At 37.7% G+C, this 576716-nt stretch overlaps 1 long non-coding RNA gene and 1 pseudogene across 1 annotated transcript; both read right to left on the reverse strand.

Moving 5' to 3' along the window:
- Window positions 1-71481: 71481 nt before the first annotated feature.
- Window positions 71482-74135, reverse strand: LOC149258608 (putative N-acetyltransferase HLS1-like pseudogene; annotated as a pseudogene).
- A 46380-nt stretch (window positions 74136-120515) lies between these two features.
- On the reverse strand, window positions 120516-122049 carry LOC149258609 (uncharacterized). Its single transcript, XR_016246200.1, has 3 exons — window positions 122015-122049; window positions 121129-121400; window positions 120516-120945 (listed from the first exon to the last, which is right to left on the reverse strand). It is a non-coding gene; the product is annotated as an uncharacterized LOC149258609 (long non-coding RNA).
- Window positions 122050-576716: the final 454667 nt, after the last annotated feature.

The raw sequence follows: 576716 nt of genomic DNA on the forward strand, positions 1-576716 counted from the left end.
CAATATTGCAGCAAGAATGTTGCAACTCTTGGGCTACCAACTTTTCTTTATCAACCCAAGGTTCGTACAAACTTGGAGGTGATAGTGATATATACACAAGTAAAAGTGATGGTTCTTCTTTTTGTCACTGTTCAACTGGCGAGAGACCACTAGTGGTTTGCAAGCAATAATTATATGGATTCATAAGAAGCTTGGTTCCTTGATGAAATAAATAAAATCTATTCTAACAGAGAGTTGATCTACTGCAATAATGAAGAGACTGAAATTCAATGCTAGGCTACACCATTTCCTAATTAACTGCTAAGAGCTATGCTTTGCAATGATGCTAAATTAACATGAACAAAATGCTACTATCCTAAGCTTGGAAGTTAAAAACATCAAACAAAAATATTATGCATGTAAAGGACTGTAAGAAATCTTCTTTGTCTTTTTATTCCTTTCATGAAAAATCAAGTGTGTAAACTGATCTCTTTTGGTGATGTGGTAGGTGGTTTAGGAATACTGGTGGATGGTGGGAAGGTTCGGCAGATGGTTGGAAGGTTTTGGGGCCCCTTGGGTGACCTCGGGAGGCTTCCTAGAGGTTTTCCCTCAATTCAGTCTCAAAACAGGCCACTACAGAAAAACCTAGAGGATGTACTAGAAACCTACAAGATTCCCGATATTTCTACAAGATACAGCCGTGAGCAAAACAATGGGTGTTGGAGGTGATGGAAAGATTAGGGAAGGTGGTTGATGGGTGGAATGGAGTGAGAAGAGGCCTAGGATCACTCAAAACCCAAAACCAAGTTTAGGAGATGGTTGGATTCGCTCAAAATGCTTGAGGAAATTTCTATGTAAAATGATGAAATTGGTGAAGGTTTTGATGAAAACAAGGAATGCCTATGGGTGGATGAAATTGGAAGGTGGTTGTTGGCTATGAGATTTCTTTCTATTTCTGAGGCACCTGCTCTGCATCAAACATGTGTAATTTCCAAAAAGTAATGTAAACAAGAAGAATTCTCATGAGCTAGAAAAACAGAATTTAATGAACTAATTGTCTACCTTATGCATGAAGAAATTGTTGAATAACATGGAATCATGGATGAGATATACTACAAGAATGGAGATAGAAGAGATGGAAATGAAATCCTACTTTGAAAAACTGATCAAATGCTAGTTTAAGTACAAAAAACTATAAATATCTTGAAAGAAATGGAACTTTGTCTTTTTGGGTTGCATAAGGGTATTTTCCTCAAATTATGATCCCATAAGGAATAAATGAGGCCAAGAAACCTACTCATAGATTTGTGGAGCCTTTTTTATCCCTTCTAAACTGCTACTGAAGTAAGGCAAAAATGGAAGCAAACTAATAAACAATTAATCAAATCTACATTACTTGCAATGAAATACTTCTAAAAACAGTTTAACCATGAATCTATGAAACTAAGCTAAGCATAAAGATACAGGAAGAGGAGCCTTTGCTACTAGGGTTGGGCCCTAATCCAAGAGCTTCAAAACTCTGAGTTAACTCAATACCGAATCAAGGACAAACTCATTTTTATTACCAAAACAAAAAATTACATCAAAAAGTCTTCCACAAGTATGGAGCTTGAAAATAGCTAGAGTTTTACAACAAAAATTTGAATCCTAATGAGGCTCTAGGCCTCTCTACTTATACAACTGAAGTTCCCAACGATTTCCTTAAATTTAGGGAGGCTCAGCTCCTAAACTCGAGATGAACTAACTCTTTGTTTATCACTTGCTTGGTTGCCTTTTAATATTCATGGCTTGGTTGCTTGCACTTTGAGCTAGTGGGATTAATGGAGGAATATTCAAATGGGGAAGGAGTAAAGGAGGAGGATTTACCTCCTACAATCTCTCTCCTTTGTCCCATTCGAGTTTCAAACCTTAGTCTTTGCCAAAATTCCTTGATTTTCTCTTCTAATCCTACATTCAATGCATATTAGTCCACTAGGCATAATATCTCACTATAACTCATCTCATTAAACAAAATATAATCAAAACATGTAATAAGTTGTGAGGAAATTTGGTTTTACTAAGCTAGGAGGTGAATTAAGGCCCATATAATTACCCAATGATCAGGCTTATCAATATCCTTGAGAAAGATCAGGCTAGCCTCAACTTCACTTTCCATAGACTCATCCTCCCCAACACACATGTTCTCAAAATCATCTTTTGATCATGTGGACCTAATGAAGACTCATGTTCCTGCTCATTATTTAGATTCTGAAGTTCCTCTCCAACCTCTTCACATTCATGGTCATTTTGATCATTCAATTTATCACATTCTACGGGGATTTGTGATTGACTATAATATTTTTTTAATGATAAGGTCAGTCAAAATGTTAAAAGCACAAGTTTGGCTAGAAAATTCAAAGAGATGACTAGGATCCTTCTCATAGGAACACATTATTATGTAGAGTTGTTTTTGTTTTTTCCCATGAAAACTGAGCATGAGTTCTTGATCTGAATTTTCCAACAAATATTGACAAATATCACCATATTGGTCCATTTATTTTTGTAGTTCTTATAGGTCCTGATCATTGAGTTTTTCAAATCGAAAGCCAAGGATAATTTCTTCTTGAAAATAATCAATTTTCAATGATTTTTCATATTAGGATTAAAAAGGAGTCACCATGGTGAATTAAAATGCCTTGATAGATGCTTGCTTCACCCTACATGCATGAAATTTGAAGTTTAATTAAGAACTATGGATTTATTATTCCAATGGAGTCACCAAATGATATATCAATAATTTCATATGGAGAAACATGACACATGTCTTGTGTCCTTAGCAACGACACCGAAAATGTCACCACTCAAACTAGCAGGGTTCCTAGGAGGGGATCGTAAAGGGGAATCACTGGGTCAATGGAAACAATGGAAAGATAGCCCACTTTCATCTCAGCTAAGGCTCCCTACTCTTTACGTACTTTCAATGATGTGAGGAGCCCTGGTATATGAGGAATTGTGAAAATATTTGGTCAATGATAAGATAAGGTAGTGATTCCTATGCCTATTCATAAGAGAGACTCAATTGTATGGCTTGCTTGCTTTGGAAGCAAGGTGATGGGTTCTCTAGGAAGGGTGAAGAAGATGCTTAGGGTTAGGCTTTGAGAGTATTCTTTTTCAAGATGGTTCCTATACCTAGAGATCTTTATGGAGACTTGTATTTTATGTGATATTTATGGAATTGGAGTTAACAAGTTGTGGGACCACAAACGGCCAAGTGGACCCAAAATTAGGTCGAGGATATGGAGATGATCAACCAAGGATGTTCTTAACCTAATTGGGGAAAGGAAGAGGATCAAATAGAGAATATTTCTTTGATCATTTAGTGTTGTGATCCCAATGATGTTACTAACCAATGATAAACCAAAGGCAAGAATTGATATTTGAGCTAAGGCTTGAAATATCTCAAGATATCACCATCAAAATCTAGTGAAATTTGGAGGGTTTCTTGAGGACGCACTAGTACAGTTGTGGGAAAGATATCAAATTATTTTGATGGATAAATTGTGAGAAAAGTGATGCCCTAGATGACCTATGGAGGCTAGACCTAGAAAAAGAGGGGAAGGTGAGAGGAATTCTCTTTGAAAATGATCAACTATGGAAGGATCAATGTCCAATCCTTTGGGGAAGATGGAGTAGGTTGGGTGTGTGTTATATTCCTTCTGCATCTAGTCACATGCACAGGGGGGTAAAAGGGGGGCGGTAGCCCCCCTGTATGGGGTCCGAGGCAAAGCCTCAAGAATTTGTTTTTTTGGACCCTACATTAGGTGGACGAACCTACCTATGGTTTTGTGCATGGGTTTTTCATATGGTTTTGGGCATGATGGTCTTATATCCATTGTATTTTTTAGATTCGGTCAAGGGAACTATGATTATGTTATAATCCAAGGTTAATCAATTGGGGTTTATGTATGCTTCAGAATTTATATATATGTATTGTAACATTGAAAGGAACATAATGAAAAATCAATCTGGTAGTCTCGGTTTTGGGATCCAGGGGAAATCTCTATGTATTTGTTTTATATTCTTGTCATTATTTATTTTATGTTTTTAGAATTCGTCTACAGGTAATTTATGTACAAGGTTAAAACCTACAAAGTCAAGATGAAATTTGTGATTTAGAGGAACTACACCCAATCAAAGAGCCTCCTAGACAACTTTGCATGGCAATAAGGGCATGAGAGCAGCTGCTAGAAGAGTTTATACTTCAATGTGCAATAATTGATGACTTATCAATATTTTTTCAATTGAAACAATATCTAGGAGCATTCGCACATTCACACATGATACATGAAATGACACAACTCTATAAAAGACTAATATTTTCACAATTTTTCACAAGAAAAGCAGTAAATTTCAAACCTACTATAGTGAAAATCCCAAGAAAGTTCATGCATTAAAGTAAATAACAAGAATATACATGAAAAAGTCACTTACATGTGTAAAATAGTATATTCAACCATCATATTATGCCAATAGTGAAGCTCCAAGACAAGAGATAGAAGATCCAAACATCAAAATTCACTCATATGATCCAAATTCATCCTCCAAAAGGAATAGCGAAAATCTCACAAGAGAGAGAGACCTAATCCAATTGATCATGATCGAAAGGAATAATCTCTCTTCTATTTATACACTCTCTAATGAATTCGATTTAGCTAAATTGGCCTAAATGAGCCCCTACAATAAAATAATGTGCATAATAACAATACTTTTGGTGAAAATCCCACCAAATAGCTCAATAACATAAAGATAAGCATCTTAAGAGGGTCAAATGATCAACAAAGTGAGTCATTGGGTCTTTGAGGAAGCCTAATGAAGTCCAAGGGGAGCCATAATTTAGAAATGGACTCTAAAAATAGTGGGCAAGGGGTTGGCCCCTTGTTTTCCAGACAAGAACCTATGGTGCTTCCAAGTAGTTGTGGGTGCATAAGGACGTCTTCATAGGTTTCCAAATGGATTGAATATGCCTATAGACCATCTGTAAGGGCTGGAGTAATGACATAATCCCTCCTTATGCAATGGGATACATCCTGGAACATCTTCCAACTCTATGGTGCAATTGTGGGGCCAACTAGGCATGGTGAACCAAGTGCATCATCCTCATCCCAAAGGTAGAACACGAGCAATCGATTAGTGCTGTTAAGGATGCATGAAGTAATATTTGCCATGATGGAGGCCCATGGTGCTCAACGCTCACCCTAAAAATGTCAATGTGGCCCTCTAGAGGGTTAGGACCCTATGTAGGGGCACCAAGCCCCAAATGGAGACCCACTTGCAATCCCGCATAAGATCCAATGCATCCCCTTTCCCTCAATATTACAAATCATGGGATAAATGGGACACTTCATGGTGGCATACCCTTCCATAATGGTCTTTGGCATGTAAAAGTGTCTCCAAGCTTAATAGGGGGTTAACCAAGGACCCTATTAGGTCGTTTTGACCTCTAAAGGGGGTGACATGTTCATGGTACATCCCTGAAGTGGTAGGTTACAAGTGATATAATAATGGAATGGATTGGGGACTAGGGGAATCATCCACACCACATGTCAAGGTGCAAGGGTAGCTATAATAAGGGAATCCCACACCTAGGTATATGTGTGTAAGAGGGAGTAAACCATGGTACATAAGTTACTCCAGCCTTTGTTTTTCCACCCTTATTCAATGCCTTTTTCCTTTTATTGATTTTTCTTCATAATTTCTTAGGGCTCCAGGTGATGAGAGCATGATGTGTCGTATATAACAGTCAATACCCCCTTTTAATTTGGGGCATTTCATTTCCCACTAGGGGTTGGGATAATCATTGGTTCCTTAATGTGGAGGGGGCTCATTTAGGGCTCATAGGAACCAGGGTGATGGCAATATATGAGGGGTAGAGCTTATGTTTGGATTTTTCCCACATGCTAATTTTGTATGTACAGGTCATCTTTCAGATTTTGTGATACATTTTCCTATTGATAGTGGCCAAATTATGTTTTTCTTTTATTTTTAGCGCGTCAACCTCTATAGCATCATTAGGGGAAGGGGAGGCTAAGCCTATGTGGATCCAATGGACACATGTGTAACCAGATGGGGAAAATGATGAATGGGGTAAAAACGAGCAGAAGGGGGCAATGTATATGGTGTCGAGAAGTGGGACCATGCAACCAAAATCAGGATTTCCCATGTAGTCCCAACCCTAAAGATAGTGGTCAGTAAAGGAGATCCCATAGGACTAGGATACAAGGCTAAGCACCAAATTGGGTGGAGGAGATAAGAACACATACCTAACCCACTCTTTTCGTCAAATGCCCCTGTCAATCCATGCCACAAAGCACCCATGAAAGTAAACAAAATTACTCAACCAAACAAATGAATAGTGATACCTTTGGGGTCAAGAGGACCACCTTCAAACATGCATTCATAACAGATGGGTGAGGGACCGAATGACTAGCTCAAGTGGCAGAGAAAATGACACATTGAGCTATCTAGTGGCTACAAGGGGTTGTTGGCTACCAACTAAGGACCAGCTAGGAGAAAAAATTTCTCCTATGCATACTACCTACAAGTGGTGGGTAACAAGACCTGAGGTTATACAATAGAAAGAGGAGACTATTGTGTTTTTTAACCTTTGACAAGGCGTTGCCATATTTAGATATCTTAAGCTGGTTGGTCAATGGAACTTTGTTTAACACCCTTGATTGAAGTTAGTTTTGACTAGGTAGTTATGGGAAAAACCTGTTAAGGTTTCTAAGTTTGCAACTATGCTGAATATGAAATTGGCTCAGGGGAGTACTAGCAGTGTCACCGGTTCTCATAGGTTAGGAGGAACATTCCTATTCTTGGAATTCTGTGGTTGACTAGAAGATTCAAATAAGTATTCAAGATATATTAGAGGAAATTTTAGCCTAAAAGTTCCCATTAAATTTTCATGTAATTTCCAAGTAATGATATGTAAACCAATCAAAATCCTTTAAATTTAAAAAGAGCTACATGTCCTAAATAATTTTAAACTATTTAATTTTGGGTACCCGTGAAATATTTTATTATTAATTTGGGTATTAGCGAAATATTTTAATATTAATTTGGGCATTCATGAAATACTTTATCAATGTTATTTACGTGCCTTACCCATATGAACTAGAATATCAAAAAAATTATTAATGCAATGTAAATTTTGATATTAGTGAAAAATATAAATTAAAAATGCAAGCTCATTTGACTTTAATAACCATGCCCAAAAAAACACCAAAAAAAAATAGTTAACTATAAAATATATATAGACAGTTAAATATAAAATTTAAATATAGACAGTTATAGTTAAATATAAAATAGATAAAAAACATATTTCAAAAAGGACAAATTATCAGATTATGGCAAAAAATATAAAGTATATAATTAAATATAAACTAGTTAAATATAATTAAATATAAAATAGTTAAATAGCTAAAAATAGTTAAATATAAAATAGTTAAATAGTTAAAAAACATATTCTAGAAAGGACAAATAACTCGATTTTAGGCAAAAAAATTTATTTGGGTGAAATTGTGGCTTCGGTAGACAATATCATTAAAAAACACACCAAAAAAATAGTTATATATATATATATATATAGAGAGAGAGAGAGAGAGAGAGAGAGAGAGAGAGAGAGAGAGAGACACACACACACAATTAAATATACAATATAAATATAGACAATTAAATTTAAATATAAAATATACATAAGCAATTATTTTAATAAAAGTGTCAAATTTGAGGGATTTCGATAAAAGTAAAAAAATAGAAATAATATATATATTTTTTATTAAATCTCGTGCTAATAAATATTATGGAACACAAACAAAAGTAAAATAATATTAAAAATTTGTCTACTTGGCATTGTTTATTAATTTATTGATTTTTCCATAGAAGATCACTTTTAGGTTGAAATTTGTCCTGATTTGTATTATTTTCTTAAAATCTTGAACTTTTCTGGAAAAAGAGAAAGTATGACTGTCACAGGGAATCGTGTTCGGGATTGTTTTTGTGTTCTAGTATGTAACTAAGAAATTATCAATAGGTAAGGATTTCTTTGTTTGTTTTTATTCAGATTTTTATTTTCATTTAATATATGTAATATCTAAAGAACAAAACTTTTCAAACTTGGGTAGCAATTGGAAAAATAATTGCAAGGAACCACATTCGGTAGTATTCAATGAGGGGTTTTATATTCCCAAGGAGTCATGAGTTAGACTTTGGGCTGAGCTAGGTGACCAACAGCCCAGGGTCGGTCGCGTAGAGCCCTAGTGTATAAGGGAACTATTATGCATATACAAATTGAACATAAATAAAATACAACCAAAATATGATATCACTACATGAATATATATGTCTAATTTAGCTAGGATAAATAAGCTAGAAAGCACAAGATTTGAAATAAGAAACATTTCGTGCAAAGAAATAATTAAAGAGAAGTACAAAGTGTAGAAATTTGAATAATATAACACTTATTCACAGAGATTATCCTGATTATACACTATTTTTGGAATGCATGCATAATACATAACCTCCTCTACCATTGATCATCAATTTGCGGAATTAAAAAACAATTGCATGCGCACATTGAAACATCAATCGCACATATCAACACATTATGTAATGGGGAAAGCATACAGCTGAAAACCCCAAACTATTTGTATATTATAATGATAGAGAACATGTAACAATACATAGTACAATACTCCTCACAAGTACTCAGTGCTATCTCCACATGCTACACACAAGCTAGCTCAGATCTGAACAAGTCACGGGTTCAAATCTCCTCCACTGTTTTCCTGCCTCTACTGTGCAATCCAAGTTGAGAATTGATCAGATCCAAGTTCGAATTCCCTTGGCTTGTACTGCGCAATCCTCATTGGCAATCTCAATCAATGATTGTGCAGATCTCATGCACAGCTATAGTCACAACTGATAGTAGTCTCACCCTTTCACCCACCTCTAACACTTGTCTCCATTGAACTGTCCATGCACTGAGTTAACTGATGTATTATTTAGTTGATTTATGAGTTAATAATTAGTGAATTAATTAATAATTAATTCACATCACTCATCACTAGTGTATTTGGTAGTTAGACTAAATACAACTAGTTCAACTAAGTCAAACTGAACACAACTCCAACTCCTTAATCAACTCCACCAAACTCAATCACTTGAGTTATAACTGAATTCCATCATGCAATAGCTCAACTAACCCATAGGAAAAGCGTATTTATTTCTGGCAGTTGCATGTGCCACATCCGTAGCTCGAACTGAAGTGCTGCAAGAGGATAAGATAATGTTTATAGTGCAAATATTATTAAGAGCTAATAATATTCAACTATTCTATTTTTTGACTAGCAGCCTAAAAATAGAATCCGCCCAGATGTCTAAAAATAGAGGTCCATCTATTTTTACCAACATGACCAATCATCCATAAATAGCATCCTGAAACTCATAGACCATGATCCATATGTCTAAAAATAGACATAGTCTAAAAATAGACTTTGCGCCAAAAATAGCCTGCGGGCCCACTTAGTGAAGGTGACTTCTTTTCACTAAGCTCCATCATCTTGTTGCATTTTCAACACTCCCTCTCAACAAGATATGGATTATCTGTAACCCCTATCCTGCCTCTATGGTATTTTAATTTGCTCCTGGTGAGCGCCTTCGTCAAGATATCAGCATCCTGATCCTCCATGGGAATGTATGAAAGTAACATGATTCTCCGCTGCACACAATCTCTGATATGATGGTACCTGATGTCGATGTGCTTGGATCGATCATGAAATACTGGATTAGCCTAGAGTTTAATGCAACTTTGGTTATCACAATAAATCACAGTAGGCTCTAAGTGTGACCCGAACAACCCGACCAAGATCTTCCTCATCCATATAGCCTCGCATGCAGCTAAACTTGCTGCCATATACTTAGCCTTTGCTGAACTGAGTGCCCTGGATCTCTGCTTCCTGCTGTACCAAGAAACTGCTGTCAACCCAATACTGAAGATCCCTCCAGATGTGCTCTTTCTGTCCGTTGGGCTCCCTGCCCAATCTGCATTCGTGAAGCCACATAGCTTCACCTCCTCCTCCTATCTATACCACAATCCATATCCCGATGTGCCTCTGAGATAACGCAATACATGCTTGCTTGCCTTCCAGAAGAACTTGGTTGGCTTAACCATAGCTTATGAAAGCTGGTTAACAGAATAACATATATCGGGTTGTGTATTGACTAGATATATAAGCGACCCCACCAATTGTCAATAAACAATGGCATCCACTACCTCCACTGAAGTAGAATCCTCCTTCCTCCAACCTCCAGGAAGATGAGTATCAACAGGCTTGCATCCATGCATGTTTAACTTCTCCAGTATCTCTCAGGCATACTTACCTAAGAAACAAATAGTCCATCACTGCGCTGCCAAATTTCCAATCCCAGGAAATAATGAAGGAGGCCCAAGTCCTTCATCTCAAACTCTCTAGCAAGATCCTTCTTGCATGAAAGTATCAACAGCTCATCTCCCATCAAAATCAAATCATCTACATAAAGTACAATGATCAACAACTTACCCTCCACCATAATCTGGTTGAGGTTAGGATCCACCTCACTCTTGGAGAATCCAAGTTCGGTGAAATAACTATCTATCTGTGTGTACCAAGCACGAGGTGCTTGTTTCAACCCATACAATGCTCTCTTGAGCCTGCACATGCGACTCACTACTGAAGATCTCAAAACCTTTGGGCTACTCTATGTACACCTCCTCTTCAATGACTCCATTGAGGAACGCAGTCTTCACATCCATCTGATGGATGTGCCACCCCATTTGTGCTGAGAGAGCAAGAATTGTCCGTATGGAAGAATACCTTGCGATAGGTGCAAAGGTCTCCTCATAATTGATCCCCTCTATCTGTGAGAAGCCTCGGGCAACAAATCTTGCATTGTACTTCTCCACACTCCCATCAGCTGCCTGCTTCACTTTGTAGATCCATCTCGAACCCACCATTGATTTCCCCTCCGGTCTTGGGACAAACTCCCATGCACTGTTTCTGACAATCGAATCATACTCTTCCACCATGGCATCTACCCATGCAGGATCCTCCACAGCTTCCTCGAAAGAGGATGGCTTAGTCACGACACATTTTCTCACAAGAGACATGTATCCAGTGTACTGATCAGGTGATTGTCTCTGTCTGCACTGTGTTGTAGGTGGTCCTACAACCTTCTCTGCATCTTGAGCCATTCGCTCAACTTCTGTAGTGCGCTTTCGCCCTCTGATGGTTGGCGATGCATGAGTGGTATCTTCCACTCCATGAACTTCATCTTGTGGCTGATCCACATCCTGAAGCTCATCCTTAGGAACTAATAGCTCCTCATCTGCATGCAAGTGTGGCTCCCTCTCAAGTGAACACTTCATGGATTTCTCCTCTTGAAATTTGATATCTCGTCATAAAACAGTGTTGTGACTGTCTGGAAAATACACACGATAGTTGTGGGGCATGTCAGTGTACCCCCAAATATCCCAACCTCTACAGTCAGCTCCAGCTTCTTCCTGGCATCCTTCATCACATGCATGTAAACAGGAGAACCAAAAATCCTCAAATGGGAAATATTAGGCCTCTTACCAGAATAAGCTTCCTCGGGTGTACTCATGCAAAGTATCTTGTGAGGACAACGGTTCTGCACATATACTGTAGTATTGCATGCCTCCGCTCACAAGTGAAGGAGTAGGCCTTGATCATGCAACATCGCCCGTGTAGCACCCACGATCGTTCTGTTCTTCCGCTCAGAAACCCCGTTCTGTTGTGGGTTATGGGGAGCTATGAGCTCTCTTCGAATCCTTTCTGTGCTGCTGAAGTCCTTGAATTCAACAGAGATGAATTCACCACCATTGTCGCTCTTAAGAGCCTTCACCTTCTTCCCCGATTCCTTCTCGACTAGTTCTTTGAACTCACAGAACTTTGAGTATGTCTCACTCTTCTTCTGCATGAAGAAGATCCAGCACTTTCGAGAGAAATCATCAACAAAGATCACATGGTACTTGTGCTTTGCTGTCGAAGCTATTGAGAAAGGTCCACACACGTCTGTGTGAATTCTCTCAAGGATCATTGTGGCGCGACTATCCTTCTCGCGAAAGGTGGCTTTCACAAATTTTCCCAAAGTACACCCCTTGCACTGATCTGACTGCACAAGAGTGCCTTTAGGAAGCCCGGTAGAAATCTGCTGCAGTATCTTCAAGGCTCCATGGTGAAGGTGGCCCAATCTCTGGTGCCATAGCTCACCATCATCCCGGCTCACCAATCCTTCTACCTTGCATGCCATTGTTGCGCAACCATCTACATGCAATTGATAAAGGTTCTTGACTCGAACCCCTATCTTCTGGGTTTCTCCAGTTGTCTTACTGTGCAGGAAAGCCTTTCCCTCACTGAAGACAACATCATATCTCTTGTCTTCTAACATCGCCACAGAGATAACATTGTTCTTCAATCTTGGGATATGCATCACTTCCTTCAATACGAAGGGTTTACCAAACTCCCTCTCAAAGGAAATGGTACCGATACCGGTCGCACTGTATCTACCATCATCGCCCATCTCGATGTGCATTCCAAGATCTTTCTCATCCAGATCAAAAAACAAATCTCGATCTCCTGTCATGTGAAAAGACGCACCACTGTCCAAAAACCATACCGATCCCATCACACTTGATACCAAGCATGCGATCAGTGAAAAATATACCTCAAACTACGAGGCTAAGGCCTCTCCTGCTGTAGATCCAGTAGCTTGCTTATTTTTCTTCTTCTGCGGACAATTTGTGGCATAATGTCCGTGTTGGTGACAGTGAAAGCACTTCACCTTGGACATGTCCTGCTTCTTGCCTTTCGCACCAGAATGAGAAGCTTTCTTGTTCTTCCCCTTCTTTTCTTTGGCATCCAAAGCGCAATTTTCTTCATCAGATGCCTTTGATGAAGATCCGTCCCTGGTATTCCACCTGATCTCCTCTTGCACAAGATCAGACCAATGTCTCTCCCATCCTGGCAATTTCTCCCGACCATTGACAGAGTCCTGATAGGAATGCCAACTCTTTAGAAGACCAAGGAGAGCCAAGCTCACCAAGTCCTCATCATCGACAGTCACCCCCAGACTTCCCAGCTCATCCTGGCATTGGGTGAACTTCGTGAGATACTTGGGAATACTGTCTCCTTTCTCACACTTAATGTTTCTGAGTTTATCCTTGAGCGCCAAATTCCTCTGGTTGCTCTTGCTTTGGAATAAATATGTCAACACTTTTCACATCAAATATGGAGAAGCCTTTCCATGCAGGCTGGATACAATGTGATCCTTCATGCCCTCCAACAGAATCCTTCGACACTTTGTTGTCTTCTTTTTCCAAGCCTCAACTTGAGCAGCATCAGTAGGCTTTGGGACCTCAGCCTCTATGAACTCCTTTAACCCATTGTCATCTAACACCGCCTCCATCCTGTCTTTCCATGCAATATAATTCAAGCTACCTTCAAGGGCATACTCCAATCGCAATCCGTTGAAAGACATTTCAACTTCGACACCAAGGAAACACTGCTGCAAATTCGAATTCCACCAGCTCAAAAATCAACCACTTCTGATCTAAAATTCGTGAGAAAAAAGTATTTCTCGTACAGAGATTGATTGTATGGGCATTTACTGGATATCTCACCTTCCAAAAGAAGGATGAATCTAGAGGCTACCTGGCCTGATTACAGACTCTGCTTGAAGAAATAAAAATGTAATCACTTTCTGAATAATAGATCTGATGATCAACTTCGCTCTAATACCATGTAGAAATTTGAATAATATAACAATTATTCATAGAGATTATCCTGATTATACACTATTTGCGTAATGCATGCATAATACATAACCTCGTCTACCATTGATCATCAGTTTTCGGAATTAAAAAACAATTTCATGCGCACATTGAAACATCAATCACACATATCAACACAATATGTGATGGGGAAAGCATACAGCTGAAAACCCCCAACTATCTGTATATTATAATGATAGAGAACATGTAACAATACATAGTACAATACTCCTCACAAGTACTCAATACTATCTCCACATGCTACACACAAACTAGCTCAGATCTGAACAAGTCACGGGTTCAAATCTCCTCCACTATTTTCCCACCTCTACTGCGCAATCCAAGTTGAGAATTGATCATATCCAAGTTCGAATTCCCTTGGCTTGTACTGCACAATCCTCATTGGCAATCTCAATCAATGGTTGTGCAAATCTCATGCACAACTATAGTCACAACTGATAGTAGTCTCACCCTTTCACCCACCTCTAACACTTGTCTCCACTGAACTGTCCATGCATTGAGTTAACTGATGTATTCTTTAGTTGATTTATGAGTTAATAATTAGTGAATTAATTAATAATTAATTCACTTCACTCATCACTAGTGTATTTGGCAGTTAGAATAAATACAACTAGTTCAACTAAGTCAAACTGAACACAACTCCATCAACTCTTCAATCAACTCCACCAAACTCAATCACTTGAGTTCTAACTGAATTCCATCATGCAATAGCTTAACTAACCCATAGGAAAAGCGTATTTCCTTTTGTCAGTTGCATGTACCACATCCGTAGCTCGAAATAAAGTGCTGCAAGAGGATAAGATAATGTTTATAGTCCAAATATTATTAAGAGCTAATACTATTTGACTGTTCTATTTTTTCACTGGCAGTATAAAAATAGATTCCGCCCACATGTCTAAAAATAGAGGTTCATCTATTTTTACCAACATGACCAATCATCCATAAATAGCATCCTGCAACTCATAGACCATGATCCATATATCTAAAAATAGACATAGTCTAAAAATAGACTTTGCGCCAAAAATAGCCTGCGGGTCCACTTAGTGAAGGCGACTTCTTTTCACTAAGCTCCATCATCTTGTTGCATTTTCAACACAAAGCCATAATCACTTAATATAAATTGAAATTCTATATACACAACATAAATTAATGAAATACCCTTCCAGATAGAATTACAGTTCGTGAGACCTTTCACATATAACAATGTAAATTGAAATTAACAAAAAACCGGTTGTGGAACACCTAGTAATATCAAATAGTGGAATCATGTGGTATTTCATGAGCTAATAAAAGTTTGTCCCAAGACCAAATGAAAGACTTTAAATCGGAAAATACCTCCACAAACACATCTAGTAATGTGGGGTTTACAAAACAAGAATGGTCGAGCCCTTTAATGGCAATTCAACACTCTTGTGCTAAAAACTTTAAAAATATACTAATAAGGGAAAAATCCTTAAGGGTTTCAGTCCATTATAAAAACCCCACAACAATTCTAACAAAAATAAAAATGGTGAGAACCTTATCAAGAATATATTCACACCTGGAACAAAATGAGCGACAAAAACCATCACCATTAGGAGTGAAGCCGTAAGGGAATATGGGAATAAACACCGTAGAACTAGGGTTCATACATGCAATAGAAAGTTAACCCAATTGTGAGAATACATGTACTATGCAGCCAACCGAGAACTGATAAGCCATAGATAAATTAAGAAAATTTGGAGAGAAACTACAGATTAAAAACCTAAAGAAGCTCAAAACTGAGGAATTTACTCTCAGTGAGAAGCGAACCCTAGACAAGTACTCATTGTTAGATAAATTTGAACAAATATGGCAGTGGGAGGAAATAAAGATGAAGGGTAGAGTCTTACCAGCAGGTAGAACTTGTTCAGAATTTCCATTGTTGTAGTAGTGCAAACCCCATTTACATCCTATACATACATATATATATATATATATATATATATATATGTATGTATGTATGTATATATATATATATATATATATATATATACATACATACATACATATATATCTATATATATATATATATATATATACATATATATATATATATATATATATATACATACATATATATATATATATACATACATAGATATATATATATACATACATATATATATATATATATATATATATATATATATATATATATATATATATATATATATATAATTGTAAAAAAAACCTAGACACACGGTGATTGATGGACCTCTAAATTAGACATAAATTAAGGCCCATGCCTCTAAATTAAATATAAACTAAGGCATATGACCATCCTTTAGCACATTAAACCTCTCTTTTTGCATTAGATAATGTATTTTTAACTTTAATATAGTCATTAGGAAGGTTTATGAATAATTGTATATTTGTGCCTAATATTATTTATTTTTGTGGAATATTATGAGAATATTTGGCAGATTATGAAGATTTTGAGGAGGAGATAATTTAGGGACTTGCTCCCTACTACAGGAGGATCACTATTAAATAATAAATCAACAAGATATTATGGAATTATGGCACAAATTGTGGAACTCAAATGATTGAGAAAATCTAGGAATGTGTTCCTTGCCATTTAATGCAGATTCCTAATATTGGGAACCAGATCCACTAATCAAGGAATTTTGGTGGGGAAAGCTTCCCCTGTTCATGGGGAATGATTCCTAATCATTTTTTATAAGTACCAAGTCGAATTTGCCTCTATTTAGAGATTTATATTAGTGCTCTTATGGAGAGAACTCGTATTTCTGTAGCTCCATTGTATTTTCTTGCAGGGATGTAATTGTATTGATGAAAATGATGAACGTTGGTGTCATGTTCAACTTCTTAATCTTGTTCTCCTCAATAGGTCTCTGCATTTCCTTGGGATTAGTCATCCTAGGAGCCTCAAAGCCCTTTTATATCATTTTCTTTCCTTTTTTTCACTTCTTATTCACATGCATCTTTTGTTTTTATTTCTTTCTATTTATGCATTTAGTATTAATGGTTTCTTGTTGTAGGAATGGGTTAAATGGTTGATAAGCTCTTTTTCATGATCACATGCATCATTTCATCCTTGGAAAATATTTGGAAGGTCATAGTAATCATTGAGCTACTTGGATTAGTCTTCTTATTCCCAAATCTAGATTTGTGGAACTCCTTTGTGGCAACTAGTAGTAAGTTTCTGCTATTTTTTAGAGCATGTTAACGCGCTTCAATCGAGTTGGTTCTACTTGCATTAGATCAAAAAAATATTCTATTTTATAAAAAATATTCTATTTTATAAAAAATATTACCCATTGCATTTGTATTTGATTAGGTTAGGCATTTTATAGATTTACTAGCTCACTAGTTTTCAACTTTCTAGATTTGCGACTAGTAATTTTCTGCTATTTTTTAGCGTGGGTTAGCGAAGGTATTTTTGGGTGATTCCACTTAGAATGGGGACCCAAGAAATCCTATTTGGATTTTATTTTCTTGGTCATTCGATGAACTATAATTTCGTATATTAAATTTGTAACATCCTGTAGTAAAATAGGGGATCCTATAGGAGAACTAGGGGATCCTGTAGGAGAACTAGCACATCCTATAGGAAATCCCGTAGCGGTTTGTTTTGAGACCAAATGAAGAAAAATCATCATTGAAGCTGGGATTAGGCCCTTAATTGACCTCCAAGCTATCAAAATCATTGTACCCCTCTTCCTCCACACCTGTCTCCCCTGCCAAAGATCAAGGAAAGATTAGCATTTGCATTTATAAAGAAAAAAGAATAAAAAAATGAGTTCTTTTAAATTTACACATACACACAACAGTTAGTACTCTCTAGATCATATTTCATGCTTAGATTAGTTAAAACATCACATGTGACAAATAGGGTTAAAATAGGGTTCTTTTGCAAGCAAAGTGTGTTAATAAGTAGATAGAGGATTTCATGTTACTTTACAAGCATTTTTAAATACAGTATTTCATTCCTGCAAACAGGAAACATTTTTTTCTCTCATGATAGCAAATGAAGGACACATTGTATGCTGCACATATAGTGTCGATACCTCTTAAGTTTGTACGAACCCCGGGTTGATAATTAAAGTCGGTAGCCTTGGGAGTTGCAGCATTCTTGTTGCAATACCAAGGTTCATCAGCGATACCTAGAGAAAAAGGGTAAGCTTTTGGTATTTGGAGGTTGGGCTGTCGACAAAGGTTAAAGGTAACCTTAGGTGTTGCAAACTCCTAGAATAGAGGTAGGGGATAGTCGTGCGACCCATCTGCAACTTCCGGAGGAGAAGAGAGATATTCATAAGGTCTAAACAAAAACAATGAACCATTGATAGCACCAGGGAGAGTGGTTAGTTACCTCTCAAGATGCCCCAACCTATCTCCATCGTTAATTCTAGGGCTTTTGAATATCCTAAAGAACCTAACAGCCACACTAGAAAACCTACCAATAGTCCAAGATTTTGCAGGTGTATTTCTTGATGAAATACTAGGATTACTGTTGAAAATGGAAACAATAAATGCTAAAAATAGAAATGCTAAAAATAGCATTGCTATAAATAGCATTTCAGGATATACTCCAACTCTGTTGGAAATAGCGAAAGATAGAAATGCTAAAAATAGCATTGCTATAAATAGCATTTCAAGATATATTCCAATTTTAATTAGTCTCTGAATTAAAATTGATAGTTAAAATTCGAATTTGTTCTTAGTAGCTATTTGAAAAATAATTAATTAATTCATCTTGAGTTAATTAGTTGGAGAAAATCAGACATGAAGTCTATGTGAAGACATGCAACAATTATCCCTTTGATTGAGGAAGTTATCCGTTAATTAAGGAGATAATGATGAGTTGTATCTGAGTTGTAATTAGTTAACTCAATTAATTGAGTTAAGTCCAGTTAAATTAGTTCCAAACAGTTTGAGGAACTAATTGTGAGTTCAGTCAGTTAATGCATGCATGCATGCAACTAGTGTTCTCCAGATAACTGAATATTCTCTCATAAATAACTGATGCATGTCAGTTCAGAGAAAGACCTAGTTGAGATTAAAGGAAGGGACAGTGTGCTATTAGTTGGAGGACTTTTCCTATATAGGAAACTCATCCATGCAGAAGGAATTATCTCCTTTAGAATTGCGTAGTTATTTCAAAGGTTAGTGTTGTGTGTGAGGTGAGAATCACACAGGAGGCAGCTGGAGGACCCAGGAGAAACTGCGCAAGGAAATAGGAGGCTTGGAGGACTAAAGGAATGCATATGTGTTGTTTATTTTGTCTATGAGCAGTATTGAGAGATTGTATTGAGAGCTGGATGGCTTGTGAGCTAAAGCTTTGTGTAAGCCTGAGATATTTCCAGTCGTATGATAATATAGAGATCGGGGTTTTTAGCTGAGGCTTTCCTCGGAGTATTCTTCTGTCTTTCATGTGTGATTGAATATTCTTCTCTGTTATATGTGTTTTGATTGATCTTGCTCAAATTGATTAAGCTTCCGTAAAGTTTGATAGTAGAAGTACATCAAGTATTTTACTTTAGTACATTGCATTATCAGGTGATCTACAAGTGATAATTTGTACATGGTATTAGAGGTAGCTGATTCATAGAGAAATTTCTACAATTACCATATAAAAGAGATATATATTTTACCATTTAATTAATCCCAGGAGCTACCTTGGTGTCTAGGGAACCTTATAAGATGAGTATCCCATAGTTAACCGAATTGAAAATTCAATTACAAGAATTATTGGAAAAGAACTATATACGTCCAAACGTATGACCATGGGGAGCCCCGATGCTTTTTTTTAGAAGAAGGATGACACTTTAAGGTTGTGTATATATTAATGACAGTTAAATATAATGATTGTTAAGAATAAATACCAATGACCTAGGATTGACAACTTGTTTGATCAAGTCAAGGGTGCTACCGTATTTTCGAAAATTAATTTACAGTCTGGGTATCATCAAATCAAAATAAAAGAAGAGGACATTTTTCAGACAACATTCAACACCCTCTATGGGCATTATGAAATCATAGTTCTTCCATTTGGAATGACTAATGCCCTAACTACATTCATGTGTCTTGTGAATGGGATATTCCATATTACCTTGACAAATTTGTACTAATTTTTATTAATGACATTGTCGTTTATTCTAAAAACATGTAGGAACATCATAAACACTCATAGATTGTGTTACAAACCCTGTGGGAGCATCAACTATATGCCACATATAATAAATGTGAATTTTACAATGAACATATATAATATCTGGAACATATTATCACACGAGAGGAAATAGCGGTAGATCCAAAGAAGATTAAAACTATAATGGAGTGGCATATCCCCAAAAAAGTTGCAGATATTCATTCTTTCCTAGGGTTAGCCAGTTATTGCTTCCTTTTTATAAAGGGATTTTCTTGAGTGGCCTACCCTCTAACATCCCTACAAAAGAAAGGGAAAATTTTTAATTGGAACACCTAATGTAAATAGAGCTTTGATCAGCTAAGACACTTTCTAATTACACACCAATTTTAAGAATAATAGACCCATACAAAGAATTTATGGTTTATACTTATGCATGTCAGGTAGGGGTGGGTAGTGTATTGATGCAAGAAGAACAAGTAGTGGCCTACAGGTCACAAAAGCTAAAAGAGCATGAACAACACTACTCTACTTATGATTTGGAACTTATAGCAGTAGTCCATTCCCTAAATTTTTGGCGACATTACTTACTATGAAAAAAGTTTACTTTAATGACAGATCACATTAGCTTAACCAATTTCTTTAAACAACCAAAATTAAATGCTCCCCAAGCATGATGGACCGCTTTTCTAAGAGAATTTGACTTTGACGTTAAGGATCTAAAAGGAAAACAGAACGGAGTGGCATATGCTCTCTATAGGAAGTTGAATTGTATTTATGAGATTACCTTTAGTCAAATAAAATTTTATTTTTCTAAGTGGATTAGAGAATTTACGCTAAAAGATCATGAATACCAATTCCTATGGAAACAAGCTAAATAGGAAAACAACCCTGAGAAGAGATTGGATTATGATATTCATAACGAAATTTTGCTAAGTTACATAATTCAAATCTATATACCTAATCAACAAGCTGTTAAGTGATTTTTCTTGATGAATATCATAGGAACCCTTATGTTGCACACCCTTGGTACAAAAAAATTATTACAACCTTAAGAAAATACCACTTCTGACCAGGTATGAAAAAAGAAGTGGCTCAGTACTTGTTACACAAAATATTGTCACCATGACTATTTGCAGTCAGTATGGGTCTATCATCATTCATACTGTCCTCCTTAGCAAGTCTCAAACCTCAGCTCTTCATTTCAAGCTTTGAAAATGAGAGAAAGTCCTTAAAAATCAATAAAGCTCTGGTTCTGCACTTTCTCTTACTGTTACCTACAGTCCCGCACCCCATGGTCATGTTACCTGCGGACCTGCCTGCTCTGTCTCTAAAGGAGTGGGTGCGGACCCCTGTGAAAGTAAAAAAGGCGCAAGTTTATTCTTAAAAACTCACTTTAGGTTAATTTTGGATGATTCTAGAAGGAATCTTGATGTGGATGGTTCGCTCCTAGGTGGTTCATGCATCCCAAAAGTAAAGGAGCTAATCCCTTGATGAGAGGAGCTTATCCCTTTGAAGGAGGGCTTTATCCCTTTGAAGGTGGACCTAGTAACTTCCCTCCATTGCACTATAAATTAAGGCATTGGGTTGGTTGCTAGGGAGGTTAGAAGCTGAACATTTTTGAGGGTAAATGCTGTTGGAATTGAGACTTCCTAGTTAAGCTTGAGAGGAGAGATTACATACCTTTTGGCTTCATTGGGAAGAGAGTGAAACTTGTCAAAGTAGAGGAGATTCTTGCTGGACCCTGGGAGGAGCTTGTACAACATCAAGGCACTAAGGTTGTAAAGTTCTTCTTTGATCAAAGTTAATACAATCAAATTTATTTTTCTCAACAAATTGTCTTATATGGTTTGTTTCATGAATTCCTTGATCATCATGATAAATATGCTTTATTATATTGGTTTTTCAGGTGCTATTTAATGTGTGTGCTTGTTTGTGTTTGCATATTCTTTACAAGGGAGCTCATTTGGATCAACGGAGCATGGATTCCACGAACTTGCATTGGACCCGAGGTAGGCCTAAAACACTTGTTTGCCTTTATTTATAAATTGCATATTTAGAGAAAGATAGAATTTGTTTGTTTTTCTTGTCGCTAGATATCATTAGATACTAGGGAGGCCGGTCTTGTCTGCAAGAACGACTTATCCGGCCGACAAAATGGTGACTCCACTGGGGACTTGAATTTTTGATTTTTTCCTTTGCTTTTACTTTGACTTGAGAAATTGTGTCTTTGTTTCTGTTTTTGGCTTGATGTGTGTAGGATTGGGTAGGTTTAGTAGATCTTGAATTATTTTTTGTTTTTCGTACTTTTGGGAGAGGACCGCACCCTCTGCTTGTAACACAGTGCGGACATACCTGCACTTTTGCTTTACACACAGAGCGATACCACACCTGGGTAAACTGGGGGCCTGCGAACCTTGTCAAAATTTTGAAAAACTTAAAATTTTCTCTTTCAGTCAGCTTAGGATTTGTTTATGTGTTTTTAGCCTCTGCCCAGATTTGCATGTGACTTGTCAGGAACTTTTCTTAGGTTAATTCCATTGGCATTAGGGTTTTAGGTGAAATTCCTAGAAGTTTTGTGTGCCGGGCTTGATTTTCATTTTGGTCTTGTAATAACTCAGAGCTTAGAAGCCTTAGAAACCTCAGATCACCTTGGTTTTTGCTTGCCTTCTTATGAGTCTAACTGTTTTGTAAAATCTGCCTTTGTTGAGGAATCCATCTTGTTTTTCTCTTTGCAAAACTTCAAAAGGACTTGTGTTGAAAGTTTTGGATTTCATTTTTAGAAAAGAAAAAAAAGTTGGTTGTTTTTTGATTGATTTATGATTCTAGACAAATTAGTCCTTGGTTTGCTCATAACTAAGTAAAACATCGTTGAAAAGAAATCTTGTAAGCTTTTACTTCAATTAGCTTTTTAGAATTTATAGATCTTAAGATTAGATTTTTCAATAGTTTTGAGTGTTTTATAAAAAATAAAAAAATCTCTTTTGAAAAAGTTTGTTTTTGTAGTATTTGAGTGTTTTAAAAGAAAGGGAAATTTTCGTGAGCATAACTAGTTGTCTTGTTTTTGAGTGTATTGAAAAAGACAAAAAAAAGGCTCTTCTTTTGATTTGATTGTTAAGGAAAGATTTGTTTTTACAAGCATTTTCATTCTCAACTCTTTCTCTAGCTAGAAAATCATTGAAGAAAAAGGATTGTTTTTCATCTTAAGTGCATTTTTAGTGATTTGGAGTAGAGTCTTCACACCATAAGTTTCATCTCCGCACCTTTTGACTTAAGAAAAAGCCAATAAAAATAACACTTAAAGTAAAATCTATCTAGTAATATTTTTATTTCTAGGGCTCTTTACCACCAACATAGCTTAGGCTAGTATCTTGGAGTAGGGAGTAATTAACTCTCCAAGATAGTAAAACAAACAAGTAGTTGTATCTTGCGGTAGGAGATAAATTCCAATTGTTACATTTATGCTCTGGGAAGCTCCTCTTATAGGAGTCAAGCACGAGATTGTGTCCAAACCAGTGGGGTAATCAATCCTTCCTCATTGGGAACGATACATGTATTAAAAACAGTAAACCTCGGATTAACCATTGTCGAGGAGCCTGGGGTCACTTGTTGGTAAACCTTGGATTATATCAAGGAGCCTTCAAGGGGATTGAGCTTGCTACTCTGCCCTTGCATGTGTATCGGATCACAGACTGTTCCCCCAGGTATATTTGTTTAAGTTGGTAACCATAGTGACCATATTCTATAGGATTCTTTCGTAAGGTGACGGTGGAGGGAAGATCCCACTGTATCTGGAGCATACGTTGGCTAGACTCACTTGGATTTTCTGGGGGGTTCTCTTCACTCGAGATGGTTTAGTGGAGAAACTTGTGCCAGTCTATTCATTAAGAAGGTTGTCAAGGTAATTGTTCCAACTGCCATTTCTGTATTGAATTCCGTAACGTTGGATTTCATCACCAACTAGTGTTTTCAGTACGGAAAGTTACTATTTGTGTGTGGTTTGACCTCCTAGATTCTTTAGGCGTGTGATTCAAAATTGTTTGGTTCTTTAGAGACTTTAGGTGGTTTTCATTGATATTTTTCTTTGTTTGCATGTGAAGTAGTTAAAATATTTAATCGTGGCTAAATTACCGAGGAAGTCTCGTAGACTTCGGGGCCAACCTCCTGAGTTTTCACCAAGCCAGCTTGAAGGGCTTCGAGCCCTTGTAACTCCTAGTGACAGTAGAGTTGGGTCACCTGAAGAAGGAGAGTCTTCTTTGGTTGTACATCCTGATTACCAAGTTCAAGCACCAGAGTATATTTTAGAACCTGTTTCTTTTTCCGAAGTTACTGGTAGTTTTTCTTCTACTAGTGATTTAGCTGAGGAACCTGAAATATCTGAACCTAAAACTGAACCTGCTGCTACTCCAACATCAGGATTTGCCTCTCCAACTTCCAGTGGTCCTGGTTCACCCAGGGTAGAAAGAGTCATTACCCAAAATCTTCCTTCTGGACTTATTGCTATTGAAGAACTTGTTACTCCGAAAGAAGGTATCCCTATCCCTGAAAATCAACCAGATATAGAACTTAGGGAGCGTGAATCGATCTTTTACAGTCCACCTAGGAGGGACGCTTGGTATCTTTCATTGACCAATTTTTTGGAAAACCCAGGACTAAGTTTTTCACCACCTCGCATTCCTTTTCATCCAACACCTAGGGGTTATTATCCTCCGTTAAATATGTCAAGACAGTTATCCATGTTTTCTCAATCTCCATAAACCTTTTTATATGGTGGTCCTTCTGTTCCCTCTGGATATCAGTCACTTACTGGTACATTTTCGGGAGCATCTCCTCAACCTATTGAACAAGGGTTATTAACTGGTAATAACGGAACTAAGCCGTTGAGTGTAGAAGATGTTCTTATGATGTCAGGTACCATTCCAAATCCGCAACCCCAAGGTGGCCAGTTACCGCCTGGGGGGCAACCTCAAGGTCCTCAATTATTGCCCGGGGGACAACCTCAAGGTACCCAATTAACGCCTGGGGGGCAACCTCAAGGACAGTACATACCTACATGACACTACATTCCTCAAGGTCAACCCCAGACTCAGTATGTACCTCAAGGTCAACCCCAGTATCAATATGTACCTCAAGGTAAACCCCAGTATCAGTACGTGCCTCAAGGTTATCAACCTCAAGGTCAGTACCCAACCCAAGGTTTCCAACCACCTTCTGGTCAATCATTTGTCCAAGGAGCTGGAAATGTACCTTTATATATCAACCCTACCCTCAACCCGGTTATGGTCCTCAATATTCTCAAACTGCCATGGGTCCATACCCCGAAATGAACTTAGTGTGGGATCCATCTCAATCTCAATAGATCTTGCAACTGAATGTGCAGTTATCATCTCAAACTGGACAACCTTTGGTTTCTGGTTCACCCCAGCAACCTGTCCAGTCTACTATTCAAACTTCTGCACCTTTTGTAGTTTCTCAGCCTGGGCCTAGTTTGCCTCGAACTCTGCCCCAAACGACTGCTGCAACTGCTGCAACATCCGTTCATTCTCCCCCACCTACTTCTGGAGTATCAACAGCTCTGGTTTCTACTATTCCTGTATCAACTCCTCAAACATATTTACCTCAGTCTGGATCCACAATTCATACTTCGGTTCAAATGCCTGTAGGACAACCTGGTCCAAGTACGGTTGTCACAAGTCAACCTCAATTTACTTATCAACCATACCAGGGACAATACCAATTTGGTCTTGCTGTGCAGTAGCCAGTCTATCAGTATCAACCGTACCCTGGATATACATATCAACAACCTCAACAACCCTAGTATGGTCCGGTTAATCCTGGTTTTCTGGGAGGATATAATATCCCAAATGCAATTCCAATTCCTAGTTATCCTAGATATCCTCCTCCTGGGGCTGGTCTCATGGCCCAGGGTTTCAAGGACCCTAATCGTCAGTTACAGTTCATTGTAGCTTTGGACTTTCCTGACTTGTCACGCCTTACAAACGATCCAATTAACTATCTTCCGTTTTGGCTGCCAATGCCGAATAAGTTGCCTAGTGATATTCCTAAGTTTGAAGGCAAATCAGGAGAGGACCCGTCGAACCATGTGATGACTTATCACCTCTGGTGTGCGTCTAACTCCATTTCAGATGATTCAATCTGTTTAAGGCTTTTTCAACGCACTCTAATTGGTCTTGCGGCCAAGTGGTACATTGAGTTACCGCGAGCCATTTTTTATAACTTTATTCAGTTAGCTACTTCGTTTTTAACTCATTTTCAGTTGTCAGTCAGATATGACAATGACACGGAATTATTAACTTCATTAAAACAGTCAAGGTCCAATTACATTTCAGATCACATTCATGAATGGAGATGTCGACAGTGTTTAGTGAAATTTTTTATCCCGGATCAAATCTTAGTTGAATGGTTTGTCAAATCTTTATTACCGAAAATCACTGAGGATGTAGCTAAGGTAGGAGTCATTACTGAAGAGCAAGTAATTGCTCAAGCTCAGTACCTTGACTTAGTTTATACGTAGTCAGGTACGTTACATGAGAAAATCCCCGACCTTCCTAAACAAAATCAAATAACTGTAGCTCCTTCAGGGTGTCATGCCACTGATCGTATGATTGGTATGGTTAATACCAAAAGTAAGAAGAAATCTTCCAAGAATTCTTCTCCTATCATAAATTTACTAGATTCCCCGACAAGAGATTCTTTTGTGGAAATTTCTGCCGATATTCATGTTGTAGAGTCATCTACATCCAAATCAAAATCCGATGGTAAAAAGAAAGTGAAGAAGAAAAATAAAATAGATAAAAATTTGAAAGAGAAACCAGAAAAAACGGAATCTACTAATGAGAAACGCAAACCTCGTTATCCTTGTCTCATTTGTGACGAAGAGCATTTTACAAGAGACTGCCCTCATTGCGCTGAGGTTGCGAAAATCGTCAAAGGTTCCCAAACGCCTGCTGTTTTGAAGGATCCTTTTTCTAGTCAAGATAGTAAGATGATAGGTTCTTCCTCAAATTCATCAGAAGAACCCACAATGATGATGTCCCATGTTAGGATTGTGACACGATCACAAGATTATGGAAGTAAAAGTCCTGTTGATGGTAAGGAAGCAGAATCTTCTAATTCGAACCCATCAACTTCAGCTCCTGGTTCCGATCCACTACAGATCAAGAAACCTAACCCAGACTTAGTAATCAAACTGCCCGCCAAGGGTATACTTCGAAAGTTAGCTTTCAATCCACATGCGAGAGCAGCTCAGAACTATAACATTGTTGAAGATTTGGCTATTTCACCTTCAGAAATGTCGGCTTTGGAGGTGCTGCAATCATGTCTAGAACAACGTAAATTGCTATTGTCAGCTATAGGAGCTGTTGACATTCAGGACTCGAACCTTATAATTTTCGATCTAGAAAATAGTACACCTCGCTTACCTCATCAAATTTCTTTCCAGATTCCAGTGTTAGTAAAAAACAGACCTTGTTATAGGACCGTGATTGATGAAGGAGCCTCAAGTATTACGTCGATTCGGTGTTGGAGATCGCTTGGTTCTCCTACACTTAATCAATCCCCGATGATTCTAAAGGCCTCTGATGGCCATGGGTTCCATCCTTTTGGCATTCTATAGGATTTACCTATAGGGGTTGAAGGAAAAACTTTTAATCTAGATGTGGAAGTGGTTGATGCCCCTCTAGATTACAACCTTCTCTTGGGTCGTAGTTGGTCTTACGCTATGACAACTATTGTTTCATTGGTCTTTTGGCTTATAAAGTTCCCTCATAATGGAAAGATCGTAACTATAGACCAGCTAACTTACTTTTCATCCGACCCAGCCTCTTCTGAAAGTATCCAACATGTCGGCAAAATAACTATCCCTTATAAGGATGTTGGAGTAGGACTAGTTAAAGATTCTGGTTTACTAGGAACTTCTCCCTTTCCTCCTCTCAACGCATCGTCTTTTACTACAACCATTCATATGATTTCGTCAGACACTATTGTTTATGATGATCCTTGGATCGTACCTTCCGAATATGAGATAGATTCATTTGGTGATGTTATGCCTTTGAGTCCATATGAAATTTCGTATCAGACCGTGCAATCGTTTTCTGACCCTTCTTCAACCGAAATTGACTTAATGAATGTGGTCTATGAAGATTCACTTTCAACATCAAACTTAGATTCAACAACGTTTTCCAAACTTGTTCACACTGATGAGCAAATTCGTGAAATCCTGTGTGTTGATGACTTACCATGGGAAGATCTTCATCATAGGTCTTCGTTTTTACCTAAGATTGATCGCTTTGAAAATGATTTTTCATCTATTTTTACGACTGATTATGTTAAGGAACCTCAAAATCCAATGAAAAATCCTGATTCTGAGTTAAATTTGGGAAACATTTCTCGAACTATTCCTATTGACATTTTGGTTAACCCTGGAATTTTTGAAACCATTCATATAGGTGCCTCTTGCACGGAAAATGAAATTCAAACATATAAGGCCCTATTTCAAGAATTCCGCAACGTGTTTGCCTGGTCATATGAGGAAATGCCAGGAATTGACCCAGTAATTGTTGTTCATGAAATCAAAACTTACCCGGATTCTAAACCCATCTGGCAACGTTTGCGTCAGATCCACCCGTGAAAAGCTGCTGCTATTAAGGCAGAAGTTGAAAAATTACTTAAAGCAGGTTTCATTTATCCAATTCCGTTAACGGATTGGGTGTCGAATATTGTTCTCGTTAACAAAAAGCAAGGAACAATAAGAATATGTATTGATTATAGGGATATTAATCGAGCCTGTCCAAAAGACAATTACCCAACTCCCTATATCGATCAAATCATTGATGATTGTGTCGGCAGAGAAATATTCTCCTTCATAGATGGTTTTTCCAGATAAAATCAAATAAATATTCTACCTGCTGATCAACTAAAAACGACTTTCATTTGTCCATGGGGGACATTTTCTTATTTCAAATTACCTTTTGGGCTCAAGAACGTCGGGGCAACTTTTCAAAGAGCCATGTCTTATGCATTTCATGACATCAAGCACATTGTGCAACCCTATCTTGATGATTTACCTGCTCATTCATTACATCGAGCTGATCATCTCATCCATTTACGAGCAATCTTTATGAGGTGTAGGCATTATCGAATTAGGTTGAATCCATAGAAGTGTGTTTTCTGCATAGAAATGAGTCAGTTACTGGGGTCTGTTGTTTCGAAAGCTGGCATTTGCATCGATACCTCGAAGGTTGAAGCTATTGTCAAATTGCCTCCTCCTCCGAATCTTCGCCAACTCCAAAGTTTGCAAGGGAAAGAAAACTTTTTATGTCGATTCATTCCTAACTACGCCGAGATCACAAAGGCTTTTACCCGGTTGTCGAAACAGAATACTCCACTCTTTTGGGATGAGATAGTTGACAAATATTTTGATGCACTAAAACACGCGTTGACCCATCCACCATTATTGCATCCTCCCAACTACAACCAGGACTACTTCTTATATCTCGCCGCCTCGCATTCCACCATCGGAATGGTGTTAGTTCAGGAAGATGAATTTGGTAGTGAACATGTGATATATTACCTTAGTCGAACCTTAAATCCAACTGAGCTAAAATATTCACATGTGGAGAGATTGGCATTGGCAGCTGTTCAAGCTGTCCAACGTTTTCGTCATTACACTTTACTACGCAAAACTACAGTAATTTCTGATTGCAACCCTATGATATATATTTTGACCAAACAATTGCTAGGGGGCAAGTACTCCAAATGGATTGTGATCCTGAACGACTTGGAATTTGAAAAGTCTAAGTCAAAGAAATCTTTAGTTTTTGCGGAGTTGATGTGTGACTTCCCGTGTGCTGACACGGAAACTGTGGCTGAGGAGCCCATTGCGGATGAATCCTTGTTTCTAATTAGCACTTTAGATCCATGGTATGGGATATCATAGTTTATCTCCAAAACCAATCCTTTCGGCCAGAAATTTCAAGATTAGAGCATCGTAAAATACGATTCCAGTCCCAATAGTTCAAAATTATTGGAGATACACTTTATCGTCGTGGGGCGGACTCTGTTTTTCGACGTTGTTTAACTCATGAGGAAGCTGAAAGGGTTCTAAATGACTGTCACTCTGGAGCGTGTGGTGGTCATATGTCTGGGTTTGCCACAGCCCAAAAGATATTGCGCACTGGCTATTTTTGGCCGTCTTTGTTTAAAGACTGTATTAACGCGGTCCGAAAATGCCACAATTGCCAAATTTTTGATCGAAAGATGCACGCTCCACCCGCTCCTCTCCACCGTATAATTACTGTTGGTCCTTTTGCGAAATGGGGTATCGATTTTATTACATGTAACCCTCACTCGACTGGGGGGCATGCGTATATCATCCTTACGGTAGATTATTTTACCAAGTGGGCCAAGGCGATGCCTACATTTGAGGCAGACAGCAAAATTGCTTGGATTTTCGTGTTCAATCATATAATTGCTAGGTTTGGTGTTCCACAAGCGATTATCACTGATCATGGGCATCATTTTTGAAATATTATGATGACTGAACTTACAGGTCAACTTGGCTTGCGTCATGATAGTTCAACTCCATATTATCCACATGCTAATGGTATAGTTGAAGTCATCAACAAATTTCTAGTCATCATGATCCGACGAATCATTGGGATTCATAGGTCGAATTGGCATAACATGCTATTTTCAACGCTTAGGGCGTATCGAACCTCAGTAAAAACGTCAACCGGTTTCACTCCTTTCCAACTAGTTTACAGTTTGGAAGCTGTGTTACCCATTGAATGCGAAATCCCGTCATTGCAAATGGCCATAGAATTACTTCCAGCAACTTCCGAAGAGGAAAAACGTTTGTTTTACTTGGTTCAGCTAGATGAGAATCGACGTGATGCTGCACTAGAAATCGAAGCTCATGCCAAACGTATTAAAGCTCAGTATGATCGAAATGTTACCCCTCGTAATTTTTCGGAAGGAGACCTAGTCTTATTGTACGATCAAGCAAATGATAAATTAGGCACTGGAAAATTCGTATCCATGTGGCATGGTCCTTATGTTGTTAAGCAAAAGCTGGCAAAAGGGGCCTATGAATTGGTAGACTTTGACGGGGTCTCTTTAGGTAAACCCAGAAATGGTCTTTACCTGAAGAGATATTATGCTTAAATCTGGGTGTGGAGATTTTTAGTTAGGTTAGTTTTCTTTCTAGCTGGTTTGTTTTAGATTAAAAAGTGTGCTTAGCTTAGAGAGTATTTTTTTTCATTATTCCTGCTTATCTTGATTTTACTCTTGATATTGCAGATGTCGACATCTCTCCAAACATACATTGGTTTTGCTGATGGTGTTTGTCATAATACACGGAACATTTCTTCCGCAGCTTGGATTATCTATTCGCCCTCTGATGAGTTGGTCTATGCATGGGGTAAGCCTCGGTCAAACAACGAACAACATTTCAGAGTATAGTGCAGTGATTGAGTTATTATTTGAATCCATCTCATTTGGGATTCGGAGTTTGATTGTGAGGTTAGATTCTGAACTCGTTGTATTACAACTTAATAGAGTGTATGCCATTAGAAATCCAGTGTTATTGAGATTGTTTATGAGAGTTCGTCTCTTGGAACGTGAATTTGACTATATTGAATATCAGCATATTCCAAGATATTTAAATACATTAGCAGATGCAATTGCTTCTCGAATGTTAAATAGACATTTGCAATAATCAAACAAGTAAATTTAGAAACATTCCATAACATGTTTTACAAGATAAGCGGGTAATAGTGATATAGTATAGCATAGAAGTGTGTCAAATATACATTGTCTTTGATCATAGGTTGAAAAACACCTTATGATCGGCAAAAATGATAGTACAAAAAGCAAAAATGTCATATGTGTCTACAATAGGCGATCATCCTATCACTGGTGATGATCACGATAAGAAACCACTGTACGGGCCACCCTACAAAGGAACCTCCTAAAAGGTCCTAGGACCCCAATCACATAGCGTTGTAGCCTAAGAGGAATGTCATCTATGCTGGTCTCCGGAATGTCTACTATCAAACGCTCTAGATGACTCTCCAATTCGGCCAAGGTCTCTGTATATTCGTCCTGTGGGGCTGGTGCTGCTGCAGCTGGTTGTTTCCTCTCATAGTGCAGGAGAGTGGCTGGTTGTCGTGGACCTACATCTGCATTTGAAACTTTTTACTATCAATTTTGGGATGAAATAAAAACAAAAAAAATTAAATTAGAAAATATTGAAAATGATTTTACCTGAGTCATCCCATTGCTCTCCTGGTGGAAGAGCCATGTCTGGGTCACCACGATAATCTACCCCAGCATAAGGAAAATCCTGAATAGCAAATACTTGCTTCTCCAACCAATGAAAATACTCAGGAGTAAATCAAACGACTTCTGTTCCCTCCTCAGGATGACGGGCCATAAATGCAACCCAACGCATCAGTTTGGGCTCTCGGGGAAGTCCAGCTCCAACGGTAAGATGCTGTGGGACCAGCATTGGGACCCTCTCTAGACTAAAGCTCACAACTAAAGCACCATATCCAAAGGTTTTCAGTTGTTTGTTCTTTTCTCTAGTCAGTTGGCCTTTCATATTAGCCAACACAGCCTCGCACCAGTTGAAGATGGTGCCTCGAAAGTAGTCTACTGCCATCCGCATTTGGGATCTAGTGGCTACATGTAGTGCTGCACTTCCGCAGAGCCTGGTAACAGCAAACAAAATCACTTTGAGCTCAAGACGGGATATGATTTTGATATCAATCCCTTTGTCTCTAGTTTGGTCGTTGCAAAACTCTAGCTGGAGGCTATCGACAGACTGGCCACCTGGCCTAGTCCCGAATAGAGTCAAATGTTCACCTCTCTTAGGCAAACCAGTCGAAAAGTAAATGTCTTCCGGCTCCATTTCGACTTGGTGGCCACCTATGAAGAAACAATAGTCCTGTATATTCCACCTGTCTACCAGCCACTGCAAAAAGTCCACTTGGGCCCTCATGCCAGGTATGGCCCAGAATTTGTATAAACCACATGCCTTCAATGCATCAATCGAAGGTTGATGATTAATCACGGCGAGATCCACATCCTCGTGCTCCCGTTCCCGCCAATCAAGCATGATGTATACCCTACATTCAATAAATAGGCAGATTAGAATATTTAAAATCAAACTTTTTGGGTGGAATTTGAAAAATTTAGGTTTGAAAACCTATGTTGCAGGGACTGAACCCTCTCTATTAGAGACAGTGCGTAGGTCCGCACTCTGCCTTCACAGCAGGTGGGGACCCCTGACTTTTTTCCTTTTACGAAAAAGTCGGGGTCTGCAGGTTTCCTATGCTATGCCTGCGGACCCCCGCGCGCAGGTTTTTAACCTAGAAATTTCCTAAAAAACAAAATAAAGCCCTAAAAACAATTTTCAAACGGATGAAATGAAAGAGTAAGATGATGTGGATTACCTGGAGGAGACGGCGTTTGATTCCAACAGACAGATTTTCCGCAATCTTCACGGGAAGTTTCTGACCAAAAGCTCTCTTTTCTCACTCTGAAGTCAAACGGTAAAAATGAATTTACAAAAGCCCTTTTTATAATTTTTTTTGAATAAATGAGTTTTTAATTTGTTTATTTTTCACTTTAAAGAGGTAACTTTTGAAGCATTTTTATCTATTTTAAATAGGTATGAGTAATGTTCGAGTTTTTGTGCAGGATAACGAATTTTTCAGGCAAAATTTGTCATTTTTGACAAAAAACATTAGAGTCACCTTTAAGCTCTTTTCTGACTCCTAAAATATGAAAAGATTGCCGAATTTTTCTTTTTAAGCTCGTTAAAACGAAAATAAAAAGGCAGTCCACTTATAGCCATTTTCTGACTGTAAAAACATGAAAAGATTGCCAGATTTTTGTCGTTTCAAATTTGATATTGGTTATAAAACTACGTGTCATTGATCGCTTTTTTACTTTTTCGGATCAGAGGCACTAATTATGAAAAGTACTCCTTGGTCGTAATGATCAAGCGGTTCTCTCAAGTATTATTTTATACTTTTTCGAGCTTGGGAGACACAAATTTACGAAAAAGGACAACCATGGAGTTTTCTTAAGTTTTTTAAGACTCTCTAAAATTGAAAAATGCTGAGTTTCTCCTATACCGGACTCGTTAAAATTTAACAGTAAGGACCTGTTCAATTACAAATAGGAACGGACCACTCCTTCTTAGGGTTTGAATTTAAACTAAGTTGGACTCATCCGAAGGATGAGCTTATAATCAAGCAAATGTTATCCTCCTCAAGCTTGTTAAAAATAAAGAGGTACTTGCCAGAAATGGTGGGGGAAAAGAGAGAAAAATGAGCCTGTTTTTCATACTTTGTGTCTCAGAAAAACATTTAACCACTCTTGAACATGACACTTTTATTCACCTGGGTTGGGAAATCCTTTGCCTAACAGTTGATCAAACCATATTGAAAGTCTTCAGCCGGTTTCTGGGTATTAACTTTGGGTCAATTGTCACCAAACCATCTGCTGTGTCATTATGTGTTTAAGAGGTCAGTGCAAATAAACCATTCTTCTGAAAAATATCTGTCATCCATCTTGACCATCCCTAAGTCAGTCCTTGCAACTATATTTCTTCAAACTTGATCTATGATTTTGTGTTGTGGGCTTGCCTACGACGGATCACTTTCTATCGACTTCAAATCATTATCTAGAAAGATGATCTAGAAATCGTCAGTACCTTGGGATCTACATGCCTCGATGGCAGGTTTCTTGCCTTCGACGATAGGTTGCATCATTGACCTTCGATCAAAGGATTCTGTGACATGTTCGACATCAACACATCTATTCACATCTCACGGATTGTACTGAGTACTTTGAGAGCCATTGAAATTACTGGTGGTTTCTCTCACACTTGTTAACAGTTTACATCATTGACTGGTAATCAAGTGGTTTCTACCATGTTCAACTTCGACACATTCATTCACATGGATAGAATTGTACTATTTTTGGAAGTAGAAATCAAGACCCTGGATCTAGTTTTCACCATCCAGGCTGCGAGGAATTTTGTATTCATTATACAGTAGACTATTCATAAGCAGATGGCTGCGTCCATACTATGTCTACATGTGTCTATACTTGTGATGTATTACAAGATCATTCCTATATCAGAGCAGTAGTTAGTTTTCTAGTCAGTTTTGATCTAAGTATGGGAATGCCTACCTCAGCGATGATATGATCTCATATATATATTTTGTATTGAATGTTTTTACAGGTTCCAACTGGGCTCTCCACAAGATGATCCTTGAAATGATAAAGTACTTCACTCTTCTTAGATGATAAATGAAATCCTCATCTACTACAGACTTCACACTTTAGGGGGCAATCTGTTACACAAAATATTGTCACCATGACTATTTGTAGTCAGTATGGGTCTATCATCATTCATACTGTTCTCCTTAGCAAGTCTCAAACCTCAGCTCTTCATGTCAAGCTTTGAAAATGAGAGAAATTCCTTAAAAATCAATAAAGCTCTGGTTCCGCACTTTCTCTTACTATTACCTACGGTCCCACACCCCATGGTCATGTTACCTGCGGACCTACCCGCTTTGTCTCTAAAGGAGTGGGTGCGGACCCCTGTGAAAGTAAAAAAGGCGCAAGTTTATTCTTAAAAACTCACTTTGGGTTAATTCTGGATGATTCTAGAAGGAATCTTGACGTGGATGGTTCGCTCCTAGGTAGTTCATGCATCCCAAAAGTAAAGGAGCTAATCCCTTGATGAGAGGAGCTTATCCCTTTGAAGGTGGACCTAGTAACTTCCCTCCATTGCACTATAAATTAAGGCATTGGGTTGGTTGCTAAGGAGGTTAGACGCTGGACATTTTTGAGGGTAAATGCTGTTGGAATTGAGACTTACTAGTTAAGCTTGAGAGGAGATATTACATACCTTTTGGCTTCATTGAGAAGAGAGTGAAACTTGTCAAAGTAGAGGAGATTCTTGCTGGACCCTGGGAGGAGCTTGTACAACATCAAGGCACTAAGGTTGTAAAGTTCTTCTTTGATCAAAGTTAATACAATCAGATTCTTTTTTCTCAACAAATTGTCTTATATGGTTTGTTTCATGAATTCCTTGATCATCATGATAAATATGCTTTATTATATTGGTTTTTTAGGTGCTATTTAATGTGTGTGCTTGTTGGTGTTTGCAGATTCTTTACAAGGGAGCTCATTTGGATCAACGGAGTGTGGCTTCCACAAACTTGCATTGGACCCGAGGTAGGCCTAAAACACTTGTTTGCCTTTATTTATAAATTGCATATTTAGAGAAAGATAGAATTTGTTTGGTTTGCTTGTTGCTAGATATCATTAGATACTAGGGAGGTTGGTCTTGTCCACAAGAACGACTTATTCGGCCAACAGTACTTGGTGTAATATTTATAATGATAACAAGTGAAGGTAGAACATCAACACCCAACCACCCTGATCCAACCCCTACCCATCCCTAAATGGAAATTGGAAATAATGACATTAGATTTTATTATAGGATTACCAAAGTCAAGAAAAAATAATAATTCAATAATAGTAATGGTGGAAAAATTAAGTAAAACTTCTCATTTCATTCCAGTCGATAACCCAAAAGGTTGTGCAAATTTATGGTATTTTTATGAAAGAAATCATCACACTACATGGAATACCCAAAATGGTAATTTCTAATATAGATGTAAAGTTTACTTCTGCCTTTTGGAAAGCCCTCTTCATTGGTTTGGGCACTCAAGTGAAATTCGGTACCGCTTACCATCCTTAGACGAACGGGCAGACAAAACATGTAAACTAGGTGTTGAAAGACATGCTTAGAATGTATGTAATGCAACAACCCACAAAGTGGGAAGAGTATCTCCACTTAGTGTCATTTGTGTATAACAAAAGTTATCACATTTCTCTAAAAATGAGCCCATTTGAGGTGTTATATGGGCGGAAGGGTATGACACCTGTTAATTGGAACAACCCTAAAGATAAGTTGATATCAGGGCCTAATACGCTAAAAGAAATGGAAACTATGACAAAAGTTCGATTCAACTTAAAAGTTGCTCAAGATTGTCATAAAAGTTATGCCGACCAACCAAGGTCTTACTGAGAATTCCAAGTAGGGGAACATGTTTATGTAAGGGTTAAACCCAAAAGAAGCACCATGAGGTGGAGTGGTTGCACTAAGTTAGCCCCTTGGTTTTGCGCCCCAATCTAGCCCCTTGCTCGGATTGGTCCAATAGCTGATGAATTGGCCTTACCTAGTCATATATGCATGCATAATGTGTTTCATGTATCTTTGTTTAAAATACATATACATGACCCTAGACATATTATACATTTGCAAGATGTGCAAGTAGCATGGTTAAATTCTTTTTGCTGAAATTGTTTTAATTAATGATATTGAAAGTAAATAACAAATGATGTATGATTTCAGGTTGAGCTAGATGTAGAATTCTTACTCGAACCCCTTTGTATTCTTAATGAGAGAGAAAAAGTGTTGCAAAAACAAGTTACCTCCTAGGTTAAAGTGAAATGGGGGAAATTTATCATGGAGGAGGCTTCCTAGGAGGATGAACAATTTATGTAGGAAGGGTATCCAAGCCTATTCCAGAGGCTAGAAAACTCTGAGGACAATATTTCCCTTGAGGGGGGGAGATTTAATACCCCTTAGTAAATAGGGTAGCTTTGGAATTACTTCATTTTACTGTAACTTGGCTGAAAACAAAGGACTTAATTGAATGAATTATGAATGTGAATGTAAATGTAAAATTACTTGCAAGTATTTTCTTTTAGAAAAAGGGTCAGTTAAAAGTTACAGGAAAGGAAGGGTTGAGGCGGTTTCATGCCCAATTTCTCTCTCTATTGAGACAAAAATTATGATAATGAAAAAGGAGGCCAATAAGGATGAGGGACCTAAGTCTATCTCAGAGAGAGATGAGACTGTTGTGTTTTGTAACCTCTAATAGGATGTTGCAGAGGGGGAATGACACTGTAGAGGGGGAGGGACACTGCCATATTTAGAGTTCTTGATATGGTTGGCCAGTTGAACTTTGTTTAGCACCCTTGACTAAAGCTAATTAGGACCATGTGGTCTTGGGAAAAACCTGTTAAGGTCTCTAAGTTTGCAATTCTACTAAATATGAAATTGGCTTAGGTGGAGTACCAATGGTTCTCATAGGTTGTGAGAGGAACATTCCTATTCTTGGAATTTTATGGATAAATAGAAGATTCACATAAGTATTCAAGATGACTTGTATTTTTTCTTAAAATCTTGAACTGTTCTAGAAAAGGAGAAAGTATGGTTGTCACAGGGAATCATATTAAGGTTTGTTGTTGTGATTTAGTATGTAACTAAGAAATTTTCATCAGGTAAGGGTTTATTTCTTTGTTTTTATTCAACTTTTTGTTTTCATTTAATAGATGTAATATGTAAAAAACAAAACTTTTGGAAATTTGGTAAAAATCGCAAAATAATTTGCAAACCATGTTTGATACTATTCACTGAGGGTTTTTTATTTCCAAGGAGTCATGAGTTAGACTATGGGCTGACCCAGGTGACCAGAAACCTAGGGTTAGTCCTATAGAGCCCTAGTTCATAAGGGAACTATTAACGATAGACAAACTGAACAGAAATAAAATACATCCAAAACATGATATCATTGCATGAATATATGTCTAATTTAGCTAGGATAAATAAGCCAGAAACTACGAGATTTTCTATAATAAACATTTCGCGCAAAGAACTAATTAAAGAGAAGTGTGAAGCCATAAACACTTGTATAAATTGAATTATTATATACACAACATAAATAAATGAAATACCCTTCCAGATAGGATTATAGTTCATGAAACCTTTCACATATAACTATGTAAACTCAAATTAACAGAAAACAAGTTGTGTAACACCTAATAATATCAAACAGTGGAATCATGGAGTATTGCAAGAGATAATAAACACTTTTCCCAACACAAAGTGAAAGACTTTAAATTGGAAAATACCTCCATAGACATGTCTAGTAATGTGGGGTTTATAAAACAACAATGGTCTAGCCCTTTAATGGAAATTCAACACTCTTGTGCTAAAAAATTTAAAAATATAATAATAAGGGAAAAACCCTTAAGGGTTTAAGTCTAGCATAAGAACTCCATAATAGTTCCAACATAAACAAATAGCTGATAACCTTATCCAAAATATATTCACACTTGGCAAAAGATGAGCAGCAAAAACCATCACCACCAGGAGTGAAATCGTAAGGGGAGATGGGAATACACACCATGGGACCAGGGTCCGTACCTATAGTATAAAATTAACCCAACCGTGAGAATAAGCGTACTTTGAAGCCAACAGAGAACTGATAAATCATAGATAAATTAAGAAATGGAAGGAAACTACAGATTGAAAACTTGAAGAAGCTCAAAACTGACGAATTCCTCTCAATAAGAAGTGAACCCTGGCCATGTACTCATTGTTATATAAATGTGAACAAATATGGTAGTGGGAGGAAATAAATATGAAGGTGTTGTAGCTGTTGTAACACCCTCCAAAATTTTGGCTTACACTCAATTTCAGAGCCTTCCTTGGTCTTTTACATTGTTTTCACAAACGCTGGAGCTCATTTCATGCACTTTCTTGTAGTGCTTTGGTCCCTTTTGCATGTTCCGTTAACTGTCATCTTTTGGCATGTTTGGCTGTTGTGCAATGTTTGCAAGCCTATTCTTATGGTTTTGAAGGCCTGTATTTGTGTATATGAGTTTTTCTAACTATGTAAACATTTGTCACACCCATACACAAAGTCTTGAGCACTGTCACACAAGTGTCGTCATCATCATCCTAAAGTCTATCAAGTGTCGCACTTATTTTTTCTTGTCGTAAGGTAGTCACAAACAAGGAAATGATTTTTTCATGTTTTCAGATGATCTATGTTTTCATGTCATCAAAGTATGATAAGTTTTTTTATCATAGCTAAGGTTCATCATAGTTCATCACCTATCCCACACTTAGCCATTTTTGAAAATATTCCTGACCGAACAACTTAACTTCACCAGACCCCAACTAAAATTCTCACTGCGCAGTCTCAACCCTCTAAGATGTGACCTTTTTTCTTGATACTGTGAAATGCCCAATCCCTTTCTCCCAGGGCTACTGAACTACGTATTTCTTGTGTTGGACTGTTGACCTTGACACCCAGAATTGTGTAGTTATGTCCCCCAACATGCCTTGACTTGCGCACATTGCATCTTCATGCCTCAAGCTCTTCCGCTAACTACTAGAACTATGAAATGCACAGAATCCCAACCTCCCTTAACATCCAAAACTACATAGTTGGCTTTCCCAGTGTGCATTCCCTCAACCAGACCCCAATGTCTCTAGAAACTGCACAAACTTTTCCTTCAGGCCTCCCTAAGCTGCGCACTGCATAGTCTCAGAGCTCAAGCTCTCCCACCTGACTGCTTTAATTGTGTACTACGAAATCACTGAGTCCCTCTTCCCAACCTGTCACTTTTCTCGGGCTCAGTTGACGGATCAAAATGCATCATCTTAGACGAGGGGGTTTTCGGATTGATGTCGTCTCATCATGAGTGAATTGTAAGAACATGTACACTATCATCTCATGGAAAGATGATGGAGAAAGAGAAGAAGGAGGGAAGCATGCCTAAAAACTCTCTTGTAGATGAACTCACAAGTTGATCAATTGAGAGAAAACAAAGGGACACAAGTTTGCGACCACCATCTAAGACAAAAGATCATTGAAGATTCTACATCCCCAAGATATGCAGAGGTGAAGAGAAAGCATATTTAAGAAGAAATCCAACACTTAGTAGCAATAGTGACTTGACATTGCCACATCATCAAGCAGTCCATGTCAGCAGTGTCATGTGATGTCATGTCATGAGTGGACATATGCCACATCACTATTGTGGACCATGTATATTGTATTCAAATGTATTGTAAAGTGGAAGTCCAAAGGACACATATGTAATGTAAAGAGTCATGTAAGTTGAAAAGTCATATGAAGTTAAATAGTCATGAGGGTAGTCAAAGAGTCACCCTTGGTTATATATACTCCCTCATTGTATGAGCATAGGAATTTTCACCTTGGCTCCTCCCGCAAGGCATTAGAGATATTAGCTAGTTCTTTGAGGAGTAAGGAGTGGTTCCAATGTCCCACTATTGGGGCTAGTGATGTACATTGTAAACATGTGTCTTGTAACTTTTACTTAATAATAGAAGCCTTTAAGACCAACACATTATTCATGCATGGATTATGAATGTTTGTAAGACTATTATGTGGATGTTAATTTCATGTTTTCTTTCACATGTGCTAAGATAGTTGAACTATTTTTGTTATTTTAGTACTTATCTTCTTAAGAATGTGTTGTAATAGTTGTTATTGTTGTACCGTCCTTGTGGACTATTCTGCGGGATATTATATAGACCTTTCTTTGTTTGTTGGTTATAACGACCGTCACATCTGCTATGGACTATTCTGTTGGGTGTTAGACGAACCCTTTGGTTCATGTGTGTCTATTATTGGGTGGTACTATTACGTCTCACTTAGAATCTCACTTCCCCTCTATACATTATAAGAACCTTGACACAGTTTCAACTGAACACTCACCAGACACACCCCCTTGCATTTCAAAGATACCTTTGGACCGCTCTCTTGCTGACAGCTAGAACCAAGGAAAATCTTTAAGAATTCAGAAACCAAGCCATAATTTGCGATGGGACTCCTACACCAAATGGCGTGAGGTTTAATTGGGGCTTCACATCAGGGAGATCCCCTAAATGTTGGTAGGTCTAGCACCGACAACATTTCTGACGTTAGAAGTAGGGCAACCAATATTTTATGGTTGATAAACCCACCAAACCCATCATCCCATATTTTGGTCAAGGAAACAATGTTCATTGCACCTCCCTTACTCGTGCTTCTGAAGTTGGTAACTCTTCTCAGCCCACACCTAAGTGTGAAATTCCATATGATCAGATCCGACCATCTGCCCTATCACCCGTTAATTTGATTTTTTTTATTTTTTTTTTATTGATCCCGAGAGTAATTAGTCTTCCATATTCTTCGAAGAAGAAAAAGACCACCCCACGCGGATATTATTTCTATTCCTGCCACTCTTGAAGAATTAGTAGACTCTATGGAAATCCAAGAAGTGCCTCCACTCTTTCACGGTGGTGAAAAAGAAAACATTCTACTCTCGGACACAACTTTTTGTGGGTTAGGCAAAGAAGAGGAAGATGACGAAGAGCCATCAGATTATGACGAGAATAGGATGACATAGAAGAAGAAGTTATTCCAGACCAGAATATAGATTGTATGACTCAATGCTTACTCGCACTTTCGGGTGTTCTACACAAGGTTCCAATGCATTCAGAGAAGATCTTAACGAAGTATGACCCTGATATAACAGTAAAGGATGAAGACCATCCGGGAAATTTTTATCTAAATTTGCAAACTATTGCGGTAAGTTATGATGATGTTTCATGTAGACTTTCTCCATGTACTGTTATAGACATTTTTGTTCCTTACAGCTCCAAGCATGAAATGTCCATAAACCAAGGGATCCTAAGTCCCTAAAAGTGTTGTTCCGACCCCTAAAGGAATGAGGTCAACAAATTACAGCTTCTCCCAGAAGTTCTCCACCAGAAAATGCTCAGAATCAGTCAAATCAGGATCAATTTAGCTGCTCCACTGTCTAGCTGCGTTGCATAGCACCCAAATACACTAGCTAGGTGCATTGCAACGCACCTAAATGCACTATCAGGGTGCTTTGAGCGGGAAATGACAAATGGCAGTGCCATTCCGCGAGGTGGAAAGACAATGGAAGCTTCCAGAATCTTCTCCAATGACACTTGCCTCACTGAATTCGACCAAGGATGAGTAAGAGGCTCTCAGTCTCCAAGTGGAAGCAAGAACTGACAGAGAGAAGACACTAGTCAAATCATAAGCTGACTCATCCTCCTTGCATACATCTATATATGGATCCCTCATCCCAGAGATCCAGAGGCTGGAATTTTGTACATTGCATAGAATTGTTGTTGGTTTTGAGATAGATATCAGAGTATTGGGTGATTTATGCTTTGTTGGAGGTGAAGAGGGGCTTCTTTGCTAGGAGGTTGATGCTAGATCAGGAATCATCAGTTGTAACTCCTCCTGTATCTTCTTGTTATATCAATAAAACTATTTGAGTTTCTCCTACATGCTTGTGTATCATTGATGCTTGTTACATTCGTATGTTTAGCTTAAATCTGATCCTAAGATTTTTATGAATATAGATCCATGTCTTTGTGTAGTTTTCTTCTTCTGTGATCTTACAGGAACTTGGTGAAGCTGAGCAAGTAAGGAAGCAGGTAGCTGGAAGCTGTCAAAGAAGAGAGGGATTGGATCAAAGGAATAGCGCAAGACACAGGTCAGTTCTTCCTATCCCCCCCTATCTTTAATTCATAAAGGAAATACAAAAGTAGTTTTCTCTGTTTCTTTCTAAGGTAATTGTCACACCTTAGTGGGATAGAGTCGTTCTAAATAGACACTTTTCTCGGTAACAAAATGGCGACTCCGCTGGGGAGCGTGTCTAGTTAGTTTGTTTGTGTTTCTCTTGTTGTTTATTTCATAAACTTAGAAGTAGCAATCGAACTGCATTTGCCATTAACAAATGCAAAGTAGACATCTGCTACTTCAATCCATTCACTGGATCTGTTTATGATTTGAACAGCTGATTCACAAATGATCTGATTGCCCTTTGTGATAGCTCTTAGACCTTCCTTAGATCTACCCTCTGATTGTGCATTACTGATTGCTTTTACTCGGCCAAAAACCAAAGACTAAACTGTAAACCGTGACCCAGAACCTGGATAGAATTCTCGTTTCTGCCCCAGTGCAGGTACTGTGAAGAGTTCCTGCATTTCAGCGTGGTTCTCGAGAGGGCAACCTGCACTGCAATCTAGTTTCTCTGTGTTATAGGTGCGCTGATCAGACTAGCCCTATGCAGCTGAGGTTCTTGTGCTTCATTCTTTCCAGTTTTGTCTCTAATTTTTGCAGCTTGTGATCAGTGTATGTGTCTATTTAAAAACCCCTTTTCCTTGCTATAATTCCACCTCCTTTGTACAAAAAGACTGTAGATGTTTTTGTGTGTTTGTGGCGTCGTTTACAGTTTTCCATTGCAAAAGTAGAATAGTCGTACTATCGTCCTTTGATTTAGATCTGTCGCAAGTGTCAATTTTGATCATAGGAGAAAGTTTATTTGTTGTTGATAGTCGATTATGCTTTTACTTTTTCCTTTGGTTTGAATTTGTGACTTTCTGGTGTCGAAACGAGTATTTATTTCAAAATCATGAAGTGTCGTAATCATCTCTACCTTTTGATTTCGAAAAGAAGCTTGTTTGTGTTTGTCACTTGAAAGCAAATTCAGATTTGTACATCAACTTTCTTTTTAGGCATCAATATTAAGAAAGTGAAAAACAAAATACATGCATGTGCATTTGCATATTGGCAGTCTGTTTGGCTTGATTTAGGAAAGTGCATTTACAGTGTGCTCTTTGCTCTTTGCGAAAAGATTGTGTCTTTGTTTTCCCCTAGTAGCTAGGATTTTCATTGCTGAAAAGAGATAAAAGTTTTCTTATCATCTTTAGATTGCATTTTAGGAATTACATCTACATCTCGTGGTGAACCCAAAAGGCAAACTTCATAAGAAAGATCAACTTAAAATAAATTCAATGAATCTAACAACGCTTTGGAACTTAACGCACAACATTTAGAGGTCTAGGCTAGAGACATATTCCGGCGTCGTAAAGCCTGGTAACTGTTGTCCTCACTGATGGTTGGGTGATTCCTCCACTTTGAGATGATAAGTGCCAGTACGGACTTGTTCTCCCACGTACCGTCGAGTATATATTGGGAGACCCCTATAGGCTTAAATCCTTTATCCATAGGAAGCCGTGTCTGCCGCCCTATCGATCGCAATGCACTGAACACAACATTCGGGAAGATTGACTGCCGTACCGTAAAAAGTGTTCTGCAGTTTTGCGATTGGTTTGGTACTCCCTCTACCTAGATCTCCAGAGTAGTCCCTTTCATTCCTTTTCAGACTCCTTAACGGAAAAGGTCCATCTGAGCACTTGTCACTTCAGGCTCATTAAAAATCGAAGGAGACTAGAGTCATCTTTTGTTTTTTCTCGACTCTTAAAAATTGAAAAAACAAGTTGTGTCAAAGCGTCTTAAAATTTATTTTAAACGGAATATTCATTACCCCTTTCCTACGTTGATCTTAGGTTGAGAAAATGGAGTCTACCAACCAAGGAATTCCCCTTGGTGGAAATCCTAGTCCCTTCTCCTCTTGGGGAGATGTTGGTGCACCCCATATGGCCACATTGTCGCTTCCAGGACTGACAATTGGCTTGCCGGTATGGCTCTTCTCAACCAATGTCGTTCAGAACACCACTATTCCTGAACAATCGAATCAGCAATTAGACGAGTCCAGAGTTGCCCACCAGCCTTCTACTTCCTCTAATTCTTCCTCTCCTCCTTCCTCTTCGCTTGATGGAGCTGGTAAAGCTAAAAGCCAAGTTCCTAAGGAGAAGAAGGAAAAGAAGAAGAAAGAGAAGAAGAAAAAGGAGCCAAAAGCGAATGGGGGAAAACGAGTGTTGTCTAACGAAAATCCACACACTGCACCGACCAGGCCTAAATCGCCATGTGTCATTTGCAAAGGAGACCACTTTCACAGAGATTGTCCTTGCATCCCCCGGATACTAAGGGACTGGTCTCCTCGTTTGCACAATCCGGTGTCGTCAACCTCTAATAATCATGTTGAAAGCACACCGTCGACTAGTGAAAGTGAAGCCCCAGGACAAAAAGGGAAATCTAGATTTCCTTGTAAACTGTGTGAAGGCAATCATGTCGTCCACCGTTGTCCCTTCTTAGACGAAGCTAAGAGATTTTTGGATGATCGTCCGGTTTCACCGTTACGACTTCCTCCTGGATATAAAAAACTCTTGCCGAGTCTGTCACTAGTTGAAAATCCAGCTGGCCCGCTCAAGTGGTCAGCTGAAGCGCCTATCATTGAAGATAAACCATCTGGATCCATACCAGACGAAAGTCAAAAGGTCGAGGTGGCAGTTGACCCGGTCTTGCCTTCAGAGGTTTCATCTTCAGATGATACACTCATTGAGGAGAACAAGGATGACACCGTTCAAATTCTCTTCATAAGCACAGACTCCAACGAACATGGGGGCAATATACCCATTCCTTTACCGCAGGAAGGAAGTTCGTCAGAGTCGTACCCAGCCGTCTATTCGGTCCCACCTCCAAGCAACCTAGTTGTCTCCTTCGACTGGAATCAACTAGGCAGACCCCGTTTACCAGCTAGCATACCATTCCGAATTATCGCCCAAATATATAGAATGGTTATGGCTGGTACCATCATAGATGAGGGGGCTTCTGTGAGTATCCTTTCCTCGACTGCTTGGAAAGCGCTTGGTTCACCATCGCTTTTGCCTGAGATGAGAAATCTGACAGGCTTTGATAAAGGAACCAGTCGACCTTTAGGGATCCTTCCCGATGTGCCCATAACATTGAGAAGGAAGACAGTTCGCATGAACGTAATGGTAGTTCAAGGACCCCTAGATTATAACCTACTCCTTGGACGAGACTATATTTAATGCATGGGAGCCATTGTCTCCTCACTCTTTAGAGTAATGTGTTTTTTGCACGAAGGAAGAGTGGTCAAGCTCGTGGACCAGCTTTCATTTCCCGGATCGCGCATAGCAAATAGTCATATACCGTCCCTAAATGGTCTCTTCACGCAAGAAATGTCTCAATCCCCAGTCCGTCCTCCCGATGAGCGCGAGTAATTCGAAGGGATATGACTGAAACCCAGGGGGCATTCATCCTGGTCTGCTTCGGCAGGAAAACTTCGGGTATAGAGTAGGTTTCCGCGGGAGAATATGCCTAGTTTGTACCCCCGTCCGTGATTGGAAGAGGGGGTTATTCTAGTACATGATTCTCTTGTCAAAGTTATGTGAGTTGGCGAGTGCCGCCACTCACCTTTGTTTATCTCGGTAGACATCGCCAGAGAAGTGTTTTGTTTACGCCGTAAATAAAACAATCTTTGGGTAACCTGTAAGAGGTAGTACCCTTCCTGATAAAACGAATGTTTTGTTAGCTCGAATAGAGGGTGAACTCGAAACTTTGTTTTATACCTGGGGGCATGCAAACCTTTTGGAGTGCAAGCGATGGGCGACTATTTATCTTTTAAATTTTTAGGACCTCTAACCCTTTAAACTCGTAGGATTAGTCGTCACCTAACTTGCATAAAGAAAGGATGTGGGGCAAAAATCTAAAAGTTGCCAAATTTTATATGAGACATTCTTATCATATGACTGGATTAATCGAGCAGTGTTACCGCAAGGTTCAAGCTCGTTAAAAAATAAACCCGCACCTAGCAAATGTTTCCACCCGCGTTTAAGCTCGTTAAAAAATGAACTATCCCCTGGTAAATAACCACCGTGAATGTAGTACTTCTGCCATTAAAGCCTTGGTCGTGTTTGCACCGTCACCTCCACTTTTCCATTGGCCGATCATTCACCTCCATTTGATTGTTTACCCATTTTGAGGAACAACTGCGAAGAGTGATTTCACTAGCCATCCTTGTGACACTGTCGTGATTGGAAAATTCCAAACCTTACCTGGAATCAGCTGCTACCCTTTTTTATCACTCGTTCCTCAAAAGACTAGTCTCCTTTAAGCTATTTTCAACTGACTCGTAAAATATGAAAAGATTGCCGAGCCATTGGCCTCTCCAGCTCGTTAAAGGGACAGGAAGTGCTATCCCTCCTCTAGATTTTAATCTTTTTGGACCTGAGGGATTATTACACAAAAAGATCGAGCGCTTGTTTTGTTCAGTTCGTTAAAACTATCGAAAATTCATCCCTTCTGTATTGTTTTATACATTTTCGGGCTTAAGGGATTAGATGACGAAAAAGGAATTTTGGAGTTACCTTTACGTACCTTTTCAGACTCTCTAAAAATGAAAAGGACCGAGTTATCTTTGTCGTTAAACTCGTTAAAAAGATTAATAGCGACAAACTTGTCTTTAGACGAGAACGAGTTTCACTATCGCTAGGCTCGTTAAAACATAGCGATGGGTTTGCCCGAAGGGAAAATTATAGAACAAGCATATGTTATCCTCCTCAAGCTTGACAAAAATAAAGAGGTACTGGTCAGCAATGACTGGGGAAAAATTGGGAAGAAAACTCAAAGAATCTTTATTGGTAGCAAGTCGCTCTTGAACATGACACTTCCACTCCGTGTCTGAGTCGGGTTGGGTTGTTTCATTCACCGGTCACATCACCATGGTCACGCCATACCATCCACATTTGGGGTAAATGCTACCAATCCATCACATAAGTGTCGCCGACATGTTCAAGAGAAGTCATCCAGAGAAGTCACCTGTGTCCCATCCACTACCATACATTATACTTCATTCCTTCATGACCGCCATCCTGAACCGTATATCATCAGATTGTTTTCACCTCCATCAAAATCATTTTCTTTGTTCCGTGTCATTGATGTGGGATTCATTAAGGCCCTCCTTTGATGGATCGCTTCTTGTCGACATCAGCTCATTATCCAAGAAGTTGATCTAGGAACACCCCTTTCAGTACTTTGAAGCTTGCATGCCTCAATGGCAAGTTTCTCACTTCCGGCGACAGGTATACATCAATGACCTTCGACCGAAAGATTTTGTGTGGTGTTCGACGCCAAGTCCTTTATTCACACCACGTGAATTGTACTGTAGTACCTTGAGGGTCATCATCATTATCGATGATTCCTCTCGCGCTTGTTAACAGTTTACATCATTGACTGGTAATCAAGCGATGTCTTTCCATGTTCGACTTCAGAACATTTCTCACATGGATCGACTTGTACTTCGAGTGAATATCGGACGAGATTGAAGACCCCGGATCTAGTTTCATCCATCCGGGCTGCGATATATATTCAGGAAAATAAAGACATTAAATGTACAGCATTGCAGCATAGATAATCATCCTACCAAAAGGATGATGGCTCTATCAGAATCATCAGTCTACACTCAGACGATTGTCTGTCCTATGTACATGAAAATGAATTTATAAAGCTGAGCATGGGAATGCCCGCCTCAGCTAGATCATGAAAAATAGTATGAAGATAATGTATTGTATTGTATCTTATTACAGGTCTCCTCCCAGCATTGAAAGAACTTCGCATCCTCATAATAAAGCATTTCACGCGATTAACGGCCTCATACTTTAGGGGGCAACTGTTATAGACATTTTTGTGCCTTACAACTCCAAGCATGAAATGTCCATATACCAAGGGATCCTAAGTCCCTAAAAGTGTTGTTCCGACCCCTAAAGGAACGAGGTCAACAAATTACAGCTTCTCCTAGAAGTTCTCCACCAGAAAATGCTCAGAATCAGTCAAATCAGGATCATTTCAGCTGCTCCACTAGCTAGCTGCGTTGCATAGCACCCAAATACACTAGCTAGGTGTGTTGCAACACACCTAAATGCACTATCAGGGTGCTTTGAGCGGGAAATGACAAATGGCAGTGCCATTCCGCGAGGTGGAAAGACAATGGAAGCTTCCAGAATCTTCTCCAATGACACTTGCCTCACTGAATTCGACCAAGGATGAGTAAGAGGCTCTCAGTCTCCAAGTGGAAGAAAGAATTGACAGAGAGAAGACACTAGTCAAATCATAAGCTGACTCATCTTCCTTGCATACATCTATATATGGATCCCTCATCCCAGAGATCCAGAGGCTGGAATTTTGTACATTGCAAAGAATTGCTGTTGGTTTTGAGATAGATATCAGAGTATTGGGTGATTTATGCTTTGTTGGAGGTGAAGAGGGGCTTCTTTGCTGGGAGGTTGATGCTGGATCAGGAATCATTGGTTGTAACTCCTCCTGGATCTTCTTGTTATATCAATAAAACTATTTGAGTTTCTCCTACATGCTTGTGTATCATTGATGCTTGTTACATTCGTATGTTTAGCTTAAATTTGATCCTAAGCTTTTTATGAATATAGATCCATGTCTTTGTGTAGTTTTCTTCTTCTGTGATCTTACAGGAACTTGGTGAAGCTGAGCAAGTAAGGAAGCAGGTAGCTGGAAGCTATCAAAGAAGAGAGGGATTGGATCAAAGGAATAGTGCAAGACATAGGTCGGTTCTTCCTATCCCCCTCTATCTTTAATTCATAAAGGAAATACAAAAGTAGTTTTCTCTGTTTGTTTCTAAGGTAACTGTCACACCTTAGTGGGATAGAGTCGTTCTAAATAGACACTTTTCCCGGTAACATGTACCTTGGATGGTATAGTAGTTCTATGGTAACAAAACCTTCCTCTAAACTCCATCCAGAATTTGAGATGGTTTAAGAATATCTTCCTTGAAAAATTTGTCGATGATAAGACCCAAACCATGTTATTGAACAAGCTGGGTAATCTTAAGATGGAGAAAAAGGAAAAGGTGAAAGATTTCAATCAGAGGTTCAACTACATCTTGAACAATTTTTTGGAAAAAGTGAAACCTCATGCCTTCATCACAACAGATTACTACACTTCTTCCTTGCTAGCAAGCATTGTGTAGTTTGTGAAGTGAACTGTGAAAAAAACATTAACAAAAAATTATGAAGAGGTTTTTGCTGTTGAGAAGGACTTGCACGCAATCAGAGTCATCTCAGATGATTAATCGACAAAAGACTCCAAGGACATGGGTAAGAGAGTTCATAGGCCTTTCTGAGTGGCGCCAAAGAAAAATAACCATCAAATCTTGAAAGCTTGACTTGTATCATCAAGTATCTATTTAATGGAATGGAAGGGCTCAAACAGAGGTCAACCGAGACCACCATAAGAAGAAATTCTCCTAGATTCAACCTATTCTAGTAGTAGTAGCAACCAACTGACAAAGTATGTATAGAGCTCCAACATTTTATTAAACATTGAAAAGTTGGGAACAAATCAATATTTTTCGTATCATCAAGAACAACATTCATAGAAAACGTCCCCACAATGGAAATAAGACATGAGCATGCTTGTTATGCATCTTGTTGATTCGGTAATGGATGAAGAGAAGACTGATCCTACAGAAGAAATGGAAGAAGCTAATGTAGCCAATGAAACTCCAAGTATCAGGCATGCATTAAGCATGTTTAACTGTATACTCATAGTCAAAAAGAGTACTACTGATAAGCAACCTTCAAGTGACAGCTCGTCCCAAAACTAAACCAACTAGTACAACCTAAGAAGTCAAGGGCTAGCCACTAAAATTGAGTTACCGAAGAAAAGATTTAAAGAAAATATGTTAAGGAAAATCAACTTACCGGTCAACTGAGTGCAGGATACTTAGAGAAAGTCTAGGAAAGTAGTCTCAATGAAAAGTGATTCTAGTAGCAGTAAGGACAGTATCATCACTCTAGAAGCCACAAACTAAGCTAAATCCCCAGAAACTTCTCTCATTCTTCCTACTGTGGTCTACAACATAGTTGATGACATGAAGAAGGTTCATGTGAACATTTCAATGTTTGAATTAACCAAGATCACGAGCCAATGAGACATCCTCTTATGGGCACTTAGTCAGAGCTCTACAAGTAATGCTACCTCTTCAGAAAAGGGATCTGGTAAGTCTCCTGGTTCTCTCAAATCCATACTTAATGCTCTAATGATGGATACAAATACACTATGCTCACCTTTATTGATAACTTTCGAAATCTTGAATTTCAATGTTCACAATTGCTTGGTTGATTTTGGTGCATCGGTGATTGTAATTCCATTATCTGTTGCCAAGAAAATGAATGCCAAATGGCACAAAACAAATGCATAGATAATTCTGCTAGACATGACTCATGTCCAGGTGATTGGTGAACTCATAGATGTCATCATTCGCTTATCATCCGATGGACGAGTCCACCAATGTATCAATATAGTATTTGTGGACATTCCAGAAACATACGGAATATTATTGAGCAGAGACTAGTCTAGCAAGCTACATGGGTACTTTGCCACAGACTGGTCACATCTATTGTTTCTGTATAATGAAAAGATTAATCAGATCTGGGTGGGATCAGATAGCTATTTGAATCACATTGTCACTCCCTTGGATGGACATAATGAACCAATGGCTTTTGCAGAACTACTTTTCATCAATTTCTTCCTTGAAACTCAACTGGGGGGTTATCTTGCACAACCATCCTGAGTTCCACAAGATACATAGTTGGATCTCCTTCCTTGTCCAACTGGTGATCAGGAAATTTGTACAATTAGTAGTAGTTGTAGCAGTACTAGTGTAGTTTCCAATCCCTATACATATGATATTTGGAATTTATACTCCGATGATTCCAAAATGTAAGAGGGCTCTTGAGCTGGCTTCATTTTAATAGACGTGTTGTAGAGAAATATTTTGATCTCTAGTCTCTTGGAATTTGAGTGAACAAGAAACACTGTAGAGTACGAAGCACCTCATCTTAGGCTTACAAAAAGCCATTGACCTCAATGTTGCCATCGTAAAAGCGGTAGGTGACTTAGAAATTGTGGTGCGAGAGGTATGTAATACTATATATTGTATGTCACCTCATATTAGAAGTTATTAACAAGAGGTATTACGTTAATTTCACATTTCCAAGCTTTCAATTTTATTTATATTCCAAGAATGTGTAACACAGTTGTGGATGCATTAGAAAATGTTCTTGCTAGGTTGTCACCATTGAGGGATGGTTTTTCTGTTGAAATTATTTATAAGCCTTCCATCCTTGGCAATATCACTAATTTATGCATTTTTTATGATGACCAACAAATACTGTGCTTCATGGCAAACACTGATGTATTTAAATATCCAGCGATTGATTAGGACGAGCATGAAAAGGCACTGCTGGATGCAACCAATGCAAGAAAAGGAAACTACATCCCTAGGTGTGTGGTATCATTGGAAAAGATGTATGACCTAAAGAATCGCTTATCAATGCTAAGACCCATAGTTCCACATTGTCGCATGAGCAGATTAACTTGGGAACAGAAAAAGATCCAAAGTATGTCAATCTCTATACTTGATGTACACCACATGAGCAACAGGCCTTTATCTACTTATTCAAGTTGTACAAAAATGTCTTCATGTGGAAATACGATGAGCTTAAGACTTATGACATGTGAATCATCCAACATGTGATACTGATAAAGGAAGGGGCCAATCCATTCCAACAAAAGTTAAGGAAAGTACATCCATCGCTTGAGCCTCTTATTCATAAATATTTGATAAAAATGATGGATGTTTGGATCATATATAGAGTGAGGCACTTAACGTGGGTGTCAAATTTGGCTTCGGTGAGGAAGAAGTATGGGGAAATCTTCTTGTGTGTAGATTTTTAAAATCTCAATCGCACCTCAGATAATGACAACTACCCCATGTCGTCCATGGAAAAAATATTGCAAACAATATTCGGGTCTGAAATGTTTTCTCTATATATGGTTATTCCAGATACAACCAAGTTCTGAACGAAGTGGGGCATGTTCACATTCAGACGGATTCTTTTTGGGCTAATCAACACTGGTGCAACATTTCAATATGCTATGGGCATCACTTTCCAGCAACTGATTGGGAAAATAGTAGTGGTATATCTTGACGATTTAAAAGTGTTCTCCAAACAAAGGTCAGACTACATAAACCACTTAAAGAGGATTTTTGAGCAATGTCGCAAGTACAAGATATCCTTAAATCCCAAGAAAAGTATTTTCACAGTGTTTGAGGGAATCTCTTGGGCCACATTATTTATAAGAGTGGGATTAAGGTAGACTCAGTCAGGGTCAACGTGATCATACATATTCCCTTCTCGGTGAATAAAAAGGCTATGCATTGTTTCTAGGGAAAAATAAATTTCCACCATGAGTTCATCTCCGACTATGCTTAAATTGTCAAGCCAATATAGGAGATGGTGAAGAAAGATGCAATTTATAAATGGGAGAAACAAGAAAAGTATGGATTTTCCTATATTAAGCAGGCTATAACAGAAGCACCTGCATTCTACAACCCGTATTTCAATAAATATTTCTTGCTCTACACCTTTTCCTCTGACACTTATCTCACTTTTGTACTCACTCAGAAGGATGAACTGAACAATGAGTGGCATATCTTCTTCATGGGCACAAGTCTGTAAAGACCAGAGCCTAACTATCCTATTGTGAACAAATAAGCTTATTTAGTATACAAGGTGGTAATGAATTTTCAACCCTATCTATTGAAAAACCATTGTGTTATCTTTGTCCTACTCCCAACAGTTAAATCATTGCTTGTTCACCAAGAGTTGCGTGAAAGGAGAATGAAATGGATGACTGGGTTACAAGATTACGATATAGAAATCAAGCCAATTCATACAATCAAGGGTCGTGGTATTTTTCGACTAGCAGAAGAAGTAGTAAATGTGAAGGGGTAAGAGGAAAATATTTCAATATGGGATTAGGATATTGATATGTACAAAATTGAGTGATCCTCCCCCACTACCAGCACAAAATCTTGTTACATGAATGTGCACCAATACCTTGAGCACGACATAGTTCCCTCCCACTTTTCTACATGGCAGAAGAGGGAAATCAGACTTAAAGCGTTATCTTATCAACTAGTGCATGAGGTGTTGCTTAGAAAGCACCACAATAGAGTACTGCTCAGGTGTTTGAAAGCACTATGTTCAGAAAAGGTATTGTGTGATCTCCATGATGGACTAACAGAGGGACACTTTGCAAGAAACACCACAATGCATAAGGTTATGTGGGTTAGGTTTTAATAGCCTACATTAATCAGAGATTCTCATTCTTACACTTGCAAGTGTCCAGTCTATCAAAGGTGTGCCAATAGAAACAAGAAGTTAGCCACCCCACTGTATCCCATTGAAGTGAAAGAACCTTTTCAATAGTGGGGCTTGGACATTATTGGGGAAATTTTCCTGCATTCATCAAAGTAGCATTGCTACATCCTAATTGCCACAAATCACTTCATGCAGTGGAAAAAGTCGTTCCTCTCAAATAGGTGAATGATCAAGAAGTCATTAGCTTTCTACGACAGAACATCATTTCTAGGTTCGAAATTCCTACTTCACTTGTTTTCAACAATGCAACATACTTCTCATCATTAAGACTCTATGATTTTGCATTGGAAAATGGTATCATATTAAAACACTCAGCTAATTATTATCCGCTGGGGAATGGTCTTGTTGAACCCATGAATAAGAACATAATCCACATTATCACGAAGACCATATTGTCTGAGCAACGAAACTAGCACTCTGCCTTGGTAAATGCCTTATAAGTTGACTGAGTCATGCCAAAAACTTCCCTGAACACCTCCCCTTACTTCCCTAGTGTACAGAAAAGAAGCCATCCTCCTGCCCAACATCTACTTACTTGCTCTCCAAATCTCACAAGAATCCAAAGGCAAGCCATGTTCGTTAGTTCAGCGTAGGATGGATACCCTTCATAAGCTATAGGAAGAAAGGTTGAAAGAAAAATAAAAAATTTCACACTTCACTAGAATCATATCAAGAGGTGGTTTGCCAAGATTTCCGCAGGGAAAAATAACTTTAGTGTGGGTGAATTAGTCTTAAAGTGGGATAAAGCCAAGGAGGAAAAAGTCATACACATTAAGTTTCAGTCCCTGGGGATTGGGCCATTCATAGTGCATGAAAATATTGGCCAAAAAACTTCTTGTCTTCAATCACTTGATGAGAAGATTGACTCTCTCCCTGTCAATGGCCAAGACTTGAAACAATATTTTCAATGAAAATCTGGTGTTGTGCCCTACACTGTGTATATAGTATTTTCTTTTGTTGTTCGTTTGTTGTTTGAATTTTGTTTTGGTTTCCGTTATGTGAATAAGTGTTGTGCATGAATGTGTTGTGTCTTCTAAATATGTGTGTGGCCGAACTATAAAGAATACTGTGACACTTCAACATTTGGCTAACCTTCTGTATAACTTACTTATGTTGGTTATATCTTTTGGTCGATGAAGTTCCAATAGAAAATATGATTTGTCCGTAAGGAGAGTTTTGGTCCTACCATGAACCCATGTCTACTCCTGAAACCTCATGCCTACACTTCGTCTTTATGTTTTGGTGTCTTCAACATTATCGAACTTGTAGAAATAGAGAAGGGGAAAAAATATAAATGAGCATACCTAAATCAAAGGTCCTTATATGCTTCTCTGAAGGAACAACCTCTTTTTCTCTCAATAATTCGGGATCCCTCTTCCACCCCAAAATAAATAAGTTCCAATGCAAAACTCTCTTTAAATAAATAAATAAGGGTGAAAGAAGAGAAAGGCTTCCTGCGTAGAGAGGTGAAGCAAGCAACTCCACAGAGGTACTCTCCAGGCTCGCTCGTAGTGGAGAAATGTTTGTGTTCATGGTTGACTTTATTGGGGTATTTTCCAAGCCTGGTGGTAACAGAGAAACAACAGAGATGAAAAATTATACTCTAAAAATCTTAAGCTCATGAACTACACTACCATTCCCAACTCAAAACATTGTGATTTTGTTGAATCTTATGTTGAGTTCAATCGATAAAGTATAGAGGGGACTGTGTTTATTGATGGGGTAAATGGGAAGGCCAAAGTAATCTACACGATGAATCAATACTCCTTGAAGAACCAAGGCCATGCACAGAAGAAATTAACCAAGACAGAGAATTTGGAGTTTGACTAGTCTGCCACCAAGTGTTGTAGATGCTGCAACACCCTCCAAAATTTTGGCTTACACTCACTTTTCATAGCCTTCCTTTGTCTTTTACATTGTTTTCACAAACACTGGAGCTCATTTCATGAGCTTTCTTGTAGTTCTTTAGCCCCTTTTTCATGTTAGGTTAACTATTGTATTTTGGCATGTTTGGCTTTCACGCAATGTTTGCAAGCATTATAATGGTTTTGAAGGTCTGTCTTTGTGTATATGAGTTGTTATAACAATGTAAACATCTATTGCACCCATACACAAAGTCTTTAGCATTGTTGCACAAGTGTCGTCACGGTCATCCTAAAGTCTATTTTAAGTGTTGCACTTGTTGTATCTTATCATAAGGAAATCACATAGAGGGAAATGCTTTGTTGATGTGTTCAGATGATCTATGTTGGTGTTTCATCAAAGTATGCTAAGTGAGTGATCAAAATCAAGGTTCATCACAATTCATCACCTATCCCACACTTAGCCATTTTATGAAAATCTTCCAAACCGAGAAACTTAGCTTCACTGGACCCCAACTAAACTATGCAATGCACCGTATCAACCCTCTAAGTTGTGACCTTGTGATAAGGTGCTCAGTGTTTAGCACAAAAATCAAAGTTATCAGAATGGCTCAAAACCTAAACGACCGTAACCATCTTGGAAAAATGATCCTAACGCAACTCGTTTCGATGAAAACCGAGTTTGTATGAAGAAGTTTTGTGTTTTGATTGTTTTGCTAAACAGGTGAAATTTGCAAAAAAAATGCCCAGTCATTGCACAGTTAGCAGTCCGTACTGCTGACGTGGCAAGTGACTAAAAGGGTTAATGGTGGTCAACAGTGAATCACAGTTGGACAGGTGGCATATTTTCATTGCATTTTAGATTGGTGTGTTGGAACAATTTGATTGGTTTGTTTTCAGACCAATGAAAGAATGCCACGTGGCAAGCCCAGAGGCTGCCATGTGGCACCTCCCAAAGGTTGGGCTCGATGCAAAGTAACAAAATTTTATGGAGGCATCGGGGCTCGACCCCATGACCTCCTCTAAGAAAGACCAGGCACATACCAACCATGCTACCATTGTGTTGCTTACCCCATTATTTCTCCACATTAATTTAAAGTTTAACATTGTTAGAATGGGCGGTTAGGAGGGCTAGCCCATAGGCCATCCCTCTGCATGTGAATAGGCCCCCGCTAACACCAAATGGTTAGCCACTTTCGATGGCTCCAACAAGACCATCATCCCGATGGTTAATGTGCTAGCTAAGCACAACATGTGAATGCACGTAATCCCAACAGTTTAGGTGATTGTTAGTTAACCCGACAATTAATGCGATGTTAACACCACATGTGACCCCGCTTTACCACCGACGATTATGGTTAGCCCAATCCGTGTGATTAGCCACTTTCGATGGCTCCAACAAGACCATCATCCCGATGGTTAATGTGCCAGCTAAGCACAACATGTGAATGCACGTAATCCCAACAGTTTAGGTGATTGTTAGTTAACCCGACAATTAATGCGATGTTAACACCACATGTGACCCCGCTTTACCACTGACGATTACGGTTAGCCCAATCCGTGTGATTAGTACTAAACCATTAGTTAAACTCAACTTAACGTTTAATTAACCTTGAGTTTAAATCAATGGAACTTTGGAGGTTCCAACAATTTTGGCACCATCCCCAAATTTAGTGGCCCTAACTGGAGTCATTCTAGTTTTGGAGGAGCTTTTCAAGGGAAAAACTATCAGACCGTGTGATCAGTGCTAAACCATCAGTTATACTAGACTTAAAGTTTAATTAACCCTGAGTTTAAATCAACAGAATTTTTGCGATTCTAACAATTTTGGCTCCATCCCCAAATTTAGTGGCCCTAACTGGAGTCATTCTAGTTTTGGAGGAGATTTTTAATGGAAAAACTGTCAGAGGCATAACTGGAGACGTTTTTTACCAAATTGAGCTCAGGAAAAGGTGTTACTAGCTAATTTCGACATTCTGAACACAATGGTGCAGGGATCAAGAGAAGTAGAGCTTTGTAAACAAAATTTTTGCCATATTGAGCTAATATAGAGGCCCAAGCCATGGAAGCTAGACCAAGGAGATGTAGCCCAGGAGGGGTGATCTCCTTCATCAAAACATTGTGTTAAAGTGTCTCTTTGATGCTATGTTGTACTTCGAATGTTTGTTGTTCAATACTTTTTTTGAAGTTATTTTTTTCATGTCTGTCACATTAAACTTGATGAAATTTACCTGTTTCAATCACCAAACAACCTAAGAAAACTTATGCACAAGAAGCAATGAAAAAGCACATGTTTATAAATCTATAACTGATATTAGCATAGCAAGTAATAACAATAAAAAATAGATCAAGTTGGTATCAGAGTAAGGTTGAATTTCTTGATTGTTTGAGTTTTTTTAATTAGGGTTTTAATGGTTGCAAAATTGTGATGCTTACAAGGTTAAAGTTGCAGAAAGGAAAAGGGAAGCTATTGGTAGGAACTCCTGAGGTAATGCCCAGAAGAAGGAGAGCCACAAGGCCAAAATATCTACCACCCCAAGTTCCAATTCAAGTTGCACTTTAAATTCCTCAAATTCTACCTTCAACTGAGATTGAAGAGGTACAAGTAGTACCGATTTCTAAGCCTAAATCCACGGCCATTATGTCTAGAAAAAGAGAGCATGAAGGTCCTTCTTCAGAAGAGGAAGAATTCAGGAAATCTTTCTTTACTTTAACTGAGATGGTTAAAGTCCTCTATGAAAAGAGGAACACTAGAATGGTTGGAGAGAGTTCTAAACCTCCACATGGAGAAGGAAGCTCAAAGGATAAAAATATGAGAAGAAGGATTCAAAAGGTAATGGTGGAAAGCCACCTCCATATCCACCATCCTCATCATCTTATTCATCATCTTCATCATCTCACACAACATCATCTTCCACTACCACCACTGAAACTGTCCATACTCATTCAAAAACCCCAAAAGGAAAGACTCCCTTACTTAAATTGGACATAAAATTTGAACTTCCCATGTACAATGGAGAGGCGAATGCAGAAAAGTTGGACAATTTGATTCAACAGTTGGAGGCATATTGTAGAATTTAGCACCTTCAAGAAGATGACATAAAAATCTAGTTGGCTTTACTGAGGCTAGGAGGAGCTACACTAGTTTGGTGGGAAGAAAATATTCAAGATGAAATGCGAATCCATGGTAAGATATTGATTTATTGGGTTGAATTTGTTTCTGCAATTAAAAGACAATTTTATCCTTTAGCCTATATGCAAAAATCCATTACGAGTTGGTAGAATTTTAGGTAACTTAAAGGCCAAACATTCCAAGATTATACACAGGAGTTTAGGAAAAGGGCTTTGTTGTTAGGAGTAAATTTGAATTACCAAGATACACTGTTGAAATATATTGAGGATTTAAATTCCTATTTGAAATATAATATTCTCATGTTCAATCCAAATAACTTAGATGAGGTATGTGTGCAAGCCACACACCTTGAATCTAGAGGAAAGAACATTCAGGAAGAGGGTAGTAAGAGGAAGCCATTCAAGAGCATGGATAAAGAGAAGGGTGAAAAATGGAAGGGAAAGAAGAATGCAAGTGTGAAGAAAGAAGGGGAGAAAACCATATGCCAACATTGTTCCAAAGCTGGTCATGATGAAGCCCACTACTAGAAATTTCATCTTGAATTAAGGCCTAAGAAACAAAACAATAAGGGAAAACAAAAGACGATCACTACCACACAACATGACCTTGGTTCAGACTCTGGTGATAAGACCAAGTTTTCAACCATGGTTACAAAAGGAAAAGAAATTGTTGCAAGCACTAGTTCATCACATAGTCAAAATAACATTCCAAATGAAGAATCAAGAATAGAGTTGTTTCATGTAAGAGTGATTTCAAATCATACAAAGACTGATGCATTATTCGATAGTGGGTCACAATCAAACTTGATTTCAGAAGACTTGGTAAAAAAACTAAATCTTGAAACTGTACCTCATCATAAGCCATATCCATTAGGTTTGATAGTTAATAATGCAAACTTACAGGTTACAAGGAATTGTTTATTCAAGTTCGCCATTACTGAAAAGTTCATTGATGAAGTTAAGTTAGATGTAGTTCCACTTGACATCTCAGGAATAATTTTGGGTAGTGCTTATTTGTATGATAGGAAAGAAATATTTTTTCTCCATGGCAACAAATACATATTGCTCAAGAATGGGGTGGAGTACATTGTGAGAGCCAATCGCAAAAAGCTAAACATTTCTTTGGTTAATGCAAGGCAAATGAAGAGACTAGTAAATGCAAGTAAAATTTTTGTGCTTCTCATGATCAAGAAAAATAATGATATTGATTATGAATATTTTGAAGGTTGTGATTATAAATTAAATCTGATTTGTTTGATGTGGTAAGAAAGCATGGTGAGATGTTTCAGGGACCAAAGTGTTTACCTCCCAAGAGGGGAATTCAGCATGAGATTCATTTACAACAGGATGTTCCACTTCCAAACATTGGCATGCATCACATGCCAATTATGGAGAGCATGGAAATCAAAATGAAAATTCAAGAATTGCTAAACAAAGGTATCATACACCCATCTACTTCGCCATGTGGTTCGTCCATTGTCTTGGTGCCAAAGAAGGATGGAACTTGGCTCATGTGTATGGATTTCCGTGCACTAAACAAAAACACGGTAAAGAATCATTATCCACTCCCAAGAATTTATGATTTTCTTGATTAGTTGAGGTATGCAAAGTATTTCACTAAGTTAGACTTACAAAGTGGTTATCATCAAGTTAGGATAGTTGAAGAAGAAATTTGAAAAACCGCATTTAAAACTAAACAAGGATTGTTTGAGTGGCTTGTTATGCCTTTTGGTCTTACAAATTCTCCAGCTACTTTCATGAGGGTAATGAATGATGTATTGTGACCATTTTTAGATGACTTTGACATTGTCTACTTAGATGATATTCTCATATTCAGCAAGTCAAGAGATAAACATGGCATGCATTTAAACAAAGTACTTGATGTCATGAGAAAAGAAAAATTGTTTTTAAAGATGTTGAAATGTGAATTTGGCAAGATTTATTTAGTGTATTTGGGACACATTGTTGGAGGAGGTGAGCTGAATATTGACCCCTCTAAATTTGAGGTAATCTTGAATTGGCCCAAGCCCAATACAGTTAAAGAGGTAAGAAGATTTTTAGGGGCAGCACAATATGGAGAAAGCTTATTGCTAATTTCTCCTCAATTTTAGCTCCATTACATGCATGGACAAGTGTTTAGAAAATATTCCATTGGGGAGATGTACAGTAGAAAGCATTCGATACTTTGAAGCAAAAGATTAGTTCAACACTGGTATTGGCACTTCCAGATCTTAGACAATCATTCGAGATTCAAACGGATGCAAGTGATTATGCCATGGGAGCAGTTCTATTTCAACATGGTAAGCCCATTTAATTTCATTATTAAATGTTTAATGGAGTTGTAACTAACTATCCCACTTATAACAAAGAACTTTATGCATTGGTACCAATTGTTAAGAAATTGAAACACTAATTGATGGGAAAAGAGACCATCAACCATTACAGTACTTACAATCACAGTCAAAGTTGCAGCAGTCATGACATTTTAGATGGATGGGTTTTCTACAACAATTTCATTTGGTTATCAGGTATAAAAAGGGAATCTGTTACACTCAAGCATAATTTTGTTTTGCATGAAAGTTACATTGAACAATATTGATATGATAGTGACTTTCAAGAACTATATGCAAGCTTGAGTCAAGTAAATCACCTTGAAGAGTTGGATTATCACGTACATAACAGTTTGTTGTATCACTTGGGCAAGTTGTGTATTCCACAGGGAGAAAGAAACAATATCATAAGGGAGGCACACACTTCATTGATTGCTGGACACTTTGGTGTAGGCAAGACAATAGTGAACCTTCAAAGGTATGGTTATTGCCCACACAAGTTGGATAATGTTTCTTGTTTCATAAGAGGATGTTATTTATGTGCTACAAGTAATCCTAGCAATAGGAAACTTGGTTTATACACTCCACTTTCGGTACCTTCACGTCCATGGGGGAGTATCTCAATGGATTTTTAGGAGGTCCTTCATTGTCAAGGAAAGGTCATGATTAATTGCATGTAGTTGTAGACAGGTTCAGCAAGATGTGTATATTAACACCATGTAAAAAGAAAATTGCAGCTGAACAAACAACTCATCTTTTCTTCCAAAAAATTTGGGTTCATTTTGGTCTTCCTACTTCTATTGTAAGTGATCAAGATTCTCGATTTGTTGGGAATTTTTGGTCAAATTTGTGGGACATGATGGACACAAAGTTGAAGAAGAGTACAACCTTTCATCCAAAAACAAATGGACAAACCAAGGTGGTAAACAAAACAGTTATTCATTTTCTTAGAGGATATTGTAGCAAATATCCCAAGTTGTGGGATGAACAGTTGCATTACGTACAACATGCATACAACAGGGCAAATAATTCTTCCACAAACACATCACCATTTGAGGCATGTTATGGTTACTTGCCAAGATCGCCATTAGTCTTCATTTTTGAGAAAGATGTTGCCATCAACGATCACAGTGACATCAATAAGGCAAGAAAGTTCATAGAGCAAATTCAGTTGATACATCATACAGTGCAAGAACAACTTGAGAAAATTCAAAGTAGCTACAAGGCAAGCCATGAAAAACTCCGGGTTGATAAAAAATTTCAAGTTGGAAATGGAATTTGGTTATATATTAGCAAAGAGAGACTTCAAGCGGGAGGTAAAAAGCTTAAGCCAATCTGTAATGGTCCTTTTAAAATTCTGGAAAAGATTGGTAATAATGATTTTAAGCTTGATTTGCCTCTTTATATGCAAAAATACTCTGTTGTTAATGTTGGGAATTTGAGATTGTTTGAGATCCCTTTGATTGATGATCAAGGAGAGCATGTTCAGCTACCATCAATACATGATTTCTCCCCAGAACACCTTGATGAAATTTAGCAGGATCTCATACTTGACAAAAGAACCAGGACTTTGAAAAGAGGGGATGTCGAATACCTTAGAGTGGGACTCAAGGGAAAAAAATCATTCTAAAGCCAAATGGTTGCAGATTGAGAAGGTGAGGGAGTTGTACCCTTAATTGTTGAACTATTGAAAGTATATTTTGGGGTCCAAAAGGCTTCTAGTGGGGAGGAATGATCACGCGCTTAGTATTTGGCTCAAAAATAAAAGTTCTCAAAATGGCTTGAAACATAAACGACTTCATCTATCTCGGAAAAACGATCCTAACACAACTTGTTTTGCCAAAAACCGAGTTCATATGGGGAAGTTATTGTGTTTTGATTGCTTTGCTAAAGGTGAAATTTGAAAAAAAATTGCCTAGTCACTACATAGTCAACAATCCATACTGTTGACATGGCAAGTGACTAGGTAGGGTCAATGGTGGTTAACATCGAATCACAGTTGGATAAGTGGCATATTTTCATTGGGTTTCAGATTGTGTATTGGCACAATTTGATTGGGTTGTTTTCGGACCAATGAAAGAATCCGACGTGGCAAGCCCAGAGGCCGCCACGTGGCACCTCCCAAAGGTCGAGCTTGGCGCAGAGTAACAAAATTTTATGGAGGCACTGGGGCTTAACCTCGTGACCTCCTATGAGCAAGACCAAGCACATCCCAACTCTACTACCACTGTGTTTCTTACCCCATTAATTCTCTGCATTTATTTAAAGTTTAACATTGATGTAATGGGTCGTTAGGAGGGTTAGCTTGTAGGCCAACCCTCCGTATATGAATAGGCCACTGCTAATACCAAACAATTGGCCATTTCCAATGACTCCAACAGGACCATCACCTCGACAGTTAATGCGACAGTTAAGTGCAACATGTGAACGTGTGTAATCCCGACAATTTAGGTTATGGTTAGTTAACTCGTCGGTTAATGCGATGTTAACACCACATGTGACCCTGTTTTACCACCGACGCTTACGGTTAGCCTAATCCATGTGATTAGCGCTAACGTTTAATTAAACCTAAGTTTAAATCGAAGGAATTTTGGTGGTTCTGACAATTTTAGCGCCATCCCCAAATTTGACAGCCCTAACTAGAGTCATTCTAGTTTTGGAGGAGCTTTTCAAGGGAAAAGCTGTGAGAGGCATAACTCGAGCAATTTTCAACAAAATTGAGCTCAGAAATGGTGTTCCTAGCTAATTTCAACATTCTGAACACGTTGGTGTAGGTATCAGGAGAAGTAGAACTTTGTAAACAACATTTTTTCCATATTGAGCTAATATAGAAGCCCAAGCCATGGAAGCTAGACCAAGGAGATGTAGCCCAGGAGGGGTGAATGCCTTCATCAAAACACTATGTTAAAGTGTCTCTTTGATGGTTTGCTGTGCTTTGAATGTCTGCTATTCGGTACTTGTTTTTGAAGCTATTTTGTTCATGTATGTCACATTAAACTTGATGAAGTTTACCTATTTCAATCACCAAACAACCTATGAAAACTTCTGCATAGGAAGCAATGAACAAACACATGTTTATAAATTTGTAATTAATATTAGAACAAAAAATACTAACAATGAAAAATAGATCACCTTGCTGCTTGATATTGCACAATGCATAGTCCCTATCTCCCAGGGCTGCTACATTGTGCAATTCATGTTCCTGACTCCCAACCTTGACCCCCAGAATTATGCTGTTATGTCCCCCAGCTTGCCTTGAACTACTCACTTTGCATCTTCAAGCCTCAAGCTATTCCCCTAGATACTGGAACTATGCAATGTGCAAAGTCCAATCTCCATTGACATCCAAAAATGCACAGTTGGCTTTCCTGGTGTGCATTCCCTTAGCTAGATCCCATTGTCTCTAAAAATTGCGCAGTCTTGTCCTTTAGGTCTCCCTGAGCTATGCACTAACGCAGTCTTAGAGCTCAAGATCTCCCCCCTAACTACTGGAAATACACACTATGTAGTCACTGAGCCCCCCTTCCTAGCTCGTCACTTGTCTCGGGCTCAGTTTATGGATCAAAACGCATCATCTTAGACTAGGGGGTTTTCAGATTGATGTCGTATCGTCATGAGTGAATTGCAGGAACAAGTACACTATAATGTCATGGAAATATGATGGAGAAGGAGAAGGAGGAGGGAAGCATACCTAAAGGCTCTCTTGTAGCTAAACTCACAAGTTGATCAATCAAGAGAAAGAAAAGGGACACAAGTTTGCGACCACCATCCAAGACAAAAGATCATTGAAGATTCCGCCTCACCAAGCCATGCAGAGGTGAAGAGAAAGCACATTTTAGAAGACATCCAACACTTAGAGACAACAGTGAATTAACATTGCCACATCATCAAGCAGTCCATGCCAATAGTGTCATGTCATGAGTGGTCATATGCCACATCGCTATTGTGGACCATGTAAATTGTATTCAAACGTATTGTAAAGTGGAAGTCCAAAGGACACCTATGGAATGTAAATATTCATGTAAGTTGAAAATTCATAAGAAGTTAAACAGTGATGAGGGTAGTCAAAGAGTCACCCTTCGTTATATATACTCCCTCATTGTATGAGCAAATGACTTTTCACCTTGGCTCCTCCTGCAAGGCATTAGAGAGATAAACTAGTTCTTTGAGGAGCAAGGAGTGGCTCCAATATCCTAGTATTGGGGCTAGTGATGTACATTGTAAACATGTGTCTTGGAAATTTTACTTAATAATAGAAGCCTTCAAGGTCAACACATTCTTCATGCATGGACTATGAATGTTTGTAAGACTATTATGCAGAATTTTGTATTTCATGTTTGCTTTCACATGTGCTAAGATATTTGAACTATTTCAGTTATTTTTGTACTTATCTTATTGATAATTTGTTGTAATGGTTGTTATTGTTGTCCCATCCTTGTGGACTATTCCACAGGATATTAGAGAGACCTTTATTTTTTGTTGGTTACAACAATCGTCACATCTGCTGTGAACTATTCCACTGGGTGTTATACGGACCCTTATGGTTCATGTGTGTCTCTTCTTGGGTGGTACTATTACCTCTCACTTAGAGGCTCACTTTTCTCCCCCCTCTGCAGTAGAAGAATTTTGACATAGTTGCAACTAAACACTCAACAGACACATCCCCTTGCTTTTCGAAAATACCTTTGCTAGCCCCTCTCTTGCTGACAGCTAGAGCCAAGGAAACTCTTTAAGAATTCAGCAATTGGGCCTTTATTCTGGATGGGACTCCTACACCAAACAGTGTGAGGTCTAATTGGGAATTCACATCGAGGAGATCCCATGAACATTGGCGAGTCCAACGCTGTCAACAAAAGGATAAAGTCTTGCCAATAGGTAGAACCTGTTTGGAACTTCAATTGTCATAGTAGTGCAAACCCCATTTACATATTGTGAAAAAGAAACGAATAAAATGGAAGAGAAATATATGTATAACTATAAAGAACAAGTTGTGCATGCCAAAGAAAGAAAGGAAAAAAAAAGAACCTAGATACCGGGCGATACCTGGAGAAAAAGGGTAGGCCTTTTGATATTTGGCAGTCGGGTCATTGACAAAAATGAAAGGTAACCTTAGGTGTTGAAATCTCCTAGCACAAAGGTAGGATATAGTCATGTGAACCATCTACAACTTCTGGAGGAGAAATCCGGTATTCGGAAGGTCAAAATAGAAACAATGAATGACAAACAATGTTAGTGAGAGCAGGTAGTTACCTCTTAAAATGCGCCAAACTCTCTCCACCGTTGATCCCAAATCCCTGAGGACTGCAGATCTATGCCGAATTCCAAGAATCAAATTTTCCAACTCACGGGTGATTATGTGGGGTTCTGGAGAGTTCAGAAGATGTATGCTTCCACCCATGTGTAATACATTATGAGAGATAGGTTCATAAAGTTAGGAATATGCCAATTAATATATGTCGAAACATTTATCCAAAGTTTAAATATTATAACATGGAGCCAATAAATGAATATACATGTAATGATTGCATTGAACTTAGACATGCATATTAACCTTGTTACTTTATAGTTGCTCATCATTTTGGTACGTTTAGACCATGACAAAATATCTAATCATAGCCCTTGAAATTTATATGTATGCTAAGGTTGCTATGCTTGTTTTAGGTATCTTTATATAGGCCATTAAATCAAGAAGTGGGCATAGATAATCCTGAAATGTGAATTAGTGTAGTAAATAGGTAATGTGAATAAGTTTATCTTTAAAAAAAAATTGACTTGAGGTATGTTATGTATGTTACATCTAGTTTTTGTTAAAAAAATTTATATCACATGGTTTGAAAATTGACGACACTCTCCAAAGATTTAATCAATCGAGCCATTTATTTTTCAACTGAAATAGCTATGTCCGGGATTGGATTGGACCACAAAACTTGTAAAAGCCAAAGTATCCCCACCTAACTATTAGACCACATTCTAAAAGATAAAAAGTCATATAGATACTTATGATAGTAGCTGCCAATTTATCCATCATTTATTCACATAAAGTTTTGGTTTTTTTTGGGGCTTGATCCACACAGATTGAGATTAATGACAACTTACAAAAATAATACAGTCCATTACAATGAGACGTTTAACCAGAGGAGAAATTATTTTGAGACGAAGAATCAAGAACTCTTCCCGAGAGAAAGGTGTGTTACAGAAACAAAATTGACTTTCATTAAAATTGAAACACGCGTTGTTAACAGAAATGCCCTAACATTATCTCCTTTTCGCTTCCCTTCGAAGTTCTAACTTCGAACGCCCGGTCGAGTTTTACAGTGGAGCTACTCCCTCGGTTTTTCAAAAAAAGAAAAGGGCATATAATCCAATATTCATAAATATTTTTTTGTCAGAATGAGAGTTCGTGAGGCACGCTCCCTCATGGAATCGGAAAGAAGGACATCGTTGTATCAGGTAACTGGTTAGATGGTCCACGTGCATTGCGATTTACAGCTACTCTTGTCTTTTATACTTTTTATACTGCGTATTTTACATCACAATTAGTCCAAAAGATATTTGTGTGCAGCAAATTGAAATTTTCGAATATTTTTAAATATTCTGAAACATTATATATATAAGATTAAGATTAAGAATAAGAGAGAATATTATACTAAATTTTAATATTGCTGGTTTATTATTTGGAAAATCAAACCCATGGTATTGGAATATGTTCATAACAACATTTGAAAAAATAATACCTGATAGCCCATAAAAAAAAATAGAGTTGAGTGATTCATATACTCAAAACAAATTAATTATAACCTTAGTCATCCAAAAGGAACAAGTGGACAACTTGAAGGCTGATGGCTTTAAGTCAAACTTGGAAGTGAGATGGACTAGATTTTGGAAGTGAGATGGACTAGATTTTGTTGAGCAGAACTTGACAATGTAGAATTGATGTCTTTAAGTTGCAACTTGATTTTTATCTAATTGTAGTAAGATTTCCTTCCTGGCCTTATCATAATCCATAAGCTGTCTTTCGACAACTATTTTGAGATGCCAATAAAAATCAAGAGTCTTCCAATATTTCATGTCTCAAGCTCTCTGAATCCATAAGTTTGGAATCTAGTTTCTTAATTTTGTATCAATATCCTAGTTTGGTGTGGTGCCACACTCTTGCCTAATTTCATTCTCCACACTTTCAATTTCGTCACAGATATGCAGATGAACTTTCTTCCAAAAGACATTAACCATTGTTGGGCAATTTATTGGGCTTAAATTGCTGCATTAAATTATCAACCAGGGAAACTCATAAGCTTGTGATGGTGCCAGCAATATATATGCAAGAGTAGGCAACTAACTCTATGGCTAGCGAAATTATTTAAGATTCAATATAATATGCAAGGGAAGAGGCTCCTAACTAAGGAGGTCCTGGTTGTCCTTCCCTACAGTATCATAGAGAAATCATTGATTACATGAAACTAAAAACTTGAAATGAAGACAAGAGAATGAACTTAATTATTGTTTAGATTCAAGTAGAGAGAGAGACTAACTTAGTCTCTTGATTGTCCTCTCATGTACTAATCCAAACTAAACTAAGATTCATTCATAAGCATGAGAAATGAAATGACTTGAAACATAAAAGCACAAAAGAATGAATTTCAATTACCATATAAATCAATGGAGAGAGAGCCTAACTTAGACTCTTGGTATCTCCTCATATGATACTTGAAACATAAAAGCAAAAGAATGAATTTTAATTATCATGCAAATCAAATGGAGAGAGAGCCTAACTTAGACCCTTGGTTGTTCACTCATATGCTGATAAGATTCTAATTTAAAACTCATTCATCAATCTCAAACAAATCCTCAAACATCAAACATCTCAGCAATTAAATGAAATAAGATCTAATATGAAATAACATGTTCCTTTGATCCTTCTAGAGTGAGCTCAATTCTCCTAAGAACAAAGTGACAAATTATTCCATTTACTACACTAAGGAAAATTAAATCTAAAACTACATAATGGAAATATATGTGTAATGAAGCTTTATTCTATTCCATCATAAGTTGGATACAATGCTCCAAGAGTCCTCTCCTTGGAATGGAGGAGGTACTCCTATTTATACAATAAGATGAGATAACAAACTCATAATGATGATCCACTAATCTCTCTTTTAGTTCCTTACATTTCTCAACCAATGGTGACACATAACCTTATCCTCCATGATCTTCTTCATGAGGTCCATGATCTTCTCCATGAGATCATGATCTTTTCCATGAGGCTTATCTTTATCAAATTCGAATTTGATCATTCAAGGCCACATAAAGATGCCCTGGAAGCTTCCTTTGTACCTACACATGTCAACAAACTCATTCTAATTGTTAGGTATAAGTATGAGCATATTATTTTCTAAAGTTTAGCCATAAATTCACTTAAAAATGTTAAGAATTAATAAACTTTGGAAAAGCATTGTTATAACCCAATAATGAGGTAAATGTAATGATATGGAGGTGGAATGGAGGTGACATGAAGGTAAAATGTGAAGATATTGGTGAATAATGGAGTGAAAATAGGGACCATTTTGAGGCCCAACATCTGCCCCAAACTGAAGGTATTGCATGTCCTCATGCAATCTATTACATTACTTTTTGGTACTTGAGCTTTGGCTTAAACTCTGCATGATATCATTTACATAACTTTTGCAAAGCGTTATTTTGATGAATTACAACTTGGTTGGTTCTTGTGTTTCAACCATATTTTGTTTGTTGCATTCAATGTATGATCTTTGCATATTGATAATGTGATTTTTGTTGCAGAGTATTTTTGTAGGAATGCATCATCATTGGTTCTTGTGTAACAACCATGATTGTATTGGCATCCAATTATCTTTTAAATACTTTTGTCAAAGCCATTTGTATGCTCATGTGATAGTGAATATATTTTGAAGGTAAGTGGGGTTAAGTGGGGTTGTGATATATGAATGTGAATATGAATGTGACAAAGCATGTATGTAAATGTATCTTTCCCCTTAAACAGATGGTTTGGATAGTTATGTGAAATGGGGAAAGAAAGGGGAAAGGAAGTGAAGTTTTTCCAAAAATTATTATTCTAACTTTTCAAGGAATTTAATGGTTAAAAGTTAGAAAATATCATACCTTAACTTACCCTTCCAAAAATGGATGAGAGTTGTGCACGTGTGGCGGCAAAGACTGTTGTTCATAGTCCTCTTTACTTGGTTGGGAAAATCATGGATGAATCATGCATGTTCAGCTGCCACAATTCTGCTCTGAAGCTTCTTCTTCAAGTTGTGGATGAAAGATGGATCTGTATTATCGTATCGGCTGTTAGATCCTCTGCTACTAGATGATGAATCTGAGGAGTCTGCTGAACATGGCTGAAAGTCGTATCTGCTGCTGGATGATGAATCTGATGAGTCTGCTAAATATGGCTGAAAATCTATAAGGCTTGGAAGTTATACAAAATATAGATGTTACATTTCCCTCCCAGCCTTATTGATTGACTTGTCCTCAAGTGATGACAAACTGAAAAACAATGAAAAGAAATTGGCTTCATCTGCTACAAAATATGGGTCTTCAAGTCTTCAACGCTTGATGGCACAAATCTTACTATGTGATTAAATGTGTTGATGTCGAACATAGCAAGAAGTTGTTGACTTAGTGGCCATTAATGAATGCCCCTAGCCAACACAAGAGCTCCCACCATTGATTCCAATGGGAGTCAGGATGCCTAACACATCTTTGTAGGTACGAATAAATTTGTCGTGGTCGAGTCACCTACAAGATCCAACGAACAAGGGATATTAATGTACTCCCATTGTTCATTGGCAAGAGTACTTGCCATTAAGGCATGCAAGCCTCTAGGTGTTTTTTCAATGATACTTAGACTCTAGGACTTTGACTCAAGCAGGGTTTTATTGGCGGAAATGAAGGGGAATGGTAATGACATGGAAAATGACAATATGCTTGTAAGGAATGGATGTAAGGAAATGCATGGTGTATGAAATAAGAACTCTTGCTGTGAAAAATGGATATGGAAGTGTCACGCCTTATGGATGTATGATTGGTGGAATTCAAAATCTTTTTCAGAAAGGGAGGTGGAAGGTAGTGGTTGTGGACATGGATTTTTCTTCAGAATTTTTCATGAATTTAGTCTTTGGAAGACTAATTGTCGTCACACTCAATCTCCTTAATGATCACTTTGTTATCCTGTAACCTGTAAAAAACTTGGCAGATAGAAAACATAAGTTTGTTCAAGAATAATTGCGCATTTTTTTCATGATTCTTACACAAAAATTTCATACCAAATAAAACAGCTTTAGGAAAAATCAAAGTGGTGAAAGTAACTCAATTCATGATATCAATTTCAATCCATTCCTAAACACAACCATGAAAAATAATACTCCCTGTTTGTGTCAGATAACTCATGAAATGTACTGGGCAAAAAGATAGACATTAGAATTGTCTGTTGTGTTCTGCATAGTAGTGCATCATAAAGCATACAACTGAAAGATGTGATGAGTTAATCCTCCAATGTTTGATAAAGCGATTTGTGAAATTTGTTTCCAAGTATTCCATTTTTTTTTTATTTTCAAAGCTATGTGAATTTTGTGAACTTTTTTTTTAATTATTTTTTTTTATTGTTTTTAATTATTTTTTTTTTGTATAATTTTTTTATTATATTTTTTTGTAAACAACAAATTTTAAAAAGAAAAATATTAAAATAAATGAAAACCTAATTTTTTTTATTTTTTATTTTTATGTTGATTTTATTTATTGCTTTAGAATTTTTTTAAATAACAAATTAAAAAAAAAAAAAACAATTTTTTTTTAAATTTATTATTTAAGTTGAAATGTTTTTTTTTTTTTTTTTTTTTTTTAAATTATAAAATCAACAAAATTTTATTACTAAAATGAGGTTAGTTGTTTTTTTTTTTAATTAAAAATAAAATAAAAATAAGAAAATTTTCTTTTTTTATTAAAAATTAAAAATTAAAATTATTTTGTGTTGTTTTGATTTTTATTTTTTATCCAAAATAATAAATCAACACAAAATATTTTTTACTTTTATTTAAATAACAAACAACACAATTTTTTTTTTATTTAAATAACAAATTAAAAACAAATATTTTTAATTTATTATTTATGTTGATTTTTTTATATTTTTTAGTTGTAAATAAAAAAAAAAAAAAAAAAACAACAAACGGTAAGCAAAAATCGCACCAAGCTCACCACTGCCCCAATGTCCGCGAGAAAGAATTCCCTGGTACCAAGCCTATGCCTGTAAAGGGCTTAGGCCTGTTCAACGTTGAGCTTCAAGATTTTAACGAGGGCGTTCGTTTGGAGTGGGCATGGACGGGGTGGACTAGAATGGCTGGTGTTCTGGACTTAAAAAAAAATTGCATTTCTCTGTAAAAAGCTTGATAGATGCATTATTATCCTTCTCAGTGGCCATGCATGCATACTCAACTCCATTTTCTTTCAACGATGCTTCAAGTGTTTGGACTAGCTTCAACCCAATTCCCAAACGCCTGTGCCTTGGCGAGACTCGAAGACCAAGAATGTAGGCTGCTTTTGTATATCTGGGATGCGAAGATTCTTTCAGCGCGTCTTCAGTCGGAACGTTTCTACCACACACAACAGTTTTGATGCAGCCTCTGATTAGTCCCACGATCTCTCTCTGCTGTCCAATCTCAGCAACCAGCATTATATAAGCCGGGCTATGATGGACCCTGCAGAATGGGTCGCCCATTAAATTCGTGAAAGGAGAAACTTCCCCACTCTGCCCCACTTCACACTGTAACTCTAGCTTCTCAACTTTCTCAACATCCTTCTTAGGATCAAATTCTCTGATCCTGACAGCCATTTTCTCAAACCCAAAACAGGCGGCCATTTTTTATTCCTCTGAGGAGCTTTTTCTTCTCTTAAGCCAGTGATTACTTTCACAAGGATTTGATTGAGGTCGGTCAACTTCGATACTTTATCATCTCCTCGCGTGGAAGAGGGATCATTTGCAGCTTTAGCTTCTTGTTGCTCACATCTCTTCCTCTCGCCCTTCTTATTGCTTGCCATCTTGTTCGCTTGCGAGGCCGGGCTCTTTCGCGAAGAATGGCTTCTACTCTTCAAGCCTCGACGACAGACTCTGCCGAAAAGCCTCTCGCCCTTTGCAAATTCTTCTTTCACTCCCCAGCCAAATCGCCCTTTGCAGATTCAATTGTTGCTCAACTAGCTCAAATTTTGGAATGGCTTCTACTCTTCAAGCCTCGACGACACACTGCCAAAAAGCCTCTTGCCCTCTGCAAATTCTAGTGTCACTCAACTGCGAAATAGCCTTTTGGAAATTTATTGCGGAAGTTGCAAGGTCACCCCTCCGAAGAAATAGAAGTCGAAAGCTATTACGGTCATTAATTTGTGTAGAATCCGTCACCGGCATGCAAATTGAATACAAGCAATTTTTCAGCAACTACTCCATGGATTTAGCCTGTATAGAAGGCCACCTCAACCGAATTCCTTAATGCCCACTCTGGATTGTCAACCAGCTTTTCTCCAGCAATTAAATGCTTTGAATCGGTTGCGGTTTATGGCAAGAAAGAGCGCCGGAGCGGTCGGATTTGATTCCTCACATTTTTAGAGTCGGATTTGGGTTTTTGGCTTGGAGTTTTAGTCGGCCATGGCAGATTTTTCGATGTGGATGCGGCGGTTTCTGTTGGGCAAAAGCAGGAAAGGTGTATACCTTAGGCAAGCCATCAATGACATTAGCGCTGAACCAAAGAAACTCATGGAGTATTGAGATGCACGGAACCGCGGCTAGAAAAAAAACAGAAAACCGTTACCACCACAAGAAGAACAATGACTAGACTGTCATTCTCTGAACTGTCAGTTTATTTCTCCAGAGGTGCATCATGGGGTATTTCAATCGCACTATTGAATTTTTGGAGAACAATACATCACTCTGCCTATCAATCTTCTCTTCTTCTATCTGATTTCTTGATTCAGAAGATCCTTCCACTTTCACAGGAACATATCTAATTTTTGGCTCTGATATGAAGGCAACAAAATCAGAATCCTCAAATTTAACTCCAATCTTCTGGCTTATTGTAACTGTTTCTCCGATCATTTCTCCATATCTTTGACTGAAGGACGAGGATGTAATAGAATTCTGAGTTGCAAAAATTCTAGGTGGCAACACATTTGCAATTGCATTGATGAACCCACCGACACCATCTGCATTGTCAGAAGAAATATTCTCCATCGTTGTAGATTGACATGACGCAAGTGTAGTCGCAGAAGCAGCTGAGAATCCAGTTCCATTGATCTTCGTGGGGCCTAGGCCTTTTATTCCTGGGACCTCAGTCAGTTAAGCCAATACGAATGCAGAAATAGGAGATAAGGCACGAATCGGAGATGAAATATTTGGATTCAGAAGGAGAAGACTATGATGCCACTTCTGCAACTTCGACCTCTTGCTCTGAGAATGTTGGAGACACCTGATTGCTTATAAATAAAAAGAGGCTACAACAGTTGGCTGAGGCTATCTATCTAACTTCAGAAATTTTGCAGGGCAGGGCTTCGTTCAAATAGTTTTTTTTTTGCTGCGGAAAAGGAATGTCGAGCCATGCAGGCTCGTTATCCTCGTCGGAGAAAGCAGAGATCAGCTAGTTGGGGGAGGTCTACGCCATTCCGTGCTCTAATACACATCTTGTTCCTGATCATTATCGCTTCCCGGGAATTGAACTCCGGCAACACGCTCTGTTTCTTCTTCTTATTGCGGCTCCGTGAAGAATACGAGGGCGATCAACCCAGGATAAAGAAAATGGTTAATTTTTTTTTGTTTTTTTTTAATAATAATAATATGTGTTATGATACATATATTATTATTATTTTGTGGAATTTTTTTAAATCTAAAATTTAAAACTAAAATTTTTTATTTTTTAAAAATCTAAAACTAAAAAAAACTAAATTTTTTTATTTTAGTTTTTTTTTTTTTTTTTTTTTTTTTTTAAATCTAAAATTAAAAAACTATATTTCATCTAAAAATTTAAAGATGTTTTTTTTTCATTCACAAAATTCTTTATTGTCTTTTTGCAATTAGTTCTCCAGCAAGAGTATGTTTATTCGAACAAAATAATAGACTTTCTGATCTTCCTGATCGCACGAAGCGCAGGAAGAGAGCATACTAATCATTTGATTCGTTTTTATTCATGCAGGGGGGTGTTTTTGAAAAGACAAAATTTAAAACTAGCTAAACACTAAAACATAAGAAAACTTAAACTTAAACTCCTTTGTGAAGATCCTGCTGTCACCAAGGTTCACAAATTATTTTGTCTAAAGAAAAATACTAGTACTGAATTAAATTCTAATGCCTAATCCCTTAGCACCATCCCCGGCAACGACGCCAAAATGTTGGGCAATTTATTGGGCTTAAATTGCTGCATTAAATTATCAACCAAGGAAACTTGTAAGCTTGTGATGGTGCCAGCAATATATATGCAAGAGTAGGCAACTAACTCTATGGCTAGCGAAATTATTTAAGATTCAATATAATATGCAAGGGAAGAGGCTCCTAACTAAGGAGGTCTTGGTTGTCCTTCCCTACAATATCATAGAGAAATCATTGATTACATGAAACTAAAAACTTGAAATGAAGACAAGAGAATGAACTTAATTATTGTTTAGATTCAAGTAGAGAGAGAGACTAACTTAGTCTCTTGATTGTCCTCTCATGTACTAATCAAAATTAAACTAAGATTCATTCATAAGCATGAGAAATGAAATGACTTGAAACATAAAAGCACAAAAGAATGAATTTTAATTACCATATAAATCAATGGAGAGAGAGCCTAACTTAGACTCTTGGTATCTCCTCATATGATACTTGAAACATAAAAGCAAAAGAATGAATTTTAATTATCATGCAAATCAAATGGAGAGAGAGCCTAACTTAGACCCTTGGTTGTTCTCTCATATGCTGATAAGATTCTAATTTAAAACTCATTCATCAATCTCAAACAAATCCTCAAACATCAAACATCTCAGCAATTAAATGAAATAAGATCTAATATGAAATAACATGTTCCTTTGATCCTTCTAGAGTGAGCTCAATTCTCCTAAGAACAAAGTGACAAATTATTCCATTTACTACACTAAGGAAAATTAAATCTAAAACTACATAATGGAAATATATGTAAAATGAAGCTTTATTCTATTCCATCATAAGTTGGATACAATGCTCCAAGAGTCCTCTCCTTGGAATGGAGGAGGTACTCCTATTTATACAATAAGATGAGATAACAAACTCATAATGATGATCCACTAATCTCTCTTTTAGTTCCATACATTTCTCAACCAATGGTGACACATAACCTTATCCTCCATGATCTTCTTCATGAGGTCCATGATCTTCTCCATGAGATCATGATCTTTTCCATGAGGCTTATCTTTATCAAATTCGAATTTGATCATTCAAGGCCACATAAAGATGCCCTGGAAGCTTCCTTTGTACCTACACATGTCAACAAACTCATTCTAATTGTTAGGTATAAGTATGAGCATATTATTTTCTAAAGTTTAGCCATAAATTCACTTAAAAATGTTAAGAATTAATAAACTTTGGAAAAGGATTGTTATAACCCAATAATGAGGTAAATGTAATGATATGGAGGTGGAATGGAGGTGACATGAAGGTAAAATGTGAAGATATTGGTGAATAATGGAGTGAAAATAGGGACCATTTTGAGGCCCAACAACCATCAAATGAGAAAGGAGCTAAATTTGAGAAGTGGAAGAACTCACCTGGGCTCCATGAGAACTAGCAAAGTCCAATTTGGCCCAACAACTATGATATGAAGCTTTGCTCCAAGGCATGGTAACATAAGTAAAGAGAGAACAAAACCACAACAAATACACCACAATCAAAATATAGAAAGGAGCTCGCACTATCAAAGCAAAGGGGATTCATGAGATTGTGTTCGGTCAACCCCTCTAAATGTAATACACTCTCACTATGATTAATAACCCATGCACTAGAATGAACCATTTAAAACATTCCTTCCTTGCTTTTTCATGAAAATCATAACCTGCATTGAGTTCCCACTCATCATTTCCATGCAAGTGAAGGATGGTGGGAACTAATATGGATATTTGATCCTATACTGGGATAATATTGTGGTGGATATGATAGTTTGTGGTTTATGTGAAGCCACTTAATGAAACTTGTCCTAAACCATAAATCATACCCAAATAAATAGGTTGCATGCAATAATAGGGATCCATCTATCATGTCATTAGTTCAACATGCAGGTCATGACAATGATGGTTTGCAGTTATATCCCAAAATGTATTGTGTCCCTTCTCACCCCATCTAAGGGTCTTTCATCTTCCTGAGCAATAATGGAACATTGGGAATATAAGGGGTAATAGCTGATTGAAGAACATCTATGATCTAAAGAATTGTCAATTAGAGACATGCCTTCATTTGCTAATTTATTTTCTATTTTGTTACCTATACATTGAATGCATGAGGGAAGGAGTACAAGACCTCAAGGAGGATATCTTGAATATGTTAAATTCCACTTTCTAGTCTCCAACTAGATGAGATTTTTCTCATGGTTGATCGATTTTGTAATCTTCTGAGCATGTGAATAACCAATTGAGAGCCTCCCTTTGCTATTAATCTAGAGAATCCTTCATGAATTTCAATGTGACGGCAAAACTAAAGGGTAGAGAGGTCTGCATAATTTTTCCTATCAGCGCCAAGGGAGTCAACATAAATCTAGATAATTTTTCCTCATTGGTTGTAGAAGACCACTCCATAAGCAATCACACTGTGATTTCCTTTGGATGCCTCATCAAAATTTAGTTTGATAAATTCAGAAGGAGAGGGATCCCATCTAGAAGGGGAAAGAGCATCAGACTTCTTTGGACATGGAAGAGGTGGGATATTATACAAAGCTTGAGTTCAAAGACTTACAAAATGGAATTTTCATTAATTGCACCTTGCTATTATTTCACAGATCAGGGGGATATTAAAACCATGTCCTTTATGCTTTTCCTCATTTTACTCCAAATGTGAGTTGGTTCCAAAGACAATTTTTTGAGGATGTGCCTCTCTTTTCAAGCTTCACATAGAAGAAATCTATAAAAGAGTTGCCACACTTGGTTCAAAACTAGATTGGTGAAAGTATTTTGTCTCCATTTGGATACAATTTCAAACACATTGGTTCATCTTGGTCAATATACCTGAAGGTTGATTCCCCTTGATCCTACAACATAGTCACAAATGGACATTGGTTGAGGAGGTATTCAACAATTTCCTTTGCCTTTGCCTTCTTGTAAAGGTGACATAAGGATGGCCACTGTAAGAATGGAAAAATCAAATTGTGCCAAGTGGGAGTTTTTCCATGTGCTACTAACTATATATAAAGTGAGACATTGAACCACAGATTTTGCTTCCAAATATTTTCATATTTTATTATGGGGAAGGTATATATAACCACTTTCCAATTTGTAGGCTTCACATAGATTGAAAGTTTCCCTTGGGAGATATCCCCATCTAAGCTTATCATTTCCTTCCTTATTGTTTATTTTGTGTGAAGTTATTTTTTTCCAAAGGTTTTCCCATCCAAAGCCTTCGTGAATAGGGAGGCCAAAATTCTCCAAAAGCCATGTACATTAAATATGATCTAGTTGTAATGGAGTGTATAAATCAAGACCTTGGTCTTCTTGTTATTTTCTTTCACTTCTTGTATTAATTGTTATTTTGGCTTCATTCACTTGCTATGCATTTGCTAGCAAGAGTCCTCCCAAAGTAGTTTTGTTTGTCATTTTTAAACCTCCCAAAAGATATGTTATTTGACTATGTGTGTATTTTTCCATGCCATATTCCATATTGATGAATTGTTGCATCCATTCAAATAAGATCTTTCTCATTGATGTTAACTCCATATTTTATCCACTGAAATTTGCCCCAAAACTCTTTACAGGTATGAAGCCAACACCACCGGGTTTTTCTCGAAGAGAAGCACTAAGAGTTTTTGATCTCTTAGTCCTAGTCTACTAGCTAATTTGGGAAGGAAAAGTTTATCCCAGGCTACAAAGTCCATTTTCTTTCTTTATGCTCACCCCCCAGAATAAGGAATCTTGAAGTTTCCTGATTGCATTAAGGGTAACTTATTATGGAGCTATAAGAGCCGATAAAATATAAAGGGGGCATAGCTTGAAGTATATATTTTAAGAGAACCAAGAAACCAATAAGATTTAGAGAATGAAAAATGTAGCTGGCCAATTCTGTTTCTAATATAGGAGGGAGGTTGTCCTGGGAAGCCCAGTGTAGAGTGTTTTCCACCAAGGGAGCACCCATGTCTTTGGAAACCTAAAATTCTAGAAATGTTGACTTTGTTAGCAAGAAAAGTGTTGAAGAAAAATATTTGTGAGTTACCTTGGTTTATAAAGATATCTGAAAACTTCATAGAATTTGACAACATTTTCATGAAATATTTGTCCTCCCTCGTAGTGGGAATTTCCTTTAGAACTATGTCATCCAAAAATCGCTAATGGGATGCAACTAAATCTTCCCCAATGATTCTTAAACCTTGAATCATGGAGGATTCCATGACTTCCTTGCGGGTACAATCAAGATCTTCTACCATCAAGATGAAGATGAAAATGAGAGAGGACCCCAGTATCGTATTCATTTATGATGCTCTCATAAATAATGTGACATGGAAGATGTTGGACCTTCTATTCAAAACAAAATCAATTGGTTGAATTGGGTATTCAAGAACAATTACAAATCATATGGTTCACTTGACAAGCACACAACAAGACTCATGGAAAAAGGATTTGCATATAAATAATGCATTGATTATGAGGAGACCTTCTCCCCCACAGTGAAATGGGATACCATTCACACTCTATTTTCCTTGACAAAATAAAATGAATGGAAAGTTAAACAAATGGACGTAAAAATTGTTTTCTTGAATGGAGACTTGAAAGGGAATTCCCTCATGTCTTAGCAAGAAGTTTCTGTTGTGAAAGGAAAATAACAAAATGTATGTAAACTCATTAGATCCTTATATGGCCTAACAAACAACATAAGACTAGTATAAAAAGATGATTGAGCATTTTATGAAATTGAATTTCATGCACATTGATCTTGATGATACAAGTCTATTTGTTAAGAGAGTTGGAAAAATTATATATCGTGTCGTGTATATAGATGATATTTTAATAATAGGGAACAATGAAAGCTATGTTGCATCCATAAAGAAATATATGAAGATAGGATTTGAAATTAAATATTTTGGAAATATTCACTACTACTTTGGCAATGAAGTGACTAAAAATCTAAAGTAAACTTTCATTTTCCAAAAGAAGTACACTGGATAATTGTTGAGAAATTTTGGCATGACTAAGTGTAAACCATCTCTATTCCAATGTAATAGAATATAAAGCTCACATTAAAAGAAGGGAATGAATTTTAGGATGAAACCAAGTACAAATATCTTTTGGAAAGTATTATATAATTTACTACCACAAGACCAAATATTTCATCTCTTGGACAAGTTTGGCATGACAAGTGTAACCGACTCTCTACTCCAATGAAATTTAATTTGAAGCCCCCATCAAAAGAAGGGAATGAATTTGAGGATGTAGCCAAGTACAAATAGCTTATGAAAGTTTTTATCTACCTTACCACCACTATACCAAATATTTCATTTGGTTTTAGGATTGTTTCTAGGTTTATACAAAAACCCTGTAAAGGACATTGGCTACTGCAAAAAGAGTTCTAAAATACCTTACATGAACTTAAGATTTTGGAGTCAAGTATTCTATGGTGGATGAATTCAACTTGATTATATATTTTGATACAAACTTTGATGGGAATAAAGAAAATGGAGTGTCAATTTTGGGTTATCTAATGAATCTTGAATCAATGGTTGTTTCTTGGAAGTCATACAAATAGTCATTTCTAGTAGATTGCATTATAGAGGAATACTCTGTGGTAGTAGTATAAGAAACAAAGGAGATTGTGCATCTCATGAAATTATTTGAATATTTGAGGGAGAAATTTCATGCTTCTACTTCTATTTTAGTCAACAATAATTATGCAATCAAGTTGGCTAAGAATTGTAGATTCCATTATTGAACCAAACACATAAACACAAAGTACCATATGATTCAATATCATGTGGAAACAAATACTATTCATTTGAGACATTGTTCCACATGTGAGAAAATTTTAATAATATAACCAAACCACTTGGAAGAAAAAAGTGTGAAAACTTTATAAATATGCTTGGATCAACAAACATCTATTTGGTTTAAGGGGTCAAATGTTAGATACCTAATCCCTAGGTATTTAAGTAAATCATAGATATTCTTGTAAATATAAATATCGAGAATTATGAAGAGTCATAGGTGGACAAGAAGAGTAATTTGGAGGTCTTGGAAGGTGAAACCAATAGTTCCTTTATGTATTTTATGAATGGATAACATTAATGAGAGGAATTTAAGTTATTCTTCAACATAACAAGAACTCACCATAAAACCCTAAGGAGGGTTCAACTTAATGAACCATTTAATGTGTTGGACTCCTAACAATATATTACAACTAGGTAATCCCTCTCATGATTCCATTTCCTAGAAATTGTTTTATTCGATGATCTAAAGAAATTGAGGTTTTCTTAGTAGAGAAGAATATATTTTTTCACTTGGTGTGAGGGTTAATTCTTTGTCATGTGGCTTTTTTGAAGAGTGTTTCTATGATAAAATGCTTATTAAGAGGGATATTGAATGCCATAATATCTTTCACATGTACAAATAGATGTTCTACTTCACTATTTGTTAATTATTGTGGTTATATTGGATTAAAATAAAAACACCATTTCCTTACTTACATGTCAAGAAATAAAATCCTCCATTTTAATGGTTCTTAGGGATGGGGGAATTTTTTCTTAATCTTCTTTAAAATTTTCCTTGTTTTCCTATGCTACAAGGATATTGACTTATAAACTTATAAAAAATGTACATAAGAAATTGTAGATTAGTGTGTAAGGGTTCTTTTCTTTTATTGTCATTGGTTACTCTAGGACATGGCCAATGTTCACTGATGTCCAAATTTCTTATTTCTTCCAACTTCTCTTTCCCTAAACTCTTTTGATTTTCAACCCTTGGTGATGGGGCCCCATGTGGAGAATTATTTTGGAGTAACACTTTGTGTAGGCATGAGTTCAAATGAGAATCACTTCAAGGCTTGTTAGGAGTCTTCTTTTGAATTCAAATGTTCATATTGAAGTTCTTATGAATCTGCTAGAGCCATAAGAGGTTATGGTGTCAGTTCTGGTGGATAAATTATCCTCGCTAAGGGTTGACTTGATGCATTCATTTATTTGATCGTTGAAGTCATTATGGGGGGTTTTGTAGTTATCCTAATAATTCCATTGCACTTATTCATGTTGTATTGTGTGAAGTTGTTATTCCTTCTCTTGGGAATTTTCTACTTCATTATCATGATAACATGTATTTTTGTATTTATCATAAACTTCTAAATATTATTTATTATATACATTTGGTGAAATGAGATCATTCTTATTCTTCTTTAACTAGGGAATTTTATTTCAATATCCACTTAAAAAAAAAAATCTATTTTGGCTAGACCAGGAATAGATTCTCTTCTAGAAATAAGAATGTTGATGTTTTACTTTCCACTTGATGATTTAGAGACTTTTTAGAAAAACATTTCTTTCTTTTGGGGTGTGGGGTAGTTGTTGACCTTAGTTTGGAGGGTTTTGTACTCATCTAAAGAATTCCATTGCACTTCTTCCTCTTATATTGTTTTAAGTTGTTCTTCCTTCTTTTAGAAATGTTGTTCTATTTCCTTATAAATCTAATATATATTATTTTATTTATCCTAAACTTATAAAGAATATTCATATACCATGGGCGCCATGAGATCTTATTCTAATTCAAACTATAGATTTTTATTTCAATATCTATATCTAAGACCAATTATATTTTGGCTAGGTCTAGGGATGGATTCACTTTTATAATGAAGAATATTGATGTTTTTAATTCCAACTAGAATGAAGAATTCATTTTAATTTCTCTGGGGTTGTGATATATGGATTTATTGAATTTTTTTTTAAATGTGCATATTCATAGAAGTTATTAAATTTAAATGAAAATTGTTCATAGTATAATTGTTTCACATGAATCAAGCTATACTTGGATCTCTATTTCTTTTGCTAGACTTACATTTTTATTAACTTGTACACATATCCGAACACATAAGAAGATACTTGATTTTGGGTTGTCTTTTTTCTAGAAATATAATCAACTTAATTTTGATTACCCCAGTGGTTTGGGTATTGTTAACAACATAAAATCATACACATGTTTGAAAAATCCAAAAGGCACTAAAATTTGTCCAACCGAATGCATAAAGTGAAGATTTTCCAACTGAAGACATTATGAAGTTCAAAAAAATTAATTTCTCCTAAGGTACAAATTTTATGGAGTTTTAAAAATTGATGTTTGTGCGGTTGTTTCTTCGATAGCCGCACAACGCGTGGTATTTAATTCAAAATATGCGTGGTTGAGAAGATGGTCGACTCAAAAAATTCGAGACCACTTCACACACTTGGAAGTGATTCCTTGACAGGATCTCTATATAGGATACTCGAATTCGAGTTTCCCTGAAGATATGAAACCCTCAATGGAATCGTATTGTCATACTCATAAGTCATTATCATGCATGAACCAAGAGAGGGAATATGGATTCAAAAATTCTATATAAACAGGCCATGAGAGAACCAAAATATGAGACAATGTTATGCTTGCTAAATTTCTATCAGAGCAACCCAACATTTCATTGTTGAAGAAAAGAAATTAAGAGCTCTAGCATGTTGGCCATATTGCTTCTAAGAAATCCATCATCTTAGTGAGAGGAGAAGAGTGCACAATTGAGAGAGTCTTCATACTTCTTTGAGAGAGAGGAGAAGCTTGCAAAGAGATTGATAAAAGGAAGCTCCTTGATGAGGATTTTTTAGCACCATATCTCAAAGAAATCTCTTCAGTGTTTAGTATTCATCTATTTTATTCAACATCTACTACCAGTAGTCAATAAAAGGAGATTTTTCCATTATTTGTTGACTTGTTTGCTCCATTTATCATTGTTTGTGTATTTATCTCTTTGTTTTAGTCCATGTTTGTATATGCATTGTTTTCGCTATTCGTAATTCTTTGTTTATCTAAGTTTGTTCACTAATAGAACCAACTATGTTTATATTCATTTGTAGACAACAAGCAAATTCTAAGTAGGTGTCTTTTGGTACATCATTGCTACAAAAGCACTACCACAGAAATGGCGACCATACTGTTGTCTTTTATTTAATCTAAAGGTTGTGTTTGCAGGACCTTTTCTCTGTATAATCGACTTACAATATATTCAATACCTCTCTAGAATTTTTTCAGGACCTTGTGGACCTATTGTTGGCCAAGAAACTAGTTAATTTATTGTTTCTTTTTTACTACACAACTTCTTCTCAGACATATGCACACTTCACAAGTTTTCCTCTTATAGATGTGTCACCATATTTGTGCATTGTGAAACCCACAAGGTTTTCCAGAAAGAAAGAAATGCCTTGTAATTTCACATTTTTCAAGTGATTGACAACCTTTAGTGAATTGCCTTCACCTCTACAATTTTTTCCAGTCATTTAATATTACTTAATATCTCTACTAATCATAATTAGATGGGTAATTAGACTATCTTTACTTTTATTGTCAATTGTCACATAGCTTAATTAGTAAAGGAGTAAGTGGCCCATCATCCACAAATATTGTTACTAACCAAAGCCTATTTCATTTTATAGGACTAGGAGCAAGTGTTATTACAGAAATTAAGTAACCTCTGATTCCCTTGTGTCTCTTAGACGAACTTGGGTTTGCATATGAAAATTTTCTTAAAGCATTTGAATTTCCATCTCCCTATTTTGAAATTCACATAACATAATAGGAAAAAGAGCAAGGAGCCCATCCGCATATCATTTCTTTTTCATGCAAGGAACAATTGAAATCTAGTGTAATTAGGGGAATATTGGAATGGATCACCGAATATCCACATCTTCTAACAATTTACATGCTCACTTCATCACTTGCACACAATTACACATCACATACTAAGCTTCTATAAAATTCATATTAGAAGCCATCTAGTTTCCGGAGCTTTTGATAAATAGTTTATTTTAGCTTACATATCACACCCTAAAGAAAAATAAGACCCTTAAAAGAAAACATTACTTGAACCAACTAGATTCCCCACAAGGGCCACCAAAGAATTTATAGTTCAGGTTAGGACCATTGGGGGTAGGCTCCCATAAGTCACCGTGGCCATGTTACATCTTTGAGACATAGCAGTTGACTTTTAGGGAGCTTAAAATCCTTTAATCATTCCATGGAAAAGAATACCCGAGCATGGTAGAGACTTGATTCAGATGGGGTTCAACTTGGTTCCAGTGCACGCAGTACTCTTAGAGGCTACCCAACCCATCTAGTTATCAGTACTGGTAACTGGCTACCAAGAAGCTAAAGACTTGAATTCTCACGTGGGACAAAGGTACTTTTGTGGCCAAAATCTAGGGCATCCTTTCCCTATAGGTGATGGTGTAGGCAACACTTGAACTTGATTTTCATTATCTTGGTTGATTCTTCGACTGTTGGAAGGCTTCGCCAGTTCTTTCGGGACATTACCTCAGGACCCATCAGAAGATATCTCTACAAGGCCCAATTACTTTGAGAGTGACAAGGACGAATAGGTCTTTTTAGGATATTTTTTCATACGCAAAAAATGAAAACCAGTTTTTGTTTGATTGATCTCATAGGCTAAAGTTAAAGGGAAAGTAATCTTTTTATTTTTTTCATTGTTTTATGTATGCGATTTATTTACTTTGAAGAATCATCTCCTTCCCTCACCATACACAAAGTAGCACACACTCTAATCGACACCATAGGGGAACCCACAACTCCCTGTCGATGTAGATGCTTCTTAAACCTCCCCCCATTATCGAGAGGTTTTCCAGGACTCCTTCCATTTACACGTAGAGTATGTCATGCAACCACCATTATAGGATCTTCCTTTGTCAGTGCATATTTTCTCGGGACCCCTCCCTGTCAAAGAACACTTTTCACAATCCCACACGGGTCCCCACACACTACCCCTTTAGGGAGCCCACACACCACTCCTTCGAATAGTCCACAAGACAACCACCAAGGTATTTATCCTGACAACTTCCCCATAGAGGACCCCTTTACATATAGCTATCTAAAATAGTTTTGCGATGGCAGACAACTCGGAGATCCTATTCTTAGCTTCTTTAAATCTATCAGATTTTAGTAAGTTAACCACTGACCTAATCACACATAGCTAGAATTGGCTAGCCATGCCCACCAAGCTCCATTCAAACATTCCAAAATTCAAAGGGAAATAGGGAGAAGTCGATCCAGGAAACCATGTCATGCCTTTTCACCTGTCGCGCTCATCTAATAGTATCATAGAGGATAATATTCAACTATGAGTATTTCAATGCACCCTTATGGGGCCAACAACGAAATGGTAGATTGACCAGCCTTATGCATCACATGGAACATTTAGCTCCCTATCTACAACATTCCTCACATTCTTCCATCTCTCGGTTCATCATGACTCGAGCCTAGAACTCATCAGCCACTTTAAACAAACACCTGATACACACATATCAGATCATATCCATGAATCGTGGAAACGTTGTAGCTTGTGTAAATCGCATTTTGAAGACAAATTCCTCCTCGACTTATTTTTTAGATCCCTCACATTGGAAAATTTAAAAGACGCAAAAAATTCATCCCCACGTAATTAGGAAGAATCCATTAGAAAAACCCAATAGTTAGAGCCTATATATACCAATTTTGGATATATTTATCATGTTCTTCCAAACACCCCATGCTTGTAGACTTATAAAGAGGCACCAAACACATCCAATGTTGCTAATGGATTTATAGGGTCCATAACCTGAAACCAACTTAGCAACACCTACTAGTACCCTGGATACTCCTTCAATGGCCAAGAATTTGATGCTCTGCAAAACACACCACCACTACAACATACAGGATACTACCTTGATCAACCCACGCTAATGCAGAATATGGTTAGTAGGGTTAACTAATATCAAACCCCACATGGAGGCCCATACCATTCCCCATAGGGAAACCAATACCCCTATAGGAATATAGACGCAATGTCATCTTCCCATAATCCATATACCAATCAGGTACACAGAAACAAATATTCTCCTTTCCCTGTACAACAACAAAATATGCCACCAGTGAAAAATAAGATAAGGGTTAACCTAGTGCAACCTTCTCTCTCTTAACAACAACAATCAGAGGAAAAACCAAGCTTATATAACCACCCAAATGTTGCTAAGAAAAAACCAAAGATAAAAACAAAGGGAGAGCTTGAAGATGGGGGCAGCAACAAACAACAACCTCATAAGCAGCGGCAAGGGGAAAACCTAGCTAGAATCAAAACCAGGGACTAACCAATAACAACCCATAGATGCAAAACAATAACACAATTATACATACTAATCATTCTTGTTCCATCTACGGGGAATATGGTCATTATACCCATCATTGTACTCAACTCCCAGAGATGGAAATGGTATAGGACAATAGGGGGAAGGGAGGGCAAAAAACTGTAGTATTGAAGGACCCTTTGCCCCATCAGGGAGTGGTTAACACTCAACAACAACCATCCCATTCACATCCTTCTAGATGGAACCCCCATAATAATTATAATCACTACATTTTTATGACTGGAGAAGATATTCTCCTGCAAACATGAAACAAAAGTTATAAAGCTCCCCTAAAACCCAACCTGTCCACCTCGACCACAACAACACCTACAACACTTTGACCATTCCTCGAATTCATCTAGAACCAATGCCAAATATGGTTAAAGGACCTTTATGTTGAGCATGACATAACTCAAAAGCTGCTCATAGCTATAGCATAGTCGACGAATTAACACAATCTCCCTCAGTTATGTCAGCATTAGAGGTCCTACAAACATGTCCAAACCAATGGAAAGCCCTAATTTTTTCTCTAGGCTTAATTGGCCTAACCGATTCTCACCTAATAGTCTTTGACTTGGATAAAGCTACCCATGCCTACCATTAGTCATTGCTTTCCAAATCCTAGTCTTAGTCCAAAACATCACCATCCATCATTGCATTATTGACGAAGGGGCATCCACATGTATAATGTCCAAATTTTTTTGGGAAAAAATAGGATCTCCAAACTCAAACCTTCTGACGTCACACTTAGAGCATATGATGGGCGTTGTTCAACCCTCGTAGGCCTATACCAAGGAGTTATAGTACAGCTGGCTGACAAAACCATCCTAATAGATATCGAAGTATTAAAAGCTCAGTTGGATTACAATATCCTGCTGGGTTGAAGTTACATGTACAAGATGTTAATAGTTTCCTCATCTGTATTCAGGGTAATGATGTTCCCCCATGATGGAAAAATCATTATAATAGATCAACCCTCCTGCGATAGAGGATATTTCTCCAACCATAGGAGCAATGGTGTGCATGATGACTTCATCAAACGCTCCCCAATGTCAAGAACTAGTTTTGGATGCCAACAAAAATGTTGTTACCAATCCTAATTTCTTACCATATGATCACTCAAACACTCTTCTTATTCCCCCACCTGGTTTTGTCTCACACAAAGTCATCATAGAACTCCCATTGCACCATATGGATATGACGATACAAGTTTGGTATCTAGCCCCTCAAACCACTTCAGCAAGCTCACATATCACTGCAACATGCATCAGTCCTATTACTCCTTAGGATAACATGCCACAACAAGTAGTGCCTACACCAGCACTAACCGATGCCAAAAAAGGGATAAGAAAAAAGGAAAAAAGGTGGAAGCTTCAAACGCTCCCTCCTCTAGGTTCCCTCAACCATGTGCTTTGTATGAAATAGTTGGGCACCCCACCAATATGTGCCTTGAGTTAGACAAGCTCAAAACTCTTCTACATGTGCCAAAAGCGCCAATGAACCCTCCTCCCCCTGTTGGATAAAAGAGCACACCTGTGTGTCATAAGGCATTGTGCACCAACCACACATGCACCATATGCATGGAATACAGGCACTACACTCATCATTTCCCTGAAATCCCTTGATATCGAGATGTGTTAGGTGCACTCACCCAAACAAATGCCCCATTACTCCCAATAGAGGATGGATCTAAAACCATTTTTTACGTCACGAATGAAGAAGATTCTTGATTCTATCCCTCTTCTAACCCATCAACCTCCTACCATGATCGGAGGCAACCTGGATTAGCGACACCCCTACATACACCAACGTGCGCTTTATGTGACGAAATGGATCATTTGATCAGCCAATGTCCTAAATTAAGGGAATTTAACTAATTGTATCCGGTTACCCACATTGCCCAAAGCACCAGACCCTGGTACAAACATCACACTTTCCAGTTCTGTGTAGGAAATCATCAATGAAAATTCTGATTTAGTGTGGTGAGATACCAAACCATTAGATCACACCACACCATAAGGGAATGAAGCATCTAGGTCCATTTTATGCACGGTTGAGGAGAAAAGGCCGCCAACAGTTCAACAAGGACCCCATCATTACATCTCCTCTCACCGTCATGAATCTAGATTAGTCAAAAAATGATCTAAGACCATTTAGCAAAAAATATCACCCCTCACATGCGCCCTATGTGATAAATCCAACCAATTGGTAAACCAATGTCGCAAATTGAGTAAGTTTAATGTTATATTTCTCTTATTGATCCAAATTCCACAAATCCATCTCTTCAATCAAGAGAAAATCACACATTGTTATTGTCGCATCTGCTCTCAATCACATCATATGAGGAATTTTTAGTACCTTCCATGTTTTCACACTGCGAGAGCAGTGTTGAGGCAAACCCACACTAGGAATTCATGTCATGCCAACACTAAGATCCAAAGATGGCTACCACCCTAATATGTCCCATCTCATGACATCAACCAAGCCTCATCATCTCATACTATGAGAAAAAACGCCACCCACATTATCTATTCGATCAGTACTAAATCAAAGTGGAGTATCTACACTAGACATGTCATATGTTACAAACATTCCGACAACTTAGGATTCAATGTCAAACTCCTACAGAGGAAGATACTTTATCCCTGTGTACACCAATAAGACTATGAGAACCTCCCCCCACTCGTTATCAACCCACCATAACTGAAATTCTACTACCACCTAATGCTAATGACACACAACACCATATATGATTCATTTCCTCATCCATAGGAACCATGATTCGTACTATCTTCTCATCATTTTTTGGTGCTAAGACTGCAAAATCTACCACACCACTGGTAAGACCGCCAATAGTGTAGACCCGTCCCATCTGCATGTTGTCAACCTCACTTGATTCTAGGACATCAACTAACGAATCATATTCTTGATTGTCGACCTGAACAACTAGGTTTGAACCCCAACCTCAAGGCCTGGAATAACCTAAGTCAACACTAGATAATAATTTTCACTCAGATGAAGATATTCTAGAGGCCATGATGCAACCGGATGTCCATGGGATGCCATGCACCATTGTTCATTTTTTTACTTGAAACAATGTGTGTGCCTACTAGCACACCAACCCACGATATCTGTGCCATAGAGTCAAAATATTTCCTACAACAAGGAAAGATTGATTGGTTCAAAAATCCCATCACAACACCCGATGCGTTTGAAGAAGGGAACATGTCAAATATTTCACCTGTCATCAAGGTAAATATTTCAAGGAAACCTGGAAAATTCAAAGGGAACATGTCAAATATTTCACCTACCATCAAGGTAAATATTTCAAACAAACCTGGAAAAATCGAAGAGATATCCCTAAGGGTAGCATGCTTTCTAGAGGAAATAACCGTATACACATCCTTGTTCCAAGAATATAAGGATATTTTTGCATGGGATTACTCTGAGATTGCAGACATGAGTCCCACCGTTGTTGAACACCATATTGACACGTTGCCTAATGCCCATCTTGTCAGGCAGAAACAACGTCAATTACGTCCTTCTAAGGCATAAGCAATCAAACAAGAAATTTATAAAATCCACAAAGTTGGGTTCATTTATATTATCACTTACACGTCTTCAATTTCCTACCCTATACCCATCATGAAAAAATAGGGCACCATCTACATTTGCACTGATTTTTGAGATCTGAACAAAGCTTGTCCCAAATAAATTTACCCTACACCATTCATCGACCAAGTCATCGATGCTTGTGCTAATCATGAGGCCCTATCCTTCATGGATGGGTTCTCCGGGTATAACCAAATCCATATTCGCTACATGGATCAATATAAACCATATTCACAACCCCTTAGGGTACATTTGCATATAAAGTTATTCCTTTTAGTTGTAAAAACGTTGGTGCCACCTTCCAATGGGCCATGAATTACATCTTCCATGATTTGGCTCATCTTATCCTTGCCTATTTGGATGACCTTACAATATGATCCAAGAAGTGTGTTAACCATTTGGAGGATCTTTGCGTGGTTTTTCAGAGATGTCGACAATATAACCTACACTTGAACCCTCTCAAGTGTGTATTATGTGTCAATGCCGAAAGACTATTGGGATTTATAGTTTCCCAACAAGGTATTAGAGTTGACCCTCTCAAATTCCAAGCCATTAAGGAAGTACCACCTCCAAGAACATTGAAACAATTACAAAGATTACAGGGTAAGGCCAATTTCTTATGATGTTTTGTTCCCAATTATGCTACATGCGCGCAAGGCTTTTTGTGCCTCCTTCATCAGGATATCGCCTTCCAATGGGATGATTAGGCTCAAAAATCATTTGAATCTTTAAAAGACGCATTATCTCAAGCTCCTTTGATTATCCCACCTAACCACAATAAAGACTATACCTTCCATATAATAGCATTAGATGTATCCATCAATGGGGTATTAGGCCAAGACAGACCAAATAACAAGGAGCACGTAATTTATTACATTAGAAAGAACCTATCTGGGCCTGCATTGAAGTATGAACTAGAACAAAAAACTACCTTAGCTCTAGTACATTTAGTATAGAAGCTTTGACATTATATCATCCTTCAGACCATTATCGTAATAACAACTATTAACCCCATGTGGTATCTCCTCACTCTCCGTATGATAAACCACAAATAAGCTTGATGGATTATTATTATGCAAGAATTTGTTCTACAATTTAATTATCCTAAAAGAAAAAAGGCACTCATCCTTGCCGAGTTCATCACAGATCTCCCAACATAGACCCAATGATCTCCTGTTAATGAGGCTCTTCCCGATGAATATCTATTTTTAGTATCAATAGACAACCCCTGGTACAATGATATCCTCCTCTTTTTACGAACTCAAAATTTCAAACCTTAGCATACCCATGGCAATCATAGGCGCATACACCACTAGACCCCTCGTTACCTTCTTCCGGGGTATGTCCTCTATCGATGGGGCATAGACACTATCCTTCATAGGTGCCTCACTCACGAACAAGTCGACGAAACCTTAAATGATGGCCACAGTGGGGCTTGCAGCGGCCACCTCTCTAGGATGACCACTACTTATAAAATCCTTCATGCCTGTTATTTTTGGCCCACCCTTTTCCATGATTGCATATAAACAGTCAAAAGATGTGAGCGATGCCAACAATACGCTCATAAGGCATGAGCACAACCCACTCCCCTACATCCAATCATCGTTGTTGTCCCCTTATGCAAATGGGGCATAAACTTCATAACTTCTAATCCCCCATCATTTAGAAACCATAAGTACATTGTGGTTTTTGTTGACTACTTCACCAAATGGGTAGAAGTGATGCCCACATATAATAACAACACAAAAACGATGCACAATTTTTCTTTAACCATGTCATAACAAGGTTTGGTGTCCCCAAGGAGTTGGTTTCTTACCATGGTAAACATTTCTAGAATGAAATCTTTCAAGAGTTATCCCAACACCTTGGTTTCTCTCACGAGTTTGCTTCCCCATACTACCCTCAGTCCAATGGTGAGATAGAAGCTATCAACAAAGTTCTCAACGCAATGTTGTAGCGTACGGTGAACAATCACAAAACCAATTGGCACCACATGGTGTTTTCAGCCTTGTCGGCATACCACACAACAATCAAAGCATCTACAGGGTTCACACCCTTCCAACTAGTATATGGGGATGTACTTCCCATTGAATGTGAGAACCCTACCTTACACTCATCCATCAAAATTCTCATTAACACCAAACCTTTGGAACAAAGGTTGGTAAAACTAGATCTTGTCAATGAAATTTGATGAGAATATCTCTAGAATAATGATGCACAAAAAAAGAGGGTCAAAAAATCATTTGACCACAACATCGCCCCTCACACATTTACCGAAGGAGAGTTAGTCATCCATTACGATGTTGCCCAAGAGGCAGTAGGACCTGGGAATTTGGAGACACTATGGAAGTGCTCATACATTATCAAACATTGCCTCCTCAATGGGGCATACATCTTATTAGAGCTTGATGGTACTTGCCTAAAAAATCTCATCAATGGTCTCTACCTTAAAACATTTCACCCATAAAAATGCTCAAGTAGCCCTAGAATATACATATATGCACCATCAATTAATTTTTTATGATGATCACCTCATCATGTACCCACTCTAAAATCACTCTCTAATCATGTGTCACAGATGGATCATCGACCAACCTATCCTCATGGATTTGCTGATGGTGCTTCTCAATGGTCGCAAAACCTAGTTGCCGAAACCTGGGCTATATACCCTCCTAACTAGACACCCCTTCTCTTTAATGGACTTTGTATCAGGTTGGCCACCAACAATCAAGATGAATACAACCTCATCATAGGTATCTCGACTGATGCCTCCCACTTAGGTATCCGCCACTTGCATGTATTCCTTGATTCCCAGCTGGTTGTATCAAAGTTGAACAAAACCTTTCAAGTTTGTGATTCACGCTTTTTTTGGAAGTATCTGCATGCACAAAATTTAGTTTGAAATTTTGATCATATCAAATTTACACATATATCAAGGGCTCAAAATCATACAGATGATTGCATAGCTAATGAAGTCCTAGAATAGCATGTATCACATATATATAACCATCAAGATACATAAACCATAAGTATAATGTCCATCTCAAGCAAATGCAGAAATACATCAAATGTATAGAAGCATAATACACATCATAAGAGCTACCAAAAAACCCCATCTCGTATACACATATCAAAAAATATATATGAGTACAAAAAATAATTGTACATCCATTGGCTCATGGCCATCTAGGGTTGGGCCCTCCTCTCCTCTCTTGAGGTCCAATCTCCACATTGAGTGCCAAAATCAGACTGGCGATGGCCATCACCATCGCGATGCATCGATGAAATGGTCATTGTGCCCAATTACGTGCCATTGCCGTCTCCACCATCACTTCCCACAATCCTTCCCATCCATCCTCGGGCATCCCCCTTGTCAAGGCCTCAACTTAGCCTCAGGAATCCTCGTAGTCTCGGAGTCGTGCCGCCAAAACTGCTGACTAAGTATCTACTACCTCATCATGCTCTCACATTCTCTTTGTCTCCTTGACAGTAGATGAGCTAGTCCCCTCCCTAAAGGGGTCACCAATCTCAATTCGTCAGTGTTGTGCTAACCGCTCAAGACCCTCCTCCCCCCGAACATCCCGTTGTTAGTGAAGTATAGTAGGATCACCAACCACCTTCATACACTATGGATCGTTGCCTACAAAGTAGTCAAACGGTCGTCCATGCGACCCCCATCTTCAAGAACAAAGACATGATATCAACATCATATAAAAAATGCATCATAAAGCATACATGTCAAAAAATTGAAAAGCAAAAATAAAACAAGTCACATACCTACTGGCCCCCAAGCGTCATGAGGAGGGAGCCCCATATCTGGATCACCAGTAGAGTTCACTCCATGATATGGGAAATAAATAATCATCTGAGGGTTGGATAGAAACAAACCCTCCACCTTAACGTTCTAATAATGCCTTGCTACACCTCCACTAGCCCACTGTCTCATCCTTGGATCCCTAGTAGGACTTGGGGCACTGTTATAAAAGGTCATAACATAACAACCCTCTCATATATGAAGCTACACAATATGCTAGCATAACAAAAAATCTGAACCAATCCTTGCAGCACCTTCGCCAACTGGGAGACCATTCCCCTATACACAAGATCGGCCTAGTCGAAAACATGCCCCACCTGTAGCCTCTATATCGCTACGATCACGAGCCTCGATACTTGGTGTGGGGCCACCAAAATTTCTAAGTGCATGATCATCAATAATGTTGCTCGTTCGACAAGATGCAGGGTAGATGGTGCCTTGATGCACCCATCCTCAATAGTGTTGGGCCTGCAATGTACCTATGCCAACCTCTAAATATCCACATGCCCAACTGGTAGGGGATATGGGAAAACCTCTCCTTGAGGTACCAAACCTGTCACAAAGTATACATCGATCGTTGCACTGATCGGCATATCAAACCCTTGAACAACAAAGATCTCTCAATCTATGTCCCACAACTAAACCAAAAATCGCAAGAACTCAATCTCAAGAATGGGTTATGAAGGAAATGCATTAACCCCCAACCAACTAATGTCTTGCTAAACACAAGATCCTTTGCGATCTCTACCCGTAATGGATGTCTATATCGCTCTCACTAGATCATGCCCATCCTGCCATCAAGGATATCAAAAAGAATAATGAAAAAATATCAGCCTCCTAGGTAGTAAAACCCCCCTTTTTTTTAATCACCGTGTGGTTATGGACATCAAAGGCATGCAGTACGTGCATCTGTTTCTCAAACAAACACATGATACTAGCATATTCCATACCATAACCCTCAGCAATGCCATAGTCAGTCCCGTGCATAGTCTCCCTGAATAGATGTGTCTTCCACGCATTTGTTATTGATACAGATGTGCTGACTGCGCGGCCTGGGGCAGACAAGGCACGACATCACCAAAACAATGATGTCGCAACTTCATACTGATCAGCCGCACTGATTATGTGTTTGTCAACCCCTTCCCTACAACATCTCTGCATGAGTGCCTTGGAAACACGTGAAGACCATGAGACTGTCATTTAGTCACCCACACAGTTTAAGTTTTTTGACCCTAAAAATGGTCATACACGGCACCCCTCTATGACCTACCTAGGCTAGTCTGCAAAATTGACAAAGCAAGGGTTTAGTGTTCTAACCTTACTATACCCACACACTACCCTAGTACACCAGTTGACTGCAATGGCAAGAAACAACTCCTGGATCAGCTCTGGGCTCCCAAAATAGAAAGTGCAAATGAGGTGGCATTAGGCCCACCTTTCCTTATATATCGCCCTTTTCGGAATCTTCTTGAACCTAATACAGGAGCTTAGGATATCTGTTTTCAAAACCGTCAGTGACATAAGGAGCATAACCACATCATCTTCATCATGGAACCCTCCATCCCATTTCAACTAAAAAATCATTTTTGGACCCGCTACATGCTTAGAGTACCACTTTAGGTGCACCTTCTCTTGTTTTTTAATTCATCTGGATCAATCACTTTCAAATTATTTATATGATAAAAAAAACATTTTCACTCGGGGTATTGGATTCTAAATTCCATGCACATCAACAAACTTCCGGCTAGGTTCAACACCCCAATGGTTAGAAACAAATTAGGTATCATTCATCACTCATCATGATAGGATTCCCACAAAGATTTGCATATCCAGACATAATTTCTCTTAAATTCACCATAGGGCCCATCATCTCGACCACATTTACCATCACCTCCCCTCACATATGGTAAACATCCACACCGGTCGATAAAGCCTCCCCACTCATGGATCACCTCATGATATACATCCCCACATACTATTGAGATCCATGACCATATACCTAGGCCAGGGAACCACTTCAGATTGAATGCCTTGAATATAAACCTCATTCCTCTTCACTCACTACTTGTCGACCCCATTTCTAGGCCACCCCTTGAATGTTGCAATGGATCAAGACGGATGCACCACCAGGTTCTACATTTGTCCTACCATTCACCCATATTATAGTATACCATTTGCGTCACTTCATTTGCCTCACCAACCCAACACAGAGACCAACCAATGGGGCCCTTGCCCTAAAAAAAAACCATATAGTTACCATTCTCATGGGGCACCCATCTTCATGTCTATACATCCAAACCACCTTCATATTCTTTTGGAAAGTGTATACAGGATTTTTTTAGGAAAAAGCTTCCCACCCATATTTTCATGCCTTTTTACCCAATGACGGTTTCTAGTCACCCTTGGTCAGATCTCGCATATAACCCACATTGATTTAGCCTTTTTTCTTTAGTCAGAACACTCTTACACCTACTTTGGAAATCCTACCGACTCTAGGGCCATCCATATCACACAGGTGTTTTGATTGTCGCCATTTACATAATAGCTCTAACCTCGGGAAAATTGAACATATCCATTCATATCATCAGTCTTCATTATCATGCCTTGTCTGACCCACACTATCACAATTTATTTTCACCTTATATTGATTCCCCAAATCATCATTTTAGGCAGTTGATGCTTCTTTCCTGTTGACTTCAACACTCATAGTCTAGGATCGAGGTAGTAATTTGGATACTCAGCCCTTGAAGGGATATCCTCGGGTGGCACAATTGGAATCACTATTTCCCACTTGTGTCATTGGTCCCCCTGACATTCGCCACCAACATAAATTTTCATTTCAAGGTGGTATTGTATGTAATGACCATTGCAATTCTTTCATTTAGTTGAAGACCCCCACATCACTAGGCACGTCATTCAACAGTTATTACATCATGATACGGGGTAGGTACCCAAATTCAAAGCCCATGCATACCTCAGCACCTCATTCAATAGTGCTTCACCCTTCTTATGCATGAGGGGACCAAATTAAGTCTATTGTCAAAGAAAATTCCCTTGAGGGCATTAGAAATTATCATCAGCCATCAGCATGTCAACCACTATAATGTTGTCTGGACATAACCACTTCCTGTCCAATTGTAATAATTCATCACGAATCATCATAACGAGCATGGGACATGCTCGCCTTGTATAGACACTTTTTACTTTTAAAAGTTTTCTTCAGAGTATGGTCATCCTTTATACTTAGTCAAGGGTTTTCCCTACTCATCTACGAAACAACTTATTCTCTCTCTCAATAAGTTGATTAGATTCTTTGCCAGAACAGAAAAACGTGATGTATTTTGGCTATACGTTTTCTCCTAACCTCATACATTGGGGGCAACTATTAACACTAGAAAACCGTACATACGTTTTCCCAATCCAAAAGACATTAAAAGTCATCCAACAGAATGCACAAAGTGAATATTTTCCAGCTGAAGACATTGTGAAGTTCAAAAATTTTAATTTCTTCTAAGGTCCAAAGTTTATGGAGTTTTAAAAATTGAAGTTTTCATAGTTGTTTCTTCGATAGTCGTGCACTGTGTGATATTTCCTTCAAAAGTTGCACGGTCGAGAAGATGGATGACTTAGCAAATTTGGGATCACTTCACACAATTAGAATTGATTCCTTGATAGGATCTCTATCCAGGACAACCAAATTAAAGTCGCCCAGAAGATATGCAACCCTCAATGGAATCATCTTTTGCCACTCATAAGTCATTATCATGCATGAGCCAAGAGAAGGAATATAGATCCAAAAATTCATATAAACAGACCATGAGAGAACAAAAATATGAGACAATGTTATGCTAGCCAAATTGCTATAAGAGCAAAACAACATTTCATTGTTGAAGCAAAGAAAGTAAGATCACTAGGATGTTGGCCATATTGCTTCTAAGCAATCCATCATCTTAGTGAGAGGAGAAGATTCCACAATTGAGAGAGTCTTCATACTTCTTTGAGAGAGAGGAGAAGCTTTCAAAGAGATTGAGGAAAGAAACCTCCTTGTTAAGGATTTTTTAGCACCATAGCTCAAAGAATTCTCTTCAAGTGTTTAGTATTCATCTACTATATTCAAATTCTACTACCATCAATCAATAAAGGGAGTTTTTTCGATTATTTTGTTGACTTGTTTCCTCCATTGAGAATTGTTTGTGTATTTATCTCTTTGTTTTAGTTCATTTTCATATAAGCATTGTTTTCACTATTTGTAATGTTTTGTTTATCTAAGTTTGTTCACTAACAACACCAACTTTGTTGGTATTCCTTTGTAGGGAACAACATGTTGGGCACAACCCAACTTGATCCAAGTTTTGGGTTAAAGACTCTGCATTTTGAGGAGTAGAGCATGTGGAGCCGACGAATTTATATTCATCATGTGGTGTTTTAGAGGCTTTAGGGCGGGTCAAAGCCCCTTATTTTGTAACTGGTATTGGGTTTTAGTCATTGTTTTGTCGAAACCATGGTATGTGGATCATGGTCTTGTGGTAGGGAAGTCTATATAAGAAGATGTAATAATTTTTTGAATAGATATAGAAGAAATAAACATAGATTATTCATATTCTCTGTCTTGAGTCTGTATTTCCGGGGAAGGCTCTGTAGCTGAGTGCACGGAGGCCCTGAAGAGTTTGCAACTGAGTGTGCAAACCACCTAAGTTGGGTGTGCAGGTCAGGGAAGAACATGTATTGAAGATCCTTATTAATAAAGAAGAATTTTTGGCAAAGTATTGTGTTCCTTTTTTTATTCATTCTCTATTATTATTGATATCATTATGCATATTGTTTATTGAATTATGCGAAAGAATACATGTTATACTATTTCTGTTATGTCTATGCATTAAGAATCATTCTGAAAGATTAATCATCAGTGTGAAGTTATTCATGGATGCAAAGTTGTAGGAAGATATAAGACATAAGAAAATAAATGGACGTGACAACACACATACCCCTTTGGGTGCAGAAAACTGTTTTTTCAATCTCCCATAACCACTTTGGGTGATACTGCAATCTACTTGTAGGTCGTTGCGGAAAGGGCTAGTGGTTTAGGGTTTTGTTGGTGCACAACTCACTCTAAACCTACGATAAGATCCCTTAAACCAACAAATGGTTTTGTTGCCAGGACCAGGATCTACTTAAGGGATATGTTTTGACATCCATCGAAGAAAGAAATCTAGGATTGGGTTGAAGAGAAAGAAAGAAAATTTGCGGAAAAAGAGAACATAAACCCTTGATTATTAGCTGAAGATTGGTTGTAGAAGTATATATTCGAAGAGCGATACAAAATCTTCTTTGGTTCATTCCATATTGAATTGTATGAGTGGGTATCTAATTTGAATGAGCATAAGACTTGTTTAAAGAATGATGAACCTAAGGAGTGGAATCCTAAATTGATATGACGACTTAAGAACATCAATAACATTATCTCAAGGGTTGTTGATTTCTGGATTAATAGCATTTTGGGAGAATTTGTCACTAAGTTCACAATAGATGAAATCATGAAGGAAGATTTTTCAAAGGACCATGAGGTAAGTTCTTAAGATCTTTTAATCTCTAGATTAAGATTTTATTGTGTGAAAATTAGATTCTGCGAATGTAGTCAAATTAATGTTTGGACAAAGAAAAAATAAGCCTAAACCAAGGTCTACGTGAAGTGGAAAATGATACAGAATAGATCTAAATAATTTTATTGAAACTGAACATAGCCCCTTGTTAGGAGGATCAGAGAGTGAAGAAGAAAGAAGTAACCCTACAACCCCATGACATTCCCCCGTTTGTCCTGAAGGCTCATCAAAGTTAGGAGTTGAGAAGAATCAGGGTGTCTTTGGGATTGCCCATCCATCCACCCCCCTTACACCCCATCCCCCTCCCCATAATTTGCTTATACCCCCACACCCTCCCCCTCCACCTATCTCCTCGAGAAGGAGAATGGTCGATGACATTAAGCTACCTATTTTTAAAGGACTGGGATTAGAAGATCCTGATCAGTTCTAATTTGTAGCTGTTATAGTATGGACAACAAGATAGATTAGTAGTGATGATGTAAAGAAGGCGCAACTCGTCACATCACAGCGAGAAAGATCATTAATTTGGTATATGAAGTACTCTGTGACCAACCCGACTGCTTTGTTAGATGAAATTAAGAAAGCATTGGTATCAGAAGTCAAGAAGCCGAAATCAAAATCATAGTGTATCATAGAGCTAAAAGAAATTAAAAAGATGGTGACTGAATTTGTGTGGGAGTTGGATTACTAATATTGATGGGTCAAGTAAGATTTAACACACCCTCAGAACAACATAAAGAGTGGCTCATAACCATGCTAATACCACATCTTAGGTTACCTTTTACACAATAGAAGATCGCGACTCAAGTTGAAGCATTGAAGATTGCGATGAAGATAGAAGCTTCGCTGATTGGGAATACTCATGCAAGAGTACAACAAATATAGAGTCACCTAGTCAATCTAACCATGGAATTGTAGGACCTCAAGAAAGGTAAAGAGACCAGATTAGAAGTATGGTGTACAAAATGCAATGCAAAGGGTCATTATAAGGATCAATGCCTTGTGTTCAGAGATTATTTAGAAAGTGGAGCACCTAATCCAGTAAACCCAGGTCTGTAGTGCGAGATTTGTAGAATGAGAGGCCAACATTGCTCTGAAGAATACTACCTATTACAGAAGTATGTACAGGCCCTGAAGCAACTATTTTGTAACTTTTGTAGATCAATGGGCCATGATGATAAAAATTGCCGAAGTTATGATTGAATGATGGAGCGCACTGCTGATGCTTACAAACTGCAAGTTGAGGGACATCCACATGAGGATCTAGGCCAACACATTAGTTGAGGATTATTTCAAGGAAGAGGAGGAGGAGCTAGTTGAGGACATGGCCATATTATCTATTACAACTGTGGACAAGACGAACACTTCACAAGGGACTGTCAAAACCCTAAAACAACCTACAGTTACCGTAAGTATTTTGATCATGTGATAGAAGAATGCCCTGTCCTTATTTCTAATATGCAGGAGAAAAGAACACAAGAGCCTGCAACAAATATCCAAATGATGACCACTGAGCCAAGGGAGGATCAACCGTGCATCGACATTGTAACAAGAAGCAGAGATGCGACTAGAAATGATAAAGCCAATGGGGAAAAGGAAGTTGAAGCTATGGGTAAGAAAAACTACTGAATAAGCTCATGCCTTTGATCTCCTTAAGGAAAAGCAAGTGTTCATGAAGGCGAAGTGATGCTTTATGGATGATGGGGCCTTGACCTCTATTGCATAACTGACTTAGAAGGATAACTATGAGATAGTACTGGTTGCGACAAAGGATGTGGATTTGAATATTTTGTAGTCTTTTCTAAATATTTGCATGAATTTGTTGAAAATCAGAAGGTCGTATAGGGATTGTAGGAATTGATAGACTCTTGTGCCCTTAAAGAGGTACCACATAGTGAGACATGCACAGTGAATAATCTACATAGACACAAAAGTATGACTAGAAAGAAAATGAGGCTTACAACACAGATTGGGGAATACGACATTGATCAAGTTATCTTGGTTCTAGGATCTGATGGCAATGTCTTGCCGAAGCAAACTTGGGAATTGCTGGGTAAGACGAAGTTTCAATGGTTAGATATCGAGTTGAAGATGGTGAATCAACAAAAGATTGTCCCTCTAGAAAGATTGTCAGGTATCATAGTAGACATTGATGGAGTGCACACTACCATTGACTTGAAAGTGATTGAGATTGTGGATGACAGTAATCCATACCCCACATTACTTGGATTGGATTGGGCATTTGATAATATGGCTATAATTAACTTGAAGAAAAGGCAAATGATATTTGAAAGAAATAATATGAGAGTTATTGTGCCATTAGATCCATCAGAGGGAGCAAGATATACTAAAAATCTGAGAGAAGAATACAGTGCATATGACATCGACAACATTTATGAGATAAAAGCAAAAGAAGATGAATGGATTAACCCTACTGCAGATGGAAAACTGACTTGGGAGCAAGATAGTTCCTGCACTTCAAATTTAGAATAGGAATTATAAAATTGGTAGAACAAGTTGCATGAAGTGTCTACAAGGCAATGTGCAAGGATCACTAAAGTAGTGCGCTATATGATAGCTGAGGTACGTGATTTACCTTTATATGATGGTTTGGGTGATGTAAATACTTTATTTAGATATTATGAAATATGGGTACTCAAACGTCAGAGATTGTTAGCTCTGGATCAAGAATTGAGTGATGCTCTTGCTAGATGGTGGGGTACTCATAAGAAGAATATAGGAGAATTGGCAAAAATATAGAAGGTTGATGTGGGTAAGATTTGATCAAGTAGAAACAGAGCTCGTAGACAAGTATGATGGCCAGAATGATACTAGAGACCACATACAACTCTATATGGAAGCTTGGGGAGAATTTTCACGAGAAGAATGGGTGCATGGCTTCATCCATACCTTAGAGACAATTCCTCAGAATTGGTATCTGGAAACCGAGCTTTGACATGGTACTACTAGATGGGAAAAAATAGTTGATGGATTTATAATGAAATTCATATTTGAAGATGACTGTCCACATATAGATGCATCCCTGAATATAGTTAAGAAGAAGATTTTTGAAAATAAAGTTCCAATTATCTGGCAACATGATTGGGTTGCGCAGATACGCAATGTAATGGAATGCTATAATCTCACTACCAAAGAGGATAAAGATCCTCACAATATTGACATCAGGGAATCAGAAGGTCAGCATGAAGTAAATGGACCTCAGATAGAGATGTTTGATATAATGAAGCCATTGAAGATGAGGAAGGTGAATATAGGGCCAGAGGCTAAACCAAAGTATGCAACAATAGGAGATTACTGGGACAAAGACACAGTCAGCAAGATAAAAAATCTCTTGCATGAATATCAAGAGTTGTTCCCTACTAAGTTTTCAGATATGAAGGGCATATTAGGAGATTTGGGAGTCATGAGGATTCCTCTAAAGCTGGATGCAAAGCCTATCAAGCAAAGACCTTATAGACTGAATCCAAAATACAAGGAGAAGGTGAAAGAAGAATTAGACAAAATGTTAACAACTGGGATAATTGAACCTGTCGAAGAGTCTGAATGGGTAAGTCCCATGGTGGTTCAGGAAAAGAAGGCAAAAGGGGAAATTAGAATTTGTGTTGACTTAAGGAAATTGAATGATGCATGCCTACATGACCCCTTCCCTACACCATTTACAGATGAAGTATTGGACAATGTAGGAGGACAAGAGGCCTATTCTTTCATAGATGGATTTTCAGGATACCATCAAATTAGAATTGCGCCAGAAGATAGACATAAAACAACTTTTGTGACAAAGTGGGGCTCTTATCAGTACACGGTGATGCATTTTGGATTAAATAATGTGCATGATATATTTTCGCATGCTCCGCATCCTCTCCCATTGGTCGAGAGTGCCCCTCATCCTCTCCTGTTAGTCGAGCGTGCTCCGCATCCTCTCCCGTTGGTCGAGCGTGCTCCGCATCCTCTCCCGTCCAGAGTTGTAATTGTGAACATAAAAGAATATCTACACAAGTTTCTGGAAGTATACTTGGATGATTAGATAGTATTTTGTCTATTAAAGAAACATGTGGAAAGCTTAAGGGTGATTTTGGATACCTATAGGCAGTACCAGATCTCATTGCACTTGAAGAAGTGCATATTTTGTGCACCATTTTATATACTATTGGTACATGTAGTTTTTAAGCACAGATTAATGGTGGATCCCATGAAGATTGCAGTTATTGTGAACCTACCAACACCAAAAACAATGAGACAATTGTGCATACCACTAGGACACATTGGCTACTACAAAAAAATTATAAAGAGATATGCGTAGATAACTGCGCCAATGGAGAAATTTCAGAAGAAAGATGTAACTTTTAAATGGAGCAAAGAATGCCAAAAGAGCCTAGATGTACTGAAAGAGAAGATGGTAAATGCACCTATTTTAGTTTTCCAGAACTAGAAGAAGTATTTACATGTACATGTTGATGAATCTTGCATAACATTGGGTGTAGTGCTAGCACAACCAAGAGCAAGGGAAATTGATCATCCCATAGCATTTTCAAGTAGGAAAATCTCCAATGCAGAAAATAACTATAGCATGAAAGAAAGAGAGGGATTAGCTATGGTGTATGCATTACAGAAGTTCATGCTCTATTTGTGGGGGAGAATTTCAAAATGTTCACTGATCACTCTGTGCTGAAATATTTGGTGAATAAGCCTATTTTAGGAGGAAATATCTATCGATGGTTGTTATTATTCCAAGAATATGACTTCAAAGTTATAGTAAAGCTAGGGAAATTGAATGTTGGACCTAATCATCTATCAAGAGTAGAGACAAGAGAAGAAACCACAAATATTGAAGATAACCTACCCAATGCACAACTATTTGAATTAGAGTCGCAGATGATCACTTCACGGATATTATTAAGTTTATGACCACATGAATGATGCTCACGTAGTACAAAATGAAGCAAAAGAAGGAGTTGGTCATTCGAGCAGCTGATTTCTCGTTGATTACTAAACACTTGTACAAAATGGGACCAGATGAAGTACACCGTAGATACGTCCTTGAACATTAACAATAGAGTATTCTGACAGAAAATCATAGAGGAGTCGCACGGGGTCACTGTGCAGGAAAAGACACAGTGTAGAAAATATTGAGAGCTGGGTTATGGTGGCCCACAGTACATAAGGATGCAAAAAAATTCTGTCAAGCATGCCATCTATGTCAAAGAAAAGGAAAATAATTTAGAAGAGACAAGATTCCACTAGTGCAATAGGTAACTTTGTAGGATTTTGACAAATGGGCGATTGAATTTGTTGGACCTATCAGTACACCAAGAAAGAATATTGGTGTGTCGTATATAATCACTGCAACTGATTATTTGACAATATGGGTTGAGGTACAACCAGTGAAGGACTGCAATATAGAAAATGTTGCGAAGTTCATCTTTGAATATATACTATCCAGGTTTGGTTATTCGAAGATCTTGATGAGTGACCAAGGCACACATTTCTTGAACAAAACCATTTAATCACTAACTGAGTAATTTTAAGTTTATCACCAAAAGAGCACTCCTTATCATCATTAAGCAAATGGAAGAGTGAAATCTTTCAATAAGATTATGGAGAACGCATTGACCAAGGTATGCAATGTGAACAAAGATGACTGGGATTTGATAATTCAACGATGTTGTGGGCATATAGAACAACATGCAAGAAATTAATAGGGAAGACATTGTTTAGGTTGGTCTATGAACAAGAGGTAGTTATGCCTATGGAATACATTGTGCCAAGTGTGAGAATTGAGGTTGTCATAGATATGGCAGACCCTGACATTAGGAAGGAAATAATGTCACAAATATTATCTCTAGAAGAAGACAGCTTGGTAGTAGGGTTCCATCTGCAAGTACAAAAAACAAGGGAGAAAGCTTGGCATGACAGGCATATCAAGAAGAAGACATTTTGAGAAGGAGATATTGTATTATTATATGACAAAAAATTCATAAAGTTACCAAGAAAATCTAAAACACATTGGCTAGGACCATATATCATCAAGCACATATTTGATGTTGGTGCAGTTCAGCTCACAAATTTAAATGGTCAACTGATTCCGGGAAGAGTGAATGGTAGTAGATTGAAGATATACAGGGACGACTCTGTCCCTGGAGCTTCACACTAAAAATTGAAGGGAAGGAAGTCTTAGTGCCACCTACAGTTGAAAATGGGAAAAGGACTATAAACTACTCTATAGAAAGGGACTTCGCCGAAAGAATATTATTGTGCGATACTCAGGAGTATGACAAAGTCTGAAGGGGCTGTGACAAAGAAAAGGTGACTACGCTACGAGGGAAGGTTCATCGATTTTTCTAGAAATATGACCGTTGGAAGGAAAAATCTACCGTTAAAAGAAAATTCCCATTAAGGGACACAAGAAAAGAGCATTTATGAAGCACAACTATTTGTATCTAGCCCCGTAATTGCATTAAATGAGCAAATATTGAAGCAATCATGAGGCTGGAATTAAAATTTGTTATAAAAACTATATCCTACACCACATTTGACACTTTTTTGTTTGGAAAAGTTTAGAAATTGAATAGAAGAGAGCCACTGTATGTTTGAGAGGTGTTTTGAAGAACTTGTTGGAATATTTACAGAGAAAGGACTAGTAGGTATTATGGAGGCATAAGGAGTGAAGGTACCCATGTCGCCAAGACACCATAGGTCACCGAGAAAGTAGGTACCCATATAACAAAAACCACAGAAGAAGCAGGAGAAGGGACCAGCTGAGGTCTCTAAGACAGAACTCGAAACATCCCCGAGGAAGAAAAATAGACAGAAGTCTGCACGAAGAACAAAGAAGATAAGGGGAAGAAGCATGTTTAGAAAGGAAAGAAGCCAATGCAGAATAAGGTACCTCAGAAGATCAATGATAGCAAAGAGGAGGCCGTTTTCAACGAATGCAGACATATGATGAAGAGATTTCTGCTATACTCCCACCTTACATGCCACCAAGAAAACAAAATGCTAAGCCGGTTAAGGAGCCAAAGGATGGCAAGTTTGATTTGTTCACTTTATTGCTGGCAGAGGAAGTGTCATTTGAGGTCGAAGTGTTGGGGAGGATCCCCCAGCTAAATATGGAATATTGGGACTTTAACAATCGAAGCAAATACCTCAATTTCAACCAAGTATATATCTAAAGCAGGTTCAGAACCCAGAAAGTAGAGTTGCGAGGCTTGAGTCATTCTAGTGGGCTACATGATTGTAGAGAGTGGGCTTCTTGAATATGCTGAATGTGCCACACTTCGATTGAAGCACATCCAATACAATATGTGTATGACAGCTCCTCGCACTGGTACATGATGGATGCATTTGGCTAGGGACGAGGATCCCGATTGATGAGATGTTAATCAAAAAAATCACATCATTACCTCATCAGGGAAAAGACCCCGCAAAATAATTTATGGGAAATAATAAGGACAAAGAGATGGCACAAATGATGAAGGAAAATTTTGGATTAGTGAAGAAGTCATGGGGATATGACATCAATTCCATTGATGACCAAGGAGTGTGTTTCACCGTGCACATCTTGGTAGGTAAGATAATGAGGAAGTGTAGGGCCAATGAGGTGCCTGCAACTATAGTGTCTTTGGTTGTGCAGTGATGTGCAGGGGTTTAGCTTAACTGGGTTTCTTATCTATGTGAGGAAAATTTGACAGAATACAGGGAAGCATCAGAAGAGGGAAATACGTTCCACTATGCTTGGCTATTAATACTTGTCATGCTGCCAATGAGGTGCCTGCAACTATAGTGTCTTTGGTTGTGTAGTGATGCTCAGGGGTTTAGTTTAACTGGGGTTCCTAATTGTGCGAGGAATTTTTGACAGACTGCAGGGAAGCATCGGAAGAGGGAAATATGTTCCACTATGCTTGGATGTTAATACTCGTCACGCTGATTGTGTGGAAAGAACCAAAAGACTCGTAGTTTCCATCTGTCAAGGTAGATGTTTGTGACATAGAGAGGTATGCCTACCTCTACTTTACTAAGGAGCTGATGCATGCAACAGAGAATAGGATTTTCTTTGTGGTGCTGGCAATGGATCTACACATGGTGGTGAATCAGCATCTAAGGTTGTCACCTAATTTGTATAAGTAGTATTGTCACATTGCAGATTTCAAAAAAGACTTCCACAGAGCTTATGTGAAGGCAACAAAGGACCCAACTGAGACATGGAACCCATTTCCATACTTAGTAACTAAAGACAATTTGCTCATTGTAGTATAGAAATGGTTGGAATAATGGATGACGCCACCTGGTGGATGGTTGGAACAGAGAAGGGTACCCCACAGGATGTAGGTACAAGTGGAAAAGATGTGAGTTGGAAACAGAGGAAATAGAGCAACAACATGAGGAACCCCTCAGTTATGAAGGAGTATCAGAGGAGTCACCTTTTATTTTCAAAAGGAGAGACACAAAAACTGTGGTAAGAAAGAGGAAAAAGAAAAAGGCAGATAAGTCCAAAGGTATAGAAATTCTTGTCCTCACTAGTGGTGACATCGATGAGATCAGAGAGAAGGTCCAGAAGATCACAATAGAAACTTGGGACAAAATCGATGATTGATATAGAACGATCTTGACTAAATTTCAGAAGGGCATTATGGAACTGAAGGCATTGTCACAAGTAGCAAAACAATCAAAACAAAGAGCTTAGTCACTGCAAGTAGAGAAAAGAATAGAAACACAATTCAGTGTTAGAATTGTGCAGGTGCTAGCTGGGGAACTTCACTAGTACTCACTGGAGGAAAAATAATGAGACAAAGCCTGAAAGAATGTCAGCATAAATATTTTCGTGTTGCCCATTTAGATGTTGCATGAATTCCATCAAAGTTTAACAACTGAGCTGCAGAAGCAGTAGTAGTGAACCTCGATGATGACAATGAAAACGAAAAAAGAGAAATTTGCACTGAAGGAGCAGCTGAAGGAGGTGGCTAAGAAAAGAGACGAAGCATATCAATGACAAGAACAGTTGGAAAAATTCATCGAAGAAAGTTACAATAGTCCCAGATGTGAAGGTCGATGAGGAGGAAGCACTAGCAGAGAAGGTCATGAAGCTCACCCTCAGGATTAACGAATCAAAGAAGACACTCGCAAAGATAAAATTCAAGTATGAAGTGTAGATATAGATCCGCAAATAAGGTTGCATCTAGCCATGCCACCAAAAGTTCGGGAGCAGAGGGAGAAAGACTTAAAATCAACATTGAAAAGTATCTTTGACACAGCGACGGACTGCGGGAAATTATTGGATGACACAATGCAGATTTGGACCTCACTGTAGGAGGATCCAAACATCCAAAAGATTGAGGAAGAATTAAAGGTGAAGCAAAAGTAGCGTGACAAAATCTTGGTAGCTGAAAAGACCCTACTAGTCTTATAGAAACTCCCCAGTATTACTGAAGAGAAGAACCTCCAAAAGCGGATAGATGAGCTTTAGAGGAAGGAGGAAATTTTGTAAGAGAGGACTCAACCATGGCAAGATGATGCCCTTAAACTATCATAGGCAATGGAATAAAGGCTTAAAGAGTTGAAGAAAAGGGAGGAAAAAATAATGCAAAAGGTTTTTGACCCAACCACAAAGGCATTGTTGGAGGAAGTGTGCAAATAGGAGAAACAAATGGCAGAGACAATCTATCAGTATAATGCAGTCTACAACAGAGTTGTAGCAAAAATCAAGGGAACCGAAGCTATGTGACTCAAGATGAGTCACAGGCGAGTGTTGGGGGCCTGTTAGGTGCAACCCTCCTTGGTGCAAATTTTGGGTCAAAGAATTCTTATTTTGAGGAGTGGAGAACTTAAAGCCGACAAATTTATATTCATCACATGGTGTTTTAGGGGCTTTAGGGTGGGTCAAAACCACTTATTTTGTAACAGGTATTGCGTTTTAGTCATTGCTTTGTCGAAACCATGGTATGTGGACCATGGTCTTGTGGTAGGGAAGTCTATATAAAGAAGATTCAATACTTTGTTGAATAGATATAGAAGAACTAAGCACATATTATTCGTAGTCTTTGTCTTGAGTTTGTATTTCTAGGGAAGGCTCTGCAGCTGAGTGTGCGGAGGCCTTAAAGATTCTGCAAGTGAGTGCGCAAACCAATTGCAGCTTGGCGCGCAGGTCAAGGAAGAGCATGTATTGAAGATCCTTATTAATAAAGAATAAGTTTTGGCAAAGTATTGTGTACCATTCTGTATTCATTCTCTGTTATTAATGATATCGTTATGCATATTGTTTACTGAATTATGTGAAAGAATACACGTTATATTATTTTTTGTTATGTCTATGCATTAAGAATCATTCTAAAAGATTAATCATCAGTGTGAAGTTATTCATGGACGCGAAGTTGTAGGAAGATATAAGACATAAGTAAATACATAGAAGTGACACTACGCATATCCCTCTAGCTGCAAAAACCTGGTTCTACAATCTCCCATAATCGCTTTGGGCGAGACTGCGATTTGCTTGCAGGTCGTTGTTGAAAGGGCTAGTGGTTGAGGCTTTTATTGGTGTGCAACACATTCTGAACCTAGGTCAAGCCCCCTTAAACCAATACAACCAACTGCTAAGGAGGTGTCTTTACGTACACCATTGCTACTAAACCACTACCATAGGTATGTTGGAGATTAACTAAAAAATGAGTGAACTTAATCTAAGCTAGTACATTTGAGGGCATCTAATACTTGGAATCAAAATAAAGAGAGAAAATTTTAACATATTGATTATTGAAGCCCATGAACTGAGGGATACTTCAAACCCACTAATTGGCGTGGTTGCAAAGTATGTCATCTATGTAGGATTAACTAAAATTTACCTATGTGGGGGTAATATAATTAATTAGCCATGTAAAAATTAGGGGAGTGTCGGGTATGACTTTACATACCTTGGTAAATTCCAAGGAATCACATAACTCATTTTGTAACCTTGTACTTTTTCTTGATCAAGGCAATGGTATTTCAAGCAACTAAACAAAGCGATTGAGATATACGTGAGGAAACTCGTGGATTTGTTGAAGGATTAATATATAGGTGAAAAACTAACTCCAAGGTTTTGATTTATATGCCATTTCCTATTAGATTAGTTGTCATTCCCAAAATGAAGAGAACAAATCTTCCAAGTTTGTATCCTTCAGGAGTGCTTCTTGAAGATTGAGTTTATATTTTTATGGTGAAATTTCCATCCACAATACTGTGTGCAACAAATATCAAAGTTTGAGAGATTGATGCTAGAATTTTTTTCTTACCATCACTATTTTCCTAATTTTTCCATTCTATTTTCATTGGATAACGCCAAAGTTTGACTAGAGACAAACATTGAGTTCTGAGCATTTTGGCTAGTTTGATTAGCCTTGACTAGTTCTTGATTTTTACTAGGTTTGATTGGTATTTGGACATATATATTGGCACATATTTCTATACAAATTTCTGATTTGTAAACCTTGATGAAGAATATTTTATCCTAAAGATAAATGATAGGTTTTCTCCTAAGGTTAGGTTTCTCAGGGTAAAAAATTGTCTCTATTGTGCACGGTTGTGCTTCTATGATCTTTATTGTTTCCATTGCATTTACTGTTGATATTTTCTAAACTATAATTACTCAATGATATTAGTGGCATAAGAATATTGTGTGCAAATCATTAGGAAGTAATTATCTAGTAGAAAATTGCATCTACCATATATCTTGTAGAAAAATTCAACATACTATCATTAGGTGAAAGTGTACATAAGTAATGTTGCATGCATTACACATAATTTAAGAGAGATTTTTTTAGATCCTTTAAACCCACAATTTTAAATTTCCTTCAAATACATCAATATTATTGACATTAAAATGTGACATCAATATTTTCGTGATTTAAATAAAAGAATGTATAATACCAATTGATAATTTTTTAACATGAAGATGCTGATTATATGAGGAAATACTTTTTGTGTTTGAAAATCTATCAAGGGGTAAATCAACACCATAATCATTCATCAACATCATCAAAATTAGATCCATTATAATTTTTTTACAAAATGATACAATCTGACCAATACACAAAATGACATATAATGCCCAAATATGGAAGAATGGCATATGGCTTCATAAATACAATATGGAAATATTTGGTCACTCATTGACCACTACCATCCTTGCCACTATTAAGTGCATCCCAAAGTTAATCATTCTCCGCTTACTTGAAGTAGGAGCTTGACTATTGTTCTTTCTATGTGTTGTTATTATATTCAAAGACTTTATAAAGAAAAAACATTCTTGAAAAATATTTTTATCAATGAATTAAAACACATACAAAATATTCAAGCCAAGAAAGCTCATAGCAGATGATGCTATCAACCACGAGGGTGTTTCCCTTCTCCATGAACTTAATCTCCTAGTTATGCTACATTATAGTAGTTATAAATATCAAAGCATGAAGATTTAGCAAAGATGCATAAAATCAATTTCTTTCATAATAAATAAAAATTTCTTCACTAAATGATCTCACTATTAATAACTCCAGCAATGATGGAAATTCACTAGCAGGTGGGGAACTTAGTTGTACAATCTACTTTGAAACAACATATGTCATTGCCTCAACTATGGTATCCACATTGGATGATCTATAGGGGGATGCATGCCAACTAAGTGATGTATCAAAACTAGATGAAATGGTGTGGGTTATAATAGGGTGTACTAATGGGTGGTGTACAAGTGTAGCCATTGTGGATGTATGGGATGGAAAAGATAGTTGGGGTAGGCAGTGATAAACCCCCATGGGTTCTATGAGGGATGGAAGTACCACCTCGAGGTGGGAGTGGAAAAGGTATTGGTATCCCAACATATGGGAAAGGTGGCTAAACATTGGAATTTCCCTACATCATGTGAAAAATAATGGGAAAAATGTGGATGGTGGTGAATGGTATGACAATGATATTATTGACCTAAAAATCAATGAGAAAAACTACTTATGAATTTATGATATTTTTATTATTACAAAACATGAAATTCAACCAAAATAAGATAACAAAATTCACATTTAAACAAGATATAACTCAACACACCTACCTATGAAGGTGGTGATCTATCCATCCCAAGTGGAAATAATTCATCATTATGAGAAACTACAACTTGTAGAAACATTAAATGAAGGACATAATTATAACCAAAATAAAAGTACATTCAAGTTAAAAACATTTAGAACATGGACATAAAAGTATGAAATTTTTTGTAAGGAATGATCATTCTAATTCATGAATTTCTTCATCCACCATACCCAAGTGTGTGGTACATTAAATGAGCAAGTTGTCACTACTACTGCATTAATGGAAATTAATGATATTGAAGCATCTAGTGGAATTGAGGGTCTGCTATCCAAGCATAGCAACTACAAGCATCATGTAATTAAATAATTTGTGCTCACACACATAATAAATGAAGGACATAGAGATGGCCAAGATATTAAACTCTAGGAAATTATCATGTCTAGTGGCCTCTGCAGACTCATAAAAATTGTACCCACAACTCAAGAATTAATGAGGTTCACATGAACTAGGATGAGAATACCTAGTACATGCATGTGCCCTCTTATGAGTATAATTTATTGTATAGTGTAAATCCCTCTCCCCTAACATCACCTATAGGTCACTCATGGAAATATAATGATATGAACGTGTTTTGTTGCATTAGGTTGTAATTCAAGGTGGATGTGGGTGTTTGCATTTCAATGATGCTATTTTCTATAGGAGGATGTTAGGTATGGGGGCCATGCCTTTTCTTAGGAGGATGAGAACCTAGTAATAGGCCATGCCTAACATTTTTTGTATCCTTTACAGACCCAAAACTCACCCCTTAGATTTCAACGAAGTTGAGGTAGTTGACATGGTCACCTAACATAATATCTACCCATAATTTCATAAGGAAATAAAAGGGAACCTACCTATTATTGTAGTACTATTTGTTAAATACTATAAAGCAACCACATAACCAATCATCCATAAATGGTTGATAGGTGCACCAGTCCATACAAATACGTGTTTTTGTTATTGGTGGCTGTAGTTGGGTTGTTGGGTCAACAAACAATGTCAATATCTATTGTTTTGAAATGTTCAATTCTCTAACTTGGTATTTATTTAGAATCTTGCTTTAATATTCATACATTATCGCCCTATAATCATAAATATGAGTTAATTGACCCTAGGCATTTGTAATGGAAGACACAATCGTGTCCATTAAAGTGGCTAATGAAAGCCATGAGGGCTCTCTAGTATTACATAAGTCTTGTATAATGATTTTAAAAGAGATCAAACCTATGCCCATTTCCATGTTAATGTTTTGTTGGTTGTAGGTTGGGTTTTGACATTTTTTCTTGTGGTTATGTTAGGTTTGGATATTCTCTAAACTCCATATTAAGTGTGTTGCAATTTAATAAGTGAAAAGTAAATTTATTTTTATTTTTTTTATTTAAACAAATTATGGAATTTAAGAAAAAACCAAATTACATTAAAATACTTACCTAGAATCAATTGAATACTATGCAAATAGAGTTTGTCAAACTCCCCTTAATTTTATCTCCCAAATTTGCTCAATGAAAAAAAAAATGTGTGTTGTTTCCTTTTATATTTTTTGTCCTGATAAGAGAACCTGCTCGCGGAAATCAAGAACCATGCATGTTCTTGACAAAATAAGCATGTTCGTATGTGAGTGCATTCCTGTCAACCCCATTGCCACCTTTTCAACTATTATATTCATGTGATCATTGTTAGCAACATTAAGCATTGGAAAAAACAAATTAATTGTAACATAGGTGTTAAGAAATGTTTTCCACTGTCACCTATTCTTTTTGGCATGTACATGGACAAATTAGAGGGATGTTAAAAAGAAGCGGCATGTGTTGGTTTGACTCTAGTTGGTATCGCCATTATCCTTCTTCTTTACATTGTTAAAACTGCTCTTATGGTGAAGGCTTCTTGTGCCAACGTGAATCTAGTTGGTATAGTCATCATCCTCCTACTTTACATTGTTAATATTGTCCTTATGGTGATGGATCCCTATGATATTGACAAGCAACTAAAATTCCTTAAGGATTCTTGTTCTAATATAGTTAGTTCTAATATAGGTATGAATGTTAATAATGATATCATGAAGGTTATGAAAACTAAATGCAAAAGTATCACTTATGCTAATTTCATGTATGACAACAAAAACATGGAGGAAGTGACTTCATTTAAATATCTCAAAAATGATCTTCATCACAAGAAAAATTGGAACTATAATAGAGGAAAATGATAAATGAAGATTGGGAGGCTTATAATGGACTTGAAAAAAATTGTAAACTAACATATCTTTAACTATGGGATAAGAAGAAGCTCATTTTTAAGATTTCATCACTGATGTTATCTTATATGGTTGTGAAGTTTAGGGCTACAACATCTCTAGAGATTTGTGGATAAAGGTAGAGCAAATCCAAAAATATTTTATAACTTATAATTTAACAATTAATACAATGCATTCTATCCTATTCTATCCTCCTCATAGAAGCAATTATTTCCCCCATTGGGTGTATGGATATGAATAGGTACATAATGTACTAGTCATAAAACAAATCTAAGGCAAGAAGTTTCCAAAAAATGCTTTAGACTCTAGTCATAGTGGCCAAAGACTTGAATAAATTATTTAGGAATATAAGAAGATGACACTCTATAGAATAATCATAGCACTAAAAAAATTATGACATGTAAGTTTAAAGGGAAATTGTGGTGAGATAAAAAGTTAAATATTAAAAGAAAGTTTAGATATTATGCACCTTAATATTAAAGATCAAAAGTATGTATAGGCTTTGACAAAGGTAAAAATGAAAATAACATTGCTAAAATAAGAAGATAACACTCTACATAATAGCCATAGCACTAAAAGAATTATGACATGGAAGTGTAAACGGAAATTGTGGTGAGATGATGAGTTAACTAATAAAATAAAGTATGAAAATCAACATTGCTGAAATAAGAGACAACTCTCACGATTTCCATAGTGAAAAAGGCATTGAAGAATTCATAAAACAACATGGTTCAAATAAATCATCACCTTTGTGACAAGAAGAGAGTTGAAATGAAAAAAAAATTCTCAACTATTGTAAGTACACACATTAAATTAGGATTTCAAAATATTTGTTATAACACTAACCTTCCTAACATTTTAACTCATTAAAACTATTATCATCATTAACTAATTTTTTAATATTAAAAATAAATAAATATTACTTAATAATATATATTGATTATTAATTCTATATCTTAAGGTATAGATGATTAATTTACAGTGTTCCAATGCTCAAAATAAAAAGAACAATCTCCGTCATAATAAAAAAACAATAAAAATATTTTACCCTCACTCTCACTCATAAATACAATATTTCAATATCCATATGTAATTTTATATTAACTTTAGAAAAATATAAAATAACTAAAAGTAAATAATCTTATACTTTCACTCTTATGTGAGCCACATGTATAATCATTGTACTTTTTAAAACTATTTCAAAATACTTAAATAAATTGTTTGAATATTTATAAGAACTAATGTATATTATATACCAGTCTAGATCCATCTTAACTTACTATCAAAACTCTTTTCATTGTAAAAGAGGTTTAAATGTCAAGAGATTTGATCCCTAGCAGCACTTGATAGATCTATAGATTTAAGATAAATCTAGACTAACTTTGTTTTATTACTTTAGATCATATTTATCTTTATTCATATCATTGACTACCACCTTACTCTTGACATGAATCTTTTTCTCACAACTAAGTTAAAATGGCCACCTTACAACATTAATCTTTTTTTTAAGGGAGACTAGCTATCAACCCTCATTGCTGTCACTATAACACCAAGAGTATATATCCAGCAACCTGCAAGCCAGATATACTAAATTCTTATGATTTGGCAAGACTCGATATACTAAATTCTTATGATTTAGCAAGACCTCAGACTCACTGATAAAGGAAGTCTACTCCTTGAGCGGAGATCATAGCAAGACACTATACTCAATGAAATTTACCCAACAAAACTTACAGTTAAACCACACATCACTATATTTAAGGCATCAATCTTTTACCCACAATTGAGTTAAAATAACTCTAGCTACCTTCTTACTCATTATATCTGAGTTAAAAAGATCAAATCAACCCCACCATTTCTAAAAGCTACTAACACATCATATCTTGCAATTTGAACAAATTTAATCAATCAACAAAAAATAATAAATCTTTCATAAAAGAAAGTGTGGGACTATCTCCTATGCTAAAAAAATGTTTGTGGTAAGAATAATTGTGACACTCGAGTCTGTTCATTCATATATTACAGTCAATCTACAAAAAGAATAATTGTGACACTCGAGTCTGTTCATATATTACAGTCAATCCACAAAATTACTGCATCGTGTTTTAATGGGCTAAATAACACAAACCATTATATTGATGTGCAAGTGCATGGTAATAGTTATTCAAGTTATGCACAACAGTTTGAAGTACAGCCATAACCATGGTTGAAACCAGAAGATCTCAACCAGGTTACACGTTAAACAAACGCTAGAACGGGACTATTGATTGATGTTGCCTTGCAAGAAAGACACAAGAAAACCATCTAAATTTACAAACCTGCCAACTGCATCAAAAGAAAGTATTTATCGTAAAGTTATTATCTTTGAATTTAATATTATGTAACAAACCGAAATATGATCCAGAGCCATTTTTCAGCTATATTACATTTGGCATAAGAATGGTCCAGATATAATTATAGCGCACCGTAATTGGTTTATTTAGTTATTCATTTTCAATTAAACATATAATCGTTGATCCCTAGCTTCTCTTTTTTCATGCTCGTCTGCTGGGATACAATTTCATCATATAATATACATGTTAATTATTTCCTAACATAATTTAGATATTAATTTAGATATTAACTTATGATTGTTTTACCTTAATTAAATTTAAATTTCATCATATAATTAAAAATTTATAACTCATAATTAAAAATTTATAACTTATATCTTAATTAGTTCATAACTATTATAATTCACAGGTAAGAGTTATTTTTCAATAATTACATAATTTGGAAAAACACAAACAAGCACCACGAGAGATAAGGGGCTTTAGCTCAATGAATCTGACACATTATTTGACCCCCTACCAATAGGAACCCAAGACACCTTCCCAATTTAAAAACCCCATTCTTCCACTACATATTGTAGGTATCTATTTTTTCATTAACATTTTTTATACCTTCTTGTCACATTGAAAAATTTGGTCAACTCATTTCGAACCAACTAAAATGCTTTTTAATATTTTTTTATTAACTTTGAGCTCCATATTAAAAGCCTTTTACCCGCCGTATATTTCTCAATATAATATGCCATTTTTTCTTCAATATATATCTCCCAATATAAACTCACTTGATATAGTATTACTCCCAAAAAAAATCCCAAAAAATTAATATATCAAATCGAATAGAATGCAATCGACTGACATTAAACTCTAACAAAACTCAGTTGATGAAAACACTTAATGAAATGGAAACTGGTGCGAGTAACACATGAATGAAGAGAAACATATGTGTTTATTAGGAGGATTCGGCTGACATTAAACTCTAACAAAACTCAGTTGATGAAAACACTTAATGAAATGAAAACTGGTGCGAGTAACACATGAATGAAGAGAAACATATGTGTTTATTAGGAGGATTCTCAATGCAGCTCATTTTGTTGATCAGGGAATCCAACGCCTTTCACTATTAAATCGAATCAACCCTTCATCTATGACCAAATTTTTTTTTAGCATAGTAAATGATAGAAGTGGAAGATAGGTTCTGAAAAATGATAGAATGCTTGCCTTCCCCACCATCAGTTGAAGTTTTTTCGGATTCTGAATCATATTTCACCAGCAAGCCTTTCTCTTCTCGCAATGGATACTCAATACAACATTTCAATTAACAAGGCATGTCTCAATTTCACACACCTTTTCCTACACCTTTTCCTGTTCATGAGATCAGATCTGCAAGAAAAAGAGAGAAAATCAGAGGTCAAGCAGCATGCCAAATGGATTTGTGTGAAGAAATTTTCATATTCATCTTTTTTCAATGCATTCTATTTCTAATATACAAACAGGCCATATCAAAATTTAACACAATAGCTAAGTAATATCAATGGCCGCTAAAAATTGGATACAGTCCATTACATTGCAAACTATATGTGTACGTATCACCAGAGAAGAGGAATTCTTGTGAGATCAAGAATCAAGAACTCTTCCTGAGAGAAGGGTGTGTTACAGAAAGAAAACCGACTTCCAATATTGAGACACGCGTTGTTAACAGAAACGCTCCTATATTTATCCACTGCGAGAAGAGGAAAGGTTTGCTGACGATAATAGTTTTACGATCTATATTATAGCTTAGATCCATGGAAGTTTAGCAGGATCCCCAAACTCACCGCTCCCAGATCGATGCATTCCTGCCAAAAATACAAATGGGCATTACTAAAAAATTTAGTAACAAAAATCGAAGGTATAACACATTATAAAATTATGTATCCTAAATGTTACACAATGCATTTTGCAATTACACCCAACATTTTTGAACTTAACATCATGTGATTCATAAGGGTTAGAAAAATAACTCTCTAAATCAATCACATGGGTATTTTAGGGTCAACTCATTTAGAACTAACCAATGTGGTTGATGTTTCTATAAATCACATTTATTAGTTCGAAACTTTTGAGCTTATTTTGATGGTTGAATATTGGGCAACCTCTTATCTGATTGCCAAATATTTGACAAATCAGCAGTGATATAAAAATATCTAAAAATCTTAAATGTAGAAAAACTATTTCTCTAAAAACCCAACCTTTATAATAATAATTTATCATTAAATTACTACCACCTAAATATTAAATATTAAACAAATTCTATATATCTAGCATCTCATTGAAATCTGATCTGAACCATGAACTTTAAATCAGATATTAAACAAACCCTATGAATCTCTCTTCTCATTTAAATCCAATCTGAATCATGAAACACTATCGAGAAAATCAAATGGCGAGCTAAAGGCGTTCAAGGGTTTACGTTTACTTCGCCTAACTTCAACAATTTCCATCGCCTGGTCGAGTCTTACAGTGGAGCAACTCTGGCTTTTTAAAAGAAGGAGAGGGCATATAAATCCAAATGCTCATAATTACTTGTGGTCCAAAATAGTGTTCGTGGGGCACGCTGATAGAGAGAAGGGCATGGAAGTGAATAAATGGAAATATAAGGTGGCGGCCCCGACGTCACATACGACACACCGCACTCAAACATGAGTTGCATTACATTGTCTGTGTTCGTTATACATCAAGCAACTCTTGTCTCGTCCACCACCGAGCCTAGAAAGCAATTTCACCCAACGATATTTGAGGTCACTTATTCCGGTTTCTCCGAATATCCCGAAATACCTGACCGCTAGTTGCAATTCAAATAAAAAATAAAAATTATATCAAATTAATGCTGACCTCTGGTTGCAATTCAAATAAAAATTCTCTCCAATTAATGCTGACTTCCAGTAGCAATTCAAACGAAAAATAAAAATTATGTCAAATTAATCTCCATCGCACACGCTTCAATCATACAAAATGCCCATTATTTCCTGTTACAAATCATGGAAGAGAGTCTACAATTTTTTTATTAAAGAAATTAAGAGATAAGTAAAACATTTTAAGCGTAATCTGTATTATTATATGTTTTGTTTGCTTTGCTTTGTTTGTTTTGCAAAACTTAATTGTGTTAAGAGGTTTTTAAGATTTTGGATTTATTTATAAATTTGAAAGCATTTTTTAAGTATGATCTTGCTAAAAATTGTATTGTGAATAAAATTGCTAAAAATTGTATTGTGAATAAAAAAGATAAAAGTGCCTAGTAGCTAGATCACACTCATATTTATTTTCATTTTATAATGTAATAAACCCAACTTAAATCTATCTTAATTTAAGATTTGTCATATGTTGAGAGGGATCAATTTTTTATAATTATATATTTTTTTCCTCAAATTTTGATTCAACTAAGTGCATGGTAGATCTACAACTAAATGTCACTTGAGTTTAATTTGAGTGGTTGAGAAGGATAGTTGTTATGCCCCACCAAGGTTCAAACACTGTAAAGTGACATGTTAAGTTATTGAAAAGAGTAATCTACGAGCCGTTCAAATATTTTAGCCATAACATATTGAGTACTAGCACTAAGATTATGGTTGAAAAAGTGGCAATGGGGGTTAGTAGGAACATGCAAACACAAAAATGTGTTCTTGTGCTTAAATGAATATGTAATGTGGGGTTGACATGGTATTCGAAACCTCACTCTTGCCTTTGGGTTGAGAGGAAGGATGATTTCTTTCCCTTGGTAGTCCCTAATGCTATGGAACTATATATATATATATATATATATATAGCGAGAGAGAGAGGGGTGATGGTCGAATAAGTGGCAATGGGGTTAGTAGAAACATGCTCATGTCGCAAGAACATGAATGCACACATTTTCTTGATTTCCTAGCTTTGAGATTTTCTAAACCACCACCAAGGTTGTGAATTCATTGTCAAGTCAATCCTTGCAGAAATGTGCATGTGTTCTTAAGAGCATGCATGAACTCTTGTGGGAAAGAATTAGAAAAGTGACATGGCTGATATATTTCTTCCATAAATTATGCATTTATTTTTTGCTAACATTGAGAGAATTGGGGACAAATTTTGGGAGCAAATCAGGGAGGTATGCTTAGCAAACTCTACTAGCATAGCCTTCCTTTGATTCCAAGTATGTAATTTTTTTTATTTTTATTTTTTATTTTTATTCATAATATGTTTAAATGGAAAAAATAAGCATAAATTTAATTCTCTTATTAAATTGCAACATACTTGGTCAATATGGAACCTAAAGAAAATCCAAACTAAACATCACCATATGAAAATAAACAAAACCCAAGTGCATGACCAAAAAGCATTAACATGGAAATTAGTATGAGTTTGACATCTCTTAGAACCCTTAGACAAGGCTTGCAAAATACCAAATGGCCCTCCTAAGTATCACTAGCCACTTCCCTAAGCACAATTCTATCTTCTATTGCAAATACCCAAAGTCAATTAATTCATATATATATATATTACCATGGTGAAACGACGACCTTTTGGAGTAATCTAGGTGAAGCCCAAGATCAAACCTCACAATTGTCACTATAACACCAAGATTGTATCCAACATCCCATAAAATCTAGATGTAGTAGGAATTCATGACTTAGCAAGAGCCAAGATGTTGACATTATGGTGTGCATGGATCGAGCTAGCTGATGTTGGCATTGGTTAATGGTGGCAGCTAGCTCATGTTGGCATTGATGCCAACCCTTGTAGACAAGCTGATATTGACATTGGTTCATGGTGGCAACTAGCTCATGCTGGCATTGATGTCAACCCTTGTAGACTAGTTGATGTTTCAATGACTTCATTGTAGCACGGTTGTAGCTAAATGAATTGGACTTGAGATGATTGTGTGGGCATTGATGTCAACCTTGTGATGTATTAATGGACAGATGATAGCATTGGTATGGTTGATGATGAGTTGGCACACTATTTGAGTTGGCAATTAGGTCTTCATCTAGGTCTTCATGCTTATGCTCATGGAGATGACTTGTTGCAGTGTGATGGCCTTATATTTGATGACGGTGATGTGATGCAGAGTATTGCAGGTATGTCAGAGGTATAGAAGCTTGTGGATAATATTTTTGGAGAGTGACAATTGGGAGACATCTTTGATCCACTTGTAGATGTGTCAAGAGGCTATGTGAGAGGTTTGGAGGCATGTACAAGAGTTGAAGAAGAGCATCCAACATGTGGCAGAGGTTCTCAATTGAAGGCTTGATGTTTTTCTTCATCCTTAGCCCTAGTTGCATGGGGGAAAGCATGTGAGAGCGACTGAAAGGCTCCAGTCAATAGTAGACAAGCGTATGGGAGAGATTGAAGGTTTGAGTCAAGTTTAACCTTTGTTTTTCATGCGACTAAGGGTTTTCACTAGTTTTTCTCAGCATTCCTTGTGCAAATTGGAAGAAAATTGACATGGAAATTCCTAGATGCTTCCATAATAAGTTGTATAGGTCGAAAATAATTTGTGAAGGTCCTCCAATGATGTGAACTCATTTATTGCACAAGCAGTGGTCTTAGTGGATTGATTTGGTCTAATTTTTGCACCCTTGATCCTAGCCCCAAGCTAAATTTCTCCCTACATGTTTTATATATTCAATTTTGGAATTGGTTGATGACAGATGTTGAATGTATGTGTGTAAGAGAAGGCTGCAACGAGTGATTATGCTTTAGATCTATTGGAGAGCATAGATGATTCAGTGTATGAGTGTTAATGGTTGCATATTGAGCAGATCTGAAGCATGCTGCAGAATATATCAGATTTGATGTTGCTGGATTAAAGATTGTTTGGAGAGATTTTGTATGCTACTGGATAGTGTTTTTGTTGGTGACTCTCACATTTGTTTTTTCATGAGCTATTGATGCATTTGGCACATAGCCATAGTGTCTTATGATGTTAATTTTAATATGCAACATTACATTGATGTGAGGGTCTGATAGTATTTTAGATTTGATATGGCCACTATTTCTACTAGTTTGGAGAGCATATGTCTGTGGTGTCTATATTTGATTTGATGATGATATCTTATTGCTAGAGGTCGTATTGCAGAGTTGAATCGAGTTTAGCAAAAATTCTTGGGATCCAGTTTGAAAATAGATGAAAGGAGGTGTTGGTCTCCATAATTCTCCTAATTTTGACCCTAAACTTGTCCTAATCCTACCCTTTAACCCTCTTTTTCACATTGACTAGAACTCAATCTTTTGCACATATTCCTGGACTCTTCATGACTTTGGAAAATATGGGTTAAATAGGCTTAATCATTATTTAAAAGGTTAAATAAGTTTATGTGTCTTTGTAACTTACTTATTCTCCATTTCCTTAAAGGCGTGATGAAGTAAAAGTCATTAATCAAAGTAAAAGTTGGTTGGTACACGCAGGTTCTTGTACCGTCTACCCATTCTTGTACTTGAATACATCTGACAGATTTACCTTACTCACAGCCAAAAATATTGTATCTATTGAGCAAATGACGTGCATTCCTCACTAAGGATCATCTATGTACTTTGAAATAAGCTCGGAGTGTTGAGGAAAACATGAAAAGAGGAGGCCGGGTTTTGACTAGCACATTCCTGATTAAGTTTTTGTTGCGGCCGAGAGCTAAATGTCTGTATATAAATAGGGTTTTTAGGCTAGAACTAGGGAGCGATACTTTGGGAAATTTTTGCTATTGTGTAGACTTTGTTTTGTATCACCTGTCTCTGGGCTGGAACTATGAAGTTTTGATGTATATTTGCAACAAACTTTAATAATATAAGGAGCAATGCCAGTTCGATCTATTTTGGGTTATTATCTTATGTGATGATCCTTTCATGTAGTTGATCTTCACGTTTTCGTAAAGGGAAATGAGCTAGTTGGTTAGGGCTCAGCGAACCCATTATCCCTCTGTCTTGTAAGTGTGCTATATCTTATCATACTGGTTTCAGTAGAAGAGTGTTTATTTCATTTAATTAAATCACGGATTAATGGATTCTTTGTGAAAACGCATGTGCATCTCAGATCTAAGGGCTTGTGGTATGTAAGTGTGTTGGTCAATCTCATTTACAACATTTTCTTAGTCTTCCTTTCTAAGTATTGCATGATTGTCTTTTTGATACAAGTGTTGCCTTACATTTCCGTAAGTTAAGATTGGGTTATGATTCATTTCCAATTAAATCATTTACAGTCGATTTTCTTTCAGTTAAATTATTTACAAGTCGATTTAATTTTAGTTGACTTATTTTCAATCTATTTGAATGTGTTCATGTTTAAACAATAACTCTTATCACAACATAAGTAAATCCATGTGTGAAGATGACTGTAATATTTTCCTTGAAGATATATAATAAGTTATCAAGCGACTGGGGATTATTTACAACATTTTCTGAGTTTAAATATTTGTTTTAAGAAAACAAAGTTTACTCATTTTGTAATAGAAATCTAAAGGAAAGGAGCACTTTTCCCTTTTAAGTAGACATTTACTTTTTTCATGCAAAAGTCTTTATGTTAGTTGAGGGTTTTTTTCAGCTTTCAAAGTGCTTCTATTTGAATGCTTGATTGTTGAAGGATCTTTGTTTCTTTTGAATGATTGTGTTAATATTTCCTTTCTACTCAAATTTATTCTCAGTTGGTTAACATACTTTATGCGTGGTAAAAGTGATTTAAGATAAAGATGCATCGTTACAGGAACAATAGAAATCAGTACAGGAACATCGATTCGTTAGTACAGGGACTGTTAGTTATGAGTACAAGAACAAATGTTCTGGTACAAGAATAGAGAATTCTAGTACAGGAACTCAGAGTTCCAGTACTAAGTCAGAACACCTAGTGCAGGAACTTAATTCATTGTTGGTACAGGAACACTGTTTCGGTGTAGGAATGAAACATTTCTAATAGAGGCAGATTTAATCAGAGTCATATTTATTCATTTTGTTTCCTAAAGAATTTGAGACTCAATCACAAGGATCTTATCTTCTATTTATTTTCCATATTTCTTTGAAGTTGGTTGTAGATTTATTTCAATTCCTTTTTGTTAAAGTTTGGCAAGTATTTATTTTAGTTGATTCCAGTACCAAATTTGCTTGGTGTTGTTTCTTTTCATTCTTTTGATTCTACAAGTGCAAGTAGAGAAGATAGAAGTAGATCTTACAAAATAAAATTCCAGAATCGTTTGGCATTTCTTGTGCTACGCCTCTAAGCTTACATAGCCCCGAGTTGACAAATTAAGTGATGAAGGCATTTGGTGAATTACAACTCCAAAACCCAACATTCTGGTGTTGTTGTCGGGGAGGCATTAAAAATATCTGGTAATAACTTTATGATTTTTCTTCAATAGGGGTAAGTCTGCTTTTATTTTTGCAATGTGCTTGAGGGATGTTATTTTTATTTTTGCATGTGTTATTTATTTATTTTATTTTTTTGCAGCATTTTATTGAAGTTTTTTCAGCAAAATTTTCAGTTGGTTATTCTTTTCTGGTTGATTTGTTTTAAAATGTATGACTAAAAAGGGTAGGGGTCTGAAGCCCAATAAGGGCCGAGGAAATAATGATAAATCTGAAAAAAATTCTCATATTGGGCCTTCTTTTGTAGGGAGAAAGTCCAAACAAACACACACTTATCATGTGGGAACCGTCCACTTGGACTTTGGAAACAATAGTTTGGGGCTGACAAAGGGAAAGAAGGAAACTATTGGAATTCAAAAGACCAACTTAATCCATAGTCAACCTTCTCATTCTGTTAAGAGTGGTTCAATCAGAGGTACAAGAATGGAAGATCATGAGGACCATGTTGAGGGGACTGGTGAGAATCAGTTAAATGAGGAACAATCCACCTTTGGGTTTCCAATCATGGATCCGAAAGAAATTGTACAAATGAAGAACATTCCACCATCGACTCTTCCTCATTTTCATGGTAAGGTACATGAGGATCCAAATTCATTCTTATTTGAATTTGATATATTATGTAGAAGCTATGATTACTCTACAGATGCCCAGAAGTTAAAACTATTTCCTGCAACTCTCAAGGATTTAGCCCTACGTTGGTTCATGGGATTAGGAGGGAATACTATAGCTTCCTGGGAATAGATGAAGAGAGTATTTTTGACCAAATATCAGGAATATTGTAAAACTAGAGAAATGCAGGATGAGATCTTCACTATTGTGCAAGGTGATGATGAGACCCTGGAAGATTATCTAGAAAGGTTTCTATATATCCTCCAAAGGTCAAAACATAAATTTGATCCAAGTACTATTAGAACCTTGTTCTTACGTGGGCTTACCGATGATGCTAGAAATAATTTGAATTTATTAGGACAAGGGGATATTTCTCAGAAAACTTTTGATCATATTTGTGACTTGTGCAGGAAGCTCTCATAGAATCAATCTAGATCCATAGAGGAGTTCGAAGTAGAAATAATAAACTTGGATCTAAGATTCTATGATCATTGGTTTGGAAAATAAAATGGACAATATGAAAATTGAAATTATGAAAACTGTTAGTAAAAAAATAGACTCTTTGAAATTTCAACCAAAATTGGTAGAGGAACAAGAGTTGTTGTCTTTTTATTGTCCAAAGTCTAGGAAAAAGCATATTTTAAGAGAATGTCTTGCCGACGTTAAAAGTGCTAATAAATGTGTGATTTTTACAAGAAAACATCCTACCAAGGAATGCCCTTCTATACCAGGACTGAAAGCAACATTTGAAGGAGAGAATTTTGAACTTGCGCCATTGCATGCTATGAGAGCACAAAAAGTTTGGCTTGAGGTAGGTATAAGTATGATTCCTGAACATGCACCACATTTTTCCAGTTATAATGCACCATCATATTCCTATCATAATGAAAATCACTCTCAACCTTAGCAGCATGGGAATCACTTTCAGTATGGACAACCTCCTCAACCTTGGCAACAAGGATGGAGGGGATCATCCCATCCTCATTATTCATATCTTGCACCCATGCAATCATATCCTACTACATATGCACCTTATCCAATGTCACAACCATCATTACCAACTTTACCTCAGCAGAGTCAACCTATGCCACCATTGCCTTTACCACCACCCTTTCGACCACCCCAACTGCCTTCTCAACCGGTACCAAACCCCAATAATAAGAAGTACAATTGATCCATTCCATTGGACCACTCCCTTCTCCCATTTATCAGGCCATGCCAGTTGGGGTCAATGACCTTCAACTAAGATCAGGAAGGGTAGTAAAACCAAAAAAACAAAAACAACCTATGGTGATTATTGAGGAGAAAAGTGAGGAGGGAACTCCTGATCATTCGAAAAGAGATGTCACCATTCGACCCATTCCCACACATTCGGAGCCTTTACCATCTTCTTCAAACCAGCCTCCCTATCCGGAGAGGCTAGTTGTGGAGAAGAATGACCCCACTCCCGAGTCTAGTCTGGCTTCCGAGCTTAGGAATCTTTGTATAAAGGTCCCTTTGCTTCAGGCTATTAAAGAGATCCCCATTTATACAAAAATAATTAAGGAACTTTGTCTTAAGAAGCTAGGAAGGAAAAGAGTAGAACCTCAATCCATTTAGGTCGTTGGAAAAGTAGTCGAGTTGATGATAGGATGCATGCAAATGGAAAAGTATAGAGATCCTAGAAACCTGGTTGTTTCTATTCAGATAGGTGATATCCTTGTCCCCAATGTGTTAATATACCTAGGGGCAGCCATTAATGTTATGAATAGGAAAACCATGGATCAACTTGGGTTGGTTCATATTCATCCTACCCCTACTGTGCTTGAACTTGCAGATAGATCTAAAATCAAACCAGAAGGTGTGTTGGATGATGTGGTTGTTTCAATTGATTCTTGGGAATACCTCATGGATTTTATTGTGCTTTAGCCAAAAAATCCTGTTGGAGGGCATCCCTTGATTTTGGGATGACCATGGCTTGTCACGACAGATGATTATATTAGGTGTTTCTCTTGTGATATGTATATTTCTCATGGAGAGGTTAGGAAAAACGTCACCTCATATGCACCTACTAGATCTATCCAGGAGCTTCGAGATACCTTATGGCTAGACTATGACAGTAGTGATGAGGAGACTCGATCTGTTTCCTTGATTCACCATCACACCGAGTCAACCCAGGAGGGTGAGATATGAGATTTCTTGAATAATCTAGACACAATGCCAAATTTTGATTCATTTCGTTAGATATTTAGTCTAGATTTTCAAGAAAGTTACAATTCTCAACCTTCTTCATCACAAAATATAGCAGCACCTACCTATACTCTTGAACCCGAAACCACTCTCGTTGAGATTAGTCTAGGCAAATCTTTACACATTAGTTCAGACCTGGATTCATCCCAACAAGAGCAACTTGTGAGTTTGTTGCGAGACCATCTTGGTGCCTTTGCATGGAGTTATGAGGACATGAAAGGAATCCCTCCTAAAACTTGCACTCATCATATTTATATTCAGGAGGGAGCCCGACCTGTTCGACAACCCCAAAGGCATATGAATCCCACACTAAGATAAGTTGTGAAAGAAGAATTACAAAAACTCTTAGATGCTAATTTCATTTATCCTATATCTAACAGCCAATGGGTCTCCCCATTGGTGATAGTCCCGAAGAAATATGGGAGATGGCATATTTGCATCGATTACAGAGAATTAAATAAATCCACTCTTAAGGACTATTTTCCCCTTCTCTTTATTGATCAGGTGCTAGATACCCTTACCGGTAAAAAGTACTTTTCATTTTTAGATGGCTTTAGCGGTTATAACCAAATACAAATCGCACCCAAGGATCAAGATAATACTACCTTCACATGTCCCTGGGGGACATTTTCCTATCGAGTGCTTCCCTTTGGGCTGTGTAATGCACCAGCTACCTTTCAAAGGGTAGTTTTGGCTATTTTTGCTGACCTTGAGTGTGTAGAAATTTATATGGATGATTTTTCAGTATTTGGTGATTCATTCCAAGAAGCCCTCAAAAATTTAGAGAAAATTATTTTTCGTTGCCAAGAATCTCACCTCGCTTTGAGTGATAAAAAGTGTAGATTGATGTGCAAAGCGGGGGTGGTTCTTGGCCATCTTATTTCTGACAAAGGTATCCAGGTAGACCTAGCCAAAGTAGAAGTTATTTTATGTCTTCCTGCACCAAAAACACAAAGAGAAGTGAGAGGATTCCTACGAAATGCAAACTATTACTGGCGATTCATTGAAAATTTTCTAGGATAGCTACCCCAATTTTCTAATTGTTAGCTAAGGATAGTGAGTTCTCTTGGACTACGGCTTGCCAACAAGCTTTTGAGGCACTGAAGGAAAAATTAGTCCAGGCACCAATTCTATGAGGTCTTAATTGGTCCCTCCCATTTCATATTTCTTCAGATGCCTTGGATACTGCTATTGGCACAACCTTAGGATAGGAAGAGAACCAACAATCCTATGTTATTTACTACATTAGTAAAAACTTGCTAACTGCCGAATTGAATTATATAGTAACTGAGAAAGAGTTTCTATCCATGATATTTGATTCAGACACTATATTACAGGTTATGAAGTAATTGTACATACAGATTATTATGCCATAATATATTTGATGAATAAAACTTTGACTAGAGGTAGAGTGATTCGGTGGTTACTTTTGTCACAGGAATTTAATATTACTATTATAGATAGACCAAGAAAATCTAATTTTGTAGCTAATTATCTTTCAAGATTAAATAATCTTGGTGAAACAATTCTTGTAGTTGATTCTTTTCTTGAAAAGAATCTTTTTGCAGTATCAACGAATTCCCCATGGTTCACTGATATAGCTAACTATTTAGTGACAGGAAAAACACCACCTCACTTATCCACTCGAGAGAGGTGGAATATTATCCAAAAATTACTTCATATTCCTGGATTCAAGGAGATCTCTTTTACATAGGACTTGATCTTATTATTTGTAGATGTGTGAGAGAAGAAGAAGTGTTTGAAATATTGAAATATGCCCATGATGAGCCTTGTGAGGGCCATTTTTCTGATAGGAGAATTGCAAATAAAATTTTACAAGCTAACTATTTTTGGCCTTCTTTGTTTAAGGATGCCAAACAATATGTCAAATGTTGTGATAGCTATCAATGAATGGGCCAGCCTAGTCAAGCTAATGAAATGTCTTTGTGTCCTCAAGTTATGATTGAACCCTTTGAAAAATGGGCCATTGACTTTGTGGGACCTATAGCTCCAACATCATTAAACAAAAGAAATATCTTGGTTTGTAAATATTTTGTAACTAAATGGGTAGAGCCTAGAGTTGTTTCTTTTGCTACCGAAAAATTTGTTGCTAATTTTTTGTTTAATGATATTTTTACTAGATTTAGTGTTCCTAGAGAAATTGTTACTAACAATGGACCATAGTTTATTTCTAATATGGTTAAAGGAATTATGGAGCAATATAAAATTTGGCACAGGAAATCAATGCCATATCACCTGCAAGCAAATGGTCAAGTAGAATCTACAAATAAAGTGATCAAAACAAACCTTACCAAAATAGTAAATCTTTAGAAGAAGGATTGGGCTAATAGATTACTTGAAGCACTATGGGCCTACAGAACTACCTGGATGAATAGAACTTGTCATACACCTTATGAGCTAGTATATGGAAAACAAGTATTGTTACATATTTAATTCCAGATAAAATCTTTCAGAACGACAATCCAATTAGGACTAGATCTCTCGGAAGCACAACAACAACGTCTATTGCAGCTGAATGAGCTTGATGAATTTAGAAGGGATGGTGTTCAACAAAATGTGTTAATAATACAGTAATGAAGGAAATGGCATGACAAGCTAATCAAGAAAAGACAGTTCCAACTAGATGGCTAGGTACTCCTTTATGACTCTAAATTTAAACATTTCAAAGGGAAATTTTGTACACGTTGGATGGAACCGTATGAAGTAATTAAAGTTTTTGAGAATGGGGCAGTAGAGATCAAAACTATTGATGGACATGAATTAGTATTTCTTGTGAATGGGCATAGACTTAAGGCATATTTTCATCCCCTCACCAAGGAAGATTTTATGCAACAAGTACAACGAAAACCAAAGTTAAGGATGGTAGGTGGTGATTCCAACCTACTTTGAATCTGATCATCTCTTTTCCAATAAAAATAAAAATAAAAATAAAAATAAAAAACCATAAAATTAACAAATTGAAAAAAAACTTTACCTATAATTGTGAAAATCATCTTGCTGACATGATCATGGAAGGATCTTCCTGAAAACCAACATGCTAGTGGGTAGATCAATCTCTAATAAAAGGGGAATGTTGCTTGATTATTATAAATGATGATTGTCACTAAAAAGAAGCAGGTCTTTGTAAAAGTTTTGGTGAAGCAGGATGATTAGCAGGATCAAGCCCTTATCCAAGTTTAGAAAAGTTGTCATGGTAGATTTTGTGTAAGTAAAATTTGAGTATGAAGTGCAGATATCAGAGCTGCAAATAAGGCTACAACCAGCCACGCCACTAGAAGTGTAGGAGTAGAGGTAGAAAGACTTAAAGGAAGCATTGAAAAGTATCTCCGACACTGTGGTGGACTTTGGGAAATTATTAGATGACACGATGAAAATTTGGACCTCACTGCAGGGGGATCCAAACATCCAAAAGATTGAGGAATAATTACAGGGGAAGCAAAAGCAGCGCAATGAAATATTGGCAGTTGTAAGGACCCTACCAGTCTTATGGAAACTCGCCAGTATTATTGAAGGGAAGAACCTCCAAAAGAAGGTATATGAGCTTCAGAGGAAGGAGAACATTTTGCAAGTGAGGACTTAGCTATGGCAAGATGACTCCCTTAACCTATTGTAAACAATGGACAAAAGACTCAAAGAGTTGAAGAAAAGGGAGAAGAAATACTACAGAAGGCTGCTAGTCAAACCACAAAGTCATTTTTGGAGGAAGTGCACAAACAGGAGAAATAAATGGTAGAGATAGTCCAACAGTATAATGTAGTCTACAACAGAATCGCAGCAAAAATCAAGGGAACCGAAGTTGACTGAATCAAGATGAGCCATAGGTAAGTGTTGCGGTCTTGTTGGGTGTAGCCCAACTTGTTCCAAGTTTTGGGTCAAATATTCCACATTTTAAGGAGCGTAACACGTAGAGCTGACGAAATTATATTTATCATGCAATGTTTTAGGGCCTTTAGGATGGCTCAAAGCCCCTTATTTTGTAACGAGTATTGGGTTTTAGTCATTGTTTTGTCAAAACCATGTCTTGTTGTAGGGAAGTCCATATAAAGAATATGTAATACTTTGTTGAATACATATAGAATAACTAAGCATAAATTATTCGTATTCTCTATTTTGAGTCTGTATTTCTAGGGAAGGCTCCGCAGCTTAGTATGCAGAGGTATTGAAGAGTCTTGGTGTGTAGACCACATGCAGCTAGGTGTGAAGGTTAGGGAAGAGCATGTATTGAAGATACTTATTAATAAAGAAGAATTTTTGGCGAAGTATTGTGTACCTTTCTGTATTCATTCTCTGTTATTATTGATATGCAAATGAATACATGTTATATTGTTTTCTATTATGTCTATGCGTTAAGAATAATTCTGAAAGATTAATCATCAGCACGAACTTATTCATGGACGCAAAGTTGTAGGAAGAGATAAGACATAAGTAAATACATGGACGTGACAGTGCGCATATCGCTCTAGCTGTAGAAACCTGATTCTACAACATCACATAACCACTTTGGGTGAGACTGCAATCTGCTTGTAGGTCATTTCTGAAAAGGATAGTGGTTGAGGGTTTTATTGGTGTGCAACACATTCTAAACCTAGGTCAAACCCCTTTAAAACAACACAACCAACTACTAAGGAGGTGTCTTTAGGTACACCATAGCTACAAAAACACTACCAAAAGTATGTTGGGATTAATTGGAAAATGTGTGAACTTAATATAAGCTAGTACATTTGAGGGCATCTCATCCTTGGAATCAAACTAAAGAGAGAAATTTTTAACATATTGATTATTGAATCCCAAGAACCGAGGGATACTTCAAACTGACTAATTGGCATGGTTGCAGAGTATGTCATCTACGTATAATTAACTAAAATTTACCTATGTGGGGGAAATATAATTAATTAGCCATGTAAAAATTAGGGGAGCGTCAGGTATGTTAGCCTCCTGCTGCAGCAGGTTAATCATCTTTCATGATCGACATTTTTACATGCCAAATATGTCATACTTTGCTTGCTGCAATGCTCCATATTTGCTACAGATGACCAGAGAAGTATCCGTGAAAGTGAGCTAATCTAAATGCCACTGCTTTGTTCCAGTCTTGATGAGTAATCCATTTTGATCAATTTTCAAGTATGGGAAGGCCAAACAGCTTAATCTTGGCTTCCCTGGGTTTCAATTTCATGTTGTAGAATATAGAGAATGAACATCTGTCCAAACAGCTTAATCTTGGCAGATTTGTAGTTAGGTAGAGAAACAAGGGTGCTCAACAGCTTAATCTGAGCCCCTGGCTGAAATAAGTGTAGAAGTAGATAGGAGCACAAGCAACAAGAAAGAATGAAAAGCTGGGTATGCTAGTTCAAGTGCACCCAAACCAAAAGAAGAGAAAATGCTAGGTGAGTAGGTCGGGTAGGTAGCTTTGTGGTTGCAGAATCATGGCTTGTGATCCATTTCATATTGTCAAGTGTTATATCCATCACATCAGAAGTTGAAGGTAGTTGTTCAGTTGGAGGACTTTAAGAAATGCATGTCTAACTTCCCCTTCTTCCTCTTTCCATAAATCACTCACTAACTTCCCCTAAAAGAGGTCAAGATCTGCTTGATACCTCTTAGATTCATCATGTTCCATATCATTTGCCTTGGTGAAGATCTACTTCACTCATGGAATGTCCATACTCCTTCTATAAGTCATTTTCCCTCTTAATAGCCTAAGATTCACATACTTAGCGCTTTCTTATCACTTGTCATGTTAACTACTAACACTACTATGTAGCTCCCTATCTATTTCCCCTTCCCCGACTAAAAATATGTATATAACTCCCCTATATACTTATCCCCTCCCCCTGGTTGAAAAATAACCATATGCATCCTCAGGAATTGCTAAGTTTATCTGAAACTTAGCAAGAACCCTCATTACCCCCCTCAAACCATCTTCTCATGCATTTTGGACTCCCTCCAATGCATAAAGCCCTTCATCACTCCATAAAACCTCCCAAATGCTTTTTGACTCCTTCACAAAGCATAAAATTCCATTCATATGTATATAAAACCATCTTTTGCCTTGTTTTTGCCTTTTCAGAGGCATAAACCCCTTTTTTGGGCCATTTAACATGCAAAAAACCATGAAAATCCCTCAAATGGCATAAAATTCTACCCTTTTGGGCCATCGGACCATGGAAAATTTTAGGGGCTAATGTTCGCCCAGTGGGCTAATTTTCCTTGATTTTTCCAAAAAAAGATTCGCCAATTAGCAATTTTTATAAAAGACGATTCGCCCAAATTTTAGAATATAAAATTATTTTACCTCAAAAATCGCCAACATTATATAGAGACTATATATAAAATCATTATAGATTTGAATAATTTTACAAATATATCAATACACATTTTATAGTTTGCATATTAGGGATTAGTGAGATTCGCCAATGTTTTTAAACTTCAAGAAAATTTTCCATCCTTAAAATTTTCCTTGCATCGGACCCCTTCCGATGGCTCACAAACCATTTGAAATGCCAAAGGAGACCCCTCCGATTTCACCAAAGCTTCTCTTTTATCAAAAAGCCTTGCTCCGATGCAAAAAGCTCCCTTTTGGTCCCCCTCCGATGCGATATCATTGTCGGGAGGGGGCAGTCACATGTTAAACATCATAAATATAGGCCTCCAATTGTTTATCGCCGATCGCATGTCGGTGATCGGCGATCGGGCCTCGTGCATTACATATCACATATGGCCCCGGGCCGGACCCGATTTCAAATAAAGAAAGGGCCAATAAAGCATTTCGGGTCCGGTGGCGTTTCGGCGATTTTATGTGGCCATCCCCATGCTCCCCGCCGACGCGAAATGCCGACTCAATCTCAGCCGTCCATCGCCCTGCCCTGATCAACGGCCCATATTTAATCGGCGATCACCCCTTGTATATGGCTCCGACCAGCGGAGCCGAAATATTATAAAGGCGCAACTTATGAGGTTTTCGGGTCCGTAAGGGCCCCTTGTGCAGCGAAAGGAAGGCTCCCGACGAGCCGGAGCCGAAATGGTATGTAAATACAGTGTTAAGGGTTTCGGGTCCGCGGACCCGTTTCAATTGTAAATCCGCCGATATGAGGGTCCCGATGGGTCGGACCCGAAAAGAGATAAAGTGGGTCTGTATAGCATATCGGGTCCGCCATTTTTCGGCGATCACACAGATGCTACCCCTCGGTCCCTCCGACTGCCGATATGCGATTTAGCGCCAGCCGTCGGATCGGGCCCCCAGATCAATGGCCCTGATTTAATCGCAACACTCCCCATGTATCGCTTCGACTTGCAGAGCCGAAATAACAATAAAGCATGGTATATTAGCATTTCGGGTCCGCAAACCAAATTCTTGTAAATCCGCCAATATGACATCGCCGATGGGCCGGACGCAATTCCAAATAAAAGGAAGGGCCTATAGCATATCGGGTCTGCGCAGTTTCGGCGATTGTTTATGTGCCACCCCCTGGTCTGCCCTGATGTGATATAGCGATGAAATCTAGGTCGTTGGATCGGCCCACGCCGGATCCAACAACCACAATTTAAAGAGATGAACAGTTTTCCGCCTCTGCCCAATTTCGAGGATTTCTTACGTTTAAAGGCATTTTTGCCTACTTTGAAGAAAAAGGGCCATTTTTATATGCGGTGCCCATGCCCGCCCAGTTGCAAAGGAACGATGCATTCCTTTGCTATTTTGAAATCACTTGAGGCCCATAATACATCCAAATGAAGGGTTGCTCTTCGGTGGTCTGTGGGCGATCCCTTTTTCATCACTTTGCAACATTTTATCATTTTAAAGAATATTTTCTAATCGACAAAGACTGATAACGACTCCAAAGGCGGCAGAAGGCCGAGCAGCGGCCATAAATGGGTGATTGGACAGTTCAAAGGCATTTGGAGGTCAAGAAAGGACCAGGTGCATGCCAAAGAGTATCAGGAAAGCGGCAGAGAGTATCAGTATTGCGGTTCAAAGCAGATGAATTCAAAATGGCCCCAGTAGATCTAGCAAGCCATCATTGAGCCGTATAGCTCACCAACTCATAAATTTTGGCCATTTAAGGCAACAGGACCACTTGAAGGTAGATTAAAGGATTTCAATGCAGATTTATGACAAGTGCAATGGTCCCAGTCACATTTTGGAGCAGCGCTGCTTCCTTAATTGTGCAGTTATCACACAGAGGACAACGCGTGGCTCAAGGCACTCTTTCAGTCCATTTTTGAAGCTGCAGGACCCTGTGCAGCCCTAAAGAGCCATTTTGATGAGGCAGCTCCCTCATGCGTAGCTGTTTTAAGTTATTTTATGCATTCATTTCCAGCAGAACTTAGCATTAGAAGCAGTTATTGCATAGATCTATTTTGATAGATATTTTGTAGAAATTTTCTCTATATATACCACCCTCTGCACTGTTTTAAGGGTTGGTTGTATGACTCCTCTAGAGACTCACTCTGTATCTGATATGATTTCTTTAATCAAAGACTGCTTAAAGCTTGGAGGATGGACTGTTTGAAGTGTTTTTAATGGTTGAAGAGTGAATGATGGAATTCATGTGCTGCTATATGGATCAATAAGTGTTTCTCACCTCTGTTATTTCAATTTCATACATGCTCAAGTCACAGAACAAAAGATTGGTCTAGAATTTTCTTAGCTGCACTCTATGCTCAGTTTCTGTGGCTTCTTAATGTTTTCCTCTTGATTTAGGCATAAATATGAATTCCTTTATGGCTCATGTTTGATCTATTTCACATATGAATGACTGTTGTTTAAGAATTCTTAGCTACTCCTAGATAGAGCTCATTCATCTTCCCTCTGTTAAGCTGAGTGAGAGATTCTTTGTTGCCTCTCATTCCTTAGCCCTCATTCTATCCTTTTAAACTTAAGTGTTGTTTCACGAGCAGCTACCTTGCTCCTCATTCCTCTTGTGACCAAGAAAATGCACCAACAGTCCTACTCCATGACTCCATGCCCAATGGTTTGAAACTTACCACACTATGCATTGCCTCTCCACTTGAAAACATCCTCCTTCCCACCAAACATAAACAAAACCCCTTGAACTCAATAACTAGCCTAATATCATCTTCAATAAAGCTAAAGCATAAAGAGAGAGTCGTCTCTGACTGCAGGTAGGCTAGGACCTGCAGTCCAAAGATTGGTTTGTGGTTACCTCGGCCGTATCCCTTTAAGGAGCTTTAGGGACAACCTGAGTGATAACAGGGTATGACATTACATACCTTGGTAAATTCTTAGGAATCACATCACTCATTTTGTATCCTCGTAATTTTTGTTGATCAAGGAAATTGTATTTCAAGCATCTTAACCAAGCAATTAAGATATACGTGAGGAAACTCATGGATTTGTTGAAGGATTAATATATAGGTGAAAAACTAACTCCAAGATTGTGAGTTATATGCTATTTCTTGTTAGATTAGTTGTCATTCCCAAAATGAAGAGAAAAGTTCTTCTAATTTTGTATCCTTCAAGAGTGTTTCTTGAAGATTAAGTTTATATTTTTGTGGTGAAATTTCCATCTACAATACTGTGTGTGACAAATATGAAAGTTTGAGTGATTGATGCTAGAATTTTTTTCTTACCATCACTATTTAGCTAATTTTTCCATTAAATTTAAATTGGATAGCGCCAAAGTTTGAACACAAACAAACATTGACCTCTGAGCATTTTTCCTAGTTTGATTAGCCTTGACTAGTTGTTTATTTTGACTAGATTTGATTGGTATTTGGACATATATATTGACACATATTTCTAGACAAATTTCTGGTTTGTAAACCTTGATGAAGAATAATTTCTCCTAAAGAAAAATCTCTATTTTTTCTCCCCAGGTTAGGTTTCCTAGGGTAAAAATATTGTCTCTATTGTGCACAGTTGTGCTTCTATGATCTTTATTGTTTTTGTTTCATTTATTGTTGATATTTTCTAAAGTGTAATTGCTTAATGATATTAATGGCATAAAAATATTATGTGAAAATCATTAGGAAGTAATTATTTGGTAGAAAATTGCATCTACTGTATATATTGTAGAAAAATTTAACATACTATCAGTAGATGAAAGTGTACATAAGTAATGTTGCATGCATTTCACATAATTTAAGAGAGTTTTCTAGATCCTTTAAACCCACAATTTTAAATTTCCTTCAAATACGTCAACATTATTGACATTGAAATGTGACATCAATATTTCCATGATTTAAATAAAATAATGTATAATACCAAGAGATAAATTTTTAACATGAAGATGTTGATTATGTGAGGAAATAGTTGTTGTGTTTGAAAATCTATCAAGGGATAAATCAACATCACAATCATTCATCAACATCATCAAAATTAGATCCATTATAATTGTTTTACAAAATGATACAATCTCTCCAATACACAAAATGACATCTAATGCCCAAAAATGGAAGAATTCCATATGGCTTCTTAAATATAATATGGAAATATTTGGTCACTCATTGACCACTACCACCCTTGCCACTATCAAGTGCATCCCAAATTTAATCGTTCTCCACTTACTTGAAGTAGGAGCTTGACTATTGTTCTTTCTGTGTTTTTATTATCTTGAAAGACTTTACAAAGAAAAAAATTCTTGAAAGATATTTGTATCAATGAATTAAAACACATACAGAATATTCAAGCTAAGAAAGCTCATTGCAGATGATGCTATCAACCATGAGGGTGTTTCCCTTCTCCATGACCTTAATCTCCTAGTTATGCTACCTTGTAGTAGTTACAAATATCAAAGCATGGAGATTAAACAAAGATGCATAAAATCAATTTGTTGGTGTCCAAGTGTGAATAAAAATATTCAACCCTTTCCCACATTAAATATCAATCTGGGATCTACTAGTTATTTCAAGGATAATGCACAAAATATATGCAGGTAACAATTGTACAACCTAGAATTGACCAAGAATTCATCAACAAATAATAAAATTTGTAACAGCAAATGGAAATGACAACAATAACTAATCTATAACAACAAATATGAATGACAACAGTAATTAACTATAACAACAATTCGACTCACAGCGAGGAAAAGAAATGCATACATGGAAAAGAAACTAAGTGCACACTATCTCAACATCACCTGATCAGGAGAGTGGGCCCAACTCCCTGATCAGGATTGTGATGAACTCACGAACTAAAAGAAAGATCAGAAAGCTATAAATTTCATTAATGTAAAAGTCTCTGTTACAAATCTCAACTCTCTTGTCTCCAACCCCCCTGTTTACAACTCTCTATCCTTTCTTATACAAAAAATATTTCTAAGATTAAGGTAATTGTTTCTTATGATTTACATAAAGGCTGTAATAAGCCCAAAACTGAATAAAAAAGATAGAAAGAGTAAGGCTGGATCAGTTTTACCATTACAACTGCAGCCGATAATAGTCCTACCAACTCGATGTTTAAACTTAGCCATTTGAATTGGAAATCCACACATAAGATGAAGTTTAGCAAGCGCTTTGGTCATAATCCCCTAGACTATGCTTCAATGATTAATTAATTCAGAAAGACAAGATTATAGGTATACTTGCGCGATTTAGGATATGAAATGAATTAGTTAGGAGTGCATATGTGAAGGAAAATAGGATAAAAAGGCAAGTAAAAACATGCAAGTTTAGCTACCAACATCTCCCCACAACTAGTCTTTCTGCATGTCCTCATGCAACCTATCACCTTTGCCGGTTTGGGTTAGATCTATTATGATCAAGATGCAGTTGAGAAAGATCATATTTTTCGGCCATATTTGTCCCTAGGGGTTTGTATCCATCTATCAATAAGATATTTTTCCACCAATAATTGTTCACATTGTAGGTAAGAGTGTATTGATCTACTGGCAACTAAAGGATGGGAAACTCAAATCTCAAGCCCATCCAATGAACCCATCGAGTATGGATGCAGGAAATATAACGTGGAAATATTTCAAATGCTCTAGAATAGTTAGGGGCCCCAAAAGGTTCATGCACTCTGACATCTGATGATGACAACATCCATCTCCTCTAACAAATATCGAGAGCCTCGTCCTGGCAAGCAACCACCTGTGTCATGCATAACCTGGTGCACCATCTTTGAGTTACCAATATCTTTTCTGCATGCCCCTCAATCCTCAAGAAGGTAGCATGCCTATTATAAATAGTGTCATACTGAAAATTCTCTCTTCGAATAAGAAGAGGCCCAGCAGATTGATTTTCTTCAAATGTATCAGTGGCCTTCTTCCACTTGATTTGATTGATGGTGTAGGACGTGAAATCTCTCAGTTGAATATCCCTTGCATAGGGGACTAGGTTGAATTTTTGGTCAACTTCCAAGAAATAATCATGCATATACAGTTCACATATTAAGTGTTGGTTCAAGACATCATGAAGCCTTATAATGCGAAGAAATTGTATAGGGTCTTCAATTTCATAGATGATATAGATGAATACTTTCCACACAAAAGAGAAGGTATTGTTCATGAAGAAACAAAGCATAACTGTGAGCAGGGAGGTGACAAGCCATTACCTACTGCGTTAAGGTAAACATTTCTTCATTATCAACTTTCAGCACTCACACCTGCTCTTCTAGCTACTCGATCTTCTTCTGTTGTTTTTATCATTTTTGTCTCTCCCTATCCAACTAGTCCACATAATTAGTGATGATTTATGCAACTTGGATGCGAACTCTGTTTACCTTTGCCTGATGATCTTCCATAGCAATTGTTCCCTAGCAACCTGCCATTTCTGAATCTCGATAGTCAAAATGAATTCTCGAGCCTCCCATAAATGGCCTATTGGTTTTGTTTGCACCATAGCAGAAACAATAGGATTGTCTCTGGCTTGAGAAGTTGAGGGGGCAGATCTAGTCTTAAGTATTGCAATTTTTCTCCTGTACCTTCTTGCTCCCCTTTGCAAGCGTAACACCCTTTTCCTCAATCTCATACTTTCTATTTTTAATTGCGTAAGTTCATTAAAAATGAGATTAATACCTTTCCTTAAGGGTAGGTCTCCTTCGTGCGCACTATTCAATGAATTATTGCTTGACAGTGACCTCCTCCAATAGTCTCATAGCTGGTGTGGGGCTTGATGGGTCATCAGCATAGGTGTCGACCGACTCCACCTTCACTCTCACTTCTTTTGTTTTCTTATCACCTTGACTAGTGTTCCCTCCATTTCCTTCAAGAATTACCACGGTCGGGGGCTCAACATTCTCCACTTCTTTTCTCTCACTTGTTCTCTCATGTGTTCCAGAACTGCCTCTGGCTCTGATGGGTCAGTTTCAGTAGGAATTGTGTCCTTCGATAATTCTTGAGTTATCTCAGAAACCTGTGGAATACCATCCTCAATATTTTTCTCATGTGCTTGCTCTTCCACCCAGTCATCCATTATCTGTACGAAAGTTGACTCGAACCCTTGTGGGGTAGCGCCAACATGAATTTCTTCCCCTGGTGGTTTTATAGGGCTAGTATCCATCACCACTTCTTTAATTCGTTCCTCAATCAACACCAGTTCTTATGTAGCAATGTTGACGCCGATGTTTACAAATTGTTTTGTCTGTGCAATGACGAGTGTCAAAACTTGTGTGGTCACCTCAACTTATGCATCAAAGCTTGTACCAATGAATTTTAAAATTGGGGGAATGACTTTTTCCTCCTTCGAGCACCGAGGAGTCCGATATTTCCTCATCCCTCTTGGTAGAGTTATAGGAAGGGAAGAATGAAGAACATCTTCTCCCATTTCCATCTAGATTGTACTCCCTAAATCATGCCCCTCAACTTCTGCATTTGTTGTTTGAGCCAAGTCTCCCTATGATCCCCAAAGAACCGTGTTGGTTGCTGGTTATTTTTCTTTTTCCAATTCTAGGGTTTCTTCTATGAGTGGTGTTGGTTCTTGTGTGACAACACCATTTACAGTTTCTACTTCGGACCCCAATTTTTCTTAGATGAGTGGTGCTAGTTCTTGTGTAATAGCACCACCTGCACTCTCTTCTTTAGACCTCAAATTCATTTGTTCAAGTGATGGTGGTGGTATTTCTCCTCGAGAATTATTAACTGACGTTGAAGGAGCATCAACCATGTCCTCAATTTCCATCCTTTCCACTTCAACTGAGCCAACAAGTGATGTTAGTTCTTATGGAGCAGCATCAGCTGTAACATATTCTATCTCTATTGAGCCAACAAGCGATGCTGGTTCTTGTGGAGCAGCATCGGCTGCGGCGTCTTCCATCTCAACTAAGCCAACAGGTGATGTTGGTTCTTGTGGAGAAGCATTGGCTGTGGTGTCTTCCATTTTGACCTAGCTAATAGGTGATGCTGGTTCTTGTGGAGTAGCATCAGCTGTGGCATATTCCATTTTGGCTGAGCCTTCACCATCCTTGCCCTCTGTAGGTATAATTCTCTCTAATTCTTCTTCTGAAAATTAAACAAATTGTGTCCAAGATACAGGAGTTCAAGCCAGTGATTGAATTATGAGTAGCTGGACCAACCTGTGATTCATGAGGACTGCTAATACTTGCTGAGAGCGACGGGTAGATTGTGCCATTAGTTGAAGACTTTTCCAGAGGAAGAAATGCATATTCAATGAATGAATTTGTGCATGATGGAATCGAAGGGACACTAACAATTTAAAATGATACTTTAATAACACTATAAAGCACCCTTCGTAGGTAATTTATCTTAACACGAAGTATGCAACTTCGCCCCAGGGATAAGGTAGTGACTTACTATCATATCCCCTTCCTTTTTGAATTGTTGTTTCCCCAACTTGTAAAAATACTTTTGAGAACTCGTGCAAGGGAGCCTTCTATGAAAACCACTTCTTCCCTTCCTATGGAAGTCCACTAATGACCGAGATGGCTTCCTCTATGACAAGGATATTGAGACCCTAAACTTTGTAATGATCTTCTTCTAAGTTCAACGCAAATTCAGTTGTAATAGTCTCATCAAACCCCTGTAATCTCTCAAAATATCTATCCCAACTTGCATTTACAAATACCTTCCATACATCTACGTTACTACGGACCAAAATTGTGCTCTCATGTGCATGTCTCACAACTGTTCCACCCATTCTACTATAGCTCAGTAGCAGCACTTCGGAGTAGCAGAAAAACCGTTAGGAGGGAGTATCAGCGGGTAAATTTTTATAGAAAGGCATAGGAAATGGTGATAACGGGGTGTACGAATGGCGATTTTTAGAAAGACAATAAAAATCCACGGCATGTTATGGAAATAATGGCAAGCCATTATGGTAATTACTTCGCAGTATCTATTAATAAATGTGCAGAGTAAGTTAAGAGTCGTGGAGCGGATGTACTGGCACAAGAGTTTTATGATGACGTCGGTGAATCATTGTTGAAATTGATTACGCCATCGTTTTTAAATATAGATGTACCTCCCCTCCAACTGAAAAATGAATGTACATGGTCACCTCGAGTCATGTCAAAAGAATTACTAATCAAAGCCGCAAATTCTGCTCGGAGACATACTTAGCACTTACCTGGCAGAGTCACATCTACAAAGGAGTAATCGCATTGATGGTGTAATGGCATCTAGGGAATAACAACATCAGGTACTTAGAAAAAATTTCACCATGGAATAGCAGCACTAGAGGACTAACAACATCATAGGAGTAACAACATCGGAGGAGTAACAACACCGAGTACTTAGAAAAATTTTCACCACGCAGTAGCAGCACCGGAGGAGTAACAACATCGGAGGAGTAATAACATCGAAGGAGTAACAAAATTAGAGGAGTAACAACACCAAAGGAGTAACAGCACCAGGTACTTAGAAAAAATTTCACCACGGAGTAGCAACACTAGAGGAGTAACAACATCAGAGGAGTAACAACACTGAAGGAGTAACAACACCGAGTACTTAGAAAAATTTTAACCACGAAGTAGCAGCACTGGAAGTGTAACAACATCGGAGGAGTAACAACACCTGGTACTTAGAAAATTTTTCTTGCCTCCATAGGATATAAATACCAGTGGTAGTACCTGCAAAAAAAACAATTGAGTGGTAACAATATTTATTTATATGTATATTTGTATATGTATTTCTTTTTTTAATTAGAGGATGCAGAAGAGGAATTCTCTACACTGACAACCTTCAAACCAAATTTATCAGAGAGATGTTTGATGAAGGCATATTTAGAGGTTGGACGATGATACAATCTGAGATGATATCCATTTATAATAAAATAAGAATGTATATCATCAATCGTGACAAGTCTGATAGTTCCATTATCAAATACCTCATCAATCTCGTAAGGCCCCATCCAACGAGAGAAAAGCTTTCCCTTAAAGTCCTTAAAACGAGAATCATACAGTAATTCCAAATCCTCTTTATGAAACACCTTATTCTTAATAAATTTATCATGACATTTTGTTCTCTGCCACTGAATCATAGTTCTCTGGACAACCATTAAACAAATTTCATCTAGTTCATTTAGTTGTTCCAGTCAGTGTTTTTGGGCTTCCGAAAGGTCCAATCCTACTTCGAGAGCTGTTCTAAGCATATTGATCTCAAATTCTATTGGAAACAACAGAGATTTACCGTAGACAAGCTCAAATGGTGAAAACCTTGTTGTATCCTGCCATGATGTTCTGTATGCCCAAAGAGCTTCAAGAAGTTTTTCAGCCCAATCTCGGCGATGCTTTGCCACAGTCTTTGTGAGAATGTTTTCTAATACCTTGTTCATTCTTTCCACTTGACCGTTCGCTTGAGGGTGATATGGAGATGTTATTATGTGCTTGATCCCATACTTATTCATAAGCCTTGCTATCATATGTGATGTAAATTATGTTCCCCCATCTAAAACTATCTCTCTCGGGGTGCCATATCGAGCAAAAATATATTCAAACAAAAAGTCTGAGACAACCTGTTCTGTAGTTTTTGCCACATCCCTGGCCTCAACCCACTTTGTCAGATAATCAGTGTAGACTAAAATATAAAATTTTTGATGTTAAGATGGATTAAATGGGCCAACGAAATCAATAACCCATTTCTCAAAAGGTTCAAGGACCACATGAGGCTATAACAGCATTTAATCTGATCAACTTGGCTGACCCATCTGGTGGTAGCTATCACATCTTCGGACATAATCTCTCACATCCCGAAAGATGGAGGGCAAATAATATCTCGTCCATAAAACCTTATTTCTAGTCCATTTGTCTACAAAATTTCCCCCAAAAGGGTCGTCATGAGAATCCTTTAGGACATCATAGATGTCATCTTCTACTACACAACGTCGGATTTGCTAGTCGATTCCTGTATAAAACAGATATCCTTCTATTCATGAATAACAGGTACTATGACCAATGATATTTCGTTGTTCCCTGTATGACAAATGCTTGGGTACCTTCCTTGTAGCAAGATAATTAAAAATATTTGCATACCACAAAATGTGAGTAGAAATTGAAAAAAAGATATTCATCTGGAAAATTATCTTCTATGGGTGTACCTTCATCATTAGTATCTAATCCAGATAGGAAGTCAGCAACTACATTATCCTTGCATGGTTTATCTATGATGGCAATGTCAAATTCTTGAACTAATAATAACCACCTTGTGACATGCACAGGAGTTATAGGTTTATTCATCAAGTACCTGATTGTTGCATGGTCAGTATGCACAAAAGTAGGATATCCAGTAATGTAATGTCAAAATTTATTAACAACATAAATAACAAAAAAAAACTCCTTTTCTATTCTTATATAGTTTAATTCAGTAGGTGTCAAATCCTTGGTGACATAGTATACTGCATATGGCTTCTTGTCCTCTTGCTGTCCCAAAATGGCCCCTATTGTTGTTTGAGAGCATCAGTGTAGATGTGAAATGGTAGTTCCCAATTAGGACCTTGCAAGATTGGAGCTTGGCAGATTAGTTCTTTGATGTTTGCAAAAGCCTCTTCACACTCATCTATCCACAGAAATTCTGCATCTTTAGTTAACAGCTGAAAAAGTGGGAATGCTATTCTAGAAAAAAATTCTATACAACGTCTATAATAGCCAACGCAACTAATAAAAATATGTACCTGCGTCGGTGTATTTGGTACAATAAAATGCAATATTACCTCTACCTTGGCCGGATCAAATTGAATTCCATTAACTAAAAGAAAGTGTCCCAGCACTATACCCTCTTCTCTTATAATATGACACTTAATTGTACTTAGAGAAACATGCATTAGTATGCATGTTTTGAGCACCTTATCCAAGTTTTCCACTCCCTTCCTCAAAAGATCCCCCATATGGTGTAACATCATCCATATAAATCTCGACACTGTCATCGACTTGATCGGAGAAAAGTCCTAATATTTCCCTCTGGAAGGTAGTAGGCACATTACAAAGACCAAATGGGAGGACGCAGTATGTGAAAGTCCCCCAAGGGCATGTAAAAGTGGTTTTATCCTAATCCTCGTGATCTATTCGGATTTGGTTATACGCACTAAACCCATCCAAGAAGGAAAAAAGCTTCTTCCCAGCTAAGGTATCAAGGACTTGGTCAATGAAGGGTAAGGGAAAATGATTCTTCAAGGTTTCTTTGTTCAACTCCTTATAGTCCACACAAATCCACCACTTACCTCTACTTTTAGGAACAATAACTAGCGGAGACACCTATTGACTATATGAGATAGGGTAAATAAATCCTAAATTTAGTAACTTGTGAAGTTCGTCTTTGACAATGTTTTTCAGGGAGGGGTTCATTCTTCTCTGGGGCTATCTCACTGACTGAAAATTTTCCTTAATGTATATATGATGAGTGCATAACTCAGTAGGGATACCCTTCATATTTGTATAATCCCATGTGAATGCTTCCTTATATTCACGGAGGACTTTTAAGAGATGTTCAGTCTGGGATGGTGAAAGATTCGAGTTAGTATTCAATGTATTCCCTAGCTCAATTTCTATAGGGATATTGTCACAGGGTTCAATTACAGGAATATCTTCATCTTCAATTCTTGATTCAATAGTTTCATGCATTTCACAACTCATAACAGATTATAGAAATCGACAAGTTGTATCAGAAATGGCATGGGAGATACTAATAAAAGTATTAATAATCTCATATTTCACTTCATTTTTAAAACAGAGGGCTTGACTAATAGTAAGGATCGGTCTGGTTTCCTCGCTTTCGGTTTTAGGCCCTTCTAAAGGTAGGGAATTTTGTTTAAATGTTGTTTTACTTGATGAACTTGGTTCTGCAGGGGGGTAAAGAATAAGGTTCTTTGTATTTTCCCCATTAGATATCACCATATTTCTTGACCGACATCCAATATAGGTGTCTACAGTTGCTAGACAAGGTCTTCCTAAAATTAGAGGGTGACCACCAGCTGGGAATTGCATATGTAATACCAGAAGATCAACGAGATAATGCCATGAGTCTACTGAAAGGGTTATGTCTTCCAATTTTCCTATCGACCTTACTGTAGATCTATCTGCTAATTCCAAGACAATAGGAGTTGGGTTTAGATTTCGTAGACCTAATGTGAGCGTAGTTTTAGATGTGATAACATTAATTGTAGCCCTGAAATCTACCAGTACATTTGGGATATCAACCCCATTAATATGCACTGTCATAATTGGGTTCCCTGGATCTCCATATTTCACAGGTACAAATTTTCCCAGCATAATGTCTGATAGCTTCCCCATAACATGAATGGTAAGCGGATCCTTTATTTTCTTTCCAGGTTTCTTGGAAGAGTATTCTCTAATTGTCTTAGCTTAAATAGGCACATCCTTCATAGCTTGGAGTAAGGGAATTTTGAAAAATAGGTATTATAGTTCCCCTAAAATGTCAAATTATGGTTGAGGATTTTGTTTACTCAAGGCTAATCGCTCGAGATAATGCGGATCAGTTGGGAAGCCCTGAGTAGCACCCAAACGAGGAGGGTTGTGTTTGACAGAATTCTGATTTGACTCATTCTCATCTACTTGGGATTCTGGTTCTAGATCTTCATCACCATTAGTTCAATGATAATTAGTGAAGTCTAAGCATTCACCACCTGACCAGATTGCAGATTTATCTCATTACATTCTAAGGTAGAAATGTTATATCAAGGAAGGTTGAGAGTGTCAGTCTACTAAAAACCCTTATTATTATGGTTTGGATTAGGTTGGATATGAAGTTGAGGGCGAGGAGGAGTACTGGAGGGAATTTTGGAAGATAACTGTAACAACTGATGTTACATAGGTTGAGAAAATTGACCAGGGGAATGGGAAGGCCCTCACTAATTCTGAGACCAAGAAGGGTTTGAACTAGACTAAGGGAACCAAGACTGCCAAGGTGGATATTGATAAAATTGAGGCCATGATTATCGAAAAGGTACTGATTAAGGGCCCATATTTAAATTTCTAAAATACTGAGAACGGTCCCGAGACATACTTTGATTTGAGCTTTGTGGTCATGGCTGCCATGGTTTCTTGGAACCCATAAAGCATAGTTCCTATACTCCTTCACTTGTTCCTTGGAATACTTCCTTTAGCCCAAGAAGAGATGAACATGAACTGGTGGAGTGAGCCTATTCACATATTGCACAAGCCTCCACAGTATTTAATGGACATTCCTTTAATGGATGTTTCTTCCTACACAGAGGGCAGAAGATGGCCATGGTTCTTTCTAACTCCATTTGATTTATTTTTTCCTGTAACATGTCCATATGAGAGGAAAGTGTACTCAGGATGTTAGCTTTCAAGTTATCCAATAAGTTCCCGATTTTTTCCTTTGTAATTCCTCTGTTGGCTGTTTTGGAAGTCCAAATCCCTTGCATATTCCTTTCAGCCCCTCATGAACACTGAATGCATAACTTGCAAATAGAGTCAAATTCCTCCTTAAATATATCACCCTTTCTTATTATATTCAAAAGCTTTAGAGAGTCCTCCCTTAGGGTCCGGAGAAAAATAATTTTCAAGATATATTTATCTAGGTTGCTATACCCAGATCTCTGTAGGGTATATTTGAACTGTTCCACACAATCCTCCATATTCTCATCCTCCTTCTCCATAAAAAAACAAAATCTTCCTTTATATCCCAGGATTTACAATAATCCTGGTACTTCTCTAGAAAAGCTTACTTCATCTCCTCTCATGAGGAGATAGATTTTCCACCCAAACCCATAAACCATCACAGAGCTGTCCCTTTTAAAATAGCATGGAATATTTTCAATTTCTGAGCACTAGCTATGTAATCGTATCCCCTACAGACAATATCAAATTCAAATAGAAATGTATCTAAATATTTTGAGGAAATCCCATGGAAGTTAGGCAAAGCAATCAATGGAATGGGCTAAATCAGTGCATCACCTCTAATGTCTCCAATTGGAAATTCAATCAAGGAGGTTGGATGTGCCACGAATACCCTCCAATAATCACTTGGAATTTCAACAGGTTCCTACTGTATGAAAATTGCTGATTGAGGTCGCTTAACAACACTTCCCTGATCACGCGATGAAGCAAATCCCCACAAATTTCCTTCTGCAGGTGCACTTGGATTGATTTGTTTTTTTAACCCTCTGCTTGCTACTTCCTCTTCTTCTACTATTGAAAGGAGTACTTCTATTTTCTCTAATGCTTTTCTCTCTACTTATTCTCCTTCTGTCGTTGAAAGGGGTACCCCCACTCCTGAGGGTAACATTGGTTTTTCAACATACTCCCCCTCAGAGTGCGTGTGAGCCCTTACCCTAACAGTGGCTCATGAAGATGCTTCAGCTTCAGATTTCGCAATGATTTCCTAGATGTAGGTGTTCCTACCTAAATCCTTCCTTCCTTTCCTTGGGGTCCTTGTCTGCCCCTTTTATTCAGATCTCTATTCATGCAATTAAAGCATTAAAAGTTCTCACAGATCAGGGCCTGGAGTAGGGTAAGAGAACTTCCCTTCCCAGGGCAAGAGAATGGTTTGGAAAAGAAAAGAAAAAAAAAGAAAAAGTAAATAAAACCATAAGATTGGGGCCTTGAGTAAGGTAAGAAACTTCCTTCCCTGGGGCGAGAGAGTGATTGTAAAAAAACAAACCAATCAAGAAAATTATAGACTGAAGACCTAGAGCAGGGTAAGAAAACTTCCCTCCCTAGGATGAGAGAAAGGCTTTTAGAGCAAAGAAAAAGAAAAAAAAAATAAGCAAAGAAATCTTAAGCTCATGTTCTGGAGTAAGGTAAGAAAATTTCCTTCCCTAGGGTAAGAGATTGGCCTCTATGAAATCAATCGAAAAGACAGAAAAATAAAAAATAACACAGCTCGAAACCTCGAGCAGAGTAAGAAAATGTCTCTCCCCTAGACATGAGATTGATCCAACGACCAATGCCGACTGTGCTCTTGTACCTTTGATAGCTTCCCTAGAAATAATGCCGAAATGTTGGTGTCCAAGTGTGAATAAAACTATTCAACTCTTTCCCACATTAATTATCAATCCGGGATCTACTAGTTATTTCAAGGCTAACGTGCAAAATATATGCAGGTAACAATTGTACAACCCAGAATTGACCGATAATTGATCAACAAATAATAAAAAATTGTAACAAAAAATGGAAATGACAGAAATAACTAATTCATAATAGCAAATAGGAATGACAACAATAATTAACTGTAACAACGATTTGATTCACAACAATTACATCAAACCATCACAGTGAGGAAAAGAAATACATACATGGAAAAGAAACTAAGCACACACTATCTCAACAACACATTATCAGGAGTGTGGGCCCAACTCCTGGACTAGGGATGTGATGAACTCACGAACTCAGAGAAAGATCAGAAAGCTATAAATTTCATTAATGTAAAAGTCTATGTTACAAAGCTCAACTCTCTTGTCTCCAACCCCCTGTTTCAAACTCTCTATGCTTTCTTACACAAAAACAGTTCCTAAGATTAAGGTAATTATTGCTTGTGATTTACATAAAGGTTGTAATAAGCCCAAAATGTAGTACTAAAGATAGAAAGAGTAAGTTTGGATCAGTTTTGTCGTTACAGCTGTAGTTCAATAATAGCCTTGCCAGTTCAATGTTTAAACTTAGCCATTTGACTTGGAAATCTGCACATAAGATGAAGTTTACCAAGCGCTTTGGTCATAGTCCCTAAAATATGCTTCAATGATTAATTAATTCACAAAGAAATGATTAGAGGCATACCTTCACGATTTAGGATATGAAATGACTTAGTTAGGAGTTAAAATGTGAAGGAAAATAGAATAAAAAGGCAACTAAAAACACGCAAGTTTAGCTCCCAACATCTCCCCCCAATAGGTTTTTTCTGCATGTCCTCATGCAACCCGTCGTCATCACAGGTCTGGGTTAGATCGACTATGATCAGCATGAATTTGAGCAAGATAATATTTTTCGTCCATATCTGTCCCTAGGGGTTTATATCCATCTATCAGTAAGATAACTTTCCACCAATCACCATTCACATTGCAGGCAGGAGTGTATTGATTTATTGGCAACCAAAGGATGGGAAATTGGAATCTCAAGCCCATCCAATGAACCCCGCGAGTATGGATGCATGCATGCAATTTAACATGGCAATGTTCCAATGCTTTGGCATAGTTAGGGGCCCCAAAAGGTTCTTGCACCCTGACAACTGATGATGAAAACATCCATCTCCTTTGACAGCTATCCGGAGCCTCGTCCTAAAAGGTAACCACCTGTGTCATGCATAACCTGGTACACCATCTCTGAGTTACCAATATCTTTTCTGGATGCCCCTCAATCCTCAAGAAGGTAACATGCCTATTATAAATAGTGTTAGAATGACAATTCTCTCTTCGAATAAGAAGAGGCATAGCAGATTTATTTGCTTCAAATGTATCAGTGGCCTTCTTCCACTTGATTTGATTGATGGTGTAGGATGTGAAAGCTCTCAGTTAAAAATCAACTACATAGGGGACTGGGTTGAATGCTTGGTCATCTTCCAAGAAATAATCATGCATATACAGTTCACATAAGTGTTGGTTCAAGACATCATGAAGCCTTATAATGCAGAGAAACTGTATAGGGCCTTCAATTTCATGGCTGATCTTGAGACGAATAATTTTTAGGAAAAAGAAAAGGTATTTTTTATGAATAAACAAAGCATAATTGTGAGCAGGGGGGCAACAAGACATTACCTTTCGCATTAAGGTAAACATTTCCTCCTTATTGCGTTTTATTACTCGCACCTTCTCTTCTAGATGCTCGATCTTCTTCTGTTGTTTTTCTCATTTTTGCCTCTCCCTATCCATCTAGTCAACATAATCAATGATGATTTATGTAGCCTAGATACGAACTCTGTTTACCTCTACCTGATGATCTTCCATAGAAGTTGTTCCCTGTTGAAGGTGAACAACGTAGCCTACCATTTCTGAATCTTGACAGTCAAAATGAATTCCTGATCCTCCCATAAATGGCTTATAGGTTATGTTTGCACCACAGTAGAAACAGTGGGATTTTCTCTGGTCTGAGCTGCTGAGGGGTAACTCCAATCTTAAATATTGCAATTTTTATCCTTTACCTTCTTTCTCCCCTTTGCAAGTGCAACACCCTTTTCCTCAATCTCATATTATCTATTTTTATATGCATGAGTATATTAAACTGAGGCTGATACCTTTCCTTAATGGGACATCTCCTTCGTGTGCATTGTTCAATGATTTTTTTGCTTGAAAGACCTCCTCCACTGGTCTCATAGCTGGTAAGGGGCCCGATGGGTCATCAACACAGGTGTTGACCGACTCCACCTTCACTCTCACTTCTTCTATTTACTTACCACCTTGAGTGGTGTCCCCTCCATTTCCTTCCGAAATTACCATGGTCAGGGGCTCAACATTCTCCACTTTTTTTCTCCTACATGTTCTCCCATGCATTCTAGAACTTCCTTTGGCTCTGATGGGTCAGTTTCATCAGGAATTTCGTCTTTCAGTAATTCTTTAGTTATCCCAAAAACCTATGGAATACCATCCTCAATAATTTTCTTCTGTGCTTGCTCTTCCACCCAGTCATCCATTCTCCGTACAAGGGTTGACTTGAACCCTTGTGGGGTAGTTCCAACACGAATGTCTTCCCATGGTGGTTCTACAAGGCTAGCATCCATCACCACTTCTTCAATTTGTTCCTCAAGTCAATGCCATTTCTTATGTAGCAACGTTGATGCCTATGTTTTCAAATCGTTCTATTTGTGCAATGACGAGTGTCATCACTTGAGTGGCTGCCTCAACCAGTGCATCAAATCTTGTACCAATGAATTTTAAAATTGGGGGAATGACTTTTTCCTCCTTTGAGTGCCAAGGAGTCTGAGATTTCCTTGCCCCTCTTGGTAGAGTTGCAAGAAGGGAAAAATGAAGAACATATTCTCCCATTTCTTTCTGCACTGTACTCCCTAAATCATGCCCCTCAAATTCTACATTTTTTGTTTCAGCCGAGTCTCCCTGTGATTCCTGAAGAACCATGTCAGTTGTAGATTCTTTTTCTTTTGCTAATTCTAGGGTTTCTTTTGTCAATGGTGCTAGTTCTTGTGTGACAACACCACTTATAGTTTCTACTTCAGACTGCAAGTTTTCTTGGATGGGTGGTGCTGGTTCTTGTGTAACAGCACCACCTGAACTCTCTTCTTCATACCTCAAATTCATTTGTTCAAGTGGTGATGGTGGTAGTTCTCCCCGAGAATTATCAATTGATGTTGAAGCAACATCAACCATGTCTTCAATTTCCATCCTTTCCACTTCAACCGAGCCAATAGGCGATGTTGGTTCTTATGGAGAAGCATCAACTGTAACATCTCCCATCTTGACTGAGCCAACAAGCAATGTTAGTTCTTGTGGGGCAGCATTGGTTTTGGCATCTTCCATCTCAACTAAGCCAACAGGCGATGCTAGTTCTTATGGAGCAGCATCAACTATGGCATCTTCCATTTCGACTAAGCCAACAGGTGATGTTGGTTCTTGTGGAGCAGTATCAGCTGTGGCGTCATCCATTTTGGTCGAGCCTTCACCATCCTCCCCTCTATAGGTATAATTCCCTCAGGGAAAATTGTAAGAACCCCCCCTAAATTTAGATGTATAATAAACGGGCGAATCTCCATGGTATATAGGAAAAATGGAAGGCGATTTTATCAATAATATGATATGTATATATAATTTTTTTGCGAATCTCTCACCAGGTATGGCGAATATTTTACTCAATTATAAAATCTTGTGTTTATTGAATACACAAATGAAATCATTGCATTTCTTTAAAATATCTTTTGAAATCAAAATTACCGAAATTACATATCGATAACCTAGTGGGTGTAGGATAAAATTCACCCGTGCCATTCATAGAAAGCATGAGAAAAAACATAATACGATATATAAAACCAAGAAAAATTCAAATTCATCAGTTCTAGGGACCTCGTAACCACCCTGCCAATACACAAGTATTTTCCTATTTGCAATTAGAAAAACTACCCAAATTACAATCTGTTTACTCCAGCATATGTTGGAAAGTTACAGAAGGATGACTAGTGCAATCAATCCATTCCTTTTAGCCCTGGATTTGTTTCAGTTTAAAACAGAAGTATACAAATATACTTGTCCAATGTCTATGCTTTAACCATTCACCTTAAGATGTTTTTACAATATAATTTCCTAAGTCTATTTAATTATCATAAAAACCAACCTATATCCATCTTAACTCCACATCTACCACTCTTAGGGGGATGAAATCTATCTATCCCTATGAGCACTTGGTAGACCCAGAATTAAGATGGATCTAAGATGATAGAATTTCCACTTTAAATAGTCTATGCTCACATGAATACCATGGTATTACTATGGGTCAATACCATGGGTTATCATAAACTTGGAGCTTAAAAATTACTATTAGTACTTTATAAAAATTAATAGTTGATTTTTATTTTATTTTTTTATTTTAACCAAGCTAAAATGTTTAACATACATTAAATTACAACATCCATTTTTACTCTTGATCGGATCAAATATTTTTTCACTCTATGCTAGTTTGCATATCATGATATTTGATACCTCTCGGGGGTTAGTATATCCAGAGTAAAGATGGACCTATGCTGGTTTAATTCCCTCATTTAAATAGGCTACATTCTAGGTGAATACCATGGGTCAATACCATGTGCCATTTTGGTGAATACCATGGGTCAATACCACGTTCCATTTTTATTTTTATTAATACTAATATTAGGGTTAATAATGTTTTCTTGCATGGTACTAATAACAATCTAGTCCATGGTATTTGTCCCATAGTATTTTTCCCATGGGTTTCACCTAAATATAACGCATTTTTTGAGTGTTCGTAAATATAAGGTGACTTATGGAGTAAATATAAAAAAAATGTTTTATTTGTTTACCATACCTCTAGTTTATTTATATTTTTATTAATTTACCATACCTCTTTTACAAATATGGTATTTGGCCCATAGGATTCACTTAAATAAAACCACTTTCTTGAGCCTTCATAAATAGAACGAGGGTTATGGACTAAATATAAAAAGAGGTTTTATTTATTTACCATGCGTCTAGTTTATTTATATTTTTATTTATTTACCATACCTTTTGAGTAAGTATAAAAAGACGTTTTATTTATTTACCATACCTCCACTTTACTTATATTTTTATTTGTTTACACCCTTGCATGTATATAAGGTGACTTATGGAGTTAATATAAAAAATGTTTTATTTAGTTACCATACCTCTCATTTATTTATATTTTTATTAATTTACCATACCTCTTTTATAAATATGGTATTTGAGCCTTTGGCCCATAGGATTCACTTAAATAAAACCTATTCTTGAAAATGGGCGAATGGATTCACTTAAATAAAGCCTATTCTTGAAAATGGGTGAATGGAAGGTTGTAACCCCTAATTTCAAGGGCTAAATTTACCTTTTTTACTCTCTCCCTTAAAATAAGGTGGGCTATTTGAGGTGATTTGTAAAAATGTACTATGATACAAAATATTCGCCCACTAAAAATTTAAAACCCCTTAATTTCGCCAAAGGGCGAACATTCGCCCCTAAAATTTTCTATGAATTCCCTCTAATTATTCTTTCGAAAATTCAACGAATTGTGTCCAAGGTACAAGAGTTTGAGCCACCACTTGAATTACCAGAATCCAGACCAACCCGTGATTTGTAAGGATTGCTAATACTTGTCGAGATTGAAGGGCAGATTGCACCATCAGTTGAAGACTTTTCCAGCGGAAGAAAGACATATTCAGTGAATGAATTTGAATGCATGATAACAGTTTAAAATGATACTTGAACAGCTCTGTAAAGTGCCCTTCGCAGGTAATGTATCTTAACACGAAGTATGAAACTTAACCTCAGGGATAAGGTAGTGACTTACGATCATACCCCCTTCCTTTTTGAATTTTTGTTTCCTAGGCTTGTAAAAATACTTCCAGGAACTCCTGCAAGGGAGCCTTCCACAAAAACAACTTCTACCCTTCCTATGGCAATCCATTGATGGCCGAGATGGCTTCCTCTGTGACAAGGATATTGAGACCCCGAACTCTGGAATGATTTTCTTCCAAGTTCAACCCAAATTCAACTATAATAGTCTCATCAAACCCCTGCAATCTCTCAAAATATCTATCCCAACTGCATTTACAAATACCTTCCATACATCGGTGTTATTGTTGACCAAAATTGTGCTCTAAGGTTCATGTCTCACAGCTCTTCCACCCATTCTGCTATAGCTCAGTAGAAACACTTCAAAGTAGCAGAAAAATTGTTAGGAGGGAGTATCGGTAGGTAAAATTTTAAAGAAATCCATAGGAAATGGTGATAGTGGGGTGTACGAATGGAGATTTTTAGAAAGATGGGAAAAATCCATAGCATGTTATGGAAATAATGGTGAGCCATTATGGTAATTACTTTGTAGACTCCAAAGGGACTGGTTCATTAAATTTAGTATCTATTGATAAATGTGCAGAGCAAGGTAAGAGTAGTGGAGTGGACGTATTGGCATAAGAATTTTATGATGTCGTCATCGAATCATTGTAGAAATTGATTATGTTGCCATTTTTAAATATAGTTGTACCTCCCCCCAACTGAAAAATGATCGTCCGTGGTAACCTCAAGTCATGTCAAAAGAATTACTAATCAAAAACGTAAATTCTACTTGGGGACATACCTGACACTTACCTGGCAGAGTGATAGTCGCAGAGGAGTAACTGCATTGATGGTGTAATGGCATTCGAGGAGTAACAACATTAGGTACTTAGAAAAAATTTCACCACAGGGTAGCAACACTAGAGGAGTAACAACATTGGAGGAGTAACAACACCTAAGGAGTAATAACATCGAAGGAGTAACAACATCGGAGGAGTAACAACACTGGGTACTTAGAAAAATTTTCACCATAGAGTAGCAACACTGGAGGAATAACAACATCAGAGGAGTAACAACACCGAAGGAATAACAACATCAGAGGAGTAAAAGCACCAAAGGAGTAAAAAGACCTAAGGAGTAACAACACCAAGTACTTAGAAACACAGAGTAGCAGCACCGGAGGAGTAACAATATCAGAGGAGTAACAACATTGAAGGAGTAACAACACTTGGTACTTAGAAATTTTTTTACCACAAAGTAGTAGCACCGGAGGAGTAACAACATCAGGTACTTAGAATTTTTTCCTTGCCTCCATAGGATATAAACACCAGTGGTAGTACCTGCAAAAAAAATGAGTGGTATTAGTATTTATTTATATGTATATTTGTATATGATTTTTTTCAATTTAATTAGAGGATGCAGAGGAGGAATTCTCTGCATTGAAAACCTTCAAAACAAATTTAGTAGAGAGATGTTTGATGAAGGCATCTTTAGAGGTCAGATGATAATACAGTCTGAGATAATGTCCATTTACAATAAAACAAGCATGTGTATCATCAATCATGACAAGTCTGACAGTTCCATTATCAAATACCTCATCAATCTCGTAAGGCCCCATCCAACGAGAGAAAATATTTCCCTTAAAGTCCTTAAAATGAGAATCATACAGTAAGGCCCAATCCCCTTTATGAAACACCTTATTCTTAATAAATTTATCATGCCATTTTTTTCTCTGCAACTAAATCGCAGTAGTTCTCTAGTCAACCATTAAAGAAATTTCATCTAGTTCATTTAGTTGTTCCAGCCGGTGTTTCCGGGCTTTAGAAAGGTCCAATCTTACTTCAAGAGATGTTCAAAGAATATTGATCTAAAATTCTATTGCAAACAACAGAGATTTACAGTAGACAAGATCAAATGGTGAAAACTTTGTTGTATCGTACCATGATGTTCTGTACGCCCAAAAATCTTCAGGAAGTTTTTCAGCCCAATCTCAGCGATACTTTGCCACAATCTTTGTGAGAATGTTTTCTAATACCTTATTCGTGCTTTCCACTTGACCGATCACTTGAGGGTGGTATGGAGATGTCATTTTGCTTGATCCCATGCTTTTTCATAAGCCTTGCTATCATATGTGATGTAAATTGCATTCCCCCATCTGAAACTATCTCTCTTGGGGTTCCATATCGAGCAAAACTATCTTAAAATAAAAATTCTGAGACAACCTGTTATGTGGCTTTCGCCACAGCCCTGGCCTCAACTCACTTTGTCAGATAATATGTGCATAGTAAAATATAAAATTTCTGATGTGAAGACGAATTACATGGGCCAACGAACTCAATAGCCCATTTCTCAAAAGGTTCAAGGACCACTTGAGGCTGTAACGACATTTCATCTAATCGACCAGGCTGACCCATCCACTGGCAAATATCACATCTTCGGACATAATCTCTCGCATCCTGAAAGATGGAGGGCCAATAATATCCCATCTGTAAAACCTTATGTCCAGTCTATTTGTCTGCAAAATTCCCCCCACAGGGGTCGTCATGAGCATCCTTCAGGACATCGTAGATGTCATCTTCTGCTACACAATGTCAGATCTGTTGGTCAATTCTTGTATAAAATAGATATCCTTCTATCCATGAATAGCGGGTACTATGATGAATGATCTTCTGTTGTTCCATGTATGACAAATGCTTATGTACCTTCCCTGTAGCAAGATAATTAGCAATATTTGCATACAATGGAATGTGAGTAGAAATTGCAAAAATATATTCATCCAGAAAATTATCTTCTACGGGTGTACCTTCATCATTAGTATCTAATTTAGATAGGAAGTCAACAACTACATTATCCTTACCTAGTTTATCTATGATGGTAATGTCAAATTCTTGAAGTAATAATAACCACCTTGTGACACACCCAGGAGTTACAGGTTTATTCATCAAGTACCTGATTGCTGCGTGGTCAGTATGCACAAAAGTAGGATATCCAATAATTTAATGCTGAAATGTATTAACAACATAAATAACAGACAAAAACTCCTTTTCTGTTACCGTATAGTTTAATTCAACATGTTTCAATTTTTTCCTGACATAGTATACTGCATACGGCTTCTTGTCCTCTTGCTATCCAAAAACTACCCCTATTGTTGCTTGAGAGGCATCAGTGTGGATGTGAAACGGGAGTTCCCAATTAGGAGCTCACAAGATTAGAGTTTGACAGATTAGTTCCTTTATTTTTGCAAAAGCCTCTTCACACTCATTTGTCCATAAAAATTTTTGCATCTTTAGTTAACAGCTGAAAAAGTAGGAATGATATTCTAGAAAACATTTCTATAAAACGTCCATATTAGCCAATACAACCAATAAAACTACGTACCTGCGTCAGTGTCTTTGGTACAGGAAAATGCAATATTATCTCTACCTTGGCTGGATCAACTTGAATTCTAGTAGTTGAAAGCAAGTGTCCCAACACTATACCCTCTTCCCTCATCATATGACACTTAACTATACTTAGATAAACATGCATTTGTATGCATATTTTAAGCACCTTCTCCAAGTTTTCCAACCCTTCCTCAAATGATCCCCCTTATGGTGTAAAATCATCCATATAAATCTCGACACTATCATCGACTAGATCAGAGAAAATCCCTAATATTTCCCTCTGGAAGGTAGCAGACACATTACAAAGACCAAATGGGAGGACCTAGTATGCGAAATTCCCCCAAGGGCATGTAAAAGTGGTTTTATCCTGATCCTCAGGAGCTATTCAGATTTGGTTATACCCACTAAACCCATCCAAGAAGGAAAAAAACTTCTTCCTAGCTAAGGTATCAAGGACTTGGTCAATGAAGGGTAAGGGAAAATGATCCTTCAAGGTTGCTTTGTTCAACTCCCTATAGTCCACACAAATCCACCACTTACCATTCTTTTTAGGAATAATAACTAGTAGAGACACCCATTGACTATCCGAGATAGGGTAAGTAAATCCTACATCTAGTAACTTCTGAAGTTCATCTTTGACAATGTTTTTTAGGGTGGGGTTCATTCTTCTCTGGGGTTGTCTCATAAGCCAACAATATTCTTTAATGTATATATTATGAGTGCATAAATCAACAAGGATATCCTTCATATATGTATATTCCCTTGCGAATTATTCCTTATGTTCATGAAGGACTTTCAGGAGTTGTTCAGTCTGGGATGGTGAAAGATTCGGGTTAATATTCAATGTATTCCTTGGCTCAATTTCTATAGGGATACTATCACAGGGTGTAATTACAGGAATATATTCGTCTTCAATTACTGATTCAATAGTTTCCTGCGTTTCACAACTCATAACAGATTCTAGAAATTAACGAGTTATATCAGAAACGACATGGGGGCTACTGATAAAAGTATTAATAGTATCATCTTCTGTTTCATTTTTAAAACAAAGGGCTTGACTAATAGTAAGGACTGGTCTAGTTTCCTCGCTTTCGGCTTCAGGCCCTTCTAAATTTAGGGAATTTTGTTTAAATTCTTTTTTACCTGATGAACTTGGTTCTGCAGGGGGTAAAGAATAAGGTTATTTGTATTTTCCCCATTAGATATCACCATATTTCCTGACCAGCATACGATATAGGCGTCTGCAGTTTCTAGCCAAGGTCTTCCTAAAATTAGAGGGTGACCACCAGCTAGGGATTGTATATGTAATATCAGAAGATCAACAGGATAACACCATGAGTCTACTAAAATGGTTATGTCTTCCAATTTTCCTATCGGCCTTACTGTAGATCTATCTGCTAATTCCAAGACAGTAGGAGTTGGTTTTAGATTTCGTAGACCTAATGTGAGCATAGTTTCAAATGTGATAACATTAATTGCAGCCCCCAAATCTACCAATACATTCGGGATGTCAACCTCGTTAATCTGCACTATCATAATTGGGTTCCCTAGATCTCCATATTTCACAGGTATAGATTTTCCCAGCATAATGTCTGATAGCTTCCCCATAACATGAATGGTAAGAGAAACCTTTGTTTTCTTTCGAGGTTTCTTGGAACAATATTCTCTAATTGTTTTATCATAAATAGGCACATACTTCATAGATTGGAGTAAGGGAATTTTAACAAACAGGTTTTGCAATTCCCCTAAAAGGTCAAATTCTAGTTGACAATTATGTTTACTCAAGGCTAATCTCTCGAGATAAGGAAAATCAGTTGGGCAGCCTTGAGTAGCACCTGAATGAGGAGGGGGGTGTTTGAAAAAATTCTGATTTGACTCATTCTCAGCTACTTGGGATTCTAGTTCTAGATCTTCATCACCAATATGTTCAACAATAATTGGTGAAGTCTAAGCATTCACCACCCGACTAGATCACAGATTTATCTCATTACATTCTACGGTAGAAATGTTATATGAAGGAAGGTTGAGAGTGTCAGTCTACTAAACACCCTTATTATTAGGGTTTGGATTAGGTTGGATAGGAAGTTGAGGGTGAGGAGGAGTACTAGAGGGAATGTTGGAAGGCAGTTGTAACTGTTGTTGTTGCATAGGTTGAGGAAATTGACCAGGAGAAGGGGAAGGCCCTCGCCAATTCTGAGACCATGAAGGGTTTGAACTAGACTGAGGGAACCAAGACTACCAAGGTGGATATTGATAAAATTGAGGCCATGATTGTGGAAAAGGTACTGACTAAGGGCCCATATTTAAATTGCTAAAATACTGAGAAAGGTCCTGAGACATACCTTGATTTGAGCTTGGTGGTCATGGCTGCCATGGTTTCTTGGAACCCATAAAGCATAGTTTCTCTACTCCTTCACTTGTTCCCTAGAATACTGCCTTTAGCCCAGGAAGAGATGGACATGAACTGGTGGAGTGAGCATGTTCACATATTGCACAAGTCTCCACAGTATTTAATGGACATTCCTTTAATGGATGTTTCTTCCTGCACTGAGGGAAGAAGATGGCCATGGTCCTTTCTAACTCCATTTTCTTTTTCCTTTCCTATAACGTGTCCATTTGAGAGGAAATTGTACTCAAGATGTCGGTTTTCAAGTTATCCAACAAGTTCCCGATTTTTGCCTTTGTAATTCCTCCATTGGATTTTTTGGAAGTCTGAATCCCTTGCTTATTCCTTGTAGCCCCTCGTGAACACTGAATTCATAACTTGCAGATAGATTCAAAGTCCTCCTTAGATATATAACCCTTTCCTACTATATTCAAAAGCTCCAGAGAGTCCTCCCTTAGGTCCCGAAGAAAAGTAATTTTCAAGATATCCTTATCTAGGTCACTATGGTTGGATCTCTGTAGGGTATATTTGAAATGTTCCACACAATCCTCCATATTCTCATCCTCCTTCTCCATAAAAAAAAAAGTCTTCCTTAATATCCCGGGATTTACAATAATCTTGGTACTTCCATGGGGAGATAGATTTTCCACCCAGACCCATAAACCATCGCAAACTTGTCCCTTTTAGAGTAGTAGGGAATATTTTCAATTTCTTAGCATCAGATATGTATTTGTATCCCCTATAGAAAATATAAAATTCGAACAGAAATGTATCTGGATCTTCTGAGGAAAGCCCATGGAAGTTAGGCAAATCAGTCACTGGAATGGGCTTCATCGACACATCACCTCTAATGTCTCCAATTCGAAATTCAATCGAGGAGGTTGGACGTGCCATGAATACCCTCCAATAATAACTCAAAATTTCAACAGGTTCCTACTTTATGGCAAATCATGATTGAGGTTTCTTAACAACACTTCCCTGATCACGCGGTGAAGCAAATCCCCCCAAATTTCCTTCTATAGGTGCACTTGGATTGATTTCTTTTTCTAACCCTCTAATTGCTACTTCCTCTTCTTCTGTTGTTGAAAGGAGTACTTCTATTTTATCTGATGCTTTTCTCTCTACTCCTTCTCCTTTTTTCATTAAAAGGGGTAACCCCACTCCCAAGGGTAATATTGGTTGTTCAACAAACTGCCCCTCAGACTGCGTGTGAGTCCTTACCCTAATAGTGGATCGTGAAGATGCTTCATCTTTGGCTTTCGCAATGATTTCCTGGATGTAGGTGTTCCTACCTAAATCCTTCCTTCCTTTCTTTGGGGGTCCTCCTCTGCCCCTTTTATTCAGATCTTTATTCATGCAATTAAAGCATTAAAAGTTCTCACAGCTCAGGGCCTGGAGTGGGATAAGAGAACATCCCATCCTAGGGCAAAATAATTGTTTGGAACAGAAAATAAAATAAGATAAAACCGTAAATAAAACTGTAAACTCGGGGCCTGGAGTAAGGTAAGAAAACTTTCTTCCCCAGGGTGAGAGAGTGAATCTAAAAAAACAAACCAATCAAGAAAATAATAGACTCAAGACTTGGAGTAGGGTAAGAAAAATTCCCTCTGTAGGTTTTAACCCCGTATAGAAATTACATGCATACGAGTTCTAAAACACAGAAAATAAAAAATGTGAGAGCATAACACATAAAACACATATACACAGAGATTTTTCCCTGGATCCCAAAATTAGGACTACCAGTTTAATTTTTCATTATGTTCCTTTCAATGTTACAATACATATTTATACATGCCAAAGCATCCAATACCATGGACTGAAAACCATCGTGTCCAAAACCATGGACCAAAAACCATCGTATCCAAAACCATGTGTGAAAATCATGCACAAAACCATAGGTAGGTCCACCCAACCTAACATAGGGTCCAAAACCAAAATTTTAAAGTGGGGTTACCTGCACCCCTCAAACCCCCTGTGACTCCCCTCACTACGCAATCGGCGCAACGAAGGGGGGGCTCTGCCCCCCTTCTAACCCCTGGGTTAACTTTTTGGGCTAGTCTTGGAAAGAATATAACATAACCCAATATTCTCCCACTTGTTGTTTTCTTTTCATAGGGAGCCACAAGAGAGCTTAGTCATTTATTCAGCCCTGCAATGCCCATTGTTGCTCTACACCAAGAGAACTTCTCAGAGCTCACAGATTTTGTCAATGCTTCTGCAGTATTCTTGAAAGTGTCCACCTTTACCAGCAACACCTTTTTGCCTTCTATCATATCCCTCACAAAGTGATAATGAACATCAATGTGCTTTGTCTTTGAATGATATGCAAGGTTCTTTGCCAAGAAAATTGCACTTTGGCTATCACAGTCTATCCTTATAGCTCCCTATACTAAACCCATATTTAAACACAATCTCTGCAACCAAACTGCTTCCTTGCTTGCTTGAATGGCTAACAATGTAAACTTTGAAACGGGAACTGATACTGTTACCCGTTTCGTAGAGATAGCAAAAAAGTGACCTGATTTTGAAAAGGGGTGATGCAGAACACACATGTTTTTTTTAAGAGCATAGTTTTTGGCACTTTAAATAACCGATACGATTACCCGTTATTACTTGTTTCGTAGAGGTAGTAAAAACGTGACCCGATTTTGAAAAGTGGTGATGCAGAATAGAATACTTATTTTTTGGAGCATATTTTTGATAATTTAAATATTCTTATGTATCAAATATAAATATTTGTTTTTAAATGTTAGTGATTTTTATGCTGATTTTGAAACGTGTTGATGCAACGTGTTATACAACATACATATATTTTTTAGAAGACTTATTTTTCACACTTTAAAATTTATTATGTCCATTTTTTTTTAAATTATGATTACTTAACGAATTTTTAAGTCGTTTTATTTTTATTTTTTTAAATGTTGATTACTTCAAGAAACTCATATAAAAATATATATAAAAAAAGACAAAAAAAAATGTTAATAAAAAAAAAAAATCTCATAAACCATAAAAGAATTTGAAAAAAAAAACATAATTTTAAAAAATATATATATAAAATTAAGTAAGTCAAAATAGAAAAATTAAAAAAACATTAACGAAAACAAGAAAAAAAAATAAATAAAAACAAACTAGATTAAAAAAAAATTAAAAAAATTAACAAAAATAAAAATAAAAAACTAGTAAAATTAACATTAAAAACATTTTTAAAAAAACTAAAAAATATAAAAATATAAAAAATAAAAATAAAAAAAAAAATTAAATAAAAAAATAAATTAAAATTTTAAAAATATATCTCTTTAAAAAAAAAAAACAAAACAAAACAAAAAAATTAAAAAACATGTATTTAAAATTAAAAACTAAATTTTTAAAGAATCATATATTTTGTTGAATTTAGACTTCTGTGATCCATATTATTTATAAGTAGAACTTCGGCGTAAATCACATAAAGAGAGACATTTGTCGACGCGTTTCGAACCAACCAGTGTGGCTCATCGTCAGGACAAGTTGAAGAAACAGATCCAGCTATGCATGCTAAATAGTCTGAGCAGAGCTTCCAACGGCTATCTTGATCAACGGCTAATTTTGACTTAAGGATTGTAGTCAAAAAGTCAAAATGATAATTTAATGGGAGTTATTTTCTAAATAACTCCCATTAAATTATCATTTTGACTTTTTGACTACAGTCCTTAAGTCAAAATTAGTCGTTGATCAAGATAGCCATTGGAGGCTCTGCTCAGACTATTTAGCATGCATAGCTGGATCTGTCTCTTCAACTTGTCCTGACAATGAGCCACACTGGTTGGTTCGAAACGCGTCGTCAAATGTCTCTCTTTATGTGATTTACGCCGAAGTTCTACTTATAAATCATCTATTTTTCTATTTAAAAAATAAAAAAACAAAATTGAATAAACTTACTTTTTAAACTTATTAAAAAAAAAAATTAAAACAAATTGGTTTTTTTATTATTTAAAAAAAAAATTATTAAAAAATGTTTTTTTTTTTTAAACAAGGTTTTTTTTTTTTTAAACAATTTTTTTTTAAGTTTTAAAAAAAAAAAAAAAAAAAAACTATTTAAAAAAAAATGTGTTAAATTTTTTTTAAAGGTTTTTATTTAAAAAAATTTATTTCAAAAAAACCATTGGCGCCCTCCCGGCCGCCGGCGATGGTGCGGCCCCAGCGGAGGCCTGCGTGTAGGACCTCCCCCTGGGGCTGCACCACCGCGGGCAACCGGGAGGGCGGAGGGTTGATTCCCGAAATCGACCCTCCACCCTCCCAACTGCCCGTGGTGGCACGGCCCCGGGCAGAGGTCCTGCACGCAGGACTCCGCCCGGGGCCGCGCCATCATGCGCAGCCGGGAGGGCACCAATTTTTTTTTTTGTAATTTTTTTAAATAAAAAACTTTAAAAAATTGTGTTTAAAAAAAATAAAAAATAAAAAATATATCTTGTTTGAAAGAAATTTAATATATTTTTTTTAAATAATAAAAAGAAAAACAAAGTTGTTTAACAATTATCTAAAATTTTTTATTATATATTTTTTTTAAACCAAAAAAAACAATTTGTTTAAAAAAAATTAATTTTTTTTTTTTTTTTTGTGTTATATAAATAAAAAAGGTAAGTTAAATTTTTTTTTTTTTTTTTTTGTGTTTTAAGTAAAAATTGGAAGTTTAGTTAATTTTGTTTCTCATTTTTTAAATAGAAAAATACATTTTTCTTTAATTGTTTTGTTTGTTTGTTTGTTTGATTTTTTTTTTTATATATTATATATATATATATATTTTTTTTTTATTTGAAAATACATATATTTTTAAATTTTTTTTTTTTGGTTTTAATTTCAGTTTATTTTTAATTTTTTAGTTTTTTAAAAATGTTTTTAATGTTAATTTTACTAGATTTTTATTTTTACTTTTGTTAATTTTCTATTTTTTTTTAATCTAGTTTGATTTTATTTTTATTTTTTTCCTAGGTTTTTTTTAATGTTTTTTTTTTTATATATATATATATATATATATATATATATTTGAATTTTTTTTTTTTTTCCTAATTCTTTTATGGTTTATGAGATAATTTTTTTTTTTTTAAGTAATTAACATTTTAATCTTAATTTTAGTAGTTTTTAATTGTTTTTGTTAATTTTCTATTTTTTTATTAAATTTAGTTTGTTTTTAATTATTTTTTTTCATAATGTCTTTCAAATTTTTCTATTTTTAACTAATTTTTATAGTTTGTTTTAATTTTTTTTTCTTTTCATATATATATATATATATATATATATATTTTTTTTTTTTTCTTTTCTTTTGACAATTTTTTTTATGGTTTACAAGATTTATTTATTTTTTCTTTTCCATTTTTTTTAAATATGTTTTTTTTACTATTTATTTGTTTATAATTTTTAAGTTTTTTTTAGTTTTTTAATTTAGTTTTTTTTGACATTTTTTGATTGATTTTTTTTGTTTTTGTTTTGTTTTGTTTTTTTAAATTTTATGTTTTGTTTTTAGCATATACTTTAATTTATGTTTTGTTAATCTTTAAACTTTTTTGTTTTGTGTTTTTTCGTTGTTTTAGTTTTTTTTTTTTTTATTTTATTTTATGTCATCATTATATGTTTGAAATTTTAATTTTTTTCAGGGTCATGATAAAATATTTTACGCTATTATTTCGAAATGTTGAAATATTACCCTTGAAAAAAAAGGGAAAAAAAAAGTCTTATCCCAACGTTAACACTTTTTGTTTTGAGGGTGTTTTTTGGACAATTTTTGCACAAAAAATTGGTTTTCACCACCATTTTTAAAACATGTTCAAAATTTACCCTAGAAAAAAAAGGTGTTATTCCAGTATCAACACTTTTCATTTTTAGCACTGTTTTTTATGTTTTTAAGGGTTTTTTTGGCTAAAGTTCCCGTTTTGAGTTTCCAGTTCCCGTTTCAAAGTTTACATTGTCCGCTGCCATGTATTCTGCCTCTGTAGTTGATAGTGCCACTACATATTGTTTCTTACTCATCCAATTGACTGCACCTCCAAATAGGTTAACCACATACCCACTTGTAGATCTTCTCTGATCCAGATCTCTAGCCTAGTCTGCATCATAGTGCCACTACAGACTGTTTCTTATTCATCCAACTGACTGCACCTCCAAATAGGTTAAACACATACCCACTTGTAGATTTTCTCTGATCCAGATCTCCAGCCCATTCTGCATCAACAAAGCCACGAATATCCAACGCTCTGTCCAATCCTGGTCTTCTTTGGTAGCACAAACCATAATCACTAGTGCCACGCAAATACCTGAAAACTCACTTCGTTGTTGTCCAGTGCTCCTTCCCTGGTTTGGACATAAACCTGCTCAATACTCCCACTGCATGTGAAATGTCTGGTCTAGTAACATCGCATACATTAGGCTACCGACTGCACTTGAATATGGAACACAGGACATGTCCTCTTCCTCTTCGTGTGTCTTGGGACACTGTTCAGTAGATAACTTTACACCTATAGGAATAGGAACCTTCACTGATTTACTATCCTACATATTAAACCTTTGCAATATTGTCTCTGCATACTTCCTCTGGTTTAGCTAGAGCTTCCTCTTTGTCCGATCTCTTTTAATTTCCATGCCCAAAATATAGTTTGCAACACCCAGATATTTCATGTCGAATTTGGAGGACAAATGGGTCTTCAAATCCTGGATAATTTCTTTTTCATTTCCAACCAGAAACATATCATCCACATACAAGACCAGATAAATAACATAGTCACCAATTAATTTAAAATACACACAATGATCTGCTTTGCTTCTAGTGAAGCCTAGTCCCCGTATAAATGTATCAAATTTCTGATACCACATCCTTGGTGACTGTTTTAACCCATACAAAGAATTCTTTAACTTGCATACTAGTTCTTTCTTACCCTTCACCGCAAAGCCTTCAGGATGCTTCATGTAGATCTTCTCTTCCAGATCCGCATGAAGAAATGTTGTCTTCACATCCATCTGTTCTACCTCAAAATAAAAAGCAACAACAAAAAATAAAAGTAATCTAATAGAAGTTACCTTGGCAAAAGGAGAAAATATATCACCAAAATCAATTCTCGGCACTTGGGAATAACCTTTTGCTACCAACTGAGCTTTGTATTTCTAAACCTTTCCTTCTACATTTGTCTTCTACTTGAACACCCATTTGCTACCAATGGGTTTCCTTTCAGCCGGCAACTCCACTAGATCCCAAGCCTCATTTTTGTACAAAGATGCCATTTCATCAACCATGGCCTCTTTCCAGAGTTTTCCATCCTTTGAATCTACTGCTTCCTTCACAGTTCTGGGATCATCATCAGTAATAGATAAAGAAAAATTTGAACAAAAAGTAGATGGACTATATCTTTTTGGTTGTCTTCTTTCTCGAACTGATCTTCTCACACCTGGAGTTTGTGGCTCTTCATCTTCTGATTCCTCCTCTACTCTAAAGTTTGATTCTTCCCCCCTTAGCTCAAACTCTACCTTCTTAGGTTCCTTTGGTTGGACTTCATGTTTAATAACATCTTTCACCTCTCTTAACACCACATCTCGGTTGTACACAACCTTCCTTATTACTAGGTTCCAAAGCTTATAACCCTTTAAACCATCCTTATACCCGATAAAGATGCACTTTTCATATTTACTATCCAACTTGGTTCGTTTCTCCTTTGGAACATGTACATATGCACCACATCCAAATACCCTCAGATGTGAAAGAGAGGGTTTTTTACCAATCCATACCTCTTGTGGAGTCTTATCCTCCAACGCTGATGAAGGTGATCTATTGACTAGGTAACATGTTGTCTCCACGTCTTTGCCCAGAATTACTGTCCTAACTCGGCACCACTGAACATGCTTCTTTCCCTTTCCATTAATGTCTCATTCATTCTTTCTGCAACTCCATTTTGCTGAGGTGTATATGGAGTAGTCTTCTGCCGTGCTATACCACACTTCTTATAGAATTCTTCAAATTCCTTACTGCAAAACTCTCCACTGTTATCTATCCTCAGAACTTTTATCTTCTTCTCTGTCCGGTTTTCCACTAGAGCCTTAAATTCCTTAAACCTGCCAAAGACTTTAGATTTCTTCTTAAGGAAATATATCCATGTATTTCTTGAGAAGTCATCTATAAATGATACATAGTACGTAGACTTACCTAGTGATGGAACCTTTAACACATCACTATGCACAAGCTCTATATATGTTTCGCCCTCTTACCACCAGAGGGGAAACTCACCCGATCCAACTTCCCATACACATAATTTTCACAGAAATCAAAATCCAGAGAGCTATTACTCATACCTTCTACCATACCTTTACCATGAAGTATTCAAAGGCCCTTCTCTCCAATATGTCCAAGCCTTTGATGCCATATCATGGTCTTCTCTCCAGAGACCTCTAGATTTTCTACTCCACTTTTAGGAACCATAGAACTATTGCACCCATCAACAATAGTCCTACCTTGCAGCTTGTATAGAGTTCTAGTCTGAATTCCCCGTATCAATACCAGTGCTCCTGAACCATCTTGCAAGTATCCTTCTCGAACATTGTTTTTACACCTGCATCATCCATATTGCTTACAAAAATCAGATTTCGGGCTAATGCAAGAATATGTTGAACACCCAGAAGTGTTCTAACCCTTCCACCTTGCAACTTCAACTTTACATTTCTGGTACCAATGATTCTAGCCTTCCTATCGTCCCCTAAGAAGACATCACCACCATCATATTTATTATAATTGCAAAACCACTCTCTATGGGGAGTGAAGTGAAAGAATGCACCTGAGTCAATCAACCATGCCACATGATCTACATGTGTACTTAAAGAAGCCAAGTACACATCCCCACCTTCATCTGAGGTGGTTTTCACCTCTGTAGAAGAAGCATCATCATATCCCTTTCCTTTGTCAGGAGCTTTAGATTTACAATCCATTTTGTAGTGCCCTTCCTTTTTGCATTTCCAGCACACCACCTTTACAGGTTTTCCTGGAGATTTAGATCTCCCTCTAGATTTAGATCTCCCACTCGATGACTTATTTTCGTTTCTGTTCTAGGACCGTCCTCGTACAAACAAGGAATCACCATTCTAGCTCTCCATATTTTTCCATCTCATCTCCTCCATCGACAAGGATGAGACTATTTCATCAAATTGCAAGGTAGTTGCATTGCTACCTATTGTAATAACCAGACTATCCCATGAATTTGGTAGAGAATACAACAAATTGATGCACTTATCTTCATCTAAAATTTTAATATCAGCAGATAATAACTGACTTACCACAGTATTAAATGCATTCAGATGCTCTGTCACTGAGTCTCCATCTTTCATCCTCAGGTTGTACAACTTTTTCTGTAGGAACAACTTATTCACCAGAGACTTAGATTGGTACAAAGTCCCTAACTTGTCCCACAAAGCCTTAGTTGTAGCTTCCACTGATACATTTAGCAATACTAAATCTGAGACACACAATCGTATTGTGCTCTTTGCCTTCCAATCTAAATTCTTTCGTTCTTCATTGGACACTCCCATTGGTTTAGTACCTGGATCTACTGCGATCCATTGATCTTTATCCACCAACAAATCCTCCATCTTGAGTTTCTATAACTCAAAACTCTAGCCATTAAATTTATCGTTCTCTATATTTCCACTGCTTGCCATCTTCTTTCACCACTAGAATCGTTCTCGCAGATCTCCCACTGAACAGGGTCTACCACAGGTCCAAGAGAAACCCATCAGCAACAAAGGCATCCCCTTGAATCCAAAACAAATCAAATACCAAATGTAGGTTTTAACCCCGTATAGAAATTTCCTGCATACGAATTCTAAAACACAAAAAATAAATAATGCGAGAGCATAACACATAAAACACATATACACAGAGATTTTCCCCTGGATCCCAAAACTAGAACTACCAGCTTGATTTTTCATTATGTTCCTTTCAATGTTACAATACATATTTATACATGTCAAAGCATCCAATACCATGGACCAAAAACCATCACGTCCAAAACCATGGACCAAAAACCATCGCATCCAAAACCATGTGCGAAAATCATGCACAAAACCATAGGTAGGTCCGCCCAACCTAACATAGGGTCCAAAACCAAAATTTTCACCCATAAAGTGGGGTTACTTACACCCCGCAAACCCCCTGTGACTCCCCTCTCTATGCAATCGGTGCAATGAAGGGGGGGCTTCGCCCCCCTTCTAACCCCCTGGTTAACTTTTTGGGCTAGTCGCGGAAAGAATATAACACAACCCAACACCCTCCCCAGGACGAGAGAGAGGTTTTAAGAGGAAAGAAAAGCAAAAACAAAATAAGCAAAGAAATCTTAAGCTTAGGATCTGGAGTAAGGTAAGAAAACTTACTTCCCCAGGGTGAGAGAGCGGCCCCTATGAAATCAATTGAAACCAAGACAAAAAAATCGAAAATAATACAGCTTGGAACCTGGAGCAGAGTAAGAAAACTTCTCTCCCCAGGACATGAGATTGATCTAGTGAAAAACGATGGCTATGCTCTTGTACCTTTGATAGCCTCCCTGGAAACGATGCCAAAATGTTGGTGTCCAAATGTGAATAAAACTATTCAACCCTTTCCCACATTAATTATCAATTCGAGATCTATTGGTTATTTTAAGGCCAATGCGCAAAATATATGCAAGAAAAAATGTACAACCCAGAATTGACTGAGAATTCATCAACAAATAATAAACACCTGTCACAACAAATGGAAATGATAGCAATAACTAATCTGTAACAACAAATAGGAATGACATCAGTAATTATCTATAACAACAATTCGATTCATAACATTTACATCAAACCATCATAGTGAGAAAAAGAAATACATACACGGAAAAGAAACTAAGCACACACTATCTGAGCAACACCTGATCAGGAGAGTGGGCCCAACTCCCTGATAAGGGTTGTGATGAACTCACGAAATCAGAGAAAGATCATAAAACTATAAATTTCATTAATGTAAAAGTCTCTGTTACAAAGATCAACTCTCTTGTCTCCAACCCCCCTATTTCAAACTCTCTATCCTTTCTTATACTAAAACAATTCTTAATATTAAGGTAATTGTTGTTTGCAATTTACACAAAGGCTGTAATAAGCCCAAAACTGAATACAAAATGTAGAAAGTAAGTCTGGATCAGGTCTGCCATTACAACTGCAGTTTGAAAATAACCCTGTTAGCCCGATGTTTAAACTTAGCCATTTGACTTGGAAATCTGCACATAAGATGAAGCCTAGAAAGTGCTTTGGTCATAATCCCATAGACTATGCTTCAATGATTAATTAATTCACAAAGACATGATTAGAGATATACCTATGCAATTTAGGATATCAAATGACTTAGTTAGGAGTGCAAATGAGAAGGAAAATAGTATAAAAAGGCAAGTAAAAACATGCAAGTTTAGCTTCCAACAAAATTCCTTTCACAATAAATAAAAAATTCATCAATAAATGATCTCACTATCAAAGGCTCCAACAAGGATGAAAATTCACTAGCAGGTGGGGAACTTAGTTGTACAATCTACTCTGAAACAACATATGTCGTTGCCTCAACTATGGTATCCACATTGGATGATGTATGGAGGGATGCATGAAAACTAAATGTAACAAAACTAGATGAAATGGTGTGGGTTACAATAGGGTGTACTAATGGGTGGTGTACAAGTGTAGCCATTGTGGATGTATGGGATGGAAAAGATGGTTGGGGTGGGTAGTGATAAACCCCCATGGGTTCTATGAGGGATGCAAGTACCATGTGGGGGTGGAAGTGGAAAAGGTATTGGTATCCCAACATATTAGAAAGGTGGCTAAACATTGGAATTTCCCTACATCATGTGAAAAATAATGGGAAAAATTTGGATGGTGGTGAATGGTATGCCAGTGATATTATTGACCTAAAAATCAATGAGAAAACCTACATATGAATTTATGATGTTTTTATTATTATAAAACATAAAATTCAACCAAAATAAAAAAACAAAATTCACATTTAAACAAGGTATAACTCAACACACCTACCTATGGAGGCAGTGATTTATCCATCCCAAGTGGAAATAATTCATCACTATGAGAAACTACAATTTGTAGAACCATTAAATGAAGGAAATAATTATACCTAAAATAAAAGTACATTCAAGTTAAAAACATTCAGAACATGGACATAAAAATATGATTTTTTTTGTAAGGAATGATCATTCTAATTCATGAATTTCTTCGTCCACCATACCCAAGTGTGTGGTACATTAAATGAGCAAGTTGTCACTACTAACGCATTAATGGAAAAAATTGATATTGATGCATTTAGTGGAATTGAGGGTCTGCTATCCAAGCATAGCAACTACAAGAATCATTTAAATAAATAATGTGTGCACACACGCACATAATAAATGAAGGACATAGAGATGGCCAAGATATTAACCTCCAGGAAATTATCATGTCTATTGGCCTCTATTGACTCATAAAAATTCTACCCACAACTCAAGAATTAATGAGGTTCACATGAACTAGGATGAGAATACCTAGTATATACATGTGCCCTCTTCTGAGTAGAGTCTATTGCATAGTGTAAATCCATCTCCCTTAACATCGCCTATAGGTCACTCATAGAAATATAATAATATCAAAGTGTTGTGTTGCATTAGGTTGTAATTCAAGGTGGATACGGATGTTTGTAATTCAATGATGCTCTTTGCTATAGGAGGATGTTTTCTATGGGGGGCATGCCTTTTCGTGGGAGGATGAGGACCTAGTAATAGGTCATGCCTAACATTTTCTGTATCCTTTACAGACCCAAAAATCACCCCTTGGATTTCAACAATGTTAAGGTAGTTCACATGGTCACCTAACATAATCTCTACCAATAAAATCATAAGGAAATAAAAAGGCACCTACCTATTATTGTAGGAAGATTTGTTAAATACCATAGACTAGCTACACAACCAATTGTCCATAAATGGCTGATAGGTGCACAAATCCATACAAATAATTCTTTTTGTGATTGGTGGTTGTAATTGGCTTGTTGGGTCAACAAACAATGTCAGTGTCTATTGTTTTGAAATGTTCAATTCTATAACTTAGTATTTATTTAGAATATTCCTTTAATATTCATACATTATGGCCCTATAAACATAAATATGAGTTTATTGACGTTAGGCATTTGTAATGGAAGACACTATAGTGTCTAGTAAAGTGGATAATGAAAGCCATGAGGGCTCTCCGGTATTGCATAAGTCTTGTATAATGATTTTAAAAGAGCTCAAACCTACATCAATTTCCATGTTAATGTTTTGTTGGTTGTAGGTTGGGGTTTGACATTTTTCTTGTGGTGATGTTAGGTTTGGATATTCTCTAAACTCCATATTAAGTGTGTTGCAATTTAATAAGTGAAAAGTAAGTTTATGTTTATTTTTTTCATTTAAACAAATTATGGAATTTAAGAAAACACCAAATTGCATTAAAATACTTACCTAGAATCAATTGAATATTATGCAAATAGAGTTTGTCAAACTCCCCTTAATTTTCTCTACCAAATTTTCTCAATGAAAACAAAAAATGTGTGTTGTTTCCTTTTATATTTTTTGTCCTCATAGGAGCACTTGCTCTAGAAATCAAGAACACATGCATGTTCTTGACAAAATGAGCATGTTCGTATGTGTGTGCATTCTTATCAACCCCATTTCCATTTTTTCAACTATCATATTCATGTGATCATTCTTAAGAACTTTAAGCATTGGAAGAAACAAATTAATTGTAACATAGGTGTTAAGAAAGGTTTTCCACTATCACCTATTCTTTTTGGCATATACATTGACAAATTAGAGGGATGTTAAAAATAAGCAGGTTGTGTTGGTTTGGCTCTAGTTGATATAGTCATTCGCTTTCTTCTTTACATTGTTAATATTGCTCTTATGGTGAAGGCTTCTTGTGCCAACTTGAATCTAGTTGGTATAGTTATCATCCTCCTACTTTACATTGTTAATATTGTCCTTATGGTGATGGCTCCCTATGATATTGACAAGCAACTAAAAATCCTTAAGGATTCTTGTTTTAATATAGGTATGAATGTTAATAATGATAACATGAAGGTTATGAAAACTAAATGCAAAAGTATCACTTATGCTAATTTCATGTATGACAACAACAACATGGAGGAAGTTACTTCATTTAAATATCTCAAAAACGATCTTCATCACAAGAAAAAATGGAACTATAACAGAGAAAAATGATAAATAAAGAGTGGGAGGCATATAATGGACGTGAAAACAATTGTAAATCAACATACATTAACTATGGGATAAGAAGAAGCTCCTTTTTAAGATTTCATCACTGATGCTATCTTACATGGTTGTGAAGTTTGGGGCTACAACATCTCTAGGGATTTGTGGATAGAAGTAGAGCAAATCCAAAAACATTTTATAACTTATAATTTAAAAATTAAGACAATACATTCTATCCTATTCTATCCTCGTCATAGAAGCAATTATTTCCCCCATTGGATGTATGGATATGAATAGGTACATAATGTACTAGTCATAAAATAGATCTAAGACAAGAAGTTTCCAATAAGTTTCCAAAAATTGATTCTAACCATAGTGGCCAAAGCCTTGAATAAATTATTTAGAAATATAATATGACACTTTATAAAATAGCCCTAACACTAAAAAATATTATGACATGTAAGTTTAAAGGGAAATTGTAGTGAGATAAAAATTTAAATAATAAAATAAAGTTTATATACCATGCACCTTAATATTAAAGATCAAAAGTACGTATAGGCTTTGATTAAGGTAAAAATGAAAAACAAAATTGCTAAAATAAGAAGATGACACTCTATAGAATAGCCATAGCACTAAAAGAATTATGACATGTAAGTTTAAAGGGAAATTGTGGTGAGATAAAGAGTTAAATAATAAAAGAAAGTTTAGATATTATGCACCATAATAATGAAAATCAGCATTGCTAAAATAAGAAACAACTCTCACTATTTCCATAGTGAAAATGCATTGGACAATTCATAAAACAACATGGTTCAAAGAAATCATCACCTTTGTGACAAGAAAGAGAGTTGAAATGAAAAACAATTTCTCAGCTATTGTAAATACACACATTAAATGACGATTTCAAAATATTGGTTATAACACTAACCTTCTTAACATTTTAACTCATTAAAACTATTATTATCATTAACTAATTTTTTAATCTTAAAAATAAATAAATATCACTTAATAATATATATTAATTATTAATTATATATCTTAAGGTATATATGATTAATTGACAATGCTCCAATGATCAAAATAAAAAGAACAGCCTGAGTTATAATAAAAAACAATAAAAATATTTCACTCTCACTGGCACTCTCACTCATAAATACAATATTTCAATATCCATATGAAGCAATGTAATTTTATATTAACTTTAGAAAGATATAAAATAACTAAAAGTAAATAAATCTTTTATTTTCACTCTTATGTGAGTCAAATGTCTTGTACTTGTTAAAACTAATTCAACCTACTTAAATTGTTTGAATATTTATAAGAACTAATGTATATTATATACCACACTATATCCATCTTAACTTACCATTAAATCCCTTTTCATTGCAAATGAGGTTTAAATGTCAAGAGGTTTGATCCCTAGCAACATTTGATAGATCTAGATTTAAGATAAATCTAGACTAAATTTGTTTTATTACTTTAGATCATATTATATTTTTATTAATATCATTGGCTACCACCTTACTCTTGAAATGAATATTTTACTCACAGCTAAGTTAAAATGGCCACCTTAGGCATCAATCTTTTTTTTACCCACCATCAACCCCTGGTTGCTACCACGATATACTAAGATATACTAAATTCTTATGATTTAACAAGAAACGAAGATAAGAAAAATCTACTCCTTAAGCAACAGTGTCATGAGCTTTACCCAACAAAACTTAGTGTTAAACTGCACATTACTATATTTAAGATATCAATCTTTTCCTCACAATTAAGTTAAAATGGCTCTAGCTACCTTCTTACTCATTATATCTGAGTTAAAAGGATTAAATCAAACCCAACCATTCCTAAAAGCGACTAACACATATTCCAAATGACCCTATCGGATTTTCCCATCGCATTATATCTTGCAATTTGAAAATGACAATCTGCAAAAATTTAAGCAATCAACAAACAATATTAAATGTTTCATAAAAGAAAGTGTGAATAAATGTTTGCGGTAAGAATAATTGTGACACTCGAGTCTGTTCATTCATATATTACAGTCAATCTACAAAATTACTGCATCGTGTTTTAATGGGTTAAATAACACAAACCAGTATATTGATGTGCAGGTGCATGGTAATAGTTATTCAGGGTAAATAACACAAACCATTATAACTTATTACAGCGATCACCATGGTTGAAACCAGAGGATCTGAACCAGGTTACACGTTAAACGAACGCTAGAACGGGACTATTGATTGAAGCTGCCTTGCAAAAAAACACAAGAAAACCGTCTGAATTTACAAACCTGCCAACTGCATCAAAAGAAAGTATTTATCTAATGTTATTATCTTTGAATTTAATATTGTGTAACAAAACGATGCAAACAAATATGATGAAATAGAAGAAATATGATCGAGAGCTATTTCTCTGTATTACGTTTGGCATAAGAATGGTCCACATATAATTATAGCACACCAGAACTGGTTTATTTAGTTATTCCTTTTCAATTAAACATATAATTGTTGATCCCTAGCTTCTCTTTTTTCATGCTCGCTCTACTTGAATACAATTTCATCGCATAATATACATGTTAATTATTCCATAACATAATTTAGATATCAATTTATGATTGTTCTATTTAAATTTCATAACATAATTAAAAAATTATAGCTTATATTTTAATTATTTTATAAGGTAATTATAATTCACAGGTAAGTTTTTCTTTGATTATTACATGATTTGGAAAATACAAACAAATATCGGTAGAGACAAGAGTGTTTCACTCAATGAACTTTAACCCCCTACCAATACTAATTCAATACACCTTCCCAATTTAAAAGACCCCTGACATATTAAACAATATTCTTAATTGAACTACATATTGGAAAATACCTCTAAAAATAAAAATATTTAACCCCACCAATACGAATCCAATACACCTTCCCAATTTAAAAAACCCCTACTTTTATTAGATATTGCAGATATCTATTTTTTTAATTAACATTTTTTATACCGTTTTATATTTTTTTATTAACTTTGAGCTTCATTTTAAAAACCTTTTTACCCGCTATCTATCTTCCAATATAATATGTTATTTTTTTTTCTCAATATATCCCTTAATATGAACTTTCCAATATAATATGTTATTTTTTTTTCTCAATATAATAGATCAAATCAAATAGACTGCAATCTGGTACTCTAACAAAGTTCAGTTAATGAAGAAACCTAGTGAAATAGAAAATGGTGCGAGCAACACATGAATGAAGAGAAACATGTGTATTTATTAGGAGGATTCCCAATGCAGGTCACTTTGTTGATCAGGGAATCCAACGCTTTTCACTATTAAATCGAATCAACCCTTCATCTATGACAAAATTTTTTTTACCATTGTAAATGATAGAAGTGGAAGATAGGTTCTGAAAAGTGATAGAATGCATGCCTTCCGCACCATCAGTTGAAGTTTTTTTTGGATTCTGAATAATATTTCACCAGCAAGCCTTTCTCTTCTCGCAATGCATACTCATAAGAACATTTCAGTTAACAAGACATGTCTCAACCTCACACATTTTTTCCTGCTCACGAGATCAGATCTGCAAGAAAAAGTGAGAAAAATCATATGTGAAACAGCATGCAAAATTGGTTTGTGTCTAAAGAAATTCTCATATTCTCTTTTTTTTTCCAATGCATTTTATTTCTAATATAAAAAGAGGCCATATCAAAATTTAACAGAATAGCTAACTAACATCAATGACCGCTAAAGAAAGGATACAGTCCATTACATTGCAAACTATATGTGTACGTTCACCAGAGAAGAGGAATTCTTCTGGAATCAAGAATCAAGAGCTCTTCCTGAGAGAAGGGTGTGTTACAGAAGGAAAACTGACTTCCAATATCGAGACACGCGTTGTTAATAGAAAGGCTCCTATATTTATCCACTGCGAGAAGAGGAAAGGTTTGCGGATGATAATAGTTTTACGATCTATATTATAGCTTAGATTCATGGAAGTTTAGCAGGATCCCAAACTCACAGCTCCCAGATCGATGCATTCCTGCCAAAAATACAAATGGGCATTACTAAAAAAGTTAGTAACAAAAATCAAAGGTACAACACATTATAAAATTATGTATCCTAAATGTTACACAATGCATTTTGCAATTACACCCAACATTTTCGAACTTAACATTATGTGATTTATAATGCTTAGAAAAATAACTCTCTGGATCAATCACATGGGTATTTTAAGGTCAACTCATTTAGAACTAAGCAATGTGGTTGATGTTTCTATAAATCATATTGATTAGTTCGAAACCTTTAAGCTTATTTTTTATGGCTGATTTCCCAGGAACCACTGTTTTGTCTGGTTGCCAGATATTATTTGACTAATCAACAATCGAGACAAAAATACCCATAAAATCTTAAATGAGGAAGAACTCTTTCTCTACAAACCAAACATCTATAATAATAATTTATCATTAAATTACTACCCAATCTAAACATCCAATATTAAACAACAAATTCTATATATATAGCATCTCATTGAAATCTGATCTGAATCAATGAACTAGAAATCAGATATTAAACAAACCCTATGAATCTCTCATCTCATTTAAATCATGAAAAACTATCGAGAAAATCAAATGGCGAGCTAAAGGCCTTCAAGAGTTCACATTTACTTCGCTTAACTTCAAAAGTTTCCATCGCCTGGTCGAGTCTTACAGTGGAGCTACTCTGGCTTTTTAAAAGAAGGAGAGGGCATATAAATCCAAATGCTCATAATTAATTATGGTCCAAAATAGTGTTCGTGGGGCACGCTGATAGATAGAAGGGCATGGAAGTGAATAAATGGAAATATAAGGTGGCGGCCCCGACGTCACATACGACACGCCACACTCGAACATGAGTTGCATTACATTGTCTGTGCTTGTTATACATCGAGCAACTCTTGTCTCGTCTACCACCGAGCATAGATCGCAATTTCGCCCAACAGTATTTGAGGTGACTTATTCCGGTGTCTCCGAATATCCCGAAATACCTGACCTCTAGTTGCAATTCAAATAAAAAAATAAAAATTCTCTCAATTACTGCTGGTCTCTGGTTGCAATTCAAATAAAAAATATATATTATCTCAAATTAATGCTGACCTCTAGTAGCAAATAACCAAAAAAAAAAACAAAAATTCTCTCAAAATCATCTGCATCGCACACGCTTCAATCATGCAAAATGCCAATTATTTCTAGTTACAAATCATGGAAGAAAGCCTACAATTTTTTTTATTAAAGAAATTAAGAGATAAGTAAAAATATTTTAAACATAATCTATATTATTATATGTTTTGCTTTGCATTGCAAAATTTAATTGTGTTATGATGTTTTTAAGATATTGGATTCATTTATGAATTCAAAAACACTTTTAAAGTAGGATTTGGTTAAAAATTATATTATTAGATTTTAATAAAAAAGGATAAAAATGCCCAGTAGTTAGATTACATTTAGATTTAATTTTTATTTTATAATGTAATAAAACTAACTTAAATCTATCTTAATTTAAGATTTGATCATGTGTTGAGAGGGACGCCTCTTTGATATTAAAAGCTACTTGTCATGCCCTTGTAGACTGTGAGCCCATGGTAGTGTCCCCACTCAGGCAAAAGCTAATAGAAAAAGGCAAAGTCAAAAGCAAGTAATGTTTATAATTATATATATATTTTTTCTCAAATTCTGATTCAACTGAGTTCATGGTAGATTTACAACTAAATGTCACTTTTAGTTTGAGTGGTCCGGAAGAATAGTTGTTATCCCCTCACCAATGTTCAAATCTAATAAAGTGACATGCTAAGTTATTGTAAAGAGTAATCTATGAGCAATGCACCATTCAAATATTTTAACCATAACATATTGAGTACTAGCACTAAGATTATGGTTGAAAAAGTGGCAATGGGGTTTAGCAAGAACATTCTCACACAAAAATGTGTTCTTGTGCTTTTATGAATATGTAATGTGGGGTTGACATGGTATTAGAAACCTCACTCTTGCCTTTGGGTTCAGAGGAAGGATGGTTTCTTTCCCTTGGTAGTCCCTAATGCTATGGAACTAATATATATATATATATATATATATATATATATATATGTATATATGTATATATGTATGTATATATATGTATATATATGTATATATGTATGTATATATGTATATATGTATGTATATATATATAGATATATACATATATACATATATATATATACATATATATACATATACATATACATATACATATACATATACATATACATATATATATATATATATATATATATATATATAAAGAGAGAGAGAGGGGTGATGGTCGAATAAATGGCATTGGGGTTAGTAGAAACATGCTCACACACAAATGTGCTCATGTCTAAAGAACATGAATGCACACATTTTCTTGATTTCCTAGCTTTGAGATTTTCTAAACCACCACCAAGGTTGCGAAGTCATTGTCAAGTCAATCATTGCAGAAATATTCGAATTCATGGTTCTATGATCCATATCATAATGTATAAAATATTTTTCCGAAAAGTCACATTGAAGATTTTGGTCAACGCATTTTGAACCAACAAGTGTGTTTCATCTTCAGGACACGATGAAGAAATCGATCAAAGCAGAGGTTAAATACGAAAATAAAGTCATCCTAATAGCTAGGAGAAAAAGACTATATTTAACCAAGGGAGGAAAGAGGACAAATTTAAATAAATTTAATTAATTTGTAATGGTATAATATCTTATTGAAAGTTTAATTTTTAAATTTAATTCAATGTTTATTTATCTATTTGTTTATCTATTTATTTATTTTTTTATTTTTTTATCAACCTATTCCTTAACAACTATATTTGATTAGGGTTATAATAATATTTAAAAAGGTTTTGATCTTATTTGAAATACATTAATATTCTATTAAATAATCCCAATGGTTATATTTGCCTAGGGTTTACTTAATAATATTTTTTATTTAATTTAAAAATTACTATTATTATTATAACTATATATAAATATATGTATAGACGATATTAAATTTTAACAATACTAAGCAATATGTATATATATACTAATAGTGGATATTAAATTTCAACAATACTAAATACTAATAATAATATTATATATATATATATATATATATATATATATATATATATACTAACATTAAATAATAAAATTTAACCATACTCATAATAATATTAATTATAGTTATAATATTAATATTCTAAAAAAAAGAAAAAAAATAAGAGAGGGCGGGAATCCAGCAACTACTAATTTTCCAGCTGTCATCCCTATTAATATTACTGGAAGACCTCTCAATTTCAATGGCTTCCCTAAACTTACAATGATGAAAGTGAGGAATCTTAGTGATAACCCTAGCCTCCTCAATGCATATATGGTGCTTGGTCTTTTCTGCATGTTCGACCAAAGCCGAGGATTTGGTCCTCCCGTGCTTGATATCAACAGTGTGTTCCTTAATCCTCTGGTTAATATAACGACCAGTTTCACCAATGTATGAGGTTCCACAGGAACAAGGGATGATATAAACACCTTTCATGTCCATAGGGTTCACCTTGTCTTTGACAGATTTTAGGGAGCTTCTGATGGTGCTGAGGGGTCTAAAGGTTGAGGGAATATTATGATTTTTCAAGATTCTTGCAATTCTGTTTGTGGTCCCTTGGATGAAGGGGAGGTGGACTCCTGAACTGTGATCAATGGGTTCTTTCTTGACCTTGGCACCCTTAATTTCTTTGAGGAAATATTTGACACCCTGCTGCCTACTATAACAATTATGGACAAAGACATCAAGACCTTGTAGAAATGTTCATGTATTATTAAGAGCATGCATGAAATCTTGTAGGGAAGAATTAGAAAAGCGACATGGCTGATATATTTCTTCCATAAATTATGCATGCATCTTTGCTGACATTGAGAGAATTAGGGAAAAAATTTTGGGATCAAATCAGGGAGGTATGCTTAGCAAACTCTACTAGCATAGTTTTCCTTTGATTCTAAGTATGTAAATATTTTTATTTGTATTTTATTTTTTTATTCATAATATGTTTAAATGGAAAAATAATCATAAATTTAATTCTCTTATTAAATTTCAACATACCTGGTCAATACAGAACCTAAAGAAAATCCAAACTAAACATCACCATAGGAAAATAAAAAAAAACCGAGTGCATGACCAAAAAGAATTAACATGGAAATTAGTATGAGTTTGACATCTCATAGAACCCTTATACAAGGGTTGCAAAATACCAAATGGCCCTCCCAAGTATCACTAGCCACTTCCTTAAGCACAATTCTATCTTCTACTGCAGATACCCAAAGTCAAGTAATTCATATATATATATATATATATATATATATATATATATATATATATATATATATATATATATATATATATATATATATATATATATATATATAGATACATATACATATTTTTTACCCTGGTGAATCAACAACTTTTTGGAGTAATCTATGTGAAGCCCAAGATCAAACCTCACAATTTTCACTATAACACTAAGACTATATCCAATATCCCATAAAATCTATGTATAGCAGAAATTTGTAACTTAGCAAGAGCCAAGATGTTGGCATTATGGTGTGCATGGATCTAGTTAGCTGATGTTGGCATCGGTAATGGTGGCAGCTAGCTCATGTTGGCATTGATGTCAACCCTTGCAGACAAGTTGATATTGACATTGGTTCATGGTGGCAACTAGCTCATTTTAGCATTGATGTCAACCCTTGTAGACTAGTTGATGTCTCAATGACTTCATTGTAGCATGGTTGTAGCTAATTGAGTTGGAATTGAGATGATTGTGTGGGCATTGATGTCAACCTTCTAATGTATTGATGGACATATGATGGCATTGGTATGGTTTATGATGGATTGGCACACTAGTTGAGTTGGCAATTAGGTCTTCATCTAGGTCTTCATGCTTATGCTCATGGAGGTGACTTGTTGCAGTGTGATGGCCTTATGTTTGATGATGATGATTTGATACAGAGTATTGCAAGTTTGTCAGAGGTACTGCAGCTTGTGGAGAATATTGTTGGAGAGTGGAGGACTTTTTGGCACCCTTGCCAACCTTGTTTGTTGGCCCTTTTAGGTCAACTTGGCAATGAAAATTGGGAGACATGTTTGATCCACTTGTAGATGTGTCAAGAGGCTATGTCAGAGGTTTAGAGGCATGTACAAGAGCTGAAGAAGAGCATCCAACAGGTGGCAGAGGTTCTCAGCTAAAGGCTTGATTTTTTTCTTCATCCTTAGCCCTAGTTGCATGGGGGAAAGCACATGACATCGACTAAAAGGCTCCAGTTGTTAGTAGATAATACTATGGGAGATATTGAAGATTTGAGTAAATTTTAACCTTTGCTTTGCATACGAAAAAGGGTTTTCACGAGTTTTTCTCAGCATTCCTCATGAAAATCAGAAGAAAATTAACATGGAAATTCTTAGATGCTTCCAGAATAAGTTGTACAGGTTGGAAATAATTCATAAAGGTCCTCCAATGATGTGAACTCATTTAGTGCACAAGTAGTGTTCTTAGTGGATTGATTTGGTCTAATTTGTGCACCCTTGATCCTAGCCCCGAGCTAAATTTCTCCCTACATGTTTTATATATTCAATTTTGGAACTGGTTGATGTCGGATTTTGAGTGTATGTGTGTAAGAGAAGGTTGCAACGAGTGATTATGCTTTAGATCTATTGGAGAGAATAGATGCTTCAGTGTATGAGTGTTAATGGTTGCATATTGAGCAAATCTGAAGCATGTTGCAGAATATATCATATTTGGTGTTGCTGGATTAAAGATTGTTTGGAGAGCTTTTGTATGCTACTAGATAGTGCTTTTGTTGGTGACTCTCACATTTGTTTTTCCATGAGCTACTGATGCATTTGGCACATATCCATAGTGTCTTATGATGTTAATTTTACTATGCAACATTACATTGATGTGAGGGTCTGATAGTATTTCAGATTTGATATCGCCACTATTTTTACTAGTTTGGAGAGCATATGTATGTGGTGTCTATATTTGATTTGATGATGATATCTTATTGCTAGAGTTCAAATTGCAGAGTTGAATCAAGTTTAGCAGAAATTCTTGGGATCTAGTTCGAAAATAGATGAAAGGAGGTGTTGGTCTCCATAATTGTCCTAATTTTGACCCTAAACTTGTCCTAATCCTACCCTTTAAACCCTTTGTTTCACAATTGGAACTCAATCTTTTACACATATTCCTGGACTCTTCATGACTTTGGTAAATATGGGTTATATAGGCTTAATCGTTATTTAAAAGGTTAAATAAGTTTATGTGTCTTTGTAACTTACTTATTTTCCATTTCCTTAAAGGCATGATGAAGTAAAAGTCATTAATCAAAGTAAAAGTTGGTTGGTGCAAGCAGGTTCTTGTACCGTCCACCCATTCTTGTACTTGAAGACAACTGAAAAATTTACCTTTCTCACTGCCAAAAATATTGTATCTGTTGAGCAAATGATGCGCATTCCTCGCCAAGGATCAGCTCTATACTCTGAAATAAGCTCGGAGTGTTGAGGAAAGTGCAAAAAGAGGAGGTCGGGTTTTGAATAGCACATTCTTGATTAAGTTTTTGTTGCGGCCAAGAGCCGAATGTCTGTATATAAATAGGGTTTTAGGCTAGAACTAGGGAGCGATACTTTGGGGAATTTTTGCTACTGTGTAGACTTTGTTTTGTATCGCCTGTCTCTGGGCTAGAACTATGAAGTTTTGATGTATATTTGCAGCAAACTTTAATAATATAAGGAGCAATGCGAGATCTATTTTGGGTTATTATCTTATGTGATGATCCTTTCACCTTAGTTGGTTGGGGCTTAGCCAACCCAGCTCATTCTCCCTCTATCTTGTAGGTGTGCTATATCTTATCATACTAGTTTGAGCAGAAGAGTGTTTATTTCATTTACTTAAATCACAAATTAATGGATTCTTTGTGAAAACGTGTGTGCATCTCAGATCTGAGGGCTTGTGGTATGTAAGTGTGTTGGTCAATCTCATTTACAACATTTTCTTAGTCTTCCTTTCTGAGTATTGCACGATTGTTCTTTTGATACAAGTGTTTCCTTACATTTCCGCAAGTTGAGATTGGGTTATGAGTCATTTCCAATTAAATAATTTACAGTTGATTTTCTTTCAGTTAAATTATTTACAAGTTGATTTACTTTCAGTTGACTTATTTTCAATCTATTCAAATGTGTTCTGGTTTAAACAATAACTCTGATCACAACATAAGTAAATCTCTGTGTGAAGATAACTGTAATATTTTCCTTGAAGAGATATAAGAACTTATCAAACAACTGGGGATTATTTACAACATTTTCTGAGTTTAAATATTTGTTTTGAGAAAACAAAGTTTACTCATGTTGTAACAAAAATCTAAAGGAAAGGAGCACTTTTCCCTTTTAAGTAGACATTTATTGTTTTCATGCAAAAGTCTTTCTGCTGATTAAGGGTTTTCTTCAGCTTTCACAATACTTCTATTTTGAATGCTTGATTGTTGAAGGATCTCTGTTTCTTTTGAATGATTGAGTTAATATTTCCTTTCTGCTCAAATTTATTCACAGTTGGTTAATATTAGCACACTTTATGCGTGGTAAAAGTGATTGAAGATAAATCTACTCCATTACAGGAATAGTAGAACTCAGTATAGGAACATCGATTCCTTAGTACAAGAACAACTAGTTCTGAGTACATGAACAAATGTTCTGGTATAGGAATAGAGCATTCTAGTACAAGAACTCGAAGTTCCAGTACTAAGTCAGAACACCTAGTGCAGGAACTTAATTCATTGTTGGTACAGGAACACTGTTTTGGTACAGGAATGAAACATTTGTAATAGGGGCAGATTTAATCATATTCATAATTATTCATTCTGTTTCTTAAAGCATTTGAGACTCAATCACAAGGATCTGTTCTTCTATTTCTTTTCCATATTTCTTTGAAGTTGGTTGCAGAGTTGTTTCAATTCCTTTCTGTTAAAGTTTGGCAAGTATTTCTTTCAGTTGATTCCAATACCATATTTGCTTGGTGTTGTTTCTTTTCATTCTTTTGATTCTAGAAGTGCAAGTAGAGAATATAGAAGTAGATCTTATAGAATTAAATACTAGAATCATTTGGCATTTCCTGTGCTACACCTCTAAGCTTACGTAGCCCTGGGTTGACAAATTAAGTGTTGAAGGAGTTTGTTGAATTACAACTCCGACACCCAACATTTTGGCGTCGTTGTTAGGGAGGCATTAAAAAGATCTGGTAAGAACTTTCTTATTTTTCCGCAATAGGGGTAAGTCTTCTTTTATTTTTGCAGTGTGCTTGAGGGATGCTATTTTTATTTTTGCAACATTTGATTGAAGTTTTTTCTGCAGAATTTCAGTTGGTTATTCTTTTCTGGTTGATTTTATTTAAAATGTATGACTAAAAAGGGCAGGCATCTGAAAAAAAATTTCTCATATTGGGCCTTCTTTTGCAGGGAGAAAGTCCAAACAAACACAGACTTATCACGCAGGAACTGTCCACTTTGACTCTGGAAATAGTAGTTCGAGGGTGACAAAGGGGAAGAAGGAAACTATTAGAATTCGAAAGACCAACTTAAGCGATATTCAACCTTCTCATTTTGTACCATGCTAAGGGGACTAGTGAGAATCAGTTAAATGAGGAACAATCCACCTTTGGGTTTCCAATCGTGGATCTGAAAGAAATTGTACAAATGAAGAACATTACACCATCATCTCTTCCTCATTTTCATGGTAAGGAACATGAGGATCCAAATTCATTCTTATTTGAATTTGATATATTATGTAGAAGCTTTAATTACTCTAAAGATGCCCAGAAGTTAAAACTATTTCATGCAACTCTCAAGGATTCATCCCTACGTTGGTTCATGGGATTAGGAGGGAATACTATAACTTCCTAGGAACAGATGAAGAGGGTATTTTTGACCAAATATCAGGAATATTGTAAAATAAGAGAAATGCAGGATGAGATATTCACTATCGTGCAAGGTGATGATGAGACCTAGGAAGATTATCTAGAAACGTTTGTATATATCATCCAAAGGTCAAAACATAAATTTGATCCAAGTATAATTAGAACCTTGTTCTTACATGGGCTTAATGACGTTGCTAGAAATAATTTAAATTTATTAGGATAAGGGGGTATTTCTCGGAAAACTTTTGATCAGATTTGGGACTTTTGCAAGAAGCTCTCACGGAATTAATCTAGATCTGGTAGAGGAGTTCGAAGTAGAAATAATAAAATTGGATCTACAGATGTTATGATCATTGGTTTGGAAAATAAAATGGACAATATGAAAATTGAAATTATGAATACTATTAGTAAACAAATAGACTCTTTGAAATTTCAACAAAAATTGGTAGAGGAACAAGAGTCATTGTCTATTTATTATCCAAAGTGTAGGAAAAAGCATCTTTTAAGAGAATGTCCTATCGATGTTAAAAGTGCTAATAAATGTGTGATTTGTACAAGAAAACATCCTACCGAGGAATGCCCTTCTATACCAGGACTGAAAGCAGCATTTGAAGGAGAGAAATCCGAACCTGAGCCATTACATGCTATGGGAGCACAAAAATCTTGGCCTCAGGTAGGTATAGGTATGATTCCTGAACATGCACCACATTTTTCGGTTATAATGCACCATCATATTCCTATCATAATGAAAATCACTCTCAACCTTGGCAGCATGGGAATCACTTTCAGTATGGAAAACCTCCTCAACCTTGGAAACAAGGATGGAGGGGATCATCCCATCCTCATTATTCCTATCCTACACCTATGCAATCATATCCTACTACATATGCACCTTATCCAATGTCACAACTGTCATTACCAACTTTACCTCAGCAGAGTCAAACTATCCCACCATTGCCTTTACCACCACCCTTTTGACCACCCCAATTGCCTCCTCAGCCGGTACCAAACCCTAATAATAAGCTGGTACAATTGATCCATTCCATTGCATTGCTCCCTTCTCCCATTTATCAGGTCATTCCAGTTGGGGTCAATGAACTTCAATTGAGATCGAGAAGTGTAGTAAAACAAGAAAAAAAAAAACAACCTATAGTGATTATTGAGGATAAAAGTGAGGAGGGAACTCTAATCATTCGAAAATAGATGTCACTGTTATCACTCCAGGAAACTCTCCTAGGTTGCAGCTCGGAGATGCCTGGTAACATATAATCTTCAATATTGTTCTCAGAACTATTGGAATGGATGATGGTTTGGATCAAGTCAGATAATCATTTCAACTCTATTCTGACTTAAGATGTGCATGAACACCCTCAACAATACAAGGCTTTAGACCACTAATGCTCAATAATTTATAGATTTAATGGATAGATGGAGAATACTGACTGTACTAATAGATTGCATACATAAACACATATGAATGGCCAGCTACAAGAAGTAAATGAGACTTGCAAATATAATTTATCAATCCAGAGATAAGAGGATAGTTATCTGGCATTAGACACAGTAGAAAACCTGAATAACCTATTCAAGTGTAAGCATAGAACAACAAAGAGAATGGACATTGAACATATAATAGCAAAAGAAGCTTATATTGCTAGAATGAACATGAGAAGCTTGAAGGAACAGAGGAGGAACAATCTCCAGAAGTTGAACCCTTATTACATTTTTCTTTCAACTATTTATAGCTCTTTACAATTATGCTGAGTCTTCTGAGGCTTGAGAGGTCTTAATCTATCCCTCTATCTTGTTTAACTGTTTGATCTCTGACTAGGCAAGCATGGCTCGGAGGTTTCTTCTTCTGACAAAAGAATAACTGCATTCAGATATTTTTGATTGTTTGTTGTGCTATCTGGGAGCTCTCTCGTGCCAGAGATGCCCCATAATTTTTGTTGGTTTTGGATAAGCTGTGCTGTTTATGCCTCATGGCTGATTCTGTTTTGGGCTAGCTGTGCGTGCTCCATGACTGTTTCTATTTAGGGCGAGTTATGTTGTGATGGAAGGGCTATCAGGCCTCTATTTTCCCTTTAAATATTTAGAATGACTGTTTTTCTGTTAAACGTAGAAAAACACAGCAACATTGTGAAAATCCCGCCCATATCTGTCCTTTTCAGACTTAAAAATCCTTAGATATGGCTTATTCTCCTCTCGGGTCCGCCCTTGCAGTGATAACACATCTCCACCGTTGATCTGGGAGTCCTAGATCCAACGGTGGTGATCCATTTCAGGCGCCTCTTTTGTACTGGAGTTAACTGCCCGATGAGGGTGGTTTTCTCTCTCCTTATCTTGGACACGTGGCAGCCGCTGTATGGAATTGGGCAGAGCTCAGCCTAAACCACTTACCGCCCATGGCCCACCTGAAATCCTGCCTGTTTTTTGATTTCTTTGTGTTTCAAAAATGCACCAAAACATTGAAAATCATTAAAAAATGGACTTTGGCAGACTTCAAAAATTATATTTTTCACTTCCTGGACCCTTTCAGGTCTGGGCTTCATTGCAATCACACTACCCCAGGCTTCCTTTGTATTTCGTTTAAACAATGAAAATACACAAAAAAATATTTAAAAATGGGCTTTTGCGAACTTGAAACTATATATATTTTGCTTCTGAAACCCATCAAGTCCGGGTCTTATTGCATCGCGCACATATATGCAAAGCCCAACTCCATGATGATTAACGATGCGATATAGAGATGCAATCAATCGCCATCGCATGTCGCTCATCCCAGAGGTCTTCAATATATCATGGCACATGTCCCCACCGATTGCGACCCACCGATCTGATCATCGACGGTGTCTTGCTCCCAACTTTAAGTTGTCCTCTCTGCTCGGCCAATTGCGATTAGCCTCTTAGATCTAGGTCGTTGATCGGCCAGATCTAACGGCTGTTGTGCATTGCTATGCTCAAGCCTGCGATACTTGTTTTTTTTACTGTTTTAATGTGTTTTAGCCTCCCGATAGTGATTTTCCGCCCTTTCAAGGGCTCTTGGCATGTGACTGTTGGTATTTTTGAATGATCCTTAAGAGGATTTTAAAGACTTTTGGGGCATACTTGGATCCTTTGGCATGATTTTAAGCAAACCTTGGAGATTTTGGGAGTGTTTTGGGTCCATTTTTTGGCCAAACGCCTCCAAGGCTAACATTCACCATTCGACCCATTCCCACACATTCGGAGTCTTTACCATGTTCTTCAAACCAGCCTCCCTATCCAGAGAGGCTAGTTGTGGAGAAGAATGACCCCACTCCCGTGTCTAGCCTGGCTTCCGAGCTTATCGATCTTTGTATAAAGGTCCCTTTGCTTCAGGATATTAAAGAGATCCCCATTTGTACAAAAATAATTAAGGAACTCTGTCTTAAGAAGCCAGGAAGGAAAAGAGTACAACCTCAAACCATTCAGTTCGTTGGAAAAGCAACCGAGTTGATGACAGGATGCATGTAAATGAAAAAGTATACACATCTTGGAAACCCGATTGTTTTTGTTTAGATAGGTGATATCCTTGTCCCCAATGTATTAATAGAAATAGGGGCGTCCATTAATGTTATGACTAGGAAAACCATGGATCAACTTAGGTTGGTTCATATTCGTCCTACCCCTATTGTGCTTGAACTTACAGATAGATCTAAAATCAAACCAGAAGGTGTGTTGGATGATGTGGTTGTTTCAATTGATTCTTAGGAATACCCCGAGGATTTTATTATGCTTCAGCCAAAAAATCCTGTTGGAGGGAATCCCTTAATTTTGGGACGACCATGGCTTGTCATGGCAGATGTTTATATTGGGTGTCGCTCTAGTGATATGCATATTTCCCATGGAGAGGCTAGGAAAAAAATCACCTTGTATGCACCTACTAGATCTATCCGGAAGCATCGAGATACCTTATGGCTAGACTATGACAATAGTGATGAGGAGACTCAATCTGTTTCCTTGATTCACCATCACACCGAGTCAACCCAGGTGGGTGAGATATGAGACTTCTTGAATAATCTAGACACAATGCCAAATTTTGATTCACTTCGTTAGATCTTTAGTCTAGATTTTCAAGAAAGTTACAATTCTCAACCTTCTTCATCACAAACTCTAGCAGCACCTACCTATACTCTCGAACCCAAAACCACTCTCATTGAGATTAGTCTAGGCAAATCTTTACACATTAGTTCAGACTTGGATTCATCGTAATAAGAGCAACTTGTGAGTTTGTTTCAAGACCATCTTGGTTCCTTTGCATGGAGTTATGAGGACATGAAAGGAATCCCTCCTGAAACTTGCACTCATGATATTTATATTCAGGAGGGAGCCTGAACTGTTCAAAAACCCCAAAGGTGTATGAATCCCACACTAAGAGAAGTTGTGAAAGAAGAATTACAAAAACTCTTAGATGCTAATTTCATTTATCCTATATTTGACAGCCAATGGGTCTCCCCATTGGTGATAATCCCGAAGAAATATGGGAGATGGCGTATTTGCATCAATTACAGAGAATTAAATAAAGCCACTCTCAAGGACTATTTTCCCCTTCCCTTTATTGATCAAGTGCTAGATACCCTTGCCAACAAAAAGTACTTTTCATTTTTAGATGGCTTTAGCGGTTATAACCAAATACAAATCACACCCAAGGATCAAGATAAGACTACCTTCACATGTCCCTGGGGTATCAAGTGCTTCCCTTTGGGCTGTGTAATGCACCAGCTACCTTTCAAAGGGTAGTTTTGGATATTTTTTCTAACCTTGAGTGTGTAGAAATTTATATGGACGATTTTTCAGTATTTGGTGATTCATTCCAAGAAGCCCTCTAAATGTTAGAGAAACTTCTTTTTCGTTGCCAAGAAGATCTCCTCGCTTTAAGTGATAAAAAGTGCAGATTGATGTGCAAAGAAGGGGCGGTTCTTGGCCATCTTATTTATGACAAAGGTATCTAGGCAGACCTAACCAAAGTAGAAGTTATTTTACGTCTTCCTGCACCAAAAACACAAAGAGAAGTGAGAGGATTCCTGGGACATGCGGGCTATTACTGACAATTCATTGAGAATTTTTCTAGGATAGCTACCCCACTTTTCTGATTGTTAGCTAAGGATAGTGAGTTCTCTTGGACTACGACTTGCCAACAAGCTTTTGAGGCACTGAAGGAAAAACTAGTACATGCACCAGTTCTGCGAGGGCCTAATTGGTCCCTCCCATTTCATATTTCTTCGGATGCCTCGAATATTACTATTGGTGCAGCCTTAGGATAGGAAGAGAACCAACAATCCTATGTTATTTACTTCATTAGTAAAAACTTGTCACCTACCGAATTGAATTATATAGTAACTGAGAAAGAGTTTTTAGCCGTGATATTTGCTATTAATAAATTCAGACACTATATTACAGGTTATGAAGTATTTGTACATACAGATCATTCTGCCATAAGATATTTGATGAATAAACCTTTGACTAGTGGTAGAGTGACTCGGTGGTTACTTTTATTACAAGAATTTAATATTACTATTATTGATAGACCAGGAAAATCTAATGTTGTAGCTGATTATCTTTCGAGATTAAATAATCCTGGTGAAACAATTCATGTAGATGATTCTTTTCCTGACGAGCATATTTTTGCAGTATCAATGAATTCCCCATGGTTCGCTGATATAGCTAACTATTTAGTGACAGGAAAAACACCACCTCACTTATCCACTCGAGAGAGGTGGAATATTATCCAAAAAAGTGCTTCATATTCCTGGATCCAAGGAGATCTCTTTTACACAGGACCCAACCTTATTATCTGTAGATGTGTGAGAGAAGAAGAAGTGTTTGAAATATTGAAATCTTCCCATGATGAGCCTTGTGGGGGCCATTTTGCTGATAGGAGAACTGCATATAAAATTTTACGAGCTGGCTATTTTTGGCCTTCTTTGTTTAAGGATGCCAAACAATATGTCAAACGTTGTGATAGCTATCAACGAATGGGCCAGCCTGGCCAAGCCAATGAAATGCCTTTGTGTCCTCAAGTTATGATTAAACCCTTTGAAAAATGGGCCATTGATTTTGTAGGACCTATAGCTCCAACATCATTAAACAAAAGACATATCTTGGTTTGTACAGATTTTGTAACTAAATGGGTAGAGGCTAAAGTTGTTTCTTTTGCTACTAAAAATGTTGTTGTTGATTTTTTGTTTAATGAGATTTTTACTAGATTTGGTGTTCCTAGAGAAATTGTTACTAACAATGGACCGCAATTTATTTCTAATCTGGTTAAAGGTATTATGGAGCAATATAAAATTCGGCACAGGAAATCAACACCATATCACCCGCAAGCAAATGGCCAGGTAGAATCTACAAATAAAGTGATCGAATCAATCCTTACCAAAATAGTAAATCTTCACAAGAAGGATTGGGCCAACAGATTACCTGAAGCACTATGGGCCTACAAAACTACCTGGAGGAATAGCACGGGTCACACACCTTATGAGCTAGTATATGGAAAACAAGTCCTGTTACCGATTGAATTCCAAATAAAAACTTTCAGAACTGCAGTCCAATTGGGACTAGATCTCTCGAAAGCACAACAACAATGTCTATTGCAGCTGAATGAGCTTGATGAATTTAGAAGGGATGTTGTTCAACAAAATGTGTTAATACAACAACAACGAAGGAAATGGCATGACAAGCTGATCAAGAAAAGACAGTTCCAACCAGGTGATTGGGTACTCCTTTATGACTCTAAATTTAAACATTTCAAAGGGAAATTTTGTACATGTTGGATGGGATTGTATGAATTAATTAAATTTTTTGAGAATGGGGCAGTAGAGATCAAAACTATTGATGGATAGGAGTTAGTCTTTCTGGTGAATGGGCATAGACTTAAGGCATATTTTTAGCCCCTCACCAAGGAAGATTTTATGCAATAAGTACAACAACAACCAGAGTTAAGGATGGTAGGTGGTGATTCCAACCTACTTTGAATCTAATCATCTCTTTTCCAATAAAAATAAAAAACCAGAAAATTAACAAATTGAAAAAAATCTTTACCTATGATTGTGAAAATCAGCTTGTTGACATGATCATGGAAGGATCTGCCTAAAAACTAGTAGGTTAGTGGGTAGATAAATCTCTAATAAAAGGGAAATGTTACTTGATTATTATAAATGATGATTGTCACTAAAAAGAAGTAGGCATTTTTAAAAGTTTTGGTGTAGTGGGATGATTAGCAGGACTAAGCCCTTATCCAAGTTTAGAACAGTTGACATGGCAGATTTTGTGCAAGTAAGATTTGAGGATGAAGTGCAGATATCAAAGATGCAAGTATGGCTGCAGCCAACCACACCACCAGAAGTGTAGAAGTTGAGGTAGAAAGACTTAAGGAAGCATTGAAAAGTATCTTCGACACAATGGTGGACTGCGGGAAATTATTGGATGACACAATGAAAATTTGGACTTCACTGTAGGAGGATCCAAACATCCAAAATATTGAGGAATAATTACAGGTGAAGTGGAAGTAGCGCGATGAAATCTTGTTAGCTGTAAGGACCTTACTAGTCTTATACAAACTCGCCAGTATTATTGAAGGGAAGAACCTCCAAAAGAAGGTAGATGAGCTTCAGAGGAAGGAGAAATTTTGCAAGCTAGGACTCAGCTATGGCAAGATGACACCCTTAGCATATCGCAGGAAGTGGATGAAATAGTCAAAGAGTTGAAGAAAAAGGAGGTAGAAATACTACAGAAGGCTACTAGCCAAACAATAGAGGCATTGTTGGAGGAAGTGCACAAACAGGAGAAACAAATGGCATAGATAGTCCAGCAGTATAATGCAGTCTACAACAGGATCACAACAAAAATCAAGGGAATCAAAGCTGACTGACTCGGGATGAGTCACAGGTGAGCATTGGGGGCTTGTTGGGCATAGCCCAACTTGGTCCAAGTTTTGGGTCAAAGACTCCACATTTTAAGAAGCGTAACGTGCAGAGTCGAGGAAATTATATTTATCGCGCGGTGTTTTAGGGGCTTTAGGGTGGGTCAAAGCTCCTTATTTTGTAATGATTATTGGGTTTTAGTCATTGTTTTGTAGAGACCATGGTATGTGGACCATGGTCTTGTGGTAGGGAAGTCCATATAAAGAATACGTAATAATTTGTTGAATATATATAGAATAACTAAGCATAGATTATTTGTATTCTCCATTTTGAGTCTGTATTTCTAGGGAAGGCTATGCAATTGAGTGTGCAGAGGCCTTGAAGAGCCTGCTTTCGAGTGCGTAGACAACCTGCAGCTACTTGCATAGGTCAGGTAAGAGCATGTATTGAAGATACTTATTAATAAAGACGAAGTTTTAGCCAATTATTGTGTACCTATTTGTATTCATTCTCTATTATTATTGATATCGTTATGCATATTGTTTATTGAATTATGCGAATGAATACATGTTATATTGTTTTATGTTATGTCTATGTGTTAAGAATCATTCTGAAAGATTAATAATCAGCACGAAGTTATTCATGGACGTGAAGTTGTAGGAATATATAAGACATAAGTAAATACATGAACGTGACAATGCGCATATCCCTCTAGCTGCAGAAACCTGATTCTGCAACCTCCCATAACCGCTTCGGGTGAGACTGTGATTTTCTTGCAGGTCCTTTCTGGAAAGGCCAGTGGTTGAGGGTTTTATTGGTGCGCAACACATTCTGAACCTAGGTCAAGCCCCTTTAAACCAACACAACCAACTACTAAGGAGGTGTCTTTAGGTACACTATTGCTACAAAAACACTACCACAAGTATGTTGGAGATTAATTGGAAAATGTGTGAACTTAATCTAAGGTAGTACATTTCAAGGCATCTCATCCTTGGAATCAAACTAAAGAGAGAAATTTTTAACATATTGATTATTGAAGCCCAAGAACCGAGGGATACTTCAAACCCACTAATTGGCATGGTTGTAGAGTATGTCATTTAAGTAGAATTAACTAAAATTTACCTATGTGGGGGAAATATAATTAATTAGCCATGTAAAAAATAGGGGAGTGCCAGGTATGACATTACATACCTTAGTAAATTCCTAGGAATCACATCACTCATTTTGCAACCTTGTACTTTTTTTTTATCAAGGCAATGGTATTTCAAGCATCTTAACCAAGCGATTGAGATATACGTGAGGAAACTCATGGATTTGTTGAAGGATTAATATATAGGTGAAAAACTAACTCCAAGGTTGTGAGTTATATTCCATTTCCAATTAGATTAGTTTTCATTCCCAAAATGAAGAGAAAATTTCTTCCAAGTTTGTATCCTTCAGGAGTGTTTCTTGAAGATTGAGTTTATATTTTTGTGGTGAAATTTCCATCTACAATATTGTGTGCAACAAATATGGAAGATTGAGTGATTGATGCTAGAATTTTTTTCTTCCCATCACTATTTACCTAATTTTTCCATTATATTTTCATTGGATAACGCCAAAGTTTGACCACAGACAAACGTTGACTTCTGAGCATTTTGCCTAGTTTGATTAGCCTTGACTAGTTGTTTATTTTGACTAGGTTTGATTGGTATTTGGACATATATATTGACACATATTTCTAGACAAATTGCTCATTTGTAAACCTTGATGAAGAATAATTTATCCTAAAGAAAAATTGCTAGGTTTTCTCCCAATGTTAGGTTTCCCATGCTAAAAATATTGTCTCTATTGTGCATTGTTGTGCTTCTATGATCTTTATTGTTTCCATTGAATTTAATGTTGATATTTTCTAAAGTGTAATTGCTCAATGATATTAGTGGCATAAGAATATTGTGTGAAAATAGTTAGGAAGTAATTATCTGGTAGAAAATTGCATCTACTGTGTATCTTGTAGAAAATTTCAACATACTATCAGTAGGTGAAATTGTACATAAGTAATGTTGCATGCATTACACATTATTTAAGAGAGTTTTTGAGACCCTTTAAACCCACAATTTTAAATTTCCTTCAAATACATCAATATTATTGACATTGAAATGTGACATCAATATTTCCATGATTTAAATAAAATAACGTATAATACCAAAAGATAATTGTTTAACATGAAGATGTTGATTAGATGAGGAAATAATTGTTGTGTTTGAAAATCTATCAAGGGATAAATCAATATCACAATCATTCATCAATATCATCAGAATTAGATCCAATATAATTGTTTTACAAAATTCTACAATCTGTTTGATACACAAAATGACATCTAATGCCCAAAAATGGAAGAATTCCATATGGCTTCTTAAATACAATATGGAAATATTTGGTCACTCATTGACCACTACCACCCTTGCCACTATCAAGTGCATCCCAAATTTAATTGTTCTCCTCTTATTTGAAGTAGGAACTTGACTATTGTTCTTTCTATGTGTTTTTATTATCTTCAAAAACTTTACAAAGAAAAAACATTATTGAAAGATATTTTATCAATGAATTAAAACACATACAAAATATTCAAGCCAAGAAAGCTCATTGCAGATGATGCTATCAACCATGAGGGTGTTTCCCTTCTCCATGACCTTAATCTTCTAGTTATGCATAAAATCAATTTGTTGGTGTCCAGGTGTGAATAAAGTATTCAACCCTTTCCCACATTAATTATCAATCCGGGATCTACTGGTTATTTCAATGCTAATGTGCAAAATATATGCAGGTAAAAATTGTACATCCTAGAATTGATCGATAATTCATCAACAAATAAAAAACAAATGTAACAACAAATGGAAATGACAACAATAACTAATCTGTAACAACAAATATGAATGACAATAGTAATTAATTGTAACAACAATTCGATTCACAACATTTACATCAAACCATCACAACGAGGAAAAGAAATACATACATGGAAAAGAAACTAAGCACACACTATCTCAGCAGCACCTGATTAGGAGAGTGGGCCCAACTCCCTTATCAGGGTTGTGATGAACTCACGAACTTAGAGAAAGATCAGAAAGCTATAAATTTCGTTAATGTAAAAGTCTATGTTACAAATCTCAACTCTCTTGTCTCCAACCCCTCAGTTTACAACTCTCTATCCTTTCGTATACAAAAACAGTTCCTAAGATTAAGGTAATTGTTTCCTACGATTTACATAAAGGTTGTAATAAGCCCAAAACTGAATACAAAAGATAGAAAGAGTAAGTCTAGATCAATTTTTCCATTACAACTATAGTTCGATAATAGCCCTACCAACTCGATGTTTAAACTTAGCCATTTGACTTGGAAATCTACACATAAGATGAAGTTTAGCAAGTGCTTTGGTCATAATCCCCTAGACTATGCTTCAATGATTAATTAATTCATAAAGACATGATTATAGGTATACCTACACGATTTAGGATATGAAATGACTTAGTTAGGAGTGAAAATGTGAAGGAAAATAGGATAAAAAGGCAAGTAAAAACATGCAAGTTTAGCTCCCAACATCTCCCCCCAACTGGTCTTTCTGCATGTCCTCATGCAACCTGTCGCCTTCGTAAGTCTAGGTTAGATCAATTGTGATCAACATGCAGTTGAGCAAGATCATATTTTTCAGCCATATCTGTCCCTAGGGGTTTGTATCCATCTGTCAGTAAGATATCTTTCCACCAATCATTGTTCACATTGTAGGCAGGAGTGTATTGATCTACTGGAAACCAAAGGATGGGAAACTGGAATCTCAAGCCCATCCAATGAACCCCTCGAGTATGGATGCATGAAATATAACATGGCAATCTTTCCAGTGCTCTAGCATAGTTAGGGGCCCCAAAAGGTTCCCGCACTCTGATAGCTGATGATGACAACATCCATCTCCTTTGACAGCTATCCAAAGCCTCATCCTGACAAGAAACCACCTATGTCATGCATAACCTGGTGCACCATCTCTGAGTTACCAATATCTTTTCTGGATGCCCCTCAATCCTCAAGAAGGTAGCATGCCTATTATAAATAGTGTCAGGCTGACAATTCTCTCTTCGAATAATAAGAGGCCCAATGGATTGATTTGCTTTAAATGTATTAGTGGCCTTCTTCCACTTGATTTGATTGAGGGTGTCGGATGTGAAAGCTCTCAGTTGAATGTCCCCTACATAGGGGACTGGGTGGAATGCTTGGTCATCTTCCAAGAAATAATCATGCATATATAGTTCACATATTAAGTGTTGGTTCAAGACATCATGAAGCCTTATAATGCGGAGAAACTATATAGGGTCTTCGATTTCATTGCTAATCTACATGAATACTTTCTAAGAAAAAAGGAAGGTATTGTTCATGAAGAAACAAAGCATAACTATGAGCAGGGAGCGACAAGCCATTACTTGTTTTGTTAAGGTAAACATCTCTTTCTTATTGACTTTTAGCACTCGCACCTTCTCTTCTAGTTGCTCGATCTTCTTCTGCTGTTTTTCTCGTTTCTGCCTCTCCCTATCCAACTAGTCCACATAATCAATGATGATTTCTGAAACTTGGCTGCGAACTCTGTTTACCTCTGCTTGATGATCTCCCATAGAAATTGTTCCTTGATGAAGGCGAATAGCCATAGCCTGCCATTTCTGAATCTCAATAGTCAAAATGAATTCCTGAGCCTCCCATAAATGGCCTATAGGTTCTGTTTGCATTGTAGTAGAAACAGTGGGATTGTCTCCAGTTTGAGCTACTAAAGGGGAAACTCCAGTCTTAATTATTGCAATTTTTCTCTTGTACCTTCTTTCTCCCCTTTGCAAGCTTAACACCCTTTTCCTCAATCTCAAATGATCTATTTTTAATTGCATAAGTTCAGTAAACTGAGACTCATACCTTTCCTTAAGGGGAGGTCTCCTTTGTGTGCATTGTTCAATGAATTCTTTCTTGACAGTGACCTCCTCCACTAGTCTCGTAGCTAGTGTGGGACCTGATGGGTCATCAACATAGGTGTCGACCGGCTCCACCTTCACTCTCACTTCTTTGGTTTGCTTATCACCTTGAATGGTGTCCCCTCCATTTCCTTTCGGAATTACCATGGTCGGGGGCTCAGCATTCTCCACTTATTTTTCTCCCACTTGTTCTCCCATGTGTTCCAGAACTGCCTCTAGCTCTGATGGGTCAATTTCAGCAGGCATTGCATCTTTCGGTAATTCTTGAGTTATCTTGGCAACCTGTGGAATACCATCCTCAACATTTTTCTCATATGCTTTCTCTTCCACTCGTTCATCCATTATCTGTATGAAATTTGTCTCGAACCCTTTTGGGGTGGTGCCAACATAAATTTCTTCCCCTATTGGTTCTATAGGGCTAGCATCCATCACCACTTCTTTAATCCATTCCTTAGTCAACACCGGTTCTTGTGTAGCAGCACTGACACCCATGTTTTCAAATTGTTCCATCTGTGCGATTACGAGTGTCGTTACTTGAGTGGCCACCTCAACTAGTGCATCAAATATTGTACCAACGAATTTTAAAATCGGGGGAATGAATTTTTCCTCCTTTGAGCGCCGAGGAGTCCGAGATTTCCTCACCCCTCTTAGTAGAGTTGCAAGTAGGGAAGAGTGAAGAACATCTTCTCCTATTTCCATCTAGAATATACTCCCTAAATCATGCCCCTCAACTTCTACATTTGCTATTTGAGCTGAGTCTCTCTATGATTCTTGAAGAACCATGTCAGTTGTAGGTTTTTTTCATTTTTTCAATTCTAGGGTTTCTTCTGTCAGTGGTGTTGGTTCTTATGTGACAGCATCACTTACAATTTCTACTTCGGACCCCAAGTTTTCTTGGACGGGTGGTGCTAGTTCTTATGTAACAGCACCACCTGCACTCTCTTCTTTAGACCTCAAATTCATTTGTTCAAGTGGTGGTGGTGGTAGTTCTCCCCGATAATTGTCAACTGATGTTGAAGCAGCATCAACCATGTCCTCAATTTCCATCCTTTCCACTTCAACCGAGCCAACAGGTGATGTTGGTTCTTGTGGAGTAGCATCGATTGTAACATCTTCCATCTCGACTGAGCCAACAGGCGATGCTAGTTCTTATGGGGCAGCATCGACTGTGGCGTCTTCCATCTCAACTGAGCCAACAGGCAATGTTGGTTCTTATGGAGAAGCATCGGCTGTGGTGTCTTCCATTTCGACCGAGCCAACAGGCGATGTTGGTTCTTGTGGAGAAGCATCAGCTGTGGCATCTTCCATTTTGGCTGAGCCTTCGCAATCCTCCCCCTCTGTAGGTATATTTCCATCCAATTCTTCTTTCGACAATTCAAGGAATTGTGGCCAAGGTACAGGAGTTCGAGCTAGCAATTAAATTACTAGTAGTCAGACCAAACTGTGATTCGTGAGGACTGCTATTACTTGTCGAGAGCAATGGGCAGATTGTGCCATCAGTTGAAGACTTTTCTAGAGAAAGAAAGGCATATTCAACGAATGAATTTGCGCATGCCGGAATTGAAGGGGTGCTAACAGTTTAAAATGATAATTGAACAACACTATAAAGAACCCTTCGTAGGTAATGTCTCTTAACACGAAGTATGAAACTTCACCCCAGGGATAAGGTAGTGACTTATGAACATACCCTCTTCCTTTCTGAATTGTTGTTTCCCCGGCTTGTAAAAATATTTCCGAGAACTCCTGCAAGGGAGCCTTCCGCGAAAAACACTTCTACCCTTCCTATGGTAATCCACTAACAATCGAGATGGCTTCCTCTGTGATAGGGATATTGAGACCCTAAACTCTAGAATGATCTTCTTCCAAGTTCAACGCAAATTTAGCTGTAACAGTCTCATCAAACCCTTGCAATCTCTCAAAATATCTATCCAACCTACATTTACAAAGACCTTCCATACGTCTGCATTACTGTGGACCAAAATTATGCTCTCAGGTTCATGTCTCGCAACCTCTCCACCCATTCTACTATAGCTCAGTAGCAACACTTCGGAGTAGCAGAAAAATCGTTAAGAGGGAGTATCGACAGGTAAATTTTTATGGAAATGCATAGGAAATGGTGATAGCAGGGTGTACGAATGACGATTTTTAGAAAGATGGGAAAAATCCATGACATGTTATGGAAATAATGGTGAGCCATTATGGTAATTACTCCGCAGACTCTAAAGGGACTAGTTCATTAAATCTAGTATTTATTGATAAATGTGCAGAGTAAGGTAAGAATCATGGAGTGGACGTATTGGCACAAGCTTTTTATGATGACGTTGGCGAATCATTGTTGAAATTGATTACGCTGCCATTTTTAAATATAGTTGTACCTCCCCCCAATTGAAAAATGACTGTCTGCGGTCACCTCAAGTCATGTCAAAAGAATTACTAATCAAAGCTGCAAAGTCTACTCGGGGACATACTTGGCACTTACCTGGCGGAGTGACAGCCGCAGAGGAGTAACCACATTGATGGTGTAATGGCATCAGGGGAGTAACAACATTAGGTACTTAGAAAAAAATTCACCACGGAGTAGCAACACCAGAGAAGTAACAACATCAAAGGAGTAACAACATTGAAGGATTAACAACATCGGAGCAGTAAAAACACCGAAGGAGTAACAACACCAGGTACTTAGAAAAAATTTCACCACGAAGTAACAACACCGGAGGAGTAACAACATCGGAGGAGTAACAACACCGAAGGAGTAACAACATTGGAGGAGTAACAACACCAAAGGAGTAACAACACCTGGTACTTAGAAAAAATTTCACCACGGAGTAGCAGCACCGGAGGAGTAACAACATCGGAGGAGTAATAGCACCGAAGGAGTAACAAAATTGGAGGAATAACAATACCAAAGGAGTAACAACACTAGGTACTTAGAAAAAATTTCACCACAGAGTAGCAGCATCGAAGGAGTAACAACATCAGAGGAGTAACAACACCAAAAGAATAACAACACCGGGTACTTAGAAAAATTTTCACCACAAAGTAGCAACACCGGATACTTAGAAAAATTTTCACCACAAAGTAGCAACACCGGGTACTTAGAAAAATTTTCACCACAAAGTAGCAACATCGGGTACGTAGAAAAATTTTCACCACGAAGTAGCAGCACTGGAGGTGTAACATCAGAGGAGTAACAACACCGAAGGAGTAACAACCCCTGGTACTTGAAAAATTTTCTTGTCTCAATAGGATATAAACACCAGTGGTAGTAACTCCAAAAAAAATCAATTGAGTGGTAACAATATTTATTTATATGTATATTTGCATATGTATCTTTTTTAATCAGAGGATGCAGAGGAGGAATTCTCTGCACTGACAACCTTCAAACTAGATTTATCAGAGAGATGATTGATGAAGGCATATTTAGAGGCCAGACAATGATATAGTCTAAGACGTTGTCCATTTACAACAAAAGAAGCATGTATATCATCAATCATGACAAGTCTGATAGTTCCATTATCAAATACCTCATCAATCTCGTAAGGCCCCATCCAGCGAGGGCAAATATTTCTCTTAAAGTCCTTAAAACGAGAATCATACAGCAATTCCCAATCCCCTTTATGAAACACCTTATTCTTAGTAAATTTATCATGCTATTTTGTTCTCTACTACTGAATCACAGTGGTTCTCTGGAAAGCCATTAAACAAATTTCATCTAGTTCATTTAGTTGTTCTACACGATGTTTCTAGGCTTCCGAAAGATCCAATCCTACTTCAAGAGTTGTTTTAAGTGTATTGATCTCAAATTCTATTGGAAACAATAGAGATTTATCGTAGACAAGCTCAAATCGTGAAAACCCTATTGTATCCCGCCATGATGTTCTGTATGCCCAAGGAGCTTCAGGAATTTTTTCAACCCAATCTCAGCAATGCTTTGCCACAGTCTTTGTGAGAATGTTTTCTAATACCTTGTTCGCTTTCCACTTGATTGTTCACCTGAGGGTGGTATGGAGATGTTATTTTGTTCTTGATCCCATACTTTGTCATAAGCCTTGCTATCATATGTGATGTAAATTGTGTTCCCCCATCTGAAACTATCTCTCTCAGGGTGCCATATCAAGAAAAAATCTCTTCAAACAAAAAGTCTGAGACAACCTGTTCTATGGTTTTTGCCATAGCCTTGGCCTTAACCCACTTTGTCAGATAATCTGTGCAGAACAAAATATAAACTTTTTGATATGAATATGGATCAAATGGTCCAACGAAATCAATAGTCTATTTCTCAAAAGGTTCAAGGACCACTTGAGGTTGTAATGATATTTAATCAGATCAACCAGGCTGACCCATCCGCTGGAAGCTATCACATCTTCAGGCATAATCTCTCGCATCTCGAAAGATGGAGGGCCAATAATATCTCGTCTGTAATACTTTATGTCTGATCCATTTTTCTGCAAAATGTCCCCCACAGGGATTGTGAGAGAAGCCTTAAGGACATCATAGATGTCATATTCTACTTCACATCGTTGGATCTGTTGGTCGATTCCTATATAAAATATATATCCTTCTATCCACGAATAATGGGTACTATGACGAATGATCTTCCATTGTTTCCTGTATGACAAATGCTTGGGTACCTTCCATGTAGTAAGATAATTATCAATATTTGCATACCACACAATGTGAGTAGAAATTTCAAAAAGATATTCATCTGAAAAATTATCTTCTACAGGTGTACCTTCATCATTAGTATCTAATCCAGATAGGAAGTCAACAACTACATTATCCTTTCTCGGTTTATCTATGATGGTAATGTCAAATTATTGAAGTAATAATAACCACCTTGTGACACGCATAAGAGTTACAGGTTTATTCATCAAGTACCTGATTGTTGTGTGGTCAGTATGCACAAAGGTAGGATATCCAGTAATGTAATGCCGAAATTTATTAACAGCATAAATAACAACAAAAACTCATTTTTTGTTATTGTATAGTTTAATTCAGCAGGTGTCAAATTCTTGCTGACATAGTATACCGCATACGGCTTCTTGTCCTCTTGTTGTCCCAAAATTGCCCCTATTGTTGTTTGAGAGGCATCAGTGTGGATGTGAAACAGGAGTTCCCAATTAGGACCTTGCAAGATTGGAGCTTGGCAGATTAGTTCCTTTATTTTTGCAAAAGCCTCTTCACACTCATCTATCCACAAAAATTCTACATCTTTAGTTAACAACTGAAAAAGTGGGAATGCTATTCTAGAATTTTTTTCTATAAAACGTCTATAATATCCAGCACAACCCACAAAAGTATGTACCTGTGTTGGTGTCTTTGGTACAGGAAAATGCAATATTACCTCTACCTTGGCTGGATCAAATTTAATTCCAGTAACTGAAAGCAAGTGTCCCAGCACTATACCCTCTTCTCTCATCATATGACACTTAACTGTACTTAGAGAAATATGCATTTGTATGCATCTTTGAGGCACCTGCTCTATGTTTTCCAACCCTTCCTCAAATGATCCCCCATATGGTATAAAATCATCCATATAAATCTTGACACTGTCATCAACTAGATCGGAGAAAATTCCTAATATTTCCGTCTGGAAGGTAGCAGGTGCATTACAAAGACCAAATGGGAGGACCCAGTATGTGAAAGTCCCCCAAGGGCATGTAAAATTGGTTTTATCCTGATCCTCAAGAGATATTCGGATTTGGTTATACCCACTAAACCCATCCAAGAAGGAACAAAATTCTTCCCAGCTAAGGTATCAAGGACTTGGTCAATGAAGGGTAAGGGAAAATGATCCTTCAAGGTTGCTTTTTTCAACTCCCTATAGTCCACACAAATCCACCACTTACCATTATTTTTAGGAACAATAACTAGCGGAGACACCCATTGACTATTCAAGATAGGGTAAATAAATCCTACATCTAGTAACTTCTGAAGTTCGTCTTTGACAATGTTTTTCAAGGCCGAGTCCATTCTTCTCTGGGGCTATCTCATAGGATGAAAATCTTCTTTAATGTATATATTATGAGTGCATAAATCAACGGGGATATCCTTCATATCTATATATTCCCTTGCAAATGCTTCCTTATGTTCATGAAGGACTTTCAGGAGTTGTTCAATCTGGGATGGTGAAAGATTCGGGTTAATATTCAATGTCTTCCCTGGCTCAATTTCTATAGGGATACTGTCACAAGGTGAAATTATAGGAATATCTTCATCTTCAATTCCTGATTCAATAGTTTCCTACGTTTCACAACTCATAACAGATTCTAGAAATTGATGAGTTGTATCAGAAATGACATGGGGGCTACTGATAAAAGTATTAATAGTATCATCTTCTGTTTCATTTTTAAAATAGAGGGCTTGACTAATAGTAAGGATTGGTCTGGTTTCCTCGCTTTCGGCTTCAGGCCCTTCTAAAGGTAGGGAATTTTGTTTAAATGTTGTTTTACCTAATGAACTTGGTTCTGCAGGGGGGTAAAGAATAAGGTTCTTTGTATTTTCCCCATTAGATATCACCATATTTCCTGACCGACATCTGATATAGGAATTTGCAGTTGCTAGCCAAGGTCTTCCTAAAATCATAGGGTGACCACCAGCTGGGGATTGTGTATGTAATACCAGAAGATCAATGAGATAACTTCATGACTCTACTAAAATGGTTATGTCTTCCAATTTTCCTATTGGCCTTATCTATCTACTAATTCGAAGGCAGTAAGAGTTGGTTTTAGATTTTGTAGACCTAATGTGAGCATAGTTTCAGATGTGATAACATTAATTGCAGCCCCCAAATCTACCAGTACATTCAGGATGTCAACCCCATTAATCTACACTGTCAGAATTGGGTTCCCTAGATCTCCATATTTCACAAATACATATTTTCCTAGCATAATGTTTGATAGCTTCCCCATAACATGAATGGTAAGTGAATCCTTTGTTTTCTTTCCAGGTTTCTTGGAAAAATATTCTCTAATTGTCTTAGCATAAATAGGCACATCCTTCATAGCTTGGAGTAAGGGAATTTTGACAAACAGGTTTTGTAGTTCCCCTAAAAGGTCAAATTCTAGTTGAGGATTTTGTTTACTCAAGGCTAATCTCTCAAGATAAGGCGGATTAGTTGAGCAACCCTGAGTAGCACCCGAACAAGGAGGGGGTGTTTGACAAAATTCTAATTTGACTCATTCTTGGCTACTTGGGATTCTGGTTTTGGATCTTCATCACCAATATGTTCAACAATAATTGGTGAAGTCTGAGCATTCACCACCCAACCAGATCGTAGATTTATCTCATTACATTCTGTAGTAGAAATTCTATATGAAGGAAGGTTGAGAGTGTTAGTCTTCTAAATACCCTTATTATTAGGGTTTGGATTATGTTGGATAGGAAGTTGACAGCGAGGACGAGTACTGGAGGGAATGTTGGAAGCAAGTTGTAACTGTTGTTGTTGCATAGGTTGAGGAAACTCACCAGGAGAAGGGGAAGGCCCTCGCCAATTATGAGACCATGAATTTTTTGAACTAAACTGAGGGAACCAAGACTACCAAGGTGGGTATTTGATAAAATTGAGGCCACGATTATGGAAAAGGTATTAACTGAGGGCCCATATTTAAATTGCTAAAATACTAAGAAAGGTTCTGAGACATACCTTGATTTGAGCTCAGTGATCGTGGCTGCCATGGTTTCTTGGAACCCATAAAGCATAGTTTCTCTACTCCTTCACTTGTTCCCTGGAATACTGCCTTTAGCCGAGAAAGAAATGGACATGAACTAGTGGAGTGAGCCTATTCACATATTGCACAAGTTTGCACAGTATTTAATAGACATTCCTTTAGTGGATGTTTCTTCTTGTACTGAGGGAAGAAGATGGCCATGGTGCTTTCTAACTCCATTTGATTTTGTTTTTCGTGTAACATGTCCATATGAGAGGAAAGTGTACTCAGGTTGTCGGTTTTCAAGTTATCCAGCAAGTTCGCGATTTTTACCTTTGTTATTCCTCTGTTGGATGTTTTGGAAGTCTAAATCCCTTGCTCATTCCTTGCAGTCCCTCATGAACACTAAATTCATAACTCGCAAATAGAGTCAAATTCCTCCTTAGATATATCACCCTTTCCTACTATATTCAAAAGTTCCAGAGAGTCCTCCCTTAGGGCCCGAAAAAAATAATTTTCAAGATATCGTTATCCAGGTCGCTATGGCCGGATCTCTGTAGGGTATATTTGAAAAATTCTACACAATCCTCCATATTTTCATCCTCCTTCTACTTAAAAAATAAATAAAATAAATAAAATAATAAATAATAAATAAAATAATTTCCTTTATATCCCGAGATTTATAATAATCCTGGTACTTCTCCAGAAAAGCTTTCTTCATCTCCTCGCATGACCAGATAGATTTTCCACCCGGACCCATAAACCATCGCAAAGCTGTCACTTTTAGAGTAGCAGGGAATATTTTGAATTTCTTAGCATTAGCTATGTATTCATATCCCCTACAGACAATATCAAATTCAAATAGAAATGTATTTGGATCTTCTGAGGAAAGCCCATGGAAGTTAGGCAAAATGGTCAGTGGAATGGGCTTCATCGACGCATCACCTCTAATGTCTCCAATTGGAAATTCAATCAAGGAGGTTGTACGTGCCATGAATACCCTCCAATAATCACTTAGAATTTCAACAGGTTCCTACTTTATGACAACTGATGATTGAGGTCACTTAACAACACTTCCCTAATCATGCGGTGAAGAAAATCCCCCCAAATTTCCTTCTGCAGGTGCACTTGGATTGATTTCTTTTTCTGACCCTCTGTTTGCTACTTCCTCTTCTTTTGTTGTTGAAAGGAGTACTTCTATTTTCTCTGATGCTTTGCTCTCTACTTCTTCTCCTTTTGTCGTTGAAAGGGGTATCCTCACTCCCAAGGGTAATACTGGTTGTTTAACAGACTACCCCTAAGACTACGTGTGAGTTCTTACCCTAACAACAGCTCATGAAGATGCTTCAGCTTTGGCTTTTGCAATGATTTCTTGGATGTAGGTGTTCCTACCTAAATCCTTCCTTCCTTTCCTTGGGGGTCCTCCTCTGCCCCTTTTATTTAGATCTTTATTCATGCAATTAAAGCATTAAAAGTTCTCACAGCTCAGGGCCTGGAGTAGGGTAAGTGAACATCCCTCCCCAGGGCGAGAGAATGGTTTGGAATAAAAAAGAAAACAAAAGAAAAAGTAAAGAAAACCGTAAGCTCGGGGCCTGGAGTAAGGTAAGAAAACTTCCTTCCCCAGGGCGAGAGAGTGATTCTAAAAAAAAAAACCAATCAAGAAAATTCTAGACTCAAGACTTGGAGCAGGGTAAGAAAACTTCCCTCCCCAGGATGAGAGAAAGGTTTTAAGAGAAAATAAAAAGAAAAAAAATAAGCAAAGAAATCTTAAGCTCAGGGCCTGGAGTAAGGTAAGAAAACTTCCTTCCCTAGGGTGAGAGAGTGGCCTCTAAGCAATCAATAAAAACAAAGAAATAAAGACCAAAAATAATGCAACTCAGAACCTAGAGAAAAGTAAGAAAAATTCTCTCCCCAGGACACGAGATTGACCTAGCGACCAATGCCAACTGTGCTCTTGTACCTTTGATATCCTCCTCGACAATGGTGCCAAAATGTTGGTGTCCAAGTGTGAATAAAACTATTCAACCCTTTCCCACATTAATTATCAATCCGGGATCTACTGGTTATTTCAAGGCTAACACGCAAAATATATGCAGGTAACAATTGTACAACCCAAAATTGACCGAGAATTCATCAACAAATAATAAACAACTGTAACAACAAATGGAAATGATAGCAATAACTAATCTGTAATAGCAAATAGGAATGAAAATAGTAATTATCTATAACAACAATTTGATTCACAATATTTACATCAAACCATCAGAGTGAGGAAAAGAAATACATACATGGAAAAGAAACTAAGCACACACTATCTCAGCAACACCTGATCAAGAGAGTGGGCCCAACTCCCTGATCAGGGTTGTGATGAACTCACGAACTTGGAGAAAGATCAAAAAACTATAAATTTCATTAATGTAAAAGTATTTGTTACAAAGTTCAACTCTCTTGTCTCCAACCCCCCTGTTTCAAACTCTCTATCCTTTCTTATACTAAACAGTTCTGAAGATTAAGGCAATTTTTTCCTGCGATTTACATAAAGGCTGTAATAAGCACAAAACTAAATACAAAATATAGAAAGAGTAATTTTGGATCAGTTCTGTAGTTACAGCTGCAGTTTGATAATAGCCCTGCCAGATCAATGTTTAAACTTAGCCATTTGACTTGGAAATATGCGCATAAGATGAAATTTAGCAAGCACTTTGGTCATAATCCCCTAGACTCTGCTTCAATGATTAATTTGTTAGTGTCAGTATATGCATACTTCCATCAGGGATCAAATCTGCTCTTTGCATTTTCATTCTAGGTGTCTCCTACTGAATTTTTTATCACTGCATTAGGTCATGTTAAAATGGTCCACTGATGGTTGTCCTTTTCCTAGAAAATCAAATCTTCCCTTATGAGGTACATTTGCTGACCCATTGCCATGTTGTATTCAATTGAGGTTTCAAATATGTTACTTTAGGTGTCAAGGTAGTTGTCTTTCCATTAGGTTTTAGGGTTCATTTCCAAGGTCAAAAACATGATTTCAAGTGTAAATAAAGAGCCAAAAAGGTATGAGGATGAAAAATAAATAAAGAGTAATTGCCAATAATTCATAATGATTGTATAAAGATCTTTTGTCACTAATGTAATTTTCATCTCAAAAACATGTTTTTGAGATGAAAACAGAGTATTTTTGGTTGATTTATATTCTTTTGATGTAATTCAATCCATTTCATGTAATAAGTGTTCCTACCTGCCCCAAACATGTATCCTTGCTGCAAGAAAATGAGACCATTGAAAAAAACAATTCAATCCAAGCATTGTCCACCTGAAAAGAGACAAAGAGAGAAAGGTATTAAACAGAGAATTAGAGGAAAGAAGAAAAGGCTCCAAAACATTAGAAAGTGGGTTTTTCTACTGAAAAATAAAAGTCAATCTCTATATAAGATGTCACACTCCTTTTCCAAACTCATCACTCTCATTTGACAAAGAGAAAGACAAGCATTGAAGGAGAGAGAGGAATTAAGGCCAATTGGTGGCTAAGGAAAAGAGGTGTTGTGCATAGGAGACAGGGCACTGTGCATAGAGAAGTTGGAGGAGGCACTGCACATAGAGGCTGGAGCACTGCGCATAGGAGTGGAGTGCTGCGCATAGGGTAGTTTCTCCAATGTAAATTTGAATGGCACTACGCATAGAGCTAGAGCATTGCGCACCTGTAGGTGGTGTTGCGCATAGGGCCAGCAAGTGCCAAAACACTCTGTCAGCCACTCAAAACTTGTTGTTTGCCTTCTATAGCCTATAAACAAGTAAGTGTGATCTCTAATCTATCCTCTTGGCATTCAATTCATCAGTTTGAATTTGGTTTGCTATTTTGAAAATGAAACCCTAATCCCTCCTATACATCCCTCCACTCATTCCTTGAAACCCTAATCCCTCCTATACATCCCTCCACCTTTTCTTTGAAACCCTAATCCCTCCTACAAATCCCTCCATATCCCTTTTACCCTAATCCCCTCAAACAAATCCCTCCATATCCCTTATTCCCTAAATCCCCAAAGCAAAAATCCTAAAACCCTATTTACTAAACAACCCCTATCAAAAAAGAATACCCTCCCTCTCATTTTCATATTATATTCCATCCTACACCACATAAGTTCATCTCCCCTTCCCCTATCCCTAAATCACCAATACTTACTCCTTCATTACATTCTCTAGGGTTACACAGCTTCCAAATTTGACAAACATGGACAAAGAGGATAGAGATTATGAGGAGGAAGAAAACAATGGCAGTGAGAGTTTGGGAGATGAACCTCAACATCAAAGAAAACCACACAAGGGAGGCAGAATTATCAAGGAGGAACCATCAAACATCAGAGAGTTACAAGCTTCTCATATGACTGTCACTTGTTTCAGGCATCTAGGGTGTTATGAGTTTTGTGAGAAGGTGGAAAGAGTCCAACATCATCTTGAGCTAACCAGGATTTTTGTAGCCAATCTCTATGATAACAAGGTAACTCTTGCCGGGGTGACATTTACAGTTTCATCCTCCATCATTTCTGATGCTACAGGGATCCCAAATGTGGGGGAGAAATGGTATAAGGCACAAGATTTGTATGAGCACTATTATGAGCCATACATCAAATCTAGGTACAGAAATTTGTAGGCAATCTCTATGATAACAAGGTAACTCTTGCCGGGGTTACATTTACACTTTCATCCTCCATCATTGCTGATGCTACAGGGATCCCAAATGTGGGGGAGAAATGGTATAAGGCACAAGATTTGTATGAGCACTATTATGAGCCATACATCAAATCTAGGTACAGAAATTAAAAGAAGAGGACCTTCCCTTTCAAGTTCCTTGAAGACAAATATGCCCCTATGATGAGGATCATTATGAAATATTTCACATGTGAGGGCAGATTTTCTAGATTATACACCTATCACATTAGGCTTCTTATGCATTTTACAAGAGTGAAAATGTTGAGCATCCCTTATTTCTTATTCAGGAATATTGAGAAGATGGCCTACATTGTACAGAAAAATCCATACCCCCAGCAAATGAGTAGTCTCTATCACTATTCCCTGATCAAGATGATTGTGCTACATCATCTCAACCTCCTTAACATCTCTTGGGAGACATTCATTGCCAATGACATCTTCAGGGGTCCTCAGATTCCTCCATCGGTGCCTCAAGAAGTAGAGAAGCCTTCCAGCAGTGCCAAAGTAAAGAAAGATGAGAAGGTTAAAGAGACTAAAGCTGTTGAGGAGCCAGAAGCCTACAAGACATATCAGAGAGGGGCTAGAAAGTTGTTTGCAATAGATAGGCAAGTGTTTACTCCACTTGATGTGGAAGGGGCCTTGCCTTCTTCATCAACTCATAGGCAAATGCTTGCTCCACAAAATGTGGAAGGGGCTTTGCCTTCTTCAGCGAAACAATAGGTGCAGCAGCTGCATAAGGGGAAGGAAAAGATGTTGGAGGAAAACCTTGATGATGAGGAAGAAAGGGAGTTTGATTGGATGGAAGATGATGAACTAGAACAGCCACACATCCATCATGGCATTGAGATAGTTGACTTGGAGGCCCAAGATGATGCATCAAACGAAAAAATCACCATAAGGGAAAAAGATGCACAGATCCAAGCACTAATGGACAACTTAGCGAGAGCTAAGTATGTCATTTCAAACCTGGAGCAAGAGAACAAGTAACTAAGTGACAAACAAGTCCTCATGGAGCTATGAATTATCAAAGCAAAGAGGCAAAGTGACAAGGGAAAATCAACAATGCAAGAGGAAGAAGCATCAGCTACCTTGACTGTAAAACAAAGAATTGATAAGGAAATTGAGGAGGATAGAGAAACTTGGCTTGACAGGGTCAATTTTCATTTTGAGAATCTTCTCCAAAAGGCCAATAAGGACAATCGAATCATGAGGCACATGGCTCACCATTACAGGACCCGGAACAAGATTTGCAACATAAGGGTCAAGCAAATGAAAAAAAGGCTAAAACAAGCACTCGAAGGCAAAAAGGATGATGATAGGCTTAGGTTTCTTGTTGAAGCTTCCTTAGCTAACTAAGACACTTGATGGTGGTGTTTTCCACAAATTTTGAGCAAGGTCTAAATAATTTTTGCCTTTTCAAAAATTTGGCAATTTTTGACACAAAAATTTTGGCTCTATGCGCAGCACCACTGGTGCTACGCTTTTCCTAGGGGCATCCAATGGAGGAATGGTCAACATTTTTGGATTCATAATGATGAGTATATGCACCTTGAGAATTTGATAAGCTTTTAAAGCAGATCTAGTCAACCAAAAGGTCAAATAACACCCAAAAATGACCTTTCTGCCCTTTTTTGGACACACAGAAGTAGTCTTGGGAGAATCCATTTTTGAGGGGTCAAATGAGCTTCAAATGAAGAAATTCAAGATGTTCTAGAAATAATACTTGAATTTCTTTCCAATGAGCTATCATAAGCTCAATTTGGACTCTGGGAAGGCCTTCGAAATGGACCTGCACAAAGCACTACGCATAGGACAAAAATTGTGCTGAGTGTCTATTTCACTGTTTCTTGACTGTGATTTTGGGTTTCCTCTCATAGATGGTGTTTTAATGATGTAAATGATTACTAGGCATGTAAATATGATGGATAATAAGTACTAGAATTTAGATTCATTAGATTAAAAGCCAACTTGAGGACAAATGAATCAGTTTCCTCACTTTTAGAGGTAAGTTGTTAGGATGCCTAGATTCCAGATTCCTGTTCAGTTTTGGTTAGATTAGCTCCTCATCTTAGGGATTCTACCCCTGAGGATGGGAGGAGGTTGAAACAATGTCCATATCTTCTTCTTCTTCTTTCTCATTGTAAAGAGGTTGGACTCAGCTGGATGCTTATGATTTGAGTAGACATCATTTTGTATCAGTTTTAGCAGGAGATTAATGAAAAATTGTAGCTATTTCTCTGGGATCTTTGTGGTATGATGTTCAGTTCAATTTTCATTATGTTTTCATGTGTTAAAATGTATTATTGATTCCATTTCATCATTTCATGCTCTTTAAGTGGATGTTTTCAAGTTGATAGGCAGAAACCATAATAGTTATGCTCTATTTTGGGAAAATATCCATAGTCTATGTTTTCTTCAGTTTAGGAAGAGTCCATGTTGCTTACATGCTCTTTCTAGCTCCTCACCTGTCTTTGAATCACCTCACCCATCAAACCCTAGAGTGTTGAGCCTTGTGCCTACCTTGCCCCATCGAACACCCTGCAATTTTGACCTAATTTCTTTGCCCTAACTGTTTGGCTCCTCCTGATCCAGCAAAACCCTTCAAAATCAAATCAAACCTTGTGCTACTATACCTAGCCTAATATCATTTTCTTGATCCAGTCATCTTGGCTAAGATCCTTACAGAGAGAGCCCTCTCTTGGCCTAGTAGGGCTAGCTACTTGGCTAAGTGTCATTTATGGTTACCCTAGCATTGCCTTCCTTCAGCCTAAGGTTCAATCCAGGTGATAACATAATTAATTCACAAAGGCATGATTAGAGGTATTCCTGCACGATTTAGGATATGAAATGACTTAGTTAGGAATGCAAATGTAAAGGAAAATAGGATAGAAAGGCAACTAAAAACATGCAAGTTTAGCTCCCAACACAATTCCTTTCACAATAAATAAAAAAATTCATCAATAAATGATCTCACTATCAAAAACTCCAACAAGGATGAAAAATCACTAGTAGGTGGGGAACTTAGTTGTACAATCTACTCTGAAACAACATATGTCATTGCATCAACTATAGTATCCACATTGGATGATGTATGGGGGGATGCATGACAACTAAGTTATGTAACAAAACTAGATAAAATGGTGTGGATTACAATAGGGTGTTCTAATGGGTGGTCAAGTGTAGCCATTGTGGATGTATGGGATGGAAAAGATGGTTGGGGTGGGCAGTGATAAACCCCCATGGGTTCTATGAGGGATGGAAGTTCCATTTTGGGGTGGGAGTGGAAAACGTATTGGTATCCCAACATATGGGAAAGGTGGCTAAACATTGGAATTTCCCTATATCATGTGAAAAGTAATGGGAAAAATGTGGATGGTGGTGAATGGTATGTGAGTGATATTACTGACCTAAAAATCAATGAGAAAACCTACATATGAATTTACGATGTTTTTATTATTACAAAACACAAAATTCAACCAAAATAAGATAACAAAATTCACATTTAAACAAGATATAACTCACCACACCTACCTATGGAGGCGGTGATCTATCCATCCCAAGTGGAAATAATTCATCACTATGAGAAACTACAATTTGTAGAAATATTAAATGAAGGACATAATTATACCCAAAATAAAAGTACATTCAAGTTAAAAACATTCAGAACATGGACATAAAAATATGAAAATTTTTGTAAGGAATGATCATTCTAATTCATGAATTTCTTTGTCCACCATACCCAAGTGTGTGGTACATTAAATTAGCAAGTTGTCACTACTACTGCATTACTGGAAAAAAATGATATTGATGCATCTAGTGGAATTAAGGGTCTGCTATCCAAGCATAGAAACTACAAGCATCGTATAAATAAATAATGTGCACACACACACACACATAATAAATGAAGGACATAGAGATGGCCAAGATATTAACATCCAAGAAATTATCATGTCTATTGGCCTTCGTTGACTCATAAAAATTCTACCAACAACTCAAGAATTAATTAGGCTCACATGAACTAGGATGAGAATACCTAGTATATATATGTGCCCTCTTCTAAGTAGAGTCTATTGCACAGTGTAAATCCCTCTCCCTTAACATCACCTATAGGTCACTCATGGAAATATAATGATATGAAAGTGTTGTGTTGCATTAGGTTGTAATTCAAGGTGGATATGGATGTTTGCATTTCAATGATGCTCTTTGCTATAGGAGGATGTTAGGTATGGGGGGCATGTCTTTTCCTAGGAGGATGAGGACCTAGTAATAGGTCATGCCTAACATTTTTTGTACCCTTTACAAACCTAAAAATCACCCCTTGGATTTCAACAATGTTAAGGTAGTTGACATGGTCACCTAACATAATCTCTACCCATAATTTCATAAGGAAATAAAAAGGCATCTACCTATTATTGTAAGAAGATTTGTTAAATACCATCAACCAACTACACAACCAATTGTCCATAAATAGCTGATAGGTGCACCAGTCCATACAAATACGTCTTTTTGTGATTGGTGGTTGTAATTAGGTTGTTGGGTCAACAAACAATGTTAATATCTATTGTTTTGAAATGTTCAATTCTCTAACTTAGTATTTATTTAGAATATTCCTTTAATATTCATACCGTATGGCCCTATAATTATAAATATGAGTTTATTGACCTTAGGCATTTGTAATGGAAGACACAATCATGTCTAGTAAAGTGGCTAATGAAAGCCATCAGGGCTCTCCAGTATTGCATAAGTCTTGTATAATGATTTTAAAAGAGCTCAAACCTACATCAATTTCCATGTTAATGTTTTGTTGGTTGTAGGTTGGGGTTTGACATTTTTTCTTGTGGTGATGTTAGGTTTGGATATTCTCTAAACTCCATATTAAGTATGTTGCAGTTTAATAAGTGAAAAATAAATTTATGTTTATTTTTTCATTTAAACAAATGATGGAATTTAAGAAAAAAACAAATTACATTAAAATACTTACCTAGAATCAATTGAATATTATGCAAATAGAGTTTGTCAAACTCCCCTTGATTTTCTCTGCCAAATTTTCTCAATTAAAACAAAAAATGTGTGTTGTTTCCTTTTATATTTTTTGTCCTCATAGGAGCACTTGCTCTGGAAATCAAGAACACATGCATGCTCTTGAAAAAATGAGCATGTTCGTATGTGATTGCATTCCTATCAAACCCATTGCCACTTTTTCAACTATCATATTCATGTGATCATTCTTAGGAACATTAAGTGTTGGAAAAAACAAATTAATTGTAACATAGGTGTTAAGAAAGGTTTTCCACTATCACCTATTCTTTTTGGCATATATATTGACAAATTAGAGGGATGTTAAAAATAAGCAGGTTGTGTTGGTTTGACTCTAGTTGGTATAGTCATTGTCCTTCTTCTTTACATTGTTAATATTGCTCTTATGGTGAAGGCTTCTTGTGTCAACTTGAATCTAATTGGTATAGTCATCATACTCCTACTTTAGATTGTTAATATTGTCCTTATGGTGATGGCTCCCTATGATATTGACAAGCAACTAAAAATCCTTAAGGATTCTTGTTCTAATATAGGTGTGAATGTTAATAATGATAACATGAAGGTTATGAAAACTAAATGCGAAAGTATCACTTATGCTAATTTCATGTATGAAAATAACAACATGGAGGAAGTGACTTCATTTAAATATCTCAAAAATGATCTTCATCACAAGAAAAATCAACATACCTTAACTATGGGATAAGAAGAAGATCCTTTTTAAGATTTCATCACTGATGCTATCTTATATGGTTGTGAAGATTGGGGCTACAACATCTCTAGAGATTTGTGGATAGAGGTAGAGCAAATCCAAAAACATTTTATAACTTATAGTTTCAAAATTAAGACAACACATTCTATCCTATTGTATCCTCCTCATAGAAGCAATTATTCCCCCATTGGGTGTATGAATATGAATAGGTACATACTATACTAGTCATAAAACAAATCTAAGACCAAAAGTTTCCAAGAAGTTTCCAAAAATTGTTTTGACCATAGTGGACAAAGCCTTGAATAAATTATTTAGGAATATAAGAAGATGACACTATAAAATAGCCATAGCACTAAAAAAAATTATGACATGTAAGTTAAAAGGGAAATTGTAGTGAGATAAAAAGTTAAATAATAAAATAAAGTTTAGATACTATGCACCTTAATATTAAAGATCAAAAGTATGTATTGGTAAAAATGAAAATCAACATTGCTAAAATAAGAAGATGACACTCTACAGAATAGTCATAGCACTAAAAGAATTATGACATGTAAGTTTAAAGGGAAATTCTGGTGAGATAAAGAGTTAAATAATAAAAGAAATTTTAGATACTATGCACCATAATAATGAAAATCAACATTTCTAAAATAAGAAACAACTCTCACGATTTCCATAGTGAAAAATGCATTGGACAATTCATAAAACAACATGGTTCAAAGAAATCATCACCTTTGTGAAAAGAAAAGAGTTGAAATGAAAAACAATTTCTCAACTATTGTAAGTACACACATTAAATGATGATTTCAAAATATTTGTTATAACACTAACCTTCATAACATTTTAACTCATTAAAACTATTATCATCGTTAACTATTTTTTTAATATTAAAAATATATAAATATTACTTAATAATATATATTAAATATTAATTATATATCTTAAGGAGTATACTATTAATTTACAGTGCTTCAATGACCAAATTAAAAAATTATCAAAATAAAAAGAATAGTCTTAGTTATAATAAAAAACAATAAAAATATTTCACTCTCACTCTCACTTTCACTCATACATACAATATTTCAATATCCATATGAAGCAATGTAATTTAATATTAACTTTAGAAAGATATAAAATAACTAGAAGTAAATAAATCTTTTATTTTCACTCTTATGTGAGTCAAATGTATAATCCTTGTACTTTCTAAAACTATTTCAAACCACTTAAATAAACTGTTTGAATATTTATAAGAACTAATGTATATTATATACCAGTCTAGATCCATCTTAACTTACTATCAAATCTCTTTTCATTGCAAAAGAGGTTTAAATGTCAAGAGGTTTGATCCCTAGGAGCACTTGATAGATCTAGATTTAAGATAAATCTAGACTAATTTTGTTTTATTACTTTAGATCATATTATATTTTATTAATATCATTCGCTACCACTTTACTCTTGAAATGAATATTTTACTCACAACTAAGTTAAAATGGCCACCTTATACATCAATCTTTTTTTTTTCTTACCACATGGTAAACCCGTAATTGCTTGGACTAATAAGGGAGACCAACCCTGGTTGCTGCCACGATATACTAAATTCTTACGATTTAGCAAGAGCTGAGACTCACAAATACAAATAAGGCCAAACTAGATATACTAAATTCTTATGATTTAGCAAGAGCCGCAGATAAGAGGAATCTACTCCTTGAACCAGGATCATAGCACAATGTGTGTTTATTAGGGAGATTCTCAATGCAGATCATTTTGTTGATAAGGGAATCCAACGCCTTTCACTATTAAAACGAATCAACGCTTCATCTATGACCAAAAAATTTTAATATAGTAAATGATAGAAGTGGAAGATAGGTTCTGAAAAATGAATGCTTGCCTTCCCCACCATCGGTTGAAGTTTTTTTTGGATTCTGAATAATATTTCACCAGCAAGCCTTTCTCTTCGCGCAATGCATACTCATAAGAACATTTCAGTTAACAAGGCATGTCTCAACCTCACACACCTTTTCCTGTTCACGAGATCAGATATGCAAGAGAAAGTGAGAAAAATCAGATGTCAAACAGCAAGCAAAATGGATTTGTGTCTGAAGAAATTTTCATATTTTTTTTTTCAATGCATTTTATTTCTAATATAAAAACAGACAGAATAGCTAAGTAACATCAATGACCGCTAAAAAAGGGATACAGTCCATTACATTGCAAACTATATGTGTACGTATCACCAGAGGAGGAATTCTTCTGAATCAAGAATCTAGAACTCTTCCTGATAGAAGGATGTGTTACAGAAAGAAAACTGACTTCTAATATCGAGACACGCGTTGTTAACAGAAAGGCTCCTATATTTATCCACTGTGAGAAGAGGAAAGGTTTGCTGATGATAATAGTTTTACGATCTATATTATAGCTTAGATCCATGCAAGTCTAGCAGGATCCCCAAACTCACAGCTGCCAGATCGATGCATTCCTGCCAAAAATACAAATGGGGTAACAAAAATCAAAGGTACAACCCATTATAAAATTATGTATCCTAAATGTTACACAATGCGTTTTGCAATTACACCCCACATTTTTGAACTTAACATTGTGTGATTTATAATGTTTTGAAAAATAAATCTCCGAATCAATCACATGGGTATTCTAGGGTCAACCTATTTAGAACTAACCAATGTGGTTATGTTTTTATAAATGGTTGATTTTTGGAATATTCGATATTGGGCGCTCAATGGTTTATCTGATTGCTAAATATCCGAGAAATCAACAAAAGAAATAATTTTTTACCTATTTGAAACGGCAAATGAGAAAAAACTATTTCTCTTAAGAAAAACCCAACATTTATAACAACAGTTTCTCATTAACTTATTACCTAGCTCGACATCAAATATTAAACAAATTCTATATATAGCATCTCATTGAAATCTGATCTGAATCATGAACTAGAAATCAGATATTAAACAAACCCTATGAATCTCTCATCTCATTTAAATCCAATCTGAATCATGAAACACAATCGAGAAAATCAAATGGCGAGCTAAAGGCCTTCAAGGGTTCACGTTTACTTCGCTTAACTTCAAAAGTTTCCATCGCCTGCTCGAGTTTTACATTGGAGCTACTCTGGCTTTTTAAAAGAAGCCAAATGCTCATAATTACGTATGGTCCAAACGAGTGTTCGTGGGGCACGCTGAGAGATGAAGAACATGGAAGTGAATAAATGAAATATAAGGTGGCGGACCCGACGTCACATACGACATGCCACACTCAAACATGAGTTGCAATACATTGTCTGTGTTCGTTATACATCGAGCGACTCTTGTCTCGTCTACCACCGAGCATAGATCGTAATTTCGCCCAACGATATTTGTTGAATTTGTAATTTCAACGCAGGCGAACAACGCCAGAAACCGTTCAGCAAACCCGCCTGAAATATTTCGCACCAGCTTTTCGGCGAAGGGATATTCCGGCGATCAACCTCGATAAAATTTAGAGATAAAATTTAGAGTTGACGCGTGGCTCTCCCCATACGTCAGCCTACGCAACATTTCGGAGGCTAAAGTTCTGCAGCAAAATGCCTCCCGATATCTCTGTCCGCCGTCCGATCTGCTCCAGCATTCTCGTCCGTTGATCTATTCAAACCTGCATACGAGCCAGAATTTAATGCATTGCGTGGAGTGAATCAAACGTTTGAGTTTGACTGCCGTCCTGTCTGCAAAGGAAATTAAATGAAAATTAAACCTGGTTCGTAAGTGTTTGGCAGAACATTAAATTTCAACCACACGGCGGTATGGGCACATATATATATATGTGTTATGCTTTATAAATGCGTTGACCATTTTTCATTTTTAAGTGTATTACAATGAAAATAAAAAAAACGTGTGGAAGTGCGTAGAAAATGGAATACGTGAAGCACATATGAGTGTGTAAAAATATGTAAAGTATATATATATGTGTAATGCAAAAATGCATAGGTATTGTTACGCACAACAGTGCTAATTGCAGGTGCGACAGCAGAAGCAGAGATATTGCACAGCAGTGCAAGATAACAAAAAGAACAGGGGCAGAGTAAAAAGAAAGAGGAGCAGCGAAAAAAAACTATGTGTGTATTTTTGCACAGCAGTGCTCATGTGGTAATATTTGCACACGGGATATGAAAATAGAAGCTAGCAGCAACAAAAGAACAGGGGAGCGCAAAAGTATGTGATGAAGCTCGCAGAAGTGGAAAAACCAAAGGAAATGCACAGCAGTGCTGGGAGTGAAGCAAACATATAATGTTTTGAGCTTCATATGTAAATTTGTTTTACAGCAGTAATGTAAAAAGGGTTTTATAGTAGTAAACCCAGCTCAGTAAATTCTGAGGTGAAAACAGAGTTTTGGTTGAATGTTGTTTTTGGTAAATCCCTCTCAGTAAAAGAGGATGAATATGTATGAGGCAATATATTTTTAATCAATAGAAATGTTTTCTTTATGGTGGTGAAATACTCTGTTCCTCAGTAAAAAAATTTAAGCTTCCCTGTGCAAAAAGATCTTGAAAAGGTAGAAACAGAGCATTGTCTCTCTGTGTTGAGTTTCAGTTTTATTTATGTGTTTTTGGGATTTTGCCAGAAAAAAAATCCCCAACAATATTTGAGGTTACTTATTCCGGTATCTTCGAATATCCCGAAATACCTGATCTCTAGTTGCAATTCAAATAAAAATAAAAATTCTCTCAAATTAATGCTGACTTCTGGTTGCAATTCAAATAAAAAACCAAAATTTTCTCAAATTAATGTTGACCTCTAGTAGCAACTCAAACAACAAACAAAAATTCTCTCAAATTCATCTCCATCGCACAGGCTTCAATCATACAAAATACCAATTATTTCTAGTTACAAAACATGGAAGAAAGTCTACAACTTTCTTTTTATTAAAGAAATTAAGAGACAAGTAAAAATACTTTAAGCATAATCTATATTATTATATGTTTTTCTTTGCTTTGCAAAATTTAATGGTTTTAAGAGGTTTTTAAAATATTGGATTCATTTATGAATTCACAAATACTTTTTAAGTATGAAATTGCCAAAAATTGTATTATGAGATTCTAATAAAAAAGACAAAAATGCCTAGTAGTTAGACCACATTCATATTTTATTTTCATTTTATAATGTAATAAAAATGACTTAAATCTATCTTAATTTAAGATTTTACATGTGTTGAAAGGGACCAAATCTTTATAATTGTATATTTTTTTTTCAAATTTTGATTCAACTCAGTGCATAGTATATCTACAACTAAATGTCACTTGAGTTTAGTTTGAGTGGTTGGGAAGAATAGTTGATATCCCCTCACCAAGGCTCAAATCATGTAAAGTGACATGTTAAGTTATTGTAAAGAGTAATCTACAAGCAATGCGTTGTTCAAATATTTTAGTCATAACGTATTAAGTGCTAGCACTAAGATGATGGTTGAAAAAGTGGCAATGGGGGTTAGCAGGAACATACACAAAAATGTGGTCATATGCTTAAATGAATATGTAATGTGGGGTTGACATGGTATCAACAACCTTACTCTTGCCTTTTGGTTGACAGGAAGCATGTTTTTTTCCCCTAGTAGCCCTTGATGCTTATAACACCTCCTCCCACATCTATCCCAGTAACGGCCACCTAGGGTAAACATGCGACGAGAGGCCACTATGATATGATTCGACCTCCTAAGTCACGTTAAGGAAGTGGAACCGACGGAAACACACCATATAGACATCCAACATCATCAGCAGAACCCTCAAAGGAAAAGTCGGCCACTCAGACAGACTGTCCCTAGATCCCATTATTGTTTTAGGTTTCTTGGGCCATAGTCGCTCTCATGCTATGGGCAAAGGAGCGACCAAAAACCTAAAGTCGCTTTCATAGGCATGCCTACCAACGATTGTAGACAAAAATTATCAATGCTATGCCAGCAACTTCGGGATTTAAGCCGCTTTTTCAATCCCAAAGCCCAGGTCACTGCCCAGAACTGAACCATCTCTTTGTATCAGTAAATTATCATGGAAATGAAAGCATTAAAGTAATTATTTGTTCAAGACCATGACTAGATCCCCACTAGCCATGACAAGCATTCCATCAAACATATCATCAACATGCAATCTACAGGTGTAAATAATAGAGTTAAGTGTAGGGATCTCATACTTATCTGAGAATCACTATGAGCCATTGTTCCCTCATTCCATTTGTTGCATTATCATCTATTAGGTCATCGACACATTATCCATTCACATACAAGTAAAAACATGTTGACAGCAATACATAGCTGGTGCCATAAAATATGCATATAACCAGCATAATAGGAACAAAAATACAATAAACATATCAACCATCAAGTCCGTAAATACATACACATGAAAATCAGGGGAATGGATTTCTTATTAATGAATGCAATGAGACAACCGGAGATGGGACTACCACATTCCACCAAACCATATAATGGTTGAGTCGAATCTCTCTTCAGCCATTCACCCCCGTTCCATATTCCAAGCATGAATGTGGGATATCATAGAACACATCAATCAAAACTCATCCAAGGATTCCAGAGACCATCCACTTCAACCCATCAAACAATGATTCCACCTCACGGTCAGACATCATCAATACCATCACCAGAGTGGTCTCCATCCTCGCCATCCAGGGCTCTAGAGCATTTGTTCAACCAATGCTCTAGGACTAGTAACTCAATCCACAACTATCCCCAAGCTCCAGAGTGTTTGCCCAACCAAGGCTCTAGGACTAGTAACTCAACCCACCAAGGGCTCCAAAGTGTTTGTCCAATCAAGGCTCTAGGACTAGTAACTCAACCCACTAAGGGCTCCAAAGTGTTTGTCCAACCAAGGCTCGAAGACTAGTAACTCAACCCAAGCTATTACAGGGCTCCAGAGCATTTGTCCAACCAAGGCTCTAAGAACTAATAACTCAACCCAAGCTAAGGAAACATGAGAACCAACCAAAACAAAATAATAAAAATAAACCCACAATCACCAAGTCTATCCAGGAAATGGCAAGGCTAGTCAATCCACTCTCAATCCTAGAAATCCTCCTTGCCAATGACAGATCATGACCAAGAATCCACATGCATATGCCATGCACGTCTAAACTAGCAAAGAAATCATACATGCAACCCAGAACTTGCAAGCAAATATGATGTAGCTACTGATGTCGATACCTTCTTATACTTTCCTGCTCTTCCCTTGCCTTCTTGCTCTAAGAATCCAAGTATGCCACACCCACCAAGAGTGCTCCAAGAAAACTCCAAGTATCCAAGAGTATGAGAGAGAAAGAGAATAATGAGAGAGAGCTCCAAAACTAAACTGACAAAAGGTTACCAACTAATCCTCAGAAGCCTTTTTATGAATGAGGCCTCTATTTTCTTCATTTTCCATTATTTTCCTTCATTTTCCTCCTCACATGCAACTTGTGACCTTTCACCACCTTTTTCTCCTAATTTCCATTATTTTTAAAAATAATTGTGTCAAAATGAATTTTAATTCCTTAGCCATTTCCTTTGCCAATTTTCTTATCCATAAACAACCAAATGAACACCCCTTGGGATCTCTTACCCAACATTCAACTTGGAATAAGCATCCCAGTCATCCCTGGTTATTGTTTTTAACTTTATTACATGGAATTTTCACTAGGGCTATTACAGAACCATCCCCCTTGGGGGACACTGTCCTCAGTGTTCAATCACACATATATCTCAACAACCTACTAAAAGAAGACATACTGCTTATGGAGCTTTATAACACAGCTTGATGCAGTATTTACAATGAAAGATCTACTCAAGACATAACATCATGACACCAAGACAACATACCACATAGTGGAGCTTTATAACACAACTCATTACGATATTTACAATGGCAATCCTACTCAAGAAAAACTCATGTGACATCATTACATCATGATAACATAACCACTTGATAACGTAATAACATAACACCCATACGGCATAGTGGAGATTTATAACACGGCTCGTTAAGGTATTTACATCCATACACGGGTGTACATATAACAACATCATCAAAATATATATACCAAAACATATTCCAAATCATATATCAAAACATATATCAAACATATACTAACATCATATCTAAGCATATATATCAAAACATCATATAGCATATATCAACCATCATAAAGCATATATCAATCACCATAAAGCATATACTAAACCAACATAAAACAAATACTAACCCACCAAGGAAAATTTTAAGGATGGAAAATTTTCTTGAAGTTTCAAACATTGGCGAATCTCACTAATCCCTAATATGCAAACTATAAAATGTTTATTGATATATTTGTAAAATTATTCAAATTTATAATGATTATATATGTAGCCTCTATATAATGTTGGCGATTTTTAAGGTAAAATAATTTTATATTCTAAAATCTGGGCGAATTGTCTTTTATAAAAATTGGAAATTGGCGAATCATTTTGTGGAAAAATCATGGAAAATTAGCCCACTGGGCGAAGATTAGCCCCTAAAATTTTCCATGTAAGCCACCATGAAGCATATACCAAGCCATCATAAGCAAATACTAAACCACCATAAAGCAACTACCAACCACCATAAGCAATCACCAAACCACCATGTCAAAGCTTCTTTGCCTCAATCAACAAACAAGGAAAGATACATGGCCCGCATCTGATCTGACATCTCCCATGTAGCTTCATCGGGCCCAATGTGATTCCATTACACTTTAAATTTCTCTATTGCTCAGTTCCGAAGCATGAGCACCTTTTTCTATAATATACACTGAGGCTTTGGTTGGAATTCTCTATCTGGTTCCACCTGTAATACAGACCAGTCAATCATATGATAAACATCTTTAACATACTTCTTAAGCAATGAGACATGGAAAACATCATGGACTTTAACTGTCGGAGGCAGTGCAAGTCGATAGGCTACTAACCCAATCCTCTCGGTGATACTGAAGGGTCCAAAAAACCATGATGCTAGCTTGGCACATGGTCCAATCCGCAAGGAGCTTTTCTTCAGTTTGATGCGCAAGTACACCTGTTACCCAACCTAGAACTCCTTGAGTAACTTGTTCCTATCCGCATAACTCTTCTACCTATCCTGTGTTTCCTTGAGATTCTTCTTGATCACTAGCATCTCTTGTTCCATGTCTCCCAACATATATGGTCCAATCAATACTCTACTAACCAGATCACTCAAACTAATGGGAGTGTTACAACTCCGGCCATACAATGCCTCAAAAGGACTCTTCCTCAGTGACTCCTGATAATTGTTGTTGTATGCAAACTCGACCAAAGGGAGATACTCTTCCCACTTCCTCTACTGATGCATCACATACATCCTCAACATTTCCTCTAAAATCTTGTTGACCCTCTCTGTCTGTCCATCCATATGTGGATGATAAGTTGCGCTGAATGCCAAATTTTTTCCCAATCTTGCAAATAACTCCTTCCAAAACTTGGAAGTGAACTTTACATCCCTGTCTGACACAATATTCTTCAGGACACCATCTATTCTAACCACATCTCTGATGAATTCCTATGCCACATCACTAGCTAAGAATGTAGACTTTACTAGAACAAAGTGTGCAACCTTTGTTAACCTGTCCACAAGTACCATGATGGAATCATGTTGATTCACTATCTTCGGCAACCCTATGATGAAATTGATGGAAATGACCTCCCATTTCCACTCCAAAAACGCGATCGGCTGTAGCAGTCCACCTGGATGTTTGCGCTCTGCTTTCACTTGCTGAAAATTGAAACATCTAGCCACAAAATCTGCTACCTCCCTCTTAAGATTTAACAAATAGTAACACCTCTTCACTACTGTTAGTGTCTTCTGGTAACCTGGGTGACTGGAGTACGATTTCACATGGAACTCCCTCAAGATCACTTTCTTGAGCTCACTGTTATCCGACACATATATCATGTCTCAAAATCTGACCAATCCATCTTCCATAAGACAATAGTCCAAGCCTTGTGCGCCTGCACCTATACTTGTACCACTACATGTGCCTGTACCTGTTCCATCACCTATACCTGTACCACTACATGTACTTGTACATGTACCTATACTATCACCTGTACCTGTACCTGTACCTATACCTATACTCTACTGCAACCTGTGCACAATATCCATATATCGGACATCTTGCTATCCTACCCGCAATATCCTGTCCTATAAAATCTTTCCCATGAGATCTCATAGCTGCTAAATGATTCACCTGTAACCGCCTACTAAGAGCATCTACCGTTCTATTCTATTTTCCTTTTATGTACCTGATCTCAAAGTCAAACTCATTGATCGTGGCCAATCATCTAGCCTACCTGACATTTAAATTCAATTGGTCAAATGAATACTTCAACCCAACGTGATCAATCATAAGCACAAACCGCCTACCAAGAAGATAGTGCCTCCACATCTTCATTGCATGTATAGTCCCTGCTAACTTGAGCTCATGTGTGGGATAGTTTTGTTAATGCTCGTTTAGTTTTTGGGACTCATAACATACCACCTATCCATCCTGCATAAGGACTCCACCAAGTCATCTCTTGCAAGCATTTGTACATACTATGAACTCTTTGTCCAGATTTGCAATCTATGGTACTGATGCATGTGTCAAAAACTGCTTAAGTTGCTCAAAGCTAGCCTCACACTCCTCAATCCATTCAAACTTCTTACCTTTCCTCTACAAGGATGTAATGGGATAAGAAATCTGTGAGAAGTTCCTAATGAACCTCCTATAATAGCCTGCCAAACCCATGAAATATCTCACCTCATCGACACTCTTAGGAGCTACCCACTCCATGATGACCCTTATCTTCTCTAGATCTACTGCAATACCTTCCTTGGAGACAACATGTCCCAAGTAGTGTACCTCAGTTTGAAAGAAGTTGCATTTGTTGAGCTTAGCATACAGCTGATGCTCTCTCAACAACCTCAACATTGTTGGTAAGTGCTCAACGTGATCTTCCTCATTTTTAGAATATACCAGTATACCATCAACGAAAAAAATAACAAAGCTATCCAAATATGGATGCAACACACTTTTCATCAAACACATGAATGTAGAGGGAGAATTAGTTAAGCCAAATTGAACCACAACAAACTCATAATGCCCATACCTAGTCCTAAACACAATCTTTTATATGTCCTCCTCTTTGATGCATACTTGATGGTTTCTGGATCTCATGTCAATCTTTGAGAACATTGTTGCTCCCTTCAACTGATCGAACAAGTCATCAATCCTCGGCGAAGGGTATCTGTTCTTGATAGTCACTTTTTTCAGTTTCCTATAATCAATGCATAATCTAAGGGTACCATCTTTCTTCCTCACAAACATGACCAGTGCACCACAAGGTGATACACTTGGCCTAATGTACCCCTTGTCCAAAATTTCCTTCAGCTACAACTTTAAGTCAACCAACACAGGTGTGATCATCCTGTAAGGTTCTTTAGATGTTGGAGTTGTGCCTGTCACTAACTCAATAGAAAATTCTACCTCTCTATGAGGTGGAAATTCTGTAATGTCCTCATGAAATACATCCCTGAACTATTGTAAAATCGTGTACTTGTTCAACACATCTACATCCTCAACCTCCTTACCATTATCACTAGAAATATGTATTGCAAATAGCTTGCACCCTTTCCTATGGCTACGCTTTGCTTGCATAACTATCACCATCCTAACTAATGTGGATTTATTCTTACCTTGCAAGACTCTTGGTTCTCCATTGTCATCAACATGTTCAATAACTTTATCATAGCAGTCACCCTTGGTTCTATGTGAATACAACCAATCCATGCTAAATAACATATGTTATGAACCCAATGGTAATATATTCAACTGTGTTGCTGAAGGAATACCATTCAAATCAAATGCACAAGCTCTTACCCAATGATGAACTCACTTCTTCATACCTATAGCCAAATTCACTAACCAAGACACTGCATGCAACTCCTTATTCGAACCAAACTTATCCACCAAGTCAGGACTAACATAGATATAATTAGATCCATGGTCAATCAAAATAGAAATAACTTTATCAGAGAGCTTAATGTCCATCTCAATGATAAATGCATGATGCTCAGTCTGCCTGTTGTCCATGGCTACATAAATACGAGAAATACTCTAGCCTACATCTCCAATATTTTGCGCCTCTTGTGTATTGTGTATCTTAGATCTACCACTCTGATGTTGCAGATAATCTCTCCTAATTGCCACAAGTCCAACAACACATGGGCTCCTTACTTTTCTCTTAAGGTTGATGTCCCTGTCCTCTATCTGATGCATTGAAATTCTTAAGCAGTGAAACATTCTCCTTGTTATATGTATGATGTGGCATTTCTTGCTTTTTATCCCATTTGCCTTTGTTCTTTACATCACCTCTCCAGTCTGACTTAGTCTCAGTTCTGCACTTCAATTGTTCATAGAAATGTATTAGCTTTTGAATGGCCTCCTCCAAAGATATAGGCTCATTGAACTCGATCCTATCTTTGTATGCAACAGGTAATCCACTAATGAACCTATTAATCTTGGCCTTTTCCTCAATAAGATAAGGCACATATCTCAGCAACTCCAAGAGTCTGCTAGTGTACTCATCATCTTTCATGGAACCCATATTTAGTCCATAAAATTCTTTTGCCCTATCATCAAAGTACCTTTCTGAAAAATAATTCTTCTTAAATGCCTGCTCAAACTCACTTCAAAGCAAATCTTCCTCACAAATACACCTAACATTCTTCACATCTTCCCACAAACTGTTTGCTTTACCTTTGAGATTGAACGTAGCTACTTTAGCTTTCATGTTCTTTGAGTATTCATGCAACTTGAAGAACTTCCTCATGCCAAGAAACCATGCATCTACATCTTGTGTTTTCTTCATTTCCTTGTCAAAAGTAGGTTCCTTTTCCTTCTTAAATCCATATGGCAAGTATCCCTTGTCATTCCTCTTGTAAGGATGATACAAATGATTATCATAGCGCCTATTTGAATAAGAACTAGAATCATACCTGTGTCTATCCCTTCTCCTCTCCAGAGTGTCCAACAATCTGCCATCTTGGATGGTTTCAAATTGATCTAACATGTGTCTACTATGATACCTGCTACCATATGCCCCATTAGTTTTGTCGTCCTTTTCATGACTTATCCATAGCAGTCCTTGTCACTGCAAATCCAACAAGCTCTGAAGTATGCCTGCATTTACCTTTGCTAACTTTTCTCGTGACAGCATGATTCTGTCATTATCCACCTTACAAATCCTTCTCTCTTCCTTTAAAATTCTCAGTGTCACTACCAAGTCGGAAGAGTTCCCAACACCATAATTCTCTTCGAATTCATAAGGAGAGTCTCTGTAGTCAATCATCTTGCTAGCCATTTGATATTTCTTCCTACAAGGCATAGTATATCAGATAAACCAATCACAATAAATCATGTACCTTAGCATAACGTGTGGAGTATACCTTGTCTACAAGATTACCAAATCAGCGTGATACGTGTATAACATAATCATAAAAACATATAGACATGCAACTAGTAGTATGCATAAGTAATGGAAAACAAACTACAAATACACATAACTGCATGTAGTCGAACATAATCGATTAGTTCTTGTAATCAACCTACAAGACTGATGGATGTAATCAAAATATTAAAAAATGTAACATAACATATAAGGATGTAAGTAGGTACTATGAAATCAACATGTAAGCGACATATAATCCTTCACAATCAGTGACATACTCATTTCAAACACATTTTATGAAATCAATAACAAATTCTCCATGATAACCATACTACAACCCTAATCCAACATCAAACAATTGTAATAAGTATATAAATGTAAGAGACACACATGAAATTGACATGCATGCATGACCAACACATAGCCCATCCAGTATGAGGGGTGAACATGATCTGATACCACTCCATAACACCCTCCTCCTACATCAACCCAAGAAACTGGCTATTCAGGGTAAACATGCGATGAGAGGCCAATATGATATGACTCGACCTCCTAAGTCACATTAAGGAAGTGGAACCGATGGAAACACACCATAAAAACATCCAACATCATCAATAGAACCCTCAAAGGAAAAGTCAACCACTCAGACAGCTTGTCCCTGGGTCCCATTGTTGTTTTAGGTCTCTTAGGCCATAGTCGCTCTCATTCTATGGACAAGGGAGCAACCAAAAACCTAAATTCGCTCTCACAAGCCTGCTTGCGAGCGACTGTGGACAAAAATTGTCAGTGCTATGCCAGCAACTCTGGGATTTGAGCCACTTTTTCAAGCCCAAAGCCCAGGTCACTATGCAAAACTGAACCATCTATTCAGATCAATAAATTAACATGGAAATGACATCATTAAAGTAATTACTTGTTCAAGACCTTGATTGGATCCCTATTAGCCATGACAGACATTTTGTCAAACATATCATCAATATGTAATTTACAGGTGTAATTAACAGAGTTAAGTGTACAGATCACATACTTATCTGAGAATTGTTATGAACCATTGTTCCCTCATGACATTTGTTGCATTATCATCTATTAGGTCATAGACACATTATCCATTCACATACAAGTAAAAACATGTTGAGAGCCATACATAGTTGCTGTCATAAAATTTGCATATAACCAACATAATAGGAACATAAATACAATAAACATATTAGCCATAAAATCCATAAATGCATCAATACCTTTACACGTGAACATCAAGGGAATCAATTTCTTATTAATGAATGTAATGAACCAACCGGAGATGGGACTACCATGTTCCACCTGACCGTAGAATGGCTGAGCCAAATCTCTCTTCAGCCATTCACCCCCATGCCATATTCCAAGCATGAATGTGGGATCTCATAGAACACATCAATCAAAACTCATCCAGGGCTTCCAGAGGCCATCCACCTTAACCCATCAAACAATGATTCCACCTCACAGTCAAACATCACCAAAACCATCACCAGATCGGTCTCCATCCTAGCCATCCAGGGCTCTAGAGCATTTGTTCCAACCAAGGCTCCAAGACTAGTAACTCAACCCACAATTGTCATCGGGCTCCAGAGCATTTTTCCAACCAAGGCTCCAAGACTAGTAACTCAACCCACCAAGGGCTCCAGAGCGTTTGTCCAACCAAGGCTTCAGGACTAGTAACTCAACCCATCAAGGGCTCCAGAGCGTTTGTCCAACCAAGGCTCCATGACTAGTAACTCAACCCAAGTTGTTACAGGGCTCCAAAGCATTTTTCCAACTAAGGATCCAGGAATTAATAACTCAACCCAAGCTAAGGAAACATGAGAACCAACCAAAACAAAATAATGAAAATAAACCCACAATCAGCATGGCTATCCAAGATATGGAAAGGCTAGGAAATCCAATGTTAATCCAGGTAATCCTTCATGCTAATGATAGATCATGACCAAGAATCCACATGCATATGTCATGCATGTCCAAAGTAGCGAAGAAATCATACATGCAACCCGATACTTGCAAGAAAATTTGATATAGTTTCTGATTTCGATGCCTTCTTGTGCTTTTCTGCTCTTCATTTTACTTCTTTCTCCAAGAATCCATGTATACCACACCCACCAAGATTGCTCCAATAAAACTCTAAGTATCCAAGAGTATGAGAGAGAGAGAGCTCCAACACTCAACTGAAAAAAGGTTACCAATTGATTCTCAAAAACCTTTTTATGAATGAGTCCTCTACTTTCTCCATTTTCCATTATTTTCCTTCATTTTCTTCCTCACATGAAACCTGTGACCTTTCACCTCCTTTTTCTCCTACTTTCCGTTATTCTCATAAATAATTGTGCCAAAATGCCTTAGCCATTTCCTTTTCCAATTTTCTTTGTCATAAACAACCAAATGAACAACCCCTAGGATGTCTTGCCCAACATTCAGCTTGGAGTAAGTGTCCCATTTATCCGTGGTTATTTTTTTTAACTTTATTACATGAAATTTTCACGAGGGTTGTTACAATTCTATGGAACTAAGATGATCTATTCTAAATCTTAATATGTCACATGTCAATTCCATGTTGAGCATGAAAGGAATTGCAACTCCCTCATTCTTAGCAACACAACATTGAAATGTTTTAACCACCATGTATCAAGAGCGGTCAAATCCCTAAAGGTGCAAATATTTCCTAAAATTTTGATCCCTCTAAATGCATAATAGATTCAGACATAAAATGGATATACACATATTTTTACTATTCCACATGTCAACTTCATGTTGAACATAGAAGGAATTACACATCTCTCACATACCATTCAAATATTTTAACCATAAAATGTTATATATATATATATATATATATATATATATATATATATAGATATATATATATATATACATACATACATACATACATACATACATACATACATACATAGATATATATATATCGAGAGATCGAGAGAGAGAGAGAGGGAGATGATGGTCGAAAAAGTGACAATGGGGTTAGTAGAAACATGCTCACATACAAATGTGCTCACGTCTCAAGAACATGAATGCACACATTTTCATGATTTCCTACCTATGAGATTTTCTAGACCACCACCAAGGTTGTGAAGTCATTGTTATATCAATCCTTGCATAAATGTGTAAGAGCATGCATGAACTCTTGTGGGGAAGAATTACAAAAGCAACATGATTCATATATTTCTTCCATAAATTGTGCATGTATTTTTTGCTGACGTTGAGATAATTGGGGACAAATTTTTGGGAGCAAATTAGGGAGGTATTCTTGGAAAACTCTACTAGCATAGTCTTCATTTCATTCCAAGTACGTAATTATTTGTATTTTTATTTTATTTTTTTATTCATAATATGTTTAAATGGAAAAAATAAACATAAATTCAATTCTCTTATTAAATTGCAACATACTTGGTCAATGTGGAACCTAAAGAAAATCCAAACTAAACATCGCCATAGGAAAATAGACAAAACCCCAACGCACAACCGAAAATCATTAACAAGGAAATTGGTATAAGTTTCACCTCTCTTAGTACCCTTATGCAAGGCTTGAAAAATACCAAAGGGCCCTCCCAAGTATCACTAGTCACTTCCCTAAGCACAATTCTATCTTCTATTACAAATACCCAAACTCAAATAATTCATATTTCTAATTTTTTTTACCATGGTGAATCGAAAACATTTTGGATTAATCTCGGTGAAGCCCAAGATCAAACCTAGCAACTACCACTATAACACCAAGATTATATCCAACATCCCATAAAATCTAGATATATCAAGAATTTATGACTTAGCAAGAGCCAAGATGTTGGCATTATGGTGTGCATGGATCCAGCGAGTTGATGTTGGCATTACTTCATGGTGGAAGCTAGCTCATCTAGGAATTAATTCCAACCCTTGTAGATTAGTTGATGTTTGGATGCCTTCATTGTAGCATGGTTGCAACTAGTTGAGTTGGCATTGATTTCAACCTTATGATCTCAGCCTTGTGATGTATTAATGGACAGATGATAGCATTGGTATGGTTGATGATGAGTTGGCACACTAGTTGAGTTGGCAACTAGGTCTTCATCTAGGTCTTCATGCTTATGCTCATGGAGATGAATTGTTGTAGTGTGATGGCCTTATGTTTGATGATGGAGATGTGCTACAAAGTTTGCAAATCTGTCAGAGGTATTGCAACTTGTGGAGAAGATTGTTGGAGAGTGGACTTGTTAACACCCTTGCCAACCTTGTTTGTTGGCCCTTTTAGGTCAACTTGGAAGTGAAACGTGGGAGACATGCTTGATCCACTTGCAGATGTGTCAAGAGGGTATGTCAGAGGTTTGGCGGTATGCACAAGAGTTGAAGAAGAGAATCCAACAGGTGGCAGAGGTTTTGAGGTGAAGGCTTGATGTTTTTCTTCCTCCTTAGCCCCAATCACATGGAGGCACGCCTGTGAAAGCATTTGAAAGGCTCCAGTCACTGGAAGACAAGCCTATGGGATCGAATGAAGGTTCTAGTTGATTTTAGGCTTTGTTGTGCATGTGACTGAGGGTTTTCATGATTTTTTCTTCACATTCCTCATGGAAATCGAAAGAAAAATAGCATGGATATTCCTAGATGCTTCCAAAATAAGTTGTAAAAGTCAGAAATAAATTTTAAAAGTCCTCCAATGATGTGAACTCATTTAGTGCACAAGTAGTGATCTTATTGGATTGATTTGGTCCAGTTTTTGCACCCTTGATCCTATCCCCAAGTTCAATTTCTCCCTACATGTTCTATATATTTGATTTTGGAGTTAGTTGATGATGGATGTTGATTGTATGTGTGTAAGAGAAGATTATAAAGAGTGATTATGCTTCAGACCTATTGGAGAGTATAGATGCTTTAGTTTATGAGTGTTAATGGTTGCATAATGAGAATATCTAAAGCATGATGCAGAATAGATCAGATTTGTTGTTGCTGGAGTAGAGATTGTTTGGAGAGCTTTTGTATGTTGTTGGATAAAGTTTTTGTTGGTGACTCTCACATCTATTTTTGTACGAGTTGCTGATGCATTTGGCACATAACCATAGTGTCTTATGATGTTAATTTTATTATGCGGCATAATATTGATGGGGGGGTATGATGGTATTTCATATTTGATGTAGCCACTATTTTTACTAGTTTGGAGAGCATATGTTTGTAGTGTCTATATTTAATTTGATGATGATATCTTGCTGCTAGAGGTCCTATTGCACAATTGAATCGAGTTTAGTAGAAAGTATTGGGATCTAGTTTGAATATAGAATATAGGAGGTCTACATAGAGTAGAGGAGTAGCGACTTCATGGATGTGGAGCAGTGATTGTGAATTTTCAATGAAAGGAACAATTTCTCAATCTAATGGTAGTTGCATAGTCCAATCGGAGTTGGGCGAGGATCGATTGATCTTGGTGGCTTTTATCAGATGGTAGTCCATAGATCTGTGGAGAACATAGTCTTCCAAGCTTATCAGTAGAATCGAGTCTCCAGGCTAACAAGAGTCCGCTGATTGTATATGGGGTTGAGTCTCCATGTTGATGGGAGTCAACAAATCTATGTAAAAGATATGTTTTTTTAAATAGAAGATTCAGAGAAGAGCAACAGCAATAGGGGTGGTTTTTTTGCTGGTGAAGGGTTTTCCAATAGATATCTTGTGTCTCATGTGTGATGGTTTTTGTGGTTGTGTTTGATGGTTTTTTTTCTCTCATGGTTGTTTGATTTAGCTACTTACATTATTATATTCATGTGGTGATATAATATGATACTGGTTATATGCATAATTCAATAAGTTAAGTTTAAATTGGCAAAATTATTAAGCGGATCACACTATTGATTCAACCCCTCCCACCCACTGAGTAGTGCTCAAATGTTTCCAACAATTGGTATCAGAGTGGGGCTCTTGGTTGCAGCTTGATTGCTGGAGAGTAGATCTAGGGTTTGTTGGTGGATATATATATATATATATATATATATATATATATATATATATATATATAGATATATATATATATATATATATATATATATATATATATATATATATATATATATATATATATATATATATTTGGCAAAATAGGCAAGAACAAGAGGAAACAATTTCAGAAAAGGAATGGACTTCGAAATAAGGAAGCTCAAAGAGTAGATCTAGGATTTATTTATTTATTTTATTTTTTTTATTTTTTTAGAATGGGCAAGAACAAGTGGAAACAATTTCAGAAAAGGAATGGACTTCAAAATAAGGAAGCTCAGCCACAAGGGTCTCATCTTCCTACTACAAGAATTTCAACAAATAATGTGCAGAAATAAAAATATCAAGAACCAAAGGTATTTCAGCAAAATGAATCAAAAGGTGTCACTGTTAATGATTTTCTTTTGAGTCATAGTTTCGAGGATTCAAATTTTGACCATGAATTTCCTAGTGGAGATGAGAATGATATTAAGGTTCTTAGAGATCATATTACTAGACTAACAATTGCATGCAAGGATCGAGAAAAACTATTGCATATATGTGATGATAAGGAGGCCAAATTCAAGGAAGAGATTGTCATATTAAAGATTAAGTTGGAAGAATAAAAAAAAGTTGCAGAAGGTATGAGGAGGCAATACATATAAAATGAAAACAAATGTGAAAGATTAGAAGATGAAGTTGTGTCTTTGAGAAAGCGGCAGAATATGGAGAAGAGCATGACCGTGGCCTTGGATAGTTCTCTTGAAATCCATAAATAACCATTGGATAAATCTAGCCTTGAATTTCAAAAGGGTGAGTCTAGTTTGCATGTAGGTAAAAAAACAAAGAAGAACCCAAGAAACCTGTAGCAAACAATACCAGCAGCAAGAGTGAGAACCAAGGAAAAAAGAGAAAAAACCAGTAGCATAACCAGCAATAGAAAAGAAAACCTCAAGGAGAAACTACATTTAAAATATATTTTTCTCCAAGAGAGGATCATGACAGGTTTTAAAATTCCAAAGGAAACAAAGACCTTTTGTTCCTTTCGTGCATACGATAGAATGTTACAACTGTCATAGATTTGGGCGTGTTGCAACCAATTGCAGGAGAAAAATGTATAGATCAAATCAATGGAGCTTGGAGAAATTTTAGTAGCCACGGAGATTGGCCAGCAGGAATAATCATGGTTTTTATTGTTATTGTTATTCATGCAACATGTTTGGCCATAATGCATCTGATTGCAGATCTAACCAGCGGAGGAGAAGCAAATTTCATGCAAGTTTTAGATCTAGCATGAGAAAAAGGAGATCTAATCCTCTTGCTACATATCTTGGCCATGTGGAGTGCTACACATGTCATAACTTTACCCATATGGCAAGATATTGTTTGTTGCTCCATTACTCAAACCAAAATCGACAAAAGCAACAAAAGCAAAGAGGACCTACCAAAAAACTAGTGAAGGAAGAAAATAAGCAGATGAAGGAAGAAAAGAAGCAGCCAAAGACCATGTGGAGGAAGAAGGAGCATCAACTCTTCAAGTAGTGAAGAACATTCCCTTCTGCATTCCATGATTATTTCATGTATATTCATAGAGGACTACAAAATTCATGAGAGGTGCACAACCTTAGGGGGAGAATTTGGTCGCTTGATAAGTATGAGATTATTGTAGTAGCACTTGATGAGTTCTTTTGAGCCTCATTCACATTCAGGTCCACAGGATCAACCTATCTCTTGGAGGTATGTTGAGATTAGGGGGAGCTATGCATGGTATGATGTTTGCCTATATTATTTGGGATATTCTTCATTGTTTTCACTCTATTATTTGCATCAGATTTATGTTTGTTTTCATGAGTGAAAAGGAGTACATTTTTTAGCCACATATTTTTTTGGTTTCCACTAAAAGTTGGTTAAAAAGATGTGTAGTGATGCATAGAATGTGATCATTGCTCTAGCCATCTATAGAGTAAATCTGTGACTTGGACCAACTATGTGTAGGATGTTATATGATTATTACTACAACCATGTATTTGCTATTGGTTTATCATTTTATGTTGGTATTGATTCTAGTCAATAGTATGTTGAGTGATCATGGTGTTAGGAATGTTTTGGAGGAGTCTTATGGAGTAATTTTATAGCCACATGTATGGGATAATTTTTATGTAACAGTCGTGATGTATCATGAATTTGATTCATTGGTCCATTGGAGATAGCATCTATGTATTTCATTGTCAAATCCATGTAATTTTATGGTATGTATCTTTGGATCATTTAATCATGAGTCATGAGGTCATGTTATGGTCATATGAGAGAATGTATGAGGTCTTATGGAATTGCTACAACCATGTATTTTTTATTGTATATGTCATATGGTCATGGTCATGTGGAGCCTTAGTCCATATGATGATTCTATGTTTCAAAGGAAGCATTGTTCGCAGCAAAAGCGGTCATTATAGCTTAGAGATGGCACATGTTTAGGGGGAGCATTTACTTTCTTTTATTCATTTCAGCCATACATTGTTGGAATTATGATATTCTTTGAGGTTTCATGGTGTACCTCATGCTATGCTATAACAGTTTATATTTTTGGCCTCATGCCATGTTCAAATATGTTTGGAGGTAGATTCTATGTGGCTACTATGGAGATTTTTGATGTGCCTTAATGTGTATATTATTGTATATGATGTTGCATATGATGCTTTTATGGTTGCCTCATGTTGGCATATTGTTGCTTGCTGATAGAGGTCGTTGGTTATTATGATACTCTAGATGGTGATTGGTATATTTGTTGCTTGTTGCTACTGATGTGGAGAGACATGTATGTTTGTTGATGTGCATTACGTTTTATCCATGATAGTTACACTAGTATTTGTGCTTATGTTCTTGCTTCCTTATCATATGGAGTTGACCCTTTGCCATTGATGTCAAAGGGGGAGTGATAGAGGATGTTGGTCTGGAGATTTTGTGTGGTTTCCATCAATGCCAAAGGGGGAGATTGTTGGCATTATGGTGTGCATGGATCCAGCTAGATCATGTTTCCATTGGTTCATGGTTGCAACTAACTCATGTTGGCATTGATGTCAACCCTTTTAGACTAGTTGATGTTTGGATGCCTTCATTGTAGCATGGTTGCAGCTAGTTGAGTTGGCATTGAGATGATTGTGTTGGCATTGATTTCAAACTTATGATGTTAGCCTTGTGATGTATTGATGGATAGATGATAGCATTGTTATGGTTGATGATGAGTTGGCACACTAGTTGAGTTGGAAACTAGGTCTTCATCTAGGTCTTCATGCTTATGCTTGTGGATATGACTTGTTTCAGTGTCATGGCCTTATGTTTGATGATGGATACATGCTACAAAGTATTGCAAGATTGTCAGAGGTATTGCAACCTGTGGAGAATATTGTTAGAGAGTGGAGGACTTGTTGGCACCCTTTCCAACCTTGTTTGTTGGCCCTTTTAGGTCAACTTGGCAGTGACACTTGGGAGACATGTTTGATCCACCTATATATGTGTCAAAGGATTTGACAGAGTTTTGGAGGCATGTACAAGAGCTGAAAAAGAGCATCCAACAAGTCGCAGTGGTTTTGAGTTGAAGGCTTAGTATTTTTCTTCATCCTTAGCCCTAGTCACATAGAGGCAAGCCTATGAGAGTGAGTGAAAGGCTCTAGTTGCTAGAAGATAAGCCTATGGAAGTAGCTAAAGGTTCTAGTTGATTTTATCCTTTTTTTTGCATGCAAATGAGGTTTTCATGAGTTTTTCTCTGCATTCCTCGGGTAAATCAGAAGAAAATTAGCATGGAAATTCCTAGATGCTTCCATATTAAGTTGTAAAGGTCAAAAATAATTTGTAAATGTCCTCTAATGATGTGAATTCATTTAATGCACAAGTTGTTGTCTTAGTCGATTGATTTGGTCCAATTTGTGCACCCTTGATCCTATCTCCAAGCTCAATTTCTCCCTACATATTTTATATATTTGATTTTGGAGCTGGTTGATGATGGATGTTGAGTGTATGTGTGTAAGAGAAGGCTACAAAGAGTGATTATGCTTCATACCTATTGTATAGAATAGATGCTTTAGTGTATGAGTTTTAATGGCTGCATAGTGAGTATATCTGAATTATGTTGCATAATAGATTAGATATGATGCTACTGGAGTAGATATTGTTTAGAGAGATTTTGTATGTTGTTGGATAGTGTTTTTGTTGGTGACTCTTACATTTGGTTTTGCAGAAGTTGCTGATGCATTTGGCACATAGCCATAGTGTCTTATTATGTTAATTTTATTATGCAACATTATATTGATGTGAGGGTCTGATGGTATTTTACGATTTGATGTGGCCACTATTTTTTCTAGTTTCAAGAGCATATGTTGGTGGTGTTTATATTTGATTTGATGACGATATATTGCTGCTAAAGGTCGTATTGCAAAGATGAATTGAGTTGAGTAGAAAGTCTTGGGATTGAGTTTGAAAATAGATGAAAGTAGGTTTGCATAGAGTAGAGGAGCAGTGACTTCATGGATGTGGAGTAGTGATTGCGAAGTTTCAACGAAAGGAACAATTTCTCAATCCAATGGTAGTTGGATAGTCCAATCAGAGTTGGGTGAGGATCAATTGATTATGGTAGCTTTCAATGAATGGTATTTCGTAGATTTGTGGAGAAATTAGTCTTCTGATTTGATCAGTAGAATCGAGTCTCTAGGCTGATCAAAGTCAGCTAACTGTATATGAGATAGAGTCTCCATGTTGATGGGAGTCAAAAAATCTATATAAAAGATGTATTTTTCTTAATAGAATATTTAGAGTAGTGCAATAATAGCAAGGGTGGTTTTTTTCCCAGTGAAGGGTTTTCCACCAGATATCTTGTGTCTCTTGTGTGATGGTTTTTATGGTTGTGTTTGATGGTTTTGTTTCTCTCATGGTTGTTTGATTTAGCTGCTTACATTGTTATATTCATGTGATGATATAATATGTTGTTGGTTATATGCATGATTCAATAAGTGAAGTTTAAATAGGAAAAATTATTAAGAGGATCACACTACTGATTCATACCCCCCCTCTTAGTAGTGCTCAAATGTTTCCAACACAAAACTCCATAAGGGTGGGGGACCCTACTCCTTCAGCATTATCATAATGGGCCAAAGATTCCCCCCCGCGGGATTTGAAACCAGGAAAAGGGGATAACATCCCATTGTTCCAACCACTTGTTTGTCCCATGAGGAGGCTGCGTTATCACAATAGGCCAAACATGTCCCTCCATGGGATTTGAAATTTAGTGGACGGATAACATCCCATTGTGCCAACTAAGAGCTAGAATGTTTGAATTTTATAGGACATTCCCAAATAAATCCTAAGTTAGATACCTAAGAATTTCAAAACATAAAGTGATGACATTATTGACCTAGGAACCCAATTACATACACCCCTTACAAAGAGATGCATATTTTGGAAATAATGTTAACACTGAGAGGGGGGTGAATCAGTATTAAGGTTAATTTTAACTTTTATGCCAATTTTTCTTTACTCATTCAAACTTGGCATCCACTTAAATGGGAGAAACCATTAACAAACCATAATAGAATCCATATGAATCAAAACAAGCACACACATCATGAGAAACACACATCTGACATAGAGGTTTAATGTTGAAACCCTTCGAGAAGAAAAACCACCAAAGATTGTTTTTGTTATTGATGTAAAAATAAGAGCACCTACTCTATTACATCAATTTATTTGTGAGCCACCACTCACAGGAAGCACCAACTCCCTTTGATTGTTTGCTAGCACCCACTAGCAGGAAGCACCAACTCCCTCCTTTTGCAGACACTTGATCAACCTACCAGAAGCACCAAATTCATGGATTTATTTCAAGCACCAACTTTCACTCCTTGTATTTATTCAAGCCCCAAATTGTAGGAAGAACCAACCCCCAATCCTTCTCAGACACCCACTAGAGATGGAAGCACCAACTTCCTGTATGCAAGCTCCAACCCACACTCAAAAGAAAACTTACTACTCACTGTAATTGGAAGCCTCTCTACCTATTTTTAGCTCTTTTTTCTCCTGTACCCTTAGCCCATGAAACATTATATGTCCTCTTCTCACTCTACAACATCCCACTATTTTTCTCAACAACATTCACTAATATTAGCCCTCACAAATCTCTATTTCCACTATGTAGCATCATTCTTCTCGTCTCAACCCTCTTCTATTTCATAGGCTCTCTTGGCCTCACACAATAGCCTTGGCACACTCTAGGAATTTTCCTCTACAAGGGAACTCTCTGTCTCTCTCTATAGCACAAGCACACTTGGCCTTTCCTCAGCAACACACACACACACATAGCTCTTTCAACTATGTTGCATTCCCCCCGTTACTCAATGGAAATCCTTGGTTTTGTTTCACTAAAAGACAATGATTGATGTTGTCATTATAGTCAAACACACTACCCGAGAGTGTACTCTTTGAATTTTTCACCATACTACAACAACATTTGGCTACTTTCTATTATTGTCACTATTAAATGTTGGTCATGGACTCCTTAGTAATATTTTTCGCTCAACTACTCAACAACTGTAGTTGTAGCAAAATCAATTCAGGAATGGGCATTGTTCACTCATAAATTGCGGATGTATTAAAATTAATGCAAGGAATGTCCACATGAGTTTCTTTCAACCTACTGAGAAATAAATATCAATCACACTATAGACTCAATGATCTCTTCCATTAAATTCAACTTGTATTGACAATATGGCTCTTTAACGCTCAGGACATACTTCTGAATTGTCTCACAGAGACTAACACATACCTCAGGCATGGCTCTCCTTCATGTAATCAAATATTTTGTTCTGAGGATTTTTTCTTCATTTAATCCCTTGTAGCATGCATGGGATATCATAGGTGGCTTACTTCTGCTCAATATAGGCCCTTTAAATCATCCTTCGTAATCATTTTTCTTGCTACCTTGACTCAATGATCTCTATAGTCACCTTTACTCCAATGATACCAACCTTAATATGCACATTTAATTAACTTCCCCAACCTTTTTTATTCCAACTATGGCCATGGCCAATTTGGCACACAATGCCCAAAGGTTTCCAACTCATCTATTCCTTTAAAGATACGTCTACGGTGACATTTTCTTTGTTTTTTCAACTCAATGGCCTATGGTCATGGTCACCAAAGCACATGAAATTGCTACAAAACCAAGTCCAAGGTATGCCTTCCTACATTTATTGCGAGGATGGAGGGTTGTGGGTCAGTCTACTTCACCTGTTATGCATCTGTGTTTGCTTCTAACTTCATGACTAGACTTGGAGACCTGACAATTCTTTAACATTGAAAAACATAGCAAAACTAACCCTTGGGCACAACTTTCAATGTTAGTCGGGAGGTCGTGAGTTAGCCTACTCTACCTTCTTATGTTCTTGCATTTTCCTTGACACCCTACTTTCCCGTAGGCCTGACTAGCTCAAAAACTCAATTTGCCTATAAGCCCGACTTGGGTATTTTTTCACTGTTTTGGCCCATTGAATGCCAAAATCCAAATACATGGGAAAAACTTCAGAAAACAACCTCTAGGCGCAAACTTTGAGGTTATGCCACATCATTAGCATATGTCATGTTGACATCATATAGGCCACGTGGAACCTTCTCTATAATGACGTGTGTCACCTAGATTTGGCCCATTAGGCCACCCAAAAATGTTGAAACTTCCTGCCACATATCCTCTGTACTACTATGTCATGATGGTGTCATTTTCCATGTTTCTTCCAACAAGTCACCATGAGCCAACCATATTTTTCCATTTGTTTTCCTGTACCATGTCAAACACAAGTTAGAGGTCAGGAGTCAAGAATTTTTCTCCTACTAAACTTTGCTACACAGACCAGCCTCCGACTAGTCTCGACTAGAATTCTCTGTCGGCTTGGTCCACTACCGACTAATCCACATGCTCAACTAGGAGCTGGTCCCATGCAGGTCGAGGGTCGAGGGTTGGAGCTTTGTTCTCCTACTAACTTTTTTATGCAACCTGGCCTCAAACTAGGCTCGACTCACCTAAGTCCCAAATTTAGTTCAAAACTTTCCCAAGTCCTGAGAGAATGCAATTTTATGTCTACCAAATTCAACTGACTATAACTCTTGATCCACGAGGCCATTTGTAGACTTCCACATACTATTGAAAAGCTCTTTCCAAGCAATAATCAACTTTGCTAACTCCAAGAGTATCTGAGTTGATCTCTTAAGGAAAAATGTCCTCCAAAATATGGGAGTCGCAACCATCATAGCCATCATTTTATGGATTCTCCAATAAACCTACTACTATGATGATTCTCTACAAGAGACTGAAGCAACCATGGGACTCCTCCTAAGCTTGAGACATCAAGCACATCAATACTAAGATTTGTTTCCATCATAGATAGCCTAGTGGACATCAATTCTAACCTTCCTAACATCATGCCATCACATTTGTTGCAACCAACATCCATGCTAGTCTAGTTGACATCAATGCCAACACTCTTGTTGTCACTAACAATATGACAATGTCAACTGTCCAACAATTTCCCTCTTTAGCATTGATGGAAACACCTCTTCACTTTTCCATAGTGATGGCCAATCCTCATCACTTCTTCTTGCATGAGCCGCTAATTGATTTCTCTCCTTTACATGGGCCATCACAACTTGTCCAATAATTCTCTCCCCCTTTGACATCAATGGAAAAGGGCTACAAGTTTCCTTTCCTACCCCATGCAATAATTGATTGCCAATGACTGATGGTTTAACTACTCATGTGCATTCTTCTCAACATACTTCTCTTCAAGGGCTAATATTTGTTGTTTCTCTATCAACTCTATCTATGTGATATGCTCCCCTTGAACATATAATTGCTCTTTTTTAATAAAACTCCAATTCTAGACATCTTATGGATGTTGGCTAAGAATTGTTTATGCCAATGCATCTTTTATACCAATTAAAATTGCTCATGGTATTGCTGTTGTTGCAAATACCAATCAGTAGTGATGCATTGAGCTTATTGTTCAATGTTGTTGTTGCTTCATCCTCTATGCTCACTTCTCCTAAGCATCTACATTAACCAATTTTGCTCCCCCTGGGATCAAGCTACTGCAAATATAGATTGATTTTTAAATAATACCAATTGCACCAAAAACGATGATACAAATTTGATACTGCACCAGGAAAAATCTAATACTTCCTTTCAGAAAGAAATTCCCATTTGCACAAAAGTTTGCTTCACACGAATCCAGGCCACCAATTGACATAGTGATACCAATTGAAAGCTAAGGGACATTCAAATGTTGTACCTATTGTTCTTCATGAACATGATATGGCTAGGCAAAATCAAATTCACAACTTAAATGAAATAAGGGTATTTCAGCCAAGATATAAACCTTTCGTTTCATGTGCAATATTTCTTCCTGAGGCTGACAATTGCTTCCTATTACTGCTTAATAAAGGAGCTCCCCCTTAGAAAATTCTCTCTGATCTCCTGCATCTTACTCCCTTGCATTTGTGTGCCGACAAATCCTGTGGACCTGACTTGACTGTGGACCTTTTGTCTTTCCACACTTCTGTTGCAACTCATATTATTCTTCCCACAATATAAGATGTTGTTGTATACTCCCCCTGAAACCTAGATGCTCTTTCCTATTTGTCGCAATGTTGATATACTTGAAGATAAACCAATCTATTCCTGTAATCAACAAGGGGACACACCCATACCTTCAACAATTAGATATGCCTCTCTGTTTGTTCCTTCTAGATTCCTGCATCTTACTTATTCGGTCTCTTTTTGAGGCCATTGTCTTCTTTCAATGAATAGAAATAGAGGATCTACTTCCATAGAGTAGATGGTCCTATTTCTTCTTCCAAACCTTCTTTGGCTAAGCCCTGATAGAGAAATTACCATATAGCTTCTTCTTTTCCTTTTTTGGGGATCTATCTTATCCGTGGAAGGCTAGAGGAAGCTTCTCCATGAACTCCTCTTTCTTCACCCAGATCCTCTTGCTACCCTTTTTCTTTATTTGCAAGAGAATAGTAATGGGGTTTTCACTTATATCCTTTACTTAAGGCTTGCGCTAATTTCAATTGGATACTACATAGGATTATCTCCTTCCTTTATTCAGTAAGTCCTTTTGACATAGAACATTGAAGACAAACTTGGCTTCCTTTTCTCTTCTATTTATTTTCATCCTCAATGGAAAACTTTCTTCATTTTGTTGCATCATCTGAGAAGCGAGATTTGTCTTCCCATATATGCATATTGTTGCCTTGTGCCCAAAATTGCCATAGTTGTAGCATTCTTCATCACTTAAGAATGGGGAAAAGGAATTGCTATAACTGACAACATTCTTGTTAAATCCACTACTACTACCAACAAGCTTGCTCTTACTATTTCTCAACAAACTCTGTTTTCTTGCAAGCCATATACAATCCATGGATTTATGACCAAAATTGTTGCAAGAAAAACAATATCCATAAAAGGGATTTTGAGGACTGAAGATACATTTTCTTTGAGTGATTTGTGCCTGAGGAGGAAAGGACTTCTTCTAGTTCTTCATGTTCCTTCCATGACAGTTTGCATTACTGCCTTCCATTCTTTCTTGCCACTACTTGGCTCTCTTCTTCTATTCTCCTCACTGTTGCATAACATTTTTATGCTTCTGTTGGGTCCCTATAATACTGGTGATTACCCCATTAATATTGTAGTTATACCCCCTATTTATATTGTTGTGCCCCTATTACCCCCATATTGTTATTTATGTGCCCCATATAATCCCTCTATTGTTATTTTTGTGGCTTTATATTATTATTGTTAGGTCGGCTGGATTATATTGTGACTCCTTAGACTCCTATATATAGAAAGGAGGTTTTGTCATTTGTATCATCCAAGAATTGTTCATTTATGTAATGTAAAGGAGGTTTCCCCTCGAAGAGGCTGAATTCTAAGGCGTTGATCTTTCTTTTCTATCTTTTCTTGAGCTGGTTTCATAACATTTGGTATCAGAGCTTTGGATTCTAGGGTTTCGCTGCTCCAAACAGGTCATCGTGGAATTTTCGCTATAACTTTTTTTCTGTGACATTTCAGAAGTCACAAAAAACACCCATTTGAGAAGAATTGGCGTTGAACCTTGGGTCCGAATTTCAGAGCTTTTCGCATGGTATTTTCGGAGATATGATCTGAGGAAGTTGGCCTTTTTGCAGACTCCTGAATTACATTCAAAACAGGTGACCTGGGGAAAATCGTCATAACTCTCTCTCTGAGGATCGGATTGAAATTTCGTAAAAATGTACAGAAAGAGGACGGACTGTAGTTTCTTTTATGTGTGTTTCAGATTCAAAGGTTGAAACAGTGACTCGTGGCATGTCGTACAAGTTCGCTCTACTGAACTAGTCTATAATCAGGTCATCTTGGGAGATTGTGCATAACTCTTTCTTGGAGAATCCAATTTGGATCAGACTGGTGGCATTGGAAAGAGGACATAGAGGGCTACTACAGGTAAAAATTTCAAAACTTAAAGATCCGAAAGTATAGAGTTACAGTCGTTTCAAGGTAGAGCTCCTAAAATCAAGAAAAAGCAAGATGAGGAAGTTTGATGGCAAGGATCCGGTAAATTGGATACTTCAGATGGAGCAATATTTTGACATACATGGTGTACAACTGTTGCAAAAGGTATGTATTGCATCTTCATATTTAGAACCAGATCAATTTTTATGGTACAAAGGGTTTTGTTCTCGTAAACAACTTGTTACGTGGTCAATTTTCACGGAGGAAATGATAGCACATTATGAGGATACAAAGAGCAAGACCTTCTTTAGAGCAACACCACGACAATTGGAAAGAGTGAAAGGGCTTTGTGACATAGTGGAAAGCAAAATTATGGAAACCAAGAAGTGTACCCCTCACAACTATAAAGATGGAAATGTTGTTTCTCCTAGCCTTCCACAACCTACAAGGGTTACACCACAACAATTGGAAGAAAAAAGAGAAAAAGGGCTTTGTTACAATTGTGATAGCAAATACACTAAAGGTCATAAGTGTGCTGAGAAGAAATTATTTTACATAGATTATGAAGAGGAGGAAGAAAAGGATCAAGAAACAACAAAAGAAGAAGATATACACCAGGAACCAAAGCCCAAAGAAAGAAGAAATGAATCAAACCATATCTTGTAATGCATTGGCAAGAATTACCACTCCTCAAACCATCAAGATAGAAGGACAAATCAAGAAGAAAAAGGTAATAGTGTTGATTGATTCAGGAAGCACCCACAATTTTATTCATTGTAGGGTAGCAAAAGAATTGAATTGCTTCCTATATCCAGCACCAGAGTGTCAAGTGATGATTGCAAATGGAGGAACAATAAATTGTTCTGGAAAGTGCCATAATATCAAGCTATCCATGGGAGAATATGTATTGACTAGCCCAATGCTTTCCATTCCAATGGGAGGTGCTGATGTTGTACTAGGAGTCCAATGGCTACAATCCTTGGGTACAATAGCTTTTAATTTTCAAGAACTTTTCATGAAATTTTCTGTGGAAGGAAAGGAAGTTGAATTAAGGGGTATTGCAGGGAAACCAGGAAAGATAATCAGCTCTAATGGCATGACAAAGCTTCTAAAAAAGGAGCAAAGAGGTGTAATTGCACAATTATGTTCGCTAGATGTTTCCACATTGGAATCATCTATTTCTCCAGATCTCCAAAAAGTCCTGGACAATCATTCCAAGGTATTTGAGACTCCCAAAGGTCTCCCACCTATGCGTGATCATGATCATGCTATTCATCTGATTCCAGGAAGTGTTCCTCCAAACATCAGGCCGTACAGATATCCATATGTCCAAAAAAGTGAAATTGAACGTATGGTTGCAGAAATGCTAGAGGCTGGTATAATTCAACCGAGTCAAAGTTCTTTCTCAGCTCCAGTAGTATTGGTGCACAAGAAGGATGGATCATGGCGCATGTGTCCAGATTATAGGGAGCTCAACAAGCTCACTATTAAAGATAAGTTCCCCATTCCTGTCATTGATGAATTACTGGATGAATTGCATGGATCAATTTACTTCACCAAGTTGGATCTTCGTTCGGGATATCATCAAATCAGAATGAAGATTGAAGACATTCCGAAAACAGCATTTAGAACTCATGAGGGTCATTATGAATTTTTGGTCATGCCTTTTGGCCTTACCAATGCACCTTCAACATTTCAAGGTTTGATGAATTCAATTTTCAAACCATTCCTTAGAAAATTTGTGTTAGTATTTTTTGATGATATACTAATCTACAGCAAGTCTTGGAAGGATCATGTTGAACATGTTGACAGGGTGCTACAACTATTGGAGGAGAAACAATTATATGCAAAAAGATCCAAATGTTTCTTTGGAGTCCAGGAGGTGGAATATTTGGGTCATATTGTATCTCATGAAGGAGTTAAGGTAGACCCTAGCAAAATTAAAGCCATTAAGGAATGGAAAATCCCCACATCCATAAAGCATCTGCGAGGATTTCTTGGGTTGACAGGGTATTATCGCAAGTTTGTTAAGAATTATGGGAGAATAGCAGCACCTCTAACAACATTATTGAAGAAAGATTCATTTTCATGGACTCGGAAGCAACAAAGGCCTTTGAACATCTTAAAGAGGCAATGTGCCAAGCACCGGTCTTAGCTACACCGGACTTCACAAAAACCTTTATTGTGGAATGTGATGCTTCAGGAAATGGAATTGGTGTTGTTCTAATGCAAGATGAAAGACCCATTGCTTTTGAAAGTCGTCCAATCAAGGGAAAGTTTTTAAGCAAAGCTATTTATGAGAAGGAAATGTTGGCAATACTCCATGCACTTAAGAAATGGCGACCCTACCTAATGGGAAGACACTTCAAGGTAAAAACGGATCATGATAGCCTTAAATACTTTTTAGAACAAAGATTATCCTCTGAAGAGCAACAAAAGTGGGTCACAAAGATGTTGGGTTATGACTTTGAAATCATCTACAAAAAAGGGAAGCAAAATGTGGTGGCAGATGCACTCTCAAGAAAGGATGAGGATGTGGAAGCATTGTTGTGTGCCATTTCTATTATCCAACCAGATTGGATAAACGAAGCAAGGGAGGAATGGAAGAATGACGAAGAAGTGTGGGCACTTATTCGAAAGCTACAACAAGATTCCAGTACTTCTGATACATTTAGCTGGCAAAATGATTCGTTATGGTACAAAGATCGCTTATACCTCTGTAAGAATTCCCAGCTAAAACAAAAGATTCTTATGGAATTGCACACTTCTCCCTTAGGAGGGCACTCAGGATTTTTAAAAACTTACCACAGGGTTAAGAAGGAATTTTTTTGGGATGGCCTTAAATCAGATATTCAAAAGTTTGTGGCGGAATGTTTGGTTTGCCAACAAAATAAAGTTGAAACAATTAAGACACCGGGTCTATTACAACCTTTATCCATTCCAAGCCAACGTTGGGAGGAGGTTTCAATGGATTTTATCACAGGTTTACCCAAGTCTGAGGGAAAGAGTGTCATCATGGTGGTAGTTGACAGACTTACCAAGTATGCACACTTTTGTGCATTATCACATCCATTTAAAGCCAGTACAGTTTCTACTGCATTTATGGAAACAGTTCAAAAGCTACATGGAAACCCAAAGATTATTGTAAGTGACAGAGATCCCATTTTCACTGGAAATTTTTGGACAGAATTATTTTCTTGTCTTGGTACTCAGTTAGCTCATAGCTCATCTTATCATCCTCAATCTGATGGGCAAACTGAGATAGTAAACAAATGTTTGGAAGGATATCTTCGTTGCTTTGTATCTGATAAACAGACACAATGGGTCAAATGGTTGCCTCTGGCTGAATGGTGGTATAACACTTCCTTCCATACAGCAACAAAAATGACCCCATTTATGGCACTTTATGGGTATCAACCACCATCCATCACATCATATTTAAGAGAAAATTCTAAGGTTCAGGCAGTGGAACATCACATCGAACATCAACAACAAGTCCTCCAACTCTTAAAGGATAACCTCGTGTTGGCACAAAATAGAATGAAACAACAGGCAGATCAACATCGCAGTGAAAGAAGTTTTGATGTAGGTGATTGGGTATTCCTACGGCTACAACCATATAAGCAAATGTCCCTAAAGCAAGCTAAGAAGGATAATAAATTATCACCAAAGTATTATGGTCCGTACAAGGTGTTGCAAAAGATTGGTACTATGGCATACAAATTGGAGCTTCCTGCAGCTTCTCGATTGCACCCAGTTTTCCATGTTTCATGTTTAAAGAAGGTTATAGGTGACAAGCTCCCAATTCAAACAATATTGCCAGAACTTGACGAGGAAGGAAAAATTATATTGGAACCGGAAGCAGTCACAGAAACAAGAACTCGACAGCTACGAAATCGATCAATTTCAGAGTATCTTATCAAGTGGAAGAACTTATCCGCTGAAGATTCCACATGGGAGGATGAGAATTTTATGCAGAAGTATCCAGAACTACTCAAGCGTTGAGGACAACACTTTTTTGAAGGAGAGGGGCATGTTGGGTCCCTATAATACTAGTGATTACCCCATTACTATTGTAGTTATACCCCTTATTTATATTGTTGTGCCCCTATTACCCCCATATTGTTATTTCTGTGCCCCATAGAATCCCTCTATTGTTATTTTTGTGGCTTTATATTATTTAGCTGGCAAAATGATTTGTTATGGTACAAAGATCGCTTATACCTCTGTAAGAATTCCCAGCTAAAACAAAAGATTCTTATGGAATTGCACACTTCTCCCTTAGGAGGGCACTCAGGATTTTTAAAAACTTACCACAGGGTTAAGAAGGAATTTTTTTGGGATGGCCTTAAATCAGATATTCAAAAGTTTGTGGTGGAATGTTTGGTTTGCCAGCAAAATAAAGTTGAAACAATTAAGACACCCGGTCTATTACAACCATTATCCATTCCAAGCCAACGTTGGGAGGAGGTTTCAATGGATTTTATCACAAGTTTACCCAAGTCTGAGGAAAAGAGTGTCATCATGGTGGTAGTTGACAGACTTACCAACTATGCACACTTTTGTGCATTATCACATCCATTTAAAGCCAGTACAGTTTCTACTGCATTTATGGAAACAGTTCAAAAGCTACATGGAAACCCAAAGATTATTGTAAGTGACAGAGATCCCATTTTCACTGGAAATTTTTGGACAGAATTATTTTCTTGTCTTGGTACTCAGTTAGCTCATAGCTCATCTTATCATCCTCAATCTGATGGGAAAACTGAGATAGTAAACAAATGTTTGGAAGGATATCTTCGTTGCTTTGTATCTGATAAACAGACACAATGGGTCAAATGGTTGCCTCTAGCTGAATGGTGGTATAACACTTCCTTCCATACAACAACAAAAATGACCCCATTTATGGCACTTTATGGGTATCAACCACCATCCATCACATCATATTTAAGAGAAAATTCTAAGGTTCAGGCAGTGGAACATCACATCGAACATCAACAACAAGTCCTCCAACTCTTAAAGGATAACCTCGTGTTGGCACAAAATAGAATGAAACAACAGGCAGATCAACATCGCAGTGAAAGAAGTTTTGATGTAGGTGATTGGGTATTCCTATGGCTACAACCATATAAGCAATTGTCCCTAAAGCAAGCTAAGAAGGATAATAAATTATCACCAAAGTATTATGGTCCGTACAAGGTGTTGGAAAACATTGGTACTATGGCATACAAATTGGAGCTTCCTGCAGCTTCTCAATTGCACCCAGTTTTCCATGTTTCATGTTTAAAGAAGGTTATAGGTGACAAGCTCCCAATTCAAACAATACTGCCAGAACTTGGCGAGGAAGGAAAAATTATATTGGAACCAGAAGCAATCACAGAAACAAGAACTCGACAGCTACAAAATCAATCAATTTCAGAGTATCTTATCAAGTGGAAGAACTTATCCGCTGAAGATTCCACATGGGAGGATGAGAATTTTATGCAGAAGTATCCAGAATTGCTCAAGCGTTGAGGACAACACTTTTTTGAAGGAGAGGGGCATGTTGGGTCCCTATAATACTAGTGATTACCCCATTACTATTGTAGTTATACCCCCTATTTATATTGTTGTGCCCCTATTACCCCCATATTGTTATTTCTGTGCCCCATAGAATCCCTCTACAACAAGATTCCAGTACTTCTGATACATTTAGCTGGCAAAATGATTTGTTATGGTACAAAGATCGCTTATACCTCTGTAAGAATTCCCAGCTAAAACAAAAGATTCTTATGGAATTGCACACTTCTCCCTTAGGAGGGCACTCAGGATTTTTAAAAACTTACCACAGGGTTAAGAAGGAATTTTTTTGGGATGGCCTTGAATCAGATATTCAAAAGTTTGTGGCGGAATGTTTGGTTTGCCAGCAAAATAAAGTTGAAACAATTAAGACACTCGGTCTATTACAACCTTTATCCATTCCAAGCCAACGTTGGGAGGAGGTTTCAATGGATTTTATCACAGGTTTACCCAAGTCTGAGGGAAAGAGTGTCATCATGGTGGTAGTTGACAGACTTACCAACTATGCACACTTTTGTGCATTATCACATCCATTTAAAGCCAGTACAGTTTCTACTGCATTTATGGAAACAGTTCAAAAGCTACATGGAAACCCAAAGATTATTGTAAGTGACAGAGATCCCATTTTCACTGGAAATTTTTGGACAGAATTATTTTCTTGTCTTGGTACTCAGTTAGCTCATAGCTCATCTTATCATCCTCAATCTGATGGGAAAACTGAGATAGTAAACAAATGTTTGGAAGGATATCTTCGTTGCTTTGTATCTGATAAACAGACACAATGGGTCAAATGGTTGCCTCTAACTGAATGGTGGTATAACACTTCCTTCCATACAGCAACAAAAATGACCCCATTTATGGCACTTTATGGGTATCAACCACCATCCATCACATCATATTTAAGAGAAAATTCTAAGGTTCAGGCAGTGGAACATCACATCGAACATCAACAACAAGTCCTCCAACTCTTAAAGGATAACCTCGTGTTGGCACAAAATAGAATGAAACAACAGGCAGATCAACATCGCAGTGAAAGAAGTTTTGATGTAGGTGATTGGGTATTCCTACGGCTACAACCATATAAGCAAATGTCCCTAAATCAAGCTAAGAAGGATAATAAATTATCACCAAAGTATTATGGTCCGTACAAGGTGTTGGAAAACATTGGTACTATGGCATACAAATTGGAGCTTCCTGCAGCTTCTCGATTGCACCCAGTTTTCCATGTTTCATGTTTAAAGAAGGTTATAGGTGACAAGCTCCCAATTCAAACAATACTGCCAGAACTTGACGAGGAAGGAAAAATTATATTGGAACCGGAAGCAATCATAGAAATAAGAACTCGACAGCTACGAAATCGATCAATTTCAGAGTATCTTATCAAGTGGAAGAACTTATCCGCTGAAGATTCCACATGGGAGGATGAGAATTTTATGCAGAAGTATCCAGAATTGCTCAAGCGTTGAGGACAACACTTTTTTGAAGGAGAGGGGCATGTTGGGTCCCTATAATACTAGTGATTACCCCATTACTATTGTAGTTATACCCCCTATTTATATTGTTGTGCCCCTATTACCCCCATATTGTTATTTCTGTGCCCCATAGAATCCCTCTATTGTTATTTTTGTGGCTTTATATTATTATTGTTAGGTCGGCTGGATTATATTGTGACTCCTTAGACTCCTATATATAGAAAGGAGGTTTTGTCATTTGTATCATCCAAGAATTGTTCATTTATGTAATGTAAAGGAGGTTGCCCCCTCAAAGAGGCTGAATTCTAAGGCGTTGATCTTTCTTTTCTATCTTTTCTTGAGCTGGTTTCATAACAGCTTCCTCTTATTCACTTGTTGCTACTTCTTTCCTTGTTGTTGTTGTTGTCCAACAATCTATTTTCCCTTGTTTTTGCTGGAGTCTTCAATTACCTTTACGTGGGAAGTTGGCCCTTCAACCTTTTCCTTCTTGGGGCTTAATTCTTCTTTGAAAGGAAAACTAACCTTTTTCTCCCTTCAATCTTATGATATTGAGATAACTCTTTATTTTCCCTTTCTAGTTCATGTCTCAACAAGACTACTTCATTTTGTAGTCTCTCACAGTGAGCTTCTCTTTAACCTAGATGAATGGTTAACCTCCCATTGAATCTGTTAGCCACTTCTTCTTGAGCCTTTAGATCAACTATTTTTTTGCTCAACTTTTCATTTTCAAGCTAATAAATTTTCAATTTTTCCTCTTGCTTGAGATTTTCCTCTAATAGTTCCTTGACCTCCTTTAGAGAAAATATCAACTTATTTCTAAAGTATATCCTTACATTCAGATCCTTCTCTTTGATATCAAAGGTGCTAGCCGAGTTACCATAGAGCTATATATTCTTCTTTGTGTCCATGGAGTCTTCCACATGTATGAGGGGTATCCCTTATTCATCACTACTAGGGGTACACTTATTTTCTCCTATGGATAAGCACACTTGGGATCTCTCTTCTTCTTAGAGGATCCCTCTTTTTCATTGCCACTAAAGTAGGTATATCTTCATTACTACTACTAGAAGCATGACTATCTCTATCTCGTAGTGATTCACATGAACATCTAGATAATGAGTGACCTATTTCCTTACATTTATCACAAAGCAATAGCTTACCTTATGAGTGTTGGGTTGTGTTATATTTTTTCCACTACTAGCTACCCTAGGTAACCAGGGGGTTAGAGGGGGGTCAGAGCCCCCCCTTAGTTGTGTCGAATGCACAATGAGGGGGTCACAAGAAGTTTGAAGGGGGCGGGTAGCCCCCCTCTATGGGGTCTGGGGCAATGCCCCATGGAAATTTTTTTGGACCCTATATTAGGTTGGGCAGACCTACCTATGGTTTTATGCATGGTTTTTGCACATGGTTTTGGATGCGATGGTTTTTGGTACATGGTATTGGATGCTTTGAAAAGCATAAATATGTGTTGTAACAATTAAAGGAACATAATGAAAAATCAAGCTTGTAGTCCTAGTTTTGGGATCCAGGGGAAATCCATGTGTATATTTGTTTTATGTGTTATGCTCTCGCCTTTGTTTATTTTCTATTTTTTATAATTCGTATGCAGGTAATTTCTATATGGGGTTAAAACCTACAATGAGTCGCATGGAGTCTCATCTAGGATTTATTCTTCACCATCCTTGGAGTGAAGATCAACAGTTTGCTCACAAGAAGAAATATCTTCAATATTTTGAGCATCTTTCCTTTTAGATGCCTTCTCCTTTTTCTTCCTTTTCTTCTTATCATCGGAAACGACATGTTCATGTTCACTACTTGAGAAACAAGGTTCTTAGGCCTTCTGTTGAGCCACATTCCAATATTTTCCATACAGAAATTGTAATCTGTCTAACATTTCCTTTTTCTCCTCACAATGTCTTACTTCCTTAGCATCTGGTTTAGATGACTCGTTCATGGAGATTTCCTTGGCTTCTTCATTCTGCTCACTCTTTTCTCCATTCAATAAGGAGCACCATACATAAACATCCAAAGCCATTAAATAGGATTCCATTATAACCTTCCAAAGTACATACTCTGATACATTTAAAAATGGAACTACTTATGTTGTTATCCAGCCTTGATTAGCCATTGTTTCCCTTTGATCTACATTTGAGCAGTTAAGTTGTTCCTGAAGGAAACTTGGCTCTAATACCAATTGTTGGAAACAATGTTAATACTGAGAGGGGGTGAATTAGTATTAAGGCTAATTTTAACTTTTATTACAATTTTTATATACTCATTTAAACTTGGAATCCACTTAAATGAGAGCAACCATTAACAAACCATAATATGATCCATATGAACCAACACAAGCACACACATCATGATCAACGCACATATGACACAAAGGTTTAACATGGAAAACCTTCTGGGAGAAAAACCACCAAAGCTTATTTTTAGTATTGACATAAAAATAATAGCACCTACTCTATTACATCAATTTGTTTGTGAGACACCACTCATAGCAAGGACCAACTCCTTTTGATTATTTTCTAACACCCACTAGTAGGAAGCACCAACTCCCTCCTTTTGCAGACACTTGATCAGCCTACCAGAATGTAACACCCTCCTCCCATATCTACCCAAGTAACTGGCCAATTGGTGTAAACATGTGACAAAACGTTACTATGATATGATTCAACCTCTTAAGTCACGTTAAAGAAGTGGAACCAACAGAAATACACCATACAGACCTTCAACATCAACAATAGGAATCCTAAGAACCATCCCAACCTTTTTGCTAACCAAACCCTAAGTCAAATTGAGGTTTTATACCTCTTGACCTCTGGATTCTTCCATGTTATGGGCATGCCAGCGTCTAGAGAGCTCTAGAAGGTCCCACAAGCTTGCATGCTTGTGTCTAGGGATTGTTTCCAGTAGACTTGTGCCAAAGTCTAGCAATTTTAAGGCACTTTTCAAGCCTACAATTCCATCCACTGCCCAAAACTTGTTGTAACTTATGGAATCCATTAAACACATGATGACAAGTCTAATAAGCAAAAAAATAACTCTAGGACTAGGCCTGACCATCCCCAACCGGGACTGAAATTATGTCAAACACTTGGCATATATGTAATCTACAGGTGTAAATAACAGATCTAAGCATAGGGGTCTCATACTTATCTAAGATTCTCTATGAGACATTGTTTCCTTATCACTTTAGTTGCAGTTTCATCCATTAGGCCATAGATACATTGTTCATTCATATACAAGTAAAAACATGATGAGATCCATACATAGCTACTGTCATAAAACATATACATAACCAACATAATAGCAATAGAAATACCAAGGAAATAAAAACCATATAATCCACATATAAACCAGTATAGTACTCATATAAATACAAGGATAATTAACCTCATATTAATGATGAAAAATCCAAACCCGGGATGGGACTTCCATGTTCCACCTGACCGTAGAATGGTTGAGCCAAATCTCTCTTCATCCATTCACCCTTGTGCTATATTCCAAGCATGAATGTGGGATCTCATATAACACATCAATCCAAAACCATCTAGGGCTTCCAGAGGCCATCCACATCAACCCATCAAACAGTGATTCCACCTCACAGTTGGACATCAAAAAACCATCACCAGATTGGTCTCTACCCAATCCTTCTAGGGCTCCAGAGCATTTGTTCCAACTAAGGCTCCAGGACTAGTAACTCAACCCACATCTGTTGTCAAGCTCTAGAGCATTTGTCCAACCAAGGCTTCAGGACTAGTAACTCAACCCACCAAGGGCTCTAGAGTGTTTGTCCAACCAATGTTCCAGGACTAATAACTCAGCCCAAGTTGTTACAGGGCTCTAGAGTGTTTGTCCAACCAAGGCTCCAGGAACTAGTAACTCAACCCAAGTTAAGGAAACATGATAACCAATCAGTAAACAAAGAAAATGAACCCACAACACCATGGCTATACAGAAAATTGAAAGGTTAGGGAAATCCACTGTCAATCGAGGCAATCCTCCATGCCAATGAAAGATCATAGCCAATAAACCAGATGCATGTGCCATGTATGCCAAAACTAGTGAGGAAAACATACATGCAACTCGGTACTTGCATGAAAAACCCGTTGTAGCTACTGATCCCAATGTCCTCTTGTGCTTTTCTTCTCTTCCTTTTCATTATTTCTCCAAAAATCCAAGTATGCCACATCCTCCAAGAGTGCTCCAAGAAAAAACTAAGTGTCCAAGAATGAGAAAGAGAGAGAGGAGATGAGAAAGCTCCAAAACTAAACTGACAAAGCTTGTCCACTGATCCTCATAAGCCTTTTTATCCATGAGGCCTCTATTTTCTTCAATTTCCATTATTTCCCTTCATTCCTCCTCACATGCAAATTGTGACCTTTTTCCTTCCTTTCCTCCTATTTTCCTTTATTTTCATAAATAAATGTGCTAAAAATGTCATTTTTCCTTTCCAAAGCCTTAGCCATTGCCTTTGCCAATTTCCTTAGCCATAATAATAACACCCACACTAGGATATCTTGCCTAACATTCAGCTTGGAATACGTGTCCCATCAATTGTCATTATTATTTTGCCTTTTATTAACTTTTATTACATGGAATTTTCACCAGGGCTATTACAAAACCCTACCCCTTGGGGGAACACCATCCTCAGTGTTCAATGACACGTACAAACCAGGAAACCATTGAAAACAAAACATATTACCCATGGAGCTTTATAACTCAACTTGTTGCAATATTTACAAAGACCATTTGCTAAGACATGCAAAACATGTCTTTTACTGGAGCTTTATAACATAACTCATTATGGTATTTACAATAATAACCACATATACACACATATACATTCACTTCAACCAGAAAATAACCATATTGTCTATGGAGCTTTATAAATCTAGCTCGGTACAATATTTACAATATTACACACATATACACATATGCACATTTGCTCAACAAACAAATAAAAGGATATGATTCCTGCATCTGCAAAAAGGGAATCCAGAGGCTCACACCTCCACCCTCAAGGTAATACCAGGATTCACCTCCTTCCCATGAAGTCCATAATCCACTACAAAAGTCAAAACTACATCAATGTCTAGCGCTGCAATCCTGCGCCACTTGTGCTCTCAGTGAACAATTACCTGCTCATTGTTCCAGAGAACACTCTCAATATTCATCTGATTCCATATGGAAATGCTAATGACCAAAAAAAATCCATCCTCATCCTTCCCTTATCTGATACACAGTCCCTCAGGGAATCCGGTCATCCCCTTCTATGCAGTCACACACCTTCTAAGTTCCATTGGTACCCCCATCACAGGAAGTCCATCCCTTGGCAAGGCTTTCTCGCATTGGAAGATACAAAAAAAAGGCACATACCTACCTCAAAACCATCATACTGATCATAGCATGCTCATGGAAATCAATGGACAGTATTGGGCACTAGTGTCCCACAATGGCTCTGCTCTTGAAGTGCTTTACCAACATATTGTTACTTGTTCGAATTTCTTTCATTGTTGCTACTAATTCTTGCAGTCAATTTCAACCACCCAGTCAAGCATTTTCGTAATTCCTATACCAAGAACATAACTTCCATTAGATTTAAAATAAATTGAAATAACTTCAAATACCTCATTGGTGGTTTGTCAACAAGGTACATTTTGCAATTTTGTTTGCTTCCTGTCGCAACAAGTCAAACTAGCATCTTTTACTAAATCATCATGTATGAACACATCGCATCACATTAAATCAAACACAACCATCATAGATCAACATCATACATCACATATAACCATCATAAACCATAATCATAGATCACATTTAGTCATCATAAACCAGAATCATAGATCACATGTAGTCGTCATAAACCAGAATCATAGATCACATGTAATCATTATAAACCAAAATCATAAATCACATGCATAATAAAACTAAAATAAAATATTGATCATACTTATCATTTAATCAATCCTTAGCTTCTACCTTTGTCCTTATTTCGTACACACACTGGATTGGTTGCCACACCCGAAAAACACCCTGTGCCTTCTCCTCAACCATGTACACATACACATAGTGTGCGTCACACACATACAACCACACATGACATACAACACCCTACAATACATACACCTACACTTGACATACCACACATACGCCTACACCCACTCTACAACACAACATAATACATACCCCTACATCCGGTGTATACCACCACACAATACATTCACTTGTACCTGATGTACAAAACAATACATACATATATACCCGATGTATTGCCCCACACCATATATATACATACACAGAGTACAACATAATGAATACACATGTCACGATACCATGACTACACAATGTACATACATAGTACCGCATTCCCACAACACAACATGTATGACATTGTTAGGTCCCTATAATACTAGTGATTCCCCCATTACTATTGTCGTTGTATCCCTTATTGTTATTGTTGTGCCCCTATTGTCCCCATATCATTATTATTGTTCCCCATAGAATCCCTTTATTGTTATTTATGTGCCTTTCTATTATTATTGTTAGATCGACTTGGTTATATTGTGACCCCTTAGACTCCTATATATAGAAAGGAGGTTTTTTCATTTGAATCATCCAAGAATTGTTCATTTTTATAATGTAAGGGAGGTTGCCCCCTCAAAGAGGCTAAATTCTAAGGCGTTGATCTATCTTTTCTATCTTTTTGTGAGCTGGTTTCCTAACATTTGGTATCAGAGCTTTGGATTCTAGGGTTTCGCTGCTCCAAACAAGTCATCGTTGCATTTTTCTATAACTTTTTTAATACAATTTTTCAGAAGCTAAAAAGAAAAATCATTTGAGAAGAAATCTCACTGAACCTCGAACTGAATTTTAGATCTTGTCTCGCCATATTTTCGGATATATAATCTAAGGAACTTAGGGTTTTTGCAAGCTCCAAAATTTCATCTAAAATAGGTCATCGTGGAATTTTCGCTATAAATCTTTCACTACGAAGTTTCAGAAGCTTAAAAAAAACCCATTTGAGAAGAAATCGGTCTGAACCTCAGCTCCGAATTTCAGATCCTATATTTCTATATTTTCGGAGATATAATATGAGGAAATTAGGGTTGTTGCAAAACCCTGAATTACATTCCAAACCAGTCACCTTGGGAAAATCGTCATAAATTTCACTCTGTGCTTCAGATTGAATTTTCATAAGAAGTTACAGAAAGAGGATAGATTGTAGTTTTTTTGGGTATCATTTTCAAAACCTAAGGTTGAAACAGTGACCCACAAAATGTCGTATAAGTTCTCTCTACTAAACTCATCTATACTCAGGTCATCGTGGGATATTTGGCATAACTCTTCATTGGAGAATCCAAGCTTGATCAGACTTACGGGGTTAGAAATATTACTCATAGGTTTACTGCAGGAAGAAATGTTAGACCTGGGAGATCCAAAGTTACAGAGATACATCAGATTCAATATTGAGCTCCTACAAAGTGAAAAAAGGTGTGTAGTTTTTTTTAAATTTTTGCATAAGCTTGGTTTGAAAAATTAGTTTGAAGGAATTCGAAGGGCATAGTGAAGCATTATTATTCGTAATTGATGCCCCAAAGAAAGAAAATGGAAACACCCAGTAAGCAACCTGAAATCTCTAGCATGACTCATGAAGAAGAGGAAGAAATGCAACATGATATAACAAAATTACGAGACCAAGTGCAACAAATTTCACTCTCACAAAAAGTAACAGAAGCTAAGATGGATGGTTTAAAGAAAGACGTAGAAGCTAAAATGGATGGTTTAAAGAAAGGCGTGGAAGCTAAGATGGATGGTTTAAAGAAAGGCATAGAAGCTAAGATGAATGACATGGAAGCTATAAGATGGACAGCATGGAAGCTAAGATGGACAGCATGGAAGCTAAGATGGATGGTTTAAGAAAGGCATGGAAGATTTGAAGACAGATTTGACAAAGTTTCTACAAGAAATGCTTACTAATGGTGAAAGGGTAGTAAAGGAAACTCATGATGAGAAAAAAATAAATGTTAATCATGATTGCATAGACTCTAATGTTTGATCAAAGAACCACCATGTTCCAAAGATCGATATGAGGAAGTTTGATGGCAAGGATCCCAGAACATGGATACTACAGATAGAGCAATTTTTCGATCTCCATAGTGTGCAAAACACACAAAAGGTATGCATTGTAACTTTATATTTGGAACCAAATTAGTTTGTATGGTATCAATGGCTTTGCTCTCGTAAACAAATTGTCACTTGGGCTATTTTTACGGATGAAATGATAGCACATTATGAGGATACAAAAAGAAACATTTTTTTAGCCAATTTATAAATCTAAAACAAAAGGGTTCAATGATGGAGCACATTAAGGACTTCCAAAAATTGAATATAAGGGTAAAAGATATTCCAGAGGAGCATAGGATTGATGTGTTCATAGGGACTTTAAAAGATAACATCCAACATGAGGTTCACCTTTGGGAACCAGATTCATTGGAGAAGGCATTCAGGGTGGCAAGAAAAATGGAAAGCAAAATTATGGCAACAAGGAAGCCTACCACTCACAATCATAAAGATGGAAGTGTCACTACCCCTATCCATCCACAACCTACAAGGTTGACACCACAACAATTGGAAGAAAAAAGAGCAAAAGGGATTTGTTACAGTTGTGATAGAAAATACACTAAAGGTCATAAGTGTGCCGAGAAGAAATTATTTTACATAGATTGTGAAGAGAAGGAAGAAAAGGAACAAGAAATGTCAAAGGAAGAGGATATACACTAGGAACAAACCCTAGAAAAATAAGAAATGAATCTGACCATATCTTGTAATGCATTGGCTAGAATTAACCCTCCTCAAACTATCAAGATAGAAGGGCATATCAAGAAGAAAAAGCTAATAGTGTTGATTGATTCAGGAAGTACCAATAATTTTATTCATTGTAAGATAGCCAAGGAATTGAATTGCTTCCTATATCTAGCACCAAAGTGTCAAGTGATGGTTGCAAGTGGAGGAACCATAAATTGCTCACAAAAGTGCCATAATATCAAGACATCCATGGGAGAATATGTATTGAATAGCCCAATGCTTTCCATTCCAATGGGTGGTGCTGATGTTGTACTAGGATTCCAATGGCTACAATCCTTGGGTACAATAGCTTTTAATTTTCAAGAACTTTTCATGAAATTCTCTTCAGAAGGAAAGGAAGTTGAATTAATGGGTATCGCAGGCAAACCGGGAAAGATAATCAGCTCTAGCGGAATGACAAAGCTTTTAAAGAAAGAACAACGAGGCATAATTGCACAATTATGTTCACTAGAGGTTCCCACATTGAAATCATCCATTTCTCCAGATCTCCAAAATGTCTTGGACAATCATTCCAAGGTATTTGAGATTCCCAAAGGCCTCCCACCTATTCGTGATCATGATCATGCTATTAATTTGATTACAGGAAGTGTTCCTCCAAACATCAAGCCTTATAGATATCTCTATGTCCAAAAGAGTGAAATTGAACGTATGGTTGCAGAAATGCTATAGGCTAGTATAATTCAACCTAGTCAAAGTTATTTCTCTGCTCCAATAGTATTGGTTCACAAGAAGGATGGATCATGGTGCATGTGTCCAGATTATAGGGAGCTCAACAAGCTCACTATTAAAGATAAATTTCCCATTCCTGTTATGGATGAATTATTGGATCAATTGTATGGATCAATTTACTTTGCCAAGTTGGATATTTGTTCAGGATATCAGCAAATCAGAATGAAGACTGAATATATTCCAAAAACAACATTTAGAACTCATGAGGGTCATTATGAATTTTTGGTCATGCCTTTTGGCCTTACTAATGCACCTTCTACATTTCAAGGTTTGATGAATTCCATTTTCAAACCCTTCCTTAGAAAATTTGTGTTAGTATTTTTTGATGATATATTAATATACAACAAGTCTTGGAAGGATCATGTTGAACATGTTGACAGGGTGTTACAACTATTGGAGGAGAAACAATTATATGCAAAAAGATCCAAATGTTTCTTTGGAGTCCAGGAGGTGGAATATTTGGGTCAAGGTAAAAACAGATAATGATAGCCTTAAATACTTTTAGAACAAAGATTATCTTCAGAAGAGCAGCAAAAATTGGTCACAAAGATGTTTGGTTATGACTTTGAAATCATCTACAAAAAAGGGAAGAAAAATGTTGTGGCAGATGCACTCTCAAGAAAGGATGAGGATGTGGAAGCATTTCTTTGTGCCATTTCTATTATCCAACCAGATTGGATAAAAGAAGCAAGGGATGAATGGAAGAATGACGAGGAAGTGTGGGCACTCATTCAAAAGATACAACAAGATCCCAGTACATCCGATACATTTAGCTGGAAAAATGATTCGTTATGGTACAAGGATCGGTTATACCTATGTAAGAATTCCTAACTCAAACAAAATATTCTTAGTGAATTGTACACCTCTCCCTTAGGAGGACACTCAGGATTTCTAAAAACCTACCACAGGGTTAAGTAGGATTTTTTTGGGGATGGCCTTAAAACGGATATTCAAAAGTTTGTGGCGGAATGTTTGGTTTGCCAAAAAAATAAAGTTGAAACAATTAAGACCCAAGGACTATTACAACCTTTATCCATTCCAAGCCAACGTTGGGAGGAGGTTTCAATGGATTTTATCACAGTTTTACCCAAGTCCGAAGGAAAGAGTGTTATCATGGTGGTAGTTGACAGACTTACCAAGTATGCATACTTTTGTGCATTATCTCATCCATTTAAAGCGAGCACAATTTCTACTGCATTTATGGAAACAATTCAAAAGCTACATGGAAACCCAAAGATTATTGTAAGTGACAGAAATCCCAATTTCACTAGAAATTTTTGGACATAATTATTTTCTTGTCTTGGTACTCAGATATCTCATAGCTCATCTTATCATCCTCAATCTGATGGGAAAACTGAGATAGTAAACAAATGTTTGGAAGGATATATTCATTGCTTTGTATCTGATAAATAGACACAATGGGTCAAATGGTTGCCTCTAGTTGAATGGTGGTATAACACTTCCTTCTATACTGCAACAAAAATGACCCCATTTATGGCACTTTATGGATATCATCCACTATCCATCACATCATATTGAAGAGAAAATTATAAGGTTCAAGCAGTGGAAGATCACATTGAGCATCAGCAACAAGTTCTCCAACTCTTAAAGGATAACCTCACCTTGGTGCAGAGTGGAATGAAACAGCAAGCAGATCAACATCGCAACGAAAGAAGTTTTGATGTAGGTGATTGGGTATTCCTACGGCTACAGCCATATTAACAAATGTCCCTCAAGCAAGCTAAGAAGGATAATAAATTATCACCATGGTATTATGGTCTGTACAAGGTGTTGCAAAAGATAGGTACTATGGCATGCAAATTAGAGCTTCCCGCAGCTTCCCGAGTGCACCCAGTTTTCCATGTTTCATGCTTAAAGAAGGTAATAGGTGACAAGCTTCCAGTTCAAACAATATTTCCAAAACTTTATGAGGAAGGAAAAATCATATTGGAACCTGATGCAGTCAAAGAAACAAGAACTTGACAACTACGAAATCGATCAATTTCATAGTATCTCATCAAGTGGAAGAACTTACCCGTTGAAGATTCCACATGGGAGGATGAGAATTTTATGAAAAAGCATCCAGAACTACTCAAGCGTTGAGGACAACACTTTTTTGAAGGAGAGGGGCATGTTAGGTCCCTATAATATTAGTGATTCCCCCATTACTATTGTTGTTGTATCCCTTATTGTTATTATTGTGCCCGTATTGTTATTATTGTGCCCCATAGAATCCCTCTATTGTTATTTTTGTGCCTTTATATTATTATTGTTAGTTTGGCTTGGTTATATTGTGACCCCTTAGACTCCTATATATAGAAAGGAGGTTTTTTCATTTGAATCATCCAAGAATTTTTCAATTGTGTAATGTAAAGGAGGTTCCCCCTCAAAGAGGCTGAATTCTAAGGTGTTGATCTATCTCTTCTATCTTTTTACGAGCTGGTTTCATAATAGACATGCACACAATACCACAAGTACACCAGTACCATGTATACAACATGTACACAGTACCACCTATACACCACACCACCTGCATAATGCGTTCACAACATCACATATACATGCCACCAGCTACACAATGTGTACACAATGCCACATGTACATTGTACCACATGTAAAATGTGTACACAATACAACATGCACGACATGTACATGGAACCACCTGCACAACCTGTACAACATGCACAAAATACCACATGTACGACACCATATGTACACATCGCCACATGTACACAAAACCACTTACACAAGCACCACTTGTACAACATGTACACAACACCACATGCACACAACCCCACTTGTGAAATCATGCAAACAACATCATATGTATATAGCACCACATGTACAACATGCACACAAAACCATATGTACATATCACTGCATATCCAACATGTACAAGGCATCATTTGTACACATCACTGCATATCAAACATGCACAAAGCATCATATGCACACACCACTGCATATCCATCATGCACACAGTACAATATGTACACAACACCGCATGTAAACAACATCACATATGAAACATGTACAACATATACAACATATGCAAAATAGTAGTACCACACATCCAAAACCACACTGTCTCTACCAAGCAACCCTGCTTCTAGTGTCTCCCCGCTATCCATGCTTATCTCAACATGTCGTAGATCACATTGCTTTCATTTTGCTGATGTAACTCTCATGATTAGCTTTTTCGTAACATAAATATACTATAATAACAACATACTAATTCATATCCACATGATACTAACCTCAGATTTTTTTAGGACTACTCTTCCCACTTGATTCCTCATGAACTAGGAACCTCTTCATGTCATTCACCTGCATAAGCAATCATTTCTTCACAAGAATGATTCCTAATGAACCTGTTAGACAACAACATACATACATACATACATACATACATACATATATATACATAGATACATATACATATACATTAGAATAAAACAATCATGATCCTTTCAGACAATGACATACATACACACATACATACGTATATAAACATCAACATAATCGTGATCATAACATAATTACTAGATAACATACGGTTAACATTAAGAGAACTCCCTTTATATGTGCACACCATGCACAACATTGAGAACATTCGTTCCCAAAATAGCCAAGGCATATGATGCCTCAGATCCATTTACTTCACCTTTATTTTTACCTTTCTCATGACTATACTTCCACTGTCCATTTATACCAATGTAGCAAACTAATCCAGTTGATTTTCATATTCTTACCTTCAACTTCCCTTACTCATGCACCAAGCTTCATTCAGGTCTTACATTACTTGCTAGGTTTCATTCAGCTCTCTCTGAGCTCCAATAACTTTCCTCTTTCCCAACCAATTCCCAAGACTCAAAACTTAAAAGGAAAACACAAGAAACAAACAAGAATAAAACCATGAAAACCAATAACAATACGACACCACAAACAAAGCGGCATGATCATTCACTAAACATAGAAAAATTGCAAATCAAGTGACAAGCACATCACAAGAGACCAAAAGCACAAGACTATCAACGGACACCATGGCTCAATCCCCATGGTTCCCAGTGCTTCCAAAGGAAAGCTCAACCTAAGACTTCTTCAATATTTCATGGCAGTCTCTGTGCCATTCAATCCCCTCCATCATATTTCCATAAACACATAACTTCTAGTGCATAAATAAACATAACAGCATACTAGTTAACTTACCTTGTTGTGCTAGCACATTGTCTTGCAACTGAACACATCCACAGCATCTCTCAAGGGACACTAACTCCCTTGACAAATACACATGTAACTAGAGACTAGATAATATACCTATCAAATACATGTTCATGAATATAGCATATATCCGCATAATTTTGGAGAAATTCAAGGTTAAGAAGACTTTCTGCATGCAAAGCACTCATTATTTTGGAATTAGGGTTTCCAAACATAGGCGAAGGAATTCTTTCCCAATTCCGTTCTTTTACATTTTACCTTCTTGCAAGCGAGTCCTATTATGCGCTATCACATCATCCAACTGTTAGTTATATAAACAAATCAATTGTTATTTTTCATGCTAATACCAAGCATGTTTCCTAAAACTCTTCACACATGTCAACCACATGTTCCAAATATCAAGACAATCATATCTATCAATTTGAAATCAACCTTTACCAAGACTAGCAATCATGTCATAATCCATAGTGAATTCATAGTCATTAGACATGATGCTATAACTATCACCTACCACACTCAAGTACATATCAATTGTCTCAACACATATGTATTAGTGCAATCATCTTAAAATAAGATCATTGGAACACATACTCATATTATGCAATTCATCAAACATTCAACCAATTTGCAAACATACCCTATTAAATAGATCAACTAGATGACATAATAGACACCAAACACTCAAACACAAAATATACGTCATAATCAAACAATCAAGTAGAAATTAGATGACGTAATCAAGTTCATACTTTAATGTATCTCAAGTGAGGCTATCTTGTCTACACAATCAATATATTTAGCATGATATAACTTTATAACACATCAGCTCAAGCACAAATAAGATCATAATATCCATAATAGTCACTATCTAACATGTTAACATCATAAACTCATAAACATTTGTCATTCATACATAATAATCAACTCTGCATACTCAATCTATATTAGTATGACATAATATCACAACATATTAACTCAAACCTGAATTTTATAACCCTAACCATTCACATAGACCAATCCAACTTAGTATGATACATATAACATCAAGATCTTGATGCAATAACCCTAATCATCAAGTTACTAGCATATGACAACAAAAATTTAACCTATAACATACTCATCAACAACAAATAACATAATCATCAAGTTATCTAACATAAAAAAACAATAGTAATGCATATAACCACAGGTTACTGTCATTCATGACTATCCGACACATGTGCATATGACTACACTAATCAAATATCCTTTATCATACATGTAACCATAACAAAAATAAAATGAAATGCATACACATAACCATAATGTATATAACAATTCTTAACCTACATACCTGCATGCCCAACATACAAACATGTATGACGACATGCTCTTGCCTCGAAGTCCATTATTGCAACTTCACTTTAATGATTTGCATCTCTTTCTCTATCTCAGCCAATACATTAGAATCATAACATACCAATAGCATCATGATGAACTAATTGCATACAATGGCTTCACAATGCATGTCTGACCTACCATACATGCATAACCATAACCATGACAATGCATTCATAACAACATATAGACATTGAAATCCATAACAAATTCATATACAACCATACACTCATGATGACACATCCCACAACAACACCATCACCCTTCACATGGCAACATCACTACAACCATGATCAACACCATGCAAATGAAACAAGCACATGGATTACAAGCATAAGGAATACCTATGAAACTGACATGAATGCATGACCAACACAAAACCCATCCAGTCTAAGGGGTGAACCATGCTCTGATACAACTCTGTAACACCCTCCTCCCACATCTACCCAAGTAACCGACCAACCAAGGTAAACATGTGACAAGAAGTTACTATGATATGATTTGACCTCCTAAGTCACATTAAAGAAGTGGAACCGATGGAAACACACCATACAGACCTTCAACATCAACAATAAGACTCTTAAGAACCAACCCAACCTTTTCTCTAACCAGCCCCTGAGTCCCACTGAGGTTTTATACCTCTTGACCTCTGGATGCTCCCATGCTATGGGCATGCCAATGTCTAGAGAGATTTGGACACTCACATAAGCCTGCATGCCCCCATATAGGGACTATTTCCAACAGACCTATGCTAGAGTCCAGGTATTTTAAGGAACTTTTCAAGCCTAGAATTTCGGCCACTACCCAGAACTTGCTATAACTTCCAGAATCCATTAAACACATGATGAAAAGACTAATAAAAAAAAAACTAACTCTGATACTAGGCCTAACCATCCCCAACCAAGACTGATATTCTGTCAAAACACTTGGCATATATGTAATCTATAGGTGTAAATAACATATCTAAGAATATGGGTCTCATACTTATCTGAGATTCGCTATGAGAAATTTTTTCCTTATCACTTTAGCTTCAGTTTCATCCATTAGGCCATAGATACATTGTTCATTCATATACAAGTAAAAACATGAAGGTAGCCATACATAGCTACTATCATAAAACATATACATAACCAACATAATAGCAATATAAATACTAAGGAAATCACAACCATATAATCCACATATACACCAGTATAGTACTCATATAAATACAAGGAAAATTAACCTCATATTGATGATGCAAAATCCAAACCCGGGATGGGACTTCCACGTTCCACTTGACCCTAGAATGGCTGAGCTAAATCTCTCTTCAGTCATTCAACACCGTGCCATATTCCAAGCATGAATGTGGGATATCCTAGAACGCATCAATCCAAAGCCATCTAGGGCTTCCAGACGCCATCCACCTCAACCCCTCAAACAATTATTCCACCTCATGGTTGAACATCACAAAACCATCACCAGATTTGTCTTTACCCAAGCCTTCCAGGGCTCCAGAGCGTTTGTTCCAATCAAGGCTTTAGGAGTAGTAACTCAACCCATAGATGCTGCTGGGCTCCTGAGCATTTGTCCAACCAAGGTTCCAGGACTAGTAACTCAACCCACCAAGGGCTCGAAAGTGTTTTTCCAACCAAGGCTCCAAGACTAATAACTCAACCCAAGTTATTACAGGGCTCCAGGGTGTTTGTCCAACCAAGGCTCCATGAACTAGTAACTCAACCCAAGCTAAGGAAACATGAGAACCAACCAAAAAACAAAGAAAATGAACCCACATCACCATGGCTATCCAGGAAATGACAAAGCTAGGGAACTCACCTGTGAATTGAGGTAGTCCTCCATGCCAATGAAATATCATAACCAAGAAACCACGTGCATGTGACATGCATGTCAAAACTAGTGAGGAAAACATGCATGAACTCGGTACTTGCAAGAAAAACCCATTGTAAATACTGATCCTAATGTCCTCTTATGCTTTCATGCTCTTCCCTTTTCCTTCTTGCTCCAAAAATCCAAGTTTGCCACACCCTCCAAGAGTGCTCCAAGAAAACTCTAAGTGTCTAAGAAAGAGAAAGAGGAAATGAGTGAGCTCCAAAACTGAACTGACCAACCTTACACTAACCAAGACTACCCACTGATCCTCAGAAGCCTTTTTATCAATGAGGCCTCTATTTTCTTCAATTTCTATTATTTTCCTTAATTTTCCTCCTCACATACAACCTGTGACCTTTCACCTTCCTTTCCTCCTAATTTACTTTATTTTCATAAATAAATGTGCAAAAATGCTATTTTTTCTTTCCAAAGCCTTAGCCATTGCCTTTGCTAATTTCCTTAGCCTTAATAAACCAAATGAACACCCACACTAGGATGTCTTTCCCAACATTTAGTTTGGAATAAGTGTCCCATCAACCATGGTTATTATTTTTCCTTTTATTAAATTTTATAACGAAATTTTCACTAGGGTTGTTACACAGAAGCACCATATGAAGCACCAACTTCATGGATTTGTTGCAAGCACCAAATAGAAATGCCTTGTCTTTATGCAAGCACCAACTTGCAGGAGGCACCAACCCCCAAGCCTTCTCAGACACCCACTAGAGATGGAAGCATCAACTTCCTGTATGCAAGCTCCAACCCACACTCAAAAGAAAACTTAATTCTCACTGTAATTGGCAGCCTCTTTGCCTATTTTTAGCTCTTTGTTCTCCTCTACCCTTGGCCCATGTAAAATTCTATGTACTCTGCTCACTCTACAAAACCCCAATGTTATTCTCAATATAATTCCCTAATCTCAGCCCTCACAACTCTCTCTCTCTCCACTCTGCAACATCATTCTTCTTATCTTGACCCTCTTCTATTCCAAAAGCTCTCTTGACCTCACATAGCAGCCTTAGAACACTCTGGGCCTTTTTCCTCTGCAAGGGAACTCTTTTCCTCTCTCTACATCACAAGCACATTTGGCCTCTCCTCAGTAGCACACACATACAAAAATCTCTCCACACAACTCTCTCAACCATGTTGCATTCCCCCAGTTACTCAACTGTAATCTTGGGTTTTGTTTCACTAAAACATAGTGATTGATGTTGTCTCTGTAGTCAAACACACTACCTTAGAGTGTACTCTTTGAATTGTTCACCATACTGCTACAACATCTGGCTACTTACTATTGCTATCACTATTAAATGTTGAGCATGGGCTCCTTAACACTTTTTTCCACTCAGCTACTCAACAATTGTTGTTGCAACACAATTAATTCAGAGAATGGGCTTCATTCACTCACCAATTGTGGCTGTATTAAAATTAATGCAAGGAATGTCCACCTGAGTTTCTTTCAACCAACTAATAAATAAATCTCAGTCACATTGTCGTCTCAAGGAGCTCTTCCATTAAATTCAACTTGTGCAGATAGTATGTCTCTTTAACGCTCAGGACATACTTTTGAATTTCCTCATAGAGACTAACACAAACCTCAAGCATGGATCTCCTTTGTGTAATCAATATTTTGTTCTGAGGCTCTGCTCTTCATTTTATCCCTTGTAGCATGCACAAGAGATCAAAGGTAGCTTACTTCTACTCAATATAGGCCCTTTAAATCATCATGTGCAATCGTGGTCCTTTGTACCTTGAATCAGTGATCTCTGTAGTCACCATTACTCTAGTGACACCAACCTTAGTGTGCACATTTATTTAGCTTCTCCAACATTTCTTATTCTAACTATGGCCATGGCCAATTTTCCACACAATTCCCAAAGGTTGTTTACTCATCTATGCCTTCAAACATACACCCGTAGTGATATTTTATTTGTTTTTAGACCGAATACCTATGGTCACCAAAGCACACAAAACTGTCACCAAAACAAGTCATAGGCATGCTGTCCTACATTGTTTGTGAGGACAGAAGTTCATGGGTCAACCCACTTCCCCTACTATGCATTCGTGTATGCTTCTGATTTTAGGACTAGACCTGGAGACCTAACAATTCTTTAACATTGAAAAATACTTCAAAAATGAATCCTGGCACACCTTTCAATTATGGTCAGGATGTCGTGAGTCAGCCCACTCTACCTTCCTATGTGCTTGCATTTTCCTTGACCCCTTACTTTGTCGTAGGCCTGACTAGCTCAGAGGCTCTATTTTCCCATAGGCCCGACTAGCTCAGACCCTCGATTTGCCTGTAAGCTCAATTTGGGTCCTTTTTCACTATTTTGGCATGTTCTATTCATTAAAATCAAAAAACAAAATACACACAAAAAACTTCACAAAACAACCCCTTGGTGCAAACTTCGAGGTTCTACCACATCATCAGCTTATGTCATGCTAACATCATCTAGGACACATGGCACCTTCTGTATGGTGACATGTGTCACCTATATTTGGCCCATTAGGCCACCCAAAAATGTCTAAACTTCCTACCACATGTCCTACGTATTGCTACATCATGATGATGTCATCTGCCATATTGTTGCCAGTAAATCACCATGAGACAATCACATTCTGCCATTTTTTTTCCTATTTTGGGTCCCACACAAGTCGAGGGTCAAGATTCGAGGCTTTTTCTCCTGCTAAAATTTGTTGCATAGACCAACCTCCAACTGGTCCCGACTAAGCAAATCTCCCTACTTGGCCAGCTCCTAACTAATCCACATGCTTGACTAGGAGATGGTCCCACATAGGTTTGGGGTTGTTATCACTCTGATAATTCCTTTGAAGTAATAAGAAGGAGTAACCAAAGGTAACCACTATCCACTTTTGGAGATCAAAACCTAGCCTTCCTGATTCTCAGAGAGGGCTCTCTCTTTAAGTATTAATTTTGTTTTAGTTAAGAAGTTTTACGCTAGCTATGATTGTTCAAGGGGTTTTGATTTTGTTTGAAATTGGGTGGTGGGATCTCTTAAGCTAATGGATAAATTGATGCCTTTTGGACCATTGGGCTATGGAGTCAACTAATAAGGAAGCGAGGCTGGATAAACTCACTAAAGGGGATGTTCCAAGGGCAAGACACAAGAGTGTATTTCAGAATGTTTGAGACAAAGGGGTGAAAGGGTTTCACTCGGGGTGAGAGAGCAGTTAAGGGTTCTCAGACCCGGATAATGAATGAGGAAGGAAGGGGTAACTGAAATCAAAGGGCAGTTAAGAATCCTTTAACCTGGATTATTTATGAAATCAATCTAAACCAAAGAAAAATTAAGAATTATTTAATTTAAATATCAGAAGAAAACATTCAAATGCTTAATCGTTAAAATAGAGTGTGATTTAAACAATTTTTGAAATATTATTCCAGTTATAGCATTTAGATTGAAACACATATAAGATTATGAATAACTTTTAGAAAATGACAAGGACTCATGAAAATACTTGTCTGAAACTCGATCAACACATGAATCCTTGGAACAGTCTGATCTTTATTAATCAATCCAGCTTGTTGGCTCATCAACTGATACAATAACCTTCTGGGTCTTCTTGATCGAAATAGTCTATAGAAATGTCTAATAGAATCCACCCTACATACTTTGAATTGTGAAGTATTTATACAAAAGTTTATTACAAAATATCTCAAACTGATTTGAGATTTAATCTAGGAAAGAAAAATATCTTCTTTCAAGAAGATAAAGATAGTTATTGAACTGCTTCATGCTATCCCTTTTATTTTGGTACTGCTGGCTTTTATGGTCTGATTTTTAGCCCTTTATTCTGCTTTGTTGTTTGATATTTCACGTTGGAAGCTTCATTTACTTTAGCCTTTCATCTGATACACTTTGACACTGATACACTATGACTCTGTTGAAGTATCTTCATCCTTTTACCATGCTCTTTTACTTCTACTGTACATTAACCTTTTTACTGCATACTTCTACAGTAAATCAATTAATTTCTCCCATGCTTCAGCATTAGGTAATTGGATTTTTAGCATTCTCCTATATATTTCATCTCCCTCGATGTATTTGGCAAAAGTAGGCTTATTGATAAACAAGTGTTTTACCTCATGCTAGAGGTAAAACAAGTTTTCAAATGTCTGGTAGAGTACTTTGCCTGTTGGAAATGCCTTCATTGATGATGTATTGACCTGTTCTTTTGCTAGCTCTAATTTTGCTATTGTAATCCTCCTATGTCATGAGCTTGTCATTTATCACTAAGGGACTGGGTAGCCCTTTTTCTCTCAAAATTTGAAACTTAGCCATAAATATGTCAATGGCCACCTGCATATTCTGACACTTGTCTTCCAAGTTTAGCATTAAGTTTCTCTTGGAGAGGACCTTTCTCACCTCCAAAATTGTCTCTGTTTTGTCCTCTATTTCCAATTCCTAAAGCTCATACTTATTCTTACTGTTAAGGAACTAGATAATTCTGGTAGCTTCTTCTGGAATTTCTCCTAATTCTTCCTTTACTCTTTGGATGGCCTATGTAGCCATCTTTATTAAATCTATCTGTTCAAAAATCACCTAAATAGATGGCTAAATATCATTGACAGAGTCAATGATATTGGCCCATAGTAGTTCCTTAGCCTACCCAAGGGGTTCTTTCAGTGTTACATCCTTCTCCATGGATTTAAATCTCTCACTCATCCTAACAGATTTCTGCACTTCTTCTTTGTGCATGATTTTAGCAAGCTTGTAATTAGTTTCCAAGCTTGTCACCTTTTCTTTGAGCTTATTCATTTATGTTGTCTGTATGGACATTTCTTCCATATCTCTAACCAAATTTGTTGCTTCTTCACCTGATGTACCTGCTGCTAATGTAGGCTCTGTGGAAACTGGTTGTGTTGTAGCCATAGGAGATGTAGGAGCCAATGAGGCTTCCAATGTGGAAGGAATAGCCGTGGTAACTGTTCGGATGACATTCACTGATGTAGTGGAAATATTTTGCTTTAATTGGATCAAGCTATCCAATTCCTTTTCTATCTCCCTCAATTGATCGTTTAGTTTAAGGACTAAGTCCATCAACTTAGTCCTGCGTCTGGGGATGTGTTGTGGTCACCAACAACCCCCCTTCTTCACTTGACATTAGCAATAACGTCAAGCAAAGAGGGGACCCTGAAAAAAAATCCCAAAAAATATTTTTCTCAAGTTTTTTTATTTCTCTCCCTAAGGCTTAAATCGGATCGCAAAGAAAGGCCGAAGCATTGCTCGAGCGCGAAAAGCAAGACTGCGAAGGAGCGATGCAAAGTTCATCACGTCGCATACATCACACGCGCCCCTTTAAAAGAAGACCTTCGAGAAATGCCGATCGCCGATATGCGATATCGCAAATCGGAAGCATCGCGCTATACGGCATAACCATTAAACAAAATTTGCGATATCTGTGATTTGCGATCTGCGATGGCAGTGATTTGCGATCTGCGATCTGAAAAGACTTATCACACGATAAACCCAGGATTAAGTGCGCGCCTTGAAGGAATTTAATGACCGCATGCTTTAGTATCTAGGAATGATTGCATTACATTTATCGAAGAGTCAAGTCATGATGAATGTCAGGGTTATGCATTCATTAGAGATTAATACTTTCACGTCAAATCTTTTCATTTCCCTTCTTCTTTGCGTAGACTGCAAGACACGTAACTAATATAAGTTTATATGCAGGAAACATTTGAGGGAAAGAGGAAAGCGCCAATCAGATAGTAAAGAGAGAATGCCTCCGCAAACGGATGCCGCATGCAGCAGAACCGCAGATTCCAGACTATCAGCCAACCGGCACTGATGAAATTAGACTATTCAGGACTCAGAGTCAAAGGCGCACAAAAGCAGCGTGTTCAGAAAAGATCCTGAAGCTCAGACTTGGTAAAGCAGAGAAAGAAGCGCATGAGAAGGAAGACGCTTCAGGAAAACCTGGAACAAAGAACAGAAACAATTCTTAAAACAGGGGGATGTCCATATAGCACGACTCCTAACCCACTCAGTCATTCGCACGACCGGAAACCGAAAACAGCAACAGCAAACTCAGTTCGAGAAGAACCTGGGTTATGCTAAGTATACACGTGGCGAATACACCCAGCTAGAGAAAGGTTTTTCGAAAATATCTTCTAGTCTGCCGAAAGGAAGTGCTAGCTCCTGTTATTTCCACTTTTATCTCCAGAGCGAAAGAAGAAAGCGGCCAGCCAACTCTTCCCAGGAAAACGTTGCACTGTTGATAGCACTAAAGAGAATATACAGAAACGGTCAGAAATTAGATTTTAAGTTTAGAAATAAAGTTGCTTTTAGTAAAAGGGCGGTCATTTGAAGCCGATTCCCTAATTTCATGTAATTAAGATTGATTAGTTAGTAGTATTTAACCCTTCTCATGGTTTTTGGAGAAGGGTCCGGAAATCTGTCAAAAACTTATCCTCAGAACATGCACTTCTGCACCCTCAGAGGAGGTTTTTGATGAATAGATGGATCAAGATTTATTTATGTTTGCATTTTAATATCTGTTACTGATGTTGCACTTATGTACTCTTAGCAGATGTTAGAACAAGTAGAAATAAATCATTATTACTTGAAGTTTGTTGGTGAAGTTAGTCATAAATGGTACTTTTATCTCTTGACTAGATTCTGCTAGTATCCCTAAAGTGATATGTAGCTGAGTTCTTTATATGTTATTGTATGAATGTATGCATTACCATTTGGCACTTATGTACGGTGGGATCATTTAATCATGCTTAACATATAGAAGACTGATTATGCGATATGCTGTTCACAACTATTCTGTCTAACTTCTTATGCAGAATGGTTTATCTTTATTGGCTTATATTCTGATATCAGTTGAATGATCTTTATTACCAGCTGTTGTTAGAAATCTTTCTAGATCGCATAAACAAAAGAAAAACACCCCGGGTTAGCATAGATCAGATGTATTTCTCTTCATTAGATTACATTAGCATAGAGTTAGTTTAGCAGTTAGAATCGAGACTAGTTTAGAAAAACCTCTAGATTAATATCATCAGACTCTACGCACACACACACACCCATCACATTGGGAAACTGGTCCCATTACCCCCAGTCGGACCCGCTACTCCAAACGGGCAAGGAGCCGCCAACCAGGTTCCGGACCGAGTGGGTATCCCCCTTGTTGTTGACCCGACTTCGGGCCCCTCAACATTTCTGGCGCTAGAAGGAGGGCCGAGCTATGAATGGCGCATAATTCAAAATTCAAATACCATTCTAAGAGCAAATCACCCTCACCAACTTCCCCGACTTCCTCGGTACGACTAAACTCGGAACTGGAAGTCGCTCGGACATCCACCGCTGCTATACATCCCGATACATCAGAACAACTTATTGTCGATCCCCCTGAAGTTCAAACCTTGATCCGTAAACTCCAGGGATTCTCTATTTTTAACCAGAAATCTGATAAATCTAAAGGCAGCTTGACTTCGCAATACAACCCTGCTCATCCCCTGACCCGATTGAAGAGTGAAAAGTTCGGCATTCAGCCAACTGAAATCCCTCTCCCCACTAGGAAAAGAGCAAGGAAAGCACTTCAAGAGTCTGACAGAGAGACTCTTTCATCCACCTCGTCCATTTCAACTCCCTCTCCGCGAAGTCAACCACCCACATCTCCACCTCAAATCACTCATCCATCTTCCGCAACCCTTCCTCCACAATCGTCAAAGATCGTAACATCTCTATCTTCTCAACCTCGAAGATCATCTTCTGCAATTTTATTAACCAGCAACTCAGCGATGGCACAATCTCCATGGAACAACCCTGGGGCGGTTTTAATGCCTCCACCCCTGAGTCTAATACCTGCCCATCCTGAGAAGTGGTTACCAAAGTTCAATCCAGAAACTGGAATGCTAGCTGAAGAACATATCAATAATTTCATGCTTTCTGTTAATCTCAATGGGGTCACCAACGAAGATGCCGTGGTCCGACTCTTCCCCTATACGATGCAAGGGACAGCCGGGTCATGGTACTTTTCGCTACCCTCCAGATCTATCACCAGCTGGGATATTTTTCAAAATCAATTTCTCACCAAATTCGGCGATGATAGATCGACAGCGACACTGATCAACGATCTGTCCAATCTTAAAGCTGAGGCTAGGGAACCCATTAAAGATTTTAACTTACGGTTCAACAAGATCCTCAATAAAATCCCCGCTGCTTCCCAACCCAGCGAGGAAGTAAGATGCGAATGGTACATCACGGCCTTACCTTCAAACTTGGCCATCTTCGTAGATAGGGCAAGCAAGACAACCTTAGTCGAAAACTTGGCTGAGGCATTGGCAGTCGAAAGACGCGTAGTAGCCCTAGAAAAGAGATCTACAATCGAAGAGCATAAACCTAAGAAAATCTCTTTCAAAGAAGAAACCAAGAAGAAGCAAACGAAGGATCCTTTCGACATGGAAGGATTACAAAAAGTCTTGAAAGCCATGTCTAATGAGATGATTGACATAAGAAAGCAAGTAGCAGAATCGTCCCCAAGAAAGCCTTTTAGGAATTTCAAAAGAAATCCCCCTATGGAGACGAAGCCACCCAACGTGGTCTCAAATGTGGAATCTGAAGAAGAAGAAGAAGAGAGCACCATCGGAACGCAGACCGACGACGAAGAAGTGGTGGAACTGCAAGGAATGTGGGATTTCATCCTCCCACAAGAGGAAGATCAAGAAGCACTTCCGGTTAGCACACGAAGCAGAAATCAACTTGATCCTCCCCAGACTACCCCAAAACAGAAGGGCGCAAGCCCTCCAGCGAAAGAAAAGGTCGCAACAAAGAAGACAACCCCTAAAGCGACCTCATTTAGTCCAGTCCAATCAGAGCAATCGCCTCCATCAAAGACACTAATAGTGTCGGATGAAATGGAGTATAACATCATCGACGACATGAAGAAGACTAGGGCTAATATCACCCTGTACGAGTTGATCAAATTGAAACACCAACAGAAGATCATGATGAAAGAGTTACACGTCGTACCTACTGCACCTCTACCTACAGCTATAGCTTCCCATAATATAGGAAGACCCCCAATCAACGCGATCAATAAAATCGATCCAAATGACATCGCTTTGATTGGAGGGAGGTCTAGATCTCACACTCCTCCTTTCCTCCTCACTTATGAGATCTTTAACAGAAACGTGCATAACTGCTTGGTTGATTCTGGTGCTTCAACCAATATTCTACCCAAGTCAATATGTGCCAAACTTAATGTTCAACCGCAAAAATCCGCAGTGCACATAGTTCAACTTGATCGATCACAAGTCGAAGTGATAGGCGAACTTAATCAAGTGAACATAAGACTGTCGTCCAACCCCAAGGTATGCCAGGTCATCGATATTCTAGTTGCTGACATCCCTGAATTTTATGGTCTAATTCTTAGCAGGGATTGGTCCGAGAAGCTCCACGGATACTTTTCGACTGACTGGTCACACATGTGGTTACCCTTCAACGGGAAGCCAAATCAAATAAAGGTTGAACGAGAACTACACCAAAAGTACATAGTGACGGATTTGGAGGGAGAGAACGAAGCCATAGCATACAACAGCAGCATCATAGGCAACTACTCGGTAGACTCTTTCCTTGGAAATTTCAATGCTCACATATAACCATATTTAGAAAATTCAGTCGTGTCCCAAGTAGAAAACTTTTCCCAGACTGATGATTCAAAATGTGTTAGTTTCTTAGATAACCCTGTAAATACTTCTTTATTTTGGAAATTATATTTTGATGGCTCTAAGTCCAATGAGGGAGCGGGAGCAGGATGCGTCTTGATTAGCCTGGATGGAAATAAGACCATTCTCACATGCAAGCTGGAGTTCGGTTGCACGAACAACACAGCGGAATACGAAGCCTTGGTGCAAGGCCTATACAAAGCAATCGGCTGCAACGTCAAATATCTTCAAGTCTTTGGAGATTCCGAGATCGTCGTCAAACAGGTACGTAACACCATACACTGCCTGTCTAGTCATTTAAAGCACTATCAATCTTTAGTGCAAGATCTCACTGCGCATTTTACAGCATTCAATATTTCATCAATCCCAAGACTTCACAATGCAAGCGTAGACCTGCTAGCAAACGTAGCCTCCAGACTCATCCCCTCCGAAGACTTTAGTCCAGATAGGTTTTCCATAGAATTAGTTTTTAAACCGTCTATCCCTGACAACATCACCAACTGGAGAGTATTCAACGACGACCCAGATATCGTAAGTTTCCTTACCTCTGAAGGATCCTACTCAAACCAGATAATCGACGAGGATTGTCATGACCACCAAATACAACAAAATGGCACTGATAATGCTATACCCAAATCAGTGGTCAAATTAGAAGATTTGTATGACTTAAAAAGTCGGTTCAAAAGGTCAGCTAACGCCAAACTTTACAGTTCAACTCTGAACTACGAATCAGTGAACTTAGGAACCGAAGAGAAACCCCAAAACGTCAATCTAGGCCAAGGCCTGGCTCCTGAAGAAAAGTCAGCATACATCCGTCTTCTACGACAGTACAAAAACGTCTTTGCCTGGAACTACGATGAGCTGAAAACTTATAACACTTCTATCATTCAGCACACTATCCCTATGATTGACAACGAGAAACCCGTCCAACAGAAGCTCAGGAAAATCCACCCCAACCTGGAAAATCAGATAAAAACTGAGCTGAATAAGTTGTTGAGAGCCAGAATAATTTTCCCGGTCAGACATTCCAAATGGGTATCCAATATGGTACCTGTTAGGAAGAAAAACGGAGATATTAGAATCTGCATCGACTTCCGGAATCTCAACAAAACCTGTCAGAAAGACAATTTTCCCCTCCCACCTATGGAGCAAATATTACAGGCTGTAGCAGGCTCAGAATTGATGTCTTTCCTAGATGGATTTTCAGGATATAATCAAGTGCTGGTACACCCAGACGATCAGCTAAAGACCACCTTCCGAACTAAATGGGGTACCTACGCGTATCGGAAGATGCCGTTCGGTCTGATCAACGTCGGCGCTACTTTTCAAAGAGCTATGGACATTGCGTTCAAAGGATTAGTCAATAAATCAGTAGTGATTTACCTGGATGATATAACTGTGTACTCCAAGAACCGAAGCGACCATCTCAAAGATTTGAAGCAAATCTTTCAAAGATGTTTAAGGTATGGAATCTCGCTTAACCCGAAGAAATCTTTTTTCGCGTTGAGTGAAGGAAAATTGCTAGGGTTCATAGTGTCCAAATCGGGCATTCACATTGAACCTGACAGAATCAAAGAAATTTCTGAGATATCCATGCCCCATAACAAAAAGACCATGCAATCTTTCCTAGGACAGATCAATTTTGTGAAAAGATTTGTCCCAGATTTTTCACGTATTATTTCTCCTTTACAAAAAATGATAAAAAAGAATTCAAACTTTAAATGGGGTCTAGACGAGCACGAAGCGTTTAACTTAATCAAACAAGCCATCATCAACGCTCCATCCCTAGCAACCCCAAATTTTTCAGAACCATTCATCTTATACACGTTTGCCTCAGAAAATTCTTATGCTGCGATCTTGACCCAGGCAAACCAAGAAAAGGCAGAAGCCCCAATCGCATTCTTTAGCTCAAACTTACAAGGTGCCGAGCTGAAATATTCGGACGTAGAGAAACAGGCGTATGCCGTTTTCAAAGCGGTCAAATATTTCAGACCCTTCTTGCTAAAGGCCCATACCAAGGTCATAGTACCATTCCCAGCGGTAAGAAACCTCCTGATTCATAAAGACGTGGGTGAAAAGAGAGCGAATTGGATCACCGCCTTGCAAGAATAAGCCCTGGAAATCAAGCCGGCACACATCGTAAGAGGCCAAGGCTTCTGCAAAATGTTAGCCGGAGCATCGAAAATCCCCGAAGAATCGCCTGAAGAGGTACACACGTATGAGGTAAGCCTAAACGACGCAGAATCATTTTATGCTGACATCATTTATTTCCTGAAAAACGGATATGCTCCATTTCACCTAGATCACATCAAAAAGAGAGCCCTGAGGTTGAAAGCTAAACAATATCAGCTCAGAGATGATGTCTTGTTTAAAAGAAACTATGATTCTGTGCTTCTTAGATGTCTTGAGAAAACTGAGCCGAAAAGGTTTTGCAGGAACTCCACGATGGACCAGCAGGTGGACACTATGCTGGAGAAGCCACCGCACACAAAATCTTACGTGCAGGATACTACTGGCCCACGCTGTTCAAAGACTCGTACAATCACGTAAGAAAATGCCAAGTCTGCCAAACGGCTGCAAGGAAACAAAAGAAGTCATCCATGCCACTGCAGCCGGTTAACATCGAACAGCCATTCAGCCAATGGGGCCTGGACATAATAGGTGAGATCGTTCCTCACTCCTCTAAACAGCATAGGTATATCCTCACTGCAACTGACTATTTTACTAAATGGGTAGAGGCAGTTCCTCTCAAGACAGCTAATTCTGAAAACATTGTTGAATTCATAGATCAGTTCATCATTACTAGGTTTGGATTGCCAACGGCCTTAATATTTGATAACGCCTCATATTTTTCTGGAAATACCATGACTGAGTTCGCACTCAAAAGAGGGTTCAAACTAAAGTATTCCGCCAACTACTATCCGCAAGGTAATGGGTTGGCTGAATCAACGAACAAGAACCTAATCAGGATCATCAAAAAGACAGTCGACCAAAACCAAAAGAATTGGCACAAAGCGCTGGTAAACGCCTTATGGGCAGACAGAATTACCAAGAAAGCCTCTATCGGGACTTCTCCCTTTAATTTGGTTTACGGGAGAGAAGCAGTTCTTCCTACTCACTTACTCATTCCCTCCTTGTCCTTAGTGCAATACATTGATGAAGTACCTACCTCTCCCTTACAACTAAGGAAAATGGAAATAATCAAGTTAGAAGAACGACGAGAGCAGGCCAAGAAAACCCATGCTCACCACCAAGCGCTGATAAAATCCTCTTTTGATTCGAACATAATGACCAGAAAAAACTTTCAGATGGGTGATTTAGTTTTAAAGTGGGATAAGGCTCACGAAGAAAAGGGCAACATACGAAATTCCAGAAGCTATGGCTTGGTCCTTTTCAAATCGTAGAAGTCATAGGCCCATCGACTTTTGTGTTGCAGGACTTAACAGGCAGGAAAGATTCTCTGCCTGTAAACGGACAAATCCTCAAAATGTATTTCCCATAGAAGGTCATCCTTCTGTTTTTGTAGGATAATTTTAAATTTTTATTTTTTTTTACGTTAGTTTTCCATTTTTTTTTTTCATAAATAGGGTTGGTTGTGAACGATCATAAATAGTATTCATGAAGAAACATACCATTTCTCTATCAAATTTTGATTTCACTTGTATAAATAGCAAAACTTTTTGAAAAATCTGACTTTTATTATTGACAGGTAGAGTTAACTTTAGCCTGAATGTGATGTTAGTTTCAACTTTACAAAGAAATCTGGGATGAAAGTAACTTTTGGCAAAAAATTGTTTTATGCCAATGCAATGAAAAGTATCATCGATAGCAAAATAAGTATTCTCTGCAAAACTGCTATTCTTAAACTCTATTATTGTCGTCCAGAGCTTTCTTAAGGAAAAACAATGACTTCCTCCCTGCTAAGGAGAATCGCAGCATCCAGAGAAACAATCCAAGAAAACACTATATCTCAAAGAATAAGAGGTCTCATCGCGAGCCGGCTTATCATGATCACAGATATTATAACTTGCTGACTTTGCCACTACTGTCTATCAAAACAGGGCAACGACTCAAGATTGTTGCAATCGAAAGACAAGGGGTCTCATCACGAGCCAGCTTGTTCAGCAAAAGTGTAAATCAAGTGGATGACTATGTCATAATTTGGCCACCAAACCAAGACATTGTTCTTTAGAGAATAAAAAATTAAAAAAGAAAGAAAAAGTGTCAAAAGGATTTTTCTCTGGAATGTTGTAAATAACCTCAAGCAGGAAAAAGGATCATTGTTGGATAACATGGTAACCCTGTCGAGGCTATGGACGCTTGCGGGCAGCAGAGGCTCTACCTACGACAAAGGAGCATACTTTACAAAGCCAGTATGCAGAGAAGACCTTATTTTGTCTTTGAAAAGACTGAGTAATGACTAGGTATGAATACAAGAAATAACCCATAGGAAACAAACAATCAGAATGAAATAAGAAGTTGTGACGAAGCATCATTGACAGGATAAAAGGTAATACTCTATCTGTCCATAACAAAATTTAGGCATAAGAAAACTTTTCTGTTTTGGAAGTGAAAATGCAATAGAACAAGCAGAGATAACTGGTTCTTCACAGTGAATCGCCATTGTTGTGGTCACCAACAACCCCCCTTCTTCACTTGACATTAGCAATAACGTCAAGCAAAGAGGGGACCCTGAACAAAAATCCCAAAAAATATTTTTCTAAAGTTTTTGTATTTCTCTCCCTAAGGCTTAAATCGCATCGCAAAGAAAGGCCGAAGCATTGCTCGAGCGTGAAAAGCAAGACTACGAAGGAGCGATGCAAAGTTCATCGTGTCGCATACATCACACACGCCCCTTTAAAAGAAGACCTTCGAGAAATGCCGATCGCCGATATGCGATATCGCAAATCGCAAGCATCGCGCTATACGGCATAACCATTAAACAAAATTTGCGATATCTGCGATTTGCGATCTGCGATGGCAGTGATTTGCGATCTGCGATCTGAAAAGACTTATCACACGATAAACCCAGGATTAAGTGCGCGCCTTGAAGGAATTTAATGACCGCATGCTTTAGTATCTAGGAATGATTGCATTACATTTATCGAAGAGTCAAGTCATGATGAATGTCAGGGTTATGCATTCATTAGAGATTAATACTTTCACGTCAAATCTTTTCATTTCCCTTCTTCTTTGCGTAGACTGCAAGACACGCAACTAATATAAGTTTATATGCAGGAAACATTTGAGGGAAAGAGGAAAGCGCCAATCAGATAGTAAAGAGATAATGCCTCCGCAAACGGATGCCGCATGCGGCAGAACCGCGGATTCCAGACTATCAGCCAACCGGCACTGATGAAATTAGACTATTCAGGACTCAGAGTCAAAGGCGCACAAAAGCAGCGTGTTCAGAAAAGATCCTGAAGCTCAGACTTGGTAAAGCAGAGAAAGAAGCGCATGAGAAGGAAGACGCTTCAGGAAACCTGGAACAAAGAATGGAAACAATTCTTAAAACAGGGGGATGTCCATACAGCACGACTCCTAACCCACTCAGTCATTCGCACGACCAGAAACCGAAAACAGCAACAGCAAACTCAGTTCGAGAAGAACCTGGGTTATGCTAAGTATACACGTGGCGAATACACCCAGCTAGAGAAAGGTTTTTCGAAAATATCTTCTAGTCTGCCGGAAGGAAGTGCCAGCTCCTGTTATTTCCACTTTTATCTCCAGAGCGAAAGAAGAAAGTGGCCAGCCAACTCTTCCCAGGAAAACGTTGCACTGTTGACAGCACTAAAGAGAATATACAGAAACGGTCAGAAATTAGATTTTAAGTTTAGAAATAAAGTTGCTTTTAGTAAAAGGGCGGTCATTTGAAGCCGATTCCCTAATTTCATGTAATTAAGATTGATTAGTTAGTAGTATTTAACCCTTCTCATGGTTTTTGGAGAAGGGTCCGGAAATCTGTCAAAAACTTATCCTCAGAACATGCACTTCTCCACCCTCAGAGGAGGTTTTTGATGAATAGATGGATCAAGATTTATTTATGTTTGCATTTTAATATCTGTTACTGATGTTGCACTTATGTACTCTTAGCAGATGTTAGAACAAGTAGAAATAAATCATTATTACTTGAAGTTTATTGGTGAAGTTAGTCATAAATGGTACTTTTATCTCTTGACTAGATTCTGCTAGTATCCCTAAAGTGATATGTAGCTGAGTTCTTTATATGTTATTGTATGAATGTCTGCATTACCATTTGGCACTTCTGTACGGTGGGATCATTTAATCATGTTTAACATATAGAAGACTGATTATGCGATATGCTGTTCACAACTATTCTGTCTAACTTCTTATGCAGAATGGTTTATCTTTATTGGTTTATATTCTGATATCAGTTGAATGATCTTTATTACCAGCTGCTGTTAGAAATCTTTCTAGATCGCATAAACAAAAGAAAAACACCCCGGGTTAGCATAGATCAGATGTATTTCTCTTCATTAGATTACATTAGCATAGAGTTAGTTTAGCAGTTAGAATCGAGACTAGTTTAGAAAAACCTCTAGATTAATATCATCAGACTCTACGCACACACACACACCCATCACATTGGGAAACTGGTCCCATTACCCCCAGTCGGACCTGCTACTCCAAACGGGCAAGGATCCGCCAACCAGGTTCCGGACCGGGTGGGTATCCCCCTTGTTGTTGACCCGACTTCGGGCCCCTCAACAGGATGCTGCAGTTGAGGTTTCTTCAAATGCTTTTTGAGTGTTGCAATGTCATCATTCTTTTTCTTGGTCAGTTGTTCAGTAGCTTTGATGTCTTTGGGATCATGTCCCAATTCAATCACTAAGTCTTCCAAAGACTTGATTCTGGTGTCTTTGGCCTATGAGGAGGCCTTTTCCAATTGATACTGAGCTGAAATGTTGTTCAATGAATTATGCAATTGATGGGCAGCTATGGATTTTCCTATAAGGGTGAAGTAAATCATTTCTCTAGCATGTTTGTGAAATTCAATTTGGTCAATGGGATGAATATCCCTTGCCAATACCTCAAAATCGATCTTTTGGTTGTTGTACAGTTGGCTTTATGAAGGACATTTGCATTTTTCCTTCCTTGATGTCAAAAGCTGACATCAACCTAGTTTGATTTGTAGGTGTAAGTTTGAGATACTGTGCATAAGACTGTGCCTTTAGTTTCTCATTTCTCATTTTAATTTCTTTGAACCTATCCTTAATGTCCTTGTATTTATCAGCAAGCCTACTAAATGAGGAGACTTCTACACTAAGTTTCCTTTCCAACATTTGAGTTTGTGAAGTAGATGGCTCCTATGTTTCCCCAGATGGAGTTGTTCCCTTGCTCATGTCTAAATCAGTATTACTTATTTCTACTGAGCCTTCTATGTCTTCTTATTCTGAAACAGGATAGAGTCTTAGCCATTTACTCTGGCTGGCTTCATATTACACATTTGAAGTGTCCATACCTGAATTGGAAGCTCCCTCTATGTTCCTCTTGGGATTCTTTTCCTCATTCTGAGGAGTCTGCAAAACAGTAGCGGTACTCATGGTTCCTTCTTGCTCTAGTACCTGCAGGAATGAGCTTTCATCAAGCTGTCTCTCTAGATCAAACAAGGTATTTTCAACATCTACCTTTGTACTATCCCTGTCTATGAGAGTGTTTTCCAACCACTCAAATTGATTGGCATATCTCTCTATTTTTGGTATGGAGTGATGAATGTAAGGTCCCAATTTGACCTTTTGTCTTAGTTTGGTCATAAACCCTTGAGGTTCATTCCTCCATATGAAACTGCTCTGAAACTTCATTTGTTGCAAAATTTGATCTGCTTCTTGCCCTGCTTCTCTAGAATTGCAAATGAAAGGGCCTAACTGATTTTTGACTTTGAACTGAGTTCTTTTCTTGGCTGAGACAAAATTGACTTTATCAGAGTTCATTATCTGCCTATAATACACTAGAACAAATAACCTCATGGGGAGGTATTTGGGTAGTTTGTATGGTGCACGCTGGCAACCATAGATTCTTATTTTAGTGTGATTTTGGTAAAGGTACCAATCTCCCACTTTACGTTGCTTGGACAATTGGAGAACTCTTTTGATTTCTTGACTTATTCTAGGTGGAGGGTTTTTTTTCAGCATGGTCATGATTGGATGGACAAAAGAGTCAATGAAGTCTGTATAGGTGTATGGTGATGAATACTTGTGGAATAATGGTGTCCAAAATACAACAGACCTTGGCTAGCCTCTAGTATCCAGCTTTTGGATGGTGAAGGGAAATTTGTCTGACTGATAATACAAAAACATGTGGTATAGTACAGATGAGTACTTGAATACTCTTTCATTGTGCATTTTGGTAAATTTTTCATGCTTTCTTTCAACTATGAACCGAGAATAATTGTAGAAAGTAGCAAGAGGCTTTCCTGGGGTGAAAATGGACATGAAGGCTAGGACGAGCTCATCAAAAAATTCATGTGTGGTACAACCAAAAATACATGATATCATAGTCACAATATGCTTGCCCCTTTCAGAGAAAATGGCAGAAACATATGGAGGGGCATCTTTAGGAATGTGCTGCTCTTCTACAATGAAAGTTTGGAATATTTGGGCCAGTTTTGATGGACTCAATTTGGTGTACAGGTCTAACAAATCCCCAATGGAGAGTGGGGTTAGGTTTGGACCTGGTTGGACTTGCAACATCTCATTGATTGATTCAGTTGTGATTGTGAACAAGACTTTTTGGTCTGGGGACATTATAGCTCTCTGGCTGGGAATGTAACAGGCATGGAACATATGGACAATCTCAGGAAAAATATGTACTTGTGGAAACTGGTATTTGGGAAAATTGGAGTCCCAAAGGCCAATGTCATTAGAATGGTTCAGATATCTGTCTTTACTCAAACAATGAATTTTGAGCAGGACTTCATATGCACTTGTGTCTCTGATTTGAAAATCCCTATCTGCTAGGGGGAGGTGGTCAAGGTCCAAATGGGGAGTTGTGATAGGTCTGACATCCATGTTGACAGGGGAAGCCATAATTCATTTCTTGTGGATTTGAATTTGACTTTTGCAGGTTTATTTAGAGGTTTTGAATGAAACTAGGAAGCTTTCAGAAGGGTTTGGGTAGACACTTTTAAATTTAAAGTAATTTCAATTAAATTTTACTTAATTAAAACACTAAACGTTTTCAAATTTGAAAGGGGTCTGGTAATTTGTTTTCAAATACTTGGAATTTGGGCGAATTGACTTGAAATTCGGTGTTCTTGGCAACTGCAGAAGTTCGAATGGCTCTGGTATGGACTGAGAGGTTGATTAGGGTCTCTGCAACTTTTTGAGGAGTGGAATTTGAGGTCAATTGGTGAATTCAACGTTTACAGGTGTCACAATGGTTTGCATAGGTTTACATAGAAAATGAGTGAAAAAAAAGGAAATAGGGCTTCTCGACCTTTTTATTAAGAAACAATCACTTTTTGGCGAGTAATTCTCAAATGAACAGTGGGCAGTTTTTCGGGTTGAGCAGGCAGGCGGTTTACCAAGCCATCGCACCACTTTCATGGAGGAGGCAGTATTTTGGAGGGGTCACCTGATCTAAGTCAATGCTTGACACGTAGCAGAGATGGGGCCAAGAAAAACCACTTTATCGGGTGTGTAAAGGTCGGTCATAGGGTGAATCCGATATGGCTATGGACCGTCAGATGTAGGTGCTGATGATCAGATGACAGTCGGGCGAGGGATGTGCACGAATGATATGAGCATAGGTTTAGGGGGGGCCCAGGGCTTTAATCCTTGGCAGTTTGGGATTAATTAGGATTTAATCATGGGATTAAACAATTGGGCGAGGTTTAATGACGGGATTTATCAGTTTTTTTGGGGATATGGGGTAAAGTATAGTTTATAGCTAAACTAAGGGTTGGGGTATTATCTATGGGATTTATTTATATACGGGAAAAGTTATATCGGGAACTATAATATTATGTTAAAAATTAATATGAAATGAAATGAGTGGAGTGAACATACCACTAAGAATAATGTAACATTTGTGCATTTTATTCATATACACTTTATACTTAGGATAAAATATTTTGTGCGTTTTTTGAATGAAATGGAATTTTAACTTGGGGTTATTTACTTTTCATAGGAAAATTGAGTTTAACCTTAGGAAAAGGGGTTTTATTAGGGTAATGAAGGGAAATGAATTTTATGAAGGGAATTCTAACTCTTGATGTCCATAAGTCATTAAGCCGAGAGTTTGGTCCCACCAAAAGTTAGAGAAATTCTCTGAGCCTTTATGACTTGAAGGATTTTTAGTACTAGAACTTACTTGTGGATGGGGAAATTAGTAAATAAGGGATGAAATGAATGAGGGGGAGTTAATTAAATCAACTTGTAAAACATTGTTTTTGCTTTGTTAACTTCTCATTCACATTGAAAGATATGGTTAAGTATGATAAATGTTCTTTTATCCAATCAACTTTATACTTCAGCAACCTCTCTTCTACTTATCCATTACTTACCCTAACATTTTTTTCTTCATTTATTTGGGTGCATTTAGGCTAGCAGACCCTTATCATTTGCTTTTATAAAACAAACTATCTACTTCTAAACTTATATCATCCAAGGGCTCAAATTAAATTGATGAGCTCCTTTTATTTTCTCTACCTATCTAATGATCTGCCAAGATTAAACTATTTGGTAAGATTTTATTCTCTAACTATAAACATAAAATTTAAAGCATGAAATAGTCAAGATTAAGCAGTTTGACTACCATGGGTTGTGGCATGTATGACAAGCTACACACAACCATTATTTAAGAAGTAAAGAAGTAAAATAGTAGTGGCATTTAGACTTGCACACTTTCATGATCTGTTTTTGTTTTTTGGGGTTCATATATTTTCATTTTTTGATCTTTTCTTATTCCTTTTGTCCTTTTATATTTCTTTTAGGACATACCCTCTTTACATTTTTTTAAATTTTTAATATGGAAAACATTTTCAAAAAGAAAAGGTATGTACAATATTACAAGGCTTAAACTTAGCCAATTCAAAATCATGAATCCTATCACTATAGGACTTTAACAGTGGCTCCACATGGGGATGGCATTTCCTAGTGAAATGTCAAGAACTCTAAAGATCAGTAGCCTTTGAGTTGTGGCTGAAGTTATGTTGCAAAGTGTCCTTATTTGAATCTACTTTATTGATACTTATGACAGTATATCTTTTAAAGTTTAGGGCCTTCTCTCTGGGCATCAACTTCAAAGGATTACCATCCAATCAAATCTATACTCTGCAATGTTATGTACAATGATGGAAATAAAGTGAAATATTGTAAGTTAGTGGAAAAGTAGTGCTTCAGCATCCTACCATTAATAGGTTCTCCTAGTAGATCTAACCCATCTATGTTTCTTAAGAAAAAGGCATTGTTGCCTCTGTAGCCAAAAATTACATAAGGCCCCTGCCACAGAAAATCAAATTTTCTATGCTTTCTTTTATCTTCTCTCGTTGAATCCCGCTTAAGGACTTTGTCTCCTATGTGAAAATCATCCGCTTTAGTATTTTTATCAAAGTATTTCTTGATTTTCTCCTGGATTATCTGTGATTTTTCATATACTTATTCCCTGGTCTGATGTAGGTGTATAGTTTGGTTTATTCTTCTCTAAATGTCATTTGGTTCCACCTGTAATTCCTAAAGGATTTTCATGACTAGCACTCCTAGGGGTGATGGGAAAACTGCATCCATCTCAAAAACTAGCTGATAAGGTGATGTTCCAATTGACTTCTTAGTAGTCAGTATATCTGCTCATAAGGCATTAACTAACTTCTTGTTCCATGTCTTTTTATTATCCTCCAATAACTTTTTGATAATATTAACCAGGATTTTGTTGGATGACTCTGCCAATCCATTATCTTGAGGGTAATAGGCTGTGGAATGGCCAAGGGTGATAGGGTACTTGTTACAAAAACCTATCATTCTTTTGGACTTAAAGGTAGTTGCATTATCAATAATGAGCTTCTGGGGACATCCAAATCTTGAAAGGATATTACTCTCTAGGAAGGTGATTATGACAGTGTCTGTGGCTGTTAGAATCCACTTATGCTGAGCTGAGGATGGGTGTGTATTTCTCCAATGAAGTCTAACCCCGATTTTTGAAATGGAATCCCAGTGGAAATTGGTTTAGGAGGCAAGGGTAACAGTTTCCTCTTTCCCTCAAAAATATAGCATTTATGACAAGAGGTCACATGTTTTTTGACATCTGCAAACAAAGTAGGCCAATAAAAACCAACCCTCAAAATCTTGTCAATAGTACTCTTCCAATACAAGTGTCCTCCATAGTCCCCTGCATGAAACTCTTGCAAAATCTTGTCAGCTTCATCTTTTAATAAACATGTTAAGAGAATACCACTACTATCCTTCCAAAACAATGCATTATCTATAACACAATATCTCAATGACTTCATTTTTAAGAATCTAGCTTTAGTTCTTGTCAATCTAGGAGGAGCTTGTAAGTTTAGTAATACAAATGTAATATCTGCATACCATGGTGAATCAGTAAAAGGTTCATTGATCTGTGGAGTCACCATCTCCTCTTGATCATCCAAAGCACTAATGAAGTTGATATCAAGGGCTTGACAGTTTGATTTAGCCATGAGTTTGGCTAAACCTTGGCCTTTGATGAGCTTGGTAGGTTTTATCTCTATGTCATATTCCAATATTGTGGCAATCCATTTGCCTCTTTTTCCTTCAGGTCCATTTTGAGTCAAAATGTCCTTAACTACAGAGTTTGGAACATAAGCAATAATGTGAGAGTATAGAATGTATACTCTAAAATATTTGATAGCTTTAACCAAAGCCAATGCCTGTTTTTCCATGATATTGTATTTTAGTGTGGAATCTCTTAAGGATTTACTAAAGAATGCTATTGATTGTTCATATCCTTGATTGTTCTTTTGCAACAAGACAACTGCAATGGTGTGTTCTGAAGAAAAAGAAAAAAGAATAAAATATTTGTTAAAGTCAGGACAAATCAGGAGTGGAGTCTTGGTTAATGCTTCCGTAATAGCTTTGAAGGATTGTTTGGCCTCAAATGTCGATTTGATTGATGAATCCTTTCTTAGCATGTTATTTAATTCCCTAATTAATTCTACTAGATTTGAGATGAATCTCCCAAGAAATTAATCTTACCTAGAAATGATTATAGCTATTTTATGTTTTGGGGATGGGAAACAGTCAAAATGCCTTCTATTCTAGCAGGGTCTATCCTAATCCCATCTTTAGATATGATGTGTCCTAACATCTTTCCCTCATCTAGACCGAAAAGTGTCTTTTTAGGATGTAAAGAAATCCCAAATTTCCTGCATTTGATAAATACTCTTTTGAGATGGTCTAAGTGTTCATTGTCTGATTTAGACAAGACCATGATGTCATCCTGGTATACTACTAAGAAATCATGGATTTCTTTGGAAAAATCTATATCCATAGCTCTCTCAAATGTGGCACATGCATTCATTAATCCAAAGGGCATCTTCAAATACATGAAGGTACCTCGAGGAGTAGTAAACGTAGTTTTGGGTTGGTCCTCAGGTTGGACTAATATCTGGTTATAGCCAGAGAATCCATCTAATAGTGAAATCCTAGATGATCCTACTACCCTTTGAAATATATGGTCCATTTTTGGTAAGGGGTAGTTGTCCTTTAAAGAAACCTTGTTCAAGTTTCTAAAATCTACACAAAGTCTAATTTCACCTGTCTTTTTCCTAGTTGTAACTAAGTTTGAAATCCAGTCTGAGTATCTAATGGGTGATAATATTTGGGCATCAAACATCCTTTTAACCTATTTTTCTATAGATGGCATAAGAACTAGGTTTATCCTTCTAAGTTTCTATTTGAAAGGTTTATGATATTATTTTAGAGGTATTTTGTGTTGGATTATGCTAGTGTCATAAGATTTTAAGTCTTCATAACTCCATGCAAATACATATGGAACTCTTTAAATAGATTTATATATTTGACCTTTTCCTCTGGGGGCAAGGCTTTAGATATCTTGGTGAGCTTTGGATTATCTTCAGTTCCTATAGTAACTTCTTCTATGTCAGCTCTTAGAGGTTCCATCTTGGGCTTTCTAGCTACATCATTGGATTCAAACAAATCCTCTATAGGTACTAATACTTTAGGCAAAAAATTATCTTTCAGATTAAGAATCTCAAGATCATCATCCACTATTTCATCTATCTCTACATTTTCTAAACTATCTATTTCTAACTTAGTAAATTTAGTTGGTTTATGTACATCAAAAACATTTACATCTAAGATGCTTTCTACATTACTGTCTATTGTGCAGTCAATATCTATCTTACAGTTCCGAAATTCACCTTCATTGTTCATGAAATCATAGATCTGAGATTCCTAGGAAAAGATATGCCAATACTTCAGGTTATCTGGTATAACATCCCTGTCTCTGAGCTTTGCAATATACTGATGGTTTGGTTGAAATGGAAATTTACAAGTACTAGCAAATGTAGCCAGACTGTGGGCCTGCATGTTTTGTTTTTTGGGAATGGCAGCAAAGTTTGATTCCAGGAGGTCCTTGACCAAGTCTAAAATAGTATCCCTATATCTACCGAGCCTACGGTTGTTGACGAAATATTCACCACTAATCTATTTCATAATCATCTCTGAGTCTCCCATAACAGAAACTCTTTTGGCTCCCAATTTCCTAACCAATTGTAACCCTAGAATCAGGGCTTCATATTCGGCCATGTTATTGGTACATTTGAAGTTCAATCTGAAAGCATGTCCCTCAGCATGGTTATTTTCCATATTAGGGATCCAAATTCCTGCACCAGGCCCCCAACCTATTTACAGACCCATCAAAGTCTAAATGCCAAAGTGACTCATGGAATATGTTCTCACTATCAGTTGTTTTGTACTTAAGGTCTTTGGTTGTGATTTCTTTTTTATCAGTTTCTGCATTGTATAAGATGAAGGAATCCATATCTTAGTGCATGGAGTATATGGGAAAGTTTTTTGGCTTTTCCTCACTACTGACCATGTACTTCATCAAGGTCTCACTATATAATTTTCTTGGTTGGCCAAAAATAGATATGGTGGAATAAGACATATCCAATTGCAAAGATCCCTGCAGTTTTGCTCACCATGAGTGAGATAGAAGCATTCCATATTTTGGTGGGATATCTACAACTACAATGTCCATTAAAATTCTCTTTACGGGGCACTGGACAAGAGTCACACATAATTCTTTGATTAAACCAAGGCATTTAACCTAGCTAGAGTCAAAAGAAAATAAATCCTTATAAGGCCCAGTAATATCTAGGTTCAGTCTTTCGATTATTGCTTTTGGCATGAGATTGCGGGATGCTCCTGAGTCCAACATAGCATTATGAAAAACTTTATCATGAATATTTAGGCTGATCTAAAATAGAGGAACTCCCCCTTGCTGATGAATTCCATTGGCCTCAGGGCCAAACAACAATTCAGGCTGGTCATCGTTCAAAGTAACAGAATCCTCTCCCTCTCCTATGTTCAAAGTCTTAGTTATCTGTGAGCTATAAGTTTCATTCTTCACCATTTCGGTCAAAGGAATTTATATCTTTAACTTAGCTATTTCATTTTTAATATTGAAAGGGAGCTGGGGTTTGTTTGTTTGATTTAGATCTTCCTTAATATGTGCAGTTTGAGTGTCTATATCATATTTCTCAGTGGTAGGAATTTCAGTTTTTCTTTCTACTCTTTTACCTCGATCTCTTTTATCTTGATTATTTTCAATGATTGGCTCTGTTTGGGTTTCAATGGAGGTTATATCTACAATCCTAAGGGTTGATGTTTCAGGTGTTCCCCTAGGGAGAATTTGCAATACTTCTTTAATTGGGGCTTTTTTTATTATCTTAGTCTGAGTTTGGATGGATCTTTTAATGGGAGTTTCGTTTTTCTTCTTACTCCTCAAGCTATATTGTTTATGTACCTCATATATAGTTGATTCATATCCCTGCTTAAAATCAAAAGATTCACCAGATTCTAACTGTAATTGCTGAAGCATATATAACTCATGTTCTTCTTGAGTAATAAAAACAGTGTCTTCCTTTGTGGTTTCCAGTAAGTTAATCTGGGTATCATCCTCTGCTTCTTGGTTTTGTGATTCCTCAACATAGTTTTCTTGGAAGGGTGGCCTAATCTGTTGGTCTGGTGTAGCATTTTTTGCAGCATTAGGGTTCTTCCTAAAATTTGGGTTTCTTATTGGGGGTTGTTGTTGTTGATTCTCCCATTGATTTTTTCTATCCATGATATCTAACCTATCCATAATTCTTTCTAAACTTTTAGCTAAAACATCTACTTTTCCATCTAAAGTTGAAGCTTCTTCTTTAAATACAACTTTCTTTTCATTCCTCATTCATGCTTTCCTAGCTAATAGGTTGGCTTCTACACTGACAACATTACTCTGCATTTGTTCAAGTATTTCAGGATTTCTCTCCCTTAGCTAGTATGACATAGCAGAATCAAAACCATCAGGGAACTTAATTAATGCTAGGTCAGGTGGGGGCTTAATGTTGGCTAGAATTTCATTATAGATATTATTAAACCTAGTGCAATAGTCCTGAATTGACTCATTGGGAGCTCTCCTATTATTGTCATATTCAAAAAGTATTTGCAATGGGTTCTTCTTTCTTTCCCATCTATCAATGAATGACCTTTGAAAATTTTCTAGGTCTGCAATTTGGTTGGCAGGAAAGGCTTTAAACCACATCTTAACATCACTAGTTAAAGTTTGGGCAAACAATCTCATTTGGACACCTGCCTCGTCTATTTCATGCAATTCAAAAAAGTCAGACATCTTGTTTACATGTTGCTGGGTGGTGTAATAACCAGTAGCATCAAACAGGAAAATCGTACTCTAATAATCTACAGGCATGGCATGAAGTTGGGCAGGTAAAACAAGAGGATCATATCTGTTTGCCATTGCTGTGATTCTGGTTTGACTGGGGGGTAAAGTTAAAGTGGTTGAAGAAGGGCTGAACTAGATGAGGATAAAGATGACTAATCAATAAGTGATTTAGGTGATTGAATTGTGGTAGATACAATTGATGAAGTTGTGGTAAAGGAAGGTCGATTTATAGTGAGTGATGATTGTGAAGAAATTTGAGATGCAGCAGCAATAAGGGCAGCTAGCTCTACAGATTGCTAAAGATAAGAACTATCTATATTACTAATCAACGTAGAGATCAAGGCTTCTAACATGTCAAAAGCATCTAAGACAAAGTTATCCAAATATGGATGAATAACCCTTTTTTATTCAATGAGTTGAGTAAACTCAGGGTCTAAAAATGTTTCATGGATATCATTCTTAGGTTTGGTTCTAAATAGTGAGAGGTAAAATGAAAAATCAAAAGGGACTTCTTCTAAAGTTAAAAACTCCTCAGGGAGTGAATTGGCTCTGTCTAGTTGGCTACTACTAGCTTGAGTTTCTATTGTTCTAGGTTGTCCTAAAATCCTCTTCGGGTTATCCACTGCAGTTGTAGGATTTGGACCTAGGTTGGCCCTAGTGTAGTGAATCTTTTTAGGAGCCAGAATTTTAAGTTTTTAAATTGTTTTTATGAATTTTTTTGAAAACTTACTTCGCTTAATGACCTTAAGGGGCTCAAGATTTAATTGAAGGTTTCCTTAAAGTTTTTTTATGAGACTAAGGATCAAAGTCACCAATATGATCGCCAGAAATGTTATCACTCTAATAATTCCTTTGAAGTAATCTTAAGGAATAACCAAAGGGAACCACTATCCACTTTTGGAGATCAAGACCTAGCCTTCCTGATGCTCAGAGAGGGCTCTCTCTTTAAGTTTTAACTTTGTTTTAGTTAAGAATTTTTAGGCTAGCTATGATTGTTCAAGGGGTTTTGATTTTGTTTGAAATTGGGTGGTGGGATCTCTTAAACACATGGATAAATTGATGTCTTTTGGACCATTTGGCTATTGAGTCAACTGATAAGGAAGCAAGGCTAGATAAACTCACTAAAGGGGATGTTCCAAGGGAAAGATACAAGAGTGTATTTCAGAATGTTTGAGACAAAGGGGTGAAAGGGTTTCAATTGGGGTGAGAGAGCAGTTAAGGGTTCTCAGACCCGGATAATGAATGAGGAAGGAAGGGGTAATCGAAATCAAAGGGCAGTTAAGAATCCTTTAACTTGGATTATTTACGAAATCAATCTAAACCAAAGAGAAATTAAGAATTATTTAATTTAAATATCAGAAGAAAAAATTCAAATGTTTAACTGTTAAAACAGAGTGTGATTTAAACAAGTTCTGAAATATTATTCCAGTTATAGCATTTAGATTGAAACACATATAAGATTATAAATAACTTTGAGAAAATCACAAAGACTCATGAAAATACTTGTCTGAAATTCGCTCAACACATGAATCTTGGAACAGTCTGATATTTATTAATCAATCTAGCTTGTTGGCTCATCAACTGATGCAATAACATTCTGGGTCTTCTTGATCAAAATAATCTATAGAAATGTCTAATAGAATCCACCCTACATACTTCGAATTGTGAAGTATTTATAAAAAATTTTATTACAAAATATCTCAAAACTGATTTGAGATTTAATCTAAGAAAGAAAAATATCTTCTTGCGAGAAGATAGAGACAACTATTGAACTGCTTTATGTTGTCCCTTTTATTTTGGTACTGCTAGCTTTTATGGCTTGATTTTTAGCCCTTTATGCTACTTTGTTGTTTGATCTTTCATGTTGGAAACTTCATTTACTTTAGCCTTTCATCTAATACACTTTGACACGGATACACTTTGACTCTCCTGATCTGTCTTCATCCTTTTACCATGTTTTTTTACTTCTACTATACATTAACCTTTTTACTACATACTTCTATAGTAAATCAGTTAATTTCTCCTATATATTTCATCTACCTCAGTATATTTGGAAAAAGTAGGCTTATTGATAAACAAGTGTTTTACCTCATGCTAGAGGTGAAACCAGTTTTCAAATTTCTGGTAGAGTACTTTGCCTGCTGGCAATGCCTTCATTGATGATGTATTGACCTGTTCTTTTGCTAGCTCTCTGATTTTGCTGTTGTAATCCTCTTATGTCAAGAGCTTGTCATTTATCACTAAGGGATTGGGTAACCCTTTTTCTCTCAAAATTTGAAACTTAGCCATAAATCTGTCAATGGCCACCTGCATATTCTGACACTTGCCTTCCAAGTTTAGCATCAAGTTTCTCTTGGAAAGGACCTTTATCACCTCCAAAATTGTCTATGTTCTGTCCTCTATTTCCAATTCCTGAAGCTCATACTTATTCTTACTGTTAAGGAACTGGATAATTCTGGTAGCTTCTTCTAGCTTTTCTCCTAATTCTTCCTTTACTCTTTGGATGGCCTATGTAGCCATCTTTATTAAATCTATCTATTCAAAAATCACCTAAATGGATGGCCAAATATCATTGACAGAGTCAATGATATTGGCCCATAATAGTTCCTTAGCCTGCCCAAGGGGTTATTTCAGTGTTAGTTCCTTCTCCATGGCTTTCAATCTCTCACTCATCCTGGTAGCTTTCTACACTTCTTCTTTGTGCATGATTTTAGCAAGCTTGTAATCAATTTCCAAGCTTGTCACCTTTTCTTTGAGTTTATTCATCTCTGTTGTCTGTATCGACATTTCTTCCATAAATCTAACCAACTTTATTGCTTCTTCATCTGATGTACCTGCTGCTAATGTAGACTCTGTGGGAACTGGTTGTGTTGTGGCCATAGAAGTTGTGGGAGCCAATGAGGTTGCCAATGTGGAAGGAACAGTCGTGGTAACTGTTGGGATGGCATTCACTGAGGTAGTGGCAATATTAGTTTTCTTTAATTGGATCAAGCTATCCAATTCCTTTTCCGTCTCCTTCAACTGATCATTTAGTTTAAGGACTAAGTCCATCAACTCTTCATGCCTTGTTTGATTTTCCAATACTTCATGTGTTTGGGGATGCTGCAGTTGAGGTATCTTCAATTACTTTTTGAGTGCTGCAATGTCATCATTCTTTTTCTTGATCAGTTGTTCAGTAGCTTTGATGTCTTTGGGATCATGTTCCAATTCAATCACTAAGTCTTCCAAAGACTTGACTCTGGTGTATTTGGCCTATGAGGAGGACTTTTCCAATTGATACTGGGCTGAAATGTTGTTCAATGAATTCTGGAACTGATGGGAAGCTATGGCTTTTCCTGTAAGGGTGGAGTAAATTATTTCTCCAGCCTGTTTTTGAAATTCAATTTGGTCAATGGGATGAATATCCCTTGCCAATACCTCAAAATCGATCTTCTTGAAATCTGTTGATGTCCTTGGTTGTTGTACAGTTGGCTTTATGAAGAACATTTGCATTTTTCATTCCTTGATGTCAAAAGCTGACATCAACCTAGTTTGATTTGTAGGTGTAAGTTTGAGATACTGTGCATAAGATTGTGCCTTTAGTTTCTCATTTCTCATTTTGATTTCCTTGAACCTGTCCTTAATGTCCTTGTCTTTATCAGCAGGCCTACTAAATGAGGAGACTTCTACACTGAGCTGCCTTTCCAACATTTGAGTTTGTGAAGTAGATGGCTCCTGTGTTTCCCCAGATGGAGTTGTGCCCTTGCTCATGTCTAACTCAGTATTAGTTATTTCTATTGAGCCTTCTGTGTCTTCCTATTCTGAAACAGGATTGAGTCTTGGCCTTTTACTCTAGCTGGCTTCATATTGCACATTTGAAGTGTCCATACCTGAACTGGAGGCTCCCTCTCTGTTCCTCTTGGGATTCTTTTCCTCATTCTGAGGAGTCTGCAAAACAGCAGGGGTACTCATGGTTCCTTCTTGCTCTGGTACCTGCAGGAATGAGCTTTCATCAAGCTGTCTCTCTAGATCAAACAAGGTATTTTCAACATCTACCTTTGTAATATCCCTGTCTATGAGAGTGTTTTCCAACCACTCAAATTGATATCTGGTATGGGGTGATGAGCGTAAGGTCCCAATTTGACATTTTGTCTTAGTTTGGTCATAAACCCTTGAGGGCCATACCTCCATATGAAACTGTTCTAAAACTTCATTTGTTGCAAAATTTGATCTGCTTCCTGCCTTGCTTCTCTAGAATTGAAAATGAAAGGGCCTAACTGATTTTCGACTTTGAACTGAGTTCTTTTCTTGGCTGAGACAGAATTGACTTCATCATAGTTCATTATCTGCCTATAATACTCTAGAGAAAATAACCTCATGGGGAGTTATTTGGGCAGTTTGTATGGTGCACACTGGCAACCATAGATTCTTATTTCAATGTGATTTTGGTAAAGGTACCAATCTCCCACTTTACTTTGCTTGGACAATTGGAGAACTCTTTTTATTTCTTGACTTATTTTAGGTGGAGGGCTTCCTGTCAGCATGGTCATGACTGGATGGACAAAAGAGTCAATGAAGTCTATATAGGTGTATGGTGATGAATACTCATGGAATAATGGCGTCCAAAATATAACAGACCTGGGCTGGCCTCTAGTATCCGGCTTTTGGATGGTGAAGGGAAATCTGTCTGACTAATAATACAAAATCATGTGGTATAGTATAGATGAGTACTCGAATACTCTTTCATTGTGCATTCTAGTAAATTGTTCATGCATTCTTTCAGCTATGAACTGACCATAATTGTACAAAGTAGCAAGAGGATCTCCTGGGGTGAAAATGGACATGAAGGCTAGCATGAACTCATCAACAAATTTTTCTATGGTACATCCAAAAATACATGATATCATAGTCACAATATGCTTGCCCCTTTCAGAGAAAATGGAAGAAACATGAGGGGCATCTTTAGGAATGTGTTGCTCTTCTACAATGAAAGTTTGGAATATTTGGGCCAGTTTTGATGGACTCAATTTTGTGTACAGGTCTAACAAATCCCTAATGGAGAGTGGGGTCAGGCTTGGACCTGGTTGGACTTGCAACATCTCATTGATTGATTCAGCTATGATTGTGAATGGGACTTTTTGGTCTAGGGCCATTATAACTCTCTGGCTGGGAATGTCATAGGCATGGCACATATGGACAATCTCAGGAAAAATATGTACTTATGGAAACTGTTATTTGGGAAAATTGGAATCCCAAAGGCCAATGTCATCAGAATGGTTCAGATATCTGTCTTTACTCAAATAATGGATTTTGAGCAGGACTTCATATTCACTTGTGTCTCTAATTTGAAAATCCTTGTCTACCAGGGGGAGGTGGTCAAGGTCCAAATGGGGAGTTGTGATAGGTCTGACATCCATGGCGACGGGGGCAGCCATAATTCAATTCTTGTGGATTTGAATTTGACTTTTATAGGTTTATTTAGAGGTTTTGAATGAAACTCGGAAGCTTTCAGAAGGGTTTGGGTAGACACTTTTAAAGTTAAAGTAATTTCAATTAAATTTACTTAATTAAAACATTGAACATTTTCAAATTTGAAAGGGTGTCTGGTAATTTGTTTTCAAATACCTGGAATTTGGGTGAATTGACTTGAAATTTGGTGTTCTTGGTAACTACAGAAGTTCGAATGGCTCTGGTACAGACTGAGAGGTTGATTAGGGTCTCAGCAACTTTTTGAGGAGTGGAATTTGAGGTCAATTGGCGAATTCAGTATTTACAAGTGTCACAATGGTTTTTTTTACATAAAAAATGAGCAAAAAAAAGGGAAATAGGGCTTCTCGACATTTTTATTGAGAAATAGACACTTTTTTGCTGGTAATTCTCAAATGAATAGTGGGCGGTTTTTCGGGTTGAGCAGGGAGGCAGTTTCCCAAGCCATCGCACCACTTTCATGGAGGAGGCAGTATTTTGGAGGGGTCACCCGATCTATGTGAGTGCTTGACACGTAGCAGAGATGGGATCGAGCAAAACAACTTTATCAGGTGGGTAAAGGTCGGTCATCGAATGAACCCGATATGGCTATGGACCGTCGGATGTAGACGCTGATGATCGGACGACAGTTAGGCGAGGGATGTACGTGAATGATATGAGCATAGGTTTAGGGTGGGCCCAGGGCTTTAATCCTTGGTGGTTTGGGATTAATTAGGATTTAATCATGGGATTAAATGATCAGGCGGGGTTTAATGATGAGATTTATCGGTTTTGTCGGGGATATGGGGTAAAGTATAGTTTATAGCTAAACTAAGGGTTGGGGTATTATATACGGGATTTATTTATATACGGGAAAAGTTATATCGGGAACTATAATATTATGTTAAAAATTAATATGAAATGAAATGAGCGGAGTGAACATACCACTAAGCATAATGTAACATTTGTGCATTTTATTCACATACACTTTATACTTAGGATAAAATATTTTTGTGGGTTTTTTGAATGAAATGGAATTTTAACTTGGGGTTATTTACTTTTCATAGGCAAATTGAGTTTAACCTTAGGAAAAGGGGTTTTATTAGGGTAATGAAGTGAAATGAATTTTATGAAGGTAATTCTAACACTTGATGTCCATGAGTCATTAAGCCGAGGGTCCGGTCCCACCAAAAGTCAGAGAAATGCTCTGAGCCTTTATGACTTGAAGGATTTTTATTACTTAGAGAACTCACTTGTGGATGGGGAAATTAGTAAATAAGGGATGAAATGAATGGGGGGAGTTAATTAAATCAACTTGTAAACCATTGTTTTTGCTTTGTTAACTGCTCATGCACATTGAAAGATATGGTTAAGCATGATAAATGTTCTTTTATCCAATCAACTTTATACTTCAACAACCTTTCTTCTACTTACCCATTACTTACCCTAACATTTTTTCTTCATTTTATTTGGGTACATTTAGGCTAGCAAACCCTTATCATTTTCTTTTATAAAACGAACTATCTACTTCTAACATTATATCATACAAGGGCTTAGATTAAACTGATGAGCTCTTTTTATTTTCTCTACCTATCTAATGATCTGCCAAGATTAAACTGTTTTGTCAGATTTTATTCTCTAACTATAAACATAAAATTTAAAGCATGAAATAGTTAAGATTAAGCAGTTTGACTACCATAGGTTATGGCATGTATGACAAGTTTCACACAACCATTATTTAAAATAGTAAAGCAGTAAAATAGTAGTGGCATTTAGACTTGCACACTTTCATGATCTGTTTTTGTCTTTTGGGGTTCATATATTTTCATTTTTTTTATTTTTTCTTATTCTTTTTGTCCTTTGGTATTTCTTTTAGGACATGCTCTCTTTACATTTTTTTTTTTTTTTTTTAATATGGAAAACATTTGCAGAAAGCAAGGGTATGTGCAATATTACAAGGCTTAAACTTAGCCAATTTAAAATTATGAATCCTATCACTATAGGACTCTAACAGGGGTAAAGGGTTGGAGCTTTGTTCTTTGGCTAACTTTTTTATGTGGCCTAACCTCTGACAAGGCCCGACTCACCTAAGGCTTTACCTTATTTCAAAAACTACCTAAGGCCCGACCTTATTTCAAAATCTACATAAGTCCTGAGTGAATGATATTTTCTGTAAGCCAACTTTAATTAATTATAACTCCTGATCTAGGAGGCCATTTGCAGACTTCAACATACCATTGGAAATCTCTTTCCGAGCACTAACTAACTATGCTAACTCCAAGAGTATCTGAGCTAATCTCTTGAGGTAGAATATCCTCCAAATACTAGGACTCCCAACCACCATAGTCTTCATTTTATGGCTTCTCGAATAAGCTCACTATTATGATGATTTTCTACAAGAGACTACAGAAACCATGGGACTCCCCCTGATCTTGAAACATCAAGAAATTCAATTATAGCATTTGTTTCCATCTCATATAGCCTAGTGGACATCAATCATAACTTTCCTAACATCATACCAGCACATCTACTACAACCAAAATCCATGTTATTCTTGTTGACATCAATGCCAACACTCTTGTTGTCACTAGTAATATGACAATTTTGATTGTCTAACAACATTTTTATGAACTAGTGCTCCCACCAACTATTTATAGACAATTGGTGATATTTGAAAAATATCCCTAAATTAATAGGGAGGTTCCTCTATATTTCCTTAGGATATTATTGGAAAATTTTATGTTAGGTAATCATGTAAACTACATTGACATTGGTGAATTCTAGGGCCTAGATCATGGGTCTGGACATGATAGAGAAAAATTCTAGATGTAACCCATTACTAGGTCCTTTCCTTCCTAAGTGAAGGAATATCCCCCTATCTAGTATCCTCCCAGAGCAAAGAGAATTAACCAAGCATAGCCATCCATGTCCACCTTGACTAGTAGCCTAATTCAACATAGCATTTTCAGTGCATTATCCTTCCAAAAGCAACGTACAGATGCGAACTTGATGGTACCCAAACCTTAAGTCAATTTTCAGGAATACCACAACCCATCTCAATTGATCGAACAAGTAATCAATCCTAGGAAAAGGATACATGTTTTTTATTGTAGACTTTATTTAGCTTCTTGTATTGAATTCAAAACCATGGAAAATTTTAGGGCTAATATTCGCAGGTGGGCTAGTTTTCCATGGTTTTTCCAAAGAAAGGATTCATGAATTTCCTTTTTTTATAAATATGATTTGCCCAAATTTTACAATATAAAGTCATTTTACCTTAAAAATCAGCAACATCATTATAAATTTTAATAATTTTACAAATACATCAATAATCATTTTATAGTTTGCATATTAGGGACTAGTGAGATTTGACAATGTTTTTAAACTTCAATATAATTTTCCATATTTAATTTTTTCCCTGTTCACAACCACATTGTGCCATCCTTTTTCTTCACAAATAGAGACGAGACTTCCCAAGGCAACACAATGGGTATGATATATCCTATCTAGTAGTTCCTTTAATCATAATTTCAACTCCACCAAATCTGGCATGCTCATTCGATATGGAGTTGTTGACACTAGCGCGGATCCTGGAAATGATTCAATTGAGAAATCAATTTCTCTTTTTGGCAGTAATCCTAGAATTTCCTTAGGAAATACATCACTGAACTGTCTTAATATCAAATACTCTTCCATTTTTTCTTTGTCATCTTTTGATTCGTTGGTCACCTGCCCTGCATATAAAGCACATCCCTATCAGCTGCATATTTTCATTTTTGGTGCTAATATCTTCATGATAGTCACTAAATTTCTTATCACCTACAACGTCACTCTCTCAATAATTGTTGAGAAATTCTAATGATTTGATGTAGTAGTTTATTTTTGTCTTGTGGGCCACTAGCCATTCTGTGTTGGCTAGCACATCATATGAGCCCAATGGAAACAAATTCAAATTGACCAACGTGGGCATGCCATTGATAACCACTGACCATGATTCCACAATGTTTGAAACTCATATTTTGGTTCTTGTTACTAAATGAATAAACCATGATTTTTCATGGGATTTATTTTGTCGCATACACCTTTCTATGACCTTCAAACTAACATAACTAAAATTAGAGCCTAGGTCAATAAAAATCGAAACAGGTTGGTTAGCATCCACACCTTCCATCTCAATCAATGAAGCTTGATGCTCGACTTGTTTTCCAATGCGACATAGATTCATGGCATGTTATAAGCCACATCATGCACTATCTTTGGTTCTTGAAAATTATACAACATTGAACCATCTTATTGTCGCTAAGGAAAATATTTATACATGTTGTTTTCTCCACATTTCCAACACCATATGGTTCCTCTTCTGAATGCGGCTAGTTCTTCTCATGTTGGCTTAGAGGATTGATCTCTACTAGAAATAGTATATTTTTGTTGAATATCACTCTCAGTAGGTGTGGTGAAATTCAAATTCTTTACTCCTAGTTGATGTCCTAAATATTTCTACCCTTATCCCTTAAAACTAAGAATACCCTTTGCTTTCCATTCAGCTTGGGATTCAATTTTATTCTTGTACTATTCATAGAAATAATTTTCTTTCTAGATGGTGTCATCTAATTTTTTTGGCTTATCAAACTCAATTATGTCCTTGTAAGCCTGTGGAAACCCACTAAGGTACCTTTGAATATTTACTTTCTCATCCTTGATATAAGGTACATACCTCAACAGTTCCAAGAACCTATTTGTGTACTCATAAACTACATGTTGTCCCAATTAGTGCTCATGAAACTATTTAACCTTTTTGCCATAGTAAATTTCATATAGGTACTTCTCCTAGAAATATATCTCAAATATTCTCTAGGATAACTCTTTCTCTCTAATGTCTTTGACATTCCTCAATTCTTCCCACCAGATATCAACTTTTCCTTTCAAGTTGAAAATGGCTACTCTTGCCTTCATATTCTCATAGTATTCATGTACTTTGGATACTTCATTCACAATAACCATGCTTCTACCTCTTTGGCCTTATTGACCTCACCATTAAGGGTAGGAGGTTTTCCCTTCTTAAATTCCTCCAACATTAGGTTTTTTCTCATTTATCCGCTATTGGCGATGTCTCTTAGTTGCAACACTAGAGAATTGCTCATGAATGTGTGTTCTTCTCCCTAGAGTGTTGAGTGGAGTTTCTCCTCTCACTGTGTCTTCACTTTCCAACATGTTCCTCTTCTTAGATTTGATTCTTTATATTAAATTAACTTCCAATTCATACTTCCAAAGTCCATATGAGCTCTTCTAGGAATTATGTTTTCCTATATAGCTGGAACCTAGCTCATGTTGGTTCTACCTTTGTAGGTTTGATAAGCTTTATAATATCACTATATTTACTTATATCTACTTATCCTAAGCTCTGACAATCTTTTCATTTTCATCCTCAAAACTTTTCAACTTAGCCCTTAAACTTAGACGAGTATCTATCTGATCAAGGGAGTCTTCCTCTCTCCTTTTCCCAATTGTGTCTTCTTCCTGGCAATGTTGGGACCTATCAGTGCTATACTTCTCCATCTTGTTGCTCATCCCTTGACTTCCTTGTAGTTTCGTGATGTTTTATTATTTGTCATCCTATACACATGACTGTTAGTTAAGTCAAATATAAGTAGACACATTTATTCATCACCTTTGCATGGTTGCAATAAACATGTTGATGTGAAACTAGCTTGGACATCCAATCTTAGATTTTATGCTAGTTGAAAAACAAAATATTATACAAGTAATTTATCATGTAAGCATTACCAACAGCTAAAATTCTAAAATCAAGACACATATGTATACACAATCAATTATAAGTCTAAATACCATTCCTTAAAATTCCTAACAGAGCTTCTAACACTATCCTTATATGCCAATTTAGTTTGAGTGCTTGTAATGACCCTAGTTAAAAATCCATGTAATAAAGTTAATAAAGGAAACAAATAATACCAAGGTCATGGGACATGTATTCCAAGCTGAATTTTGGGAAAAAACATAGTGACGGGGATCACTTTGTGATTAATTAATGGCTATGGAAATTGGCAAAGGAAATCGCAAAGGCAAAGTGGCATTTACGGGCAGTTTATTTATGAAATAATGGAAAATAAGAGAAAAGGAAGGTGAAAGGTCACAAAAATTCATGAGGAAAATTGAAGGAAAAATGAAGAAAACAGAGGCCTCAATGGAAAAAAGGCTTTTGAGGGTCATTTCATAGATTTTTGTTAGTTTTAGCTTGGAGCTCTCTCTATTCTCTCTCCTTCTCTTTCACACATACTCTTGCACACTTAGGGTTTCTTGGAGCATTCTTGGAGCACATTGGAAGGCAAAGGAAAGTAGGAAAGCGTAAGGGGACAGTGGGATTAGTAGCTACAACTGGATTTCTTTGTAGGTACCAAGTTGCATGTATGATTTACTTGCTAATTTTTCCATGCATGGTGTATGCATGTGGTTATTTGGTTATGATTTTTCATTGGCATGGAGGATTTCCTGGACTAAAAGTGGTTTTTCCTAGCCTTGCCATTTCTTAGATAGCCATGGTGTTGTGGGTTTTCCCTTCTTCTTTTTTATAATTGGTGCTTATGTTCCTTATGGTTGTGGGTTGAGTTATTAGTTCATGGAGCCTTGGTTAGACATACACTCTTGAAACCCTAGAACAACTTGGGTTGAGTTACTAGTCTTGAAATCCTTGGTTGGACAAACGCTCTAGAGCTCTTGGTGGGTTCAATTACTAGCACTGGAAGCCTTGGTTGGAAAAAATATCTAGAGCCATGCAACAAGTTGTGGGTTGAGTTACTAGTCCTAGAATTCGAGTTGGAGAAATTCTCTGGAGCCCTCAAAAACTTTGGTAAACACCAATCTGGTGATTGTTAGTGATGTCTGATAGTGAGGTGGAATCACTTGTTAAGGGTTGAGGTGGTTTGGCCTCTGGAAGCCTGGTTTGGTTTTATTTTGTTTATTCCATGATATCCCACATTCATGATTGGAATATGGTGCGGGGATGATTGGATTAAAGAGAGATTTGGCTCATCCCAGTCTAAGGTCAGGTGGTACGTGGAAGTCCCTAAATTGGTTGGAATTATCATATGTTAATAAGAGTTATTATTCTATGATGATTCATGTATAATTGTTGGCATTATGTTGGTGATATTATGGTTGGGTTTCCATGGTTTATATGCTAGTTATTTTCTGGTTATATGATGTTCATATGATGTGTATCTTCTATGGCTCTTGTCATGAATTGTTTAGCTATTGATCAATTAATGAATGTATGGAATAATAAGTGGTGTTGCAGCTATGTGGAGAGGGAATAGGGCCTTCTCAGTGATTCTATGGTGATATTATGAATTAATGAACATATATGTATTTATAACCTACAAGTACTATGTACACAAAGTGTTTGTATAAATGAGTAATTTGGACCTCCAACTTCCCAGGGTCATAACTTTGGCATACGATCTTTGTTTGACTATCATAATACCTCGTTTTGAAGATCTCTATGAGGAGGAAAAAACAAACTAGTAAATTGGTCTTGCACTTTTTAGGTATCTCTCTTTTCCTTGAAAATGTCGTTGAGGCCCTCAAAACAACCTCAAAAGTTTATAAACCCAAAAAGGTACCAAAGATAGAAAGTTGTATTAAATTTAAAGAAACGAAACTAAAATAAATAGGGTTGAGTCAAATTAGGATGATATAAGTGTGATCATGTGTTGCTAGGTGTTTGCAGTCATTTTGTACATGTGGACCCCATTTTCCATAAGTGCATCTTAGAAATTGGGTCTCGCATAGTAAATATCATCTCATGTTTAACCTGGTGTTGTAGCGGCTACAACCACCCTCCAAAATCTTGGCTCGCATGCAAATTTCGGAGCCTACCTTGGATCCTGTGATCGATCATCCTTAGTTACTTGTTGGTAAGATGATGATTTCAAGCTCACGTCCTTGATCTTAAGAGTTGTCTGCGTTCTCATATTTATGGAACATGTGTCATCTTTGGGCATAGGGGTTGTTATTTGTCATGAAAAGGGAATGTTTTCTTTCTTCAAGGGAATTGTGTCCGTTTGAGTGGTTGTCATCACATAGACATGTTTCACATTCACTTCACACACTTTTGTCATGAAGTTTGTTGCATTAAGAAAAGTATGTCTTATGCTTTCTGGGTGGTCTATGTTGTGACATTATTTGTTCGTGTGTGATCACAATCGATTCCTATGACTTTTTACATATGTTTCATTGATCTCGCACTTAGTCATTTTCCTGAGCAACCTAGCCTCATCCATCTTCCTTGAACTGTGCGCTTTTCTTTTTCAACCATAAATCTTCCTCCCTTGCCTACTGAAACCTTGCAGTGCGCAAAGATACCAACCTCCCTTGTCTGTTGAAACCCCACAACCCCTAGAGACACCAACCTCCCTCGCATCCTAAAACCCCGCAACCCACAGAGACCCCATCCAGCATTGCTCTCCAAAAATGCATGGAGCATTCAGGTAGCCAACACTGCTCTCCAAAAATGTGCGAAGCAGTTAGGTAGCCAATACTGCACTCTAGAAATGTGCAAATCAGTCCAGTTTCACTACACTCAGAAATTGCGCAAAGGTGTCCTCCCAAGACCCCCATTGTTGGCTTTAGGGGGTCTTGACCTGGGTTCAAAGTTAGTTATGCCAACCAACAAAAACCTACACTACTAGTCCTTTCGAAACCAACCGCATAGTGTAGGCTGTAGTCTCACACGAAGTAGTATGGGGGGATGCAAAAACTAGGTTTCCACATTCAAAGACAATTATGATGTCTTTATGTACCCTACATCCGACTTCGTGCAAATCTCTCCTTCATTAGAGCCTAATCCCTAAAGTTAGCTCTAATCAACTTCAATCCTTTGTGAAATGAGTGTACTGCATTATTAAGGTCCAAAAGATAACAATCAGCTAAGTTCACGCACATAAACAAGTCTTCTAGGGTTTGGGGGATCTAGATATGTCTTCGCGCGGACCTATGTCTCCGATTCAAATCTAAGTCAAAGTAACTATAAACCTTCGTGAATATTATGCAATCATATTATTAAGTGAAAATAAGTTCAATTAACCCAATTCACATGGATATAAGACATTAATTCACATGAAACAATAATCAACGCAATAAACAGATAATAGATAACCAGATAATAGATAAATGTAAGCATTCCACTTCAAATCGATCTTTATTACTTGGAATTATTTAGTACATACTCAGACTACCCTGTGCACATAGTTGTAGGGGTCCATGCACTCCACTGCGAACTCTTCCTAGGCCTTTGTGCACTTATATACAAAGCCTTTCTTCTACCCAAAAATAGTACAGACACGCTTCTTCCTTACTATTCTAGTCCATATTAACTTCCCTTGTCTTCTCTTTCGCCTCCTTAGACTCACCTATTTATAGAAATTTCAATACAATGCCATGGTCCATGGACCATCGGTGAATTTCAAAACTGACTCAAAACTTTACCCAAAACAAGGGGCTAAGCCCTTTGACTCTTATTCATCTACGCGCTCAGCATCCACATATCGCAGATACTTTACATATTTTACAAAACTGTATACAAAATTTGGGTTAACTAACCCCAATCTGACCTAGGGGACCCCATCCCAACAGGCCCCCAACACAAAGATCGTGACTCGCCCTCCATTCACTTAGCTGGCATCGCGATCTTACTGCGAAGATCACCCAACTCAACTTGGATCACTGCAACTTCAGCAACACTCTGTGTTGCTACCTGATGTACCTCTTCGACCAATTTCTTCATTTTTGGTCCTTCCACTACTAATCACAGCATTCGTTGTGTCTTCTACAAGCCCTTACACTTATCCTGAAGTAACATTGTCAATTGATAAGCTTCATCTAGCCATGGCTGTAGTCTGACCTTCAACAAGGCCTCTTTCTTTTGTGAATCCTTGACCTGTGCGAGTAGCGGTTCCCCTCCTGCAACTTAGCAAGGCACCATGCTGGTGCCAAAGTGCATGCAATTGCCCAGACCTCATCATATTATTGTTGTAGCACCCAGGCATATGTGCTCAATTGTTGCAGGTGTGGGTCCTCCTATAGGTTTTTCGATATCTTCATTGCTTGATCAAACATCGCGGCACAGTTAGAGATTGTGGTATCCAAAGTAGTCATGCCCTGTTTTATGGCTGCTCCGTACTGCTCCCAGATCTCTAACGAAGTTATGGGCAGCAATTTCAACCGCAGCTCGGTAATTTTCATATTGAAATCGAAAATCACCCTTCCAACCTATTAGTGTTAGTTTTTGCATACTGCCATCAGTGATCAAAACTCCTCTTTTCATATTCATATTAGGGTCTTTCTCAGAAATTTTTGTCATTCCACCTAGGTCCTCATTCAAAAGTTTACTCACTGATGGTAGCCCTAGTAAAGAAAAAACCTCACTCATCTACACTCCATCTACCTCCCTTGACCTTTTCCCATGCCCATTCCTCTCATTGCCCTCTTCTAGGTTTTGAGGACATTTTTCTTGGTTTCATGACCTCCATGGTTAAATCATCAACAAAACTTGCATCATGATGCTCTTACACCTTCCCTTATCCTTAATATACCTTCCTAAACATTTCCCATCACTCACATCCCTCAAAATCATCATTTTTCTACAAACCCTAGCCTATTGTTATGCTTTTGACACTTTTCTAGACTAGGCCTGTGTTTCACCATTTTGGACACCTTCCCCTTACTCAATCCTTAAAATTATAGTTTACCTTACTTCCTAACATCCCTCCCTACCTCCCAAAATTTTCCTAATAATTTAGAAGCCCCCTATCCCCTTCATTTCCCTTCATTCCTATAAATTCCCAAATCCCCTGTTTTGCCTACACTAAACCCTAATTTCCTCTCCCACTGAGCTAGGGTTGGCTATGGAATTAGAGACATCTAAGTATAGGAGGCCTCAATGAGGTAATTTTCGCAAGTATGAGGCCATTCCAACGCATAAACATCATGTCTCCATCATTTTTCAAGAATTCATTCCAAGGGACAAATCATTTGCCACACATAGGGCCAATGTTTCTTCAAAGTATGTTTCCAACCAAATAGAGATGAATTTTACAAAAATGAGAGAGGTTCTTGTCCATAATAGGCCAAGGAAAAAAATATCCTTCATTTTTTACACAGGTGTTATGGTTTTGGAGAAATGTAAAACATACAGGTGCTACAAGAGGTTTTCTACACTTCAGGAGTGACCTTGGGAAAATATTTTTTTCTCCTAGCTAGAGTGTCCAGATGACTTGCTTGATGAGTCAAAGGAAAACTAGACTAGAATATATTTCAAATGAGCTATCAGGAGCTCAATTTTAAGTTGAGTAAGGCCTCCAAAATTTTCCATCAAGACCACACTACATTTTTGCACCCCGATTCTGCACTTTTTGACCAGTCTTGGGACAATCGACTTTTGAGGGGCTATACTTGATCATTTTCAGTGCTTGATAGGTCCATTGTGTAGCCAAGAGAGATATGTTTCCAAAGAGCTATCATGGGTTCAATTTGGACTTCGGTACATCACTCAAAAGTGGAGTTGAAATTGGTGTTTCACTTAGAAGAGAGGCGTTGCACTTAGAGCTTTGGGCATTGCATTTTTTAACACAGGCGATGCGCTTCTAGGCAAGGCACTGTGCTTTTCCTAGAGACCTCCAAATGTAAAATGGCCACCACCACTAGATTCAGAAGGCCAAATACAGTCAGGAAAACAACTTTTATAAGTTTTTTTGGGTCAACTAGGTAGTCAAAAGGTCAAAAAACACCCAAAAAAATCATGTTTCTGCCCTGTTTAGGAGGCTGGAGCTGCGCTTTTGACCAGTATTGGAAGAATCAACCTTTGGAGGGTCACAAATTGACCATTATGGAAAATAAAGGTATATATGGAAACTAGATAGGACAGACTTTTCAATGAGCTATCATGGGATCAATTTGGACACCAGGAATCCCCTCAAAAACAAAGTTGAAGTTGGCGCTGCGCTTAGGACAGTGGCGCTGCGCTTTTGACACAAATTTTCTGAGTTTCTCAGTTTTGTAAATTTTCTTAGTTTTGACAGTTTCACCTTGAAAAATCATGTTTTTACCAATTTATTTGATGGAAGTAAATGTAATAATGATGTATGTACTGTTACCTAGAGTAAATACATTAGGTGAAAGCTCTTTTGTGATGTAATGAATTAGTTTCCAAAAAGTGAGGGATGAGTCACTTTGACCACCCTACACTCTAGCTATCAGTTTAGTTTTTGGTGGAACTGCTCCTCCTCTCATGGATTTGACCCCTGAGGCTAGGAGGAGTTTGTTTGAGGCCTATATCATGTACTTTTTCAATCATTCTATAGGTTGGACTCCATTGGATGTTGTACTAGTGTTTTAGACTTTGGCATGGAATATATGGGATGAGTTGCAACTATTTTGTTGGGATTCCTCTGGCATGGTATTTTGATATCGTTTCTTCTTCATTTACATGTGTTTGAATGTTTTGTATCTTCCATGATCCATTTCACTTCTAAATATGTTTGATTTTCAAGGTGTGATAAGCAGAATTCATCTTCTATCCTCTATTTTGGGAAAATCATCATAATTTGTTTTATTTCTTCAGTTTAAAAATAATTCATGATTTTCATGCTCTTTTTAGCATCTCATCAATCTAAACCATTCCATCAATATACTACAAAGTTTTAAATACTTTCCTACCTTGCCCCATCAGATGTCTACAATTCTAATTCTCTCTTCCTTCACTCTCTGACCTAATTCACTCATCCAGTGACTACCCCAATCAAATCAAATCAAAAAAACCCTGAGCTACTATATCTAGCCTAAAACCCTAATCCATCCAACCATCTTGGCTGTGATCCTTTGGAGAGAGCCCTCTCCAGCTTAGTAGGGATAGCTACCAAGTCAAAAGGTTGGTCTGTGGTTACCTCAACTAGACTCTTCCTCAGCCTTGGATATCAGGAGGAGTGATAACACAACCTTAGCTTTATCATTGCGCACTCCAGCAACTAGCTTCTAGATTTTTGCCTCGATCTGCGCATCCTCAAGGATATGTAGTTTGGGACTCGTTTTACAGTCCTCCATGACTGTTGTCTCTAGAATGTAACTCCTTGCCTGCAGCTCCTCATTTTCTTTTAATTCCTGCATTTTCTCAATGAAAAATTGATCATCGTTGACCTTAAATTCACTAATTGTGGTTAGGGTGCGTTGTTCACGGATATGCAGTTCATTCACCACTCCTTGATGTAACGCAACTCCTTTATGTAACGCATGCAAAATCGAAAGTGGTAGAATTGTCAAATTAATACCCATATCTTTGATAGTGCTGAGTAGGGTGAGGTCTTCAGCGAATTCCACGTGGATCGATCCTGTGGGTAATGGTATGACTCTGAGGTCTAGAGTTTGTTCTATTGCTCCCACTGTGTTGTTTCCTTGTGTTAGGATTGCTTGTGCTATGATCGCTTGACCAACACCTCCCTGAACCCTGTTGGCTTGGATATTTATCTCGCACAGATACTTTTGGACACTCCCCAGTGTCTGCATGTATTGCTTCTCGAACTGTTGCAGCACCTCTGTTGTTGTATCCCGCACTTTATCTCTGATCTCATCGAGATCGCCTTCTGTCAATATCATTGGATCAACATGTGTCTGTTTATCAGACTTTTGTTTCTTTTGTGATCCTCCAGTCTGTTCCTTCCCTCGTTTCTTCAGAATGAACGGGGTGCTCTGCCCCTCATCACCACCTCTGCCTTGGTCTGACAGCTCATGTTCTTCTATTTCAGGTGAAGCCGATATGTCGCCTTCCTGCGACTCCTATTGCCACTTTTCCACCTGCTCTTTAGTAGTGTGCTCTTTTTCCATTCGATCCTTCTCTGCAGCTGCCTTAGTATCTTCCTTCTTCCTTTTTTCTTCCAATGTGCGCACAGCCTTTTGAGCAACATCCTTCCACTTTTGCGCAGTAGAACCTTATGTGCCTATGCTCGTTCCTACATCTAATTCTGTAGGTACATACCATTCCTTAGGCCAAAGCCCCACAAATTCCAGTATATCTGTTTCTTTCACCATATAAGGCAACTGGTGCCATTTTTGCTCATGGTCTCTGCGTGCTTTGATTGAGACCCTATGGATATCAACTTTGAATTCCACATAGGCCAATAACTACGCGAACAAGGTGGGAGATAACTGTGGCCATTGATTAACCACCATGTCAAAATCAAAAGTGGCAGCAACAAATAAAAGTAATCTAATATAAGTTACCTTGGCAACAGGAGAAAAATTATCACCAAAATCAATTCCCATCACCAGGGAATAACCTTTTTCTACCAAGCAAGCTTTGTATTTCTCCACCTTTCCTTCTGCATTTGTCTTCTTCTTGAACACCCATTTTTTGCCAATGGGTTTCCTTCCAACCAGCAACTACAACAGATCCCAAGCCTCATTTTTGTGCAAAGATGCCATTTCATCAACCATGGCCTCTTTCCAAAGTTTTCCATCCTCTGAATCTACTTCTTCCTTCACAGTTCTGGGATCATCATCAATAATAGATAAAGAAAAATTTGAACAGAAAGCAGATGGACTATACCTTTCTGGCTACCTTCCTTCTCGAACTGATCTTCTCACACCCATAGTTTGTGGCTCTTCATCTTTGATTCCTCCTCTGCTGTAGATTCTGATTTTAGCTCAAACTCTATCTTCTCAAGTTCCTTTGGTTGGACTTCATGTTTAATAACATCTTTTACCTCTCTGAACACCACATCTCGGTTGTACACAACCTTCCTTGTTACTGGGTTCCAAAGATTATAACCCTTTAAACCATCCTTATACCCAATAAAGATGCACTTTTCATATTTACTATCCAACTTGGTTCGTTTCTCCTTTGGAACATGTAAATATGCATCACATCCAAATACCCTCAGATGTGAAAGAGAGGGTTTCTTACCAGTCCATACCTCTTGTGGAGTCTTATCCTCCAAGGCTGATGAAGGTGATCTATTGACCAGGTAACATGTTGTCACAACCGCCTCTGCCAAGAATTCATGTCCTAACCTGACACCACTGAGCATGCTTCTTGCCCTTTCCATCAACGTCTTGTTCATTCTTTCTACAACTACATTTTTCTCAGGTGTGTATGGAGTATTCTTCTACCGTGCTATACCACACTTCTTACATAATCCTTAAAATTCCTTGTTGCAAAACTCTCCACCGTTATCTATCCTCAACGCCTGTATCTTCTTCTCTGTCTGGTTTTACACCAGAGCCTTAAATTCTTTAAACCTGTTAAAGACTTCAGATTTATTCTTAAGGAAATATATCCATGTATTCCTTGAGAATTCATCTATAAAGGATACATAGTACACAAATTTACCAAGTGATGGAACCTTCACAGGTCCAAACACATCACTGTGCACAAGCTCTAATATCTGTTTCACCCTCTTACCACCAGAGGGAAAACTCACCCAATTCTGCTTCCCATATACATAATTTTCATAGAAATCAAAATTAAAAGAGCTATTACTCATACCTTCTACCATACCTTTACCATGAAGTATTCGAAGGCCCTTCTCTCCAATATGTCCAAGCCTTTGATGCCACAACATGGTCTTCTCTCCAAATACCACTAGATTTTTTGCTCCACTTTCAGGAACCACTGAACTGTTGCACCCATCAACAACAGTGATACCTTGCAGCTTTTACAGAGTTCAAATTCGAACTCCCCGCATCAATACTAGTACCCCCATAACCATCTTGCAGGCATCCTTCTCGAACACTGTTTTTACACCTGCATCATCCAACTTGCTTACAGAAATTAGATTTTTGGCTAATGCGGGAATATGCAGAACACCCGAAAGTGTTCTAACCCTTCCACCTTGCAACTTAAACTTTACTTTCCCATGACCAATGATTCTAGCCTTCCTGTCATCCCCCAAGAAGACAGCACCATCGTCATATTTCTCATACTCGCAGAACCACTCTCTATGGGGAGTGAAGCGAAAGGATGCACCTGAGTCAATCAACCATGCCTCATGATCTACATGTGTACTTAAAGAATCCAAGTACACATCCCCACCTTCATCTGAGGTGGTTTTCGCCTCTGTAGAAGGAGCATCATCAGATCCATTTCCCTTATCAAGAGCTTTAAATTTACAGTCCCTTTTGTAGTGTCCTTCCTTTCTGCATTTCCAACACACCACCTTTACAGGTTTTCCTGGAGATTTTGATATCCCTCTAGATTTAGACCTCCCACTCGATGACTTATTTTTGTTTCTGTTCTGGGACTGTCCTCGTACAAACAAGTCATCACCATTCTGGCTCTCCATATTTTTCCGTCTCATTTCCTCCGTCAACAAGGATGAGACTATTTCATCAAACTGCAAGGCAATTGCATTGCTACCTATTGCAATAACTAGACTATCCCACGAATCTGGTAGAGAACACAACAAACTGATGTACTTATCTTCATCTGAAATTTTAATATCAACAGATGATAACTAACTTACCACAGTATTAAATGTGTTCAGATGCTCTGTCACCAAGTCTTCGTATTTCATCCTCAGGTTATAAAACTTTTTCCGTAGGAATAGTTTATTCACCAGAGACTTAGATTAGTATAAAGTCCCTAACTTGTCCCACAAATCCTTCACTGAAGCTTCCCTTGATACATTTAGCAATACTGAATCTGAGACACACATTTGTATTGTTCTCTTTGCCTTCTGATCCAACTTCTTCCATTCTTCATCAGACACTCCTGTTGGTTTAGTACCCGGATCTACCATGATCCACTGATCTTTATCCACCAACAAATCCTCCATCTTGAGTTTCCATAACTCAAAACGCTAACCATTAAATTTCTCGATCTCTATCTTTCCATTACTCGCCATCTTCTTTCACCACCAAAATCGATCTCGTAGATCTCCCACTGAACAGGGTCTACCACAAGCTCGATCGAAACCCCTCAGCAGCAAAGGCATCCCCTTGAAGCCAAAACAGATCTGATACCAAATGTAGGTTTTAACCCCATACAGAAATTACCTGCATACGAATTCTGAAACACAGAAAATAAACAATGCGAGAGCATAACACATAAAACACATATACATAGAGATTTTCCTGTGGATCCCAAAACCGGGACTACCAGCTTGATTTTTCATTATGTTCTTGTCAATGTTACAATACATATTTATACATGCCGAAGCATCCAATACCATGGACCAAAAACCATCGCGTCCAAAACCATGTGCAAAAAACATGCACAAAACCATAGGTAGGTCCGCCCAACCTAATATAGTGTCCAAAACCAAAATTTTCCTGGGCACTGCCCCGGATCCCATAGAGTGGGGTTACCTACACTCCTCAAACCCCCCATGACTTCCCCCACTACGCAATCGGCACAACGAAGGGGGGGCTCTGCCCCCCTTCTAACCCCTTGGTTAACTACATGGGCTAGTCATGGAAAGAATATAACACAACCCAACACCCTGTATATAATTTCAGCCAACTCCCATTCACTCTACCAGGAAAAGGTTCACCATTCAACTTTTCAAGATGGATTGAGCCACCATCCATGATATCCTTGATGACATAAGGCCCCAACCATTGTATTTGAAACTTTTTCTGGAACTTAGTGAACTTACTCTCATATAGCAAGACCAGATCATTTACCTTGAATGTGTGCAGCTTGATATGGCAATCATGTCACACCTTCTCTCATTGCTTTTATACCTGTTGATGAAATCCTTCCAAAATATGATCTTCCTCTAACTCCATCAACTACAGGAGATGCTCCTCTAGGGTCTCACGATCCGCCATTTCAATTAGTGCCGCTATATGTAGGATTGGCACAACATACTTTAGAGGCATAACTACTTTGATCCCATAGACTAGCCTGAACAGGGTCCGACGAGTCAACTTTTTACAAGTAGTCCAATACGCCCATAATATTTCAGGTATGCGCACATCCCAATGATTTTGTTGCATGTTTCATATCTTAGTTAGTGTGTTCCTCAAATTTTTGTTAAACCCTTCCACTGTACCCTTCGCCTGTGGGTGATAGGGTGTACTCTTCTGATGGTACACCTGAAATTCCTCCGTCATCGTGCTGATTGTTTCATTAAGAAAGTGCATACCTATGTCACTCATTAACACTTTTTGGCACCCAAACTGTGTCACCACATGAACAAAAACTTAGCGACTGTAGCAACTGTACAATCTTTTACTAGCTGCACTTCAACCCACCTAATCAGGTATTTCGTCGCAGTGATGATGTACTGCGCTCCTGTCTTCTTTCCTGGTGGTTGTATTGGGCTAATAAATTCAATCACCCATTTATCAAAGGCTTGCAACATTACCTAAGGTTGTAATGGGAATTCATCCCGCCAAGAATGTTTTTCGGTCCTCTGACATGCATCACATGCTTTAAAATATTCCCTCAAATCCTTATGCAACGTCGGACACCATAATCCATCACGCAAAATATTTTACGCGGTCTCTCTTCCTGTATAATGTCCTCTTGCAACTCCTCCATGAGCTTCAGTAAGGATACTAGTATGTTCAAACTCGGGAACATACCTTCGCAATATCTCATCTGTTCCCATCTTATACAAGTGCCCCGCAATCACCAAAAAGTTTACTGCATGCACCACTAATTCCTTCCTTTATTGCACTGAATATCCTTCGGGAGCTGATCCTATTGTCAAGAACTGAATAATGTCTACAAAATGATCATCTGTGACTTAGACTGCAAAGAGTTGCGCATCCAACAACCCCTCTTCCAGACTACTTGGTTCTTCCCCTATGTCACTAAACAGATGGTTTGGACCTGCATTTAACTTGTTAGGGTTCAAAATTATCTCAAAATCATATTCTTGAAAAAGTAATAGCCATTCGCATATCTCCCCCACAACACAAGCTTAATAACCAGGTATCACATTGCAGAGTGGTCAGTATACATCTTAAAGTGTCCGCCTAGCAAATAGTGCCTGAACTTCTGTAGTGCGTAGACCATCACTAGCCCTTCGTGCTCTATCGTGGAGTAGTTCTCCTCTTATTTTGATAATTTCCTATTGGCGAAGGCGATTGGATGATCTATCTCTCCTTCTCCAACCTGTGTCAATACTTCTCCAACCGCAATGCCTGAAGCATCCACATGCACATGAAACTCCTTCTTCCAATCTGGAAATACTACTAGGATCATCACAATCACCATCTTTTCATTCAGTACATCTAAGATGTACTGACATTCCTCATCCCAATAGAATGTCGCATCCTTCTTGAGCAGTTTTTCCATTGGCATGGTGATCTAAGCATACACTTTAATAAACTTTCTATAGTATCCCGTATGTCCCAATGTCACACGTAGTTTCTTAACACTCTTAGGCGCCTCTAGGTTCACAATAACAACTATCTTCACAAGGTCAACGAATTAGTCCTTTCTTACATACCACATGACCCAAAAATATCCCTAAAGGTATGAAAAATATACACTTTTTGAGGTTTAGCACAATATGATACCTACGACACGTATCCAACATCAAGCGCAGACTTGCAATATTTTTCTTTACTAAGCCAAATACTATCCAATCATCAAAGTATACTTCTAGAAACTTGTGAATAAATTCCTTGAACGTTGCGATGACCACCTGAGAAAAATTGTAGGCGCATTCTTCAATCCGAATGGCATTACTGTATATTGGAAACATCCCCACACTGTCGCAAATGTGGGTATGTTTCAGTTCTCTGGCGTGATCTTTATTTGACAGTACCCAGAAAATCCATTGGTAAATGAGTATGCTTCCTGACTGCCCACATTGTCTAATACCTCATCTGTAAATGATGTCGGAAAGGGATCATGAACAAAAGAATCATTAAGCTTCCATAGATCTACACAAATCCTTATCTCACCCTTTTTCTTGTTTTCTTGGACCACTATCGGACTTACCCAATTAGACTCTTCAACGAGTTCTATAATTCTGTCTTCTAGCATCTTATCGAGTTCTTGGTGAACCTTTTCCTTATACTTTGGGTTTAGATGATAAGGTCTCTGCTTGATAGTATTTGCATATGGCTTCAACGTAATCTTCATAACACCCAAATCATAGATTATCCCCTTGAGATCTGAGAACTTAGTCAGGAATAAATCATGGTATTCGTGTAGTAGTTCAACAACTTTGTCCAACATATCTTCGTCCCAATTTTCGCCTATCTTTGCAAACTTTGGTTCGTCTTCGGAGCCTATGTTTACCTACTTTGTTTTCAATGATGCAAATATATTTGGGTTTTCTACCACTCTTCCTTCAACCATGTGTTGTCCTTTTATTTCTAAAATATTAACATTTCATGGATCATCCTCCTCTTCTTCTGTTGTTACATCATAACATTCCAATGCATGGCACAATTGAACATTCTAATTCAGTTGAGTCCATTCCATGGGTTGCTTTGGCATTCTAAATATAGCAAATTTTAATTTTTTTAAGCGCTTCATCAATGTTGCCAAATCAATCCTTGAAGCTAAAATTTAGTAAGAAAACTTCACGCAGAATGTCCCATTTAATTGTCCCATGGCGAAGCTCAGTCTCTATATACCAGTTCATAGGGATGGTATCTAAAGTATGGAAAAACATATGTACCCATTCTTCTTGTGGCTCTATTCCCCAAACCTTCATCCACTTTTCCAAATGATTGTGTGAATAATCCATACCAGTGTATTTCTTCATCATTCTAGTGTTTACTGGCCCAAATCTTAACTTCATCATTTGCGACACCTTCATCATCCTGAAAAGTTTTCTTTATGTGTACCCCGCCAACGGGCGGGCGTAGTGCGCAGTGCTAACTCTAATGCTTGAAACCGGTGGTCTTCAGGGATCTCATGCTCAAATTCATCCAGAAACAAGTCTACCTCAGTTAATCCATCATAATAGGGAAGTCTCCTCACCTCAGCCAATACACAGCACACAGATTTAGACAACATATTACAGCGTAGCGTGGACACTTCATGTAGCTGATTTTTCCATCGTTCTAACTCATCATCCGAGTCAGAGTTACATGAGCTCTCCTTATCCCAAGTAATCTGCCCATCCACTATAGGATTTATCCAATCCTCATCCCGCACAGTGATCTTATAGATCTGATCCAGGTCATCATCTTCCTCTACAAAATCTCAGACTGGTTTTGTGTAGCACACACCTTCTACAGGATCTAGTGATACGACAACTCTAAGTGTTTTTCTTTCAAAGGTCATATTTCTTTTCTTCAGGTTAATTACGACACCCATGTCAAATTCCCAATTGATTCTGAGTAGCGCAGGATAGGGATTACTATCATCCACTATTTTGATGACTTCAACTTCAGCTAAAGCACTTTCTCCTTCAATATCCATAGTTACTCCATACAATCGTCCCATTGGAATGATCTTTTGTTGGTTTTCCATGTGTAGTTATATAGGAGACCACTGCAGCATAGGTCTCCCCATTTGTTCCCAGGTTTGTTTTGGTAAAACATTAGCATCTGATCCTAAGTCCAAAATAACCTGATCGATTTCATACTCAACTATCTACGTGGTGAGTCTCATCGCACCTAGTTCTTTTATTGTTTTTTCCCACCTTTCTCACATCGTGCTAACCCATAGGAGCCTTTTCTTTAATTGCACACTTGTCTATGAGTTCCTGCAGCCCTTCGACAACCTTTTTGTCACGTAGCAGCTTCATACAAGTTTCCAAGAATGTGGCTAGCACCAAGGGGTCTACTTCTTGTGTAACAGTGGATTCCATTATTACTCCCTTGCTTCCTGAGGTCAAAGCTTCCGCGAAGCTTTTCTTGGCTTCCATAAAAGTTTCCTTAGCCTTATTGAGATTGAAAGTGACCTCTTTTTCAGGAGCCTTTCGCACCCATCCTTCATCTTTGGCTACTTCCCTTTATCTTCTCCAGTCACCATACCACTTCTGGTGACTATGTTAACATTGTGATCTTCCTCACACAGTTCTGCTCTCATCATTTGCAGATTCTGCATAGGATGTTGAGGTTGTGCTTTTATTTCTTGCATATTTTCTAGTAAAAATGGACATTCCTCTATGACATGATCCAGCTGCTTACAATACTGACATGAGGGATACGCGGGATTTCAACAATCTCGTGCAAAGTGCTCTCATTCACCACAATTATAGCAGATTACCTGTCCACGACCTCTACCAGGTCCACTCCCTCTCCCTCTTCCCTGGCCTTGAAATTCTCCATGTACTACTGTGGAAACCTAATCTTGAGGCCACGCTTCTGTTTGCATTCGATAAGAAAGGGTTCTATCTATCATTAGTTCATAACTTCGACAATGGAGCTCATCATGTCCTAGCGAACTACAAAATTTGCAGAATATTTGTTGAGGCATCTGAACATACTTTTGTAGAAAATGACAGCTATTTGTCACATGTTTTCCATCCACCTAACATGTAGCACACCTCCGTTACTAGGCCCAACTTCTGGTTTTAAAGGGACTGGCCCTCCTCCTATCAGATAATTTTGATATAATGGGAAGTGGTCCTTATCATGACCCTGACCTTTACACTTCAAACACCATACTTCTATGTGCACTTCTGGTTTAGTCTCCTTTTCTTTCTTCAAACTCTATAATTCTAGGTGTAGGCTCGCTAACTGTGAGTGGATCTGTTGTACCCCTAAGTTCATATCCTAAATAGGTGATGCATGCATCCTCATCAAGATCTCCAAGGCTTCCGCTTTCATTGTTATCTTCTGTTGTGATAGAGAAATTCTTAAATGCAGTAAAAGTGATGTGATAAACCAGTCGCAATGTTGGCTATCTGAGATTTGCATGTTAGCCTATCTAATCTGGCACTTCAACCTTTGATCAAAGTCCCAAGGTGTCTCCTCGACTTTCATTAGGATCTCCTTAAATTCAATAACCGACTATGCCTCTGATTTAGGTTTACTAAATTCTTTGTTCAAAGTTGTCTGAGTCTCTGTTAACGACACATGAGGATCATCAGTGCAATACTTAATATACCAGGTTAGCGCGCGATTCTGCAAGGCGGTAACCATCTATGCTTTATTTATATTATCATCGGTGATCTATTGAGCTATCCATACAGAATTCACAACAAACCAAAACTGCTCTGGATCTTCGCTTCCCATTCCTTTGAAGATCGACATCTTCATCGAGGTCGCCATGTTGAACGGAGGAGGTGGATGTGGAGTGGATGGAAGACGTACTTGCAGAAATCCCTACCTAATTAACTAAAATATGCTCTGCGTTGAGCTTAGCACCATCCTCTCATCATCACTAGAAGGAGCTTCAATCAATGGACTGTATTATGGACTCGATCCTTCATTTCTTCTGAAAAATATACCACTTCGCATAGCTCCAAACATCAAGGTAGATCCATAACATTTTTTTCACATAATAGAATTATAATCCAAGTATTTAATGACTTTAAATACTTACCTCTCGGTCCTTTAAAGAATCTCTACTTTGCTTCAATATAGTTGACTGTCTGGTCTACTGCAAATTCAATAACAAAACCACCCAGAATTTGATCAAGCCAATGATCAACAACCCGCACGATATTGTTTTCGGATGCTTCCAAGTGTCACACCAGTTTGAGAGTCCACTCTATAAGATTATCAAGCTTCCACCTTCCTTGGCTATCAGCGAACTTAGCCAACCACTGATACAATTCTCCTGGAAAAGAGTCGAATAAAATTTCATACACTTCCGTATACAGGGACTTATTTAGCTAGTCTTCTTTTGACAGGCGCATATTCCTATTCTCTTGAGCCACAAATTCGTGAATTTTTTGATCTAACCACTTTTCAATCTCTTTCTTAGTCAAATTCCAATGATGTGACCTCACACATCTCTTAAGAATATCCCAGTCTCGGCGAAGGAACCATTTATTGGCTTTTGGGGGTCCTAACCCGGGTTTAGAGTTAGTTGTGCCAACCAAAAAAACCCTACACTACTGTCCCTTTCGGAAACAACCCACGTAGTGCAGACTACAGTCTCACTCGAAGTAGTATGGGGGGATGCAAGAACTAGGTTTCCGCATCCAAAGACGATTGTGATATCTTTATGTACCCTAGATCCGCCTTCGTGAAAATCTCTCCTTCATTACAGCGTGAGCCCTAAAGTTAGCTCTAATCACCTCCAATCCTTCGTAAAACAATTTTACTGTATTATTAAGGTCCAAAAGATAACAAACAACTAATTTTATGCACATAAACAAGTCTTCTAGGGTTTTTGGGATCTAGATCTGTTGTCGCATAGACCTATGTCTATGATCTGAATCTAAGTCAAAGTAACTCTAAACCTTCATGAATCTTATGCAATCATATTATTAAGTGAAAATAAGTTCAATTACCCAATTTTCTTGAATACAAGACATTAATTCACATGAAACATTAATCAGCGTGATAAACAGATAAAAGATAAATGCAAGTATTCCACTTCAAATCAATCTTTATTACTTAGAATTCTTCAGTACAGACTCAAACTACCCTGCGCACACAGCTATAGGGGTCTGAGCACTCAGTTGCAGACTCTTCCTAGGCCTCTATGCACTCAGCTGCAGATCCTTTCTTCTACCCAAAAATAGTATAGACACGCTTCTTCCTTACTATTCTAGTCCATATTAACTTCCCTTGTCTTCTCTACCTCCTCCTTAGACTCTCTAAGACTCACCTATTTATAGACTTTTCAATACAATTCCATGGTCTGCAGACCATGTGTGAATCTCAAAATTGACTCAAAACTTTACCCAAAACAAGCGGCTAAGCCCCTTTGACTCTTATTCATCTACACACTTTGTATCCACATATCGCGGAGACTTTACATATTTTAAAAAACTGTATACAAAATTTGGGTTAACCCCAAATTGACCGAGGGGACCCCATTCTAACACCCATCCCGTAGCAGTGTCCTATGCCTCAAAACTGTTCAATGTTGTCCAAGCTTCCCTCTTTGTCTCACATGTAGAAACTACAGAGACGGGCCTCCTAGGGCCTCATTCCGGCAGCAATCGTTGTCCGCTAAAATTGCCCAGATCTACCTTTCAGTGACTACAAGAAAAGGTGACATGCTAAAATCACTTCCAGGAAGTTGAGGGGAAGGACCAAGGAACCAAGTAATGCAAAATATTAGGACCGCATGCAAACTCCATCGAATGCATGATAATCTTGAGGGTAAGTATGGTAAATAAAGAACACCTTTCAAAGTACACCTTTTAGCTGTGTTTGTAGGAGTGGTTGTCAATGTCATACCATCCTGTCCTAAGTAAAATGCATGTGCACAAACACGAAAATTTATTTTATGTGTTTCTTCTACATGTCTTGCCTCCTTTTCACTTTTTTGACCAAGTGTTGTCTTCAGCATGTTGATTGTTATGTCATGCTTGCAACCTCGTTCTAGTGATGTTGAATTTTTTGTTTGAGTTGTGCTCGCTATGTAAACATATATCACACTCACACACAATGTTGTAAGCACTGTTGTGCAAGTTTCATCGCAGTCGTTCAACGATCGCTCGCACCCATCAATCAGTCACACTCAGTCTATGTTTTCTTGATGGTTCGATGTGTCTTGTCATCTAGTCATGCTGAGTGTTTCATCGCAAGGTCTTGCATTTATGCTCGTTCACACACTTAGTCATTTTGCTAAAACTCTATCCATTGGACCACCCTCCAACAACCAGAGCCTCATTGAGCTGCACTACACAATCTCAGCTCTAAGTGATCATGTACTGTTGTACAAAATTACATAGAGCTTGAGGCTACCTCACAGGTAGTCTGCACTATGAAAGCCTGGAATTGACCCGACTGACTGTCACCCAGAACAACACAGAAGTTTCTTAGCAAGCCATCTCAATCTATGTTTCCTACAAGCACAATGATCAAGCCTCTAGCCAGTCAACCAGAGAGTTTGACTGGGCAGTGACCTTAGACTCACTCCTCCAAAAAATTACGCAGAAGCTTCCAAGAATTTTTTCTTCAACTGATTGAAGAAGCTGTGCAAACATGTTGGATAGATACCTGCTACATATTACTGCACTGCCCTTAAAAATTACGCAGATTTTCCAGCCAGTCACCCTGTCAGCCAACCCACTACTCCTCATGAAAATTGCGCAATTTTCATGAGCAGTCTCCCAGCTACCCAACATCTCGCTCAATACAGAAACTGCGGAGGGATGTCTTGCAGGCCAGCCTTCCAACTCTACGTAGTTTTTCCCAGTAGCCTCCTACAACCCGCTATCAACCTCCTCGAAGAAATTACACAGTTTTCACTGCCAGTCTCCCGTGGTTGCCTGCAATGTCTCCCTGAAAAAATTGTGCAGATCTTCCCTCCAGCCAAGCTAGATCCCACATACAGTCACTACCAATCCGGATTGCCCATCTCAACCTCCCAGTGACCTCTGCGAAATTTTCATGGACAGTGCCTGGAGCCCACATCCCAGCTTGAAATGTGCCTTGCGCAGTTTCAGAGCCTTGTCCTCTCTCCCAGTCACCTGCATCCGAAAGCGAAAACAATGCATCATGGTAGACTAGGAGATTTATGGATTTGATGTCATCTCATCATGAGTGATTGCAGATATAGGTACATGGATGAGACATGGCACGATGACAAATGGGATGAACAAGGAGTGCATGCAAGGAGACTTGTTCATGAATAGATGAACACATGGAGCATGCCAAGTACAAGCGAAGGAGATACATGCACGTGCAACATCAAGCGAACACCAAGACCATCAAGGACTCTGCATGCCTTGCCATGTGGAGGTGAAGCTATGATACACCAAGAGCACATTCATCACTCAGCAGCACTGCAGCTCGACATGGACACCACTAGTACCATGAACATACCATCTTTGTCATGTCAAGTCATGTCACGAGTCATCTCGGCCACATCACTATTGTCGGCCTTATTGTTGTAATCAATGTAGTGTGACGTGGAATTCCAAGAGACCCACATGGAAATCTGAATAGTGATGTAAATTTGAAGAGTTATGTAAGTCAAACAGTGATGAGGGAAGTCGAACAGTCACAAGGGCTAGAGTTACCCTTGGCTTTAAATACCCCTCATTTGTACATGCAACAGACCTTTTCACCTTGGCTCCTCCCACATAGCCTTGAAAGTCTGTAATATTTTCTTTGAGGAGCGAGCAGTGGCTCCAACACCCCGTTATCAAGGTTAGTGATGTAATGGTGTATGGATGTGTCTTGGAAATTTTGCTTAATTCAAGAGCCTGTTAATAGGCTAGTACATTTTCACACATGTATTCTATTCGTATGTAAGACTATTCTTTGGATGCTTGTAATGCATGTTGCTTTAACCTGTATTAAGACAGTTGAAATATTTTGATTATTTTAGTACATATACTATTAGAAATGTGTTGTATCAGTTTCTAACATTGTCTCTCCTATTTGGGCTATCCCGTCGAAAACTCGACAAATTCATTCTTGTAAACTTGTTATAACGCCCGTCGCACTCATGTGGAATATTCTGTTGGGTGTTGTACGTGCTTTTTGTTCACCTTTTGTTTGTGACTTTCGCATCCATGTGGACTACTCCACTAGAAGTTGTGCCTGTCCTATTGTGTTGTGTGTCTCTAGTAGAGTTGGGACTATTCCCTTTCAACCTAAGACTCACTTTCACCCTCTCCCTCTGCAATGAAAGAACTTTGATACAAGCAGCACTAAGCACTCACCAGGCATGCGAACCTCGTTGTTTGAAGAAAAAGAAACCCACTCTCACGTGATAACAAGTAAGAGCTAAGGCATATCTTTAAGATAATGGCAACCGGGCCATCGTACCAGATGGGACTCCTACACCAAACAGTGTGAGGTCTAGTTGGGACTTCATACCGGGGAGATCCCTTGAATGTTGGCGGGTCCAACACCATCAAAATTTCTAGTGCTAGAAAGAGGGCCAGATGATAAGTTGAGTCCTCACAATCTGTTTTGAATCTCCACATACTTATCATGACTAAGCACATAATTTCTCTTCCGGAGTGTATGTCTTAAATGACTTTGAAATCTCAGAAGAGATCTGGATTAACTTGCCACGTAAAACATACGATGATGGAGGCCAAGTAGCCTTGGTTAGACATGCGATTGGTATTTTAGGCTCCTGTGAAAGGCATGAAATATTTGAATATTACATGACTTGTGCATTGTTCGTATACACGCTTCGAAGACACCCACTTCATTAGTATGCCACGCTGCCCAAAAAATATATTCACTCTTTCCATCATCTGATCACAGAGATAGACCGTGATTTCAATCATTTTGACCGTAAAGCGCTCAATAAAGAAATTATGAAATTATGGAAAGCACCTGATGAGTCATTTGAACAATTTTACACACGCTTTCATAATTTTTCATATTGATTTCCTAAAGATGAAATTGATTGGGAATTATTCAATGGAAGATTTGAGTATCTTCTTTACATATTTGAAAATCCACAACTCTTAGAATCATTCAACCCCTCCCAACATACTTCGATGATGGAACTTCACAGTCACAAGTGGACACAGTTGATGTCACAAGTGATTTTCCACCTTCCCCTCATCAAACATCTCCACCCTCACAGAGTGATGTGGGCAAACATGAACACACATCTGTTGAACTGTCACATCCTCCTACCCCACCTGCCCTTGATATCTATGAATATTTGGCTTGCAAGCGTGCTGGTTGTCATGTGGACTTGTTACCTCAACCTCCATCCCCGCATTTTGTTAATCCTACAAATAGTACTATCTTATGTTCTTCCATTTTGGACTCCACACTTTTTGTGAATGAGGTTCAAGTTGTTGACAGTGTTGGTGTTGTGCAACCAACCTGCGTTATCATTCATGATAAGTGTGTATGAGAATCTAAAAAAGAACTTGTGGTAGAGGATGACTTCCTTCGATCCACACCTCATCCGCTTTATCTTGACATCCCTTGTGATTCTGCCACTGTTGATTTCCCCTGTGAAAACTCATTTCTAGATGTTTCTACTTCCGATTGTTCATAGGAAACATCAGATATCAGTTTGTCATTACATTGCGGAGAGGACACATCTTCCTCTAAAAATCCTCCCCATCTGTCTCTATCATTTCTGAAAACATAGAGGGTGAACATCCTTGCTTCTCATCTACCCCTATGCTCGATTCATCAAATCATGAGGATGCCAACCAACATCTTGAAATTTTTTATCCTGGTTTTCGTGATCTCTATACTTCTTAATTTAATAATGATGTTGATTCACTCATCTAATCCACTAGTCTCTGATGATATACCTATTGACAAAGTGGAAACCTCACACGCTGTCGAGACACTTCAGCCTGAGATGATGGTTATCTTAGGCCCTCGTTGTCCTGAGGTTAGTTCCACTTTCGAACAGAAAATTTTCGAAACACCCAAGGCTCCTCATCACTCTTTGCTTCTCATTGAAGATCAACAAAACACCCAAATTGCGATTCCTCCACTCGAATCACATGATCCCATTACTCAAGATTTGGAGGAATATTACACAATGAGCACGCTTGCAAAGCATAAGTTGTTGGTATTTCTGATGTCTACTCATATTTCACAGTGAAAAGAGTGTGTATGTTTACCATCTACACGCAGTGCATCGCAACATGATGGTACATCTGTTGAATGTTTGTTTTATGCATTCGCTCTTTTCTATTTTGTGGATGTTTTAGAACTCGGAGCGTGTTTGTCTTCACTGATCTATCTTTCTTGTTCACTGGTTTACATGCATATATTTCTTGTTAACCATGACTTCACCAACATGGGCCAACCAATGCGTCGGTGGCTGCATTGGAAATATCACTTCACGTGAGTAGGTCCATGCACTGTTTAGCGTAGGAGTAGGAGTAGTGTTTTCTTCTTGCTTTGCTTTTCTTTTTGGTTTGCACATTTGTTTGCTTGCTTACTTGACTTGGTTTTATTTCTTGCTTTCATTTCTTACTTTTTTTTCTTTCACTTTACTTCTGCTTTTTGCTTTTTTCTTTCTTCGCTTTCTTGTACTTGTAGGCTATCCTCTCGTGAAACTGTGTTTGGCTCTCAAGACAAGCTAGGAAAATCTAAGAGGACTTGTACAACTATCAACACTTGGTTATATATTGTCCTCTCTCTTTATGAAGAGCTTTTTGTCTTTAGTCGATGATGCCTTGATGGAAAATACATTATGTTCAGAGTGAGTCTTGGTGAAAACACAACGTTTTCATTGTTAACTAGTACCACCTACTCTAATCGGTTTTGTTGGGTTAACCCTTGTCTTCTCAGTCAAGTAGATTAAGGTGAGTGGGAAAACCTTAAAAAGTATGTCAGAGGTATACATAACATACTTATCTGAAGGAACAACCTCTTTTTCTCTCAATAAGTCGGGATCCATCTTTTGCTTTTGAAATAAATAAGTCCCTACGCAAAGTTTCTTGAAAAGGAAAAATAATAATAAGGAAAAATGAATAAGTAAAAAGAAGAGAAAGGATTCCTACGTAGAGATTTTATGCAAGTAACTCTATCAAGTTACTAACCAGGCTCACTGGTAGCGGAGTGATGCTTGTGTTCTTGCGTGACTCTGCTGGGGTATTGTCCAGGCCTACTGGCAACGAAGCAACACCAAAGATGAAACTTAAACTTTGACAGTTATATTACTTGTGCACCAATATACCCCTCACCCCCAATAAAAATAAATAATTTGACTTGGCTTGGAATGTGTGCTGACCGATCAAGAGAATGGTAAGGACTACATCTTTCAACCAAGCTAGTGTGGAAACCACGATGATCAAAGAATTGAAACATATTTCTGGAAGGGTTAGACTTTCTTTTCATGAAACAAGGTCCATACAAAGAGCTAGAGTTCTACCAGTGTGTTGCCAAGTGTTGTAACAGCTACAACCACCATCCAAAATTTTGGCTCGCATGCAAATTTCGAAGCCTACCTTGGATCCTACGATGGATCATCCTTGGTCACTTGTTAGTAAGATGATGTTTTCAAGCTCCCCTCCTTGATCTTAAGAGTTGTCCATGTTCTCATCTTTATGAAGCATGTGTCATCTTTGGGCATAGGGCTTTTGTTTGTCATGAAAAGGGAATGTTGTCTTGCTTCAAGGGAATTGTGTGCATTTGAGTGGTTTTCGGCACATAGACATGTTTCACACTCACTTCATGCACTTTTTTCACGAAGGTTATTGCATCAAGAAAAGCATGTCTTATGCTTTCTAGATGGTTTACGTCATGACACTAAGTGTTTGTGTGTGATCACAATCGATTCCTATCACTATTTACATATGTTTCACTGGTCTCACACTTAGCAATTTTCCCAAGCAACCTAGCCTCATCTCGCTTCCCTGAACTGTGTGCTTTGCTTCTGCAACCATCAAGCTTCCTCCCTTGCCTGCTAAAACCCCACAGTGTGCAGAGACACCAACCTCCCTTGCCCATTGAAACCCCGCAGCCCATAAAGACACCAACCTCCCTTTCCTGCTGAAACCCCGCAACCCACAGAGACCCCAGCCAAGATTGCTTTCCAAAAATGCACAGAGCAATCAGGCAGCCAACACTGGTCTCCAAAAATGTGTGGATCAGTCAGGAAGCCAACATTTCTCTCCAAAAATGAGCATAGAAATCCCAATACTGCACTCCATAAATGTGCAGAGCAATCCAACTGCACTTCACTTAGAAATTGCGCAAAGGTGTCCTCCCAAGACCCCCATCCCGTAGCAGTGTCCTGTGCCTCAAGACTGCGCAATGTTATCCAAGCTGGCCTATCTATCTTGCATGAAGAAACTACATAGACGGGCCTCCCAGGGCCTCATTCCGGCAGCAGTCACTGTGCATTGAAATTGTACAGATCTACCTCTCATTGACTATAGGAAAATTTGACATGATGAAATTGCTTCCAGGGAGTTGAGGAGAAGGACTTCTTGTCATTGTCATATCATCCTGTCCTTAGTAACATGCATGTGCGCAAACATGAAAAGTCATTTTATGTGTTTCTTCTACATGTCTTGCTTCCTTTTCACTTGTTTAATCAACTATCGTCTTCGGCATGTTGATTGATATGTCATGATTGTGACCTCATTCTGGTGATGTTGAAGGTTATGTTTGAGTTGTGCTCGCTACGTAGACATCAATTGCACTCACACATGATGTTGCAAGAATTGTCGTGCAAGTTCCATAGCATTCGTTCAATGATCTATCATAAGTGCCACGCTTGTCACTCGCACCCATCGGTCAGTCACACTGAGTGTATGTTGTCTTGATGGTTTGAGGTGTCTTGTCGTCAAGTCATGTTGAGTGTTTGATCATAATCTCATGCATGTACCAAGTCACTCATTCACACACTTAGTCATTTTTCTAAAACTCTGTCGACTAGACCACCCTCCAACAACCAGACCCTCGTTGAGCCACATTGCGTAGACTCAACCCTATGTGATCATGTATTGTTTCCCATAACTGCGCAGAGCTTGAGGATGCCTCCTAGACTATTTTCACTGTGCAATCTTGTAATCGACCCCACTGACTGTCAGCCAGAACAACGCAGAAGTTTCTCAATAAGCCATCTCAATCAGTGTTTCCCACAAGCACAACCATCAAGCCTCCAATTAGTTAATAGGAGAGTTTGACCAAGAAGTGATCCTGGACCTTACTCCTCCAACCAATTGTACAGAAGTTTTCAAGCGTGCCTTCTTCCACTAACTGAAGAAATTGCACAGACATGTCAGACAAAAACCTGCTGCCTATCACTACACTGCCCTAAAAAATTATAGAGTTTTTCTAGCCAGTCACCCTATCAGCCTGCCTGCTCCTCCTCTTGAGACCTACGCAGTTTTCATGAGCAGTCTCCCAGTTTCCCAACATCTAGCTCAGCCCAGAAACTGCACAGGGATGTCCTGCAGGCTAGCCTCCTAGCTCTGTGCAGTTTTTTCCAACAGCCTCCCACAACCCGCTGTCAGCCTCCTTGGAGAAATTGTGTAGTTTTCACTACCACTCTCCCCTTGCTACCTGCACTATCTCCCTAAAACAATTGTGCATATCTGCCCTCCAGTCGAGCCAGATCCCATAGATAGTCATTGCCAATCTGGATTTCCCATCGCAGCCTCCCAGTGACCTCTACGCAATTTTCATGGACAGTGCCCAGAGGCCTCATCCCGACTTGAAATCTGCCTTGCGTAATTTCAAAGCCTTGTCCTCTCTCTCGGTCACCTGCATCTAGGAGAAAAAACAATGCATCATGGTAGACAAGGAGATTTATGGATTTGATGTCATCTTGTCATGAGTGATTGAAAATACAGGTACCTGGATGAGACATGGCATGATGACGAACAAGATGAATAAGGAGCGCATGTGAGGAGAATTTTTCGCAAACAGACGAACACATGGAGCATGCCAAGTACAAGTGAAGGAGAGACATGCACGTGCAACACCGAGTGAACACCAAGACCATCAAATACTCTCCACACCTTGCCATGCAGAGGTGAAGCTATGATACACCAAGAGCACATCCATCACTCAACAGCACTACAACTTGACATGGACACTACCAGCATCATGAAGATACCAGCTTTGTCATGTCAAGTCATGTCATGAGTCATCTCAGCCACATCACTATTTTGGCCCATATTCTTTTAATAAATGTAATGTAACATGGAATTCCAATAGACCCACATGTAAATTTGAAGAGTCATGTAAAGTTGAAGAGTCATGTAAGTCAAACAGTCATGAGGGAAGTCGAACAATCACAAGGGCCAGTTTTACCCTTAGATATAAATACCCCTCATTTGTACATGCAAAGGACTTTTTCACCTTGGCTCCTCCCACATAGCCTTGAGAGTCTGTAATATTTTCTTTGAGGAGCGAACAGTGGCTCCAATGCCCCATTATCGGGGTTAGTGATGTAATGGTATATGGATGTGTCATGGAAATCTCACTTAATTCAGAAGCATGTTAACGGGATAGGACATTTTCACACATGTATTGTATTCGCTTGTAAGACTATTCTTTGGATGCTTGTAATGCATGTTTCTTTAACCTATATTAAGACAGTTGAACTATTTCATTTTTTTTAGTACATATGCTATTGTAAATGTGTTGTATCAGTTGCTAATGTTGTCTTTCCAGTGTGGGTTATCCCACCTGACACTCGACAGATTCATTCTTGTAAAATTGTTATAACGCCCATCTCACTTGTGTGAACTATTTCGCGTGGTGTAGTATGTGTTATCTATTCACCTTGTGTTTGTGATTGCCACATCTATGTGGACTACTCTGTCGTAAGTTGTGCATGTCATGTTGTGTTGTGTGTCTCTAACAGAGTTGGGCCTATTACATTTCAACCTAACACTCACCTTCACCCTCTCCCTTTGCAGTGAAAGAACTTTGACACAAGCGGAACTAAGCACTCACCAGGCACGCGAACCTCTTTGTTTGAAGACAAAGAAAACCACGCTCATGTGCTAACAAGCAAGAGATAAGGCATATCTTTAGATAATGGCAAATAGTCCATTGTACTGGATGGGACTCCTACACCAAACGGTGTGAGGTCCAGTTGGGACTTCATACTGGGGATATCCCTTGAATGTTGGTGGGTCCAGCATCATGAACACCTAGCGAGTTTGTGGATTTGGGTAAATGTGGGAGGGGTGGTTACATTACTAAAATTAGGCACTCTAATACTACCTAATATCAGAGCTCCAAATTTTATCTCCAAAGGTATATTGTAGAACTTTCTCTTTGATAACACTCTATAATGCTCCCTTCCGTCCTCTTAAACTATCTCGACAATGGGAGGTGTTACCTTATAGTTAACTTGACCTCCATGGTTCATTATGAATGTGCGGTTACAAATATCATCTTTCTTCAAAGCTTGTAGAATTAAATTCTAATATTACCTTCATACTTATCTCATTAAGAGCTTCCCAATCATATAAATTCCATCTAAATCTGACTTCTAGATCAAAATTTATGCTCATGTGAAGTTTTACCAACTAGTTAGCACCATGTCAGCAAGGTATTACTATGTGGTACCCACATGTGACTCTGTGGAGCTACCACTTTGACTCTAAAGATCCCACCTTTCTCCCTTTTGGCACCTACATGGAATCCATATAAACATCCTCAAATCCTACTGGTGCTCACCATGTGGACTTAGGGTCATGGGCTCCATTAGACCGACCACACCATGTTTTGCTACTCTACTTCATTATATCAAATCCTCCCAACCACGTCATACTTGACTTTAATATATTTTTGCACCCACACAACTAACTAAACATAGTCAATAACCTATAGGCTAGAGAATCTGATGGGTCCCTCATGTGAATACATCATCCCATTCATGGGTCCTTCAATCAATCCTCAGATAAGAAGAACTTGATGGTCTCTGCCTATGCATACATCATCTCGACCCCAAGTCATTCCCAAACTATTCCAAACTTCTTCACAAGTAAGAACCATGAGTTCTTTCCTCGTGCATATGTCATTCCATCCACAGTGCACTCTAAAGATCCAAAGACTAAAGGACCTAGTGGGTCTTGCCCATGCACATATCATTTTGGAGAGCCTAGGGCTGTAGGCTCATAAGACATATCTAATCACATTTTATTAGCAATAATATGAAGAGGGGATTACCAAAACTCCATCTCTATTGGATTATGGTGCAAGGGCATGAGGTTAAGAGGCTGTTAATGGTGAATGATTTACTACAATGAGGTCAAGTACCTCTAAACACTGGAAAATGATAATTTCCAAGACAAGAAAGGGACAAGACCTCATCACAAATATGCACAACATTCCTAACATTGAAAAGGAATTGCACCAGATGTTGTACATGCTGTCATGGTGTTGACATCGATGTCAACCTAGTATGTCAATCTAGTATGCCAACCTAAGGAATTTTCCAAGGAGTCAGTTGTGGAGTTAATTGTTGTTAACATGTCAACCTAGGAGGTCTACCTTAGGAGTCAATTTTGTTGGCATTGATGTCAACAAGGTTGGAGTATTTTACATGAGGATCAATTAAATAGGTTTGGAGGATTTTACATGATATTAAAAGGCTTGACATGATTTTCCAAAGGATCTGCAGGCTTGGGATATTTTTACAGAGATAAATGATCAAGTTCCGGAAGAGATGGAGTAGGTTTGACTAAGTTTTGGGATGAAATTAGGGTAACACACATCTCCAGTGGAAAACCAACATTATAATGTAGGTGCTCAGTGTATTAGGGTGTGTTATAATGCACTTTCCAAAGGGACAACCTATGTTACCCCTCTATAGTGAATTTCCTGGATTCTATGCACATTCCAATGAATTCCAAGGGCTTTATCTATGGTATTTTCACATGGTTTTTGGTGGATAAATTTGAATTGAGTTAATCATCATTCTCAAAGGTGATCAAGTCAAGAGAATGAATATTAGTGCTTTGTAATGATTTCATCCTTCATCAATGATTAAAAATCCAAAGAGTGCAATAAAAGAGGCTAGATTAAGAGAGAATGAGAGCTAGAATATCATAGAGATAGAGTGTATATTAGAGCTTAGAATTGGAGAACATGTTAGAGGATGATGAGCTATAGTGTGCCTACATGTATAACATATTTCAATTGCAGATTCTAGTATTGTGTTGTTGCTAATATGGAGAGAAGAGTTGTTTTTGTAGTTGTTACAGTTGTAGATCAAATATCAGATTGTTGAAATGTTTGTGTTGCAAGGGTTCCATTACAAAGTGTAGAAATTCCTTGTAGATTCAACCTGCTTATGTAATATGTTATCAAGAGACTTAAATCTACTCTACTCATCATTTGAAATCAATTAAATGATCGCAAAATCACGAAGTATACAAGAAAAAGAATTCAATCAACACATTACACAATGATTTCCTAGGGAAAGACACAGCTAAAAGCCCCCGCTATCTATATATTGAATTAGTCATAAAATATGAGAAGATTACAATGCTTTGCTCAAGTCTGAGCAACCTCTGCACTATCTTTATCTATCACACATCTTCCTAGACAAGCCTAGGCCAATACTTAACCAAATTTTGGTTTTTACAAGTCCATATTTCCTTGGGAATTAGCCCCCTATTAATTAGGGAAATTCCTCAATATGAATTGTGAAATCCTCATATGCTTTCCACTAACTGCATGAAACACCTGTACAATTCATATGATTATACAATAAATAGTACATTGCCCTTGAACTCCAATCTCAACTAGTTAACTCCCAAATATGACATACATGAGTTATTTATGAGGGAATCATCACTTAACTGGTTGAACATTTGAATCAACACCCCAATGTCTGGTCTCCTACTACTTCCTCCATCAATTGCAACTAGTTTAACTAAATTTAACTCAGTTAAATTGAATTAATTCATTACAACTTAAAATAAACTCAACTAGGGCTCCTATAAAGTATAATACACTCTACATGACTCTAGTTAGACCTTTAACTTACAATAACTAAACCAAATAACTCAAATTAACTTAGTTAACTCATACAAGTTGTCTTGTGATGTGGAATTACAATTTTATCCCTAATTTAATTCAAGGAAAAAATTAAATTAGGATTTTCTTGTTGCATTTTCAACACTCCCTCTCAACAAGAAAGGGATTATCATATATCCCACTCCTGCCTCTATGGAACTCTATTTTTCCTCCTGACAGTGCCTTAGTCAATATTTTTGCATCTTGTTCCTCTATAGGAATGTACTCCAGCAACATGATTCTCCTCTGCACACAATCTTGTAGATGGTGATACCAGATGTCGATATGCTTGGATCGATCATGAAAAACTGGATTCTCAGAGAGTTTGATACAACTATGATTGTCATAGTAAATCACTGTAGGATCCATTTGCTGACCAAATAACCCAAAAAGGATCTTCGTCATCCATATAGCCTCACAAGTTTCTTGAATAGTAGTCATGTACTCTGCTTCTGACGAACTAAGGGAAATTGCTCTCTACTTCCTGCTACACAAAGAAACTGTTGTTGACCCAATATTCAAGATTCCCCCTGATGTTCTCTTCATGTTTGATGGACTCCCTATCCAATATGCATCTTTGAAGCCTTGAATCTTCACTCCCTCTATCTATTTGTACCAAATACCAAACTGAGTGGCACCTATAAGTTATCTCAACACATGTTTAGTTTCCTTCCAATAGAGTTTGGTTGGCTTAACCATTGCTTGATTAAGTTGGTTAACTGCAAAACATATGTCTGGTCGTGTTCACCAAATACATAAGTGAACCCACAAGCTTCTTGTAAATAGTAGGCTCCACTACTTCACTTGAAGTAACATCTTCCTTCCTCCAATTTCCTAATAGAGGAGTCTCCATGGGTTTGTTTCTCTCCATGTGGAACTTCTTTAGTATCTCATTGGCATGCTTTCCCTGAGAGACAAATAGTTTCCCATCTCCTTGCCATGCTTCCATACCAAGGAAATAATGCATGATCCCCAGGTCCTTTATCTCAAATTCTCTTGCAATATCCTCTTTGCAATATGTTATCATCTTCTCATCACCTATTAGAATTAAATCATCGACATATAATACTATAATCAATAATTTACCTTGAACCACAATATGGTAAAGTTTCACATCTAATTCACTTTTAGTGGAGCCCAACCTGGTGAAATAGTTGTCAATCCTGGTGTAGAAAGCATGAGGTACTTGTTTTATCCATACAATGCTCGATTGAGTCTACGAACATGCAACCCTCTCTTGAAGGTCTCAAATCCTTCCAACTGCTCAATGTACACCTCTTAATCACTACGTTGAGGAATGTTGTCTTCACATCCATTTGATATATCTTCTATCCCATCTATGTTGAAATTGCTAGAATAGATATGATTGAAGAGTACCTTTATACTAGGGCAAAGGTATCCTCATAATCAATTCCCTCCACTTGATATATTTCCTCTGGCCACAAATCTGCCATGTGTTTCTCAACACTCCCATCTGCTGCTTGCTTTACCTTGTAAATCCATCTCGAAATCACCGTTGACTTGTCTGTTGGTCTTGGGACCACTTCCCAAACATTGTTTCTAATAATGGAGTCATACTCCTCTACCATGGCATCAAACCATACTGGTTACTGCACTGCTTCCTCGAATGAGGATGGCTTAATCTCTACACTCTCACTCATCAGAGCCATGTATCCAGTGTACCAATCTGGTGACCTCCTTTATCTGCATTGTGATGTGGGTGCTCCCTGTTACAAAGTATTTTGTCACACCTCCTGCAATTCCCTGTGACATACCTTGAAGTTCCTGAAACATGACCATCATGTGGTGTACATATTGAGATATGCAGCTCATGTCCTCCCTAAATAAATAGCTCTAAAACCCTAATTTTGAGACTCATCGCTCTTATGAGGTTAAAAGTCGCGATGGTTTTTTGTTGCATCACTCTTGACCCATGATGGCATCAATATCTTCCCATGCATACCCACGATGATCCGAAAGAGGAAATTTTCCCAAAGAGGATGAGAAGCTTCGTGATCTAGAAGGTTCCAGAGCAGCGAGCTAGAAGTTCTTTGGCATAGATGAGGTCGAATTCTCCCAACTTGGCCTCTTGGTCTTATCCCTATGACATACCTCCTTGAGATGAGGACCTACTCCTATCTTTGTAGAGTTCCTAACTCCCTTTCCTAGCCTATATATTCATCCTATCCCATTCCCAAATGGTTAGATCTGGGTTGGTCTATGTCTATTTGCACCCTTATGCTAAGATTGTGCCTAGAGGCTATTCATTTGACTTGGAGAAGGAGTGCTTGGAGAGTTCTTGGCTTGGAATTGGATTACCACTTAAGGAGAGCCTATCAACATCAAGGCTGTGGCTGTAATCTTCCCTTTATTTTATAATAATACACAATTGTTGGTTCATCTCCCCAAAATGTATATGTTCATGTATCATTTAGCTTAACATTCCTTGATCAGTTAAGTAGGTTGTTATTGGATTTGCTATTTGTTTTGGCATGCCTTGTTGTGTCTTGATCACTTGTGTAGGTGCATAAACACTGAGAGAAGCAGGAACAAGCCCGTGACACAAGCGGTTCAGGGTCCTCAACAAAGGAAATCAGAATAGCATCAGAATGAGGTAGGCCATCTCCTTCGTTCTTCTTTTCAATTGTAACCTAGGAAGATGTCTAGTTGATTGTCACTTCAGTTGCTAGACCCACTCATTGGGCTAGAGGGATCATCTCTATCCATAGAGAGGATTAACCTTCACAACAAAATGGTGATCATACTAGGGAACCTATGATCCTTTCCATTCAATCCTTCACCTTGTTTTTGTGATGAGTTTGACCAACCATCAGTTTTCTAGCTTGTTTTCTTTTCTGTAACTATTTTCACTTGTTGGTGATTGCTTGAGAACATTGATTTTTGTCTGGTCTTGAATATTTCTTATTTTTCCTTCATTTTTCTCACCCATCGCAGTTTTACCTCTCCCAGTCGTGATGGTATCGCGGATGTTGTAATTACAGTCACGACGATCATTGTTTCACCTATGACGGGCGCGATGATCCCAGAGTATAAGAGAAGATAGGTTTTTCTTCTTGTTTTCAGTCTTTGTGACCTCTATCAGTGATTTTCCAGAGTGTCTATGGTGATTTTGATTGATTATTTTGATTAATTTGAAAATTTTGTCTCATTGGCTTTGAAGTGAAATCTGATTGAGTTCTAGGGTTTCTAGTCAATTGGTCATCACTTGTTGCTTGTTGATCTCATTGAGATGTTTGTTTTTCTTATTAATTCAATATTGTTTTCTGTGGGAATTATTGAAAACATCGTTTTGCATTTGTTTTAGCTTGTGTTTTGAAATTTACTTTTTGTGAAAATGCATTAGATTAGTTGCATTGAAAAGTTTTTTTTTTGAGATTCAACATTGAAAATAGATCACATTTTCCAGTGATCGAAATCTAAAAACTCTATTAGGTGCATCAAATAATTCAAAATGAAAAGAAAAGCATAATTCATATAAGTGCATCTTAGTAAAGTAAAATCATTTTGCTTTCGAAAATTTGCATTTATGATAGTGATGTTAGGTAAAATTGACTCAGGGTTTGAGTCAAGGTTGACCTAGTTAAATAGTAGTTGTTTTGGGCACATGGTATAGTGTACCCATGGTATTATGATCCATGGTATTGCATGAAATGGAGCCTATAAAAGGATGGGAATACTTCATTGTAAGAGAGGCCTGGAGGTGAGTGGTGAAGTCTCAGTTGGCCGGATTGGCCTAGATTTTGGCCAATGCTAATGAGATCTCATTAGGTTGGGTTTTTCCCTAATTTGGGGTTTTCCTGGATAAATATTATGTGTATAATATTTATGTGTATTGTTTCTGGTTATTTTATTATTCCTCTCTTGTAAATCTCAGTAATAATTTATCTCTCTACTGTAAATTTCTTAGCAACTCGTATCAGAGCTAATGACGTTTTTTGTTGCCAAGGGTTTGTATTGGCCTGGTAGATAGAGAGATAATTGAGTTTTGCTTGCAGATTTGGATAAAAATCCATACATTGTGAAGAAAAACTGCACACTATTGGGTCATGAGAGATTCAGTGGATGAGGAGGATATGTGCACATGGATTAATTAATTGATGAACCATGTACCTGAAAATAATGCCTAGATAACTAGATATTACAACGGCTGATGACCCATGTAATTTGGTAGATGGGTTATTTTTATATGGACATTGATGTCATATGTACAAAGACAAAAACAAGGGTAAACAAAAAAAATTATTATAATGGAGTGAAATTTTTAATTTGCATGTAAATGGGCATACTGTTGTAAGACCTGGTAAGGCATGCATACCCCTGGGTAATTACTAGTAAAGTCTGGGTTAGACCTAGGTAATAGGGGGATGTCGGGTTAACAAATATCCGGTAAAAACTTTGAAGGGGGTAAGGGCTAGAGTGAGCAGGATTGTCTCACTTAGCAAGTTTTGGCTGGATTTAGTCAAGGAACCCCAAGTCAAGTTTAAGGGGGGAATTGTTAGGTAAAATTGACTCAGGGTTTGAGTCAAGGTTGACCTGGTTAAATAGTAGTGGTTTTGGGCACATGGTATAGTGTACCCATGGTATTGCTTGAAAGAGAGCCTATAAAAGGTTGGGAATACTTCATTGTAAGAGAGGCCTGGAGGTGAGTGGTGAAGGCTCACTTGGCCAGATTGGCCAGGATTTTGGCCAATGCTAATGAGATATCACTAGGTGGGGTTTTTCCCCTAATTTGGGTTTTCCTAGATAAATACTATTTCTATAATATTTATTTGTATTGTTGCTGGTTATTTTATTATTCCTCTCTATAAATCTGAGTAATAATTTATCTCTCTGTCGTAAATTTCTTAACAAGTGAAAACTGAAAATCATTTTTTACTTTTGGCATTGCATTTAGTGAAATGAAAGATTAGATTTCGTTTTCACATTTTGCATTTGGAAGATGAAAATGAAAGTTAGTGGAAGGCATTTTTGCGTGATGCATTATTGATTGAAATTTCTTCCCTTGATTAGTCTAGCTTTCATAGAAACGAAAAGTTTCCTTTTTCTCATATAGTTGCATCATAGGTGTTTAGGTGACATCGTTTTGAGCCTCAAAATTGAAACATAATTGAATATTAACTTAAAATTTATCTCAATTGATCTAAGGAGCATTTGAAACATTAAAGCTTCATACTTAGTGGTCTAGGATAGAGACGTGTTCTAGCGTCTTTAAAACTTAGCAGTTGTTGTTCGCTCTTGCATTAGACAGCGCTAGCATGGACTTGTGTTATGAAACTAGCTCACAAAAAGATAGAAAAGAGAGATCCACGCCTTAGAATTCAGCCTCTTCGAGGGGGCAACCTCCTTTACATTACATAAATGAACAATTCTTGGATGATACAAATGACAAAACCTCCTTTCTATATATAGGAGTCTAGGGAGTCACAATATAATCCAGCCGACCTAACAATAATAATATAAAGCCACAAAAATAACAATAGAGGGATTCTATGGGGCACAGAAATAACAATATGGAGGTAATAGGGGCACAACAATATAAATAAGGGGTATAACTACAATAGTAATGGGGTAATCACTAGTATTATAGGGACCCAACATGCCCCTCTCCTTCAAAAAAGTGTTGTCCTCAACGCTTGAGTAGTTCTGGATACTTCTGCATAAAATTCTCATCCTCCCATGTGGAATCTTCAGCGGATAAGTTCTTCCACTTGATAAGATACTCTGAAATTGATCGATTTCGTAGCTGTCGAGTTCTTGTTTCTGTGACTGCTTCCGGTTCCAATATAATTTTTCCTTCCTCATCAAGTTCTGGCAATATTGTTTGAATTGGGAGCTTGTCACCTATAACCTTCTTTAAACATGAAACATGGAAAACTGGGTGCAATCGAGAAGCTGCAGGAAGCTCCAATTTGTATGCCATAGTACCAATCTTTTGCAACACCTTGTACGGACCATAATACTTTGGTGATAATTTATTATCCTTCTTAGCTTGCTTTAGGGACATTTGCTTATATGGTTGTAGCCGTAGGAATACCCAATCACCTACATCAAAACTTCTTTCACTGCGATGTTGATCTGCCTGTTGTTTCATTCTATTTTGTGCCAACACTAGGTTATCCTTTAAGAGTTGGAGGACTTGTTGTTGATGTTCGATGTGATGTTCCACTGCCTGAACCTTAGAATTTTCTCTTAAATATGATGTGATGGATGGTGGTTGATACCCATAAAGTGCCATAAATGGGGTCATTTTTGTTGCTGTATGGAAGGAAGTTTTATACCACCATTCAGCCAGAGGCAACCATTTGACCCATTGTGTCTGCTTATCAGATACAAAGCAACGAAGATATCCTTCCAAACATTTGTTTACTATCTCAGTTTGCCCATCAGATTGAGGATGATAAGATGAGCTATGAGCTAACTGAGTACCAAGACAAGAAAATAATTCTGTCCAAAAATTTCCAGTGAAAATGGGATCTCTGTCACTTACAATAATCTTTGGGTTTCCATGTAGCTTTTGAACTGTTTCCATAAATGCAGTAGAAACTGTACTGGCTTTAAATGGATGTGATAATGCACAAAAGTGTGCATACTTGGTAAGTCTGTCAACTACCACCATGATGACACTCTTTCCCTCAGACCTGGGTAAACCTGTGATAAAATCCATTGAAACCTCCTCCCAACGTTGGCTTGGAATGGATAAAGGTTGTAATAGACCCGGTGTTCGCCACAAACTTTTGAATATCTGATTTAAGGCCATCCCAAAAAAATTCCTTCTTAACCCTGTGGTAAGTTTTTAAAAATCCTGAGTGCCCTCCTAAGGGAGAAGTGTGCAATTCCATAAGAATCTTTTGTTTTAGCTGGGAATCCTTACAGAGGTATAAGCGATCTTTGTACCATAACGAATCATTTTGCCAGCTAAATGTATCAGAAGTACTGGAATCTTGTTGTAACTTTCGAATAAGTGCCCACACTTCTTCGTCATTCTTCCATTCCTCCCTTGCTTCGTTTATCCAATCTGGTTGGATAATAGAAATGGCACACAACAATGCTTCCACATCCTCATCCTTTCTTGAGAGTGCATCTGCCACAACATTTTGCTTCCCTTTTTTGTAGATGATTTCAAAGTCATAACCCAACATCTTTGTGACCCACTTTTGTTGCTCTTCAGAGGATAATCTTTGTTCTAAAAAGTATTTAAGGCTATCATGATCCGTTTTTACCTTGAAGTGTCTTCCCATTAGGTAGGGTCGCCATTTCTTAAGTGCATGGAGTATTGCCAACATTTCCTTCTCATAAATAGCTTTGCTTAAAAACTTTCCCTTGATTGGACGACTTTCAAAAGCAATGGGTCTTTCATCTTGCATTAGAACAGCACCAATTCCATTTCCTGAAGCATCACATTCCACAATAAAGGTTTTTGTGAAGTCCGGTGTAGCTAAGACCGGTGCTTGGCACATTGCCTCTTTAAGATGTTCAAAGGCCTTTGTTGCTTCCGGAGTCCATGAAAATGAATCTTTCTTCAATAATGTTGTTAGAGGTGCTGCTATTCTCCCATAATTCTTAACAAACTTGCGATAATACCCTGTCAACCCAAGAAATCCTCGCAGATGCTTTATGGATGTGGGGATTTTCCATTCCTTAATGGCTTTAATTTTGCTAGGGTCTACCTTAACTCCTTCATGAGATACAATATGACCCAAATATTCCACCTCCTGGACTCCAAAGAAACATTTGGATCTTTTTGCATATAATTGTTTCTCCTCCAATAGTTGTAGCACCCTGTCAACATGTTCAACATGATCCTTCCAAGACTTGTTGTAGATTAGTATATCATCAAAAAATACTAACACAAATTTTCTAAGGAATGGTTTGAAAATTGAATTCATCAAACCTTGAAATGTTGAAGGTGCATTGGTAAGGCCAAAAGGCATGACCAAAAATTCATAATGACCCTCATGAGTTCTAAATGCCGTTTTCGGAATGTCTTCAACCTTCATTCTGATTTGATGATATCCCGAACGAAGATCCAACTTGGTGAAGTAAATTGATCCATGCAATTCATCCAGTAATTCATCAATAACAGGAATGGGGAACTTATCTTTAATAGTGAGCTTGTTGAGCTCCCTATAATCCGGACACATGCGCCATGATCCATCCTTCTTGTGCACCAATACTACTGGAGCTGAGAAAGAACTTTGACTCGGTTGAATTATACCCGCCTCTAGCATTTCTGCAACCATACGTTCAATTTCACTTTTTTGGACATAGGGATATCTGTACGGCCTGATGTTTGGAGGAACACTTCCTGGAATCAGATGAATAGCATGATCATGATCACGCATAGGTGGGAGACCTTTGGGAGTCTCAAATACCTTGGAATGATTGTCCAGGACTTTTTGGAGATCTGGAGAAATAGATGATTCCAATGTGGAAACATCTAGCGAACATAATTGTGCAATTACACCTCTTTGCTCCTTTTTTAGAAGCTTTGTCATGCCATTAGAGCTTATTATCTTTCCTGGTTTCCCTGCAATACCCCTTAATTCAACTTCCTTTCCTTCCACAGAAAATTTCATGAAAAGTTCTTGAAAATTAAAAGCTATTGTACCCAAGGATTGTAGCCATTGGACTCCTAGTACAACATCAGCACCTCCCATTGGAATGGAAAGCATTGGGCTAGTCAATACATATTCTCCCATGGATAGCTTGATATTATGGCACTTTCCAGAACAATTTATTGTTCCTCCATTTGCAATCATCACTTGACACTCTGGTGCTGGATATAGGAAGCAATTCAATTCTTTTGCTACCCTACAATGAATAAAATTGTGGGTGCTTCCTGAATCAATCAACACTATTACCTTTTTCTTCTTGATTTGTCCTTCTATCTTGATGGTTTGAGGAGTGGTAATTCCTGCCAATGCATTACAAGATATGGTCGGATTTATTTGTTCTTCATCTAGACTTTGTTCCTGGAATATATCCTCTTCTTTTGACCTTTCTTGCTCCTTTTCTTCTTCCTCTTCACAATCTATGTAGAATAATTTCTTCTCAGCACACTTATGACCTTTTGTGTATTTGCTATCACAATTGTAACAAAGCCCTTTTACTATTTTTTCTTCCAATTGTTGTGGTGTCAACCTTGTAGGTTGTGGAAGACTATGGGCAACAACACTTCCGTCTTTATAGTTGTGAACGGTATGCTTCCTAGTTGCCATAATTTTGCTTTCCATTTTTCTTGCTAACCTGAATGCCTTCTCTAATGAATCAGGTTCCCAAAGGCGCACATCATGTTGGATATTATCCTTTAAAGACCCTATGAACACATCAATCCTATGCTCCTCTGGAATATCTTTTACCCTTATGTTCAATTTTTGGAACTCATCAATGTGCTCCATTATTGAACCCTTTTGTTTGAGACTTATCAATTGGCTAAAAAAAAGTGTTGCTTTTTGTATCCTCATAATGTGCTATCAATTCTTCCGTAAAAATTGCCCAAGTGATAACTTGTTTACGAGAACAAAGCCATTGATACCATACAAACTGATTTGGTTCCAAATATAAAGTTGCCATACGTACCTTTTGTGTGTTTTGCACATTATTGAGATCGAAGAATTGCTCCATCTGTAATATCCATGTGGCGGGATCCTTGCCATCAAACTTCCTCACATCGATTTTTGGAACATGGTGAGTCTTCGATCCAACATTAGAGTCTATGGAATCATGATTAACATTTCTTTTATTCTCATCATGAGTTTCCTTTACTACCTTTTCACCATTAGTGACCCTTTCTTGTAGCAACTTCTTCAATTCATCCATCTTATCATCCATGCCATCAAATTTAGCATCAATCTTAGCTTCCATGCCATCCATCTTAGCTTCCATTCCCTTTATCTTAGATTCCACGCCATTTACCTTAGATTCCACGCCACTTATCTTAGCTTCTGTTAGCTTTTGTGAGCGTGACATTTGTTGCACTTGTTCTTGTAATTTTGATATATCATGTAGCATTTCTTCCTCTTCTTCATGAGTCATGCTAGAGCTTTCAAGTTCCTTACTAGGTGTTTTCATTTTCTTTCCTCGGGGCATCAGTTACCGATAATAAAGTTTTACTATGCCCTTTGAATCCGTTGAACCAAACTTACACAAAAATTAAAAAAAAAACTACACACCTTTTTTCACTTTATAGAAGCCTGATATTGAATCTTATGTATCTCTGTAATTTCAGATCCTCCAATTTTGAAATTTCTACCTGTAGTAGCCTTCTACGTCCTCTTTCCAATGCCACAAGTCTGAGCCAAATTGGATTCTCCAAGGAAGAGTTATGTGAAATCTCCCACAGTGACTTGCTTTTAGACTGGTTCAGTAGAGCGAACTTGTACGACATGCCACGAGTCACTGTTTCAACCTTTGAATCTCAAACACACACACAAGAAACTGCAGTCCATCCTCTTTCTGTACCTTTTTACGAAATTTCAATCCGATCCTCAGAGAGAGAGTTATGACGATTTTCCCCAGGTCACCTGTTTTGAATGTAATTCAGGAGTCTGCAAAAAGACCAACTTCCTCAGATCATATCTCCGAATATATCGCGAGAAAAGCTCTGACATTTGGACCCAAGGTTCAGCACCAATTCTTCTCAAATGGGTTTTTTTTGTAACTTCTGAAACATCACAGAAAAAAAGTTATAGCGAAAATTCCACGATGACCTGTTTGGAGCAGCGAAACCCTAGAATCCAAAGCTCTGATACCAAATGTTATGAAACCAGCTCACAAAAAGATAGAAAAGAGAGATCCACGCCTTAGAATTCAGCCTCTTCGAGGGGGAAACCTCCTTTACATTACATAAATGAACAATTCTTGGATGATACAAATGACAAAACCTCCTTTCTATATATAGGAGTCTAGGGAGTCACAATATAATCCAGCCGACCTAACAATAATAATATAAAGCCACAAAAATAACAATAGAGGGATTCTATGGGGCACAGAAATAACAATATGGGGGTAATAGGGGCACAACAATATAAATAAGGGGTATAACTACAATAGTAATGGGGTAATCACTAGTATTATAGGGACCCAACAACTTGTGCTCCTCGTACCATCGAGTATATAAAGGGAGACCCTCATAGGTTTTAAACCTTTATCCATAGGAAGCCGAGTCTATCGCCCTTTAAACATGATACACTGAACACAACATTCGGGGAGATTTCCTGCATGTACATCAAGTCCTTGGTAAATTTATTTGTTGATGTGTATATTGCAGTTCAAGGTTACTTGGTACTCCTTTTTTCCTAGAGTTACCTAAGTAGTCATTTCGATATTTTCTGACTTCTTAAATTTGAAAATATCATCGAGCACTTGTCCTTTCAAGCTCACTGAACCAATGAAAGTGACTAGAGTCACCTTTTCATCCTTTTCTCGACTCTTAAAACATGAAAATGAAAAGTTTTTGTTTCAAATTATAAAATTAATTGACCACAGAACAACATCCTTCCTATGGAAATACTCCTTAATAGATCTTAGGTTGATACTGATGGAAACATTTCCGGAGTCTACCAGTCAAGGAAACCCTACTGATGGGAATCCTAGTCTTTTTCCTTCTTTTGGAAATATTGGTGCTCCTTATATGGTAACATTGTCCCTTCCTGGATTGACCATTGGCCTGCCAGTTTGGTTGTTTTTGACCTCAGTGGTTCCGAATGTCCAAACTGCTTTTCAACCAAGTTCTCCTCCACCTGAACAACATCAACCTCATGTTGATCCTAAAGTTGACCCCTTGCCTTCTTCACCTATTTCTTCACCCCATTCTTCCTCTTCACTTGGTGAAAGTATGGATTCTTGTAATCAAGAAGCTAAGAAGAAGAAGAAGAGGCCAAGGAAGAAGAAGGAAAATAAGCAAAGGGTCAACCAAACAACTATTATTTATGATGCAACTAATCAAGGAAAATATTCCAACGAGCCCCCAAAAGTAAAATTCCCTTGCATGTTATGTAAGGGTGACCACCTTCTTCAGAATTGTCCTAGTAGTCCCAAGGTCTTAGAAGTGTCGTCTACAGGTTCACATAGAACTTTTTCATCAGCCTCTGGCGATCATGCTAGTGACAGACCCTCAACTAGTAATAGTAAAGCTCATGGGAAAAAGGGAAAAGTCAAATTTCCCTGTAAGTTTTGTGAAGGTAATCATCTCATTCACCTTTGTCCTTTAATGGATGAAGGTTCCCAAGAGTTGGAAAATCTTACTGCTTCCCAACCTCATCTTCTGATTGGGTATCGAAATATTTCCCCTAATTGATGTAGGGTTACCCCTGCTTTACCCACAATTTACATGTATTATGCATACATCTTGTCTGCCCCGGGAATTTAACTCTCCTTGAGTTAAAATCTTCATTAACTAAGGTTTAAGGCCCATCCATCAATTGCCTATGCTGAATGATTTATTAAAGCCCAACATGGTATAACCCTTCATTCATTAAACATGTATCAGACTTAAATCACCCCTTATCCTTCACTTATTACTTTATTAAAGTCCTTCATTATATTATGTCCTATCGAGCCATTATACCATATCAATCCTTCATATCAGGACTTTAAAACGCCTTCACAACCTTCGTTATCCTTTATTTAACCCATAAGTCGCACATTAAACCTTCATCGTTGGACTTATATATAAATCCCATATACCGCGCCTAATCCTTTATAGTCTAATTACAAAGAAAATATATACGCAACCATACCTATTCCGCCCTAATACGATTTTGGCACATTTCCCGAGGTTTACCTTTAACGCAATTGGCAATCGCTTCTCCGCGGGTCACATTACCATGTGTTCCCCATCTCCTCCGATATGCGATTAACCTCTGGATTCCAAATAACATTAATTAGGCTTCATTTCCCTATGGGGTCCACTCTCATCGGCCCTTTGCATAACTGCATGTCACATGTATTAAAGCTAGGGTCTATTCCTTTAAATATTGCAATCCGATCACATCCCCACCATTGATCCACCTTCCGATCCAACAGTCCTTAACTCTCCCGATCTCCAAAGCTACTTTGACGGTGTTGAGATTTTCTGTTTTGGAGCAAAATAGGAAAAATCTCAGCTGATGACAACAATAGAAATTCAATTCCTAGATTAGCTCCAGGTTGTTGGGAGGGAGTTAATGCCTCCTATATTTGATGTGAGGGAGTTAATGAGGCTGTTAGATTCTCTATGCTATATAAAAGGCAACCATTCGGATGGTTTGCTGAGAGGGTCAGAGTTTTGTGAGGATTTCATTATGTAATCTCCAGTTTGAATAATAAAATTGCTGATGCCTATGTTTGGTGGACGTAGCCCAGATTGGTTGGGTGAACCACGTTAAAAATACTGTGTCATATGTGCTTGATATTCTGCTGTGTGTTTATTTTGTTTGTTGTGCCTCTGGATTCCAACAAGTGGTATCAGAGCATGTTGGAGGTGTTGTTGATGGCTGTGCGTTGAATCTGGAGTGAGCCTGCGTGCTGTCTAGTGAACCTGCGTTGCTGGTGCGTGGAGCCTGTGTTGCTGCTGCGTTACTCTTCTTCCCTTTGCTGCGTGGAACATATATAACCTGCGTGCGTGGTTGATTGCCAAGTTAAATCTGATATTGCTGCGTTGTTAATTAATGGAGCGGTTCAGCCTGCGTGTGGAAGATTGAAGGGAAGTCGTTGCTGAGTTATGTGGCGCGATTTAATTTTTTTTTTTTCTGCGCGCTAAGGATTAACACTGCCTGGTGTATTAACTTGCTGGTTACATTTGGATCGTGCCTGCTCGTTGAATGGCTTTGTTTGGTGCTGGTTACATTTGGTGCTGCCTGGAGTGCGTAATGCATTAATGGGAGGTATGCATATTTGTTGTTTTGGATTAAGACAATAAAATAAACTTCTCTATTACTCCCGTCCGCCAATTTTTTTGGTTGTTGAGATATAAACATATATTATACCCTTACATTACTTAAAATGTTACATGGGTTATACACTTACATGGTGGATTAATATGTTACATGGGATATACACACATGTTACATGGTGGATTAAGATAAAAGTGGGTGAACGCATATGGTGGGGTGGAGGTATAATGTCATTAAAGTTTATGGCAATTCGGATTTTATTTGCATTTTATATTTGAGTGGAATTTGGTATATAATGGAAGTTTCATGCATTGCGAATTCTTAAAACAAAAAAAAAATCAACCAAATTCTAAATCAATAGAGACATCAAAGTAATATAAGTGCAAAGGGCAGATTTTTTTTTTTTTTTTTAAGGCAAAGACGAAAGGCATAGGCAGTTTGTTTTGTTAAGTGCTGGTATTGAAACATTGGTTTGTTTTTGGAGATTATTGTTTTTTGGTTGATACAAATGGCGAAAACTCAAAGTGCCCGGTTTGAAATTGAGAAATTTAATGGCAAGAATAATTTTGAGATCTGGAAGGTAAAGATGCACGATCTGCTGGTTCAACAAGGTGTGGCAAAAGCACTGTTGGGGAAAAACAAAAGGCCTCCTTCCATGACGGAGGATGAATGGGATGAGATGGACGATAGAGCTCTGAGCACAATTCGGTTATGTCTGGCGGATGATGTTCTGTTCAACATTATGTCAGAGAAAACCGTCGCAGGCCTGTGGTCGAAGCTTGAGAAGCTCTATATGACGAAATCTTTGACAAATCGGATTCTCCTGAAACGGCAGCTTTACGGTTTGCGAATGAAAGAAGGTACCTCGATTGCTGATCACCTGAATGTTTTTAATACCTTACTGGTGCAATTAGACAGTCTAGATGTGAAATTTGATTCAGAGGATAAGGCAATAACTCTATTATGTTCTTTGCCTGAATCCTGGGATCACTTTGTTACTTCCATAAGCTTTAGTACATCAGAAATCCTTGAGTTTGACGATGTTGTTGGAGCCTTGTTGGCTGAAGAGACAAGGAAGAGGTCGAATGCAGACACCTCTACATCAGAGGTAATGATGGCCAGAGGTCTCTCACGAGAGAGACACTCTGGGGGAAAACATAGCGACTCTCGCTCAAAGTCCAAAGGAAAGAAGCCAAAGGTGAAGTGTTGGCATTGTGGCAAGGCTGGACATCTGAAAAAGGATTGCTGGAAGCGAAAGCAGGCTGCTAAAGAAGGCTCTTCGACAGAAAAGAAGGAAGCCAACACCACAGATACAGGTTCAATATCTGGTTCAGGTATGAGTGATGAGGTATTGTCTGTTAATGTTTCTAAACATGATCAACATTGGTTGTTAGATTCCGGGGCATCGAACCACATGTGTATTCATAAAGATTGGTTTGAAACATATAAATCAATTGATGATGGTGTTGTGTACATGGGTAATGATGTAACATGTAATATTTTGGGAATTGGGAGCATACAACTGCAAATGTTTGATGGGACAACAAAAATATTAACTGATGTGAGGCATGTACCAGATTTAAGGAAAAATTTGATTTCATTAGGAGCACTTGATTCAAATGGATATAAAACTGTAATTCAAGGTGGAGTTATGAAAATCTATAAAGGTATCTTACTAGTGATGAAGGCTAAGAAGGTAGGAAATCTTTTTCAATTAGAAGGAAGAACTGGGTCAGATCATGTGTCAGTGTCTGAACAGGACAGTAGTTCCATTCGCCTATGCCATCAAAGGTTGGCCCATATGAGCAAACGAGGGTTGAAAATTTTGGCTGACCGCAAGTTACTTCCTAATCTAAGATCTGGAAAGTTAGATTTCTGTAAACATTGCTTGTTTGGAAAACAAAGTAAACAAAAGTTTAAAACAGGCAAACATACTAGTAAAGGCATACTTGATTATATCCATTCAGATGTGTGGGGTCCAGATCCTACAACTTCATATGGTGGTTCATCTTATTTTGTATCATTCATTGATGACTTTTCTAGAAAAGTGTGGGTCTACATGTTGAAACGGAAGTCTGATGTTTTTACAGTTTTCAAGCAGTTTAGAGCATTGGTAGAAAACAGCACTGGTAGAACTATAAAATGTTTAAGAACTGACAATGGTGGTGAGTTTTCCTCCAAGGAGTTTGACAGCTATTGCAAGGATGCAGGGATCGAGAGACATAACACCACGGTTTATACTCCTCAGCAGAATGGAGTTGCTGAACGCATGAACAGGACTCTTCTAGAGAGAGCAAGGTGTATGCTGAGTAATGCCGGGTTGCAAAAGGAGTTGTGGACAGTAGCAGTGGCAACAGCTTGTTATGTGATAAACCGATCTCCATCAACGACAATAGGCTGCAAGGTTCCGCAAGAGGTATGGAAAGGACACCCTTGTGACTATTCTAAACTCAGAGTGTTTGGTTGTGAAGCATATGCTCTAGTGCCTAAACATCAGCGAACTAAGTTAGATCCAAAGTCTAAAAGGTATATCTTTGTTGGGTATGGTGATGGAACAAAGGGATATAGATTGTGGGATCCTACTACCCGCAAAATCATCATCAACAGAGATGTAAAGTTTGATGAATCCTCTCTTGTACAGTTAGATGTAAATAGTAGATTGAAACAGGATGATGTATCTGATTTCTAGCATATTCAGTTTGACAGCATTTCTAATGATAGTCATAACGACCATAGTTCAGATTCTAGTCATGAACAGGTTTCAGAATCAGATTTTGAACAGGCTTCAGATGGAGGTCATGAACAGGTCTCAGATGGCGATCATGAAGAAGTTCCTACAGATGATAGACAGCCAATTGTGGAAGCACCAGAAATATCCTTAAGGAGGTCTACAAGGATCAAACGTCCTCCGAGAAGGTATGATGATCATGTTACTTCAGTTGCTTTGATCGCTAATGATGATGAACCTTTGTGTTATCAGGAAGCTGTAGAAGGTTCAAATAGTGACAAATGGAAAGCAGCCATGAAGGAAGAAATGATGGCCTTAGGTAAGAATGGCACGTGGGATCTAGTTGAACTTCCCAAAGGCAGGAAAACTATGGGATGCAAGTGGGTGTTCAAGGTGAAACGGGGTGTGAATGATACGGAAGACAGGTACAAAGCGATACTGGTTGCAAAACGGTTTTCTCAGAAAGCTGGCATAGACTTTCATGAGATATTTTCACCAGTGGTTAAAATTGTTTCAATCAGAATTGTGTTAGCATTAGTGGCTTTGTTTGATTTAGAGTTGCAGCATTTAGATGTTAAGACTGCATTTCTACATGGTGATTTAGATGAGGAAATTTATATGGAACAACCGGAAGGGTTTGTTCAGCGTCGCAATGAGAAATTTGTCTGCAGGCTCAAGAAGTCATTATATGGCCTGAAGCAGTCGCCTCGGCAGTGGTATAAGAAGTTTGATTCTTTCATGTTGAGTCAGAAATATGTAAGAAGTGAATATGATCATTGTGTTTACTTTAAGCAGTTAAATAATGGCATGTTCATTATCTTAGTGTTATATGTTGATGATATGCTTTTAGCAAGCAAAAGCATTGAAGAAATCAACAGGTTGAAGACTCAGATGGCAAGGACGTTTGACATGAAAGATCTAGGAGCAGCAAGACAGATTTTGGGCATGGAGATTTTCAGAGACAGGAGCAATGGTAAGTTGTGGCTATCACAACAGAAGTATGTTGAGAAAATACTTTTGAGGTTTGGTATGAACAATGTGAAGCCTGTGTCAATCCCTTTAGCTTCTCATTTCAAGCTTTCTTCGAGTTTATGTCCTAATACAGATGAAGAAAAGGATTATATGTCTCGAATTCCATATGCCAATATAGTAGGATGTTTGATGTATGCGATGGTGTGTACGCGACCAGATATTTCTCATGCAGTTGGGGTTGTCAGCAGGTACATGGCAAATCCGGGTAAAGAGCACTGGTCAGCAGTGAAATGGGTGCTTCGGTATATTAGAGGCACAAGTAGTTATTGTATTTCTTACAATAAGAGTAGTGAATTTGTTTGCGGATATGTTGATTCTGATTTTGCAGGTGATTTGGATAAGAGAAGATCAACTTCAGGGTACGTCTTTACTCTTGCAGGTGGAGCTATAAGCTGGATGTCAAAGCTACAGAATATAGTTGCTTTATCCACTACTGAAGCAGAATACATTGCTGCTTCTCATGCTTGCAAAGAGGCGGTTTGGTTGAAAGGTTTGCTTGGTGAGTTTGGTAGGTTATAGGACAACATCAGGTTACTTTGTGATAGTCAAAGTGCAATACATTTGTCTAAGAATCCGGCCTATCATAGTAAATCAAAGCATATTCCAATTAAGTACCATTTTGTAAGACAGGTTATCACTGAAAGGGGAGTCTCTCTTGAAAAGGTGCATACAAAGGAGAACTGTGCAGACATGTTCACGAAACCAGTTTTGTTGGAGAAGCTACGCTGGTGTTTGGCTTCTCTTGGCTTGCAGAAAAGATAAAATAATAATAACAGGGCATCAGGCTAATTGTTGTCAAGGTGGAGATTGTTGAGATTTTCTGTTTTGGAGAAAAATAGGAAAAATCTCAGCTGATGACAACAATAGAAATTCAGTTCCTAGATTAGCTCCAGGTTGTTGGGAGGGAGTTAATGCCTCCTATATTTGATGTGAGGGAGTTAATGAGGCTGTTAGATTCTCTATGCTATATAACAGGCAACCATTCGGATGGTTTGCTGAGAGGGTCAGAGTTTTGTGAGGATTTCATTATGTAATCTCCAGTTTGAATAATAAAATTGTTGATGCCTATGTTTGGTGGACGTAGCCCAGATTGGTTGGGTGAACCACGTTAAAAATACTGTGTCATATGTGCTTGATATTCTGTTGTGTGTTTATTTTGTTTGTTGTGCCTCTGGATTCCAACAGACGGTTCTCTACCGTTGATCTACACTTAGCAGATCCAATGGTTCACAATAATTTCGAGTTGATAACAAGCCAGATAGTTATTCAACTATACGGACCCGATGGAAATTATAAGTTCCCAATCTAATAAAGTTCAAGTCCGGCTTCTCAATTAAACCTCGATTACTTTAGCGCCCGATGTCCGTCCGATGGCGAGATCTCTTGATCGCTGATGCGATTTAATCTTGACCATTGATCATAAAGATCCAATGGCTATGATTCGCCCATACTCCATTTCTTCTGCCTTTCTCTATACTTAGATTTTTGCACATTTCTTCAGTTTTCTGTGGTTTTGGATTTTCTTCAGGGTTTCGGCCCTTGGCTCTTCCGCTACTTAATTCACTTCCAAGGTTGATTTCTACGCATTCTCCTTTGATATCTGCCTCTACTGAGCTTTACCTTGTCTTATAATGGATTCAAAGATCCATCGTGATCCTTTGTCATGTTCTCCTCTTCTCTCTATGTCTCGCTGAACTCCGCCTCTTTGCGTTCACTGCACTTCGCCTGCATAAATATATATATGCAATCCTCTACTACACTCAATCTATCATTCAACACCCAATCACACATTTATACATATTTTAATCACTCTCTATATATATAAACACAACAAATAATTATAGATTAAGACTCTGTCTCTTGTCCTGATTTTCTAATATCAGTGGCTTTTGTTTACATTCTACCCGTAGGCTCAAAACCACACTATAACTTAACCAGCTAATTATCTGACTTTCTAACCTATATAAACCTCATCTTTTCCTTTTAGGATTACATTTATACATAAGGACTCTAAAACCAATCCCTAGTTTAGATCCATGAATTCCTTAACAAAATTCCTAAATCTCTTCCTTGTTCCTAAAACTCCTCTCTAATCCCTAAATTCATGAACTGACTCCTAATCTAGGATTTACAATCAATTCTCAAATCCCTCAATCTCTCAACTATCCTAAATCTCTCATGTTCTCCTATATTCGAGAACATTTACAAATATGCCTCACAATATTCAATTAATTCCCTACTCTAGCTTCTCTCATTAAAATCACTCAAAACATTAATAATTACATTTAATTCCCTCTTAGGAACCCAACTTCCTTGAAAACACAATAGTCCTATGTCTACTAGAGTACAATGAGTCTTCTTGGTCTGAATTCTCCTGCATTAGACTCCCCTAGCAAAAATTTTCCATGATCTCCTCATCATGTGTCTTCATAAGTTGATTGAAAAACCTCCAGGGTCCCAAACTTTAGTTTGTAGTTACCCAGACGTTTTTCTCCTTTGTTGCTGTTGTATGTTTGTTTTTTTCTACTATATCTTCCTCTCCTTGTCAATCAGGTTCATACTCTGATTGATCATTCTCCCTGCTGCTGTTAATCTCCTCCATATGGACTGTTTCATCATTAGCTGCCACATTTCTTCAATCTCTGTGTCCAGCACATCTTTGGACTGGTCTACACTTTGCCTCCTACTTCTATTTCTTTCTCTCTACTTCAGGTTGTTGTTGTCCACTAACTCTTCAAACTACTGTAGGTTACTTTTACTTACTTTGACTCCTATGCCGACTGCCTCCCTTTCATCCTTACCCTCTTTCATGATTATCTCTTTCTGCATTGAATCATGACTGTCCAACATTCTCTCCAGCAATTGAACATCTCTATTCCATGGATTAAATTCTTCCATAGAATCTTCTTCTTCCATTTTTATTTGGCTGCTCATTTGTGCCAAAATTCCTCCAACATCTACAACTAAACCTGCACTCATAAAACACTTGTTAAAATAAAAATCATAAGGCTTCTGTGCCTTATCTCCCTTTGGCAACAATTCAATTTGTTGCTCTGTTTTCTCCTCCTCTATTAGCACATCAGTATGTTGATTTGAATTCTTAGCAGAATTCATGAGACTGTCAGCTAGTCTCTCCTCCACACCATCTGTTCTAATGATGTCTTTCTATCCCTGTCCACTGTAGTGAACTCCTTCATTCTCGTTCAATTCTGATTTTACAACCTGAACACTTACTTTTTGGTCTTCTAACCTTTTTTCCAAAAGACTTAACTCCTGCCACAAATTTTCCATCTCGCTTGGAATTTCTCCCAAAAATTTTGTACAATCCTCCCTATCTTCTTCTTTGTCACAAGCATAACTTATTGACTCTATTTCTTCATTCTCGATTAGAATAAAATTCTGATCCTCTATCCCTTTGATAGTTTTAGATGTTTGTCCATCACTCTCCCTTTGATCATTTAAGAAAATCAATTCCTCGTTATTCTCTTCAATAGCAAATTTCTTATCATAGGGCACAACTATCTCATCTCTACTGAAGATATTTCCTCCATTAAGCATGGAATTTATGAACTCCTTTTGCTGTAATAACTCAACTTGATCTTCATTTGAAAGACAGTCATCATCATACTTTACCTGGCAGTTTTCAGCTTCATTCAAGACATTTCCATAAAATGGTTTATCTTCTGCAATACCTGCATTCATACACAACCTGTCAATTGTAAAACCACAAGACCTCATCGTCTCATTTGATGATTCAATCACCAATTCCTCCTGTTGTTCCAAGTTCTTTACATGACTTAGAAATATTTCGATGGTCTTCTCCTCAATCTCATCAAGTCCTTTACTTGATTGCTTGATATCCTTTCCTACTTCCTCTTTTAAAATAGAATTTAGATTCTGCCTGTCTTCTTCCCTCTTTATGACAATATCAGCAAATTGTCCTTCTTTACATGTTTCACCTGCAAACATAAACAAATTTTCAGATTTAAAATCTTGTGATCCTTTGATCTCACTTGAAGTTTTAGTCTTCAAGTCTTCATCTTCACCCAGAACTTCACCCTGCTCTGGTTCACAAATGGATACTTCCATTTCCAACTCAGCTTCTCTGAGTTCTTCAGATCTCAATTGAACACCCAGTACCTGTTCAAGCTTCATCAACTCTTCTGCTAATTGCATATTCACCTGCTGACTTCTCTTCTTTTGTAGCCTCCTTTGTAGTTTATGCCACCTCACTGGCTTCTTCCTCAAGACCCAACCTTGTCTCTGGTTTTCCTCAAGTATCATCATCAATACATTGAGTTGTTCTTTCATTTCTGCCATCTCTTTGTCAAGCTCCTCTTGACTCATCCTCATGTCATTTGCCTTGGCATCCTCTTCTTTCATCTTTCCTCTGCTGTGGTCTTCTTCAGAACCTCTACTATGACTATCAGTAGCCATCTTCTTCTCTATCTTTGTGAGCTCCTTACTCACTTACTATGAGCTGCATTAAAGCCTCTACAATAGCAAGTCCTCCCTACTACCACTTACCTCACCAAGCTCTCCTCACTCAGTCTTTTGGTAAGCAATTGGTTCTCTATCTCTAGAACCTCCTTTGAGCACTCTTCTCTGCTCCTTTAGGCTTCAACTCATCTGCACCTTCTCAAGAACACAACTATCCTCTTGTATTTCAATCACCATGAAATACTTGGTTCTGACCACTTCTTCTTTCACTTAGAAAGTCTTACCAGCTTCCTTCATTACCTTGGCAATTCTACCCACATCCTTTTGTGGAATTGCTTTTTGTGATCTGCAACAATATCTCTGCAGTAATAAGTCTCCTTCTTGCTACATATGTCTTACTAAGCTTCTCTCCTTTGAGCTCAGTCTTTCAGCATCTCTCTGGTTCTTTCCTTTGGAACCAATCGACACTCCTTGCTCTTAGGCTATTGCTGCAATCTTCTCACCTCCTTATGCTGTTACCTGTGCATCAATATAAAATCCACACATTCTCCAATCTTCAAATCAAATCAAACAAAACATGTCATCTCACCTTCAAGATCTCTGCATGATCTTGTTCCACCATTTACCTGTACTGTGAATGGATTGTCCTCCTTTTCTTGCATCTGCAAATTCTGCTACACATCATCTCTGTGTGCTTACTGTTCATCAGTTTAAAATCTAATCTCCCTTGCCTGCATATACATCTTAAAACACAACTCTGTTCTAAGTCCTTTTCTACAGAATTCCCTTATTTTGTTCTGCTATCAATTGCTCCAATAACAATTATGCTCTGATACCAAATGACGCAGGGTTACCCCTGCTTTACCCATAGTTTACATGTATTATGCATACATCTTGTCTGTCCCAGGAATTTTAACTCTCCTTGAGTTAAAATCTTCATTAACTAAGGTTTAAGGCCCATCCATCAATTTCCTATGCTGAATGATTTATTAAAGCCCAACATGGTCTAACCCTTCATTCATTAAACATGTATCAGACTTAAATCACCCCTTATCCTTCACTTATTACTTTATTAAAGTCCTTCATTATATTTCGTCCTATCGGGACATTATACCATATCAATCCTTCATATCAGGACTTTAAAACCCCTTCACAACCTTCATTATCCTTTATTTAACCCATAAGTCATGCATTAAACCTTCATCGTTGGACTTATATATAAATCCCATATACCGCACCTAATCCTTTATAGACTAATTACAAAGGAAATATATACACAACCATACCTTTTCTGCCCTGGTACAGTTTTGGCGCATTTCCCGAGGTTTACCTTTATCGCAATCGACAATCACTTCTCCGCGGGTCACGTTACCATGTGTTCCCCATCTCCTCTAATATGTGATTAACCTCTGGATTCCAAATAACATTAACTATGCTTAATTTCTCTATCGAGTCCACTCTCATTGGCCCTTTGCATAATCACATGTCGCATGTATTAAAGCCAAGGTCTATTCCTTTAAATATTGTGATCTGATCACATCCCCACCGTTGATCCACCTTCCGATCCAACAGTCCTTAACTCTCCCGATCTCCAAAGCTGCTCCGATGGTTCTCTACCGTTGATCTGCACTTAGCAGATCCAACGGTTCACAATAATTTTGGGTTGATAACAAGCTCGATAGTTATTCAGCTATACGGACCCGATGGAAATTATAAGTTCCCAATCTAATAAAGTTCGGGTCCGGCTTCTCAATTAAACCCTGATTACTTTAGTGCCCGATGTCCGTCCAATGGCGAGATCTCTCGATTGCCGATGCAATTTAATCCCGACTGTTGATCATAAAGATCCAACGGCTATGATTCGCCCATACTCCATTTCTTCCGCCTTTCTCTATACTTAGATTTTGGAGCATTTCTTTAGTTTTCTGTGGTTTTGGATTTTCTTCAGGGTTTCAACCCTTGGCTCTTTCACTACTTAATTCACTTCTGAGGTTGATTTATGTGCATTCTCCTTTCATCTCTGCCTCTACTGAGCTTTTCCTTGTCTTATAATGGATTAAAATATCCATCGTGATCCTCTATCACATTCTCCTCTTCTCTTTGTGTCTCATCGAACTTCGCCTCTTTGCGTTCACTTCACTAAGCCTGCATAAATATATATACGCAATCCTCTGTTGCACTCAATCTATCATTCAACACTCAATCACACATTTATACAGATTTTAATCACTCTCTATATATATAAACACAACAAATAATTATAGATTGAGACTCTGTCTCTTGGCCTGATTTTCTAATATTAGTGCCCTCTATTTACATTCTACCCGTAGGCTCAATACCACACTCTAACTTAACCAGCTAATTATCTGACTTTCTAACCTATCTAACCCCTATCTTTGCCTTTTAGGCTTACATTTATACATAAGGACTCTAAAACCAATCCCTGGTTTAGATCCATGAATTCCTTAACAAAATTCCTAAATCTCTTCCTTGTTCCTAAAACTCCTCTCTAATCCCTAAATTCATGAACTGACTCCTAATCTAGGATTTACAATCAATTCTCAAATCCCTCAATCTCTCAACTATCCTAAATCTCTCATGTTCTCCTATATTCGAGAACATTTACAAATATGCCTCACAATATTCAATTAACTCCCTACTCTAGCTTCTCTCATTCAAATCACTCAAAACATTAATAATTACATTTAATTCCCTCTTGGGAACCCAACTTCCTTGAAAACACAATACCCCTATGTCTACTAGAATACCATGAGTCTTCTTGGCCTAAATGGTCATGTATCACTAATCCTTCACTAGTTTATCCAGTGATTGATCTAAAATAGTCTTTGGTCAACCCCACTCTCTCTAAAAGTGAGTCTCGTGAGTCTATTCTCGACTAATCATTGGTTGAGAAACTAGTATAATTGAATCCACCTTTAGTTAATTGTACCTTTTCGGTAGAGAGTGAACCCCATGCCACTCAGGTTCTTCTGGTTTCTTCAGTTTTGAATGAACCAGAGGGAAATCCTCTTGTTCTTGAGGTGCATGAGAGCATTTCTCTTGTTCCTGTCAAGCAAGAGAGATTATCTCTCGTTCCTACGACACCCCCTCTGAGTAGTTTAGTCACTTCTTTTGATTGGCGTCAACTGGCATGATATCGTCTTTCATCTTATGTGCATTTCCAAATTATAGTACATTCTTACCATGTGGTCGTACCTATCACAACCATAGATGAGGGTGCATCTGTTAGCATCCTGTCCTCAACTGCTTGGAAGGATTTAGGTTCTCCTCAGCTTGTCCCCATCACCCAGAATCTTTTAGCTTTTAATAGAGGAACCATATAATCATTAGGGATCCTTCCTAAGTTACCTATTACTTTGGGAGGAAATACAATCTATATAGATGTGATGTTTGTCCAAGGCCCTTTGGATTTTAATCTACTCCTTGGCTGTGACTATGTTTATGCCATGGGAGCTCTTTTCTCTTCCACATTTCGAGTGATGTGTTTCCCGCATGAAGGAAACATTGTGATAATTGATAAGCTTACATTCATTGGTCCTGAGTCAAATCCCAATCAACCATCATCCCTAAATGGTTCTTATGTGCAAGTGGTGTCACCCCCGCCACATGTTAATTACGTCGCCACCTATTCCATGCCTGCATCTACTGATGATCTAGTAGGTGATGTAGTACACCATGTAATGGGGGCATTGGAACCCAATTTTTTATTTGGATCCCTGGACATGTATCCCTTCTAGAGTGTTGTTCTCCCATCTGATGAGAACCTCTTGGAATCCACAGCCTCTTTTGGTCTGTGATCAGGGATTGGAGTAGAGTTTCTTGTCCTATGTCAAACTCATTAAAAAAGGAAACAAAGGATATGAGTAGAGTTCCTCTTCATATTTCAAGATCGTTAAAAAATGAAACAAAGGATATGAGAAAAGTTCCTTGTCTTGTGTCAAGCTCCTTAAAAATGAAACAAGGGATTTGGAGTAGAGTTCCATGTCTTGTGTCAAGCTCCTTAAAAAATGAAACAAGGGATCTAGAGCATATTTCCTTGTCTTGTGTCAATCTCCTTCAGAAATGAAACAAGGGATTTGGAGTAGAGTTCCCTATCTTGTGTCAAGCTCCTTAAAAAATGAAACAAGGGATCTGGAGAAGAGTTCCTTTTCTTGTTTCAAGCTCCTTAAAAAACGAAACAAGGACCATGAGAATAGTTCTTTTACTATGTCAACCTCGTTAAAAAATTAAATAGGTCTTCATGAACATGGTTATTTTCCTGTGTCAAGTTCGTTAAAAAATGAAACAAATCCCCTTCCAATTTGAGTCTTTGATTAGATCTCATAAAATCTCAGTCGAGTCTTTCACTTGATCTCATATGTAAACCTTCATACCATCGACCTGTTAGTAACCTGTATTCTACTTAGGTGAATGAAGTGAAGCTTGGGGGGCATGTACCTCGAATTGAGTCTTTATGTTGGGGGCATGAAAACTTATCTCAAGCATAGTTTATATTTGTTTCAAGGTTGCGTAAAAATGAAACAAAATCCAAGCATAGTTTTTTTCTCATGTTTCAAGCTTGTGAAAAAATGAAACCATTTTCAAACTATACCCAAGCATAGTTTCCCATGTTTTAAGATTGTGTAAAAATGAAACAATTCCCACTTTACATGTCATGATTGTCGTTTTTATCAGCTTGTTTTTTCATATGAGCCTTGGTTGTTTCATTCCATTGCCACCATATCTTTGGCCAATCATATGCTTTCACTTGGTTGTTTTACCCTTGCCTAAGGAACATCTGCAATGGGTGGTTTTATTAACTAGATTCTTGACCATAACATGTTTTGAATAGTTCCATCATGGCCGGAACCAGTTTCTATCCTTTCATGCCACTTATTCCTCCAGGTGGAGTCCTCTTTCATCTCTTTTCAGACTCCAAAAATATGAAAAGATTGTCGAGTACTTGTCATTTCGAACTCGTTAAATTAAATGAATTTACGTCTACTCAGTATAAGTTTAACCCTTTTCTAGATTGAGGTAGACTATTGTACAAAAAAGGAACACCTTAGTCGAACACGGCTAGGAGGTTCTCTCGGATATTGTTTTCTACCTTTTCAGATTCGAGAGACAAATTATGAAAAGGGACATGATGGAGTTTTCTTTTTCGTTTCTTTTTTAAACTCTCTAAACATGAAAAAGACACCGAGTTTGTCTTAAGTTGGACTCGTTAAATTTTTATGACAAAAGAATCATCACCATGATGAGACCGAGTTTCTCCTTCCTAGGGCTCGTAAAGCTTACTAGGATGGATTCATTCGAAGAATGAATTTATACGACAAGAATATGGTATTCTATTCAAGCTTGTGTAAAAATAAAAAGGTACTTGCTAGAAATAGTGGGGGAAAAATGAAGATGAAACATCCTTTGTATAAGCAGCATGACTCTCTTGAAAATTACACTCTTCTTCTCTTGTGTCAAGTTTGGGATATCCTCACTCAATCACTGTTCTCCCAGGTTTGGGTGATCCATTTTTTCCTCTCCTTTGACTATTCCATTTTGTCATCGTCACCTTTAGTCCTATGTCGAGTCAAATGCTGCCACACTCTGAAGTCATGTCGCTAGTGTTCAAGAGAAGTCAAATATGTAGTTATTTATCTATACACTGCTTGAGTCATTGTTATAGTTTTGAAAATTATTCCACTTTATTCCTTGTTTTGTGTCAATGATGAGGGAATAATTATGACCCTCCTTTGACGAGTCACTTCCTGACGACTTCAGCTCATTATACATGAAGATGACTTAGAAACTCCCTTTCAATACCTAAGAGCTTGTATGCCTTAATGATGAGCTCTTCACATCTGACGATAGGTTTTTGTCATTGGCCTTCGATCGAATGATTCCACGAATGTTTGACTTCAGCTTCGTTATCACATTCACGGATTGTACTGTCATACCTTAAGAGCCATTGTCATTATGGGTGGTTCCTCTCGTGCCTATTAATGGTCTACATCAATGGCCAGTAATCAAGTATTTTTCTAGCATGTTCAACTGCAACACATTCATTCACATGTTAGAATTCGTACTTTGATCAGGTCGTGATGGAGCGCAAGACCCTAAGTCTTGTCTAATATGACTCAGGTTGCATGGAGTTATATGTTATTCATGATTGTACACATGTTTAATTTATACCGATGGTTGTGACCATACCATGGGACTTTATATTTATGATGATGATCCTTCTATATCGGATGGATACGTCCATACCTTGGGTCTCAGATTTACAAATGATCCTCGTTATCTGGATGGCTGCACCCATACCATGGATCTTGTCATATAGTCCTTATTATCCAGATGGATGCACCCATGCCGTAGATTCATGTCTTTCTCTTAGATATGTATATGTATATGTGTCCTTGATTTACAGGTATCCTAACAATGTGTGTCGTCATCCTTGCAAAATATCATAAAGCATCTTAGCCATCACTCCCCGTTCTACCTTCATGCTTATTATTTTTTCACACCTCCTGCACTTCCCCATGACATACCCTGAAGTGCCCAAAACATGACCATCATGCAGTGTACTTATTTAGATATGCAGCTCATATCCTCAACTACGACACATTCATTCACATGTTAGAATTTGTACTTTGATTAGGTCGTGATAGAGCACAAGACCTTGAGTCTTGTCTAATATGACTCAGGTTGGATGGAGTTATATGTTATTCATGATTGTACACATGTTTCATTTATACGGATGATTGTGACCATACCATGGGATTTTATATTTATGATGATGATCCTTCTATATTGGATGGCTGCACCCATACCATGGATCTTGTCATATAGTCCTTATTATCCAAATGGCTGCGCCCATGCCGCAGATTCATGTCTTTCTCTAAATATGTATATGTATATGCATCCTTGATTTACAGGAATCCTAACAGTGTGTGTCGTCATCCTTGCAAAATATCGTAAAGCATCTCAACCATCACTCCTCGTTCTACCTTCATGCTTTAGGGGGCATCTATTACAGATTATTTTGTCACACCTCCTGCACTTCCCCGTGACATACCCTGAAGTTCCCAAAACATTACCATCATGTAGTGTACTTATTCAGATATGCAGTTCATATCCTCCCTAGAACATTGATTGGAAAATTCCTTGAGCTTTCCCCAGAAGAAATAGCTCTAAAACCCTAATTTTGAGACTCATCGCTCTTATGAGGTTAAAAACCACAATGGTCACTTATTGCATCACTCTTGACCCGTGATGGCATCGCATTGTTCCTGTGCATGCTCACGATGAACACAAAGAGGTAATTTTCCCAAAGAGGATGAGAAGCTTCGTGATCTAGAAGCTTCCATAGTGACGAGCTAGAAGTTGTTTGGCACAGATGAGGTCGAATTCTCCCAACTTGACCTCTTGGTCTTATCCCTATGACCTACCTCCTTCAAATGAGGACCTACTCCTATCTTTGGAGAGATCCTAACTCCCTTTCCAAGCCTATATATTCATCCTCTCCCATTCCCAAATGGTTAGAGTTGGGTTGGTCTATGTCTATTTGCACCCTTATGCTAAGATTGTGGCTAGAGGCTATTCATTTAACTTGGAGGAGTGCTTGGAGAGTTCTTGTCTTGGAATTAGATTACCACTCAAGGAGAACCTATCAACATCAAGGCTTTGGTTGTAAGATTCCCTTCATTTTCTAATAATACACAACTACTGGTTCGTCTTCCCAAAATGTATATGTTCATGTATCATTTAGATTGACATTCCTTGATCAGTTACGTAGGTTTTTATTGGATTTGATATTTTTTTGGCATTCCTTGTTGTGTCTTGATCACTTGTGCAAGCACATAAACACTAAGAGAAGAAGTAACAAGCCCGTGACACAAGTGGTTCAAGGTCCTCAACAAAGGAAATCAGAATAGCATCAGAACGAGGTAGGTCATCTCCTTCGTTCTTCTTTTCAATTGTAACCTAGGAAGATGTCTAGTTGATTGTCACTTCAGTTGTTAGACCCACTCATTGTGCTATAAGGATTGTCTCTATCCGTAGAGAGGATTAACCTTCACAACACTCCCACATTCTCTCGAGTGTCATGCATCAATCTGTCAGCTTCTCTGGTGCACTTCATTCCATCTCTGGAAGTCTCTACATGAGCGGGTGCTTCCACTCTCTGCTACTTTTCATGTGGTTGCTCCACATCATCCTAAGATTATTCCTTTAAAGCTAAAATATTCTCATATGCATGTAACTAAATCTCCCTCTCAAGGGAACATCTCATGGCCTTCTCCTCATCAAACTTCACATTTCTACGAACCACTGTCATCTTGTGAGATGGCAGGTACACCCGATAGTTTTGAGGTGTATCAGTGTACCCCACAAATATGCCCAAATTAGTTTTTGGTTTTAGATTTTTCCTTGCATCCTTGGTAACATGACAGTAAATTGATGAACCAAAGATCTTTAAGTGTGCCAAATTTGGTTTCTTAACTGAAAAATATTCTTCTGGTGTACTCATCCTGAGAATCCGATGAGGACTCCTGTTTTTCATATATACATTTATGTTGCATGCTTCAGCCCACACATGCAACGATTGGCCCTAATCATGTAACATTGCCTATGCAACTCCCACAATACTTTTGTTCTTCCTTTCAACCACCCCATTCTACTGTGGGTTATGGGGTATTATTAACTCCTGCCAAATGCCGTCTGATGCATAAAATATCTTGAATTATTTTGACACATATTCGCCACCGTTATCGCTCCTGAGAGTCTTCACTTTCTTGCCATTGTCTTTCTCAAAAAGTGATTTAAATTCACAAAATTTAGAGAACGTGTGATATTTCTTCTATATGAAGAAAATCTAACACTTATAAAATAAATCATCTAAAAATATTACATAATACCTGTGCTTGGCCGTGGAGGCTATCGAGAATGGTCCACACAAATATGAGTGAACTCTTTCAAGGACCACTTGCACTTGATTGTCCTTATCATGAAAGTCGGCTTTGGTGTAATTCCCCAATGTACACCCTTTGCATGTATCTCTATGCTCTAGTGAAACCCTAAGAAGTCTTGTAGAAATTTGTTGCATGGTCTTCATAGCTCCATGGTGAAGATGGCCCAATCTTCTATGCCATAATTCATCGATGTCTTGGTTTTGCACCTTATTTTCTTTTGTGCTCAATGCACAATCTTCTACATCTAATTTGTAGAGGTTCTTCACCCAAACCCTAATCTGCTTCACTTGTTTTGTGTCTATGCAATGAAGGAAAGCCTTTCCTTTGCTAAGTATCACATCATAGCCACGATCCACCAACATAGAAACTTAACTAAATTCTTCTTCAGACCTGGAACATACATGAAATATTTTAATGTGAGAGGAGAACTAGTCTCCCTCTGAAAAGTAATAATGCCGATGCCAGTCATGCTATAACCTCCATCATCTCACATTTCATGTGCATCTAGAGTTCCTTCTCCAATTGACTAAAAGAATATTTGTTGCTAGTCATATGGAATGAGGCTCCACTATCCAGATACCACACACTACCCATCACCGATGTCACCACGCAAGCAATGAGGGTGAAATCCAAATCAAATTTTGAAGCAAGAGCTTCACCTGTCACTCCCCCCGAGGGCTTCTTTCCAACTTTCTTGTGCAAACACTTTGTGGCATAGTGTCTCGGCACATGATAGTGAAAACATTTAATATTCGACAAGTCCTTCTTCTTGCTGCCCTGGCTGGAATCTCCTTTGGATTGGAATTTATTTCCTTTCCCTTTCTTCACCTTTCCAACTAAGGCACAACTCTCTTCATTGTCATGCTTGGATGAGGTTCCATCTCTGGTGCTCTTCCTTATCTTTTCTTGCACCAAGTTGAACCACAAAAGCTCCCACTTTGGTAGATGCTCCCTCTCATTTACTAAATATTAGTAGTTATGCCAGCACTTGGGAAGGCCTAGAAGTGTTAGGATGACCATATCATCTTCACCAACTATAATACCAACACTCCCAAGCTCATTCCAATGTTGGGTGAACCTACTCAAGTATTGTGGTATTTTGTCACTCTTCTCCATCTTGATCTTCCAAAGCTTGTCCTTCAGATTTAACTTCCTGTGATCACTGATGTTCTAAAACAATTCGATCAAGGCTTGCCACATTTCATATGGTGTATCCTTACCATGGAGGTTCGATACAATATTATCAAAAACTCCTTCGAGTATGATCCTTCTTACCTTTGCAATACATTTCTTCCACTCTACCAGATCTTGAGAATCTATTGTTGGAGGCTTAGGAATATCATTGTATATGAATTCCTTCAACCCAATGTATTCCAACAATGCCTCCATCTTGTCCTTCCAAGAAATATAGTTCAAACTACCCTCAAAGGCTATTCAAGTCTCAATCTGTGAAACGAAATCCTACTGGCTCTGAGGAATGATACTGCAAATTCGATTTCACCTACAAAAGAAAATATCCTATTCTTCTCTTATAGAGTGATTTCTCCTTCCATACCATGTATAAATTCCTTATAGATTCAACCTACTAATGTAATATGCTAAAAAAAAATACTTGAATCTACTCTACTCAATAGCAAAAAACAATTAAATGATCGTGAAATCATGAAGCATACAAGAGAAAGAATTCAATCAACACATTACACAATGATTTCTTGGGGAAAGCCACAACTAAAAACCTCGGATATTTTTATATTGCATTAGTCAAAAAATATGAGAAAATTAAAATGCTTTTCTAAAGCATGAGCAACCTCTGCACTATCTCTATTTGTCTCATAGCGTCCTAGACAAGCCTAGGCCAATACTTGACCAAATGTTGGCTTGCCCAAGTCCCTATTTCCTTGTGTTGTTTCATTGGGAATTAGCCCCCTATTAATTAGGGAAGTTCCTTAATATGAATTGCGCAATCCTCATAGGCATTCCTCTGATTGAATGCACCATTTGTACAATTCAGATGATTATACAACTAATAGTACACTTCCCTTGAACTCCAATATCAACTGGGTAACTCTCAGACCTGGCATGCATGGGTTATTTATGTGTGAATTATCAGTTAATTGGTTGAACACATGAATCAACACGCCACTGCCTGACCTCCTACTAGTTCTGTTGAAAATAGCAACATGAAATGCTAAAAATAGAAATGATAATATTAGAATTTCTATAAATAGAATTTCTGGATATACTCCAACTCTGTTGGAAATAGAAAAAAATAGAAATGCTAAAAATAGCATTGCTATAAATAGCATTTTGGGATATATTCCAATTTTAATTGTCCTTGAATTAAAATTGAGAATTAAAATCTGAATTTAGTCTCACTAGCTATTTGAAAAATAATTAATTAATTCATCTTGAGTTAATTAGTTGAATAAATTCAAACATGAAGTCTGTGTGAAGACATGCAGCAGTTGTCCCTTTGATTGAGGAAGTTATCCCTTAATTAAGGAGATAAGGATGAGTTGTATTTGAGTTTTAATTAGTTAGCTTAGTTAACTGAGTTAAGTCCAGTTAAATTAGTTCCAAACAGTTGGAGGAACTAATTGTGAGTTCAGTCAGTTAATGCATGCATGCATGCAACTAGTGTTCTCCAGATAACTAAATATTCTCTCATAAATAACCAATGCATGTCAGTTCAGAGAAAGACCCGGCTGAGATTAAAGATAGGGACATTGCACTATCAGTTGGAGGATTTTTCCTATAAAGGAAACTCATCCATGTAGAAGGAATTATCGCCTTCAGGATTGTTTAGTTATTTCAGAGGTCAGAGCAGTGTGTGAGGTGAGAATCACACAGGTGGAAGCTGGAGGACCTAGGAGAACTGCGCAAGGAAATAGGAGGCTTGGAGGATTGAAGGAAGGCATATGTATTGTCTATTTTGTCTATGAGCAGAAGTGAGGGATTGTACTGAGAGATGGATAGCTTGAGAGCTAAATCTTTGTGTAATCCTAATATATTTCCACTTGTATGATACTACAAATAGCAAGGTTTTTAGCTAAGGCTTTCCCCAGAGTATTCTTCTATGTTTCATGTGTATGATTTCTTCTTCACTATTATATGTGTTCTGATTGATCTTGCTCAAATTAATTAAGCTTTCGCAAAGTTGATAGTAGAAGTAGATCAAGTATTTTGCTTTAGTACATTGCATTATCAAGTGATCTACAGTGAGAATTTCTACATGGTATCAGAGCTAGCTGATCTATAGAGAAATTTCTACATGGTATCAAAGCCAAGTTGATCAAAGCGGAGAACAATATACAAAGAAGGGAGAAGTTCGAAGTTTTAAGTTCTTGATTGTAGATAAAGAATCGATTTCTTATCACATCTCAAAGTTCACCAATGGCATTCAATGCCTTGACACTCGAGTATGCCCTGGATGGCAGCTCGAATTACATAGCCTGGAAGGATCGCATGGAAGCGGTATTAGAGGACAACGGTTTGAAGGACTTCATTGATCAAGAAGTCCCCAAGCCAACAACAACTAATGCCCAAGAATTGGTGGAACGGAAGAAATGTGTGGCAAGAGAGAGGAGGATTCTTCTGGAGGGAGTTCAAGACCATATTGTCTCAAGTCTCCATGGGAAGGAAACTCCATTTTCAATGTGGAAGACATTGAAGGATCTATATCAGAACAACAGCAATCAGAGGAAGCTGGCGCTGAAAGGCAAGCTTCAGAAAATCAAGTGTGAAAAGGGGGACATGATCTCTACATATCTGAACAAGCTCACCAGCTGCAGAGATGAGCTTCTAAGTGTAGGAATCACGATAGCCAATGATGATAGGGTGAGTCTTGCTCTCCTCGGTCTTCCTAAGAGCTGGCATAGCTACCAGGACTCGGTGAATGGAAGAGTGAAACTGGCGGATTGGGAATGACTGTGGTCGGATCTGATGCAGGAGGAGATCAAGAGGAGCACCAAAGATGGTTCTTCATCCAAGGAGGATGAAGAAAATTTCACCTTAGCCAGTAAAGCAAGGAAAGGGAAGGAGAAGGATTCTCATCCAAAATTGAGTTCTTCTTATGGTGGGAAGAAGATTGACAAATCTAAAGTGAGATGCTTTAATTGTCATGAGGTGGGCCATTATGCAGCTAATTGTCCATTGAAGAAATCTAAGAAGGGATCCTCGAAAGGATCTGAAGGTGAGGCATTGGACTCTCAGTTCGAATTGGATTTTACCCTCATTGCATGCATTGTTTCATCGATGATGGGTTATGGTTGGTTTCTTTATAGTGGAGCCTCATTCCACATGACCGACAATAAAAGTTTATTCAATACCTTGGAGGAGAAAGACCTCAAGATACTCATAGAGATGGGTGACGATGAAAGGTATAGTGTTTCAGGAGTGAGCACGGTTGCTTTTCATAGGGAGCATGGAGATTCTATCACCTTGACAGATGTGAAGTATGTGCCTGGACTGAAGAAAAACTTGGTATCAATCGCGATGATGGAGGACAAAGGCTACGATGTTGTCTTCAGTAAGGGAAAGGTTTTCCTTAGACACATAACCATGGGTTAGGTGAAACAGATCAGTTCACAGGTACAGAACCTGTATGCTCTTGAGGTTCAAGGTGCATGCAAAGCCTTAAGGAGCAAGGCAACTATTAGAGACTTGGTGGTTGAGAAGGAGAGTACATTACCTCTCAACACGCAGTGCGAGAAGAAGTCTCAGAAAATTGTGGAGGAGCCACAATTGGTGAAGCAGCTTCAGGAGGTTGTGAAGTAGCCACAACTGGAGAAGCTGAGAGGACACCGAGTGGAGACATCCACTCATGTAGATACCTCCAGTAAGGGGAAATTTTGAGCCAAGTGGCCAGAGGGATCACATGTAGCCATACCTCCAGGTGTGAGGTGGGTAAATGTGAAGTGATAGTCCCAAGAAGGTTGAAATAGGGGCAGGATCCTTGAGTTACCCAACCTCTTTGATTAGACCTTGCTACGAAAGCCCTGACAAGGAGTAGTAGGACTGGCTGAGTGGGTAGAGATGGATGTAGATGAAGCGACAGAGAGAGCTACAGTGTAGGAGTCCCAAGACAGCGTAGAGATAACAGGATGTAGCAATGCGAGAGGCACAAGAGTGTTGCAACAGTGCAGGATGGCATAGAGAGGTGTGCAACGGTGCAAGATGCTGGGAATTGTTGCAGCAGTGCAGAGGTCAAAGAGGGAGCACTTGTCAGCGACAGAGGGAGCTTCGGCATCAGAGGGTGTTTCTAGCCCAACAGGGAGGTCAGTTGGGAGTCAGTTACTTACTTCTCAATAATTGAGTTGCAGTGCGGCAATGGGCAATACACGATGCAACATGATGAGAGGAGGTGCAGTGCGGATGCAGTGTTGGGAGATAGGACCAGCAACAGCACGGATGCAGTAAGAGGAATCAGTGTGATTGATGCAGTCAGAGATCAAAGTGAGAGAGGCTAGAGAAGTCAGATACTAAAGAGCACAGAGGTGTAGAGTTTTCAGTCAACAAAGGCAATAGCAGTTAGAGACTTTGATGATAGAGGCATCATTCTGATTCAGGTTTGATATTTTTTGTGTTTCTAGAGTTGTTGGAGCAACAACACTTGAGAGAAGTGTTGCATGCAGAACATTCCAAAGATTCAGGATCGGGTTCGAGTTGAATGCCTTTCTTGTTGAGAGGGACTGTTGAAAATAGCAACAAGAAATGCTAAAAATAGCATTGCTATAAATAACATCTCAGGATATACTCCAACTCTGTTGGAAATAGCAAAAAATAGAAATGCTAAAAATAGCATTGCTATAAATAACATTTCAGGATATATTCCAATTTTAATTTGTCCTTGAATTAAAATTGAGAATTAAAATTTGAATTTAGTCTCACTAGCTTTTTGAAAAATAATTAATTAATTCATCTTAAGTTAATTAGTTGAAGAAATTCAAACATGAAGTCTTTGTGAAGACATGCAGCAGTTATCCCTTTGATTGAGGAAGTTACCCCTTAATTAAGGAGATAAGGATGAGTTGTATTTGAGTTGTAATTAGTTAGCTCAGTTAACTGAGTTAAGTCTAGTTAAATTAGTTCCAAACAGTTGGAGGAACTAACTGTGAGTTCAGTCGGTTAATGCATGCATCCATGCAACTAGTGTTCTCCAGATAACTGAATATTCTCTCATAAATAACCAATGCATGTCAGTTCAGAGAAAGACCCAGTTGAGATTAAAGATAGGGACATTGTACTATCAGTTGGAGGATTTTTCCGATGAAGGAAACGCATCCATGCATAAGGAATTATCTCCTTCGGGATTGTGCAGTTATTTTAGAGGTCAAAGTAGTGTGTGAGGTGAGAATCACACAGGTGGTAGCTAGAGGACACAGGAGAAACTGCACAAGGAAATAGGAGGCTTGGAGGACTAAAGGAAGACATATGTGTTATCTATTCTGTCGATGAGCAGCAGTGAGGGATTGTACTGAGAGCTGGATAGCTTGAGAGCTAAAGCTTTGTGTAATCCTGAGATATTTCCACTTGTATGATAATACATATAGCGGGGTTTTTAGCTAAGGATTTCCCCAGAGTATTCTTATGTGTTTCATATGTATGATTTCTTCTTCTCTCTTATATGTGTTCTGATTGATCTTGCTGAGGAAGTTTGGTGGCAAGGATCCCGGAACATGGATACTATAGATGGAGAAATTTTTCGATCTCTATAATGTGAAAAACACATAAAAGGTACGTATTGAAACTTTATATTTGGAACAAAATCAGTTTGTATGGTATCGATGGCTTTGCTTTCGAAAACAAATTGTCACTTGGGTAATTTTTACGGAAGAAATGATAGCACATTATGAGGATACAAAAAGCAACACCTTTTTTAGCCAATTGATAAATCTCAAACAAAAGGGTTAAATGATAGAGTACATTTAGGACTTCCAAAAATTGAACATAAGGGTAAAAAATATTCCAGAGGAGCATAGGATTGATGTGTTCATAAGGACTTTAAAGGATAATATCCAACATGAGGTTCGCCTTTGGGAACCTGATTCAATGGAGAAGGCATTCAGGTTAGCAAGAAAATGGAAAGAAAAATTATGGCAACCAAGAAGCCTACCACTCACAACTATAAAGATTGAAGTGTTTTTGCCCCTACCCTTCCTCAACCTACAAGGTTGGCAGCACAACAATTGGAAGAAAAAAGAGAAAAAGGGCTTTGTTACAGTTGTGATAGCAAATACACTAAAGGTCATAAGTGTGCTGAGAAGAAATTATTCTACATAGATTGTGAAGAGGAGGAAGAAAAGGAACAAGCAATGTCAAAAGAAGAGGATATACTCCAGGAACAAACCCTAGATAAAGAAGCAATGATTCAGACCATATCTTGTAATGCATTGGCTGGAATTACCACTTCTTAAACTATCAAGATAGAAGGACATATCAAGGATAAAAAGGTAATAGTGTTGATTGATTTTGGAAGTACCCATCATTTTATTCATTGTAAGATAGCAAAGGAATTAAATTGCTTCCTATATCCAGCACCAGAGTGTCAAGTGATGGTTGCAAGTGGAGGAACCGTAAATTGCTCTGGAAAGTGTTATAATATCAAGCTATCCATGGGAGAATATTTATCGAATAGCTCGACGCTTTCCATTCCAATGGGTGGTGTTGATGTTGTACTAGGAGTCCAATGGCTACAATCCTTGTGTACAATAACTTTTCATTTTCAAGAACTTTTCATGAAATTTTCTGCGGAAAGAAAGGAAGTTGAATTAAGGGGTATTGCAGGGAAACCGGGAAAGATAATCAGCTCTAACGGTATGAAAAAGCTTCTAAAGAAGTAAGAACGAGGTGTAATTGCACAATTATGTTCACTACAGGTTCGCACATCGAAATCCTCTATTTCTCCAGATGTCCAAAAAATCTTAGACAATCATTCCAAGGTATTTGAGGCTCCCAAAGGTCTCCCACCTATTCGTGATCATGATCATGCTATTCATTTGATTCTAGGAAGTGTTCCACCAAACATCAGGTTGTACAGATATCCCTATGCCCAAAAGAGTGAAATTGAACGTATGGTTGCAGAAATGCTAGAGGCTGGTATAATTCAACCTAGTCAAAATTCTTTCTCTGCTCCAGTAGTATTAGTGCACAAGAAGGATGGATCATGGCACATGCGTCCATATTATAGGGAGCTCAACAAGCTCACTATTGAAAATAAATTTCCCATTCCTGTCATTAATGAATTATTAGATGAATTGCATGGATCAATTTACCTCACCAAGTTGGATCTTCGTTCAAGATATCATCAAATTAGAATGAAGACTGAAGACATTCTGAAAACAACATTTATAACTCATGAGGGTCATTATGAATTTTTGGTCATGCCTTTTGGCCTTACCAATGCACCTTCTACATTTCAAGGTTTGATGAATTCCATTTTCAAACCCTTCCTTATAAAATTTGTGTTAGTATTTTTTGATGATATACTAATCTACAACAAGTCTTGGAAGGATCATGTTGAACATGTTGACAGGGTGCTCAAACTATTGGAGGAGAAACAATTATATGCAAAAAGCTCCAAATGTTTCTTTGGAGTACAAGAGGTGGAATATCTGGGTCATATTGTATCTCATGAAGGTGTTAAGGTAGACCCTAGCAAAATTAAAGCCATTAAGGAATGGAAAATTCCCACATCCATAAAGCATCTCCAAGGATTTCTCAGGTTGATGGGGTATTATGGGAGAATAGGAGCACCTCTAACAACATTATTGAAGAAAGATGCATTTTCATGGACTCCAGAAACAACAAAGGCCTTCGAACATCTTAAAGAGGCAATGTGCCAAGCACTGGTCTTAGCTATGTCAGACTTCACAAAAACCTTTATTGTAGAATGTAATGCTTCAGGAAACGGAATTGGTGTTGTTTTAATGCATGATGAAAGACCCATTGCTTTAGAAAGTAGTCCAATCAAGGGAAAGTATTTATAGAAAGCTATTTAGGAGAAGAAAATGTTAGCAATACTACATGCACTTAAGAAATGGTGACCCTACCTAATGGGAAGACACTTCAAGGTAAAAATGGATCATGATAGTCTTAAATACTTTTTGGAACAAATATTATCCTCTGAAGAGCAACAAAAATGGGTCACAAAGATGTTGGGTTATGACTTCAAAATCATCTACAGAAAAAGGAAGAAAAATGTTGTGGCAGATGCACTCTCAAGAAAGGATGAGGATGTGGAAGCATTGTTGTGCGCCATTTGTATTATCCAACCAGATTGGATAAACGAAGCAAGGGAGGAATGGAAGAATGATGAAGAAGTGTGGGCACTCATTCAGAAGTTACAACAAGATTCTAGTACATCTGATACATTTAGCTGGAAAAATGATTCATTATGGTACAAAGATCGCTTATACCTATGTAAGAATTGTTCATTTGTGTAATGTAAAGGAGGTTTCCCCCTCGAAGAGGCTTATTTCTAAGGCGTTGATCTATCTTTTCTGTGTTTTTGTGAGTTGGTTTCATAACAGAGCTTCAACATCAAAGGGTGTTTCTAGCCCAACAGGGAGGTCAGTTGGGAGATCAGTTACTTACTTCTCAATAATTGAGTTGCAGTGCAGCAGTGGGCAGCACGATGCAACATGATGAGAGGAGGTGCAGTGCTAGGAGATAGGACCAACAACGTCACGGGTGCAGCAGGAGGAATCAGTGTGATTGATGCAGTCAGAGATCAAAGTGATAGAGGCTATAGAAGTCAGATACTGAAGATCACAGAGGTGCAGAGTTTTAAGTCAACAGAGGCAATAACAGTTAGAGACTTTGATGACAGAGGCATCATTCTAATTCAGGTTAGATATTTTTTGTGTTTCTAGAGTTACTAGAGCAACAACACTTGAGAGAATTGTTGCATGGAAAACATTCCAAAGGTTCAGGATCAAGTTCGAGTTGAATTCATTTCTTGTTGAGAGGGAGTGTTGAAAATAGCAACAATAAATGCTAAAAATAGCATTGCTATAAATAACATTTCAGGATATACTCCAACTCTGTTGGAAATAGGAAAAAATAGAAATGCTAAAAATAGCATTACTATAAATAGTATTTCGCGATATATTCCAATTTTAATTTGACCTTGAATTAAAATTGAGAATTAAAATTCAAATTTAGTCTCACTAGCTGTTTGAAAAATAATTAATTAATTCATCTTGAGTTAATTAGTTGAAGAAATTCAAACATGAAGCCTTTGTGAAGACATGCAGCAGTTATCCCTTTGATTGAGGAAGTTATCCCTTAATTAAGGAGATAAGGATGAGTTGTATTTGAGTTGTAATTAGTTAGCTCAGTTAACTGAGTTAAGTCCAGTTAAAGTAGTTCCAAACAGTTGGAGGAACTAATTGTGAGTTTAGTCAGTTAATGCATGCATGCATGCAACTAGTGTTCTCCAGATAACTGAATAATCTCTCATAAATAACCAATGCATGTCAATTCAGAGAAACACCCAGTTGAGATTAAAGATAGGGGCATTGTACTATTAGTTGGAGGATTTCTCCTATAAAGGAAACTCATACATGCAGAAGGAATTATCTCCTTCAGGATTGCGTAGTTATTTCAGAGGTCAGAGCAGTGTGTGAGGTGAGAAGGACACAGGTGGTAGCTAGAGGACCCAAGAGAAACTACACAAGGAAATAGGAGGCTTGGAGGACTTAAGGAAGGCATATGTGTTGTCTATTCTATCTATGAGCAGCAGTGAGGGATTGTACTGAGAGCTGGATAGCTTGAGAGCTAATGCTTTGTGTAATCCTGAGATATTTCCACTTGTATGATAATACAGATAGCGGGGTTTTTAGTTGAGGCTTTCCCCAGAGTATTCTTATGTGTTTCATGTGTATGATTTCTTCTTCTCTATTATATGTGTTTTGATTGATCTTGCTCAAAATGATTAAGCTTCTGCAAAGTTGACAGTAGAAGTAGATCAAGTATTTTTCTTTAGTACATTGCATTATCAGGTGATTTATAGTGAGAATTTCTACATGGTATCAGAGCTAGCTAATCTATAGAGAAATTTCTACAAGTTCCTCCATCAATTGGAACCATTTTAACTAACTTTAACTCAGTTAAACTGAATTAATTAACTACAACTCAAAACAAACTCAAACGGGCATCCTATAAATTAGGAGACACTCTACATGACTCTAGGTAGACCCTCAACTAGAATTAAGTGAGCCAACTAAGTCAAATTCATGTAGTTAATTCTTACAAGTTGTCTTATGACGTGGAATTGCAATTTTATTCCTAATTTAATTCAAAGACAAAATTAAATTAGGATTTTCTTGCTGCACCAAAGATTATTATTGTAGCATCAATGTATGTATTTTGTATGGATGATAATTTTGTTAGTGATGGTTGAATGTAAAGATAAAACTATCATTATTTGTTGTTGATTTCATGTTTATGTATATTGATCTATTTCTTATGATTCATATTATGCATTGATATTCCCATGTGTTATGCTACTAATGAAAGAATGAAACAAGGTTTGTGTTAAGAAATGAAAAAATTGGTAAAATTGGTCATAGGGAACAATATCGATTCACCCCCTACCCCTCTCTCAGTATTGTTCAAGGTTTCTAACAAGGTTTTTTTTTATTATTATCAAAATGAATCCTCTAGGAGTATATGTCCTCACTACTGCAATTTTTTTGGTATGACATGACAAGGTGAAATATCAACTATTGTCCTTTGGATCTAACATTTGGAGATTGGTTTTTGAAGGATGTGGCGAGGATCCACTTTCACCTAAGTAATGCAACAAAATTCTCAAGTGAGATGTATCATTTTTTAGAATCTCCATAATGCAGACTTGGAGAAAATAAGAGATCTAAAATATGCCAAGGAGATTTGGGACAGACTACAAGTGTTGTTTGGAGGTGATGGAAGTAGCAATGGAGTGGTCAAAATGAAGAATAGGAAAAATAAAAAGAAGAAATATTCTTAAAGGAAAGAATCTTAGCCAGAAGAATCTCATCCTCCTAGTGAAAATGGTTCAATCGATCATGTGAAGAAATCAAAAATTTGAAAACAAAAGGTATTACAACAAAATGGATCCAAAGGTATAAATACTAATGATTTGTTTTTTATTTATACTTTGGATGGTTCTAATTCTAGTCATGTTGAGTTTCCTAGTGAAGATGAGGATAATGTTGAGCTTCTTAGAGCTAAGTATGAGTCTGCCATGGTCGTCATTGAAATTTTTTTCACTATATTTAATAAACTAATGCTTGCATGCAAATGTCAAGAAAATTTCTTGCAGATTTTTTATGAAAAGGAAAAGGAGCTCAAGGAGGAGATTGTCAATTTGAGGACCCAATTGGAAGAATAAAAAATAATTGAAGAGATTATGAGTAGCCATTAAAAAGAGGAGTGATGAGTTATACATCTTGAAGGTGAAGTTGTCGCATTGATAAAACAACTTGAAGAAAATGATAAGCAACTAAAGATGGATAAGAGCACCATAGGCTTGGACAATTTTCTTGAAAACCAAAGATCTCCATTGAATAGATCTGGTATTAGTTTTCAAAAGGGAGAGTCCATCTCACATGCAGGAAAGAACAATAATGTAGAACCAAAAAGGCTTATAGAAAACAATAGCAACAACAAGATTAGTAACCAAGGAAACAAGCAACATATCCAGCAGTAGCTGAGAAGAAAAACTCAAGGAGCATCTACCATTAGAATATCATTCACTCTTAGGGTTATAGATTGTGGCAGATCTTTCAAAATTCAAAGGAATCAAAGCCCTTTTATTCCTTTGATGGAAGAGGTATGGTGTTACAACTGTCACAAGTTTGTACATGTTGTAGCTAACTGCAAGAGTGGAGTGTACGGATCTAGTCAGTAGAGATTGTAGCAATATGAGTAGCTAAGGGGATTATCCATCAAGTATAATTGTGCTTTTAATGGTTATTGTTACTTATGCAATCTGTTTGGCCACAAGGAAATTGATTGCAAATTTAACCCATGGAGGAGGGACACATTCTATATGAGGCGTAGATCTAGCATGAACAGTAGGATAATTGATCCCGTTGCATCATATCTCGACCATTTGGATTTTTATACATGTCACAACCTCGGTCACATAGAGATAGATTGCATGCTACCCAGTTCTTCAAGGCAGATCCAACAAAAGTAGCAGCAAATTGAGAGAGGACCTAGAAGAAAACATGAGAAGAATGAAAATACGTAGCCGAGGACCTTGTGGAGGAAAAAATAGTAGCATCTCATGAAGTAGAGAAATAAAATCTCATTTGCAGTCCATGGTTACATCATGTATATTCATAAAATATTGTTGATGTTTGTGAGAGGTGCATAGCCTCGGGGGGAGCATATTGTATCAATATGGAAGCATGATGAAATATTTGAGTATGATTTGTAGTAACATAATCTTGATATGTTCATGAGCCTCATGCACATTTAGGTCTGCATGATCAACCTTCCTATTGGAGGTATAAAGAGCTGAGGAGGAGCTCAGCATGGTTTGAGGTTCACTTGGTTAACTTTTCATTTCTCCTATTTCTTTCACTCATTTATTTTTAGTATCTACTTATATGCTTTCATGAGTGAAAGAGCACAATTTTTAGCCATATATATGTTCTTGGTTCTCATTGATAATTGGTTGAGAAGTTCATGTACATCCATACATAGAAGGATATCATTGACTCAACCATGTGTAGAGGAAGGTGATGATTTCAATCATTTATTTATACATGTTCTCTTGATACTATGGCTGAAATGGACGATGTACATTCATTTTTATTTGGCACATTAGTTCAACAATAATTGATCTTGGAATGATTTAGGAGGAGACATTATTTTTTCCATGTAAAGAACTTTTGAATGCATTATTGTAATAATTATGCATAGAGAGAGAGTATGTGTTGGCATGAATTGTAATGTGTCTCTTGATTCAGCCATCTATGTACTCATATGTGCAAGATCATCATTGTAATCATTCATGTATTGTTGCATTGATTGAGTGGTCCATGTGTTGGATAGAGTTAAGTGTCTTGGTCTTGCATTGGAAAGCATTGTGAGAGTGATGTAACAACCATATGTATCACATTGTATATCGTCATTTTCAGCCATGTACTCTCATATGAAGCCTTATAATATGTTGTTTCATCTTTTGGCTATTGAAAAAATTGGTTCTAGAGTCAAGAGAGAGAGTCATCGGTCATGTCAAGAACGTGTTGATGTGAGTTTTGTTTGAGAGTTGAGAGTTGTTACAACCATGTTTGGGTTGATGGATATCATGAGTGAGAGTCATGTTTTGGCCATGAATTCATTTTGGTGTCTATCTTGCATTAAGGAGGGTCTTCAAAGATGGTTCAACCATATATGGGCTTATTGATGTCATTGTACAACCATTTTTTATCAATGTCATAGTCATGTAATATGTGTATAAATCCTTGTAAATCATTGTATATCATTGGGCCAAAGCTAGTTGAAGTATTTGTCTATGAGGATAAAGCCTCCTATATGTCACAAGGAGGCATTGATAGCAGCTATCATGAATAGTAACATGGAGAGATGTTTTCAACACCAATACATGTTCAGGGGAAGTTTGTTTAGCCTATCAGCGGAAGGAAGCACATGGTGTCGGATTAGAGGCATGATGGTTTGTTGGCTTGGTGTTGGCATGAGGAGATAATAAATTTTTCATTAGCATATTAGTGATATTAGCATTTTTCATCCATACTTATCTTCCCTCTCCCATTGATGTCAAAGGAGGAGAGTGACAACCACAAGAGGAGAATGAGATTAGTTTGGTGTTGTGGTTGTAGGTTGACATAAATGACAAAGGGGGAGCATGTTGGATATGTTATCTCATGATGTTGGTATTCATGAAAACCTACTATGTCAACCTAAGGTGATTTCAAAGGAGTTATTTGTGGAGTTAATTGTTGTTAGCATGTCAACCTAGGATGTCTACTTGAGGAGTCGATTGTGTTGGCATTGTTGTTAAAAAGGTTGGAGGCTTTGACATGAAAATCAATTGAATAGGTTTGGAAACTTTGAAATGAATTTTAGAGGCTTTATATGATGTTCCAAAGGAGATATAGGTTTGGGACATGTTTACAGAGGTAAATGATCAAGTTCAAGAAGAGTTGGAGCAAGTTTGACTGAGTTTTGGCTTGAAATTAGGGTAACATGGGTCTCCAGTGGAAAAACTAGCATTATAATGTAGATGCTTAGTGTATCAGGGTCTGTTATAACACACTTATCAAAGGGATAAATGGTATTACCATTTCTATAATGAATTTTCCCGATTTTATGCTTATTCCAATGACTTCCAGGGAATTTATCCAAGCTATTTACAAATGGTTTTTTGTGAATAGAGTCAACTTGAATTAATCATCATTCTAGAAGGTGATCATGTCAAGAGAATGAGGATTAGTTCTCTGTAATGATTGCATCATTCATCAATGATAAAAAGGCTAGAGAGTGCAATAGAAGAGGTTGGATTGAAAGAGAATGAGAGCTACAACATTGCAAGGATAGTGTGTAGATGAAAGCTCAAAATTGGAGCACATTTTAGAGGATGATGGAGTTGTAGTGTGCCTACATGTATAACATATTTTTGTTGCAGATCGTAGTATTGTGTTGCTTCTGATATGGAGAAAATAGTTGTTGTTGTAGTTTTTGTAGTTGCAGATCAAAGATTAGATTGCTGATATGTTTTTGTTGCAGGGGTTCTTTTAGAGAGATTACTATTATAACATCAGTGTATGAGTTTTGTATGGATGCTAGTTTTTTTAGTGATGGATGAATGTAAAGATAAAATTGTCATTATGTGTTGTTGATCTCATGTTTATGTGTATTGATTAGTTTCTTATGATTCATGTTATCCATGGATATTCTCATGTGTTATGTTGCTAATGAATGAATGAATCAAGCTTGTGTTACGAAAAGAAAAAAAATGGTAAAATTGGTCATAGGACACAATATTGATTCACCCCCCCATTATTAGTATTGTTAAAGGTTTCTAACACTAGTTTATTTGAATCATATTGGCCTAATAATAATGTCATTCAGAGAGACCTGGTCAATAATTTGACTAAGATCACACAAATCTACAAATCGTTCATAACATAATGTTTAACATCACGGTCCAAAATAAATATGCATATTCATGCATATTCATATTCTAATTATGAAGGAAAATCAATGCACCAGGGAAAATATTAAGGATGGAAGTTTATCTTAAAGTTTAGAAACCTTGGTGAATCTTCCTAGTACATAATATGAAAATTGTAAAAATTTTGGTGATGTTTTTGTAGCAATATTTAGTTTTCCAATGATTTATATTAGTCGATATAATATTTTGGAAATTTTTAAGGTAAAATACTAGTGGACTATAAAATTGGGCGAATAAATTTAGAAAAAAATGGAAATTGGCGAATCTTTTTTTCGGAAAAAGCATGGAAAATTAGCCCACCTGTGAATATTAGCCCCTAAAATTTTCCCTGCACTGAACTACATCATTCAAACATTCATTATATCCATAGACATATAATATATCACACCAAACATGAACTTTGCTCTGAAAAATAATGAAATTTACTTATTTGTGTGTTTTAAGTAAGCTAGAAATTGGAGCGAATTCAACTCTTCAACCAACCATTGGTAAAATACATTGCAGTCTTTCTTACAACTAACCACCCCCAAGCTAGATTCAGATTTTGAGGAGTTAATTTCTCAATCACTACTACACATGGGAAATAAAATTAACGCTCTACTCTGACCATACTAATAAAATCAGTTGTATTGTCATCTTTTATTTGGACTTTTTGTATTTATTTTTAAATCCGCGAACAAATTTGGATATCCAACGCAATGCATAAATGTGTCAGTTATCTGATTGATTTATTGGTGTTTATGGTGCTGGACCTGCCAAAATTCAAGGGATCTCCCCAGTATGAAGTCCCAACTAGACCTCACACCATTTGGTGTAGGAGTCACATCCGGTATGATGGCCCGGTTGCCATTATCTTAAATGTTTTCCGTAGCTCTTACTTGTCAGCACGAGAGAGTGGTTTTCTTTGTCTGTGAATAGCGAGGTTTACGTGCCTGGTGAGTGCTAGTGTTACTTGTGTCAAGGTCCTTTCAAAACAGGGAGAGAGGGTGGGAGTTAGTCTCCAGTCGAAATGGAGGAAGTCCCAACTCTGTTAGAGACACACAATACAATAGGACATGCACAGCTTCCGAAGGAGAAATCCATACAAATGCGGCAGTCACAACACATAAGGGAAGATAGCACATACAACGCCCAACGAGACAGTCCACACGAGTGCGACGATCGTTATAACAAGTTTACGTGAAAGGTTTTGTCTAATGTCCGTGGAGGTAACCAACACGGGCAAGACAACGTTAACAACTTATACAACACATTTTCATAAATATATGTATTAGAACAGCTGAATGAGTTCAATTATTTAACACAGGTTAAAGCAACATGTATTACAAGTGTTCAATATTAATCTTACAAAAAATTACAACACATGTGTGAAAACGTGATGGCTTGTTATCAGGCTTCTGAATTAAGTGAAATTTCAGAGACACATCAATACACCATACATCACTAACCTCATGGGCGGGGTGTTGGAGCCACTACTCGCTCCTCAAAGAAAATATTACAGACTCTCAAGGCTATGTGGGAGGAGCCAAGGTGAAAATTCCTTTGCATGTACAAATGAGGGGGTATTTATAGCCAACGGTAAAACTGACCCTTGTGACTGTTCGATTTCCCTCATGACTATTTAACTTATTTGAATTTTTAGCTTTACATGGCTATTCTTATGACATGTGGGTCTCTTGGACTTCCACGTTACATTACATTGATTTACACAGTATGGCCCATAGTAGTGATGCAGCCGACATGACTCATGACACAACTCAAAATGACAGTGTTGGAATGTTCATGCTGTTTTTGGTGTCCATGTTGAGCTATAGCATTGCTGAGTGATGGATGTCCTCTTGGTGTATCACAACTTCACCTCCCCATGGCGAGGTGTGCGGAGTCTTCGATGGTCATTAGGGTTCGCTTGATGTTGTATGTGCACGTTTCTCCTTGCTTTACTTTGGCATACTTGACATGTTCATCCTTTCAAAAAAAATTATCCTTGCATGTTTGTCCATTCGCAAACACATCCTCTTGCACGTACTCTCCTTGTTCATCCCATATCTTGTCGCGTCATGTTTATTCATGTACCTGTATCTACAGTCACTCATGACAAGATGACATCAAATCCATAAACCTCCTAGTCTACCATGATGCATGGTCGTATGCTTTCAGATGCAGGTGACCAGGAGAGAGGAAAAGGTTGCGAAACTACGCAAGGCAATTTTCAAGCTAGGATGCGAGCTGTGGGCACTGCTGGTGAAAATTGTGCAAATGTCACTGGGAGACTGAGATTGACAATCTTGATTAGCAATGACTGTTCACAGGATCTGGATCGGCTGGAGGGAAGATCTATGTAATTTCTAGAGGGAGGCAGTGAGGGCAGCTGAGGGGCTTGGCAACAAAAACTACACAATTCCTGGAGGGAGCTCGCAATGGGCTACAAGATGGATTTGCAGAAAAAAATGCACAATTCCTAGAGGGAGATGATAGCGGGATGTGAGATGGCTTGGCAGCAAAAAATGAGAAATTCCTGGAGGGAGCTAGCAATGGTTTGTAGCGTGTCTTGGTAGTAAAAATTGCGCAATTCCTGGAGGGAGCTGGCAGTGGGTTGCGAGGTTGTTGGAGACAAAAACTGCGCAATTGTTGGGAGGCTAACCTGCTGAACACCTCTATGTAGTTTTTGAGCTGAGAGGGATGCTGGGCTACTAAGGGCTTTCTCATGAAATCTGCGTAGTTTTCTGGGTGAGCAGTCAGCCCGCTGACTGGGTGGCTGGCTAGAATAACTGCGTAATTTTTTAGGGGAGAGAGGGATGGAAACTTGCTATTTGTCTGGCCTATCTATGCAGTTTCCTTAGTCATTGGAGCGGGCAAGGTCTACATCTTATGCACAATTTTTTAGGGGAGTGAGTCCCGGGGTCACTACCTGGTCAAACTCTTTGGTTGACCAGCAAGAGGGTTAGTCGATCATCTTGTGGGCATCATGGATTGAAAAGGCTTGTTGGACACTTCCACGATGTTCTGGGTGACCATCAGTTGAGTCGATTACAGGTTCGAGGTCTGGTTGTTAGAGGGTGATCTGGTCGTCAAAGCTTCAACAAAATGACTAAGTGTGTGAGCGAGTGAATTTGTGGATACACGACCTTGTGAACACACAATCAACATAACTTGATGACAAGATGGCTCAAACCATCAAGACAACATATGCTCAACATGCCTGACCAACGGTGCGAGCGACAAGTGCAACTCTTGTGATGGATAATTGAATGACTGCGACAATGCTTGCGCGACAGTGCATACAAACTCGTGTGTGAGTGTGACAGATGTTTACATAGCGAACACAACATGTACACATGAAGCAAAGACCTTGTGCACGACCAGAACATGGTTGCAAGCATGACATTGTGACCAACATGCAACAAGTTGTCTGTTGAATGGTCAAGCAAAGAGGGTGTGAAAAATCAACATGATCCCATGGGGTGAGCCCGAGTGATTGCAAACATCAATTTAAAACTCAAGGGAGGCTCCAAAATTGGATGCAAGCCAAAATTTTGGAGGGTGTTGCAGCCGCTACAACAATTGGCGACACATTGGTAGAATTCCAACTTCTATGTTTTGGGTCATTGACAGCATAGGGCCTTGGTCTTTTAGGGAGTATTGAATCTCTATTCGAGTTACTTTGGCTTCCCCACTTACCCAATGGATATACATGGTTCACATTTTTCCAACTTAGTCAAACACAACAAAAATTTTAGCTTGATCATGGTGTTTTGAAACCAGGAAGCGTAGTTTAGCTCGCGAGTTAAAAAATTTCAGAACATAAGTTTTCATCTCTGGTGTTGCTCCGCTACCAGCAAACCTAGACAGTACCCTGGCATAGTCACGCATGAAAACACACATTGGTCCACTTCCAGCGAGCCTAGTTAGTACCCTGGTAGAGTTACATGATTCACCTCTCTCCGCAAGAAGCCTTTCTCTTCTTTCGCCTTTGTATTTTTTAAAGAGGACTGTGCATAGGAACTTACTTATTTTTGGGGCAGAAGAGGGATCCCGACTTATTGAGATCAGAAGAGTTTTTTCCTTCAGAGAAGCATGTAAGACCTCTAACATAGGTTTCCTCGTTTAGATGTTCCCCTTCTTCGTTTCTACTAGTTGGATGAGCTTGATCACACGGAGCAGAAAACTGAGTACAGGCATGGGATCTCCCAGTGTGGACACAGCTTCATGGTTGGAACCAATCTTCCCTTACAGAAGGATCCTATTTTCCATCAAGACTTCATCGGCCAAATGTTATAACCAAGAACAAAGAAGACAGGCACAAGACTGGCCAAGTCCTGCAGTGTCACAAGTCTCTTCAAATATCAGCCACATATTCATTCAAAAGCTAGAACTCAGTACAGGGTAGCACTTATTTCTATAAAAAAAAAATAGCAGGTGATCTAGGTGGATGTTGGTGGCCATACACCTATCCCATTTGGACCCCCATGACTGTCTCTTTCAATTTTCTAATTTCCGTAATTGTAGCACAATTTACTATTTTTAGCAGTTTTTCGGGTCCTGAACTTCTAGAGTCGTTTTGAGGCCCTAAACGATGTTTTTTGGGAAATCTGGGAGAAACATCGATCCATGGACCGATGTTGCTCTTCCCAAAGTTATATCTCTCGGATAGATCTTTCTAACGAGCTATTGTACGCGTCAAAAGGAGATCGGGTGCCAAAATTACGACCCCAGGAAATTGATGTACCAATTTACCCAAACAGGGCCCACAATTTGGCGTTTCATCTTCTAGGGTTAGGTTTGGGAGGTTAAGGGTTTTCCATTGTTTCTAAACAATAAATAGGCCTTCGAGCCTCATTGTAACACATTTCAGAGGCATGTAGCCGCCACATCTCTTCTCAAAGATAAGCTACCATTGCCCTAGCTGGTTTATTTCCAATTATGTTTGTAAGCATATTTCAGTATTTTACATTAATGAAATGAAGTATTATTTAAGATGCATCTTTGTGTATATGGTTATCTCTGTATTTTGTTGCATTCCTATTTAAATCTGGATCATTGGTATCAAAGTGTTCTGCTTTTTCTCTGTTTTTCTTTGCATGTCCCCAATGAGGTCGAGATATAAGGAGCTAGGGATTGAACTGGTCAAACCTTTGCAAGACCAGCCTAGCAAAACCCAACGGCCTCCCATGGTGGATGAAAAGAAAGATGAGGGGGCAGGATATCCTATCAAAATCTTGCTCGAAGAAACCCTCAAGTGAGAAAGGAACGCGATGATGGACAACTTTGTGCAAATCCTTCAGCGGCTACCCAAAGCCGACGCATCGGCTTCCAGCAGCTACTCTGGAAACACCACGCCCTTTAAGGTACAAGTTAATTTTGAAATCCCCATATTTAAGGGTCAGATAGACGTAGATGCCGTAGATAAATGGTTAAATCTACTAGATGGGTATTTTTCTGTTCATGAATTTTCGAGTTTGGAAAAGATTGTTTTCGCTCTTCTCAAAGCAGCCCCCCATGTCAAGGACTGGTGGGAAACCTATTGCAAGTAGAAGAATGAAAGTACGGGCTCACTATTTTCAGCTACACCCACTTGGGATTCATTCCGGGATGCCGTCAAGGAGCAGTACTACCCTGTCAAAAGCTATGAGGACAAATACATCAAATGGACCACACTGCAACAGGGAAGGGACCAAGATGTGCGGTAGTTCATAAACATTTTTCATACCCTTCGCACACAGTTGGCTATCAAGGACTCCGAGCTGCATTTGGTACTCAAATACCGCGGGTACCTACACAGATACATCCAGGAAGAGATGGAGTTCTTGAACATCTCCTCACTCAGCACAACGTCCCAATATGTTGTAAAAATCGAGCAAAAGTTCAAACAGAAGAAGCGAGACTTTGGATCTGCAAATCCGAAGACCAAAGGACAAAGCCAAGGTGGGGTGACCCAAGACAACCCATCGAAGCTGCAAGAAAATAACAACACCCCAAAGTTCAAGAAGGACACATGAAAGTGGTGTGAGTTCCACAAGAGTCCCACTCATAACACAAGTGAGTGTTGAACCAAGCAGTCGTTGGTGGCCGAGTTGAAGGCCTCAGAATCAGATGCATGTTCCGACCCTGAGTCAGAACCCGACAAGGGGAATGGCAAAGGGAAGCAGATCATTGATGTGGAGCCTAGCGTCACTCTTGCCACCACCAAGATCTAGAAGAATGAGCCCAAAGACCAAAGGAGGGGGAGCGTCTTTTCCACTCACAGATGTGGGTGAAGGGTTCGCCGCTGCAATTCATTGTTGACAATGGCAGCCAAAAGAACCTCATTTATGTAGAGGTCGTGAAGCGGTTTGGCCTACCGACTACACCACACCCGCAGCCGTACACTATCGGGTGGCTTCATGAAGGATGAGATCTCAAAGTTTGCCAACAGTGTCACGCTCCCTAAAGCATCAAGCCCTTTACAGATGAGGTATTATGTGATGTTACACCTCTGGATGTTTGTGATGTATTATTAGGCCAGCCATACTTGTGGAGGCGACATGTTGTGTATGAGTCAAGGCCTCGTGTTGTTATTATTTCTTTGGGTAATTCATTATATAGGATACCGAAGGTAGCCCCACCTACCACCACCTCTTTGATTGCTACTAAGAAAGATAGTAAGCTCATCTCCTAGACTAGGAAATTCATTTTTTGTCTGATTCGCTCCCAAAGTAAGCAGAAGATCATGACCACATCCATGACCCCCACGAAAGGTTCCTCCACGCAGCAACAGCAAAGGAATACGGTCATGACAGAACACAGGAACAACTTCTCCTCACCCACAGGGGTACCACACAAGCTTCAAGTGGGCAACAAAGTCTAGTTGCATCTACAGAAAGAACGCCTTACAAGAGCCCATCAGAAGCTCCAACCACGCCGACATGGTCCTTACACCATTACTAAGGCTGTGGGAAATAATTCTTTGGAGCACAACATTCCTCCATTCCTTCGCCTGCACCAAGTGTTCAATGTGTACCACCCTCGACCATGCTTCCCACCATTACTGGACACATCCGAGATTACAAAACAGCTCACCAGGGACCAAGTTCAGCAGATGGAGGAACTCAATGCAATGGGGACCATTGCTTCCTAAGGGGGGAGGAATGATCCAAGTGGATGTTGGTGGCCACCCACCTATCCCATTTGGACCCCCATGACTATCTCTTTCAATTTTTTAGTGTCCATAATTGTAGCACAATTTACTATTTTTAGCAGTTTTTCGTGTCCTGAACTTCCGGAGCCGTTTTGAGGCCCTAAATGACATTTTTTGGGAAATCTGGGAGCAACATGGGTGCTCTTGCCAAAGTTATAGTTCTCAGATAGATCTTTCTAACGAGCTATTGTATGCGTCAAATAGAGATCGGGTGCCAAAGTTACGACCCCGGGAAATTGATGTACCAATTTACCCAAACGGGGCCCACAATTTGGTATTTCATCTTCTAGGGTTAGGTCTTGCGAGGTTAAGTGTTTTCCATTGTTTCTCAATAATAAATAGGCCTTCGAGCCTCATTGTAACACAGTTCAGAGGCATGTAGACGCCACATCTCTTCTCAGAGATAAGCTACCATCTTCCTAGCTAGTTTATTTCCAATTCTGTTTGTAAGCATATTTCAGTATTTTACATTAATGAAATGAAGTATTATTTCCGCTGCATCATTTTGTATATGATTATCTCTGTATTTTTTTGCATTCCTGTTTAAATCCAGATCAGCAAGGTACCAAACAAACAAAACAAAATGAACAAAAATAGTAAGCAAAGAAAACAAAGCAAAACAACAAGCAGTAAGTAGACTATGTACATGGCGCGGGGCGCGGCCCGACCTACTGAAAATAGTGCTTGAGATCTTGGCTGTTGACATGAAGGTTTTCAATCCTCCCGTCAAGTGATTGTAGATGATATGTGTGTGGGCCAAGCTTCTCATGGACTGTGTACAGACCAATCCACAGGGACTGGAACTTCGTATGCTTGCCTTTGTCTTCATGGGGTTTATCCCATTTCAAGACTAAGTCACCAACATCGAAGTTAGATTTCCCTGCAGACTTCTTGTTGAACCATCTCTTGATATGGTTCTAGTGGAGTGTAAACTTTTCTTTTGCTTTCATCCTTTCTTCCTGTAGTTTGCGAAGCATATCCATCCTACGTTGAATTAGCATATAAGGATTACCTTAGGATTCTTGAGACAACTGAAGCGCGGGCAAGTAGATGTTGGGCAGTAGGATGGCTTCTTCACCATAGACCAAGAAGTATGGTGAGGTATTCAGAGAGGGTTTGGGTGCTACGCAGTCATCCCATAAACCATTTGTCAAGGCAGAGTGCTAGTTATGCTGCTCAGAGTAAACGATCTTTTTGATTATGCGGATAAGTTTTTTGTTTGTGTATTTGGTGACACCGTTTCCCTGCAGGTAGTAGTTAGATGAATGTTTTAGCACAATACCATTTTGTAATGCGAAATCATAAATCTTTAAAGATGAAAAATACATTGCATTATCAAACACAAGTGATACCAAAATGCCAAAGCGTGAGATAATGTTCTGCTGGAGGAAGCTGATGACCTCCTAGTCATTCACTTGCTTGAAAGGAACTGCTTTTGTCCATCGTGTGAAGTAATCAGTTGCTGTCAGAATGTAGCCGTTTTGTTTTGATGAATGTGGGTAAATTTCCCCAATGATGTCCAAGCCCCATTTTTGGAATGGTTCAGCCACTGCAACAGGGTGCAGTGGGGTTGCTGACCTTCGCGTTCTTTCGGTGCATCGCTCACAGACTGGGCATTTGTGAGCGTAAGCATGTGCATCCTTGAATAATGTGGGCCAGTAGAAACCGGCTTGCATAACTTTGTGCACAGTGGTATTTCCCACAAAGTGACCCCCAGGTGGGTCTGTCATCCAAATCTTACAAAAGCTTCTCTAATTCATGTGCCTCTAAGCACCTGATAAAGATTTCAGTGTTATGCATTTTGTAAAGCACTGCGTGCTCAAACTAATAAGCTAAAGCTTTCAGACGCAATGCCCTCTTCTATCTGATGGAAAAGAGAGAGGGTATGGTTCCCTGCTCAAGGTACTAGCGCACATATACGTACCAAGAGTTTCCATTTACAGTGGGTGGTGATCACACTACATCATACATTTCAACTTCCTGCTCCCAACCGATGAGCTCTTCTTCTCCTCCTATGCGTGTACTGTCTTAGTTGTGAGTATGCAGAGATGATGACCCTTGACAATGTGAACTGGCTTGATTTCAATATCATACTCTTGCAATCCTATCATCTAGTTCGCACGTCATTCACCCAGCTCTTGTTGTACAAGTAGTGAGCGGACTACTGGGTGAGGAACATAGACTATGTAATGGTTTTTTAGCAAGTAGGGTCTGAAGTGTTTCACCGCCTTCTATATTGCATATGCTTATTTGTCAATGGTGGAGTAGTTGAGTTTGGGTCCCTGCATGCTTGCACTCATGAAGGAGATGGGACGTTCATCGTTCAGTTCATCCTTCTGGGTGAGTACTGTATCGAGTGAGTCATTGGAGGCGAAGGTGTATAGAAAGAAGTCTTTGTTGAAATCTGGGTTGTAGAGTGCAGGCGCTTTTGCAATAGCCTGCTTGATATGGGAGAATACATACTTTTCCCTCTTCCCCCAGCTATAGACTACATCCTTCTTGATCATGGCTTGCATTGGTTTGACTATTTACGCATAATCTTAGATGAACTTTCGGAGGAAGTTTATCTTTGCCAGGAAGGACTGCATCACTTTCTTGTTGGCTGGATGAGGGATCTGTGTGATAGTCTGGACCCATTTCGGATCAACCTTGATCCCGCTCTTGGAAACGATGTGTCCAAGAAGGTTCCCCTTAGATACTGCAAATATGCTCTTTTTGGTATTTAAGTAAATCTCGTATTTCCAGCATCGCTCAAAAATTTTCTTCAGATGGCGTATGTGGTCTTCCCGTTTTCTTGAAAACACAGTCACATCATCGAATTACACCACTATTCTCTGTCTGATGAGTCTGCAGAAGGCGATGTCCATGGAAATCTAAAAGGTTGTGCTAGCATTCAAAATCCCAAATGGCATTGGTCTATATGCAAACATACCCCACTTGGTACGGAAGATAGTTTTTGAGTCTATCAGATTCAGCTACCAGAACCTGATTACATCCTGAAAACCTATTGAGTAGAGAAAACATTTGTGCCCCAGATACTGTTTGCAAAATGTGCTCCATAGACAGAATGGGGTAGTTGTCTTTGTTTGAGGCACAGTTCAAGTTTCATAAATCAACACACAAGCAGATTTCCCTGGACTTCTTTCATATAGGAACAAGGTTTGAAACCCAAGTACAATGACGAACTTTGTATATGATCTGTGCATCCAACAGCTTGGTGAGCTCTTTCTTATGAGGGGTTCAAGTGACGGATGTACTTTCCTTGGCTTCTATTGATATGGCTTGACCCATTCTCTAATTGGAATGATGTGTTGGATTATTCGCGTGTTGTAAGTTTTCAAATCATCAAATGTCCACGCAAACACATCTTGGTACAATTTGAACAAGCAGATAAAGGCTTGCTACTCCTGCTGCGTGCAACACGTACTGAGATTGTTGAACTTAAGATCAGTTCATGCATCATGGTAGAGCTGTGGGTCTTGTTGTTCCTTGGCCCCTAAAAGCATTCTTACAAGTCATAGAGCTTTTCCAAAGATGCCACAACCTTAGGGATGAGGTGACCTTTCTTGATATTCGCCCCGACTTGAAAATATTATTTGTGCTCGTCTTCATCTATTACTACATCCTTGAAGGTATCATCATTGGCCATTATATGCAGTATCTGTTGGTCATGATAAAAAACACGTAAATTAGTTATGTTATCCAGGATACATGGTCTATACAAAATTTCAACAGTAAATCTATCCCTAAGCGGTGACATTCTAAAAGTTGTGTTTGTCGAAGCATTAGCATATGCATTACGCATTCTTGGTATAGCAGAGATATTAAATGCTTGGAAGCTAGAGATCATTCACCATACCTCTTGTTGGTAACCTTTGAGATGCGGTGATAAACAGTGAATGGTGTTATGTACCTTCTGTACCACTATTTCCAAATCACTTACCACTTTGAGCATGACCACATTGAGGCTAATGGCTTTTTGCAAGCCCAACATCAGTGCTTCATATTCAGCAATGTTGTTCGTGCACTTGAACTCCAAGCAACTCAAAATCATATGTTTCTTGTCGTTTGGTTCGATCAATAAACACCCAGCTCCTAAGCCCTCCTATGTCTTTGATTCGTCAAAATAGATGGCCCACAACTCGTTTGTACACGGACCGTTCGATGCGCTTGCACTACTGTTACTATTATCGCTATTGCTACTGCTACTACTATTACAATGTACTTTACATGTTTCATTTCCATTAGTTGGGCAACGAAGGTGATCCAACAACATGTCTGGTGGGGTCAAAGCTGGCCGTACAGGATAACACCTCAGCGTTGTTTCCAAGAGGCAGTTGTCAAACATGAGCTCTGCGAAGGCCAACGATTCGTTTTCGCCATTCATTGGAGTGAAATTGTGCCTCATATATCTCTCAGATAACACCCAAATTTGATTATTTTTTCCCTTGTATAGAAGCCACATGTGTGACGAGTCTGTAGCAAAGTATCTGTTCAACTTGTTGGACCAGTCTCTACTAATTAATAAGCCATACGCCTCTGGTATGTCCAAAACAACAATGTTTATGCACTGGTGAACTTGGCCATCGTGAGATAGTCAAATAATCACATATCGAAGTTCACCAATGGTTGGTACAAAAGTGATCTAGTTGAATGATCTGAGTGGATGTCTTGCTCCACTGCGCATTGATCTTTTTAGTGATGGAGAGCGGCATGATGTTGGCTGTCGCGCTAGAATCAACCAAATAGTTATGAACATTACAGTTGAATATTTCGAATGAAAATAGGAATGGAGGGAAAATGGAGTTTTCTTCTTCCATCCGATGTCTGTTTAGCACAATTGAAAGTGACCCAGGAGGTGTGCTTTCTCCCTTGCTGGTAGAGGTTGTGTTGTCCGCTAATGTCTGTCCTAGTGTGTGCAACAGGATGTCCCACTGACTCTATAACTTAGCCAAATCGAATAAACTGATGTTTGTGCTAGTTTTTGTCATGTCAACCATAGTGTTTTAATCCATATGGGGCAAACTCACTGAGGTGTCCGGGGTAAGACTGGTATTCATGTTTTCTGACAGAGTGTTCTACAGTTTTCTACTCATGGACGTACTCTTGTCCACCGCTGTCTTCCTGGGATTGATTTGATTTTTTTTATTTTGGATAGCTAATGGATCAACCTTCGTCAACAGTTATAACTTTATTTCACTTCACCAAGTGTAAGGGGAGGCCCCTTACTTCTAAGATTGTAATGGTCATTATTCTTTTGGGGATGCTTCTCGGTGTTCATCTTTTTCACTTCTTGCGAGCACTAATACATGTTTACCACATGCCTAAAGCTTGATTCCCCATCAGGCACAACATCTCCGTCATTGTCTATATCTCCTGGTTGTCCCTGTGCATTGCTCACTAAGTCAAGTGCACGATTTCATACTAAGCTCACAACTCACTTCCAGTCCGAACAAGACCCTTCCAACCAATCATCTTCATGAAATGAATATAATTCATTATTCATGCATTGTTTGAGCTAGAACACTGAGCTCTGCACAGTTTTAGTCGGGAGATTATTGTTGACTGATGACATGCTTCCTTGTCTCTATCTGGGCGGTCAGCTTCTCACAGATGTGTCAATGGTTCGTTGCTTGAGCTCGAACACTTCTGTTGTCAAGTTTTTGACAAGATGAGTAAGGGTCTCAATGTCACTTGTTTCCCTATCCTTACCCTTACTCGCCGCAACTTGTGGCTTCCTGCTTGCATCTCTGGAGTCCTTTGTTGGTTCATCATCCTTGATGACTCCAATCATGCACAAGTCCTTTTCAACATCGATTTACTCTTTGCATTTTTCTAACAATTTTGGTTTAGCAGCTCATTTGACGAACTACGCAATGTTGGTTGGCAGTGCGGACGTGTAGTAATTGACAGTGATGGAGTCATGAGGTTTTGTGTCCACTGTGAACTTATTCAATATGCACAGAAACCTCTGATTGAAATCTTTTACCTTTTCTTTCCCCACCACCTTCAGGCTTCCCAATTCTTTGAGTAACATGGCTGGGGTCTTGTCATCAACAAACTTTTCCAGAAACATACGTTTGAACATACCCCAGTTCTGTATGGAGTTGACAAGAAGGTTGTGATACCATGCAACTGCGTGACCATCCAAGGTACATGGGAATAGTCTACATGCAATGTCATCGTATTGTACCTCAAGTGTCTATAGCTATAGGTAGAAGTTGTCTAAGTAATCTTCTGCCTTCACTGTGCTATCAGGGTCAAACTTTGTGATTATTATCTATGACGCTTCGGCATCTTGTGCAAAGCTCCTGAGAGAACCAACCTGAGTCATCCATCCTAGATTTTGGTCAACCATGTGTTCTTGCTCTTCGTCCTCCTCCCCTTCTTCAGAATCTGATGGTTCTAGCTTTGAGTCTGTTGGTTCGTATTCGCCTCTATCTCCTCAGTTGCCTACCCCTCCGCCTCCTGTACTGGAGTCTGAGCCCAAGATCATGAGGGTGTCTCGTTCTCCTTATTGGAAGATCGGAGGTTCCTATCCATTCTCAACAGCTTATGTTAGACCTTCAAGTGTAGCAAGAACTGCTTCTTCCACTGATGATACAACAACCCCTGTGGGAGTGGTTTTTGGCTTTTTTGATGCGTATGGAAGATGTTGTATTCCTGGGATCAATATGAATGCTTTTGTGAACTGATGGGTGATGGGATGGACATAGCAAAGGTGATGATATGAAATTTCATGTTCATGTCTGGGAGGTGAGGAGTAACCAACCTTAGAGTCGCGCGTAGGTGAGAGGGAGTGCAAGTTACTGCCTTGACTAGATGATTAATGAGTGGGTGTGAGAGGATATTTATCCATAAACAACTTATGACCCTCCTTCTAGTGTCAAAAATGTTGACGGTGTTGGACCCACAAACATTCAAGGGATCTTCCCAGTATGAAGTCCCAACTAGACCTCACACTGCTTGGTGTAGGATTCCCATCTGGTATGATGGCCCAGCTGCCATTATATTAAATTTTTCCTTAGTTCTTGCTTGTCAGCATGAGATAGTGGTTTTCTTTGTCTATGAATAGCAAGGTTCACATGCCAAGTGAGTGTTAGTGTTACTTATGTCAAGGTCCTTTCACAGCATGGAGAGAGGGTGGGAGTTAGTCTCCAGTCGGAAGAGAGGAAGTCCCAACTCTATCAGAGACACACAACACAACAGGACATGCATAGCTTCTAGAGGAGAAATCCACATGGATGCGGTAGTCATAAAACACAAGGTAAGATATCATGTATAACACCCAGTGGGATAGTCCAGGCGAATGCGACGGTCGTTATAACAAGTTTATGTGAAAGGTTTTGTCTGATGTCCGGGGAGGTAACCAACACGGGCAAGAAAATGTTAACAAACTTATACAACACATTTTCATAAATATATGTATTAGAACAACTAAATGAGCTCAATTTTTTAACGTGGGTTAAAGCAACATGTATTACAAGTGTTCAAGATTAATCTTACAAACAATTACAACACATGTGTGAAAACGTGTTGGCTTGTTATCAGGCTTCTGAATTAAGCAAAAGTTCAGAGACACATCGGTGCACCATACATCAATAACCTCATGGGCGGGGAGTTGCAACCACTACTTGATCCTCAAAGAAAAGATTACAGACTCTTAAGGCTATGTGGGAGGAGCCAAGGTGAAAAGTACTTTGCATGTACAAATGAGGGGGTATTTATAGCCAACAGTAAAATTAACCCTTGTGACTTTTCAACTTCCCTCATGACTGTTTAATTTATTCGACTTTTCAGCTTTACATGACTCTTCTTATGACATGTGGGTCTCTTAGACTTCCATGTTACATTACATTGATTTACAGAGTATGTCCCACAATAGTGATGTGGCCGACATGACTCATGAAACGACTCAACATGACAGTGCTGGTATGTTCATGCTGCTGCTAGTGTGCATCTCAAGCTACAGTGCTACTGAGTGATGGATGTCCTCTTGGTGTATCACAACTTCACCTTTGCATGGCGAGGTGTGTGGAGCCTTCGATGGTCATTGGGGTTCACTTGATGTCATATGTACATGTTTCTCCTTGCTTGTACTTTGGCATGCTTGACATGTTTGTCCATTCACAAAAATGTATCCTCGCATGTTTTTCCATTCACGAACACATCTCCTCACATGCATCATTTGTTTGTCCATTCGTGAACACATCCTCTTGCACGTACTCTCCTTGTTCATCTCATATGTCGGTGCCTCATGTTTATTCATGTATGTGTATCTCAAGTCACTCATGATGAGACAACATCAAATCCATAAACCTCCTAGTCTACCATGATGCATGGTCATTCACTTTCGAATGTAGGTTTCGAGGAGAGAGGATAAGGCTGCGAAACTACATGGGGAAAGTTTCAAGCTGGGATGCAAGCTCCAAACACTACTGGTGAAAATTGAGCAAAGGTCACTGGGAAACTGAGATGGACTATCTAGAATATCGGTGATTGTCCACGGGATCTGGCTCGGCTGGAGGGCAGATCTATGCAATTTTCAAAGTGAGGCAGTGCGAGAAGCTGAGGGTCTTGGCAACAAAAACTGCGCAATTCCTGGAGGGAGCTGGCAATGGGTTGTGGGATGGATTGGCAACAAAAACTGTGCAATTCCTAGAGGGAGTTGGTAGTGTACTGTGGGATGGCTTGACAGAAAAAACTACACAATTCCTGGAGGGAGATGGCAACAGGTTGTGAGGTTGGTGGAGACAAAAACTGTGCAATTTCTAGGAGGTTGACCTGTTGAACACCTCTGCGTAGTTTCTGAGCTGAGAGAGATGCTGGATTGCTGAGGGGCTTTCTCATGAAATTTGCATAGTTTTCTGGGTGAGCAGTTGGCCGACTGACTGGGTGGCTGGCTGGAAAAACTGCACAATTTTTTAGGGTAGACAAGGATGGACACTTGGTGTCTGTTGAGCCTGCCTGCGCAGTTTCCTCAGTCAGTGTGGTGGCCAATGTTTGTAGCTCTGCACAATTTTTTAGGGTAGTGATTCCTAGGGTCACTTCCTAGCCAAACGCTTCTATTGGCCAGTAGGAGGGTTGGTTGAGTAGCTTGCGGGTAGTGCGGACTGAAATGGCTTATTGGACACTTCTACGCTGTTCTGGGTGACAGTCAATTGAGTCGATTGCAGGGTGGAGGTCCAACTATTAGAGGGTGATCCAGTCGTTAAAACTTCAGCAAAATAACTAAGTGTGTGAGTGAGTGAATTTGTGCATACATGACCTTGTGTCGATTGCAGGGTGGAGGTCCAACTATTAGAGGGTGATCCAGTTGTTAAAACTTCAGCAAAATAACTAAGTGTGTGAGTGAGTGAATTTGTGCATACATGACCTTGCGAACACACACTCCACATAACTTGATGACAAGACGCCTCAAACCATCAAGACAACATATGCTCAACATGATCAGACGACGGTGCACGCGACAAGTGCGACACTTGTGATGAATTGTTGAATGATTGCGACGACGCTTGTGTGACAGTGCATACAACTTCGTGTGTGAGTGTGATGGATGTTTACATAGAAAAAACAGCATGTACACATGAATCAAAGGCCTTATGCACGACCAGGACATGGATGCAAGTGTGAAATTTGTTGAAAAGTGTGCAACAAGAAATGTAAAAATAGAAATTGCTAAAAATAGCAGTTTGGCCAGTGTGGAATTTTGGCCACCTTGGGTGAGAGGTGAAACTGCTAAAAATAGCATTTATGGGTCCCTTCTTATTTATAGTAGTCCCTAGTCTATCTATAGGAAGTAAATTCTAATTTGGTCTTACCAGCAGTTTGGAATATTAATTAATTAATTCTCCATGAGTTAATTAGTTAAGGAAAAGCAAACTTGAAGTCTTTGTGAGAACATGCAATTATTTCTCCACTAATTGGGGAATATGTCCTTGATTTGCTCCACTGATTAAGGAATTAAGGATGAGTTCTATATTGAGAGGATCAGTTGACTTATTTTAACTTAGTCAAGTCCATTTAGATTAACTTAACGAGTTGTTAAATTAATGAGATACAGTTTGTTGATGCTTGCATGTATGTGACAACTGTTATTTTCAAATAACTGTGTATTCATTCATGGATAACTGATGCATGTCAGTTCTGTCAGAGACCCAGTTGAGATTAGATGTGGGATAGTGTACTATCAAATGCTATGATATTTCTAGTGAGTATTCCTTGCATGGTGAAGGAGGCTTCTTCCTTTTATGACTGCGTAGTTGGACCTGAGGTGACAGCAGGAATGATCAGGCCAATTTACATGTGTTTTGTATTTGGACCCAAATCAAAATTGCGCAAGGAAATAGGAGCTTGGACCTGAGGTGCAGCCTTTATATATAGGGCTAGGTAGTCCATGAGATTTATCATCAAAGTACAGAGAGAGTAGGATAGCTTTTGAGCTGATTCTTTTTGTATGTTATTGAGGATTTCCACTTGATTTATAATACAGTGTTGGGATTTTATGCTGGTGCTTTCCCCAATGATATATTATGTGTTATGTGTGATTGATTCCTTCTTATCAGTTATATGTGTTCATGCTTGATTTTCTCATGTTCAATTAAGCTTCTGCTAAGTTTATGGTAGATGTAGATCTAGTATTATGCTTTAGTACATTGCATATATTAGTTGTATTTGCAGGTGAAATTTCTACATGATATAAGTGAGATAGCTGATTTGTAGAGAAAATTCTACATGGTATCAGAGCACAGGTGATCAAGGAAGAACAGTATACAAGAATGAATTCGAAGTTTCTTATTCAGGATATAGATCTCAAGTTCTTATCACATCTATTTCACCGATGGCGTTCTATGGTTTGAGGCTTGAGTATGCCCTTGATGGCAGCTCAAACTATATAGCTTGGAAGGATCGCATGGAGGCAGTATTGGAATATAACGGCCTTAAGGACTTCATTGATCAAGAAGTCCCTAAGCCTACTGATGCTAATCAACTGGTGGAATGGAAGAAGTGTGTGGCTAGAACTAGAAGAATTGTCTTGGAGGGAGTGCAAGATCACATTGTCTTAAGCCTCCATGGGAAGGAGACTCTGTTTGCAATGTGGAAAACATTGAAAGATTTATATCAAAATAGCAATGATCAGAGGAAGCTAGCACTGAAGGACAAACTTCGAAAGATCAAGTGTGAAAAGGATGAGACGATCTCTACGTATTTGATCAAGCTCATCACATGCAGGGATGAGCTTGCAAGTGTAGGGGTCGTGACAACTGATGATGATATGGTGAGTCTAGCACTCCTTGGCCTTCCTAAGAGTTGGCATAGCTACCAAGACTCGGTTAATGGAAGGGAGAAACTGCCAAATTGGGAATGACTATGGTCGGATTTGATGCAGGAGGAGATCAAACGGAGCACCAAAGATGGTTCTTCATCCATGGAAGATGAGGAGAACTTTTCCTTAGCGGGTAAGGAAAAGAAGGGGAAGGAGAAGGTTTCTCTTTCCAAATCTAGTTCTTCCAATGGTGGGAAGAAGGTTGACAAATTGAAAGTGTGATGCTTTCATTGTCATGAGGTCGGCCATTATGCTGAAACTTGTCCACAGAGGAAATCCAAGAAGGGATCCGGGGAAGGATCTGAAGGTGAGGCACTTGCTTCATAGTTTGAGTTGGATTTCACACTTTTCGCATGCATGGTTTCATCTATGGTGGGAAGTGGTTGGTTTCTTGACAGTGGAGCTTCTTTCCACATGACCAACGACAAGAGTTTGTTCAGTACTTTGGAGGAGAAATATCTCTAGATACTCATAGTGATGGGTAATGATGAAAAGTATAGTGTCTCGGGTGTAGGCACGGTTATTTTTCAAAGGGAGCATGGACCTCACCTTACCTTTACTGATGTCAAGTATGTACCAGGACTGAAGAGAAACTTAGTGTCGATCACGATGCTAGAAGACAGAGGCTATGATGTAGTTTTCAGTAAGGGAAAGGTTTTCCTTAGACACATCATCATTAGAAAGGTGAAGCAGATTGGTTCACGGGTCAAGAACCTGTATGCTCTTGAGATTCAAGATGCATGCAAAGCCTTGAGCAGCAAAGAAATTGATGGAGACTTGGTGGTTGAGAGGGAAAGTATATTACCTCTCAACATGCAACGCCAAAAGAAGTCTCAGAAAGATTTTGGAGGAGCCACTATTGGTGCAGCAGCTTCAAGAGGTTGTGGAGCAACCACAATATGGGAAGATGAGAGGAGATCGAGTAGATACATCTACTCATGCAAGGACCTCCAGTAGGGGGAAAATTCGAGCTAGGTGGGCAGAGGGATCACATGCAGCCATACCTCCAGGTAGGAGGTGGGGTGATGTGGAGTGATCATCCCAAGGAGGAGGGGCAAGATCCTTGAGGTACCCAACCTCTTGGATGAGACCTTGCTACGAGAGCCCCGATGTGGAGTAGCAGGAATTGACTGATTGGGTAGAGACAGATGTGGATGGAGTGGCAAAGAGAGCTATAGTGCAGGGAATCCCAGGACAACGCAGAGCATGCAGGTTGTAGCAATGCGAGAGGCACAAGTGTGTTGCACAGTGCAGGGTAGCACAGAGAAGGGTGCAACGGTGCGAGATGCATGGAGATGTTGCAGTAGCGCAGAGGTCAGAGAGGGAGCACTTGTCAGCAGCAGGTAGAGCTTCAGCATCAGAGTATGTTTCTAGCCCAACAGAGTGGTTAGTTGGGAGTTTTTTGTTCCGAGTGTTGCTGGAGCAACCACACTTGATAGATGTGTTGTATGCAAAACATTCTAGAGTTACAGGATCGGGTTCGAAAGGAATCCTTTCTTGTTGAGAGGGATTGTTGAAATGCATGCAACAAGAAATGTAAAAATAGAAATTGCTAAAAATAGCAGTTTGGCCAGTGTGGAATTTTGGCCACCTTGGGTGAGAGGTGAAACTGCTAAAAATAGCATTTTATAAAAATAGCATTTCTGGGTCCCTTCTTATTTATAGCAGTCCCTGGTCTATCTATAGGAAGTAAATTCGAATTTTGTCTTACCAGCAGTTTGGAATATTAATTAATTAATTCTCCATGAGTTAATTAGTTACGGAAAAGCAAACTTGAAGTCTTTGTGAGAACATGCAATTATTTTCTCCACTAATTGGGGAATGTGTCCTTGATTTTCTCCACTGATTAAGGAACTAAGGATGATTTCTATATTCAGAGGATCAGTTGACTTAGTTTAACTTAGTCAAGTCCAGTTAGATTAATTTAACGAGTTGTTAAATTAATGAGATACAGTTTGTTGATGCTTGCATGCATGCGACAACTGTTATTTTCAGATAACTGTGTATTCACTCATGGATAACTAATGCATGTTAGTTCTTTCAGAGACCCAATTGAGATCAGATGTGGGACAGTGTACTATCAGATGCTAGGATATTCTAGTGAGTATTTCTTGCATGGGGAAGGAAGCTTCTTCCTTTTATGACTGCGTAGTTGGACCTGAGGTGACAGCAGGTATGATGAGGCCAATTTACATGTGTTTTGTAATTGGACCCCAATCAAAATTGCGCAAGGAAATAGGAGCTTGGACCTAAGGAGCAGCCTTTATATACAGGGCTAGGTAGTCCATGAGCTTTATCATCAGAGTACACAAAGAGCAGGATAGCTTTTGAGCTGATTCTTTTTGTATGTTGTTGAGGATTTCCACTTGATTGATAATACAGTGTTGGGGTTTTATGTTGGTGCTTTCCCCAGTGATATATTATGTGTTATGTGTAATTGATTCCTTCTTATCAGTTATATGTGTTCATGCTTGATGTTGCTCATGTTCAATTAAGCTTCCATTAAGTTTATGGTAGATGTAGATCTAGTATTATGCTTTAGTACATTGCATATATCAGTTGGATCTGCAGGTGAAATTTCTACATGATATCAGTGAGATAGATGATTTGTAGAGAAAAATCTACAAAATTGTGACCAACACGAAACAAGTTTTCCATTCAACAGTCAAGCAAAAAGGGTGTAAAAACTCAACACGAGCCCACGGGGTGAGCCAAGTGATTGCAAACATCATGTAAAAAATCAAAGGAGGCTCTAAAATTGGATGCAAGACAAACTTTTGGAGGGTGTTGCAGCCGCTACAACAATTGGATATCTAATGATTTTTTTATGCACATTGGATACCCGACATGTGTCATATTGCCAACGTTTAACTAAGCCAGTCGTAACGATGTCAAAATACTAACATTGGATGAGGTGAAAAAAAATTACCATTATAAAACATCTTCCATAATTTACGAACATCCAAAATATGATGAAATACAATTATATATAAGGGTTATTTTTTGTTCATTAATAATTTATTAATTACATTACAAATAGTTAAATTGTGGCATGAGGGCTTCACTCAATGAACCTCTGAAATAGCACCTGTTTTCATGGCACACTAAACAATACCCTTAATTTGGTTACATATTGGAAAATGCCTCTAAAAATAGCTTTATTGAACCCCCCACCAATACGAACCCAATATACCTTCCCAATTTAAAAAACCCCTACTTTCATTAGATATTGTAGGTATCCATTTTTTCATTAATATTTTTTTATACCCCTTTATATTTTTTTAGTAACTTTGAGCTCCATTTTTTATACGCTACATATAAAAATATTTTACCCCCTATTATATGCTCAATATATTATGTCATTTTTTCCTCAATATATATCCCCCAATATGAACGCATGTGGTATGGTATTGCTCCCTCAGTAAAGCCCCTATGAATTGCAGTTGATTTTTGAAGATAATCAATATTGTAAGTTTCGTGAGGAAAAATGAGTGATGGAAAATGTTAATTCCCTTATAAGAAATGTAGGGTCTACAAAAGAGGAGAATTTTAATAAGCACAACTAAAAAACGTTGTAGAGAATTTGTACACCCTGAAGGTGGGAATGAATATCATCTCTTAGTAATTTATTCATTATATGTCTTTATATTGCATATCTTTTTTTTAAATTAGGAATTTATGGCTTAGGGGGGTTAGGGTTAGGGATTAACAGGTTTGGTTGGATTAGGGGTTAGTATTTTAGGGCCTTAGGGGATAAAGGGTTTAGGTGTTAGGGGTTAATGGGTTATAGGTTACCTAGCGGAGTGTTAATGGTCTGTGTGTGTGATTTAAAGATTTTAAGTGGATATGTAAAATTAGAATTTACTATTTTTAAAATTTAATAAATATATTTAATAAAATTTACATTATATTACACATTTTCCTAAATAATAATAAAATATTATTTTTAATAATAAAAAGTAATTTTATCTTACTTTTCAAAGTTTATTAATAAATATTAAATTTGAAACTATATCAACCAAAAAAAACACCGAAAATGCATCATAAAATTACGTCTTTAAAAATCTTAAAATATTCAAACTATAAAAAAATTCAACTTCAAATTATAAGTTAGGTTCAGTGGTTAATAGGTTACGAGGTTAAGGTTTAAGTTAGGTTTAAGGGGTTTAGGGCCCAGGGGATTTAGAGGTTAATGGGGTTTTAGGGAGTACGGGTTAGGTGTTTATGGTTTAATGTGTTTAGGGTTAGGGATTAAGGTGTTAGGCGATGGGTAATAGGTTAATATTTTAGGGGCTTAGGGGGTAAGGGGTTATTGGTTAAGGGTTTAGGGTTGAATGGTTTAGGTGTTAAGGATTAAGGGCTTAGAGGTTACGGGTTTAAGGGATTAATTAGGGAGAATGGGTTTAGGGTGTTAAGAATTAAGGGGATAGAGTCTAAGGGGTTAGGAGTTAGGCCAGATTAAAGGGTTAGGGCCTTCTAATGGTCTAAAGGTTAGGGGTGGGTTAATAGCTAGGGATTAAAGGGAACGCTTCCATAAACTTAAAATCTCATGTTATCACCAAGTGAAACAAAGGAAGAATATGACATAATGATGAAGGAAAAATAAGAATAGGTCATTTTTGTTGGTTGTGGCTAATATCTCATAGAGTGTCTCTCTTTCTACCTGTCAAGAAAAGTAACATTTTTCCTAAATTTTTTCAACATATTCTATAAATATCTTGATAAATTGCATAAGCCTCATCATTGATTTTCTTTTTTTGTTTCTCACTATCACCTAAGTCGATTTCTCCATATAGGCTACCAACTCATAAGTACCCTCAACTTTGAACCTCTTATAAATTAAACTATGGTATCCAATTAATTAGATGGGGGAAAGTTGTCATCCACACAAAACTTGTGGTGTCCAAGTGAAATCAAGAAAAAATATGACATAATGATGAAGGTGAAATAAGAATAGGTTGTTTTTGCTAGTTGTGAGTATATATCTCACAAAGTGTCTCTCTTTCTACATGTCAAGAAAACTAACAATTTTCCTATATGTTTTAAATATTTTCATAAAAATTTGATAAATTGTTCAAGCTTCATCATTTATCTGTTGTCTTTGATTTCCTATATTATATTTTTAAATTTTTGTATCATTCAAAGATTTATTATATACACCAATATTACTTTATTGTTTGTAATTATAAAGAAAAAGTGCCCTAGGGCATTGGCCAAGTATCAGGATGATGTGGTCATTGTACAAGCATATATTCAGGAACATGGAGAAAATATTAAAAATCAAGTTAATGATACTACGGAACAAGATGATGATGTTAATAACATAGTTGAAGAAGAGGGTAATAATATATAGATTGAGAGGAGATTTAATAATGTTGGAATGGATGATGATGAAAACGTGCTAGATGGTGTTTTTGATAGACCTGTAACTAAGAAGGAAATATAACCTCTTTATGAAGGCTCCAAAATAAGTCTTCTCTTTGTTATACCATTGCTAGTGAACTTAAAGGTTATGAATGGGGTTTTAGACACTTGTGTCACACAACTCCTAAGGTATGTAATATATTTTGTGACATTTAGTACATGATGATAAAGGTTTTATTTTTTCCTTTATTTCTATTGTTAATTTATAAAATTTGTATGAAATATCTATGATTAATATTCCTTACATTAAGCAGTACAAATTTTTTAATTATGTTTTATATTATTAGGTGAATTTGTGTTACTATAGTCAAATGTTTTACCTTGCACATATCGAGATTTACATGCAATTATGAAAGATATCAATATGGAGTATCAAGTTATCTATTCATGTCCTCATGATCATATTTTGTGTTATGGAGAACATGCATTGAAATAAGAATGCCTAAAATGTCAACTTAGTATATATCGAACTAATCAAGAAACAAAAAATGTGCCTTGCAAGGTTCTTCATTATATTCCCATAATTCCAAGTTTGTGGTGATTGTTCTGGTGCAAAACAATAGCACAATTTATTGAATTCCATGAAAATAATGGAAGTAAAGATGGAGTTATTTGAATGCCTGTAGATGAATCTACATTTAAGAAGATAAAGGAAATATGGCCATATTTTAAAGATAAACATCATAATCTTAGGCTTTCATTGGTAACTAATGGTCTCAATCAATTTTGAGAGATTAGATCTAATTACTCGATGTAGCATGTTTTTGTTATCAACAATAACATTCCTCCAGGGTTGTCAATAAAGAGGAAAAAAATAATGTTGGCAATGATTGTTCTAGGTATTTGTTTAAAATATTTTTTTTCAACACGGTAACATATCATTTTTCATGTTTGTTTCATAAATATGTCTTATATGTTTGATATTTTTTATTTACCGATATATGTAATAATTATGTATTGTATTTTTGGTTGATTTTTAAATTGCGATAGATACAATCACTATTTTTTGTAAAACTAATAATTACTTCTAATTATGTAGATATTCTTTTAGCACTTAAAATTTATCATTAAGGAATTACACTTCATAAATTCAACCATAAATGCATAAGGACAATAGAGATGAAAACACAAGATTCACACCGGGAAAACCCACTTGGGGGGGAAACCAAACAACATTTTTCTTAGAGAAATTGTTCAATTCAACAAGGGATACACATAATTCTACTAGTCAACTATGATGGTCAAATTGACAAAAAAATGCTATTGTCAAACCTAGTCAAACAACCCTCCTTTCAGTTCAATATTCCACCAAACAAACTCATCCCTCTCTAATCTACCTCAGCCAAATTTTGACCTCCCAAAAACTCGGCCCTTCTACCTAGAATATGCTACTTAGAATTTCAGTCTTACTGCCCAAAAATTGTTGCCCAGAAGTTCGACTCGCTGCCTATAGTATGTCCAAAACGTCACACATGTGAAGTCAAATATATCTATATATATATATATATATATATATATATATATATATATATATATATATATATATATATATATATATATATATATATATATATATATATATATATATATATATATATATTATATATATATACTTGAGATGAATTCGTCCTTCTTTGTCATACTTCATCCTTCTTCTTATTTTCTTGGATGCCTAGAATATATCTTGTCTTATGTGATAGGTTAAATGGTGCCTTGTGGAGGAGGTTGAGTGCCTTATATATAGAGTACTTCCTGTCTAAATGGATGTCTTTTCATTGGTGCCAACTTAACATGGAGGAGGTTCGACTTGACAATTTTGGAGCCAAAAATTCAAAATTCAAAATTCAAAATTTTATCTTTTGAAATTGACATCAAGAACATGTCTTACATGTTAATTATATATTTCAAGGGCTAAAATATTAATTATGAAGACCAACCATAGCTACAAAAGATAAACACTCCCTCTTAGCTAGGGTGGTATTCATAATGACTAGTCATATGTTCTTTTGTTGACAAATTTCTCTAAGAAAAGGTTATAATAATTGATCATCATCTAATTGCCATAATTCTAGTAGAAAACTTTAACACATGGTAAGTCAACATCATCAACAAGTTACCATAATTCTAGTCAATACCTTTGAGCTACAGTGTATCCTCACCATAATCTTGGGTGGTACTCCTAACACATGGTGCATCATTAACATCAACTAGTCAACATGATTTTGGTAGGAGCCTTTGACCCATGGTATACTGACTAGTCTTGTTTCACCATCATCTTGGTCAATCTCTTTGACTCATGTTGAAACCCTAGGAACACACTTAATCCATTTTAGTATTATGGTCCTTAAAACAGAGGCCTCATTATAGGAAATGATGCTAAATGATCTCACTCAACCTATCTAAAGAGTAATCTAAACCTGACGCTAAAAGGCACCCACTCAACTAAGTGATCCTCGGCCTCTAGGACCATTCTTCCTAATTCTGGTCAACATACTTGACACTATGTATGGCGTATTTGGTAGCATATGAGCCCCAAATCCACATTCCTCGTAGTTGGTTGCTTCCTACAAAGAAATATACAAACTGTTGGGAGCTAAACTTGCATGTTTTTACTTGCCTTTTTATCCTATTTTCCTTCACATTTGCACTCCTAACTAAGTTATTCCATATCCTAAATTGTGAAAGTATACCTCTAATCATGTCTTTATGAATTAATTAATCATTGAAGCATAGTCTAGGGGATTATTACCAAAAGCGCTTGCTAAACTTTATCTTATGTGTAGATTTCCAAGTCAAATGGCTAAGTTTAAATCATCAAGTTGGAAACACTATTGTTGAACAACAATTGTAACGACAGAACTGATCCAGACTTACTATTTCTATCTTTTGTATTTATTTTTGGCTTATAACAGCCATTATTTAATCGTAGGCAACAATTACCTTAATCTCAGGAATTTTTTTCTATAAGAGAAGATAGAGAGTTTGAAACAGGGAGGTGGGCATACGAGAGAATTGAGATTTGTAACAGTGACATTATATTAATGAAATTTATAGGTTTCTGACCTTTTTCTGAGTTTGTGAATCCATCACAGCCCTGATCAAGGAGTTGGGCACACTCTCCTAGTCAGGTGTTGCTAAGATAGTGTGTACTTAGTTATATTTTCCATGAATTTATTTCTTCTTTTCGTTGTAATGGTTTGATGTGAATGTTGTGAATCAAATTGTTGTTATAAGTTAATTGTTGTTGTCATTTCATTTTTTGTTACAATTGTTTATCGTTTGTTAATGAATCCTTGGCCAATTCTAGGTTGTACAATTGTTCCTTCATATACATTGTGCGTTAGCCTTGCAATAACTAGTAGATCTCGGATTGATAATTAAGGTGGAAAAGGGTTGAATAGTATCATTCAAAGTTGGACACCAACATTTTGGTGCCATTGTCGGGGAGGCTATCAAAGGTGCAAGAGCACAACCGACGTTGGTCGCTGGATCAATCTCACATCCTGGGGAGAGAAGTTTTCTTACTCTGCTCTAGGTTTTGAGCTTTATTATTTTTGTTTTTCTGTCTTTCTTTCGATTGATTTCATAGGGGCCGCTCTCTTGCCTTGGGGAGGGAAGTTTTATGACCCTACTCTAGGCCCTGAGCTTAATATTTTTTTGCTTATTTCATGTTCCTTTTTCTTTTCTTTTAAAACCTTTCTCTCGTCCTGGGGAGGGAAGCTTTCTTACCCTACTCTAGGTCTTGAGCCTAGAATTTTCTTGGTTGTTTTGTTGTCTTTTCCTTAAGAATCGATCTCTCGCCTTGGAGAAGGAAGTTTTCTTACCTTGCTCTAGGCCCTGAGCTTAAGGTTTTCTTTTCTTTTTCTTTTTGTTTTCTTTTATGTTCCAAACCATTCTCTTGCCTTGGGGAGGGAAGCTCTCTTACCCTACTCCAGGCCCTGAGATGTGACAACTCTTAATGTTTTAATTGCATGAATAGAGATTGGAATAAAATGGGTAGAGGAGGACCCCTAAGGAGAGGAAGGAAGGATTTAGGTAGGAACACCTACATCCAGGAAATCATCATGAAAGTTGAAGCTGGAACATCTTCACGAGTCGTTGTTAGGGTGAGGACTCACACGAAGTCTGAGGGGCAGTCCGTTGAACAACCAATACTACCCTCAGGAGTGAGAACACCCCTTTCAATGGCAGAATGAGAGGAAGTAGAAAGCAAGGAATCAAAGAAAATATAAGTTCTCCTTTCAATAGCATAAGAAGAGGTAGTGAGAATAAGGTCAGAAAAAGAAATCAATCCAAGTGCACCTGTCCAAGGCAACTTGGGAGGATTTTCTTCACCACATGATCAAGGAAGTGTTATTAAGCAATCTCAACCATCAATTGTTATACAACAGGAACCTATTGAGATTCCGAGTGATTATCGAAGGATATTCATGGCATGTCAAACCTCCTCGATTGAATTCGCAACTGGGGAAGTTAGGGGCGATGCACCGATGAAGCCCATTTCACTAACTACTTTTCCTAACTTCCATGGGCTTTCCTCAGAAGATCTAGACACATTTTTATTCGAATTTGATATTGTCTACAGGGGGTATGACTACGTAGTTGATGCTCGGAAATTGAAAATATTTCTTTCTACTCTAAAAGGGACATCTCTATGATGGTTTATGGTTCTAGATGGAAAATCTATCTCTTCATGGGACAAGATGAAGAAAGCTTTTATAGAGAAGTACCAAGATTATTGTAAATCTCGGGATATAAAGGAAGAATAATGTAAGTTTATGCAAAAGTAGGATGAGAATATGGAGGATTGTGTGGAATGTTTCAAATATACCCTACAGAGATCCAGCCATAGCGACTTGGATAAGGATATCTTGAAAATTATTTTTCTTCGGGCCCTAAGGGAGGACTCTCTGGAGCTTTTGAATATAGTAGGAAAGGGTGATATCTAAAGAGGATTTTGACTCTATCTGTGAGTTATGAATTCAGTGTTAATGATGGGTTACAAGGAATAAGCAAGGAATAACCTCCAAAACATCCAGCGAAGGAATTGCAAAGGCAGAGATCGGGAATTTGTTGGATAACTTAAAGAACAACATCCTGAGTACACTTTCCTCTCAGATGGAAATGTTACAAGCAAAAAAAAAGCAAATGGAATTAGAAAGGACCATGGCCATATTCTTCCCTCAGTGTAGGAAGAAACATCCATTAAAGGAATGTCCATTAAATACTGTGGAGACTTGTGCAATATGTGAACAAGCTCACTCCACCAGCTCATGTCCATCTCTTCCTGGGCTGAAGGAAGTGTTCTAAGGAACAAATGAAGGAATAGAGAAACTATGCTTTATGGGTTCCAAGAAACCATGGCAGCCACAGCCACCAAGCCCAAAACAAGGTATGCCTCAAGACCTTTTTCAATATTTTAGCAATTTAAATATGGGCCCTCAATCAACACTTTTTTTCACCATCATGGCCTCAATTTTATCAATATCCACCTTGGCAGTCTTCATTCCCTCAGTATAGTTCAAACCCTTCATGGTCTCAGAATTGGTTAGGACCTTCTCCTCCTCCTAGTTAAATCCCTCAATCTATGCAACAACAACAATTACAATTTCCTTCCAACATTCCTCCAGTACTCCTCCCATTCATCCTCAGCTTCCTATCCAACCTAATCCAAATCATAATAATAAGGGTGTTCAGTGGACTGACACTCTCAACCTTCCTTCATATAGCATTTCTACCACAGAATGTAATGAGATAAATCTACGATCTGGACAGGTAGTGAATTCTCGAACTTCGTCGATTATTGTTGAACATATTGGTGATGAAGATCTAGAACCAGAATCTCGAGTAGCTAGGAATGAGTCAAATCAGAATTCTGTCAACCCCCCCCCCATTCGAGTGCTACTCAGGGCTTCCTAACTGATCAACCTTATCCCGAGAGATTAACCCTGAGTAAACAGAATCCTCAACCAGAATTTAACCTTTTAGGGGAACTGCAAAAATCGTTTTTCAAAATTTCCTTACTCCAAGCTATGAAGGATGTGCCTATTTATTCTAAGACAATTAGAGAATACTGCTCCAAGAAACCTGGAAAGAAAACAAAGGATTCACTTACCATTCCTGTTATGGGGAATCTATCAGACATTATGTTGGGAAAATCTATACATGTGAAATATTGAGATCTAGGGAACCCAATTTTGACAGTGCATATTAACGAGGTTGATATCCCAGATGTGCTGGTAGATTTGGGGGTTGCGATTAATGTTATCACATCTGAAACTATGCTCACATTAGGTATCCAAAATATGAAACCAACTCCTATTGTCTTGGAATTAGCAGGAAGATCTACAGTAAGATCGATAGGAAAATTTGAAGACATGACTATTTTAGTAGACTCGTGGCATTATCCTATCGATCTTCTGGTATTACATACACAGACCCCAGCTAGTGGTCACCCTCTAATTTTAGGAATACCTTGTCTTGCAACTGCAGATGCCTATATCAGATGTCGTTCGGGAAATATGGTTATATCTAATGGGGAAAATACAAAGAACCTTATCCTTTACCCCCTTGCCGAACCATGTTCACCAGATAAGGCTACATTTAAACAAAATTCCCTACCTTTAGAAGGACCTGAACCCGAATGTGAGGGAACCAGACCAATCCTTACTATTAGTCAAGCCCTATGTTTTAAAAATGAAACAGAATATGATACTATTAATACTTTTATCAGTAGACCCCATGTCGTTTCTAATACAACTCGTCAATTTCTAGAATCTGCTATGAGTTGTGAAATGCGCGAAACTATTGAATTAGGAATTGAAGATGAAGATATTTCTATAGTTACACCCTGTGACAATATCCCTATAAAAATTGAACAAGGAAAGATATTGAATATTAACCCAAATCTTTCACCATCCCAGACCAAGTAGCTCCTGAAAGGTCGTCGTGAACATAAGGACGTAGGTTTTAACCCGTACAGAAATTACCTACGTACAAATTCTAAAACATAGAAAATAAACAATGCGAGAGCATAACACATAAAACACATATACACAGATATTTTCCCCTGGATCCCAAAAGGGCGACTATCAACTTGATTTTTCATTATGTTCCTTTCAATGTTACAATACATATTTATACATGCCAAAGCATCCAATACCATGGACCAAAAACCATCGCGTCCAAAACCATGGACCGAAAACCATCGTGTCTAAAACCATGTGCGAAAATCATGCACAAAACCATAGGTAAGTCCACCCAACCTAATACAGGGTCCAAAAAACAAAATTTTCCCCGACACTGCCCCAGACCCCATAGAGTGGGGTTACCTACACCCCTCAACCCCCCTATGACTCCCCCCACTACGCAATCAGCGCAACGAAGGGGGGGCTCCGCCCCCCTTCTAACCCCCCGGTTAACTATGTGGGCTAGTCGTGGAAAGAATATAACAGAACCCAACATTCTCCCACTTGTTGTTTTCTTTCCACAGGGGTCCACAAGAGAGATTAGTCATTTATCCCGCCTTGCAATGCCCATTGTTTCTCTACACCAAGAGAACTTCTTAGAACCCACAAATTTTGTCAATGCATCTGCAGTATTCTTCAAAGTGTCCACCTTTACCAGCAACACCTTTTTGTCTTCTATCATATCCCTCACAAAGTGATATTGAACATCAATGTGCTTTGTCTTTGAACAATATGCAGGGCTCTTTGCCAAGAAAAATGAACTTTGGCTGTCACAGTCTATCCTTATAGCTCCATGTACTAACCCCATACTTGAACATAATCTCTGCAACCAAATTGCTTCCTTGCTTGCATGAGTGGCTGCCATGTATTCTACCTTTGTAGTTGATAGTGCCACTACAGATTGTTTCTTACTCATCAAACTGACTACCTCAAAATAGGTTAAACACATACCCACTTGTATATCTTCTCTGATCTAGATCTCCAGCCCAATCTGCATCAACAAAGCCATGAATATCCAACACTCTATCCAATCATGGTCTTCCTTGGTTGCACAAACCATAATCACTAGTGCCACGCAAATACCTGAAAACTCGCTTCATTGATGTCCAGTCCTCCTTCCCTAGTTTTGACATAAACCTGCTCAATACTCCCACTGCATGTGTAATATCTGGTCTAGTACAGACCATTGCATACATCAGGCTACTGACTGCACTTGCATATGGAACATGGGACATGTCCTCATCCTCTTCTTGTGTCTTGGGACACTGTTCAGCAGATAAATTCACACCTATAGGAATAGGAAATTTCACTGGTTTACTATCCTACATATTAAACCTCTGCAGTATTGTCTCGACATACTTCCTCTGGTTTAACCAGAGCTTCCTCTTTGCTTGATATCTTTTAATTTCCATGCCCAAAATATAGTTTGTAGCACCAATATCTTTCGTGTCGAATTTGGAGGACAAATGGGTCTTCAAATCCTGGATAATTTCTTTGTCATTTCCAACCAGCAACATATCATCCCCATACAAGACCAGATAAATAACACGATCACCAATTAATTTAAAATACACACAGTGATCTGCTTTGCTTCTAGTGAAGCCAAGTCCCCATCTAAATGTATCAAATTTCTGATACCACATCCTTGGTCACTGTTTTAACCCATACAAAGAATTCTTTAACTTTCATACCAGTTCTTTCTTACCCTTCACCACAAAGCCTTCAGGTTGCTTCATGTATATTTCCTCTTCTAGATCCCCGTCAAGAAATGTTGTCTTCACATCCATCTATTCTACCTCAAAATAAAAAGCAGCAGAAACAGATAAAAGTAATCTAATAGAAGTTACCTTGGCAACAAGAGAAAAAATATCACCAAAATCAATTCTCGACACCTGGGAATAACCTTTTGCTACCAACCAAGCTTTGTATTTCTCCACCTTTCCTTCTACATTTATCTTCTTCTTGAACACCCATTTATTGCCAATGGGTTTCCTTCTAGCTAGAAACTCCACCAGATCCCAAGCCTCATTTTTGTGCAAAGATGCCATTTCATCAACCATGGCCTCTTTCCAGAGTTTTCCATCCTCTGAATCTACTGCTTGCTTCACAGTTCTAGGATCATCATCAGTAATAGATAAAGAAAAATTTGAACAAAAATTAGATGGACTGTACCTTTCTAGCTACCTTCTTTCTCGAACTGATCTTCTCACCCACGGAGTTTATGGCTCTTCATCTTCTGATTCCTCCTCTACTGTAGAGTCTGATTCTTCCGCCTTTTACTCAAACTCTATCTTCTCAAGTTCCTTTGGTTGGACTTTATGTTTAATAGCATCTTTCACCTCTCTGAACACCACATCTCAGCTGTACACAACCTTCCTTGTTACTAGGTTCCAAAGCTTATAACCTTTAAACCATCCTTATACCCAATAAAGATGCACTTTTTAGACATACTATCCAACTTGGTTCGTTTCTCCTTTGGAACATGTACATATACATCACATCCAAATACCCTCAGATGTGAAAGAGAGGGTTTCTTACCAGTCCATACCTCTTGTGGAGTCTTATCCTCCAACAATGATGAAGGTGATCTATTGACCAGGTAACATGATGTCCCCACCACCTCTACCCAGAATTCTTGTCCTAACCCGGCATCACTGAGCATGCTTTTTTCCCTTTCCATCAACGTCTTGTTCATTCTTTTTGTAACTCTATTTTGCTGAGGTTTATATGGAGTAGTATTCTGTCGTGCTATACCACACTTCTCATAGAATTCTTCAAATTCTTTACTGCAAAACTCTCCACCGTTATCTATCCTCAGCACCTTTATTTTCTTCTCTGTCTAGTTTCCCACCAAAGCCTTAAATTCTTTAAACCTGTCAGAGACTTTAGATTTCTTCTTAAGGAAATACATCCATGTATTCCTTGAGAATTCATCTATAAATGATACATAGTACATAGAATTACCTAGTGATGGAACCTTCACAAGTCCAAACACATCACTGTGCACGATCTCTAATATATGTTTCGCCCTCTTACCATTAGAGGGGAAACTCACCCTATTTTACTTCCCATATACACAATTTTCACATAAATCAAAATCCAGAGAGATATTACTCATACCTTCTACCATACCTTTACCATGAAGTATTTGAAGGCCCTTCTCTCCAATATGTCCAAGCCTTTGATGCCACGGCATGGTCTTCTCTCCAGAGACCACTAGATTTTTTGCTCCACTTTCAAGAACCACAGAATTGTTGCACCTGTCAACAACAATGCTACCTTGCAGCTTGTATAGAGTCCCAATTCAAACTCCCCACATCAATACCAGTGCCCCCCGAACCATCTTGCAGGTATCCTTCTCGAACATTGTTTGTACACCTGCACCATCCATCCTGCTTACAGAAATCAGATTTCTGGCTAATGCAGGAATATGCAGAACACCCATAAGTGTTCTAACCCTTCCACCTTGCAACTTCAACTTTACTTTTCAGCGACCAACGATTCTAGCATTCCTGTCATACCCCAAGAAGACATCACTGCCATCATATTTCTCATACTTGAAAAACCACTCTCTATGGGGAGTGAAGTGAAATGATGCACCTGAGTCAATCAACCATGCCTCATGATCTACATGTGTACTTGAAGAAGCCAAGTACACATCCCCACCTTCATCTGAGGTGGTTTTCGCCTCTACAAAAGGAGCATCATCAGATCCCTTTCCTTTATCAGGAGCTTTAGATTTACAGTCCCTTTTATAGTGCCCTTCCTTTCTGCATTTCCAGCACACCACTTTTACAGGTTTTCCTGGAGATTTAGATCTCCCTCTAGATTTAGATCTCCCACTTGATGACTTATTTTTGTTTCTGTTCTGGGACTGTCCTCGTATAGACAAGGCATCACCATTTTGGCTCTCCATATTTTTCTGTCTCATCTCCTCTGTCAGCAAGGATGAGACTATTTCATCAAACTGCAAGGCAGTTGTATTGCTACCTATTGTAATAACGAGACTATCCCATGAATCTGGTAGAGAACACAACAAACTGATGCACTTATCTTCATCTAAAATTTTAATATCAACAGATAATAACTGACTTACCATAGTATTAAATGTGTTCAGATGCTTTGTCACCAAGTCTCCATCTTTCATCCTCAGGTTATATAGCTTTTTCCGCAGGAACATTTTATTCACCAGAGACTTATATTGGTACAAAGTCCCTAACTTGTCCCACAAATCTTCCCCTGATACATCCAGCATTACTGAATCTGAGACACATAATCGTATTGTGCTCTTTGCCTTCTAATCTAACTTCTTCCATTCTTCATCGAACACTCTCGTTGGTTTAGTACCCGGATCTACCACGATCCACTGATCTTTATCCACCAACAAATCCTCCATCTTGAGTTTCCACAACTCAAAACTCTGACCATTGAATTTCTTAATCTCTATCTTTCCACTGCTCGCCATCTTCTTACACCACCAGAATCGATCTCGCAGATATCCCATTAAACAGGGTCTACCACAGGCCCGAGCGAAACCCCTCAACAACAAAGGTGTCCCCTTGAAGCCAAAATAGCTCTAATACCAAATGTAGGTTCTAACCCTGTACAGAAATTACCTACATACGAATTTTAAAACACAGAAAATAAACAATGTGAGAGCATAACACATAAAACACATATACACAGAGATTTTCCCCTAGATCCCAAAACTGGGACTACCAGCTTGATTTTTCATTATGTTCCTTTCAATGTTAAAATACATATTTATACATGTCGAAGAATCCAATACCATGGACCAAAAACCATTGCGTCCAAAACCATGTGCAAAAATCATGCACAAAACCATAGGTAGGTCCGCCCAACCTAATACAGGGTCCAAAAAACAAAATTTTCCAGGGCACTACCCTGGACCCCATAGAGTGGGTTTACCTGCACCCCTCAACCCCCTTGTAACTTCCCCCGCTACGCAATTGGCGCAATGAAGGGGGGGCTCCGCCCCCCTTCTAACCCCCCGATTAACTACATGGGCTAGTCGTGGAAAGAATATAACACAACCCAACAAAGGAAGCATTCGCATGGGACTATACAGACATGAAGGGTATCCCTGTTGATTAATGCACTCAAAATATATACATTAAAGAATACTATTGACCTATGACACAACCCTAGAAGAGAATGAACTCCGCCCTGCAAAACATTGTCAAAGACGAACTTCATAAGTTACTAGATGTAGGATTTATTTACCCTATCTCGGACAGTGAATGGGTGTCCCCACTAGTTATTGTTCCTAAAAATAATGGTATGTGGTGGATTTGTGTGGACTATAGGGAGTTGAACAAAGCAACTTGGAAATACCATTTTCCCTTACCCTTCATTGACCAAGTCCTTGATACCTTAGCTAGGAAGAAGTTTTTTTCCTTCTTATATGGACTTAGTGGGTATAACCAAATCTGAATAACTCCTAAGGATCATAATAAAACCACTTTTACATGCCCTTGGGGAACTTTCACATATCGAGACCTCCCATTTGGTCTTTGTAATGTGCCCACTACTTTCCAAAGTGTTGGGTTGAGTTATATTATTTCCATGACTAGCCCCATTAGTCTGACCAGGGACTTTGTTGCAGCGATGCACAGTGGGGGGGTTTGAGGGGGCAGTAGCCCGCCTCTACGAGGTCTGGGGCAATGCCCCAAGAAAATTTTAATTTGACCCTATATTAGGTGGGCAGACCTACCTATGGTTTTCTGCATGGTTTTCGCAAATGGTTTTGGGCGCGATGGTTTTCAGTCCATGGTATTTTGTAGATCCGGTCAAGGGAACTACGATTATGTTCTAATCCAGGGTTAATGGATTGGGGTTTATGGATGCTTCAGCATGTATATATATGTATTCTAACATTGAAAGGAATATAATGAAAATTCAATCTGGTAGTCCCAGTTTTGGGATCCAAGGGAAAATCTCGATGTATATTTGTTTTATGTGTTATGGTCTCGCCATTGTTTATTTTCAGTTTTTTAGAATACGTATGCAGGTAATTTCTGTATGGCGTTAAAACCTACATAGAGGGAAATATTAGGAATTTTCTCGTATCTAGTTGATGATAGTGTTGAGATTTATACGGATGGTTTTACACCATACAGGGAATCATTTAACGAAGGGTTGGTAAACTTGGAGAAGGTGCTTAAACAATGCATACAAATGCATGCTTCTCTTCGTACAATTAAGTGTCATATGATGAGAGAAGAGGGCATAGTGTTGCGACACTTGCTTTCGACTACTGGAATTCAAGTTGATCCGGCCAAGGTAGAGGTGATATTGAATTTTCTTGTACTAAAGACACCAATGCAGGTACATAGTTTTATTGGTTGCATTGGCTACAGACGTTTTATAGAAAAAAAATTCTAGAATAGCATTTCTACTTTTTCAATTGTTAACTAATGATGCAGAATTCTTGTGGACAGATGAGTGTGAAGTGGCTTTTTCAAATATCAAGGAACTAATCTACCAAGCTCTGATCTTGCGAGGTCCTAATTGGGAACTCCCATTTCACATGCACACTGATGCGTCTCAAACAACAATAGGGGCATTTTTGGGACAGCGAGAGGACAAGAAACCGCATGTGGTTTATTATATCAGCAAGAATTTGAAACTTGTTGAATTAAACTATACGATAACAAAAAAGAATTCCTTGGCTATTATTTATGCTGTTAATAAATTTCGGCATTACATTATTGGATATCCTAATTTTGTGCATACTGATCACGTAGCAATCAGGGACTTGATGAATAAACCTGTAACTGTTGGGCATGTCACAAGATGTTTATTATTACTTCAAGAATTTGACAATATTATAGATAAACCAGGAAAGGATAATGTAGTTGTTGATTTCCTGTCTAGACTAGATACTAATGATGGTACACCCGTAGAAGATACTTTTATGGATGAATATCTTTTTTCAATTTCTACTCATACTTCATGGTATGCAGATATTGCTAATTATCTTGCTACAGGGAAGGTACCCCAGCATTTGTCATACAGGGAATAACAGAAGATCATTCATCATAATACCCGTTATTCATGGATAGCAGGATATATTTTTCATACAGGGATCGACAAGCAGATCTGACGCTATGTAGCAAAAGATGACATCTATGATGCCTTGAAGGCTGCTCATGACAACCCCTATGGGGGACATTTTGCAGACAAATGGACTGGACATAAGGTGTTACAAATGGTACATTATTTTCCCTCCATATTTTGGGATGCGAGAGATTATGTCGAAGATGTGATAGCTTCCAGCAGATAGTTTAGGCTGGTCGATTAGATGAAATGTTGTTACAGACTCAAGTAGTCCTTGAACCTTTTGAGAAATGGGCTATCAATTTTGTTGGCCCATTTAATCATCTTCACATTAGAAAGTTCATATTTCATTCTGCATAGATTATTTGACAAAGTGGGTTGAGGCCAAGGTTGTGGCGAGATCCATAGAACAGGTTGTCTCAAGCTTTTTGTTCAAGGAAGTTTTTGCTCGATATGGCATCCCTAGAGAGATAGTTTCAGATGGCGATCACAATTTACATCACATATGATAGCAAGGCTTATGAAAAAGTATGGAATCAAACATAGAATACATCTCCATATCACCCTCAGGCGAAAGGTCAAGTGGAAAGCGCAAACAAGGTATTAGAAAACATTCTCACAAAGATTATGGCAAAACATCGTCGAGATTGTGCTGAAAAACTCCCTGAGGCTCTTTTAGCAGACAGAACATCATGATGGGATACAGTAAGGTTTTAACCATTTGAGCTTGTCTACGATAAATCTCCATTGTTTCCAATAGAATTTGAGATTAATACACTCAGGACAACTCTCAAAGTAGGATTGGAACTTTTAGAAGCCCAGAAACACCGGCTGGAACAACTAAATGAACTGGATGAAATTCGTTTAATGGTTGTCCAGAGAACTACTACAATTCAGCAGCAGAGAACAAAATGGCATGATAAATTTATTAAGAATAAGGTGTTTCATAAAGGGGATTGGGCATTACTTTATGATTCCCATTTTAAGGACTTTAAGGGGAAGCTTTGCTCTCATTCGATGGGGCCTTATGAGATTGATGAGGTATTTGATAATGGAACTGTCAGACTTGTCACGATTGATGATACACATGCTTATTTTATTGTAAATGGACATCGTCTCAGACTGTATCATCGTCCAACCTCTAAAGATGCCTTCATCAAACATCTCTCTGATAAATCTGGTTTGAAGGTTGTCAGTGCAGAGAATTCCTCCTCCGCATATATATATATATATATATATATATATATATATATATATATATATATATATATATATATATATATATATATATATATATATATATATATATATATATATATATATATATATATATATATATATATATATATATACCACTCAATTGTTTTCTTGCAGGTACTACCACTAGTGTTATACCACTCAATTGTTTTCTTGCAGGTACTACCACTAGTGTTTATATCCTACGGAGGCAAGAAAAAATTTCTAAGTACCCGGTGTTGTTACTCCTTGTTGAAAATAGCAACAAGAAATGTTAAAAATAGAATCGAGAAATTCTAATTTAATTTGTCCTTGAATTAAATTTTAATTCTTTTCTCATAACAACTTGTAAATAGTTAATTAAGTTTAATTAGCTTAATTAACTTAGGAATTTCGAGTTGGAAGTCTTTCTGAATTCTATATATGTTCTCCCTATATTATAGGGGTCCAGGATTAGTTAAGTATGAGCTGTAATTAGTTAACTCAGTTTATTGAGTTAATTACAATTAAATTAGTTCCAAACTATTTGAGGAACTAATAGTGAGTTAACAGTCAGTTGATGCATTAGTGCAATAAACTAGTGCTACTCCAGTTAACTAAATATTCCCTCATCAGAAACTCATGCATGTCGATTCTGAGAAAGACCCAATTGAGACTAGAGTGCAGGGACAGTGTAGTGTTTGTTCTATATTTTTCTGAGTTGCACTGATAGTGCATGCAATCAAGAATTGAACCTAGAAGGGATTGCGCAATTATGGATGAGGAAACTCCATTTAAATACGGGCTAATTCTCTCATGAATTGTGCAAAGAATTAGAAGCTTGATGGCTTGTAAATTTGGCTAAGTATTGGCCAAAGGAGGTCATCAAGCAGAGGATAGGAAATACTTTTGTAGGTTAAGCTCAAGGTTGAGTAGAGCATATTATATTCATATGAATTCTTTGACCAAGGGCACAAGGAAATAGGGACTTGGAGAGCAGGAGAATTGGCTAAGTGTTGGCCAAGAGTTTGCTTGTGAGTTGGAGATTGATTTTACTAAGTGTTGGGATTGTTCTTGTGAGAACAAGCATTGTATTATCATCTTGATTTTCTGGATTAATACAATACAGATAGTGGGGTTTTGAGTTGTGGCTTTCCCCAGATACTTATTGTGTTATGTGCCATTGATGTTCTTCCTCTTGTCGATTATTATTTTGCTTGATCTTTATGTGCTTCTGCTGTAAAGAGTAGAAGTATATTCTTGTCTCTTGTTTTAGTAGATTACATGAGCTTGTGAATCTACAGGATTTTCTACATGGTATCGGAGCTAGATTATTTTTTGGGCCGTGAGTTTGCAGAGAATATATGAAATTTTTTATGCAAAATTTTCAGAAACAAATAGAATATTTGGATTCCTTGCGAAAAAATACCCAAATTCAAAAAAAAAAAAATTGATCAAATCGAAGTTCAGATGAGGGAGATATCGCTGATTTAAAATCAGCTCATTTTCTAGAAAATTTCATGACGGCGGGATAAAGGAAGATATGGTGAGCCTTGCTCTTCTTGGACTCCCAAAGAGTTGGCATAGTTATCAGGACTCTGTCAATGGTTGGGAGAAGCTACCAGATTGGGAATGACTGTGGTCGGATTTGATGTAGGAGGAGATCAGGAGGAACACCAGAGATGGGACCTCTTCCAAGGAAGTGGAAGAGGATTTTGCCTTAGCAAGTAAGGCAAAGAAGGCCAAGGGAAAGAATTCCCAAGGTGAGGAGGGTGGAAAGAAGATGGACTTGATGAAAGTCAAGTGTTTTCACTGTCACAAGCATGGGCACTATGCCAAGAACTTCCCACAAAAGAAAGCAAGCAAGAAGGAGCCGATAGTAGCGGCAGTAGGTGAAGCTCTAGCTTCACAATTCGAACTTGATTTCTCTCTCATTGCATGCATGGCTAGCACTGCCATGGGAGGTGTGTGGTATCTTGACAGTGGTATCTCATTCCATATGATGGGGAATAGAGATTTATTTAGTGATTTTTGGGAGAAAGACCTCAAGCAGACATATATTTTGGAGATGACGAGAGGTATAGAGCTACTGGGATCAGTACAGTTACATTTCAGAGGGAGTTTGTCTCCCCTCTCAGTGTCACAGATGTGATGCATGTTCCAAGACTAAAGAAGAATCTTGTTTCAGTCACAGTATTGGAAGACCATGGTTATGATGTGTTTTTTAGTAAGGGAAATGTTTTCCTTAGACACATCACCATGGGATAGGTGAAACAGATCGGTGCACGGGTCAAGAACCTGTATGCTCTTGAGGTTCAAGATGCATGCAAAGCCTTGAGGAGAAAGGAAAATGTTAGAGACTTGGTGGTTAAGAGGGAGAGTAAATTACCTCTCAACATGCAGGCCCAGAAGAAGCCTCAAAAGCATCTTCAGGAATTTTTGGAGCAACCACAACTAGAGAAGCTAAGAGGAGACCAAGTGGAGAGTTCCACTCAGGTAGAGAAGAAGCAATCTTAGACAATTGTGGAGCAGCCATAATTTGAGAAGCCGAGAGGAGACTAAGTGGAGGCATCCAGTCATGGAGAGACCTCCAGTAGGGGGAAATTTCGAGCCAAGTGGGCAGAGGGATCATGTGCATCCATACCTCCAAGTGTGAGGTGGGGCGATTTGAAGTGATAGTTCCAAGAGCGCTGAAATTGGGCAGGGTGGATCGTACCTTGCTACTAGAGCCCAAAGTACATAGTAGCGAGAGGAATCAATGGGATTGATGCAGTCAGAGATCAAAGTCACAGAGGCTAGAGCAGTCAGATATTGAAGAGCATAGAGAGGGTTGAAAACAAGTGTACAAACTTAGGCAGAGTCAACAAAAGCGCAAAGTTTTTAGTCAATGGAGGCAATAGTAGTCAGAGACTTTGATGACAGAGGCATCATTCTGATTCAGGTTGGATTTTTTTTTGTTTCTGGAGTTGCTGGAGCTACAACACTCGAGAGAAGTGTTGCATGAAGAGCATTCCAAAGGTTTAGGATCAGGATCAAGTTGAATTCCTTTCTTGTTGAGAGGGTGATCCAGGTGGATGTAGGTGGCCACCCACCTATCCCACTTGGACCCCCACAACTATCTCTGTCAGCTTTTCAGTTTCCTTATTTGTAGCCCAATTTACTATTTTTAGTAGTTTTCTGAGTCTTGAACTTCTAGAGCCGTTTTGAGGCCCTAAACGACGTTTTTTGGGAAAATTGGAAGCAACATGTATCGTATATTGATGTTGCTCTTCCCAAAGTTATGGTCCTTGGATCGATCTCTCATGAGCTACTATACGCGTCAAACAGATATCGTATGCCAAAGTTATGACCTCGGGAAGTTGATGTACCAATTTATCCAAACGAGGCCCACAGTTTGGTGCTTCATCTCCTAGGGTTAGGTTTTTGGATGTTTAGGGTTTTGCATTGTTTCTCTGATATGGACTTAAACAGGAATGCAAAAAATTACAGAGATAACCATAAACACAGATATGCAGCGGAAATAATACTTCATTTCATTAATGTAAATACTGAAATATGCTTACAAACAGTAATGGAAATAAAGTAGCTATGGCGATGGTAGCTTATCTCTAAGAAGAAATGTGGTGGCTACATGCCTCTGAACTGTGTTAGAATGAGGCTCGAAGGCCTATTTATTGTTGAGAAACAATGGAAAACCCTTAACATTACAAAACCTAACCCTAGAAGATGAAACGCCAAAGTGTGGGCCCCGTTTGGGTAAATTGGTACACCAACTTCCCGGGGTCGTAACTTTGGCATACGATCTCCGTTTGACGCGTACAATAGCTGGTTAGAAAGATCTATCTGAGCACTGCCTCAAAACAACTCCGGAAATTCAGGACCCGAAAAACTGCTAAAAATAATAAGTTGTGCTACAATTAAGGAAACTGAAAATGCTGAGAGAAACAATGGTGGGGGTCCAGGTGGACTTGGCAGGTGGCCACCAATATCTACCTGGATCATTCCTCCCCCCTTAGGAAGCAATGGTCCCCATTGCGTTGAGTTCCTCCATGAGATGAGGAAACTTTTGTTGAACTTGTTCCCTAGTGATCCACTTGCCTTGGTGAAGGAGTTGGCCTGCTTTGACAACTCGATACAGTTGGATATTCTGTTGGCGAGTGTTCTTGATATGTGTGTCCATGATCCGATCAGTTGCAGCTTGTTCCATGCAATCTAGATTTAATTCTGTGGGTGTGAGTTGTTCTGTAATGTCGGATGTGTCTAGCAATGGTGGAAAGTATGGTCGAAGGCGGTCCACATTGAACACTGGTTGCAGGGCAAGGAATGGGGGAATGTTGAGCTCCAATGCATTGTCTCCCATAGCCTTATTAATGGTGTAAGGACCATATCAGAGTAGTCTCAGTTTCCGATAGGCTCCAATAAGGCATTCCTTTTGCAAATGCAACCAGACTTTGTCTCCCACCCAAAACTTGTGTCGCACCCGATGTTGATCATGTTGCTGCTTGTAGTTGGCATTTGATTTCTCCATAATTTCATGGACCTGCTGGCGAATATGTTGGATGCGCTCAATGAAGCTGGTGGCCTTATCTGTTTTGGACTGGACATGAGCTGAATTTATGTGAGTAGCTGGAAGTGGCATGGCCACATCAATGGGGCATAGTGGCTGGAATCCCAAACCCACCTGAAAAGGGCTATGGCCAGTGGAGCTGTGAAGAGCTCGGTTGTAGTTGTGTTGAACATAGGGGAGGCTCTCATCCCATGTGCGTGGATGCTTTGAGTTATACATGCGCAGAATGTGCACAATCATCCTACTGACAACCTCTGTTTGGCCATCAATTTGAGGATGGAAGGCTGTGGACTTCGTGAGTTTGCTGTCCAGCATTGACCAGAGACTGGACCAAAATGTGCTGAGGAACCGACTATCCCGATCTGAGATGATAGACTGTGGGATCCCAAAGTGCACCCACACTCGTTCAAAGAAGATTTTAGCAGTGGCTTCTGCTGTGATATTCTTCTTATAGGCCGCCATGATGGCCATCTTCGAGAACCTGTCGACGACTACAAAAGCACAGTCATTTCCATGCTTAGTGGAAGGAAGGCCTGACATGTAATCCATGGAGATGGATTCCCAAGGTCGACTAGGGGTAGGCAACGGGGTATAGAGGCCGTGCTTCTTGATGGTCAATGGCACAGGCATTACATGATCTAATGTACTTCCCAACATCATGTCGAAGATTCGGCCAATAGAAATAATTTTGCAGTACTGCCACTGTTTTCTCGACCCCGAAATGCCCAACAGCCCGACTGTAGTGTGCTTCCCAAATCATCTTGGCACGCTCACTTGAAGGAACATAAAGGTGACCCAGGTGGCATAACAGGGCATCCTGGAGGTGAAAATCTGGAACATGTCGACCCTCCAAGAGTGTCTTGTATGTGTGGCCGAGTTCTGGGTCACTTTTGTAGAGAAGTGGCCAACCAGAAGTCTCGTGCCCACAAGAGTTGATCACAGTGGTTAACGCCATGATCGGTGGTCGACTGAGGCAATCTGCAACATTATTGGTGCTACCCTTCTTATACTTGATATTCAAGTGGAACTATTGCAGGTATGTAGACCACTTCTGATGGTGATCATTCTGCAATTTCCCTTGGGTCTGTATGAACTACAAGGGTCGGTGGTCTGTGTGGATGACCGTTTCCTTCCCCTAAATGTAATGCTTCCATTGTTGGCAGGCCTGCACAATGGAATACATCTCTTTATAATAAGTGGGGTACTTCCGGACTGTGTCTGAAAGTGTTTCACTGTGATATGCCACTGGATTTCCATGTTGAGTAAGGACTGCCCCAATAGCATAGTCAGAGGCATTTGTCTCAACCTCAAATGGTTGTTGTAAATCTGGTAACGCAAGCACTAGTGCCGTGCAGAGGTGATCCTTCAACTCTATGAATTCCTTTTGTTGAGGTTCAGACCAAAAGAATTTTGCTTTCGCTCCTCCCTTGGTGACTTGACTCAAGGGCCAAGTAATATGGGAAACCCCAACACAAACCTGCAGTAGAAGTTGGCAAGACCTAAAAAGCTGTGGAGCTCTGTTAGAATGGTTGGAGATGGCCAATCCTAAATGACTTGGATCTTGGCTGGATCCACATGCACCCCCTGTTCATCAATGATGTATCCCAGATACTGAACCTGGGTCATGCCAAAAGTGAATTTCTCCAAATTGGCACATAGCTTGTGTTGCCGCAGTGTTTGGAGAACCTGTCGGATGTGGTGGAGGTGCTCTTCCCAACTCTGGCTAAAGATCAAAATGTCATCCAAGTATACTACTACAAATAATTTGGTGAATGGCTGCAAGATGTCATCCATTAGCCTCATGAAAGTTGCAGGAGCATTCGTCAATCCGAAAGGCATAACCAACCATTCGAAAAGGCCCTCCTTGGATTTGAAGGCAGTCTTCCACACATCAGAGGGTTTGGTTGGTACCTGGTGATATCCTGACTTCAGATCAATCTTGCTGAAATATTTCGCCCCATTTAGGTTGTCCAGGAGGTCATCAATCCACGGGATCGGGTACCTATTATGGACAGTGATCTTTTTCAGCACCTGATAGTCAATACAGAGCCTCCACGTCCCATCCTTCTTCTGTACCAACACGATCGGCCTCCCACAAGGTGATGAACTCGGATGGATGTGACCTTTCTGCAGGAGCTCCTGAATCTGCCTCTTGATTTCATCGTTCTCCATAACAGAGCACTGATAGATTGGTCCATTGGGTAGCGGCGCACCTGGGGTCAGATCGATGGAGTGCTTGACCTGACAGTGCAGAGGAACCCATGCGGGGGAGGTGAATATGTCCTCGTACTCCTCCACGACCTTGTCCATCTGTAGTTGTCATGCAGAGGGACCCTGTCTGGAGGCCGTGGCCACCATCTTCTTCTTTCCTTGAGGGCGTATTATCAGGAAAACAAATTTCCTGGTTTTGGAAATGAGCTTACTGCATTGTTTTGCAGTAATCAAAGAGATGGCGGTAGGTGGTGCTACCTCTGGTATCCTGTACAACTTATTTCCCAATGTAATAATAACAGCACGGGGCCTTGATTCATACACAGCATGTCGCTTCCACAAGTATGGATGTCCTAATAATACATCACAAACTTCAAGGGGAGCAATGTCACACAATACCTCATCCGTGAAGGGCTTGATGTTGTATGGAAGGCGACACTGTTGGCTCACACGAAGATCTCATCCTTGGTGAAGCCACCTAATGGTGTATGGTTGCGGATGTGCTGTGGTCGGTAAGCCCAACCTCTTCATGACCTCTACCAAAATGAGGTTCTTTTGGCTCCCGCTATCAACAATGAACTGTATCGGGGAGCCCTTTACCCACATCTAGGAGTGGAAGAGACGCTCCTCCTCCTCTGGATCTTCGGGTTCATTTTTCTTGATCTTGGCGGTAGCAACAGTGGCATTGGGATCCACATCAATGATCTACTTCCCTTTGTCATTCCCCTTATCGGGTTATAACTCAGTGTCGGAACATGCATCTGATTCTGAAACCTTTAGCTCAGCCACCAGTGACTGCTTGGCCCAACACTCACTTGTGTTGTGAGTGGAGCTCTTATGGAACTCACACCATTTTCCCGTGTCCTCTTTCGGCTTCATGGCGCTGTTCTTTGCTTGCAGCTTCAGCGGGTTGTCTTGGGCTGCCCCACCTTGGCTTTGTCCTTTGTTCTATGGTTTAGGGGCACCTTTCCCCTGCTTTGGATTTGCAGATCCAAAGTCTCGCTTCTTTTGTTTAAACTTCTGCTCGACCTTGACGGCATATCGGTATGTTGTGCCGAGCAAGGAGATGTTCAGGAATTGTATTTCTTCCTGGATGTACTTGTGCAGGCAACCACGGTATTTGAGTATCAAATGCTACTCCGAATCCTTGATACCCAACTTTGTGCGAAGGGTATGGAAAAGATTGGTGAACTCCGGCACGTCTTGGTCCCTTCCCTACCGCAGCGTGGTCCACTTTATGTATTCATCCTCATAGCCTTCGAAAGGGTAGTACTGCTCCTTGATGGCATCCCGAAATGAATTCCAGGTGGGTGTGGCTGAAAATAGTGAGCCAGTACTTTCATCCTTCTGCTCGCAGTAGGTTTCCCACCAGTCCTTGACGTGGGGGGCTGCTTTGAGAAGAGCGAAAACAATCTTTTCCCGACTCGAAAATTCATGAACAGAAAAATAACCCTCTAGCAGATTTAACCATTTATTTACGACATCTGCGTCTATCTGACCCTCGAATATGGGGATTTCAAAACTAACTTGTACATTAAAGGGCGTGGCATTTCTAGAGTAGCTGCTGGAAGCCAATGCGTCGCTTCTCGGTAGCCGCTGAAGGATCTAGGAAAAGTTGTCCATCATCGCGTTCCGTTGTCGCTCGAGGGCTTCTTCGAGCAAGATTTTGATAGGATCTCCTGCCCCCTCGTCTTTCTTCTCATCCTCCATGGGAGGCTGTCGGGATTTTCGAGGCTGGTCTTGCAAAGGTTCGACCAGTTCAAGCCCTAACTCCTTATATCCCGACCTTGTTGGGGACATGCAAAGAAAACAGAGAAAAAGCAGACCACTCTGATACCACTGATCCAGACTTAAACAAGAACGCAACAAATTACAGAGATAACCATAAACACAGATATGCAGCGGAAATAATACTTCATTTCATTAATGTAAAATACTGAAATATGCTTACAAGCAGTAATGGAAATAAACTAGCTAGGACGATGGTAGCTTATCTCTGAGAAGAGATGTGGTGGCTACATGCCTCCGAACTATGTTACAATGAGGCTCGAAGGCCTATTTATTGTTGAGAAACAATGAAAAACCCTTAACATTCCAAAACCTAACCCTAGAAGATGAAACGCCAAAGTGTGGGCCCCGTTTGGGTAAATTGGTACACCAACTTCCCGGGGTGTAACTTTGGCATACGATCTTCGTTTGACGCATACAATAGCTCGTTAGAAAGATCTATCCGAGCACTAGCACTTTGGTATCCATCGCCCCAAATTTCCCAAAAAACATTGTTCAGGGCCTCAAAACGGCTCCGGAAGTTCAGGACCCGAAAAATTGCTCAAAATAGTAAGTTGTGCTACAATTAAGGAAACTGAAAATGCTGAGAGAAACAATGGTGGGGGTCCAGGTGGACTTGGCAGGTGGCCACCAATATCCACCTAGATCATTCCTCCCCCCAGGAAGCAGTGGTCCCCATTGTGTTGAGTTCCTCCATGAGATGAGGAAACTTTTGTTGAACTTGTTCCCTGGTGATCAACTTGCCTTGGTGAAGGAGTTGGCCTGCTTTGACAACTCGATACAGTTGGATATTCTGTTGGCGAGTGTTCTTGATATGTGTGTCCATGATCTGATCAATTGCAGCTTGTTCCATGCAATCTAGATTTAATTCTGTGGGTGTGAGTTGTTCTGCAATGTCGGATGTGTCTAGCAATGGTGGAAAGTATGGTCGAAGGCAGTCCACATTGAACACTGGTTGCAGGCCAAGGAATGGGGGAATGTTGAGCTCCAATGCATTGTCTCCCATAGCCTTATTAATGGTGTAAGGACCATATCGGAGTGGTCTCAGTTTTCGATAGGCTCCAATAAGGCGTTCCTTTTGCAAATGCAACCAGACTTTGTCTCCCACCTAAAACTTGTGTGGCACACGATGTTGATCATGTCGCTGCTTCTACTTGGCATTTGATTTCTCCAGAATTTCATGGACCTGCTAGCGAATATGTTGGATGTGCTCAATGAAGCTGGTGGCCTTATCTTTTTCAGACTGGACATGAACTGAATTTATGTGAGTAGCTGCAAGTGGCATGGCCACATCAATGGGGCATAGTGGCTGGAATCCCAAACCCACCTGAAAAGGGCTATGGCCAATGGAGCTGTGAAGAGCTCAGTTGTAGCTGTGCTGAACATAGGGGAGGCTCTCATCCCATGTGCGTGGATGCTTTGAGTTATACATGCGCAGAATGTGCACAATCATCCTATTGACAACCTCTGTTTGGCCATCAGTTTGAGGATGGAAGGCTGTGGACTTCGTGAGTTTGGTGTCCAACATTGACCAGAGACTGGACCAAAATGTGCTGAGGAACCGACTGTCCCGATCTGAGATGATAGACTGTGGGATCCCAAAGTGCACCCACACTCATTCAAATAAGAGTTTAGCAGTGGCTTTTGCTGTGATATTCTTCTTGCAGGCCGCCATAATGGCCATCTTTGAGAACCTGTCGACAACTACAAAAACACAGTCATTTCCATGCTTAGTGGAAGGAAGGCCTGACATGTAATCCATGGAGATGGATTCCCAAGGTCGAATAGGGGTAGGCAACAGGGTATAGAGGTCATGCTTCTTGATGGTCAATGGCACAGGCAGTAGATGATCTGATGTACTTCCCAACATCCTGTCGAAGATTCGGCCAATAGAAATAATTTTGCAGTACTGCCACTGTTTTCTCGACCCCGAAATGCTCAGCAACCCAACTGTAGTGTGCTTCCCAAATCATCTTGACACGCTCGCTTGAAGGAGCACAAAGGTGACACAGGTGGCATAACAGGGCATCCTGGAGGTGAAAATCTGGAACATGACGACCCTCCAAGAGTGTCTGGTATGTGTGGCCGAATTCTAGGTCACTTTTGTAGACAAGTGGCCAATCAGAAGTCTCGTGCCCACAAGAGTTGATCACGGTGGTTAACGCCATGATAGGTGGTCGACTGAGGCAATCTGCAACATTATTGGTGCTGCCCTTCTTATACTTGATATTCAAGTGGAACTGTTGCAGGTATGTAGACCACTTCTGATGGCGATCATTCTGCAATTTCCCTTGGGTCTGTATGAACTGCAGGGGTCGATGGTCTGTGTGGATGACCGTTTCCTTCCCCAAAATGTAATGCTTCCATTTTAGGCAGGCTTGCACAATGGAATACATCTCTTTATCATAAGTGGGGTAATTCCGGACTGTGTCTAAAAGTGTTTCACTATGATATGCCACTGGATGTCCATGTTGAGTAAGGACTGCCCCAATAGCATAATCAGAGGCATCTGTCTCGACCTCAAATGGTTGTTTTAAATCTGGTAACGCGAGCACTAGTGTCGTGCAAGGGCGATCCGTCAACTCTATGAATGCCTTCTGTTGGGATTCAGACCAAAAGAATTTTTCTTTCGCTCCTCCCTTGGTGACTTGACTCAAGGGCCAAGTAATATGGGAAAACCCCAACACGAACCTGTGGTAGAAGTTGGCAAGACATAGAAAGCTGCGGAGCTCTGTTAGAATGGTTGGAGATGGCCAATCCCGAATGACTTGGATCTTGGCTGGATCCACATGCACCCCCTGTTCATCAATGATGTATCCCAGATACTGAAACTGGGTCATGCCAAAAGTGCATTTCTCCAAATTGGCACATAGCTTGTGTTGCCACAGTGTTTGGAGAACCTGTCGGATTTGGTGGAGGTGCTCTTCCCAACTCTGGCTGAAGATCAAAATGTCATCCAAGTATACTACTACAAATGATTTGGTGAATGGCTGCAAGATGTCATCCATTAGCCTCATGAAAGTTGCAGGAGCATTCGTCAATCCGAAAGGCATAACCAACCATTCGAAAAGGCCCTCCTTGTATTTGAAGGCAGTCTTCCACACATCAGAGGGTTCGATTGGTACCTGGTGATATCCTGACTTCAGATCAATCTTGCTGAAATATTTCTCCCCCTTTAGTTGGTCCAAGAGGTCATCAATCCGCGGGATCGGGTAGCTATTACGGACAATGATCTTGTTCAGCGCCCGATAGTTAATACAGAGCCTCCACGTCCCATCCTTCTTCTGTACCAACACGATCGGGCTCCCACAAGGCGATGAACTTGGACGGATGTGACCTTTCTGCAGGAGCTCCTGAATCTGCCTCTTGATTTCATCGTTCTCCAGAACGGAGTGCTGATAGATTCGTCCATTGGGTAGCGGCGCACCTAGGGTCAGATCGATGGAGTGCTTGACCTGACAGTGCAGAGGAACCCCTGCGAGGGAGGTGAAGATGTCCTCGTACTCCTCCACGACCTTGTCCATCTGTAGTTGTCGTGCAGAGGGGCCCTGTCTGGAGGCCGCGGCCACCGTTTTCTTCTTTCCTTGAGGGCGTATCATCAGGAAAACAAATTTCCTGGTTTTGGAAATGAGCTTACTGCATTGTTTTGCAGTAATCAAAGAGATGGTGGTAGGTGGTGCTACCTCTGGTATCCTGTACAACATATTTCCCAATGTAATAATAACAGCACGGGGCCTTGATTCATACACAGCATGTCACTTCCACAAGTATGGCTGTCCTAATAATACATCTCAAACTTCAAGGGGAGCAATGTCACAAAATACCTCATCCGTGAAGGGCTTGATGTTGTATGGAAGGCGACACTGCTGGCTCATGCGAAGATCTCGTCCTTGGTGAAGCCACCCGATGGTGTATGGTTGTGGATGTGTTGTGGTCGGTAAGCCCAACCGCTTCACGACCTCTACCGAAATGAGGTTCTTTTGGCTCCCGCTATCAACAATGAACTGTATCGGGGAGCCCTTTACCCACATCTGGGAGTGGAAGAGACGCTCCTCCTCCTCTGGATCTTCGGGTTCATTTTTCTTGATCTTGGCGGTAGCAACAGTGGCGTTGGGATCCGCATCAATGATCTGCTTCCTTTTGTCATTCCACTTATCGAGTTCTGACTCAGAGTCGAAACATGAATCTGATTCTGAAACCTTTAGCTCAGCCACCAGTGACTGCTTGGCCCGACACTCACTTGTGTTGTGAGTGGAGCTCTTATGGAACTCACACCATTTTCCCATGTCCTTTTTCGGCTTCGCGGCGTTGTTCTTTGCTTGCAGCTTCAGCGGGTTGTCTTGGGTTGCCCTGCCTTAGCTTTGTCCTCTGTTTTGTGGTTTAGGGGCACCTTTCCCTTGCTTTGGATTCGCAGATCCAAAGTCTCGCTTCTTTTGTTTAAACTTCTTTTCGACCTTGACGGCATATCGGTATGCTGTGCCAAGCGAGGAGATGTTCAGGAATTGTATTTCTTCTTGGATGTACTTGTGCAGGCAGCCATGGTATTTGAGTATCAAATGCTGCTTTGAATCCTTGATACCCAACTTTGTGCGAAGGGTATGGAAAATATTGGTGAACTCCAGCACGTCTTGGTCCCTTCCCTGCCACAGCATGGTCCACTTTATGTATTCATCCTCATAGCTTCCGACAGGGTAGTACTGCTCCTTGATGGCATCCCGAAATGAATTCCAGGTGGGTGCGGCTGAAAATAGTGAGCCAGTACTTTCATCCTTCTGCTCGCAGTAGGTTTCCCACTAGTCCTTGACGTGGGGGGCTGCTTTGAGAAGAGCGAAAACAATCTTTTCCCGACTCGAAAATTCATGAACAGAAAAATAACCCTCTAGCAGATTTAACCATTTATCTATGGCATCTGCGTCTATCTAACCCTCGAATATGGGGATTTCAAAATTAACTTGTACCTTAAAGGGCGTGGCATTTCCAGAGTAGCTGCTGGAAGCCGATGCGTCGCTTCTGGGTAGCCGCTGAAGGATCTGGGCAAAGTTGTCCATCATCGCGTTCCTTTGTCGCTCGAGGGCTTCTTCAAGCAAGATTTTGATAGGATCTCCTGCCCCCTCGTCTTTCTTCTCATCCGTCATGGGAGGCCGTCGGGATTTTCAAGGCTGGTCTTGCAAAGGTTCGACCAGTTCAAGCCCTAACTCCTTATATCCCGACCTTGTTGGGGACATGCAAAGAAAAACAGAGAAAAATCAGACTGCTCTAATACCACTGATCCAGACTTAAACAGGAACACACCAAATTACAGAGATAACCATAAACACAGATATGCAGCGGAAATAATACTTCATTTCATTAATGTAAAATACTGAAATATGCTTACAAACAGTAATGGAAATAAACTAGCTAGGGCGATGGTAGCTTATCTCTGAGAAGAGATGTGGTGGCTACATCCCTCTGAACTGCATTACAATGAGGCTCGAAGGCCTATTTATTGTTGAGAAACAATGGAAAGCCCTTAACATTCCAAAACCTAACCCTAGAAGATGAAACGCCAAACTGTGGGCCCCGTTTGGGTAAATTGGTACACCAACTTCCCGGGGTCGTAACTTTGGCATACGATCTCCATTTGACGCATACAATAGCTCGTTAGAAAGATCTATCCAAGCACTAGCACTTTGGGAGGCAAAATCGATCCATGGACCCATGTTGCCCCAGATTTCCCAAAAAACATCGTTTAGGGCCTCAAAACGGCTCCGGAAGTTCAGGACCCGAAAAACTGCTAAAAATAGTAAGTTGTGCTACAATTAAGGAAACTGAAAATGCTGAGAGAAACAATGGTGGGGGTCCAGATGGACTTGGCAGGTGGCCACAAATATCCACCTGGATCATTCTCAAAAATAAATAGGCCTTCGAGCCTCATCGTAACACAGTTCAAAGGCATGTAGCCACCACATCTCTTCTCAGAGATAAGCTACCATCACCCTAGCTAGTTTATTTCCATTTCTGTTTGTAAGCATATTTCAGTATTTTACATTAATGAAATGAAGTATTATTTCCACTGCATCTCTATGTTTATGGTTATATCTGTAATTTGTTGCATTCCTGTTTAAATCGGGATCAGAGGGAGTGTTGAAAATAGCAACAAGAAATGTTAAAAATAGAATCCAGAAATTCCAATTTAATTTGTCCTTGAATTAAATCATGAATTAAATTGTAATTATTTTCTCATAGTAACTTGTAAATAGTTAATTAAGTTTAATTAACTTAATTAACTTAGGAATTTCGAGTTGGAAGTCTTTCTGAAGTCATGTATATGTTCTCCCTATATTATAGGGGTCCAGGACGAGTTAAGTATGAGTTGTAATTACTTAACTCAGTTTATTGAGCTAAGTATAGTTAAATTAGTTCCAAATTGTTTGAGGAACTAATAGTGAGTTAACAGCCAGTTGACACATTAGTGCACTCAACTAGTGCTACTCCATTTAACTGAATATTCCCTCATCAAAAACTCATGCATGTTAATTCGAGAAAGACCCAGTTGAGACTAGAGTGCAGGGACAATGTACTATTTGTTCTAGATTTTTCTAAGTTGCACTGATAGTGCATGCAATCAAGAACTGAACCTAGAAGGGATTGCGCAGTTATGGGTGAGGAATTTCCCTTTAAATACAGGCTAATTCTCTCATGAATTGTGCAAAGAATTAGAAGGTTGATGAAGAACAATGATCCACAATTAAAGGTGAAAGTAGTGGTAATAGCACTAAAGTTACCTCAGAAGGTTGTGAGTTACACTTGGCTCTATCTCAGGGATAATTGTGTTTCTTAGGAGCACTTAATAACCCTATAATTTCATCAGTTTCTTATTGAAATTATCCATACCCCTATTCTTGGTCATCATGCTAAACAAGGACATGTTGAGACTTAAGTTTTCAATCTGCTATCGGCTTCTCTCATTCAATGGATTATAAGTACAACCAAACAAGTACCTATAATATTTTTCTTCATTGAGCGAGTGAAGTTTAGGTAGAGTGGGGTAAATTTAGAAATCTAGCATCTCTAACTGACATAGATCATCAACTAGAGGTGATAATATCATAAGAAAATTTCATAGACGAATAGAATTTTTTCTTGCTAATGGGTGGTCATGTTCTTATGATGTTGAAAGCATAGATGACTTTGAGGTGTCCTTGAGGTACAAATATCTAGTGAAACAATGGTACCCAAGGACCTTCCTCAAGTAAACAATTAGTTTTGTGTCAACAAGAGGATATATCTAATTGCCCCATCTTCGTTACATGGTTTGGGGATATTTTCCATGGACGATATAAAGGTTTGTTATGACAGATTAACTAAATTGATGGAGTATGTTGGACCCTATTATAATTACAGAGAGTGGATGCAAATGATGTTGGAAATGAGATCACTACTAAATTTTTATTGCTTCTTAATATTCGCATGTCATTGAGACATCAAGTTTCTGCTTCTCTAAAAAATTGTCTACATTCAAGTGTTCCTTCCAATTTTTTGTGTCTTTTCATTGTCACTCATAAAGGAAATGTCCCATTTAACACATCCCATCCAATGGCTATTGTTTTTCCTGTCACATATAAAATGAAAAATTACTAGGTGGGACATGTGTCCTCTAAGTTTTTCTATTCCCCTTGTCTATTATATACCTACTAGGATTATCCTTTATTTAGTGCATGTACTTTTCCATTATTTCACTATTATCAAATTTCATATGAGTATCCTATCTCTTTTGTAGCTAGAAAGACAAGTGTGATATGCATCATCTAATATTTCAGCTTTCACTATCCATAATTCACTCATTTATATCTTCAAAATTCAAATGTTTTTAGGCTTCTCCAACATTTTGTTGTAGATTTCAATGTAACCACTTGTCTTCTATGTAATGTATTGAATTTAGTTTGGATACATTTCTACACACTTGCAGCCTCATAAATATCAACACAAATAAAATTGGTTCTTAAGAAATACCACCTGATATCCTTGTTAATGTGCACAGGAAGAACATAATAATATTTCCTCAAGATATATAAACTATTACCCTATACTAAGATTTCCTTCCATCTATTACTATAGGGAAGGCAAGAACAATGATCAAAAGGTAAAGGTGAAAGTAGTGGTAATAGCACCAAAGTTACCTCAAAAGGTTATGAGTAACACCTGGCTCTAACTTAGGCATAAATGTGCTTCTTAGGGGCACTTAAGAACCCCGTAATTTCATTTTTTTTCTCATTAAAAGTATCCTTACCCCTATTCTTGGTCATCATGCTAAACATGGACATGTTGAAACTTAAGTGTTCAATCTACTAACAAATTCTCTCATTCAATGGACTATAAGTACAACCAAATAGGTACCCGTAAGATTTTTCTTCATTGAGGGAGGGAAGTTTAGGTAGAGTGGAGGAAAGTTAAAGATCTAGTATGTCTAACTGATAGAGATCATCAACAAGAGGTGAGAATATCAGAAGAAAATTTCAGAGACACATCAAATTTTTTCTTGCTAATGGGGGGTCATGCTCTTATGATGCTATGATCATAGATAAATTTGAGGTGTCCTTGAGGTACAAATATCTAGTGAAAAAATGGGTACCTAAGGACCTTCCTCAAGTAAACACTGATTTTTGTATCAATAAGAGGATATATCGCATTGCTTCGTCTTCGCTACATTGTTTGGGGATATTTTCCATGGACGGTATACAAGTTTGTTATGGAAGATTAACTAAATTGATGGAGTATGTTGGACCCTATTATAATTATAGATAATGGATGCAAATCGTGTTGGAAATGAAATCACTACTTAGAGGGGGATGAATCAGTAGTTCTATAATTTATTCAATTTTTAATTCTTTTATCAAAATAAATCAGAATCAATAACCCATCATATAACACATGGAACCAGCATAAAATAAATGCATAGAAACACCATGAACAACATCAAAACCATGAACACACAATGACATAAGTGTTCTGGTGGAAAGCCCCCTCCAAGGAAAAAAATCCCCTGCTGTTGCTACTGCTCAAATATTTTATTATGATGAGCAATTATTACATAGAGGAGATAACAACCACTAGATGGAAGACTCAACCACTAAGACAGTTCTTCTAGCAACACCAGATAGGGAGACTCTTCTCTCATGACTCTACGAACACCCATTCTCTAGAAGCCACCACAACCAACAAGCCTCTCCCAATACCACTGGAATCTGAAGAAATATGCTTCTCATTCTAATTTTTTGGTTAGAAGGCCTCCACCTTCTCTACACATTGTCTACTATGAGCCTCAATTCCCTCAACACCTCCATGTGAACCATGTTTCATGCATTTTCAAACTGGGCTCTCAAACCTGCTCAACATGAGCAACCCAACAACCTCACTTAACACAACTACAAATATGCAATATTCTAGACTAAACACTATAACACCCACTCACACTCTCACTCCATCAATCATCCCCACCACCCTCATAGAAGTATATGCGAAAATATACTCAATAATTCTCCACACCAATACCGCAAGAAAATACCATGGTTATCCCAAAACCACAGACACTTGTACCATGGTCATATCCAAGTCAATACCATGGTTATTCCAATACCACAAACATCTATACCATGGTAATCTCTAAGTCAATATGATAGGAAGATGCCATGGTAATACCAATACATGCAATGCCAATACGAAGTGTTGACATGGACCACACACAAACATATAGAAATCAATCTTGAACCAATACCAAGTGTCAAATACCAGTACTCATGACTAGTCCCATATCACACCCTCAACACATGTAAAAACTTGGTTGCAACTTCACCCAAAAGAAGGCATTTGTGCAGTTAAATACCTAGAATCGCATGCATAACAATGACTCCATGTAGTTGGGGTAGAGTATAGGGAAAAATAAATATTTCTTAGCCCATACCTCTACCATCCTTCTCAACAACTCTCCAAACACTTGCACAACTATCAAATCACCAACAACTAACAAGTAAAACATGCACAACTATCAAAACAATACACAATAAAAACACAAACATCTTCCATACATTTACAGGTTGACATCAATGCCAACCATCAAACACAACAAAACAACTGCATCATCAATGCCAACAATTTTCCCCTTTGGCATTGATGGCAACCCCAGTTAATCCATCCAGGGAACTTCTGAAAAACTGATCTCCCAACCTGTCTCCCTCTTTGACATCAATGGAAAAGGGAAAAAGTCATAAAACACTCTACTACAAACATAATAACTCCCCTTGAAGATGAGCTCAATCTGATCACAATTCAGCAACAAACCCCATACTCTCTCGCTCCTCATGGCAATATGACAACAACAATAACAAAAGCCTCCATATCATGTCAGTAGTAGAAAAACATATGTATACTGGAAGCAAACTCAAGCAATAGCTTTATCTCGATCAACAACATTGTCAAGGCTCAAATAAAAACAACATACTATGACTCTTAACAACAACAATGTAGAGTAAACAATAGTAGTAAACTCCCCATCAATATCACTCTCAACCAAAGCAGCAACAACATGAGCATCAAAAATAGTATAACATGAGCAACACTCTCTCCATCAACAACACCAACATCATAACATAACCATCAATAGGGAAACACTCTCTCTCCTAACTCAATGAGTATCAACAACATCTTCCTAAGCAACAACAAACTATCAACAATCTCTAACTCAATGAATAGCAACATCAAACTCAATAGTCAGCTCCATGTACACCATCATCACTCTCAAGCCAAAGCAACATACATATATACAAGGCCAAAGAAACAATCATGGTCATCCATACTCCCACAAATAGTAACACATCATCCATATCTGACCAGCAAGCATAGACTAGAAATGCACCCCTTGAGCATCATCATCATCCTACAAAGAATGCCTTATTGCTAAAGGCTACACCACATGAATCCGCACATACTAATACATAGGACATACCTTGACTCATAAATGGTTGTAACAATCAATTGACATCAATGACTCTATGATCTTGACCTATCCAACCAATGGCTTTATGTGACATAACCAGAAAATTTTGTACATATGTTACAGAGCCTTATGAATGAGAAACATGATTGATATGAAAGTACATAGCTGATATATGACACTATGGACCAAAGAAACTCTCATGAATGCCAACTAGGCACCAAGATTCTATCTTAAAGTATGCATGACTCTAGGAAATCCCATACCTCATGACCCATTTTACAACTCATGCCAATCATGGCTCAATACACTATGACAAAGATCTAAAGATTTACATTGAAAGCTCATGACTTTATGGACTTATTAACAAAACCTCCCTTTCTTGATAATAACATAGCAATGGAAATATGATAGCATATTAAATACATCAACAGTATACAATCTTATTGTTGGTCTCTGGCCCCTATGGTGCAAAAATGCCAGCAATCTGATTTATAATCAAGGAAACACAACTCCAAATACATTTGCCCTTGCAAAATCACAATATTGTTAGAAACATCATACATATGATCATATTATGCACTGCATTCCAATCTATGGAAAAACCACGCTCAAAACTTGCACCAAATGCACTCTTACACAGCTACACTTTGTTCTAGATTCATCAATAGCTTCATCTCTCAGGTAAGGATACAACTAAGAAAAACATACAATGCACTGATCCAGCAACCTGAGATTCTTTTGGGTGATCTCCCTCGCTTTAGTTCTTTTTAATATCATATTTTCATTTATTCCTTCTTTCTCTGATTGATCCTGCAACATTCTCATTCACATCATCCACCAGCTCCACTGAAAAATAAGAGTAGTGTTTTTTCTTTGCATGGGCATTGTGCCTCTCCTTCCGATACCTAACCAGTCTCATGTTGGGACTCACTCTAACCATTCTATATCACAACTTTTCAACAGCAAAAGAATACTAAATTGTTCATCATTATGCACAACCCTTTTTTGAATTCATGAAATACAAAACCTAAATCAAGTGTTTTCTCTTCCTGGAAGCGTAAGATTTCATCGATCCTTTCAAATAAAGCCTTGTACTCATATTTGAGAATATGATCTGAACCTTGTCCCTAGATTTGAACTGTGCCAAAAAGTTTATTCATTGCATCATATAGTTCCTTGGTATAATTAGGTGGCAATCTCTTGTCCATCCTTTTTTTTGGTGTCATATTCCAGTAGCTTACTTGACCTGATGGAATATTTTTTTTCTTTTCATAATGTCTAATTTTCTTATAGTCGGGTAGAATATGTTTCAATTAGAGAGCAGACTGTTTAACACACAACACTCAACCTCTACCGCTCTGATACCATATCAGAGAGCAGAGACTAAACACATAACACAGAAACTTGGAACTTAGAACCCTTGAACTTCATTTGATGACTAAACTTCTGGAGTCGGTGGGGTGGTCGCTTCTCTAGGAAGCTATCCAACTCTTCAGACATCCGCCGACTTCTTCAGAAGACGTGGACTTCTCTAGAAGACGCTAGGTTCTACATTTATTGTTGGTGGTTGGATTTATCAATGTTTTCCAACACTCCCCCTTAAATCCAACCATATGACAACTATACTATAAGACACTATAAACATACTCTAATTAACATGCCTGCTGGTCTAAGTCTCAGCTAGGCTTACAACAAAACATTTCATTTTTAACTTCTTGCTAAAGGGTCCATTCTTATGCATTAGCTGGTACAGTTTCATCTTCACTTTCTTGGGTTTCCTTATGAAATTCCTTTGCTCCTTACTTACATACTTAACGTCAACAACTTCTTCTAGATTGGTGATGCAATGCAAGATCCTGAACAAGGTAATCTAATTCATGTTCTCCCCACTTTCCATGAGGAACCAGCGAAGGAGCCACCAAAATGCAGTCATCTTTGAACATGAGTGGCCTCCAAACATCATCCATGGTAGTATTCTCTAAGTAGCAGTCATCTTGAAAGCAAATCCAATAAAACTTCTAACAATTGGATAATGAGAGAAGCAAGTTTTACTCTGAGTGATTTCTTCAACGACATGATCCTCAACAACATGAGTGATTTCTTCAACAACATGATCCTTAACAACATGAGTGATTTCTTCAACAACATGATCCTCAACAACATGATCTTCAACAACATGAGTGATTTCTTCAACAACATGATTCTCAACATGACACTGTTTGTCCAAGAACTCAAAAATACTGCTAATCCCAAATGGGTTCCTAAGAAAATGATCATCGAAAGGATCATTGTCAAAAAGTCTAAAAAGATAGACATATCAGCTAGGCTTAAATTTTCCACGCTGGGTAGCACGCTGCCGGTCTGCTCCACACTATCTGTAATCCTAACAATAGTCTCCAATATCAAAATACGCTTCAACAACACTACACACTCTGTTTCTCTTCACAGCGCCTTTTCTTTCACAAACTTCTGGTCACTCTGCAACACTCCTCAGCAGGAAAATTCCAAATTTTCAACATACAGGTCTCTTACAAAAGCTCACACAGAGACCTCATGCCATATCACAGAAAGCAGATCACACGGCACTCTCCACCACAGCGGCTGCTGCAATGTTCCTCCACCTCAGACTCAGCTATCCTCCAATGGCGCTTACTGTTAATTCCAACTCACAGCATCTCCACACACAAAGATGTGCACTTTTCCAATGGTTTGACCAATGATTAGCTCCTTTCCACAAGCAAATAACTCCACTTGCATCGATAATAGATCCACACACATTCAAATACAGGTTGAACCAATATTTCACTGAGTTTGTGAGTTCGGGCCTCTTCCAGCCTCACTCACAGAATTTTACGCCATATCGACTTCAACACACCAAGAATTTAACATTGCTTCACATATCACAGCCCAAGTATCTGCTCACAAGGCAGTAGACAAAGTCACTTCACAAACTGTGGTTGCAAGCCGATTAGGGAGCAAATGCAGTACCTTGCGCACTGGTCAAATGTGCTTCTCCAATCAGCAATAGAGTCTCCTCCAAATGGTGTCGGTCTTCAGCGGCTTCACCTTCAGCTCAACAATCTCCGATGCCTCCACGGAGCTCAACACTCATACAATATACTATGATGCCTCCACGGAGCTCAATTCAAACGGTGCTCAATGACACCTCCAGAACTATGGCACTCTGTATGCCGCTTCAACATGGATTAGCGTTCAACATGGCCCACACTGCGCCATCCAATTAGGCCAATCAACCCTACAGCACCATCCATAACCTCCAGTGCTCTCTTTTTCACGCTAGATTGGCCGACTATAGGCTTCTGTAAATGAATCAGTGATAGCAACTATCACTTCAACGAACAATTTCACAATGCTCTTCCAGGACTTTTTCACGCTAGATTGGCCGACTATAGGCTTCTGTAAATGAATCAGTGATAGCAACTATCACTTCAACGAACAATTTCACAATGCTCTTCCAGGACTATACACGCAATCGGTTCAACAACAACGCTTTTACACTTCCCTCAATCCACAACAGGCACAATACACAACACAGGCCACATGCCCAAAATGGTCACACCTTCCACTACAGTTACGCACGCAACTTTCATGCAGAGCAGGAGGCACACCGCTCTGCCTCACCTCACACGGTCTGCACTTAACACAACACTCTTCAATAGCAGCTGCTCATCTAGATACACAGCACTCTTCTAACTCAGATCCCGCCTCACGCAGACACCACTGGGCCTTCCTCACAGCTCACCTGAGCTCTGATACCAAATTAGAGAGCACACTGCTTAACACATAGCACTCAACCTCTACCGCTCTGATACCATATCGGAGAGCAGAGACTAAACACATAACACAGAAACTTGGAACTTACCAACCCTTGAACTTCATTTGATGACTAAACTGATTTTTATACACAGAGAGGAAGTGGTGGGGCGGTCGCTTCTCTAGGAAGCTATCCCGCTCTTCAGACATCCGCAGACTTCTCCAGAAGACACTAGGTTCTACATTTATTGTTGGTGGTTGGATTTATCAATGTTTTCCAACAGTTTCCATCTGTCCCGACATTGAGAGGAATTGTAGTTAAGACTATTTTCGTGACGAGCTAGAATGGTTCTCTATTTCTCAAAGGTTGATTTCGTCATCTTTATTGCACCACCATCAATGTATATTTTTCTCAATTAGTTTAGCATTCACAAGTACAAGGGTATCTGAACTCGTTCACCGAACTCTTCCCTTATGTTCAGAGGACAACATTCTCTTACCTCGCACCTCATGCAGAATGACATCTCTTGGTTCCTTGTTATATGGAAAACCACAATTTACACCTGCTACAGTCGCCATGGAGTTGAATTCTTCACATCATAACGCTGCAGGAACCTTTACGACTTACAGAATCAATTTGGCATATGTACACTTCAAATTTTTGTCCCAACGCAGAGCTCGAAATCCTTATCACCCAGTGCGTCCTCTTCAACATTAAATTCATTCTCTTTGATGCCACGAGTCACAAGAGAGACAAGATCCAACCGGATGTTTGCACCAATAATTGTACCTCTCAACGCAAGCCTGGGTACAAAATGTATGCCTCAACCTGATCGTTTATCATTTTGTAGCGACCGCCAAAGACAAACTCGGCTTTTGATAGTCGTCCATGCATAGAAAATGCACTGGATTGGTGGTTTTCGTGTTTCGACTAATATACAATCCATCAACCCAAATCCTAGGACGATGAAGCCACATTTTACGCCAAGAGCCTCTAAAATTGGTTTGCAGATTCTTTATAATTTTTCTAATTCAGAAAGCTGCTAGGTATTAATGCATGCATTACGTGAAAGACAACCTAAAATAAATAATCTCTTCCATGTGAATTGTTGCCCATATCACATGCTCAGTTAAATGTGAACAGGAGGTTGAAAGTACCACATGCCCAGATATCATACAGGATTCGATGCCATGGCGAGTCAATCTTGGAACCGAAAACACTTTTGAGCCATTCCAAGCTCCCCTCAAAAGCCTCCTGACTATCCAATGTCTCTCTAATCCGACAGCCAATATCTACAAGATCTCTACCGCTTTTGATAATTTCAAGCAAAAGCTAGCCTCCAATCCTAATCGTGCAAACAATATCATCTGCATGTGACTTAAGCCAAGACATGCATGACTCTACAATAAATTCACCAGGCAACATCACCATCGTAGTATTCAACTTCTCGAAACATGTGTTCGTGCAAGCAACCCCATATATCCTCTGTTGTATCAACCAAATACTTTAACCCTACTGCTTATCCCATACCTGTTGTTGACAGTCTTTTCCAAGGACACCCCGGAGGTGTCAATGAGGCGATCCAGAGAAGGAGAGAAATACCGGATTTCTTTAGAAAATCCATATTTGGTTTCATCCGCCTCTCAAATTCAATCTGCTCTTCAGTGAATCCTGATTGTGTGCAGAGATTTCAAATTTTCAACGTCGATTTCTGGAATTAAAAAATAAAATAAAAATATTGCTTAGTCCCAACATTTGACCAAATCGACCATCTATTGCATTCTTACCAGATCCATGCACCTTTAAATGATTCCATTCCACCTCCTTATGCTAGACATACTTTACACAAAGTTCTAGTATCTTCTTACGCATAGGAAACATACTCATACAAATGCAACAACGACTCATTTCAGGGCCTGATCTTGTCAATAAAATTACTCCAAAACTACTTTGACCATATCAATGCTATTATTTTTATTTCCCTCCATCATGTCTAAATCAAGCCATTAAATGCTAACTGAAACAACACAAACACCACAACCTTATTAGTCATGGTAGTCACACTTAAGAAACCAAATTAGACTATAACTATGAATAACCGGGTCAGTTGTTTCATGGGAAATACAAGGTTATTCATCGTGCACTTTGATTTAAACCTAGGTGCTCAGGTTCTCCAAACCACTTCATTGATCCAGTAATTTCATGACCAAATCCACTCATTTATTAACTAGGACCATAACGATTATTTGATTTGATCAATGTATTACTCTGCGAAAAATGCAACTTTGAACATTAATTCAAACTCAAAACCTTTTCAATTTAATGCAAGAGACTAACTTCACCAGCCACTAGGAGGATCAAATCAAATTGGAGAGACGAAGACCACAATATTAAACCAACAAACAAAATATTTTCACGAAGCTCATAATACTGAATAAGCACATTCAGTGTTCCATCCAATCTACGTATAAGCTGACCAAGGTATTCATAAGCTGACATAATCACCTCTACATTCTCCCCTTTTTTTGTAATCAGAATGCTAATATTTATTTATTTTTATTCCAGGTATGGACTATCGAATTCGATAATTTACTTCTGCAAGAAAAATGTGGAGATACGCAGCGAAAACTAGCCCATAATACTTGCACCAACTTCTGATGAAACCTTTTCTTGGAGGAGTTTCTCTTGAATCTCTGCAATTTCTGCTTTATGCTCCCCCTAAGGCTGAGTTGGCCTCAGTTGTCTTTCTTCTCCTTCCTTTTTCATACTTTGATTTGTTGGACTTTAACATGCAGATCACTTTGTTTTTTCTCATATGGTTTCCCTTGCATGACTTTCTCCTTCTAATTAGATTCTCTGTAATACTGGCAGCTTGCAATCCTTGGCTTTATGGCCGACATTATCACAAACATAACATCTCATGTGCCAAAGAAATGGCAAAAAGTGCTCAAGTATTTTGTTGGTCTTCCTTTTTATGCCCGAAGTCATTACATGAAAAATAGTAGCCATAAAATGAATTTTGTACTTTACTAAAGGTGAGCTTGCATGATGGGTCTTTTTGTTTGATTTTTTCTTCTACTGCATGCTTATGTAGTTTGTTGAAGCGTGTTTGAATTTCTCACAGCTAAAACACCTTACATTTCTCATATTTTTTGTGGCATATTCTTCAGCTTCTGATGTTGACGATGGTTTCCTTCATTACCGATAGAAGTTTCTACTTTCGGTTTCTCAACAACTACCTGATTTTCTCTTTTCAAAATCAATTTGCTCTCTTCTAATTCTGCTTCAATTTTCTTGCATTTGCTAATATAATCTTTAAGCATATTTTTAGCCTCATCTTTTGTCTTCCTCACCTTCTAGAACTAGTTTTTCGACCAGAAATTTTGTTTTTGAAAGCATGCTCTCTCTCCTCAAGAATCTGGAGCAATTTCTTCATGTATCTATTCTCTAAAGTGATCTCCTCAAATAATCTTTCTTGAGCTTTATTTTTTGCTTCAAGGGTGACTAGTCTCTTAAGCTCTTCATATTCAAATTCCTACACTGGAAATACACCTTCCTCACCTCTTGAGGAATCAACTTCAAAACTCTGATTATCATCTTCTTCAATGATCCCAAAATCATCATCACTAGATTGGAAACAGGAAATAAAATGTTCATGACTGAAAATATTGCATGCCATACCTTTTACGAGCAACAGAAGGTTCTTCGGGTTTTGCGACACTTTTGACTTGTTTTTAACTCTTCCTCTTCTAAGATTAATTCATCTTATTCGTCGCCATGGCCCACAATATACTCTCAAGCGATCAAGATTCACTAAGAGAACCCCACTCTGATACCAATTGTTGGAAATGAGCTCACTACTGGGGGAGTTAATCAATAGTGCTAGAATTTATTCAATTTTTAATTCTTTTATCAAAATAAATTAGGATCAGTAACCCATTAGCTAACACATGAAACCATCATAAAATCAACACATAGAAACACCATGAAAAACATAAAAAACATGCACTGATCCAAAATGGATCTAGCATGGCCTCTAAGTCTAAAAGGCTTCAAATAGAGGTAAAGGCGGAAAAGGTGCTAATAGCACAAACCACATGTAAATCCGAGTTCAAATAAAGAAAATAGAACCAAGTCAAACTTTGGGCCAAAGAGTCAATGGCTATGTCAATAGGACATGTGGCAACCCGGGAAAGAGTCGCGGGTTTATGGTGATGTCAGCGCAGCGGATGATGTGGCAGTCGGAGATTGGTTCAGGCCTTCGATAATGAAGAACAGGGTCAAAGGCGGAGGATCGTCCGATCAAAGGAGATCAACGCATTTTACAGCTAAACCTACAAGCAAGCAGATCCGAAGAGTTTATGGAAAATAAGCTAAACCTTTTGAGTTCTGGAAGGAGGGCAGTAAATGGTATTTCGGGCGGGCTTTAGGCGGTAAGTGGTATTGGAAGGGCTTCACCTGATTCCATACACCAGCCGACACGTAGCACGCCGCAGGAGAGAGAAAACCGCTTTTTCGGGTGGGTAATCTCCGTGCAAGTGGGCCACCCGAAATGGCTGTCAGCCGTTGGATTGGAGATCGTGGATCAATGGTGGAGATTGAGCGGACTGCTTGATGTTTCGGGTTTAGTGCGAACCGTCAGATTAAACGGGGAATCAACGGTCAGGATCTGATCAGAGATCGTTGATCGAGGAAGCTTAAGGGCTGCAGATCATGGAAGTAGCGACCGCCGATAAGCGATATAGCGATAATGCCGATAGCTGATGAGGCGCCAATCGGAGTGATCAGAGATCGAGAGATCGGAGCGCAGCAGAGTAAAGGGGAGCAACAGACCATGTGACATTGGGATTTGCGATGTATGTGTGGATCTAAAATATTATAGATGCGGGTTGATGATCTTTGAGATCCAGGTTAATCTGTTTTGCAATGTATTTCCGTGTATATTGCATATTGTTTAAGTTTGCTTTGTTTTGGGGATTTTGTTATAGAGAAAGGCCCCACTGCCGCGCCCACCAGTCCTTTCATCTCCAAATTGTTTCTATTTTAAACATCATTGTTCCCCACCGTAAGGAAATGATGAAATAGAACATGTCATGAAAACATAAATTAGAACGCAGAAGAGAAGGCGAAGAGACAGACAGAAGGGTCCAACACAGAGGAAGGCGTTTTTGGGAACCAAAGAGGTTTTGGTAACCGTCCAGGGGGTCTGGAGGCGTTATTCTTGTGGACTCGAGGAGTTCGAGCCATCTCAGGGATAAATTCCATTGTTGTGTAGAGACTCAAAGGGAGCTCACACATTGTAATAATCCGAGCTAGTGAGAGGAGAACATAGAGAAGCCGCCAGAGGTTAAAGGCAATTATTCTCCTTACAAAGAGCCAAGAGCTAGAGCCGAGAGCCAAGAGCCAGAAAGCCAAATAGCCAGGGATAAAGATGGCATTCTAAGCCCATTGATTCAGTTGTAAACCTCTGGATTTGAGTGTGGAACTTGTAAAATAATTTAAGCCATAATCCCAAAGAGCCTAGTTGAGTTGACTAGAGCTCACGGAGACGTAGCCCAAGAGGTTTAGGTGAACTCCTAATTATATTGTTGTTATGTGTATGATGTTTATTTGTTGCACTGTTTCATTTTTATATGATGCATATCAGTTTAAGCAAATAAACTTAAGGCATTTGGTTAGTTAAAGGCAAACTAAAAGCATACACCTATTTCAAGTTCTTAATTCCGCATTTGTCGACATAAGATAGATCTTGGAAAATTTTTAAGCTTTGGACTGGGAGAGGTTATTGTAAGCTGACAAAAAGCCTTTAGTGCCCCATTTCAGATCAAGTGGTATTAGAGTTGGTTATATCAGCGCGAAGTTATATTAGAGCAAGTGGTATCAGATCAAAATGTTTGATTGACAGAGTAATCTATATGCTTGGTTGACTTGAAAGGTGTTTGATTGTTTGTAAACTAACTATTGTTTGAGTTTACAGAGGTGAAGGAAAAGCTATTGATAGCTAAGTCTAGGAGAGGACAAGAAGGAAGAAGGGTTGAAGGCATTTTTCTTATCCCAAAGGACCTCAAGACAATCCTTGAAGAACAAGAGGTTTGTTGCAAAAGGTTGCTTGAATAAAAGCTTGACTCTAAAGTCATTTAGTTCATAAATTTGTCTGAATTTTGTTGAAGTTCTTTTGTTCATTTTCATAATGACAACTTCTTCAAGTAAGTTCTCAAAATCTTCCTCATTTAGAAGAGTCTTTGATAATTACATGACGCAAGACTTGTTCATCTTGATGGATATGGTGAGAGAAATGTATGAGGATGGAAGGAAGAGCATCATACTACGAGATAAGTTGACTTCCATGAAGGAAATGAAGAAAGAAGCCAAAGGTCCATTGGACAAAGAAAATCATGTTGTTAAAGAGATTCACATGCATTGCACTTACTGCCATAAGCAAGGACATATTGCTGCAAAATGTTGGACTTTGAATCCAACAATGCTTCCACGAAACTTGAAGAAGGTGGAAAGAAAGAATGGCAGGAATGGAAAGAAAGATTCCATGATTGATGTGTTTCAGGATGATTCACATGTTGATGCTGATGTGCAGACAAAGGTAGCACCTTTGAAATGGATTGGTAAGAAATGGTTAGAATTCTTATCCAATTAAGATTGCATGTCTATTGATATAATGCATCTATTTGCATTTCTTTGTTAATGGAATGCAAGTTGCAGGGTTTTACCAAGAAGGTGAATGGAAAAGTTGAGTAGGAGACTCACTTTATTGCTACAACATTATGTTCATTTCAGCTTCGAAAGTACAGTGTACTTAAGCAAAAGTTGAAGGATGAAACATTATATTTCATTTCAGCTTCAAAAGTACAGTGTACTTAAGCGAAAGTTGAAGGATGAAATGCATGCATGAGAATGATGTGCATGAACACAGGGATGTTGATGATTTCCTTGTATTTGAACATGTATGTGTAATTAACTTGAAGGGTTGATTGCTTTGTTTTTAAGCATGCATGTAATGTTAATGTTGACTTGGAAAAAGTTGATTTGGTCTCCAAGATGGAGATAATGATGAAGTGTTTCATCTTTGAAAAAGAATCCTAAAGTTATTTTTCTACATGCTTGACTTGAAGGGTCAATTGTTTTAAAGGCATGTTTTGTTGGCTTGTTATCTAGTCAATCATTTGTATGCAGATGTAAATACATGGAGGTGTTCACAAAATGTGAAATCTATTTCTTTTGATGAAGCAAGAGTTTAGGCCATCCAATTGTTCTCTCCAATTATGTTGTTGTTAACAGTTGTTGTTGACAATATGTCAAACATATACAAATGTAAATTTTTGTGAAGAAGCTGTAACTTCACATTTGTTTGAGCCACCTTTTATCAATGATCCATGAAGAAAGGTTTAAACTACCTACTGTAACCTTCTTAGCAGGAGTTCTGCATGAAGTCAAGGAGGAAGACAGTTCTTAACCGGAGGACCAACACAACCAGGAAGGAAGTGTTCAAAGGCTTTGGTTCAGAAGCACTATGTAAGGCAAGTGTATGGAGGCTGAAAGAAGAGGGTGTTGTTACTCTCATCTACTGTTCAGATCAGTATATCAGTCTTTTGGGGTCCAAAAGATTCCCAATGGGGAGGTGTGATCCAAAATGGATCTAGCATGGCCTCTAAGTCTAAAAGGCTTGAAATAGAGGTAAAGGCAGAAAAGTTGCTAATAGCGCAAACTGCATGTAAATCTGAGTTCGGATAAAGAAAATAGAACCAAGTCAAACTTTTGGCCAAAGAGCCAATGCCTACATCAACAGGACATGTGGAAACCCAGGAAAGAGTTGCGGGTTTATGGTGATGTGGCAACCCAGGAAAGAGTCGCGGGTTTATGGTGATGTGGCAATCGGAGATTGGTTCAGGCCTTCAATAATGAAGAACAGGGTCAAAGGCGGAGGATTGTCCAATCAAAGGAGATCAATGCATTTTACAACTAAACCTACAAGCAAGCTGATTTGAAGAGTTTATGGAAAATAAGCTAAACCTTTTGAGTTCCAGAATGAGTGCAGTAAATGGTATTTCGAGTGGGCTTCAGGCGGTAAGTGGTATTGGAAGGGCTTCACCCGATTTCATACACCAGCCGGAACGTAGCACGCGGCAGGAGAGAGAAAACCTCTTTTTTGGGTGGGTAATATCCATCCAAGTGGACCACCCAAAATGGCTGTTAGTCATTGGATTGGATATCGTGGATCAATAGTGGAGATTGAGCGGACTACTTCATGTTTTGGGTTTAGTGTGAACCATCGGATTAAATGGGGAATCAACGGTTAGGATCTGATCGGAGATCGTTGATCAAGGAAGCTTAAGGGTTGCGGATCATGGAAGCAGCGACCGCCGATAAGCGATATAGTGATAATGCCGATAGTCGATGAGGTGCCGATCGGAGTGATCGGAGATCGGGAGATCGGAGCGCAGCAGAGCAAAGGGGAACAACAGACCATGCAACATTGCAATTTGCGATGGATGCGTGGACCCAAAATATTATAGATGTGGGTTGATGATCTTTGAGATCCAGATTAATATGTTTTGCAATGTATTTCCATGTATATTGCATATTGTTTAAGTTTGCTCTGTTTTGGGGATTTTGTTACGGAGAAAGGTCGGATGGTGGGGACTGTCGCGCCCGTCGGTCCTTTCATCTCCAAACTATTTCTATTTTAAACATCATTGTTCCCCACCATAAGGAAATGATGAAACAGAACATGTCATGAAAACACAAATTAGAACACAGAAGAGAAGGCGAAGAGACGGATAGAAGGGTCCAGCACAGAGGAAGGCATTTTTGGGAACTAAAGAGGTTTTGGTAACTGTCCAGGGGGTCTGGAGGCATTATTCTTGTGGAATCGAGGAGTTTGATCCATCTCAGGAATAAATTCCATTGTTGTGTAGAGACTCAGAGGGACCTCACACATTGTAATAATCCGAGCTAGTGAGAGGAGAACAGAGAGAAGCCACCAGAGGTTAAAGGCAGTTATTTTCCTTACAAACAGCCAAGAGCTAGAGCCGAGAGCCAAGAGCCGAGAGCCAAAGCCGAGAGCCAAGAGCCGAGAGCCAAGAGCCGAGAGCTAGAGAGCCAAATAGCCAGGGATAAAGATGGCATTCTAAGCCCATTGGTTCAGTTGTAAACCTATGGAGTTGAGTGTGGAACTTGTAAAAGAATTTAAGCCATAATCCCAAAGAGCCTAGTTGAGTTGACTAGAGCTCATGGAGACGTAGCCCAAGAGGTTTGGGTGAACTCCTAATTATATTGTTGTTATGTGTATGATGTTTATTTGCTACACTATTTCATTATTATATGTTGCATATCAGTTTAAGCAAATAAACTTAAGGCATTTGGTTAGTTAAAGGCAAACTAAAAGCATACACCTATTTCAAGTTCTTAATTCCGCATTTTTCAACATAAGATAGATCTTGGAAATTGTTTAAGCTTTGGATTGGGAGAGGTTCTTGTAAGCTAACAATAAGCCTTTAGTGCCCCATTTCAGATCATGCACACACAAGGACACAAGTGTTCTAGTAGAAAACCCCTTCCGAGGAAAAAAGCCACCTGTTGCTACTGTTGCTCAAATATTCTATTATGTTGGAGGAGCTAAAACCCACTAGATGGAAGACTCAACCACTAAGACAATTCTTCTAGCAACACCAGATAGAGAGACTCTTCTCTCATGACTCTACGAACACCTGTTTGTTGGAAGCCACCACGACCAACGAGCCTCACCCATACCACTGGAATCTAGAGAAATATGCTTATCGTACTGATTTGTTGGCTAGAAGGCCCCCACCTTCACTACACATGATCTATTATGAGCTTCAATTCCCTCAACACCTCCATGCAAACCATGCTTCATGCATTTTCAAATTGGGCTCTCAAACCTGCTCAACATGAGCAACCCAATCTCACTAATATGAACGTGAAAATGATAACTTGATATACACCCTCTACTTATACAACTACAAATATGAAATATGCTAAACTAAACATTATAGCACCCACTCACACTCTCACTCCACCAGTCATCAACACCACCCTCACACAAGTATATGCCAAAATATCCTCAAAAATTCTTCATGTGAATACCACAGGAAAATACCATGGTTATCCCAATACCACAGACACCTAAACCATGGTAAGCTCTAAGTCAATACCATGAGTAAATACCATGGTTATGTGATGTAGGAGCATTTAGCCCAATAATATCATTGTATTTTAGTAAGGCATAGGGGGTCTTGTGTTTCAAAGGAAGTTGGTTTCCTAAGTGTGAATTAATGTAATTATTTGGCTTTTGAGTGATTTTAATGAGAATAGGATTTAATTGAATATTGTGAGACATATTTGTAAATATTCTTGAATGTAGGAGAATATGAAATATCTAGGATAGTTGAGAGATTGATGGATTTGAGAATTAATTGTAAAACTCATATTAGGAGTTAGTTCATGATTTTGAGGATTAGAGAGGATCCTTGGGGATGAGGAAGAGATTTTAGGATTCCATTGAGGAGTTTATGGATCTAAACCAGGAATTTGTTTTAGAATCCTTTGTATAAACGTAAGCCTAAAAGGCATAATCAGAGGTTAGATAGGTTAGCGAGTTAGAGTGTGACTCTAAGCCTACGGGCAGATTGTAAAACAGAGGCCACTGATATTAGAAGATCAGGCCAAAGATAGAGGAACTGTGTAAATGTTTGTATATATATATATATATATATATATATATATGTATGTATGTATGTATGTATGTATGTATGTATGTATGTATGTATGTATGTATGTATAGATACAGAGGATTAATTCAAAATTGTGTAAGTGTGTGTTTCGAGTATTGAATGATGAATTATGAGTGAGTCAGTGTATTCTGTGTAACAGAGGTTGCAGGCAGAGTTCGTTCGAAGACACAGAGAGGAGAATGATACGAAGAACTATAATGGATCATTAAAGGATCAAAGTAATGTTCTGGGGGGACAGTAATTAGAGAAACACGCAGAATTAAGCTCAGGAGGGAGTCACACAGTGAAACAATGAAAGGACAAGAAACCTTGAAGAAAACCAAAACCACAAAGAACATTGAAGAAATGGCATAAGTCCAAGTAAAAAAGAAGAATAGAGAAGTGAAGTATCAATGCTCAGGAGCCATTGGATCTAACAGATCAACGAACAAGATCAAGTCGCATGGAACAGAACTATTAATATCGCATCGCAACTTATCACAGGAGTGAATGAACCGACCTTAAGGGAATTGCGATTGTGACATGCGAGATCATCACTGACCTTTGGATCGAATGCTCTGATCAACGGTGGGGAATTATTGTTGAATCCCACATCGCAATATTCCAATTGTGTATGAACTTCAGCCATAAGCCTTGCGATATGTGATTGCGATGTTCGATTTGATCGGCGATTAGATCGCGTCACAATATTCTATGGGGGATAGACCTTAGCCCTTAACCAATGTGACATGCGATAGTCGATATGCGATAGGAGCAGACCCAATAAGGTATAGGCGCAATTGTATTGCATGTAAAGTCCGACTGTTTTATCGCATCTCAGATGCGAAGGAAGGAATGTGATAAAGGTAGAAAGTTGAGAATATATATAAAGGTCGTGGTATGGTGGAAGAGTTATCGCATCCCACAGATCGGGAGTTCCGAAGGAAAGTTCTTAAGAGCCTTTGACACCTTGTGATCGTGATTGCGATAAAGGCATGCATTGATAAATGTACAGAGTCTGAGGAAAAGGCAAAAAGGTACGGTTTACGTATGTTTATTGTGATTTCTATTATAAAAGATTCATAATAGAAATGAAGCACCGATAGATGGTTTCATGTGGTAAGTCCAATTATAACTAAAGTAAAAGTGGGGAATTTGACATATGTGTGTAGAGTAAAGGTTGAGGAAGGTTTTAATGAAGAGGGTGTATAGAGTCCCACATGAATGGATTAACTAAGGGACAATTGAGGTTAATTAACAAACCATTCCACAGAGATTTAACAAAGGGGACCTTAAACCATTATGTATTGAAGATCTAACTCGGAGAGAGTTAAAATTCCTGGGGCAAGACATATATATGCATACTGTGGGTATACGTGGGTTTTCCTGCATCAAAGTGGTATCAAAGCATAGATCTTAGCCCTTAACCAATGTGACGTGCAATAGGCGATATGTGATAAGAGCAGACCCGATAAGGTATAGGCACAGTTGTATTGCATGTAAAGTTTGATTGTGTTATCAAATCTCGAATGCAAAGGAAGGAATGTGATAAAGGTAGAAAGTTGAGAATATGTATAAAGGTCGTGGTATGGTGGAAGAGTTATCACATCCCGTAGTTCGGGAGTTCTGAAGGCAAGTTCTTAAGAGCCTTTGACACCCTGCGATTGCGATTGTGATAAAGGCATTCATTGATAAATGTGCAGAGTCTGAGGAAAAGGCGAAAATGTATGGTTTACATATGTTTATTGTGATTTCTATTATAAAAGATTCATAATAAAAATGAAGCGCCGATAGATGGTTTCATGTGGTAAGTCCAATTATAACTAAAGTAAGAGTGGGGAATTTGACATATGTGTGCGGAGTAAAGGTTAAGGAAGGCTTTAATGAAGAGGGTGTATAGAGTGTTGCATGAATGGATTAACTAAGGGACAATTGACGTTAATTAACAAACCATTCCACAGAGATTTAACAAAGGGGACCTTAAACTATTAGGTATTGAAGATCTGACTTGGAGAGAGTTAAAATTCCTAGGGAAAGATCGATATATGCATATTATATGCATACTATGGGTATACGTAGGTTTTCCTGCGTCAAAGTGGTATGAGAGCAGAATTGTGATTGAAACGTTTGGTATTAAGGCAACACAAAGAAATTATGTATGAACATTTCTTTGAAAAGAATTTAGAACAAAATTATATTTTGAAGGTGCGTATACAGGCGAATGGTGATGTGTAAGTAGGAAAGGGAGATCAGATTCTAATCTGACAAACAGTAAGCATACAGAGGTAAGGTATAGCATAATATTGGGACTTGAAGATGCAAGAGACAGAGGACAATCCATTCGAAGTACAAAAAATGATGGAACAAGATCATGCAGAGGTCTTGAAGGTGAGGTGATATGTTTGTTTTAATTTGATTTGAAGATTACAGAATGTGTGGTTTCTATAATGATGCACGGGTGGCAGCATAAGAAGGTGAGAAGGTTGTAGCAATCTAGAGTGGGGAATGCTCAATCGGTTCCAGAGGAAAGAACCAGAGAGATGTTAACAGACTGAGCTCAGAGGAGAGAAGCTTAGTGAAGCATATGTAGCAAGAAGGAGACTTGTTACTGCAGAGGTATTTTTGCAAATCACAAAGGAAATTCCACAAAGGATGTGGGTAGAATTGCTAAGGGATAAAAGAAGTTGGTACGAGTTTCTAAGTGAAAGAAGAGGTGGTCAGAACCAAGTATTTCATGGTGATTGAAATACAAGAGGACAGTTGTGTTCTTGAGAGGTGCAGATGACTTAAAGTATAGAAGGAGCAGAGAAGAGTGCTCAAAGGAGGTTCCAGAGATAGAGAACCAAGTGCTTGCCAAAAGACCAAGTACAGGGGAAAGCTTGGTGAGGTAAGTGGCAGCAGGGAGGACTCGTTGTTGTAGAGGCTCTAGTGCAGCTCATAATGAGTGAGTGAGGAACTCATGAAGATAGAGATGGAGAGGGTGATGACTATTGATAGTCATAGCAGAGGTTCTGAAGAAGACCACAACAGAAGAAAGATGAAGAAGGAGGATGCCAAGAAAAATGGCAAGAGAATGAGTCAAGAGGAACTTGAAAAAGAGATTGTTGAGATCAAAGAACAACTCGTTGTATTGATGATGATACTAGAGGAAAACTAGAGATTAGGTTGGGTATTGAAGAAGAAGCCAGTGAAGTGGCATAAGTTACAGAGAAGGCTATAGTAGAGGAAAGTCAAGTGGTTGATGGGAAAACTTAGAGAAGCTGAGTTGGAAATGGAAGTGTGTATTTGTGAATCAGAGCAGGGTGAAGTTCTGGGTGAATTTGAAGACTTGAAGACTGAAACTTTGAGCGAGACCAAAGAGTCACATGATTTTAAATCTGACAATTTGTGTATGTTTGCAGGTGAAACATGTGAAGGAGGACAACTTGTTGATATTGACATAAAGAAGGAAGAAGATAGGCAGAATCTAAATTCTGTTCTAAAAGAAGAAGTAGAGAAGGATATCAAGCAATCAAGTAAAGGACTTGATGAGATTGAGGAGAAGACCATTGAAGTATTTCTAAGTCATGTAAAGGACTTGGAACAGCAAGAGGAATTGGTGATTGAATCATCAAAAGACGTTATGAGGTCTTGTGGTTTTACAACTGACAAGGTGTGCGTGAATGCAGGTATTGCAGAAGACAAACCATTTTATGGAACTATCTTGAATGAAGCTGAAAGTTTCCAAGTAAAGTATGATGATGACTGTCTTTCAAATGAAGATCAAGTTGAGTTATTACAGCAGAAGGAGTTCATAAATTCCATGTTTAGTGGAGGAAATATCTTCAGTAAGGATGAGACAGTTGTGACTTATGATAAGAAATTTGCTATTGGAAAGAACAACGAGGAATTGATTTTCTTAAATGACCAAAGGGAGAGTGATGGACAGACATCTAAAACTATCACAAAGATGGAGGATCAGAATTTTATTCTAATCAAGAAGGAAGAATTAGTGTCAACAAGAAGCTATACTTGTGACAAAGAAGAAGATAGTGAGGATTGTACAGATATTTAGGAGAAATTTCAAGTGAGATGGAAAATTTGTGGCAAGAGTTAAGTCTTTTGGAGAAAAGGCTCGAAAACCAAAAAGTAAGTGTTCAGATTGTAAAGTCAGAACTGGATGAGAATGAAGAAGTTCACTACAGTGGACAAGGACAGAAAGACATCATTGAAACAAATGGTGTGGAGGAGAGACTAGTTGACAGTCTTGTGAATTCTGTTGAGAATTCAAAATAGCATACTAATGTGCTAATAGAGGAGGAAGAATTAGAGCAGCAAGCTAAATTGTTGCCAAAGGAAGAAAAGGCGCAGAAGCCTTATGATTTTTATTTTAACAATTGTTTTATGAGTGCAGGTTTAGTTGCAGATGCTGGAGGAAATTTGGCACAGATGAGCAGCCAAATAAAAATGAAAGAAGAAGATTCTATGGAAGTATTAAATCCATGGAACAGAGATGTTCAATTGCTGAAGAGAATGTTGGACAATCAGGATTCAATACAGAAATAAATAACTGTGAAAGAGGGTAAGGATGAAAGGGAGGCAATCAAAATAAGCGAAGAAAAAGTAAGCATCAGAGAAAGAGTAAGTGATAGCATTCGACAACTTCAAAGAGTAGAACAACAGTTTGAAGAGTTAGTGGACAGCAGCAACAACCTGAAACAAAAAGAAAAAGGAAAAAGTAAGTGGCGGAGTATGGACTAGTCCAAGGATATGCTGGAAATGGAGATTGAAGAATTATGGAAGCTAATGATGAAACAGTCCATATGGAGGAGATTGATAGTAGTTGGAAGGATAAATCAGAGTATGAACTTGATTGAAAAGGAGAGGAAGATGAAACAGAAGACGGCATACATACGGCAATAGCAAAGGTGCAAGGAATTTGGGTAGCTACAAACTAAAGTTTGGGATCCTGGAGGTTTTCTATCAACGTAACACACATGATCAGGAGATCATGAATATTTTCTACTTTGGGAGTCTGATGCAGAAGAATTCAACCCAATAATATCATTGTATTTTAGTAATGCATAGGGGGTCTTGTGTTTCCAAGGAAGTTGATTTCCTAAGTGTGAATTAATGTAATTATTTAGGCTTTTGAGTGATTTTAATGAGAATAGGATTTAATTGAATATTGTGAGACATATTTGTAAATATTCTCAAATGTAGGAGAATATGAGAGATTTAGGATAGTTGAGAGATTGAGGGATTTGATAATTAATTGTAAATCTCAGATTAGGAGTTAGTTCATGATTTTTAAGATTAGAGAGGATCCTTGGGGATGAGGAAGAGATTTTAGGATTCCATTGAGGAGTTTATGGATCTAAACCAAGAATTGGTTTTAGAATCCTTTGTATAAATGTAAGCCTAAAAGGCATAATCAGAGGTTAGATAGGTTGGATAGGTTAGCTAGTTAGAGTGTGACTCTAAGCCTACCGGCAGATTGTAAAACAAAGGCCACTGATATTAGAAGATCAGGCCAAAAATAGAGGAACTGTGTAATTGTTTGTATATATATATATATATATACAGAGGATTAATTCAAAACTATGTAAGTGTGTGTTTCGAGTATTGAATGATGAATTATGAGTGAGTCAGTGTATTCTGTGTAACATAGGTTGCAGGCAAAGTTGAAGACACAGAGAGAAGAATGATACGAAGAACTATAATGGATTATTGAAGGATCAAAGTAATGTTCTGGGGGGACAGTAATTAGAGAAACACGCAGAATTAAGCTTAGGAGGAAGTTGCGCAGCGAAATAGTGAAAGAACAAGAAACCTTGAAGAAAACTGAAACCACAAAGAACATTGAAGAAATGGCGTAATTCCAAGTAAAAAGAAGAATAGAGAAGTGAAGTATCGATGCTCAGGAGCCGTTGGATCTAACAGATCAACAGATAAGATCAATTCGCATGGAACAGAACTATTAATATCACATCGCAACTAATCACTGGAGTGAATGAACCAGCCTTAAGGGAATTGCGATTGTGACATGCAAGATCATCACTGACCGTTGGATTGAATGCTCTGATCAACGGTGGGGAATCGTTGTTGAATCCCGCATCACAATATTCCAATTGTGTACGAAATTCGGCCATAAGTGTTGTGATATACGATTGCGATGTTCAATTTGATCGACGATTAGATCGCATCACAATATTCTATGGGAGATAGACCTTTGCCCTTAACCAATGCGACATGCAATAGTCGATATGCGATAGGAGTGGACCCAATAAGGTATAGGCACAGTTGTATTGCATGTAAATTCCGACTATTTTATCGCATCTCAGATGCGAAAGAAGGAATTTGATAAAGGTAGAAAGTTGAGAATATGTAGAAAGGTCATGGTATGGTGGAAGAGTTATCGCATCCCATAGATCGAGAGTTCCGAAGGCAAGTTCTTAAGAGCCTTTGACACCCTGTGATTGTGATTGCGATAAAGGCATGCATTGATAAGTGTACAGAGTCTGAGGAAAAGGTGAAAAGGTATGGTTTACATATGTTTATTTTGATTTCTACTATAAAAGATTCATAATAGAAATGAAGCGCCAATAGATGGTTTCATGTGGTAAGTCCAATTATAACTAAAGTAAGAGTGGGGAATTTGACATATGTGTGCGGAGTAAAGGTTAAGGAAGGTTTTAATGAAGAGGGTATATAGAGTACCGCATGAATGGATTAACTAAGGGACAATTGAGGTTAATTAACAAACCATTCCACAGAGATTTAACGAAGGAGGCCTTAAACCATTAGCTATTGAAGATCTAACTCAGAGAGAGTTAACATTCCTGGGGCAAGATAGATATATGCATATTATATGCATATTGTGGGTATAAACGGGTTTTCTTGCGTCATTATGCTAATACCACAGATGCCTATACCATGGTAATCTACAAGTCAGTACCACAGGTAGATACCATGGTAATACCAATACCTGTAATGCCCATACGAAGTTGTTGGGAAAAATACTAAGAGGGGGAGGGTGAATCAGTAGTTTAAACTCAGTTAAACTTTCCATTTCTTATTCAGATTTTTGTACGCTATTGTCATTAATTAAACCAGCATATCTACATAACTATGATGAAGATAAATAATGTATATCCAATTAACTAACTTTTCATTTATTTCATCATTTTTTCTACTTGAACCAGTGCATCATTACTTTATTAGACATTAAGTAAATAGTAACCATGAGAAGTAATAAGAGAATAAACCATCACACATAAGCAACACAACAACACATGAGGATACCAATATTTTTAGGTGGAAACCCAATGTGGGAGAAAACCACTACTATCGTCATCATTGTCTTCATATTTTATTATAAAGGGGAAACATCTTACAATCTTGTATTGGCGCATACTAATACCAGCACACATGTGCCCGTAGAAGGCTACAACCTTCTCTTGTTCTCTAGCACCCACTGGAAGGGAGCTCCAACCCCTTGATCTCATTTAGCAGCACCCACCAAAAGGGAGATCCTACCCTGTAAACAGATTTACCAGCTACCACTGGAAGGAGGCTTCAACTCCCTCACTAAAGGCTCCAACTCTCAGCTCCTCTATGGACCACGTTTCATAGTATTTCATATTGGATCCACCTGACTCACAACATCGAACCTGTAGGCCACTTTTCATCATATTTTCAGACTGAACGCACTTCCATCATTTAAGCCCAATATCAAATAATAATTCTTAAACCAATCATTGTATCAATTCACTCAATTACTAAACCAACTGAAACAACAAATCAATCTTAATAAACCACTGCAGATAGATCAAATCACTCCACATAAGATCATATCAATGCACATCCATATATAAGTATACAAAACCATATTCTATTTATCATAGAAACCAGTTGTTGTCACTGCAAACCCTGATCAAACATATGTCAGAAGGTATACGATGTTGTTCTGAATCATAACTGCATATGTATGCATTTTCCCTGAAGAATACTTGCGTACAAATCTCAAAACACTGAAAAAATGAGTTTGAATCATTGTCACACTGAATCACATACTGAAACCATCACAGATCACTGAACCAAATACAGATTACCACACAGTAGCTTCATCACTAGGCAACATTCCATTCCATAATTAATTCAACCTAAACAGTATTATCAAACGCAAATTATTATAAGAGAGACTGCATCGACAGACAAAAGAAAACATAAAAAAATTGATCAAACACCATCAACAACTCATATTGCAAAACCCCATCATGTATACCTGACTCTTACTAAACACTTCCACGTATGTACATGATTTTCATGTTTGACACTTGCATACAGAATTTGAACTTTCACAAAATGTATACGCAACTACCCAGAAGCATATCCACTTATGTACACACCCTCTCAGTGGAAAACCAACATACAAATCTGTAATCACTTAATCATACCTTTCTTGTAACCATAACACATACTTCTCAAACCTTACTATCACATATTCATGTAAGAGTATCATCATCACCATAGATCTATAATTGTTAGTCATAATCACAAAATATCAAGCAAGGATATTCATTAGTCTCTATTCTACTTTTAGATCTATCATATCTAAGACTCCTCCAAGCTCTTTTGTGCACACCTATTTCAGATCAAATCATTCATTAATAACCCATCACTTTCACACTTAACACTTTGATCTCCATCTCCTTAAATAGCATAAGCCTTCGCCAATACCTTAGGCCAATTCCTTATTAATGCCAATGGTATTATTTGACAGGATCAAATATCCATTTTCATGCTCATTACTATGGTCCAATACCATGGTAGATACCCCTAGTATTCCAATTATCATGGTGCCAAATATGTATGCAACTTTGCTTCACTATACCCGCGTATGTACGCAACCTTTATTCACTAGACCTGCATATACTTTGTCACATTCTTTACCATTCCACTATCTCTGAACTAATATTCTTTGTTCATATTACATGTAGCATCTGCATAACCATTATGTTGACATCTCTATCATGTAGGTTTCCATCAAGGACAACACATTAGTCATAATTCCAACAATCTCCCCCTTTGGACTTGATGGCAACCACTTTGGTGTTTGGTCACCACCACCTATAAATACCTGCAAAGACATTTGTAAGCACACCAAGCTTCTCTCCAAGCATTCTTCTCCAAACACCAAGCTACTCTCCCCCTTTGAAATCAAGGGAAAAGGGATAACCAATGTTGAATGAAGACTTCTCTCTCCCTTTGTAGAGATGAGCATTATAGATCTGATCTACTGAATATGAACATTGTATACTGACCATGCTCCCCCTGAGCATATGTTGAATCTTCTGGAAGATATACAAAGAAGTACATGACTCTATGACTCAACCAAATATGGCCTTTCCTATCACCAAGGACTCATGCTTACATCAATCACCCAACACAGTGGGGTTACATATTTGACTCAACATTACATCAAATGCCCAAAATAATGGGATTACATACATAATTGACTTGACCCCAATAGTCCAAACATGACTGAATATTACAATTATTACATCATGGGTCTTTACATGACCTTTACATCAAGAGACAGATATGACATTTATAACCAAAACCAAAGACCTCAATAGTGAGGTAGCAAGACCATGATAGTCATCAACAACCATCATACACCATATAGAAACCTACAACATGAATATGGATCGCAACAACATGAACATCCTCATTGTCAAGGAGATTACATAATGTAAGAAAGTGTAGCCTCAATATTCAACATCATCAATATGTGACTAAATATGCAATGTCTTCAAGCATCATCAAGCACTGTAGGTCTTATCACATCCAACTCATCCATTAGAAGAGTCATCAAAAGAAGCAATGACACATTGCAAAAACTCATGAACCATAAATATTTCTAAGTAACATCTGAGTAATATTAATAGACTGTAACAAATCAATAATAGAACTAGAAAGTCAAACAATAGTTGATTGAAGCATATTAGAAAATATGCCTGAGTTTGTTCCATTGTTTCTTCATCTCGAAGAAACATACGCAACTATCTAGATCAAAATCTCGTGTATATACAATATTGTCCTTTATGAGATCCGTGCACATAAATTAAAATGTTGACCCTTCATAACCACAACTCCCCTTGAGCTTGTACGACATGTTCATGTTCACTGTTACTACATCAGATGCAATGTAAGTAATATAAGAATCACCAATTGAATATCAAAAAAACATGGGGATCATCATTAAGATATACATATGTACAACTCCCCCTGAGATCGTACATCACTGATCCTGATGACCTAATAATAATCACCTGCTCTTCATGAGGTCATGTACATCATATCATTTCTGTGGTCATTGTTAGAAGAATGCCTTAATAGAAATGGACTACAGTAGGGTATTATCTTCTTTTATCCTAAATCTGAAGAAGAAGAGGAACTATACCTTTTTGTTCTACCTAAATTCTTCTCTACTAGCACATATAATTTTTCTGGCTTTTTATATCCTCTTGCTATAACCTTTCCAGTTTCTTCCTCTAAAATTTTGCATTTAATGGATGTGAACATAATTATACGTTGTTATAAAACCAGCTCACAAAAAGATAGAAAAGATATATCAATGCATTAGAAATAAGCCTCTTCGAGGGGGAAACCTCCTTTACATTACACAAATGAACAATTCTTAGATGATACAAATGACAAGACCTCCTTTCTATAAATAGGAGTCTAAGGGGTCATAATATAATCAAAGCTAGCATAAAAATAATAATGTAATGGCACAATAATAACAATAGTGGGCTTCTATGGGTCACAATAATAACAATATGGGGACTACATGGGCACAACAATATAATAAGGGGGTTGTACTAATAACAATAAGGGGTTACACTAGTAGTATAGGGACCTAACATGCCCCTCTCCTTCAAAAAGTGTTGTCCTCAATGCTTGAGTAGTTCTTGATGCTTCTGTATAAATTCTTGTCCTCCCATGTGGAATCTTCAACGGTAAGTTCTTCCACTTGATGAGATACTCTGAAATTGATCTATTTCATAGCTTTCAATTTCTCAGTTCTGTGACTACTTCAGGTTCCAATATGATTTTTCCTTCCTTTTCAAGTTCTCGCAATACTGTTTGAACTGGGATCTTCTACAACTTTTGAATGAGTTCCCACTCCTTTGGGCATATGGATATATGTAAGGCCTGATGTTTGGAGGAACACTTCATGGAATCAAATGAATATCATGATCATGATCATGAATAGGTGGGAGGCCTTTGGGAGTCTCAAATACCTTGGAATGATTGTCAAAAACATTTTGGAGATCTGGAGAAATACATGATTTCGATGTGGGATCCTCCAGTGAACATAATTGTGCAATTACACCCCATTTTTATTTATTTAGAAGCTTTGTCATGCTGTTAGAGTTGATTATCTTTCCATGTTTTCCTTTGATACCCCTCAATTCAACTTCCTTCCCTTCCCAAAAAAATTTCAAGAAAAGTTCTTGAAAATTAAAAGCTATCGTACCCAAAGATTGTATCCATTGGACTCCTAGTAAAACATCAGCACCATCCATTGGAATGGAAAGAATTGGGCTATTCAATACATATTCTCCCATGGATAGCTTGATATTATGGCACTTTCCAGAGCAATTTATGGTTCCTCCACTTGCAACCATTACCTGACACTTCGGTGCTGGATATAGGAAGCAATTCAATTCCTTGGCTATCTTACAATCAATAAAATTATGGGTACTGCCATAATCAATCAACACTCTTACCTTTTTCTTCTTGATATGTCCTTCTATCTTGATAGTTTGAGGAGTGGTAATTTCTTCCAATGCATTACAAGATATGGTCGGATTGATTTCTTGAGACTCAATGTGATCTTTCAATTCTTGAACATTTTTCTTCTTGATATGTCCTTCTATATTGATAGTTTGAGGAGTGGTAATTCCGTCCAATGCATTACAAGATATGGTCAAATTCATTTCTTCTTTCTCAATGTGATCTTTCACTTCTTGAACCTTTTTCTTCTTGATATGTCCTTCTATCTTGAGAGTTTTAGGAGTGGTAATTCTTTCCAATGTTTTACAAGATATGGTCGGATTCATTTCTTCTTTCTCTGGGGTTGGTTCCTGGTGTATATACTCTTCTTTTGACTTTTCTTGATCATTTTCTTCCTCCTTTCTACAATCAATGTAAAATAATTTATTCTCAATACACTTATGACCTTTAACGTATTTGTTATCACAATTGAAACAAAGCCCTTTTTCTCTTTTTTCTTCCAATTGTTGTGGTGTAACCATTGTAAATTGTGGAAGGCTAGGATAAACAACACTTCCATCTTTATAGTTGTGAGGGGTAGACTTCCTTGTTGCCATAATTTTGGTTTCCACTTTGTAACAAAGCCCTTTTTCTCTTTTTTCTTTCAATTGTTGTGGTGTTGATCTAAAGAAGGTGTTGCTCTTTGTATCCTCATAATGTGCTATCATTTCCTCTGTGAAAATTGACCATGTAACAAGTTGTTTATGAGAACAAAGCCCTTTATACCATAAAAAATGATCCGGTTCTAAATATGAAGATGCAATACATACCTTTTGTAACAGTGGTACACCATGTAGATCAAAATATTGCTACATCTGTAGTATCCAATTTACTGGATCCTTTCCATCAAACTTCCTCATATCGCCTTTTCTTGATTTCAAGAGCTCGATCTTGAAATGACCGTAACTCTGTACGTTCAGATCTCAAAGTTCTGAAATTTTCTCCTGCAGTAGCCCTCTGAGTCCTCTTTCTAACCCTGCAAGTCTGATCAGAATTTGATTCTACAAGAAAGAGTTATGCCTAATCTCCTAATATGACCTGATTATATAATGTTTCAGTAGAGAGAACTTGTATGACGTGCCATGTGTCACTGTTTTGACCTTCGGATCTGAAAACTATGCACAGGAAACTACAGTCTGTTCTCTTTCTGCAACTTCTTACGAAATTTCAATTTGTTGCTCAAAGAGAAATTTATGACGATTTTCCCAAGGTCGCCTATTTAGGATGTAATTCTGTAGTCTACAAAACTATAACTTCCTCAAATCATATATCTGAAAATATAGCGAGACAAGATCTGAAATTCGGACCGAGATTCAAAAAGATTTCTTCTCAAATGGGTTCTTTCTTTAGCTTCTGAAACTTCATAGCGAAAATGTTATAGCAAAAATACCACAATGACCTATTTTAAATGAAATTCTGAAGCTTGAAAAAACCCTAACCTCCTCATATTATATCTCTGAAAATATAGTGAGAAAAGATCTGAAATTCGGACGCACGGTTCAACAAGATTTCTTCTCAAATGGGTCTTTTTAAGCTTCTAAAACGTCACCGTAAAAAAATTATAGTGAACATACCACGATGACCTGTTTGGAGAAGCAAAACCCTAGAATCCAAAGCTCTGATACCAAATGTTGTGAAACCAACTCACAAAAAGATAGAAAAGATAGATCAATGCCTTAAAAATAAGCCTCTTCGAGGGGGCAACCTCCTTTACATTACACAAATGAACAATTCTTAGATGATACAAATGACAAGACCTCCTTTCTATATATGAGAGTCTAAGGGGTCATAATATAATCAGAGCCGACATAACAATAATAATGTAATGGCACAATAATAACAATATGGGGACTACATGGGCACAACAATATAATAAGGGGGTTGTACTAATAACAATAAGGGGTTACATTAGTAGTATAGGGACCTAACATACGTCCTTTTTCATCTATTTGACCTACACTTATAATGTTTTTCTTTAGCCCTTGATCTAATAATGCATCAACTTCTTTTGTATGCTTCTCAAGTTTGATTCTACCTTTTCCCATAAATTTTGTTGGAGAACTATTTCCAAGAATCATCTTACCATATTTGTTTTTCTTAAGAAACTCAAATTTTTTATTTATCTCCAGTCATGTGATGAAAGCATCCTCTATCTGTGTACCATAATTCTTCATCTTCAAATGAGAAAAGAGAAATGCCACACCTTGTTTTTTCTTCTTCTTTCTGCTTCTTATGAGAAGTGCTGGTGGATCCATCTTTCTCAGGTATTTTGGTAACAATATTCTTATCTTATTGCTTTCCATGTTGTATGTGGAGGTTCATAGACTTTTTAATGAATTCTTTTTCTACATGCCCAAACTTGTTGCAATCATAATATCTTATTGCTTTCCATGTTGTATGTGGAGGTTCATAGACTTGTTAATGCATTCTTTTTCTACATGCCCAAACTTGTTGCAAGCATAACATCTTATATGACCAGAAAATGTAGCTGACGAATTATTATATGTTTGTTTCATATTCCTTCCATTGAAATCAATAACTTTGGGACCAAATATGTTACAAGAAAAACAATATCCCTTAAAGAAACCAGAGTTCCTGGAAGCTGATGATCTTCCTGTGAAGTGGCTATTTTCTTGAGATCGAAACAATCTGCTTCTGCAATTGGTTGCAACATGTCCCTAATTATGACATATAAAGAATTCAACATTATTGATCAGAGGAGAGAATTTAAAAATGTTTCTATTATTGGGAGAAAATGTTTTATTTTGAAAATTCATCTTCCTTGGATGTTGATTTAGTTGACTTCTTATCTCTTTAACAGGAATTTCACATTTTGTATTGTTATCCTTCAAGATCCTTGTACAATCGTGAACTAGATTCTCCTTTTACAGATTCAAGAAAACCAATTCCATATTTAATAGAAGGAGACCTTTGATTACTAAGAATGTTATCCAAAATCTTATTAATATATTGAAATCTCAAGTGTTTATCCTTTTCTTCTAATTTACCTTTTAGAATGTTTACCTCAACCTCCATTCTTTGATATTGTTCTTCCTTTTCTCAAGACTACTCCCTCATTCCTTCTTCAACCTTTCTTCCTTATTCCAATTTCTCCTTCAATTTGGTAATCTCTTACTTTAGCCCGATCTCTTGTTCTTCAAATACTTGAAGTAGCTCTTGATTTTTTGTAAGGGCCTGATTCCTATTATTAGAGCCTCAATTTTGTTATACACTAACAGATCTATTTTCCTGTTAATTTAAAAGTAATAAAAGGAGCTTGCTGACCTTCTCACATAGCTTTAAACATTTAACATCTTATCATTTTATCATAAGCAACATAAATTAAGGTGAACATTCCATTGATATCAACTTAACAAGAGTAGTCCATGGAAAAATACCTGTTCCGGCGGTTGATGATGATACCTTTGTCTTATAGCTCCAGTTGAACGCTCCTTCTGACTGACCCAACCGGATTTACCTCCCAGCCAACTAGGAAATAAATTCCTAGCCCAGGAAACCTCCACAGGTTCCCTAGCCCTCCGTGCCCAAGTCCAACCAGATATAGTGTGTCCTCAAGAAGAATGTGCAAAAACTAGATAGTGATACTTTCCTCCTCTCAAACCCAAGAAACCTCCACAGGTTTCCAAGGTCTCCCAAAATCATAACAAGGCCAAACAATCACAACCAACCCCCACAATCCTAAGCAAGACTCCCCCCCCTTTTCTTCCTTCCCCCTTCCCTTTTTATACCCTCTTTCCTCAACCACCTCTCATTAATGTTATTAACTTCTCATCCATCCTTAGTTGACTTCTCTTCTCCCAAGTAAGCTAGGAGTACATTTGGAATTGTGACATGAATATAAAATTGAGAATTTAATGGGAAAGGATCATGTCTTCTCCCAAGTAAATCTGAAAAGTACATTTGGGAATGTGAAGTGTAATTACATGGAGAGGACCATGTCTTCTCCTTAGTAAATGTGAGGGTACATTGGGGAATGTGAAATGAATAAATATATATTGATGATAAGATGGAGAGGACTATGTCTTCTCCTAAGTAAATGTGAGGGTACATTGGGGAATGTGACATGAATACATATGTTTTGAAATAATGGAAGGAGACCATATCCTACATAATATTCAATTTGAGAAGGTAAGTGGGGAATTTGAATAATGGAAATCATAAATTTATATTAGACCAATATTTCTCAATATTTTCAGATAATGTAAATATTAACAAAATTTGTAGGATAAGATTTAAGTGGGGCATTACATTTTTCTTGTTTGATTTTTCAAGATCTACTCTTAGAAAGACGATTTCAGCTTCAAGTCTTTCACAATATTTTTTATACTTTACTGTAGCATTTACTGATATAACATGATTGATGTTATCATGTGCATGCATCTTATCCTTAAGATTAATAATACTTTCCAAAGAAAGATTGAGTTTTATTCTAAGATTACGAACTTCCTCTAACCTATCTTCTTCTGAATCGGTAACTCCATCTGACATAACATACTTATCTTTTGATACATCATCATTTTCTTTAGAAATAAGATTACATATTGAGAAATCTTCCTTTTTTCTTCCTTCATGGATTTCCTAAAGATTATCCCATACTTCCTTTATAGTTTCATAGTGCATAATATTTCTTAATGTTGAATCAGGTATGTTACCAAAGATCTCATTTAGCATTATTCTTTCGTAATTCTTCACCTGATGGATGATTTTTAGTGCAACCATTACATACTAAATTCCAAACATCATATCCTAGGTTTATTAACTTAGACTTACTTTCTTCTTTCCATTCCTTATAGTTATCATTACTTAGTATAAGAATACATTTATTATCCATTGTTTCTAACTTTCCTTGTTCTTATGCTTCTAGGGCCTTCATTTTTTAATCTATTTCCTATTTAGAATGCTTACTTTCACTTTTACCCATGAGAGAAAGTTCAGATAATTCAATTTCATGTTCACTATCATCATTATTACATAGACAAGGAAATGGACAACAATTAGAACAAAAAGCCATACCTAATAATTCTTTGTTACTGTCTTCTTCATTCTTGATCAATAGAAAGTGGGGTGCTCCGAAAGTTGAATATTTGTTGACATCTATAAATTTCACTGCATCTGATATATCATTGTCACTACCACATTTTTCTGACTCCTTCCTTTGGGTTATCTTCTTCTTTCCCATCATCATTGATCCACTCCAAGCAGTCAAGCTTCAAATGAAGTGACCTGCTCTGATACCAATTGTTGGGAAAATACTTGGGGGGTGGGTGGGTGAATCACTATTTTAAACTTAGTTCAAGCTTCCATTTTTTATTTAGATTTGTGTACACTACTGTCATTAAGTAAACCAGCGTATGTACGCGACTATGATGAAGACAAATAGTGTATATCCAGTTAACTAACTTTTCATTTATTTCATCATTTGTTCTACTTGAACTAGTGCATCATTACTTCATTAGAAATTTATTTAACAGTAACCATGAGCAGTAAGAAAATAATAAACCATCACACATAAGAAACACAAACAAACATGAGAACACCAGGATTTTTAGGTAAAAACCCAATGTGGGAGAAAACCATTATTTTTATCGTATTTATCTTCATATTTTATTATAAAGGGAAAACATCTTACAATCCTGTACGGGAACATACTCATACCAGCATGTAGAGACCCATCTGAAGAAGGCTACAACCGTCTCTCTTTCTCCAGCACCCACTAGAAGGGAGATCCAACCCCCACATCTTGTTTACCGTCACACACTGAAGGAAGCTCCTACCCCCTGAACAGATTTACCAGCTACCACTGGAAGGAATCTTTGAATCCCTCAATGAAGGCTCCAACCCTCAACTCCTCTATGGATCACATTTCATAATATTTCATTATGGATCAACTTGACTCACAACATCAAACCTATAGGCCACTTTTCATCAGATTTTCAGACTGGACCCAATTCCATCATTTAAGCCCAATATCAAATAATAATTTTGAAACCAATCACTATATCAATTCACTCAATTACTGAACCAACTAAAACAACAAATCAATCTTAATCAACCAATGCAGATAGATCAAATCACTCCATATAAGATCATATCAATGCACATCCATACATAAGAATACCATACCATATTTTGTTTATCACAGAAACCAGTTGTTGTCACTGCAAACCCTGATCAAACATAGGGCATAAGGTATATGCTATTGTTTTGAATCACAACCGCGTATGTATGCATTTTCCCTGAAGAAGACCTACGTACAAATCTCAAAAAATTGAACAACTTAGTCTGAATCACTATCACACTAAATCAATCTCTAAATCACATACTGAAACCATCACAGGTCACTGAACTAGATACAGATCACCACACAGTAGCTTCATCACTAGGCAACATTCCATTCCATACTAAATTTAACCTAACCAGTACTGTAAAACACATATTATTATAAGAGATACTTCATCGACAGAAAACATCAAACATAACAAAATTCATCAAACATCATCAACAACTCATACTGCAAAATCCCATCATGTATATGTGACTCTTACTAAACACATCCGCATATGTACATGTTTTTCATGTGTGACACCTATGTATAGATTTTGAACTTTCACAGAATGTATACATGACTACCCAAAAAGATATTTGTGTGTGTAGATGCCCTCTCGGACGAAAACCAATGTACATATCTATAATCATTGAATCATACCTTTGTTCTGAACGCAACACATACTTCACAAATCTTACCATCACATATTCATGTCAGAGTATCATCATTACCACATATCTATCATTGTTAGTCATAATCATAAAATATAGAGCAAGCATATTATTTAGTCTCTATTATACTTTCAGATCTATGAGATCTTAGGCTCCTCCAAGCTCCTTATTGCACACCTATTTCAGATCAAATCATCCATCAATAACCCATCACTTGCACACTTAACACTTTGATCTCCATCTCCTTATATAGCATAAGTCTTAGTCAATACCTTAGCCAATCCCTTAGTAATGTCGATGGTATTCTTTGACGGGATCAAATATCAATTGTCGTGCTCATTACTAGGGGCCAATACCATGGTAAATACCCTTGGTATTCTAATTACCATGGTGTGGAATATGTACACGGATTTGCTTCATTATACTTGCATTTGTACGTGACCATTAGGGGAATTTTGAGGTCTAAAATAGGCCTCCTAAGGAAATTATAAAATAATAGTGGAAATAATAAAATAATATTAGATTATATCATCAAATTTTAGAGGGAAAGAAAAAGAAAAAACTAGTTTTTCAACTCATATTTTCAACTTATCTCCCTATAGGTTTAGTGAAATTTCGAGAAGAAATGCTCATCAATGAAAATTTTGATTCTGCATCTAATGTGTACCTATATCGTATACTTTTGATGGACCCTGCTACATGAAAAATGATAAATACAAGAAAAATGTGACAGCAATCATGTTTTTTCATGTATTTCTCATTTTTCGTGTAGCGGGATCCACCGAAAGTATGCAACATGGGTAATCCTTGGATGAGGAAATAAATTTTTCATCCAACGAGTACTCCTCGAAATTTGGGTAAAACCTTAGGAATAGAAGTTGAAAATATGAGTTGAAAAAGTAGTTTTATTATTTATTATTTTTTAATCTTTTTATTTTTTTACTCCAAAAATGGTGAATAATTCCACAAGGTTGAGATAATCATATTGAATCCTATTGGTTGTTATAAATTTTATTTTGGTTGTACATTTTTCTTAGGAGGCCAATTTTAGATCTCAAATTTTCCCTAATGCTTTATTCACCGGGCCCGCATATACTTTCTCACTTTTTATCTTTACCATTCCACTATCTCTCAATTGATATTCCTTTGTTCATATCACCTATAGCATTTGCATAACCATTATGTTGACATCTCTATCAAGTAGGTTGCCATCAAGGACAACACATTAGTCATAATTCCAAGAGAAGTGCTAACCTGGACCACACAGAAACATATAGTAATCAACCTCAAACCAATACTAAGTTTCAAATACCAATACTCATGACTAGTCCCATAACTGCGCCCTCAACACATGAAAAACGCGGCTGCAACCCACCCACAAGGTTGCATTTGTGTGGTTAAATCCCTACAACCACACACATAACACTAACTCCATGCGGTTGGGGCAGAGTATAGGGGAAAACAAAGACTTATCAACCCAGACCTCTTCCATCCTTCTCCACAACTCTCCAAACACCTGCACAATTGTCAAAGCACCAGAAATTAACAATCCAAACATGCATAGATATCAAAACAACACACCATAACAAAATAAACATAATCCATACATGTTTCCATACATGCCCAGATTGACATCAATGCCAACAATCAAACACTACAAAACAATAATTGTATCATCAATGCCAACAGGTAGTATGATATACGTGAGGTATGCAAAGATACAGATTGGCTACAAATTATATATAACTAAGATATAATGATAAAAATAAAGGAGTGTCTATATATATTGACCGAATGCCAAAAGCATCAAGGGATATTGTAGGGTTTTTAAACAATACACAACCTAGGACAACAAATAAGAAACCCAATTACATTATTAAGGGACGTAAAGGAAACCATGTATTTGTATGCACGATAAAATCAATAGCTACAGGAGAAGAGTTATTGGTCAATTACAACTTGAATCAAATAGATATAGACATTTGTATTATAGGGGTGGCACTTAACCTCTCATTAATTATTCTTATATTTTATGTTTATAGGTGGTCCAACATTTTCTTATTATTATGTCCCTAATTGTATTTGTAACTTACTATAGTGCATTCATATAAAAAAATATGCTTATCTACTTGTTATAATGTATTCATGTAAAAAAAATGCTTATGAACAGTGATATGACATTGCATTTTTGGCAAAATCATTGTTCCATGGAAACAAGTGGAAGGAACCAATGTCAAATCACTCCATATTTCATCCTAAGGAAGGGATTACAAATGAAAGAATATATTACTCCACAGACCCGGAGCAAATAATAAACAATATTTTGAGAATATCAAACAACAATCTCACTTCATTGCTTGATATTCGACCAAAGACACAGTCGACAAATGGAAGAATTAAAACCTTGATGCAGAAGATTTGTCACTATGGTGTAATCACGAAGATCGTTAATTATGCCATTTATTTATTTATTTATGCGTTTAATTTTTATACCCTTACAATTCCTTTATAAAAAAAAATCTTTATTTTTTTACAGGAATTTTTGGACGAGTTTAATCCTTAGTCTATACCTACGGAGGTTGATGTTGGTACCAGGGTCATTCCTACACCGGTGCAACATCATACTGGTACCCATTTTCAATCTCTATGTGTGAGTGACATTCCAGTCACTTAGACCGGTACACCTCCAAGGTTGATGCCATTACTACAAGCCCTGAGCAACAAAGGTAAAAATGTGCATAAGATGCTGACAATGACAATGCACATTTTGAGGCATGCTTTCCTAGATATACCCATTTTACTTGCATGGCATCAGTACCAATTACTTTTTTGGTAAAAATTGAAAACATCCCTGTGATAATAGAAAAGGTTCTGAGTATTTAAGAAGTGTTTTAATTATAATGTACAATCTAAATTTACATATAATGTGTAATTATTTTAAACTAATGATACTATTGTTTTGAAAGAAATGGTACATTTTATAAACACTTGAATTCCCTGAATTTCAATATATTTGGGCGCACCATACACTTAAGGAGGAATTCCCAAAGTTCCATGTTAAAAGATGAGCTCCTTAGCAAGTCGGTTGGCTTGTTCAATGATGGTTCCTTCAACAAATCTAGAGTCACTTCAAAAGTAGGAAAAAATTTAAAATATTTATGGGACCAATATATGGTTCATCTTAAAAATAACCCTCAATATAAGTGTCAACTAATGATTCAAAACAGGGAGTGGAAGGCCCTCCTAGATGATGCAAAGGAGAAGGCGGACCGAAAACAAGTAAAGATACCAACTAGCTTAGGATGGTATGTCACACTTCTAATAATGAAATAGTTGTTTATCATCATTGCAACATATAATAACATACTGAAAACTTTTCAATATAGGCTCCCAAATACATCCAAAGCCACAATCGAAAAACATGGGAAACACAAACTTGACCCAAGTGGTTACTCCAAACTAGCTGCACAAATTGTAAGTATAAAAAAATCAATTGCATCGAAATAAAAATTGTTAAAAAAATTAATTTAATTGCAAAGAAGAACCGAAATTCATGTTTCTATGAAAAATTGTAGGGGTTGGAGTTCAATGTATCTCCAACAAAGGAATACCTCAAGCTTATTTACAGGGAAAGCTATCAAGCCGTGGTTGAATGTAGAAGAAGCTCAGGGAAAACACAATCATCTGACACTCCTGTACAATTTATTGATTATTATTTTTAGAAATAAAGTAATTTGTTTGTTTGTTTTAAGTAATAAGCAAGGAAGAGACACAACCTAGTGTCAGTGAAGTGGAACCCAATGAAGGTGGTATGCAGCTTAGTAATGGATGTATTTCATGTGCTATGAAAAATGTAGTATGCAATACAATTAAATATATTTAATTACAAATGGTGTATTAATTATAATATTTCTTCCTTCAACTCTAGAGCATGTATAGGATGAGGCTACACAACAAGAGGAACATATGGTTGCATCTAAAACTACTTTACTTGTTTCCCACTACTGAAGCAGGTGATAAAACTCTAATGATCTTTATATTAACTAAATACTTATAATAGTAATAACAAAAAATATCAATTTAAAATTTCTTTCTTGTTACAGTTGATGATATCCCCCTCTTGTGACAACGTTGATGACGTTTTGAGTACATCACAAAGTTGTCAATGAGAGCTACTGAGGCCATAAGAACTAAAGGGGAAGAAGCAACTATTGAATTCATTTTGAATTCTTTTAAAAAATGAAGAAGGAGAAAAAAATTTATTGTACTAGTTATATCATCAGAAACATCACATACCATATTATGAAACCATATTTTTTATGAAATTCAATATTGACTTCATTGTTGCTCCATCAAATTGAGGGATGTTTGCTCTAAGATTAGACTACTCCAATAAATTACTATTGAAACCAAAGAATCCCACCTAGGTATTGATGCACACAAGTATTTTTAAATCATATTTAGTCATAAATTTTTTTGTTAATTTGTTTTATTATTTTGATGATGCTTTATTTACCTTTAACTCAATTTATGTTAACTGCAGTTATTTTTATTCTCAATTTATATTTTGTAATACCAATTTTGACATCAATTCAATTGAGATGGAGCTTTATTGGTGCATTTTAGACATGCTATAGAAATCAAGTAAGAAGTTTATTAATTTTTCATTTAACTCGTCTAGAATCACTCTGCATATATCATTTATGTTCTTCAAATCAACTTAATTAGTATATTGTTTTTGAATTGTGGCATACTATTTTTTTCCATTCAAAACCTTGTGGGTAAATGAAATAAATGTTTCCATATATTTGTGGATGGCACTTAACTCCAAATAAATGGACTCATACCTTTTCATCCCAAGTTTGTGTTATGAAACCAGCTCAAGAAAAGATAGAAAAGATAGATCAACGCCTTAGAATTCAGCCTCTTCGAGGGGGAAACCTCCTTTGCATTACATAAATGAACAATTCTTCGATGATACAAATGAAAAGACCTCCTTTCTATATATAGGAGTCTAAGGGGTTATAACATAATCAGAGCTGACAAAACAATAATAATGTAAGGGCACAATAATAACAATAGTGGGCTTCTATGGGGCACAATAGTAATAATATGGGCACTACATGGGTACATCAATATAATAAGTGGGTTATACTAATAACAATAAGGGGTTACACTAGTAGTATAGGGGCCTAACATGCCCCTCTCCTTCAAAAAGAGTTGTCCTCAACGCTTGAGTAGTTCTTGATGCTTCTGTATAAAATTCTTGTCCTCCCATGTGGAATATTCAGCGAGTAAGTTCTTCCACTTGATGAGATACTCTGAAATTGATCGATTTTGTAGCTGTCAGGTTCTTGTTTCTGTGACTGCTCCAGGTTCCAATATGATTTTTCCTTCCTCTTCAATTTCTGGAAATATTGTTTGAATTGGGATCTTTTGCAACTTTTGAATAAGTGGCCATACTTCTTCATCATTCTTCCATTCATCCCTTGCTTCGTTTATCCAATCTAGTTGGATAATATAAATAGCACAAAACAATGCTTCCACATCCTCATCCTTGAAGAGTCTTCCCATTCGGTAAGGTCGCCATTTTTTAAGTGCATGTAGTATTACCAACATTTCCTTCTCATGAATATCTTGCTTGAGATGTAGCAGTAAAAATACCCAATCACCTACATCAAAACATTTTTCACTACGATGTTGATCTACCTGTTGTTTCATTTGATTTTGCACCGAAGTGGTGTTATCCTTTAAAAGTTGGAGAACTTGTTGTTGATGCTTGAAGTGATATTTCACTGCTTGAACCTTTTTCTTCTTGATATGTCCTTCTATCTCTAGAGTTTGAGGAGTGGTAATTTCTTCCAATCCTTTACAAGATATGGTCGGATTCATTTCTTGATGCTTGATGTGATCTTTCACTTCTTGAACATTTTTCTTCTTGATACGTCCTTCTATCTTGATAATTTGAGGAGTGGTAATTTCGAACAATGAATTACAAGATATGGTTGGATTCATTTCTTCTTTCTCGATGTGATCTTTCACTTCTTGCACCTTTTTCTTCTTGATATGTCCTTCTATCTTGAGAGTTTGAGGAGTGGTAATTCTTGCCAATGCTTTACAAGATATGGTCTGATTCATTTCTTCTTTCTTTGGGGTGGGGTCCTGGCATATATCTTCTTCTTTTGATGTTTCTTGATCCTTTTCTTCCTCCTCTTCATATTCTATGTAAAATAATTTCCTCTCAGCACACTTATGACCTTTAGTGCATTTGCTATCACAATTGTAACAAAGCCCTTTTTCTCTCTTTTCTTCCAATTGTTGTGGTGTAACCCTTGTAGGTTGTGGAAGGCTAGGAGAAACAACACTTCCACCTGTATAGTTGTGAGGGGTATGCTTCTTGGTTTCCATAATTTTTCTTTCCACTATGTCACAAAGCCCTTTTACTCTTTCTAATTGTTGTGGTGTTGCTCTAAAGAAGGTGTTGCTCTTTGTATCCTCATAATGTGCTATCATTTCCTCCGTGAAAATTGACCACATAACAAGTTGTTTACAAGAACAAAGCCCTTTATACCATAAAAATTGATCCGGTTCTAAATATGAAGATGCAATACATACCTTTTGTAACAATGGTACACCATGTAGATCAAAATATTGCTCCATCTGAAGTATCCAATTTACCGAATCCTTGCCATCAAACTTCTTCATCTTGTTTTTTCTTGATTTTAGGAGCTCGATCTTGAAACGACTGTAACTCTGTACTTTCTGATCATCTAGTTCTGAATTTGTGAACTGCAGTAGCCCTTTGTTCCCTGTTTCCAATGCCACAAGTCTGACCCAAATTGGATTCTCCAAGGAAGAGTTATGCGAAATCTCCCACAATGACTTGATTATAAACTAGTTCAGTAGAGCGAATTTGTACGACATGCCACGAGTCACTATTTTGACCTTTGGATCTAAAAAATGCATACAAGAAACTAGAGTCTGTCCTCTTTTTATACCTTCTTATGAAATTTCAATCTGATCCCCAAAGAGAAAGTTATGATGATTTTCCCCAGGTCACCTGTTTGGAATGTAATTCAGGAGTCTGCAAAAAGACCAACTCCCTCAGATCATATCTCCGAAAATATAGCGCGAAAAGATCTGAAATTCGGACCCGAGGTTCAACACAAATTCTTCTCAAATGGGTTTTTTTTGCAACTTCTGAAACGTCGCAGAAACAAAAGTTATAGCGAAAATTCCATGATGACCTGTTTGGAGCAGCGAAACCCTAGAATCCAAAGCTCTGATACCAAATGTTATGAAACCAGCTCAAGAAAAGATAGAAAAGATAGATCAACGCCTTATAATTCAGCCTCTTCGAGGGGAAAACCTCCTTTACATTACATAAATGAACAATTCTTCAATGATACAAATGAAAAGACCTCCTTTCTATATATAGGAGTCTAAGGGGTTATAACATAATCAGAGCCAACATAACAATAATAATGTAAGGGCACAATAATAACAATAGTGGGCTTCTATGGGGCACAATAGTAACAATATGGGCACTACATGGGTACATCAATATAATAAGTGGGTTATACTAATAACAATAAGGGGTTACACTAGTAGTATAGGGGCCTAACAGTTTGACATTAAATCAATTGAGAAAGATGTAATCCTTTGAGTAATAGATGTAATAGTTGTATAATTTCATTATTTACATAATCATACATATGTAGAATGTTTCTTATCCTATTGATATTCCAGAAAATGACTCAATGAGGGTTAAAACTCAAGGGAAAAAGATGAAAGGATTTCTCATCTTTGAGCAATGTATAAATCCATAATACAATGGTTATTGTCCCAGATTCTCATTCATGAATGCAATTACTGCTTTCTCATATGTGCCAAAGACTAAGGCACATTTAAATATAATGTTTGTATACTCCACCCAAAACCATTAAAATCAAGCATCATTTCCTTGGAAGATATAGTGGTATAACCATTGTAAATTAAGTCCAATTTTGCTGGCACTTTGAGAATTTATTATTCTCATTGGAACACATTTTAATTTTTGAAGATCCATACTACATTCTATATGAGTAAACATTGCATGAAATATTTGCATGTTAATTTTACTTTCTTCTATGTTATGCAATGCACTGTCAGTCATTAGTCTAATATGGATGAGTGTGAGAAAAGGAATGTTGACAATATTTTCTCCAATGCCTAATATATTCACCTCTATTAGCTTTATAAATTATATTTTTTACCTTAAAAGTCATTGTACCCCTAGTAATTTTATACCAACATATTGATGAAAGTTCATTTTTATTTTTTAGTGTTTAGTAATACATCATTGGTGATGGAATACTCTATTTGGTTTGCTTAGAATCATGATTGAGAGAGAGTTCACCTATAACGAGCCCATCCCTTTTGGTGTTTTCCTTATCAATGTGATATAATATGGTGGATGCTTGCAACCCTTTCCACAATTTGTAGAGGTACTCACCTTATCTGAAAAATTACCTAAATATGAATGACATGTCACACACACACACACGCACACACACATTGATTTGCATAATAATATCATTCCATAGGAATATCCCTTAACTCCATTACTAATGTTTTTTTAGCTCCTTTTTGTGTATATGAGGTCATGTTGGCTAGTGGAGATTGAGGATGTCAAATTTTATATTAGAAAATATCTTGATATTTGTTATATTATTTTAAAACTTTAGTAGTGTTTGATGACTTTGCCAAAATGGTTTTTAGGATTTTTTTGTTCATTCCCATTTTCTCTTTTGTTTGATATATGGTTGATAACTGTTGGACACCTAATCCTCTAAGGGTTGGTGTGGAAGCTAAACAGCCAAAGGGAGTCCAAGAGACCACTTGGAATATGAGTCCAAGGGTCACACCATGTACTATAAATGTATATCATTGTTAATAATAGATGTACTCTCATGCTTATCATTCACACTTTGTGTCTGCCATGTATGTGTTTAACATGGTATCAGAGCGGGTACCTTCCTAACCTACTCAATATTGTGTGAACCACTAGTTTTGTGGCATTAGTGTGCATTTCATCTCTGCCATCTATTATTTTTTTCCATTTTCAGTCTAGTGTGCAAAATGCTCCTCCTCATTGTGCACCTACTATAATGCTCTGAATTCTGCATGAAAACATCGGCGCCCCTCAGCACTATGTTTTTTAGTATGTTATTCCTATGCATGTGTTGCTGCATCCTGTCAGATAACAATTCCCGCCTTTGAAACAGTCTATCAGCCAACCCATGATCGACATATACAAATGAAGGATACTGACAAAAAGATTGTTTAGAGGAGTTCATTGGTTTTGAGATGGATATAATGTCACCCACATGCATTTTAGTTTGGTTTGTGGTAGCCAATATTCATGTGACCTACTCAATCTAAGTGTTGGTTTTCTTACTCTAATGCCTATCTAAGTGTTGGGTTTCTTAGTCTGCATTGATTCATGTCGTTCATCGTACTATTTTTGGTACTATTTCTGCACGAAGAGATTTTCAATTATGTAATATCACTGCACTGGCGGAGCCTATTTTTGTCAGCGTATAGGGAGTTGTTTGGCAATGAAAATCTACCCTCTATCTCTTAGAACCGTTACTTGTGATATTGCATGACCATTTCATTAGAAGGCACAATCATTACATGTGATATTGCATGAACTGTTACTTGTTGATTTGTTGATTGTTTAGTTTCTCCTCAATTTTCTTTCATCACGATTGTTTCTCTGCTATCTGCCTGATCCCTGGAATTCAACTTCTGCATATCGTTGTACCAGTTTTCCTTACACCAGTCCAGCTTCCTATTGCATTATTTTTACACTGGTCATACTTGCCCGTTACGAATAACCTCCATGCCAGTTCGGCCTGGTCGTTGCATCAGAGATTCCTTCAAAAAGAGCAACACAATTTAAATAGAGCTTGGGTGCTCAGAAATTATCAACGTTCATTTGGTTGTCCCGCCCCTGCTATCTCTGCAATATTTTCTCTTTGTTCAGTGCATAATAATGCCCACCGTCAGACTTGTTGTCGAGATTGATGTCGATTGGCAATGTTTGCAGACAACACCATTTCCAAAGCTCCTCAAATGGTGAATCATCAATGTATGTAACGCATCGTCCATCCATTCGAGGTAGGAACTACTATTCCGTAGCGGTAAGTGGCAGGTTGGAACAAAAGTTCTGAGATTTTATATTCATAGATTTCACCATTGTTGATAAAAGGCGGGATTGATACAATTGGAGGTCTAGTGAACCAATTTGGGATTGTTGCTGATAAGGATTTGTGTGTTGACTTCCCCCTGTCTGATTAGAAGGAATCACCTTAACCGCTTGGTACCTTTTTCATATGGGAATCTCGCCGCTCGCTGGTCCAAAAACCAAGGGCTGGAGTGAACCCCAAGAAGCTGGTTGAATCCGTGTGGCTGAGCACAACGCTGTCAATATTGATTCTCAAAATTATCGTTGGTAGATGGGCTCATTCCTGCGTTGTGTCTTTTTGAATGCTAAGGTCAACCGAGAGCGAAGAGTAAGGAAACAAAATCAGTAGTGGAGCGGACCTAGACCAAACAATGTATGATCATTGTCCAATATTTTGTGATCGTTGTATGCCATAGCTCGAATAGCCTACGTAGAAGATTTTCATCCAAGCACATCGCATTTGATCTTGTCTACATCTAATAGAGGTTGTTTGAGCCACCTGTTCAACAATCTCTTCCCCATACCAGCAGTACAAGCCCTATTCATCAGTCCAAGCAAGCTGAAATTCTTGTTTGCATCGATATTACTTTCAAGAACATTTAAAGCTCGTAGTGTTGCAGCGTCCAGCCGCATGTAAATCTCCAAGCTATACCGTTGTATGTTAAATCTCCCATAATTGTTATCATCTGCGAGAAAATCTGTATAAGAGAGGAGAGCCCCTATAGCACTAGCGGCACAATCTAAACTTGCAACTAAATCCCTCAATGACTCTATAGGACCTTTCACAAGGCGACTAAGGTGCTTATTAGCAAGTGACTTCCCAGTGTGTGAATTTCAGGGGGCGAGACTCCATTAAATACTAGAAATTACTGAAGAGAATTTAGAGAAATTACTGAAGTGAATTTAGTGATAAAAGATGATTGCACTTGTGAATATTGAATGAAAAGATGCTTTGTAAGTAGGTTCTAGGACTACCAGAGAAATTTCATTTGCAAAGAAAGTCGAAGATTGGCTCTTCTTTTGCATAGTGTGAGTAGTTTGAGAAGTAAGTGCATTGAAGCAGCGAGTCATTTGCTACGTTGAAATTGGTACTGGGTTGTCTGCTATAGTTACTTGGTGATATTGGTATCCTGCTACTCATCTAATAGTTGCAACTATTTATCATTTTATAGGCCAATTTGTAGTTGAAGATAGCATCATTTATATGATTGTATTGGTTTGAAATGGATCAAATGGATGATGTATTGAAAATACTGAATAATTTAATACATTCCACTATTGATGAGAAGGTTAAGATCAACAAAACCTCTCTTTCCAATATTAAAAGTTGTCTCCAAAATGCACAGGAGAATATTGATTTTTTACATCTTGACACAAAACTACAACAAGAAGAGCTACAACATCATAAGCATCATTCAGTTCAGAACATTGAGATAAACTCCCATCAACAGCAAGTCAATATTGTTGAAGTTCATTCAGATTTAGTACCCAATGAAGTAGCAGTTGTACATGAAAATGCAGAAGTTCAGTTTGCACTTCCCAAGCCCAACATCAAACCTTGGGAAGATCTTGTCCATAACAAACACAAAATTGGTCTTGGATATGAAAAGGACGTGTCCTTTCATATTCTAGATTACTCAAAGCCCATCTAGTATCAAAGTGTTGGATTTCTTCATGACAGTTCACCTTCAACTGTTTCAAATTCTGTTCCTTTTCCACAGCAGCAACAACGGAATGTTAAATGCCAACATTGTGACTGAGTTGGCCATGTGAAAGATCATTGTTTTGATCTTCATCCATGTAAGCATTGTCATAAAACCAATCATTCTTCGAACATATACTTCAAAAACAAACCTCCTGAAAGAACAAAGATTCATCTTGGATGGATCACTTCTTGGCAATGGGCCTCAACAATCAAGAAGATATTTCGCTCATACAATAGGATTTGTTCTTGAATATTAAAAATACTTGCAGTTGAGATCACTTCATCTTCTCACCTTGTATCTGACAGGGGGAGAAGTGATGGTCATCTACAAGCGAGCCTGAGCCACAACTTGCCATAACAGATTCAGAGTTGTATCCAGAGACAAAGATGCCCCTCAACATGCCTTCAGTTGGTGATTCCTCTTCAAAGGATTGAGGACACTTCCTCTAGTAGAAGACTTCAGCTTCTTTCCAGTTTTGGAAGAGTTCCAGGAATTGCATTAAGCATTCTAGAGTTGGTGGTAATCCTTAAACCATCACAGGTTGAGACCTCCCTTTTCAGGTTGAGGTTCTCACTTTTATGCGGGGTGAGACCTCCCTTTCATGGTTGAAGGTTTCCCTCTTCAAAACATCAGGAGCACTTCCTCTAGCAAAAGACCTCAGCTTCATGCCATATTTGGAAGAGTTCTAGGATCTGCACTAAGCATTCGAGTGTTAGTGGTCATCCTTAAACCACCTCTCTTATACCAACATTTCAGAGAGCACATTCAGCCTAGTCCTGCCATGCATTTTTGCACATTTTGTATTACAGCTCTCTTCTTGGACTCATACATAGCCCTTCATATTAAGGGGGGAATGTTGGACACCTAATCCTCTAAGGGATGGTGTGGAAGCTGAACAGCCAAAGGGCGTCCAAGAGACCTCTTGGAATATGAATCCAAGGGTCACACCATGTACTATAAATGTATATAATTGTCAATAATAGATGTACTCTCATGCTTATCATTCACACTTTGTGTCTGCCATGTATGTGTTTAACAATAACCATAAATGGCCTTGCTTTTTGCATCCACTTTCACTCTCTTGTTTTATAAACTCTAATTGGGTTTGGTAACACAATGCTAAATAGATCTACACATGTACATGTAATTATGCCTCATCTATTGTTAAATTTGTTGTATGGATTTCTATATCCCACCATTGTACCTTCTCTGCATGCATTTAGGTCTTGGACAACTGCACAAGTACTAACAAGTGTGCACATGAAGAGAACATTTACAACAGTACAAACTCTAAAATTCCCTCCTACTAAGGAGAGTGGTATTTACCAAATGTAAGATGTTCCCTCTATATTTAAAAAGTCCCCTTTATTAGGGGTTTGATTAAATTTTTTATCTCTTGCACAACAAAAGGAAATAGGGAACTATATCATTGCTTCCATTTAGGTGAAAACCTTTTGTACAAGGATTATTGCATCAAAAACTTGTCAAGCTCTATTGTTCTCCTTACTAGATTCATTGGTCAAACTCTTCCTACACCACTACATGAATTTTTCAAGATTTCTTGCAATAATAAAATAATTTATATATAGGTCCAAGACAAGTGTATTAGATATAGAAAATAAATAATTGACATTTAAACTCGGTTTTTTTTTTTTGTTTACTAGTTTGTCTGACTTGCGGGACTAGAGTTTAGCTAAGGAACCACAACCCAGTGGCATCTAAGTCATCACACTAAATAATCACATCCATCATGGGCCACAAAAACCCTTGACATGGTTATATGTTTTGTATCCACTAGGTTTCAAACCGATGATATGCACACAAGGATGCCTCAATAGAACACCTTATCATTGACTGTTCTATATCTTGTGGGTCAGTTAAAGTAAGTTTATAAAACCCAAATATGAGTATGAATTCATTGATAATAAGATCCAAAATCAATGGTGAATTCATCAACCCATGAATGGAAACTACCTCTTCCTTGTAGGTTCCTTTGAAAACTAGAGTAAGTGTCTCAAGGTTACATCAAGCATGGATGCAATCGAAATAAGTAGAAGAAACCGTTGTGGGTGTGACAGTCTCCAGAAGTTAGAAATATATATATGTGTGTGTGTGTGTGTGTGTGTGTGTGTGTGTGGAAATCTTACCTTGTAGATGGCTATCACGAAAATTCCAACAATAAATGTTTTTTCCATACATGTTAGCTTATTAGTGTGACAAATTTTTCATAAATGTTACTTTCAACTATGGTTGATGATGTTAATTAAGAATTCTAACAAGTTTATGTTTGTCCCAATTATTATATATATGCTTTATCCTCTTTGTATTAAAAAATTAACTTTTATTAATGAAAATATCGTATACAATAGTGAGAAAATCATAGACACGTCAACTAAAATTGTGTACAACATTATGGATTTGTTTTAGGTGTGATGTTAAGAGTGTTTTAGATTTGTTGAAACTTGAATTAAATATAAAATTTACCACTATTCTTTTGTCAGAAACAAATCTACTTATATTGGAAACAAATTTGATCCAAAAACAAGAAAAAATGGAAGAAGCCAATATGGATTTGAGATTCCTCAATTTTGAAAATATTCTAGAGTAGGTGTGTGGTGCCATAAGGTGAATATGATAACAATGCTCTTTGTTAAATTAGGCACATATAAGACAAAATTTAACTCAATAACTGGTAGAAACCTTGAACATTACTAGGGGTGGGGTGTGAATCAATAGTGTGACTTTTGACCACTTTATACCAATTTTTACTTCTTTTTTCACAATCACTAATTCATGCATAAAATAACAGTATCATCACATTTGTATATCAACACATATGCATAACTATGATCATGTGAGAAACAATACTAATGGACATGTACCATGAGATTAGCAAAACATAAACTATAAACCATAAAATCACATAAAATAAACACACCAATAAGCGCATCACATAAGGACACTAGATATAAGGTGGAAACCAAAAGGGTAAAAACCATCATCGGCAAATAGTCTTCATCATTGTCTCTTCTATTATGTAAAATTCTTTTACGTCTCATTCACGAGCCACCACTATTGTGCAAGCCACAACTTGCTAATCACGTGAGTTGCTACTTGATCCAGACAACAACCCATAAGAACTTCGTAGGCCATCACCTGTAAGAAGTGAACACTCCCTTGAATTTGTAGGGCACCACCTATTGGAAGCTACCACTCCTAATAAGTCTCACCCAACCTAACCACCACTCCCAAGTTCTCAGGTCACCACCTAAAGGATGTCGTTGCACACATTGGAAAAAAAATTAGGTCTAAAATGGGCCTCCTAAGGAATATTATAAAATAATAGTGGAAATAATAAAATAATACTAGAATATATCATCAAATTTTAGAGGGAAAAAGGAAAAAACTATTTTTTTCAACTCGTAATTTCAACTTATCTCCCTACGATTTTACTCAAATTTCGAGCGGGAGCACTCGATGGAGGCATAATTTAATTCCTAATCTAATGAGCACCCATGTTGAATACTTTCGATGGACTTTGTTGCACAAAAAATGAGAAATACATGAAAAACGTTATTACAATCACATTTTTCATGTACTTCTCATTTTTTATGTAGCAGGGTCCATCGAAAGTATGCAACATGGGTTCTCTTTGGAGGAGAAACTAAATTTTGCATCGAATGAGTGATCCCACTTTGAATTTGAGTAAAATTGTAGAGAGATAAGTTGAAAATACCAGTTGAAAAAGTAGTTTTTACTTTTTTATTTTTTAATATTTTTACTTTTTTACTCCAAAAATGGTGAGTCATCCCCCATGGCTGACACCATCACCTTGAATCCTATTGGTTCTTATAAATTTCATTTTAGTTATGCATTTTTTTTCGGGCCCATTTTGTACCTCAAAATTTTTGTAATGCTAAATAGGCAAGCCGCCACTTGCTCAATGAAAACCCCTGCCTTCAGCACATCTCATGGACCTAATTTCATCTATTTTCAAACTATGGCCCAAATCCTCAAAAAAACAAAACAATGAGCCTCATTTCATCATAATTTCACATTGGACTCACAAATACTCTATGCAAAACCACAACTAAATATTGTCTTTCTAATACAATCTCTTTGCAACAAGTAATCTAATCGCAAACAATCATAAAAATACATATAACTCCTGCAACACCACAACAAATCTGATCCACACATCAAATCTCCTTCATACACACTCTCAATACATCAGTGGTATATCAACACCCCGTATTCCAACTCTCAATAATATGTTGCAACAACATGCAAGTTATGGCTCTCACACACACAACCATATTAGCAAATCAAACCCTGATTGCAAAGTATAAACAATACATACAAACATTATATGGATCTACAAAACCATGCAACAATCCTCCTACATACACACTCTCAAAAACATCTCCATTAGTAACATAACAAATCTGAATGCACAAACTCAGCCATATAAAAATCCTAGAACAGAAATATGATCTACCCAACTATAAATCATTGCATACACCATGTTAGCATTACAAATGTGTTGTATAAATTATGCCAACAATCAATATCTATGATAGCAACAATATCCTCTATCATATTCTTATGCAAGAGCATTCAGCTCAAGAAAAACCATTGTATTTTAGTAGACATAGTGGGGTCTTGTATTTTAAGGAAGTTTGTTTCCTAAGTGTTGAATTAATGTAATTACTTAGGTTTTGAGTGATTTTAATGAAAATGGTAATTAATTAAGTATTGTGAGGCATATTGTAAATGTTCTCGAATGAAGGGGAACATGAGAGAATCATGATAGTTGAGAGTTCATATGAATTGATAGCTTTGGAAATTAATTGTAGATCTTGAATTAGGAATTAGTTCACGATTTATAGGATTGAGAGGATTCTTAGGTTTTAGTTGAAATTATTAAGGATCTAAACCAGAAATTGGTTATAGACTCCTTTTGTATAAATTCAAGCCTAAAAGGCATAAAAAGAGTTAATCAAGTTAGATAGTTAACTGGTCAGTTAGTTAGAGGTTTGATTGTAAGCCTACGGGCAGGTAGGAAAACAGAGGCCACGGTTTAGAAAATCAGGCCAGAGAGACAGAGAGTCTCATTATGTAATCATTGTTTATATATATATATATATCTATATATATATATATATATATATATATATATATATATATATATATATATCTATATATATATATATATATATATATATATATATATATATATATATACCGAGAATTTGATTCTGAATTGTGTGGTGTGTATTGATTAATGGAGTTATGAATTGTGTGTGAATTAGAAGTTTCTACATAGTATATGTATGTAGGTGGAGTTCGGGTAGAACACAGAGAAGAAGTGAGGATGAAGGATCGTGTCAGATCGTTGAGTCCGATTGAAGGATCAATGTGAAGTTCAGAAGTGACAGTGTTTAAGAGTACGCAGAGTTAAGCTCAGGAGGGAGTTGTGTTGCAGAACAACCAAAAACCAGAACCCTGGAAGACCACAGAAGAACACTGAAGAAATGGCATAAAAATTAGGTAAAGGGAAGGATGAAGAAGTGAGGTGTTGATACAGAGGAACCGTCGGATCGTTTAAATTGACGGATATATATGGCAGAAGAAGAATGGTGGAGGAATAGATCTGGATCGTCAGATCGACAAATCTGTTAGATCGACGGTGATCAGCAACCGCGGGGGTAGGAAAGTACAAATTTTCTTGATCATGGCTGAAGTCCCGCATTTGCTCCTAGCTATCGATCTCATATTCCAACTTTTAGATCACAGTCAATTGCAGGGGTTAAGGCCATTTTAATCTGTGTGCTAGTTGAAGTCCCACAAACCATATATTTGATGGCCTCTTATATCTAACGGTCATCGCACGCCAATCAGCTCGTACAATAGTCAAGGAAGAAAGATAGGTTTATAAGCGGAAGTTGTTTATCGGGTGGAGAAAAAGTGGTAAGTGGTAATTCGGGGTAGTCACCCGATTCCATTTAGCAGTCGACACATAGCATGTCGGAGGAGAGAGGAAACCGCTTTATCGGATGGGTAATCCTCGTGCAAGTGGCTCGACTGATATTGCTATTAACCATTGGATCAAGTGTGCTTTGATCAATGGTGGGGGATCGCCAATTAGTTTCGCATCGCAATATTTCATGAGTGGATGAACCTTGGCCTTAAGAAAATGTGATTTGCGATGTGCGATGCTCGGGTGTATCATCAACTGTCGGATTGAAGGGTCAGATCAATGGTGGAGATTGAAGTCGATAAGGCTTGGGAAAGAGTGGATCCTAGAAGTTTATCAACGTGAGTTAAGTGATTTGAGTTCTGGCGGATGAATGGGTTTAAGTGGTGATACGACGCGACAGTCGTTGATCTGATGGAGTGAAATCAACGGTGGAGGATGAATGTGATAAATGTAGAGCATTGGAAAATGTGCAAAGTTCGTGGATTGGCAGAAAGGTAAGGCTTACTTGTGTTTTATGTGTATTTCTATTATATAAGAATTATAATAGAAATAAATTGGATAAAGGTTTTATGGATTAAGTTCGAATATAACCAAAGTTAAGAGTGAGGTTTGGTTAATATGTGCGGGGTATAGAATTAACCAAAGTTCATTGAATGTTGAGTAAAGTACCACTCAAAGGTTAATTGAGGGTCAGACTTGGATGGTCAAAAGTAACGTTTCCGCATAAACTTAATTAAGAGCCTAAACCTTAATTTATGAAGGTTTTCACCATGGATCAGGTGATTAAGGCCTGGGACCAGTGATATGCAATTTTATTTGCATAATGTGGGTAAAGTTGGCTTAGGTTGGCATCAAAGTGGTATCAGAGCAGAATAAGGAAATTCTGTGTAAAAGGTCTTTGGGAAATTTAGAACAGAGTTATGTTTTAAGATGTGTATGTAGGCAAGAGGAGATCATATTTTAATCTGATAAGAAATAGGCACACAGAGATAATGTGTAGCAGAATTTACAGATGCAAGAAACAGAGAACAATCCATTCAAAGTGCAGGAGAATGGTAGAACAAGATCATGTAGAGATCTTGAAGGTAGCAGCATAAGAAGGTGAGAAGATTGCAGCAACCTAGAGCAAGGAGTGCTCAATTGGTTCCAGAGGAAAGAACCAGAGAGATGTCAAAATACTAAGCTCAAAGGAGAGAAGCTTAGTGAGGCATATGTAGCAAGAAGGAGACTTGTTATTGCAGAGGTATTGTTGCAGCTCACAAAGGAAATTCCACAGAGGATGTGGGTAGAATTGCTAAGGGATAAAAGAAGCTGGTAAAAGTTTCTAAATGAAAGCAGAATGTGGCAGAACCTTGAGGAATTCCAATAGAGGTTGGATAAAGAGGACAGTTGTGTTCTTGAAAGGTGCAGATGAGTTGAAGCCTAGAAGGAGCAGAGAGAAGTGCTCAAAGAGGTTCCAGAGACAGAGAACCAAGTGCTTGCCAAAAGACTAAGTACAGAGGACAGCTTGGTGAGGTAAGTGACAACAGGGAGGACTTGCTATTGCAGAGGTTTTAATGTAGCTCATAGTGAGTGAGTGAAGAACTCATAGAAATGGAGAAGAAGATGACTACCGATAATCATAGTGGAGGTTCTGAGGAAGACCACAGTAGAAGAAAAGTGAAGAAAGAGAATGCCAAGGCAAATGGCAAGAGAATGAGTCAAGAGGAAATTGACAAAGAGATTGCTGAGATGAAATAACAACTCAATGTATTAATGATGATACTTGAGGAAAGCCAAAGACTAGGTTGGGTCTTGAAGAAAAAGCTAGTGAAGTGGCATAAGTTATAGAGAAGGCTACAACAGAGGCAAGTGAAGAGCCTGGTGGAAGAACTCAGAGAAGTTGAGTTGGAAATGGAAGTTTCCATTTGTGAAGCAGAACAGGGTGAAGATGAAGACTTGAAGACTAAAACTTCAAGTGAGACCAAAGGGTCACATGATTTTAAATCTGACAATTTGTGTATGTTTGCAGGTGAAACATGTGAAGAAGGACAATTTGTTGATATTGACATAAAGGAGGAAGAAGAAAGGCAGAATCTACATTCTATTCTGAAATAAGATGAGATATATAGGTCTCATGTAAATACCTGTACACGGTTGAGAAAAGGTTTTACTTTTCAGCATATTGCAAGGACTAAAAGTAGAGGAAGTTTGACTCATGAGGATGGCCAAAAGCAAGAAGAAGTAGAGAAGGATATCAAGCAATCAAGTGAAGGACTTGATGAGATTGAAGAGAAGACCATTGAAATATTTCTGAGTCATGTAAAGGACTTGGAAAAGCGGGAGGACTTGATGATTGCATCATCAAATGAGATCATGAGATCTTGTGGTTTTACAACTAACAAGTTTTGTGTGAATGAAGGTTTTGCAGAAGACAAACCATCTTATGGAACTGTCTTGAATGAAGTTGAAAGTTTCCAAGTAAAATATGATGATAACTGTCTTTCAAATGAAGATCAAGTTGAGTTATTACAGTAGAAAGAGTTCATAAATTCCTTTCTTAGTGGAGGAAATATCTTCAGTAGAGATGAGACAGTTATGTCTTATGATAAGAAATTTTCTATTGGTAAGAACAATGAGGTATTCATTTTCTTAAATGGACAAAGGGAGAGTGATGGACAGACATCTAAAACTATCACAGGGATGGAGGATCATAATGAAGAAGTAGTGTCAACAAGAAGTTATACTTGTGACAAAGAAGAAGATAGTGAGGATTGTACAAAGCTTTTACGAGAAATTCCAAGTGAGATGGCAAATTTATGGCTTGAGTTAAGTCTTTTGGAGAAAATGATATAAAACCAAAAAGTAAGTGTTTAAGTTGTAAAATCAAAACTGAATGAGAATGAAGAAGTTCACTACAATGGACAAGGACAGGAAGACATCATTGAAATAGATGGTGTGGAGGAGAGACTAGCTGACAGTCTCGTGAATTCTTTTGAGAATTCAAAATAGCATACTGATGTGCTAATAGAAGAGGAAGAATTAGAGCAGCAAGATCAATTGTTGCCAAAGGAAGAAAAGGCACAGAAGCCTTATGATTTTTATTTTAACAATTATTTGATGATTACAGGTTTTGTTGCAGACAAGGAGTAGGAGTTAGATGTTGCAGAGGAAGATATTTTCAAGGATATTCAGGAATTTTGGGTGGAAGCAATATCTACAGCAGTACCTGAAGCAATATCAAGAGTAATAGTAGAAGATGAAGTAGAAAATGCTAAGGAAAGTAATCAACAATTTAAATATGAATGGATTGTGTGCAGTGAGATGCAGAATGTGAAGGTGCCAAAGTTAGTGGACAGCAACAACAACCTGAAGCAGAGAGGAAGAGATAGCAGTAAATGGCAGAGTATGGACCAGCCGAAGGATGTGCTAGAAATGGAGATTGAATAACTATGGCAGTTGATGATGAAACAGTCTAGGATGAGGAAAATGATAGCAGGAAGGATGATTAATCAGAACTTGAACCTAATTGACAAGGAGAGAAAGATGAAACAGAAGACAATAGACCTACAGCAGCAACAAAGGTGCAAGGCATTTGGGTAGTTACAAAATAAATTTTGGGACCCTGGAGGTTTTCTATCAACATATGAAGACACATGATCAGGAGATCGTGAATATTTTCTACTTTGGGAGTCTGATGCAGGAGAATCAGCTCAAGAAAAATCATTGTATTTTAGTAGACATAGGGAGGTCTTTTGTTTTAAGGAAGTTGGTTTCATAAGTGTTGAATTAATGTAATTACTTAGGTTTTGAGTGATTTTAATGAAAATAGGAATTAATTAAGTATTGTGAGGCATATTGTAAATGTTCTCGAATGAAGGGGAACATGAGAGAATCATGATAGTTGAGAGTTCATAGGAATTGATAGCTTTGGAAATTAATTGTAAATCTTGAATTAGGAATTAGTTCATGATTTATAGGATTGAGAGGATTCTTAGGTTTTAGTTGAAATTATTAAGGATCTGAACCAGAAATTGGTTATAGACTCCTTTTGTATAAATGTAAGCCTAAAAGGCATAAAAAGAGTTAGTCAAGTTAGATAGTTAGCTGGTTAGCTAGTTAGAGGTTGTGAGTTAGAGGTTTGATTGTAAGCCTACGGGCAGGTAGGAAAATAGAGGCCACTGATTAGAAAATCAGGCCAGAGAGACAGAGAGTCTCATTATGTAATCATTTGTTTATATATATATATATATATATATATATATATATATATATATATATATATATATATATATATATATATATATATATATATATAGATAGATAGATATAGATATATATATATATATATATATATATACAGAGAATTTGATTCTGAATTGTGTGGTGTGTATTGATTAATGGAGTTATGAATTGTGTGTGAATTAGAAGTTTCTGCATAGTATATGTATGCAAGTGGAGTTCGGGCAGAACACAGAGAAGAAGTGAGGATGAAGGATCGTGTCGGATCGTTGAGTCTGATTGAAGAATCAATGTGAATTTCAAGAATGATGGTGTTTAAGAGTATGTGGAGTTAAGTTCAGGAGGGAGTTGTGTTGGAAAACAACCAAAAAGCAAAACCCTGGAAGAAACCCGAAATCACAGAATAACACTGAAGAAACAGCATAAAAACGAAGTAAAGGGAAGGACGAAGAACTGAGGTGTCGATACACAGGAACCGTCGGATCATTTAGATCGACGAATATATAGGGCAGAAGAAGAATGGTGGAGGAATATATCTGGATCGTCAAATAAACAAATCTATTAGATTGACCGTGATCAGCAACTGCGGAGGTAGGAAAGTACAGATTTTCTTGATCATGGCTGAAGTCCCACACTCACTCCTAGCTGTCGATCTCATATTCAAACTTTTAGATCACAGTCAATTGCGGGGGTTAAGGCCATTTTAATCTGTGCGCTAGTTGAAGTCTCGCAGACCATAGATTTGATGGCCTCTTATATCTAACGGTCATCGTGCACCAATCAACTTGTACAGTAGTCAAGGAAGAAAGATGGGTTTATAAGCGAAATTTGTTTATTGAGTGGATAAAAAGTGGTAAGTGGTAATTCGGGGTGGTCACCCAATTCCATTTAGCAGTCGACATGTAGCACATCGGAGGAGTGAGGAAACTGCTTTATTGGATGGGTAATCCTCTTGCAAGTGGCTCAATCAATATTGTTATTAACCGTTGGATCAAGTGTGCTTTGATCAATGGTGGGGAATCACCAATTAGTTTCGCATCACAATATTTCATGAGTGGATGAACCTTGGCCTTAAGAAAATTCAATTTGCGATGTGCGATGCTCGGGTGTATCATCAACCATCAGATTGAAGGGTGAGATCAACAGCAGAGATTGAAGCCGATAAGGCTTGGGAAAGAGCGGACCCGAGAAGTTTATCAACGCGAGTTAAGTGATTTGAGTTCCGGCAGATGAATGGGTTAAGTGGTGATACAACACGATAGTCATTGATCTGATGGAGTGAAATCAATGGTGGAGGATGAATGTGATAAAGGTAGAGCATCGGAAAATGTGCAAAGGCTGTGGATTGGTGAAAAGGTAAGGCTTACGTGTGTTTTATGTGTATTTGTATTATATAAGAATTATAATAGAAATAAAGCGGATAAAGGTTTTATGGATTAATTTCAAATATAACCAAAGTTAAGAGTGGGGTTTGGTTAATATGCGCGGGGTATAGAATTAACCAAAGTTTATTGAAGGTTGAGTAAAGTACCACTCAAAGGTTAATCGAGGGTTAGACTTGGATGGTCAAAAGTAACGTAATAAACTTAATTAAGAGCCTAAACCTTAATTTGTGAAGGTTTTCACCATGGATCAGGTGATTAAGGCCTGGGACCAGTGATATGCAATTTTATTTGCACAATGTGGGTAAAGTCGGCTTAGGCTGGCATCAAATTCCTTCATAAACCCGCATCAAACAATTGTTGAAGCGTTCACACAAAATTTTACAATAAATTGGTCTCTTTTAGCAATTTTCCACAACTATTTCTCTCCTCTCACCATTTTCTCTCACTACACTATAGTAATTCTCTCTTACAGTAGAACCAACAAAAGATTCTCAGAGCTTCCTCCTATTTGTAATTTCTAAGATAGTTAAATCGGTAAATGCACTAGGTGATGGAGCACTCAACAACTCTTTTCACTAGTAGAAAATGATGAAATTAGTGACTAGTTGACTAAAAAAGTTAGTCACCGCAATTATTTCAAGTGAATTACTACTAAATTTGAGCAATTTTAAGTGATTGAACTAAAAATGACTAACTTAAACGACTAATTTAGTCTAGGGATAAAATATACGACTAGATAATAAGTGACCAAACTAAAAATGACTAACTTAAATGACTAATTTAGTCCAGGACTAAAATATATGACTGGATAATAAGTGATAAAATTAATAATGATTAACTTAAATGACTATTATAGTCCAAGAATAAAAATATGACCAAATAACAAGTACAACAAGTATATGAATTACTCATTTATGATAGTAATTTTTAATTATGTCACTCCAAAAATGGAAAATTGCAATTTTGATATTGAAGTGTTACATTTCACTACATGGGTCTCTGAATCCATTTGCATTATTAAAATATAGGGGTCTTTGAATCCATCTACATTGTTAAAATTATGAATACCCTTTTGTCTCTAAATTTTAGCACTACAAATGGATTCAAAGACCCCCATCTGCAGTGTTAAATTTAGAGACAAAGGGATATTTGAGTCCATCTACAATGTTAAAATGTAGAGACCCCTTTAAGAGGGTCTCCAAATCCATTTGCAATGTTAAGTACATAAAAATGACTCAAAATGACTAAAATTTTCTAGTCATAACAACATTTGACATAAAAATGACTCAAAATGCACATACATTATCTTGAATCCCTTCTAACAAAAACTATTATCCATTGCATTGTGAATAAAAGGTGATATGAGATTACTTGTGCTATGAAATGTTTGATTTAAATCATTTACTTATAATAGTTCATGAATCTTAATGAAGAGCATTTTCATAAATCCTTTGGAGTTAAGATGTTGTGCATTACCTTCATTTTGAACATATTCTAGAATATTGGCCTGGTTGAAATATCCCTAAAACATAACATATGATAAAAAAGAAATGCTAGTAAAGAAACAAAATTGCATAAAAGTTTTTCTTTCTTCTATGTTATTGTTTCCTATGCTACCACCTTACAACGTTTACTTTGAAACATGTGGTGCAATTGCTAGCTTTATATGTTTGATGAATAGAGTGTTTAGAGTTTATACAGACTAATTTGTTATTGCCTTCTTGGGTGATATTCTTATACACTCCAAGACAGAAGAGGAGCATGAGTGACATTTGGGTGTTGCAAGAGAAACAATTGTATGCCAAGTTGAGCAAGTGCACTTTCTATCAAAGGAAAATCCATGATTTAGTTCACAATGTCTTATAGGAGGGCATAACAATGGACCCACGGAAGATGAAATCCATCAAAGGTTGGCCATCACCAAAGAATATTTCAAAGGTGAGATTGTTTATGGGCTTACCTAGTTGTGAAGATAATTTTCAATAGCTGAAATATTTATTAACCAATGCACCTATTCTAAAGAATGTAGATCCAAATGAGGATATTTTGGTGTGCATAAATGCATGTAAAGAAGGACTTGGTGGACCCCTTATGCAAGATAGGCATGTCATATGAATTGAAGAAAATCAAATAACATGAAATAAATTATGCTACCCATGACTTGGAGATTACAACTATTATCTATGCATTGAAAATGTGAAGACATTATCTTATGGGATGAAATTTTGAGTTGAAAATAGACCATAGAGATTTGAAATACTCACATAGACAAATTAGGTAGCTGGAATGCCCTAATGAATCTGACTTTGACATCAACAAGATTAAGGGAAAGAGAATAAAGAGGCTAATGCACTCAACATTAAGAGGGTATATGGAATGCATGCTATAGTTATTATCATAAACAACATAGACTTAAAAAGAATAATTTTGGAAGATTAGGATCAAGCTAACACTATTTACAAATGAAATAAGAGTTACAACAAGGCAATTCACACCAAAAATTTAAAGACTACATTCTAGAAGAGGATGGAAACCGCCTGCAAAGGAACACAAGTTTATGTTCCTAATTCTCAAGAATTGAGAAATTTAGTGATAAGAGAAATGTGTGATGCACCATATGTTGGACACTAGGGTACCAAAAAACTATTTTAGCTGTACGAATTCGATATTTTTGACTTAGTATGAAAAAACATGTGGTTGATTACACAGCCAAATGCATGTAATGTTAGAAGGTAAACATGGACATCCAACATGATTTCTATATCCATTGTCCATTCCTAAATGCAAATGATAGATTGTTACCATAAATTTCATCACTAAGCTACCAAGGATAACAAGGTGAGATGATTCCATCATGGTAGTGATGGACAATCTTACGAAATGCACAAATATTATTTCAATTAATTTGATTGATAAGGAATCATATATTGTGGAAATTTATATAAAAATGAAATTTTAAAGTTATATTTTAAGTTGGGATAACCTAGAAATCAAAGTGATAGTTGGGACATATATTATCAAATATATGTAAGAACATATGTTAAAGATAAGTAAAAATATAAAGGATACATAAGATAGGTATAAAGTTGCACAAACAAAGGAAAAATGCATAGATAATTTAGATTGGTTGGGCATGTGTTTTTCAAAGTGAAGGCTAAAAAGAGCTCACTAAAATTGGGAAGCTACCCAAAATCGGTAGCACAATATTGTGGGCCATTTGAAATCCTAGATAGGATAAGGTTGGTTATATACATTCAAGCATTACTTGCATCCATGAATATTCATAAAAGTGTTTCATGTATCTTTATTGAAAAAGTATGTGCCTATTAATCCTAACCTTGTGATTTATTAGACTATGGTCTAGGTGGAGCACAAAGGGGACTTTTGGGTGGAGCCAATATGCATCTTAGACTCAAAATTAGAAGTTCTCCTGTGCAAATCCATTATCTTGGTAAAGGTCTAGTGGACCTATTACAATCCTAAAGATACCACATGGGAGCATGAAGAGGCTATGTGGCAGGACTACTCATAGATTTTTTCATATTTTGAGGAAATATGAATGTACATTGGTGCATAAATTACTAAAGATGCCATTTTTTATAGCTAGGATTACTAAATTCCATAGCTTGGATATTTCATGTTCAACCAGTGGTTGAGCCCTCAAAGGTAAGTGGTACATCCTAAAGGATTGTGATGGAGAGAAGGGAGTACTCTTCCTTGGATTATGTAGGTTGAGGGGAGTGAGTTGGGAATTTGTAATTTCTATACTAAATTTTCAAATTATAGAGTGCTAAGATGTAAAAGAAATTGTGTATCTACATGTAAACCTATATGGTGATGTGCACCAAATATAGTGAAAAAATGTGGGGGGAGGGGGGGGGGGGATTTAACACACTGATTTTGATCACTAGATTGATGAATGTGTAAATGAAAGATATATAATATGTAAAAAAGTATCCAAATATCAATAGCATTATTGGATTTCAATGGTTTCATTATGTAAGGTGACCAATGTGCGAAACTTGCAATAGTTGGGAGGAGACACCAAAAAAAAATATCCATGTTAAGGGTTGGTGTGGTCTAGACCTAGTGTGATCGTCAAGTTATTTTGATGCCTTAGATGCCCTAGGTTATAGTTTCTTAGATCACATGCTAGTCCCACAATTCATGGACACAATATCAAACAAAAAATTATATGTAAACGTTTATATTGAAAATAATAATATAAAATACATCACTAGTTATACAATGGATAAGAACATATTCATGGAGGACCTATCATTCCATAAATGAGGGGGGTAAAAATGGATCCAAGGGTAAATCACACATGCCTAAAATCCCATGATATTAGCATAAATTAATTGTCATTACCATATAATCCCCATTTGACTTATTAAAACCAATCATTGAATGAATTTTTGAGGTTGGTAGAAGAGTCATATCAATTAGTTATTGAAGCATGGGCTAAGTACACTCATGAGGGGAGTGGTTTTATTGAATGCATCTAAGAGGTGGGTGAGCGAGACATCTCACCTAGATGTGAGAACATGTGATGAGTAAAATTGTGTTTTGAATCGTCCAAGTCAAAACATGCATAAGAAAAGGAATTTGAGTAAAGGAGATAGCTAACTTTCAAAAAGCAAGAGGACAAAAAAAAATAGAGTTTTGGTGCTACAAGAGGAGAAAATAAAATTTGTGTTGAAAACCAATCTCTAGTGTTGATATTTATGATAAGAACTAGTTTTTCATGTTTGTGAGGGGTTCTCATTTAGAAATCACTCAAGTTCTTCTGTAAAGGTTGTTGTAAGTGCTCCACTAGTAGTTAGATTTCCTAAATCCCATAACTAAGAGATTCCTTACCAATCTATGTTAGAGCCCTAGAGGGGATGGAGATTGTCTAAGGGACTATGATACATAGAAATAAATATCATCCTTAGATTGTGAAATATGATGGGAAAGAGAGTTGGCTAGTAGGAATTATTGTAGGGGTCGCATCACTCTTAATTTACTAGGTATTGGTCTCTTAGTGTTGACTATAGACATCCATAGGAGCATGCTCACCTTTGTGGAATCATAGCCCTAGATTAGGCATGGCCTATTGTAGAGAGAATTAGTCCAAAAATAACTATGGTTGGATGGAATATTTGACATTTGTAGCTAGTTATGTAAAACATTTATAAGGATAAATATTCCAATCACTCTGTTATTTAATATGTAAATGTTATGCTTGAATGTTATGTTCAATTTATGTTGTGTATGTTTAAATGTTGTTGTGCATGATTAATTCATCTACATTCTTGAATTTTAAAATCATGGAGAGTCACATGAGCCTATATGTCAGACAACATACATTCATTTCTTTCAAAATGGTATTAAAGTTGGATTTATGGTAACATGCCTTAGACTAAGGGTCTAGGTATGTCACTCATCATCTTATTGGTATGTTGTCAAAACCTAGAAAATTTTCAAGTAGAAGAATAAGTGTGATGAGGTTTAATGATATTTATCTCAAACATCCACAAAGAAATGCAAAAAAAATGCCCAGAGAATAGAGAAAGTAAATCATAAATGAATCCCAAAGAAAAATTATTGGTTCTTATTCATTTGGCAATGGATTTTTTATAGTTTTACAAAGAGATCATCAATTGAAGAGTGAATCCTTAAATTTGGCATGCATACAAATTAAAGGCTAGAAGAAACAACAAAATATGCAACTAACTAACAAACTAGCATTTAAGATCTAGAAAGGGATCCTTCATGGGAGGTGAACTACTAGTGATGATGCTCCTTGGTGATCATGGCCTAATGTGTCACATTAAGTCCTCCTAGCTTAGATGGATATTTTCCCCACTTTCTTCTCAATTTAGTGATGGAGCTATGTATGTGAAATTGCTACTAGATAAGTTATCACTAAACTTGCAAGCACTACTAAAAGTGATATGATGAGCAAGGTTATAATTATGTGCACGAGCATATGAATCAAACCCTACTCAATGTGCAAATGAAAAAAAATATGCTATGAAAAAAATGAAACATATGTTGTTGTTGTAAGCTACCAAACACTACTAACATTATAGTGTGCCCATCAGAAAATTCTAATATATAAAATGAAACAAAGATCTTATCCAAAACGTAAAAACTCATTGTGTCAAGTATCTCACTCTTGCATCTCAAATATTTAAACTTTTATAAGCTTTTGACTTCCAAAATTATCAACACTCATACTTTTGTGACATTTCACAATGAAGAAAAGAAAAAAATCCACACCATTTAGAAAAAAAAACAAATGTCCAGAAGAAAACAAATGTCGAAAATCTTCAAATAAATTTAAAACAGATTGCTCAAAATTGAGCACCTTCAAATATATCTATCCATCTCATAATTTAACACATATTGCTCAAAATTAGGCACGATGTTAAACATATTTTACCATGATATAATTCCCACCAAAAAACAAAGGCCAGCAAAATAGTTCGGCACAACAATATCAATATCCAATCTTCACTACGAATATATGGAAACAAGTACGTCACTAGATCTATCTTTAAGATATCTAGATTGATTCCCCTTCTTCAAATTGATTGAATTTTGATGCCTTAGTTGCATATTTTCTCTACATTTTCACAGGAAATGCGGCAGTGATTCACCGACAGTCAAGGTTTTAGGGTTGAATTTCGATATGTTGAGGGATCGGAGGATGGAGGAGAATCTCTTCAATAGCTCGCCCCACAGATAAATTTTTTCGGCACCTATTTTCATGAATAAATAATGAAAGAAAGATTAGCAGAAGAGCAGAGAGAAGTGGTCGACGTTCTAACCCTAAATGATGATTTATTTCCCTCTTATTTTATTTGATAGACTCAACGGAAACATAATTAATAATTTTGACTATTTCCATGATAGAGGAGAGGACACGGTTATCAAAGAGATTTAGAATAGTTGGTGAAGGAGCGCGCTATTAAGGCGCTTCGTAAGCAAAGGTCACCGGTTCTAGTCTCGCTGATACCAAAAAATCCAACATGGTTTCCGCTGGTGCGGCTCAGGCCGGGTGCGATCCCCGGGTGATTTTGACGGCTTAGATGCCCCTGAGTCGTGGCCTCTCAGCCACAGGGTAAGAGTGATTTTCAGGATTCACCCACTTATCAACAAACAAAAAAAAAGAGGAGAGGACACGGTTAGTGGAGATTTACAAACATAAATCCAGATATTAGTGCCACGGATGAATAATTGGAGGTGCTAGGATCAATTTCCATGACACAAATATAATCTAGAGGTGCCGAGATCGATTTCCATGACGCAAATTTACTATGTCACCGATTCCTTCTACTCCACTCCTCTGTTCGTGCCCTTGGACGGACCCTCTGGTAAGTTCATAAACTTCGAAGCATTTTCTTTTGGCATTTACGTTGATTTGATTCCTCTGTAGTAGCAAAAATTTGGGTGTAATTAGTTTTTAGAAATAAAAATGGATTTTTATCTCTGAAATTGCGTGGTACCTTTAGAAAGGAAGTGAGCTACGGTAGGTGATAGTTGAATTATCTAGGTCTCGGCGGTAAGGTTCAAGTTCCTGGGGCTAGGTTGAAATTGAAGGTGTAGGTCTCGTTGGTCTACTAGGTCGAGGTTATCAAAGCTCATCACATGGAGGGTGTAATTTCCCTACTTCTGGTGTTTGATTTATCTGGGTCAAGGTGTAAAGTGATCTACAATGTTGTAGTTTAGAATAGACTCTTCCAATCATCCGAGCTAATGTCAGTGGTCATAAATCTAAATCTACACCCAAATTTGGAACTTTGGTCATGGGGCGTAGGACATCAAGGGATGTTTGTTATACTACTCGATTTCTATATTTATATGTATCCCCATCCGCCTCTCCCGCCCTTATATCTGTTTTTAACTTCGCTGCTCGGAAAAGGGTAAATAGGATATTTTATTGGTTCATATGCTTATCAGACTTCACCTTGAATGGTATCTACTACCTCTAACTCTGATTCTATCTCTACTAAATCAATTGCTTTCATTCGGTCAGTAGGATCTACTGCATTTGGAACCAAGTGAAGGGAAGCTGGTACGAAAAATCCATCTGCAACTGGTGGGACCGTCGCTCAAACGAAAACTGGTAGATTTCTTTGGTGGAACCATTGAGATCACTTCTGCTATCATTGTTGGGTTTTTTTATATTCTTTCCAAGACTATCCCCAGTAGTAGAACCGGGGGGTTAGAGGGGGGGCACGATGGTTTTCGGTCCATGGTATTTTGTAGATCTGGTCAAGGGAACTATAGTTTTGTTCTAATCTAGGGTTGATGGATTGGAGTTTATGGATGCTTCGGCATGTATATATATGTATTGTAACATTGAAAGGAACATAATGAAAAATCAATCTGGTAGTCCCGGTTTTGGGATCCAGGGGAAAATCTCTGTGTATATTTTTTGTGTTATTCTCTCGCCATTGTTTATTTTCTATTTTTTTAGAACTCGTATGTAGATAATTTCTGTATGGGGTTAAAACCTACAGTCACCACCTCCTCTGTTACTTTAAAAGCTGCCATCTATGCCTTTAGTCTATGCCTTTGTCAATGCCTATGTGGGGTATCAATATTGATTTGCAACAGGGGAATGAACTAAATCTAAATATCAATCTGGTTGTCAGCTTCTTATATCTATGCCTTTAGTCTATGTCTTTGTCAATTCCTATGTGGGGTATCAATATTTATTTGTAACAAGGGAACAAACTAAGTCTAAATATCAATCTGGTGGTCATCTTCTTATGTTACTGGCACTTTATAAATCCCTTATCCTGCCTTCTGACGCCCCGACTTTTCTTTCCTTTTTGGAGATACAAATTATTATTTTTTTTAAAAGAAAAATTTCCTCGTAGATTTGTATACAAGAATGCGTGATTATGATCGCATTGCATTTATGGAACATTTTCTATAAGGGCTAGCACTTATGGGACATGAACATCCTTCCATAAGGGCAAGGTCCTCTTCGCATGCCAATATGCATGCTATGTCTGGATTAGCTACGAATGACTTGGAAGCAAGGTTTCCAACAATTGACCGTGTCTAGTACAGTCGAGCCTACTTACCAATAAATCTCGTTGCTTTTGTGTCATAATAATTTGGCCATCGGTCTTTTGAAATCCTTTTCTCTGCAATTTTCTTTGTGTCATAATACTTGCTAGATTTTGCCTCTCCATCTTTGTGTGTGCAATAGTAAACTGCCAAAAAAGTGTCGGCCGTGATCCTCCATTGTAATATGACCAAGGCATGTTCTTAGGATCACTGTTAGTGATAATTTTCCACTCTTCATATTCCAATGCAGGAAAGCAGATTTTCATAACCATGGTGCCCATAAGATCATCCCATTTGCTCTCAATTAGGTTCAATATAGCCTCAGCATGTTCTGAAGTAGTTAGGGAGGTTACTATATCCCAAAGATTACCCAAGGAGAAAAACTTGAAATCCATGTTAGCAAGTTGGAGGTTCCCAATTAGGAACCCCACTTGATCAGGCATCCAATCAACAAGACATGATGTATTTTGCTCTGAGTAAATATTGAACTTGTTCAAACATGTACAGACTCAATCCACAATTTTAAGTATTCTTGTAGTGTCGTATAGACAACTATTCCTGATCAACCAGACATCTTACTTATCCTATGAATTTAAAACTCACAGTTCTTGCAATAGATCTGAAAACCTCTACGAAAAACCATCATCTCGTAGTGAAAGATCAGTTAAATACAAATTTATTTTTGTAGCTAAAACGGGGGTGCCTTATCAAGTTAAGTTAAGCAACCCTCTTGCAAGAGAGAAGCTTCTTTAGATAACTTATCTACCTGTGTCTTGAATTCACGGTATACATGTGAAAATGAAGTAATTTCAAAAGAGGCTTATATCTCTTAGACAATCTTCATAATTGGGAGCAGACTCAAATGACCAATGTTCCATCTCCATAGACATCCAACATTATTTCTATATCCATTGTCCATTCCTAAATGCAAATGACAATTTGTTACCATAAAATTCATCACTAAGCTACCAAGGATAATAAGGTGAAATGATTCCATCATGGTAGTGATGGAAAATCTTACGAAAGGCAAACATGTTATTTCAATTAAGTTGATTAAAAAGGATCCAATATTGTGGAAATTTATATAAAAAGGAAATTGTGAAGTTATGTTTTGAGTTGGGATAACCTAGAAAACAAAGTGATTGTTGGGCTATATATTATAAAAGAGATGTAAGAACATATGTTAAAGATAAGTAAAAATATAAAGGATACATAAGATAGGTAGAAATTTGTGCAAACAAAGGAAAAATGCATAGATAATTTAGATTGGTTGGGCATGTGTTTTTCAAAGTGGAGGCTAAAAAGAGCTCACTAAAATTGGGAAGCTACTCAGAATCGGTAGCACAATATTGTGGGCCATTTTAAATCCTAGATAGGATAAGGTTGGTTATATACATTCAAGCATTACTTGCATCCATGAATATTCGTAAAAATGCTTCATGTATCTTTATTGAAAAAGTATGTGCCTATTAATCCTAACCTTGTGATTGATTAGACCATGGTCTAGGTGGAGCGCAAAGGGGACTTTTGGGTGAAGCCAATATGTATCTTAGACTCAAAATTAGAAGTTCTCTTGTGCAAATCCATTATCTTGGTAAAGGTTCAATGGACCTATTGCAATCCTGAAGATACCACATGGGAGCATGAAGAGGCTATGTGGGAGGACTACCCATAGCTTTTTTCATATTTTGAGGAAATATGAATGTACATTTGTGCATAAATGATTAAAGACACCATTTTTTATAGCTAGGATCACTAAATTCCATATCTTGGATATTTCATGTCCAACCAGTGGTTGAGCCCTCAAAGGTAAGTGGGACAGCCTAAAGGATTGTGATGGAGAGAAGGGAGTACTCTTCCTTGGATTATGTAGGTTGAGGGGAGTGAGAGTTGGGCATTTGAAATTTCTATAGGAGTTACTAAATTGTCAAATTATAGAGTGATAATATGTAAAAAAATATGTATCTACTTGTAAACCTATATGGTGATGTGCACCAAACATAGTAAAAAATGTAGGGGGAGGAAAATGTAACACCCCGATTTTGATCACTAGATTAGAAATGTATATTTTAAATATGATGAATGTGTAAATTTCAAGATATATAATATGTAAAAATGTAGCCAAATATCAATATAATTATTGGATTTCAATGGTTTCATTATGTAAGGTGACCAATGTGTGAAACTCATGATAGACGGGAGGAGACACCAAAAAAATTTCCATGTTAAGGTTTGGTGTGGTCTAGGCCTAGTGTGATCATCAAGTGTTTTAGATGGCTTAGATGCCCTAGGTTATGGTTTCTTATATCACATGCTAGTCCCACAAGTCATGGACACAATATCAAACAAAAAATTATATGTAAACATTTATATTGTAAATAATAATATAAAATACATCATTGGTTATAAAATGGATAAGAACATATTCATGGAGGACCTTCATTCCATAAATGAGGGGGGTAAAATGGGTCCAAGGGTAAATCACACATGCCTAAAATCCCATGATATTAGCATAAATTAATTGTCATTACCATATAATCCCCATTTGACTTATTAAAACCAGTCATTGAATGCATTTTTTAGGTTGGTAGAAGAGTCATATCAATTAGTTCTTGAAGCGTGGGCTAAGTACACTCATGAGGGGAGTGGTTTTATTGAATGAATTTAAGAGGTGGGTGAGAGAGTCATCTCACCTAGATGTGAGAACATGTGATGAGTGAAATTTTGTTTTGAATTGCCCGGGTTAAAACATGAATAAGAAAAGGAATTTAATTAGAGGAGATAGCTAACTTTCAAAAAGCAAGAGGACAAAAAAAATTTGAGTTTTGGTGCTATAAGAGGATAAAATACAATTTTTGTTGAAGACCAATCTATAGTGTTGATATTTATGATAAGAAATAGATTTGCATGTTTGTGAGGGGTTCTCATTTAGAAATCACTTAAGTGCTTCTATAAAGTTTGTTGTAAGTGCTCCACTAGTAGTTAGATTTCCTAAATCCCATAACTAAGAGATTCCTTACCAATCTATGTTAAATCCCTAGAGGGGATGGAGATTGTCTAAGGGACTATGATACATAGAAATAAATATCATCCTTAGATTGTGAAATATGATGGGAAAGAGAGTTGGCTAGTAGGAATTATTGTAGGGGTCGCATCACTCTTAATTTACTAGGTATTGGTCTCTTAGTGTTGACTATAGACATCCATAGGAGCATGCTCACCTTTGTGGAATCATAGCCCTAGATTAGGCGTGGCCTATTGTAGAGAGAATTAGTCCAAAAATAACTATGGTTGGATGGAATATTTGACATTTGTAGCTAGTTGTGTAAAACATTTATAAGGATAAATATTCCAATCACTCTATTATTTAATATGTAAATGTTATGCTTGAATGTTATGTCCAATTTATGTTGTGTATGTTTAAATGTTGTTGTGCATGATTAATTCATCTACATTCTTGAATTTTAAAATCATCGACAGTCACATGAGCCTATATGTCAACAACATACATTCATTTCTTTCAAAATGATATTAAAGTTGGATTTATGGTAACATGCCTTAGACTGAGGGTCTAGGTATGTCACTCATCGTCTTATTCATATGTTGTCAAAACCTAGCAAATTTTCAAGTAGAAGAATAAGTGTGATGAGGTTTAATGATATTTATCTCAAGCATCCACAAAGAAATGCACAAAAAATGCCCAGAGAATAGAGAAAGTAAATCATAAATGAATCCCAAAGAAAAATTATTGGTTTTTATTCATTTGGAAATGGATTTTTTATAGTTTTACAAAGAGATCATCAACTGAAGAGTGAATCCTTAAATTTGGCATGCATACAAATTAAAGTCTAAAAGAAACAACAAAATATGAAACTAACTAACAAACTAGCATTTAAGATCTAGAAACGGATCCTTCATGTGAGGTGAACTACTAGTGGTGATGCTCCTTGGCAATCATGGCCTAATGTGTCACATTAAGTCCTCCTAGCTTAGATGGATATTTGACAATCATGAACTGAAACAATTTTATGGGACTTGTAGTTCAATACTACTGTAATCCATCAGGAAAGTCTTCTGCAACATTTGGAAATGAAGTGTTGACTTCATGTGTTGTGAATATTGGTGCTAAAGTTGCATATGTTTTGTGTATTGAGGATGGAGTCGCTATGCCAACAATAGGTGTGACTCTCCCATCTGGTGGGGAAGATATATCAAGGCGTCTCCTTGATCACATTTCTCTGATGATGACCCTCAAGTAGGTATGGTGTTATTTCTTATGTTGTTCATGAAATAATCAATTACCCACATTGTCACGTGCCAAAAAAATATAGTGCATTGTTTTTTATAAAACAAGTACCCTCACAAAAGGAAAACCCTTTGTTACTAGTGCTAAAGTTCTATCATATATGCAATTGGGAGAATTTCTCAAAATAGTTGCTCCTTGGTGTAATATTTAACAATAGAATCTTAACCTTACCCATGCAATTATGACCTTATTACAATCTTCTAACTTCATCTTCCCATTCTAAAACTGGAGGTATTACTAAATTCCCACCAATTATAGCCATGAATCCACAATCATTGTCAATAGCATTGAAGCACCAAAAACACGCGATATTTTTCAAGAATTAAATGCCAGATTTAATCCTGACCATTTACACAACTAATCCAACAATCCTCAGACTTCCTGGAGCATTGAGTTATGGTTCACTCTATAATTTCAGTGGTTTTCAAATAGAGGTTGGATATAAAATTATTCCCAAGCTAGCAAAAATTGTGCCACTCTTCCACATGCAATAGAAGTTTAGATCTAAAATGATTTATTGTTTTCACTATGGTTCAAACAAGATTTCATTAGATTCCTATGGTGACCTCCACTTCAAACACATTCAACAAAATCGATTCAAACAGAGTTGAGCAGTGAGCATCCATTGGAAAGGGTAGTGGCAGACTACGTATATCACTTTCATTTCTTTTGCGAGCCACCTACAACTATGTATATGAAGGGGTTTGGGACCAATAATACTACTTGATTAACTTCCAAAAATTTTGAAGCTCTTGTCGGAAAACATGTAAGACATTTAATAGATGGGATAAATATTTCAATTGGTAATTAGAATTTGATGTTTGAGTGTGGAGTGTCTACACCTTCATTTGCAGAGGATTATTTAAAGGATATGGAATAACATGCTAGAATAGGAATTTTGGTGGCCTTGATAAAAGACTAGTGGCAATGTTGGCCATTTCTGATCCATTTAAAAGGGAGGCAGTTTTTTTCATAAAAGGTCTAAAGAAAATGGGCATACACCCAATCATGGTTACAAGAGATATCTAGACAACAACTCAAGTTGTTCTGCAAGAGTTGGGTACTTAAGATGTCAAGGCTAAGGTCATTCCTACTGGAAAAGCTAAAACAATTAGTTCTCTTTAGAAGGATGGAGTTTATGATATGCAATGGGAAGCCATATATAAATCTTGGGAACTCAATTGGGTGAAAAAGAAGCACTTCTCATTCTCAGTTTCTTGGATGAAAACTTTCCAAAAATTAAAAGTAATCCACCATTGAAATGAAACACAATATCCCACATCAATATCATCTATATGTAAAGCTGACAATTTTGTAGTAGTCTAAAGTGCTCTCAAGAAAATGAAATCAGAAGGCTTCTCATTGAATCTCACATTCACAATACTTATAAAATATATGGGTGATGGGGGATGTTCAAACACACATCATTGGTACTGCACCAGATAAAATCCTTTATCTAGAAATAGAGATCGTCCAAATAGACATCTTAAAGTGGTTTGAGCTCTAGATCGATGAAATGTAGGTCCCCTACCCCTTCCATACACCTTACCTTAGTAGAACTAGGTTCCCTAGAATATTGATTTATGCTCAGCATAGGAGAGCCAAAACTAACCACTCATTGTGTTTTTTATATCATCGGCACTTCTTAGATAATCAGAAAAAACCTTACAACCCAATTGGCTGCATGCACATGATGATCATAGACCTACAATAGAATCTTGATATCATTCTTCCTTTCCCAAGGAAAACTTTAGATTTCCAATTCCAAATAGGGCATAAGCCCAAGATTCTTCTTATCCATTTCAACAGCCAAATCCCTCTTTCACTGGGGAGTAAAACACATAAGGAAGTATATTCCCAGTTTCATCCAATATCACAAACTTGATATGGAGGTTGGAATTAGTTTTACCGATCCTTGATAGGTATGCATCAAATGTGCCAGTCAGAAGGTCTCATCAATTCAACAGCAAAATCTTAGCAGATATCCATGGACATACAATCCATAATGCCAAATCTCAACAAGTCTCGTATAAATGAATCAACACCATTATCTTATTCTACTTGCTCCCTCTGAGACTAATGTCTCTCTGTTATGATCTTAAATCCTCTCATGATTCCAAAGTAATCCATATACTTTTGAAGAGCACTTATTTTGTTGCAACTCAAGACATTGATCTTAATATTGAATTTATTTTCTCTGTATATATCTCCATTAAAATATTTATGTTGAAGGTTGTGCTACAATTTTTGAAAAGATTTAATCTGGTGATTACATTATGAGATTTTTTGGAATTGTTTCATGTACCTCCTATAGGCATATAGATATAGTTGAATAGCCATTATTCCTCCTATTTGAACCCTTAAGGGATAAGTCACCACTACTCTGTAAAGATATGTTAGGGATTTTCACTCGCACATTCTTGCATTTTCATGGAGAAATTTCCATCGTCAAATATTCAGTTTTGTGGTATAATAGTCATGCAATATATATGCCAAATGAATTTCTTCCAAATAATGTTCATAAATTCTAACCACACTTGTAGAGACGCTTCAAATTTTTGGTGAATCTAAAATTAAAACAATACTTTAGAAATCTGTTTTCTTTCTATTTGACATGGATCTTATCATTCTTGTCCATTATCCATATAGATTCTAAAGAAACAATTCTTAATCCATCTAATTCTAAGGACAATACAGATTAGATAGATCTTTGATTTGTCAATAATCATTGTAAACTCCACAATATTCACCTTGGGAACTTATATCTTGGACAATATGTTTATTGCTTGACAACCAAGAATATTCTTATAAGCCAATATTATCACATAATAAGGCAACGAAAAAGAAAAAATTTTACTTCTGAAGAAAAATCATATCCTATTGAAATTTATGAAGTTTCTTTATCCTTATGTTCATTAACTTTGTCGCAATTGATGCAATGATAGCACAATAAAGAGCATCAGTGAAAGCTTCCATACCCAAAATTTTTATTGGGACGAAGTTAGGGAGCATATATTTGAGCATCCCATGAATCCCAACACAATATAGAAGCATTATTTCTGAATCCATGAAGGGATTTTCTCCACATTCCTTGGTAAACCTGTTGATATATGACCTTCCCTCAAACATAAAAGACTAACACTGGGTCCCTTCAACTACCATACAATATTCATAAAAAATTGGGTGAAATTTGACAACTGAGGATTATTAAGGTCACATTGTGGCTAGAACAATTTAACCCCACTTTTTCATTCTGAACAAATATGCATGGTATGTGTTGAGCCACGATTGCATGTGCACGAGAAGCATAGATTTTCGTTTTGTTTGGTAGAATGCCTCAACTAAGTTTGATATAACACCAATACAAGACTATTATGTGAAGTGAATTCCATAGGTATTTTACACAAATTACAAAGTATATGAACTTTAGATTACAAAGGTTATGAAATTTAGATTGGAAATCATCAGTGTTTAGATAGAAGTTAGAGAAATATTATAGATATATAGTTAAATATTGATCAAAGCTCTTTTATTCCAAAATATCTACATAGGTGCATGGGAGGGTAGATCGATGAGGAATCCCCTCCAAGCTTTCTTATGGACCATTCTTAACTCCTTTCTCACTCCTATTATGAAGGAGGATCTACACAGGTGTGGCTTTGCCTTTTGGGGTTGGGCCAAGATCTCTGATAGATCACAAATTGAACACTTTTGTTTTGGTTGTGGCACAAGAATTGATATAGTTTTTCTAAATAGTAATGTTCCTACACTGCCTGAAATTCATTGGATTTTATTATTTAGGGGAATACAAAAGATACATCAAGCACTTCCATCCCCAGTCCACGTAGTTGTGAAGTATTCAATAATTTCCACAAAGAGCAAATAACTGATCATGATATCCACTACCAAGAGAGATGACAACTTTCTTGCAAAGTGCTCCAATATATTTGGAATGATTTTTCATTGAAATTTTCTTTCTTAGAAATAAATCACCATCTCCATATTTCCAGGCCCTTAAAATGTTAGGAATAAATTATGTTTAAATAGTAGGGTAAACAACAACTTGTATTCATTCAATTTGAAAACTTTGCATGCTTTATCCAGCAAACTTTAAATCATGCCCTTACAAATTGGAATATCAAAACCCCAAGCAACTTCCTTGGAATATTTGCAAATATCTTGATGTCTTGTGTACTTTCCCCTATTTTAATTGATACAATCAAGATGCTACTTAACTTTAAGGATGGACAATCCTTATTAAAAGAAATTATCGTTGCTCTTGAAATAGATAGATTTAACATTCTTTTTCGAAAATATGACCAATCAGTCCTATTCCTTGGCATTCGTAAACTTGTGTGAGGATAAGTTTTAGAAAGTCACTTAAAGTGGAAATTTTTCAACTTAGAGTCTATAGTAATACATGGAAGAACTCAAAAACAATCCTCAACAAGCGATTAATTAATTAATTGTCTAATTCACGGTATTCCAGTAACACATACATTTCAAGAACCAACCAGGAGACCTGCTCGAAGCTTTATTATTGACTCTTCCTAACTCCTTTCTCACTCACCTACTCCCATCATATGATGGAACATATACTATTTGAAGTGTGCCTTCACCCCTTGTGATTGGGCCAAAATCTCTACTATATCTTCAACCTTCCTCTTAAATAGCTACAATTTTCTCAATAAACCCAACTATTCCATGAATATGAATCAAGTAGAAATCCCCCCTTGTATCTTCCCTTAGGAAAATCCAACTTGAAAAAATATTGCTCCTAAAATAAAACATGTTCAATTTCCTATCATTTGGGTGGTTGTAGCCACAAATGAAGTATGCCAAAGTTACTGGAATATGTGGTTTAACATAGTTTTCCAACTGGTCGAGGAAGCATTTACCCTCTTCACCCATACTGGCATAGACAATATAGCTATCTAACCAAACTTTGGTTCAAGATTAGATGGGAACAAATGGCAATAAATATGAACAAGAAAAGGCAAAATGGAATTTTGTACTAATAAGCAACCTAGGAAATACAAACCCCATTAAGTATATGTGTGTAGGGCAGACCATTTTTACTCTTTGTAGAATATGCAAACACTATGACATATGCTATGAGTGAAAAGTCATTGAGATTTAGGGCTGAAGAAATAACTTAAGAATTGGTATTACAAGACTAGGAGTAGAGCCACGTGTTTTTTCCTTGAGGTTACATCCAAGGGATGAATCCAACTTTGTTAATGGATAATGATATCATTATTGAATAGTAATGCTAGAAAATATATGCAGTTTTCCAAGACTCTGAATGCTCAAACCATATGGGGAAACCCTTTATCTCTTCTTCCACAATGATATGGACAATATTCTAGGGTTCTGAGCCCTTTCTAAATCTAGGACTTTCATTGGACTTAATCCTATCCTTTTCATTCCTGTTTCTTTTTGGCGAATGAAATATTTTCCTTATGAATGTTTTTGGAATCTAACAATTTACAATTTAACTTTCTCAGGTGAATTTTCTCCATCTTAAACTCATTTATTTTAATCTTTGGCATGTGATAACTGAGACTCACTCGTTTATATTTTCTCAAGTTTATTTATTTGTAGATAAACAAATTATGTTGCTTAACTTTATTGGATTATGTCCCCTTTATTTCCCTCTTTCCTTGTCCCCTACCTGTTAGTTTCCCATTTCATAGTTTTTCCACCATTCATCTCAAGAAATGTTGTCTTCTTCCTTCATTTTTTCCCCTTCTTGGCCAGTTGATTGCCATACCATCCCCATCCTTTATTTCCATGATTTGATCCATCCCACCCTTTCTTTGCATCCTTACAACTACACAATTACATGAACAATGAGAGGAGCATGACATTGATGAAGGTCCAAAGTGTTATTCAAGTAGCCATGCCCCACTATAAGATATTCAATTACATTGATGGTAAGTAGTGTGGTGTATCATCCCTACTCTGCTCTATGAAAATGGATGATATTCCTTTTATATAGTTGAAGGAAACACATTGTTGTGAACTCCCTAAAATTTAGCATTTCTTATCCCTTTGACAAAATATTTATTTCCTAACTACTAAGAAAATCATCCTATAAGCCAGTGTTCTCACATGAATAATATCCATTTTGTATGGATGTCTTCAAACTAACTGTGTAGAAATTTATAGTTCATATTTAGCCATTTTGTCCATCTTAAACTCACTTTCCTCATTTGTTTCCATATTTAGCATGCGACTGAAAGTAAAGAAAGTATTCTTCATATTTGTTCAATCTTATTATCTTTGGATATAAACAGATAAATAAATTCCTAATTTTATCATCCCATTTACCTTCTAGGCACAATTTAATTAGTTTATTCTACTAAAGCAATTCATGTGAACTAGTTTCCAAGCATGTATTTCTCTTGTTGTTTCTCCTTAACAAATTAAGATTGAATAAAAATTTGCCTCAAGAATAAAACAAGTAAATTTTTTTTCGCATGTCACCTCTTCTCAAACTCAATGTCTCTTCTTTAGATGAGTTTATTCTCTTGAGGCTAATTCCTCTACTGCCAATTACAATCAATCTACGACCTAAGACAACCAAGTCAAACAAGATTATAGACACAACTTGTGAAGAACATAAAATAATATTTGACCCAATTGAGTTAAAGATATTGCACATTGTAGCTAAGTTTAAGAGTAGTGGTAAGTTGTATGCAAAGACACCCTCACTAACACTAATCGATGAAGATATTTTAAATTTAAATAATAGGTGTAAGATTTCTTGAATAAAGCTAATAAATTTCAGAGTAGTCATTTAAGTAACAATCCATAGATAAGGCTCTAGAATCTTGCGGGCCAGTAAAAGACAAATAATTTACTCAATGAAAATTGCAAGAGAGAAATATGAAGCTTAAACTCAGCTTGGACTTTGTACGCATCCAACCTGGAACAAATGTATAATTCAGGTTGCAATTGAGAACCTTGATAGATTATGCTATGTCCTTGTATAGTTAATCCAACGGAGCAATGTTTCTTTGGTATCCCCATGATGCAAAAGTTGGATGCTATCATCAAAGAGTTGTTAATTCTCTTGAATATTTGGTAGGTTTCAGCGAGTCTGTAACAGACAAGGTTCATATACTCACAAATATTCAGAATATATGGAATATGGTAATATCCATAATAGGAAAAGTAATATTTACATATAAGTAATATTTATATATAATAATGTTGAATGTACAAGTCATATCATTGGTTCCAAATGAGTGTTGAAATTCGATTGCAAGTTGAATTTCTAATCTTGGTAATTACTTGTGAGAGAATTATTATTCTCTTAACATTCTTTATTCTTCATCAAACAATTATACTTTAACAATTTTAATTGTAAGAGAGTACTAATTCCTATGGTTTGTAGCAAATATGGATGAGTGTTAGGATCCGAAGATATTGGGGTTGTCTTGGTTTTTGAAATGGATATTTTTTAGGATGTAAATAAATATGAAAGAAGTTTAAGAGGGTACATTTGGTCAGATACATTGGATGGGTGTGTAAATGACATAGTTTTAGAAAAAATTCCAAAATTCCATTTGTTTGCCATATTTGATATTTTTTGTGGGTATGTGGAGATAACATGCGAAAATGATACTATGGGGTACAACTAGTTAAGAATGAACCAATAGTGGAAATGATAATAACCTAGATTTATATATTTCTTTTAACACCAAATTTACATCACGGTAAACATATGAATATCCCATTAAGTATGACCTAAATATGATTCAAATAATCTCACCTTTAGCCTAAGTACATGGCAGAGTAATTTCTGAGGTGTAAATTTTTATTAGAGGCATTGTTTGTTTGTTTTGGTTAGAAAAGGGTTTTCTCTTGGTTTTATGTGACTTTCAATTTATCATTTGTAGCATGTTGAGAAATGGGAAAGAATAATGTGTGACATTTATTTTGCATAAATTGATGTTGAATGAAAGGATATAGAGTTTAACCAAGCTATAATCTGATTTGGTAAAGGCAGAGGAACATCTTAAAAATCTGCCTAAGAATACACCATATATAAAGTTTGAACACAAGTAATATATGGTTTTTTCTTTTGCATATATGTTCTTTTTCCTACCTCATTAAGGTCGATTTTTATGTTGTCCTACTTGATTGATACCTTCTCATGATAGGAAGACTTTAAATATGAATTAATATGTTCCTGAAACAAATTAGATTCAAAGTTTATACATAAAAATAAAAAAATAAAAAAATAAAAAAATAAAAAATAAAAATAAAAATAAAAAAATCCAATGACTTCATTTGATTATTACTTGACTCTGATGTGGGCAGGTTATAGGAAATGAGATTGAAAAAGGATGGGGAGACAATGTAGAGCATGCCTTGGACATGATTCATTTGTTGTTGGAGATCCTTCAAGCACCTGCACCATCAACTTTGGAAATATTTCTAGTAGAGATTCCTATGATTTTTTAGTGTTGTGATTCTTTCACCTCATGGTTATTTTGGGAAAAAAAGTTTTAAGAATGCTAGACATGACACCCGTGGACAAGTAAACAAATATTTTATAATTGCAATGCCCATTCCATGATATCTCGTCTTTATTGTTTGATTTTATTTTGAACCTTTCCTTTGATTTTTTTTTGTTTTTTAACCATGAAATTGAAAATACTTGGTGTCGTGTCAATTTAAACATCCAAAGCTTGAAGATGAGATTAGTATTACATGATATATTTAATTCAAATCCTTTTAACTATTTTGTGTTAAGAAAATTTCATGACTATTAGAAAAGTTTACTTTCATGTTTTTATTTGAATATAGGTTGTCTATATACTTGACCAAGTTCATGCATTAGACAATGAAATCTTTTGTCAATAAAATGACAAGGATTAGACATCACGCCTCAAATTATTTGTTTTCACAAGTTATCTATAGTCTTAGCTTTTTAGCATGTAACATAGTTAGCTTGATTGTTTGTAAGCTTTCTCTAAAGGTTGAATACTAAGTTACTAAGTTGTTCTTTTCAATGGTGACATTTTAATTTCTTTGTTTATACAGGTCATTTAGCCACATAGTGTCCATTATCCGGCCCAACTGAAGAAAAATGGTTCGAGTTTCTTGCTTTTATGGAGAAAAATGGCATTTACATTGCTGATGTTGATCCGGATTTAAGCAGGAACGCAGTAGATTACAGAGATAACCATAAATACAGAGATGCGATAAACATAAAAACAGAGATGCAACAGAAATAATACTTCATTTCATTAATGGAGAATACTGAAATATGCTTACAAATAGAAATAACCCAGCTAGGGCGATGGTAGCTTATCACTAAGAAGAGATGTGTCGGCTACATGCCTCTGAACTGTTTCGAACTGTCTTTACAATGAGGCTCGAAGGCTTATTTATTATTGAGAAACAATGGAAAACCCTTCACATTCCAAAACCTGACCCTAGAAGATGAAACGCCAAATTGTGGGCCTCGTTTTGGGGTGAGTTGGACAGCCAACTTCCCGGGGTCGCGAATTGGTCGTATTATCTCCGTTTGACACGCATGATAACCCGTTGGAAAGATCTCTCCGAGGACTACGACGGAAAAGACGATTTTTATCAAAAAAATCGTTGGCGGTGGATTTCCCAAAAAACGTCGTTTAGGGACTCAAAACGGCTCTGGAAGTTTAGGACCCGAAAAACTGCTAAAAATAGTAAACTGTGCTATAATTAAGGAAACTGAAAAACTGAAAGAGACAGTTGTAGGGGTCTAAATGGGATAGGTGGGTGGCCACCAACATCCACCTGGATCATTCCTCCCCCCTTAGGAAGCAATGGTCCCCATTACGTTGAGTTCCTCCCTGAGATGAGGAAGCTTCTGCTGAGCTGGGTCTCTAGTGAGCTGTTCTGCAATCTCCGATGTGTCCAGAAATGGTGGGAAGCATGGTCGGCGATGGTCCACATTGAACAATCGGTGCAAGCGAAGGAATGGAGGAATGTTGTGCTTCAAAGCATTGTTGCCACAGCCTTGTTACTGGTGTAAGGACCATGTCGAAGTGGTCTGAGTTTCTGATGGGTTATGGTAAGGCGTTCTCTCTGTAGATGTAACCAAACTTGTTCGCCCACCTGAAACTTGTGTGGTACCCCTCTGGGTAAGGAGAAGTTGTTCCTGTGTTCTGTCATGACTGTATCCCTATGTTGTTTCTGCTGCGTGGAGGAACCCTTTGCGGGGGTCATGGATGTAGCAACGATCTTCCCCTTACTTTGGGAGCGAACCAGACAGAAAATAAATTTTCTAGTCTGTGAGATGAGCTTGCTGCCTTTCTTAGCAGTGATCAAAGAGGTGGTGGTAGGTGGAGCTACCTCTGGTATCCTGTATAATGAATTATCCAAAGAAATAATGACAGCGTGAGGCCTTGACTCATACACAGCATGTCGCCTCCACAAGTATGGCTAGCCTAATAGTACATCACAAACATCCAGAGGTGTAACATCACACAATACCTCATCTGTGAAGGGCTTGATGCTGTAGGGAAGGCGGCACTGCTGGTGAACTTTGAGATCTCGTCCTTCGTGAAGCCACCCGATACTGTACGGTTGTGGGTGTGGCGTAGTTGGTAAGCCCAACCGCTTCACGACCTCTGCTGAAATGAGGTTCTTTTGGCCGCCACTATCGATAATGAATTGGAAAGGCGAACCCTTCACCCACATCTGTGAGTGGAAAAGACGTTCCCCCTCCTCTGGCTCTTTGGGCTCATTCTTCTGGATCTTGGCAATGGCAACAGTGGCACTAGGATCCGCATCAATGATTTGCTTCCCTTTTCCATCCCACTTGTCGGGTTCCAGCTGAGAGTCAGAAATGCATCTGATTCAGAAGCCTTCAACTCGGCCACCAGCGATTGCTTGGTCCGACACTCACTTGTGTTATGAGTGGGACTCTTGTGGAACTCACACCACTTTCTTGTGTCCTTCTTCGGCTTCGTGGTGTTGTTCTTTTCTTGCAGCTTAGAGGGGTTTTCTTGGGTCACCCCGCCTTGGCTTTGTCCTTTGGGCTTCGGATTTGCAGATACAAAGTCTCGCTTCTTCTGTTTGAACTTTTGCTCGATTTTGACAGCGTATCGGTATGCTGTGCCGAGTGAGGAGATGTTCAAGAACTCCATCTCTTCCTGGATGTATCTGTGTAGGTAGCCGCGGTATTTGAGTACCAGATGCAGCTCAGAATCTTTGATACCCAACTGTGTGCGAAGGGTATGAAAAATATTTGTGAACTCTGGTACATCTTGGTCTCGTCCCTGCCGCAGTGTGGTCCATTTGATGTATTTGTCCTCATAGCTTTTGACAGGGTAGTACTACTCCTTGATGGCATCCCGGAAGTCATTCCAAGTGGGGGCGGCTGAAAACAGTGAGCCTGTACTTTCATCCTTCTGCTCACAGTATGTTTCCCACCAGTCCTTGACGTGGGGGGCTGCTTTGAGAAGAGCGAAAACAATCTTTTCCCGACTTGAAAATTCATGAACAGAAAAATACCCATCTACCAGATTTAACCATTTATCTACGGCATCTGCGTCTATTTGACCCTCGAAGATGGGGATTTCAAAATTAACTTGTACCTTAAACGGTGTGGCATTTCCAGAGTAGCTGTTAGAAGCCGATGCGTCGCCTCTAGGTAGCCGCTGAAGGATCTACGCAAAGCTATCCATCATCACATTCCTTTTCCGCTCGAGGGCTTCTTCGAGCAAGATTCTGATAGGATCTCCTGCCCCCTCGTCTTTCTTCTCATCCACCATGGGAGGTCGTCGAGATTTGCGAGGCTGGTCTTGCAAAGGTTCGACCAATTCAAGCCCTAACTCCTTATATCCCGACCTCGTTGGGGACATGCAAAGAAAAACAGAGAAAAAGCAGACCACTCTGATACCACTGATCCGGATTTAAGCAGGAACGCAATAGATTACAGAGATAACCATAAATACAGAGATGCGATAACCATAAAAACAAATATGCAGCGGAAATAATACTTCATTTCATTAATGGAGAATACTGAAATATGCTTACAAATAGAAATAACCCAGCTAGGGCGATGGTAGCTTATCTCTGAGAAGAGATGTGTCGGCTACATGCCTCTAAACTGTTTCGAACTATCTTTACAATGAGGCTCGAAGGCCTATTTATTATTGAGAAACAATGGAAAACCCTTCACATTCCAAAACCTGACCCTAGAAGATGAAACGCCAAATTGTGGGCCCCGTTTTGGGGTGAGTTGGACAGCCAACTTCTCGGGGTCGCGAATTGGTCGTATTATCTCCGTTTGACGCGCATGATAGCCCGTTGGAAAGATCTATTTGAGGACTACGACAAAAAAGACGATTTTTTTCAGAAAAATTGTTAGCGGTGGATTTCCCAAAAAACGTCGTTTAGGGCCTCAAAACGGCTCCAGAAGTTTAGGACCCGAAAAACTGCTAAAAATAGTAAACTGTGCTATAATTAAGGAAACTAAAAAACTGAAAGAGACAGTTGTGGGGGTCCAAATGGGATAGGTGGGTGGCCACCAACATCCACCTGGATCATTCCTCCCCCCTTAGGAAGCAATGGTCCCCATTGCGTTGAGTTCCTCCCTGAGATGAGGAAGCTTCTGCTGAGCTGGGTCTCTAGTGAGCTGTTCTGCAATCTCTGATGTGTCCAGAAATGGTGGGAAGCATGGTCGGCGATGGTCCACATTGAACAATCGGTGCAAGCGAAGGAATGGAGGAATGTCGTGCTTCAAAGCATTGTTGCCCACAGCCTTGTTACTGGTGTAAGGACCATGTCGAAGCGGTCTGAGTTTCTGATGGGTTCTGGTAAGGCGTTCTCTCTGCAGATGTAACCAAACTTGTTCGCCCACCTGAAACTTGTGTGGTACCCCTCTGGGTAAGGAGAAGTTGTTCCTATGTTCTGTCATGACTGTATCCCTATGTTGTTGCTGCTGCGTGGAGGAACCCTTTGCGGGGGTCATGGATGTAGCAACGATCTTCCCCTTACTTTGGGAGCGAACCAAACAGAAAATAAATTTCCTAGTCTGTGAGATGAGCTTGCTGCCTTTCTTAGCAGTGATCAAAGAGGTGGTGGTAGGTGGAGCTACCTCTGGTATCCTGTATAATGAATTATCCAAAGAAATAATGACAACGTGAGGCCTTGACTCATACACAGCATGTCGCCTCCACAAGTATGGCTAGCCTAATAGTACATCACAAACATCCAGAGGTGTAACATCACACAATACCTCATCTGTGAAGGGCTTGATGCTGTAGGGAAGGCGGCACTGCTGGTGAACTTTGAGATCTCGTCCTTCGTGAAGCCACCCGATATTGTACGGTTGTGGGTGTGGCGTAGTTGGTAGGCCCAACCGCTTCACGACCTCTGTTGAAACGAGGTTCTTTTGGCTGCCACTATCGACAATGAATTGCAGCGGCGAACCCTTCACCCACATTTGTGAGTGGAAAAGACGTTCCCCCTCCTCTGGCTCTTCGGGCTCATTCTTCTGGATCTTGGCAGTGGCAACAGTGGCACTAGGATCCGCATCAATGATTTGCTTCCATTTGCCATCCCCCTTGTCAGGTTTCGGCTCAGAGTCAGAAATGCACCTGATTCGGAAGCCTTCAACTCGGCCACCAGTGATTGCTTGGTCCGACACTCACTTGTGTTATGAGTGGGACTCTTGTGGAACTCACACCACTTTCCTGTGTCCTTCTTCGGCTTCGTGGTGTTGTTCTTTTCTTGCAGCTTAGAGGGGTTGTCTTGGGTCACCCCGCTTTGGCTTTGTCCTTTGGGCTTCGGATTTGTAGATCCAAAGTCTCGCTTTTTCTATTTGAACTTTTGCTCGATTTTGACAACGTATCGGTATGTTGTGCCGAGTGAGGAGATGTTCAATAACTCCATCTCTTCCTGGATGTATCTGTGTCGGCAGTCGCGGTATTTGAGTACCAGATGCAGCTCAGAATCTTTGATACCCAACTATGTGCGAAGGGTATGAAAAATATTTGTGAACTCTTGTACATCTTGGTCTCGTCCCTGCCACAGTGTGGTCCATTTGATGTATTTGTCCTCATAGCTTTTGACAGGGTAGTACTACTCCTTGATGGCATCCTGGAAGTCATTCCAAGTGGGGGCGGCTGAAAACAGTGAGCCTGTACTTTCATCCTTCTGCTCGCAGTATGTTTCCCACCAGTCCTTGACGTGGGGGGCTGCTTTGAGAAGAGTGAAAACAATCTTTTCCCGACTTGAAAATTCATGAACAGAAAAATACCCATCTAACATATTTAACCATTTATCTACGGCATCTGCGTCTATTTGACCCTCGAAGATGGGGATTTCAAAATTAACTTGTACCTTAAACGGTGTGGCGTTTCCAGAGTAGCTGTTGGAAGCCGATGTGTCGCCTCTAGGTAGCCGCTGAAGGATCTGCGCAAAGCTATCCATCATCGCGTTCCTTTGTCGCTCGAGGGCTTCTACAAGCAAGATTCTAATAGGATCTCCTGCCCCCTCGTCTTTCTTCTCATCCACCATGGGAGGTCGTCGAGATTTGCGAGGCTGGTCTTGGAAAGGTTCGACCAATTCAAGCCCTAACTCCTCATATCCCGACCTCGTTGGGGACATGCAAAGAAAAACAGAGAAAAAGCAGACCGCTCTAATACCACTGATCCGAATTTAAGCAGGAACGCAATAGATTACAGAGATAACCATAAATACAGAGATGCGATAACCATAAAAACAGAGATGCAGCGGAAATAATACTTCATTTCATTAATGGAGAATACTGAAATATGCTTACAAAATAGAAATAACCCAGCTAGGGCGATGGTAGCTTATCTCTGAGAAGAGATGTGTCGGCTACATGCCTCTGAACTGTTTCGAATTGTCTTTACAATGAGGCTCGAAGGCCTATTTATTATTGAGAAACAATGGAAAACCCTTCACATTCCAAAACCTAACCCTAGAAGATGAAACGCCAAATTGTGGGCCCCGTTTTGGGGTGAGTTGGACAGCCAACTTCCCGGGGTCGCGAATTGGTCGTATTATCTCCGTTTCACGCGCATGATAGCCCATTGGAAATATCTCTCTGAGGACTATGACGGAAAAGACGATTTTTATCAAAAAAATCGTTGGCGGTGGATTTCCCAAAAAACGTCGTTTAGGGCCTCAAAACGGCTCCAGAAGTTTAGGACCCGAAAAACTGCTAAAAATAGTAAACTGTGCTATAATTAAGGAAACTGAAAAACTGAAAGAGACAGTTGTGGGGGTCCAAATGGGATAGGTGGGTGGCCACCAACATCCACCTGGATCATTCCTCCCCCCTTAGGAAGCAATGGTCCCCATTGCATTGAGTTCCTCCCTGAGATGAGGAAGCTTCTGCTGAGCTGGGTCTCTAGTGAGCCGTTCTGCAATCTCTGATGTGTCCAGAAATGGTGGGAAGCATGGTCGGCGATGGTCCACATTGAAGAATCTGTGAAAGCGAAGGAATGGAGGAATGCCGTGCCTCAAAGCATTGTTTCCCACAGCCTTGTTACTGGTGTAAGGACCATGTCGAAGCGGTCTGAGTTTCTGATGGGTTCTGGTAAGGCGTTCTCTCTGCAGATGTAACCAAACTTGTTCGCGCACCTGAAAATTCTGTGGTACCCCTCTGGGTAAGGAGAAGTTGTTCCTGTGTTCTGTCATGACTGTATCCCTATGTTGTTGCTGCTGCGTGGAGGAACCCTTTGCGGGGGTCATGGATGTAGCAACGATCTTCCCCTTACTTTGGGAGCGAACCAGACAGAAAATAAATTTCCTAGTCTGTGAGATGAGCTTGCTACCTTTCTTAGCAGTGATCAAAGAGGTGGTGGTAGGTGGAGCTACCTCTGGTATCCTGTATAATGAATTATCCAAAGAAATAATGACAGCGCGAGGCCTTGACTCATACACAGCATGTCGCCTCCACAAGTATGGCTAGCCTAATAGTACATCACAAACATCCAGAGGTGTAACATCACACAATACCTCATCTGTGAAGGGCTTGATGCTGTAGGGAAGGCGGCACTGTTGGTGAACTTTGAGATCTCATCCTTCGTGAAGCCACCCGATACTGTACGGTTGTGGGTGTGGCGTAGTTGGTAGGCCCAACCGCTTCACGACCTCTGCTGAAACGAGGTTCTTTTGGCTGCCACTATCGACAATGAATTGGAGCGGCAAACCCTTCACCCACATCTGTGAGTGGAAAGGACGTTCCCCCTCCTCTTGCTCTTCGGGCTCATTCTTCTGGATCTTGGCAGTGGCAACAGTGGCACTAGGATCTGCATCAATGATTTGCTTCCCTTTGCCATCCCCCTTGTCGGGTTCCGGCTGAGAGTCAGAAATGCATCTAATTCGGAAGCCTTCAACTCGGCCACCAGCGATTGCTTGGTCCGACACTCACTTGTGTTATGAGTGGGACTCTTGTGGAACTCACACCACTTTCCTGTGTCCTTCTTCGGCTTCGTGGTGTTGTTCTTTTCTTGCAGCTTAGAGGGGTTGTCTTGGGTCACCCCGCCTTCGCTTTGTCCTTTGGGCTTCAGATTTGTAGATCCAAAGTCTTGCTTCTTCTGTTTGAACTTTTGCTCGATTTTGACAGCGTATCGGTATGTTGTTCCGAGTGAGGAGATGTTCAAGAACTCCATCTCTTCCTGGATGTATCTGTTTAGGCAGCCGCGATATTTGAGTACCAGATGCAGCTCAGAATCTTTGATACCCAACTGTGTGCGAAGGGTATGAAAAATATTTGTGAACTCTGGTACATCTTGGTCTCGTCCCTGCCGCAGTGTGGTCCATTTGATGTATTTGTCCTCATAGCTTTTGACAGGGTAGTACTGCTCCTTGATGGCATCCCGGAAGTCATTCCAAGTGGGGGCGGCTGAAAACAGTGAGCCTGTACTTTCATCCTTCTGCTCGCAGTATGTTTCCCACCAGTCCTTGACGTGGGGGGCTGCTTTGAGAAGAGTGAAAACAATCTTTTCCCGACTTGAAAATTCATGAACAGAAAAATACCCATCTAGCATATTTAACCATTTATCTACGGCATCTGCGTCTATTTGACCCTCGAAGATGGGGATTTCAAAATTAACTTGTACCTTAAACGGTGTGGCGTTTCCAGAGTAGCTATTGGAAGCCGATGCGTCGCCTCTAGGTAGCCGCTGAAGGATCTGCGCAAAGCTATCCATCATCGCGTTCCTTTGCCGCTCGAGGGCTTCTTCGAGCAAGATTCTGATAGGATCTCCTGCCCCCTCGTCTTTCTTCTCATCCACCATGGGAGGTCGTCGAGATTTGTGAGGCTGGTCTTGCAAAGGTTCGACCAATTCAAGCCCTAACTCCTTATATCCCGACCTCGTTGGGGACATGCAAAGAAAAACAGAGAAAAAGCAGACCACTCTGATACCACTGATCCGGATTTAAGCAGGAATGCAATAGATTACAGAGATAACCATAAATACAGAGATGTGATAACCATAAAAACAGAGATGCAGCGGAAATAATACTTCATTTCATTAATGGAGAATACTGAAATATGCTTACAAATAGAAATAACCCAGCTAGGGCGATGGTAGCTTATCTCTGAGAAGAGATGTGTCGGCTACATGCCTCTGAACTGTTTCGAACTGTCTTCACAATGAGGCTCGAAGGCCTATTTATTATTGATTAACAATGGAAAACCCTTCACATTCCAAAACCTAACCCTAGAAGATGAAATGCCAAATTGTGGGCCCCGTTTTGGGGTGAGTTGGACAGCCAACTTCTCGGGGTCACGAATTGGTCGTATTATCTCTGTTTGACGTGCATGATAGCCCGTTGGAAAGATCTCTCCGAGGACTACGACGGAAAAGACGATTTTTATCAAAAAAATCGTTGGCGGTGGATTTCCCAAAAAACGTCGTTTAGGGCCTCAAAACGGCTCCGGAAGTTTAGGACCCGAAAAACTGCTAAAAATAGTAAACTGTACTATAATTAAGGAAACTGAAAAACTGAAAGAGAAAGTTGTGGGGGTCCAAATGGGATAGGTGGGTGGCCACCAACATCCACCTGGATCAGATGTTGAGGTATTTGGCATATAGATCTTTTATAGTCTACTTTATTTTATATTTCAATATTCATCTTATTCCATGTCTACATTGTATCTTCTTTCGTTTTCAGGAGAGGAACTCAATATTGATGGTAAGAAGCAAGAATTGAAGAAAGAGGAGAACAATAACACTGGAGCGACAAATGCAAAAAGAGAAAGAAGAGAACCAATCTAGTGATACCCTTAGAGCCAATATCTCGCATAAGACACACAAATAGAGATTGATGGTCAAGTCTTCAAAGTTGGTGAATTCACTTGCAATGTCTTGGAAACACAGTGATAATGTTTTGAAGTGATGAAACAATATTTCATGTCTAAATTGTAGTCCAACCAATATTAAGTTGGAAACTCATATTGTAATACTTGACATTTTATATAATATAATTTATGGTTGAAATTATTTATAGTTGCACGTGATATTATTTAGTATTGTAATTAACATATGTAACTTTGTGTTTTCATACTAGATGAATATGCACATTGTATGACATTTTTTTTTATTCAGTCGCAAAATCATACTAACTAATTTGTGTTGATTAATAGCGAACACATAAAATCATTCTAAAACTACTAAATTAATAGTTGATATTCATTAATGATGAACACAAATAAAATGAATACACGACTCAATTAGTTGTTTATAATGATTATTAATGAAAGTAAATGAAATGAATATAAACTACTAAATTAGTCGGTTATATAATGAATATGAAACTACCAAAAAAAATATAAATTACTACTGCAAATGATAAATTTTTTATTCCAAATGATGACTAAATTTTGCATTATTATGACTATTAGTAGCTAATTTATAGTATCTTATAACATGACCAAAATTTAGTCATATTTATTTAGTCATTAATTGGTTTCAAATGGTGACTAAAATTTGCATATATATGACTATTAGTAGCTAATTTACAGTATCTTATAACATGACCAACATTTTGGTCATATTTCTTTGGTCATTAATTGCTTTTCTCGGGTGATCATATAGTAATATATTGTGTTGTATATTTGGTCAATACATGTGGCAATTAAGGAATAAATCAATGACTAAATTAATGACCAAATTTATGACTAAATATACTACTAGATGATAAAATTGAGACAACTAATTAATGACTAAGCTAAAAACGATTAAAAATTGGTCATGTTATAAGATACTTTAAATTAGCTACTATTGGTTACCGACTGAAAAATGGTCGTTTATATGCAAATTTTGGTCATTTATTAGTAACTAGTTAGTCATTTTCTATTAGTGTTTCAAACCCTAGAATTGGTTCGGAACATTCTCCTTGACTTGAACTTGCCACTAACTTCACTTAATGAGAAATATTCTTTACTTTAACCACCTTCTAGAAGTTACTTAAACTTTTTTTACCTTTAAATCAAAAATCCCAAAAAAAACTATCATAAAAACTAATAAAAACCTTTGAAGTATGTGAATATTTAGGAAAATTAACTCCTGGGACATGTATGCTACTTTCCCACACAAGAGTAGCATATGTACAATAGTTTCTTTCACAAGAGTAGTGTATGTCTCTCAAACTTCAAGTTTCTCACTCTACTTTGGACACCACTTGGAGCTTAGCTTCAAGGGTGATCTGAAGACATTATGGAAGCCTTCCACACACACTTAAATCCATTAGAACATCTATATGACTCAGTATGACTTAGTACAAAACCTAAACCTCATAAGTACAGGGCATATACCAAGAGACATCAATTTTGTAGCTCAACTTCAAGAGTGAGCTTGATATGTCATGAAAACTTCATACAAACCCTTTGAGACTATGACAACCTTTTGCAACATCATGACAACCTTCTAAACACATACATAGGACTCAATACAATACATAAAATCTCTTGAATACATGGAATACACCAGGTGACATCAATGGAAACACCAACATGCCAACAATAACGTCACTTGAAGCCATTTGGAAATAGCACTAACACTGCGTCTTGGAGAACCTTTCCAATAAGGGCACAGTTGAAGCACTCAAAATAGCATCTGAGTGTCTCATCATTCTGACATCGCGTAGGAAAATTATTCTATTTGGATTCAAATACCTTCATAAGATATGCAACATCATCACCTAACTCCATGTATTTTTATTTCTTGCTTTTGAAACCTGTCGAAAATATTTCTATTGTAAGTCATGTGTCTTGAAGCTCCACTATTTACTTACAAATTGGCACTAGAAACTATTTATGGTAATACATTACACCATGAAAAGGTACTATCTAGCTTGTTAGTCAACTCATCCACACTTGAAGCTTCTATATTACCTACAAACTCTTGCTACTAGGGTTTCTAAGCTTTCTTCCTGTAAGGACCCCTAAGATTCATAATGGTCCATCTAGTCACATTTGAATCTATTGGTACAATTAAAGGCTTTCATCATCTTATACAATTATATCTCCTTGTTTTTTTACCCCTTCCAGGTCCTCCTTTCTTTCCTCTTGCTCTCATCTTCCTAATGAGGGTTAGGTCCAGTACTTCATTCTCAAATTGTTTGATACTTGTTGTGGTGCCAAATCCTCTTTGTTGAAGGCATCCCAAAGATGCGTGAAGTTAGGTAACTTCTTTATACCATAAATAACTTTAAGGAAGTGGTAAAAAAATGAATGGAGGCTATTTAGAGCAATCTAACCTAGCTCGTCATATTTGATTTTGTCACTAACTACACCAAGTTGTTTTCTTAGCTCGACTATCTTTTACAGGTAACTTGCTACTGCATATGTCTTTCTCATTCTAATATGATAATTCAAAGTTATATATGTTAATTACAAGATTAAATAATATCAAGTGCAAATAAAAATAATTTCAACCATATAAATTTTATTATATAAAATTACAATATGAGTTACCAACTTAATATCGGTTGGACTACAACTTACACATGAAATATTGCTTCATCATTTCAAAACATTATCACTATGTTTCCAAATCATTGCAAGTGAATTCACCAACTCTGAAGGCTTGACCATCAGTCTTTATGAGTGTGTCTTATGCAATATATTGGCTCTAAGGGTATCACTAGACAGATTCTCTTCTCTCTCATTTTGCATTTGTTGCTCCATTGTTATTGTTCTCCTCTTTCTTCAATTGTTGCTTTTTACCATCAATATTGAGTTCCTCTCCTAAAAATGAAACAAGATACAATGTAGAGTATAAGACATGAAAGACATGAATACTTGAATATAAAATAAAGTAGACTATAAAATATTTATAGGACATATACCTCAACATTCGATAGTGGCCACTATGTGGCTACATTACCTATATAAACAAAGCAAATAAAATATCACCATATAAAATAACACCTTAGGAACTTAGTATTCAACCTTCAACAAAACCTTAGGCACAATCATACCAAGTTACATGTTAAAAATATCAAGAAATAGATAACTTGTGAAAACAAATGGAAAAGAAAAAGAGATCAGTGTAAAAAATATCTATATTGCTTGTTCTAAAAGAGTCATGTTCCTTAAATTTGAATTTTTTTTGCCCACATTAATGTTTCCTCGCTATTATGAACTATGTTTTTAGGATCATGAGATTGATAACATCATATTGGATTGTGGAGATAAAATGATTCAACTTTCCAAGATGAGTATCTCACTTGGTTGAATGAAGGTGCTAGCTGTGGGTAGTGTCAAAACCTTAGGGAAGAATAACACTAAGGCCTAAGAAAATATATCACCACTTTTCCACTGAAAGAAAAAATTTCGATCCCAAAATGGCCTCTGGGAGTACATTTCATTGGATGGATGTCACACTTTGAGAGATGAGTGTCTAATACAATGAGAAGTGTACATATATTGTCACAATTCCCCTCGCAGTCAGAGCCTATAGTTGTGTTCTATAATATTAATCATATTATACTATTTAATTATAAATTATGACTATCAGATAATTATTAGTTTGAATAATTAGTCTGAAATTGCGTTTTAGTATTTTTGCATACATGAAAATATTTGGGAAAAAAAAGGTACTTTTGTGACTAGTTAATTTTGAGTGAATCTAAATATACAAGAAATTATGATGCCTTGGTGTTTCTCTAGCGGTTATCCACTCATTGTATCAATTTCTCCCATGTCCTCAACCGCTTTTAGTGAATTCCTCTTTGATGATGTCCAATGCCAATGCAATGGACATTTATCCTCGATGTTCTTTTGAGCCAAAGGGAAGATCCACAAGTAAAAACCAAAAATTAGCCTCAAATATATTATTGGTGGCCAAAATATAGTAATTATATGACAAACCAAGAAACAATACATGTTAATCATCTTCCCTTTAATATTGACTAATAATTTCTTTGCATGATCATGTAATACTAAAGTATCAAGTAGGGACATTTAAAGTTAGTCATCCATCAATATCACCTTTGAGAGTGCTTAGTAGTTAATATTTCCGATTACACACACAGTAGATCACCAACTTCAAGGATAGCAATATAAACACAACAAAAATGAAATTAAAAGAAATGTTAGGAAGTCAAATGCGACTAATCTTGAGTCAAGAAAATACCAAGCCCTTCACGTTAGCAAGGCATTCATAGGCACTAAAATAGAAAATCCTTCCATTGCATCATTTTCACCTTTTCTTTAATTTCTTTAATTGAGAACATAACTTTCAGAAGAAAAAAAAAATCATTGAAAAAGGTCTCAAAATCCTAACAAATGCTCAAGTGATTGTCGTATCAATTAAACAGAAAGCAAATTGTTCAATATTCTTTTAACTTGCGGAATATATTGAAGAATATGAAGATTTCTCATCCCTTCCTCATAATCAAATTTTAATCCATGGGTTCCAATCAAGTAATCAATATTCCTCCAAGATAGTTAAGAGATCACTATCGAGAAGGACTTCTAGAAGCATTGGGATAGTAGAAACGGAATTAATGAGGAGGAAAATGAAGCACTTTAGTGGGTGCTCCAAAATAATTGAACGCAAATGAAAATGATTTTATACTCCCTCCACACATTTTAAAACATAAACCATTCAGCTGCATCTCATTTATTTTCCACCTTTCTATAATATGTAATTCTTTGAGCAAAAATAGAGCATTCATAAATATTGTCATGAAAGAGGACTCTTCATAATACTAATAAGTCGGGCTCTAACAAATAAACAATTTCATGTAGTGAATAAATCTTACATGGCAGATTTCAATGATTAAACTGACAACTTTATTCTTAATCTCATTACAACAAAAATAAATTCAACCCTGACTAGTTGGGATATAACAAATCAAGAATTCCATGTAGTAAAGTAAACTTACATGGTAGATCCCAATTATTTACAATGACAACTTTATTATTGATCTTATTACAACATAGATAAATTCAAGGGGACATACATATTTCCTTCTCTGAGACAAACTTTGAACAAATTCTGAGATTTCATAGAAATATAATGATACATTTTACTTGTAGGACATGAGAAGGTCATCTACATCTAGCACCCATCACTGAAAAATAGTGTTATTGAGACACCATCTCATGGCATTAGAATCATGTAGATAGATAGTGTTATAGATATACCTTGCAACATCTATTCAACACTTCCTTCAAGCTTCAAATTCATCAATTGATTTACTTTAGTAGCAAATTCTAGTGGGATTTCATTAAATACAACCCAAAAAAAGCCATTTATGATAGTTGTCGTTGCCCTCTCTAGATCTATCCCCCTCTGGAAAGAGAATAACTGATATTCCCCAATTTTTTAGGTACTTGCTTCATGTTCAACATGGGCTATTGGGTTCTTCACATGGAAAAGGTTGCAAATATTAGATGTATAATGGAAATAAGCATGCAATTCAAGGTTGCTCCTAAATTATCTTGGGTGAATTATAAAACACCATCTACTTAAAACATGATATATGGTAGTAACAAAAACCTACCCAAGATCCCACTTAACCATTCAAAATGTTGCAAATAGGAGTTGTCTTAAACAATATCAATTATTTAATTGCATAATCACACTAAAATAGACAAATCTTTAAAATGTTGAAAAGTGTGAAAAAAATGGAGTTGGAATATTATAGTTATGTCACGATAGATATAGCTATGTAAAATGTAACTTCTATGTAAAAAACGTACGTGTAACTTCAATAGCTACATGAAATGTAACTTCTATATAAAAAAATGGAGTTGGAATATTATAGTTACGTCATGGTAGATATAGCTACATGAAATGTAACTTCTATGTAACATTTAAGAGACTAACATGAAATGTAACTTCCATATAAAAAAATGGAGTTGCAAAATTATAGTTACGTCAGGATAGATATAGCTACGTGAAATGTAACTTCTATATAACATTTAAGAGACTAACATTTTTTTTATCTTTGGTTAATAACTTAATACTCCACCAAAAATAGCATTGAATTGGTTCTTCACCAACCAAGGGGAAATTTTAAACCAATGTGAAAATGCTTACTCATTCCCATGCCATATTTTTGATATTTTATTTGTGTGCGGATTTAAGCTAGTGTAATGTAACTTCTACATATTTAACAATTTAAATGTAAAAAAATATGCAGATTGAAGTTATGCAATTAATATATGCACAATAAGATACAATATGCATGAGTTATAAGTAATATGACGTTTACATGTTATATCAAGAAAAACTTGTTTTCATCTCATTAACTCTTATCTTATAGTTGGTGATGGATATAGCCTTTAAAATTATGAGCCATCCTTGTCATATCTTATATTTAATGATGGATATAGCTTTTAAAAGCATCAACCTTGTTTTTTAATTTATGTACAGTCAATTTAAATCGAAGTGCTCATAATTTAGTCAATATTATCTTGTACCACTGGAAATAAAATGATGTGGGGTTGGTGTTTCTAGTGATTTTCAAACTTATTTTAATTACCTAAATTTAGCCTATTTAAAATACATATGGGGTGTGTTTCTCCTGATTTTCAAACCTATTTCAATTACCTAAATTTAGCCTATTTAAAATAAATAGTTACATTGACCATCTTATCTTCGAGTCAATAACCTTTCTTGAGGGCATCTTCATGACATCCACCATCTCTGAAATTTACGAAATATTAGTAGTATCTTGCACTAAATAGAAAATGTTGGCAAAGAATCTTTTATTATGTTTTTTTTACTCCGTGTCACAAATTTATTGATATTTTATGATTCTTAGTTTCGATTTCCATGCTAAGAATGGATTCATCATGCCTATCAGGATTTTTAGTTGTGCACACATCATATTGATCACTTCTAATTGTATCAAAAACAGAGAGTATGCATAATGACATGTAGTGACATGTGGGTGTCTATTTTACTCAATGATATGCTTGATTTTGTAACCCATTCCAATCCTACCACAATGAAATTAAGAGAGACAAGGACACAAGAATGACTATCAATAAATGAAATTAGAGACTTTAGAATGCAACTCAAGTTGTACCTGAATGTAACGATAAGTATTTGCAACTGCCTCGTCACTGATGAGCATCGAATCACACTGTGAAAATTTCCTTGCATTATGAGAATTTGGTTGCACTTGCACTAATCCTCTATACTAGTTCCTTGACTTGCCTATAGATATAATTTAGAAACAATCCTACTCCTACAATTCTTCCCCATATGGATCATCTTTGTCCCCCCCTTTGATAGTTATTTTTCAAGGCAACATAATATAACTCTCCAATTGCATCATCGCCTTTAAAAACAATGCTTTAGTATTTCCAGGTGATGGTCAAACTAGTCTCTACTCAGGGTCCATGAGATCCATGATTTGTCTCCATCGCACAAACCTCTTTTTGTAATAAAATTATAAATCCCATGTTTGCATTCCTCGCCCATGACATAACAATTCTTTGTACTGGAATACTTTATCGTTGCTCCCTCGGTACAATAGAGATCCACTACTATGGCATGGAGATGATTGGTGTCATAAAATGGTGCAATGCATCCTTAAATATATGTCATAGAACTCCTCTCATATACAAAAATACGAGTCCTCTCAAACTTCTTGGTCTCCATCTCATTCATCCTGAAATAAGTGGATATTTCCATGGGTGACAAAGTGTGCTTGGGGATTTAATAGAAGGAGCTATCACTAAAAAAAATACATCTTATGTGATTAATCTGAAATACATATATTAGCATAATAGTTATCAACATGAGGAACAAACCTGCCAAGCTACTTCCTAAATAGATCAAGATACTCCTGGATTACCTCCTATAACGAACAAAAGATAACCTCAAATGCCTGTAGAGTCTACCTATGCATGGTAGCAATGAAAACACTGTCAAAAACAACATCTACAACAACGTTGGTCAATGTCTTCTTCTAGTTAAGGGCATGCCCAACTTTTGAAAAGTATCAAGAAGTTTAGGGCCCACCTCATCCAGGCTCCTATTCTTCTTCTACTCTCTCTATTTAGGTTCAAAATAATAGCAAAGGTCTTGGAAATTGATGGGTGGGTAAAAGTTATCAGACCATTTGGGTTCTTCCATTTTTAATCATTGTCTGTAGGTATTGAGTCTAAATTGCAAAAAAACATTCAGGTTCCTTCTTTTTAGCTGAAATTAACCTAAGATTTGGAGAGTTGTAATCTTTAATGGATCTAAGTATATTCTACTTAAAATATAGTAACATTGTTTAAAACTATAGGAATTGAGATCAGAATCTAAGAATGATACAAAAAGATTTTATGTTCATGATTACAAGAAATTTTAATTTCATGTAACAAAGTTTGAGGAAGGTCTAGTATTTGCATCCTACCAGAAAATTTGCTTGCATCACTCGAGCCCTTTGAATTTGGGCATGGTAGAGTCCATTACAAAAACAATCAACCACTAAAAAAATGTTGAAAAGAAAAAATAAAATTTCATGCATTTTGACCCTAGAAAAGTTAGGTAGGAGCAAACTGATATGTATAATAAGGACATGCAAAATGCTTACTTGTCCATTAATCAAGATCTACATTATCATAATCATTAAACCCTTTGTACAATAAGGACATGCAAAATGCTTACTTGTGCATTTTCTTTTGATGAATTGTTGGCCACAATCAAGATCTGCATTATCATAATCATTAAACCCTCAACTCTAGATGAAATTTATGCTTTGATCATATAAACCCTCGAAATTGTTTACCCATAAGAACAAAAATCATCTTTAGTAAAAAGGAAGAACTCTCCAGAGTCCAAATTCATACCCATGTACAAATGGCCAAAATCTCCACGCCCAATGACCTTGCCCTTCCTCCATCTAATCGTTGATGCTCTCCTAAGGTGTTTCCCATGAAAACTCCATTTGGGGTTCGAATTCCATGAAATCCATGGATCACGTTGATGGTCTTCCTTCTTCCAGCCAAAATCTCCATGCCCAATAACCTTTCCCTTCCTCCATGTATTTGTTGATGCTCCCCTAAGGTGTTTCCCATGAAAACTCCATCTGGGGTTCGAATCTCGTGAAATCCATGGATCACGTTGATGGTATTCCTTCTTCTGGAATTTCCATGTAGATATCAACAAGGCAGAGAAAAATGCAGTGCCACAATGTGATGTTGTAATCTGTGAATATTTTAAACTCCATCTAGGGTTCGAATCCTGTGAAATCCATGGATCATGTTGATGGTATTCCTTCTTCTAGCATTTCCACGTAGATATCAACAAGGCAGAGAAAAATGTAGTGCTACAATGTGATGTTGTAATCTGTGAATATTTTATTTGAAACCAGCACTAAACTGGAAATGAAAAAGAAAAGAAATATTTATAATGGAAAAAATAAAAGAAATATTTATAATATAAAATAAAATATATAAATTTCACTTGGGTTAAATGATTTATTTTTAATAGGAATTTGTTATTTTTTAGTAATACGATAAATAAAAAAGAAGACGAAGAAGTTAAAAATGATATTGGGATGAGTGTAAACATTTAAATATGGCCTCAACTAATAATAAAATGTTAAATTAATAAAAATAATAAAATGAAATTTGTTATATTTTGATTTTGTTATTAACTTGTGAATAGGCTTTGTTACAATACCATGGGTCAATACCATGGGCCAATACTATGGCTTATCAATACTACAAGTCCAAAAACCATAACTTATTTCACAACCAAAATATTTTATAACAATATGACAAGATTCTTAACCGTTGATATTCATCCCCACATTACGATAGATATTATTAACTTGTAAAAAATATCATTTGTTACAATACCATGGGTCAATATCATGGATTATCAATACTACATGCCCAAAAAACATAAATTATTTCATAACAATATGACAAGATTGTTAACCATGGATATTCACCCTCACTTTACCATGGATATTGGAAATCGGCTCTATTACAAGACCATGGGCCAATACCATGGCTTATCAATACCACATGCCAAAAAACCATAACTTATTTCATACTAAAAATATTTTAATTTAATTTAATTTTACAACATTTTTTTAATTGAATCTAAAAGGGAAAATGTTACAATTTGAGATTTATCTAAACCCTAAATTAAGGTTTTAATAAAATTAAGCTAAGATGGATCTATCTCAGTTCTTTATATATATATATATATATATATATATATATATATATATATATATATATAATTTTTTTTATTTTTCTTTTTTTTAGGTTGTGGTTCACGGACACCTTTGTCAAGGGGTGGCACTATGTCCATGGAAAAATCTCGGCTAATTGACCCCGAAGGGAATCTAGCCCTGCGGCCCACTAGCAAGGCCTGACCCTAAGGGTTTCAGGGAGATTGGAACCTGTGACCTCCTGATCCATCTTAGCTAAGGATCCAAGGGATGAGAGAAAGCAAATTGACTAATTATAATAGATTAAACATAGTGCATGATTTTGTTAGGGTCCCACCCTAACCCCCTTATTTATGTCATGGGATCACGTCATAGTCAAGAGTCAATAAAGCCCATATTAATATTTGTAAGTGGTTAACCCGCAATTAATGACGGGACCACAGTTAGTTGCAAATGGGCGGTAGTATTAGATAGATGGTATTAATAAAACCCACGGTATTGGCCCGTGGTATTGCATGTATGAGTCATATATAAAGGATAGAGACTCCCTGCGAGGAGCATCGTGTCTTGTTTCTGTAATCGAGCTCTGCTCTATTGGAGGTTGCCCCCTCGAAGAGGCCTGTGAACATTTCTCTCTGAATAATAAAATCATTGCTATTCTGTGTTCTGGGTATCTTTTCTTCGCATATTCTGTGTTTGGGTATTACTTTGCAGGTTACGAGCATAACAAGTGGTATCAGAGCACTTTCCAGGGCTCGGTGGGATCTCCAATTTTTAGCAAAAAAAAAATTTGGCTAGAGACGTGTTCCGGCGTCTTTAAACCACAGGATCTGTCGTTAAGCGCATAAACCTGCGGATTTGGGGAGGCATGCACACATGAAATACAAGAGGTGGTCACGTCTGTTGGACTCCCTTGTAACCCCTGTGGGTACCCCTTCGAGTAGTAGTGCATTAGACAGAACCGCGCACGGACTGTCTTCCACGTACCCTCTGGGTATATAGGAAGCCCCCTAGCTCCCTTGAAACCTCGCCATAGATAAACCTTCGGCCGTCTTGTGGCTACTGTACACCGAGAACAGCACTCGGAGAGATTACTTGCCCGTACGATAGGGTAGTCGGGTTGTACGGCTAAGGGTACGGTCGATCCTCCTTAGTTAGAGCCCTGAAACATTGGGCCGAGTACTACTGTCAGACCCTTATGTATATTTCGATCTGTAGCACCTGACACTCCTCAAGACCATAGTTCCCTTTCTATTGGGGGATCACACATCATCTATTCTAGATCAGCAAGTGCAGCAGCAGCAGATCCACCAGATCAGAGTAGTTGTGAAGGGTTCCTGTACCTGGATATACTTTTCGCAGGACTTTTGGCGGCATTGACATTTTGAGGATTTGGCGACTGCAGTATTGATCAAGAAGGAGTAAAACTCCGTTAGGAGTGTTCTAAGAAAAAAAAAAAAAAGTCTGAGATCTTCCGAAGCGCTTATTTGTGATCTAGCCCATCAGCATTAGGACGACGAGCTGAGCACGATGGTACCATTCAATTTATTAGAAAAAAAAAAAGTTCTGGCGGTCCCAATTTTTCATCAAGTTGGTGTATGGTAGAAACTAGAGCTCAAGCGATGGCCAATGAAAGGCTAGACAAAATTGAAGCAGATATGAACGACCTCAAAAATATGATTAGTGGACTAACTAGCCAGGTACGGCAAGCACTCGATAAGGGCAAGGAGCCAGCTCTCGAGGAACCGTATAATGGCCATGAACACCATGAGGGTGAGTCTATCCACTCTCCTCACGTCTGGCACACCCATTCACCACCTAGTCAGCGACCTCCCAAGTTGGATATGCAGAAATTTGACGGTTCTCACACGTCCGCATGGCTAGCACAAATGGACCAGTATTTCAAATTGAATCGTCTCGTAGATGATTGGACTAAGCTTATGGTGGGGACCATGTACTTGGACAATGAACGATGGCAATGGGCAGAATGGCATCAACGTCGCAATGGACCTTTTCAGAGTTGGGGCCACTTTTCCAAAGCTCTTCGAGATCGCTTTGAACAGGGAGACTCCTTTTTGGGACGTCTCACTAAGCTCCGACAGACGGGTACAGTGGATGAATATATCACCGCTTTTGAAGCCTTAGCCTTCCGCACTCAGAGTCTCTCAGATGAGTTCTACATGGAATGTTTTATCAGTGGTCTTAAAGAAGCCGTCAAAGCTCAAGTTTTACTCCACAACCCTCCCACGTGGACGGAGGCTTGCCAGGTAGCTCATAAGGTGGAACGTGCCATAACAGCCCAATACAGTTGCCCCAATTTCCCCACTAAAGGTCGTCCCCCACAAGCTCACAACACGACTCAGACACTTAAGGTCCAAAAGGTGTCACCTCAGGAAATGGCCGAAAGAAGGAAGCAAGGACTATGTTACTACTATGATGAAAAATATTCCCCTGGTCATAAATGCAAGGAGCCCAAGTTTTTTCAAATAGATGCCACTGACTACAGCTCCACCGAGGAAGATCCACCACTTGAGGAACCAGGGGCGATCGAAGAAGACAACCAAAAGGAGATTGTATCTGACGAACCAGTTATTTCGCTCAATGCGTTGGCTGGAATTTCTTCCCCTCAAACTCTCAAAATCAGGGGTTTTCTTAAAAATTGCCCAGTAGTAGTCTTGATTGATAGTGGAAGTACCCATAATTTCATCCATCAAAAAATCGCCGAAGCAGCGCATTGTTTTGTACGGGCAGTTTCTAACTTCCAAGTCCAAATTGCAGATGGGGGCACAATGAAATGTGAAGGCCACTGTGAAAATTTCACACTTCAAATGGGGGATTATCAGTTGAAAACCCACATGTTTGCCATACACATGGGGGGATGCGACATTGTCCTAGGCGCTGAATGGCTCCGCACTCTTGGGCCAATCACAATGGATTTCCAGGAGTTATATATGAGTTTTAAGCAGAACAACTCCACACATACCCTCCGTGGCCTCCAGGCGGGAGCCCCCTCTATCATCAGCTCGCATCGGATGGAAAAATTGTTAAAAAAGGGCCATCATGGAGTGGTAGCTCAATTTAATGCCATACAGGTAGTCGAAACCAGGTATCTGCCAATTCATCCTGAGATGCAGCAGATTTTAAATAACCATCGGACGGTCTTTGACAAGCCTTATGAGCTTCCACCCTCACGAGGGGAACATGATCATAGCATCACCTTGGTTCCAGGGGCCCAACCCCCAAATGTGCGGCCATACAGATATATGTTCACTCAAAAGAATGAAATAGAAAAAATCATCAAGGAATTGTTGGAAGCAGGTGTCATTTGTCCCATCATTAGTCCTTATTCATCCCCAGTGGTCATGGTCCTCAAGAAAGATGGGGAGTGGCGGATGTGTCCTGACTTCAGGGCCCTCAACAAGTTGACAGTCAAAGATAAATTTCCCATTCCGGTGGTTGACGATTTGCTGGACGAACTCAATGGGGCTCAATTCTTCACTAAGTTGGATCTTCGCTCCGGCTACCACCAAATTCGCATGAAGGAAGTCAACATTCCCAACACGGCTTTCAGAACTCATGAAGGCCATTATGAGTTCCTGGTCATGCCATTTGGTCTCTGTAATGCCCCTTCTACTTTTCAGAGTCTTATGAATCACATCCTCAAACCATATCTCAGAAAATTTGTCCTTGTCTTCTTCGATGACATTCTCATCTATAGTGGCACTTGGGCGGCACATCTTTAGCATGTAGATCTACTCTTGCAACTGCTCCGCACGCATAAATTATTTGTCAAGATGTCTAAGTGTTCGTTTGGCATGGAAGAAGTTGAGTATTTGGGCCACATTGTGGGGCGTGAAGGTGTCAAGGTGGACCCCAAAAAGATCCAGGCAATGCAAGAATGGCCTCAACCTAAGACTTTGAAGATCTTGAGAGGATTTTTGGGTCTCACAGGCTATTATCGTAAATTTGTCCGCAACTATGGCCGCATAGCGAAGCCCCTCACTCAACTCCTAAAGAAAAATTCCTTCTTCTGGAACGAGGAAGCACAACAGGGATTTATCACTCTCAAAAACGCCATGTGTTCCACTCCAGTCTTAGCACTACCTGACTTCACCAAATCCTTTGTCATTGAATGTGATGCTTCGGGTACAGGTATTGGGGCGGTCTTAATGCAGGAAGGGCGACCATTGGCCTTCACAAGCCAACAACTCAGTGGGAGGAATCTGGGCCAATCTACCTACGAGAAGGAAATGATGGACATCTTACATGCAGTCGAGACCTGGCGACCTTATTTATTGGGGCGACGTTTCCAAATCCGCACAGATCATCACAGTCTTAAATATTTTTTGGAGCAACGCCTATCCTCCCCACAACAAAATAAATGGTTAGCCAAAATGCTGGGATATGATTATGAGATCATTTACAAGAAAGGGAAAGACAACAGTGTAGCAGATGCATTATCGGGCCAATTTGAGGAGGAAAGTACTCTGCTCGCAATTTCCCTTCCCATTCCAGACTGGATTGAAGAGGCTCGCAGGGAATGGTTTTCACACCCAGGGCTCTCCCAACTCATTTCTCAATTGCAGGTAGATCCTAATTCGAGCAAGGGCTACTCGTGGCAGAATGATATTCTTCGCTACAAGGACAGAGTCGTATTATCACCAACATCTACCCTCAAAAGTAGCATTTTGGCAGAATTGCACTCATCTCCCATTGCAGGACATTCGGGCTTTCAGAAGACGTATGCTCGCACCAGAAGATCATTCTTTTGGACAGGCATGAAAAAGGACGTCCTTACTTTCGTAGCCAAATATGATGTCTGTCAACGCCACAAAGGGGAAACCGTCAACACACCAGGCACATTACAACCATTGCCCATTCCGGCATCAATTTGGACGAAGGTTTCTATGGATTTCATTACAGGTCTTCCAAATTCAGGGAACAAGTCAGTCATCATGGTGGTTGTGGACCGACAGTCGAAGTATGCTCATTTATGCGCCCTACCCCACCCGTTTACACCAACCTTGGTTGCTCAATCTTTCATGGATCAGATCTTCAAATTACATGGCATGCCCACTTCTATAGTGTCCGACTGCGACCTGATCTTCACCAGCAATTTTTGGCAGGAACTCTTCAGAATACAAGGCACTCAACTCAAACTCAGTACTTCATATCATCCGCAAACAGATGGTCAAACCGAAGCCGTCAACAAATGTCTAGAAACCTACCTTAGGTGTTTCACTTCAAAAAAGCAACACCTTTGGGCACAGTGGTTACCTCTAGCTGAATGGTGGTATAACACCAACTATCATGCCACCACCAAAATGACTCCCTATGAAGCAGTCTATGGTCAACTTCCGCCTTCCCCTACTTCTTATCTCAAGGGATGCTCCAAAGTACAAGGAGTGGATCAACTCCTACAACACCGCGCAACCATGCTCGCCCATCTTCGCGAGAATCTTCATCAAGCTCAGAACCGCATGAAGTAACAGGCCGACCAACATCACTCAGAGCGCCAATTTCAAGAAGGGGATCAGGTCTTTTTGAGGCTGCAACCATATAAGCAAACATCACTCAAAGACAAGGGTTGTCAAAAGCTCTCTCCAAAATTCTACGGACCATACCAAGTACTTCAGCGCATTGGAGAAGTGGCTTACAAGTTGGCTTTGCCACCTACGGCAAAAATCCATCCAGTTTTCCATGTATCGTGCCTCAAGAAAGTGATTGGGAACAATTGCCGAGTACAAACCAGTCTACCTGAATTAGACGAAGAAGGGTCAATCTGGCTTCAACCCGAACAGGTTCTAGACACACGAGACAAGCACCTGCGCGGCCGCATGATTAAGGAAGTCCTCGTCAAATGGAAAGACACCTCTCCGGAAGATGCAACTTGGGAACCAGCCACTATTCTTCAGCAGTTTCCACAGCTTCAGCCTTGAGGACAAGGCTAGTCTTAAGGGGGAGGGCATGTTAGGGTCCCACCCTAACCCCCTTATTTATGTCATGGGATCACGTCATAGTCAAGAGTCAATAAAGCCCATATTAATATTTGTAAGTGGTTAACCCGCAATTAATGACGGGAACACAGTTAGTTGCAAATGGGCGGTAGTATTAGATAGATGGTATTAATAAAACCCACGGTATTGGCCCGTGGTATTGCATGTATGAGTCATATATAAAGGATAGAGACTCCCTGCGAGGAGCATCGTGTCTTGTTTCTGTAATCGAGCTCTGCTCTATTGGAGGTTGCCCCCTCGAAGAGACCTGTGAACATTTCTCTCTGAATAATAAAATCATTGCTATTCTGTGTTCTGGGTATCTTTTCTTCGCATATTCTGTGTTTGGGTATTACTTTGCAGGTTACGAGCATAACAGATTTTTTAAAGTTTTTCATTATTTTATTTTCTTTGACACGATTGATCCCAAATATAGGTTTAATATTTTACAACCAATTAAGTTTTTTTAATTTAGGTAATTTCTTAAACACAATACATTGTGATAAAATTTAAGAAAGAGTTGGGGAGGGGGTGGAGAGAGGGAGGGAGATAGTGAAAAATTTGGAGGGCAGAGAGAGTGATGGGTGGGAGAGAGAGTGAGGTGGGATGTAGGGAGTGAGAGGAAGGAAGAGAGAGGAGAGAGAGAGAGATGGAGTGGGAGTGGGAGAGAGAGGGAGGAAAGAACAAATACATAGAGAGGTAGAGGTGGGGAGATATAGGAGTGAGAAGGGAGAGATGGAGAGAGCGTGAGGGAGAGAGGAGAGGAAGGAAGAGAAATAAGAGGAGAGGATAGAGATAGGAAGAGAAAGGGAAGGGAGAGAGATGGAGAAGGACAAGGAGGGGGGAAGATAGTGATAGAGTTGGATGGAAGAAATAGAGAGAGAGGGAGAGTGACTTGGGGGGAGATATAGAGGGAAGTGGGAGATAAGGGATAGAGAGGAAGGAAGAGAGAGATGAGGAGAGAGAGATGGAACTGGAGGGGGTAGGAGAGCGAGGGAACAAGAAAAAAATAATGGGAGAAAGGTGGAGAGAGAGAGAGGGGGTGACAAGGGAATCATGGAGAGAGAGTGAGGGAGAGAGGAGAGTGAGAGGGAATAGAGAGAAGGATATAGATAGAGAGGGAGAGAAGGGGAAGAGAGAGATAGACAGAGAAGGGGAAGAGAGGGAGAGAGAGTGTGTGTATGTTTGGGGGTGAGATAGAGAGAGGGAATAACAAAGAGACACAAATACAAATATAGATATTATATAGTATTATATAACCAACCTATATTCATAATAACCCTATAACTATCAAGTGCCGAGAGGGATCCAATCTCTCAAGGTGAAAACATATCCTTAAGTTTTGCACTAGAAAAAAAAAAAAAAAAAAAAAAAATTGCACCTCGAGAGATTGGATCCCTCTCGGCGCTTGATAGATCCAAGGTTAATATGGATCTAGGTCGGTTAATATGAAATTAAAGTAGTTTTTATTTGATATTATAGTCTTAAAAATTAAAATTGCTCTTCAAATTAATTTCAAATTGGAACTAGATCCAATTAGATTCAATGAATAGATTTTTAAAAATACATAAAATAAATTTTTTATTAAAAAATATATTTTTAAAATTACAAATCATGTGGTTAGTGGTGAACTTGTTCCTTGAGAGAATCCTCATAAATATAGTCACATTTAGTTTCAAAATTCCCAAGGCACAATACATCTCCTTGGTAGTGTTCTTCTTAGCGATATGAGGGATCATATGATCCTTCATCAACTTCAACGGGACTCAATTTAGATGCATTGCATTCTTGTTGTACTGTGTGAAATCTTTGGGATTCGTAGACAATGTGATGGTCGTCACCAAATTGATGGGTCCCATCAATAGGTATATTTTGAAGTTCATTGTGCTATCGTCTAACCCTTAAAACTCTCCTTTTCTCACATTAATTCACATTTTTAGCCATAATATGCTTAGTAGGAATACTAAAGGGTGTTTTTAATATTGTATGGCCTAATGTGATTAATTTGCAGGAAAAGAGGAATTTTTGGAGGAATTTACTATGCGGGGCTTGATGGAGACAACTAAGAGAGAATATAGGGGGGCTTTTCCACCTCATTAACTCTCTAACTCGGCTTGAGATCATAGGATCCTCACTCATAGCTCGAATTCACTAGTAGCCGAGGGACTCCAAGTACATGTGAAGATCAAGGAGGACTAGATCCACAAATCTTGAGATCTTGGAGGAAATCACTCCTCTTTTCAAGGGAGCTACCATCAGCTACTTTTTTTTATAAATAAACAAGCCAAGAGGCTCATTAGGATTTGAATTTTTTTTGTAGCTAAGGGAAACTATTGAGATCCTAGTGCTGGAAATTGTTACTCTTATTTTTCATATGATGTATGTGACTATCATTTTCTGTTAATGAGAAGTTTACCATTGGTCTACATCTGAGTTATTTTTGGAGGGTTGAAACCCTTTGGTTTGGGCCCAAACCATAGGCTTTAGTCCCTCTTTTGTATTTCTTTCTTTTTCTTGATTCAAAGAATTGCAATTATTTCTTTGTTTCAGTAGATGTTATATCATAAAAACTTGTGATTACAGGCTTTCCTATCACCTCTCTTGTGGGAGGAGTGATTAGAAAGATCCAGAATAACAACTCAAAAATATTTGTTTATGATTTATTGGAAAGTTTTAAGTACTATATTGTAATTCTCCTGCATGTTTAATCTCTACAAATTAGGATTTAGCAACATTGGTTTGATAATTGAAGTTGTGTTGTAGGTTAGAGTAGACTTCAATAAAATTCAACTCATCTTTTCCATAATTATTTACTTTACTGCAATAATTATCATTGGATGCATGTAGTTAGCCGGCTGCAGGAATTGTTTTCATTTGCAGGGGTGGGCACACCTTTCCATATCCACATGGACCTCTCCAGCTTCCCTCTAGGCACCTCACCTTGCTTAGAAACTTAGCCTTTGAATTCACTCTATTCAGGAAATGAAGGACACCATGGGAATCAACTTTGGTGCAAGATATACATAAGTCCCCCCTACACCATTCATTCACCTCCTTTTATCACCATCTCTCATACCCTCCTCCTGTAAAAAAACATCACCTCCTATAGCAATACAAAACCTCTTGTAGCACCTCTTGTAGGAGACATGTGTAGCACCTCTTGTAGGAGACATGTAACATTTCTTTCTCCATACTTTACTCTGGAATAATCCAGTTGAATAATGCTCCCCACACTATGATTGGATGATTAGGGGAGACTCTAGGACCTCTCCAACCTCATTCCTTCTTCACTGCAACCATCAGATAAAAAAATAGAGATAGAATTAGTATTTTTCTTCATGAGTATTGTTAACACCAAAAAATCGTACACATGTTTTCACAATCCAGAAGACGGCCAAATTTGTCCAGCAGAATGCACAAGTGAATATTTTCCAGCTAAAGACATTATGAAGTCCAAAAAAATTAATTTCTCATAAGGTCCAAAGTTTATGGAGTTTAGAAAAATGAATTTTGTGCAGCTATTTCTTCCATAGTCGCGCACCGCGCGGTATTTTCTTCAAAAGTCACGCAATCGATAAAATGGCCAACTCAGAAAAATCAGGACCACTTCCCACACTTGGAGGTGATTCCCTGATAGGATCTCAGTCAAGGACAGTTGAATTCAAGTCGCCCTGAAGATATGCAACCCTCAATGGAATCATCTTGTCCTACTCATGAGTCATTGTCATTCATGAACCAAGATAGGGAATATGGATTCAAAAATTCTATATAAACAGGCCATGGGAGAACCAAAATATGAGACAATGTTATGTTGGCCAAATTGCTATCAGAGCAACCCAACATTTCATTGTTGAAGCAAAGAAAGTAAGATCACTAGCATGTTGGCCATATTGCTTCTAAGCAATCCATCATCTTAGTGAGAGGAGAAGAGTCCACCATTGAGAGAGTCTTCATACTTCTTTGAGAGAGAGGAGAAGCTTACAAAGAGATTTAGGAAAGGAACTACCTTGCTAAGGATTTTTGAGCACCATAGCTCAAAGAATTATCTTCAAGTGTTTAGTATTCATCTATTGTATTCAACTTCTACTACCAGTAGTCAATAAAGGGAGATTTTTCCATTATTTTGTTGACTTGTTTGATTCATTAAGCATTATTTGTGTATTTATCTATTTGTTTTAGTTCATGTTTGTATATGCATTGTTTTCACTATTTGCAATGCTTTGTTTATCTAATTTTGTTCACTAACATCACCAACTATGTCTATGTTCCTTTGTAAGGAATAACCAACTACTAGTAAGGTGTATTTTGGTAGACCATTGCCACAAAAACATTACCATGAAAATGGTAACCATAATGTTGTCTTTTCTTTAATATAAAGGTTGTGTTTGTAGGACCATCTCTCTTCATAATTGATTTACAAGGTTTTCAGTATCTCTCTGAAATTTTTGCAAGACCCTGTGGACCTATTGTTGGTCGACAAACTTATTAATTTACAGTTTCTTTTCGATCGCGTGACTTCTTCTTATATAGACATGCACTCTGAGATTTTTCCTCTAACATACGTGCCACTATATCTATGCATTGTGAAACCCACGCGGTTTTCAAAAAATCAAAAAATACCTTGTCATTTCACATTTTTCAGGTGATTGGTAGCCTTTAGTGAATTGCCTTCACCTCTGTAATTTTTTTCCAATCAGTTTAGATTACTTAATTTCTCTACTAATCATAATTAGCTAGGTAATTAGACTATCTTTACTTTTATTGTCAATTTTCACATAGCTTAATTAGTAAAGGAGTAAGTGGCCCATCATCCAAAAATCTTGTTACTAACCAAAGCATTCATTTATTTCATTTTATGGGACTAGGAGCAAGTGTTATTATAGAAATTAATTAATTTTTCCTTCCCTTGCATCTCTTATATGAACCTGGGCTTGCATATGAAAACTTTCTTAAAACATTTGAATTTCCATCTCCCTGTTTTGAAATTTACATAGTGTAATAGGAAAAAGAGTAAGTGGTCATTATCTGCACATCATTTCTTTTTCACGCGAGGAACAATTGAAATCTAATGTAATTAGGGGAGTATTGGAATGGATCACCGAATATCCACATCTTCTCACACTTTACATGCTCACTTCATCACTTGCACACAATTACACATCACACACTAAGCTTCTATAAATTTCATATTAGAAGGCATATAGTTTCCAAATAATTTGATACTCAGTATATTTTAGCTTACATATCACAACCTAAATAAAAGTAAGACCCATAAAAGCAACCATAACTTGAACCAACTAAATTCCCCACAAGGGCCACCAAAGAATTTATAGTTCAGGTTAGGACCATTGGGGGTAGGCATCCCATAAGCCGTCATGGTCATGTTACATCTTTGAGACATAGCAGTTGAATTTTTAGGGAGCTTAAAATCCTTCAATCATCCCACAGAAAAGAATACCCGAGCGTGGTAGAGACTCGATTCAGAGGGTGTTCGGCTTAGTTCCAGTATGTGCGATACTCTTTGGGGCTACCTGATCCATCTAGTACTCTCTACTGGTAACTGGCTACCAAGAAGTTAAATACTTGAAGGCTCACATGACACGAAGGCAACAATGTAAACTTTGAAACGGGAACTATAAACTCAAAACGGGAACTTTGGCCAAAAAAGCCCGAAAAAACATCAAAAACAGTGCTAAAAACGAAAAGTGTGTATACTAGAACGATGATTTTTTTTTTAGGGTCAATTTTGAACATGTTTTAAAAATGGCAGTGAAAACAAAATTTTCGTGCAAAAAACAGCTTGAAAACGAAAAAGTGATGATACTGGAACAATGATTTTTTATTAAGGTCAATCTTCAACATTTTAAAAAATGCTAGTAAAACCGAATTTTTATGTAACAAACAAAGTTGTTTATGAGGAAAAAAACACACTAATGTTTTTGGTAGAATAACATTTTTCTTTCCTAAGTATAAATTCAACATGTTCTCAACCATAAAATGTTAGAAACAAAAGAAAATGACTTTTTTTCAACTATAAAATTAAAAAACCATGACATTAAGAAAAAATGACAACACTAATATGAATTCTAAAGTTGTTATTTCTACATTGAATGAAACATTCTCGGAATCGCCTAGCCACCCCCGGGGGGCGGGCGGGCAACCAGGGTGGCGCGGGGTGGGGCTGCGGCACCCGCCCCCCAGGGGTGGCTGGGCGATTCTCGGAATTGCCCAGCCACCCCCGAGGGGTGGGCAGGCCACCGAGGTAATGCGGGGTGGGGCTACAACACCCACCCCAGCGTCCCCCCGCGCCACCCCAGCGACCCCCCCATTGGGATGGCGTGGGGTGGGGCTGCGGAATCGCCCAGCCACCCCTGGGGGGTGGGCGGGCCACCAGGGTGGCGCGGGGTGGGCGCTGCAGCACCACATTGGTAGATTTGCAAACATCAAAGATCCATTAGAAGATGAAAATGAGCAAAAGGAAGCAGAAAATATTGTAGAAGAAGACAATGATGAAACTCTAGATGACGAAGAGTTTGGATTACGTGACATTGTTGATTAAATTTAAGTTATGTTTGGAAATCAAGCTCATTTGCTGTAACTATTAATTAGTTATTCTTGTAATGTTTTGACTTTAACATTTTATGAGAAGAATAAGCACTCAATTAAGGTTGTTATGCGTTCAATATTTGTATTATGTGATTTTCGCAATAATTTTTATGTTAATCATTATTTTTTGAAAAAAATAGTGATTATTATTTGTTTTGACATGAAATTCATAAAAGAAACTATTATTTAACCATATTTAGTTAAACTTTTCCTATAAAAATTGTGATTTTGACATGTCATATCTAGCAAAAAAATAACAAAAAATTATCAAAACGTGTAGTTTTTTTAATTATCTTTATGTTAAAAATAGTTATTTTTATGTCAATTGTTAAAAAATATTGTTTTTTAGAAACAATTATTTCATGTGAATTAAAAAATTAATTAACGTTGTATAAATATGTAGAATATTGAAAATTCAAAATATCGACCTTTTTCTTTAAATATGCAAAACAATAAAAACCTCACTACAAAAAAATTAAAATTAAAATAAAAACAAGAAAATATGAAGAAAAAGACCACCTCAAAAATTATTAAATTTACAAAATAATTATTTACATTTCATACATTAGAAAATAAAGACAATAAAAACCTTTTTAAAAAAGGGCCTGGTGTAGAATTACCACTTTTTAAATCAGCATCAAAAACACTACCATTCTAAAACGCAATATACATAAAAAAAATTATAGAGCCAAAAACTATGCTTTAAAAAAAACATGTGTGTTCTGCATCACCCCTTTTCCAAATCGAGTCACTTTTTTGCTATCTCTACAAAACGGGTAATAGTATGAGTTCCCATTTCAAAGTTTATATTGTTAGGCACTTTAATGGCGAAAATCTAGGGCATCTTTTCCCTATAGGTGACGGTGCGAGCAACACTTGAGCCTCATTTTCATTACCTTGGTTGATTCTTCGGTTGTTGAAAGGTGTTGCTAGTTCTTTCGGGACGTTGCCCCAAGATCCATCAGAGGATATCTCTGCAAGGCCCATTTACTTTGAGAGTGGTAAGCACGAATAGATCTTATTAGGATCTTTTTCATACAAAAAAATAAACGAAAACCATTTTTTGTTTGATTGATCACATAGGCTAAAGTTAAAGGTAAATATTTTTTATTTTTTGCTTTGTTTATGTATGTGATTTATTTGCTTTGAAGAATTAGCACATTCCCTCACCATACACAAAGTATCACAGACTCTAATCGACACCATAGGGGACCCCACGTCTCCCTGTCAATCTATACACTTCTTAAAACTCCCCCCATTACGGGAGGTGTGCTAGTACTCCTACAATTTAGGCGTAGAGGACATCACACAGCCATCATTATAGGATCTTCTTCTATTGATGCATCTTTTCTCAAGACCCCTCCCCATCAAAGCACACCTTTCACGACCCCACAAGGGTCCCCACACACTACCCCTTTGGGGAGACCACATACCACTCCTCCGAACAGTCCACGAGAAACCAACCGAGGTAGTTCTCCTGACACTTCCCATAGAGGACCCCTTTACATAGAGCTATCCAAAATCGTTTTGCGATGGTGGATAACTCGCAGATCTTGTTCTTAGCTTCTTTAAACTTGCCATATTTTAGTAAGCTAACCAAAGACCCGATCACACATAGCCAAAATTCACCAACCATGTCCACCAAGCTCCCTTTGGACATTCCAAAATTTGAAGGGAAACCAGGAGAAGACCATGAATTTTCACCTATGGTTCTCATCTAATAGTATCACAGATGATACTATTTGACTACGACTATTTCAATGCACCCTTACTGGGCCAACAGCAAAATGGTACATTGACCAGCCTTCTACGTCACATGGAAACTTTAGCTCCCTAGCTACATCATTCCTCACATTCTTCCAACTCCCAGTTTGTCATGATTCGGGCTTGGAACTCCTCACCCACTTCAAACAAACACTTGCTACACACATATCGGATCATATCCATGAATGGAAAAAACATCGTAGCTTATGTAAAGCATAGTTTGAAGACAAAGTCCTCCTTGACTTATTTTTGAGATCCCTCACATCAGAAATTTCAAAAGACATGGAAAATTCATCCCCGCATAACGAGGAAGAAGTCATTAGAAAATCTCAACAATTATACCTTATATACACCTAGCCTGGATATATTTATCATGTGCTTCCAGATGCCCCACACCTGCAGACTTATAAAGAGACATCAGGCGCATACAATGCTGCTAATGGATTGATATGGTCCATAGCCCAAAACCAAATCAGCAACACTTACCAGTACCGTGGATACTCGTTCAGTGGCCAAGCATTTGATGCTACGTAAAATGCACCACCACTACAACATACAGGATACTACCCCTGGTGAACCCACACCAATTCAGAATATAGTTAGTAGAGATAACTAATGTCAACCCCCACATGGAAGCCCATACCCTCCCTCACAGGGAAACCAATACTCCTCTAGGAATATAGACACAAGTTCCTCTTCCTAGAATCCATATACCAATCAGGGACAAGTAAACCAGTATTCTACTTTCCCCGTACAACAAAAAAATAACCCACCAGTACAAAATCATGCAAGGGTTAACCTAGTGCAACCTTCTCTTGCTCAACACCAACAATCGTAGGAGCAACTAAACTCAGCTAACCCACCTAATGTTGCTAAGAAAAAAATAAAGAGAAAACCAAAGGGGGAACCTGAATAGGGGGGCAGAAACCCTCGCGAGCACCAGCAAGGGGAAGCCCTAACTAGAATCAAAACCTGGGGTCGGCCAACAACAACACACAGAGTAAAAACAAGAGCACAAGTCTATGAACTAACCATTCTTGTGCCATCTGTGGGGAATATGGTCATTATACCCACCATTTTCCTCAACTCCCTGAGTTGAAAAGGATATAGGACAATAGGGGGCAGGGAGGGAAACAGAATGTAGTAATGCAAGACCCTTTCCCCCATTAGGGAGTGGTTAACACTTAGCAATAACCATCCCATCCATATCCTTCTAGAGGGAACCCCCATAATAATTCTAATCATGACATTTTCATGATAGGAGAAGATATTCTCCTACAAACACGAAACAAAAGTTATGAAGCTCCCTCATAACCCAACCCATCCACCTAGACCACGACAACGACTACAACATCATTGACCATTCCTCGACTCCCTAAAGAACCCATGTCGAAGATGGTCAAAGGACCTTTACGATGAGTAGAAAATAACTCAAAAATTTCTCATAGCTACAGCATAGTCGATGACTTAGCGCAATATACCTCATCTATGTCAGCACTAGAGGTCCTATAAACATGCCCAACCCAACGAAAAGCCCTACTTTTCGCTCCAGGTGCAATCAACCTGGCTGATTCCTGCCTAATGGTATTTGACTTGGGTAAAGCTACCCCATGACTACCATCAACCATTGCTTTCCAAATCCCATTCTGAGTCCAAAGCATCACCATTTGTCGTTGCATTGTCAACGAAGGGGCATCCACATGTATAATGTCCAAATCTGTTTGGCAGAAACTAGGATCCCCTAAACGTAAACTTTCTGACATCAAGCTTAGAGCATAAGACGAGTGCCCTTTAGCCCCCATAGGCCTATGCCAAGGCATGCTAGTATAGTTGGTCGGCAAAACCGTGCTAATAGATATCAAATTTTGTGAGAGATTCTTCGGCGAAAATCACATGGAATACCATTTGTCGACGCGTTTCGAACCAACTAGGAACCACACTAGTTGGTTCGAAACGCGTCGACAAATGGTATTCCATGTGATTTTCACCGAAGAATCTCTCACAAACTTGATATGGATCACAGAAGCCTGAACTCTTTAATAGATATCAAAGTATTAGATGCTCAGTTGGATTACAATATTCTATTGGGTGGAAGTTACATGTACGAGATGTTAGAAGTTTCCTTGTATGTATTCAAGGTAATGATGTTCCCCCATGATGGAAAAATCATTACAATAGATCAACTCACATATTATGAGAAGAAGACATTACCTGCACTAGATGGTGTGCTACCTTTCATCTCATCTTCTCTTGAATGGATCACCACTTACACTGCACTTAGCCTAGGAAAACTTAATCCATCAACACTCCGAAGGACATTCCCAGGAGACCCTCATGTAATAGAGGATATTTCTCTAACCACATGAGCATCAGTGTGCCTGATGACTTCATCAAACACCCCCAAGGCTCAAGAACCAATTTCAAATGCCAATATCAATCTTATTACTGATCCTACTTTCTTACCATATGACATCACTCAAACACCCTTCTTATTCCCCCCACCTAGTTTTGTCTCACACCAAGTCATCGCAGCACTCTCATTGCCCCATATGGCTCTGTCGATATCGATTTGGTATCTGGCCCCTCAAGCCACATCAGCAAGCTCCGGTATCATTGTAACAGTTGATATTCCTATTCCTCCTTAGGATAACACACCACAACAAGCAGCGCCTACAGTGACACCAGCCGCTGCCATAAAAGTGGATAAGCAAAAAGGCAAAAAGTTGGAATCTTCAAACGCTCCCTCCTCTAGGGTCCCTCAACCCTGTGCTTTGTGTGAAACAGTTAGGCACTCCACTAATATGTGCCCCAAGTTAGAAGAACTCAAAGCTCTTCTGCATGCCTCAAAAGCGCCCACGAACCCTCCTCTCCCTGCTGGAGAAAAGAGCACACTCGCGCATCATAAGGCATTGTGCACCAACCACGCATGCGCCATATGCACAAAATATGAGCGTTACACTCATCATTGCCCCAAAATCCCTCGACATCGAGATGAATTAGGCACACTCACCTAAACCAATACCCCATTACTCCCAGCCGAGTATGGATCCAAAACCATTTTTTACGTCATGAGGGAGAAAGCTTCTTGCCCTTATCCCTCTTCTAGTCCATCAACCTCCTGCCATGATTGGAGGCAACCCTGATCTAAAATGGCAACAAGAAATGCTAAGAATAGAAGTGCTAAAAATATCACTGCTATAAATAGTAGTTCAAGTACCAGTGTTGGATTAAGCAACAAGGAATGTGTTGTGGCCACAACCACCACCCTATTAAAACCTGCTCTGGTAGAAAATTTGAATGGGTCCCCTAGAAGTTTGATCTTTCATTTCTCCGAACGATAACTCTCTGAATGATTTGTTTTTATCCTAGGTATTTTAACTCTCTGCCGAGTCAAATTTTCAATTCTTAATGGTTAAAACCCCCTAAATAAATCTCTGTGGCATGATTCATTTATAACCCAGTCTAGCCCTTCATTCATATCCTTTATCGAAACTTTTTCAATCCTCATAAACCTTCATGGTGCTCTATGCCCACACATATAACCAAGCCCCACTCTTTACTATGGGTGTATATGGACTCAACCCTCAAAACCTTCTATCGCATCCTTATTTCTATATCAATGCTTTGATAATAGAAATACTATACAAATATGCATAACTTACCCTTTTCGCACTTCCTCGGTCTTTACACATCTCTCGATGCATGCCTTCATCACTTATCGCAATCGATTGACCACTCCTCCATCACATATCACTTTTCGCATTGGTAAAGGGCTAATGTCTATCTCCCATGAGTTACTGCGATGCTATCAAGCCTCCGATCACATCAGATATCGCAATCAGCACTTTCAACACTGATACATAAGGCGCACCGCGATACACCGGACCCGTCGGGATTATTAAACATAACACATATATTTTTCGGGTCTGCTTCCCCAATTGTAAATCACAATCGGCAGATTTCAATTTTTATACATAAAGCGCGATGCAATATGGTGGACCCACCGAAATTATTAACCGCAGTGCATATATTTTTCGGGTCTGGCCTATCGCAAATCGCAATCGGCAGAGCCCAAGGCTTATACATAAGGCGCAATGCGATATGGCAGACCCGCTGGGACTATTAAACGCAACTTATATATTTTGGGTCCGGCCAATCGCAATCGGCAGTTGGAGAAAGTGAAGCGACATGCGATATGCGAAGGGGCGATGAGCGGACCCGACGATAATTATAGATCCAGGTGTATAGTATTTGAAGTCCGACCTTATGGTTCGGCTGCGGGTTTTCCCGTGTATTCCCATGTGTTCCGATAAAGTGTTGTGGTCTGGGTTTTTAAAAGAAAATCCGATAGAGTGAATGGTCCGCTTTTGAAGCATTGTCAAGTGATTCTTGAATAAAAATGAATATTATGGGCAACGAGAATACATGTTACAACAGGTTCAGTGGTTTAATAATTATAGTTGCTCTGCATTATGAGATTATATAGAAATTGTGATTGAATGCAATTTTTGTTTGTCGACATGTTTGTCATATTTCTCATAATCATAGCTAATATGAACTATTTCTGTAGGCGAGGACCAAGAGAAGAAAGGTGAGTTCGAGTGAACCTGGTAACAGATAAATGCGATTTATATCAAGACAACACCTCTACACCACCGATCTCGATATTGCAAAGACATACTCTGCCAGAAAGGGATACGAACCACCATAGTGCATAATGAAGGCACGCTCTATGTCAAGAGGAAGCGCTCATGACAGGACTAATCCATCAAGATGTTATTACCTCCAAACACACCTTCAATCATGCTAGATGTGGGATGATGAGCGCAATGTCTTCAGTTTCCTTCAGGAAATAATAGGGAATAATGTCCGCTCAATATAGGTGCGAAGAGATGACATGCAGTCATTCTCTTTTAATCAACATCTATTCATTTCCCCAGGAAATGAAGCGCTCCAGTAGATATTCCCTTTACGTGTCAGCCGTTTCACCGATCGATTCTACGTCTGTATATTTTAATGTGTATATGGAAAAGAGCAGGAAGGTGGAAAGTCGGGGGGATGGAGGGTCATTCTTTTTTGCATAAGTATTACCTCTGGAGATGGGTAGAGGACTTTTTTTTGGCGGAAGAGGGGTCAATTTTATTATGCTAATAAAGAAGATTGTTTCGGTCAAGATGAAGGCTTTTTCAAATTCTTTTCCTTTTCTTTTATGTTTGGAATCAAGGTGTTGTGATTGGCATGAGGATATATATGTTTTGTTTTGTGCACAGTGATAACAAACAGTTCGTGACTAGTCTTGGTTATTCAAATATAATTTGCTACCATGGTTAATTCATGAGCGGTTTCTGATTCAAAACCTTGTTAAACATCAGTTGCAAGTTTTATTTGTATGGAAAGGAATGTGTATTCCTATATGAGTAATTAGATTGCAATTAAGATTTAATACAACCTTGTTCATCTGTGAACCAGTAATTGATTCATTTGGACTTGGAATCTATATATGATGTTTAATCTCTTTTTTTTATGCTCCTACAGGATAGATTAGAACAGTTAGGACTAGCATAAGTAGTTAGAATCAGTATAGATAGGATCTAATACATATAGGTTAGTTGTTTCTTTTGTTGATTTAATGGAAGTCTTCCTCCGAGGAGCAATCTTTCAACACCTATAACAGTTTACGGGGTCCTTTAAAACTTGTCGGAACTAGCCATTCCAAACGAAAGCAGATCTAATCAGGGTCTGCAATCGGGTTGGTTCCCCTTGTTGGCATAGTGAAAATTCACCGCGTCAACAAATTAGCACTAGGAGGGCCTTAACCGCCATCCGCAGCTTTTCAGGGTTTCATCTATAAATGTTGTGCATGGATTCGAAAAGGTTAATGTATGGATCATAAAGGTCGAAAATATTATTATGCCCATATGGAAGAGCCACATTTCGAAGAAGCAGAGATCCCTCTAGGTCCCGTGTTTGGGTCACCCAAAGAAAAGAGACTGTGGGAGTATCCTATCACTCGGGAACAACCAATCAGAGTAATTACTCAGGCTTACGCTCATTCCCTCTCTCAGCTCCCCATCTTTCACTCTTTACCTCTGACAACTAAAAGAAAGCCAAGGGTCTTTCCCATAAGCGAAGAGACATCTGCAGCCCCTTCTGTTGAAGATATTGTGCTAGAGTCTTTGCAAAGTATGGACACTCCTTGGAAGGAAATTCCTGAGGACCCCCCCTCTAAAGGTAATCCCTGGCCTGATTTGGAAAATCCTAACAAAGAACAGCCAGAGGAAACCTTCAACCAAAACCTCCCCAACCATAATATGGCTAACGTTCCTCCTCCAAGAGGGAATCAGCCTCCACCACCTCCTCCAGGTGGGAATCAACCCCCACCTCCTCCAGGAGCACTCCCTCCCTAGTTTGCACAGGATGTCGTAGCAGTATCTGGGCAGCAGCATGCCTTACCCAATAACGCAGAGAGAGTATTGCCTAAATTCGACCCTGAGCGAGGAGACACTGTTGATAACCATATTCACTCATTCTTCCTAGCTGTGCGCATGTTGGGGGTAGTTGATGAAGATGTAGTATGTCGCTTATTCCCTTTTATTCTGATTGGTGTGGCCTCCACATGGTACTTTAGCTTGAGAATAGGATCGATGACCTCATGGGGTGCCTTTCAACGGGCCTTTTTAGACAAGTTTGCGATGACAAAACACCTACAGCCTTAGTTTTAGAACTATCCCATTTGAAAATGGAAACCAAAGAGAAGGTCTAGGATTTTAACATCCGGTTCAACACTTTGTTCAACAGAATCCTGGCTAACGCTAGACCTACTGATGAGGTGCTCATGGAATTCTACATCACTGCTCTCCCTGTCCCTACCATGATGTGGGTTATAAGGAGTAATGCAAAAACCTTACAGGGTGCTATTGATGAAGCAATAAAAGTCGAGAATGAAATGATCAGTCTCACAACATGTCATCATATGACCGAAGAAAAGAAAGCCTCTCAGTCATCCAAGAAGAATAATGGGAATGATAACACAGTGGCTGAGATCAAAGAAAAGGACACCATAGATGTGGAGGGTTTGCATCGGATCATTAAGAAATTGACAAACGTAGTCATCGATATGAAAAGGAATTCTAGAGAGAGTACAAGTGGGAATGGAGGAGATTATAACAACAGAAAATCCTTCAAACCTTTCTATCGTAAGAAGACATAAGGTGATCATGGTCAACTTGCATTGCCTGCTCCACCCAATGAAGGGATTTTAAATATGGAAGAGTTGGCTCTTATTGGATCGCTCCTTACCAAAGAAGAACCTATAGTGGAGCTGGAGCCAGAACAAGAAAATGAGGAAGAATACCAAGTAGAAGAGCCCTTGGACGAGGAATCTCAAATCAATGTACTGTGGGATTTCTATACAAATGAGAAAGATGATGACGATAGAGATAGTATGGCAGAAATACTCACTAATGAAGTCCATACACAAAGTAAAGGGCCACTTGTGGGCGTGATGAATCTTGTAGACCAGACAAAGAAATATGTTCGCCCTTTGAAGGCATCCGCTTCTAAAGTTCCTGTTGAGAAGGGTAGACCTAGTGGTGATTCCAAGATTACTCCAGTTGTGAACTATCCACATAAAGATAATACATCTCCAAATGCAACGAAGGCGACTCAAAATGGTAAATTCCCACCTAAGAATGGCAAAACATGTATGTTTATTCTGCCCTACCCTATTTATAACATTGGTTACAACATTGTGGATGATCTTAAGAAATCTCGAGCTAATATCACATACTTCGATTTGTTAACGTTAATGCAGCAAAGAGATTTGCTTTTGAAAGCTATGAATGAATGGAATTGCAAATCTCCCACCAATCCGAGTAGCCAAATCAAGAAGTCAGCATCTAGACCTATTAGTACCCCCAGTACAGCCCAAATTCCATCGGCCATGGAAGCCACTCTATCAAAAATGAATTGAACCCCCCAAGATGTCAGTGCAGCCATGATAGGAAGGAAATCAAAATCCATGACTCCACCTTTCCTTATCACATTTGAAATCTTCAACATGAACGTATACAATTGCTTGGTAGATTCTGGTGCCTCGTCCACTGTTATGCCTTACGTTGTTGCTAAAAGACTTCATGCAATACCCGAGAAAACTGGAACTCAAATTATGCAACTGGACAGAATGAATGTAAAAGTAATTGGAGAATTGAAAGATGTGCTGATTCGGATGGTTTCCAAACCAAAATACACACAAGTCATTGACATAGTGGTAGTTGACATACCCGAGGCATATGGAATGTTGCTTAGTAGGGACTAGTCAACAAATTTGAATGGGTATTTCTCAACTGATTGGTCCCATCTCTTGTTGCCTCAGAAGGGAAAAGGTGATATGCTGAGAGTTGATCAAGAAAGATACATGAACTACGTAGTGACAGAACTAAATGACCCCAATGAACCTGTAATGTTTACCAACTCTATCCTTGGGAATTATAGTTTCAACATCTGTGCCATGGAAACCTATTTTGGAGAATTCCATGCAAAGACAGTCGAAGAAACTCCAACAAACACACAGTTGGGAGTTCTCCCCTGTGATCCAACTAATGAACTATCCTATATTATAGTAGATGATAGGACTAATTTTGTAGAAAGCAGTTCAATTGATGTAAGATTAGATTCTATATTTTGGACACTCTACTTTGATGGCTCTAACTACCTTGAAGGTGCAGGTGTTGGGATCATTCTCATTGACCCGCAAGGGAACCAACATTTGATGGCCAGCCGGTTTGAGTTCGCGTGCACCAACAACACGGAAAAATATGAAGGCTTGTTGCAGGGCCTAAAAAATTCATTGATATGAAGGTAAAAAATCTTAAAGTTTTTGGTGACTCATAGATAATTGTGGACCAGGTAAGGAAAAGGATACATTGCAATTCGCCACACCTAGTAAGATATCAACATGAGGTATGGAGTTTAATTGAAAGTTTTGATGCAATGAGTGCTAAGTGAACTATTCAAAAATCATGAGAAATTAGTCAGTTACGACTACCTCTCATGGAAATGGTCATACGTTTGAATGACTTACTTAACGCAGTTGAATCCCAAAAAATGATATCTAATATAATGCACTGCGTAAATCCCCCATACTTAAAATCACATACATACCTCGAGGGCAAAATCGAGATGTCGATCTGATGGTTGGTATGGCTGCAAAACTTTTGCCTGATCTTAGATTAAACAAGAATAAATATTATGTTGAATTAATTTTCAGACCATCCATACCTAATAACATCTCAAATTGGCAGGTATTTCGAAGGTGACGAGCAAATCCTTGAGTTCCTGCATTGTAAGAAGACATTCAAAAATGCACACATTGATGAAAAAGAGCATGACAGGCTTATGAATGAGAGTGAAGATGAGGAAAAAGATTAGTCCAATATAATCCCCAAGTCAGTTTTCAAGATGGAGCACTTTTATGACCTACATGATAAATTTAAGAAGCCGACTAACTGCAAAATGCATAGCTCATCCATGAAGTATGAATCGGTCAACCTTGGAACCAAAGAAGATCCAAAAATTGTTAATTTTGGCTTGGGATGCTCTCCACAAGAAAGGGTTGCGTTTGTTAAGTTGTTTAAACAGTACAAGGACATCTTTGCATGGACATATGGTGACTTAAAAACCTTCGATACTGGCATTATGCAGCATGTAATTCCTTTGGAAAAGGATGTCAAGCCCTACCAACAAAAGCTTCGCAAGATGCATCCAAGCCTGGAACCGTTGGTGAAGAAAGAATTAAACAAAATGTCGAACAACAAAATCATTTTTACAGTCAGGCACACCCGCTAGGTAGCCAATCTCATGCCAACAAGAAAGAAAAATGGAGACATCAGGTTATGTATCGATTTCAAAACCCTGAACAAAGCATCGCAGAAAGATAACTATCCTATCCCTCCTATGGAACACATTCTTTAGTGCGTTTCTAGGTCTGAAATGTTGTCCCTATTGGATGGTTTTTCGGGATATAATCAAGTGTTGGTATCGAATGGAGATCATCTTAAGAAAACCTT

Source organism: Pinus tabuliformis, chromosome 6 (assembly GCF_031772625.1).
Source record: "Pinus tabuliformis cultivar Carrire ecotype Pingquan chromosome 6, CPIR1, whole genome shotgun sequence".
In the NCBI taxonomy this organism is placed as follows: Eukaryota; Viridiplantae; Streptophyta; class Pinopsida; order Pinales; family Pinaceae; genus Pinus; species Pinus tabuliformis.